A 480824-nucleotide genomic window follows, 5' to 3' on the forward strand; every position below is an offset into this window, starting at 1 on the left:
TACATATCCTGAAAAGGGCTAACGAGAAGACACGAAAAAAAGAGAAGCATTACCAACATATCGTCAAAGAGATGCATGGAGGCAGTGCAGGGACATCCTGCAGGGACTCCAAATAACCAGGGTGAAGACTGCACACCCTGAAGAAGATGCTCTAGCGACCGAACCCAGTTCCCTCTGAGCAGCCATAGCGTACGGATCTCCATGCCAGCACGTTCACAGGAGCTCAGTCCGTCAGTTCACCTGTTCATGGCGACATGTATGATTGCCGAAATATTGTGCCCGTTGGACACTCTAGACCTGCAGTACACGCGTGGATATTTTGTTTATTTGAGTTATTATATTGTATGCAGTTGTTATGCATTATATACCTAAATATACAGGATTAAGTTACTAAGAAAGTGATGTGATTAGGTTTAACGTCCCACCATGGTTCTACCAATGAAACTTGGTAAGTTATGATTCCATTATCTAATGCTTGTAGATATACTTGTATGCTGTGCTCATGCGTGCGCGCGCGCACTCACACACACACACACACACACACACACACACACACACACAAACATTCTTGTTGTCATAAAGAGGAAGAAAATGATGATACTGGGTAGGAGATTGAGAAAGTCAAGCGTGGATGTTAGACACAATAGTTGGCAAATACGAAATCACGATTAGATGTGGCTACAGATTCTTATGGTGTCCATACAGGTACTTTGTATAGGGGTAATAGAAAGCATGTATTGATGTCATTACCCTCTATTGCCTCCAGTTTATTCATAATGTTCTTGGCACACACACCACCTCTACTTATAAGGACAAATAAGTATCCTTCACATTATTTTCTTTGGAAAATTTGGAGTGCATTAATTTATTAATTATGTTCATTACATTTATTTCATTTTATATGTTCAACAAGTGGACTCAAATGTACTCTCCAGCAATTATACCAATTTGCATGTTCAGCTCTGCACACTTTAGAATTTAGTGTCATTTTTTTATGTTCTAGTCCTTTTTTTATGTTCTGTGTGTAAGAGAGCAAGGTGATAAGTTCTTGCTTGGTCTGACACAAAGATGAAATGGTACTGACATCTGTTCTTTTGATTCTACACAACTATGGTAGCTATTTACACTGATTTGAATTTTTATGTGTAGGATTAAAAAGGTTGTTGAATTCATATCAGCAAACCAATACATGTTGTTCTTTCAACATTTCTTTGTAGATGATGATATGCTGCAAGCATAATGTAATCTTTGGTGTGACATAGCTTGATAATGGAAGAGGGGGTGAGATTAGCTACTCATTAATAATGAAACAAAGTCTTTATTTAAAATTTTAAAAAAAGACTGCCATGTGCAGGAAAATGTCTGCTGTTGTATATGTGTGTGTGTGTGTGTGTGTGTGTGTGTGTGTGTGTGTGTGTTCCATGCCCGACTAAAATTCTGATAGTCTTACAGTCTTCTTATTGTGTCTATCTTTGACTCAGTATCTCCGCTATATGGTGAGTAGCAACTATCCTTTTCATAATTTAATTGCATTGTGGTAGGTATAATATAAGATCACTACAAGTAAACCCAGATAAAACAGGAAATTCAAATTTACATTAACTGTAATTGAACCATCTGTAAGTAACTTTACAATTGAAGTCAGTGTGTAGTGGTTCGCCTACTTTGTTTCATCATTTGTTGATTGCCCTCGGTGTCAACATACTGCCTGAATAATGGGGTGTGGAAGTCAAACACGGACTACTTGAAATGATGTAGCCAACAGATGCACAGTTATGTTTCACAGTCTTTTACTTTCACTTTTTACAACCCCCATATACACATTTAATATGTGACCAGTGCACTATTGTTCAACTTTCGATAAGCCTCATTACTAGTTTACAGATGAACTTCCACATGCTGCTACAATAGTTTACTGTTGAACATCTACGAGCTGTAAAAACCTAACCACAAAGTTCACAGATCTTGAAAAATAGAAAGGTACGTATGGAGCAGACACTGTCACTGTTTTAACACACGGCCTAATTGTGTAATACTTATTACACTGTTAAGTTGACGCTTTGTTGTTGTTCTAATCAACACTGGTTCCTCATCTGAAACTCTGCCATGGGCTGACTGTCTCGTGACCAAAAATGGGGCCCTTATATATCATCATAATAATAGGTGCTGAAACTGCACATTGTTCGAAGTTTGATTTACAGAAATTACAATTAAGACTTAACTCCTTAAATTAAGTGAATACATCAAACAATTCATTCCTTTTAACAGTTCCTTCTACTTTGCAACAACTCATATGAAAATCATTTAGTCCCTTGTATTTCATTTTTGTCTCAGGATAAAGATTGTTTTGGTGTTTTGGAAAGCACAGTGTTCAGCAATGTGTGCATTGGTTCTAAACAACATGTGTTTCAGAAAGAAAGCCCCAAATTTACTATCACACACTCTGAGTTTCAGCAAGGTGGTGAAACAAGTACCTTAATCAACAAATCTGAATGATGTTGATTAATGTAGATTACTTTCCCGATGTGAAAGGAGGTTTGTGACTTCTTTTGGCTTGGTTATTATCCACAGAGCTAAGAGGGATATCATAATGCTTATAATAGATGCTATGTTTTCTAAAACAGTTCTAATATATCATTTATTTTTCAGTCCCAGTTGCATATTTTATAATCCGTGACATGTTTCAATCTCTCTGGATCAGATCTATATAGTTGTGTCAACTATCACCTTGTTGTGACAACCCATTGTCTCTGTGTCAGACCCACAAATCACCAGGACGGAAAAAAAAAATTATATATATACCTTAGTGTTTTAGCCCACTGGGGCACTCTGGGATGCTCTCTGGATCACTCTGTGATGCTCTCTGGGAACTCTGGGAATCTGTCTGTTCTAGATTATGAATGTCTTATTGCTATTGTGTTTGGGTTTATTGTTAATTTTTAATTTATTGATCAGTTTATATTTGCGAAGCATCCTTATTTATCTCGTGAGTTTTTTTTTTTTTTTTTTTTAAAGTGTACTTACTATTTTATTTAGATTTCTTATCTTTTAGATCTATTAATTATTTTTTTTCTATATCTATTTATTATCAATCTATGGGTTGCAGGGGAGGTGGGGGGTGTTTATGCATGGCTGTGTTGACCTCGAAGCAGTTCGCTCGGCCGCCGCTAGGGCTCGCCGGAGTTTTAACTAAGCGCGCTCCGCTGGAAAAAGGCTGCATCCGGCCGCCATGACGGTTTATCGGCGCGCTACTTCCTGCCGCGCCCAGGCTGCAACTGTTTATTAGCAGGAAGTGTGACGTATGACATGCAGTCTCCCATCCTTCATCAAAGACACCAACCACTTTCTCGAACGCCTGGAATCCTTACCCAATCTGTTACCCCCGGAAACCATCCTTGTAACCATTGATGCCACTTCCTTATACACAAATATTCCGCACGTCCAGGGCCTCGCTGCGATGGAGCACTGCCTTTCACGCCGGTCAGCTGCCACCCTACCTAAAACCTCTTTCCTCATTACCTTAGCCAGCTTTATCCTGACCCACAACTTCTTCACTTTTGAAGGCCAGACATACCAACAATTAAAGGGAACAGCCATGGGTACCAGGATGGCCCCCTCGTACACCAACCTATTCATGGGTCGCTTAGAGGAAGCCTTCTTGGTTACCCAGGCCTGCCAACCCAAAGTTTGGTACAGATTTATTGATGACATCTTCATGATCTGGACTCACAGTGAAGAAGAACTCCAGAATTTCCTCTCCAACCTCAACTCCTTTGGTTCCATCAGATTCACCTGGTCCTACTCCAAATCCCATGCCACTTTCCTTGACGTTGACCTCCATCTGGCCAATGCCCAGCTACACGTCCGTCCACATCAAACCCACCAACAAGCAACAGTACCTCCATTATGACAGCTGCCACCCATTCCACATCAAACGGTCCCTTCCCTACAGCCTAGGTCTTCGTGGCAAACAAATCTGCTCCAGTCCTGAATCCCTGAACCATTACACCAACAACCTGAAAACAGCTTTCGCATCCCGCAACTACCCTCCCGACCTGGTACAGAAGCAAATAACCAGAGCCACTTCCTCATCCCCTCAAACCCAGAACCTCCCACAGAAGAACCACAAAAGTGCCCCACTTGTGACAGGATACTTTCCGGGACTGGATCAGACTCTGAATATGGCTCTCCAGCAGGGATATGACTTCCTCAAATCCTGCCCTGAAATGAGATCCATCCTTCATGAAATCCTCCCCACTCCACCAAGAGTGTCTTTCCGCCGTCCACCTAACCTTCGTAACCTGTTAGTTCATCCCCATGAAATCCCCAAACCACTTTCCCTACCCTCTGGCTCCTACCCTTGTAACCGCCCCCGCTGTAAAACCTGTCCCATGCACCCTCCCACCACCACCTACTCCAGTCCTGTAACCCGGAAGGTGTATACGATCAAAGGCAGAGCCACGTGTGAAAGCACCCACGTGATTTATCAACTGACCTGCCTACACTGTGAAGCTTTCTATGTGGGAATGACCAGTAACAAACTGTCCATTCGCATGAATGGACACAGGCAGACAGTGTTTGTTGGTAATGAGGATCACCCTGTGGCTAAACATGCCTTGGTGCACGGACAGCACATCTTGGCACAGTGTTACACCGTCCGGGTTATCTGGATACTTCCCACTAACACCAACCTGTCAGAACTCCGGAGATGGGAACTTGCCCTTCAGTATATCCTCTCCTCTCGTTATCCGCCAGGCCTCAACCTCCGCTAATTTCAAGTTGCCGCCGCTCATACCTCACCTGTCTTTCAACATCTGTGCCTCTGTACTTCCGCCTCGACTGACATCTCTGCCCGAACTCTTTGCCTTTACAAATGTCTGCTTGTGTCTGTGTATGTGCGGATGGATATGTGTGTGTGTGCGAGTGTATACCTGTCCTTTTTTCCCCCAAGGTAAGTCTTTCCGCTCCCGGGATTGGAATGACTCCTTACCCTCTCCCTTAAAACCCACATCCTTTCATCTTTCCCTCTCCTTCCCTCTTTCCTGACGAAGCAACCGTTGGTTGCGAAAGCTAGAAATTTGTGTGTATGTTTGTGTTTGTTTGTGTGTCTGTCGACCTGCCAGCACTTTCATTTGGTAAGTCACATCATCTTTGTTTTTAGATATATGTTAAATAATTTAGTTAGATGTGAATGTGTTGAGGTGAACTTCTTTAGCCAGAAATTTGCTATTTTATCTTTTCCAGGGGCTTTCCAATTGTGAGTAGAATTGGGTGACTTCATGTTGCAAAATTATTATTATTATTTCTTTACTTTCTCAGACGTTAAGTCTGGTTAAGAATGGAAAGTGACGCGGACCTTGATCAAGCGTCACTTCCTATTAACTGTACGGTATGTGTTATATTGCATTTAGGAACTTTCGGGTAATTGAACATGTATCAATAATTACGGATTTCTGTAGTTGTATATATATGGTTGGATGTAGCTGTATTGCATTGATGTACTGGTGGATATTGTGTGGTATGACTCCTGTAGTTGATAGTATAATTGGTATGATGTCAACTTTATCCTGATGCCACATGTCTTTGACTTCCTCAGCCAGTTGGATGTATTTTTCAATTTTTTCTCCTGTTTTCTTTTGTATATTTGTTGTATTGGGTATGGATATTTCGATTAGTTGTGTTAATTTCTTCTTTTTATTGGTGAGTATGATGTCAGGTTTGTTATGTGGCATTGTTTTATCTGTTATAATGGTTCTGTTCCAGTATAATTTGTATTCATCATTCTCCAGTACATTTTGTGGTGCATACTTGTATGTAGGAACTTGTTGTTTTAAAAGTTTATGTTGTAAGGCAAGCTGTTGATGTATTATTTTTGCGACATTGTCATGTCTTCTGGGGTATTCTGTATTTGCTAGTATTGTACATCCGCTTGTGATGTGATCTACTGTTTCTATTTGTTGTTTACAAAGTCTGCATTTATCTGTTGTGGTATTGGGATCTTTAATAATATGCTTGCTGTAATACCTGGTGTTTATTGTTTGATCCTGTATTGCAATCATGAATCCTTCTGTCTCACTGTATATATTGCCTTTTCTTAGCCATGTGTTGGATGCGTCTTGATCGATGTGTGGCTGTGTTAGATGATACGGGTGCTTGCCATGAAGTGTTTTCTTTTTCCAATTTACTTTCTTCGTATCTGTTGATGTTATGTGGTCTAAAGGGTTGTAGAGGTGGTTATGAAATTGTAGTGGTGTAGCCGATGTATTTATATGAGTGATTGCTTTGTGTATTTTGCTAGTTTCTGCTCGTTCTATAAAGAATTTTCTTAAATTGTCTACCTGTCCATAATGTAGGTTTTTTATATCGATAAATCCCCTTCCTCCTTCCTTTCTGCTTAATGTGAATCTTTCTGTTGCTGAATGTATGTGATGTATTCTATATTTATGGCATTGTGATCGTGTAAGTGTATTGAGTGCTTCTAGGTCTGTGTTACTCCATTTCACTACCCCAAATGAGTAGGTCAATATTGGTATGGCATAAGTATTTATAGCTTTGGTCTTGTTTCTTGCTGTCAATTCTGTTTTCAGTATTTTTGTTAGTCTTTGTCTATATTTTTCTTTTAGTTCTTCTTTAATATTTGTATTATCTATTCCTATTTTTTGTCTGTATCCTAGATATTTATAGGCATCCGTTTTTTCCATCGCTTCTATGCAATCGCTGTGGTTATCCAATATGTAATCTTCTTGTTTAGTGTGTTTTCCCTTGACTATGCTATTTTTCTTACATTTGTCTGTTCCAAAAGCCATATGTATATCATTGCTGAATACTTCTGTTATCTTTAGTAATTGGTTGAGTTGTTGATTTGTTGCTGCCAGTAGTTTTAGATCATCCATGTATAGCAAATGTGTGATTTTGTGTGGGTATGTTCCAGTAATATTGTATCCATAATTTGTATTATTTAGCATGTTGGATAGTGGGTTCAGAGCAAGGCAGAACCAGAAAGGACTTAATGAGTCTCCTTGGTATATTCCACGCTTAATCTGTATTGGCTGTGATGTGATATTATTTGAATTTGTTTGGATATTAAGTGTGGTTTTCCAATTTTTCATTACTATGTTTAGGAACTGTATCAATTTAGGATCTACTTTGTATATTTCCAATATTTGTAGTAACCATGAGTGGGGTACACTATCAAAAGCTTTTTGGTAATCAATGTATGCGTAGTGTAGCGACCTTTGTTTAGTTTTAGCTTGATATGTCACCTCTGCATCTATTATCAGTTGCTCTTTACATCCTCGTGCTCCTTTGCAACAGCCTTTTTGTTCTTCATTTATAATTTTGTTCTGTGTTGTATGTGTCATTAATTTCTGTTTAATGATTGAAGTTAATATTTTGTATATTGTTGGTAGGCATGTTATGGGGCGATATTTAGCTGGGTTCGCTGTGTCTGCTTGATCTTTAGGTTTCAGATAAGTTATTCCATGTGTAAGTGTATCAGGGAATGTGTATGGGTCTGCAATGTAACTGTTAAATAATTTAGTTAGATGTGAATGTGTTGAGGTGAACTTCTTTAACCAGAAATTTGCTATTTTATCATTTCCAGCGGCTTTCCAATTGTGAGTAGAATTAATTGCTTGGGTGACTTCATGTTGCAGAATTATCACTTCAGGCATTTGTGGTATCATCTTGTATGTGTCTGTTTCTGCTTGTATCCACCGTGCATGCCTGTTATGTTGTACCGGATTAGACCATATGCTGCTCCAGAAGTGTTCCATGTCTGTTATGTTTGGTGGATTGTTTATTTTAATGTGTGTGTTATCTATTGTCTGGTAAAATTTCTTTTGGTTTGTGTTGAATGTTTGGTTTTGTTTCCTTCTATTTTCACTTTTTTTGTATCTTCTGAGTCGTTTGGCTAATGCTTGTAATTTCTGCTTCTTTTCGTCTAATTGCTCTGTCGCTTCTTGTTGTGAGATTTTACCTAACCTTTTTCGTTTTTTTTCCGAGATTTCATTTCTTATAAATTGTGTTAGCTGTCCGATGTCTTTTCTCAGTTTTTCTATTCTGATCTGTAGCCTGTGTTGCCATGCTGGTTTTGTGGGTTTCTTCTGTGTGTTGGTTGGTTCTGATCTCTGTCTAGTGTGTATATTTAGTGTAGTGAGTGCTCCTATATAAACCAGTAGTTGTAACTCTTCCATAGTTGTGTTTTCATTTATTTTGTTGTGTATGATTGTGTTGATAGTTTTTATTGTTGTTTCGACTTGTGGGTTATTTGGTGGTCTATGCAAGAATGGTCTTATGTCTGTATTTGTGTCTTTGTATTCTATATATGTCAGCTGAAATTTTTCTTCTATATCTAACATGTGTGTCACTTCGTGTTCTATTTGTGCTTGTTCTGGTGGCTGCCTTAAGATTTCGTTTTCCTCTGATTGTTTAATTGGTGCGTGTTGTTCTTTGTTTGTTTGCTCTGGGATGTTTGTGTCCATTACTGTATTTTCTTCTTCTTCTGATTGCACATTATTTTGTTCCAGTATTTGTTGTACTTGTTGTTTGATGTTTTCTAATTCTGACTGGGGTATCCTGTTATTTTTGATTATTACACGGATCTGATCAGCTAGTCTTTGTTCTGTTAAAAATTTTAATTCTGGGTATCTGGTAATAAATGTTGTGTATACTTGTGATCTGTATCCAGTTGTGTTGGTTCCTAGGTTTGTTGCTTGGTAATAACAGAACATGAGGTGTCGATTAACTTCATCTGACCATCTCATCCTCTGTCTTTGTTTTCCTTCTAGGGTGGTTGCAGGAAGCATATCCTGCAAAACACCTCTATTTGGATTTAAATCATTTTCCAGTTGGCTAGCAGTGTCGTTACCATTGTGGGCGGGCATAGGGTTCAAGTGTCGTCCCCGACCATGACGGCGCTTGTCCGAGGCTTCTTTAGTTCTGTCCTGAACCAACTAATCACACTAAAGGGGGGTTAGCCCTATTAGTGGTTTGTTCTTTTCGTCGCCTTTTACGACTGGCAGAACATACCGGAGGCCTATTCTTTTCCCGGGCCTCCACGGGTAAAATTATTATTATTATTATTATTATTATTATTATTATTATTATTATTATTTCTTTTCTTTTCTCCCTTGTTCATAATTTTGTACCATAAATAACATTGACATAAAATCAAAAGAGATTCTTTTCGATTTTTTTAATTGCTTTAGATTTGTCTGTCTGTGTCTATACGTGATATCGATTGGAGGTATTGCGAGTTCCGCCAAGTTAATATTGTTAAAAAATGTATATTCCAATTGAACATTAAAAAGTGTTATCAAGATAGCAGAGTTTATTCATATTTTCACAGCGATGATACCCATCTGTTCATCTCTCCACGATGCGCCAAGAATCCTGCATCAAGAGGATCGAAGCTGTCAAGAAAAATTCGCGTGAGCAGAGGAGGGGCAATCTGGAGCCAGTATTGTGATACCAATGTCCATGCACAATAGCAGTAACAAGAAAAGGATGTACATAAATTTATGAATGTTAAATGCTGAATATATGTATTGAATATTGAACATCTGTTTGTATTAGAGCCAGTTAAAGTTCACTCAGAGTAGGTGCACCTTCCATTTTTTCAAAATTTTCCTTTTAATTATTTAAGCTGAAAATTTTTATTCAGTATCCAATATATATATATATATATATATATATATATATATATATATATATATATATATATATATATTTTAGTCCCCCCCACACCTGTTCACCTATTTCATGATGATACAAAATGAGCTGCCCTTCTTTGAACGTTTTTCATGTTGTTTATCAGTCTTATCTAGTAAGGATCACATACATACTACAATACTCTATGAGAGAGCAGGCAAGCGCATGTACTGTAGGCAGTATCTTTAGTGGATTTGTTGCATCTTCTAAGCAATCTGCCAATAAAACACAATCTTCAGTTTGCCTTCCCCACAATATTTTCTGTGGTCATTCCAGTTTTAAGTTGTTTGTAATTGTTATCTCTAGGTATTTAATTGAATTGACAGCATTTAGTTTTATTTTATTTATATGTAACTGAAAGTTAACAATTTCCTTTTATACTTAAGTTGACGTCCTCACATTTTGCAGTACTTAGGGTCAGTTGCCACTTTTCACACAATACAAATATTTTGTCTGAATCATTTTGCAATTGGGTTTAATCTTCTAATGACTTTGCTAGATGTTGAATGAGAGCATCATCTGCAGTCAAAGATGGTTGCTCAGACTGTCTCCTAAATCTACATCTACATCCACATCCACACTCCGCCAGCCACCTGACGGTGTGTGGCGGAACGTACCTTGAGTACCCCTATCGGTTCTCCTTTCTATTCTAGTGTCGTATTGTTCATGGAAAGAAAGATTGTCAGTACGCCTCTGTGTGGGCTCTAATCTCTCTGATTTTATCCTCATGGTCTCTTCGCGAGGTGTATGTAAGAGAGAGCAATATACTGCTTGACTCCTCGGTGAAGGTATGTTCTCAAAACTTCAACAAAAGCCTGTACCGAGCTACTGAGAGTCACTCTTGCAGAGTCTTCCACTGGAGTTTATCTATCATCTCCATAACGCTTTCGCAAGTACTAAATAATCCTGTAACGAAGCGCACTGCTCTCCTTTGGATCTTCTCTATCACTTCTATCAACCCTAACTGGTATGGATCCCACACCGGTGTACAGTATTCAAGCAGTGGGCGAACAGGTGTACTGTAACCTACTTTCTTTGTTTTCAGACTGCATTTCCTTAGGATTCTTCCAGTCAATCTCGGTTTGGCTTCTGCTTTACTGACGATTAATTTTATATGGTCATTCCATTTTAAATCACTCCTAATGCGTACTCCCAGATAATTTATGGAACTAACTGCTTCCAGTTGCTAACGTGCTATATTGTAGCTAAATGATAAAGGATCTTTCTTTCTATGTATTCGCAGCACATTACACTTGTCTACAATGAGATTCAATTGCCTCTCTGCACCATGTGTCAATTCATTGCAGATCCTTCTGCATTTCAGTACAATTTTCCATTGTTACAACCTCTCGATATACTACAGCATCATCCACAAAAAGCCTCAGTGAACTTCCGATGTTATCCACAAGGTCATTTATATATATTGTGAATAGCAATGGTCCTAAGACACTCCCCTGTGACACACCTGAAATCACTCTTACTTCGGAAGACTTCTCTCCATTGAGAATGACATTCTGCGTTCTGTCATCTAGGAACTCCTCAATCCAATCACACAATAGGTCCGACAGTCCATATGCTCTTACTTTGTTCATTAAACGACTGTGGGGAACTGTATCAAATGCCTTGTGGAAGTCAAGAAACACGGCATCTACCTGGGAACCTGTGTCTATGGCCCTCTGAGTCTCGTGGACAAATAGCGCGAGTTGGGTTTCACACGATCGTCTTTTTAGAAACCCATGCTGATTCCTACAGAGTAGATTTCTGGTCTCCAGAAAAGTCATTATACTCGAACATAATATGTGTTCCAAAATTCTACAACTGATCGACGTTAGAGATATAGATCTATAGTTCTAAACATCTGTTCGACGTCCCTTCTTGAAAATGGGGATGACCTGTGCCCTTTTCCAATCTTTTGGAACGCTACGCTCTTCTAGAGACCTACGGTACACCGCTGCAAGAATGGGAGCAAGTTCCTTTGCATACTCTGTGTAAAATCGAACTGGTATCCTATCAGGTCCAGCAGCCTTTCCTCTTTTGCGCGATTTGGATTGTTTTTCTATCCCTCTGTTATCTATTTTGATATCTACCATTTTGTCATCTGTGTGACAAGCTAGAGAAGGAACTACAGTGCAGTCTTCCTCTGTGAAACAGCTTTGGAAAAAGACGTTTAGTATTTCGGCCTTTAGTCTGTCATCCTCTGTTTCAGTACCATTTTGGTCACAGAGTGTCTGGACATTTTGTTTTGATCCACCTACCGCTTTGACATAAGACCAAAATTTCTTAGGATTTTCTGCCAAGTCAGTACATAGAACTTTACTTTCGAATTCGCTGAACACCTCTTGCATAGCCCACCTCACACTACATTTTGCTTTGTGTAATTTTATTTTGTCTGCAAGGCTTTGGCTATGTTTATGTTTGCTGTGAAGTTCCCTTTCCTTCTGTAGCAGTTTTCTAACTCGGTTGTTGTACCATGGTGGCTCTTTTCCATCTCTTACGATCTTGCTTGGCACATACTCATCTAACACATATTATACGATGGTTTTGAACTTTGTCCACTGATCCTCAACACTATCTGTACTTGAGCTGTCAAGTACTCTGAAATCTGCTTTTTGTCACCTTTGCTAAACAGAAAAATCTTCTTACCTTTTTTAATGTTTCTATTTACGGCTGAAATCACCGATGCTGTAACCGCTTTATGACTGCTGATTCCCTGTTCTGCATTAACTGTTTCAAATAGTTCAGGTCTGTTTGTCACCAGAAGGTCTAATATGTTATCACCATGAGTCGGTTCTCTTTTTAACTGCTCAATGTAGTTTTCAGATAATGCACTGGATTCTTTGTCCCTGCCACCCATTATAAACGTTTGAGTCTCCCAATCTATATCTGGTAAATTAAAATCTCCACCCAAAACTATAACATGGTCAGGAAATCTACTCAAAATATTTTCCAAATTTTCCTTCAGGTGTTCTGCCACAACAGCTGCTGAGCCAGGGGGCCTGTAGAGACATCCAACTACCATGTTTCAGCCTGCTGTAACCGTGACATTTATATACCTGTAGATTACGAATAGCAGAGGGGTTATAACACTTCCTTGGGGACCTTTCTGACATGAAATCATAAATCCTGTCATACAACTAAGACAGTACTCCATAGGCACACAATTCGATTAGAAGCAGCAGAATAAAGAGGTAGTTGTCTTGCACAAGAACATCATTTCCTGAATTCGTGCTGACTGTGTGTCAATAAATTGTTTCCTTCAAGGTAATTCATAATGTTCAAACACATTATATGTTCCAAAATCCTACAACAAAGTGTAAACATGACAGCAAGTCAAACACATTTCTGCAATCAAGATATACTACATCCATCTGACTGCCTTGATCCAGGGCTTGTAGTATGTTGTAAGAAAAGTGCAAGTTGGATTTCACATGATCTATGCTGGTTGGCATTGAGGAAGTCATTCTGTTTGAGGTACCACATTATGTTTAGCTTAGAATATATTTTAAAATTCTGCAACAAATGGTTATCAAGGATGTCAGATGGATCACTTCCACTATCCTTCTTGTAGATGGGTGTAACCCATGCATTCTTCCAACTACTAGGTGCAGTGTTTTGTTCAAGGGATCTATGGTACATTTTAGTTAAAAGAGCAGCTGACTCAGCCACATAGTCAGTAAAGAATCTGATAGGTATTCTATTGGGTCCTGGAAGTCTGTTCTGTTTAAATGATTTCAGTGGTTTCTCAACACCACTACACTAAACTGTATTTCAGTTGTCTTTTCAATGGTACAAGAATTAAACTGGGGCAGGACTCTTGGGATTTCCTTTCTACAGGAACATTTGAAAAACGAGTTCAGCATTTCTGCTTTTGCTTTGCAACCCTCAATTTCAGTTCCTGTCTCATCATCGAATGACTGAACACAGACTTTACTGCCACTAACAGCCTGTACATCTGACCAAAATTTCTTTGGATTTTATGAAAGATCTTTCCATGACATTCTGCTGCAGTAGTCACTGAAGACTTCACATATTGCTCTCTTGACATCCAAATGTACTTGATTCATCTCTCTACGTGTACCCCTCTGCTTTGTTTTACACCTGTTTCTTTGCAGTCTCTCCCATCATGAACTGTTCTACTGGGTACATATTTATTCAGTGCATGACAACTTTTCGTTTAAAGTTGACCCAATGTTCCTCTAATAGTTTCCAGTTTCTCACTGAGATATGACTCTACTGCTTTTTTGTCTAGTATACTGAACATATAAATCTTCCTACATTTTAGTTGCCTTCATACCTTTGGTAATTGTTGTTGCTACATCTGCCTCATTGTCTCTGATATCAATTTTGATATGGACATCCTCAAAGAGGTCAGGCCTATTTGTCGCCATTAGATCTACAAGGGGATGCTGAAAGTAATATCTTCAATTTCTTTATGTGAAAACTCTTAAAGCTTTATAAGTAAAACAAATATTATTAAAATTCTGTCTTTGTTCATCATGTCTACATATTTATTTCTCAACATAATCACTCTGGCAACAAACACATTTCTCACAATGAATGACCAGTTTATTGATATCCTTTCTGTAGAATGTTTGACTTTGTTGACAGAGCCACAACCTCGCCTGTGCTTGCACCACATCATTTCTATCAAAAGTGAAGTCCACGAAGGTGTTCTTTAAGTTTTGGAAATGATGAAAATTTGATGGGGCCAAGTGAGGATTGTATGGAGGATGAATAGTGACAGTGAACCCAAGGTGTTGGATTGCTGCAGCACGTGTGTGTGGTCTGGCATTGACATGCTGAAGGAAAGGGTGCTCCACGTGCGGACAAACCTTTCGAATTCAAAACTCAATTACAGTACGCTGTTTCTCATACATTGATTTAGTTCAGTTGCACACCACTATGTTACATGCTATAATTTGGAGTCATCTAGCAGCAGAGGGCTGCAAATATGAAGACTTGAAGAATAAAGATGTAGACTGGTAGTAACTTCTGTTTTACTGTAAAAGCTTTGAGAGCTTTCGAGTGGAAAATTCGGAGGCATTACTTTTTAACAGACTGTGACGATGCAAGCTGGGATATTTTTAATTCCCCACTTGTTTTGCCATCTGCCTCCCTAATTCTTTTTTTCATTTTTAACTAATTACCATGATCATAAGTGAATCCAATCTGCATTTTCATAAAAGAGAAAGTTCGGCCCTCAGTTTTAAAGAATATAACACCATATCTATTTTTGTGCTTAGTTTTATGTATGTAATCGATTTTCTAATTTATTGTGACTGTTCCTAGTTGGTATCTTCCATTATACGGTGAAATCAGTAATTGTTTCGTAACGTAAATTCTATTGATGACTCATAAACAAATATAATTCTGTACTAATTATAAACATTTGGAGGAACAACTAATAGTATTCTTAAAGGATCTATTTGGCTCTATTCGAAAACAAGTTAGCAAAGCCAGCCCTTAATTAATTCCAAAGTAATTAACAGTTTTTTCAAAAGTATTGTTTACATAACGATATATGTTAACTTAATCATTTAAACAAATAATTTGGCCTAACTCGTGTAGTAGAAGAAACTGTTATAAAGAACCAATTTTATGATGTATTCAGTTAATTTAATGAGTTAAGTTTTAATTGTAATGTCTGTAAATTTAACTTTGAACAATGTGTAAGTTCAACAACTATTATTGTGAGGATATATAAGGGCCCGAATTTTGGTCACGAGACAGTCAGTCCATGGCCGAGTTTCAGACGAGAAACGTGTGTTGGTTAGAATGACAACAACACATAGAATTAACAGTGTAATAAGTGTGGTTAAGTTTTTACTGATCATAGATGTAGCAGTATGTGGAGGTTCGCCTGCGAACTATTAATGAGGCTTATGGAAAGTTTAAACAATAGTGCAGTGGCCATACATATATAACTGTGTATTATTGGGAGGTTGTGCAAAGTGAAAGTAAACTACGGTGAAATGCAAATGTGTACCTGTCGGCTACATTATTTACTGTAGACAGTGTTCAAATTACAAACCCCATTTTTCAGCCAGTGTAGCAGTACGTTGACACCAGGGATAATAAATGAAGACATAAATAAAGCAGGTGGAACTACTGCAAGACCCTCGTAACATACTCTGCTAGGAAAAAGTATATCCTGTTAGAGGTTTCCAGTTGACTTAATATTTACTGTTGCAATAGTGTATATGGAGTACATGAAGTGATTGCATTTACAGATCAATACCACTAGCGGTTCTGAGGTACCAGGTATCGACCCATACTGAAACACCTTTATTAGTACCTGTTGTAGTCTCCACAGGCAGCAATGCAATCTCTGACTCTGGGATTCAGTCAGTCACACAGATCACTGGGATCTATTATGCCACACCTGCTCAACTTGTTCATATAGTTCTGTAAGAGTTGCTGGTTGACAAGTTGCACGAGTCACTTCTTGTCCAATCATCTCCCACATGTGCTCATTTGGAGACAAGTCAGGAGATTGTGCTGGCCAGGGAAGTTTACCATTTTTCAGTTTGCCTTCTAAGAAATGGAGTCTGAAAAATGGCAAACTTACATTTATGGCATATGTAGATTTAAAGTAAATTTTAGACAATGTTGACTGGAATACACTCTGAAATTTTGAGGGGGTAACAGGGAAGCAAAAGGTTATCTACATTTTGTACAGATCCAGACTGTAGTTACTAAAATTGAAGAACATAAAAGGAAGCAGTAGCTGGGAAGGGAGTGTAGTGGGGTTGTAGTGTACCATCAGGTTATTCAACTTGTACATTGAATGAGCAGTAAAGAAACTAAGAGAAATTTGGAGTGGAAATTGAAGTTCAATGAAAAGAAATAAAAACTTCAAGGCTTGCAAAGACACTGTAATTCTGTCATTGATGGCAAAGGATTTGGAACATCAGTTGAATAAAAGAGGTTATAAGATGAATATGTCAATAAAAGTAAAACGAGAGTAAGAAAATAAAGGAAATTGAAATCACGCAGTGCTGAGAGAATTACATAATGAGTGGAATACTGAAAGTTATAGATGAATTTTATTATGTGGACAGCAAAATAAAGTATGTAGCTGAAGTAGAGAGGATATAAAATCTAGACGCAGTAGTGAGAAAAGTGTTTCCCAAAAAGATAAATTTGTTAAAATGGAACAGAAGTTTAAGTATTAGTAAGTATTTTCTGAAAGTATTTGTCTGGAGTGTAGCATTATATAGAAGTGAAGTGTGGATGATAAATAATACAGAAAAGAAGAGAGTAGCAGCCTTAAAAAAACAGTGCTACAGAAGACTGCAAATATTAGTGGTGGATAGATCAATAACTAATGAAGAGATAATGAATCAAACTGAGAAGAAACAAAATTTATAGCACAACTTGACTAAAAGAAGCAGTTGGTTGTCAGAGCACATACTGAGGCATCAAGGGAAAATTCATTTGGTAATGGAGGAAAGTGTAGGTGGTAAAAATTGTAGAGGGAGGCCAAAGTTTGATTGCAGTAAGCAGGTTCAAGTGGATGCATGTTGTAGTAGATAAACAGAGATGAAGAGACTTGTACAGGATCGACTACCTTGGAGAGCCACATCAAACCACCTCCACAACCAACAACAACAACAATGAGCCACTTTCCAAAAGCCAGTCCTTAACAAAGATACTTACACAGTTGGAACAATCTGGTCAAGATTCTGAATCATTAGTAGGTATTAGCTTATATTGTGGTTCCCATCTTTTATTATTGTAAAGGAACCACAATATCATGTCCTATTCATTCCACAAGTTCATTGGTCTCTCATAGCTCCCCCATCCCCCAACATCATTACTGCCGTTGTCTCATTCTAGGATTTGCAACGTGTGACACATCTATTGACTTCTGCTCATTGGTTTGGCCACCAGTACTTCATGCTACTCACTCATTTTGAACTGTGGACTAATAGACTGCCATGACATTTCTTAAAATCTGATATGTAGGCTCTCTTGTATAAACAACAATACACATTGCTTTCTCTGTGATGATATAGGAATATTCCAGCAACTTCAAATTTTGGATGTTGTTTCCATGTCTGTCACTGCATGATGGTTGATTGTACATTTGCAATTATGTCTTCTGTGTCAACCATGAGTCGACCTCTGACTTTTCTATTTAATTCATCTGTGTTGTGTAGTTTTGTGGTTTGATGAACTACCTCTAACTGAAATTTTCTCAACAATAAGGCCCAGCTAGCTAATTTGCTGCTAGGAGTAAATGAGAGCACTATCTGAAAGGTAGAACATTGGGTGATCAACAGGCACACACACAAAAAAAGAAAGAAAACTTGCTAGCTTTTGGAGTATGCCTGTCGCGGCTTCATGCTTCTGTCTTTTGGTGTCTGGGCTCCTTTTCTTCTAAAGTATTTACATTCTACTAAAACATTACTACAAGATCAGTCTGCTACTAGGATACTTTTGATTTAAGAACTAGTCCTGCATAATCCATAACAAAAGTGAATTCTTGTCCGACTAGCAAATGTAGGTTTTAGTTTATGCCACAAGCCAAATGCACATAAATTTTTTTTCTATCTCTTGAGCAGTTACATTTGGCTTTGTTTGGAGAGATGTTCTTCTGTCAGTTTCTTGTAATATGACTTCTCCGATTGCAAAATCAGTAGGTAGAATGAAGGGTTAGTCAAAATATGGATAATCTAGTGCAGGATTTCCATCAGTTTAGAAAATTCAGAACTACTGGCAGAGACTGCTCCTTTCTAAGTTGTTGAGTCATCTGATGTGGTATGTGAGCATACACTTTGATGAATTTTCTGGAAAAATAAGATAAACCCAAGAATGACTGTATTTCTTTCATGTTTGTAGGCTCAGAGTAGTGTTTTGCAGATTCTACTGGACTCTTGCCTGCAGTAATTCTGTCTCGTAGGTACTTTGCTTGTCAGGTATTGAGAGCACAACATTCATGAAGAACAGTATCCATCAATTGTTGAAACGCCACTGATACAGTCTGAAAACTGGAAGGAAGATAATTGTATTTGTATGCACCTATACGGGTAAAAAATGAACTTTTTGCACTGCCGTCTGGATGTGCACTTAACTTATCATCACAAACCAAGATTTTGCATGAGTCAAAATAAACTAAGGATTGTACCACATTTGGCAATGAATGAATGTCTTGCTGTGTTACAACATTCAGCTTCTGGTAATCAAAACAAAATCTGCTGGCAATGTTTTTCTTAATAGTTGCTGTTTGCAATGTCCAAGATAGATCTGATTGATCTGAGAATTCAATGAAATCCTCTTCTATATGTTGCTTAATCATACCTTTGACAGAGGAATTTTTTTTTTCATCAAACAGTAATTGATTTAATTTGGTGACCAGTTTCTTCGTAATTGGTCTGAGTAATTTCTCAGTTGACTTTCAGCACAGTCACTTGATGGAATAGAATTTACAGACTACACACATTGCTATTTAATAGATACTTTAATTACATATTATGGGCCTTGGTTAAGTGACATTGCAACAGTAGTTTCCCTTGGTGGATCTATTTCTGTGTTGCTCACATTAGCAATGCCTACTGGCATATGCAGCTTCACACTTGGCACTTCTCCAATCACTTTGAGTTCTCACAATATACCAGTAATGATTTCTTGAGTCTAACACATAACTGTATGCTGATGGCTTTGGCATCTGCACTTTGAAATACATATTTTTTTCCCAGGGGGATGGACTCACTTTCTGTAAGCTGTATGTCAACTCTGAATGGTATAACTACACTGCGACTCATTGTGTGCATTACCTCAGCAACACAAACACCCAGAAGACTGACTTCTTTTTAGCTTCCTTTGCATCCGTAATTCTTGTGTCTGCCTGCAGTGCAGCATCAGTGGTTGCTTGGTATAGATCAATCACATTTTAAAGTGGGAATGTTTTTCTTACACTGGCTCTAGTTCATGACACTCAGGCAGAAAGAAAAAGGTTCTGATGTGTATGTTGAAGTTATTCCTTGTCTATAATACTTTGTGCAGACATAGAAATTTGACTGCAAATTAGGAAACAGACTGTTTGTATCGATTAACTTTTTGATAAGACAGGCAAAGACAATGGATGAAATGAAATTAAGTATTCCTGTATCATGGAAAGGCTGGATTACTGTTCTTTACCATTGTGTGTTTTCTGGCAACAATTCAGACTTAAACTGACATGTCCTTAATCCATATCTACTCATGAATCTTAAAATAGGGGGAACCTCATTTCTCAGAGCACATTTATGTTTGTATGTGTTTGAGTTTGAATAGCAGCCTGTTAACATAAGTTTCGCCCCTAGAGATACTTTGTTCTTGTAAACCATGGCAACCTGTACCCTTGTTCGGATTCCATGTTAAATTGTATAGTCACTTGTAACTGGTTCTCAGATGAATAGATTTTAAAAATTTATATTTATAACTTCCTATATCATCATGTCTAGTAATGTGCTGTGGTGTGCAACTAGACTGTTAGTAGCTGACAGGTTTATTCTAATAGAACATTACTACTGGTTAACTACACACTGTTTTGTGTAACTGATAGTTTTGAAGTCCCCTGATAACTTCAAACAGAGGTCAGTTTGTACAATTGGTTTGAGTTGAGGGTGCACTTGAAAAGAGACCAAGTCTTTTATTAAATGGAATGACTGAATTATCTATTATCCAGTTTCTTGTGTATGACTGCTCTATCTTACTATGATTACGTGGTAACAAATGGGAAGCAAAACAGGAAACTCTAATAGCTTGAGATAAGTATCAGTTTGGTAAAACTGTGTATTGATTAATGACATGTACACCAACACTATAAACCACGAGAATACATGAACAGCTGTTATTAGCCAAGAAATCTAAGCAATACATTTCATATTGTTTGTCATGAAGAGAAAACTAACGTCAATATAACAAAATACTTAATCTTTGAGCAATGTACTGGACTGATGAGTGAGGCAGGAGAAATACATCCCTCAGTAAGCAACCTATATGGGCCTTCTAACAGTTACACAGATAAGTTCTACTGAAATTTTCATTTTTCTGCATACAGAAAAGTATCACATAGTAAGCAATATGGGTTAGTGGGTTCACTAAGATTTGGAAAGAAAATAAACAAAAGTGTTTTGCACCAGAGCAGATGCACAATGGCATATTGTTTCAAGCAGACACAATCAACACAAGAGTTTTAAAATTACAATGATAAGTATCATGTAGAATGGACAACATTAATTAAAAATTACTGGAAAACTCTAATGATTGTAAAATGTAATGAAAGGATTATAACTGGAAAGTGCAGCCTTATGGTTGATGTTTAGCACACAAGAACTACTATGAAGAGCCAAAGAAACTGGTACACCTGCCTAATGTTGTGTAGGGCCCCACGAGCACGCAGAAATGTCACAACATGGTTTAGCATGGACTCGACTAATGTCTGAAATAGTGCTGGAGGGAAATGACACCATGAATCCTGCATAGCTGTCCATAAATCTGTAAGAGTATGAGGGGGTGGAGAACAGCACAGTGCAAGGCATCCCAGATATGCTCAATAATGTCCATGTCTGAGGAGTTTGGTGGCCAGCGGAAGTGTTTAAACTCAGAAGTATGTTCCTGGAACCACTCTGTAGCAATTATGGACATGTGGGATGTTGTATTGTCCTGCTGGAATTGCCCAAGTCTGTCAGAATGCATAATGGACATGAATGGATGCAGTTTGCTTACATATGTGTCACCTGTCAGAGTTGTATCTAGACATATTGTCACTTAGAAGAAGGTGTAATTAGATGAATGACGAACACTCACTTCACTTAACGAAGGTTTATTCAGTACTTGCACATACAAGAGTGCGGAGCGAACTGCCTCCGGCCAGAACACATACAGTATATATAAAGCTACAGAACATTCCAGTACAGTGATTCTTGACATTTGTGGATACTTCTAGAATGTACTTGAAGTGAATATAGAAATTAAAATTGTACAGTCCAGGTGAGTTTTAAACTCATGGCCTCCATGCAACAGTTTAGCATCATAACCACTACACCTTCTTGTTACTCAGCTTCTTCTGTGACATTGCTCCCTCCTTAAGAGAACAGCGTCTCAGTGTTACGTCGTCCTAGTCCAGGATCGTCCTAGTCCAGGAACGAGTCATCGGTCCTGCACACTCCAACTCCTGTTGACTGATTCTTGCCCTGGCGGTGATCTTGTGAGAACTTCTTCTGCCACTACACACTTTGTCATCTTTCTGCTTGTTGCCTGTCGCTGGAGCTTCGAATTTACCCTGGATTGCGGGATCCTTATAGGGTTTCATCCGAAGGACGTGGACTGTATCTCTGATCTTTCGTCGTCTTGTGTCTGGGTCGAAATCTTCAACTTCATAAGTATCATTAGACAACTGTCTTACAACCTTATAAGTTCCAAAGTAGTGCCTGAGGAGCTTGTCAGAGATACCAACCTTCCGAACAGGAGTGAAGATCCAGACGAGGTCACCAGGCTAGTAGACAACAGGGCTACTAGACAACAGGGCGGTGGCTCGCGTCATACCTTTGGCAATCGTTTTCTTGAGCCTGCAGCATGCAGAGTCAAGCTAACTGCTGAGCTTCCTCAGCTCTGGTTAACACCTGGTCAATGTAGTTGTTGTCCACGTCGTCAGGATGTAATGGAAACATAGTGTCCATCGTCGTAGTCGCCTCACGCCCATACACCAGGAAAAATGTGGTAAATCCTGTGGTGTCTTGTTTGCCGGTGTTGTAGGCAAATGTCATAAAAGGTAGCACCTCATCCCAGCTGCTCTGCTCAACACTTTGATGAACAAAGTAAGAGCATATGGACTATCAGACCAATTGTGTCATTGGATTGAAGAGATCCTAGATAACAGAATGCAGCATGTCATTCTCAATGGAGAGAAGTCTTCCGAAGTAAGAGTGATTTCAGGTGTGCCGCAGGGGAGTGTCATAGGACCATTGCTATTCACAATATACATAAATGACCTTGTGGATGACATCGGAAGTTCACTGAGGCTTTTTGCGGATGATGCTGTGGTATATCGAGAGATTGTAACAATGGAAAATTTTACTGAGATGCAGGAGGATCTGCAGCGAATTGACGCATGGTGCAGGGAATGGCAATTGAATCTCAATGTAGACAAGTGTAATGTGCTGCGAATACACAGAAAGATAGATCCCTCATCATTTGGCTACAAAATAGCAGGTCAGCAGCTGGAAGCAGTTGATTCCATGAATTATCTGGGAGTACACTTTGGGAGTGATTTAAAATGGAATGATCATATAATGTTGATCGTTGGTAAAGCAGATGCCAGACTGAGATTCATTGGAAGAATCCTAAGGAAATGCAGTCTGAAAACAAAGGAAGTAGGTTACAGTACGCTTGTTCGCCCACTGCTTGAATACTGCTCAGCAGTGTGGGATCCGCACCAGATAGGGTTGATAGATGAGATAGAGAACATCCGACGGAGAGCAGCGTGCTTCGTTACAGGATCATTTAGTAATCACGAAAGTGTTACAGAGATGATAGATGAACTCCAGTGGAAGACTCTGCAGGAGAGACACTCAGTAGCTCGGTACGGGCTTTTGTTGAAGTTTCGAGAACATACCTTCACCGAAGAGTCAAGCAGTATATTGCTCTCTCCTATGTATATCTTGTGAAGAGACCATGAGGGTAAAATCAGAGAGATTAGAGCCCACACAGAAGCATACCGACAATCCTTCCTTCCACGAACAATACGAGACTGGAATTGAAGGGAGGACCGATAGAGGTACTCAAGGTACCCTCCGCCACACACCGTCAGGTGGCTTGAGGAGTATGGATGTAGATGTAGAACACTGACAAACATTGATAGCATGTCGGCCAAGATCTTATTAAGGCGTTCAGTAAGCCCGTTAGTTTGCGGATGGTAGGCAGTCATCATGTGATGAGTAATGTTTGCACCGACCATTTATCTCTGTCACAAGATTTGACTGAAAAACTTTCCTTTGATCTGTAATTAATGATCTTGGGCGGCCGTGTTTTAATACAATATTTTACACAATGAATTTTACTATCTTGGATGCTTCAGCTGTTTTCACAGCTTTTGTAATGGCATAGAGTGTCAGATAATCAGTGCAAATCCATCTTCTGCCACAAGCAGACATTGGAAATTGTCCAAGGAGGTCAATGCCAACACGCTGGAAAGGCCAGGAGGAGGAACTGCCTTTCTCCTCTGGTACTCTCAACAGTGCGACACACAGTGACGGACACTCCTAAATAAACCTGGCCAGAAAAATCTCTTGTGTATTCTATTGTATGTCTTAATAAATCCTAAATGTACGGCCTCGGGTGTGTCAAGGAATTTCTGTAGAACATCTAAGTGCATGTGTTTAGGAATCACTGGTAGCAACCTCTTTCCAAATGGATCAAAGTTTTTCTTGCAAAATAATCCATTAACTACCTTAAATAGTCCTTTCACATCCTCTGACCAACTTAAGGCAAGCATAATTTGAGATATCTTGGCGTCCTTCTTCTGCTCAGCAGAGAGATCCTGAAGTGCAGCGAGACAGTCACTATCTTCATCAAAGTCTTGATGGTCTTGCACCGGGTTTCTTGAGAGACAGTCGGCATCTTGGTGTTTTTTTCCACTTTTGTACACTATGGTAACGTCATATTCTTGAAGACATAGTGCCCACCTGGCGAGTCATCCTGTTGAATCCTTAAGACCTGTCAACCAACAAAATGAATGATGGTCTGTAACAACTGTGAATGGCCTTACATAGAGATACTGTCAAAATTTGTACATGGTCCAGGTCACAGCAAGACATTCTCTTTCTGTAGTTGAATAGTTTCTCTTGGTTTTTGTAAGTGTCCTAGAAGCATAGGCTATAACCATCTCTTTTTTCCATCCAAAATTTGCACCAGGATAGCACCAATCCCGTACCTGCTGGCACCTGTGTGTAGTTCTGTAGGTGCTCTCTCATCATGTAGACCATGTAGAGGGTCAGTCGTCAGAGCTTTTCGCAGCACATCGAAAGAATCTTGTTGAGCACCACCCCAGATAAATTTAGCATCAGCTTTTAACAACTCTTGGAGTGGCCTGGTTTTGATACAAAAGTCTTTGATAAAACAACGGTAATAAGAACATAATCTGAGGAAGCTTCTCACATCTCTAATACTTTTAGGAATAGGAAATTCCGTTACAGATATCACCTTTTCTGGGTCTGGCTACATATCTTCGTTTGACACAAGATGTCAAAGTATTTTGATTTCTTTTGCTCCAAGGAGACACTTTCTTGGATTAAGTTTCAGTCGGCCTTGTTAAAGACTTAAGAACGGCCGTGAGTATTTTTATATGTTCATCAAAGGTTTCTGAGAACACTATAATGTCATCTATATAACAAAGACACATTTTCTACTTCAGGTGATGTAGAAGATTATCCATAATGCGTTCAAACGTTGCTGGTGCATTACACAAACCAAACAGCATTACCTTAAACTCATACAGGCCCTCAGGGGTGATGAATGCAGTTTTCTCATGATCAGCCTCATCTGCTTCGATTTGCCAGTATCCGGAGTACATGTCCATGGTTGAGAAAAACTTAGCACCCTTCAGACAACTAGTGTACCATCAATTCGTGGAAGAGGGTAAACATCCTTTTTAGTTATCTTATTAAGCTTCCTGTAATTAACACAAAAGCGCCAACTGCCATCCTTCTTCCTGACGAGGAAGACTGGTGTTGACCATGGGCTCTGTGAAGGCTGAATGATGTCATTCTTCATCATTTTCTCTACCTCGTCGCAAATTATTCGACGTTCCATTGCTGACACATGGTATGCTCTCTGGCTTATTGGTTGATGGTCTCCAGTGCTAATCTGGTGCTGCACCGTCGATTTGTCTAATTTGCTCTTCATCTGTGGATTGACGCATGCAGAGAACTCTTGAAGAGTGGCAAGTAGCTTCTTCTGTTGTTAGTGAGAGTTGATGATAGTCAAGCTAGAAGATGTTGTCTCATAGTGGTAGTGCTAATTTTGTCCACAGACTCGGCATGGGAGGTTTCTATGATGTTCAGCTGTTCTTCAATTAATGGCTCAGCGTTTGATACGTACATGCATCTTGGAAGGATCTGCAGTTCTCGGCGACAGTTAACTATCCACAGTTCACCGAATCGATTCTTAAATGAGACGTCAGAGGCTGGGATGACCAAGTTATTCTTCAGTGGTACGCTTCTCTTACATTCCATTACAAGATGGATGGGTTGATGCATTGCATGACACATGACAGTTACCTTTCTAGTGCTGACTGCAAGAATGATCACTTCATCCAGCACACACAGTCTCCACACACTCGGATGCGCATCTTCCTGTCCGCAGTATCTAATTTCATCTAGCATAATCCTCAAGCGACCACAATCTATAATTGTCTGAGAAGCTTTAAAACAGTCCCATCTGAGAATGATGTCATGACTAGTCTTGTAATACAATGAATTCTAAGGGCTGTGTATGGCCACTTATACCCACACAAATGGTACATATTTCAGTAGGTTTTACATATTTCCCATTAGGCACCTTCAGCAGAGATGTTTTGTTGTCGATGAATATGGATTTCTGCAACTGGCGATGGTACTTCTCCGAAATAACTGAATGTAGTGATGGATGGCAGAGGATTTTTCTTTTCGGTGGCCTCACCTTCAAGGAAGATCGCACCTTGTTTTCCAGGTTGCAGCAGCTAGGTAATCGGTTGGAGCTTCTAAACGGCGATGGAGACCTTGATCAGCGTGTTGGGGAGCGTCCTCTCCAGCGGCTAGCTTGCGGTGATGGTGACATATGTCGTCCTTCACCCACATCTTCTTGTTCATCTTTGTTGTCCCAGAGTTGATGTCGGCTATGATTGGTCTCTGCTGTCTCCTGGTGCGGGCATCATCAAATATCTGCTGCCTTTCTCAACAATAGCGCACCACATGTCCCAGTCGTCCACAGTGGAAACATACTGGTTGGTTATGCTAGGTCCTCCAGATGTCAAGTCTTCCTTGGTGCCCTAACAGGTTACTCAGGATGCATTGTAGGAATGTAACTCCGCCTGGGTCTCAACTTTTTCACCGTTCTAAAGGGAAAAGAAGGACGAGAGATTGGGTTCAAAGTCTATTCCACTTCCTCCCTTATGACATCTTGAAGCGTCTTGGTTTTTTGCTCGCTGTGCAATTCAAGTGCCTTCTGAATTTCCTCTCTCACTATCTGATGTGCCTTCTGAACTTCCTCTCTCACTATCTGATGAAGAACACTTGTGAAATCAGTTGGTTCCTCCATCACAGACATCAATATGATGTTCGGAAGCCATTCAAACTTCTTGTGTGTCTTTTTTGATGCATTGTCTTGATATACTGGCACCATTTTATGAAGTTATCTGCTGTCAAAATCTCCCTCAGGAGTAGGGCTTGATACATGTCCTCAGCAACACCCTTCATGAGATGTGCAACCTTGTCTTCCTCCTTCATTCTAGATCCACTATTTTACACAGCTCCAAGACGTCTTGAATGTATGATGCTGTAGTTTCGCCTGGATGCTGTGCCCTGCACTTTAATTTGTCTTCAGCCTTGCACTTCTGTCATTGTGTGTCCCTGAAATACTTGCACAGTTCTGCCTGGAATACTTCCCAGCTTGTGAACTTCTACTCGTTGCTCTCATACCATTGCTTGGCAGTGCCCTCCAATTAGAAAAATACATTAATCAAACACACGGTGTCATCCCATTTGTTAAATTTGGCGCTATACGCTCATATACCTTCAACTGCTTGTTTTAATCTGTCACCAGAGAACCTGAAAGGATGTGTCTTGTGGTGGCACACAGTTGCTGTCATCGTAATGTCTTCTTCTTCTGTCTACGATAGATTGTGATCTGTTGAATATGGCCTGAACTCGGGTTTCTTGCCAAATAATGGCAGCTCTATCATGGCCTGAGGGGAGCCACTGTGTCGTCGATAATGTGCGGTATCACAAGTTCCAATACCTAGCGTCTCCAACAGAACAATTTCACATAGAAGAAGGTGTAGTTAGATGAATGATGAACACTAACTTCACTTAACAAAGGTTTATTCAGTACTTGCACATACAAGAGCGTGGAGCGAACTGCCTCTGGCCAGAACACACACAGTATATATACAGCTACAGAACATTCCAGTACAGCGATTCTTGACATTTGTGGATATTCCTAGAATGTAATTGAACCGAATAAAGAAATTAAAACTGTACAGTCCACGTTAGTTTTGAACTCACAACCCTCCATGCAACAGTTTAGTATCATAACCACTACACCATCATGCTACTCAGCTTCTTCTGTGACAATATCATGAATCCCATATCTCACCAGCCGCACATGCCCCACACCATTACAGAGCATCCACCAGCTTAAACAGTCCCCTGTTGACATGCAGGGTCCAAGGATTCGTGAGTTTGTCTCCATACCCGTACACTTCCATCCATTCGCTACAATTTGAAACGAGGCTTGTCTGTCCAGGCAACATGTTTCCAGTCATCAACAGTCCAATATCAGTGTTGATGGGCCCTGGCGAGGTGTAAAGCTTTGTGTTGTGCAGTCATCAAGGGTAGATGAGAGGGGCTTCTGCTCTGAAAGCACATATCAATGATGTTTCGTTGAATGATTCACATCTGACACTTGTTGATGGTACAGCCACTGAAATCTGCAGGAATTTGTGAAATGTTGCACTTCTCTCACATTGAACGATTCTCTTCAGTTGTCATCGATCCCATTCTTGCAGGATCTTTTTCCAGCCACAGCAATGTCAGAGATTTGATGTTTTACCAGATTCCTAATAGTCACAGTACACTTGTGAAATGGTTGTTCAGGAAAATCCCCACTTCATCGCTACCTCGGGGATGCTATGTCCCATTGCTCATGCACCAACTATAACACCATGTTCAGACTCACTTAAATCTTGATAACCTGCCATTGTAGCAGCAGTAACTGATCTAACAACTGCATCAAACACTTGTTGTCCTTATATAGGGACTGCCAACCGCAGTGCCATAGTCTGCCTGTTTAATATCTCATTGCAGCCCTGAAACTACCGGAGCAAATTAGGCTGTAGTGCCAAAGACGTATTAAATATACTATTATTACCTATGCTGTTTGGAAGAGTATGCAACAGAAATATTCATGAGTTCAGGGAAACAAAATGCCCTAATGCTGTGAAATACTCTGAACTTTTAGTAAAGTTAAGCAATAAGAACAGAGAATTGCCAATAATACAGGTGAGCCATTCAAAATTTTCCCAGCACAGTAACGAGCTGCAAACACTATGCGCAATACAGAAATGCCCGCCATCATGCCAAAGACCCCAGTGTAAGCACGTGGGCAAGATGTTCATACTTAGTTTAGTTTTCCTTGTTTAGAGGTCCCACGGGTGTGATCTCATTGTATTTGCTTCTGTGTCCACCAATGCCTTAGTGCCACACTTTGCTAAGCTTGTATCATGCATGTCTGTTGATTAAATCATTTGCTATAAGTATTTTGGCTGCTTCTTTAATTATAGAATCCATGAATATGGAGGTGGTTGGTAAGATACTTGATGCCACGAACTGTATTAGACAGTGATCATCTACCACAGATTCTTCAAGTTGACCTAGTCTGGAGTGACGTTTATGTTCATTGCATTTGTCTTTAACAGTATGAGACAATTTCCCATTGTATGATTCCCAACACAGATATAGGTTCTTTAAAATTCTTGATCTCAGTAGACTGAGGTCATTTTTCACAGAACACAGCATTGTTTGCACTCATGCTGGAGAGCAGAAGTCACATTCAATTCAGGAAGACAGTACTAGTTGAATTCTCGATGTCTTCTGGCTGCCCATGATGTTCAATGTATAATGTGAATATGCTTCTCTGAGTACCCATTGTAAATAAACACAAAGTGGAGATAGCTAAGCTCTACTGACAGGTTCTCAGGATTGTAATAGAACATCATAGGAGAACACTGACAGCTTCCCAAACCCAGAAATAATATGATTAAATATGTGGCGTATACCAGTAGTGTAAAAGTATTCTGTGTTCACTTTTCAGTTGTACTTTGTTTAAAGAATAAATGCTGGTTTCACAGCACTACTACCATCTTTCTTCTCCTGCCGATTCTCCTGACTGCACCTTAGGCAGAAGGTGGTCTCAGTTTTCTATTATACAGGTTGTATCAAAAGAATCATCCGATTTTTAAAGAAATCATAATTATTATTTTACTTGAGATACGTGCACAAAAAATGTACTGTTGGAAAGAGCAAACTCTTGAGTTATGCACGGTTCCCACTAGGTAGCAACAGTGTGTGCCCACTTCAGTTGTAGTAAAAATGGTGTTGGGACAACAGAAAACATTTTGTGTTCTACATTTTGCGCAGTATAGGTCAGTAGTAACTGTTCAGCATGACTTTTGTACTAGGTATGGTGGGGATCCTCCTACAGCACAGAGCTTTAGATGATGGCATGAACAATTCCGAGAAACTGGTTGTTTGTGTAAAGGCAAATCGCTGGGCCATCCCCAAGTGTCTGACGCAGACATTGAACACATCTGCCATGGTTTCACAAGAAGTCTGTAGAAACCCGTTCACTGTGCAGTTCGACAGCTCAACATGGCACTGATGTCCATCTGGCATGTGTTTTTGTCAACGTTTACACGTGAAACCATACAAAATTCAGCTCCTGCAAGCTCTTCATGAAGATGACAAACAACAACGCATGGTGTTCCGTAATTTTGTTCTTGGCAAGATGGAGGATGACAGTTTTCTTCTATGCTGAAGTGCTTAGTGATGAGGTAACATTCCATTTAAATGGAAAGGTGAACCATCATAATGCGTTGATATGGGGTACGGAACACCCGCATGAAGTTGTACAACATGAAAGGGACTCGCCAAAATTTAATTTGTTTTATGCAGTTTCACGGGAAAAAGTGTATGGTCATTTTTCTTTACTGAGAACACTGTTACAGGTAGCACATATCTCAATATGCTTGAGAACTTTCTTTTCCCATACTTGGAGACTGATTCAAATGACTTCATTTACCAACAAGACAGGGCACTGCCACAATGGCATTTGGAAGTGCAGGAATTTTTAAATCAAAGGGTTACTGAATGATGGATTGATTGCAGTGGATCAAATGATTCAGCTTACATTACTGGCCTCCAAGGACACAGGACCTGGGTGTATGTGATTATTTCTTGTGGGGGTTTATAAAAAAAAAGACTGTTTATGTGCCTCCATTACCAACAACAATGAATGAACTGAGACATTGCATAACAGCAGCTGTGGAAGCTGTAACTGAAGATACGCTTGCTGCACTGTGGGCACAATATGAATACCACATTGACATATGCCGCATCTCAAGGGGGGGGGGGGGGCATACTGAACACCCACGAAAAGGTATGAAGAAGAATTTTTTAGAGTTTCCTGTTCATCAAAAAACAAAATTCATTGTATATGTTTATTAGCTTCAGAAATATAAATGTGCTAAATCAGATGATTCTTTTCGATACACCCTTTATTTATTATGATGATAAGCTATTTTCCTTTGTTAAAAATATGGTTTAGACTGTTGTTATTCTGATAGATTATAACATTCAAATAGCATATATGGTCAATATTCTCACAAAATACCTGTAATTTTTGTGTAATTAAAGCTTAAAAATCATTAAATATCAAGATTTGGTCACGTGATTGAAAACGCTCTGTTATTGGCTGCAACTCTGCTGACATCACAGACAAGGAGTGAGATGAAACTGTATGGGTGTAATAGGAGTGTTAGCCAAAGTTACAAGGTTTCTACATACTTTTTCTGCAAACAGTTTAGCTATTTAGTGAGGGAAACCACAATTACAATTTTAGGTAACAATATAAAGGAATTTTGTGAACAATGATAGTGCAAATCTTGGAAAGGTGATGCGTTAATGCCCCACCCATTTAGAGCAGCGATAGCGCAACGGTGGACATTCTTTGCCCCATTCCTTGCAACGCCATTAATCTCACTTGCAAACTAAAGAATTTTTACAAATAGGTCAGTATACTGTTGCAAGGTTGTTGACTGCCAATCATGAACTATGACCCAAAGCACAATAAAATTATTCTTGGCCAGTCTTAGTGCACTCAGCAGAAGGTACTGCTTACCTTAGACAATTTGCTCAGTGGCGCAACAGATAGCACACCTGACCACAGAGGATGGGGTCATGTGTCTGAATCCTGGTAGGGTTATGCATTTTACAGGTTTCATATGAAATACCAAATTAGTATTACCAAGAACTGACTGTAATAGTTGTTTCGATGGTAAGAAATAATATATATAGCTTCGCATTAATCATAGACAGAGAAACGCACAACAGATGATAAATGCACAACAGAGGGTAAATACATTTACTTTGTGAACAAACAATTCACTTTTTTTTTTTTTTTTTTTTTTTTTTTTTTTTTTTGAAAGCATTGCCAGTAGTGAAGATATCACCATATTCCCACAGCACAACGAGGTGTATGATCATGAGGTTTTCTATACGGAGAGATATAAAGCACGCACAACACGCGGATAACACAAACTTAAGATATGTGATGTTTGTGAGTGTAAACTAAGACCAGTGTTCGAAGCAGACTAATTCCACCTTTACATAAGATGATAAAACTTCAAAAGTTTAAACAATAAGGATCCTAGGTGGGCAATATGAAGATAAAATTACATTGTTTTTAATAAAGTAAAAAATGTGTGGCCATGTTAACTAGAAAATATCTTTGTGATGTGTGTGAACAATGATTTCAAATGTAATCACCTGTAAACAGCAAGGAAAACACAATAACATTCTGTTTCTGTTCAGTGTGGTTAAGTTTTGTAATTGTTATTTGTTTTCATATGAGAGGACTGTCAAGTCGTTTGACAAATAAGTTAAAATATTCTTTCTGTTTGGATTCGAACCAGCAATCTGTGACTATCATCTGAATGATTTTTGTGAAGCTGGGTAAAATGACAATTTCCTCTAAGAGTTTAATTTCATTTAATGGCGCTATCCTTCCTTGTAACAATGGAAATGCATATCTCGTAGGTAAATTAATGTAAACTTCACAGTGCAACACATTTTTACTTAAGTGAACTTGTGTGTCAACGTGGAGGCAATTTGCCAATACATTGCAACCATATTTTTACATCTCTCTTCATTCTCTGGAACACTAAATAAACTTTTCAGGAGTTTTTACAGATTTATTTGTACAGTATGGTGTCAAACATCATTTGTAAGCCATTTTTTTGAAATTAAAATTCCAAAACAAGACATCACTGTGAATTAGCATTATTACAGTGAGTTAGCAGAGCCCATGGGAAATACGGGCCTCACATGGAGCCTGTGTTATCACACTAGTCGGCTTGTCCGCCACACTTCACGAATGCTTGGTTCTGTGCAGCGCCCATGGAGAATCAATATCTAACTGAAAAGGCACACACTAAAGGTCTTAACTTTGCCATGTCCTATTGAGAGCTTGCATGCCTTTAAACGAGCAGTCACGAACTACTAAACTCGTCTGAAATAGTTACTGGCTCCCTGCTGGAGACAGCTGCTGGCAGTCGTTAGACCTGCAGTATCGCATGCTTGATGTATGCACCATGGCCTGTCTTTCTCATGGGCCTCATGACCTATCCAACAATGTCAAATTCGAATGGAGCATTTTAGTGGGCTTTCAAATTATTTGAGTCTCATGCTTGTTAGAAGCATAAAATGGCATAACTAATCACTTAAAACAATTTCCAGAAAACAGTCAAATACCCTGTTAAAATCTTAGTAACCTTGAGATGTAACATGTCATTGGCAGAATGAGATGTTCCACATCCTTGATGTTCATTGGCTGGCAAAAGATCTTCGTGGGTTAAGATAGATAGTGAATAGGAAGCACCTCGCTTTCAGAAGGTTTTTATTTATGATTTGTGCAGATTGGAGTTATACCGATCATATGCTATTGATAATAAAGGCCATGTACTGATTCTTTTACCAGCTGGGTGCACTTGTTTGCTCCAGGGGGCTGAGAGTGAAGGGTATGGCACGCACATGACCTCCACGATGTCAAAGAAATCATTGTAAAAAAAGACAACTGATGTTCAGATTTTATTGTCAAAAATTGTTCACGTTTCTTGAGGCACACACTCGTGCAAACATTTAGCCAGGATTTTAAGCCAAAGTAGTCAATTAATTACAAAAAGTTTGGATTGTATGTTATAGGAAATCCACTGAGTTCAACTTCTCTGGGTGTGTTATTCCACTATGCAGAAAAAAAGTCTCTTTCAGCATCAATGACACTGCAGATCAATCCACAGGGGAGAAGCTGGTTCACAGTTCAAGGGCACTGCGCAGCAGGACCGCTGCAGCATTGGTATTGTATGGCAACTGACATGAAACATAAGTGCAGAATTAATTGTCCTGAAGCCAAAAACCGCATAAAAAGCATCACTCACATCAGTTTTTAATTGTCCTGAGGCCAAAAACCACATTAAAAGCATCAGTCAAAATCAAATCAGACTGTGTGACTGCCACAAAACATGATCAATATGCTGTCCACTGATTTCTGCAACAAGTTGAAATTGAGAAACAGCATGTTCTACAACTGACCGAAGTGTTTCTGGGGTCATATTCAGAATGTGTTGCGCAATGCCTGTCTTCAGTGTAGCTAAGTTTGCAATTGGAACACTGAACACAACATCTTTCAAATAGCCGCATAGCCAGAAGTCATACGGATTAAGAGCAGGTGATCGGGACAGCCAGGTTGTAGGGAAATGGTGGCTGATAATTCTAGCATTTGTGAAATGGTGCTTCAGCAGCTGCTTAACTGGATTTGCTATATGCGGAGGTGCACCATCTTGCATAAAAATGATCCCATCCATGCTGTTGGAGAGATGGAATGACGTGGTTGCACAAAAGACACTCATAGCGCTTACCAGTGACAGTACAGGTAATAGGACAGCAAGCTCCTGTCTCTTTTAAAAAATACGGCCCTATGATAAATGATGCCGTAAACCTGCACCACACAGTGACATTTTCAGGAAGAAGAGGTACTGATTGATTTGCGTATGAATTTTCTGTTGCCCATATTCGATAATTCTGCGTATTAATATATCCTGTCAGATGGAAGTGGGCTTTATCTGTCCACAAAATCTTCCACAGCCAATCATTTTCCACTTTGATGTGAGCAAGGAATTCTAAAGCAAAAGTCTCTCTTGTCAACAGGAAGCAACCCATGCACGTGGGCAATTTTGAATGGATTGCAAAGAAGGATGTTTCATAGGATTTTACACACAGTGCTCACAGGTATGTCCAGTGTTCGGGAAAGTCTTCATGCACTAAATGTTTGAGCACCACCACTCATCTCCTGCATTGCTGTGGCCCTGCTTCCACTGATGTCGAATCAATTCATTTCCTCCCTGTACCAGGTTGCACACCAAAAGAATCTGTCTTTTCAAATTTACAAATCCTTTTCTCCAGGTCTAGGGCAGTCATCAGACCAACACCTTTTTTCAGACCCTTCCATGTCTGGATCCACTGCAGAGTGATGTGTGCACAGTTCTTATAATACAGCTTTACAAGCAGAGCACGATCCTGCATTGAGACGGTCATGGCGAATGTCAGAGACGCAAAAGGAGGAAAACTGGTGTACCTGGCATGTTTATACCAACTTCAATGGATTGTGTGCATGACAGGTGTTTCCATTTACATTTTCTGACTTATGCAGTGCCTCTTTGATCAATTTTCATACTTCTTTTTATTTTATTTTATTTCTTTATTGTATTCATTGGGTTTGTTCAGTGTTTTTGTGCAAACAAATCTACAGAAGATTTTGATTGTGACAAATTGAGACCATTCCTCAGCAACCATTCAGACAGTAGATCAGCGGCATTATTCATCCATGAGCTACACATTTCTAGGTTGTTTTTTTTTGGTGCGCAAAACTTCTATGGTCATTAGTGCCCGGTCCGTGACTTAGAAAACAGTAAAAAACCGAAATTTAAAACCAGCAGCAATGAGAACAAAAGTCATATAATTGGAGAAACTAAAAGCAGAAGGAAGGCTTAAAAATCCACTACAGAAAGGCGTTGGTTGTCCCCAAAAAAAGCTTCAAATGACTGACGTCATTTCACTGGCACTAATAAACTTGAGAACGCGGTCGGCAGAGCGCGTGTCATCTGCTAAAATCGACGATATATCAGGCGATAGCTGTAGACGGGAGCGTAACGGATTAAAATAGGGGCACTCAATTAAAAGGTGTCTTACCGTCCACAGCTGAGAGCAGTGGGGACAGAGTGGGGGAGGATCGCCGCTTAAAAGATGTCGATGGCTAAAAAGACAGTGCCCTATCCGGAGTCTAGTTAAAATTACCTCCTCCCGACGATGCGGTCGGGAGGAAGAGGTCCAAGAACAAGGAAGAGCTTTCATGTCACGCAATTTATTATGGGTAAGTGTCGACCAATGCGTGTGCCATAAATGGACAACACGTCGACATAGAACGCTCCGTAGATCGGCGAAGGGAAGCGATTGAATAGCTGGCCGAGGAAGTGAGACTGCAGCCTTGGCTGCAATATCGGCCGCCTCATTTCCACAGATACCAACGTGTCCCGGGAGCCAGAGGAACGCCACCGAGACGCCCCCCAGGTGGAGCAAGCGCAGACAGTCCTGAATCCGGTGGACCAGAGGGTGCACAGGATAAAGAGCTTGGAGACTGAGGAGAGAGCTGAGAGAATCTGAGCAGATAATGTACTGTATCCGCTGATGGCGGCGGATGTAGTGGACAGCCTGGAGAACAGTGTAAAGCTCCGCAGTATAAACCGAACATTGGTCCGGAAGCCGAAAGTGATTTGGGGTGTCGCCAACAATATAGGCACTCCCTACACCTAACGATGTTTTCGAGCCGTCGGTGTAAATAAATGTGGCGTCCGTCATTTGTGCACATAGAGCAGCAAATGCCCGACGATAAACAAGTGAAGGGGTACCATCCTTGGGAAATCGACAAAGGTCACAGAGCAGGCAGATCTGGGGACGGAGCCAAGGTGGTGCTGTACCCCAAGTTGTCAAGAAGGTTTTAGGAAAGCGGAAAGAAAGAGAATGGAGTAGTTGACGGAAGCGGACTCCCAGTGGTAGTAGGGAGGAGGGGCGGCCTGCATACCCTACATCAAAGGAGGCGTCGAACAAAAGGTCATGGGCTGGATTAGCAGGCATGGAAGACAGATGGCTAGCATAACGACTCAGAAGGACTGCTCGCCGATTGGACAGCGGAGGTTCAGCAGTCTCAGCATAAAGGCTTTCCACAGGGCTGGTGTAAAAAGCTCCAGACACTAAACGTAATCCACGGTGGTGGATAGAGTCGAGACACCGAAGAATAGACGGCCGAGCAGAGGAGTAGACTATGCTTCCATAGTCCAATTTCGAGCGCACTAAGGCGTGATAGAGGCGGAGAAGGACCACTCGGTCCGCTCCCCAGGAGGTAGGAAACGTGGGAGGACCAGCACAGTTTTCTGTCAAACATAAGACCCAAGAATTTAGCGACGTTGGAAAACGGAAGGTTGACAGGACCTAGATGTAAGGAGGGCAGAAGAAACTCATTACGTCGCAAAAAATTAACACAAACGGTCTTACTTGGAGAAAAACGGAAGCCGGTTTCGATGCTCCAAGAGTGGAGGCGATCGAGACATCCTTGAAGACGTCGTTCAAGAAGGCTGGTCCGTTGAGAGCTGTAGTAGATCGCAAAATCGTCCACAAAGAGGGAGCCCGAGACATCAGGAAGGAGACAATCCATAATTGGATTGATGGCAATGGCAAACAGTACAACACTCAGCACGGAGCCCTGGGGTACCCCGTTTTCTTGGGAGAAAGTACGGGAGAGAGTAGTGTTCACCCGCACCCTAAATGTGTGCTCTGCCATAAATTCGCGAAGAAAAAGGGGCAGCCGACCTCGAAAGCCCCAAGAGAACAGTGTGCGGAGGATGCCTGTCCTCCAACAGGTATCGTATGCTCTCTCCAGATCAAAAACTATTGCTACCGTTTGGCGTTTCTGGAGAAAATTGTTCATGATATAAGTGGAGAGAGCAACAAGATGGTCAACTGCAGAACGATGCTTTCGGAATCCGCATTGGGCAGGTGTTAAAAGACTGCGGGATTCCAGCTACCACGCTAAACGGTAATTCACCATACACTCCAAAACCTTACAGACACTACTCGTGAGAGAAATGGGGCGATAGCTAGAGGGGAGATGTTTGTCCTTTCCAGGTTTCGGAACAGGAACGACGATAGCTTCCCGCCATCGTCTGGGAAAAGTACTGTCGGTCCAAATTCGATTATAAAGGCGAAGGAGGTGACGCAGACTATGGGTTGATAAATGCAGCAACATTTGGACGTGGATACCATCCGGTCCTGGGGCGGAGGAGCGAGAAGAAGAGAGTGCATGTTGGAGTTCCCGCAAGGAGAAAACAGTATTGTAGCTTTCGCGATTTTGAGAGGAGAAAGCAAGAGGTCGCACTTCCGCTGCACGTTTCTTCGGGAGAAACGCTGGTGGGTAATTTGAAGAGCTCGAAATCTCAGCAAAGTGCTGACCCAACGAGTTAGAAATTGCGACGGGGTCCACTAATGTGTCATGCGCGACAGTGAGCCCAGAGACCGGGGAGAAACTAGGCGCGCCTGAGAACCGTCGAAGCCGACTCCAAACTTCCGAGGAGGGAATGAAGGTGTTAAATGAGCTAATAAAGAATTTCCAGCTTGCCTTCTTGCTATCGCGGATAACACGACGGCATCGTGCTCGGAGCTGCTTATAGCGGATACAGTTGGCCAAAGTAGGATGGTGGCGGAAAACGCGGAGAGCACGTCGCCGCTCACGTAGTGCATCACGGCATGCCTCGTTCCACCAAGGAACTGGGGGGCGCTGGGGCAATTCGGAGGTACGTGGTATTGAATGTTCCGCAGCTGTAAGAATAACGTCGGTAATATGTGTGACCTCATCGTCGACGCTGGGAAAGTGACGGTCATCGAATGTCGCTAGAGACGAAAAAAGTGTCCAATCGGCTTGGGCAAACTTCCAGCGTCGCGGGCGCATGTAGGGCAGTTGAGGCTGCAGTCTAAGGACACATGGAAAGTGGTCACTCGAGTGTGTATCATCAAGGGCGAACCATTCGAAGCGCCGAGCTAGCGGAACAGTACCGACCGCAAGGTCCAAATAAGATAAATTTGTTGTGGAGGCAGACAAAAATGTAGGGACCCCAGTGTTGAAGCAAACTAGATCTGCTTGGTGGAAGACGTCTAGCAATAGTGAGCCACGTGGACAAGGATGTGGAGATCCCCAAAGCGGGTGGTGGGCATTGAAGTCCCCAACCAGCAAATATGGGGGTGGAAGCTGACCAAGAAGATGAAGGAGATCAGCTCGTGCCATTGGTGTGGACGATGGAATGTATACAGTACAAAGAGAGAACGTGTATCCGGAAAGGGAAAGACGGAAGGCGACAGCTTGGAAGGAAGTGTTTAAATGGATTGGGTGATAATGGAGAGTTTCATGGAGAAGAATCATGAGTCCTCCATGTGCTGGAGTGCCTTCAACAGAGGGGAGATCATATCGGACGGACTGAAAATGAGGGAGAACAAAGCGGTCATGGGGACGCAGCTTTGTTTCCTGAAGACAGAAGATGACCGGCGAGTAGGATCGTAAGAGGATCAACAATTCATCCCGATTGGCTCGAATACCGCGGATATTCCAGTGGATAATGGACATAGGGTGAAGAGAAAATGGAGGAATGTGACCAAGGTCGCTGTCAACTCAACGACTGCTCGGAGCTCACAACCCACAGCATGGAATGGCATTCAGCCAAAGGCAGAAGATCCTGATCCATAGGTTGGTCAGGAGCAGCTCCTGCCAACAGCGACTGGCCGGTTGATCGGCCGCCAGCAGTGCGCCTCAGCGACACAGAAGACGGCCGAGGGCGATTTCCGCCAGGTGGTGCTGTAGATGGGACACGCCTTGGCGGAGAAGGAGAGGAACTGGGTTTCTTTGTAGCCTTCTTGGAAGTATGATGTTTAGAGGAAGGAGGAACCGATGGTTGGGAAGTTGCCGTACGTAAAAACTCTTCACGAGTATGCTCTTTTGTCGAAGTCTTGGTGTCTGACTTGTGGGCTCGAGATTTAGCAGAACTCGACGAAGGGTGAGCCAGAGAGGCAGGCGAAAGTGGTGAGGTTGAACGGGCGATCTTTGCGCTGGCCGATCTGACGACCGTGGCACTAAAGGTGAGGCCGCAAGTCTGCGTGGCCACCTCCTTTGTTGGCCGAGGAGAAGCAAGGACAGTGCTGTATTTTCCTTTCTGAGGCACGGTGGGCTGTCGACTGGCGAATAATTTTCGAGCAGCAAAGGTCGACACCTTTTCCTTTACTCTAATTTCCTGGATGAGCTTTTCGTCCTTAAAAACGGGACAATCTCGAGAGGAAGCAGCGTGGTCACCCATACAGTTGATGCAGCGAGGGGAAGGAGGTGGACAAGCACCCTCATGGGCATCCCTGCCACACGTAACACATTTGGCCGGATTGGAACAGGACTGGCTGGTGTGATTGAACCGCTGACACCGATAGCAACGCGTAGGGTTTGGGACGTAAGGGCGAACGGAAATTATCTCACAGCCTGCTTTGATTTTCGATGGGAGTTGAACTTTGTCAAATGTCAAGAAGACAGTGCGGGTTGGAATGATGTTCGTGTCAACCCTTTTCATAACCCTATGAACAGCCGTTACGCCCTGGTCAGACAAGTAGTGCTGAATTTCTTCGTCAGACAGTCCATCGAGGGAGCGTGTATAAACGACTCCACGCGAGGAATTTAAGGTACGGTGCGGTTCCACCCGGACAGGGAAAGTGTGTAGTAGTGAGGTACGCAGCAATTTTTGTGCCTGGAGGGCACTGACTGTTTCTAACAACAGGGTGCCATTCCGTAATCTGGAACAAGAGTTTACAGGACCTGCAATTGCGTCGACACCTTTCTGAATAATGAAAGGGTTGACCGTGGAGAAGTCGTGACCTTCATCAGACCGAGAAACAACAAGGAACTGTGGCAACGATAGAAGAACTGTCTGTGGCTGAGACTCGGTGAACTTACGTTTGTGAGCAGACATAGTGGAAGGTGAGGAAACCATTGCGGAAGAATCCCCCATGATTACCGGCGTCTCCGATGGCGCGCTCCTCCCTTGTGGGGGCCCTCTCTGAGGGCACTCCCGCCTTAGGTGATTGTTCACACCTCAGGTCACACCTCCTGACAAACGGACGGAGGGACCAATCGGCACTTTCGGAAGGTATCAGCTCGGGTAATCACCCCTCCCTGGGCCTGGCCGTTACCAGGGGGTACGTACGTGTCCTACCTGTCTACCCGGGGCGGGGAATTACGCGTTACCCCGTCACCGGCTACGCATGGAAGTGCGTGGGTCGGCCTTCAGACACGCACAGGGAGGAAGAAAGAGAAAGGGAAAGGAAAGAAGAGACGTCTCAAACGCCGCAGCGGAGAAAAGGGTAGAGAGAAGAGGTAAGGAAAAGAGAAGGACAAAGGAAGGATGAAGACTTACAAGCAAGGAAGGCGAAGAATGTGGTACATTTACAAGCGTCCGTCTCCGGACGTAGGCACAAACCATACCCCCAGAGGGGGAGAAAGGGAAGGAAAGAGCCAGAGGTGAGGAGGGGGGGGGCGAAGATGGGGGATGGGGAGGGATGCGGAAAGGGAAGGTAAGCAGCCCGGAAAGGAAGGAAGGCCACATCAGCTCGGGGTCCCGTGCTCGCTACGCACGTATCCACAAAAGAGTTGTGGATCCCCTGGGGGGCATCACATTTCTAGGGTGATGGATGCTGTCTATATGCAGACATAATCAGCATATTTTAGTACTTGAATAGAGGGACCACAATGTTTTCCAAATCTGCAACAGATAAGGCACATAAGAGGGGATTACCTTGAGATAAGCCTTTCCACACTGAGTAGGGTCCATGTAAACTATTGTCTTGCTTTCTGATGTAAACAATTCTACCATTTAAATAATTTTCAAGAATTTGCAAACAAATGTATGGGACACCATGGTGGTCTAACATCTACAATAGTAATAAAAGGTCAACAGAATCATATGTTCTCAATATATCCAAGTATGAAGCTGTAAGACAACCTTTCTAATCGAATGCTTTTTCACAGTCCGCCGAGGATAGTTAAATAGTCAATAGTGCTCCTGCTCTCTTTTCAAAAGCTGTTCTGTGACATACTTTGAGAAGGTGTTCAAAAGTCTTTGCTAAGCACGATGATACTGCAATTGGACGATATGAAGCTACTGTTGATCTTTGCTGGGCTTTAGTATAGGTACAATAATTTGTGTAGTTCATTCTTGAGGAATTTCGCTTTCTGCCCATATTGCAATAAAGATCTGTAACAGAATGTTTTTTGGTGTTATCTGTAAATTGGATATCATAGGGTAATTTATTTGCTGTGTAAGTGGAACATTTAAGTGCCATTTCTAATTCTTGGATTGTAAAAGTTTTTGTAAATAATACACTAGATGCCTATGCTGCTTTATGAATGCTCTTTCCAAACTATAATGTTTCTTTTTCTGCTGATGTTGGTGCAATATCTGTGAAGTCTTTAAGCCATTTGTTTATAGATTTTGGCAGTAGTGGTTCAATGTTGATTATAATTATCATTGCCCAAACCTCAGAGAGAAATATTTCTTCCAGTCCTTTCACAATATTATTTTTCTAGGAATTTTTTTGAGTTTAAGGAAATATTTAGCAAGGGCATCTTCTTTCTTCCAGCTGCAAAAATTTTCCCACAGGCTGTTCTGCTTGTACTGTGTAAATGCTAATTTACATTAAGCAACTACATGGAACACTGAGCATTCCACATTGGTACAGCTCAAAATTTTGGATTTTTTATTGCCTTCTTTTAAGGAATTGAGGCTGACGCTGCTGCATTGACCATATTTACAAATTTACTGTAGATACTACGGCATCCTTCTGACAGATCAAATGGACTACAGTATAGTCTGAAGGTCTATGGTCACTAGTTCTGTTTGCTTTCCTTATTCCATTTCAATTTTCGTTCATGGTTAATGTTAATTGGGGAATTGTATCAATATCTACATCTATACTCTGCGAACCACTGTGAGATGCATGGTAGAGGTACATCCCATTGTATCAGTTATTAGGGTTTCTTCCCATTCCATTCACATATGGAGTGCAAGAAGAATGACTGATTGATTGCCTCTGTGCATGCAGTAATTATTCTAATCTTATCCTCACAATGCCTATGTGAGCAATACATATGGGATTGCAGTATATTCCTAGATCAATCGTTTAAGGGCATTTGTTGAACCTTTGTTAACAGATTTTCTTGGGATAGTTTATGTCTATCTTCAAGAGTCTTCCAGTTCAGTTCCTTCAGTATCTCTGTGACACTCTCCCATGGATTAAAAAAACCTGTGACCATTTGTGTTGCCCTTCTCCATACACATACAATATCCCCTGTTAGCCCTATTTGGTATGGGTCCCACACACTTAAGCAATATTCTAGAACTGGCCACATGAGTGCTTTGTAAGCAATCTCCTTTGTAGACTGATTGCACCATCCCAGTATTCTACCATCTGCTTTATCCATGACTGAACCTATGTGATCATTCCATTCCATTTCATATCCCTACAAAGTGTCACACACCGGTTTTTGTATGAGTTGGCTGATTCCAGCAGTGACTCATAGATATTATAGTCGTAGGATACTATGTTTTTTTTTTGTTTTTCATTTTATGAAATGCAAAATTTTACATTTCTGAACATTTGGAGCAAGCTGCCAAACTCTGAACCATGTTGAAATCTTATCAACATCTGACTGCATATTTATGCAACCTCTTTCAGACAGTACTTCATTATAGATAACTGCATCATCTGCAAAAGCCTGATTTTACTATTAATATTGTCTGCAAGGTCATTAATATACAATATGAACAGCGAGGATCCCAATCCACTTCCCCTGGGGTCTACTTGAAGTTACTTTAACCTGGCGATGACTCTCCATCCAAGATAACATGTTTGTCCTACCTACCAAAAAGTCCTCAGTCCAGTCACAAATTTCGCTTGATATCCCATATGATCGTACTTTTGACAATAAGTGTAGGTGCAGTACAGAGTCAAATGCTTTTCGGAAATCAGGGAATACTGTATCTACCTGTCTGCCTTGATCCAGAGCTTCCAGTACGTCATGTGAGAAAAGCGCAAGATGAGTTCCACATGACTGATGTTTTCAAAATCCATGCTGGTTGGCACTGAGGTAGTCATTCTGTTCAAGATACCTAATTATGTTTGAGCTCAGAATACATTCTAAGATTCCACAACAAATCGATGTCAAAGATATTGGACGATAGTTTTGTGGATCACTTCTAGTACTCTTCTTGTAGACGGATGTGACCTGTGACTTTTTCAATAACTGAGCACAGTTTTTGATTGAGGGATCTACAACAGATGATAGAGGAGAAGGTAACTCAGGGTAGAATCTGACAGGGATCCCATTGGGGTCTGCAGCTTCGTTCAGTTTTAACGATTTCAGCTGTTTCTCGAACACCACTAACACTAATACTTATTTCATTCATCTTTTCAATGGTATGGAGGATCAGATTGTGGGAATTCTCCAGGGTTTTCCTTTGTAAAGGAACATTTGAAAATGGAATTAAGCGTTTCAGCTTTTGCTTTGCTACCCTCAATTTCAGTTTCTGTCTCTCATGCTCTAGGGCTGGTGCCACTAACAACTTTTACATTCGAATTGAATTTCATTGGGTTCTGTGAAAGATCACTTGACAATATTTTGCTATGGTAGTCATTGAAGGCATAACATTGCTCTCTTAACAGCCAAATGCGTTTCATCTAGCAACTCTATCTATAGGCCTATGCTGTGTTTTACGCCTATTATACAGTGAACTCTGTTTCTTCAGAAGTTTCTCTACAGTGACTTTATACCATGGAGGTTCCCTACCAATATGAACTGTTCTACTGGTTACATATCTATCCTGTGCATGGTCAACTATTCTTTTAAACCTGAGCTAGAGTTCCTCTACATGCTCCTGCCCTGTGCTGAAAGTTTCATATTCCTCATTGAGATATGACACTACTGAGTTTTTATTTAGTTTACTAAAAATATATATATCTTTCTGCTTGTTTTAGTTGTCCTTTGTACTCTTGGTAATCATTGTTGCCACAAACATGTCATGGTCATTGATACCAGTTTCGACATGCGCATCCTCAAAGAGGTCAGGTCTATTTGTTTTTCATTAGATCCAATATATTTCCATCATGAGTGGTGATCCTAACTATCTGTTCTAGATAGGTTTCAGAGAAGATATTTAGTAAAGTTTCACTGGATGTCTTGTCACGCCTGCCACTAACAAAACTGTAATTTTCCGAATAAACTGTTGGATAATTAAAGTCTCCTCTGATGATTACAGTATGGTTGGGGAACTTATGTACAAGTGAACTCTGGTTTTCTTTTAAGTTTTCGATTACATTAGGAGATGAGTGTGTTGGGCGATAGAAGGATCCAATTTTCTTTTTATGCCCACCCCTGATACTGATTCTTGCCCAAACAATCTCACATGCAGCTTCAATTTTTACCTCGATGGATTTGTTTCTTGTCTACCATGACAAATACACCACCTCCCGTTTCTATTTGCCTATCCTTTCGATATACACTTAAATTTTCCCCTAAAATCTCAAAGCTATCCATTTCATGTTTCAAACAGCTTTCTGTACATACTATTATGTGAGCTTCATTGCTTTTCGTGCAAACTCTGGCACTTTGTTGTGAATGCTTCTGCAGTTTACCATTAGTATTTTAATATTCTCACCTGTGGGAGGCATTTCTTTCAATCTTAGAATGATACTTCTGAGTTTCCTACAGCTATCGTTAAATGAATGTTGTATTATTTTGGTACCTATGTGTAATATTTTAAGTTTATACATACAGTATATTGGTTAAAAATTAAGAGTGCCAAGCACCTTCAATTGTCACCAGTTAGGTGATCAATTTACTAATGTTATGGAATGTCGCTGATATTGTGTCAGTAACACAACTGTCAAACACAAGCGATTGTAGGAAATCAACAAATAATGCAGTACAAACCGATAAGTCGCTAGCATGCGATATACACACATGAATAAGTGTCAACTACAATTTTTTTTTTAAGATTTTGTATGGATATTTATTTATTTATTTACTTACTTACCTATCTTTGCTACTATAGTCTTATAAACAAAGGTTGAGTTTATGAACATTTTGCATTTTCTATGGAAGGTATGAGTTATAGTAGTGTTATAAGTATGACAATAGATATGTGGACTCAGGACATTGACGATTTACAATAATCTTCTTTTTCTTCTTCACCATGTGATGTTCGTTCTTTCCCTACACAGGGTAGCTGGGGAAAATGACACACATGGGACAATATGACAACAACACAGACATAATTTTGTGTCCATCACATTTAGAGTTAAGTGTTGGGCTGCATGTTAGTTGCGTCACGTGTTACTGGGAAAAGAACCTCCTAGTGCTTATAGCATGTCAGCTGAGAAGCTGACAAACGAACATGTGCACAGGAATTATTCTGACAATCGAGAAATGGAATCAATAAAACAGAATCCCCTTGTCATAAAGTGAATGTAAATAAAATCACAAGTATGAAAAACTGAACTATGTTTATTAAAGGATGGGTTTAAGAATTAAGACACTTGAGATCTGATGAGTACATACATACATTTCATAATATTACTTATAAGGATTAGGAGATATTTACACATATCACTTAGAATTCATCTAGATAAGTACCAGTACAATGGTCAACAATATATGTATATTAGATTACGAAAGCCAGCCGCAGTGGCCGAGCAGTTCTAGGTGCTTCAGTCCGGAACCACGCGACTGCTATGGTTGCATGTTCGAATCCTGCCTCGGGCATGGATGTGTGTGATGTACTTAGGTTAGTTAGGTTTAAGTAGTTCTAAGTTCTAGGGGACTGATGACCTCAGATGTTAAGTCCCATAGTACTCAGAGCCATTTCTTGAATTAAGAATAGGGGGGAAAAAAAAGTTCAAATATGATGATCATATAATAAGATGACCATACTTACAACACAGCAGAGTTGAAACAGTTTTATTGGCAACAATTTAGGTGCAATATCTTCACAGATCTGTTAAGAGGTGTAAATATTAATGTAAGAAGAGACTTGAGGTAGGTGGGACTATACACAAGACAATGAACACCAGAGTCAAACATAGAATAAGTTACATCTTCTATTATTGAGAGGCTAAGCAGGGTAAGATGCTCTATACTGAAGTTGAAAAATGATGATGCTGTGTACTTAAAGGCAACATGTTAGAAGGATTAAGGGTAAGTGGATCTGTGGAAAAAGATGACAACCTTAGGTCGGGTGGATCTGCAAACGGAAGGACCCTTTAGGTTTCATGAAGGAAAGGTTGTAAATGGGCACTGGCATTGCGGATGGAAATGTAATTGAGAAGTATCCATCCTAGAATGGGATGTAAATGCGCACAGGAAGTTGTTCAACTTCAAGAAGCATTCTCCAGACTAGAGTAATGTGGTATGGACCTGGCTGATTATACTTCATAAATTTGAGTATGGTCCCCAAACACCAGCATGGTCACGAATAAAACAGTGACACGAATAAAGAATAAATTTCCTTTCTTTTGCATCTATGGTCACAAATTTTTTGGCATCAGACTACTGGTTTCAGTCTATAATGACCATCTTCATATCTGCAGCAAAATGTGGGGAAAAAACATAACTACACTAACAGATTGCCTACAGCTTAAAACAATAAAATAGACCATAATGAAAAGTACTACTGACATACACGTGCATTTATGCACTTTAAGTATGAAGAGGCATACCTGTTTTATATAAACATGTCCTAATGTACTGGAGCCATAGTGGCATCATCAAATGTTAAACACAAAATCAGCACCAGCATCATCAGATATATATAAATAACAGCATATGAGAAAGTCATCTTATCAGGAGCACTACTGTTCAAAACAAACTGTCGTACAATAGGAACAAAATGTGTGTGTTGCAAGTTCACCAGATATCGTTACTGTAGGCATACACATATTCTTCAATGATTAATTGAACAACGTAAAATAAAGGGGATACAATCAGTAAAGTCTGTAATGGGCTTATAAGGTGTAAGAGGCATTATAGTAATAAAAAGCGATGAAATAAAACACGACAAAAGTTAGATTGTTAGAAAGGGGAAAAGTTAAGAGACAATAATTGACATATGCTCAAGTGCCAACATTATAAATAATGATATAAATAATAAACAGCTTTCAGAGTGCACATAATAATATAAAAACTATAAAACAAGTAGCTAAATAAGCCACAATGAGGGGGGAGGGGGGGGGGGGCTAGACTGCCACACACAATCAGCGCCCTCTGTTAGTGCTAATGCCAGAATGCTGCATAGGTGAGAAGTGGCTAGAGGAAAGAAATGATAAAACTCTGTACTAGTGCATGAACAAGATTATCTAGTTAATGAAGTATATTATATAAGCAGAGAAGGAACAAGAAAAACAAAGTAAATATGTAAGGTACTCTATACTACATGAAACTCTCAACAAACTATATGAAACAGAGGCATTCAGTAATTAAAATAGAACATTGTCAAACAAAGAAAAGTAGGCATTTGGCACAAAATTGCTCTGCCAGTTAAACAGTTTTGTTGGTTCTTTCTTTTTTGCTTTATAAATTTCAAGCTCCTCTAATAAATTACACGGCCTTTTTACACTCTGTGGAGAATACGCATACTATTCTCAGTGTTCCGTATAGAATGACCAGTTTCAGATAAATACTGTCCCAAAGCAGTTTTTGTCTGTGGCTGTGAGCGTTCTTAAGCCTTAAGTTAAAAGAGCGGCCCATTTCACAGATATAATATTTGTCAGTTACTGCAATCAATCCTATACACTCCAGAGCCATCAAATTTGTCTTATGTCATTTTCAGTTTATGTTTTACTCGCAGTTTTTAGAGTGTTGTTAACCTGAAAGCCACATCTGGCATCAGATTTCCTAAAACATTTTTCTATTTGCAGGAACATTTTGCCATTAAATTTCATAGGAATGGTTTTCGTTCTGTCTTTGCGCGCACTTTTTGTTATACATTTCTTTAAGGGCATGTGACATCACTTACAGCAAAGCAGTTAGCTACCACAATCTGCTTTAAAATGCTGAGTTCTTTACATATTTCGCTTTCGGTCAAGTGTAGACGAATGAGCCAGTTAATCATGGAGTGAAATGTCCTTTTTGTATCGGTGAGTCAAAAACTTATGTTTGTTGTCATCTTTCCTAATAGTAAGTTCACGGAAGTTACTGGAGCTCTCTTTTTCAACTTTAGTAGTAATAGTTATTTTTGGCTGCATGCTACATATTGCTTGGGCAAATGCGTTGACCTCATAGGTGTCGCCTTCTATCAATAATAAAATGTCGTCAAAATACCGTTTGTAATAAATGGGTTTATCTTTTAACTGTGGAAACTTGGCAAAAAATTTACTTTGTAAATCGTTCACAAAAATATCTGCTAAAGTACCAGCTAGACTATTACCCATCCCAAGCCCATCTTGTTGATTATATATTTTTACGTTGACGGTAAAAAAAATTATGAAATAAGACAAATCCCAGAAATTCAGTTAGTTCTGTACACACTACAGTACTAATCTTGCTATGGAATATGAGATTACATCTAATAATGTCAATAGTTTCTTTTACTGGGATATTATTGTAGAGGTTTTTTACATCCAAGAATGCTAATGTTGCATTATTTGGTATACGTATATCCTTGATTTGCCAGCTCTGAACTGTTTTTGACCCCAAAATAATTATTGAATGTCTAAACTGATTTAAGTTTATTTTTGATAAACTTATTTAATTTATTGCATGGTGATGACATATTGTTCATAACTGTAGTGTTTTCTTGTTTCTTCTCTGTTTACATAATATACTTCATTAACTAGCTAATCTTGTTCATGCACTGGTATAGAGTTTTATCATTCTTTTCTTGCAACAGTGTACCGCAGGGTATGAGGGATTCTCTGGCAGTCACGTTCCTCTAACCACTTCTCGCCTATGCGGCATTCTGGCATTAGCACTAACAGAGGGTGCTGATTATGTGCGGCAGTCTGTTTTTTTGTTTTTTTTCTGCTCACTGTGGCTTATTTAGGTACTTGTTTTATAGTTTTTATATTATTCTGTGCACTAATAGGAATGGTAAGACTAGTATCATCTAATCAAGCGAATGGGAATGATGTATTCCTTCGAAGAACAAGTCAATATGCTTCTCATTTACAGAGAATGCTGAAGTGATAAGGAATACCACTCAATCCATGATAAGAAGATTGCAGCACTGCACTGATACCAATGGTCATCACTTCAAACACCTTCTGTAAATGGGCGTTAATGCCACCTTTTTGACCTTCGTTGACCTTCAAAGACCTTATTGTTGCACATAATTGGATTTGTCTTGATAGCCACTATCAGAAAATAAGTACCAAACTATAGCATCCCATTTAAAAAAAAAAAAAAAAAAAAACACAGTTGACCTTCATATCTCTGATGCGACCCCACCTAGCACCAAAAAACCAACATCATATTATGGCCCCTGTTGTCCCATGCAACATTTGTCCCATAAACTTTTCAGCTACTATCATACTTTCAGAGTTATTCTAAGTGGCAATAGTTAGTGACTCACACTGTAAATGTTCTTTGCCATTAATTTCCATGCATGTTCTTAACTTTTGTTCAAATGTGTGCTTTTCGAACAGGGCCGGCTTAAGCACCAAGCAACACAAGCTGCTGCTTGGGGCGCCAAACTGGGAGGGCAGCAAGAGGCACCACAACTACAAGATCTATATACAGTATGTATCACAATTAGTTGTAGCCATTAGGATGCCCATGTGCAACATTTGTGTATACCATGTATATCCCTATTACTAGCATAAACTGACATGGGTGAAAGTGTAAGAGGGGACAGGGGGGAAGTTTTCTGTCTGTGTGTGTGTGTGTATGTGTGTGTGTGTGTGTGTGTGTGTGTGTGTGTGTGTGTGTAGGGGCAGGGGGAGGATGCCAAATGGTACAACACTTGGGTGGAAAAATGTTTCTGAACTGACTGGCTTCTGAACTGCATTAGTACAAAATGTTTCGTATGTTCTACTTCAATCTGTGATCAATTTGTTGAATTTTAAAGTAAAGAATTAAAGGTTACCAGTGCAGTCTACCCAGTAACTGTAGTTTGCTAAAAATTACAAAACAAAAAATAACTAAGTTTAGCAATTTATTTTAGCCAGAATTATGGCTTTAAATTAATTACTGCTTGTAGAAAAACTGAAAGGAAGAGAGAACTACAATACATGGCAGTTTCCAATGAAAACGTAGCTTCAAATTTGAAATGCTGTGGGAATGCATCTGAAGTGAAATAAAGGTAAAGTCGCAAGTGAGTGATGCTAGAGCAAAAATAGTATTGTCAGTTCATCCAGCAATTTGTGTGTACTTGCAGAACACAAGAACTGCAGAAGTTGTTTGGGACAAATTAAAAGAGGTGAATGAAGATTCAGAGGATAACTGGTTTGCTGACTACATGCCACATAACTCGAATGGAGAACTGTAAATCAGAAGCAGCATACCAATATTATCAAAAGGATAGTGGCTACTCACCATATAATGGAGATGCTAACTTGCAGATAGGCACAACAAAAAGATTGGCACAAAATAAGCTGTCGGCCAAGAAGGCCTTTGCCAAAATTACACAACTGACACACACACACACACACACACACACACACACACACAACCTCATTTTCTGGCAGCTGAAGCCAGACTATGAACAATGTTTTTTACTTGCCACAGTTAAGTAAAAATTTATTTTTTGTACAGGAGATAGTGGAAAAGGGACATTCCATCACCTCTGATTAACAAAACTGTTGCATTTATAATAACAAAATAATCTATTTGCAACAGCAATAATTGATAAAGACATGTACAAAATTGGACCAACCAGATACTATAAAATGACACAAACTTGTGGCATAGGAGATCAAGACATTTAAGACCGGATAAAATGGAAGTTTTGCAAAAAGATTTGGTTGCAGCAGTAATTCTATGGGAACTGCTGAGCCTCCATGTGGTACATGTGTGCTTGGATGGTAAACAGAAAACTTTATCATTCCAAGATTCTAACTCCAGAACAAAGGTATCCTTGAATTAATACAGTCTGACTTGTACAAACCAATGGTAGCAATATCAATTGATGGGGCCAGATACTTCCTGACTTTAATAGCTGATTATACAGGGGCGATATTTTTGTACACTCTAAGTGACAAAAACCAAGAACTATTAGACATTTCAAGAAGTTGGTGGAAAAATAAGCTATTTGCAAAATTTGTATCTCACACACAGACAGTGGGAAGGAATATGTGAAACAAGGACTAGTAAACTTCTTAAAGGCCACAAGAATAATTCATCAAACAATAGTACCATAAACACTGGAACAAAACAATGTATTAGAAAAATATAACACAACATTAATATGAAAGGCAGATGCTTATTATCTGATATAGGTTTACTACCAAAATCATATGGGGGGAGGAAGCAGTCTCTACAGCTGCATACCTCATTAATAGATCAAACATCTTTAAAAAGCACGATACCAGAAGTATTTATCTGGAAAAAACCTTCTGCATTTAAAAATATTTGGCAGCAAGGCCTTTGTTCATCTACCCAAAGCAAGCAGGTATAAATGGGATAAAAAGACATTTACACATACTGGTAGCATGTCGTGAACAGAGCAAATCATATTGCCATATAATAGTGCCTACAAAGCCTCAGGAACTGGAAATTACTCCTGAAATTAAGCAAAATGAATCAGAAATAGCTGAATCTGAACCTATTACTAATGAGAAAGGTGATGACCAAGATGTATTTTACCCGGTCATAACAGTTCCAATGAAAGCAGCTCAGAAGGTGAAAATTCATCAGATGCAAATAAAAATTCACAGCAAAGTTGAACACTCAAAAGGTCATCAACAATCCTGAAAACAACATAGACGATTGATTATGTGACCTACTACTTTACAGATACAGAGAATTCGGATCCATCATCATTACAAGCAACTTTAAAAAGTACACTGTCACACAACTGGCTTCAGGCAATTAAAGAAGAATTGCACTCACATGCTGAAAATCAAATATGGGAAAAATCAAACAATGTAAAATCCAGGATGGAATAATGACAACATTAGGAAAAGGATAGTTGCACAACTCTCACAAAAATTACCACTGTCTCTGGCCACTGAGGCCGGATCGTGAACAACTGCTCCTGATGAGAGAAGCAATGTGGGTGGTGGAGACAAGGAAGAGCCCGGGGCTGGAAGAGGGCGGAATAGCAGTGCAGGGGTGGGGGAGGGCGTAGTGCTGCTTGTTGGAGCAAGCAAGAACATGGAGGGGGGAGCAGGACAGGACAGGGCTACTATGTGGAGTCGGGAAGTTTTTTTTGGGGGAGGGGGGGGGGGAGAAGAGCAGAAAAGAAGTAGAGGATAGAGGAGGGGGGGGGGGGGGGAGAGACTAGTGGGTGCATTAGTGGAATAGAAGGCTGTGTGGTACTGTCATGGGAGCAGGCAAGGGGACAGGTGGGTGGAGGACAGGGACTAACAAAGGTTGAGGCCAGGGGCATACAGGAATGTGGGTTATACTGCAGGGAGAGTTCCCACCTGTGCATTTCAGGAAGTTGGTGTTGGTAGGAAGCATCCAGATGACACAGGCTGTGAAGCAGTCACTGGAGTGAAGTATATTGTGCTGGGCTACTGGGTGGTCCAGTTTTCCATTGGCAATAGTTTGTCGTTGGTCATTCACCTGGACAGACAGCTTTTTGCTTGTCATACCCACGTAGAAAACAGCACAGTGGCTCCAGCTTCATTTGCAGATCACGTGACTGCTTTCACAGGTAGCCCTATCTTTGACAGTGTAGGTGTAGGTGGTGCAGGTAGTGGTGGTGGCGGTGGTAGTGGTGATGATGTTGGGAGGATATATGGGACAACTCTTGCGTCTAAGTCTATTAAAGGGACATGAGCCATCAGGCAAAGGGTTGGGAGTAGGGGTAGACAAGGCTATTACATAGGTTCAGTGGGTGGTGTAACACCACTGTGGGATGGGTGGGAAAGATAGTGGGTACGATACTCCTCATTTCAGGGCACAGTGAGAGGTAGCTGAAACAGTGGCGCGGATGTGATTCAGTTGCTCCAGTGCTGGATAATACTGAGTCTTGAGGGGAGTGCTCCTTTGTGGCTGGACAGTGCAATTGTGGGAGGTAGTGGGTGGCTGGAGGGACAAGACACAGGAAATCTGTTTCTGTACAAGGTTGGGAGGGTAATTTTGGTCTGTGAAGGCCTGAGCTGATGACAAAGGGGATGGGAAGCCAGTCATTGGTTTTCTGTTTAAATTCAAGGTGTTATTACCTACGGCAGCGAGAAACAACTTGCAGTAGCTTTATCAACTACTGAAGCTGAATGCGTAGCCCTGGCGTCAACTTGTCGAGATGCATTCTGGCTACAGAGGTCAAAAAAGAAATCTCTTCATGCCCTGAAAGTGACCCCATTAAACTTTATTGCGATAATAAATATGTATTTGGTGTATACAAAACAAGTGATTGCCGTGGAAGAATAAGACATACTGATATCAAAAATCATTTTATTAGAGAAAAGATAAAACTCAGGGGAACAAGTCCCAATGCAGTAGAAGCTGGCTGATATGTTAACTAAATCACTCACAAGAACAAGGCTTCTTCATATGATTAAGGAATGTCAAAGTTTTCTTTATTAGGTAATGATTCCAGTGGAAGTGTTACAAATGAAAATCTATGCCTCTGCTGGTTCTTTGCTGTTAATTTTCAAGCATGTTTTTATTCTAGTTCATTTGTGTGTGTGTGTGTGTGTGTGTGTGTGTTCTGAGTATTATGTGTGTGTGTGTGTGTGTGTGTGTGTGTGTGTGTGTGTGTTTGTTATAGCAATGAAATGTTTCTCATATTCTACTTCAAAAGATGATCACTTTGCTTAACTGCTTTACTGCATATTGAAGCAAAAAACAATAATAATAGTTTTTTATGTAACAGAATTAGCTAGTTCAATGAGAATGGAAGTAGGCATGATTAACTCCATAAGCAAATAGTACGGCAATAAATATTAGTGGTAACCATCTGAATTTGAACTTTACACTGGATCATCAATCTTTTAATAATTATGCATGTATTTGTATGTTATTTTATTTGTTCATGTTTGGTTACCTAATGTCAAGCCCTTGACACTGCCTGAAAGTAAAACCAGTGCCATGGTTAACATCATAGCAGGTGTCATTATTATTCTGAATTAGTTACTGTGTGTCGAGAAAGAGAGCACACAATGTTTTTATTATAGTCCTTAGTTATACTGGTAACAGATTTACTAAAATAAGATACCCTTGTTGCTCAGTTTATATTTAGCAAGCCGGTCTATAAGAGCATTCTTTTTTTTTTGAGTAGCTCAAGCCGAAGACACTGTGAGGAAATAATTGTCTGCCCACAAGCACAACAGTCACACTCCAAAGCACTGCTGGTACTGTACCGATGCAATCCATTGCATGCTGGCTCGAGCAGGTAGAAGGAAGTCGTCTACCTAAATCTGAGGTGAGAACTTTGTATGTTATATGTCTTTTATATGTTATATGTGATATGTATTTTATATGTTGTATATCTTTTATATGTTATATGTCTTAGTGCAGCAATGAATAACTTCCAAGGGTTGTCATGGTAATGACCATGAATCTTTATTTATTGGTCCGAGCAATGACAAGAAATCATCTGAAAATTAATGTGATTATGGCTGCTAGTGCTGGCCACTTATTCACCATTTCACAACTTCATACATCACAATTCATCCATCCTAATCATTTTCAATAAAGACTCACTTAGACAAAACTGTTACCTCTATATCTCTTGGGCTTGCAAAATTAAGGAGTTACAGGTGTAATAGAAATATTTGTACGTATCTCTTCTGTTTTTAATAACAGTAAACTTTCTTTTTACAACTACACAACAAAGGAAGATACAAAGAGAGAGTGATTAGCCTGTTCTTAACATCCGAGCTTCCTTTTTCTCTTGAAGTTCTTTCTTCTGTTGTTCAACAACTTCTCTCCTTTCTTCCAAAAATTCACCATATTCAACTGAGTCAATATTTCTTGTTATTTCAATGCCACATGATCTTGCAACACCTACCAACATTACACATATTTGTTCTAAAGTGTAACATGCCAAAGGAGGATCTTCTGATTTGATTTTTGCTATTTCATACAAATGCTTTAGTGTTATTTTTCCCGATATTTCTTTTCCTGAAACAAAATTCCATTTATAACTAAGCTGATCAAATGCAATGCAAGCTTGGAAATGTTTACCTCTAAATATTTATGAAAACATGCGGACTATTTCTAAAATTCACAGGGAAGTTACACTTTAATAATATTTCATGCATTTTGATGACATGGTCAAGAGCTAATTTTCTTATGAACAATAATGTGTCACACTCGAGTAGAAGTGAATTTTTTTATTTTGCCTAAAAACTCTACCTGTAATTGTGAGTGTCTCTGACTTCTTCTCATAATTGTTAATTCACTATTCTAGTGCCATGTTCTAAGAGGAGTGAGAAGGGGCATTAAACATTAGAAAAGCAGTTCCTTTTTCAGGACAAAATACAAGCATACAGGGCTCACAGTAAACATACTTTACTGGTCTCGTGTTCAAAAAATTTGGTTTTCACTACTTTTTACTCACTCTCAAATGAAAGATAAGCTGAAAGGCTAAATGTGAAAAAGAATTCAATTGTTCAAGAAAACCTCTTACAAGGAACTCCTTAAGTGTGAGGTCGTAAGTTCAATCTTTAGAAAGGCTCATTTGAAAGTGTTTTGTTAACAAATATGACAGGAAAAATATTAGCTGCCAATGACTCAGCATGTGCTCGAGGAAATGTATCTGAGAGATCCAGAGATCAACCTTCTATGGGATGTATGTATTTACGCTCCACAAACTGGATATCGTCAACAAGCAAAAAATTGTTCAAAACAAACAATAAATTTGCACCATGAACACAAAATGAAAAATGGCGTACCACAGTGATCAGAAACGTTCGCACCATCAAGATCAAAAGAAAACTCCTTGGGATTTACAAATCACGCAGGATGTTCAGCTAGGTATCCACTCTTAAAGAATGCATAAAGAATCATATTGGTTTACAGGATGATAAGGACTGATGGAATGTGATGACATGCAACCAAATACGAAACAGTCTGTCGTGGAGCTTATGAAACTAGCTATCTTTTAAGACATAGTTGCAGATAGTGCAATACTATACTTTATAAGTACAGAAAAAACAAACATCCAGAGGTTGAATTTGTCCTGTGGTATCAGATAGTACGAACTGCAATGTCACACGCTTCTCAGGAGAGAGAGTTTGCTGTAAAGTAGTATGATTTTTAAACACAGACCAGGAATCAACCAAAAGCAAGTTATTTTGACCAGCTACTGGCCAAAAGCAGTGCTCATACCATATTTGTAGTTCTCTTAAGCTCATCATATTGCACCTCTTACAAGGAACTCCTTAAGTGTGACGTTGCAAGTTCAATCTTTAGAAAGGCTCATCTGAAAGTGTTGTGTTGTTTTCTGGGACTATAATATTCCACACTGGCCTTGAAAGTCACACACACAAGATAGAATTGTGGGGGCAGAGCACATCCAATTTCTCACAGCACATAAATAACTTTCCAGCCAATCGACCATCCCGATTAACAGTCAGTGTAATTTTATACAAATATGTTAAAGCACTGATGTTAGTTTATCTTGATACAACTCTCTTAGTACCCTAATATCCAAGGTTCCTTTCAAATGCATTTCCTCTTCAAATCCCAGTTGGTCAGAGTTGAATACAAATTCCTAATGAACAATGGGATAAGTTTATTTATCTCAGCTACTACAAATTTTCAGGCTGATTCTGCAGTTTGCTGTATCGAAAAGTTGATGCTTTGTATGAAACTTCGTTATCTTACATCTTCCAATTCTGGAGCACTGTTTGAAATTATGTAACCATCCATTGCTTCCCTTAAAATCAATGTAATCTATGTTACATACAGTATGATGCGCATCCTGTAAAGCATCCATGAAACACACAAACACTAGTTTTTGTAACAAGTATGCCTTATCCTCCCTCAAATATCCGTAATTTTTCTTATGCACTACATGATCATATTGCTGTGGGCTTATTTGAAATCTGTTCATCACTAATTTTTTACTATGCTGAGGATTATCTTCCACGTACGTAATTATGTTTAGTACCCGCTCCTCGGACAGTTATACTTTACTACATTTCACTGGAGACCTGATTTATGGCTCCCTGTCCGACAAAGATGATGAACTCACTTTCACTCGTTAGGCATGTATTATCGTCACTGTACTCCTCGTGTACATTGTCCACAGAGTCGTGCATGACACCACCACACATTCCACTCACTCATCCCCCAAGACATGTTAATATTTCTTCTGCCAATTCTTTCTTAATCTGCAAAATTCCTTGGATTTCTTTCTGATGAAACGTCAACTTTGGCACTGTTGTTTTAAATGTAATACAATGTTTGCTCTGTTTACCTTTGCCATTGTTCTGCTTTGGATCAACACCAGTAACACTGTAATGAGTTACTTGTCAACTAAGCAGTTCAACTACGATCCATAGTCTCATGCTGTGCTCCTCATTGGATACCCCCAGTCCTTCCCCTGTTGTCAATAGCACCCAATATTGTGGGGCATTAAATGCCATAAACATCATTGGCCTTTTGCGACCTCGCACTCAAAGGGTTCTTTGCTAGTGAGGCACAGTAAACTAACAAGGAGCAATTTCATGGTTATAGCTTGCATGACAGAGGCACTACAAACTGTGTGGCAACTAGTTGGAAGATAGTGATGGTGAATAACATCCAGGTACAGCAAAAAATTACCGAAATGAGACATTTTGGCAGTTCTGATGTAAGACATGGCACATAGGATTAAAAAGCACGAAAATTAGTATGGGGTCATTCCACATCAGAGGGACCAATATTAAACAGTGTCCCCACTCAACCATCTCCAAATCTAATGAAATTTGGTGTGAAGGTTCTACATGGTCTTTGATGGTTATATACCAAATGTCAGACCAGTATCTTCAGTGGTTGAATTCTTAGGGAATTTTAAAGAGAGGCACTCACCTCCGCATCATGTACTAAGGTGCAAATGTGCCAAATTTGCTAGGCTTTTTTAAAAGTTCTAGCAAACATTTGGTCATTTGCTTTAATATTCATAGACAACTTCTTATGCTGAATCACACCATGTCAAAAATTAGAGATTTAGCCATATCTATATATAGAAACAAGCCTTTAAAGTGGCAAAAAAATTTGGGGCACTATTCGGACAGCCATGATTTGCCCAACCACTGCTCCTTTTCGTATGAGCCAATCATGCCAAAACTTCAGATGGCTATTTCTACCTATGATGTCTATATATCAGTCAAATTTAATTGGCACTGGGTGCCCAGATGAAAAGATATGCATCTGCAAAGTTAGCAAAATTTTTCTAATTGCAAATTTTAAGTTTTTTTTTTTATATGGGGGGGGGGGGGGCAATATCTCAACTGTGTCTTCTTCAATCCTTTTTTTCTTGCCACAGCTGGATAGAGCATACTTTAAGCTTTCAAAGCTATACTGTTTAATTTCTGTATCTTGTATATTGATGAGTAAGAATACCTATCAAAAGTAGGGAAAATGGATTACTAATAAATACAAAAATTAATACGATCTGAAGCTGTAAATAAAAAAAGTGTAATTGTAGTGCCTTTTAATAGTATAAGATTTTCCTGTGGCTTAGGGAAAGTAACTATGCTGATAGGAAGTGTTTTTACATTATTTTACAGTGTAAAATATAAATATAATAAAAACCTCAGAAAGTGCTCTGAAGACTATAAAATCTAGAAGATCATAACGGAATGTTATGTTGCTTTAGAAGTTTTAACCCTACAGTGCATTGTCACTCTGTTTCCATTGGTATTCTAAAGCAGCAATAATTTTTTAAGGCTCTACCTTCACAGCAGTGATATACATTGCTGAATCACCACTTTCAATTGCTGCTTCCATTATTGGCAATTTTCAGTGTCAGTCTTTTGTGCGGTGTAAACCTTTGATGTTGACACTGTACAATCTTACTGTTGAGTACTGAGTGTTTGAATAATCAGTAATCATTGTTGTAGCTGAAGGTAAGCACTAAAACAATATGTTTATTAGCCTAATTTGTATATTTTATATAAAATCAATACTGACTATTGTCTGGAGACATCACCATTCTATTATGGAAAAAGGGAACTACAATCAGTTAAGGACATGTCCCCTATTAACAAGGAGCTTCTTCAGTGTAGGTCTGGGCTTGATTTTGCTGAAGATGCCCAAATTTGTTCATACCAGAGTGCCTAGTTGACAACAAAATTTCAATTCCAGAAGAATTTCTACAACCCATTTGGTAAAGACAAACAAATAACACTTGTAAACACTGCAATGTCCGATAGGTTAAAGTCACTGACTAATGAAGTTTTTAAACCTTGTCAGAAAATTTGTAGCAAATATAGACATCAAATGCCCAAAACAATCATCCCACCAGGATAAGCAAGAATCACCATCCACAGAAGACGTGGGTGTCATCGATGCTTGGCTTTACTCCTAAAACTTCATTATCATCACTTGGAGAATCACTACAAAAGCTTCAACAGATCAGCAAAAGGGATTCAATGGGATACATCAAGTGTAAATGTCAGAAAGCCCGAGGCAGCATTACAAAGATAATTGCCAAGGCTGTTGGTGTGAGCCAAGTAGTTATTGCTCAGATACAAATGGAAGAGTGTCATAAATGTAAAGGTATGGACATCTTAATTGAACAACTTAAGATTAAACTTCAGACTTCAAGCAATAGCAGTAAAGTTCAAATTTTGACCCTGGCCCCAAATAACTGCACTACTGAAAAAATGGCTAAAGAATTTGCTGTTTCAGCTAAGATGAAGAAGGTTTGGAAACAGAAGATGGAAAATGGGGAAAAAGCTCATTCATGAAATGAAACAAAATGTCGTCACTTTCTTTGAAGATGATGACTCTTCTTGTTTATGCCCGGGCAAAAAGGATTGTGCTGTTATAAGAATAAATGGGGAAAGATTCACAAGGAGAAATGGCTGCTCCTTTGTAACCTTAAAAAATGTTCATTGCTTATTGTAAGCAATATGGAAATGAACTAAGCTTCTCAAAATTTTGTAAGCTCAGGCTGAAATGGTGTAGTACAGCTGGCGCTTCTGGATCACATTCAGTGTGTGTATGTGCAATTCATCAAAATGTCAAATTAATGTTGGCTTCAGCAACATCCATTCAAGATGACTACAGGGATTTGATGGGAAAAAAAAACTGTGAGCACTTTGGAATAAAAAAAATAAAAAAAATTGTGAGGAATGTCCAGGAAAAATGCAACTAGAGACTTTTCTTGAAGACTCTTTTAAAAAAGACTATGATCCTGAAGAAACAATGGAATACAAGCAATGGGTCCATGCTGGCAGACACACATTGGAGACTTGCCAGAGAACTGTTGAAGATTTCATGGAAGCATTTATTTTGAAAATTACCAGTTTAAGAAGCCATCAGTTTGTGTCAGAACACCAAAGTTTATATCTTAAGCAGCTAGAAAGAAATCTTGCAGAAAATGAATTAATGATATTGATAGATTTTGCTGAGAATTATTCATTCATTGTTCAGGATACTGTGCAAGGATTCCATTGGGAGAATAGTCAGGCCACATTTCATCCATCTGATGTCTAATTTGATGGCAACGAATGTCAGAGTATTAGAATTCATATGATCAGCGACTGTTCTGTCATAATACCATTGCTGTCCATGCCTATCAAATAAATTAGATAGCATATTTAAAGGCAAAGACTGAAAACATTAAGAACATTTATTGCTTTAGTGATGATTCAGCTGTTCAATATAAGAATTTCAAAAATTTCATCAATTTATGCCTGCTTGAAAAGGATTTTGGCATCACTGTCAAATATTAACTCCATATGATTTATTCAAATTCTGTGATGATAGTATTCCAGTCGTAAAGCTTTTTTATGTACCAAAAGAAGGAACTGAAAAAATTCACCCAGATCAAGAAACAAGTTTTACCATGGGACATACAGTATCTGGAACAAGAGAAAATCAATTAATTGTAATCTTCTCAGAGTAAGCAGAGTTTCCCATGATTCTGCAGCATTCACAGTTAATGCCTTCGAAGCAGATGAAGAAATTCCAAGTTTACAACCAGAATAGTATGTTACTTGTATGTATGGCAATTTTTGGTGTGCTGTAAACGTGTGAAGTTTCACATGAACAACAAGATATCGTCATCAGCTTTACGCACCCACACAGTCATGCTCGTTCCTTCCACTGGTCGACTGCTAAAGATACCTCCTGGATTCCTGAGCAACATATCTTCATGACTTTGGAAGCCTCATCAGCATCACCAGGAAGACAATACAGCTATCCACAATCTGTCATTGACAAAATTGTAGAAGTGCTTAACCAAACATGGAACTGAACTTAACCAAACATGGAACTGAATCTTTAGTATTTTTGTTCTGCAAATTTGCTGTGTTTTGTACTACACTTGTTTTCATGTCATGTGCTAAATTACTGTTTGAAACTGGCTTATATGCTTGAATAAAAATAATTAATTATGGGACTTAATGAGCAAAATATTTGACTTTTCAGTCTTCTCGAAGTGCTAAAATAATAAGTTTTGAAATGTGTTCTTACTCGTCAAACTGAAAGATCCAAAAATTAAACAATATTTCTTTGAAAGCTTAAAGCATGCTTTTTCCAGCTGTAGCAAGAAAAAGAGGTTTGAAGAAGACACATTTGAGATATTGCCCCCCAAAAATAGCCTAAAATTTGCAATTAGAAAATTTTGACCAACTCTGCAGATGCACATGTTTTCATCTGGGCATCCAATGTTAATTAAATTTGGTCGATACATAGACATCATAGATATGAATAACCCTCTGAAGATTTGGTGTGATTGGTTCATATGAAAAGTAGCAATGGTCGGTCAAACCGTGGCTCTCCAAATACCACGACAAATTTTTTAGCCGCTTTAGAGGCTTGTATCTATATTTAGGTAAGGCTAAATCCCTAATTTTTGCCACGATGTGATTCAGAATGAAAACTTGTCTGTGTATATTAAAGCAAATGACCAAATGTTTGCTAGAACTTTTAAGAAAGCCTAGCAAAGTTGGCGCATTTGCGCCTTGGTACATGATGTGGAGGTGAGTAGCCTCTCTTTAAAATCCTCTAAGAATTCAACCACTGAAGATACTGAACTGAAATTTGGTATTTAGCCACCAAAGATAGATTTGGAGATGGTCAAGTGGGGACCCCTGGTCCTCTTGACATGGAATGACCCTATGACCTACATGGTCACAGTTTAAAATTCTCTGCAGCACAAATTACAATGCACAATGGAAAGTCACAACTTGTAAAAGGAACAAAAATGGAGTGTCCCATGACCAAACAATACAGTATTAGATTCTGTATCTTAAGAGGGAGAATGTATCACCCAGAATTCATCTGGAATTGTGTGACTGAAATTACTTTTTGTTTGTTGCTTCTATCCTGAAACTTTGATTTCATTCATCATTCAGCAGTATATTCTGGTTATGAATAATGCAAAACTGAGATGAAAAGAAATGTGACAACAACAACTAGCAACAAAATTTGAAAGCATGTGTCAAGAGACTCAATTTAAAATATGCAATCATAGATGTAACATATAAATACTGACTACTAACAATAAAACTGTGATTGTTATACATGACAAACATTTTAAAATTTTTCATGTTGGCAATGAGGAAAGATTGATATTTGTCATTTAATTCACTCAATGTATCCTAGTACAGTTAGCAATGGAGTATGATTTAAATAAACACAAATACTGCCAAACCTTCGTACCTGGTTCCATAGCACCCCTTTGTATACCAGCAGCTTGTTTTAGGAAAAATGTAGCAGGTGGCTTATGCATAATAAGCTGATAACTCCTATCAGCATTAACTGTAATTCTACATGGAAGAGGTATTCCCTCTTTTAAATTCTTTGTTCTTTCATTGAAATCCTTGCAAAAAGCTGCAATATTGATTCCATGCTGAAGACAAAAGAACAATAGAATATCAGTTTTGTAATGCAAAACACAAAATGAGCCATAATGGTGTCAAGAGGTCATTTCTCTTATGGTTGCAGATAAAAAAATTAGTTCTTTTCAGTATCAGAACAGTTATAAACTTAATGTGCCTAAGAGGACCCAAACAATGAACATCTTAACCCTGCACAACACTGTCCATTAACCAGCAATATTGGCTGTGGGTGTAGTGGTATTAATAATTATGAAGCAATCATTGGAATAAAACACTACTTAAGACTGACACAAAAAGATGGAGGAAAAGAATATTAGGGTTTTATGTACTGTTGACAACAAGGTGACTGGAAATTGATTTCAAGGTTGGATAGGAAAGGAAATCTCATGTATTCTTTTCAAAAGAACCACCCGCAAATTTTTCTTTATCAGATTTTGAATGAGAATTCTGAGGGGGAGGGGGGGAGGGAGCATGTGACAAGGAAATGTGGGTTATTTATTATTTCTTTACTTACATTCATAAGTATGGTTAAATATTACATAGATTTAATTGTACATATCATAAATAACACTTCAGTGTTTTAATAAGAACTTCTAACCACCAAGCTTATTCAGCAAATAGTCTCTTATTGTTAATTGTTTCTTTTTTTATTTGTTAATTATTTCAACTTTACAAAAAAAAATCAACAATAATGTTAGGCAGGAAAAAATTTAAGGTGTCAAAGGAATTTCAGAGTGTGAACAGCTTATGCTAAATAGTGCGCCACATGTATTACTTTGAGGAAGATTTTTAACCAATAATTTAAGGCAGTCTTGGTAAAAGCTTAATAACAAACATCTGTAGTGTCCAAAGCTTAAAATAATGTTAGTTTACTTTAGCTTCCATCATCATCAGTCATTTGACACCCACTGTTAAATAGAGGCCTTGTTAGACTTTTCCACACTTTGCAGTCTTCAGCTATAAGTATCCATGTTGCTCCTGCATGGTTTTTAATTTAATTTGTGATCATTCCCCAGTGCCACATACAGGATGAGTCACGAGGAAAGGTACTTGCTTTAAGAGGTGATAGTATTAGTAATTCAGAACAAAAACTTCACCTGGACAAATGCCCTATTCTGAATAGTTTCTGAGATGCAACACATTTAATATCACTCGTTTACGTTTTCCTCGAATAACTCGAAAAGCACATCCTCCAGTGAAAACGGGTCGTAGTACAAAATTAAACTACATAAGTTTCCTAAACAATATGCTGTTCATTTGTTCTCTAGGGGGTAACAGATCGCGCGAAGAGAGAGTGAGAAAGTTGACAATCTCGCACAACGCTCAGGCCTCTAACATAGATGGTTTATGTAGGCCAGGTTGAGGTAGTTTCACAACTTGATAGATACAAGTGCCCTGTATTAAATTGTTCGCCACAACTTCCTCTACACTACTGTGGTATGCTGTAAAGAATGTCAATGTTTGAGTAATACCGAAAACAAACAACAGTGTACATTAAATGTGTTATCTCTACGAAACCATCCGGGATAGTTCATATGTCCATATAAATTTTTTTTTGTTCCGAATCACTAATACTGACACCCCTCAAACCATGTACCTTTCCTCCTGACTCACCCTGCATATTTCTTTTCTTGTCCTACAGCTACACTCCATTCCTAATGGATCCTTGCTCCATGTAGCAACATTACTTCACAGTACCGCTATGTATCGCAAAAATCCAGAAATGCTGCCTAATTCATGGAATCCTCCATAATAGCCAGACTACAAAAATCCCATATCTGGATGCCAGCTCTCCTTTCACAAAGGCATTCGATGTTCAGATTCTGCCATTTATTGTCAAGCACAAACATAGCACAATGAAAACGAATTTCCATGGCACAGGCATCCTTGAGCTACCTCTTCCCCCTTTGTAAGATATTTCCTACACATCTCCCTAATCCTCTTACAACTTACAACAGTAAGAGAAGACCTTGCCTTTGCTGGCCTGTTCTATCTACCATACCCCTCCTAATATTCCGTAAAGGGCAAACAAATCCAGAACACCATTATTAATCTATCCAGCAGATCCTTTATCCAACAGAAGTTTTACTGCATTCCAAAGGCTTCACACTCAGCTTCACCCCAAAACTCAAACATACTGGACTGATCAAAAACCTACTCTCCTTCCTACAGTGGAAACACACTTTTACCATCAACCCTTCTTCTTCTCTCCCTTAAAACCCACATCCTTTCGTCTTTCCCTCTCCTTCCCTCTTTCCTGATGAAACAACCGTGGGTTGCGAAAGCTTGATATTTGTGTGTTTTTTGTTGTGTCTATCTACCAGCGCTTTCCCGTTTGGTAAGTCACAGCAACTTATGGAAGAGATACTTGAAAGAAATATTTCATTTCTCAACAAATTATATCATCATCACAATGGTATGCATTTCACACTTGAAAAGGACTTAATCTGCAATTTTCTAAGAAGAGAATCAAAATGTCACATGATATGGCGATGAAGACAGGACACGGGAGACAAAGGACAGGAAATGTGTTACTGGTTTTCTATTTACATCATAAACAGCTGTAATTTCCAGGAGCAGCAAGAAACAGCCCACAGTAGCTTTATCAATTACTGAATCACAATTAAATAAAAAAGAGCACTTCACATATATTAGAATGGTTCACAATGAACAACTTAATAATAAACACACACAAAACAAACACTATATATCCAAACAGTGCAGAATCAACAGCCTCTAACTGCAACCATAGGACTGTTAGGCAAAATACTTGAAACCATAAATAACACAAGATTTCTAGAAGTTTGGTCCCAAGAAGATCTAAAATGGCAGAACCACACAACACAAATAAATAAAGAAACCATAATTGAAATTGATTGAAACATTGGTGACTCATCAGTCAATAATTCTATGCCAAACCTAAGTATGCCTTAAAACAAGATACATTAAAAGAAAGCATATGGATGCTCCCAGAAGCACATTACAACATAAAAAGATGTATGTTACATTTCTTCCCGATTCTTAAAATTTTACACAGTGGTTTAAAATCTTTCTTTTTATGTATCTTTCATGTTTGTTTCTCTAGTTTGTAAATATGGACATATCTAAGAGCACTTACTTCCATAAAAGGACTACATGTATACATCTAGAAATATATATCTAAAAACAAAGATGATGTGACTTACCAAACGAAAGTGCTGGCAGGTCGATAGACACACAAACAAACACAAACATACACACAAAATTCAAGCTTTCGCAACAAACTGTTGCCTCATCAGGAAAGAGAGAAGGAGAGGGAAAGACGAAAGGATGTGGGTTTTAAGGGAGAGGGTAAGCAGTCATTCCAATCCCGGGAGCGGAAAGACTTACCTTAGGGGCAAAAAAGGACGGGTATACACTCGCACATGTCTCCTTGTGTCTGTATATGTGTGGATGGATATGTGTGTGTGTGCGCGCGAGTGTATACCCGTCCTTTTTTCCCCCTAAGGTAAGTCTTTCCGCTCCCGGGATTGGAATGACTCCTTACCCTCTCCCTTAAAACCCACATCCTTTCGTCTTTCCCTCTCCTTCCCTCTTTCCTGATGAGGCAACAGTTTGTTGCGAAAGCTTGAATTTTGTGTGTATGTTTGTGTGTCTATCGACCTGCCAGCGCTTTCGTTTGGTAAGTCACATCATCTTTGTTTTTAGATATATTTTTCCCACGTGGAATGTTTCCCTCTATTATATTAATATCATCTAGAAATATAGATACATAGTTTATAAGTATGGGCACATATGAAAAGAACATATACCTCCATTAAAAGAGAACATAAGTGTACACATAGAACATAATGTAGAAAAAACAGAATTGCATTGAACTGAATTGAATTCCTTTGCCTGTAAACAACTGTTGTTTTGTATAAGGCATCATCATCATTTGTTACATAATTATACAGTTGGTTACACAAATTATTCAAAAAATAGATAAATAGTTCTCAAGATGGTTATACAAATGATTATACAAAAGGTTAATGTATATAGATATTATTAAATAAATATTGCACATCTTGAACTCATCCATAATTAGTTTTGTTACACTGGTTGCATAGACAAAGTATGTTGTACATCATAAGTTACAATTTTGTTAGTTCACAATCAGATTTACAATAAAAGAGCATCTTTTTTGTTATAAAAAAGAGCATTATTTTTTTCATTTTGTATGAATTCACTTGTACTATAGAATGCTTTCTCTTTCAGCCATGTGTCTACCACCGTTTTAAATTTATTTTCATGCAGTTCCCTTGTGCCATGTGATATAGTGTTCAAAAATGTTTTGCCAGCATGTACAAAATTATTTTGGACTTCACTCAAACACATCCAAGGAATGTCTAATAAGTTCCTGTTTCTGGTTTCATATGAGTGCACGTCTGACCTCACAAATGCAATATCTCCTACTTGCCTTCCTCATTTATAAAATCATCAGCACTGTAGTAACATTTGTGTTTTGAATATTTTTCAACGTTTGCACCTGTGGATTCTAGCTTGCAGTCCTTGAGCTCTGAATACATTTTATTGCTAAGCTTCAAAACCACATAAATTGGAGTATTTTCAAATAATGTTAGTCTGTGGCAAGGTAATAAGTAATCTTGTTTGTGCTTTGTTTCATAAGCATGTGTAAACAAATTTCCTTCAAAAAGACGTGGGTTTTTTAGCTCAATGAGAAGTGTTTCATATATAAACATAGAAGGAATTGTCAATAAATCAAGGCTTGGAAATACAGGTTTACATGATTGTCTATTGTTTGTTCCAGTCAAAGCTCTGATAATTTTTTCCTGTAGCTTGGACATTCAGAGGTGGCTTCCTTTTTCAACACCCCAAAAAAGTATGCCATATCTTACAAATGATGTAAAATATGCATGATACAGAAATTTTCCAACAGCTAAGTCAGTTCATTTATTTAGAATCATCATTGCATAAACAAAACTATTTAATCGATCAATAAGCAATCCACATGATCAATCCATGCCAAGTTTCTGTTTATGGTCACTCCATGAAATTTAACAGATTCTGCAGTGATTAGTTCTCTGCTTTCATAACTTAACTGTGTTATATATACAACAGTTTGGTTCTGAAGTGTACAATTTGTGTTTTTGTTAGGTTTAGTTTCATAGCATTATTATTTATTGGCATGGTCTGTATCACTTCAGGCAGGGGGTTACCTCCACAGTCTCAGTTGTTATTGAATTTCACATATATTAAAATTCTGGAGTAAGTATGAAACATTTTTTTCTCCCAAAAAAAATTACTGCCCCGAGATACAGGCCTCCAAAGATGACAGTGCGAACAACATTTTGAAGATGTGAATTTTGGAAAAATTTTAAAATGCTGTATCTCTGTAACAGTTATAGATATTAGAGTTTTTTTTATTTGAAAGATAATTGCTTTATGATTACAATGGTATCCTCTGTTTGAACATATCTGTCAAAGTTCTTTTACTGTCTCCTTTTGAATTTTTTTTATAATTTACAGAAATTTTTTTTTTTGCAAAAATGCCAATCCAGAAAAGTTAGATGTTTTTTCTGTTGATTAGTACCATGTAGTACTATATTCTCTGTAAAGGAGAGCTTCCACTTTTAAGTTGGACAGGTTTTATTAAAAAAAAAACATTTTCTTAACTCTCAAGGGTAATTTAGGTCTTTAGTGAAGTTGTTTTTTACTAATTTCTTTGTTATAATGTTTATTTCTAATGCCTTTGTTGCAGTTATTTCTTATACTTTCTTTGTTGCATTTATTTCTTTCCACTTTCTTTGTTGCATTTATTTCTTTCCACTTTCATTGTTGCAGATATTTCTTACACCTTATTGTAGTTTCTAGTCAGTTTCTTTGTCATGGTTGTTCATTGCGGGTATTTGTAATGTAGCTATTCGGTGCTGATTTGTTTACTGAAGAGGCTTCTAAGAAATCTGAGACCATCCACTGAGTGTGTATTCGTGAGGAATTTGCCAGTTGACACAGTTGCAGTGTGTTTTGTGAAAAGGACTGTTTGAAATGTCTTCTGACTGGGGCCATAGGAGAGTTAAGTGTGCTGACTATCTGCATATCCATACAAGAGCGTTTGTTCAGGTTGGCAAGAAGTGTTTGCATTTGAAGACTCTGTTTCAAAGTGAAGATGTTTCCACTGACGACTTCTTGTGCTGTAAATGTTTTGACAGAATAACAGCAATCATAGTATCTGAACAAGGTGAAGCTTCCCATGATGCAGGTGATGAAGATTTTGCATCAACAGAGGAAGAATTAAGTACCCTGATTCACTCAACTACAGAGGTAGCTGTTAGTCCTGTTAAGAAACTGTGGTCAGTGAAGTTGGGTCATAAGCTTTATGCATCAAGAAAGCACAGAGAGATTACTAAAGCGATGGGTGAATACACTACAGCAAAATTGACCACACTGTTCAAAGTAGAAATTCCATCTTCAGAAGAAAATGGACCAAACCACTCTTGCCAGGAATTATTGACAAATATCAATTCAGCTGTTGAATACTGTTCATCCTACAGTGAAAATATGCAAGTTAGAATTATTATTCCACAGACATTTCCAAAGAAAACAATTTTTATCCACATTCCATCAGTATCAAAGTACACGGCAGACAAATCAAGAAATGCGAGGTTTGTAAAAGGAGTCTTGGAAGACCAGATCCCTATTATAGTCACCCTGTAGAAGCAACTCAGTTCAAATTGTGCAGTCATTTTATCTGGAAGATAAATGGGGCTGTTCTCATCAGACTGCCAACAGAAAAGACACTGTAACAATTGAAGGTCAAAAAATTGTGAAAGTGAAGAGGCACATGACTTGCAGTATTAAAGAAAATTTTTGCAATTTATAAGAACAACTTCACATACTGGAAGATCAAAATTTTATGCACTACGACCTAAGTGGGTAGTTCCATAAACACCTAGAGATGTCTGTTTATGTGTGTACTGCATGAAATTTGAACTTACTGGAGCATGTTGCATATGACACCTTGGTTGGGTGTGTGAAGTCATTAGTAGTCTGTGACGTGAAGCGAGAGACTTGTGGTGGCTGCCCTGGAAAGGGAGGACTGTCTTTACAGACACTTGGCCCGGAGGACGTAGCAGATATTTCTGCAGAAATTACATATGTGACATGGGAGGAAAATAAACTAATTAAGAAAACTGTTGCCTCTGACAGTTTCATTGATGAACTTCGTAAACGGTCAGTGAAAGCAGTAACATACCAGCATCTGAAGAAATTGACACAACAACACATTGCAGAAGTGAAAGGGTGTGTACAAGCTGAAGAACTATGTTTAGTACTTCACAGTGATTTTGCTGAGGGCTGGTCTGTAATTCTCCAACAAGAAGTAGAAGGGTATCATTGGAGTAATGGCCAGGTTTCAATTTTTACAGGAGTGACATATTTTCAAAACAAGACCAAAAGTGTGGACATAGGACATGACTCAGCACATGCTTTGCTAGCAATGTGCAAAATTCTTCAACTGCAAACAGGGGCAGAGAAGGTCATCATCATTTCTGATGGTTCTCCCAGTCATTTTAAAAATCGTTACCAGCTGTTTGAATTGAGTAAGTCACTTGTGCCAACTGACTGGGTATACAGTGTTACTTATCACAGGAAGGGTCCTTGTGATGGTGTAGGAGGCCTGCTGAAGCACCATGCTGCAAAACATAAATCTTTCCGTATGAAATACAGCTGTGATTCAGAGTGCTGAGGATTTTACGAGAGTCATAATATTTTACACGTCCACAGCCTCATTCTTTTGGCCAAAGAGGAAATCGAAGAATCCTGTGAGCAGAAAAAAGAAGGATGGTCCAAACAAACTACTCCTTTGAAAGGAACTCAGAAGACACATTTTTGGGCTCAAAGTAATGGGAGAACTCATATTGCACTCACTTTAAAGTGCAAGAAGGAAGAAATTTCGTTTGTTCAGCCAACAGCCCAGAAACAGCAATTTAATATTCAGATTCACAACCTGAGATGGGGGATGTTTGTGGCATGTGTGTATGACTATGACTGGTGGATTGCAGAGATTATAGATGCCATGCTACATCCAGCATCTGAAGAAATTGACACAACAACACATTGCGGAAGTGACAGGGTGTGTACAGGCTGAAGAACTATGTTTAGTACTTCACAGTGATTTTGCTGATTAAACAAAATTGTGGTGAATTTTATGCTACCACATGGACCACCTTCTGGATACATGTTTCCAGCTGAAACACAGCAACAACGCTATCAGTGATCACTTCCTGTTCACAATGATTTGACGATTATAAGTGCTCCAGTTCCTATTGGTTCAACAGGAAGTCATCACTCTATATCAAAGGAAGATACTGAAGCAGTGAAACACATTTTTAGCTCATTGAGTGGCTAATTTCAGTACAAAATTGAGTGCACAGCTGTTGTATAAATTGAAATCTTTAAGTATTTAGACATTTCACATACATTTTTGAACCATTTAAAATGCTTGAAAAATGAGTATCTTAGTCATCTTTCAAAGCTAAAATTATGTTAAATAAGGATAGTTTTTGATTTTTATGAGCTTGTTATGTGATAATAAAACATGTTTTATGCATGGAAAAAATTTCAATTGTTTATAAAACTTGCTCAGCCTGAAAGTGGAAGCTCTCCTTTCCAGGGAATGTAGAACTACATGGTTCTAATCAACAGAAAAAAATCAAAGTTTTATGGATTGGTATTATTGAAAAAAATAAAGTTCAGAACACTATAGTAAAAGAACTTTGGAAGGTAAGTCCAAATGGAGGCTTTCTTTGTAATAATTAAGCAATTATCTTTCAAATAAAAAAAACCAATAAAATGTCTAGAACTGTTCCAGAGATACAGAATTTTAAATTTTTTCCCAAAATTTTGCATCTTCAAAATGGTACGCACAGTGTCATCTTCGGAGGGCTGTATCATAGAGAAGAAATTTTTTTTGAGGGGGGGGGGGGGGGAAATACATGTTCCTTACTTAGCCCTTAATTTTATCATATTCTGAATTCAATAACATCCAAGACTATGAAGTTAAGATGTTTTCCTAGCCTGCCTGAAATGATGTGGTCTATGCCTATCCAATTTTCGAGCTCTTGGAGGGTTTGTTTTGTTTTCTGTGCTAATTCTTCAGTGTTTTTACAGCACACTACTGCTGTTGAGTCGTCTGCATACAGAATCTTATCTGAAGTTACCTTACCTGGCATGTCATTTATATAATACAGAAATAGTAACCAGCCTAGTACGGACCCCTGGGGTACAACTGCTTGAATTTCCTTCCAAACTGAGCAAAATTTCTCAGCCTTATGATGTTTAACTACCCTCTGTTTCCTATTTTGAGATAAGATGTGAACCAACTTAAAGATTTGTCATGGAAGCCACAGAAGCTAATTTGAGGAACACCTGCTTATGGTTTACCATATTAAATGTCTTACTGACACCACAGAAGATAACGGACACACTGTCCTTGTTATTGAGGCATTTGGTTATTTTAGTGATTAGTTCATTAATAGCGACATGCACAATGCTTTGGTCGTGCCTAAATCCATACTGAATATTAAAAATAACGTTGTTTTTTGTTGTATTTTTCTAATTGGTTACACACTATTTGCTCAAATATTTTATAAATAATTTGTGGTATTGATATTGGACAAAAATTTCCTATCTCCTCATGTCTGCCATTTTTATAGAGAGGTAGAACTTACGAATACTTTAGCCTGTCTGGAAAGTCCTCATCGAACAATTTATTTATTATGTGACAGAGTTGGGGTTGTGACAGAGTTGAGGATGCAATATAAACACATCCTGTCTATGTTATTTTTCTTATTTCATCCCAGTCAAACGATTGAGATTTTTTAGGGATTTGATAATATTAGCCAAATCACAGCAGGATAAATGAATAAATTTGAATTCTCCTGATCTGTGTCGCATTATATTGGGATTTGGGTGTGAAGGAGGGAGATCATCAGTTTTGTTAGAATCTATAAAATACCTGTTGTATTCTTCGCATATATGTCTGAATTGTAATAACTTCCCTGTTATTTGTAATGTAGGGTTTAAACCTTTTGTTTTTCAGTGCTTATTCCAGTCTTGGCAATCTGCCAGACAGCTTCAGATTTATTTGTGGCGTCTGATGTGTATTTATTGTTTGCCATTTGTTTTGCCTGTTTAACTATTCTGCCAAACATTCTTTTGTATTTCCTTATATAGCTGACAAACTCTGAATCGTGGTTGTTCTTTGCTTCCACATGCAGTTTCCTCTTTCTAATACTAGAGATCCTGATGCCTTCTGTTACGTGCATGCATAAGATTAACAACACATTACTTGTGTGGCACTTCAAACCACGATCGCTTTACTGTATATTACAGCAAAAAACAACAGTCCAGACACTAATTGAGTCTGTGTTAGTAGTATTATGAGCCAATTTGTTCGCAAATACTTGTACATACATGACCACAAATTAATTTGAACTTAAGAAATTTAATTATTGTATGTTCGTGTGTATGGATTTTTAATCACTTTTTCTCTTGGTATTAAGCTGACAGTCTCATGTAAAAGGAAACTAACTTGATTTAACTGATGAGATTAATATAGATGTTGATATTATGTTAACTTCCAGATTCAACTATCCAAAAATAAAAATTAATTAAAACCTTATAGAGCCAAATTATGTCCATATATCTTTAAAGAATATTTTGGAGCAAGGTACTGAACATTCACAAAATAAAAGTATTCCATTCAAAATAACAGGCCTACACATGAATTTTTGTGTGTGTCTGAGAACACCATTTATTTCGCTTTCTGTTTGAAAAACCTATGGAACAGAGCTTCTGCTTTGGAGCACAAAGGGAGTAAAAAAAGAAAAAAAAATAATGATGATAAAAGTAATTTGAACGAAAAGTAGTGTTTGCTGTATGAAAATGACATTTTCATACAAACCTATACTACACCGGTTATGAATTACAGATTATTACTGCTACACTTTTTCATGGGCTAACAAGATTTTGTGTTTTTCGATTATGGGTATTAGTGCTTATCTGTCTAAAACTAGTACTTCTAACTTTCGGAAAATGATCTGTTTTGTGGTATTTTTTTTATTATCTGTAAAACCATTTTCATATTTTGGTTGAATCTGTGTGACTATGAGGTATGTAGTATCATGGTAAAATACTATCGAAACATAGATGATGCTTCTGCTACCGGCAGTACTACAATGAGCAATATCTAACAAAATTCAAGTTGTTGGTGATGTTGGTTTATGAGGCGCTCTACATCATGGTCATCAGCGCCTGCACCACTTCCCGAATGATGAGAGATGATCAGGACAAACACAAAATTCAAGTTGCTTCTGACAAACATTTTGATGAACGATGTACGCAATGCATCAAAGGCTGTTGTACGGAAAATGATTGCGGTCACAATATACAAATTCAAAATGGTTTTTACCTGCCCAAGCATTGGTCCTAACGGAGGACCGGCAACTGCCATTCCTGCTGGGATATTGGTTCGAATTTTATTTCCATGTTGCACCTTGTCAACGGCTTTACGCAAGGTCTTCAGCCTACCAGCAGCTTTCGACATTTTTAACTGTTCACATATAAGTCTACTGCTCTTCGTCTACATTATTTACAAACATTAGACGTTTCGATACCCTCGGGCAAAATCGAACGGAAATACTTTCGATAGTGAAAATGAAATTCACACACAAAGTAATCTACAAGAACATTGGTACAAGAAGAAAATGATTACCTTATAATTAATTGAACTGCTCACCATACCTTCACTGTCGACATTCACTTACCACGGAATTTTAGAAAATATCTTCATTTCGACTTAAGCCAATTTCTCCCTTAAGCCCGGTCCACACGCAACGATCTATCGGCGCAGATATCTGTACATGCAAAAGATCGCTGCAAATGTGGTGTGTTCACACGACACAAACCCCAATCTACTACTCGCCTGCCATCTGTCGGTTTAGAAATGAAATATCAGTGGCAAGCGACTACGATCCCCGTAAACGTCAAAATTTAATTCAGTTATTTTGAAATATAGAAATGGAGGAAGTTCTGTTGTGGTCTGTGTTCGCAACTTGTGTTGCAAAAAACATTTAGACCAACCGCAGGAAACAGAGAAAGCGGTCAAAATGGTGTAGACAGTGGCTGCTAAAGCGAAAGCAGTTTTCTCACGTAAATTTACTGCGAGAGTTGCAGGGCGAACCAGTTTTGTTTTACATTACCTCTTGTTCCATTTCTTCGCACATTGGCACTCCAATTTCATCTTCAATTGTATTCCTGCTTGGTCTTGGCGTTTCTTGATCACTAAGAAAGACAAGCAGATCAAAATACCATAACGTTGGCTGGTATACTTGATCTACTCCTACACCAGATCTTCTAGATTTCTGAACTTTGGATAACTCTTTTCGGTAAACAATTCGCTGACAGACAATTTACTTGACTTGCCTTCATGAACTCATCCTTCAGGAAAGCGTAAATAGCTTCACATCTGTTGGGTATTATTTCACTCAATGCTTGTTTCGATATTGCAGATGAAAATTCCAAATCCTTGTAGCTCCTTCCTGTTGCTAGGAATCTTAATGTTACCGCCAGCCGTTCATGAGGAGAAATTGCCCTTCTCATACAAGTATTTTTTCTCATAATATGAGGGGTTACAAGCTTTAAGAGATAATTATAAGTTTCGACATCCATCCGCAAATAATTTCGCCAATTCGCAACGAAATTATTTTTTTATTACCGTTTCTCTGCTTGCCGAGGCGTCAACTCGACCGCAATTTTTCAATTAGAGCATTGTATGCTGCTGTCTTTTCGTCTCGGTCACTATATTCTTTACTTTTAATCTTCCACAAACATGGGTGGTTTCTGTAAATTTCAATGAATTCACTTACAAACTCTCGAGAACACTGACGAGTATCAGCCATTTTAATGCTCTGTGCGTACAAATACAAACACTTGACTGAGCAAACAGCTGTTTCGCGCCAGATTTGCGGCGATCTTCTGTCCACACGCTCCAACTTGTCTGCGCAGATGTGGTTTGAACCCACAGATTTGAGAGGTTTCGCTCAAACCTCCAACTCCAACTTCCAGGTTTGCACACACCTCAGGTTGGTGCAAATCTTCTATCCACACGCAACGATCTGTCTGCGCACATATGATGTGCGCAGACATTTGCGCAGACATATCGTTGCGTGTGGACGGGCCTTTACTCAGCAACCCTACTCGTATCAATTCTACGATATATTTATTTTCCTTACGATTAAAGACATTCTAGACCTCTGTGCATACATTACAATTTGTGACAACACGAAGCCAACACAAATTACCTCGTATCAAAAATCATTTTGTCACCACGTCCTTTACGACAAAATCACACTTCCCGTCAAGTTAAAACAACACGCAGCGCAATTATTTACTTAAGTATTTCAAATGGCGGCATTCACACAGGTAGAAAACGGACCACGAAGTCACAGTTTCTGCGATTGTTTCAGATCATGTTCCTCGGAAAGAAAGTTTTGCTGGTGTCGTCACCTGCTAATATCGGAAGCTGAGCTGTTCTCGCCGCGCTCACTCGAAGAGTAGTGGTGGATCCTCTGCTTTTATCCCTTCTTCATTACTATGCTTAGTTTTCACGATAAATCGTAAATCTGCCGTGATCACTTTCTACTACTGAGTGTGGTTCCACAAGCGTAGTCAGATACTGAAAGAGAAAAAAATATTTAAGTTTTATAGCGACAGAACACAGCTACACACACACACTACATATAAATGTGTACACCCACACTATAGATAAATGTGAAAGTAATTTGTAGCTATATTCACTGAAGAGCGTTTAAGGTTTAAATCTCCACTCTAATGAAGAAAAATAAGTTACGTTTGTTTACAATGTTATTAGTTAAATGAGGAAAAAACGCAATAGATAATATGAAGAGTCTCTTCTTATTCTCTTATAAATATAGTTTGATGTGTTTATATTTGTGTGTTTTCGTCAGCAAATATCAGTGACCAGAAACATTGTCTCACTTCCTAGCACCTTACCACACAAAGCTGATCAAGAACATACTATATGAGCATTATAACTTTGCATGTAAACTACCTAGTTCAGACTTGTAGCAGTCAGGAGACTTTGTTGCCAAATGTGCAACATATCGTTAACCGCTGTTGACTGCATTTTTGGGTACTTTGTTGCTGAGCTATGCTGTCGCTGTCTGTGTTTTGTTGCGTTATTTTCATTGTAAATTTTTCGAATAGGTGTAAGAATGCAGTTGCTGGCCCATCATGGTGTTTATTTTCTACTAGGTACAGTTCCGTAAAGGAAACTAGTTATCAGGAGCTTGTAGAAGAATCACAGGTTTCTGTTGCCTGCACAGCGTACTTACAGTACATGGAAGTGGAATCCCCCCACCACCTGCATCATACCTCCCAATATATTTATTCCTTAATGAAATTTGTCATTAAAAATATATCACTTTTTCAAACCAACAGCTCAATTCATGGAATCAATACTAGAAATAAGAATAATCTTCACAAGAATTTAAAATCACTTAGTCTTGTACAAAAAGGTGTGCATTATTCAGGAACACACATTTTCAATAACTTGCCAGCAGCCATAAAAAGCTTAACAACCAATGAAATTCAGTGTAAGAGAAGCCTAAAGGATTTATTGGTGGCCAACTCCTTCTACTCCATTGATGAATTTCTTAGTAAAACCAACTGATTTGTATATAAGTACAAAATAACTTCTGCACAATTTCAGTGCAGTAATGTGTTCATTGAAAATGTGTGTGTGTGTGTGTGTGTGTGTGTGTGTGTGTGTGTGTGTGTGTGTGTGTGTGTGTGTGTGTGTGTGTGTGTGCTAGTATAATCTAACTTCTGCACCATTTCAGTGCAGTAATGTGTTCATTGTAAATAAGTATTACAGTAGTTGTATTACCTTATAAATAAATAAAAAACTTTTTTATTTTAAATTCAGTGCATTAGTATTTGTAAAATGACTCTTAGTGTTCATTAAAAAATGACGATCATTCCAGTTGGGACCTGTGGAATGGTACATTAGCTTATTTGTTTTAGTTGTAAATATTTGTCATGTATTGTTGTTTTTCTGACATGTTCCACATACTGGAGGACCTTCTCACTACGGATCAATTGGAATGAAAGTAAATCTAATCTAATCACCCGGCAGCATACCCTAACCACTCTCCAGAATTCCTGATAGCCAGATGCCAAGTTATACTTTGTGATTAATGAAGTTCACTTTGGCCATTAATAAAAGTTATCCAACTTTTTGTATCACAGTTCATAAAGATCAGTTCACAATGGCCGTCACATCACAGCACATCCAAAAATTCTACAATTCATTTCAAATCGTGACATTCACAATGACCATTGATCACGTTATGGCATCCATTTATTACCAAGTCTTCGTCATTCACCAGCCATGGCTGGACAGACTGCGTCAAAGTTACAATCAAGTGATATACAATATAATGAATTACAGAATAACATCTAAACTTACCTTATGCCTCTTGCTGTAGGTGTCTAGGTTTTCCCTTATGTATATGATTCATAATAATACATAGTGGCTATAAACAGTCATAATTCCTGATGTTCTGAACAATGGTCTGCAGTGGTCCTGGCTGCTGCTCGATGTAATAATTCTTATTGCCTTCTTTTGGAGTAGCAGCACATCCTTGCAGACTGCCAAACGATCCCATACCTGCAATCCATACAGAATGTGGCTGTGGAACAAAGCATAGTAGACAGTTATCAGAAACTGGTCTGTAATGACTTTTTTCAATCTTCGTAGGAGGCATATTACACAAGAGAGTTTCTTGCATACATGCACAGTGTGTCCATTCCATGAGAGTTAGTGGTCTATGGTAAAGCCAACATTTTCACAGATTCTACATCGTCAGAGTATGTGTTTTTTTCAAGGCTGCATACCATACGCTGGGTTTTTTCTTCATTTACTTCATCTTGATGGCGATGAACCATTTTTTAGCGTTTTCGAAATGTACATCACATTTTGACTGCCTGGGAAGAATTTTCCCCTTTGGCAATAAGAGTGGTGTCATCCGTAGATTGTAGTGTCTCATCAACTTCGCTTAGATGATTTACAAAAATGAGAAAGAGGAGTGGGGGCTATGACTGAACCTTGTGGCATGCCGTGTTCTGCCTTCTGTTCCTGGGATGTTGCTCCTAGGATTAAAACAATTTGCCTTCTGTTCTCCAAGAAAGACTGAAGTGTAGCTAGGGCTTTACCTCCCACACCATAGCATTTTAGTTTTTGAGCAAAATCCTGTGGGGTATGCAGTCAAAAGCTTTGGTTAGATCGCACAGTGTGAGTGCCACAAACTGACTCTCCTCAAATGCCTGCATTGCTTTTCTTAATAAGCATAATGCTGCAGTGGTACAGGTCTTTCCCTTCCAGACCCTGTATTATGCATTGTTTTCTTCAAAATAAGTTAGGATCTGATCTTTCATTATGGATTCCATCACTTTTGCTAGTGTAGGAATGATTTATATTGGCCTGAAAGTTGACTCATTATCTGGGTTTCCTTTTTTGTAAACTGGTACCATCCTTGCAAGTTTCAAGAAATGTGAAAAAACTCCTGCAGATTGGCACTTGTTTATAGCTGATGCTAATGGCTGAGCTATTTCTCCAATAATTTTCTTGAGGACAGTACAAGACATCCCATAGATATCTTGACTCTCCGAAGTTTTGTAAGATTTTACTATTTTCACTGTGTCATTTGCATGTACTTTTTTCCATGTTTCAAATTTACTGTGAGTTTTATTTTGTAAGTAAACAGCAGGATCTGTAACCGAGTCTGGGATTTCAGCAACAGTGTTTTCTATAACTTTGGTAAAGTAGTCATTGAAGTCACCAGGACTGAGGAAGTAGGCTTCTTCCTATTTTCATTTACTAGAGTCCAGCCTGCTTTCCACGGATTATGGGCTTCTCTCATGAATCTATCTTTCCCCCTCCTTTAAGTTTCTTCCACTTTTTTCTGTAAAATCTCTTGGCCTCTAATTGCTGTGTAACAATTGTCTACCGTTTGGATCTGTGGCTGCTTTGGCAGTCATTCCACATTAGAACAATGTTTTTTAGATTGGCTAGCTCAGATGTGTACCATGTTTTTGCATTAACTATTTTCTGTTTTCCTTGTGCTTTACCTGTGTGGCTTTTCTTTGGTATCAGCGGGAACATCTTATCAAATTTGGATCTTAGTGTCTGGAAAAGAACATTTAAGGCATCATTGGGTTTTGCTTCTGTAATTAATTGTTGCCAGTTTATACTGGACAGTGAGGCATTGAAAGTGTCTAGTTTTTCTTTTAGCACTATTCTTCTGTGAAACACCCCATGTATTTGTCTGTTGGTTACCCAGAGTCTTTGTTTGTAGTTTCATGACTAATGCACTCTTGTCTGCTACCATTGCGTCAACTACTGTTATTTTGTAACTTCAGGTATCTATCTTTGTAATAATGGTGTTGAGGCAAGCATCACCGCAAGTTGCAAGTTGCTATAAAGAGAACATAACTATTCACTAAATTCAAGAATTGCCTCTCTTTTGTGACGTAAACAACTTTCTAAGTTTTCGTAATTTGCATTTGGTGAACACTACACTGAAACAATAATCATATTCATATCTACTAGTTCTAAGCCACCCAGTTCTAAATCCATATCTGCTGTAACGGTACATTGACTACCGCGCCTCCGCCAATACAAAGATATAATTTACGATTGCGCTCGCAGAAGACCGCTGCTACAGCGACCGATTTTTTAAAATAATTTTCATCTTTTTTCTTTTACTTTTGCGTAGGTGTTTGTTTTTAACAACTAATTGATTACTCTCTCTCTCTCTCTTGTCTTCATAGGAAATACGTGTATTTTTCGGCGCTGTGTTAAATACGCTTTTGGGTGGAAATTAAAATTATATTACGACACGAAGTTGTTTCAATAGTGATTCGAAATGGTTATCGCCGAATTTGTAAATTGGTCCTGACAGTGACAACTTGAAGAAGTTTTCAACAGACGGAGAAAAGTGAAAGACGGGTCGTCCTTCAAGAGCATTAGGAGGACAGCCATGAAGACTATATTGTAATTAGTACTGCGTTTCTAACAAGATTAGAAGGTAAATTTAAATTAGTTTCTGATGCTGTTTCCGTACAGTCGCTTTTTGTAGTGTTGCCGACCCGGTCTGCCATGCACGGTCAAATTACAGCACTATCTCAATCAATAATACGAAGTCCGCCTTATCCGTAACTTATTCCATCAAAATTCAAAACCCAATCAGATTTTCTATTTTGTATTTTCACGGCAGAACCCCGAAAGAAAGGAAACACTACAATTGGCGTCCTGGTGACAGGACTTACAATTTCCGGATTTGATACAAGTGCAATTATTATAAATTTCGGACATTTTATCTAATTTTACATTTTTTCCAGTTTTAAGCAGCCATCTGTACTTCCTTTATTCTGATCCATTTATTTCGAAATTATTTTTCCAAATTGTAGTTAAAATTGATTTACTATTATTGCAAATGATAAGTGAAGAGCATATTCACAGTCATTTATTTGTGAGAGGGAAATTTCAGTACCAATTTAATAATTCAATTTCTAATTAAAAATCATATAGAAATATCCATTTCCATAAGAGAAATTTCAGATTTCAACATATCATATTTTAATTTTTTTTTGCCATTGGAAAATTTTATTTGCAATTAATTACGAAAATCGCAATTTGGACGCTAGACGCGTAGAAATTGTTTCCGCAGACGAGCTTAGTGAAAGTGACACATTGCAAAACATGCCCGACAGTCAAATGAATATTGAACTTAATTGTGAGGATGTTCAAGACATAATTTTACCGGATCGATTAAGACAAGTGTCATTTCAATGTCTTAATATAATGAACTCAAACAAATAATGAACATACAAACATTGCCAGTACAGAATTGTCAAATTATAAGTGCCACCGGTAAAAAATCAAAGAACGTGAAATTTCAAGCTCTCATTAACTTCACATTTTCAAATATACCACTCAATTACAGTTTTCTGGCAGTATAGACAAATTAGTTATGCATTGCATATTAGGAATTGACTTTATGAATGAATATCAAGCAATCATAGATTTAGGAAAAGGTAAATGTCATTTAACTGTAAACCAACAACAACTGACAATAGAGGTAATTTTGAACAGTTACATTTTGTGTATCCACCAGCAACAAACATATGTGATTTAACTTTTAATGAAGCTGTATCTCAGGGAATTAAACCTAATGATTGATATGAGAAATGCACAGAATCTGAATATCAGACGAAGGAACAATTTGAATTACTTGAAGTTTTGCAGCAATTTGCTGAGGTATTTGTGGAGAAACCTGGAATTATTAGAGGCTATACTTATGAGATGGATGTTAAACCACACAAAACATACTGTAGAACATATTATAATATTCCTTGGTCAAAGAAACCCGCAGTTTTGAAAGAGATTGAAAGAATGCAAGCTTGGGGTATCATTGAAAGGTCACATTCACCATATTGCAGTCTGATCCTAGCAGTTAATAAAGAGGATGGTAGTGTAATGTTAGTACTGGATGCACGAGAAATAAACAAAGACATAATCCCCATTAAAACACGACCTATAAATTTGGAACAACAACTTTTAAAATTTCATAATGTACAGTATTTAATCAATATCGACCTCCGCTCATCATTTTGGCAGGTGAACCTCCATAAAAACAGCCGTAAATACACTGCATTTCTATGTGAGGGATGTAGTTATTAATTTTGTGTTCTACCCTTTGGTCTACGAGTGAGTGCTGGAGTATTTATTGAGACCTTAGATGCTGTTCTTTGACCACAATTGTTATCACAAATCACAGTTTATGTTGACGACATTGTCATTGCCACCAGAAGCAACTTCTGACTAAATTTTCTGACGCAGGTGTCACTATCAATTTATCAAAAACGAAATTAAGGAGGAGAGAAATCAAATTCCTTGGTCACATCATATCAACTGAAGGCATTTATCCAGACTCAAGAAAATTGATGCAATTAAGAATTTTCCATCCCCACAGAATCGTAAACAACTCAAAGCCTTTCTTGGTCTATCTTCATTCTTCAGGAAATTTGTACCCTACCACCTTCTTAACAGTCCACATCTTCTATCTTTACTCAAAAGAGAGTTCTGTCAGACAGATTTTGATGCGATTAAGAATGCTTTAGTAAATGCACCGTTGTTATGTCATCCTGACATGACGTCAGACTTTTGCCTAGTAACAGATGCAAGTTCCTATGGGCTCGGAGTATTTTTATTCCAAATTCATGTAGAAAATGAACAAACAGTCATCAAACCTATCAGTTTTGCTAGCCACACGCTTACTGAATGCGAAAAGTCATATTCAGTGACCGAGCGTGAAACACTTGCTGTACTATGGGCATTTCGCAAGTTTCGCTACTTTCTATGGGGAAAACGTACTAAGCTTTATACTGATCATCAAGCTCTTTCTTTCCTGCTATCATGCAAGTTATTACATTCACGTCTTGCACGCTGGTGTGCATCACTACAAGAATATGATTTTGATATTATATACATAAAAGGAGAATCCAACATTATAGCTGATGCTCTATCTCATTTGCCACAAGGCCTACAAGAATTTTCAGATGTGACAGAACAAACACCAGATTTCAAAATTTTACTCATGTATGACGGTACATTTGCACCTTACTACAAAAACATGTGCAGGAAGTTAGCCATATTGCAGGACAATGATCCCAGGTGGATCCAGATAAAGAATAAATTACGTGCAGGAACAGACCCACATCTTGAAAAATATTACACATTACACAAAGAAGTACTATTCTACCGACAAAACCCTGAATCACAGCATTGGTGTGTTTGCTTACATGAAGCTCATCTTGATGATTTTATTTTATTTACACACAGAACTTGGGGACACTATGGTGTAACCAAATGTACTGATAAGATTATACAATATTGCTATTTTCCAAATTTAAGGAGAAGAGTATTGAGGAATATTAGGAAATGCATCATATGTCAGAAAGCCAAATATTCTAATCGCACAAGCATGAATGAATTGCATCCAATCATACCTAAGAGGCCATTACAGCTAATTTCTTTAGATATTGCAGGACCCTATCCACAAGCACGTAGAGGAATGAAATACATTCTTGCTGTGTTAGATGTTTTCACAAACTATTTAAAATTATATGCTTTACGTTCAGTTTCTACCACTGCTATTACCAGACGTCTATTAACAGATTATTTTGTAAGAATAGGAAAACCTGAAGTTATGATCACGGATAATGCAGCATATTTTACCAGTTTAAAATGGAAGACTTTTATTGAAGAACAGAATGTTAAACATATTTTAATTTCAAGATTTCATGCGGCAGGGAACCCAGTAGAAAGAACATTTCGAGAATTTGGACAGTTTTGAGAACACACACACCAGAGAAGCACACAAAATGGGTAGAATACATAGACCATTTGAACAAGTAGTGAACAATTTAACTCACATTTCTACTGGATACACACCAACCGAATTAATTATGGATAAAACAGAAAGAAATGAATGGACAGACCCTCTACCTAAATGTACAGCAACAACAAATCCTGTTAGTTTAGAAGAAAAGGTAAGACAAGCTTACACAACATTATGTGACAAAGCTAAGGAAAGAAAGCAGAAATATGACAGAGGTGTCAGGAAAGCACAAACATTTCGAGTTGATGAGTTAGTTTTACTAAGAACACATCCTAAATCCACAAAACTGAAACATTTAAACAGGAAATGGCAGGTCTTATACTCTGGACCATACCGAATTGCAAATATTCCACACCCTGGCTGTTATTCATTAGAATATCCATTAACACATAAACCCAGAGGTCTACATCCACACAGACATTTGAAAAAATACATACAGTAAAATGTTAGCTAATGAGAAGAAGATAACTAATATGATATACAGTTATGATGAGCCTACATTGAAGTTATACAGATACTTACAATCTAATGAATGCAGGTAAGTCTAGAAAGCAATGTGAACCATCCAATAGCTAATCCGATATTTGGTTATAAGAGGAGTTGCTATTGAGGCATATACACATTAGAGGAGGCAGAGAACTGAACACAATTATTTTCTTTAGGAGGCATGTGATAATAGTAATGTTGATATGAGTGATGTGAGTGACTGAATGTGATGAGGATAAATAGTAATATGGAGAGAGGTAAATGGAATATAAGATGAGAAAAAGGGTGTGTTATTATTATTATTGTTGAAGTAAAAATGTAAGTGATGATGAATAATATATATAATGCTGAGGAATAAGTATATGTTATTTTGTGAAGAATGAATAATGGATAGGTGAGAATGTTATGAGTAATTGAGAATATGTTGAGAGGAGAGAAACTAGATTTGAACGCTATATCACATGTACTCATGGAATACAGAATGAAAGTAGTGGAAGCAGTATTATTTATTGAAAGATTGATATCCCTGAGATAATAACTTATGTGATGTCTTATACATTCTTATAACAAAAGGTGAAAGTATAGATTTATGTGGAAAGAATTATTCACAGCAGCCACTGTTGGAAATATACCAGAAGATTTAAATCTATAACACTTTAACACTAATCTAATGGGAACTTGTAATGAAATTTTTGGAGTTATGTAGGCTTGACACTTCAGATTGGAAGAATTATTTAATAGAACATATTTAGCAGTCAGCTAATGGCATAATTAAAGCTCATCTACTGTACTGAACTAATGCACCATTAAATAGAAGGGAGAATAAGGAGAAAACAAAACATCAGTCCTCTGTTGCGGCTCACACTCTCATCCCTCCCTTAGAATAATTTATACATGTTAATGAAATATTTGACATTATATAATTTGTTATTATCTGACAGTATGGAGAGACATACACACATATTTATTTCTGAATAGAATTTTACAGGTACCACGAGGTAAATACAGAATGGATATACAGCATGGAACGCAGCAGCAATTATCTAAGAAGATTTATTTATTTATTAAGTAAAACATTTATCTATATTGCTTGATACTTATGAAAGGGGAACTACACAAAATTTATAGGAACAAGATTGACTTGAACTATATATATATATATATTTATTTATATTTATACTTACCAGACTGATGTACATACTTGTAGGATCTTAAGATATTTAGAGGGGCACCACTCTTAGAAACGGTAATAGATGGGTACCACTCTTAGAAAGGGCAATAGTGGGGACACCACACTCAGAAACGGTATAGGAAATTTTACATTATATTAAGTAAACATGTATTTTGTCTATCATATTTTATTTTGTGTAGTCCACTGTAGGAGATGACTTTACTAGTATTTATGAAGTAGTTAGCAACCATCACATGAACCTATCCTCCTACAGAGGGCTGTCTTGAAGCTTGAAACGTGTGTAAATTTTATTCCAGGACACAAGATGAATTTTAAGTTGCATATTCTAGCGATTTGCCACAATTATGTTGCAAGTGTAACGAAAGGGAAAGGAACAAAAAAATGAAATACAATGAGCTAACAAATAAAATAAATAAAATGTATATATCAATCTGAATGTAATGTAATTCACATGTTAGCACAATGATATTGAATGTAACGTAAAAATTTACTATATTTTTCATTTAATTCTGTATATGTACTATATGACAACAATGTAAATATCTCATGTAATGATTAATTGTAAATATTTCTATATTTATGTACTTATTATACCAAGAAATGTATTTTAAGGAGATGTTAATGAACTTCAAAGGACTTGTGCATGTAGAACATGATTCATATAAATGGAACTGAAAATGCAAAGAAGAAACCAACGTGATGGAACACTGATCAAGAAATATTTACGTAGTGTCAATATGCCTTGAAGTGTATGGTGTAGTGGAAGCCGGCAGGTCTTCAGCTTGTTGTAAAGGACAAGCTCATCACCTGTTGTAGGCAGTGAGGTGTTTCCTGTGCCCTCATTGACCATTTATATCCCGGTCGACGCCACCAAAATTCGACTGCTGGAGATCACAATTTCGTGTTGACACAATGAACAAATTTTGGGTCTAGTTTAGCAGGGGATACAATACGGCGGCTTTGACCAATGACGACAGAATTGGCCAGAGAGCATGTATTACAAAGATGAAAGAGCTGAGAAGAATTTTCAGAAACAAAGGAATGCAAGAGAGAAAAACTTTACTTCACATATATAAGGGCCAGTAGTATTTTCACGTTAACGATATCGCGTGTTTGTATCTTAGTGTTTCTCCGCAAAATACAATGGATAGAAATGAGTGAAATATATTACTAGCAAAGAATATATCACATTACATATATGTCAGTTGTATCTCGAAACTCTTTCGTACTGTATTGCTTAAGTGCAGTACGGGATACAAGTTTAGCATACGTCGATTTCTTAGTTTTAACTAGCATTGTTATCCTGTTGTTCACTTGAACTATGTATCCCCTGATTCACTAAACCTTAAATGAAACACAGGATACAAATTAAAAGCTCATTCGAAGTGTGTTGCATAAGTACAGTACGGAATACAAGTTTGTCGTAAGTCGATTTCTTCGTTTTCACTAGCATTACTGTCCTGTTGTTCACTTGAACGACGTATCCTCCGATTCAGTAAACCCTAAATGGAACACGGGATACAAATTGTAGATGTGTTGTTTATTTCGTCTCCGCTATTACTAACAGTCTATTCTTACGTACAGATCAGTACTACTGATCACAGAAGGACCTACGTATGTAATATATGTATACCAGACTTCCGTTGACCTCTATATATGTACACTGGTACCGAAAAGGTGGAAATAGACGTGCGTTACATTTGCAAGCTGTACCGCAATTGAAGTACACGGAGACAAGGAGACGACACATGTACAATTTGCATCCTGTACTTCACTATTGGGGTACAGTTTTGTTGTTGCCTTGGACGCTAATAGTATCCCATTCTATACTTGAGCTATATATCTATAGGCAACATGTGTATCTTGCTCGCCAACTGACTTATTTAGTGTCAGTGTAAAGGCGAAGTGAAGGACGGGATATAAATTTTATTTGTGTCGAGGGTTTCGCCTTTAATATAGCAAGTACACATTCGAAAATTTCGAACTGATACTAGTGTTGGGAAACGAAAGCAGATCGACAGCTGCGAAATTTCTATTATGTACTTCACAATACGAAAATACACATATTGGTGAAATAAAAAAATGAAATATGTCAAAATAGTGAAATGCAGTAAAAGAAGCAAATGGAAAAGTGAATTTACCAGACGGAAATATCGAGGAATAACGGAAGCTCGCTTAGACAGACAGTAACGAAAATCACATACCCCACACTCACAACAAACACATCACGAAACCTACCTCTCTCTCTCTCTCTCTCTCTCTCTCTCTCTCTCTCTCTCACACACACACACACACACACACACACACACACACACACACATTCACCAACCACCCACCACCACCACCACCACCACCACCACTGTGAAATTAGCTGAGATATTTAGGGCGGTACATTTTGCCAACATGTTTAATAAAACATTTAAACGGGCAATATGTCCGCGGAACACTTTGTCTCCACGAATACTCGTGTAGGTGGCTTTTAAGTGCCGAAATCTGACGAATCCCGCTGACCAGTAGCCCTCTATACTGTTAGTGCAAGACCCTGTGGATAATGATCTAAATCCAATGTTGTGGTTTACTACAAGATGTTGATAACCCCTATCGACTAAATCCCTATATGAAGAAAACCTGTCTGAAACAATAGAACCTTCTGCAACCTGATCTTCAATTAAGCTAACCAAAACTTCCTTACTTCTATTTGGTACTACTCTGAACACTACATCGTCACAATGCTGACCTGAAACTACTGTCCCCCACACCCATATTCCCACAGGAGGTTCCCCCCTGTTGTACATCCTTTTCTCAAAATGCGACACGTCAATTTCGACCATAACACCGCTGCCCCCCCCTCCCCCACAACGACCCCCTATATTTCATGTACTCCCCAAAAACTTCTCTACAAAACGAGTACCAATCCACAACTGTACGCTTACCAACACGACAATCATGCACACAGATACACACAGGATATCTCAAACACCAACAGTACGTGATTTTCATAATGCCTCTCGAGGCAAGCTTAGATTTTTCGAACCACGTCCCTCGTCTAATGGACCGCCACAACCGATCTTTGCTGCAGCGCCTTCGAATAAGCCGTGAGTACGGCTACTTGACATCAGACATATTCAGCAATAAGACCACTCATTTGCAAGAAACAAATTGTGGTCAACATGTCTTCGCCCATAGCTTGTCTTAAACCGTCAAGATTCAATGCAACAGACAAATCCATTCCTATAAACGAAAATAAGACGCTAAAACAAACTAATACTCCAAATTACCCCAATATCATTACGAATAAAATTAAGTACCGTCTGAATAAGAAGCAACCAATTAATTTAATTAAATGACACGATGAATAATTTAAGGAATACCAAGCGATCGCTTTTAGATTCACATTCAGTTATTTTAATGCACAATGACAGCGCTTATCCGGAACACAAAACCGTTTTATTATCTACACCTCGAAGTGAAGACATTACTATCTATGACTAATGTATGACGTCATTGGTCAAAGCCGACAGGTTGTATCCCCTGCTTCACTAGACCCCAAATTTTGGATTTCCTTCAAGTCACACACAAGAGATCCAGGCAGTACAAACACACTCAGAAGCCGATACTACGTTTAAAGACATTGGAGCAATATTGTTCGAATTAATTTCATTGTAAACACGAATCATATGAACTGAATTCAAACGCTGTGCTAAGCAACAATAACACGCCGCAGTTCAAAGACTTTAATGTTACGACTCCTAAATAAGATACACACCAAAAAGACTGTATACAAAGACTCATATGCAAAGAGCATTGTGCTCAGAAATATTTTTTGTAATATGTAAATTACTTATATATATATGTATGTAAATTTTCTATACTGCCACACTCGCTTGCGGAGTGTGTCAGTAGAGGATGCATTGTAGCAGTACATTGACTACCAGCGACCTATATAAACAACCTCCTTGTTGACTACCCCGTCTCCACCAATACAAAGATATAATTTACGATCGCGCACGCAGAAGACCGCTGCTACAGCGACCGATTTTTATAAATAATTTTCATTTTTTTTACTTTTGCGTAGGTGTTTGTTTTTAACAACTAATTGATTACTATCTCTTGTCTTCATACGAAATACGTGTATTTTTCGGTGCTGTGTTAAATATGCTTTTGGGTGGAAATTAAAATTATATTACGACACGAAGTTGTTTCAATAGTGATTCGAAATGGTTATCGCCGAATTTGTAAATTGGTCCTGACAGTGACAACTTGAAGAAGTTTTCAACAGACGGAGAAAAGTGAAAGACGGGTCGTCCTTCAAGAGCATTAGGAGGACAGCCATGAAGACTATATTGTAATTAGTACTGCGTTTCTAACAAGATTAGAAGGTAAATTTAAACCAGTTTCTGATGCTGTTTGCGTACAGTCGCTTTTTGTAGTGTTGCCGACCCGGTCTGCCATGCACGGTCAAATTACAGCACTATCTCAATCAATAATAAGAAGTCCGCCTTATACGTAACTTATTCCATCAAAATTCAAAACCCAATCAGATTTTCTATTTTGTATTTTCACGGCAGAACCCCGAAAGAAAGGAAACACTACACTGAGCAGTAATTTCTCAGGTCCCCATTCCTAGTGTTGAGATTTTTATTGGCATACACAGACACGCCTCCATGAGTGGTAGTTTCTCGATACCATGAGCTCACCATCTCTAGGTATTCAATGCATCTGTAATTTTCACTCTCTTCTTTGTGAAGCCAGTGCTCATATATCACATCTGGCTTTGCATCTTCTATAAATACAGATAACAGATCATATTTTGTTCGTAGACATTGAACATTTACACTAGCTTAAACTATGAGCACATCATTTTTATTCCAGTTTTATTGACCTGCAGTTGCAATAGTAGACTCTATCGTACTGCTGCCTTGAATGTTTTCGAAAGAAGAAAGAGAAAAAAAAATACACCGCAATACTACACTCTTAGGCCATATAGAAATTTCCATTACTCTTTCCTTTAGCTCGAAGTCAACACCAATTTTTGAAAATGCTCTTTAGACCTTTTGCAGCTAGTTTTTCTACTTCAAAATTATTGAACTGAGGAAAAGTTTTGCACGGGATCTGATTACATTTTCAGTTGTTGTGCTGTTTCTAACTTTGCTCAGGTGAAACCAAGCCTTTTTTTTTCCTCCGTACAGTTCTTCTTGTTTTTCGCCAGTGCCTATTGTGTGTTTCTGAAATTTCTAGCTGGTGGTGTAGAAGATATATGAATAATGGGTATTCCGAGGTTGTCATGGGTGGATTGTTTGGGTCATATAAGCGTACCGGGGTACTTTCTTTCCTTTTTTGTGACGAACTTGTTGCCATTCAGTCTGGATATCACAAGAATGTTAGTTTACTGGATACTTCTCTGTGTTTCCCACAATGTTTTTATTATTTGCTTTTTCTTGCATTATTTCGCTGATTATCCGTGAGTTTCTAGGTTCACTCAGTGTTTCCCCAGAAACTTCATTTTCCGTAGGCAGTGTTTGTTTGTTGTGTAATTTTCCGCTGTGTATTGCAGTAGAGGCTAATAGCGATGTGTGCTTTTGTAAACTACAATTTACATCATTTGTCGCGGTTTGACCGAGTCTCACTGCAATTTGTTCCTTTTCTGAAGACATGGACTGCTTGTTTTGCTTATTTTCGCTGGATATTCCTGGGTTATAAGCAGAGTTTGATTGATCTTTTCCCAACCTAGGATTTTTAGCATACTGTATGTTATCGAGCTTTTCTTTTCCAGCAGGATTGTCTTTTCTGAGTTTGTTCACTAGTTTTAATATTGTTCCCACTGATTCACTTAAATTTTACACACTGTTCCGTCTTTTTTGCCTCAAGGATAGGACTTAATGTTTGCGTTTGGCTGGATTTCAGGATAGCTTCTGTGGAACGATCGATTTACCTGTTGTAGCGACGCTGCCGCGCGCTAATTCAAGCTCGCCGGTGTGTGTGTGTGTGTGTGTGTGTGTGTGTGTGTGTGTGTGTGTGTATGCGCTGTGCGCGTGTGTCAGTGCAGTGGTGTGCGGTCGTAATTACTTTACGCGACGTTTGTGTAGTTCCGCGCCCAGCCTCTAGAGGCGCTGTGATTTCTAGCTTTTATATACGTTCTGTTTATTATTATTATTATTATACCTTGTTTTTTGAGTTAGTTAGTAGTTCCATGCCTCCTGACTTGTGTGGACGAGTACTGTTTTCTCTCCTAACTACGGAAGTTTCCGAGGATTAAGGATCCTCTGTATAGGCCGGAAGCAAATTTTATAGCTCCGATCTGTCAATGCATGCCGGGCGTCGTCAGATACGCGCTCGCAATAAAGTTATTGTTGCTCAACTGAAGGTCTACATTCTTCTGAATCACGCTAAGCAAAGGTCGGACAGCCACCAGTTTAGCTGAACCCGACAAGTGGTGACCCCGACGTGATTCAAGCAGAGACCGACGTGATTCAAGCAGAGACCGACGTGATTAAGAAGAAGCAGCCGTGAGCTACGCAAGTAACGAGCACATAATGACCGAACAGCAGGCCGTCTCCAGGATTGCAGTCCGTTTGCCGCCGTTCTGGCCCGACATCCCGGTACTCTGGTTCGCGCAGGCAGAGGCAAGTTTTAGCTGCGCTGGAATAACGGTCGAAGCAACTAAATTTGCGCTGATTGTGAGCCAACTCGACCAACGTTATGCAGCCGAGGTGCAGGACATAATCACAGCACCGCCCGAGGCTGGAGCTTATGCCAGGCTAAAATCAGAGTTGATTCGACGGGTGGCCGCGTCTCAAGAGGACCGGATACGTCAGGTTCTGACACAGGAAGAAATTGGCGACAGGAAGCCTTCTCAATACCTGCGACATCTACGCAGCAAAGTTGACACCGTTACTGTGCCAGACAGTCTGCTCAGAACGCTGTGGCCCGCATCTCGTGGTCGTGCGGTAGCGTTCTCGCTTCCCACGCCCGGGTTCCCGGGTTCGATTCCCGGCGGGGTCAGGGATTTTCTCTGCCTCGTGATGGCTGGGTGTTGTGTGCTGTCCTTAGGTTAGTTAGGTTTAAGTAGTTCTAAGTTCTAGGGGACTTATGACCATAGCAGTTGAGTCCCATAGTGCTCAGAGCCATTTGAACCATCAGAACGCTGTGGAGCAATAGGTTGCCGCCGCAAATAAAAGCCATAATCGCCTCACAAACGGACATGCCGCTGGATGACGTGGCGCAGCTAGCAGACCGGATTCAGGACGCGATCACACCGGCTCCGGTCAGCGCAGTCGCGGCGTTGGACAACAGTGCAAACAGTACCGGGTCTGTAGCGCGAGCCGACCATGATTCTCTCGCTGCCAAGGTTGAGCTTTTGTGCGCCCAGGTCAGTGCGCTGCTGGCACGTGACGACGACAATAATAGAAGAAGCCGATACAGACGGCGGCGTTCGAGAAGCAGATCTTCCGGCTGTACTACCACTCCGCAAGGCGAGGTACCGTTGTGCTGGTACCACCGACGATTCGGCGATCAGGCAAGGAAGTGCACATCGCCATGCTCGCACCCAAACGCCACCGGCGGTCGACAATAGGCGCAACCGACTGCCAGTTATCCTCCAAGCGCCTGTTCGTTACCGATAGGAGTTCCGGCGTTAAGTTTTTAATTGACACTGGGTCGGACCTGAGTATCATACCACGAACAGCCATACATCGTTGCCGGCCGCCAACTGCCTTCCGCCTGACGGCTGCCAACAATTCTTCCATCGCAACATATGGCACACAGAGGATGGAGCTTAATCTCGGCCTACGTCGCGCGTACGAGTGGAATTTTACAGTGGCTGACGTCACGGAGGCGATCGTCGGGGCTGATCTCCTCGCGCACTACCACCTGCTGCCGGACGTCGCGAACGCACGCTTGGTAGACAGCGTCACTGGCTAGTCACGGGTTTCCGTCGCAACACCGCAACGCACAGTGCCAAGTTGGTCCATGCTACGGAGGGTGAGTACACTGAATTACTGCTTGACTATCCGAACTTGACCAGGCCGCCCGGTGCTCCCAGGTTCATACCACATGACACGGTGCATCACATTCAAACGACTGATGGTCCCCCAGTAGCATGCCGACCTAGGCGTCTCGCTCCGGACAGATTGAAGATAGCGAAGGCAGAATTTGACGCCATGATTCGCGAGGGCATAATACGGCCATCTAAGAGCCCGTGGTCCTCCGCATTACATCTTGTTCCGAAGAAGGGTGGAGCTTGGCGCCCATGCAGTGCCAGACAGATATCCCGTTCCGTTACTGAGGGATTATAATCACGCTTTACATGGTGCCACGGTGTTCACAGTTCCGGACTGCGCTAAAGCGTATACACAGATTCCGGTGGCCAATGACGACATTCCAAAGACTGCAATAATAACGCCTTTCGGTTTATTTGAAAGCAAATTTATGACTTTCGGTTTACGCAATGCCGCTCAGACCTGGCAAAGGTTTATAGACTCGGTTCTCCAGGGGCTGCCGTTCTGTTTCGCCTACCTGGACGATGTGTTAGTGTTCTCTGCTGACCACGATCAACACCGACAACATCTGCGAGAGATTTTCGAGCGATTGGAGCGTTACGGTGTCGTCTTGAACGTGGACAAGTGTGTTTTTGGGCAGTCAGAGGTGACATTTCTTGGCCATAAGATTTCTGCTGGAGGCTCTCTTCCTCTGTCCGAGAAGGTGGACGCTATCTTGCAGCTACCCCGACCAACTACGATCAAAGAATTACGTCGTTTTTTGGGGGACGCTCAATTTTTATCGACGACACCTTCCTCACGCTGCGGAGCTTTGACGGCGGCATTATCAGGCCCTAAAGTAAATAGCAAGTCTCTGATACAGTGGACAGAGGACATGTGTTCTGCGTTCGAGGCAACAAAGAGGAGCATGGCCGACGCGGCGCTTCTCGCACACCCACGGCTCGACGCGCCATTAGCAATTGTCGTAGATGCGAGCCAGACGGCGATCGGTGCCGCGTTACAACAATGGTCCGACAACGCATGGCAGCCACTGGCGTATTATTCCCACAAGTTTTCGCCTGCACAGAGAAAATGGAGCACATATGACCGTGAGCTCCTGGCAGTATACGAGGCAGTGAAATATTTTCGCCCAGTGGAAGCGCGAACTTTCACGATATATACAGACCACAAGCCACTCACGTTCGCCTCCCGTCGGAATAGTGTCGACTGCTCTCCCCGTCAATTTCATCACCTTGAGTTCGTGGCCCAGTTTACTACCGACATTAGACATATTTCTGGGATCGACAACATTGTTGCGGATTGTCTTTCACGGATCAGCAGTGTTTCCAGTACCATAGACTTTCCTGCACTGGCACAGGCACAGAGACACGACGAAGAACTCCTTGTCTATGTTAAAGACACGGCTTCCGCATTGCAACTGAAACTCGTTGATGTTCCGGGGGAAGATACACAGCTATACTGCGACGTTTCTCGCGGCCGACCTCGTCCCTTTCTGACGCCGGCTTTTAGAAGACAAGCCTTTGATATAGTACATGAATGTGCCCTCCCGGGGTACGCCCGACATTCCGCCTAGTATCGCAACGTTTCGTGTGGCCAGGCATGCAAAAAGACTGCCGCGAGTGGGTCCAATCTTGTCTTCAGTGCCAACGCTGCAAGATTAACCGCCATGTACACGCACCGCCCGCTTTGCCCACATTCATTTAGATGTAGTCGGACCACTTCCACCTTCGAACGGGCAAAGATATCTGTTTACAATGATCGACCGTTTTACGCGTTGGCCGGAGGCAGTGCCGGTGGATAATACCACAGCAGACTCATTAGCTTCCGCTTTTGCAATGACTTGGTTGGCAAGATTTGGATGCCCACTACATATTACCACTGACCGCGGACGGCAATTTGAATCAGACCTGTTCTCACAGCTGGCCAAGTTTTGTAGTTACACCCACCATAAGACCACAAGTTATCACCCAGCAAGCAACGGAATGATCGAACGCTGGCACCGTTGTTTGAAGGCCGCGCTGATGTGCCACGAAGAAACCTGGACAACCGCACTACCAGTGGTCTTGTTGGGCTTACGGACGACTTTCAAACCAGACCTGGGGTCGTCAGCGGCAGAACTGGTTTATGGAGAAACACTGCGCCTTCCTGGTGACTTTGTAGACGCTGATGGCACACAGACAGTTGCTACTGGCCAGCCGGATTTCTTGCGAAGATTGAGGGACCATGTATCAAAGATTCGCCCTCCGAAAGCCACACGTCATGGCAAGCCGCCCACTTTCGTGCACCAGGACCTGGAACAATGTCGTCACGTCATGCTCCGCACTGAGGGCGTTAAACCGCCTCTACAAGCTCCTTATTCTGGTCCATATGAAGTGCTACGGCGCAGTGCCCACACCATGGATATCCTAGTGAACGGCAAAACCACGAATGTCGCGTTGAATCGGGTTAAACCTGCGGATGTTTTTCATGACATCCCACTAGCGGCACCTCGTCGTAGGCGTCCACCTAGCGCTGTTCCAGACACTGACGCCACATCACCGGCGCCGGCTCTTCAACATCCGCCGCCCAACGCAGCACAACATCCGCCTCCTGACGTTGTTCCTCCTCCTCCGGCGAGGACGACCCGTTCTGGACGTCGGGTGCACTTTCCGGCGCGGTATCTCGACGCCGACGCTCCGCTTCCGCCCGGGGGGCTGATGTAGCAACGCTACCGCGCGCTAATTCAAGCTCGCCGGTGTGTGTGTGTGTGTGTGTGTGTGTGTGTGTGTGCGCTGTGCGCGTGTCAGTGCAGTGGTGTGCGGTCGTAATTACTTTACGCGACGTTTGTGTAGTTCCGCGCCCAGCCTCTAGAGGCGCTGTGTTTTCTAGCTTTTATATACGTTCTGTTTATTATTATTATTATTCCTTATTTTTTTGAGTTAGTTAGTAGTTCCGTGCCTCCTGACTTGTGTGGACGAGTACTGTTTTCTCTCCTAACTACGGAAGTTTCCGAGGATTAAGGATCCTCTGTATAGGCCGGAAGCAAATTTTATAGCTCCGATCTGTCCATGCATGCCGGGCGTCGTCAGATACGCGCTCGCAATAAAGTTATTGTTGCTCAACTGAAGGACTTCATTCTTCTGAATCACGTTAAGCAAAGGTCGGACAGCCACCAGTTTAGCTGAACCCGACACTGTATTTGCATATTTATAAATTGGTTTGGAATCGTCACATACCTCTGCAATTTTGGTTTCGCCATGTCCATTTGACCACTGAGTAGCTTCTAGATCCGTTGTAGGCAGTACTTCTTTTGTTGTTTCGATCTGTAGTGTGAGCTGACATGTTTCACAACAGAACATGATTCTGTCCTTTGAACGTTTCACAACGCGCACTTCGCTGCTACTTAGGCCGACACAATGACTGTGAAATTGTTTTCGACACCACAGTCCACAAGTCACTATCATTTCGGTAGTTTTCAATAACATTTTGCACTTTCGGCACGAATTACTTTCGTCAATTGTCGCCATCTTGCATTGTCAAAGTTTCTCAAGCACCAAGATTTGAAGGTTGATATCGTCTGTTGTTGAGCATGTAACCCCAGAAGTTCATTTCCTTCTGATATACAGCCACTCTTTCATCCTCGTAACTTCATTTCACCAAGCTTTTGTTAGTTCGTGGTTTTCGTACTTAACAACCGTTGTTATTCTATGTCTTCGTTATTTTTTGTCATTTGTTATAGTTTGAAAAGTGTTCAGAACATTCTTGTGTGTTGAAATCTCATGACTTGACGTGACGGTTGTGTAATTGCCAGTGTGAACTGGCCTTTTTAACTCCTCTCTCACTGTTCGGTACTGGGTTAAAAGAATTAATTGGTGTGATGTGTCGTCATCTACATCTACGTTTATACTCCGCAAGCCAACCAACGGTGTGTGGCGGAGGGCACTTTATGTGCCACTGCGTTATCTCCCTTTCCTGTTCCAGTCGCGTATGGTTTGCGGGAAGAACGACTGCTGGAAAGCCTGCATGCGCGCTCGAATCTCTCTAATTTTGTATTCGTGATCTCCTCGGGAGGTATAAGTTGGGGGAAGCAATATATTCGATACCTCATCCAGAAACCTAGACAGCAAGTTACACCAGAATGCAGAGCGCCTCTCTTGCAGAGTCTGCTAAACATCTCCGTAGCACTATCACACTTACCAAACGACCCTGTGACGAAACAAGCTGTTCTTCTTTGGATCGTCTCTATCTCCTCTGCCAACCCGACCTGGTACGCATCCCACACTGATGAGCGGACAGCATAAATACACTATAACTCACTGTTGCCGTGATATGATCGCCAGTGGGACTGACATCGGGTTGTGCCACTCATTGTGTGAAATGGTTTTGTATATGTCTTTAGATTCTACGCCACTTGAGTTTCGTGTTTTTGTGAATGGTTTGATTGTGCAAATGAAAGTTTTGGCAGTTGCACGACTTGTGTCTGAGTTAATGCTGTTTGTGTGAAATTTTGACACCAGAAAAAAGGTAAAAAGAGTCGTGTTTTGCTTGGTGACTCGATAATGAAAAGATGTCAGTTTGGTTTCTGAGCGACATTGCTGAAAGAAATTGTTGTTGTAGGAGGCCCTAGAAGCCTTTCAGAGCTTCACCAGATCAATTCATATTTCTTCCAAATACAGTTAATATAGCAGCAAGAAAGATACTGTAATATATGAATAATTGTAACCAAAACTGAAATTACGAATCACACTGTATTTCTTTGCAATTGCGTATTTATATCTGATACTCCGGTATCTCTATGATGTCCCAGAATTCACAATTGCCAAATTTGTTTCATCTGTTTGTGACACCCTGTGGACTGGTCTTGCAGAACACATGTATGTAAAGCATAACATCATTTAATTATGTATGGGTTATTATTACTTAAGATAAAAAATATATCTGTAATAAGGGACACCATTACAATTTAATTTCATTTACAGTCCTTCATTGTGGTGTCATAGTACATGGTGAGGGCTTAAGACATTGATAGCACTCCTACTCTACCCAGTAGCAATAAACTGCCCTGAGTGGCCTGTACTTCCTTTTACCTTTCGGCCAATAAAAAATTCCATTTACAGCCCTTTAGGAACTGCATTTCCTTCATTAATTTGATGTTATACTATTCTGGCAATTTTCTTATTTGCTTCGTAGTTCTCTTGCAAAAGCTGGCAATTTCAACCTCCTCCTCCTCAGGCTTATGTGTGATTGAGCTTAGGGCAGTGGTCATCCAGTTCTCAGCCATATTTTATAATGTCATATGGCTGAGTACCGTTAAACACACAAACACTTCATAAGTGGCATGAGTAACTTATTGAGAGCTTTGCTTGTAAAAAAGTTGTGGGTGGGGAAGCACTCTCTTGAACTAATCAGCATTCTAATGTAGATATGACTTTTAGTTATTTTGGGAAAGCTTTTGAATAAATTTTGGTCAGAAACATAACAAACTAGGATTAAAAGCGACTTCTTAAATGAAGCTGCTTGTAGAGGTGGAGAGGGCAATATGAAAGATGTATCTGAAAAGCATCAAAGAAAATTAATACATTTAGACAAACTGGTTTATGAGCTTACTCAAACAAATGCATTAAAGAGGTGATTACCAGGAAAAGTTCAATAACTTGGACAGAGCATTGGAATGAAATTAAAGATACAATTTTCACTGAAATGGATTTAGTGATAATCATAACTACGAGGAGGGTGAGGTATCAAAATTATAACACCACTGGTAATTATGGGAGCAGTTAAGGGGGAAATTTCAGAAAAAGTAATTTTCATGAAGCAGGGGAGAGAAGAGAATCACAGTGGAATAATAGAAATAGAAATGATAATATATTACATGACAGAAGAAACAAAGCTTGGGAAAGGGACAATAGACCATTTAATCACAATAGATGCGAAAATATAGATAATAATCTACTAAACTAAGTGTCGTCGTATTGGGAGTATGTCACATTGGGCCAAGTAGAAACAGATATCAGGATAATAATTATAACAGGGACATTGAAAGGAACTTTGAGGAGAGAAGAAATGTTGAACCACACTGGAAACAGAACAAAAGTAGGAATAGATATGGAATGAGTAGATTACATTTTAATTGCAAGTTTTGAAACGCTATGGGTACAGATATATGTGAAAATGATCAGAAGAAGCTTACTCATAGTGTGGAAATAGCACCACATGTAAATCTCTAGCAGCTCTTTACATTGTATCAAGAATTGAAATTTTAGTGGGAGGGAAGAAAAGTGGCAATGAGTTTGCTTTATATTAGTTAATGACTAATGATATAGCAGATGCAGACAAAGATTTTACTGTTTCCAATCTTAATGCTGTTGAACATTATGATGATGTACCTGGAGGGGAAGAAATTATTTTATATGTTAGTAGTAAAGTAGTGAGTTAAGAAGATGTATTAGGTGATTGTGATGAGATTAGGGATGAAGACAAAAATTACTAGTAATGAGGCCAGTGAAGACGTTATAGATGGCATGGAGGAAAAAACAGGAAGTGAGAGAGATTTATATAGACAATTAAATGGTATGTTATATGTAGAAGTTAATAACAGTGATGTAGTAGAAGGTAGTTACGAGGAAAGTAATAATAATTATACCCAGATAGGCCAGAGCTGTGATAGGAAGGCACATGACAGTGATTTTTAAAAGTTGACTACAGTCGAGCAGTAAACCGTCGTCCGAATGAAGAGGACTGTGGAAACTCCATAAGTAACGAATTTTAAAAGTGACTTGAGATCATTATAGTCACGGAAGTCAAATGACAGAATAAAAGATACACTGGAAAGAGTATGTGAAAGTTTGCATCCAGAATGGTAGAAAGAGAAGAAAAACAATTCAGATAACTTAGAAGATACTAATACATCTTGAGTACCAAGCAACCAAAAGTAGAAAACATGTACAGAAAGATGAAGTAAAGGAAATGGGGTTCAAAGAAATTGAGAGGGATCTCGTGTATGAGGAAGAAAATGGAGATGATAGTGAGATACAGCGAAGTCCATATATTCATCTCGAAATGGTGGAGTGGGAAGGTAATTGTTTAACTGTTACTGGAAATCCAATTTTTGGTGTGTCGAAAAAGTAAAAAGAGAGAATAAAGCACAGTCCAGATTTTGTTGAATTGCCAGTGGTGGGGATTAAGATTATATGAGCAACAAGGAGATATTGTTAAGTTGTGAATAAGCAAACACTACAGCATTTAGAATTAATAACATACCATTTATCCAGGGATGCTTTGTGATACCTGATCCGAATGCCACAATTGTTTTGGGGATGAAATGAACAGTAAAGGCTAAAGTAGGGTTTTGTTGGACAACGAAAGAGAAAACTTTAATTGAACAAGGATGTAGTACTATTTTTCAAACCAAATTAATCACTATAAATGGGAATATCAGTAATGAAATCATAGGGGTAAAATATTTAGATTATGAAGGATACATTGAAAAAGAGGAAGATAGTTTAAATGAGAGGGAAGATTTGGAATATCGTCGTAATTTAGCTGAAAAAGACGAGATACTTAATGAGAGACAAAATGAGGGTTAGAGGAAATTTTTGTGGGGATAATGTGATATTTTCAGTTAGGAGGACAGGGAAAGTAAAGAATTACCAATGTAAATTTAAGCTAAGACCTCATGAACCATTTTTATTAAACCATACAGAATAACAATGTGAAGAAGGAAAGCAATAGAATAGGGATTACAAAAGATGGAAAGTTGGGGACTTATAGAGAGGAGTTGCAATGAGTATAATAACCCATTTGAAATATGCAAACAAAATGGAGGGCTAAGGCTTGTGCTAGATTCCAGACATTTTAATAAAATTCTAGAGAGAGAAACTTACCATCCTGCTGTTGCATAATTGCAAAGATGTAAATTACATGATTAGTCTTCGTGTAATTTCTAATGTTAACCAGATAATATTAGAATCCAATTCTAAGAACTACACTGCTTTTCTATATAGTGGCAGATCCTGTCAATAATCAAAAAATCGACAATCCAGGATGGGGTGTAACAATAATATATAAAGCAAAGTTGCTACTCACCAAATAGCGGAGATGCTAAGTCGCAGATAGGAACAACAAAACGACTGTCACAAATAAGCTTTCAGCCAACAAGGCCTTTGTCGAAAATAGACCCCCTCCCCACACATGATGGAAGTGGCAACTGGGTGGGGGTAAGGAGGAGGCTGCAGTGAAGAGGAGGAGGAGGCAGAATGGTGGACGGCAGTGAAGTGCTGCTGGGGAGTGTGCAGACACAAGGTGGGGAGAGGGTAGGTCAGCTAGGTGCAGTCCGTTGGTTAGACGGAGTGCAGGGGAGAAGTGGGGGGGGGGGATAGTGGAAAAGGAGAGAAGTAAAAAGACTGGGTGCAATGGAAGAATAAGGGTTGTGTAGTGCTGCCCATGGCCTTATTGCTGTTGAACACTACCTTTCCAACATCCAACGGATTTCAGACCAACAACCTTTTTCCTAGTCGCCATGTCCAACCATAACCTTAACACAATTACTTCTTCTTCAAAGGCATTACCTACAAACAAATCTGGGGTAGGGCAATGGGCACCTGCATGGCACCGTCCTATGCCAGCCTCTTCATGGCCCATCTAGAAGAATCCTCCTTAAACATCCAGAATCCTAATACTCATACATGGTTCAGAGTCATTGATGACATCCTTAAGGTCTGGATTGAGTATGAGGACACCCTACCCACATTCCTCCAGAACCTAGTTTGCTTCACCTGGTCCCACTCAAATCAACAAGCAACCTTTCTAGATGTTGGCCTCCACCTCAAAGATGGCTACATCACTATATCTGTCCATATCAAACCTACTAACCAACAGCAATACCTCCACTTCAACAACTGCCACCCATTCCATACCAAGTGGTGCCTTCCACATAGCCTAGCCACCCAGGGTCATCACATCTGCAGTAACGTGTGGTCCCTCTCAAAGTATATCAAAGGTCTCACTGAAGCCTTCACAGACCGTAATTATTCTCCCAACCTTGGGCAAAAACAAATCTCCTGTGCTTTATCCTTCCAGTCTCCCACCACCTCCCAAAATCTCAAAGCCCAGACACAGAGTAGCATTCCCTCATAACTCAGTACCACCCAGGACTCGAGCAACTGAATTAAATTCTCTACTTGGGTTTTGATTACCTCTCATTGTGCCCTGAAATGAGAAATGTGCTGCCCACTATTCTTTCTACCTTCCCACAGAGGTATTCCGCCATCCACTGACTTTACACAACATGCTGTGTGTCGATTTCAACTTGTTGCAGATAATGGTGGACAGCATATTGAACATGTTTTGTGCCAGTCACATGGAAATGAATAATCCAATTTGATTTTGAGTGATGCCTTATACGCAGTTTTTGGCCTCAGGACAATTACCAACCGATATGAGCGATGCTTTTTATGCAGTTTTTGTCCTCCGGACAATTAAAAACCGATTTTGCCCATCCAGTGTGATATGACATAGCCATGGTGGATGGGCTTACGTAGCTAACAGCATCACACCTGTACCCCCATTACACTGAGTAGCACAGTTTGTTTAATATCAAATGTACACCTTAGTCATTGTTGTATGATTCATTTGTCACTTGTAGTTGACCACTATTAAATTATGATGCTTCCAGCTACTGCTACATTCTGTAACTATTTATTTTTCTTCTGTCATACGTTTTCCCCCTTCTCTGATAATATTCCGTTGCCCTTTGACATCTTTCTGACTGGTGGTGTTATTTCTACAATGATTTGAAAGTTTAATTGTAATCACCCTGTATATTGGACCATATGAGATGTTAGATTCCTCATCGAGATGCTTATGGGCTAGCTTATTCTAATTATGGAAAATTATTTGGGTTATGAAATAATGTTCAGCTGAAGCCATAGCAACATGTAACTAAGAGTTGTGAACAAAGTCAGTCATTATGAAAGAATGGTAACAAAAAGCAAATGAGTATAAGCAATTTTGTATTTTCATATAGATCTTAATGCAAACCTTCTGGGAAGTGCACTTCTTTATGCATCAAGTGTGTAGTTTGAACTAGATCCCTAGCTGTGTGATTCTTATCTCAAAATTTTCAATTTCCAGACTCATATTGCTGTTTATTTGTACTTCATTCTGTTCTATAAAATAGACATCTCTTACTATCTTCACATCTCAAAGATATTCTGCACCATGCTGAGTTTACTTTGTTTACTAAAAACTGTGGATGAGATAAGGGAAGGGATGATACATGTTGATTTACATTTTCACAATACTAAGTGTCATGTCAATTGTTTAATTTAGTGAAATGTCCACACGATCAGCATAACACTCATGTATAAACACACACACTTAGTAAGCCATGGTTTGTTACAACGTTTCTTACGAGTATATTTAACTATTTTCTTGTGGAAGCAGTTTTCAAATGCATTTACAAAAATGTCATGAAATAAATTATATTTTAAATTGGCATCAGGTTCATGGTACACCTCATCCCAGTCTAATTGCTGTAGGCTTTCCCTGAAATTTGCAATTGTTAAATCGTTGACTGAACGTACTACTTTGGAGGACTGTTTAGTATTGCTGAATGGAGCTATGTCATATATTGTAACTAGCTGTGCACCATGATCAGAAAGACCATTCTCAACAGGCTGAGCATTTATCTGGTTAAACGTATCTTGGTCTATAAAGAAGTTATCTATCAGTGAGCTGCTATCCTTTACCACCTGAGTAGGAAAATCAATAACGGGTGTCAAATTGAAAGAACCGAGTAATACTTCAAGGTCATTTTTCCTATTACCCTCTTTGAGAGAATCTACAGTGAAGTCCCCACAAATAATAATTTGAAACATGGACGATAAATAGTTTAGACAAGAAGAGGATAGAAACTTTCGAAATGTGGTGCTACAGAAGAATGCTGAAGATTAGATGGGTAGATCACATAACTAATGAGGAGGTATTGAACAGAATCAGGGAGAAGAGAAGTTTGTGGCACAACTTGACTAGAAGAAGGGATCGGTTGTTAGGACATGTTCTGAGGCATCAAGGGATCACCAATTTAGTACTGGAGGGCAGCGTGGAGAGTAAAAATCGTAGAGGGAGACCAAGAGATGAATACACTAAGCAGAGTCAGAAGGATGTAGGCTGCAGTAGGTACTGGGAGATGAAGAAGCTTGCACAGGATAGAGTAGCATGGAGAGCTGTATCAAACCAGTCTCAGGACTGAAGACCACAACAATAACAAGTTGAAACTAGCCAGTACTGTGGAATTAAACATTTCGTTTCAAATAGATTGAATGCCTGTGCGGAAAAAGTTTATAAGAGTCAAATTTCTTTAGCAAACAGACAAAAATAACTTCATTGTTCCGCAAGACGATTAATGCTCGACTGTCAGAAAAGTGGAAATAATATAAAATCTGAAACTAATGACATATTTTAGCCTTATGTAATTATGTGAATTCATTTTAATTCACTTGATTGCTCCCGGCCACAGATATCCGTTTTGTTTTCATTTGACGTGAAAGTAAACGAGGGGAAACAGCAAAATCACTAAATGTAAACACGGGTCACATGGAGGCTACCCACTATAACTCAGACTGCCATGTGCATCAGTCCTGGATCTACGATATTTGCAAACTGCGTCAATACTTAAAAAATCGAATTTTGAAAAATATATTAATCTTGTAGCGCATATCTTTCTGAAAACTCTGAAACATAAAACACATGTGTTAGAGGAAATGTTAAGACGTATTAATTGGCCTTAAGTGTGACAAAGTGCAGTGCCACGCCTCTTGATAAAGCATTCTTCCACTGTACGACCCTGTATTTTGCTCTGTGGAATTGAAACGTGTATATTTTATAATGGATGCCATCAAACTATATTCAGGAGAGTGGAAATTTAAATGCTCTGTTGTGCCTCTCCTGCTCCCAGTCGGCCGGTTTGACAGCCTGCCCCTCTTTTAAAACACTCGCAATTAATAGCGGATGGGATTATTTGTAATCGGAAGAACAAGAACTCTTCAGAAAATTTGCACTCTTTATTGCCTTTTAGCTTATAACTTGCTGTTTTGTGTGATATAAAATTAAATATAGGATATATAAAACCAATAAAGACAGGAGATAAGCAAGATATTACACATTTCTTCAATCCTTAGGTCCTAGCATTTTTTCTCTCTCTAATCTTCCTAAAAATTTACATGGCGTGCTTTCCTTTCTGAGAAAGAATCTATTGCCTCATCATAGTTCATCAAACGTTTTGATACATGAAAAATCGAAATGTCGTTATCTAATACTGAAAAAGCTGTTAACGCAAATAATACCCAAGCTGGTGTGGTTTCTCGATCTGATTACGTCTATTTTGTCACTGTCTGCTAGATAAAACAAAATAGGCCTTTCTAATATTGCAGCAATTTTGTAACAAACACCAACTAAACGAGACTGTTTTGGCACAAATGGCCATTTTCATAACAAAACAGAATATAATTCACAAAGTACCAATATCAAATGCCTATTAGACCTACTACAAGCAAAAAGCTTTATGTTAGGAAATTGTTTCACATTTCATTCATACGCATCAGTTTCTCAAGCATGAGATCGAAAAGTAGTATTACGAAATTTTTATATAAATTTGGAATCGTCTTATTCTTCCATAATTTGTGTGATGTCCCTGTTTCTTCTCCTCCCTCGTTCTAACAAACAGTCTTGTCATAACCAATTGTGTAGTTATTCCTGCCATTGTCAAAATGTGTTCGCCGATTAACTTCACTAACCCTGCCAGAATCACAGGTTTAGTTATCCCGCGATTATATTCCGGTTAGGCGCTATTACGTTTTCGTACAACACGTTTACCGCGTTACTCCAAAATAGAACTTAAGCGGCTGCTAGCCGGGTACTGTACAACTGATCCCTACATGTACAGCGATCTGGCCAATAATTTTCTGTCAAAATTTCATTTTCTTGGATACACCGAGAAGATAATACGTAATCTTTCTCACCTGTTATTCCTGTCAGTGGTTTATTTCCATTCTGGTAGTCTGAATCAACAGATTCCGCTGGTAATTATAACAACGCTGATCATTCGCAAACCTAGTCAACGACATAATCAGACAGCGATTGGCATTCATCCGTTCGGCTTTACTCCTCTCAGCTCGTATAGCCCCGTCCCCTTTTGTCTGCGGAAAGTTTATTTCTAGATGCGACGAGGATTCTCCTGATAGAGACATCACACAATCAAAAATCAACTTATGATTCTTTCAGAAATCAACTTAAAATGTGTTAAAAATGTTCAAAAGCCAACAGGGAATCGTTTCAAACGCATGTGAATAATCGATAGACAAACGTGCGCTGGACGCTAAGCGCTTTGTGAAACAAGTTCTTTGCCTCAAGAATATGAATTTGGCGCCCCCTTTTCCCCGGTAGCATCTAGCTGCTTGCTGCGTCTGCGACAGCCAACAGCCACATTCCTGTAGCCAGAAGCGGGAGAATCTACAACTCAAACGCGATTCAATTGCCCGCACGAGCCCGCTCGTAACTCTAAAACGAATCTAATGTAAACAGTCGTGACTTCACGCCCATCGGAGGCAGTTTGTTGTTATGAAGCTTTGCACAGTCTTCCTAAACCCTTTGACACATTTTGATGTTGGTAGACACTTGCATGAGCACTGTGTGTCGTCGTTGTATATGGCGCATTTCTTTTGCAATATAAGTTATTTTCGTTTTTTTTTCTCTCGTTTATGTTTTTATTGTTGAACCATTATTCTGCAACAGTGGGATACAGTAATATCCTTTGTTAGAGTATCGGTTCTAACCAGTCAAAATTACAAAAATTTAACTGAAAATTCCGGGTTTTCCCCGGATGAAAAAATTCCCGGGCTTTTTCCGAATCTCCCGGGGCGTATACATCCTGTTCGTTGCTTCTGCAACAGCGATCTCTACCCGTTTTGTGTACAATGAAGGGATCAGTACCATCACTTATTAATTTATGTGGTATATATATCTGTCAATTGCCGTCGATACTATCTCTTTGAAATCATTCCACATCTTTTCTACGCTTACGTGATCAGATCGGAAGGAGTGCAGACTATCTTAAAAAGGCGTTAAGAGAATTTTTATCAGATTTTTTTTTAAACAGATGTAGTTTGAGCAAATGCCTTGTGGTAGCTAATCCCAGTATTCGTCATGATACTCCCTATTTCTCCAGGATTATTTGTTGCTAAGAGGTCAAGTATGCTTTCACAACCATTTACGCTTCATGTAGGCTCATGAACTAATTGTTCCAAATAATTTTCTGAGAAAGCATTCAGTGCAATTTCGGATGACGTTTCATGCCTGCCTCCAGCTTTGAACGTATAATTCTTCCAGCTTATCGAAGGTAGATTAAAGTCACCACCGACTATAATTGTGTGAGTGGGGTACCTATTTGAAATGGCACTCGACGTTTGATTCAAACTATTCAGCAACTATATCTTCTGAGTCGATGGCGGGGGGAGGGGGGGGGGGGAACTATAATACCGATCGCTTCTACAACTACCTTACTGTGTTTTATCTGCCTTCTTTTAGACAGACGCCATTTCTGTGGCTTCCTGAGACCCTCTAACTTAAAAAACCGCCCATGAGACCCTCTAACTTAAAAAACCGCCCAGGCCCTTCCACACAGCCCCAGCTACCCGTGTAGCCGCTTCCTGTGTGTAGTGGACTCCTGACCTATTAAGCAGAATCCAAAAACCCACAACCTGATGGCGCAAGTCAAGGAATCTGCAGCCTACAAGGTCACAGAACCGCCTGAGCCTCTGATTCAGACCCTCCACTTGGCTCTGCACCAGAGGACCACAGTCAGTTCTATCGACGATGCTGCAGATGGTATTCTCCGACTTAATCTCGGAAGCAATACTGGCAGTCTTTACCAATTCCGCTAGCGACCCGAAACGAGAGAAAATCTCCTCTGATCCAAAGTGACACACGCCATTGGTACTGACATGGACTACCACCTGCAGTTGGCTGCAACCTGTACTCTTCATGGCGTCTGGAAGCACCCTTTCCACATCCAGAATGACTCCCCCCAGTATGCACACAGAGTGCATACTTGGCAGCCATTTTCCTAAGTGGCCCCATTACGCGCCTAATGTTGGAGCTCCCAACTACCAGCAAACCCACCTCTGTGAATGCCCAGACCTTGTGGCCCGAGAAGCTTCCTCTGGAACAGGGTGGGCGACTGCATCTGGCTCAGAGACTTCATCAGCCACAGATAACGCCTAAAACCTGTTTGTCAAACGAACCAGGGAGGCCCTATGGTCGGCCCCACGGAAAGCCTTTCACTGCCTGCCAGACTTTGGAATGATCTCCCACGGGTGAGTGGTCAACCACAATGCAGGCAGTACACGGGACGGCCACAGCAGTGGATCGATTGGGGGACACGTGGGTCATGTTTGACGTCAATTAAAGTGCCTATCCATTTCTGAACTCGCTCCTGTTTCAAACTCATAAAGGTATGTAATAAACAAATGGTGTACTCACCTTATTAGCAGCAGGTACTCTTAGTGCTCTCTCATTGACTGTCTAACCGACACTGAGCTGTTCTAAGCAAAACAAACGAAAGCCTGTACGATAGGAGGGTTGATACAACAGACGATAGCAACGGCGGTACTGTACACTATACTGTTTTTAAAATGAAAGGTTGCTTGCAGTCAAACACGCAAGAAATTACAAAAAATATACTAGTAACTACAAAGGTAACTGAAAAGAAGTTGCTCCTGTTTGAAGCTCGTAAAAATATGTAATAAACACATGGTGTACTCACCTTATTAGCAGTAGGAACTTGTGGTGCTCTCTCACTGTCTAACCAACACTCAGTAGCTTCTAACACTGGACAGATACTGAAAGTGGGCATTGGCGGAGACAACACTGAGCTTCATCAATAATGTCTAGAAAATGTTCTGGAATCCAGATCAGTTGCACTGATATATCCACAGATACATCATTTTGTATCAGTTCATGCAATCAACGTACACTGCAGGAGTCGTGTAAAGAATTTCAACAATGTACAGCATACAGCTCACTGTTGACAGCTGTCTAGATTATCAGTGTGCTGACAACAAGACAACTGAAAATGGAGAAAACAGAGTTTCGCGCTGCTATTAAATATTTTTATTTGTAGGGTTGGACTGAAGTTCATGCAGACGCAGCACCATCAAAGAAGACCATTTACTTTTGGATTAATGATTTTAAACAAGGTCAGGCGAGCATAAGATAAGGTGCACTCCAGGTGTCCAATTGAGGTCACCACAAAGGAAACCATTGACAAACTACGTGATATGGTAATGCAAGATTGCCAAATAAAAAATTGAGGTCACTGACATTATAGGCATTTCAACTGAGTAAGTGCATAATATCCTGCACAGAGAATTGGCTACGAAGAAGCTGTGTGTGTGTGTGTGCGAGATGGATGCTACAGTTGCTCACAGTCAAACAAAATCTCGCAAATGGCACAACATTTTAACACAATGTTCAGTGATGTTTAATTGCAATGTGCAAGACTTCTTGTTCTCATTTGTGACTGTTGATGAAACCTAGATCCATCGTTACACATGAGTGTCAAAATGGCAATCAAAACAATGGACACAGGCTGATGAAAGTGTGTTGAAGAAGGCAAAGACCATTTTGTCAGCTGATAAGGGGATAGCCACTGTTTTTTTCAGGATTCCCATTCCCAATGAATAATCCTCATACATTACTTGGAGAAAGGCAGAACCATAACTGGAGCCTGTTAAGCTTCATTGTTGGACTGTTTGAAACTTGCGTAGGCTGGGGAGGGGAATAAAAAAAGGGGGGGAGGGGAAGGTTGGCATGCAAAAAAGTGTTCTTTAACACCAGTGATAACAATGGTGACAGTGCACGAATTGGGCTTGCAATTGGCTCCTCATTCATCCTATTCACCACACTTCACCCCAAGTGACTTCTTCCCATTCCCTTATATGAAATTTTGGCGTTCTGGGAAGAAATTTTCATCAAATAAGGCAATGGTAGTTGCAGTCAACGAGTATTTTGGAGAGTTTGAATTTATTTTTCCAACGGAATGAAAGAGCTGGAAGATCACTGGACCAAGTGTATATCCCTCAAGGAGACTATGTCAAGAAGTAAGGTGAGTTTTTTGTGAAACAAACACTTTTCTCTACCAGACTTATCAAACCATCCTCGTATTAACAGTTAGCTCAGAATTTTTGCAGGTGATGCAGCTGTCTGAAAAAGGCTGCACAAATATTCAGTCAGATTCAGCAGTGGATGCAAAAAAACCTCAAGGAGGGGGCGCTAAAGATATCTTGAGCTACCTTTACTTTTACCGTAATAAAAAATAATCAAGTCACATACAAAGTTTAAGAAAGTTGTACTTGCTACAACTAGGACTTTTTACTTATTCCTTCTTCAGTCTTAATATTTCTGCTTCTGAATGTAAACTAGATTCCTATTCGGTGAATAGTCCGTATTTATAATGCTATGTACTGAAGAAGGGTGTTCGTACAAGAAAACCATAGAATATTCATGACGTTTCTCGAAGAAATGACAAACAGAATAATGTACCGAGATCACTAGAATAGCTGCGACTTTTCTCGTAGGTACATGTTAGCTATCTATGTGCCAGACAGAAACGTATAAAATACGATGACACGGATGCGCGTGCTACATAGGAAAGTACAACTACCTGATAACTCGATTCAGTCAAGTCAACTGACCAAAAAATGAATGAGTAGCGTGCAGGTTGACTGGGGGAGCGGCACGGGTGGCAATGCGGGTGACCCCGCAAAGGGGGGGGGGGGGGGGTGGTGCATGTCCCGGACACCCTCCCTTATGTATTCACCACTGGTTAGATCTCTTAATAAGATTTAAAAGTGGTGCAAAGTATGGCAACTTACTTTGAATGTTCAGAAATGTAAAAACCTTGTACTTCATAACAATAAATGTAGTAGCCTATGTCTACAATATCATCTGTCAACTCATACAAATACTAGGGTGTAACAACTTGTAGGTATATCATCATCATCATCATCATCATCATCAGTGTTCTGCCTAAAAGCAGGTTTTCAGATGGTAGTTCTCCAGGCTGTCCAGTCTTCTGCCATTCTCTTCAGGTCTGCATAATTTCCTCTTCCCTTTATGTCGTTTATCATCTTGTATCTCCTTCTTCCTCTCAGTCTTCTCCCACTAACCAATCCTTCCAAAGCATCTACTAGAAAGCACTCCCTTCTCAATGAATGTCCCAACCAGTTCTTTTTCCTTTCTCTTACAACCTTCAGCAGACATCATCTCTCACCAACCCTTTCCAATACTCTTTCATTACTCACTCTTTCCATCCAGCTTATTATCTCCATTCTCCTCCACATCCAAATCTCAAATGCATTTGAGCATTTTAGAAGCATTTTAGGTATATGAAATGCAACAATTATGTAGGCTAAATTGCAGGTGAAACAGGTGGCACACAACGCGGTTCTTTAACACTCATGTGTGACATCCTAAGGCATATGTTTACTAGCAAGTCAACTTCTACAAGCCACTTCCAGAAGCTGCTTCTGCAAGTTCTTTGACATGGCAACACTGCCAGCAAGTCTACTTCCACAAGTTTCGTCAACTTCCAGAAGTAGCTTCTGCAAATTAGAGGAAACAATTTTTTCATCCTGCTGCATGCACTTGCAGTTGCTGGAAGTTTTCTCAAACTTGCAGAAGATTTGTGTATTCAATACTGGTATGAAAATGCCAGTGTCAAAAAGGAAAATAGCACAAAGACAGATGGACCAAAAGATATGTACCTTTGGAAACCCTCAACATATACAACTGGCCACTTTCAGACAAGGAAGTGAAAGATGAATTTACCGAATAGGCAACTTTGTTTCTCCAGAAGGCGAAGTAGAATGGCAGTATAGACATCTTTAAATTTTAGCTGATTTTTTGCTGTTAGCATAAACATAAGTCCATTACATTAAAATAAAATGTCAAATGCAGTTTGAAAAAAAATCAAAGATTAGAGTGCAGTAACAAATGTTACTCTGAATATCAAAATTAGCAAAGTGCTGACAGGTGCATTCTACACTCAGAAAAATAGGTCATAAAATTCACCATGGAAAATTCATTACTTACACACAAAACATTTTATTCCATCATTCATTAAAAAATCTCTTTCAACACATCTAACAAAGTTCAACAGATAATAACATTATCAGAACACTTTTAAAAAGTGGACAGATTTTCATAAAATTCTAGTACATTGATCTGTTAACATTTTACATTATTTTTATGGTACATCTTGAGAGCATCCCACTGTTTAGTGTGCAACAGAATATGAGGCCTTTTCCTCTTCATATGTTTCACTGCATCTTCTGGAGTCCATTTATTTTTCTTAAAGCAAGAAATTTAATCGATCAGTTTACAGATCATATAAGTTCCCTTATTGATAAGCACACATATTTGATTTGAGCTGACAGATTATTAAGCCTTAACATTGCATCTATATAGCTACAACATTTAAAAATTATCCCAGAGGTGACATAATTGTGTGAAACTGGAGGATACATATAACATGATAGTCGAAGTATTGTTTACTTCAACACATTTCTCACAATTAAAAGTACACTACAAAAGCATAAATACTAACAATAGAACACAGTGATTAAAGTTATGTAAAAGTACATGAATCATGCAAGCAACCTTTATGAGAGGTTTTCAGAGCATCTAACAAATTAAAATGAAGTAACTTCATAAGCGAAACTCCCCATCCCATCCCCTTAGATCTAGTGGTAAGAGGACTCGTAGATAGCCCGTCAAAAACTGAACACAGATCGAGCACAAAAACAGGAAGCAAAATAGAAACAGTGAATGGTCTAAGAACAAGAAGCGCATTACAGAACAGTCATGAAGTGCACTGGCATTGTGGTAAAGTGGTTACGGTGTTGGACTGCCAAGTGGACAAGCTGTGTTCAAAACTTCCCAGTGCCCTTTATTTCCCCTACTGCTCACTTTACTCAAATCTGTGTCTATGTCATGGTGGTAGCAACCATTTGCAACAGCGAGGTGTACGGTAGGGACCTATAACAACAGTTGATTCTGCACAACTACTCTATTACCAGCCGAAAGGAAGTGGCTTTTGAATGGGAACCGCAAAAGTTGATGACAATACGCCAAGTCAACCGAAACCTCCACCAGAAAACACGTCTGGGGTGTCATACCCAGCATTAGTGACACTACGCATTTCATACAATAGTAATCTTCTATGTATGCACCTACTTTGTGCGGCGGTAAGTGAGTAAGACACATGCCTCCTTGCCCAATATAGGTATTCATACCAATGTGAATGCGATCATTCTCACGGAAATTATGAAAACATAATAGTTTGTCATGTACACTGCAGGAAATGAACACAACAGTTTCACAATCGTACAATATCTCTGTGCTCTGTAAAAAAATATGATTTTTAACATTTTTGAAGTTGCATTCCATTATGGAAGTCTTGATTCTTGACCTTTGTTGTCACATAGTTCGTACCCGTTTATTTGTTGTTTCCATTTCTGTGAGACATCTACGTGGTATTTCGCCTGCTCTCACAATTCATCACATTTACTTGCAACAGTAACACACTCTTACCAAATGACTCATACTCTATAACCAAGGTATAGTATGACAATAGCCAAGACTACAGAAAGAGAACAAACATTTCAATGACTGGACAGACATTCATAATTTTGTGAAACAAAAATGTATACATGGCATGGAGGAGTTTTGAACCCAGCTTGCCTACATGGTAGTACAACACCAAGACACTTACCCACGATGCTGCTACTATTTCAGGCCGCTGTTTATTGCACTTCTTGTTCACAGTTTCTATTTTGCTTTTTTTCACAGTTCAGTACACCTTCTTCCTGTTGTCATGCTTGATGTGTGTTTAGTTTTTGACGGGCTATCCACTGTGCAATCTTACCACTAAATCTGAGAGGGTGCAAATTGGGAATTTTCCTTGTAAGACTCAAAGACCAAGTAAAATGTGAAACAAGGCCAGCTCAGGTCACGTTCCGATTTTGGAAAAGAAACAGACTGAGCTAGACCTCTGTGGTCCATTAGCTACAAAGCTTTCAGCTACAGGAAGAGCCATAGCAGTTGTTTATGCCTGCATAATTTTACAAAATCACATTCTCAATTACATTACAGTTTTGTTAATACACACAGCTAGGCCAATTACTGCACACTGGTACAACTGTCTTGTTGCCCTGTCTCAAGTCATCGGCATCTCCCTGGGCCCTATAAAGTACTTGTTCACAGCTAATTACAGGCTGTGATAAGAAATTGGCACAAATACACAAAATCCACCCACCCACATGTTTTAATACAAATATAGTTTTACTGAGACTTGTGATAATTAAATTGTTTTATGCTGCATATGAAACATGTCTAAAATAATAACTTGTAGTTGGGTGTGAGAGGGGATGGTGGAATTGGGCTGAACAGTTTCATAATGGGCTGCAAATAGATATTTTCATTCAAATCTAAAATATAATATTCTAGAGTAATTCTCATGCAGCACTGAGTACTTATAGAACTATTTGAATCATTACTGAAAAGAGTATTAGAGATTCACGCAAGCCTTTGTTTAACATATTAAACGCACATAGATTTTGAAAATATTGCTGTTTTTCAGAAAACCTGAAATTTGTGGGGAATATATGAACAAATTAATTCATTTACAATCACTGCACAAGAAAGCAAGATAACTTACACATTATACCTACAAACAATAGTAACTGTTAAAAAGGAACCTACCACATGATGGTAAAACTGCACAACAAACTCCTAAAGACTCTAAAATCTACCACTCATGTGAAAAATATAACAATGAAAATAATCAATTATTCATGATCTCCATGCCTGTTTCACCATATGTGCCACCTGGATTCTTCCCCAGACACCAGTTTCTCAGAACTCCGCAGGTGGGAACTAGCACTACAACATGTCCTTTCCAGAATGAGATTTTCACTCTGCAGCAGAGTGTGCGCTGATATGAAACTTCCTGGCAGATTAAAACTGTGTGCCCGACCGAGACTCGAACTCGGGACCTTTGCCTTTCGTGGGCAAGTGCTCTACCAACTGAGCTACCGAAGCACGACTCACGCCCGGTACTCACAGCTTTACTTCTGCCAGTACCTCACCTCCTACCTTCCAAACTTTACAGAAGCTCTCCTGCGAACCTTGCAGAACTAGCACTCCTGAAAGAAAGGATATTGTGGAGACACGGCTTAGCCACAGCCTGGGTGATGTTTCCAGAATGAGATTTTCACTCTGCAGCGGAGTGTGCACTGATATGAAACTTCCTGGCAGATTAAAACTATGTGCCCGACCGAGACTCGAACTCGGGACCTTTGTCTTTCGCGGGCAAATGCTCTACCAACTGAGCTACCGAAGCACGACTCACGCCCGAGAGCTTCTGTAAAGTTTGGAAGGTAGGAGGCGAGGTACTGGCAGAAGTAAAGCTGTGAGTACCGGGCGTGAGTCGTGCTTCGATAGCTCAGTTGGTAGAGCACTTGCCCACGAAAGGCAAAGGTCCCGAGTTCGAGTCTTGGTCGGGCACACAGTTTTAATCTGCCAGGAAGTTTCAACATGTGCTCTGTTTTCACCACCCACCTGACCTTAATTTAATTCCTTCCGTCTCAGCATTTATTCACATTAACTACTCCTTTCTTCACTCCATTTCAGTTTCTTACATCTTTTATTTTCTGACTCATCTATTTTTCACTGTCCCCCTCCCACCTCTGTTATAAACAATGCACTTAGCTTTCCTCTCTTGTTAAGTCATGTATGATGTTTGAGTAGTAATCTCTGTTTTGCACATTACCCTGTTTTCCACCTTTAAGCTCTCAGGTTTTCAAATCTCGTCCAGTGCAGTCTCCAACAATCAGTCTATCCTTATCATGTCCGGTAAGTCTCCCCTGACCCTGGGTTCTGGATGACTTTTCTGAACTGTACCCCTTTCCCTAAACCTCTCCAGTCCTTTTCCTTCAGCCCTCTTCCTCCCCCTTCAACTCCTCTGCAAGACGAAGGAGCCACTGGCTTTGAAAGCTTGTAATAGTTAAATCCTTTTGTAGGTGTGTTCCCCTGCTGCCACTTGGTGAGCAGATTTTTCATCAATACATGTGATAAAGTTTGAGATGTGATTATGAATACATCTATAGTATCACTCCTATTGAACAGGAGAATATTTTATTAATATGGAATAGTATTGTTTTAATTTGCCCTTTACAAACAAAATATGCAACTCGTGAATGTTTTATAACTGTATGAATAAATGACAAGTCATAATGTATAAATTAAAATGAGAAAATTTTAGTAAATACAGTATAAACCATACATCTGAGGTGTTCAATGTCGAAGTGACGGTACTGTACATGACCTAATGAGCTAACAAATAAATACCTGATTTTATTTACTCAATGACACAGTAATAGAAAACAAATAAATTGTTTCAATGCTATTTTGTCAAAAATTGACATTTTGAGCCCGTGGCTGTGTACAAAATATAGGTTGACTCTTACATAGAAGATAACAGCAACCATCCAATTGTTACATGCTATTCATTTATTTAAATGTCGATATTTAAATAAATAGCATGGATGCTGTTATCTTCTAGGCAAGAATCAACCTATATACAAGGTCTGTCTAAAAAGTATCCAACCTTCGATTTTTCCATGCAAAATGGAGACAACAGCGCGGCACCACTGTACACAGTGAAGGAACGGACCTTTATGCGCATGCGTGAATTTTGTCCCCGCCTTCCAGCGAGTCAGTTGCTGCCTGTTGGTTGCTGAGTGAGGTGCTACACAATGTGTTCATCGGATTACCAATTCTCCAAAGATGACTGAATGTGTTGAGGAAAGATACTGCATCAAATTTTGTCAAAAGCTTGGTGATTCTCAAAGCGAAACAAACGGGTGGAAGTGCTGCAGATGGCAGTGTGGTGATTAATTTGTATTACAACCTTACAGCACTCACGGGACACATCAGCCTACCAGTAGCTAAGTGGGCCACAAATTCAAGCCAAATTATTGAAATATGGCAATCAGAAGTTGACGTAAACACTATGCATACAGAGGTGGCTCTGAGCACTATGGGACTTAACATCTATGGTCATCAGTCCCCTAGAACTTAGAACTACTTAAACCTAACTAACCTAAGGACATCACACAACACCCATACAGAGGTATGGAGTAAACTAAAATGAACTGACATGTTCAGTGTTGTTCACAGCAATGTCATTGATATCATCACAGAAAATCCTGCCACTCAAGCCATCCTCTCATGGGACATGAAAATATGCACGGATGAGGAGCTGGTGACGTCACAGCATGGAATTCCCATCTTCCACTACACTGCGATATGTGAAATGAATTAGCTGACATGTCAGATTTTTGTCTCATGGAGAGGATCATAGCTGATGAGATGCAGTATCGGTTTTGTGTCACAAACAGAGCTTAGGAGACGCCATATTGTACGGAGCTAAATTTCATGTGTGGTGTTTTTTTATTATAGAATATGTGATATGAACATAAGCTGTTTCAGGACACCAGCATTTTGAGGATCTCCAAAACCATGTTGCTGAAGTACAAATAGTTGTAATAAAATAACACAAAATTACATACTGATCATTAAAGGCTTCCCATATTTGATACTTTTAGTGTTATAATTTGTGCACTACGAAAGTATACTGTTTCAATGCTATAGCGCAATGATGATCTATCAAAAGTGCATCCCTTTTTGTATAATCTGTCATACTTAAACATCAAATAATGCCATTCGTAGAAACAGCCTTTACACAGCGTACACCGTGTAACTTGGCACTACTGCCGTGTTGAAGCCATAACTTAGTTGACAGTGTCGTATAAAGAGAAAACTAGCAGGTTTATGTCCAGCTACTTACAATTTCTTTGTTTCACTCTTCATTTTACAAAAGATCATGGGCCTTTCTTATTAATTTAATAGACATATTATATGCAACAGCTGATGTTATTTATCATAAATAATGTATTTGCCACAATTCTTGTTGCATAGGAAACAACTGGAATGTTTTCCTTGTAGCCGGAAATCTTGACATGACCACCAGTTTATGTCAGAAAATAAACACACGTTAAGCCCTAGGAGTTTTCCCTCTTATGAAACTCTGTGTAAAATATTTATACCTGTGTCTCGATTTTATGGACTGTCTCATGTTTGTATCTTGCTGGTAAATATGAATATGTTTTTCAGTGATGGTGAGCAGCTACAAAAAATCTCTTCTTCCATTCAAACGAAATTACACAACAAATTCCAATATTGAAACCTATGTGATAAAGTATGTTACTTCCGAGTGATTACAGTCAATACAACATCAACAGTATGGATATTATGCAAACTGATTTTAGACACTGCATTTTAGCTGTATTCAATAAAAAAAAAGAGAGAGGGAGATTCAACTGAGTTAACGAATAACTTGTACTAGCATGTTTCTCAAATCAGTGTAAAGAGTTTTTTTTTTTTGTGTTTCTCTACCAGCAATTCGCTGTTGAACCAAAGACGAATCCAGAATATTCTTCACGATTTTCTCTGCTATTCTTTGTCAACTTCTACAAGTGTTAACACAGCTAGTTTATATGTGTACATTTTCATAAAAAAATCTGCGATTTGCACACCATGTGCAGCTGAGAACTGCCACTGGAGAGAGCTGCCCACAAATCACAACGAGGAGCCTGTTCCATTAAATGTAGCAGGTCATTTCAGGATGTGCAGCAACCACAATGGACAGCCATCTGGCATACTTTGTGATGACAAACACATCTCTTGTGAGGAAAGCTTAAGCAAGAAGTACGTTAAAGCACTGACAGATTCTATAACCCACTAGATCTGTTATCGGTATCCCTCACTGAAAAATAATTTTCCTGAGAATTTAGTCAAGAGGAAGTGAATGGGACTGGCTCTTATCTCTGGATCTAGGCAAATGGTGGGAAATCTGGGCATCAATGTTGCCATAATGTATGCACATACATATGCCCCAATGGGTTGGTATTTCTGGAGACACTGACTTAGAAGAAAGAGTATTTTTCGACAAATCAGAAGAGGCCTATGGAGCAGTCCTTTATGTACAATGCATCACTTCCAACATGATAACAGTACATTTAGTTTGAAGCAAAAATGGATCAGATGGATAACTCTTCCATGGCTGGAACTTCTAGCAATACGTTTTGGTTCAAGCCCATTTTATTATTTCTGTAATGCCACAAACTACAATGCAAGTCGTATAACACTGTGGACTGACTCAACTGTAGCCTCAGGATGTATAGGCCATGACCTTTCCTGTGTCAAACAGTTCTATGGAATTATAAAGAATAATGAATCCATCACAGTGGTGACACTGCCATGGTGAGGAAAATCCAGCTGCTATACTTTCCAGAGGTACTATAGCAGATGAACTTCGGCATGGTAGTATATGGCTTCAAGGGCCTACTGGTTAACAAAGAACCAAACACAAAGGCCACAATTTATATAGACAAAAGACCATTCATTACCACAAAAGAAGAAATTAACAGACCACATGCTCATGGTAAAAACAACACTCCCTATTTTAACAGCTACTCAGCATAGGAACTACTACAAACCGCTGTGAATCACAGAATGGATACTTCGCTTCAAACAGAAGTTAACAAAAGAAAGTAGGACACAGAGAGAACTGACAGCATCAGACCAACACAAAGCAAATACATACTGGATTCAGATCGTTAACAACAGTACTGCACAGCCGAACTGCACACACTGTGCAACAACTTGCCTCCGACACAAAATTCTAAGACAGCTCATTTCAACCTGTTCTTGGATAATGGTTTTATTCATCTCGCAGACATCTGCCTGTTCGCAGAATTATGCAGAGACCAACACCATTGAATTCTTCTTGATGGATAGCCCCATTTCACTCAATGGACAGCATCATTTCACCCACCTGCTAATCCAGCAGCCTCATTTGCCTGCACCACCTTTGAGCGTACACATGGTATTACTTGCACTGAGAATACATTTATGGATTCCTATAGCTCGACAGGCAAAACATGTTCTACACCGCTGTCTACCTTGCAAGATAGTGAAGGTTCACTTTGTTCGACAAACAAAGCAAGGCTTCATTACCAGCAGAACAGGTCTAATCACTGAAACCATTTCCTTGCTGGCCTGTTATCTATGAGACAAGACATTAAGAACAAAGCATACATGCTCTATTCACACATGCAACAATATGCATCCTGCATCTGGAACTAAACTCAGATACATCAACTGACAGACTCTTCACACAGGTTTGTGGGAAGACAAGGATTAGCGAGCACAATTTTCACTGACAACACTAATACCTTCCATTCTGCACTCACAACGCTGAATGAGTTCTGGCAAGCTGTCATGGCATACAAGACGCACTAGTACCTTGCCCAGCAACCTACAACATGGAAATTCATTGCCCCATACACACCTTGCTGGGGAGGATTTTGCTATCAAATGGTAAGATCTGTCAAACTCTGCCTGAGGAAGGTTGTAGGATGGTTGCTGTTGGGCGAAAGAGATTTCAGCCCACTGCCAATCAGCGTAGAAGCAACACTAACTTCCAGACCAGTCACACAAGGAGTGAAGAGGAATATAAGCCACAGACAACAACTTTTCTCCTGGGAAGTGAGCAACCCACAGCACTAACCACCAGTTACAAAGTATTTGTTCAAAGAGTTTCAACAACAGCAGAAGGTGGTAGAAAACTTCTAGAACATGTGAAAGAAAGAGTACCTGACCTTGCTCAAAAACTTCCATGCTGCTCATCAACCAAGCACAAGTTGTGACAAAATGAGTGACTTGGCCAGACAGCTTAGCGCAGTATTGGGATGGCAGCATAGAACCAGGTTGTTGCGTTGTGTGTGGCCGGGCAAGATGAGTAAGGAAGGTTCGATGACACTGCAGCAAGAATGAGGCAGTCGAAGGATAGCTAGTGTGCAAATAGTGTGCGACACTGGGGAAATCCCAACGTTACCAGGCATGGCAGAAGGGGACCGATGCGAGAGGGGGATGACCATCATGATGGTCTGGTGATTGAAACAATCGAATATTCACTAAAATAAGTCCAAAACTGCCTATAGTTGAGCTACAGAGAAAATACAGACATAACAGAAATCAGCGGAAGCTCTAGAAATCAATAAAATTGGCACCATATTTGTACAACATTGTGTTTAGAAATTAGTAGAGTATACATGTTTGTTTATTTATTTATAACTAAGTAATAAATATTTGGAGACATGATATTAATACATAAGACACACCAGCAGATAGGTCATGACTTCAGGTACACAATGAACAAGCATAGTTTGTGATACGCATGCTACTGAGTTGTTAAATTATTTATAGCATTTAATTCAGTTGCACAAAAACAAACAATTCCAGCATGCACACTACCAATTAGCTTCAACATAATGACATTGCAGTAGGGACTATGATGTAACAATTTATGGAAAAAGAATTTAAGTTATGTAAGAATTAAGAAATGTGGTTTGGATCGTGTAGAGCCATAGTGGTTGGTAGAATACTGACATGCACTTGACTAGGTTCTGTGACTCGCTCTCAGAACACACACACACACACACACGCGCGCGAAGGGGCAAAACATATATATTTAGACACGGCACAAGATGTAAACATATGTACATTTATGAATATGTTTATCAAATATGTGTAATGTATACAGAGCAATGTAAAAGTGTATATTTTTGATAAGGTGGCCCAGGAAAAGTAGATCTTGACTGCAGTGGTTGGTCATGTGACCAAGTTCTGGAATATGCACGAAGAGCATGCCTTGTGGTCCTTGGACAGGTGGTCTCGGTCCATAAGCTTAGTAAGATTGGGCATTTGTCGTGCCACCTGTGATAACTTTGCTCTGTAAATCCTTATTATGGACTTAGTGCAGTTTCTATGTAACCACATGGAACAGTAAAGTATTATGCAAGGGAAGAGTAGAACTAATAGTGGTGAGTGAATTATCTTGATCCATTGATGAGTTTTTTGTGGAACTTTTGTGAACATTGCAAATTATTAGAACTGTGAGATTAGTTTGCATTTGGAACTTTCACATGTCACTCTGCTTGCTTTGGTCTGCTCCGTCAATGAATTTATTTAAATAATTGCAGTAAATCCATTCATGATTGTAAGGCCATCTTTGTGACTTGTTTCTTATTCTTTAAATATTAAGAAATTTACAAGTTAACTTTACACCTGTGCATTAGGCTACATCACTATCTTTCAAGATATGGTCCTTATTTCATTTTTATTTATCACGCTGAATTTAAATGTGTTTTGACAAACCTATGCTTGATCCTATCAGTATTTCACAAACTATTATGAAAAGCCACATCAATGTTTAACACATTCCATTTGGGCCACAGTGACTGCTAGTTACACAGAAGTTGAAAAATTTTTTGACTTCTTTGTATGGGTCCTGCTTATAAGATGTCTCAGAAATACTTCCATCAATTTCAAAACCATCATTGTCAATTTTGGAAACAGGTTCTTCAAGCACCTCCAAAATTTCTTCATCAGTCAAACTGTTCCCCGTTTTAAGACAAACTTTTTGTGAACAAGGCAACCAAAGAGGGACACCGCACCAATGAATGTACACGAACTGATGCCACCTGTAGTATGCTTTTCACATCACGTAGCACTTTGTGAAAGCAGTAACATCCATCTAGCAGCTCTCTGAAGTACTAAAAGATCGAACAACTGACTTTGTGCCATCACTGCTTGGAAATAATGCATCGTGAAGTAACAATTAGGAAAGCCATACTCGGAGATCCTTCGGAAATCACAATGCGCATGTCATTTCTAAGGGCAGCAACTGCAGTGTGTTAAATGTTATTTGGACCAAAAGACAGCAATACACAACTGATCTTAGATATACTCAAGCCAGAATTATTGTCGATTGGGTGTTTGTCCAATCACTGCATACTGCTACCGATAAGACCACAGGTAGCAACCAACTAGTTTGCTCATCTAAAATAATAGCCCAGTAAGCTCACAAGGTTCAGGAAAACTCCAGTTGTGTGATGTCCTTCTTCTGTAGGAGGATGGTCGTCAACATCAGATGTGGAAGAAGACATGGACAGAAGATATTCGTGAGGGGAGAGATGGAAAGATACAAACTGTATCCTTACAAACTTCAGAAGGGTTCATAGGTTGGTTGGTTTAAAACGGGGGAGGGGAGGCAGGCAGAATGGAAGGGAACAAACTGTGAGGTCATCAGTCCCTTGTTCCCAGTAAAAGGGGGGTAGAAAGGAAATGTACAGCGCAATAACAGGAGAAAGGAAGAACCAGAAGAACGACAGAAGGACAACCAACACTACTGTGGACAAAACAGGAAAGGAAAACCACAGAGAGAAGCAAGAAACATGTAGAAGGGTAAAAACAAGAAGGCAGATGGTCGTGGCTGGCCGACCACAAGAATAAAAAGGAAAACCCAGCCACACTGCGACACATTAAAACATTCACTCTAAAAGCGTTAAGAGTGGAGAACACAAAGGGACAAAGAACATGAATTAAAACTTATATAGAATGATAAAACCCACCGACACGTATAAAACATAACACTAAATTAGCCGATGAGGCATTGACAGCTAAAATTAATGGCACCGAGTCCAGTAACTGAAGAGTCCGTCGCAGGGCAGCTGAAGGACAGCTCACCAAGATATGGGCCACTATCAGCCGGGCGCCGCACTGGCGAAGGAGGTAGCCATGTGTCACTTAAGTGTGACCAATGCGGAGCTGGCAGAGAACCACAGAGTCCCTGTGAAAAGCCCGCATGGAGAATAGCCACACATTCATAGACTCCTTAATGGCACACAGTTTGTCTCCCAAAGCTGCAAAACATTGCGGCACAGTACTGAACGAAGGGCAGTTGCAGAGAAGCCGATCTCCATAAGCAGTTTCCGCTTAGCCTGTTTTGCCAGCCTGTCAGCAACTTCGCTGCCTGTGATTCCAATGTGATCTGGAGTCCAGACAAATACCACTAAACGAATGGACCGTTCCAGGGCATAGATGGACTTCTGGATGGTCGCTACCAAAAGATTACGAGGGTAGCACAAGATGGTGGCTTGTAGGCTGCTCAAGGAGTCAGTACGCACAAGAAATGACTCCGCATGGCATGAACAGATGTGCTCAAGAGCACGAGATATAGCCACCAGTTTGGCAGTGAAAACACTGCAGCCAGCGGGCAGGGAATGTCATTCAGTATGTCCTCCATGTACATACGCGAAGCCGATGTGAGCATCAGCCATCTAGCAGTCAGTGTAGACCATTTCGTGGCCTCAGTACATGTCAAGAATTGAGAGGAAGTGGCAGCGGAGAGCTGCGGGGTTAACTGAGTCCTTAGGGCCATACGAAAGGTCCAGGCGAAGCCACAGTCTAGGTGTACACCATGGAGGTGTACGTGAATGGACCTCGAGTATACGTGGTAAAGGCAAGGAATCCAGTTCGAAAAGAAAGGATCGGACACTAACTGCAATTGGAAGCCCGGACCTGAGCTGCCAGGAGATGAACCACCACGGGTGGGAAAAGGAGACGGTGATTCGGAAGTGCAGGAGAACTACAAACGTGTGTAACATAACTGGCCTGCAGTTGTGCACACCTAACCTGCAATGGAGGGACTCCAGCCTCCACAAGGATGATGGTCACCGGACTCGTCCTAAAAGCTCCTGTCGCTAGGTGACCGCCACAGTGGTGCATTGGGTCGAGTAAACGCAATGCTGAGGGCACTGCCGAACAATAAAACAGGCTCCAATAGTCAAGGCAGGATTGAACAAGGGCTCTGTAGAGCTGCCGCAGTGTAGAGCGATCTGCATCTCAGGCGACTGAGGGCATTGAGGTGCTGCCAGCACTTCCGCTTAAGCTGACGAAGGTGAGGAAGCCAAGTCAATCGGGCATCGAAAACCAGTCCTAACAATCGATATGTTTCCACTACAGTGAGTGGATCGTCATTAAGGTAGGGTTCTGGTTCTGGATGAACGGTACAACGCTGACAGAAGTGCATAACACATGACTATGCAGCCAAAAGCTGGAAACTGTGGGCTAGAGCCCCTGACTGCGCCTTGTGGATGCCTCCCTCTAGGCGCCGGTCAGCAACACCAGTACTGGTGGAGCAGTACAAAATGCAGAAGTCGTCTGAATACAGAGAAGGTGCGGCTGATGGCCCTACAGCTGCTGCTAGATTGTTAATAGCCACTAAAAATAGAGATACGCTCAATACAGATCCCTGTGGAATGCCATTCTCCTGGATATGGGGGGTAACTATGGGAGGCACCAACTTGGACACTGAGAGCATTAAGCAACAGGAAATTTTGGATAAAAATCAGGAGCGGGCTTCAGAGACCCCACTCGTATAATGTGGCAAGGATATGATGTCAGGTCGTGTCATATGCTTTTCGTAAATAAAAAAAGATGATAATCAGGTGTCATCGTCTGGAAAAGGCTGTTCGGATGGCAGACTCGAGGGACACAAGACTATCAGTGGTTGAACGACCGTGGCGGAAGCTGCCCTGACATGGAGCCAGTATGCCATGTGACTCTAGGACCCAACCCAGCCACCGAAACACCATACGTTCCATCTGCTCACAAAGAATGTTAGTGAGGCTGATGGGCCGATAGCTATCCACATCAAGCGGGCTTTTACCAGATTTGAGCACCGGAATGATGGTGCTCTCCCGACACTGCGATGGAAAGATATCATCACACCAGATCCGGTTGAAGATGACGAGGAGATGTTGCTTGTAGTCAGACGAGAGATGTTTAATCATCTGACTGTGGATCTGATCTGGCCCAGAAGCTGTGTCGAGGCAATGAGCAAGGGCACAGAGGAGGTTCCCACTCTGTAAATGGGGCGTTACAGGATTCACTGTGGCATCTAGTGAATGAGAGGACTTTCCCTTCCAGCCGCTGTTTCAGAGTGCGAAAGGCAGGGGAGTAATTCTCTGACACAGAGGCTTGAGCATAGTGCTCAGCAAAGTGCTTGGCAATCATGTTTGCGTTGGTAGATAACATGGCATTTATGTTAACACCGGGAACACCTGTTGGGGTGTTGTACCTGAAAACACATTTGATCTTTGCCCAGACTTGGAAAGGTGACATATGGCACCCAATGGTCGAGGCATACCTCTCCCAACATTCCTGCTCCCGTTGTTTGATAAGCTGGCGAACGCGGGCACGAAGCCACATAAAGACTATGAAGTGCTCCAGGGGAGGGTGCCACTATGCCGCTGTAGAGCTCTCCAATGCTCCTTAATTGCTTCAGCGACTTCTGGTGACCAAAAAGGGATTGCCTTTTGCAGGGGGCCCCTTAAAGAGTGAGGGACCTTGTTTTCTGCCACAGAAACGATTATTGTAGTCACCTGCTCAACCATCACATCGATGTTACCATGTGGGGGAGATTCAATGGTGACAGCAGAGGTGAAAGTTTCCCAGTCCGCCTTGTTTAAAGTCCGTCTGGGCAGGCGTCTGTGGGCCTGACGCCGGGGCAGTGACAGGAAGACGGGGCAGTGGTCACTACCACACAGGTCATCATTTGCTCTGCAGTAGATACATGGGAAAAGTCCTGGGCTGCAAATTGATAAATCAATGGCCAAATAACTACCATGAGCCACACTGAAATGTGTGGCGGCCCCAGTATTTAAGAGGCAGAGCTTGAACTGAGACAGTAAATTTTCGACATCTCTGACTCGGCCATTAAGCACAGTGCCACCCCACAAGGGGTTATGGGCGTTAAAATCTCCCAAAGGTAGGAAAGGTTTAGGGAGTTGGTCAATCAGTGAAGTTTATACATTCAGAGATAGTGCACATCTGGAGGAAGATATACATTGCAGACAGTTATTTCCTGTGTCGTCCTTATTCTGACAGCCACAGCTTCAAGAGGGGTTTGAAATGGCACAAGTTCACTACAGACTGAGTTTAGGACATAAATGCAAACTCCACCTGTCACTCAATTATAGTCGCTATGGTTCCTGTAATATCCCTTATAGCCACAGGGGGCAGGGGCCCGCATTGCCGAGAACTATGTATCTTGGAGGGAAAGCAGGTGTAAAGCTCTAATTTCCTCTTAGCCTCCGTGATGGTCAGTCAGACCAGGGTCTTATATTCCATGATTTTCCTCTCTCCTGCAGTCTGGCGAGGAAGATGAATGATACTCTCCACAGTTGACACAGATGGGAGGCGGGGCACATGGAGTATTGGGATGTGACGGACGTCCACAATCTAAGTACAGCAGGAAGACATATGGCCGAACTGCCAGCACTTAAAGCACCGCATCGGGGGAGGTATATATGGCTTGACATCACAGCGGTAGACCATCACCTTGACCTTCTTAAGCAATGTGTCACCCTCGAAGACCAAGATGAAGGGACTAGTGGCAACCTGATTATCCCTCAGACCCTGATAGGCGCACCGGACAAAATTAACACCTGGATGCTCTAAATTGGCATGCAGCTCGTCATCAGACTGCAAAAGAAGGTCCCTGTGGAATACAATACCCTGGACCATATTTAAGCTATTATGGGGCGCGATGGTAACAGAAACATCCCCCAACTTGTCACAAGTGAGTGATGCTCGTGACGAGGCGGAGGATGCTGCTGTTGTCATGACTGACCCAGAGTGCCTTTTGGACAAGCCCTCCATCTCCCCAAACTTGACCTTCAAATGTGCCACAAAAAACTGAGGCTTCATGGACATGAAAGATTCCCCATCAACCCTCATACATATGAGGTACCGTGGCGAATAAGCTTCACTGCCTCCTTAGCCCGGTGTTCCTCCCATGGTGTGGCCAGGGGAGGGGAACGATTTGGGGTCATATTTCTTAGCACTGAAGTTAGACTTTGCCCGCTTAGAGACTGCTGGCAGTGGACCACCAGCAAGAGATGACGTACTACACTTCATGGAATGTCATCCGCCCTGATGCTACGCAATCCGACCTGGGGCCCTCCCACAAGCGCCACCCAGCAGCATGGCCATTGCTGGGAGCCCCGTTGCCCCAGGGTGACGGGCATCTACTTCTTGACATAAGTGGGGAGTTAACAGCGCAGGCATCAGCAGAGCGATCCTTGTGTAATGAGAGGGCTACAACCAACAGGGTGCATGGTGGCCCCACCACAACGGACTGGCTACTGTGCTGGATATAAGGTGCAAAGAATTCCATGGTCATTGTCGGCACAGAAAATGACACTGCACTGTGGGTGGAGGAAAAGGCAACCAGGAAGGTGTCCTCGCCCAAGAGATGAGGATGAGTGGGACTGCAATGCCTCAATGAGAAAAAGATCTCCATGCACGATGGACACGATACACCATGTAAGGTGCCCTTCCCCAATTGGCTCGCTCTTTAAGAAAATTTTGAAAAATGGAGGTCCAACCCTACAAGGGACTATAACATAAAGGCCGAAAGGTGTGAGACTCCTTTTAGTTGCCTCTTATGACAGGCAGGAATACCTCGGGCCTATTCTAACCCCCAGGCCCGCAGGGGGGAGATGGGTTCATAATCTCACATCCCGTACAACTAGTCTTTCCTCTAAAAGTTGACCAGGATGGGAAGGATGTTGCAGGTTGATACTTTTAATTATAGACACAATGACAATATTGACTATCCCAGACTTGATCTATCATGTATTCCATGATGTACGTTCTTATGTAGAAACATATCAATAATATAATAATAGTGCTGTGTATCTGCAATAGCGTCAATAACTGACTGCTAAGAAAGGTGGTAAAATATTTTTGCTCAGCAAATGTGACCGGATACAAACTGATGAATATCTTAATAGTCACCAAATATTTGGTGCTGAGGGAGAGGATGTGGAGCACAAATGCATAAAATTCAAAAAATCATTTAGTATGCCTTCAACAACTATGTTCCAAGCAGGGATTTACAGGATGGAAAGGCTCACTGTGGTTTAATAGTCATTTGAGAAAGTCACTATGTAAACAAAGACCTTCATTGCAGTTTTAAGAGAAGTCAAAACCTTGCTGACAAACAAAAGCTGAACAATGCAAAAATCAGTGTAATGGAAGCATTGAGAGAAGTGTTCAATGACTTTGAAAGTAAAATTTTGCAATCTTATCTGACTAATAATCGTAAGAGGTTTTGGTCTTGAATAAAATCAGTATGCAGATAAAAATGACTTATTCAATTACTTAGTGATGACAATGGCACCAAAATGGAAGATTTTATTTTATTTTTTATTTTTCGAGTCCAGGACATAAAATAATTACAAAAAGTATTGATTCACACAACAAATTTGCAAAATTAAATATGTACAGTAGTATTTATGACACAGATTCAATAATATATACAAACAAGCAGCAAGATGATTATATTTTTTGATGGGCCCAGTATTTGGCGGTTATCACAGCAGTTTCGCTCGCTGCAGCAAGATCACAGATAGTGCATGCAGCCAGTAGGTTCCTGCAGACTAGCAGATGTTTGTCACCACATTGACAAGTTTCCTCCTCATTACTGAAGCCCCACTTCCTGAGGTTGGCTTTGCAGCTTGACACCCCAACTCGCAGTCTGTTCAAAGTCTTCCAGCTCACGTATGACAGGTGTGAACCTTCTGCTATTTCCTCTTTGACCGTTATGTGATAGTCTTCAGCTAGGGAGTCTCGCCAAAGCTCCTCTCTGCGAGTTCTGGGAGATGAACGAATTGCCACAGTTTTTTGTAGGAAGCTTTTTCTTGACCTCAGTCTTGGCTGTTGAGGGTCATGTCTGAACAAAGGATGTCTAGGGTCGATTTCTTGTTTTTTCCTTCTCCACTTCTGTTGCAGCTTGCCTACGAATGTGTGGCAGTGCTATACCCACAATTTTGTACAGCTTATTGACAGGAGCAGGTCGTAAGCAGCCTGTAACAGTGCACCCTGGCTCGTTCAGGGCTGTATCTTCTTGTTTAGCATGCAGAGAGTTTTGCGAGATGGGTGCTGTGTATTCTGCGACAGAGAAACACAGTGCCAAGGCAGATGTTCTAAGCACTTTTGACTGGGCACCCCAGGTGGTTCCTGTAAGTTTGCGCATGATGATGTTCCGCACTTTTACTTTGAGGCTCGTTTCTTCACAGTGGGCTTTGAATGTGAGGGAACGGTCCATCCTCTCCTCAAGGTATTTAGGAGTTTCACAGTGGAGTAGTTGTTCTCCTCTCCATGTGATGTTCAGTTTCCTTTTGGCTTCCCTATTTCTAAAATGGAACGCACCTGCTTGGGTCTTTCCAGGGTTTGGTTTCAGTTGGTTTTCATTGTAATGCTTGGCCCAATTTTCGAGAGCTGTTGTCAGTTTCACCTCTACTTCCTCAAAGTTTTCACCTTGGGCAGTGAGTGCTGTATCATCAGTGTATATGAATGCCTTAGTTGAAGAGTTAATTGGCTGGTCATTTCTGTAAATATAACAGTGGATACAGCACACTTCCCTGAGGTGGATCATTTTTCTGCATTCTCCATTGACTCTTCTTGTCTTGGAGAGAGAGAAAGTATCTCATGTTTTGCAGCATACACTGAAGGATCTGAGTTTGTCGGTAATCCTTTGTAGCCAAGTGTACTTTTCTAAGCAGCTTTTTGTGGTTAACAGTATCATAAGCCGCCATGAGGTCGATGAAAGCAACACCTGTTATTTCACCTCTCTCACACCCATCCTCAATATGCTGAGTCAAATTAAGGATCTGTCCACAGCAAGACCTTCCCGGTCGGAAGCCGGACTGCTCTTTTATGAGTATTTTATCAATATACTCCGATATTCGATTTAGGATCAGCCTTTCCAATACCTTGTACAAATGACAAAGGAGTGAAACCGGACAGTAACTTTTTGGGTCTGTTGGGGGTTGGGGGGGGGGGGGGGGAGCAAAGGCTGTCCCTGCATGTGGAGTAGGTTATAACATACTAAGAGCATGCCTCCTCTCACCAAAACGTTAGGGATAAGACCACACAGTTCACAATATTTCAAAACCCATTTAACACTGATGTCAGTATCGGTGAGCAGATCTGCAGCCAAACTGAGGGCTGCCCTGATGTCAATATACAAAACAAACAACCAAAAAATGCTTAACTGAAAGTTGCACACCACAAACTTCACAGAGTGGTGGATCCTCCTGCTTGAAGAGAGAACCATGTGTTAAAGGGCTATGTTCCTTGCACATTCTGGTGAGCAGCACTTCCATGGCATGAAGTCTGTCAAGCCTGTGTGGTCAGTTTGAATGACTGCGGTTTGTTTTCTGCCATCCCAAACCGTTTAGCTTCTCACTGACATATGATTCGTCTGTCAGATAAGAAGATGAAAGCACGCAAAGGTACAGCACATGGACCGACAATATGATCCCAACAATTCTTTGGCTGCTTTGTCAGCTATGTTGTTTCCCTGTATTTCAATGTGTCCAGGTACCCAGCAAAAGATAACCTCCTTGCCACACTAAGAGCTGCAGTAAGGAGTCCGGATGAGCTGAATGAATTGGTCTATGGAATACATGTAGCGCACAGAAACCTTGTGTTGTGATGCTTGTAAATTCACTCCAGTGTCATCATAATGCCATACAACTTTGCATCATAGTTCGTAAAGTGTTCTGGAAGATGCACTTTGGAAACCCTATCAGAGAAAACAGCTGAACAACTGAGAGCATTCACTTGCCAGATCTATCTCTATAAAGAGCGATAAAAATGTAGTACGTATTTAAAAGTGAAGAAAATAAGAGCTATAAAAACAATGTGGAGTACCAGTTTTCTTGTACTGTGTCAAGCTTAAAATAACTCTGGGCTTCTAAAGAAGTCAAGGTGGCAGACTGTTCCACTCCTGGCAATGTATTCGGAAGTCTCATATGTGCAAATCCTTGACACAGTCAGTGGCACATGTAGCGAATGGCCTGGCTGCACGAGGCTGATTCTTGAACAACTGCTCAAAGTTAGGGTGGACTGCTGCACATTAGCCTATGACTGGGGCAACACAGTTTCAGGGGTTGTCGAGCCAGGAGTTGCTGCCGCCAAATCCAGTGTTGGTTCACCAGCATATTTACACAGACTCCCAACTGGGCTAATTTGATATGCTTCAGTTGATATCCGAATATCTTATGGTGGACAGCATCTAACTTCTTGAGGTAGGAAATACAGATCAATCCGCAAACACAGCTGCTGCAATATAACCGTGATCTGATGAATGCCCCGTACAACAGCAGGTGGTGGGACATGCTAGCTCCGAACACCTTTCCCTAAGGGATTTTTAAATATTGAATTATCTGAAGCCCTTTGTCTGCAGGTCTTTCAGGTGCAGTAACCAGGTTAATTTACAGTTGAATAGTAGGCCCAAATAGTGCACGGTGTCCTTAGAATATTAAATATTGTCCTCCACTGAGAGGTCCAGTTGGTTAAAACTTCAACGAGCACAGTTAAAAATTGACACATCTAGACTTCTCTGGTAAAAACCTAAAATCAGTTTTACTGGCACAAGCTTCCAGCCTACTGATGACCAGCTGTAGTTGCCTCATTGTCACTATAAGATTTGAGTAAGAGCAGAAGACTGCAATGTCACCCACAAACAAAGAGCATTTAATAGGGCTTCTGACTACAGAGAAGTTTCACTGATAGTGACTGCAAACTATGTGATACTCAGTTCACAGTTCGCTCCTTGGGGGACCACATTCTCCTGAACACAGCTATCAGACATGACACCACTAACTTGATATTGCAAGCACCGGCCCTCAAGAAAGGACGGGATAAGAAGTGGAAGATGTCCATTTAGTCTCCATTCCTGAAGCTGACAAAGTATGTTGCACCTCCCTGTGGTGTCACACACTTTTTTGTAGTAAAAAATTAGAAGAAATCCTCTATCATTGTTTCCAGAAGAACTAAGTTGTCAAGTGCAGAACTGTAGTGGCTGAAATTGCGCTGGGAGCGGCACAGGTGACCTCTGGATTCGAGATGCAATGTGAGGCAGTAGCTGACAATGCACTCAAGGAGTTTTACCCATACAAATGGTAAGTGCTAGACTCTTGATAACTGTTAGGGTCAATGTGATCTTTGTCTGGTTACCATAATGGAGTTAACATTGCCTCCTCTAAGTCATGGGATACTGTCCATCAAACCAGATCTGATTGAAACAATACAGGAGCATGCCATTGACTTCACGGTACAGATTACAGAGCATAGCATAATGAATTTGGTAAGGTACGCTGATAGAGCTGATTCCAATTCCACATGGAGAATGGAAGATTGTACACCTCCTCATTACATGAGAAGAAGTAGAGCCTCCTTATCTCCACAGTCTTACAGCACACCTGGAAAGCAGATGATTGTCTTGATGACACAGTGTTGGTAAAGAAATGTTTAGAGAAAACCTAGGCCACATCTTTCAGCTTGTCCACCAAGACCCTGCTTCTCAACAAGGCCATAAGGGGAGGTTTACTACCCTCGCCTAAAATCTACCTTATTGAGGTCCTAACTTATGCAGTGTAAGTGGACCAATTAATGAAGTAATGAATTTCTTCCAGAAGGCCCTCTTCCATTCCATTATTACTTGTCTCACTGGTATTCTTGCAGATCTGAAGGCACAAATGTCTTCCGTAGTCGGGTAGTGTCTCAATTTTTGCAAAGCTGCGCACCTGACTGCTGAGTGACATTCAAAGATGGCCTGCTGATTGCATTGCAACCAATTTGCCTCTTGAAACATCCATCTACATGGTCTCTGGTCAACCACAACCTGAGGCAGCAGCCAAATTGTATTGAATCCTATTATTTTTCTTTCTTTTCTTTTCTCATATATAAGCTATATGTAAACTGAAAGAGCTATAAACCAAAGACACCACCAAAAGTAAATTAACGAGTTGTTTTGTGGCCAGGATATTGTTTTGATACATCGCTAAATATCTGTGTGAAACAAAGTAAGAAATACGCTCTTCAATTTATTAATTCATGTATCTTTACCCTTTTGTTTCAGGAAGCGGTAGCTTATGGACGTATGCTTGGACCTGTCATACCAGCACTGTTAAAAATGTGTATTTTAACTGTTCATTAAAAGTATTATAAAAAGTTATTAGAAAAGGAATATTTATTCACACTGTTATAAATTCAACTCTTATCTGTCCATCACTTCACTCGCCGCTGAGATAAAACATCAAGAGGATCAGTGCACACTAGAATAATTGACGCCGTATCTGGAGGAGCATTCCTGCACCTACACTGTCGCACTCAAGACTGAACACAATGGAATTCATGTGAAGGTAATGACTCTAGACTTAATATGCACCTACTGAACTTGGCTTACTTGTACTAAAAGTATTGTGTTTCGTGTTTTTCAGAACTTATACACAGATCGACAGTTTTAATGGTTGCAGCAGTATGTAATATAAACTATGTTTATTGATCTTGAATGTAATGATATTCAAAGTCTGCTGATATTGGTATCAGTTAAAGTTCACCCAAGATTGTGCATAGATTCATGAATTACCTTCAAAATCTTCAACTATTTTTTCCAATCAATTTTTCCAATTATTCAAGCAATTTTTAATCCATTTCCACATCACTATTCAGAATCCACAAGGTCAATGGCTGAAGACCCTCCAACTACAGAAAAGTGTACCACCTGACCAGAGTACAAAAGACAGATATTTCCTGAAGTCACCTACAACAAGGAAAGGGTGAGGGGGTGTCTGGGAAAGTTCTGCCAGTGCATCTGCATCCAATGGATCACGAGGAGGGAGATATGAACACATTGTGATTTTAACTGGCAAGAGAACTTGCACTGTAACTGCTTGTACAACTGTGGTAAAAGGGACAAGAGGGGAGTGGCATCTGACATTGATGAAAACAGCCACACCAACCTTAGCCATGTCTCCAGTAACATTTTCCTTCCTGCAGGGATGGTGGCCCCTTAGGGCAAGGTATCGGTGACTTTAAAATGAGTTTCTTGTAAGCAGATGCATAACAGTCTGTCATGGGCCACAAGTTGTAATTCTTCCAAATTTGACCAGTAGCCAGTAACATTTGAGTGGGCACGCATATGTATAAAATGCACCAACCTCAATTTTTTTTTGCACTGTTCCATTCTTGTTTCACAGTTGCAAGCCCATACCTGTTCCTTCATTATTGCTTCAGATGACAATTCTAAATTGTCTTGTCATACACCCAAGTGAGTAGCAGTAACATAAAATAAACAGCGAGATAGGCAAGAAAAAATTTACAATTCATGCACAAAAATAACCCAGATAACAAGCCAGCAGCACAATCCACTGTCTACACGATAATTAACAATCAAATATCCAGTTGACTAGGATATGAAGCAACTGTGCTGTTTAATGCTTTGAGTGGGTTGTTACTGTGGTGTCACATCTGCCTGTGGCAACAGAGTAATATAATGAAAATTTATTACATTATTGTTTAATTAATTAAACAGTGTTTTAACTGATACCATGTAAGTGGTACGATTAGGTGGGTAGATCACATAACTGATGAGCAGGTACTGAACAGAATTGGGGAGAAGAGGCATTTGTGGCACAACTTGATTAGAAGAAGGGATTGGTTGGTAGGACACATTCTGAGGCACCACGGGATCACCAATTTAATACTGGAGGGAAGCATTGGGGCTAAAAATCATAGAGGGAGATCAACAGATGAATACACTAAGCAGATTCAGAAGTATGTAGGTTGCAGTAGTTACACGGAGATTATGAAGCACAGGATGGAGTAGCATGGAGAGCTGCATCAGATCAGTCTCTGGACTGAAGACAACAACAACAACAACAACAACAACAGCATTTTATTGTTAATTAATTAAACTATGATTAAACTGTGATTTTGCTCATACATATTTACCTTGGTGACATAAAGACAGCCATTCTCTATACACATACAAAGAGAGCGGCGTGCCTGCTCGTGGGTTAAGTTCTGCTGCAACACACGTCCCTCTGGGAGTTATTGATTAGTGATGGCTACCTTGTCCTTCCTCGGTAGACGTGATTTACCCAAGAGATCGAGGGGAACATTAGGTAGTGCCTCCATGTGGATATCAATATCCTCTAAAGTAAAATCACTGTCGGAAAGGGAGAGGGCTCACCAACCTGACAGTTTAGCTGCCACTTTCTTGGATTTTGAATGACTTTGTGCGTGATTTTTTTTAGAAGTTATGGGCATTATGTAACTCAGCCACCACAGCAGAGTCACCCAAGACTCAGTATCCCCGATGATTAGGTACTTCATTTGACATGGCAGTTTCAACACGAAGTGTTCCATTACAACAAAGTCGTTTAACACTTTAAGGACCCCCCAGCAATAACCCTCCAACGCCTTGTGAATACCGAAAAGAGAGACCTTCTCAAAGGTGCCCTCAGCTCTCTTGTATAACAATGGAAGTGTTATGGCAAAGCACTGCCCTCTTACCATAATTCTAAGACTTCTTCCCGGGAGGATAGACCACCTGAGCTCTCCAGGTTGGGTACCACTTTACTGTACACCCATTCTGTCAGGAGGAGATTGAAATTTAGGATGCTGCATACAAATCTCACAAGCCACTAGGAAAACAAATGTCAACCCAGACAGAGCCCCACGTGTCTGAGCAAGTCTTCGACATCTAACGGTCCAGGAGGTGAAGCCAGGGGCCCTTGTTCTCTGAATCCACAATGTTCCACCGCTGCATCTAACAATGGTTTCTGAAGTATGCCCACAGTTTATGGTAAAAGAGGTCTAGCAGCACTGCCAGCTCCAGCTCTGGATGCACTGGGTTGCTGTACCCGCACCCAGCCATTGCTGGGAAAACAGCCCACCCCTCCCTTAGGTGTAGGGCGCACTTTGTCAGGCCCCTCCACCGAGGCTTGTTTGGCTTGGGTGACCCTGCCAGCGGCTATACATTATCTCAGTGTCACTGAGATACACAAAGCTTCCTGCCTGGCACCACTAAAGGGCCCGGCACCACTAAAGGTCCCTACGATAAGGCTGTGTCCCATGTGAGAGTACCTTTCCCGAGGGCATGCAGCTCTACTCTATAGTTAAATGATGGTATCCTCCTGAGCAAAATATTTCAAAGGTAAAATAGTCCCTCATCTTGATATACAGGTGAGGATTACTCAGGAGAATGTCAACATTATGAAAAAAACTGGAATTCTATAGGTCAGAGCTTGGAGTGAATGAGTGTAGGTAGGTTAGATAATTTAAAAAGGGAAATGGGTAGGATGGAGTTAGTCATAGTGGGAAATGGTGTAGTTTGGGGGCAGGATGAACATGATTTCTGGTCAGGTGAATGCAGCATTATAAATACAAAACCACATAGTGATAATGAACAAGTAGGTCTATTAATGAATAAGAAAACAGGACTGTGAGTAAGCTACTAGAACACTGCAGTGAACCCACTGAAGCAGCCAAGATAAACATGAAGCCAACACCCATCACAATAGTACAAGTTAATAAGCCAACTAGCTCCGCAGATGATAAAGAGATTGAAGAAATGTATGGTGAGATAAAAGAAATTATTCAAATAGTCAAGGGAGAGGGAAACTAACTGCGATGGGGAGACTGGAATTTGGTAATAGGAAAAGGGAAGGGAAGAAAAAATAGGTGAATGTGGACTGCGGGATAGAAATGAGGGAGGAAGTCACCTGACAGAATTTTGCACAGTGCATAAGTTAACCATTACTAATGCTGGGTTTAAGAATGATGAAAGAGGATTGTTTACCTGGAAGAGACCTAGAGACACCGCACGGTTTCAGATAGGTTATGTAACAGTAAGGCAGATTCTGGAATCAGATTTTAAACTGTAATACATTTCCAGGGGCAGATGTGGACTCAGACCACTGAGGCTGGTGAAATACCCCCAAACTTCAAAAAGAAAGGAATAATTCCAATTCCAATGAGAGCAGATACTGACAGTGGTGACTATTACCGAACTATCAGTTTAATAATTCATGAATGCAAAATATTGACACGAATTGTTCACAAAAGAATGGGGAAACTAGTAGATGCCAACCTTGCAAAAAAATGGGAGGGGGGCGGGGTAGGAAATTAAGGTGATAACGCTGAAAGAACCAAAGGTTGTCGAGATTTTCAAATGGAGCATTAGGTACTGACTGATTGAAAATGGCAAAAGAAATACAATAGAAGGAGCATGGGTAACTTTGGAAGATGAAATTGCCAAAACAGCAGAGGATGAAATAGAAAAAGAAAAGCCCTGTAGAAATCCTTGGATATTACAGAAAGTACTGAATTTAATTGATGAAATGATAAAATTTAAAAATGAAGCAGGTGAAAGGGAATAAAGATGTCTAAAAAATGAGACTGACAGAAAGTGCAAAATGGCTCAGCACAAATGGCTAGAAGACAAATGAAGTCTATAGAAGCATGTACAACTAGGGGAAAAATGGATACCACCTATAAGGAAACTAAAGACACTTTTGCGGAAAAGAGAAATATCTGCACGAATATCACCAGCTCAGATGGAAAAACCAGTACTACGCAAAGAAAAGAATGCGAAAAAGTGGAAGGAATGTACAGAAGGGCAATACAAGGAGAATGAACTCTAAGGTGATATTACAGAAAGGGAAGAGGAAGTAGATGAAGTTGAGTGAGATACATGCTCCTGTGATAAGAATTTGACAGAGCAGTGTAAGACCTATGCCAAAACAAGGCACCTGAAGTAGACAGCATTCCCTCAGAATCACTGATATCCTCGGGAGAACCAGTGATGACAAAACTATTCCATCTGGCGTGAAAGATATACGAGACTGATGATTAGGACCCCTGTTCACTTTTTTAAAGTAAAAGATGATTGCGAAATAGAAAAAAGAAGTATACGTACGATTATAATTATTTTATTGAAAAAAAAAAGAAATACATTTTATGTAGAAAACTTAAAATAATGCTACAACTTATTCTAAAAACATGGGATCCACAAAAAAGGTGGGTTGACTCCTTTGAATGTTAGTGACTCATCTTCCTCTCCACTTGTATTGGGGTCACTTCACATATATTGTCTATGTCCAGGAAAGCAAAGACAGTGTTCTTTTTCCAAACCCTTTTTCAAAGGCACTTAACAGTCATGGCTGACTCAGTTACATTGACAATTGTGCCTATGAACCTCCTGTGTCCCTTTTTTGTGTCAAATCTAACAATGACAAAGTGACTAGGATAAAGTTCATAAGGTGTAAAGACTTCCAATCCACTGATTGCACTTGTGCCCTTGTCTGGGTTCTCATGTTCATTGGTGGAGAGAGTTTGTGAGTATCTCCAGAAACATTGTCACTTTTGTCTGAGGCGTCACACTCTTCATCATCAGGAAAATCATGTACTGACACACTTTTCCCAACCTGCACTGGAACCCTCGTTTGCCATTGTCTCGCAGGCCTTTCATCGCTCCCCAGAAATTCTTGGAGCAATTCTATGAGGGCTCCATCAACATCCTGTGGATTTGTGGGTCCTTCACCATCATCTTCAACACCAGGAACTCTGTAATTACTCTCTCGGGATTGAATGGCAGTATCCCCCATTTCTCGAAACCAGTCTGGATGTTTCTTTTGGCATTTACTTCCAGAGCCCTCACAAGCTGGCTTAGTAATTGGGGGAACATATCCTTTGGAATGGTGGTCTCCTCACAACAGGAACCCAACTTCCATGTTCGGAGAATGCTTTGCCAGCTGGTCTTCAATGGACAAAAACTGCCACGTCAAGAGGCAGAGTTTTTGGGAAGAAAAATCATTCTTACACCATTCTCTTCACAGGCCTTGACTGAAGCCACTGAAAGATGAGTGGAAAGGTTGTTGCCGATTAAAATTTTGGAGCCTTCTAACTTCCTATAATAAGGGAAAATGATTGTGTTAATACAGTCATCAAAACATTTGAGCATCAAACCAACCACTTTCACTTCTATAAAATCTGGTGTACTTGGGAGCACCATCCATTCATGAAGCACACAAGTGCTTCGAGTGATAAACAACATACAAAGGTAGCAGTTTTCCATTTGCTGCAGCAGCAAACATAATTGACATTGCTGCTTTGGAGGTATTCATGACTCTCTCAGGATATTTTGATCCTCTTTCCATAATTACTTTTGCACGGCCCGGATTATCTGCTAAGTTTGTTTCATCGAAATACACAATATTACTTGGGGGAACATCTTTCATTTTCTTCTCTAAATTATCAAAATATTCCCGTAGTACGATCTCTCGACACAGAAGAACGTGCTCTTTTAATGTTCTGGCAAAGTCTTAGACTCAATTTTTATTTGTGCCTCTTCAAAAGCCTAACAGTGAATTCATGACCAGGCAAATTATTTTTGATATTTCAAACTAATTTACCTCTCCGGCCCAAGAATCCTTACACAAACAATTGCAGAATCAACCGGTCAAAGTGATAGCCCCACTCGGCACAAATAGCAAGCCTGTCCACAATCAACGCCTCTTCATCTGCGGAGAGTGCAGTTTGTCCCTCTTGGGGGCAAACATCCTTATTCCTCAAATGTCAGTGGAGAACTGTGTATGGAATGCTGACATTTCTAGCAGCTTGCCTAATGCTGCTCCCTCCTTTAACAGCAGCAATGGCTTGGGCTAATTCATCCTTGCTTCTCTTTGTGTAGGATTTCCCATGAGGATCAGGAAAGTAATTTCTGGGCATTTTAATCAGTCTGGAAATTAAATAAAACGAAACATTCAAAACACAAGCAGGTAGTATCCCATAACCAAATGTAAGCTCGATAATAGTGTTTTTTATACTGATCCTATTCACCCCATTTTTTTAAAAAAGTGCGTTCGTTCGAGTGAAACAAAATGAAATCAAGAAATATATTTAATACTCACCAAAAACAAAGGAGGACCTGAATTCGGAACACATTCTTGGTAGAAGCACTGATTTTGATGATACACAACTCCCGACCGCACACCACTGTATACCAAGTTTTCGGAAAATACATAATCATGGGAATCCTTGCCCACATGTTTACAGTGCTCTAAAAGCTAGGGTAGCCACTATTGAAACACAAAATGTTCGTGAATGTGTTCCTCAAGAGCAATAATGCTGATTGACTCACTGGTTTCCATATTTTATTGCGATCCTGTGTAGTGTCTATTGTTTTAATGTTTTCCTGTCAGAATTGATCCTATTCACCCCATTTTACGGTATCCTCATGCTTCAAAAAGAAAGGAATAATTCCAATTCTAAAGAAAAGAGGTACAGACAGATGTGACTATTACTGAACTATCAGTTTGATAAGTCATGACTGGAAAATATTGACATGAATTATTCAAAGAAGAATGGGAAGCCAACCTTGGCAATGATCAATTTGGGTTTCAGAGAAATGTAAGAAAGTGAGGAACTAGTAATGCTATGACTTATCTCAGAAGGTAGATTAAATAAAGCAAACCTACATTTACATTTATAGACAAAGTAAGCTTTTCACAATGTTCACTGAAATACAATCTTTGAACTTCTGAAGGTATGAGGGGAGGGGGGAGAAGGGGGGGGGGGGAAATACAGAGAGTAACAGGTTATGTAGAAGTTGTGCAGAAACCAGATAGCAGCTATAAGAGGCTACATGGATGAAATGCAAGAGGTGGTTGAGATGGGTATGAGACACAGCTGCAGCCTTTCACTGGTGTTATTTAATCTGTACAGTCTGCAAACAGTAAAGGAAACAAAAGAAAAATATGGAGAACAAATTAAAATACAGGAATCAGAAATAAAAAGTCAGAAGTTTGCAATGACATTGTAACTCTGTCAGAGATGGCAAAGGATCTGAAGATCAGATGAATGGAATGGACAGTGCCTTGAAAGCATGATATAAAATGAGCATACAAAAGCAAAACTAGCGCAATGGAATATAGTTAAATTAAATGAAGACTTAGGTTGGGAAATATGAGACACTAAAAGTTGATTTTTGCTATTTGGGCTGTAAAAATAACTGGCAATGGCCAAAGCATTGAAACCTTTGAACAGAAGAATTTGCCATGTGGTGCTATTACAGAAGGAGGAGGTTAAATGGCAGATCATGTACCTAATGAGTTTCCCCACATCTACTATTTACTTTGGTTCATCTTAAGGTTACTTTCTGTTGTCATTTGCGTACCCTAATGTTAGTGCCCGAGTATTATGGAAGCTATTGCAATACTACTATAGCAACTACAAAGAAAGTTTTCTGCATTACACACCTACCATACATTGCACGAAAAGCATGTAAGTTTACTTACCATCATAAGGTAGCAACCAACAAGAGTGGCACTACGGGTACGTCCTGCTTTACAGTGTACGTAAACGCTGCCGCCGCTTTGTTTCACTTCCTCAATAAATTCCACACCTCGTGAGAGTTTTCCTTGGCATGGTGCTTCAAATATGTCAGTAGTTGACAATTGAAGAAATCTTATTCCTAGCCTCTCCCAATCCTGAAACGTAAGACGGAACTGTTCAATAAATTGTTTAGAAAATTCGAATTTCTTTTGGTAGACGACATCTACGTTCCAGATTTACCTTATTATTATTTGACAGTATCCTTAGTTCGTAATCTTCATTCATTGAGACTACTCCTTTGACGTTTTCTTCTTCGACCAACTACAAAACAAGTTAAAATATTGATTGAACAGTTCATTTAGTTATTTGTACGTGTCATAAAATGAACTCAACATGGACTGCCCACCTTTGTCGTCAACCACTTAAACGGCAGTGCGCCTAAAATCACAGTTTCGTCAATTCTGTCATACCATCTCCGTTTCGTACATTTCTCCATGGCAACATTGTATAAAAGTGTAGGATAAAACGATAATCTGGCGAACATTGTAAGCGGCTTCTCTTTCGCATACGTTTATTTTCTCCCCAATCTTCCTTGCGCCACTTTCCCATATCGTATACATGTCACACTTTCACACAAGCCGTTGCTATTCAGAGGCGTACGTTCCTATGGAATGGAAAGCACTTGTACTTGTCTGAGAGAGGGAGCCAAATCAGCAAAGAATTATTAAAAACAATGTCTTTCAACTGGCATCGTTGCAGCTTTCTTTTTCCATAAATAATGTTGTTCCGATTGTACTGCTTACAGACATCAAATAACCACGGATAACAAAATAACTTCACTTTTGTTTGTAATTTGTCCATCTACTCTAGTACTATCTATGACATCTAGTCAAACTTAACGTGTTTATTATTATGTATCACAGTCTAACGTAAGACTGTTATGTATTATCAAGATGTAATTTGTAAACTACAACACTTTAATAAAAGCAACAAGCTAACGGTACCAAAACAATTAATGGAACTACAGTTTCAAATACAAGAAATTACCGAGCGAAGTGGCGCAGCACACTGGACTCCCGTTGGGAAGGACGCGTCCGGACAGCCCGATTTAGGTTTTCCGTGATTTCCCTTAATCGCTTCAGGTAAATGCCAGGATGGTTCCTTTGAAAGGGCACGGTGATTTCCTTTCCCATCCTTCCCTAATCCGATGGGACCCATGAACTAAGCTGCTCGACCCACTTCCCCGAACCAACCTACAAGTAAATAGCAGAAATTACGTGGTGTAGCCCTATATAGTTTTAAATGTATCTTTAACCCACAGTTAGAGATGTGACTGTATTGAATACGGATACACAGAAAGAGTAAAGTTATTAAGCGCTATTATGTAATACTCTATACTCCAGATGTAACAGCAAACTTTAGAGAAGACATCAGTTCAATACTATATATGTTTGCCAGTCATACTGTCATCATTGGAGGAGACTTATCATCCATCAATCAATTGGGATAATTACTGTTTTATAACTTGTGGGCATAACAAGACAGCTTACCAAACATTTCTCAGTGCCTTCTCTGAAAACTAGAACAGGCTGTTACGAAACCAACTCATGATCGAAATATGTTAGACCTGATGGCAACAAATAGACCTGACCTCACTGAGGATGCCCATACTGAAACAGGTATCAGTGACAATGAAACAGTTGTAGCAACAACAATTATTGAAGTATGAATGGCAGTTGAAACAAGTAGGAAGATTTGCATCTTCATTAAGCTGGATAAGGAGGCAGTCATGTCATATCCCAAAAGGGAACAAAACATTTATCATGGGGTAGGAGCATGTAGAATAATTGTGTTCAAAATTTACAGGAGCAGTCACCCATGCACTACACATAAGATACCTTGTGGAAAATTTAATGACAGGAGGGACTCGTGATTATACACATTCACTGCCAATAAACATATAAGAAAATGGAGACTACTCTGTAATACGTACAAAACGAAGGGTTACAGTGTGGTTCTGGATGTCCACCCACCCTTGGCCCCAACCCCTGAAATCTTGGTTGTGATGATGGACTGATCTGTAGCACAGCTCGCGGTCTGGGTTAGGTTGAAAGGTAACAGTCTGGTTGTCAGTTGATTTAGCCAACAAACCTGAAAGCCAGATTTAAGGGTGGTGTTGACAAACTGACCAGAGTGAAGCCTAATTTTTATTTCTGTCCCATATTAAAAAATGCAAGTTGTTTCCATAAGTAACCTTTACCAAACAAAGTATAGGGTACTACAAAGAGAAATGCCAAATAAAATGTGTTTGCCTATAAACAGAGCAATGCATGAAGTCTTCAATGACTACCATAGGACAATATTATAAATGATCTTTCACAAAACCCAAAAAAATTGGGTCATATGTAAAGCCCATTAGTGGCACCAAATTAAGTGTGCAAGCCCTCATAGATGAGATAGAAAATGAAAATAAGGGTGGCAAAGGAAAAGCAGAAATGCTGATCTCCATTTTCAAATGTTGCTTTACAAAGGAAACCCATGGGGATTGCCCTAATTTGATACTTACACCACTGAAAAGTTGAGTGAAACAGATATTTATTTATTTATTCTCCATGGACAAATACAAGGATTTGTTTTGGATAGTTTACATATTGATCATTTCCCCTTATAACATCATGGGAAACAATTATATACAATAGGCCTACAGATAAAAAATTATGTTGCTTTTTTTGGTACATGTAAATACTATTTATACAAATGAAAGTATTCTACTCCTCTGAGAGGAATTCCTTAATACTATAAAAACACTTATTGCTGAGGAACTCCTTCAAGGCAATTTCAAAGCAGCTTCCACTTAAGCTTTTTAATTTTTTTGGAAGTTTGTTATAACATTTGATCCCCATGTAATAGGGGCTCTTGTCTGCCCTTTTTGTCTTATTTCTTTCCAGGTGATAATCATCATCCCTCCTAGTATTGTACATGTGCACTTCTCTATTTAGATGATTGTACTGCTTGTATTTTAGAATCAACTGAACAGTTTTATAAATATATTTGGATGGGAGTGTTAGTAGTTTTTTAATTTTGAAAACTGCTTTGCAGGACTCATTATATCTAAGCTTACACATGATCCTAACTGCCTTTTTTTTGAAGGATGAATACCCTATTTACATGCTTGGCAGCAGCACATCCCCATACTTCAATTCCATATGTGAGGTATGGATACACTAAAGCATAGTAGATTATACTCATTTGCTAATAGTTAAGAAATTGTGACATTGTCCACATTGCATAAGTTGATTTCCTTAGTTTTTGGCATAAGAAATCAATATGATGCTCCCAAGAGAGACGCTGATGTAACATTACACCAAGGAAGGAAATTTTATCTTTCAATTTTATTTCTGAACAATCATCAGACACAACACTCCATTGCATTTCATCTTGTTTGTGGTGTATTTGGAATTCCATTATATTTGTTTTATTGATGTTTAAGCTTAAGTGATTGTTTTGGAAGTAATTCTTCAATCCAAACAAAACACCAGAACAATTGTGGGCCAAATCATTGTTGTTGGTTCCCCAGTTAACAATGGTTGTGTCATTCGCATAGTTAAGTATTTTGCTGTTGTGTTCTGTGGGTAGACCATTAACATATAGTATGAACAATAAAGGAACCAGGACTGACCCTTGGGACACACCATACTTTACTATAGCTGGACTGGAGCTGGTCTTCGTAATAACGTTGCCACTTTGTGTGTGACTTGTGTGACCTGATATCTGTCTTGTACGTATGACTGTATGAGACTTTTGGCTATTCCTCTGATACCATAAGTTTCCATTTTCTCAAGTAGCAGTTCATGAGATACTGTGTCGAATGCACGTGATAAATATAGGTACAAATGTGCCACCCTTTCTTTTTCATCTGATTTCATAAGTATCATATCTACTACATCACATATGGCAGATGATGTTGAATAGCCTTTCCTAAAACCATGTTGGGTTTCTCATAGCACTTTTTGTTTGACATAAAGTTTTCTAACCATAGTGTAATAATCTTTTCTAATACTTTGCTTAGGATTGGAATTAAGCTGATGGGTCGCTAGTTTTCGACCATGTCGATACTAACTTTTTTTTGTGCAATGGCTTGGCTATTGTATATTTTAATTCAAATGGAAACACACTTTTATTCAAACTTTCATTGAAGAGGTGGACCAGAACAAGTATGAGTGAATGTTTGCATCGTTTTAATATAATGGAGGAGATTTCATCCCGTCCCGTAGAGAATTTGTTTTGCATTTTATTTATGATTCCCTCTACTTCAGTTGTATCTGTTTCATACATAAACACTGATTTTTGTACCTGGTAAGGAGTTCTGTAGTCATCAGTGTCAGAGGTCACACACATGTTACCTGAATTTATGAAGTGGGTATTAAAGACATTGCTGGTCATATATGGATCTGAAATACGTCTGTGGGCAGACCATTAACATATAGTATGAACAATAAAGGAACCAGGACTGACCCTTGGGACACACCATAGTTGGATATTGTTGACGCTAGGCTTTGGTTTTCTGCTGATTCTCTCATTTACACAGTTCCATACTGATTTGCGTATGTTATTTGAGGTAGCAATTTTTTGCTGTATAATTTCCTTTGTGCATACATTCAGTGCTTGTTTATAGGCTTTTCCACATGTTTGGTAGTTATCTCTAGTTGATGTGTCCGGGAACTCTTTATATAATTTCCAAGTAGTAAACATTTTCTTCTTCAGCTGTTTTACTTCTGAAGGAAGTCTTATACGGTTTTGAGTATATTTGTTTTTGAAAGTAACTGGACATTTTACACTGAAATGGGCAAAGAAAGTGTTATAAAAGTTATTCCATTTGTATGCAACATTATCTGCACAATATATGTCATTCCATGTCTCAGACTGCAGTGCGGACTCCAAATTCTCTAAACATTTTTCATTTGTACATCTTATTTCCATCGTCTCATATTTCTTTGTGAATCGTACATATTCAGTATTTCCTTTGTCTGACAAAGATGATCAGAGAGGTGTCAGTGGCATTGAGAAACAGATAAAATTGTCAAATTAAACTAGGTTCCAGGGCCCAATGGATTCTATGTCAGATTCTATACAGAACTTGCTGTTGAACTAGCTCCCATTTTGCCATACTATACTGTAGATCCCTCGAAGAAAAACTGTGCATGGCATAATCCGTATCACTTCAGGCAGCAGGGTTACCTTCACAGTCTCTGATGTTATTGAATTTAGCATATGTTAAAATTCAGGAGTAAGGAAGAAACATGAACTTTTTTTGTTTTCTCCAAATAAATTCCTGCCCCGAGGTACAGGCCTCCAAAGATGACACCGTGAACCCCACTTTGAAGATGCGACAGTTCTAGATATTTTTTTTATTTGAAAGATAATTGCCTTATGATTACAATTGTATCCTCCATTTGGACACATCTGTCAAAGTTCTTTTACTGTGCTCATTTCCTGTTCACAACGTTTTGAAGATTGTAATTGCTTCAGTTCCTATTGGTTCAATGGGAAGGCATCACTCTATATCAAAGGAAGATACTGAAGCAGTGGAACACATTTTTAGTTCATTGACTGGCTAATTTCAGTACAAAACTGAGTGCACAGAAGTTGAACAAACTGAAACCTCTAAGTCTTTGGACCTTTCACATACATTTTGGAAGCATTTAAAATGCTTGAAAAATGAGACTGTTACACATCTTTCAAAACTAAAATTATGTTAAATAAGGTTAGGTTTTGATTTTTATGAGCCTGTTATGTGATAATGTGGTAATATAACAGGTTTTATGTATGGCAAAAATTTCAATTGTTTATAAAACCTGTTCAACCTAGAAGTGGAAGCTCTCCTTTTCACGGAATGTAGAACTATATGGTACTAATCAACAGAAAAAAATCAAAATTTTATCAATTGGCATATTGAAAAAGAGAGAGAGAGAGAGAGAATCCATCAATTATAAAAGAAAGTTCAGAATGCTATAGTAAAAGAACTTTGACAGATAAGTCCAAATGGAGGATTTCTTTGTAATATTGGGGCATCTACATGACTGCTGAAAAGAATCCATTAAGCTTCTGTACATAAGAAATCACACAAATCTAAAGGCTGTCAATTTAACTAAACACGTGGGGATAACAATTATGAGCAACTTAAATTGGAATGACTACAGAGATAATGTCGTGGGGATGGCAAACCAAAGACTGTGTTTTATTGTCAGAACCCTGAGAAGACACAACAAATCCACTAAAGTGACTACCTACACCAAAGTTGCATGTTCTCTCCTAGAGTGCTGCTATTCAGTAAGGGATTCTTATCAGATAAGATGACCGAGGACATCAAAAAGATTCAAAGAAGAGCAGCTCATTTTGTATTACCATGAAATAGGGGAGAGAGTGTCATGGATATGACACACAAGTTAGAGTGGCAATCATTAAAACAAAGGCTTTCTTTGTTGTGGTGAGATATTTTCACAAAATTTCAATTTCCAACTTTCTTCACCGAATATGAAAATATTTTGTTGATATTCACCTCTGTAAGGAGAAATGATCTTTGTGATAAAATATGACAGTTCAGAGCTCACACAGAAAGATTTTACTGTTCATTTTTCCTGCACACTGTTCAATAGTGAAACAGTAGAGAAATGATATGAAAGTGGTTTGATGGACTCTCTGCCCGACATTTAAATGTGAGTTGAAGAGTAGTCATGTAGATGTAGATGTAGACATCCATCACTTGCAGACCTCCTAATTTGTGAAAAGCAGAAATATTTTGAAAGTGTCATTCAAAACTCAAATAATATTTCCAAAACATCATGGTCACAAGCAAATAGAGAAATAGGTAAATCTGTGAAACATACAACTTGTTGCGTAAGTAGGTGTGTACCCACACTAACACAGTTAGAAATCGGAAACTAACGGAGTCTGAACTCAAGTTTCTTTTTTATTTCATCACATATAGCAGGTTGCCAAGTAAGAGAATATATGAAAGCAAATCAACAACAAAGAGTAAAAAGGTAGGTATGAGAATCACAGTTGATGGCTCTCTTCTCTGTGACTCCCGTGCGAACTGTGGAGAATAATCTCTGTGGTTGGCGCGAATTTTACGCGTCGGCTGCGATCGACGTGTGCGGTAGTCGCCACAAACTGAAAATCAGTTGCTGATAAATGGCACAAAAGAAACTGATCATAATAAGATAGAAGATCTATTTAGCAATTACTTTGTCTCTGTTGGCTCCATCATCTTAAAAATCACAAATAAAAAGTATATTTTTGACACCAACAAGTGGAGAAGAAAAAATTAAAATAGTGAGGAGCTTGAAGCAGTTGGATAAGATGGTGTTATTCTGGACACTCTTAAGAAATGTATTCATAAAATTGCGCCACTTTTATCACAATTATCTACTTTCATATAGAAGATGGTATATTTCCAGATCAGTTGAAAACTGCTCGAGCTGTGTCTATTTTTAAAAAAGGTAGCAGAAATCTAGTAGAAACTTTTGACCCATCTGCGTTCTTCCAAGAATATCCAAAATCTTTGAGAAAAAATGTGATTTCTAAGGGGCAGTATGGGTTTGTCAAGGGTAATCCACCATTACAGCAGCATCCAACTTAATCGAAGATGTCATTCATGTCACTCATGTCTCTTTATAGACTTACAAAAAGCTTTTAACTCTGTGGATATGACCATAGTGCTGGACAAACTGTGGAGCTATGGCATTTGAGGCACATCCCATAATCTGATTAGATGCTACTTGACAAATAGGAAGCAGTTTGTGTCTATTAGCACTACAGAGGGAGCATACAAATCAAACATCACTGACATTAATTTTGGTATTCCACAAGGGGTCAATATTAGGATCACTTCTTTTTATTATTTATGTTAGTGATATTCACTCTATAACAAACCATGCTACAGCTATCTTATATGCAGTTGATACCATGTTAATATAATAGAAGCTATTCGCAACTCGAAGTGGAATTCAGTACTGCAGGAGACATCACTCAGCAGTATTTTAATGAAAACAAACTGAAATTACAAACAAATAAATCAGCCTATATTGAATTTGATCTTGGGAGGCATAAAACTCATGAAAACCAAATTTTAATGGACGATGAATACATTAAAAAAGAATAATTGACCAAATTTCTTGGCCTGACACTTGATGCAGAGTCAAACTGGTCTGATCATGTAAATGATATTTGGAAAAAGCTATCTACTACCAAATGTAACCTAAGAAAACTGACACTTTTTTGTAACATTACCTCTCTGAAGCAGAAGTATTTTGCACTATTTGAATTCCATCTAAGCTATGGGATAGTGGTATGGGGATCCAGCAGTAAAGGTAATAGGATTGGTTAAAATGGCTCTGAACACTATGGGACTTAATATCTGAGGCCATCAGCCCCTAGAACTTAGAACTACTTAAACCTAACTAACCTAAGGACATCACACACATCCATGCCCGAGGCCAGATTCAAACCTGCGAGTATATCGGTCGAACGGTTCCAGACTGAAGCGCATAGAACCGCTCGGCCACACCGGCTGGCAGGTAATAGGAAAAGTGTACTTTTCCTACAGAAGAAGGCACTTAGAAATATGGGTAAGAAATGTGCCTGGGAATCCTGCAGAAATTTGTTTAAAGAATTTAAAATACTAGCTGTTCATAGCCTGTATGTACTTAAGATAATCATTATGGCAATTAACAGTAACAAAATGCTTAATAAAGAAATACATGATCGCAACAACAGAGAGAGACCCTGCAATATCTCTCATATAACAATACTTTATGAGAAAAGCCCTCACTATGCAGGCATAAAACTACTGAATTGCTTTCATCATAAAATCTCCAAATTGCCCATTACAGAACTAAAAAATAAATTAAAATTATGCCTCCTAAACATTCCTGTGTAGATTGCGCCACTTTAGCACACTCGTATGATGGAAGACCCTCTTTCTAAAAATATATGAATCACAGATCTTAGAATGGGTCACAAACTGTAAATATTTGAATCTCAGATCATGAAGACTGTGTCACAAACTGTAAATTTCTCAATCTATGTATTGCAATAGCAATTTCTTTTTTATATATTGCCCATATATGCAACATTGTTCTCTCAACTAAACTTGCTGCTCATATCAGTTGCAGTTACAGTCAGGCCTTAGTCCTCAGAGATGGCAGTGGCCATGTTTGTGTGTGATTTGTGCTAGTGTGAATGTGTATGAGTTTTCAAATATCGTCCAATGCAGTCCTAAACAATCAGTCTTTCCTTCTCATCCTGTATGTTAAGTCTCCCCTGACCCGTGGTTCAGAGTGACTTTCCCAAAATCTACCCGTTTTCCTAGACTTCTCCAGTCCTTTTCCCGTACCCTTTTTCCTTCCCCTTCAACCCTTCTGCCTGAAGAAGGAGCCACTGACTCCAAAAGCTTGCCAATCACAACAGCCTTTATGTGTGAGTAAATTTTTTTATCTATCCAATTAAATAGTTTGATCAACAGTTGATGGTTTTATATGTCTGCTGAATATTTCTAGGATTCTTTTTCATTGCGCCTGTCCACGACTCAATGCCTTGTCTATGCAATCTATCCTTTCTACCTTGTTAATAATGTAGGAAAAGACAGACTGCTACTTATCATAAAGGTGACACGTTAAGCTACAGACAGGCACGATTATAAGACACTTACACGAAGTTTTTGGCTACACACTTCATCAGAAAAAGAGAAACACACTCGATTCATTCACACAAGAAAATAAGCTCGTGCGCACATGACCCCCAACTCTGGCATTTCTGCACTGTAGTTATTCCATCCTGGATTTTCCATTGATTGTATATTTTCTTGGATACATATTAAGCAGTTATACACACAAAGACTTTAGGATGCCATTGTATTGAGTTACAGAAACTTTTTTACATGATTCTGTAAGACCCAATCCTTAAATATATCTGATTGTTTTTTCTGCCATTTGAATAGATCTGTGGCAGAACACCATGTTGCAGCTGTGACTGAAAGAATGCATGGTGAAAAAGAACTAGTTATTTCTTTTGATAGAATACCTTAGTTTATATTATAGTGAATCAAGTTTTAAATGTAACCTAAAATCACTTCATCTGTTCAAATTCTGGTACCCTACAAAGAAAAATAAAAAAAAAAAATTAAAAAATCATTTTTAAGTGCAGAAGCACTGAATTTTGTATATGTTCACCAGTTTTAAAACTAATCATGTATACATATCCTGTAAACTGACTCATTCTACTTAATTTCAACAAAAATCATTCAAATGATACTGACTGACACAATAATGGAGTACTATCCCAAAAATGCTGTGTGAATATCAAGATACATCTTGATAAGATTACAAAGAGGTACAAAGATTGGCAACTCGTTTTTTAAACGCTCAGAAATATGACACTGTGTGCTTTGCAAAACACAGAAAATTAGAATCCTATAACATCAATGACTCACAACCGAAATCAAGTACATGGATATAACAATTTGAAGGGACATGAAATGGAAGGATAACATAGTCTCAGATGGAGGTGAGGAAAGTGGTAGACATCAATTCATTGGTAGGATAGTGGGAAAACACAGTCAGCCTACAAGGGATCCTTAGAAAATGGCTCTGAGCACTATGCGACTTAACTTCTGAGGTCATCAGTCGCCTAGAACTTAGAACTAATGAAACCTAACTAACCTAAAGACATCACACACATCCACGCCCGAGGCAGGATTCGAACCTGCGACCATAGCGGTCGCTTGGCTACAGACTGTAGCGCCTTGAACCAGGATCCTTAGAATCAGAGTATACTAGAGGTTGTGATAACATACAAATGAAGTTAATCAAAGAGTGTTCATGTGAGTTGAATTCTATCTTAAGTCATTTGTGTAATCAGTCTCTTGTCAGTGAAACATTTCCAGAGTGGCTAAAATATGCTGAAGTCATCTTTACAAGAAGGGGGATAGAGAGACACCATCAAACTATCAACCAATTTCACTATCAAACTATCAACCAATTTCACTATTGCTGGCTTTTTCAAAAATATTTTCGAACATTGTGTGGAAGCATCTTCTTAAGCATCTGACTGCAAATAATGTATTTTAAAAGTCACAGTTTGGGTTTCTTAAGGGTCCCAATATAGAGAAGGCTATTAACTCATACAATAAGAATGTTCTTAATTCATTAGATAACAAATTAGATGCTACTAGTATTTTCTGTGACTTGTCAAAAGCCTTTGACTGTGTGAATCACAGCATATTCTTAAGTAAGTTAGTAGTCCTGCAAAATGGTTTGAGTCTTACCCCTTTTTTGGACCAAGGTAAGTGATTTTACATCTTATGTAAATTGTTCTTATTCCTAGTATTGATACTACACATTGAGCTACTGGTTGAAAATAGAGAGATAGGAAAATTGGTGCCAGACAGTGCCTTGTACCTGGATTTCCCACTTAATCACAAGTGGTCACCTTAACCATCTTGGCTATCTGTGCATGCTTCCACGACCAATCGAAACTTCTAAATGTCACTGTGTGTACACCCCCATTGCTTGCATCTTATCTGGATTCCTGCAACAATGTTAATAAGACTAAAGTTTTCAGAGTTAGTATTATCACCATTTTGCCTGTAATAATTATTCCACTTTTTATTACAATGTCTGTTCCTTCAGTTAGGGATGTATCTCTGAAGGAACAGACATTGGCAATATTATGAAAAGGGTAGACTGAATCTCACCACACAGTGAAGATGTTGAGTCATAAGAGGTACAACAAAAAGACTGCTGTACATTTAAGCTTCCAGCCAAAAAGCCTCCTTCCAAAGCAGAAAACATACACATTCAAGCAGGCATAATTCACTTACACACATGATCATTGTCTGTGGCCACTGATATCTCAAAGAAAGGATTAAGCAACAGCTCAATGCAGGAATTATACAACCCTCCTTATCTTACTACATATACTTATTATTGCTAGAGCAAAAGACTATGCACACCAAAACCTAGGGGGTCAGCAGACCGATTTTTGAGTTTTGCACTGTTGGTGTTACAGACACTTAAGTGGGTATAATATGGAAATTACACCTCACATCTACTTTCTGATTTATTGTTATAATCAGGGAGGCACAGGATGTCTGCCACCGAGTGGCCTAGATGTCACGCATACCTAACTCACACAGTTTCTAGCACTATGGTCATGCTTCTTGCAAATGCGAATGCTAGCCAGTTACTGAAATCCCACCATAGGGAGCTATAGGATCTATCAGTAGGCCTTTGGTATTATCTGCTTATTGATTAGGTATTGTGAGAGACTGAATCACACTCTCGACAGATAGAGACTAGTTCAGATGTGTTTTTGGTGACACAGTTTCTTCAAGCTGCTGAGGAGGCCAAACCACAATCGTCTGTTCTGATGATCTGTGATGTGGTTGATAGCTGTTGGCAGCTCTCCAGTTCATTTTTGCTCTACCCTGTCTGAGTCTTACTCTCTCACAATGCCAGCAGAGCTATTCTTCACTTCTTCTTTTGCCAAGCAAGGTAATTTTTAACGAAACTTCCCAGCAGTACTGTCTTACTATTTTGCCTTTCCCAGCCAAGATTACTAAAGCAGTGTGCAACCTTCTTATCATGGTCAACTAGTCTCTATTAAAATTACTCTAATTTAGAGAGATCTTTCTTCTGGTGTGCCTGATTGATACAGTGTTAATGTTACCAGTTTACCAGTGGTAGATTAGTTACTTTGTGCTCCAACTCTCATTGGCAGTTTGGAAACAATACATTGTGCTCTCTTTCTGTGAGCTTATGGTAAGACTATTTTTACATAGTAGGGGAACCAATGCGGCCTACAGCAGTTTACTGCACCAAGTCACAGCTTGTTGCAATCTGACACACAATGTCTGGAAAGAAGAGTATTTTGCTAAGCTGTCGACCATGGTGCCCCCTCAGTTGATTCCATAAATATTTGGTACACATCATCCATCACCAATTGTCCCTGTACAATTATTAAAAGATATTTGTTCATGTGAGTCATTGCACACCACAAGGGGCACCCACACTTCTGAAAGTCATTTCGCTCCTGCTGAACTCAGGCAGGTCTAATATAATGTGAATCCATACTCCTACCTAACCCCCCTGTTTACGGCTGTCTGTAACCAGTGGAAAGCAGGCAGTCTTATGTGGTGTGAAATGTGTTGGATTGACTGGGACACTAAGGAGCAGGCAGATGGTCACACTTTTCAATTCTCCCCAGAACACCTTTCAAGCCAAAATGCCCCATGTGTTGATTTTGGTCCCAATTCTTTCTTGCCCCAAGCCTAACATGAAAATTTCAGCATTAACTTTTAGCCAAGCTACACTGCAGATGCTGATTTCACATCCCTTTTCCTTCCATTCCAGCCTACGGTGCAGAAAATTGGGCCCTACACTGTAAACTTTCCAGGTTACTACACTGATTGTGGGTTCTCATGAAAATCAGGTTTTAATGCTGAGCACTATTCATGTCTACTGAAGGTTAGCAAAAATACAGTGTCTTATAACAGCCAACAGATAAATGAATAAACTGGCACTTGTCAACAATTCCAAGCTGTCTTCTGTCTGTCACTGTCGGCCAGCCATCACCGAACCTACCAGTTTGTCCAAGTAGCAACTTATGATTCTTCTCATGGTCACAATAGAGTGTATGGACTATTCCCCCCTCAACAGTTTACTGCCATTACTTCAAAACCTTGTAGTTGTGTCACTGCTCTGCCTGTTGATGTACATACCATCCCAGTTGCCTTCGCTGCTGTAATACTAATTGCATTGTGAGATATTCATGTCTTGCATGTCAAAAAGGAATACTGTACATTGTTTGCTTTACTAACCACTGTCATTGGAACACCACCATTGCATATGCAGCCATCCAAATCCAGAATTTTATTTAAACGATAAAGTAACCTGCTGTCTATACCCCACTATGCTGTGACCTTTGCTGAGATCAGGCTGACACTTTTCCAGGAAGAATAATTCAACATGCAGCCCTTAGACAAACAACTGCTAGACTGTGAGTATGCTTTAAGGCATTCTGGACAAAATGAAGTCCACTGATCCTTATGAAATCTAGTCCACGTGATTGCCAATATTCATTAACACCTATTAGCATTTCTGATACGACTCCACAATGTCGAGTAAAGTGAGTGTGGTGTAATACTACAGGAAAAGTACTTAAAGCAGTGCTCAGAGCTCTCAATTATTTGCATGCTGTCTGGTGGAAAAACCCATCCACCCTGCAACATGCTTGTATATGCCCATGACACTCTTACCCACCAGAAAATTAGCTGATCTGCCTAGATAACAGCTTACTCACAAACACTCTGCAGATTCAGGTAGTTGCCACTGGATTAGTCCAACAAGATGAAAAGCTTCAGAATGTCACAGATTGAGCCTTATTAAAGATGCATAACAACTTATTCAGCACTGCAGTTGTGTTAAAAATGACCAAAGTCCTACAGGTTCTCCTTCACAATACCCATGTCATGTAGCTGCACCTGCATATGCTACATACCACTATTCAGTTAGAGCTTCAACATATACTTAGCCCCAACCTTATGCCTTCCAAAATTATCACACATATTTTATCTAAAATCTCTGCGCAAACCATAACAGTTTTGCAGATGGCCTATGCCATTCAAGAATCCTGACTACTTCACTGCCACTGTGTCTTGAAAGGACTAGGCTCCATTATACCCTTAATGTAAGGAAAAACTTGCCAACCACCTGTACTGTTTGCAAATTTGAATGTTACTGCCTGTATTCTTGTCCCACTGCAAGGGGTGCCCTAAACAAATACATCACTTGATGACTTTATACTCTGGTTGGTCCTCCATTTATTCTCACAACGGCCGATAGTGTTACAGAGGTCATTTTATATTGGTTGGTCAAACAGCATTGCACCACCAATCACAAGCACTGGGCAATCAAACTCAGGTACTTCAATAATTGGCTTCTGTTTTTCCTAGTCGGCATGCTCCTCAGTTTGTGTCGCCTGCTGTTTTGTCCTCCATGGACCTCAAGGTTTATCTGCTTACCTTTTCTACATATAATGAGTCTATTGAGGAATGGGATGCGTACAAGAAACATCTGTGATGACCCTTTTCAGCTTTTGAAATTACTGATGCTCTATTTTATGTTGTGCCTTGTTCCTTTGATGGAATGTATAAAGTACTGTGTCAACTCGCACCTTTTCAGGATCCATCTTCTTTAACACTTGACCAAATGTATGAACTTCTTCCAAAATACTATTGTAAGCACACCATCGTTATCGCATCCTGGGTTGAGTTTTACTGTTGTAGGAAGCAACCACATCAGTCCTATCAAGCATGGGCAGCTGAACTCCATAGATGAAGTCATTTTGTGTTCAACATGCATAATGAGCCATATGCTGATCAGATAATGAAGATGCTACAATTCATTTAGCTCCAGATCATGAGGTGCGAGATCGTGCCCTGCAGTGTGAAAAACCATCCCTCATTGAGGTTTTAGCTATTGCACAGTTGTTCAAGATGTTGCGAGCTGAGTCACGGTGTGAGGTACAGCAACTCAACAGTCTCCTCCATACCAAACTTCAGATACTTCGCTGGGGAAGACATGCTGATGGTGGTCTGCACTTGGTCACAGTGTCAAGGTGGCCACCCTTACTCTCAGCAGCAGCTGCACCAGCAAAGTAAACTGGCCAGTAAATAGCAACATATGTGTTCCACACTCCTGTCCTGCCCTTATTGTTTCGTTAACCATGAGTGCCCAGACTGTTCAAAGGCAGGGCCACCTGTCATAATTGCAACAAAAAGGTCACACTGCTTCTGTTTGTAATACAAAAATTCAGCGCAATGATCCTTATGTGGATATGGATGTTAACATTTATTGGTTATTTCTGTTGCAGCAAACAAGCTTTTCATTGGTGTTACGGTTTTTTCTAAAGTTCTGCACATGAAAGTGGGTACAGCAACTGCCGTAACCTTGTTAAACCCACAAACTTATATGGACTAGGGCTTTGCTCTGTTTCTTCCTGTCACAAAAGCTAGTAAATAATAATAAACAGAATATTTCTATTCTCCACCAATTCTCTGCCCTAGTGACTTACAAGTCAATAGTCCAGTCACTTACATTTCTTGCTGCAGGTAATGCACATATGGAGGATCTCTTTGGATTAGATGCATTTGAGTTGTTTGGTTTTACTACTTCAGGTGAAGTGAATTTAGTGTCTGAACAAGAGCTGTACACACAGTTAGAAGCATTATGTTCTGAGTTTTCCTCTTTGCTCTCTCCTGGATTGGGCACTGCAAACAATTTTCAAGTGCACATTACCATGAAACATTTTGTTTGCCCTCATTTTTTCTGGGCCTGTCCAGTCCCAGTGGCACTCAGGGAACAAGTAAGAGATGAATTAGATTGCCTCGCAGAATCCTGCATTGTTCAGCCTACTGCATTAAGTGAATAGTCTATTCTCTTAGTTCTAGTAAAGAAACTGTCAGGCCGGTTACACATCTGCGGCAATTTTCAAGTTTCTGTGAACACACAATCTATTATGGATACATACCTGATACCACACCCAGATTAACTCTTGGTGAAGTTACTAGGTTGGCAATATTTGTCAAAAACTGACCTGTCTGATGCCTCTTTACAACTCTCTTTAGATACAGAGTCACAATGTATGTTAAATGTCAATACCCCTTTTGGACTGCACCAATACTTGCAGCTGCCTTTTGCAGTCACTACTGCTACTGCTATTGGTCAATATTTTTTTGAACAACTTACAGCATCTGCGCTGGGTTGTGCAAGCTATTTGGATGATGTTGCTGTTTCTTGTGCCTCCACTGAGGAACATTTACAAAATATCCATACTCGTTTTTTTCTGTCCTCCAAGCAGCCAGGTTGAAGTGTAATTTAGAAAAATGTCAACCTTCTATCATTTATCTTGGGTTTGAGTTTCTCGTGAAGGTCTCAGACCCCTGTATCCACATTTTTCTGCTACCGTGTAGCTTCCATGCCCTACGTCAGTCAAAGAACTTCACGTTTTTCTAGGATAAGTCACCTGCTACCATAAATTTTTGCCTGGGGCAGTGACAATCGCACAGCTGTTACATGCACTGCTGTGCAAAGGAACTCAGTTTCACTGGTCACCAGCTTGTGAAACCATGTTTTCCACCCTTCAGACCATGATGTAGTCTGCACTCTGCTTAGTGACATATCAACAAGTTTCCACTTGGTCCTTGCAATGGACGCTTCCATTATGGGTTGGGGATGGTACCGGCTCACAGAGATCCCAATGGCTCCAGGCAGCCTATTGCTTATGCCAAAAAAATGGTAACTCATGCTCACACTATTTACTTTCAGGTAGAAAAGGAAGCTTTGGTCACTGTACATGCTGTGAAGAAATTCCAAGTTTTTTCCTTAAGGTACCAAATTCTACCTGGTCACTAATCACAAACCATTCAAATCACATTTACCATTGGGCTCCTTTCCTTTTGCATTACAACTATGGGATTCATTTCCATCCTACAAATCAACACACAAATGCCAATGCTTTGTCCTATCTGCTAGCCAGCCCGGACCAAGAATTGATCAAGAGGAATTCCTTTGTTTCTACATTGACGTCACCAAACAGCAGGCAGTTGCTGTTTTCCTGTAACTACCACATGGATAGCAAAGGCTGTAGCTTCAGATCCCATTTTGCGGAAGGTCATAGCAATTGTACAACATGATTGGCTCAATTCACCACCTACTCATGCATCTGACCCCCTCCGTAATTATTACTTCTTTCAACAATGATTCTCTGTTGTAGATGGCGTTCTGCTTTTAGACATAGATCACAAGGTCCCTCGGGTAGCGATCCCCTCAGTGCTTCATTTGGAGGTTCTCCATTTGTTTCACACAGATCATTGGGGTGTATCACGCACAAAAGTGTCGGGCCATCGACACATGTTTTGGCCCATTCTGGATGGGGCATTACCTGCCTGGTTGCCTCCTGCTCACAGTATGAGATGCATCAGCTCCCTGGGCATTGTTGTCTCCTTGGCCAATGCCACCACATGCATGGTATCATATACATATGGATTTTACTGGCCCCTTTCTCAATGCTTTTTGGCTGTGGGTCACTGACGAATATTCTCATTTTCTGTATATCGTTCATTGTGTTTCCACATTCACAACTGACACTGTTGCAGCCTTGTCCAAATTTTTTTCATTCAAAGGTTTGCCCATGATGTTAAGTGTCCGATAATGCTCCACAATTTTCACCACAAGAGGTTGCGGTATTTTGTGATTACTGTAGTATCTGTCACGTCCTCACTCCACCGTTCTATCCAAACTAACAGTGAGGCAGAACACTGAGTGCAAATATTCAAAACTCACATGAAAAAGTATGTTGCCAACTCTTCATCCGATATTGCCTTAGATCAGTTTCTCTCTGTGTAAGTACATGGTGAAAGACCCCCAGGATATCATAAAATTAAGTTTTATTAAAAAAAAACAATAAACTGGAACACCAGTCAATCATAAGCATTCGCAAAGGCATTAATTATGAATGTGTGGTAAGGTGCAGACAGATGAAAAAATATTCATTCAATTTTTTCTACATGGTTTTGTTTTTTACACACTCTCTTGTATGTAGAAGCTCTGGTAAGTAGTGCTGTGCGGTGGATGATGGACTACGAGTATTTGGTATCTCACACAGTTGAAAAAAGAAAAAAAATTGATACCAGTATTAAGTATTTCTTATTAAAGTGAATTTAAGCCAAATAAGGAGGATTTTCTTAATTATGACAAGTGTCGGTGTAATTGGAGTCTGCCACCTGCAGCTACAATTGAAGAAGTAAGAGACGAAGCTCAATATCGTACAGAACATTTTTAATAACACAATCATGTTATATCAATTTAACAAAAATGTTTTCACATGAATATTCAATAATATTTAGTAATATTTATTTATTCTTTTTTATTATTACAACACAACTGGCAACCTGTGTGCCAGGAATTCAGGGCACCGGTTGTGAGTAAGGTTTGTTAATTATTGTTATAGTAAGAAATTTCTAAGACATTGTTATTGGTCATAAAACTAATTGTATTTTCTGTTTGCATGAATCATGACAGGGAGCAAGTAATGCAAAAAGGCAAAAATTGAGGAGAAAATTTTTGAAAGGAATAAGAATTGGACCCAGGTCACATAAAATTTTCCATAGTAAGCTGTTTTGTACGTCGCAGCATAGGTAGGATGGCTATGCAAGTTGCTTTCATGGTTATGCTTGGTAGTGTCTCTTTTGATGTAGGTAGAAACATTTTCCTCATTATTCCCTCCCTTGAATTTTATTCATGACAAATTTACAGGAATTTTTCAGTGTGAGACATATTATCAGAAAGAAACATAAAGAATAGCAATACAATAGTTTGCACATCATAATAGACATAAAAAGGGCTTTGACATTACACAAATTACATTTATCAAGTGTAATAATTAGCCTATGAAAATTTAACATTTTTGTGAAAGTTTTATTTTTCGCATATTTATGGCCGAAAAATATATGGCCATTGTTGATAGCGATATTGAAAATGCAATCAGCCAAGATGGCGTAGAAGTGCGTGATTGAACAATTGAAGTTCAGGTGCCATGCATGTCTACTCCAGAAAGTTTAAGTACCAGTACATCAGAGATGAGTGTCGCAGGTGTGACAAATGATAGTGACGCTCCACAGCAGAATAACCTTGACAATACAATGTTTACAATTGATGAGACAATGTCATGCATCTCCCAGAGTGACATACCACTCATGAATGAGCGATTTCAATACGAATTTTGACAACAAGTTATGAACACCACTTGTTCACAACACAAATATTAACTTAGAAAGTACAGCTGACGGCAATCATAGTAGTACAACTGAAATACTACTATGGCAGTTACTATCTAAAATAAAAATGAAATTTGACAATATGAACACAAATCTCAGTGATATGAAACACAATTGAATGCCAATTTCAGTGTTGTGAAACAAAATACACTCCTGGAAATGGAAAAAAGAACACATTGACACCGGTGTGTCAGACCCACCATACTTGCTCCGAACACTGCGAGAGGGCTGCACAAGCAATGATCACACGCACGGCACAGCGGACACACCAGGAACCGCGGTGTTGGCCGTCGAATGGCGCTAGCTGTGCAGCATTTGTGCACTGCCACCGTCAGTGTCAGCCAGTTTGCAGTGGCATACGGAGCTCCATCGCAGTCTTTAACACTGGTAGCATGCCGTGACAGCGTGGACGTGAACCGTATGTGCAGTTGACGGACTTTGAGCGAGGGCGTATAGTGGGCATGCGGGAGGCCGGGTGGACGTACCGCCGAATTGCTCAACACGTGGGGCGTGAGGTCTCCACAGTACATCGATGTTGTCGCCAGTGGTTGGCGGAAGGTGCACGTGCCCGTCGACCTGGGACCGGACCGCAGCGACGCACGGATGCACGCCAAGACCGTAGGATCCTACGCAGTGCCGTAGGGGACCGCACCGCCACTTCCCAGCAAATTAGGGACACTGTTGCTCCTGGGGTATCGGCGAGGACCATTCGCAACCGTCTCCATGAAGCTGGGCTACGGTCCCGCACACCGTTAGGCCGTCTTCCGCTCACGCCCCAACATCGTGCAGCCCGCCTCCAGTGGTGTCGCGACAGGCGTGAATGGAGGGACGAATGGAGACGTGTCGTCTTCAGCGATGAGAGTCGCTTCTGCCTTGGTGCCAATGATGGTCGTATGCGTGTTTGGCGCCGTGCAGGTGAGCGCCACAATCAGGACTGCATACGACCGAGGCACACAGGGCCAACACCCGGCATCATGGTGTGGGGAGCGATCTCCTACACTGGCCGTACACCACTGGTGATCATCGAGGGGACACTGAATAGTGCACGGTACATCCAAACCGTCATCGAACCCATCGTTCTACCATTCCTAGACCGGCAAGGGAACTTGCTGTTCCAACAGGACAATGCACGTCCGCATGTATCCCGTGCCACCCAACGTGCTCTAGAAGGTGTAAGTCAACTACCCTGGCCAGCAAGATCTCCGGATCTGTCCCCCATTGAGCATGTTTGGGACTGAATGAAGCGTCGTCTCACGCGGTCTGCACGTCCAGCACGAACGCTGGTCCAACTGAGGCGCCAGGTGGAAATGGCATGGCAAGCCGTTCCACAGGACTACATCCAGCATCTCTACGATCGTCTCCATGGGAGAATAGCAGCCTGCATTGCTGCGAAAGGTGGATATACACTGTACTAGTGCCGACATTGTGCATGCTCTGTTGCCTGTGTCTATGTGCCTGTAGTTCTGTCAGTGTGATCATGTGATGCATCTGACCCCAGGAATGTGTCAGTAAAGTTTCCCCTTCCTGGGACAATGAATTCACGGTGTTCTTATTTCAATTTCCAGGAGTGTATGAATACCAAAATTGATAATTTGACACACAATATGAACACCGTCACACCAGATCTAAATGTTATGAAACAAGAACAAAAACAAGTATTAGAGGATTTGCAAGGCACGGTCTCACAGGAAGTCAGTGACTTAGCCAAAGATTTTTGCACTGAAATTCAAAAAAAAATTGAATATTATGAAAAACAGGTAAAGCATGAAGTACTTTATGAAGTAACACTAACATTACGGAGTTAAAACAGAAGGTAGAGTCTTTTAACGACAATGATGATCGAGTAGAGCAACAGATAAGGAAAATCACAGACACAAACAAAAACACTGAAGCCACACAAAACCAGATGGTTTTGCCAGTAAAAAAGGTAACCAGCATCATTAACAAAATAAATAGAGACTATGATGGTGTACCTCTAACTGTAGAAGAGCTTAATTTAAGGATAGCAACATTAGAAGTTGACTCAGCATGTGCTAAGAAGGGGCGAGAGAGAGAGAAGATCAACGAAAATCTGAGTAATATTATTAGTCAAGCTGAAGCATGTATTAAATAAGGATAATACCATTGCAGAGAAGTTAGTAACTGATTGCAAGTTATAGACAGATGTAGTAGAAAAGGCTATTCAGAAAAAAGAAGATGATATAGTGAACAAGGTAAACATTAATCTACAAGCCATGGTAAATAGGATCCACAATGTTTTAAAGAAAATATTACCAGATCTCAAAATATGCATGTAAATAATACACCGGCCACAGTGAACAAACCGCAACACGTTGGCATTCGTCCACAAATTGTCATGAGTTCCATAGCAGGTACCCATGACAGTTGTAGAGTGCAAAATGTAAACATACCCACAACTCCAATACCTGAGCAATTACCAACGAGAATTAAAGGTAACTACAATAACCACATAAATGCGCCAGAAAATGTGCCTATCAATTATTTTTGCAGATAAAGGTTTGCTGGGACATCAACAGTTTCCTACATTCACTACTGAAGGTAAAAGAATGAATCCCATAGTATTTATCAGTGCTTTTCATCATGTATTTCCACACAACTGGATGGAAGCACAGAAAATAAGATTTGTCATGGGATATATGCAAGGTGACGTTCCTTTATGAGCAACTGAAGTGGCCAAACTTTGCAGCACTTATATCCAATTTGAATGAACTTTCCTCGACAAGCACTGGTCTGGCGGTGCAAGAAAGACTCAGACATTAGGTTTTTAACCCCGCACCATTCAATAGAAAATGCGGTAGCCTATGTGGATACTTTGAAAAATACTTGAACAAGACACGCTACTGGACAAACCCAATATCACAGGTAGACATGTTAAAGAGTTTGAAAAGATGTTTACCATCGCACATTAGAGAAAAATTAGTCACAATGCCAGAGCATGACACACAGTGCTTGATTATATTGACTTAATCTATGAGGAAAGACCTGTACCCAATACAGCAACAGAAAGAACAACATAGTTATTTAAACCAGGCAGTGAAATGTGATCTAAACACACTGCAACAATGGTACACACAACAGCAAAGTTACATATCCAGAGGTAACGAGTACAGTAATGGCAACAAAAAAGCATACAATTTAAAAGAAATTTTCAAAACAATAGGGGTGATTTCAACGCTCAAGCGAATTACAATTCACCATCACAAGGCTCTATGCCGAACATGAATAGAAACAGTCAGCCGCAGCAGTGGCTGACGCACGGCAACAATGCCAGACTTTATGCTGTATTGCAGACGACCTTTGGGCAGCAAAATAACTGAACAGCAGATAACAACACAAATTGGTAAAGTATACACACAGTACAACTAACTGAAATTACTCCAAGTGAGGAATTAAGTCACACTATGCCGTTGGAAAATACCAATCAGTCATAGTTAAGCCTCAGACTATTGACCTTACAGGGAGTGGGAGCAAAACAAAACTACAAACATGTTCGTAAGTAGACGGGGCGTGAGTCGTGCTTGGGTAGTTCAGTCGGTAGAGCACTTGCCCGTGAAAGGCAAAGGTCCCGAGTTCGAGTCTCGGTCCGGCACACAGTTTTAATCCGCCAGGAAGTTTCATATCAGCGCACACTCCGCTGTAGAGTGAAAATTTCATTCTAGAAACATCCCCCAGGCTGTGGCTAAGCCATTTCTCCACAATATCCTTTCTTTCAGGAGTGCTAGTTCTGCAAGCTTCGCAGGAGAGCTTCTGTAAAGTTTGGAAGGTAGGAGACGAGGTACTGGCAGAAGTAAAGCTGTGAGGATGGGACGTGAGTCATGCTTGGGTAGCTCAGTCGGTAGAGCACTTGCCCGCGAAAGGCAAAGGTCCCGAGTTCGAGTCTCGGTCCGGCACACAGTTTTAATCTGCCAGGAAGTTTCATGTTTTGTAAGGTTTGACAAACAAGGTGACATCTGGGATGATTTGTATCAGCATAAGTTAGATTTAGTAGATAAAGTCGAGGAAGAACAAATACAAGCAATCATTAAGGTGAAAAGATTTAATATTGACACACAGTTAATTTTAGATACAGGTTCAACTACTAACCTAATGTCAAATGCTTCTTTTGTGAATTGAAGAAGAGAGTGAAATTCCCTACATTTCCTGTACATAATTGCAAGATGAAAACTGCTACAGGCAGCAAGACTAAGTTGGTTAAGCATTAAGCACTTATTACATTACAAACTGAGCATTTTACAGTGAAGTGCAATTTTCTTATAATAGACAAACTTATAGTTAATTGTCTTATTGGTATGGGCACGTTTAGAACATACAAAACACAGATTGACATAGGTAATTGTAAATGCCACTTTTGTGTAAAGAATCTGATTTTTTTCTATCAGTTTAGTCAAAACACATGAAAAAAAACAGAGCCAAAAGTAATAGTACAATATTCCTTTCCAGCTGTTTATTTCACAAACAAATCTGATACTGAACAAGAGGCAAACTCTGAGGTAGTTATGAAATGGTAGGGCAAACAAAGTGAATCACAGATACTAAATGATATGCAACGACAAGAACTTTCTAACTTGTTATTTAAGTATGGAAATGTTTTCAGTAAGGAGCCAGGAATAATCAAAGACTATGAATGTATATCTGAAATCTATCCACATGAGACATTTTGTGTAATGTCAGATCCTATTCCATGGGCAAAACGAGGAGCAGTAAGGGAAGAGATCAATCATATGATTAAATGGGGAATTATACAACCTTTATTTCCACCCTATTGTAGTCCAATATTACCAGTTAGTAAACCATATGGTTCTTTAAGATTAGTTCTCAATGCTAGAGGTATCAATAAGATTACAGTGCCAATACGCATAAGACCACACAACTTGGATGAACAGCTTTTAAAGATTTACAATACAAAATATTTCAGTACTCTCAACCTCAAGATGTCCTGCTGGCAAATAAAGCTCCATGAAGAAAGTCGAAAATATACAGCAATTGTTTGTGGTGGTAGAAGTTATAAATTCCGTGCTCTACCTTTCGGACTAAACATTAGCACAGGAGTGTTTATATCTGCATTGAACAAGGTTTTGGGACAAGAATTGCTTCGAAAAGTCACTGTTTATGTAGATGATATACTAATAGCCACACCCACTTGGTTAGAACATATCAGGCTCATTGCACAGGTGCTTCAATGATTTACTGATTATGGAGTAACAGCCAATTTAAAAAAGTCTAGTTTTGGAAAGCATCAAGTCATATTTTTACGACATGTTGTGTCAGAACAAGGTATATTACTTGATCTGAAAAAACTTGATGTGATTCGCAATTGTTCGGCTCCAAGGAATAAAAAACAACTAAAAGCTTTTTAGGACTGGCATCCATTTTTCGTAAATTTGTACCACAGCAACTGATGAACAGTGATGCATGCTCAGTTTGTTATGAAAAAATATACTTTGGTTATGGGATGATACATGTCAATAGGACTTTAATAACATTAAGCAGGCATTATTCAATGCAAACATTCTTAGCCATGCCGACATGCGCAAGGATTTTTGTCTATGCACAGATGCCTCATCTCAAGGGCTGGGGCATGCTTGTTTGAGATGAAAGAGGAAGAAGGTAAGGAAGTACCCAAGATCATCAGTTTTGCTAATCATACATTGTCAGAAGCAGAAAGATCTTACTCTGTGTCAGAATTGGAAAGTTTAGTGGTTATATGGGCAAGAATACGAAAGTTTGCTGTGAGCATCAGTCACTGTCATTTCTTTAACATGTAAACTATTGCACAGTAGATCAGCTAGGTGGTGTCTATAGTTACAAGAATTCAATTTCGAAAGCATTTATGTTAAAGGAAGTCAAAATGTTATTGCAGATGCCTTGTCTAGGTTACAACAAGGTTTAGAGGAATTAGGTGAATTAACAAAGCAAGATTCAGAAATCAAAATGTTATTAATGCAAGGTATAACACAACAGTCTGATTACTATAAGTTTTGTAAGCAAATGAAAATTATGCAACAGCAAGATCACAGATGCAGGAAAGTCATGCAATACCTTAAGCAGGGTGAAGATGGAAAGATAAGTAAATGGTATCAGGAGTACAAGGGCGTTTTGTTTCATAGGAAACATGAAAAATCTGATCTATGGTGTGTGTGCATTCCTGAAGATTATATCAATTAATTTATAAGACACGCACATGATGTATGGGGACATTATGGAGTACGCAAACGTACTGCAAAAATTGCAACACTTTGTTATTTTCCAAATTTGAGAAGACGCGTCCTACAGGTATTAAGAAAGTGTGCAATATGTCAAAAGCCAAAACAGTCCAATGTGTCAAAATATACTAAGCTACATCCAATATTCACAAAATACCCTCTAGATATAGTATCCCTGGACATAGCTGGTCCATATCCAATAAGTAAAGGAGGAGTAAAATACGTAGCAGCACTATACGATATTTTCTAGAAACATCAAAATGTATTCCATTAAAAATGCAACAGACAGAAATTCCAGAAAAAGAATTGAGGGAGACTATTGAAGAAGAGTAGGTAAACCAAAGGTACTATTAACTGATAATGCTTCGTATTTCGTAGGGCAAAAGCGAAACAATTTATGATCTCACAGGGCATAAAGCATATATTGTTGTTGTTGTTGTTATTGTTATTGTTGTGGTCTTCAGTCCGGAGACTGGTTTGATGCAGCTCTCCATGCTACTCTATCCTGTGCAAGTTTCTTCATCTCCCAGTACCTACTGCAACCTACATCTTTCTTAATCTGCTTAGTGTATTCATCTCTTGGTCTCCCTCTACGATTTTTACCCTCCACGCTGCACTCCAATACTAAATTGGTGATCCATTGATGCCTCAGAATATGTCCTACCAACCGATCCCTTCTTCTAGTCAAGTGGTGCCACAGATTTCTCTTCTCCCCAATTCTATTCAGTACTTCCTCATTAGTTGTGTGACCTATCCATCTAATCTTCAGCATTCTTCTGTAGCACCACATTTCAAAAACATCTATTCTCTTCTTTTCTAAGCTATTTATCATCCATGTTTCACTTCCACAGATGGCTACAATCCATACAAATACTTTCAGAAATGACTTCCTGACACTTAAATCTATACTCGATGTTAACAAATTTCTCTTCTTCAGAAATGCTTTCCTTGCCATTGCCAGTCTACATTTTATATCCTTGCTACCTTGACCATCATCAGTTATTTTGCTCCCCAAATAGCAAAACTCATTTACTACTTTAAGTGTCTCATTTCCTAATCTAATTCCCTCAGCATCACCCATAATTGACTACATTCCATTATCCTTATTTTGCTTTTGTTGATGTTTATCTTATACCCTCCTTTCAACACACTGTCTATTCCATTCAACTGTTCTTCCAGGTCCTTTGCTGTCTCTGACACAATTACAATGTCATCGGTGAACCTCAAAGTTTTTATTTCTTCTCCATGTATTTTAATTCCTACTCCAAAATTTTCTTTTGTTTCCTTTACTGCTTGCTCAATATACAGATTGAATAACATTGGGGATAGGCTACAACCCTGTCTCACTCCCTTCCCAACCACTGCTTCCCTTTCATGCCCCTCAACTCTTATAACTGCCATCTGGTTTCTGTACAAATTGTAAATAGCCCGTCACTCCCTGTATTTTACCCCTGCCACCTTCAGAATTTGAAAGAGAGTATTCCAGTCAACATTGTCAAAAGCTTTCTCTATGTCTACAATTGCTAGAAGTGTAGATTTGCCTTTCCTTAATCTGTCTTCTAAGATAAGTCATGGGGTCAGTACTGCCTCATGTGTTCCAACATTTCAATGGAATCCAAACTGATCTTCCCCAAGGTCAGCTTCTACCAGTTTTTTTCATTTGTGTGTAAAGAATTCATGTTAGTATTTTGTAGCAGTGACTTATTAAACTGGTAGTTTGGTAATTTTCACATCTGTCAACACCTGCTTTCTTTGGGATTGGAAATATTATGTTTTTCTTAAAGTCTGAGGGTATTTCACCTGTCTCATACATCTTGCTCATCAGATGGTAGAGATTTGTCAGGAGTGGCTCTCCCAAGGCTATCAGTAGTTCTAATGGAATGTTGCCTACTCCTGGGGCCTTGTTTCGACTTGGGTCTTTCAGTGCTGTCAAACTCTTCACGCAGTATCATATCTCCCATTTCATCTACACCTACGTCCTCTTCCACTTCCATATTGTCCTCATGTACATCACCCTTGTATAGACCCTCTACATCCTCCTTCCACCTTTCTGCTTTTCCTTCTTTGCTTGGAACTTTCCATCTCAACTCTTGATATTCATACAAGTGGTTCTCTTTTCCCCAAAGGTGTCTTTAATTTTCCTGTAGACAGTATCTATCTTACCCCTAGTGATATATGCCTCTACAGCCTTACATTTGTCCTCTAGCCATCCCTGCTTAGCCATTTTGCACTTCCTGTCGATCTCATTTTTGAGACGTTTGTATTCCTTTTTGCCTGCTTCATTTACTGCATTTTTACATTTTCTCCTTTCATCAGTTAAATTCAATATATCTTCTGTTGCCAAAGGTTTTCTACTAGCCCTTGTCTTTTTACCTACTTGATCCTCTGCTGCCTTCACAATTTCATCTCTCAAAGCTACCCATTCTTTTCTACTGTATTTATTTCCCCCTATCTTGTCAATCATTCCCTAATGCTCTCCCTGAAACTCTCTACAACCTCTGGTTCTGCCAATTTATACATGTCCCATCTCCTTAAATTCCCACCTTTTTGCAGTTTCTTCAGTTTTAACCTACAGTTCATAACCAATAGTGGTCAGAGTCCACATCTGCCCCTGGAAATGTCTTACAATTTAAAACCTGGTTCCGAAATCTCTGTCTTACCATCTATCTGAAACCTTCCAGTATCTCCAGGCCTCTTCCATGTATACAACCTTCTTTCATGATTCTTGAAGCAAGTGTTAGCTATGATTTAGTTATGCTCTGTGCAAAATTCTACCACGGGCTTCCTCTTTCATTCGTTACCCCATTTCATATTCATTTAATACTTTTGCTTCTCTTCCTTTTCCTGTTATCGAATTCTAGTCCCTCACGACTATTAAATTTTCGTCTCTTTCAGGATCTGAATAATTTCTTTTATCCTATCATACATTTCATCAGTCTCTTCATCATCTGCAGAGCTAGTTGGCATAAAACTTGTACTACGGTAGGCATGGGCTTCATGTCTATCTAGGCCACAATAATGCATTCACTATGCTGTTTGTAGTAGCTTACCTGCACTCCTATTTTTTCATTCATTATTAAACCAACTCCTGCATTACCCCTATTTGATTTTGTATTTATAACCCTGTATTCAAGTGACCAGAAACCTTGTTCCTCCTGCCACCGAACTTCACTAATTCCCACTATATCTAACTTTAACCTATCCATTTCCCGTTTTAAAGTTTCTAACCTACCTGTGCAATTAAGGGATCTGACATTCCACGCTCCAATCCATAGAAAGCCAGTTTTCTTTCTCCTGACAACGACATCCTAGTGAGTAGTCCACGCTTGGAGATCTGAATGGGGGACTATTTTACCTCCGGAATATTTTACCCAAGAGGACACCATCATCATTTAACCATACGGTAAAGCTGCATGCCCTCGGGAATAATTATGGTTGTAGTTTCCCCTTGCTTTCAGCCGTTTGCAGTACCAGCACAGCAAGGCTGTTTTGGTTATACTTCCCGACAGCGTTGATGGTCTCTCAGCCGACGATGCGCAGTAGACAGCTGCGCAGCTGGGCAATGAGTGCTCATTCGGTTTTTGCGCCTCATGCTGTCTGAAGCTCCATCATATTTCAGAGTTCTACCGTGTTTTACATGCGGAAAAGGGGGGTTGGCTGATTTCTGTTGTATACTGGGTCTTCTCTGAGTATTGTCGTAATGGCTGAAACACCTAAACGTTGTCAAGTATTTCACAAACAGGCAAGAGACCTTAATTTTAGAGTGTACTCTTTCTTCAAGCGTGAGGCAGTTTCAGGCGAGCCGATCTGCAAGGTTGCCAAGGTACAGGAGTGCACTGCAGCGGCCTCTGGCCATATTGGTGTACGAACTGTAAGGCGAGTTATACAGGAGGCGAAGCTGTCACAGCAGGCAGTTGGCAATGTGGTGTTTTAGTCTCCAGGGAAGAAGCATAGCGTTCCAAAGAGGGGTAACAGGAATCAACGACTTCGATCAAAATGTGCTACGTCGTAAGGTTTTCGAATCTTATGAAAGAGGCAAGTTCCCCACAGCAGCGAAATTGTGCACTGCTATGCACCAAGCTACTGGATTTGATGGAAGTGCAAGATCAATGCAAATAATGTTGAAGAACATCGGATTTAAATATGTTAAGTCCAATGATAGGCACAAATTTTTAATGGAGCATAATGATATTGCTGCTGCTAGGATTATGTTTCTAAGAAAAATGCATGACATCAGATCAAAAGGAACGTCAACTGTCTATTACTTGGATGAAACTTGGGTGAATCAGAACCATACTAGAAAATTTATTTGGCAAACAACAGATGGACAAGGCGGTTTGAAAGTTCCAGTGGGAAAAGGAGGGTGTCTTATAATATGCCATGGTGGTTCTGCTGCTACCGGGTTTGTGCCTGAAAGTAAACTTATTTTCAAATCAAAATCAAAAGCTACATCTGACTACCATACCAAAATGAATGGAGAAACATTTCAAGAATGGTTTCAGAATCAGCTGTTGCCTTATTTGTATCCAGACTCTGTCATTATTATGGACACTGCAAGCTATCACTGTTGTTCTCAACCGTCCTCCCATAACAAGCACAAGGAAAAATGATATTGTTTCTTGGTTGTGAAATAATAATGTAACGCACAGTGAAACACAAACAAGAGCAGAGATTTTGGAACTGGTGAATATGTCAAAGACCAGCGTTAAAAACTACGAAATTGACTCTATAGCTAAGCAACATGGACACAAAGTGATACGAGTACCTCCTTATCATTGCCATTATAACCCCATTGAACTGGTGTGGGCACAGGTGAAGAAATACGTGGCAGACAAAAATACTATATTTAAAATAGCCGACACTGAACGACTCACCCATGAAGCAATAGAGAAAATCACCGTTGCTGATTGGGAAGCTTGCATGCATCACACTGACAAACTGCAAGAAGAAGATTACCAGAAAGAAGCTGTCAGAGACGAAATAATGGATTCGTTGATCATCAGTCTAGCTCTCACATCCAGCGACTCCAGTTCCGAAGGCAGTGACAATGAAAGCTCCGAGTAAAAAGGTATGTGAATGGAATGTAAACTTACTCTCTAATCATCATGAACATTTACTTTCTTCTCAAGCTGTCTGTGCCATAGAAAGTAGTTCAGTGGAATATCTATTCTGTAATGACAATTTTATTTTACTTCGTTTTTTCTTTAAATTAAACGCTTTTTCATGCTGCAATCTGTTTTATTAATTCAGACACGTTTAGAATTTTATTTTAAGGCATCATAGTTGGATATCATCTGATGTAGTACACTGTAGCTATTATATGCTGTCATGTAGGTTTAAAAACAGTTTACACCCTTATCTTTGCATAAATAAATTATTACTTACGATTATACGCAAAAATAAGGGCATGAACTGTTCTTAAATCTACAATGACGGCATATAGCCACAGTGTACTATTTCAGATGATATCCACCGATAATGCCTTAAAATAAAATGTGGAACGCATCTGAATTAATAAAACAGATTGCAGCTAGAAAAGGCATTTACTTCAAAAAAACGATTATTTATATACTTGCTGTTCACCCTGGGGACTGGGGTGGGTATTTTAGATTTGATTCTTTCGTCTTTTTATTTATAAAGCAAGAGGAACGGAAGGTGTAATCTTTCTGTAATGTGCAATTTATTATAGAATCCATTCTGCAGTGAGAGAGAATGTATCACTATTTCGTAATGTAGTTATGACTGGGAAAGATTGAATAGACAGTTCATTCTGTTATGTATATGTCGCAGTTATTAGGTACATTTAATAAATTTATCACGGAACGGGGACTAGAGCACCATGAACCTGACAGTAGCGAGACAGGTGAAACATCGGCTAAAGCAGCTGTCCGTAGCATAGCTGCCGTCAATTTGCCCAGCGCCCAGTTGACAATGCAGCACTCCTTGGAAGCTGTGCGGCGCGGCAACAGGCCATTAACGCTGTCGCGGGCTATAGTGTTACAAGGCCAGGTCTGTAAATCATCCAGACTTTTTCCCCTGCAGCTACTGAAGAGGCTGCTGCCCCTCTTCAGAAACAACATATTTGTCTCGCCTCTCAACAGATACCCCTCCATTGTCATTACAACTATGGTACGGCTATGTGTATTTCTGAGGCACGCATGCCTCCCCACCAACGGCAAGGGCCATGGTTCATGGGGGGAGAAAATATTAGTAAGCCTTTTTCGCCCAGAAGCAAGCCCAGTTGAATGAGTCTTTAAAGAATTTAACTGGTTTATTACGACGTACACCCCTCACAAACACGCACAATGGGTAGAGTACCTAACTCTCTTCATGCAACTTGTCAATAACATTCCACATTCTTCAACAGGTTTCACACCTAATGAATTGATGTCCCAGGCAAAACAAATGAATGAGTGGGAGTCACCAATACCAAAGGTACCCACTACAGAAATGACACTACAAGACAAAATGAAACAAGCCATGCTTATGGTAGAAAACAGGGCTGAGTATAGGCAGAAACTTTATAATAAGAAACTTAAACATGTTACACAATTTTTTGAAGGGCAACGACTCCTCTTACAGACACAACCTAAATCCACAAAAACTGGCAAACTGAATAAGAAGTGGCAATTACTCCATTCAGGATCATATGTAATTTCCAAAATACCATACCCTGGGACGTACAGGTTAGTTTATGAGAAAATAGGAAGAGACAAGGGTCTCCACCCCCACAAAGATATAAAAGCTTTAATAGAATGATGAAGCTAGGTAGCATTTTTTCTTTCTGTCACTAGATAATTGTACATAGTGTACATAACTCTAAGTCTAATTTTTCTTCTGGAGAGTATTTTAAGATAAAGTAATGTGTATAGGTATATATAATTCTTCTGATTTGTACATGTAGGTATAAAATTAACAGCAATGAGAAGTAACACACAATTGAAGTACACATGAAATTAGCTTATGGCTCATCAGTATGTGCTCAACAATACGCGCTGACATCAGTAGTACGAGAGGGGGCATTGACCTCTGTGCATGTGCGACAGGCTGACAGAAGGCACAACCAAATAGGAATGTGATATATACAAGTATAAGGTAAATACAAAGCAAACGGAAATACTATGCAATTACTAAGGAACCTATTGGTATATGTACACAGAGATTTAATTAAATACTAAGCTATATACAACATATTCACAGGCAAAAGGAAGCATTATGAAAAACTATGTGAGAACATGTAAGCTGAGGACTAAAGACAAAATACAGTGAGAAATGTCAAATAACTTTCTTTGCAGAGTAAATGATCATAATGGGTAACAGAATAGATTAATATCTATGAATTTACACAAGGTATGGAAATATCTGCGGATGTATGCAATGAACGACTGTATCAGTGGCCACCAAGCTACAAAATACAATTAGTTTTAAGTTATTTTCTTTCAGTTGCCTGTGCATTATCATGGTGCAGAAGAAGAGTAGCGGGTGCCAAATGAAGAAATGAGCCACACCTCGAGAAAACAATTTAATTGTAAGGATATATCTAAAAACAAAGATGATGTGACTTACCAAACGAAAGCGCTGGCAGGTCGATAGACACACAAACAAACACAAACATACACACAAAATTCTAGCTTTCACAACCAATGGTTGCTCCGTCAGGAAAGAGGGGAGGAAAGGGAAAGACGAAAGGATGTGGGTTTTAAGGGAGAGGGTAAGGAGTCATTCCAATCCCGGGAGCGGAAAGACTTACCTTAGGGGGAAAAAAGGACGGGTATACACTCGCACACACACACACACACACACACACACACACACACACACACACACACATATACAGACACAAGTAGACATATTCAAAGACAAAGAGTTTGGGCAGAGATGTCAGTCGAGGCGGAAGTGCAGAGGCAAAGATGTTGTTGAATGACAGGTGAAATATGAGTAGCGGCAACTTGAAATTAGCAGAGATTGAGGCCTGGTGGGTAACGGGAAGAGAGGATATATTGAAGAGCAAGTTCCCATCTCCGGAGATCGGATAGGTTGGAGTTAGTGGGAAGTATCCAGATAACCCGGACGGTGTAACACTGTGCCAAGATGTGCTGGCCATGCACCAAGGCATGTTTAGCCACAGGGTGATCCTCATTACCAACAAACACTGTCTGCCTGTGTCCATTCATGCGAATGGACAGTTTGTTGCTGGTCATTCCCACATAGAATGCATCACAGTGTAGGCAAGTCAGTTTGTAAATCACATGGGTGCTTACACACGTGGCTCTGCCTTTGATCGTGTACACCTTCCGTGTTACAGGACTGGAGTAGGTGGTGGTGGGAGGGTGCATGGGACAGGTTTTACACCGGGGGCGGTTACAAGGGTAGGAGCCAGAGGGTAGGGAAGGTGGTTTGGGGATTTCATAGGGATGAACTAACAGGTTACGAAGGTTAGGTGGACGGTGGAAAGACACTCTTGGTGGAGTGGGGAGGATTTCATGAAGGGAGGATCTCATTTCAGGGCAGGATTTGAGGAAGTCATATCCCTGCTGGAGAGCCACATTCATAGTCTGGTCCAGTCCCGGAAAGTATCCTGTCACAAGTGGGACACTTTTGTGGTTCTTCTGTGGGAGGTTCTGGGTTTGAGGGGATGAGGAAGTGGCTCTGGTTATTTGCTTCTGTACCATGTCGGGAGGGTAGTTGCGGGATGCGAAAGCTGTTGTTAGGTTGTTGGTGTAATGGTTAAGGGATTCCGCACTGGAGCAGATTCGTTTGCCACGAAGACCTAGGTTGTAGGGAAGGGACCGTTTGATGTGGAATGGGTGGCAGCTGTCATAATAGAGGTACTGTTGCTTGTTGGTGGGTTTGATGTGGACGGATGTGTGAAGCTGGCTATTTGACAGATGGAGGTCAATGTCAAGGAAAGTGGCATGGGATTTGGAGTAGAACCAGGTGAATCTGATGGAACCAAAGGAGTTGAGGTTGGAGAGGAAATTCTGGAGTTCTTCTTCACTGTGAGTCCAGATCATGAAGATGTCATCAATAAATCTGTACCAAACTTTGGGTTGGCAGGCCTGGGTAACCAAAAAGGCTTCCTCTAAGCGACCCATGAATAGGTTGGTGTACGAGGAGGCCATCCTGGTACCCATGGCTGTTCCCTTTAATTGTTGGTATGATTGGGTTTGTGAATTTTAGGAAGAAGGTAGAAGGTAGGGGTGCGGGGTGTCGGTGGGGTCAGGAGGTTGATGGAGTCAGGTGAAAGGTTTTGCAGGGCGCCTAAGGTTCTGAGGATTCCTTGAAGCTCCGCCTGGACATCGGGAATGGGATTACCTTGGCAAACTTTGTATGTGGTGTTGTCTGAAAGCTGACGCAGTCCCTCAGCCACATACTCCCGACGATCAAGTAGCACGGTCGTGGAACCCTTGTCCGCCGGAAGAATGACGATGGATCGGTCTGCCCTCAGATCACGGATAGCCTGGGCTTCAGGAGTGGTGATGTTGGGAGTAGGATTAAGGTTTTTTAAGAAGGATTGAGATGCAAGGCTGGAAGTCAGAAATTCCTGGAAGGGTGATTTTGAGGAAGAGGAGGTGGGTCCCGCTGTGACGGAGGACGGAACTGTTCCAGGCAGGGTTCAATTTGGATAGTGTCTTGCGGAGTTGGATCATTAGGAGTAGGATTAGGATCATTTTTCTTCGTGGCAAAGTGATATTTCCAGCAGAGAGTACGAGTGTAGGACAGTAAATCTTTGACGAGGGCTGTTTGGTTGAATCTGGGAGTGGGGCTGAAGGTGAGGCCTTTGGATAGGACAGAGGTTTCGGATTGGGAGAGAGGTTTGGAGGAAAGGTTAACTACTGAATTAGGGTGTTGTGGTTCCAGATTGTGTTTATTGGAATTTTGAGGTTTTGGAGGGAGTGGAGCTGGAAGTGGGAGATTGAGTAGATGGGAGAGACTGGGTTTGTGTGCAATGAGAGGAGGTTGAGGTTTGCTGGAAAGGTTGTGAAGGGTGAGTGAGTTGCCTTTCCGGAGGTGGGAAACCCGGAGATTGGATAGTTTTTTGAGGTGGACGGTGGCATGCTGTTCTAATTTGCGGTTGGCCTGTAGGAGGATGCTCTGAACAGCCGGTGTGGATGTGGGAGAGGAAAGATTGAGGACTTTTATTAAGGATAGGAGGTGACGGGTGTGTTCATTGGCTGAGTTGATGTGTAGGTGAAGGTTTAGGTGGGTGAGGGCAATGGATTGTTCAATTTGGAACTGGTATAGGGACTGATGGAAAGAAGGGTTGCAGCCAGAGATGGGAACTTTAAGTTCCCCCACAACGACCCCATTAAGTTTTATTTACATTCCCTCCGCAAACATGCCTTCGCCCTAGCCAAATTACGATCCCATATTCTATTTTCTCAGGCTTGTAATTTGGCATTACCCCCAAAGGCCGCACACTTAAAGTTCCCATCTCTGGCTGAAACCCTTCTTTCCATCAGTCCCTATACCAGTTCCAAACTGAACAATCCATTGCCCTCACCCACCTAATTCTTCACCTACACACCAACTCAGTCAATGAACACACCCGTCACCTCCTATCCTTAATAAAAGTCCTCAATCTTTCCTCTCCCACATCCACACCGGCTGTTCAGAGCATCCTCCTACAGGCCAACCACAAATTAGAACAGCATGCCACCATCCACCTAAAAATACTATCCAATCTCTGGGTTTCCCACCTCCGGAAAGGCAACTCACTCACCCTTCACAACCTTTCCAGCAAACCTCAACCTCCTCTCATTGCACACAAACCCAGTCTCTCCCATCTACTCAATCTCCCACTTCCAGCTCCACTCCCTCCAAAACCTCAAAATTCCAATCAACACAACCTGGAACCACAACACCCTAATTCAGTAGTTAACCTTTCCTCCAAACCTCTCTCCCAATCCGAAACCTCTGTCCTATCCAAAGGCCTCACCTTCAGCCCCACTCCCAGATTCAACCAAACAGCCCTCGTCAAAGATTTACTGTCCTACACTCGTACACTCTGCTGGAAATATCACTTTGCCACGAAGAAAAATGATCTTAATCCTACTCCTAATGATCCAACTCCCCAAGACACTATCCAAATTGAACCCTGCCTGGAACAGTTCCGTCCTCCGTCACAGCGGGACCAACCTCCTCTTCCTCAAAATCACCCTTCCAGGAATTTCTGAATTCCATCCTTGCATCTCAATCCTTCTGAAAAAACCTTAATCCTACTCCCAACATCACCACTGCTGAAGCCCAGGCTATCCGTGATCTGAGGGCTGACCGATCCATCGTCATTCTTCCGGCGGACAATGGTTCCACGACCGTGGTACTTGATTGTCGGGAGTATGTGGCTGAGGGACTGCGTCAGCTTTCAGACAACACCACATACAAAGTTTGCCAAGGTAATCCCATTCCCGATGTCCAGGCGGAGCTTCAAGGAATCCTCAGAACCTTAGGCGCCCTGTAAAACCTTTCACCTGACTCCATCAACCTCCTGACCCCACCGACACCCCGCACCCCTACCTTCTACCTTCTTCCTAAAATTCACAAACCCAATCATCCCGGCCGCCCCACTGTAGCTGGTTACCAAGTCCCCACAGAACATATCTCTGCCTACGTAGATCAACACCTTCAACCCATTACATGCAGTCTCCCATCCTTCATCAAAGACACCAACCACTTTCTCGAATGCCTGGGATCCTTACCCAATCTGTTACACCCGGAAACCATCCTTGTAACCATTGATGCCACTTCCTTATACACAAATATTCCGCACGTCCAGGGCCTCGCTGCGATGGAGCACTGCCTTTCACGCTGGTCACCTGCCACCCTACCTACTACCTCTTTCCTCATTACCTTAACCAGCTTCATCCTGACCCACAACTTCTTCATTTTTGAAGGCCAGACATACCAACAATTAAAGGGAACAGCCATGAGTACCAGGATGGCCCCCTCGTACACCAACCTATTCATGGGTCGCTTAGAGGAAGCCTTCTTGGTTACCCAGGCCTGCCAACCCAAAGTTTGGTACAGATTTATTGATGACATCTTCATGATCTGGACTCACAGTGAAGAAGAACTCCAGAATTTCCTCTCCAACCTCAACTCCTTTGGTTCCATCAGATTCACCTGGTTCTACTCCAAATCCCACGCCACTTTCCTTGACGTTGTCCTCCATCTGTCCAATGGCCAGCTTCACACATCCGTCCACATCAAACCCACCAACAAGCAACAGTACCTCTATTATGACAGCTGCCACCCATTCCACATCAAACGGTCCCTTCCCTACAACCTAGGTCTTCGTGGCAAACGAATCTGCTCCAGTGCGGAATCCCTTAACCATTACACCAACAACCTAACAACAGCTTTCGCATCCCGCAACTACCCTCCCGACCTGGTACAGAAGCAAATAACCAGAGCCACTTCCTCATCCCCTCAAACCCAGAACCTCCCACAGAAGAACCACAAAAGTGCCCCACTTGTGACAGGATACTTTCCGGGACTGGACCAGACTATGAATGTGGCTCTCCAGCAGGGATACGACTTCCTCAAATCCTGCCCTGAAATGAGATCCACCCTTCATGAAATCCTCCCCACTCCACCAAGAGTGTCTTTCCACCGTCCACCTAACCTTCGTAACCTGTTAGTTCATCCCTATGAAATCCCCAAACCACCTTCCCTACCCTCTGGCTCCTACCCTTGTAACCACCCCCGGTGTAAAACCTGTCCCATGCACCCTCCCACCACCACCTACTCCAGTCCTGTAACCCGGAAGGTGTACATGATCAAAGACAGAGCCACGTGTGAAAGCACCCATGTGATTTACAAACTGACCTGCCTACACTGTGATGCATTCTATGTGGGAATGACCAGCAACAAACTGTCCATTCGCATGAATGGACACAGGCAGACAGTGTTTGTTGGTAATGAGGATCACCCTGTGGCTAAACATGCCTTGGTGCATGGCCAGCACATCTTGGCACAGTGTTACACCGTCCGGGTTATCTGGATACTTCCCACTAACACCAACCTATCCGATCTCCGGAGATGGGAACTTGCTCTTCAATATATCCTCTCTTCCCGTTACCCACCAGGCCTCAATCTCCGCTAATTTCAAGTTGCCGCCACTCATACCTCACCTGTCATTCGACAACATCTTTGCCTCTGCACTTCCGCCTCGACTGACATCTCTGCCCAAACTCTTTGTCTTTGAATATGTCTACTTGTGTCTGTATATGTGTGGATGGATATGTGTGTGTGTGTGTGCGCGAGTGTATACCCGTCCTTTTTTCCCCCTAAGGTAAGTCTTTCCGCTCCTGGGATTGGAATGACTCCTTACCCTCTCCCTTAAAACCCACATCTTTTCGTCTTTCCCTTTTCTCACCTCTTTCCTGACGAAGCAACCATTGGTTGCGAAAGCTAGAATTTTGTGTGTATGTTTGTGTTTGTCTGTGTGTCTATCAACCTGCCACCGCTTTCGTTTGGTAAGTCACATCATCTTTGTTTTTAGATATATTTTTCCCACGTGGAATGTTTCCCTCTATTATATTCATATCATTAATTGTAAGGATATTTACACAAAGGTCTTAAGGCAAATGAAAAATGAAATACGCATCTTCGCAGTGTATCTCTATGAGAAATATCAGTATCACTGCAGAGTACACACAAAAATTGAAGAGTGTGATTTTACAAAAACCAATTAATTTTAACGTGTCACATGAAAGCATGAATAATGACATTTCTAGGTATTCGAGAAAATACATCTACGATGGTTGAAATGTCATGTATCGCACTAAGCTACCCATGAATTGAAGTAAACAGCACTAGCCTTGAAGAAACAACATGATACTACCTGAGTGATTAGTCAGGACACATTATTGCAATGAAACAAAAGTTCCTTGGCAACTAGTCCATCATTGTATGAGTAACATTTCCTCATAAATCCTTGAACCAGTAGATGAATATTTCCTTTCTTCCCCCCAAACAAGGAGGCAGTGCCAAGCATAGTTAGGACAGCAATGCATGATGTTTTAGTCCAATTTCAAAGGTTTTTCTCCCTCCTCAACCTAAGTAAGAAAGGATCTCCAATAAGTCATCAAAGCCTATCTTTAAAATGAAGCATATCTGTATCATATGTTTGTATTGTGTCATAATAATGTGATATGTAATTAATTTGTACATGTGATGTAAATGAAGAGAAGTTGAAACTAACAAACAAACTGTAGTAACAGAACGCAGTTAATGAACATTTTATGACATTTTAAAACTTAAAAATTTATGTTCTTAGTATAAGTGATGGATGGAATGTTAGCCATAGGTATAAGCTATCATTTTATGTATATTGTTGTACCTCAATACTTGTATGAATTTTCATTGGAAACCAAACTCCATACTAAAAAACAAATGAACTTTAAGGACAGGCAATTTCTACTATGTTTTGGATGGCTATATGTGTCTTTCAACAAGTGGGTGGTTGAGTGTGGTGACAATAACACGTGTGTGCAAAATAATTTCTGAGTATTGTGGCTCACAATGCTTGACACTTTTACAAGTGAACTACAGTTGTTCAAGCAGGTACTCACCTCATCGACGGATGCTGTTGGTCAGGGTTCTCTCTGTAAATCAAGGCATTTTTCCAGACATGTGAAGTGAAGTACACACAGCATAAGGAAATTTCTTATTCAAATCTTGGCATTAGTTACTTTCCAACTGCATTGTACTTATGCAGCATATATTCTAAGAAGAATTGGGATTGTTGCCATGAAAGTATTTTCTTGTTTGAAGTCAGTTTCTTTGTTGATAAATTATGCTTAAATACCTGACATTTTTGGGAAAACTATGTGATGAGACTGATCGATGTTTTCGTTTACTGAAAACAGCCCATGTTAAAAGCTGGCATTTCTAATACCCAACATACTCTCTGGCAAGTGCTTTAATGTGTTTCTAAATGAACAAGCTAGCAGATAGAGAACTCTTAATAATGGCCTACCTCAGAGATCGGTTCTGTCCCCAATCTCTTTAACCTGTATATCCACGACATGCCAGCCATGGACTCCACAAAAATCCAGTATGCATGTGCTCAAGGATTAGGTTTGCAGAGTAAAGATCTTATGCAATGTGAGAACATGCTGGCAAGTTGGCAAGTGATCTAACAAAATTGAGTGAATACTTCCACAAATGGAGATTTCAGCCTAACCCAAATAAACCTGAGGTAACTGCATTACAAGTGAATAAAGAAGAAACTCAAAGGAAGTTACAAGTGACTTTTGATGGAATCAAAATAACTCATAACTATAATACAAGATATCTAGGAATCACTTTGGATCAGTCCTTGACTTTCAAATGGCAGTGCTTCAGAATATCTCAGAAACTTGGATCAAGAGTGAATCTGCCAGAATCAGTTTTGGTGGAGAAGTGAGTACTCTATATGCTGTTGCACTCACTTTTGTGCATCCTGGAGAACATTGCTCTCCTTTCTGGGGAAAACAATACAAACACAACAAAACTGATGTGCAGCTTAATGAAGTCTTGAGAGTTATCACTGGTACTACTAGATGTGCTCTCATTCACTCATTACTGGCCCTAGCCAATATTGCTCCACAGTTTCTAAGGAGGAGTGCAACTGTGCCAGTGCTCACCTGCTTTATTTAGTTCTTCATTTCTTGTACTCGGTGTTGATGTACAGGCAGAAAAATGGGTTGTGGATGTGCAGTACTGTCTACTGTAAATGATGCAGCCGACAGAGGCACAGTTGCATTTCACAGTCTTTTACTTTCACTTTTCACAACTCCCCCTCCCCATATACATGTTTATATATGGCCAGTGCACTATTGTTTAACCTTCGGTAAGCCTCATTAACAGTTTGCGGTTGAACATACAATAGTTTACTGTTGAACACCTACTAGCAGTAAAAAGCTAACCACAAAGTTCACAGTTATTGAAGAATAATTAGGTACATATGGAGCAGACACTCGCATTGGTTTACCACATGGCCTATTAGTGTACCACTTACTTCACTGTTAAGTTAATGCATTGTTGTCGTTCTAACCAACACATGTTCCTCATTGAAACTCGGTCATGGACTGACTGTTTTGGGACCAAAAACAGGGCCTTTATATAGCCCCACAATAATAGGTACTGAAACTTCACATTGTTCGATGTTTAATTTACAGAAATTACAATTAAACCTTAGCTCATTAAATTAACTGAATTCAAAGAAAAATTGGTTCTCTGTAACAGTTTCTTCTACTACAAGAGTTAGGCTGAATTATTTGTTTAAATCATGAAAGTAACAAATATAAGTATGCAAACAATACTTTTGACAAAACTGTTAATTACTTTGGAATTAATGAAGGGCTGGTTTTACTAACATGTGTTTGAATACAGCCAAATAGATACTTTAAGATTACTAGTATTTCGTCTTCCAAATGTTTATAATTAGTACAGAATTTATATTTGTTTATATGTCAACAATAGAATTCAAGTTACAAAACAATTACTGATTTCACCCTATAATGAAAGATACTAACTAGTAGTGGTCAAAATAAATTAGAAAATCAGTTACATGCATAAAATTAAGCACAAAATTAGATCTGGTGTTAAATTATTTAAAACTGAGGGCCAACCTTTCTCTTACATGAAAATGTAGATTATACTCATGCATGCTAATCATAAATAATTAAAAGTAACAAAACAAATTTAAGGAGGCAGATGGCTAAACAAGAGGGGAAGTAAAATTATCCCAGCTTGCTTCGTCACACAACTAAGGTAACCTTGCTCAAGAAGATCACTTCTTATACAAAATCTCCATTGTAACTGAGTGGGGTAGCACTGTGGATAACACACTGGACTTGCATTCAGGAGAATGACATTTCAAACCCATGCCTGGCCATCCTGATTTAGGTTTTCCATGATTTCCCTAAACTGCTTAAGGCAAATGCCTGTATGCTTCCTTCAAAAGGGCACAGCCGATTTCTTTCTCCATCCTTCCATATTCCAAGCTTGTGCTCCATCCCTAATGACCTCATTGTTGATGGGACTTTAAATACCAATCTCCTCCCTTTCCTCCTTCTCCTCCACTCCATTGTATCATGCCCTACAAGGTCTACCAACAACTCACCTGAACTCAGGCAAATTGCCCTGGGTTGATTCAGAATGTATCAGTTTGTTCAACTTGATCTCAAAGTGGTGACAATGCTAGAGCAAACATCCTCTCAACAATGCTCATTTGGTTCAGGATCAACAAAGAATACATATTTATTTATTTGTTGTTAGGCAACAAATGTTAAAACAGATGATTTTATGTTACAAGTTCAACATGACATTAAATATTTTCCTAACTTATTGCAAAAATTTTGATTTATAACTTGCAAATTGATGTGGTGCACTTGGAATTGGTAAGTAACACTACACACACTCTATGTCAAACAAATCTGAAGTTTTTGTGTACACTTTAACAGTTTGAGGAAAACACACTATTGAATTTTTATTTCCTTCTTAGCTTAATTTTTACAGTAAGTGGTGAGTCTGAACAATACCTGAGGATAAGGAAATTTACTATGTATATTCAAATGCTGTAACACTATAAACACTCTTATCAACCAACAATTTAAGAAGGTGATTCTTGAAAGTATCATTAGGTAAGTCTCTAATTGATGGTGGTAGCTTGTTATACAGCTTCGTTCCTGTGTGTAAAAAGTATTTTGGATCTTGCGCAGTCTTGTAAATTCTACATCTGGGTTATTTCTATCTCTAGTTTCATGGGAATGGATAGTTATTTGGCAAGGTAATGGTTTTTTTCATTTTTTTTTTTTTTGTAGAAAGAAGACAAGTATTAATATAAAAAGAAGGTACAGTCAAAATGTTTGTACCTTTAAAGCACTTTTGACATGAATCTCAGCCTGTAATTCCTCTAACTGCCCTTATAATTTTCTTCTGCCACATGAACACTGGTTGAACACTAGGAGAATTTCCCCATAGTTTTATTGCATATTGCTGTGTCATCTGCAACCCATGAGTCCACCAGGAGGAGGAAATTGAACAACCAAAGCAATGATTTTTTATGGACAAGCATGAAAAAAAATCAGTCCTCCGAAAAAACTAGTAATCTCACATAAAAATATTCAGTCATTATGAAATAAATTGTTAACTGTAGAGGTATTATTAAGCACTGGGCAGAATCCATCTATCTTATGTTTTACAGAACATTGGCTTAAAGAACAGGAAATATCTCTTTTCAATCTGGAAGACTATACAGTAGCTTCACATTTTAGTAAAACAACCCATAAAAATGAAAGAACCTCCATCTATGTGCAAAATGGGCTATTGGGCATCAAAATTGTACTTGCTGATCTACGATATGTAATCATTAATGTCTATAGATTGCCTGTCAGTAAATTGATAATATTTCTCAATAGCTTAGATAAAGTATTAAACAAGGCTATTAAATCAAAATGCAAATTATTGCTCTGTGGGGACTTCAGTGTTGATTACTTCAAGGATTGTGCAGAAAAACAACAACTTCAAGCAATATTCATCTCTTTCAATGTGCACAATACAATCACAGTCCCTACAAGAGTTTCTGTAAACAGAGCCACTGCCATTGATTATATGTCACAAATATTCAGTCAGAGAATTATACAGTAAAACTGGCTGAAATCAATTTATCTGACCATACAGAACAAATAATTACTGTAAACCAAAACCTAAATGACAGAAATTTAATATTAAGTACCAACCACTACACAAAGAAAACATAAATAAGTTTGCTAACAATCTTGCTAACGAAAGATGGATCAAACTACTAGATAAAAACAATGGAAAAACTTCTAGTATCTTTATAACTAAGTACTGTGAATACATCAATGAGGCTTTCCCCTGCAAAAACAAATGTGCCTCTACTAAAACAAATAAAAATAACTGGATAAGTACAGGCATTATGATATCCAGTAGTACGTTCAAACAGCTGATAGATTAATTAAGTACAGAACAGAGTGCTCGAAGACATATTATCCTAGGTATAAGAAAATATATCACAAAGCCATAAAATGTGCTGAGAAAAAGGCTACCGAGAAGGCTATGAGCCTTTCAGGAAACAAGGCATGGACAGCACGGCAAATCATAAATGAAGAATCAGGTCGTAAAAGGAATAAAAAGGACTGTCGCAAAGAAATTAGAAGGAATAACACCTCAATAAAAATACCTTCAACATCTACTTTATTAATATCTGCAAACATATGATAAACAATATCACTGATGCTTTAAATGGTTTACAGCTGAAGAAACAACCATTAAGTAATTCATTTTACTTGTTTCCTACTAGTGAAGGAGAAGTAATTAGAGTTATAAACAATGTGGAAAACACTAATACCAAAAACGCTAAGACACAGGATGTTTATGGGATATCAAATATGCTGTCTTCTACCTTTATAGCTAAGGCACTGGCCAAAGTATTTAATGAGTCATTGGCAGAGGGAGTGGTTCCAGAAAGCCTAAAAATTACAATATTAATATCTTTATTAAAAAAAAGGGTTATGCAAGAGAACCAGAAAATTACAGCCCTTTGAGTATTTTACCAACAATAAGAAAAATCTCTGGACATGTTCTGTACAACAGGTTGATAAAGTTTTTCACAACACACAAACTATTATCCAGAAATCAACATGATTACCAGAAAAATAAGTCCACCTCTGCTGCTGCACAAGATCTAACTCAGTATGTGCTAGATGCTTCTTCCAAGAAAGGGATATTTTGCAACCTATAAAAAGCATTTGACTTCATAAATCATGAATTACTTTTTGAGAAATTAAAATTCTATGGGATCAGAGGTACTGTGCTTGACTTGTTGACATCCTATTTGACAAACAGGTATCAGAAAGTGGAAATATTAGATCAAAAAGGAAATAAATTTTATTCAGATGCAAAGAAAATTATACATGATGTACCACAAGGAAGCGTGCTTGGCCCATTACTCTACTTGATTTATGTAAATGATCTTCCCAATGGCATCCAAAATAGGACCATCCTTTATGCTGATGACACCAATATTGTGACAAAGGGTGCAAATTTAGAAGAATGTGCTCTAAACACTGAAGCGGTTCTTTGTTACCTTGATAAATGATTTTGCAATAATAGATTAGTACCAAATTACTAGAAAACCAATTTTTTTTTTGTGTGTGTGAATAGTGGCATGTGGGGGAGGGGGGGGGGGGGCAAATAATGGAAACTGTGTAATAACTGCTGCTTGAATAATTGACAAAAAACTGACTGGAAAGAATAGTTGAAAGAAATTGGACGGTAATTTATAAATCTGTACACATATCCTGGGAGGACTTTAACTAGTATCAATATCAACAGACCTTCAGTGTCAATATATTTAAAATCAATATTCATAATTTGAGTTATGTACTGCTTCACATCAATTCCATTGTGAGTAGTTCTGATTATAAGAACGCCAATGCATGATTGCTCTTCTGTTGCTCATGCAAATTCCTCTTGTCTGCTCTGTACCTCCTGGTGCAGGATATCGATGTGGGCGAAATGATGAACAGACAGGTGTGGTTGTCTTGAATGTAGAAATAAACTTTGGTTTCCTAATAACTTTTTATAACACTTTTTAATGTATGGATGAAATATACATTTACAAACAATACTGGTACGATGGATATAATCATACGTCTGCCCACTACCACTTATAGAAACAAACAGTTGAAGATGCAGGAATTAATCAATTGAAGAGCATATTTCTTCTTCCTTTTTTTCATGCAGATGTATCAAAACATTATCCTTGCCACAAAACAACTCATTAATTTACCTGTGTCATGGTCGGTATGTCATTCCATTTGGATATAGCTTACATGAAACAAAGAAAAGGAGGAAAAAAATAAAAGAAAAAAAATATGATTCAACATAACTATTGCCAACCCCCTCCCCCCCCCCCCTTCCCACTGTGCATTGACATCATATGGAGGTGCACAGCGTTTGAGCTTATCTCCCTTTTTAAGGGTTTATAATTCTGCTTGGTATGGGCATAGCCTTTATTTTTGGTCATTGGAGCTATCCTGAATGGTTATCAATTTATATGGGCATGTCAGCTTCTTTTAACACATACATACATAAGTTTTCTCTCTTACCAGAGTGCTTGCAGTGACCGCATAGTCCCATTGTAGTCAGTCAGCATCTGCACAATGTTTAGCTTGCGAAGCATGTGCGCACAGCGCATCATCCGTTATCATCCCAGTTCATGTTCACATGTTTAGTACAAGGCCACAGTGTCTGTGTACTGCATTTACATTAGCTTCCATTGCATGAATTCTTGAAGCTTGTGTTCAGTGGTGTGATCCTTTGTGAACTCTTCCTGCAGTGACAACTGGTTTCCATATTAGCGACCCGAGGAACTTATTTCACTTCATCGCTCTCGCTTATTAGTGGGGACACCAGCTGTACATCTGACATGAATCGACAAAGTAAGTTCCTTGCCTCGTTTATGACATTGTCGAGCATAGAAAATTCATGTTACATGAAGTAGAGATGCACAGGCTGCAGTTCATCAGGTTCGTTTGTTTTGGGCGCTCCAACACTCCCCGCTGTGCCTGTCTGGCATGCACGTGCTTGCGATTTGTTGACTAGCTTGCTCCCCAATGTGCACACATTGCATCACTCTGATGCCTCTTGTGTGTGTGAGTTGCGTATTGCATTGCATGCTACAATGTGTTTCACAAGTTCATTAATTTGTTTACAACTGGGCTACGTGCCAGGTGTAGCATTGTATTTGGAGTATCATCGTCTCTAGGCACATAAAAGTAAAATTCTTCCTTGTTACAACTACTCATCATTTACACATTTTACTTATAAGAAAAAAGAATTCCTCATCAACTAACAACATAAATTCTGGAATGTGACTTTCCAGCATCCTAAATCTAATATTCTTATACACTTATACATCTTAGAGGGTATACATCCCTTCTTCAATATATAAACATTCTCAAGTCTTTGTGTGGGAAAAGGACCTTGTCTTTCACCATGTTCGTGTGTACCAATCTGTAGGCTCCCGCGTAGGGGATTTTAGTAATTATGTATGGTCCGGTATATTGTAATTGCCACTTATGGCTCAGTTTCCCAATTTTTGTGGATTTGGGATGTGTTCTAAGTAACACCTTTTGTCCTATATAAAATTGTGTTATATGTTTCAGCATTCTGTCACAAATTCATTTCCTGTATTTAGTCCAGGTTTCAAGGTTGATTACTGCTTGTCATATTTTATCATCCAGTGATAATTCTGGTATTGGTATCTTGGGCAAAGGTTTCTCCCACTTGTCTACTTGTTTGCAATTGAAGATCAGTTCATTTGGTGTAAATCCAGTTGATATATGGGGAAGATTGTTAACAGCGTGTAAGAAATAACATATTCAGTCCAAATGATAATCTTGAAATTCAAAGTTCCTGCCTTCTCATACATGCTGCGCTGTCAGTGAAAGGTGTGTTTGAGTCCACATGTAGCGTAGTGCATGGCAACTGCACTTGCTCGACAGATACAGCTGCCAGCAAGTGTTGCTGCATTCTGCAACCTTCGCTATTTTCCTTTGATGGGCTATCCATGTATTATGGGTAACCAGTGAAAGTATTTAACTTCTCTAAAAGCCTGGGTTGGTTTTCTATTTAATGTTGTTTTGGAATATCAGTAGTTTTAGCAATACTGCATTGTAACCTTTCCTCTGCTTCCTTTAAACCTGAATCTATTTTAGTTAGAAATTGACTTTCTTTCTCTTTTAGAGCTTCTTCTACTGTATCTACTGACACTACCTTTTTAGCAAGGGTGCTGCCCTTATCCAGCATCCCAGCTTCAGCTATTTCAGTTATTTCCTTTACATCTGCACATATCTTATCTCTCTGTTTTTTGGCAAATTTTGACTCTTAACTCAACTGGTTTGCTCTTAGACTTAACATTTGTACTTCTGTAGATACGTTTTTGCACACGTCTTGCAGCTCGCTGACTGCATCTGTCACAATTTTTGCCAATGCACTCACTTGGGATTGTCTCTCCTGAATATGAGAATATTATACTTCACTAAGGTTTTGCAACTCACCTCAAAGTTGTTCCTACTTCTCGACTACAGATGATACTTTTTCCATTAATATATTTATACTGTGGGACATATCGGTAATTACTTATTGTTTTAGTTGTTTACCTAGCTTTGTCAACTTCCTGGATAGTTCATCAGATAATTCAGTGCATATTGTTTTGCTCACCTCACTGAACTGTTGACTAATACTAATCTTGAAATCGTTAAATGCCTGATTTTGCTGTCGAAACTGTTGTCCTACATTGTACTGATGTTTTGTGAACTGCTGTGTCATACCCTTAAGTTGCTGTGTTACACATTCCTGAAATTCCTATTGTTTTGTAAACTGTTTAATTATTTGTTGCAAACTGTGTGTCTCACTTGTATTTACATTGTTTTTACAAACTGTTTCCTGTTATTGCATTTGGAACATCATGAGCAAGTAATGAAAGGACTTTTCATTGTAGTGCCCTTCAGTTTCACTATTTGAAAAAAAAATTCTCAGTGAGAACTGAGAAATTGTCTCCCTGAGTGTCATAAAAGTGACATCATGATTAGTTATATTGCCAGTGTCATCATTTTTTTGATAGTGGGATGTCAACCTCATTGTTTTGGTCGCCATTGGCCAGTTCACAAGTTGGCACATTACCTTCAACTGTTGCCAAGCTTGGATTTCTGACATCTTGAATTTTCAACAATGGACATTTCCTTTGACTCCACTGTGATTAGTTTTTAACAAAATTATAATTTTTTTTTTTTCAAAAATGACATTTATTTGTATTAGTATTTTTCAATTGAAGTAGATTTAGCTGCGTATTCACTAATGAACCTGATTTTTATTTGACACAATCTTATAGAATTTGAATGACTTTAATGATGATTATGTACAAATTTTTGTCTTTTCTGTATAAATGCACTTTATTGCAAAAGATATTAATTGGAAGGTAAAGAGAGATGTCGCAAATCACAGCACACAACATAGTAGCTTCCTACCTTTACCGCTGAAATCAGCATTCCTGGCACATTTATTTATTTATTTTCTGTCCATATAACAAAAAGTTTTTGGACATTGTCAGGAAAATTTAGATTACATTACATACGTACAGTAAAATATTTACATTCTTTCATAACAACATATGGATCAGACACGTCTGTACACATTATTTTTCAAAAGGGCACTACAAGTAGATTCATCTATAGTGTAACATAATTTAGCTTATATTTACAATAGTACAGTACACATAATACAGTGTATAATTACATTCTTTCATACCACTGATAGATCGGAGACATTGTCTACATACACTGTTTTCCAAGATGGCACTACAACTTAAAGTCCTCTATAGAGTAACAGCACTTCTCTATTAATAATTGCTTCAGTCTACTCTTTGGCATATTTAGATTTACTTTCTTGAGTTCACAGGGTAGTGCATTGTAGAAAATTGCTCCCATTCTGTGTGGGCTGTGGTCTGTCGCCTTTTTATTGGTCACAATTCTATGAAAATTTTCCCTTCCCCGTGTATCATAGTTGTGTACATTACTGTTTCTCATATTAAATTCAGGATTTTGTTTCACAAACCTGACTGTCTGCAGTATATACATGGAGTACACCATAAGAATTTTATATTTTCTAAAGATGTCTCTACAAGGCTCTCTCTCCTTTACCTTGGCTACTATTCTTACTGCCTTTTTTTGTAATCTAAAAAGTCTATCTAATTTGCTTCTTCAATGTTTTTCTTATTCCCAATCTCATGGACACGTAACAATTACAACAAAAGTTTCATTAGTTTCTTGTAACAATAAAATGAATCATTTGTCTCAAAATTTTTTTATCTCAATAATTGAAAGGTCTGTTCAGATTTCGCTCAATGCTGTCCTTTAAACAGTCACCATTGGATAGTGGCATGTATGGACAGGCAAATAATGAAAACTGATTAATAATTGCTGCTTGAATAGCTGAAAAAGAGTTGATAGGAAAGAATAGTTAAAACAAATTGGAAGGTAATTTATAAATCTGATTTTAACTGGTATCAATATCAACAGACCTTCAATGTCAATACATTTAAGATCAATATTCATAATTTGAGTTATGTACTGCTTCACATCAATTCCATTGTGCGTAGTCCCAATTATAAAAATGTCGATGCAGGATTGCTCTTCCACCGCTTCCGCAAATTCCTCTTGTCTGCTCCGAACTTTCTGGTGCATGATCTCGGCGTGGTGAAATGATGTGGTCATCGTGAATGTACGAATAATCTTTGTTTTCCTAATAACTTTTTATAACACTTTTTAATGTATGGTTGAAATACACATTTTTAAACATTACTGGTATGACAGATCTAATCAATGTCTGCCCACTACCTCTTATAGAAACAAACAGGTGAAGATAAATGGAATTAATCAATTGAAGAGCGTATTTCGTCTTCCTTTTTTTATGCAGATACATCAAAACATTATCCTTACCACAAAACAACTAGTTAATTTATCTTTGTCGTGGTCTATATGTAATTAATTTTACATATAGCTTACATTTAAAAAAAAAGAAAAGAAAAAAATAATATGATTCAAAATATTTGCTATCAAGAAGTTAAGTGAAATTGTCAACATGGAAATCCTGATAAAATATTACTATGCACAATTTTATTCCATTATGTTCTATGGGATTGAACCTTGGGGGAGTTCATTAAATAATTCTCATTATACAGAAAAAGGCCACCCACACAATGGCAAGGCAATAGAAGTGTACCACTTGTAGACCAAAATTCAAGGAACTGAACATCCTAACAGCAGTAAATGTCTACATCTACAGAATCCTAACAAAAAAAAACCACCCACAGTAATCTTTACCAAAAAAATTAACAGGTGCACCAATACAAAACAAGGGATTGCTGGAAACTAGGGGCATTTCAGCATCAAACCAACCGATATGAGAAAGGGATTACATACATAAAAATGGCCCCTATAACTGTCTTCCAAATGTCATTATGCACATAAAGAACATAAATGAATTTAAAAAAAGTATTAGATAAATATTGACAGAAAATTCATTTTATTCAATAAAGGAATTTTTTGATCGAAGTTATGAATAAATGAATTGATCATTGTAAATTTTTACGATCATAGACTAATATGATTATAAACCTGGGTGATTTTAGCATGTATGATTCTTAATCTGTATAAGAGTAGTATAAGAGTATTAATTTGTAACTATATATTAATTTTTAACTATATATGCTGCAAACTTTAATGTACTCTCAACTTTAGTGTATACGACCTGACAATGCCTATATGTACAGATACAGCATGTATCAATTGTATCTGTATTATTAATCTGTGGTGATTTTTGTTGACTTCCTAAGCAATTCTAAAAGGAAAAGTGAACGAGAAGTGTTATTAATGGCATACAACTTAGAATCAGTGATCAATTTCCCTACACATATGGCTCAAGACAGTATCACTCTAATAGATAATGTATTTGTACAGCAAGAGGATGTAAAACTAACACATGTTTCCCTATAATAAATGGATTGTCATACCATGATACACCACAGTTGATTAACTTACAATACCTAGCAGGGTGTAAAGTTAAGAAACCATTAAGTAAAAGTGTACTTTTGCTCAACCTGGTATCTATAGAGAACTTCTGAGAAAGTTTAAGAAATGTTAACTGGGGAGATGTATATAATGAGCCAAATGCTAATGATAAATGCAATATATTTCTTGATAAATTTATATCCATATTTCACAATATTGCCCAAACAAATTATTAAATGTAACACCAAACAGTTTTCAAAGAAACCTTGGATTGCTATGGGTATTAAAGTGCTTTCAAAAAGAAACAGAAAAATGTATGAGAATCAATTTTACACTATAAAAATTATTGTAACATACTGAGAAAAGTTGTCATAAAATCAAGAAATATGTATATTAGAGATGTAATTAACAACTTGGGCAATAAAAACAAATCAGTATAGAATATTGTTAGAAGGGAGACAGGAAAAGTAACCACTGGGGTAGATAGTATTACTATTAAAGAGAATGAGACCATCTTAACCAACAGTGCACACGTAGGTAATGTATTTAACAACCATTTCTTAAGTGCAGGTGAAAAAATTGGTGAGAATAGTTCAAAAGAAAAAACCAAACAGTACATGGAAAAGTCAGTTTTGAGAAATCCTAGTCATATTAATTAGAAAGTAAGTAAAGTGAAGCCAATATTTAAGAAAGGGAACAGGGATGAATTAAGAAATTACAGGCCAATATCATTGATCTCAAAATTTGCTAAAATCTATGAAATGATAATAAAGAATAGAATTGTAAGTTTTATAACAAAGTACAGTATACTGCATTCATCACAACATGGTTTCAGAGAAGGGAAGTCAACAAAAACAGCATCAACAGATATTATTGAGCACATTCTTAATTTACTTGACAGGCAACAAAAGACTTGTGGGATTTTTATGGACCTAGCTAAGGCATTTGATTGTGTGAACCACTCAAAATTAATGATGAAATTATATCAGTATGGAATTAGAGGAAAATGCTATGACGTACTTAAATCATACATTACAAATAGGAAACAATGCACAGAAATCAGACATACTAGTGGGGGAAATATAACAAACTACAGATCAGAATTACAAACAGTTAAACACGGTGTGCCGCAAGGGTCTGTGCTTGGGCCAATACTCTACGTAAATGACTTCCCTAGCTATATAAATCAGAAACTTATAATGTATGCTGATGACACAACAATCATTTGCACAGCTGACACAAAGGAGGAGCTTGAGAAGGAAGCACTCCGGACTATTGAAAATGCAAATAAATATTTAACACAAAACAACTTGTTTATGAATCAGTCTAAAACAATGAATGTAGTATTTCAGACCAAGCATAGTGAAAATTATAATATAAATGTTAATATAAATGGAAAGACTATTAAAGAAGTAACCAGCACAAATTTTCTAGGAACTATAATAGACAAACATTTGGCATGGGGGGAGCACATAGATGCGCTGTGTAAAAATACAAACAAACAGATCTTCATCATGCATAAAACAGCTAAGACTGTGGATGGTAAAGTCCTCAGATCAATGTATTATGGACTTGTCTTCCCACATTTGTCTTATTCAGTTCATAGATGGGGAAATGCACAAGCTGGCTACCTAAAAAGAATATTCACAATTCAGAAAAGGGCAGTGAGATGCATTGCAAAAATACCACCAAGACAGACCTGTAGGCAAGCTTTTGCACACTATAATATTATGACAGTATATTCACTGTACATATACCAAAGCATAATGGTGGTAAGGTCAAGTGATAAACACCTCCTAAATAAAGATGTACACAAACACGGTGCAAGAGGAAATGAAAATTACTACACGATAAACAAAAATCTAAAACTGTCTATGACTGCCCCAGAAGAAGCAGGCAAAAGGTTTTTTAATAAACTCCCCAAAATCATTAAAAAAGAAACAGATGTAAAATGTTTTAAAAATCATTTGAAACTATATCTCACAGAGAAATGTATATACAGTTTGAGTGAATACTAAGATGGTGTTGAAATATATCATTACTGAAATGTACCTTTAAAAATTATCATTTCTGTATGTTGTTTGGATTTGTGTGTACATATAATGTGAAACATGTAAAACCTTTGTATGATTACGGACTATTTCTGTTTAATTATTTGTTTCATTTATATATAATGAAATCAAGTTTGATGTTAATAGGCTATTGTATGACACACCCAATACTCTCAGCTGGAGTCTATGGGCAAAGAATAAATAAATAAATAAATTCATCTAAAACCCTCTTGTGAAAAAAGAAAATTATTAAATCTTTGAAAGATAAATGTTCTGATGACGTCTCTAACATGATATTAAAACAGTGTGGAGCAGTTACAGCTGGTGTTCTGAGTCACTTATGTAATGCATCACTAACTCAAGGTATTTTCCCAGACATGTTAAAATATGCCATTGTCAAGCCTCTCTATAAAAATGGGACACCACATATGTCAATAATTACCGGCCAGTATCCTTGCTTACAGCATTTTCAAAAATTGTCAAGAAAGTAATGTACTCAAAGTAGTCAGTCATCTCAACAGTAATGGGATACTTAGTAAATAACAGTTTGGATGTCAAAAGTGATGCTCCACTGAAACAGCAATATACAGTTTCACTGACCACATAGTAGAGTCATTAAATAATAAAATGTCACCAATAGGAATTTTCTGTGACTTATCCAAGGCATTTAATTGTGTGAACCATGACATTATGTTACAGAAATTACAATTCTATGGTATAAATCGAACAGCTTACAAATGGTTTAAGTCATATCTACAGGACAGGAAGAAAAAAGTTTTTTTATATGGTTTAACTGATTTATGGAAGTTTCCCACTTCATCTAACTGGGGCGAAATTACATTAGGTGTTCCACAGGGTTCAATCATGGGTCCCTTTCTGTTTTTGATATATGTGAGTGACCTCCCTTCTTATCTGAAACAGGAAGCTAAACTGACACTGTTTGCTGATGATACAAGAACTATCATTAATCCAGGAAAAGAAACTCCAATAGAAATTGATATAAATAATGTCTTTGGAAAAGTCATTGATTCGTTATCTGTGAATGGGCTTGCTTTGAGTTTTGAAAAACACAGTACATCTAATTTTCTACTGCAAGGAGTACAGTTCCTTCAATAAATATAACACATCAACAGAAGTCCACAGCCACGGTAGAGCATACTAAGTTTTTGGGTGTACATATAGATGAGAATCTTAATTGGAAAATTCAGATTTGGATCTCCTAAAGCGACTAGTTTCAGCAACTTTTGCAGCAGAATAATTGTCAATTTTGAAGATATAGAAATTAGTAAGCTAATATACTTTTCATACTTTCACTCTCTGATGTCATATGGAATAATTTTTTGGGGTAACTCAACACTTAGGCAAAAAGTATTCACTGCTCAAAAGAAAGTGGTTAAGGTAATGTGTGGGGCTCATAGTTGCATATCTTGTAGGCATCTGTTTAAAAAGTTAGAAATTCTTACAACAGCCTCACAGCACATTTACTTAGCAATGAAACTTGTTCTCAACAACATGGACCAGTTTAAAAACAACTGTGAAATTCATGATTATAATAGCAGAAGAAAGAAGGACTTACACTATCCTCCACATGAAGTATCTTTGGTGTAGGAGAGTAAAATATGCTGCTGTTAAATTTTTTGATAAACTACCAGATGAAATAAAATGTCTGACAGACAGCAGTAATAGTTTCAAAAATAAACTGAAATCATATCTCCTTGACAATTCCTTCTATACCGTAGATGAATTCTTGAATATGTATTAATAAATCTATAGGTATAATACATGCAAATTTAGGGTTATGGGGTAGGTAAAAAAAAATTCAAGCCTAAAAAAAAGAACAAGTTCTTGATTCATGTGTGTATTTCTTATGCACTTGACATGTTTCACATCATAATGGTTACTGTGAGATTGATAAATGGAACAAGTAACTAACCAAGTAACTAAAATCACACCAAAATGGCTGCTGAATAAATAATAATAATTAATGGTTATTAACCATAACAATCTGAGTTCTGTTAGTAAAGTATGATCTAAGTACTGCCAGCTCATTATTCCATATTATAGCACAGCACTCTAGTTTATTTATGAGTATTTCGTGTTACACAGTGTCAAAAGCTTGACTCAGATCTAGTAGTAAGACATGAGTGTAGGAATTTTTCTCAAAACAATAAAGAATATCAGTAACAAGATCTTCTGTTTCAATTAATTCAGACAAACCCAGCCTAAAATGAAACTGCAAAGAGGAAATCAGATTGTTATCCTCAAAATAGGTGCAAAGATGTAATTTAAGACAACATTCTGTTGTCTTGGATTTTGTAGGTATAAGGTATACTGGACATGACTTTCAGGTCTGTTTTTAGCCCCTTTCTTATAAATTTGGATAACAATAATAGTCTTCAGGACCTTGGGAAATATTCCAGTCTTAAAACTATTGTTTGTTTGTTGTGTTCTTCAGTCCTGAGACTGGCTTGATGTAGCTCTCCATGCTACTCTATCCTGTGCAAGCTTCTTCATCTCCCAGTAACTACTGCAACCTACATCCTTCTGAATCTGCTTAGTGTATTCATCTCTTGGTCTCCCTCTACGATTTTTACCCTCCACGCTGCCCTCCAGTACTAAATTTGTGATCCCTTGATGCCTCAGAACATGTCCTACCAACTGATCTGTTCTTCTAGTTAAGTTGTGCCACAAACTTCTTTTCTCCCAAATCCTATTCAGTACCTCCTCATTAGTTATGTCTTAAAATTCCAGTCTTAAAACTATTGTTTGTTTGTTGTGGCTTTGTTAAACCTGTGGCACCCATGAAGGAAGTTATCAAAAGTATTGACCAGGAATATTTAGAAAACAAAAACAGAAGTATTGTGTTGATTGGGGGAGCCAATGATGTTTATAGAAATGAACTAGCATCTGCTATCGGTAACCTGAAGCAAGTTTTACATTCTGCAAGAGAGAGCATTGTAATTGTAACTGGAATACCTCACAGACACTATCTGATGACTACTTCCTGTGTAAATTTTGAAATTAAAAAGGCAAACAGGCAGTTCCACAAGATCTGCAAAATGTACCCAAATGCACATTTTCTTAGTGTGGACTTTCTTCAAAGGTGCAACTACACAAAACATGGAATGCATCTGAACAGAAGTGGCAAAAGGTTACTCAGTGAAAAAATTGTATGTACACTAGAAAGACTCAGTTTGCAAGATAACAGTCTTCACAATACAGCCATCCCAATGATGTATCCAAAAACAGTCGAGCAGCTATCAGTATCAGTTGATTACCACTTCAAAAGCAATGGTACTGTAAATACAACTCCTGCTAACATGCCAACAGAGAGAACAGTGACAGAAGCAGTAGGTCTACCTGAAAAGGTGAAGTCAACAAAAGCTACATTAACAGGAGCATCAGTCCCAGCGATGACAGAATCACCCAGGCAGCCAACAGTATCACCAACAACCACAAATGAGAAGACTACTACAACAGATAGAATGGTGTCTAGTGGAAGAAATGTCATGCCACCTTCCCATGTCAATGATTTTTTATGTGCAGGCCTGAAGAAAAAAAAGCCAATACCCTAAACAGTGTCAAATGTTTACTACCACATGACTTTAGGCAGACTCCTCTGGAATCTCAGTCAAGAAATAACAGCACTGACAAAATAAGGAAGGTAGGGTTATCAATTTTTCAACAAAATGTGAGAAGCCTCCCTAACAAAATAGATCAATTGCTTATCAACATTAATGAGAAAGACTGTATAAATAATGCCCAGATATTGTGCTTCACTGAGCACCATGTTACTAGTAACTGCATCATGCCCTTTTTACCAAGTTACAACTTAGCAACCTAATACTGTAGAGTAAATAAAGAAATGGGGGGAGTGGCAATATATGTTAAGGAAAATTTTGACTACAAAGTAATTGACATTACAAAATACTGTATGGACCAACATTTTGAAGCATGTGCTACTGAAATAAAAACTAATCTCAATTCATTAATAGTCCTGGCTGTTTACAGGGCACCATCAGGAAATATAAAAATGCTTTTTAGTCTCATGGACCAGGTATTGTCAGTTTTATTTAAAAAAACAAAGGATATTGTAGCCTTAGGTGATTTTAATGTAGACTGTCTGACTGATAATAACAACAGAAGTAACTTCCAGAATGTGATGTCCACTTATAATCTGAATTCAGTAATCAATTTTCCCACTAGAATCACACCAGATTCCCAAACTACAATAGACAATGTATTTTTAAATGTAAGTAGATACCAGAACATTAATGTAAACCAGGTTATAAATGGTCTCACAGACCATGATGGTCAATTAATCACTCTTTACAGTGTTAACCCTCTTGTTAAACAATCTCCCTAGTGGAAATGTATAAGAATAATGAACAAAGAGGCAAAAGAATCCTTCAACTGTAAGTTTCAGCTAATGGACTGGTCCTTTATTTGCAACATTGATAATGCTAATGACAAATTTAACTATTTTATAAATGATTTTTCTGCCCTTTTCGAAGAATCCTTTTCAAAGAAGTGGGTCAAAAATATTAATCCAAATTCCGTAAGTAAGCCTTGGATCACAGAAGGTATTAAACAGTCATGCAGAACTAAGAGAGAAATTTATGCTAAAGTCAGAACAACTAATGATACACAAAAATGGAATCATTATAGATTATACTGCAAAATTTTAAAGAAAGTAATACAGAAGTCAAAACCCCTTTTCTATAAGGAGAAAATAGATAAATCTAATAATAAAATGAAAACAATATGAAACATTATAAAAAGTGAGACAAAGACTAAAATAAGCGACACAGATGACCTAAAAATCAGGCATGGGGGTAACTTAATAGAAAATCAAAAAAGTGTGGCTGAAATTTTTAACAAACGTTTCCTGTCATTAACACAACAAATAGGCTGTAGGCCCTCTGTTGAGGAAGCTATGGCTTTATGTCAGGATGCATACTCCAACATAATACCAGAAATGTACATTAATCCTATCACTGTAGAGGAAATTCAAACAGTCATCAGGTCTTTAAAGTGTAAGAACTATGCAGGAGTAGATAATGTATCCAATAATTTATTGAAATTCTCATGTAAATGGATTAGTGATATTCTGTGCCATATTTTTGATGCTTCATTTCAACAAGGCATTTTTCCTGAAAGACTCAAGTATGCCATTGTGAAGCCCCTACACAAGAAGGGTGATAGAGCTGAGCTCACTAACTACTGTCCTATTTCACTGTTAACAGCCTTCTCTAAAATTCTAGAAAAATTAATGCACAATAAAATTACTGAACACCTCATAGTGAACAGACTTATCAACAAGAGCCAGTTTGGCTTTCAAAGGGGTTGTTCAACTGAGGATGCAGTGTATGCACTTACAAATGAAGTACTTGAATGTCTAAATCAAAAAATGATAGGAATTGGTGTTTTCTGCGACTTATCAAAGGCATTTGATTGCGTAGATCACCACATTCTCATGCAGAAAGCCAAACTACTTGGAATAAGGGGTGTCACAGGTAACTGGCTGCAATCTTATCTTCAGGAAAGAAAACAGAAAGTAATTTTAAACAGCTCAGATGAGTCAAGGGTGGCCTCCGCCCAGTCTGAATCGACTTCTATTACTTGTGGTGTGCCTCAAGGCTCAATTCTGGGGCCACTGCTGTTTTCTATGTTTATAAATGATTTACCATTGTGTGCAAGCCTGCCTTGCAAATTTACTCTTTTTGCTGACGATACCACTATCTTCATGAGTGGAAAATCAGATGTTAATTTCGAGGAGTCCGTTAACAACATACTCTCTGAAGTGATTAACTGGTTCGGTGTTAATGGTCTCCCTCTAAGCTCAAGTAAGGCCAATTTTATCCAGTTCCATACAAAAACAAAAAAAGTGAGAGAAATAAATGTAACATGTGGAAATCAACCAATAGACAGAATGGATGTGTCTAAATTTCTTGGAGTACATATTGATAGTGAAATGAACTGGTCCTTCCATATACAACAGACCCTAAAAAAATTGAGCTTGGCATGCTATCAGAATGATGTCTTCCATTGGAGATTTAACCACTATGAAGTCCGCATACTATGGAAATTTTCACTCCGTTATGTGTTATGGAATTATCTTCTGGGGAAATTTAGCTTTGGCAAAGAAAATTTTTGTGACCCAGAAAAGGGCTATTAGAATTATGTGCAGAGTACCCCCTAGGACATCATGCCGTAACCTTTTCAAAAAGCTGCAAATAATGACCACTGTATCCCAGTACATATATTCGCTGATGTGTTTTGTAATTAAGAACCCTGCACAATTTCCATCAAATAAGAACTATCACAAATATAATACAAGAGGGAAAGAAAATCCTCATTGTGAACTTAAGAACCTGACAGTTGTTCAGAGAGGTATCAAATGGTCAGGAACAAAAATTTTTAACCATCTCCCTGACCAGATAAAATGTTTAAGAGAAAATGAATCTCTTTTTAAAGAAAAACTAAAGGAATATTTCTTAAATATGTCTGTTTATACATTAGAAGGGTTTTATGATGCAAAAAGGGAATTAGCATTTAGATAGAATTATCCATCTTGTTAACAAAGAAATGTGCTTGCAATTTTTCTCCAAATTCAAACATGAAATTTTGTATTAACACTCAAAGAAATCTGCTGTTATATGTACAATATCTGTTTTTCCTCTAAACTTTGTATTAACTATATGCAGTTATGTAGAACATTTTTTATATATTTAATGAAGACTGTTTTGTATCTTTTTGTATGTTTGTTGCTTTGTATGTTTGACTCGTTCCACATCTCATGTGACCTGCTCACAATACGAGATCTATGGAGCATGAAATAAATAAATAAAAACTATTATTGATCCAAAAGGTAAGAGGGGCAACATTACTGAAAATTGTTGTTCCAGGATGCTGTCTGAGATTCCATAGAGGTCTTCACTGTAAGAGTTACATAGGTCTGTCACAATTTTGTATACTGTATGACAGATAACCTACTTCCATTTCAAAGATAAATTATTAGGTAGGTCAAGTACATCAGGGAAAGTACTTCCAGTAGTAGTATCATCTTTTGTGGAGGTAGAAGGACTTCACAGTTAGTGCTGTTAACAAAGAATTCATTTAATATTTCTGGCAATATTGGAGTTTCTTGTCTATTTTTGTGTTTCCCTGCTGCTGTGTCTACTATCTTCTTTATATTTGTTGCTCTAATTTTGAATGAAAGCATTACTGGCTCTCTGCTTTGCTGTCTGTATTTCAGTTCTGTACTTCTTCCTGGCCTCTTTGTACCTCTGCTTGGATTCTAGGTTACCAGTTTTAGCCATTTTATTTAGGGCAATAACAGTGTTTCTCAGGTTATGCAGTCACGATGTGAACCAGTTGTTTGGTGCACTACCCATTTTCACCTTTTTCGTTACTAGTGAGCAATGGCTTGGGAGTAAGCTCATTGGTATTTTAATAAATAAGTTTCAGATTCAGACTCTTTATTAGTCATTCACCACATGTAGTGAAATGGCCTTTATGGTAATGTACAATAGCAATCACTATACTAATAACTGTTCAAATTGCATGTTCAAATAACTTATCCTACATTTACCAATTGTACAGTTGTACCTTATATGCCATTTAAAGTGGATTCACACTTTTTAGAATGTGTGCAGCATATGTAAACAGTTGTGATATTGCCTACCGTGGTCATATAATGCAATGAGCAACAGTGAGCAATATGTATATTGATGTAGCCTGTTACGCAAGTTGCTTTATGTTTTTTAAAATATTTTAGTGATGAATAACCTATTATAATGTGCTATTTTTACCCCCTTGACATCCTGTGTGTGAGGTCAATATAAAATGAACAAGTTTTACGACAAGAGATTTTAAGACCTGAAGATGACAGCAAAGTTTGTTGAAATTGGTTGTCTTAAATAAAAAAAATATTTTATGCAGTTTTTGCTGTTGAATGGTTTTTAACAATTAAACAGATTGCTCTTGAGTTCTCTCAAAATGAGAAAATTCAAGCTACACCAGCTATTTTCTAGTTAGTTAGTTGCTTAGTCATCCACAGATATTTACAAAATGATATAATGTAAGATGATATTCTAATAGAAAAACTTCACCACAGTGAATGAGACAATGTAAACAAAAAATGGAAAAAGGTTAGAATGTCCATCACAGATCCTGAGCATAGCATTTTATTGTAAGAAGTAGCAGTCTAATGTAAATGACAGTTGTCTATTGTTAAATAATGTTCATTTTTTACTGTATCTAAATAATCCTTGACTTTGTAATATGAATTATTTAAAAGGTATGCTTTAATTGGTTGTTTTTTATGTCCTTGGGCAATTTATTGTACAATGTTATTCCCTTGTACAAAATGTTGTCTTGTGTTTGTTTACTTTTGGTAATTATAAGTTTAGTCTGGCTCTTGTTCCATGACATGTACGCTGCTGTTTGTGAGATAACTGCTGATGTTCTTCTTGATGTGCAAAACACATTGGTATACATACTTACTTGGTACAGTTAAGAGCTCCCGGCTGTTTGAACAGATTGTTCATGCCAAACCAGAGCTACAGCTGTGGTGTGAGTTGAGTGACTGTGTGGTGACATATGAATGGTATCTCCACCAAGTTTGTCACCTGCACAGAGACAAACACACAATGGTCATAATAGTGAATGGAAAACAGGCCATCATGTCTCTTAGCAGAGTGTTGAGCGCCCATAAACCCCAACACACACACACACACACACACACACACACACACACACACACACACACACACACACACACACACTTAGCAGAGTGAAGGCCACTTACATTTTCCATTTTCGAGGAGGTATCACCCTCCCTCCCCACCTTCCCCCACCCCAACAGTCAAGAGCTGCCACCAAAACAAGTCGATGCACACCACTTTCACCAAGGGGGCTCCTGTAGCAACTGCTACACATGTTGACTACTGTGACTGTGTGTGTTAGCTCTATTTGTGTCATCCAAAGAAGCACTTGTGGTGCAAGTTGAGTGACTGTGCAGTGACAAATGAATGGTATCAACCACCTAGTTTGTATGTGCAACTTGGTGTGCTGTGTTAATGTCTATTACTTACTCCTTGGAGGTGTAACACTTTTGCTTTATAACGAAATAAATCTCGGGTGAACAACCTGGTATGAGTGTACATAGGACACAATATTTCAGCAGTCGACCACGTTGCCATCATCAGGTGTGCTGATGATGGGAACGTGGTCGATTGCCGAAATATTGTGTCCTATGCACACTCATACCAGGCTGTTCACCCAAGATTTAGTTCATCATAAAATACACCTGGAGAAATTGAAGAATCACACTTTTGCTTTATGTTGATTCTGTACTCTGTTTTATATTGACAAGTCTCCTATAGCAACTGATTCTTTGTGTGCTGTGATTTTGATTTATTAAAATTGTTCAAGATTATACTCAGCATGTGACTGAGCACTTATTAAGTGTTGGTAACACTAATCACATAATCTAAATTTCCCATCAAATGGAATGACTGCTCTTTGTTATTAAGTAATGTTAAATTTTTAGTGTTCTATTATGTGTCTAAATAATCCCTGACTTTTTAGTATGAATTATTTAAAAGGCTAGCTTTAATTGTCTTTTTAAATATTTGGATTGTAGTAGTCTCTTTTTGGATAATTTACAGTATAATGTTATTCCCTTATAGAAAATGCTGTCCCCCCCCCCCCCCCCCCTTGATAAATGTACGTTTAGTTTGTATGTTGTTCCATGATCATGAATGCTACTGTTTCATAATTTGTATAAATGATTTGTCCAATATGATGCCATGTAAGTCCATACTGTATGCTACCTTTGTTACAGTGATAGTGCCTTGGACACACTGAAGCACAGAAGTGCAGAACAATTCGGAATATCCAGTACATGGTTCAGAACAAATGAATTGCAAATTAATCACTCTACAACTGTAAATATTCTTTTCAGCCCACATCACAACGAGGACTGTGGTGCCTCAGTTAATCATCTTGGCATTCATCTTGATCCTAAATTAACTTAGGAAACTAACACTAACTATTTATGCATAAAGTTAGCCCGAGTCACCTACCTGCTAACTAAACTTAAGATTTGTGCGATGAACAAGCTACTACTGAACTATTATGTCATTTTTCACAGCCACCTGACATATGCAATGATGTTGTGGGGCAGCTCCTCTGGAGCAAAATGAATTTTTATTTGGCAGAAAAAGACCATTAGGTAAGTTGCTGGAGCAAGAAAGAAGAAATCATGCAGAGAATACTTTACAAAGATCAAAATACTGACAGTTGCATCACTACTTATTCTCAGTTGCTTGGTGCATATCTAGGAAAACTAAGACAGCCATAAACTATGAAAATTTTTATATAACCATAACACACCTCAAAGGCAAATGATGGACATCCAAGTTATTAGACTTAAAAAATAATAGTTAAATCTAGATGTTGTTGTTGTTGTGGTCTTCAGTCCTGAGACTGGTTTGATGCAGCTCTCCATGCTACTCTATCCTGTGCAAGCTTCTTCATCTCCCAGTACCTACTGCAAGCTACATCCTTCTGAATCTGCTTAGTGTATTCATCTCTTGGTCTCCCTCTACGATTTTTACCCACCACGCTGCCCTCCAATGCTAAATTTGTGATCCCTTGATGCCTCAAAACATGTCCTACCAACCGATCCCTTCTTCTAGTCAAGTTGTGCCACAAACTTCTCTTCTCCCCAGTCCTATTCAATACCTCCTCATTAGTTACGTGATCTACCCACCTTATCTTCAGCATTCTTCTGTAGCACCACATTTCGAAAGCTTCTATTCTCTTCTTGTCCAAACTATTTATCGTCCATGTTTCACTTCCGTACATGGCTACACTCCATACAAATACTTTCAGAAACGACTTCCTGACACTTAAATCTATACTCGATGTTAACAAATTTCTCTTCTTCAGAAACGATTTCCTTGCCATTGCCAATCTACATTTTATATCCTCTCTACTTCGACCATCATCAGTTATTTTACTCCCTAAATAGCAAAACTCCTTTACTACTTTAAGTGTCTCATTTCCTAATCTAATTCCCTCAGCATCACCCGATTTAATATGACTACATTCCATTATCCTCGTTTTGCTTTTGTTGATGTTCATCTTATATCCTTCTTTCAAGACACTGTCGATTCCGTTCAATCTACATAGGGATAGGGATACAATTATTTAATATGTTACCACCTACAGCACACAGTGTATCACTGAATGTCTTCAGAAATATTACAAAAAGGTGGCTTGAACAAAAATCCTTCTATATGATAGAATAATAATACGTAATAAAAATGATCTAATCTACTAAAGCTGCTGCATGACATGACCACTTTATTTCTTGAGCTATTCTGAAAATGATACTGTATCACACTGTTGTGTTTTATTTTCATAATACATTTACACTTAATGATTAATATTTATCAAGCATGTCCCATTTATATTTGTTAAAATATTTTTCTCAGCATGTATATTGTGTTACACTTACTGTTTCTCCTTTTGTTATTCTACACAACACATTTATATTGAATGATAACTGAATGTTTCAATATAAACCATATTTATTCCTTCAACTCTTTAAAAATGTATGGTTTATTACGTAGTTATACAATATATGTAAAATGACAATATCAATTGCATAGAAAATGCTTAAAGATTGATGAGTAAATCAAACCAAATCAATATTCACGATGAGCACATACATATAGGTATATATACTCACATGGGGTAGTTAGAATCCCCATTATATTACAAAACCAGTAGTCAATGGCCTCTCAGACCATGACATGCAGTTCCTTCTGTTAAATGTTAATACTGAACAGGATATAAAATCTGTTAAATCTGAGCTCAAAAGGGTAATCAGTAAGCCAAAAATTGATTATTTTAGGACACTCCTCAGAGACATTCACTGGACTGATGTTTACAGCGTTCATGGCATGAATGAAAAATATAACATTTTTGCTAATAAAGTGCTTACCTTATTCGAACACTGCTTTCCCCCAAAACTTACCAAGGTTAGAGCAAAGTCTACAAAGAAGCCATGGATTACTCGAGGAATAGGGGTATCTTGTAAAACAAAAAGAAAACTGTATCTGTCACTCCGAAACATTTCCAATGTTGATGCTATAGCACATTATAAGAAGTACTGCAAAATATTAAAGACTGTAATACGGATGTCAAAGCAAATATATTACAAGGAAAAGATAGTCATATCAGATAACAAAATAAAGACAATATGGGATATAGTGAAGGAGGAGACTGGTAGAACCAGGCATGAAGAGGAACAAATAGCATTAAGAGTAAATGATACATTGGTGACAGATGTGTATAGTGTTGCAGAACTTTTTAACAAACATTTTATAACTGTTACTGACAAGATGGGGTTGTCAGGTTCGGTAGATGCTGCTATGGATTACCTTAGACCAGACATTTCAAGTAACTTCCTTAATATGAATTTGACCCTCACTACCCCAACAGAAATAATGTCCATCATAAAATCTTTAAAATCAAAAACATCTAGTGGGTATGATGAAATATCAACAAAGTTAATTAAAGAATGTGATTCTGAGCTAAGTAACATATTAAGCTATCTGTGTAACCAGTCATTTATTAGTGGAATATTTCCTGAATGGCTGAAATATGCTGAAGTTAAGCCACTGTTTAAGAAGGGAGATAAAGAAATAGCATCAAATTTCCGTCCAATTTCACTGTTGCCAGCATTCTCAAAAATTTTCGAAAAAGTAATGTACAGTCGTCTTTATAACCATCTTATCTCAAATAACATACTGTCAAAGTCACAGTTTGGATTTCTAAAAGGTTCTGATATTGAGAAGGCTATCTACACTTACAGTGAAAATGTGCTTAATTCATTAAACAAAAAATTGCAGGCAACTGGTATATTTTGCGATCTGTCAAAGGCATTTGACTGTGTAAATCACAATATCCTTTTAAGTAAACTAGAATATTATAGTGTAACAGGAAATGCTGCAAAATGGTTCAAATCTTATATCTCTGGCAGGAAACAAAGGGTGTTATTAGGAAAGAGACATGTATCAAGCTATCAGGCCTCATCCAAGTGGGAACTAATTACATGTGGGGTCCCGCAAGGTTCCATTTTGGGGCCCTTACTTTTTCTTGTGTATATCAATGACCTTTCATCAGTAACATTACCAGATGCCAAGTTTGTTTTGTTTGCCGATGATACAAACATTGCAATAAATAGCAAGTCAAATGTAGTCTTAGAAAGATCAGCCAATAAAATATTTGTGGACATTAATCACTGGTTCCTAGCCAATTCTTTGTCACTAAACTTTGAAAAAACACACTACATGCAGTTCAGAACTTGTAAGGGGTGTCCCAAGAGTATATGTCTAACATACGATGACAAGAAGATAGAAGAAGTGGACAGTGTTAAATTCTTGGGATTACAGCTTGATAATAAATTCAACTGGGAGGAGCACACCACAGAACTGCTGAAGCGTCTTAACAAATCTCTGTTTGCAATGCGAATTTTGTCAGACATAGGGGATATAAAAATGAAAAAGCTGGCATACTATGCTTACTTTCATTCCATAATGTCATATGGGATTATTTTTTGGGGTAATTCATCAAGCCAAGCTAAAGTTTTCCGGGCACAAAAACGTGCAGTGAGAGTTATATGTGGTGTGAACTCAAGAACATCCTGCAGAAGCTTGTTTAGGGAACTAGGGATACTAACTACTGCTTCCCAATATATTTATTCCTTAATGAAATTTGTCATTAAAAATATATCACTTTTTCAAACCAACAGCTCAATTCATGGAATCAATACTAGAAATAAGAATAATCTTCACAAGGATTTAAAGTCACTTAGTCTTGTACAAAAAGGTGTGCATTATTCAGGAACACACATTTTCAATAACTTGCCAGCAGCCATAAAAAGCTTAACAACCAATGAAATTCAGTTTAAGAGAAGCCTAAAGGATTTATTGGTGGCCAACTCCTTCTACTCCATTGATGAATTTCTTAGTAAAACCAACTGATTTGTATATAAGTACAACATAACTTCTGCACAATTTCAGTGCAGTAATGTGTTCATTGAAAATTTGTGTGTGTGTGTGTTAGTATAATCTAACTTCTGCACCATTTCAGTGCAGTAATGTGTTCATTGTAAATAAGTATTACAGTAGTTGTATTACCTTATAAATAAATAAAAAAACTTTTTTGTTTTAAATTCAGTGCATTAGTATTTGTAAAATTACTCTTAGTGTTCATTAAAAAATGATGATCATTCCACTTGGGACCTGTGGAATGGTACATTAGCTTATTTGTTTTAATTGTAAATATTTGTCATGTATTGTTGTTTTTCTGACATGTTCCACATCCTGGAGGACCTCCTCACTACGGATCAATTGGAATGAAAGTAAATCTAATCTAAAAAAAAGCTGTTTAAAGAGATCTCTGTATGGAGCTTGGTTATTATTTTTAGTTATTATCAAAAGGCTCTTTTCTGTTGTATGAAGACTGTGTCCCTGTTGTGCATATGGGACCTCCAAACATGATACCTGCTAGTCTGTTTGTGTGTTTATTCCAATTCAGCTGACAATCAATATTAAACTCCTAAAAATTTGGTGTTTGCTACACAGTCAATGAAATTTGAATCCAAACTGAATTTTACAGATTTATTTTCTATTTAAAAAGAAATTAATGCTATTTGTTTTTTTAGGAACAGTGCAAGTTTACAGCATTATGATCAAATTCGAATATTCATTATGGTTTCATTTTCTTTCTCAAATGTGACTTTTAGTGTTTTATCTGTCATTAGTGTTACTGTCATCAGCAAAAAGAATTTTCCCCATGATTAACATTGTCTGCAAGATCATTGATGTATGCTGAAAATAATATTGGTACTAAGATCCTGCCCCCATGGACTCCTACAGTAATATTCTTGGGACATGATAACAGTTTCACTAAAAATTTTGCTTCATTTGACATCTGTGATACCTCTACTGTTTTATTCTGTTTTTAAGATGTAATCAGAGCCAGTCATTGGCAATTCCTTTTATTTCCAACTACATTAGCTTTTTTAGTAGAGTTTTAGAGCTGCCAGTGTCAAAAGCACTGTTATAGATATAAAATATACATGGTACACATTTATCCTTGTCTAGAGCATCACATACCACCTTTGTAAACTCTGCTATGGTTGATGCTGCACTTCTGTTACTCCAGAAACTTAACTTTGTTTCACTGAGGAGATTATACGATGGTTGGAACTTTAATAGTGGCAACTATTTATTTACAGCTCGAACAAAATAGATACTTGTTTCAAAGTTTTACAGACCTTCAAAGTAGTTACCAGCGTTGTGTATAGCCCACTGCCAGTGATGTGGAAGTCTTAGGATACTCTTAGCAGTGCCAGTTATGTTGACAGTTTGAATGGCGTGGTCTATTGCCTGACGAATTTGTAGCAGGTCTGAAGCAAATACTATGAAGTGTTTCCTTCAGTTTAAAAATCGAGTTGAACTCACGAGGGCTTAAGTCAGGGCAGTGCAGTAGGTGGTATAGCACTTAGCAGCCCCATCAGTCAAGCAAATCAGTAACAGCTTGCACTGTATGTGCTTGAGCACTGTCCTGCAAAATGATGGTCAGGTCCTGCAGAAAGTTTCATCACTTCTGTCTCTAAGCTGGTCATAGGTTATGTTTCAAAAATGAACAGCATAGAGACAGAAGTGATGACATTTCCTGCAGGACCTGAGCACCATTTTGCAGGACAATTTTCAAGCACATACAGTGAAGCTGTTACTGATTTGTTTGACTGATGGGGCTGCTAAGTGCTATACCACCTATTGCACTCCCCTGATTAAGTCCTCGTAAGTTCAACTCAGTTTTTTGAAACACAACCTATGACCTTAGGAGGAAAATTAATTAATGGTTTATGGTCATTTAAGTGTCTTTATGGTCATTTAAGTGTCAGAAATTCCCCAAAATATTGATTTAAATGATTTCTGCACACACACACACACTGCCAGTTACTTGGCTTTTTAAGTAATGTTTCTCTGCAATCTATTTACTTACTGTGTATGTAAGAAATGTAACTGTACTTAATATCTGTAGCTAAATAATTCTAAGGGGAGGTGATGACAATTAATGTGAGTTCCTATTCCTTCAGACTTTTATAGCAGATGCTTTGTTACATTAAACTATTAAGATATTGAATACATCTATGGGATCATGCAATAGAAAAGTATTGTACCATAAGAATTTAAGATATTATAGACTTTGAATCCACCCCACCCTCCCGCCACCACCACTCCACTGGCCAAACCATTGACTTTTCTGCTGTGAGGTAGCATGCCTCAACGATACAGATAGTTGTCTCTAAGGTGCAGACACATTGGAGGAGTATTGTGGAGAGACCAAGCTAATATATGTTTCCTGCAGAAGGGCAACTATCTTTTTAATCTGGATGAATGACTTATCTGGCTGTTTAATATTAGCTAACATGGCTTTGTTACATTGGTATTTCAAATAGCTAAAAGCAAGTGGAAACTACAAATGTTATATTTCCCAATAATATGCAGCTTTACTGTATGGCACATTGAGAGCTACATCATACCAGTCTTGGGAATGTAGACCACAACAACTAAAATTTGAATAATAAGTGGTTGTTACATACATCAGTCCTTTTATGTGTGTGGTGTTTAAATGTTTCGTTGTAATAACTGAGATTGCTTTCAACTGGTATCTTTGTGATGGAGTAGATGTAGATAATTAGGAAATGTATATATCTAGAAACAAAGAAGCTGTAACTTACCAAACGAAAGTGTTGGTATGTTGATAGAGACAATAAAAACAATAAAAAACACACACACAAATTTCAAGCTTTCGCAACCCAAGTTTGCTATGCCAGGAAAGAGGGAAGGACAGGGAAAGACGAAAGGATGTGGGTCTTAAGGGAGAGGCTAAGGAGTCATTCCAATCCCGGGAGTGGAAAGACTTACATTAGGGGGGAAAAAAGGACAGGTATACACTCGCGCACACACACACACACATATCCATCCGCACATATACACACACAGGCAGACATGTAAATGCAAAGAGGTTGGGCAGAGCTGCCAGTTGCGGTGGAAGTACAGAGGCAAAGATGTTGTTGAATGACAGGTGAGGTATGAGCGGCGGCAACTTGAAATTAGCGGAGGTTGAGGCCTGATGGGTAACGGGAAGAGAGAATATATTGAAGGGCAAGTTCCCATCTCCGGAGTTCTGATAGGTTGGTGTCAGTGGGAAGTATCCAGATAACCCGGACGGTGCCAAGATGTGCTGGCCATGCACCAAGACATGTTTAGCCACAGGGTCATGGTCATTACCAACAAACAGTCTGCCTGTGTCCGTTCATGCAAATGGACAGTTTGTTGCTGGTCATTCCCACATAGAAGGCTTCACAGTGTAGACATGTCAGTTGGTAAATCACGTGGGTGCTTTCACACGTGGCTCTGCCTTTGATCGTGTACACCTTCCGGGTCACAGGACTGGAGTAGGTGTTGGTGGGAGGATGCATGGGACAGGTCTTACACCGGGGGCGGTTACAAGGGTAGGAGCCAGAGGGTAGGGAAGGTGGTATGGGGATTTCATAGGGATGAACCAACAGGTTGCGAAGGTTAGGTGGACGGCGGAAAGACACTCTTGGTGGGGTGAGGAGGATTTCATGAAGGATGGATCTCATTTCAGGGCAGGATTTGAGGAAGTTGTATCCCTGCTGGAGAGCCACATTCAGAGTCTGTTCCAGTCCCGGAAAGTATCCTGTCACAAGTGGGGCACTTTTGGGGTTCTTCTGTGGGAGGTTCTGGGTTTGAGGGGATGAGGAAGTGGCTCTACCTATTTGCTTCTCTACCAGGTCGGGAGGGTAGTTGTGGGATGCGAAAGCTGTTTTCAGGTTATTTGTGTAATGGTTCATGGATTCAGGACTGGAGCAGATTCGTTTGCCACAAAGACCTAAGCTGTAGGGAAGCGACCGTTTGATATGGAATGGGTGGCTGCTGTCAAAATGGAGGTACTGTTGCTTGTTCGTGGGTTTGATGTGGACGGATGTGTGAAGCTGGCCATTGGACAGATGGAGGTCAACGTCGAGGAAAGTGGCATGGGATTTGGAGTAGGACCAGGTGAATCTGATGGAACCAAAGGAGTTGAGGTTGGAGAGGAAATTCTGGAGTTCTTCTTCACTGTGAGTCCAGATCATGAAGATGTCATCAATAAATCTGTACCAAACTTAGGGTTGGCAGGCTTGGGTAACCAAGAAGGCTTCCTCTAAGCGACCCATAAATAGGTTGGCGTATGAGGGGGCCATTCTGGTACCAATGGCTGTTCCCTTTAATTGTTGGTATGTCTGGCCTTCAAAAGTGAAGAAGTTGTGGGTTAGGATGAAGCTGGCTAAGGTAATGAGGAAAGAGGTTTTAGGTAGGGCAGCAGGTGATCGGCGTGAAAGGAAGTGCTCCATCGCAGCGAGGCCCTGGACGTGCGGGATATTAGTGTATAAGGAAGTGGCATCAATGGTTACAAGGATGGTTTCCGAGGGTAACAGATTGGGTAAGGATTCCAGGCATCTGAGAAAGTGGTTGGTGTCTTTGATGAAGGATGGGAGACTGCATGTAATGGGTGGAGGTGTTGATCTACGTAGGCACAGATACGTTCCGTGAGGGCTTGGTAACCAGCTACAATGGGGCGGCCGGGATGATTGGGTTTGTGAATTTTAGGAAGTAGGTTTCGGATTTGGAACTGGTATAAGGACTGATGGACCAAACTGAACAATCCATAGCCCTCACCCGCCTAATCCTTCACCTACACATCAACTCATCCAATGAACACACCCGTCAACTCCTATCCAAAGGCTTCACCTTCAGCCCTACTCCCAGATTCAACCAAACAGCCCTCGTCAAAGATTTACTGTCCTATACGCGTACTCTCTGCTGGAAATACCACTTTGCCACGAAGAAAAATAATCCTAATCCTACTCCTAATGATCCAACTCCCCGAGACACTATCCAAATTAAACCCTGCCTGGAACAGTTCCGTCCTCCGACACAGTGGGACCCACCTTTTCTTCCTCAAAATCACCCTCTCCAAACCTTCCAGGAATTTCTCACTTCCAGCCTTGCCTCTCAATCCTTCTTGAAAAACCTTAATCCTACTCCCAACATCACCTCAGCTGAAGCCCAGGCTATCCGTGATCTGAAGGCTGACCGATCCATCGTCATTCTTCCGGCTGACAAGGGTTCCACGACTGTGGTACTTGATCGTTGGGAGTATGTGGCTCAGGGACTGCGTCAGCTTTCAGACAACACTACATACAAAGTTTGCCAAGGTAATCCCATCCCTGATGTCCAGGTGGAGCTTCAAGGAATCATCAGAACCTTAGGCCTGCTACAAAACCTTTCACCTAACTCCATCAACCTCCTAACCCCACAAACACCCCGCACCCCTACCTTCTACCTACTTCCTAAAATTCACAAACCCAATCATCCCGGCCGCCCCATTGTAGCTGGTTACCAAGCCCCCACAGGACGTATCTGTGCCTACGTAGATCAACACCTTCAACCCATTACATGCAGTCTCCCATCCTTCATCAAAGACACCAACCACTTTATCGGACGCCTGGAATCCTTACCCAATCTGTTACCCTCGGAAACCATCCTTGTAACCATTGATGCCACTTCCTTATACACAAATATTCCGCACGTCCAGGGCCTCGCTGCGATGGAGTACTTCCTTTCACGCCGATCACCTGCCACCCTACCTAAAACCTCTTTCCTCATTAACTTAGCCAGCTTCATCCTAACCCACAACTTCTTCACTTTTGAAGGCCAGACACACCAACAATTAAAGGGAACAGCCATGGGTACCAGGGTGGCCCCCTCATACGCCAACCTATTTATGGGTTGCTTAGAGGAAGCCTCCTTGGTTACCCAAGCCTGCCAATCCAAAGTTTGGTACAGATTTATTGATGACATCTTCATGATGTGGACTCACAGTGAAGAAGAACTCCAGAATTTCCTCTCCAACCTCAACTCCTTTGGTTCCATCAGATTCATCTGGTCCTACTCCAAATCCCATGCCACTTTCCTCGACGTTGTCCTCCATCTGTCCAATGGCCAGCTTCACACATCCGTCCACATCAAATCCACCAACAAGCAACAGTACCTCCATTTTGACAGCAGCCACCCATTCCATATCAAACGGTTGCTTCCCTACAGCTTAGGTCTTTGTGACTGGATCAGACTCTGAATGTGGCTCTCCAGCAGGGATACGACTTCCTCAAATCCTGACCTGAAATGAGATCCATCTTTCATGAAATCCTCCTCACCCCACCAAGAGTGTCTTTCCGCCGTCCACCTAACCTTCGCAACCTGTTGGTTCATCCCTATGAAATCCCCAAACCACCTTCCCTACCCTCTGGCTCCTACCCTTGTAACCAACCCCAGTGTAAGACCTGTCCCATGCACTCTCCCACCAAGACCTACTCCAGTCCTGTAACCTGGAAGGTGTACACGATCAAAGGCAGAGCCACGTGTGAAAGCACCCACGTGATTTACCAACTGACATGTCTACACTGTGAAGCCTTCTATGTGGGAATGACCAGCAACAAACTGTCCATTCGCATGAACGGACACAGGCAGACAGTGTTTGTTGGTAATGACCATCACCCTGTGGCTAAACATGTCTTGGTGCACGGCCAACACATCTTGGCACAGTGTTACACCGTCTGGGTTATCTGGATACTTCCCACTGACACTAACCTATCAGAAATCCGGAGATGGGAACTTGCCCTTCAATATATTCTCTCTTCCCGTTACCCACCAGCCCTCAACCTCCGCTAATTTCAAGTTGCCGCCACTCATACCTCACCTGTCATTGAACAACATCTTTGCCTCTGTACTTCCACCTCAACTGACAGCTCTGCCCAACCTCTTTGCATTTACATGTCTGCCTGTGTGTGTATATGTGCGGATGGATATGTGTGTGTGTGCAAGTGTATACCTGTCCTTTTTTCCCCCCTAACGTAAGTCTTTCCACTCCCGGGATTGGAATGACTCCTTAGCTTCTCCCTTAAAACCCACATCCTTTCGTCTTTCCCTGTCCTTCCCTCTTTCCTGGCAAAGCAAACTTGGGTTGCGAAAGCTTGAAATTTGTGTGTGTTTTTTATTGTCTCTATCAACATACCAACACTTTCGTTTGGTAAGTTGCAGCTTCTTTGTTTCTAGATATATTTTTCCCATGTGGAATGTGTCCCTCTATTATATTCATATAATTAATTAAGAAATGAGTTATAAGAAATTATCAAAGAATTAATGCATGTTGGGATTTGATTATATAGAGTGTGTGTTAATTTTATTTTGTTTCAGGCCCTTTGATGTCTTCTCAGTGCTAAAAGAGCCATTGAAGAAGTATCAATAAATAATTGGGTGGCAAGTTTCTTTTTACACATACTTACAAAATCTTTCAACAATTATCAGTGATGCTGTATTGCTATATTGTCACATATGGATCCATGAATAATATTTAGATGAAGTCACATGTTTACATATGTAATCAGCAGGAGTTATATCTCACAGCAGAATATCCAAGGAAAATTTTTTAAATAATGAGGCACTGACAGTCATTCTTAAATGCTACCTTCACTACACTGCAACCAACCTTACCCAGCAGATATCAGGAAATGAGGATCTGAATCTCAAAGCAGCAGTGAGGTATGAGTCAATCTAGTGCAGCTATGATAGTACTACACATACGTCATTTTGGGTGGGGGTGGGTGGGTGGGGGATGGGGGGGGGGGGAGGAGGACTTCACAATAAATTTGTAATAGTAGGAATGCAGTACGTTGTAATAGCAGCATGCAGCAAATAGTAATGTTCATTATGCCTAATACATTAACAGGATGTATGATAATATGGCCTACTGTTGTTATATTAATAATCAGCTATAAGTTTAGAAAATGAGTAAATAAATACATGAAGTTGCTTCATTAATACAGTGTCACAACAGAATGACTTGAAGGAAATACTCCTTGGCAGGACACCAGCTGGTTTTCCATCACATATAGGTTCCCAGTTTCTCTTCCCCCCACTGGTATTTAACCATCCAACTCAATTTGAAGGTAACAGCTCACCAGGAAATAACCCACTATTAAAGTGAGCCTCTGTCATGCATCATGACTACATCATTTCTTCTGATTCCTTTGTGTCCTGGTATACATTTTTGTAGCAGAAGAGTGGCTGCATAGATCTGTTGAATCGTTTAGATGATGTCTAGTCCAGAATCTTCAAAGATCACAGAAAATTCAAAATTGCAAGTTGTAAAATTATGACATCATCTGGAAGATTAAACCTGAGGCAAAATCCTTCATGATCACATTCAGTTCAAAATTTAATACTGTAAAATTATGAAAACATCTGCAAGATGAAACCTGAGCACTGAAATATGGAAGACAGCTAATCATTCAAGAACCAACTGTACTAAGTCCAATTAGTACACACAGCAATACACTGCTTGGTAAGAAAAAGAGTAGCACCCAGAAGACCAGGTCTTACATCAATGTAAATATGTACACTTACCAACATTGGTGGCTACATAATTGATTAGAGTTGCAATTCTCTGTAACAGGTAGAACAGCCACATTAATGCATTAGTGTTATGACCTGGGGAAAATCCATATTTTTTTGGCATGTTTGGATGTGTCAGTGCCTCAATGTTGGATTACATGGGATCATGGCAAGCACACTCGCAGTCATGGTTTTGGTTGACAACATCTGACCACCACAAGGGAGGATCGATATTTTGGTGAACTAGCTGCAGTGCCTTGACTTCAGGTGCTGGAGATTCTTTGGCATGTTGTGGGATGATATAACTTTCACATGTGCCATTATTAAGACTGTGAGCAAGTGCGGTACACAGAGAGGGGTGTGAACAGTAAATTGAGCAGACAGTTTGCTAGCAGCAGCAAGCATGTCAAGGTTGCCCAGAACAGTGACAGAGGCAACTCAAAAAAGCAGCAGGTTTTGCTGTTTGAAGGTGGCTATGTGATGGAAAGCCACATGTAAAGCCATTGGTTCCTATGTGGCACTCTCCCTGCTGATTTGGAGCATTTCCATGTGGCAAATCCAGGGTTTAATTCTGCCACAAAGGTGCTTCACCATGGTGTACCTACTGCGAGTCCATTATGGTAGTCATTATCATCATGCAAAGGAAATTAATGGTGAGATCCCATCTGCTACTACATAGTAGATTAGATTTAGTTTTTGTTCCATAGACCCAAAAAATGAGATGATTCGCGTGGGTGTGGAACATGTCAGAAAGTATAACATAAAAAATTTGAATATAATACTTACTACCCTGATTATTTGCCACGATATTGTCAAAACAGGTGAATACAATACAGTAAACTGGAACAGCTAATATTTACAGAATAAATACGATGTCAGAATGAAACATTGTTATGCACTATTAATAAATTTATCATACACAAAATACCTAATCTTGCCTGTTGTGACCAAGTGCTGTCAAAACTGAAATCTAACAGACATTTTTACTTAAGCTGTCCTAACAGTCTCTGTTAAGATATTAATCTATAGAGCAGAAGGAGTTACCTATCAAAAAGTCTTTCGAACTCTGTTTAAACTGTGCTTTAACTGTAACCAAGTTTTTAATGGTTGCTGGCAATTTATTGAAAATGTGTGTTCCTGAAAACTGGACTCCTTTTTTTGATTAAGGTAAGTGATTTTAGAATTTTATGTAGATGGTTCTTATTCCTAGTATTGAAACTATGTAGTGAGCTATTGGTTGGAAATAAAGATTTCTTACTTGGAACAAATTGCATTAAGGAATAAATATACTGAGAAGCATTGGTTAGAATACAAAGTTGCTTGAACAGGTTTCTACATGATGTTCTTGAATTTACACCACAAATGATTCTTATTACACGCTTTTGCAGGCTACAAACTTTTGCTCGGTTTGATGAGTTACCCCAGAATATTATCCCTTATGACATAATAGAATGAAAGTAAGCAAAGTATCCAAGGTCTTTTTTTTATGCCTTCTTACATCTGACATCATTCTCTCTGCAAATAGAGACTTGTTTATGTGCTTAAGCAATTATGTGGTGTGATCCTTCAAACTTAATTTATTATCGAGTTGTAATCCCAGAAATTTAACACTGTCAAACTCTTTGATCTGTATGTTTTCATATGTTATACAAATGCTAGAAGGAAATCTCTTACAGGTTCTGAACTGCATATAATCGGTCTTTTCAAAGTTTAATGACAGTGAATTAGACTTAAACCATTTATTAATGTCAGTGAAAATTTGAGTAGCAAGTATTTCTAAATCTGTACTGGACTTGTTACTTATTGCAATGTTTGTATCATCTGCAAATAAAACAAACTTAGCATCTGGCAATGTAACAAACAAAAGGTCATTAATGTACGCAAGAAAAAGCAATTGACCAAGATGGAACCTTGAGAAACGCCACATGTAATTAATTCTCAATCAGATGAAGACTGACTGCTTACTGCATAGGTATTTCACAATGACACCCTTTGTTTCCTGTTAGTTAGATAAGACTCAAACCTTTTCGCAGCACTGCTGGTGACATCCTAATATTATAATTTACTTAAGAGAATCTTGTGTGGATCAGTCTTGATAGTGTGGGAGTTTGGCTGTCCAATCATTCACATTCCTGTTCTTATATTGGTTATGAAGGATTAGGTATCTACCACTACAATACTATGTTACAGATTTATATATTCCTCTTATTTAAGATTTCAAAGGGAGTGTGAGTTAAATGGTTTTTCAAGGCAAGAAACACTGCACCTGTCTGGCTGCCTTGATCCAAGGTTTTCAGGATGTCATGCAAGAAAAGTTCAAGTTGAGTATCATATGGTCAATTTTTCTGGAAACCATGATGCAACGGCAATCATTCAGTTTGAGGTACCTCATATGTTTGAGCTTGGAATATGTTCTAAGATTCTACAACAAATTGATGTCAAGGATATTGGTTGGTAACTTAGTGGATAGTTTCTGCTGCCCTTCTTATAGAAGTATGTGACATGTGCTTTCTTCCAATCACTTGGCATGGTTTTTTGTTTGAGGAATTTATGTGTACTGTGGTTAAAAAAGGGGCTAATTCTTCCACAAATTCAGTATAATATCTGATAGGGATTCCATCAACGTATGGAGCTTTGCTGAATTTTAGTGATTCCAGTTGTTTCTATATGCCACTGACATTAATATCTGTTAGAATTGTTTCTACAGTGGAGCAAGAATTAAATTGGGGCAATACTGCTGGATTTTCTTTGAAAATGGACAGCAGAATTTCTGCTTTGCTGCCCTCAGTTTTTGTTCCTGATTGGTCTATGAGTGTCTGGATACTAACTTTGGTTACCACTAAACAGCCTTTACACTCCATTGGGTTTTGCAAGAAATATTTCGAGTGTGGTAGTCATTGAAGGCTTCACACATTGCCCTCTTGACAACCAAATGTATTTCATTCATTGTAAGGAAGGACCCAGTATCACTGCTTGAAACAATTATTGATTATTACAACAGCTGTTTTGGAAGATTTCCATTTTCAAGTACGTCTACATTGTCCTGATGTACATATAGTGTCTGGTGTGACTGTATCTGGTGACTATTCTCATTATATTTCACGTTAAATTTTAAAATACTGATTTCATGTCAATTTTGTGCTGTTTTATACAGGTGGCATAATGTTTTGATATAATGTTGTAGATATCTCCTGTAATTTTTGACAGTTCACACCATAGATGCTTTATATTTACATTCGCGATTATGTAAATATAAAACATCTATGGTGTTTTACAACTATGTAAAGTAAAACATCTATGGTGTGAACTGTCAAAAAATTGCAGGAAATACTTACAATATTATATCAAAATATTATAAAACAGTACAAAACTGACATGAAATCAATATTTCAGAATTTCACATGAAATATAATAAGAACAGTCACCAGATACAGACACACCAAATGTTATATATATATATATATATATATATATATATATATATATATATATATATATATATATATATATATATATATATATATATATATGTCAGGACAATGTAGATGTATTTGAAAATGGAAATCTTCCAAAACAGCTGTTGTAATAATCAATAAATGTTTTATAGTTCACTACAGGCCCCATCATAAAGAAAAAAAATATTTGATTCATCTTCTCTCTGTTTATAGCCATATGCTTCATTTTACACCTCTTATGCAGTAGTCTCTGGTTCTTAGAAATTTCTTTATAGTGACTGTATGCCATGGAGGTCCCTCCTTAATGAGTTGCTCTACTAGATACAATATATCCAAAAAATTTTAAAACTTGAGCCACAGGTCTTCTACATGCTCCTATCCTGAGCTAACAAGTTCCTCATTGAGATATGACACTATTACCACTTTATTTAGTTTGCTGAACTTTGTTTTGGTTGCCCTTTGTACTTTATTAATCATTATTGTTACAACTGCCTCATTATCACTGATACCAACTTCAGTGTGGACCACCACAAAAATAGGCAAGTTCCATTTGTTCCCATAAAATCAACATATTTTCATCATTAATGGGCTTTTAAACTATCTGTCGCTGGTAGTTTTCAGAGAAGGCATCATGCTAGATGTCTTGACACATTCATCACAAACACTGTAATTAAAAATATTTATTGTTGGATGCTTAAAGTATCCTCCAACAATTATAGTATCATTGAGGTACTTGCATTCCAGACAGACATGAGATGGATGCAGATGAGCTAGTGTCTTTGTCATGGAGGATACATGTGAAGATAGGTATGGGCAGACACACAGATCCCATGTTTACTTGCTGTTGGCAATAGGCCTGCCCTGGCAGTTCCTACACAGACATCACCTACCTTGGACCTGGCCTTTGCCTAGCTCTGTGCTGTTTTCTCTGTTCTTACTTAATTGCTCGCCACACTGTATTTCCACCTTGCTTGTCCATACACAGTGTCTGGATTCTTGTTCTGCTGCAGATTGAATTCCATGTCCTGCATTCAGTGCCCCAGTCCATTGTCAAACAACTGTCACCTACTCCAGTTAGATTTTGTGCCAAAAGTTACAGTTTTGTGGCACTGTCATGCATTCGCAGACACAAAAATTGTGATGTAGGGTGTTCTTAAGCATGAGATGGTATTTTTCATAGTGTTAAATTGCACCCAACATGGCCCTGGAAATTTTACAATGTCAGGAGGAGTAGCTGCACTTGCAGCAGCAGCATCAAAAGCTGCAGCAGGAGCAGATGAAAGAACTGCTCAAACAGAATCCAGCATTACTGTCTAATCATGCTATGCTGGTGGTGACCAGACACCCACAGAGAAGCCTTCTCCCATGACACTGGCTTCAATGAGTCTGCACAAAGGTGGGAGAATTACCTGGACTAGTTCTTGCTGCACTGCCAGATAAGGCATATCATCGATTCAGTAGATGAGACTGCCTTGTTTTTGTCCTCCAGCATGGGATTGCGTGAAATTGTGCAGAATTTGCATCCCTCTACCGAGACTTAGAAACTTAACTCTGAGGAACTTTGTCAGTTGCTCACTTAGTATTTAATCATCAAACCCATTTGGTGGCAACATGGTTACAGTTTAACTAGCACCACAAGCACTCCAAGCAGTCATATGCAGTGTGGATCTCCAACCTGCAAGGTCTCCCACAAAAATGTAGATTTGAGTGTCCCCCAAAGTGCTACATGATATGCAGAGCCACTAATTATCCAGTTAACAGCTGACCCTGATGTCCAAACTAGGGCATTGGCTTTGTACGACTTGTCTTTAGCCAAAGTTGTTAAGACTGTGGAGTTGCATGAACTTATAGCAGTGGCAAAGCACATCCCGTCTGACAGGTGGGAGCTAGTGAAGTTAGATGTGCATGGTAACCAGCCCTTGGTGCCCTTTGTCATCAGCCAAGCAGCTTTACCTTCCATTGAGCCACTGTGTGTTGACACCATTGACAGCTTGTGTGCAGTGCCATAATGGTGCTGCCTGTCTTCACCCGCATTGGGCTCAGTGGATATGAGTCAGTTGAAGTATCATAATCCTCGCTTGCATCATTTTTTGTGTTCTCCATATTGCTACCCTTCTGCACTTATCTCCACTCAGTGAGAAAGCTGGCAGTCCTGCCCCAGTTGTCTTTCGGTGCATATCTGACAGGACTATCTGCACATGAATGCCTCATACAGGTCATGTCACAAAGTAGGCCATTTGGCAACAGGTTGTGAAAGTTGGGGATCATGGGACACTCATTAGAGGCCCCACTGTATTCTCTGGACCTGGAGGCTGTCTCAGATGCCCCACAAGCATAACCCCAGCTTATTCTGTTAGCACTGGTACTGGGTGGGCAAATGATTGAGTTTCAGGTAGACATGGCAGAAACTGTCGACCTAATTAACTTAGAAACATACAAGCTCTTAGGCTGCTCAGTGTTTCAATGACACTACATCAAGTTGTGTCTTTTAATAAAGAGAGTATTCCTTTGAGGAACTACTTTCCATCTCTGCAGATTATAAGAATGTGGAATTGTAAATTAGGTTGTTAGTGGTTAATTCCCTGTTGGTGGAAAATATTTTTGGGTTATTTTGCTTTCCTGTTTTTGGCTTCCAGGCAGTTGACAAAGTACATTTAGTGTCTCAGTTGGTCCCCTCTCAAGATTTGAACTCTACTGTAGTCATATGACCAGCTGTTTGAGAATACTTTGTGTCAGGCAGAAACTTGTGATGCACATGGCTCCCTTAAACCATTAGCGACACCAAAATTTTGACGCTCCCACCCCTTCTCTTCGCGGTGCATGTCAAGGCCAAGGGCAAGGCCAAGTTGCATCATTGGTAGCACCTCGGCAGTAATTCAGAAGCCAGGCAGCAATTATAAAGAGGTGATCAATGCACAAGTGTCGTGGACTTGTATCCAACTCTTCAGCTGGAGGTGTTGTTGGCAAAATTTTCAGAGGAGTCAATACTTTTCATGGATTGACTTGCTCAAAGCAATGCTACAGTTGCCATTGGGCAGCACTTCTCATAGTTTCTTAGTTGCCAACACCCTGTTTCCTCCTCACCAGTTTAATTATTTGCCTTTGAGAATTTTGTCTGCAGCAGAAATTTATCAATGATATTTAGAATAGTTGATTTAGCACATTACCTGTTGCATCAGCTCCCTCTACGACAGCTAGGTCACAGAATTCATGTGAGAGGAGCCTTTTCCAAATCTGCGTGCAGTTTTTCTGCACATTCTAGGGAACAGCTTCATTGGAAACTGGAAAAATGTAACTTTTTCCCCCAAAGGTGCATTTTTTGGGACATGTGCTTCATCCTTAAAGATGAACACATCAAAGCCACCATCAATCTGTGAAAGGCCTAGAACCTGAAGGAGCTCCAGTCCTTTTTGGGCAAGATTTCTTATTATGCTAAGTTCACTTCCCAGGCCATGCACATTGCCATTCTCTTATCCTTCACCAACAGAGCATCAAATTTGTGTAGTCTGTCAATGGACTTTTCAGTCCGTCAAGCAATGTTGATGTTTGCTCAATGTTTGGGATTCTTTACAGAGGGTAAATTATTAACTCTGGCCACCGATGTGTACCAGTACGGGATTGTTGCAGTCCTGTCACACTGGAACTCGGACGATGCTGAACGGTCCACCACTTATGCATCAAAGACACTTACTGTGGCACAATGTAACTACCAGCATGTGGAAAAGAAGGTGCTGGCTATTACTTTATGCACCAAAAAGTTACATGTTTGTTGTGTGAAGTTCCTATTTATTACTAACCACAAGTCCCTCGTTTCTTATTCTGCCCTCAGTCTAAGTTATCAGGTAGAACTGCTGCTCATCAGTGGGCACTCTTTCCAATGACTACTGGTATGAGATTCATTGATGGCCCACTGCCCAGCATTCATGATTGTGGTTGTCAGCAGGAACCAAACTGGAGTTGAATTGACAGGAGGCTTCATTTTCACAGTGGACAATACCTTGCATCAGACGTAGCTGGATTTTCCTTTGACAGTGTGGGAGGTCACAGCCACCATGGGCACTGACTAGCTTTTCCGGAAAATTGTTTCAGCAATCCAGATAGGATAGACGAAGTGCACTCCTTTGGAGCAGTTTCAGTGTTGTGTGCATCTTTTTCTGCTGCAGAATCAGCTCAAAGTTGTTCACGAGATCTTCACGCTTGACACGGTGGAGCAAAGCTGTTGAGTGGTTGGCTCTCCAAGTTGCATCCTCGTGTACATACACGTGCGTTGCACTGGGATATGGCTCAAATGAAGACTTTGGTTTGGTGACCAGCAATCGATCACAATATTGAACATCTCATGCGAGGTTGCATTGTCTGTGCACAGAACCAGGCTCTGCCACCATGTCAAACGTCCACTTTGCCAGTTCTAGAGCATGCTTGGGACAGAATGCATATAGACTTTGTAGGTCAATTTTGGGAAACACTTGATTGTCAGTTATTTTTGTTATTGAGTGTACTCCCCAGTAATGGTCAACAAGATTGTGTCATGAGAGTTTGCACATATTTGCATTCACAGTGGTATCCAGCATCTGTTTTCTTGCCATTTATCGGACAACATCTGTTAACGGGTGTAGCCTGGTGGAATGATTGCCATGGGTGTCACCCCAAGTCACATGCCCCAGACTGTTGCAGCCCACAATGTTGAGGCGTAACATACCACTTCAATAAATGATGTGTTCACAATGTTTATAGTACTGATGTATGATGATCAGCAAACATGCAATTAATTTCCATTAGGTGGACACATAAATTGTGTGGAGATTTCAGATAATCTGTGCATGACACTAAATGCAGATAGACACAGCATTTCTGCAAGATGGTATGACACTGGAAGTTTCGTCACTCTCTGCAGACTCTGCTAACCGTGTCAACTCATCTCTGTCTCAACTTCTGATGTTAGGGATACTAAATCCTTCCTCCCTGAAAAGGTCATCTAGGACTGAAAATGGTCTGGCTTCTGCCACGGCCTCACTCGCAGAACCGAACCCCAGCACCAGATTGTCCACTGGAGGAGACAATGCTGATGCAGCTGGCTCTGCGGGAGGGTAGAAGATTGCAGAGTCCAGAGTAATGATTGGTCCACCAGCATCACTTGGGACAAAAACTCGTGCCCTGGTAAGTGGGCAAAGGAGAACTCCAGTTCAGATACCAGTGGTACTGGCAGCAAGTGAATATGCTGTCTCATTTGGGAGCCACCCACTGAAACAAATCCATGAATGACCCTATCATCTGGATGGCTTGGAGGCAGTGGCATTGAGGGTCCAACAGGTTGTGATGCATCTGATTGGAATGACGATTCAACAGCTACTGACCAACATCCACCACAAACAAATGCAGGTGTTTGTGGCTTACCACTATGCCCAGCAGCCCCTCCCCCTTCAACTGGTCAGTGGAATAGCACCTAATGCTATCACGGAGGTCACTTGCAGAGTACTGTACGACCCGAGCCATTGACATAGGTCTGTACATGCCAGCAGCAATAGGCATGTCCCAGCAATTCATATGCAGATAGCAATTACCATGGACCTGGCCTTTGCCTCATGTTGTGCTCCGTTATCCGTGTGTTTAGTTTATTCAGTCACCCTTACTAGTCATATTGCGTTTTGCTCTTTGCTCATCTCTACATGGTGTATGTGCTCTGTTCCTCTTTCATAGACTGACTCACACGTCATGTTTCATTCCCTCTTCCTGGATTTTGTTTGTTGCCAAGCCATCATTGGCTAGTGTAGTCATATTCTGTGGTGACAGTGATGGTTTCACCATGGTGCCACACTTGTGCAGATACAAAACTAGTGAAATGAAGTTTTTTCTAAAGTTTTTGGTTACGTATGGGGGTGAACTTGTGGTGCATAGAAAGAACCAATTTTAAGTTTATGACCAACCAGATATTGAGTCCTGAAAAAACAATGTTAGATGCAACTTCAAGTTACATCTCGATGGATTTGAGTTTCTTGTCTGCTGTGACAGATATATCACCTCCATAACCCATCAACCTATCCTTTCCATATACAGTTAAATTTCCCAGGACCTCATCGCTAAATCAATTTTGAGCCTTAATCAGCTTTCCATACTGTGTATTAAGTGAGCTCCACTGCCTTTTCTTTAGTTGCAATTCAAACTCAGGCACTTTTTTGTGAGTATTTTGGCAGTGAATCACTGGCATTTTACACCATTCACCTCTAAATTATATTTGCTTGGTTCTTACACTGAGACTACTGGTTGTCTTACAACTATCGTTATTTCAACTGGCTGGAGAGTTGCCTAATCTAAGAAACACTTCTCTGCACCCTGCAAACAGTCAGCTACCCAGGTAACAGCCTCTGGTATGTAGTGCACACCTGACCCATTTAGGATCAGAAACCTTTCTTTTGTTGACAAAAAAAGAGAGATGCTTTTAATAGCAGACACTTGTAACAGTCATTTCTTAGAAGGAGTAACTCAAAAGATTCATGCAATCAGTTCACGAGATAAGCCAATTCAGAATGTAAATAAATCAGTGCCATATCTTCACAACCAAACCACAGTTTATACAGTATATTATTATTTCAACTTTTGCCAGTATTCTCTAAAATGTTAGAAAAAGTAATGTACAGGCAGCTTCTCAACCATCTGACCACAAATAACATATTATAAAGAACACAGTTTGGATTTCTGAAGGGTTCTGGTATCGAGAAGGCTATTTACACCTACAGTGAAAATGTACTTAATTCATGAAATAACAAATTACTAGCTGCAGGTATTTTCTGTAATTTGTCAAAGGCATTTGACTGTGTGAACCACAACATCCTTTTAAATAAATTAGAATTCTATGGTGTCACGGGCAGTGCTGCAAAACGGTTAAGTCATACCTCGCTAACAGGAAACAAAGGGTGTCAGTGCAAGGGACTAGTGAATTAAGTCATCAGTCATCATCAGAATGGGAAGGATCCATCTTAAGGCCATTGCTTTTTCCTGTGTACATTAATGATCTCTCATCAATTACACTGCCAAAAGCAGAGTTCATTTTGTTTGCGGATGACACAAGTATTGCAATAAATAGTATGTCGAGTGTAGTTCTAGAAAGATCTGCTAATGATATTTTCATGGATATTAATAAATGGTTTAAAGCCAACTCACTGACATTAAACTTCGAAAAGACTCACTATATGCAATTCAGAACCTGTAAGAGGTTTCCACCCAGCATATGCATAAAGAATGAAGAAGACCAGATAGAAGAGGTTGACAATCTTAAATTCCTGGGATTACAACTTGATAATAAATTCAGTTGGGAGGAGCACGCCACAGAACTGCAGAAACGCCTTAACAAATCTGTATTTGCAATTCGAGTCTTAGCAGACATAGGCGACATAAAAATGAAAAAGCTTGCATACTTTGCCTATTTTCATTCCATAATGTCATACAGTATAATATTTTGGGGTAACTCTTCAAGTCAAACAAAAGTTTTCAGAGTCCAAATGCGTGTAATACGTATTATTTGTGGAGTAAATTCATGGACGTCCTGTAGAAACCTCTTCAAAGAACTGGGCATACTAACTACTGCCTCTCAGTGTATTTACTCCTTAATGAAATTTGTCCTAAATAATATATCACTTTTTCCAACAAACAGCTCAGTTCTTACATACAATAGCAGAAACAGAAATGATCTGCACAAGGACGTAAAAGCACTTACTTTAGTTCAGAAAGGGGTCTACTACTCATGAACACTCATCTTCAATAATTTGCCAGCAAACATAAAAAATTTAGTTACAAATAAAGATCAGTTTAAAAGGAGCCTGAAAGACTTACTAGTGACCAACTCCTTCTAATCCATTGACGAATTTTTTGATAGAAACAAATGATGTATTGTATATATTCATACTATTAGTATTGTTATTTCAGTGTTAAAAAAAAATAAATAAATAAATAAATAAATAAAAAATGTTCCACATCCACGAGGATCTCCTCAGCACGGATCTATGGAATGAAAAACTAATCTAATCTATCTAATCATTAAATATTAAATTGCAATGAAACTCACAGGCTTCTAGGGCAATATAAAAATTTAGTTGCACAGATTATACTTACACAAACTATCACTCACTTTCATTTAATGCCTCAGTACACCCAGTTTCAGCCTTATCATGAAACACTGTCATGTCTTAGGCCACAGATTTAAGACCTCACTCAATAAATTGTACCATTTTATTTCCCTTTTACCTATGAAAGAAAATCTACTGACAGACTTATTGTAGTGTAGCACATTTATTTTGTGGGGATGGTCTTGCATCTTGCTTCTCCTCCATTCCTCCATATGCAGATTTTTTAATGCTACTTCCTGTAATGTAACTTACAACAGCCTATACATGTTGACTAATTAGTGAATTTTTCTCCAGATTTCCAATCAATTCCATTTCAGTTCCTTTATCATGACAGTGATACCACTGAACTGCTAAATATTTTCCTGGACTAATTCTTTTGTGCCTTCCAGGCCTACGATCAGAAATGATTGGTGTGGGTTCCATATGGAACTGAAACAATGCAGATGGGGCCTTGCCAAGTAGTAATTTGGCTCTTGCTTCATCATCCTGGAACAGACCTTAAGATTCTCATTACTTACAGGAGCATCCTGTTTACCTTGTGAAGTACCCCTCTCACATGAAGAGCCCAATGCAACTTGCAGCCGACTGTCACTCCTTGATACATAAAATTAATTGATACAGAGAGTATATCTCCTCCCAGCTTACCCCATCAGTACAAAAAGTTCTGAGACTAGATTAATAAAAAACAGAGACAAGTTAAGAACACAGTTTTTAATGTTTCAGGTGTTCTACATACACTCTCCCCAATCAAGTAAAATGCACAGAACATTCATAAAAACATATGAAACTGTCAGGAAAGTCCTTCTGTGAGATGTTGTTCAACTTGTGTAACACAATGGCCAGAGACAGTAGTCATGTTTGTACGAGTTGTGCTTGCATGAATGTGTGTGTTTTTTATTTCAAAAGGCTTTTTACCAAAAGCTTAAATGTATAGCAGTGTTGTTGCGCCTTTCTTCAACTCAGCATCACCTCTGCATGGTGAGTAGCAATTTATCCTTTTCACAATATTGTCATTATCCCATCCTGGATGTTCCATTGTTTGACATTGGCTTGAATGTCAGTTATGTCATCAAAGCATTGACCATTCATGTGAATTTCTGTGCACTGTCATTTTGAGGTAAATTTTTACAGATAACACCAAGTCTCATCACCTGTTGTCATTTTTTTTTTTTAGAAAAGAATTGTCCCTCTTTTGCTTTTCAGTCAAGCTGCAGCAAGCATCCACATGTCATCGTTTTTGTTTGGGAGTCATGTCGTGCTGGACAAACTTTGCACATCCTTATCTCTTCTTCAAAAGATTCTGGAGAATTTCTTGAACACTCCATTTAGAGATCGATTTGTGACACAACAATGTTTACACATTATGGATGCATGTCCACTAATTAACACTGCCTGGTCACAGCTGACTTGATGAATGTACATCTGTTGTTTACAGTTGGTAGTTCAAGTTGCCCCCATAATTACTGGGCTTAAATTGCTTATAAACCAAAAATAAAATCAGTCTTGGAACTTTTTTTGACAGACAATGCATACTCTAATGTTGCCCTTGATTTTCTGTAGCAGAAACTGACCAACTTGCTGTTGCTTACTACATTGACACTCATCCCATTTGTGTTTGCCCATCTCTATTGTTGCAAGATCATCCCGCAAAATCTCACAATCTCATAAATGCCTAATTCTGTAACATATTATCAGGTCATCTTGTAAAAAACTCTTTAGACGAAAGCTTGACCTACTGACAGTGGCTTTAAAGTGCATTTATTTCTCTCTTAAGCTTGTGATCACCACTTCCGAGTTCAAAAACAAAAGTACTTTTTAGTAATAATGCACAAAATGTATCAGAAAGAGCAAATGATGCTAATTATCCTTTACTCAAATTTAACATGGCGAGTAAAGGAACAAAGCATGCATATGTAAATATTTTGGTCCATTTACCCACTAAATATATGTTTTCTGGAATTAAATTCATTTATCAGGTCCTCAGGAATAGGATTCTAAAGGAAAACTATGTATATGACCAGCATGTAGCACTTGGAAAATATAGTGTATATGATTTATTGGTTAAGTAATCTTCATCACACACTGAGATAGTCCACAGAGTCTACATCACAATGAACTGCCATGCACATGGAATGAACAACAAATCAAACTAATCTACCAACTTGGGATGTGACAAAGTCTTGAATACTTGCAGAGTTAAGCATTTCTATGTCTTGATCTAATGCAACAAACTGACTATGTTATCTACAACTTCCATTTTCTCATGTGAAAGAAATGTAACTCATCTGTCAGACTATCATTTACAATGAATGTCTGTTATTTTGTGGCAGTTACCTATGTAAAAGCAGCTGTTGAAAACCCAGTAACACTTTCAATTGCTTTGGCTTCCTCTGCACTTGTCATTGGTTTATAAGAGAAAAACTCCATACTGAAGGTTGCTGTCCCAGAAGTAATCGTTCTGAGATCTGTTGCATAGCCAAGCAGTTCGGAAAGTGGTACACAGCTAACCACCACCTTAAAATAAAAATACAAAATTACATAAAACAGTTGTATTCTATTAAAATCCTTAAAATACCTTATTATTTTTTGAGTATGACTTCAAACTTGCACAACTCCGCACGCACATGCACACACAAACACACACACACACACACACACACACACACGACACACACAGCTAACAGTATGCACATGTTGCAACTCGGGGATACATGGCAGGTGTATTTTTAGGAGTGGGAGAGGGATAGAGGGATAATGAAATGATTGTATGGCATTGCTGGGGGTACGATCATTTCATTTTCACTCTGTCCATCTCCCACTCGCAAAAATACACCAACTGCTGATAACAATGTGGAATGACGTCCAATTAAATACTCATAAAGATGAAGCATGAGGTAGCTGGTGTAGGAAAACACTGGGAAAACAGCAAAGAATGGTCTTCAAGATTGCACTGTTTACAGAATGGGAGTATTGTCTTATCTACATACAAAAGTGGACTTTATCAAGATTATTGTGAACAAGTGAAAGCAGCACATGTTCCATTGAAAAATGTGTGCAATTGAATTCATTTCCTTGGTTTCATAGTGACAACCAACATCAATGTGAGGAATGAATAACTCTAGAAGATACCTAACTTGATGTTGACCAATCCATAACTATAGTTACCAACAAACAGTTCTGTCTTCCAGTGGTCCATTACATTTTTTGTGAAATTCCTGCCATTTTTGCTGACACTGATGTCTTCCCAGACAGTCTGAGACACAAATGTGGGGCAGTGAAGCAAAGGCATTTTTTGTAGTTGAGTCATGTCACATGTAGTTTGATTTCTCAGCTTTCACAAGTCTCCAGACTTATTTTGTCAATCAGAAGCTGGTCCTTCATTTACCTCCATGTATTTTTGAATTCTGTCAACAATTATATTTAAGCGATCTTGACTTTTGAATTATTTCTACAACAGAGTGATCACTCCACTACGCACTATGTGTTCACTGCAATTATACTTCCCCACAACTTGAACACAGTACTGCCCATTTTGCTGTTTTGCTGCATCTTGTATTTGAACTTAAGTTGGTTTACCTATATGGGTATATGTTTTATTTTTCTCTGTTTATTTTTATCCATTAATTCGCTTTTGTAATTTACAGCAAAGATTAGAAAGCAATATACAAACAGCAATTAAGACTGTGGAGATAACGAGAAAAATTAAGAGCATTAATATTCTTATGTTTTGTAAAAGCTCTCATTCGATATTCCATTGATCTTGTACTGTCTGTCTTTATCTGTCTATGATAGTGAGAGGATGTGGATTTCTGTTCAGTTCACTAATAGTGTGAAATATTTTAATTGTTATAGTTCAAAGTCAATGTCACTTATTGGTTCCTTATTTCACCTGATCTGTCTAACTCTGTCACTGTTACCTCTAAAACTTCAGGGAAGCAAGAAATTTAAGCAGAGAAAACTGGGCACCATAACATTGTCTTTTAAGAAGTGGAGGAGGTAAATGACTTCAAGGCTTGCACAACAATCATCTAATAATACACTATTATATGTTATAGATTTTACATGTATACGAAAAATCATGAGCCTGACTGTCTGGAGTGTGTGTTGCTGTGAGTAAATTAGCTGAGACACTCACTCCCAAGTGGACTCACTAATGTTGTGCCACTTGTGCGGCGCTAGAAAGTTTCCATCATAATTACTGTTCTTAAAATTATTAATTAGTCAGTAGAACTAGTGACCATTCCCTGGCCAGTCCAGATAGATTAAACAGGTGCAATAATTAACTGATGTAAAACATACTGTGTAACATTCTATTGCCTTTTTATTTACTTTGTTTCATCATTGGAATAACCATGTGAAGAGAAAACCAAGGGAAAACACCACATGATATGCATAAGTTACAAATGATTGGCCAGAGGAATTGTACCAGCTACATTTAAAAAGATTGTCCATAAGGTAGGAAAGAACTCCAACTTACAGCTTGCATGGCTGCACTAGGTAAAGCCTCGATCAAAAGTAATATGAGTTCCATACCCTATCCAATCAAAATTCAGAAGCATTTTTTTTTTAAACATTAGAGATCTGGGTTCAAATTATTCTGATTTTTGGAATGTTGATACATAAACTGTAATCAGCATCAATTAGCTGCAATAATGGTGTAGAGTACCTCATGTACTGATCAGGAAAATTCTCACGATCAATTTTGAGATTAAAATTCAGTTTTATTTCACATTTATTATTTTAAAAAAAGATTTGCAAAATGGAACCAGTTAAAAAGGTTGTACCAACTATGAAAATAGTGTAGAGATTCAAAATGTCACCACAGTGGGCGCGATGACAAATGATACTGGCACCGAAAATATCAATCATATTGATGAGATCTGAGAATATTACTCAAATTCAATTTATGCTGCTGACAATAATATCTTACCTTACGATGCTACCAGGCTCACTGTAGACAAGACTAATTCCCAAATCTCACCAAGAACCATTTTGTCATACAAAGCCTGCGAAAGACGCACTAGTGCAGAATCCATAAATTTCAATTTCTCCATGTCACGAGAATTTGTTTCAAATTTGATGAAACAAGACAGAATAGGTACACAAGGTGCTAATGTGTCGTCAAGGCTTTCAATGCAGGACATGTATAAAGGCCTCACTGACCTGATGAAGAATGTATTTAACAATTTTTCTACACAGCAAACCAAAAAACTTGTCAAAAAATTTTGTGATTTTAAAAATGAACAAAAGCAAACATTTATGGTTTTCCTAACATAGAGGTTCTATAATTCAAGTCAAAATCCAAACAATGGCCTTTCTAATGATTCAACAAGCAAACTTGCGGATATAGGGAAGAAATCAAAGGTGGAATTATTCATTGATTTGTCTAAGGAGATAAACAATATAGATCAAAAAATGTCATCTATAGATGAGGTGCAAGATAAAATGGCATGTAAACTAAAGATTGTGCGTGATGTGCAGACTCAGATGCAAGAGGCTCAGTAAGAAATTTGCCAAACTTTAGAAAGTATCACAGGTTAATGAGTTGCAATCTTTATATAAAGATTTATTGCAAGAAGTACAGGAGCTGTCAGTAAAATAGAGCAATTTAGATTAAGGCACTATGTTCATAAAGAAAGCACATGAAAAAATCGAAAAGAATGTAAAGAATTTAAAGGACAGAGCCAAAGTGCAACTGCTAGAGAAGGGTACAAACCTTGCACAGAAGGCCATACAACAGCGTAAGATTTATGTCGAAGCAGTTGAAGAGGTAGTCAAGAAAACAGAAAACAAATTGTCTGCTATGACTGAGCTAATCTTAAAGGCAGCAGAAGAGAAGTTGCAGAGCAGTCTAACTAATGTTGCTAATTTCACAAGACAGATGCCAATAGCAAGCACCCAGGTGCAGTTGGACAGGACATATAGCAGTAATACTTATCAACCATTTGTTACCAACACTTTAAATGGAGAAGAAAGGAATTATAAAATGTAACAGACATTGCCAATCTCAATATCAGTTGCACAGATATATCCAAGAGTATAATCAGAGGCATCTGAGCAGTGCCACACACGCAACAGACAGTACTGCATGTATGTCTACTTTATTACCAGACGAGGGTCTGCTCCGTCATTGTCAATTTCCGATTTTTTCAACAGGGAGTAAGAGAATGAACCCCACAATGTTTATCAGAGCTTTTTGCAATGTGTTACCCTGTGACTGGAAAGAAGCACAGAAGATATAGTTTGTTGTGGGGATACACAAGGTGGTGTTTTATTGTGAGCAACAGATATGGCTGGGAGAAGCCATACCTATGAGCAATTTGAACCAGCTTTCTTGGGCAAATATTGGTCCACAGCCATCCAAGAGAGGCTGCATCGAGAGGTTTTCAACCCATCATCATTCAGTAGTAAACATGAGGGATTGAGGAAGTATTTTGAAAAATACTTGTACAAAACCAGGTATTGGACAAACCCAGTTTTCCACGTGGACATACTGAAAATACTGAAAAGTCACCTGTCCCTGCCAATATCAGGGATAAGCTGATCACTACCCAGTTTTCATGTGGACATACTGAAAATACTGAAAAGTCACCTGTCCCTGACAATATCATGGATAAGCTGATCACTACATTTGAAAATTATACTGAGTATTTCTTATCTGTACTTGACTTGATCGACCTAATATACGACAAGGAGCTGTCCCAACCACAAAACATTAATAAGCAGTGTGTGCCCTTGAAAAATATTCAACAGGAAAATGGCAACAGTGACAATAAGCAGCATGGTTGGCACTTGTATGTCCCATACAACAATAATAATACAAGAAATAATTACAACAGAGGAAACCAAAAGTTCAAATGAAGGTTCAAAGGAAATCACAAACAGAATTACAACAGACTGGTTTATACCAAACAGAGGGGCTGCTGAGGCCAGCCAGAGACTGCAGTAATGTTTGTGACAGTTGCATTTGTGTGTGTGTTTTCTATCTTTGATGAAGGCCTTGTTGGCAGTAAGCTCATTTCCTGACAGTCTTTTCTTGTTGTGCCTACCTGCAAATCAGTATCTCTGCTACATGGTGAGTAGCAATTATTCTTTTCATAATACTGTTACATTCCATCCTGGATTTTCAATTGTTTAAAAGGAGGGAAGTTGATGAATGGGAAGAACCACTGCCCAAGATACCTACAGGAGAGAAAAAAAGTAAACCAGTTTTTGATTAATCTGGAGGAAAAGGCTGAATAGAGGAAAAAGTCATATGAGAAAAGATTAGGCACACTGTACAGTTTGAAGTAGGACAAGATGTATTACTACAGACGCATCCTACATCTACAAAAAAACGGGAAGCTCAATCGTAAATGGCAGCTTTTGAACACTGGGCCATTTGTAGTTACTGAAATTTCACATCCAGTTGCATACAGATCACCCTGCCCTAATAGTGGAAAGGACAAGGGATTTTATCCACACAAAGATTGGAGAGTATTTGTACACTAAAAGGATTGGACAAAGATCAAAGCTCACTTGAAGCACTGTACAACAACAACTGACATATTTCAATATAATAGGTATATAATAATTGTTTGCTTAGTTTTCAGAGAAAATTTTCATTTTATTTATTTATATGTTCTTAAATGGAAGATAGGTAAGTGAAAGTAATTCAAGATTCTGTTTAATGTTGAAAGGCTATAAGAAGTCTGAAAATCAAGCACAATCACAATGGTGCCAATTCATTCCACAATACGTACATTTTCCAAATACAATGTGACAATGCACTTGAGAAGTAAATGTGTGCAGTAACATTATGAGAGAGAGAGAGAATGCACAGGTGTAGTAGGAGCTAACACATAGGTCAACAACCTCAGTGCATATGCAAAAATAGTTCAGTCCAACATACCATTTAGCATGCCGAATGCAATGCAAACTTGGCATCAAATAAGCTATATTCTGGAGGTTTTAATATAAGTTAACCACTATAAAAATAAAGGAGTCTACACTATAAGGATAAAACTAATACAGTAAACAGGTTTAAAATAAAAGAAAATTTACAGAAGAAGAAAGAATGACTTACTAAAGAAAGCAATTTACACACTGCACTGCTATTTACAGTGTACACAAATTTACATGGTACTTATATACACAATGAATAAAATGTTATTAGGAAAGTATCTATAAACAATGAAAGAAAGAATAATTGATGGACTATGGTCATATTACGAACAAACTAAGAAAGATAATGAGGTTGTGTCCATCTCCAACAACATTTATTAATTGCAGGTGTAATCATAGCATGAATATGGAAGGACTGGAAAAGGTAAGTGGAAATGACAGGAATGCTCTGAATATTTGTGCTTTTATAAAAGGAGGATTGGTTTTGAGAATTAAAAATCTGTTGATGAATTTACACATACATAAACTAAAAATATATGTGTAAGAGGAGAAAAATGATACATTATTTAGCCACAGAGCAACTACGTTCTTAGCTTATAAGTTATTATTAAGATGTGTGTATGAATGTGACAATGGTTGGTTGGTTGGTTGGTTTGGGGAAGGAGACCAGACAGCATGGTCATCGGTCTCATCGGATTAGGGAAGGATGGGGAAGGAAGTTGGCCGTGCCCTTTCAGAGGAACCATCCCGGCGTTTGCCTGGAGTGATTTAGGGAAATCACGGAAAACCTAAATCAGGATGGCCGGATGCGGGATTGAACCGTCGTCCTCCCGAATGCGAGTCCAGTGTCTAACCACTGCGCCACCTCGCTCGGTGTGACAATGGCAATGAGTGATTACACTACATAGAATGTTGTTAAATGAAATTTAGGTCAAGTACTACCAAGGGAAAAAGGCATCAGGTCACAGATTATAAAGTAATAATTAATGGTGTGTGACGAGGGCCTCCCATCGGGTAGACCGCTCGTCTAGTGCAAGTCTTTCGATTTGACGCCACTTCGGCGACTTGCGCACGATGGGGATGAAATGATGATGATTAGGACAACACAACACCCAGTCCCTGAGCAGAGAAAATCTCCTACCCAGCCAGGAATCGAACCTGGGCCCTTAGGATTGACAGTCTGTCGCGCTGACCAGTCAGCTACTGGGGGCGGACAGATTATAAAGTGCAAGCTATTGATATGAATGCCAAATATGAGTATTTATGATGTAGTTACATGGGATCATGACTTGACCGAACATTCTTCTACAACATTTTCTTGACACAACCTTTATAGTGACATATTTAAGTATATTATATGCACAAGGGTGCTATCCTGAAGATACTGAATTACACTCAGTGCAGATACTTTCAAACAAGTAATACTGATGACTTATATGACACTTCATTGTCAGAATTCTGCAATTAGTTCAGCAAACACAAAGTAAGTAGTTTCACAAAGATACAAAGAAGCATGCACAAAGAGTCTTCTCAGTTATCCTATGGAGTGTAGATGATGGATTTTGGCAGCAGAGAAAAAAAAATGCTTCTTTCAATTCCCTGTTACTTTCCCTTTTAGATCAATAGAGGCTTTTCTAGTAGACTTGAGAGAGGCAAGGCTAAGCTTAGTTATGTTTGCTTGTGTTGGTTAATGTTTAATGAAGATTTCTTCTCTTTTGTTAGCAATCTCGGTTTACGGGAGAGTGAGTCAGACAAAATGTGAGGACAGTGGTTTACGCATATCATCAAACTGTAAAAATGTATATTGTCCTTTCAACCTCAAAACTGGGGAAAAAAATTGTTATTTTATGTAAGTTAATACTATTCAATGAACTCAAAAATTATGAGAGTTACCTGCTCATGACAAACCTGACAAACCTGTAAGAGACAAACAGCCTTTGAATGGACAAAGAAAATATCAAGTATTGTGTATTTAAAGTGTCAAAAGATGTTGTTATATGGGTCCTAATGGTGAAAGTAAAATCTTAAAGGACGTATGGTGGTACTGCAATGTTGTTCCTGCACAAGTTATAAATATTTAATGAACCTAGATGTGAATACGCATAAATTGTACCATATATGTACTCGATATGATAGTAACACATAGATATAAGCTTATGTATGCTTAGGTTAAATCATATCATGTTAAACTGGAATGCTTATTTTGAACATGTTATGTGAAACCATTTATGTATTGACAAATCAGACATCAAGAGTTACTTTTCATTTATCAAATGCTTGGCACATGTGATAAAAAAAGGTTACATTTATATATGTTTGTAATAGTGAGTGAAGATGCAGCTGCTTACAATAACCCAAACATTTTCAGTTCATTTCTAGCAGCAAGGGATGCTAGACTTTGCTATGAGGGACCATATAAGGTGACAAAATTTATGGACTTCTCTCGAGTTTGATGAGATGTTTGACGTGATGCTGAATGTATGGGTTCACCTTGGACACTGACATATGTGATGCACAATGTGGTTACAGTACCATAGGTTGGAAATGATGAGCCTTTCTCTTGCAGCAGTGGAAACTCTCAGTCACGCACTCACCTACACATACTATCCTATGGAGCAGCTCTATGGTAGCGTTCTCACTTCCCACGCCCGAGTTCCCGGGTTCGATTCCCCGTGGGGAATCTCTGCCTTGTGATGACTGGGTGTTGTGTGATGTCCTTAGGTTAGTTAGGTTTAAGTAGTTATAAGTTCTAGGGGACTCATGACCACAGATGTTAAGTCCCATAGTGCTCAGAGCCATTTGAATCATTTTTGGAGCAGCTCTATGGACAATTTGATGGCATGAAATTCATCATTATCTAAAAACTGTGAAAACAAACTGTACTGTCCAGCCATGTTGCACCAATGAGGTGTGCATGCAATAAACATTGCTTAACGTATGTGAATGTAGACCTGCAAGAGGCATGTAGTGGTTACTCCACTATACTAGAGCCACAGATTCTAGCTTATAACATGCCCTTTGTCCTGGTATGGACTTGGAAAATTAAACTTTCAGAATACGTAAATAAAACTGTCAAATAAGAGAAAGCTGACACATCTAGGGTATATATTAAAATAAGTTTGGCCATTGATAAAGGTATTTTAAATCCCTGTCAAGCCAAAGATACAATATAAGTTATAAATGAAAATAAATTTCAATATGTTATAATTGTATGTAGAAAGGGCACCACTACTGCATAATGTTGTCTGGCAATCATAGACCATGCCAGTATAGAGAAGGGGGACAGTTATATTCGGACTTATGCTGGTTTACCTACATGGGTGTATGTTTTATTTTTCTCTGTTTATTATCATTAATCAGCCTATGTAGTTTATGGCAAAGATTACAATGCAGTGTGCCCACAGCAATCAAGCCTATGGAGATAGCAAGAAAAACGAAGAACATTAATTTTCTTATGTTTTGTAAAAACTCCTGTCAGTTGTTTCATTAATGTTGTACTGCCTGTCTTTACCCGTCGATGATAGAGGATGTGGATTTCTGTTTAGTTCACTAATAGAGTGAAATATATTAATTCATATGATACACAGTCAATGTCACTTGTTAGTTCTTTATTTCACCTGACCTATCTATCTGTGTCACTGGTACCTGTAATCCTTTGGAGAAGTAGGAAATTTAAGCAGAGCAAGCTGGACACTGTAACATTGCCTTTAAAGAAGAAGAGGAGGTAAATGACTTCAAGGCTCACACAACTTTCAATAAATAATACATTATTATATGATATAGATATTTCATGTATCCAAAAAATCATAAGCCTGACTGCTTTGAGTGTGCATCAACTAATCGAGATGTACACTCCCGAGCGATTTCACTATTGCTGCACCTTTTATGCAACACCAGAAAATTTTTATTATAATTATTATTTTTAAAATTATTAATTAATTAGTAGAACCCACCAGTATTAATAAAGTTCTCACAATTGCTGTTAATGACACATCAATGATGAGCAGCCTAGCTAGAATACCAATAAAAAAATCTACTCACCAAGTGACAGCAGAATACACACATAAAAGGAGATTATAATCGGGCAAGCTTTCAGAGTCAGTGGCTCCTTTTTCAGGCAGAAAGATAAGGAAGAGGGGTGAAGTTAAGGACTGGAGAGGTCTAGGGAAAGGGGTAGATTTCGGGGAAAGTCGCCTAGAACCGTGGGTCAGGGGAGACTTCCTGCACAGGATGAGAAGGAAAGACTCTGTGTCTGGGAGTCTTTCCCAAAATCTACCCCTTTTCGTAGGCATCTCCAGTCCTTTCCTTTCACCCTTCTTCCTTCCCAATAGCCCTTCTGCCTGAAGAAGGAGCCACTCGTTCTGAAAGCTTGCCTAATTATAATGTTCTGATTGTGAATTGCCTTTATTCCTCACTGTTGATGACTCAGACAGCTTATGCTTTGTGCATATACTCCCCTCTGTGAGAATTTTGGATAAAAAGTACTTGTATGTATGCGTGAGAGCCCAAATAAAATGTAGTTCTGTGAAACCACACCATCATTTTCTAGCAAATCATTGATGTTTCCTGTTTACTGTATTTTACTGAACAGATTTGCCATTTCCACTTGCAGGCTGGTCAGGTATTTGAGCATAATCCATACTATTGATCACTGCCAAGAGATATCCAATACTTAACTTTTTTATAATCAGTTCAGGTGTTATCTGCAGCTGTTAATTTCATTCTTACAAAATTTCTTCTCCAAATTTTTACTCAGTCTATCAGATTTGTTATAAACCTTTTCATTTTTCCAAGAGATCTTTCCAGAATTTGGTTGTTGTCTTTTTTCTGATTTTCCAACTTTTGTGTTTACTTGCTGCTTCAACTTATTACACTACATCCACACCCTGATCTCTTGCAGTGTCTGCTACTGGAGTTGATTGAACATCTCCATGATGCTCTCATCTACATCTACCTCTGTATTCTGCCAATGACAATGAGGTGCATGGCAGAGGCTACATCCCATTGTACCAGTTATTAGTGTTTCTTCTTGTTCCATACACTTATGGAGAATGGGAGGAATGATTGTTTGAATGCCTCTGTGCCTGCAGTAATTACTCTAATCTTATCCTCACAATCTCTGTGTGAACAATAGGTAGGGGGTTGTAGTATATTCCTTGAGTTATCATTAAAAGCCAGTTCTTGAAACTTTGTTAATAGACTTTCATGGGATAGTTTACATCTGTTTTCAACAGTCCGCCATTTCAGTATTCCTGTGACACTTTACTACAGATTAAACAAGCCTGTGACTATTCAGGCTGCCCTTCTCTGTATAGTTCAATATCCCTATCTGGTATGGGTCCTACACACTTGAGCAATATTCTAGGGTGTGTCTCATGAGTGATCTGTAAGCAATCTCTTTAGTAGACTGATTGCACTTCCCCAGTGTTCTACCAATAAACTGAAGTTTACCTCCTGCTTTACCCACAACTGAACCTATGTGATCATTCCATTTCATATCCTCACAAAGTGTTACACCCAGGTATTTGTAAGAGTTGGCCTATTCCAACAGTGACTCACTGAAATTATAGACATAAGATACTACATTGTTTTCATTTTGTGAACTACTACTACTACTAGTAGTAGTAGTAGGAAATAGTAACTCACAAAGTTATATAATCATGACAAATTTGCAAATGTGACAAGTACATCACTAATCACAATATTTATGTACTACAGTTCCTCGTAGAACTTTACATGAAATAAATGTCTTCTTATGGAAATCTGCACGCTGCTGATATCATAATTGCATCCTGTGTCTGTCTATTGGTGCTGTTCAAAGAAGGAGAAAGAGTGAACAAAAGGAGTAGGAGCAGCCAAAGGAGCAGCACTACGAACAACAGCAACAGATGGTATTGTTTAAAGAAACACAAATTTTGGGTAATTTTAAGAAAATTAATATAACTAACATATACATCAGACAACCGAAGTGAGTTTAACGTGAAATCAGCATCTCAACTTGACTAAAAGAAGGGACCAGTTAATAGAATATGTTTTGAGGCATCAGTAAGATGTCAGTTCGCTAACAGAAGGAGGTGTGTGTGGGGGGGGGGGGGAGGAGGGAGGGAGGGAGGGAGGGAGGGAGGGAGGGAGGGAGGGAGGGAGGTGGAGAGGGAGAGAGGGAGAGAGGGAGAGAGAGAGAGAGAGAGAGAGAGAGATAGATTTATTGCTGAGAAAGTGAACTCTAGTATGATTGTAACAGCAGGAGAGAAGTTTGAGCACCCAGTCATCAGATAAAACCTACCAATTCATAATCATAAATTGGCAGTGAAGATAAAACAGATGAGGCGATTCCTTAACAACAAATCAGCAGGATTTTAAGATCCAAGAAGATATTTACAATACAAGTTTAATGAAATCATCTCATAATAAAGTATTTGCATCTGTTCAAAACTCTCATTTAATTTCTGAAAAGAGCATTAGCAAATTCAGAATTTTACCAAGTCACATATATTAAGTCACTGTCCATGGTGTCATCTGATATGTTACTGAAACATTTCTCTCCTGCAGTTGAACTGTCCTATTATCAATTTGAAATTACTCTGTTCAAACCCCTGTCTTCAATTTCCTGCATTAATGGCCTCCGCCGTGAAAGATCAGCTAGAATTACTGACATAAATTCATTTGTTGTTACAACTTCCACCTTCATAACAGGTTCAAGTAAAACGGTACCAGATTCTGTCAACATCTGAAACACAAGAAAAAGAAACAAAATAATGAACAGAAAATGTGATATAAATATTTAGTCAATATAACATATAAATTTTGTGAACATCAGGATGGAGTAAATTCTTCTTCTAACCTTTTTGATGCACTGAGTCATGGCTGCAGACACAAAAGTTTCAGATGTCCCTTTTCCAATTTCAATCCAGTGCAATATGATATGGATATTGATGACCTAAATAAAAATTACAGGATGTATTAAACTATAGCAGAACAATGGGAAAGTAAACATATAAGCTTGGATACACATTTTAGCTTTCATGACACAAACTCTCATAAGTAAAACGCAAAAAAACACAGTGTTTAAAAAATTAAAAACAGTGAAGATAGGAGATGAATTAGTTGTTGATTTAAAGCAACAGGAAGTGTGGCTAGAAGAAAAAATATAAGGCTTATTCACAATTAGTTCATCAATAATATCTCCACTGAGTTACAATCAACTATCAGAGTTCATGAACTTGCATCTTATTTTTGGATTAATTGTCTATGTTAGACTATTTTTATTGTTCCAGACTATGCTAGCAGACAGAGCATAAACACTTAGTGTTTATAAAAACAAGGAATTCATCATCTGATCCACAATATGCCATCAGCTGCCAGATAAGATCCCACAGACAAAGACAAAACCAGAATTAAAATAGCTGGGATACATATAAATAACCTTAGACAAGCAGATGATACCTTACTGATGGCAGAAGGAGAAGAAGAGATCCTCTTACTGAAGATGAAAGAAGGAAGTGTAAAGGCTGGTCTAATGTTGAATGCCAAGAAAATGCAAAATATGGCAACTACACCTATCACCTCATGGCAAAAAGAAGGAGCAAAAATGGAGGTAGTTTCTATGTTCAATTTCTTGGCTCTTAGAGTTCTGCTGATAGTAACTGTAGCCACAAAATCAAGAGCTGCCTGTTATTTGGTAGAAAGGCAATGTCCAACTTTGACAATGTTTTAAGGAGTAGAAGGACAACAACGAAGAGCTGTATAATAAGGGTCATGGTCTTCCCATCTGCAATGTACAGAGATGAGACCTGGACCATAAGAAAGGCTGAATGGGTAGAATAGACACCTTCAAACTGTCTTATTGGAGGGAATTCTTTGGAGTTCCATGGACCACAAAGAGAATGAATAGGTTGATACTGCAGAAAATAGAACCTGATGATCCTTACCAAAACAAAAACTGACCTTCTTTGGATGCATTATGAGAAGATATGATTCACTGGAAAAGACATCAATGCTGGGGAAGATCAAAGGCACGAGGAGGAGAGGGCAGCAAAGGTTGAGATGGATTGACAGTGTCACAGAAGTGATGGATTCCAACCTGGAAAGCATGCAAGAACAGGACACAATAAATTGGCGCATTTTAGTTCATGGCATAATGGAGAGACAGAATCAACTAAACACACACACACACACACACACACACACACACACACAAACACAAAGAGTGAGAGACAGAGAGAGAGAGAGAGAGAGAGAGAATGTGTTTCTATTCACTTCCCCACATTTTAAAAGTTCTAGCTACATGCTGCATTTTTTGCATAATATCATACATGTACCTTTCTTTAGATTGGGGTTTCAAACTTTTCTTAGTAATTGGAATCTAATTCCTTAATTCATCTACCAGCCATTCATCTGTTGACATGTCCCACCCACCCCCATTTTATTTTCATAACCATTAGAATTATGTCTATAAATGCAGTCTTGTTTCCTGATCCATTTATTTGTTTTCCCATCTCTCCTAGTTATTCCCAACATTCATCTCTCAACTGCATCCTGTCAATCTTCAGTTTTTGAATAAGTTTTTGCTTTTAAAATCCATGTCACACTGCTATAAGCCAAAACTGGTAATACATATTGCTTATAAACTTTCCTTTCTGAGCAAATGACAAGTGTACTTTAGAAAACACTAATTAATTTACGATAAGCACTCCAGAACAATGATATTGTTCTTGAATACTCAGTATAAGATGTGGCAATAATTACACTCAATACGAGTTACCCCTTCATTATAAGAGTGAAGTCACTTGAAGAATCACTTGTACAATGCACAGTATTAGAAAATTTTAAAAGAAATTCTGTAGTGAGACATGATACAGAAGTAGGTAATAGCAAAGTTCATATGAATAGAAAGGCATACAACATTACATGAAACCAAAGCTGCTTAGTATGAGAAAGATCACTGTGTCATGCTTTTATATAAGTTTAGAACACTCTTCAGCACCAATAACTAGGTTGATACTGTTAGCCTGTACATGACACGACAGCTGGTTGGCCCAACCTGCAGCAAGATAAAATTAAGCATACTACCATGTATGTGATGCAATGCATGCATGTAGTGGATAATATGTATTAATCATACTGATCTCATCCAAAACACTACATAAGGAATACTGTCATATTTGCAACTTGCAAATGCAGGCAAGAGGCATGCTGGACTCTGTGAGAGCTTTCATTACATCTACTGTTCTCAGCAAAAATTATCCACCACAGCCTAAACCAATGTGAACTTCATTTGCTTACAGTTTCATACCACCATTCATCCCATCAAGAAGTAATATCATACATGCATGTAGGAGAGTGATGCAGTGTTTTTCTTTTTGCTGAGAGACACTGCACTTGAAATGTAAATGATGGTCAGAGAGCAGAGGATAGTACACTGATCTTCAATTTGTGAATGTGTATACACTGTATGTATCAAGTGCCAAGTGTTATTGGTGCGATTTTCAGTGTGAAGACAGTTTTATGCAGCCCTTCAGGCTAGTCTACCATGTGCAAGCTTCTTCATCTCCAACCCACACTCAGTTGAATGTCTGTACTGTATTCAAACCTTGGTCTCCCTGCATTTTTTTATTTTTTTTTTTTTTTTTTTTGCCTCCCACACTTCGCTCTAACACTAAACTGACAATTCCTTGATGCCTCAGAATGTGTCCTGTTAACCCAGCCCTTCTTTTAGTCAAGTTGTGCCATAAATTTCCTTTCTCCGAAATTTAATTGAGTACTTGCCCATATGTTATCTGATCTATCAATCTAACCTTTAACATACTTGTTTAGCATCACTTTTCAAAAAATTCTATTCTCTTCTTGTCTGAACTGCTTATCATCCTTGTTTCTGTACTCCAGAACATCTGAAAAAAACCTCATAACATTTAAATTTATATATGATGTTCACAAATTCCTCTTTTTCCTGATTGCTTTCCTTGCTATAGCCAGTCTGCACTGTATGTCCTTCCACGTCAGCCATCATCAGCTACTTTTCTGCCCAAATAGCAAAACTTATGTAACAATTTTAGTGTCTCATTTCCTAATGTCATTCCCTCCATATTGCCTGACTTACTGCAAATACATTCTATCACCCTAGATTTTCTTCTATTGATTTGCATCTTATAATCTCTTTTCAAGACATTTTCCATTCCATTCACCTGCTCATCCAAGTCCTTAGCCATCTGTGACAGACTTACACCATCAGCTAACAACAAAGTTTTTATTTCTTCTTCCTGAACTCTAGTCCCCTTTCCAAATTTCTCCTTTGTTTCCTTCACATCCTGCTTAGTGTACAGGCAGAATGACTCTGAAATAGACTGCAACCCTAGCTCCCTCCGTTTTCAACTACTGCTTTCCTTTCATGTTCTTTGACTCTTATAAGTGCAGTCTGGTTTCTGTACAAGCTGTATATAACTTTTTGCTCCCTGTATTTTATCCTTGCTATCTTCAGAGTTTCCTCAAGTACATCCCAGTCAACACTGTAAAATGTTTTGTCTAAATCCACAAATGCTATAAATGTAGGTTTGACTTTCTTTTTCTAAGATAAATCACAGAGTCAGTGTTCTTGTGTTCCTGAATTTCTCCTGCACCCAAAATGATCTTCCCTGCTGTTGGCTCCCACAAGCTTTTCAATATTTCTGTAAATAATTTGTGTCAGTATATTGCATCATGACTCATTAAGCTCATCTTAACATGGTGATATTCATACCTGTCAGCATTTGACTTCTTTGGAAAAGAAACTACTACACTCTTCCTGAAGTCTGAGAGTATTTTTCCTGTATTGTATCTTGCACAACTGGTCAAATGGTTTTGTCATAGCTGGCTCTCCCAAGAATCTCAATAATTATGAGGGTATACTGTCTACTCCAGGGGCCTTGTTTAAACTGAGATCTTTCAGTGCTCTGTCAAATTATTACAGCTCCTGTCTTGTCTTCAACTATGTGGTACGTCCAGAAAGTAAGTACTATTTTGGAAAAAACTCAAAACATTTTTTCAAACAAGAATTTTTTTTATAAGAAAGAGTATCTAACTATTTTTCCACATAGTTGCCACCATTGTTCAAACAATTATCATTGCAAGAAACCAACTTTTCTATGCCCTCTTCACAGAAAGATGCTGCCAGTGAAGACAGCCACTGCTGAACACCATTTTTTGCATTGTTTTCTGCTTGTTGAGTTTCTTGCCTGAGGTGAAATCATCAATGCAGTAAAATATTGTGAATCATTGAGAAACTTTGGTGCAAAGCATGTAGTACTCAGTCAGGGCATTGTGTTGCTCCAGACTGATTGCCCGTCATATAGCCCCAACATTACACTAATAATCTCCGGTTATTTCAACTTATCTGGATCCCATCTCATTAATTTCCAACCATTTTGCAATTTCTTAAACTTTAATATACAATTCATAACTAACAAATCAAACAATGGAAAATCCAGGATGGAATGTAACAATTATGAGAAAGAAAGTTTCTACTCATCATATAGTGGAGGTGCTGAGCTGCAGATAGGCACAACAAAAAGACTGTCACAAATGAATTGTGGTTTCAGTTGCCTGTGTCTGCAGTCATGTGTGTGTGTGTGTGTGTGTGTGTGTGTTTGTGTGTTTTGACGAAGGCCACTGGCCGAAAGCTTTAATTGTGAGAGTCTTTTTGTTCTACCTATCTGCGATTCAGCATCTCCATTATATGGTGAGTAGCAACTTTCCTTCTCATTATTAATAACTAACAAATTGGCATCAGAGTCCACACTTGCCCCTAGAAATTACTTTCAGCTTAAAATCTGGTTTTGTAATCGCTCCCTTACCATTGTATATCAGTTTGAAATCTTCCAGTGTCTCCAGGTCTCTTCCACACAAAGAACCTTCTTTCATGTTTCTTAAACCAAATGATAGCTATGATTAAATTATGTTCTAGGCAAAATGCTACCAGGTAGCTTCCTCTTTCACTCCTTTCTCCTGTTCATGTCCTCCCAGTGGTTTGACTTCTTGTCTTCCGCCCACAGCTGAATCCCAGTCATCCAATGCAATTAAGCCCAATGCAAGTAAGTTTTCGACTCTGTTAATTATCTGAATAATTCCCTTTACAGCATCATACAGTCTTTCAGTTTTTTCATCATTTGTGGAGCTGATTGGCATATAAACTTGTTCTATTGTGGTGGATGTTGGCTTCATGTATCTTGGCTGCAATAATGCATTCACTTTACTCTTCATAACAGCTTAGCCATATTTCTGTTTTCTCATGCGTTATTACATCTTCTCCTGTATTACCCTTATTTGACTTTTTATTTATCACCCTTTACTCGGCTGATTAGAAGTCCAGTTTTTCTCACACTGAACTTCACTAATTCCCACTACATCTAACTTCAACCAAATCATTTCTCTTTTTAAATCCTCTACCTCCTTAGCAAATTAAGGGATCTAACATTGCACACTCCATCCTGTAGAATGTCAGTATTGGCTTTGGTTGGTTGATTCATGGGAGGGGACCAAAAACCAAGGTTATCGGTTCCATTGGTTTAGGGAACGACGGGGAAGAAAGTTGGCCATGCCCTTTCAAAGGAACCATCTTGGCATTTGTCTGAAGCAATTTAGGAAAATTATTCAAAAACCTAAATCATGATGGCCGGATGCGAGTTTGAACTGTCGTCCTCCTGAATGTGTTAACTACTGCACCATCTCGCTTGGGAGTTTTAGTTTTCCTTGTGGCTTTGTTCAAATGAGTAGTTCCTGTTTGGAGATCCCAATAGGGGACTATTTTATCTCCAGAATATTTTACCCATGAGGATACCATCAACATTTAATCGTACAGAAGCGCTGCACACCCTCTGGAGAAATGATGACCATAGTTTCCCCTCCCTTTCAGCTGTTCACAGTAATCAGCTCAGCAAGACTATGTTGGCTAATGTTACAAGACCAGATCAGTCAGTCATCCAGACTGCTGCCCCAGCAGCTACTAAAAAGGCTGCTGCTCTCTCTTCAGGAACCACATGTTTGTCTCATCACAGATATCCCTCCATCGTGGTTGCACCTGTAGTATGGTTATCTGTATTGTCAGACCACTCAAGACCTAATGTGACAAGGCCTATGATTCATGGAGGTGTCAAGTGCTATAATGTTAAAATCATATGTTATGAGCAAGTAAAGTAAAACACTTGTAAGACAATGAACTCACATTCAGGAGGAAGTAAGTTCAGATTCCCCTCTGGCCATACAGATTTACATTTTTTGTGGTTTCTCTAAATCATTTATGGCATATTATGAAATGGACACATCTGCATTCCTTCCCTCCACATTTTTTGTGGTTTCTCTAAATAATTTATGGCATATTATGAAATGGACACATCTGCATTCCTTCCCCATCCTTCCCAAAACCAATAATGACTTTATTTCATCAACAAGGTGTTGAAGCTTCTTTCTTTTCCTTTACATATATTATGATACCCAGGCACTTTCAGTGTCAGTTCAAAACTCATAAATATGCTACACACACACACACACACACACACACACACACACACACAGAGTACACAGGTAATCAGTTATCTTCAAATATCCGAATCTTCCTACACTCCACAGAGGATGACATGGCCTCATGAAATGTGGAAGTTTATATGAACTCATTTTAGCCTGAAAGGCTACTGTCTACTTTGGTTATAGTATTTTTGGTAATGCTAAGATTGGACAATTTGGGTTCTGCATGTTCAATCATTGGTAATTGTCTTTTACAGGTTGACTTAATGTTCTTTCACTAACCTCTCTGGAGGTATCGTATTTTTTTTACTGAAATACATGGAAAGCATTTCATGATGACAAATGTATTTTCACTAATTGCCCCTTCCCAATGCATGTGACCAACAGCTCTGACAATTGACATAATTGTTTACCAAATTCTGTGGGGTCACACTGATCATGATGACAAAAAAACTCACTAAAAATGATCTAAGTATTAGTAAGCACCTGACTGAGTCTCATTGGAAAGTATTTTGGACAGTAAATAAGACAACTACTGAGGACTTGAAATATAAATATGTCCAAGAAGTAGATTGGAGGTATGTGTTAGATGAGGACAATGTAAATCCTAAGTTTCAAGTATACTTTGTTCAGTAGTGATATGGGACATATAACTGAAAGTACTTTTTCGAAAAAGAATTTATAGGGCTCCAAACTAGGAAGCCACTATTAAACCATGAATAACCATTGGTATAAATACTTCCTGCAAATGAAAGCAAGTAATATATATCAGATCAAAAACTTCAACCCAGCCCAGCTAATCAGTACAAAAATATGGAAAGTATTTCGGACAATAAATAAGGCAAATACTGAGGACTTTAAATATAAATATGTCCAAGAAGTAAATTGGAGGTATGTGTTAGATGAGGACAATGTAAATCCTAAGTTTCAAGTATACTTTGTTCAGTAGTGATATGGGACATACAACTGAAAGTACTTTTTCAAAAAGAATTTATAGGGCTCAAAACTAGGAAGCCACTATTAAGCCATGAATAACCATTGGATTAGATTAGATTAGATTATATTTACTTTCATTCCAATTGATCCGTAGTGAGGAGGTCCTCCAGGATGTGGAACATGTCAGAAAAACAACAATACATGACAAATATTTACAACTAAAACAAATAAGCTAATGTACCATTCCACAGGTCCCAAGTGGAATGATCGTCATTTTACAAATACTAATGCACTGAATTTAAAATAAAAAAGGTTTTTATTTATTTATAAGGTAATACAACTACTGTAATACTTATTTACAATGAACACATTACTGCACTGAAATGATGCAGAAGTTAGATTATACTAGCACACACACACACACACACACACACACACACACACACACACACACACACACACATTTTCAATGAACACATTACTGCACTGAAATTGTGCAGAAGTTATGTTGTACTTATATACAAATCAGTTGGTTTTACTAAGAAATTCATCAATGGAGTAGAAGGAGTTGGCCACCAATAAATCCTTTAGGCTTCTCTTAAACTGGATTTCATTGGTTGTTAAGCTTTTTATGGCTGCTGGCAAGTTATTGAAAATGTGTGTTCCTGAATAATGCACACCTTTTTGTGCAAGACTAAGTGACTTTAAATCCTTGTGAAGATTATTCTTATTTCTAGTATTGATTCCATGAATTGAGCTGTTGGTTTGAAAAAGTGATATATTTTTAATGACAAATTTCATTAAGGAATAAATATATTGGGAAGCAGTAGTTAGTATCCCTAGTTCCCTAAACAGGCTTCTGCAGGATGTTCTTGAGTTCACACCACATATAACTCTGCACGTTTTTGTGCCCGGAAAACTTTAGCTTGGCTTGATGAATTACCCCAAAAAATAATCCCATATGACATTATGGAATGAAAGTAAGCATAGTATGCCAGCTTCTTCATTTTTATATCCCCTATGTCTGACAAAATTCGCATTGCAAACAGATATTTGTTAAGATGCTTCAGCAGTTCTGTGGTGTGCTCCTCCCAGTTGTATTTATTATCAAGCTGTAATCCCAAGAATTTAACACTGTCCACTTCTTCTATCTTCTTGTCATCATATGTTAGACATATACTCTTGGGACACCCCTAACAAGTTCTGAACTGCATGTAGTGTGTTTTTTCAAAGTTTAGTGACAAAGAATTGGCTAGGAACCAGTGATTAATGTCCACAAATATTTTATTGGCTGATCTTCCTAGGACTACACTTGATTTGCTATTTATTGCAATGTTTGTATCATCGGCAAACAAAACAAACTTGGCATCTGGTAATGTTACTGATGAAAGGTCTTTGATATACACAAGAAAAAGTAAGGGCCCCAAAATGGAACCTTGTGGGACCCCACATGTAATTAGTTCCCAGTTGGATGATGCCTGATAGCCTGATACGTGTCTCTTTCCTAATAACACCCTTTGTTTCCTGCCAGAGATATAAGATTTGAACCATTTTGCAGCATTTCCTGTTATACTATAATATTCTAGTTTACTTAAAAGGATATTGTGATTTACACAGTCAAATGCCTTTGACAGATCACAAAATATACCAGTTGCCTGCAATTTTTTGTCTAATGAATTAAGCACATTTTCACTGTAAGTGTAGATAGACTTCTCAATATCAGAACCTTTTAGAAATCCAAACTGTGACTTTGACAGTATGTTATTTGAGATAAGATGGTTATAAAGACGACTGTACATTACTTTTTCGAAAATTTTTGAGAATGCTGGCAACAGTGAAATTGGACGGAAATTTGATGCTATTTCTTTATCTCCCTTCTTAAACATTGGCTTAACTTCAGCATATTTCAGCCATTCAGGAAATATTCCACTAATAAACGACTGGTTACACAGATAGCTTAATATGTTACTTAGCTCAGAATCACATTCTTTAATTAACTTTGTTGATATTTCATCATACCCACTAGATGTGTTTGGTTTTAAAGATTTTATGATGGACATTCTTTCTGTTGGGGTAGTGAGGGTCAAATTCATATTATGGAAGTTACTTGAAATGCCTGGTCTAAGGTAATCCATAGCAGCATCTACCGAACCTGACAACCCCATCTTTTCAGTAACAGTTATAAAATGTTTGTAAAAAGTTCTGCAACACTATACACATCTGTTACCAATGTATCATTTACTCTTAATGCTATTTGTTCCTCTTCATGTCTGGTTCTACCGGTCTCCTCCTTCACTATATCCCATATTGTCTTTATTTTGTTATCTGATATGACTATCTTTTCCTTGTAATATATTTGCTTTGACATCCGTATTACAGTAATATTAATATTTTGCAGTATTTCTTATAATGTGCTATAGCATCAACATTGGAAATGTTTCGGATTGACAGATACAGTTTTCTTTTTGTTTTACAAGATACCCCTATTCCTCGAGTAATCCATGGCTTCTTTGTAGACTTTGCTCTAACCTTGGTAAGTTTTGGGGGAAAGCAGTGTTCGAATAAGGTAAGCACTTTATTAGCAAAAATGTTATATTTTTCATTCATGCCATGAGCACTGTAAACATCAGTCCAGTGAATGTCTCTGAGGAGTGTCCTAAAATAATCAATTTTTGGCTTACTGATTACCCTCTTGAGCTCAGATTTAACAGATTTTATATCCTGTTCAGTATTAACATTTAACAGAAGGAACTGCATTTCATGGTCTGAGAGGCCATTGACTATATGTTTTGTAATATAATTTTGTTCATTGGACTTTTCTATAAAGATATTATCAATGGCTGTTTGTGAGCAATTGGCTATCCTAGTGGGGAACTTTACAGTGGGAATTAAGTTGAATGATAGTGTTACTAACTCAAATAAGTTCTTATTGGGAGAGTCTTTATGGAAATCTACATTGAAATCACCAGTAACCACTATTTCTTTGTTTTTGTTTGTTAAATGGTCCAGTACAGCTTCAAGGTGGTTGACAAACAGATTAAAGTTACCTGCAGGTGCTCGATATACACTTAATATTATGAAGGATTTTTTGTGAAATTCTAATTCTGTTGCACATGCTTCCATATGCTGTTCTAGGCAAAATTTATGAATGTCTATGTTCTTAAACTTATGACAGTTCCTGATCAATGTGGCAACTCCTCCTTTCTCCATTTCTGATCTACAAAAGTGAGATGCTAACCTTGTTCGGAGAGGCAGATTATGTCAGCTGGGTTTGAAGACTCTAATTCATCTATGCAGATAGTTAATTCATTAATTTTATTTCTCAGTCCTCGAATATTTTGATGCAATAAAGATAGCTGACATTTCTCATTGACTGAGTTAAAATTGGGTGGAGTTAAAATATCTGCTGACAGTTGAAAATTCTTAACCAATGGCTGTTTATGCAGATGTAATAAGCTGGAATTATGTTTTTTGATTTCTTTCTCAAACTGATGGTTTGTCTCAGTTCTAACCTCTCTTAAAATTTTCTTTCTTTCTGTCCTCCCTACCCTAAAAAAGGGTCTTTTCTGAATCCTATAACCACTGGTATTTTACCACTCATGACAGTGCCTCCCCCCTTTAACTTTCCTGCTATTTCCCCAGCCAATTTACCCTTCCCCTTCCTGTTGAGGTGAAGGCCATGCCTAGTATAATCCCACCTACTGAGAGAATCAACATGAACCACACCAATGTGTGACCCCGCACCCAACATGAGCAGCCGTTCCAGCTCCAAATTAACTCTCTTGACAGAAGAGTTCAAATGAGGTCGGTCATGGCGCCCAAGAACAGATACAAACTCAACACTAGTATGCTTCGATGCTGATGCAATATTGGTATAAATACTTCCTGCAAATGAAGGCAAGTATTATATATCAGATCAAAACCTTCAACCCAGCCCAGCTAAATCAGTACAAAAATATTGCACAATATTAAGTACAGTTATTAAGAAATCTTAAATTTTACATTCCAGCTCAAAAAGAATAAGTCTAGTAACAAAGCCAAAATTGTTTGGGGTAATAAGCAATGAGACTGTTGTTGTCCTTTCAGATAGGACCCAAGGCTGTTTTATAAACACTGAAAACAACAAAACACAGTATGTAATAAAAATAGGGTGGCAGAAATCTTTAATGAGCATTTTTCAATTTTTTGCTGAGAAAACAGGGTGAAATGGCTCTTTATAAAAGGTCACTAAATTACTGGAAAAAACCAAAATATTTCTCTGATCCATTAGAACAGATAAGTACAAATCTCACATCAGTGTATGACAAGTTTGTTTGTTTGGGCATTTACAAAACAAATATAACAGTGTATGAAATAATGATATGAATATAACAGAGGGAAACATTCCACGTGGAAAAATTATATCTAAAAGAAAGATGAGACTTACCAAACAAAAGCGCTGGCAGGTCGATAGACACACAAACAAACACAAATATACACACAAAATTCAAGCTTTCGCAACAAACTGTTGCCTCATCAGGAAAGAGGGAAGGAGAGGGAAAGGCGAAAGGATGTGGGTTTTAAGGGAGAGGGTAAGGAGTCATTCCAATCCCGGGAGCGGAAAGACTTACCTTAAAACCCACATCCTTTCGCCTTTCCCTCTCCTTCCCTCTTTCCTGATGAGGCAACAGTTTGTTGCGAAAGCTTGAATTTTGTGTGTATATTTGTGTTTGTTTGTGTGTCTATCGACCTGCCAGCGCTTTTGTTTGGTAAGTCTCATCTTTCTTTTAGATATAGTGTATGAAATAAGAAAGACAAAAACAAAATATCAATATATGTACACAATTAGTCAAGTACACAGTTAAAAGTGTTCTGTAATCAGTTAACAAAAATTCTTGTTCATGTCTCCCTGAATTAACCTCTCTCCCTCACTGATTGAAATTTCAATCATGAAGCCCATTTACAAAGGCAGTGCTGCATATGTTTCAAATTATTATCCTGCCTCCCTTCTGACAGCATTGTCTAAAGTACTTGAAAAACTAACATATGGCAGGAATGTGAAGCATCTTGACAGCTGAGTAAAAACTAATTTGTATTTCGAAATGAAATCATATTTTCAATCACAAATGACACATAGGAATACACAGACAAAAGACATCGCTGGTTTGTGTATCCTGTCGTCTTTCGAAACCTTTCAACTGTGTCAGTCACATGATACCTCTGGAGAAATCAGAAGACAACTGAATGACTGGCTATAATCTTCTCTACAGGGCATACTTTTAAACATAAACAACAAATGGGTAGCAGGAGTAGAGTCTGACTGGGAAAGGTATGATATGGGGTCTCAAAAGGATCTATCCTCAGTCCCCCAATTATTTCTCATATATACTAATGACCTACCTTTGTACTACAACAAGGCAATGTTTGCTGACAATATGGGCAATGTGACTGAAACTAAATATCCACCTCTCTGTAGATTAATGCAAACCAGTTGCTAGAAGATACTCAGAACTGAATCACAGTTAATGCAAAAGCAATAAACCCCATAAAAAATTATTTCCATTTCCATCCTGACCACTAACACTCACAATAGATTGTTATTGTACACAAAGGTTGGCAGATACAGAGAGCATACTGCTCAAAATTCTTAAATGTCCAAATGGATAGCAGGCTTAGCTGGGAACATAATATCCCCCAAATCTCAAAAAGACTGTGCTGGTAACCTTAAAGTCTGCCTATTTTAGTTATTTGTGGACTCCTTTCTTGGTCAATTCATCAGCATAAAAAAGTATTTACCCAAGATAAAAACATCGTCTGAATTGGGTGTGAAATGCCCCTAAGAACATCTTGCCATAGTATATTTTGGACAAGTGTTTATACTGGTGTCCACCTCACAAAACATGTATTCAATTATGACAGTCATAACTGACAATCCTCCTCACTACGAAGGACACAATCCATACCACAGTCATACCACAAGAAGGAAATTCCACATGAAGAATTTGTTTGTACTTCAGACATGTGTAAAATACTGTATCAACACAAATTTTAACTTGCTTCCAAATGATTTTAGTCCCTATGAGGTGATAAATTATTCAAAAATATGTTAAAACAATTTTTTCCAACTGCAACGTACATCCACTTACAATCCCTACCACAGCGACCCCATTCCAGCAATCTAGCAGGATCTCCAGTCCTTCCTCAAATCCTTATATTCAGCCCAGAAACTCTCCCCCGAATCTCTCCTCTCTCTCGCTCTCCCCCCCCCCCCCCCCCCCTTCCCAGCTAGTGTTCCCACAGAGAGTGTCCCTGCTCTTGTGAAGGAACACCTTCGGCATATTACTGAAACCTACCCAACTATATAAAAGACGTCAACCATTTCCTTCACTGACTCTCCATAGTTTCTGTTTCTTTACCATGCAGTGCTCTCCTCATCACTGCTGGTGGCAACCCCTCTACACTAACATACTAATGTCCCCAGTGCCCATGGCCTTGAGCTATGGAATACTATCTTTTCTAACACATGACTGACTCCAAACTTACAACCTCCTTTCTGGTCACTATGATCAACTATATCCTCACCTACAATTACTTCTCCTTTGAAGATATCACCTACAAACAAATTGTGGTACCGCAATGGGCACCTGCATGGCACCATCATATGTTAACCTATTTATGGATCATCTAGAGGCATCTTTCATAAATATCCAGAATCCCAAACATTTCACTTGAAAATTGAAAACTTGTGGTAAGTCCTATGGGACCAAACTGCTGAGGTCATTGGTTCCTAAGTTTACACAATACTTAATTTAACTTATGCTAAAGACACACCCATGCCCGAGGGTGGAATCGAACCTCCGATGGGGGCAGCCGCATGAACCGTGACGAGGTGTCTCAGACTGCATTGCTACCCCACGCGACATTTCACTTGGTTCAGTTTCATTGCAGACTTCGTCATGATCTGGACTGATGGTGAGAACACACTATCCACATTCCTCCAGAACCTCAAAACATTCTCACCCCTTTGTCATCTTGATCAATGTTGCCCTCCAGCTCAAGGTCAACTACATCAGAAACTCCATCCAAATCAAACCTACCATTCATCAACAATATCTCTACTTCAATGGCTGCCACCCATTCCACACCAAGAAGTCTCTTCCATAAAACCTAGTTACTCACAGTTGTTGCATCTGTAATTATGAGGAGTTCCTTTCCAACTACACCACGGGCCTCACTGAGGCCTTCACAGACTGAAATTACCTTTCCAGTCTTGTCCAGAACCAGATCTGCCATGCCTTGCATCCCCAGTCACCTACTATGGAGTATATAGGGCTGTCTTATGCATAGTTTGACGACGACACTTCCCTCTACTTTAGGGGGCCAGGTTTCACTCCCGACTAACCTACAAGATTGTTAGCAAATAGATGAGGCAAGATACTGCGTATGTGATACCAGCAGCTGCCACAGCATCTGGGAGTGCCAGCATCACCAAAATACACGGTATGTGAGTCACAGCATGCAGCGCTGTGATCAGCAGATAGTATTTTACATTGACATGGTACCATGCTGCATCCTTCCGTACATGGATACATAGGTCTGCACTCCATGCAGAGGAGGCTACACATGTCCTGGACTCTGAATGATCAAGAACCGCTTCAAGTCCTTGCAATGAACTGCACCTGCCCTCGCTGATGCCACTCCCACTGCCCACCGAGTTGTTGTGTCACCTTCAGTGTGTGTCATATCTGCCACTGCACTTTCAATAGCCACTCATGAGACACCACTTCACCACAGTTGCCACTGGCTGCATATGAGCTCCTTGTGTCATAGGACAATTCTGAACTGTCTTCCCTGCTCCTCAAGATACTGTTCACCTCAGTAGGGGATAGAACACCTATCAGCTCCACACCCAATACCTGTGCGGCCACAAAGGGCACTCCTCTCATAAGAAGGTAAAATTGTATGGCATGGCACATGACCTACTCTTGAAGAGCACCACAGCACAAATGTCCCCATTTGACACAGAGATAATAATCAACAATACTGCAAGCACTCATTTCATGAGACACTACATTGAGGTTTGTAATTTAAACCAGGACATTGGCACAAAAAATGGTGATCATGGACTTTATGCACCCACACTCTTGTCCCCTCTGGCATAAAGGCAAAGAGAAAATTACCAACAGTGCATGGTGTATTAGGACAGTCATCTGTCCAAGTACCAGCCATGCCCAATGGTGCTTAATTACAGTGATCTGATGGGAACTGGTGTACCCACATTGGAATGGAAGTTGACACTACTCTTGTGACTCAGTACCACCCAGGACTGGAGCTACTGAATCATATTCTCTGCCAGGGTTTCAACTATCTGTCATCATGCCCTGAAATGAGAAGCATCCTCCCCATTATCCCTCTCACCCGACCAATGTCATATCCTTCTCCAAACATACTCTGCCTCTGCTCTCATATCCTTGCAATAGATGTAGATGCAAGACCTATTTCATACATCCTCTCTCTATCACTTATTCCAGTCCTGCCACAGGCATCTAAAATAGGCAAAGCCACCAGTGAAAGGAGCAGTGAGATTTAAAAACTTCACTGCAACCACTGTGCTGCATTCTACCTGCACCCGACTACTAACAAACTGTCTGTCTATACGAATGGATACTGCCTAACTGTAGTCAAGGGACAGCTGGACCACCCAGTTGCTGAGCATTTTGCTCAACATGGTGAGTTTCACTGTAATGACTGTTTCACAGCCTGTGCTATATGCATTCTTCCCACCAACACCAGTTTTTCTGAATTACGCATGTGAGAACTCTCCCTATAACATACGAGGGCCACTCCAAAAGAAATGCACACTATTTTTTTTAAATCCATCTTTTATTCTACATGTTTGAAGGTTTTACAGTGTGTAGATACATTCTTTAGGAATATAATTTCCATCCCTCTCAACTGCCTTACACCATCTTGGAACTAGCGCCTGTATACCCGCATGGTGAAATTCTGGACCAACCTGTTGCAGCCACTTTTTGGCAGCGTGCACAAGGGAGTCATCTTCTCCAAACCTTGTTCCACGAAGAGAGTTTTTGAGTTTCCCAATGAGATTATAGTCACATGGAGCCACGTCAGGACTGTAAGGCGGGTGTTTCACTGTTGTCCATTCTTTGTGATCCACTGTCAACATCCTGGGAACCCACCTGGCACAAACATTTTTTAATGCCAACACTTTCAGTGTTCTGCAAACACTTCCTTCCCCTATCCCAATGTAGCGTGACAATTCGTTCACTATGATGTGTCTGTCAGCAGTCACCAATTCGTTAACTCTCTGCACATTGTCTGGAGTGTGTGCAGTACGAGGCCTGCCACTGCGAGGACAGTCCTCAATATTGCCGTGCCTGCTTTCATCATGTAACCTGCTTGCCCACCGACTAACTGTACTGCGATCGACAGCAGCATCTCCATACACCTTTTTCAACCTCTTGTGGATGTTTCCCACTGTCTCGTTTACACAGCACAGGAATTCTATGACAGCACATTGCTTCTGATGAACATCAAGTATAGCAGCCATCTTGAAGACATGCTGTGACAGCACCACTCACGGGAACTGGCTGAACTAAGTTTGAAAACATGTGGGAAGGATGTATCTACACACTGTAAAACTTTCACACCTGCAGAACGAAAAATGTATTTTTAACAAATTGTGTGCATTTCTTTTGGAGTGACCCTCGTAGCTTTTGTTACTGTAACCCGCCCCCCCCCCCCCCCTCGAAACCACTTTTGCTACTCCTTGTGCTCCAACTGCATATTGCATATTCCCTTCTCTGCTCCCATTCCAGTACTACACACGCCTCCTATCCTGCCAGTACTTAGTCCTTTCCCCTTCTCTATTTCACTCCTCCACTCCTCTCCCTACACACAAAGAGCACAGCCTGATGCTGCATGTAGCAGACCAGTCCTGTCCCCACATTGTCCCTGCATACTCCCAAAGCAGGACTGGTATCTTGCCCTAGCCATACCCTGCTATACCTCCACCTACCCATCCCACATCTCTTTTGTACTGCCACTATCCAACCCAGATAAATTGCTGCTCACTTCAGATGCAGTTGCAGTTGGGCCTTATTGCCAAGAAATGACAGTTGCCATGTATGTGAATTGTGCTTGTGTGAATGCATGTGTTTTCTACTTCTTATGAACGACATAGCTTGAAAAAATTTCTATGTGTGTATGTGTACATGTGTGTGTATGTCTGTGTGTGTGTGTGTGTGTGGAAAATGGAAATTTGTGGTAAGGAATATGGGGCCAAACTGCTGAGGTCATCGGTTCCTAGGCTTACACACTAATTAAACTAACTTGTGCTAAGGACAACACACACACCTATGCCCGAGAGAGGATCCGAACCTCCGACAGGGGGAGTCGCACAAACCATGACAAGACAGCTTAAACTGCACGGTTATCCCACGCGGCTCTGTGTGTGTGTGTGTGTGTGTGTGTGTGTGTGTGTGTGTGTGTGTGTGTGTGTATGCGCGCGCGCGAGCGCACGTGTGCGTCTCAGTACATCCTCTGTGTGATGAGTAGCTATCTATCCTCAGTTCATCGGAGCTTTTTTAAAGTCATATATGAGTTTGTTCTCTAATTTTTTTAAGTCAAGTTTGTGATGAAGCCTCTGTTAGCAACTAATTTAAATTATTTACTCACCTGTGCTCCACATATAATCAAGTTGTCTATATGGAATTACTCAACATAGTTTTTCTTCGTGAGCAATCCTACACTTAACTTATACATGGACAGCTGTTCAGTTTAAAATATTCAGTAAAAATATGCAGGAATCAATAAAATTAAAATCTGAATTGACAGTTAGAAGTCTCACATGTTGTAGCATATCAGTCAGTCCACTACAACGTGTTTTATTACTCGGATAAATATAAGCGATAAACTTACCTACAGCAACCAAACAAATCTATGACAGAAAGTCACCATCACTTTACTCATCATCTTGCAGTATATGTCAACATAGAGGATTCCATCATTTCTTTATGATTTGGCCATTATTTCAAATGAATACATTTTTTTAGAAGTAGCAGATAAGAGAAAAGAAGTAAATAAATTTCGAAAGAGAGTTACAGGTTCCCCTTAGTCCTGCATCTCACTGATTTGGTAAAATTTCCAGAGAGCTATAACAGTCAGGGAAACTCTCCCTTACACTGGAAATATTACTGTGATAAAGACCATGACAATGATCAACATCAGTTTTAAGTCTGTAACATTCACGTCTGTGGATGAAATTTACACTACATAAAGTATATCTCTTGCAGATGCTAATGAGAATGGCAGGCGACTTGGCTGCAGAAATATTGGTTGGTCGTGGATTACATCACAACCTGGTTACATTCCAGTGCACTTTGTAACCTAATCATGTACCAGGAAAAGCTATGTTTGTATAGTAACAATTATGTTTGTTACATTTTATAGTTTATTTGATGCTGTTCTCATTAGTTTCCTCCCTTCCAATCTGCTTTTCACTTAATATTACTGGTTTATTTTCCATTTATTTCCAGTTATTAATTTTTTCCTTTGATTTGGCAACTGCCTGAAGCCCAGTAACACTTCAGGGTCTGAATTTCATCAGTCACAATTCACTGTTATTTTCAGTTCATTTGTTATGCCTTCTACATCTCTTGTAATCTGACGTTCTGAGTCACTTTGGCTTCTCAATGCCATTTTTATATCTTCCCTTAGCTCATCCCATCAAGAAATTGAAGGAGAGCTTTGTGATAGGATAATTATAGGAACAAAATGCCAGATGGGAACTTGCTCTACAATATCTGCCTTTTCTCAATTTAAGGTAATTTTCGTCTTCTATTTCATTCTTCTTTTGCCAAAGCTTTTCCTTGTCTTTTCTGTCAATTTCCCTAATTTTGGTCCATATTTTCCAATTCCTCTAATATCTAGCTTTGTTCTCTTCTTTTAGCTCATTTTATTCATATTAACTTTCATATTGAGCTTGGCTACTACCCTCTTTGCCATTTCAGTACCCATGTTTTCAAATTTAATCCATTGTCGATAATCCATTTTTCTTCTCGTGCAGCTTGTTAACTCTTCCTTGGGATGAAGTCCTGAGTGATGTATTCTGTAACTCTTCCTGTATTCTTAAGCCTTATCAATCTCTTTTCCTATAATCTTTACCTGATGGAAGAAAGGGCTATTGGTTCTAAAAGACATTAATTTTATGTCTTTATATGTGTTTGTCTTGGAGTTAGGTAGATGTTGGGAAATTTTACAGACATACTTTTAATTATTTTCCAAATGTTAGAAAACAAGTAGAGAGACAAAGGAAGGACTTACTGGACAGTTTAACCTGGGTCCATGTGCCAATCCAGAAACTGCTCCTTGTTTGAGTGGCTGTATATACTTTGAAGGAATTGAATCTATATTTGCTGCACTATCAGGACTCCGGTCAAAAATTAATAAATCTTGGCTGTTTCCTTTTCTCTCGGCATCAGGAGTCAATGACAATGTAAGTGTGACATTCTGCAGTTTGTTTCCTGAAATTATTAATTTTATGTAATTAGAAAATATAAATATGAACACATAACAAAATTTCCAGTTTCAAACAAAGGAATATCCAGGATGGAATGTGACAATATTATGAGAAGGGAAGTTGCAACTCACCATATAGGGGAGATGCTGAATCACAGATAGGCACAACAAAAAGACTCTCACAATTAAAATTTTCAGCCATTGACCTCCGTCAACAATAGACACACATACACATACACAGTGTGGTTTCAGATGCCTGAGACTGCTGTCATGTGTGTGAGCTGCATTTGTGTGAATGAGTGTGTGTGTGTGTGTGTGTGTGTGTGTGTGTGTGTGTGTAAGAGAGTCTTTTTGTTGTGCCTATCTGCAACTCACCATCTCCACTATATGGTGAGTAGCAACTTTCCTTCTCATAAAAACTCCAGTTTGGAATATAAAACCTAATATGAGAAAAGTGAATCAGTTACTGTGTAGGGGAAGCAGTGAGCATTAGACAGAATTATATATAAAAAAAACATTATTGCTCAGGTTTTAAACATGTATTGTCCTTGAGAGAACATACAAGCACATGAACACATACTTGCACACACAAATTAAGTTTTGCTGGGTAAGTGCTGCCAGCTGCTGCCTTTCTTTCACAAGATTGTAATTCATCACAGTACCTGAAGGCAGTGTGAAGGTACTTAGTGAACTGGTCTGTTTGTATTTTTAATGACTGAGTTGCAAAAGCTGCAGGGCAAAACCCAGTGTTAAATAGAGGGTTCATTAATTGTATGGTGTTGCTAATAACCCCCCTCCCAAATAAAATAATTAATTAACCCCTCCACCCCAAATCCTTCACCACAGCCTCTTGTTCACAAACAGATCTCCCTTGTTGTATCCTGTCATGATAATAATAATTCAACCAGACCTCACTAAACTGCCACAAAGGTACACTCTCTCACTTCAAATTATCATTCCTGATTAGAGCAACTGCACTGCATCCTTCACAATGATTCTGACTATCTTTTCTTGTGTCCTGAAGTGAGGAATAGATCCCCAAAAATGAAACTTCCTGGCAAATTAAAACTGTGTGCCAGACTGAGACTTGAACTTGGGACCTATGCCTTTCGCAGGCAAGTGCTCCACCATCTGAACTACCCAAGCATGATTCATGTCCAATCCTCACAGCTTTACTTCTGCCAGCACCTCGTCTCCTACTTTCCAAACTTCACAGAAGCTCTCCTGCGAACCTTGCAGAACTAGCAGTCCTGAAAGAAAGGATATTGCAGAGACATGGCTTAGCTACAGCCTGGGGGATGTTTCCAGAATGAGATTTTTCACTCTGCAGCAGAATGTGCGCTGATATGAAAAGAAGACAAAGGTCCCAAGTTCGAGTCTTGGTCCGGCACACAGTTTTAATCTGCCAGGAAGTTTCATATCAGTGCACACTCCTCTTCCTAAAAGGTAGTCTGCCTCCCAATCAACTTACAAAATATCCTAGTTTATTCTTATTTATCTCTCGGGGTCAGACTGTCACTATACGGGTCACATTTTTTTTTACAATCCCAGTTCAAGACATCTAGTGCATCCCATTTCAATCCCATCACTATTCCATTTGTGAAGGCAACCACCTCATATATTACCTCTGCCATAGCTTCTGCTTGGCATTTTATTTATTTATTTGTGTTTATTTTTGATGTAGTTATCAAATTACGGATTTTACAAATGTCATATTGTGACAAAGGTATATAGTACACATATTTGTGCACAAAGGTTTAATACATAACATAAAGTGTACTCCCAATTATTTGTGTGTGGATTATCCTGTTTGAAGTTTATTTGGGAGTAGGGGAGATGTGCAATATTTTTCTCTACCAAACAATATGAAACAACCCATCATATAACAATAAGTGCAATTTCCGTTGCTTAAACAATTGTCGCATGACAACAGAATACCATTTATATTTTTACTGGCCAGCATATTCCATGTACAATGAAAACAAACTCAGTTTTCTGATGTTAATTGGCATTTAAGTGTCAACAAAGCAAGTTAAAAGAAATTTGTGAAACATACGATGGAGAGCAAAAGAAACATGTGTTGACATTAAAACAGAAATTACTGTTAACTGAAAGATTTGAGAAGGGGAAAATTGTTGAAAAAACTAAGTGCTGATTTGTGGTACTGGAATGCAGACTATTTGAGAAATTAGAAAGAATCTGCAGAAAACACAGTATTTTGTCAGGGAATTCAATTCTTGTTTTGGACCATTTGCACAATAAAGCAACAAGAGATCTACATCTGATGAATCAGATGCTGCTCTCTTGCAATGGTTTTGCCAAAAATGATCAGAAGGTGTCATTGTTTCAGGCATGATGTGTGCCAAAAAAAAGTAAAGTTTTTCATGAAGTTCTATGGTTACAGGGAGATTTCATGCCTCATCTGGATGGCTGACCAATTTCAAACATCATGGGATTTGTGAACTTACACTGCAAGGAGAGCGGCTTAATTCAAATCTTGTGGCAACTGATTCCTTCCAGGAAGAGTACCAGAAATTTGTGGAAGAAGACAATTTCACAACAGACAAAATTTATAATGCAGACAAAAATGGTCCATATAGGAAATATCTACCAACCAGAACTCTTGCTTTTATGAGCAAAGTTCATACTCCTAGATACAAGTAGTCTAAAGGATGCATTACAAATTTGTCACTAATGCTTCTGGAAACAACAAAGTGAAACTATTAGAGATTAAAAAATCAACAAGGCCTCAGAGTTCAAGGACGTCACACCTATGGATATCACTGTACATTATTACAATCAAAAAGGAGTATGGATGGATAGTGAAAGTTACAAAAACTTGTTTCACACACATATTGTACCAGAGGTTTGACAGTTTCTAGAGGTGAAAGGATTGCCACAGAAGACTGTTCTATTGCTTGTTAACATCACAATGAAAGGATTCTATTACATGATGATGGTCCCATCATAACTAAGTTTTTACCTCCTAACATGACTGCCATCATACAGCCAATGGATCAAAGCATAATTGCAACAATTAAACTGGGCTGATCTACTGCGAATGCTAGTAGATGATCATTTGGTGGTATTATGCAAGAAGTTGACAATTCCAGATTCCATACATGGGATTTCTGATGCCTGGTAGGAAGTAAAGCCACATACACTAGTTTGATCACAGAGGAAAATTCTTCTGGGTATAGAAGAAAGTGATTTTCACGGTTTCAGTAATGAAGAAATATCAACTGCACAAATAATGAGCTGGTGACTGGCTTAAATGGTTTTGAGGATGTTGATGAAAAAAACTTGAATGACTGGCTGAGGACTGACACATCTAAATCTGGCTTCCGGCACATGAGTGTCACCAAAATTGTGACTGCTGTTTCACAACAAAACAAAGAAGGGGACAATGAATATGAATGTGAAAGTGGTGATGAAGAGAATGGCCTTTTCAGTCATTGTACCGCACTGGAATCTGTTAACACTCTTCTATATCATATGGTGCAGATGGGGTTTCAGTATAATGACATTATTGCTACAAGAAAAATTTGAAATTATGTGCAAAAAAAGTCACCTCCTCTCAGAAGCAAAGCAACATCATAGACTATTTTAAGAAATACACAGGCCAACAATACCTATGCAAAGAACATGGAGAAACTTTCAAACACGGAATACATGTTCGAAAATATCTTGATTATTATTGTTTTTAAATTATTTGTGCATCTTCTCCCTTGCATTCACCCCAAATAATTTGGCGTCTACTGTATTACCTACAGAGGTTAATACGTGCTATATACAGAACAGAATTATTTCAGTGAATAAGGACATTTATTTACAAGACAAGTATTTAATTTTATTTTAAATGGGTTGCCAGCATACACTATTATTTATTCTGTCAATTTGTTGTATCACATTGAGTCACTGATATATAAATTCTGGTATGGTATTTTTAATTTTGTTCTTTTGTCTATGATAATCACGCTTATTTCTTATGTTGTGATTATGTTCATCATAACATCTGGGTATGTTGCCCTGATGGCTTACAAAAAATGTTATAAGTCAATATGTAGACAATAATTATACAGTGATATATTTATTTTTGATAAGGGCATCACAATAGGATTTCCTGTATCCCAGACTATGTATCAGCCTAACAGCTCTCTTTTCTAGTACCAGTATTCTGTTCAGCAGCATATACGCACAGCTCTATTCCATAATTTATAAATGGGAAAATTATCCCAAAGTAAACTGTTTTTAGTATTTTATTACAAACAATTTTGTACAGTTAGCTAAGCAAGTGCAATGCACTGCTTATTTTCCTGCATATCTAGTTAACATGATTTTCCCATGGAAGATTGCCATACGAGTCCACACCAAGGACTTTAGAATCTGTTGATTTCTCTTCACCAAGGACTTTAGAATCTGTTGATTTCTCTTGCCCCATTTTGATAATTTATTTTTGTGCACTGTTACAGTTTTTTAGGTAAACAAGTAAGATTTTCCTCGCCCCATGAACCATGGACCTTGCCGTTGGTGGGGAGGCTTGCGTGCCTCAGCAATACAGATAGCTGTACCAAAGGTGCAGGCACAATGAAGGGGTGTTTGTTGATAGGCCAGACAAACTCATGGTTCCTGAAGAAGGGCAGCAGCCTTTTCAGTAGTTGCAGGGGCAACAGTCTGGATTATTGACTGATCTGGCCATGTAACATTAACGAAAACGGCCTTGCTGTGCAGATACTATGAAAGGCTGAAAGCAAGGGGAAACTACAGCCATAATTTTTCCTCAGGGCATGCAGCTTTACTGTATGGTTAAATGATGATGGTGTCCTCTTGGGTAAAATATTCTGGAGGTAAAATAGTCCCCCATTCGTATCTCCAGGTGGAGACTACTCAGGAGGATGTCATCATCAGGAGAAAGAAAACTGGCATTCTATGGATCAGAGCATGGAATGTAAGTTCCTTAATCAGGCAAGTAGGTTAGAAAATTTAAAGGGAAGTGGATAGGTTAAAGTTAGATACAGTGGGAATTAGTGAAGTTTGGTGGCAGGAGAAACAAGACTTCTGGTCAGGTGAATACAGGGTTATAAATGCAAAATCAAATAGGGGTAACACAGGAGTAGATTTAATAATGAATAAAAAAAAATAGGAGCATGGGTCAGCTACTACAAACATCATAGTGAACACATTATTGTAGCCAAGATAGACATGAAACCCATGTCTACCACAGTAGTATAAGTTTATATGCAAACTAGCTCTGCAGATGATGAAGAGACTGATGAAATGTATGATGGGACAAAAGAAATTATTCAGATCCTGAAGAGAGACCAAAATTTAATAGTCATGAGGGACTGGAATTTGATAACAGGAAAAGGAAGAGAAGCAAAAGTATTAGGTGAATATGGAATGGGGTAACGAATGAAAGAGGAAGTCCCTGGTAGAATTTTGCACAGAGCATAACTTAATCATAGCAAACACTTGGTTTAGGAATCACAAAAGAAGGTTGTATACATGGAAGAGGCCTGGAGATATTAGACGGTTTCAGATAGATTATATAATGGTAAAACAGAGATTTAGGAACCAGGTTTTAAATTGTAAGACATTTCCAGGAGCAGATGTGGATTCTGACCACAATCTATTGGTTATGAACTGTAGATTAAAACTGAAGAAACAGCAAAAATGTTGGAATTTAAGGGACCTGGATAAACTGAAAGAACCAGAGGTTGTAGAGAGTTTCAGAGACAGCATTAGGGAACGACTGGGAGGAACGGGAAAAAGAAACACAGTAGAAGAAGAATGAGAAGCTTTGAGAGATGAAATAGTGAAGACAGCAGAGGATCAAGTAGGTAAAAAGACAAGGACTAGTAGAAATCCTTGGGTAACAGAATAGATATTGAATTTAACTGATGAAAGGAGAAAATACAAAAATGCAGTAAATGAAGCAGGCAGAAAGGAATACAAATGTCTCAAAAATGAGATCAACAGGAAGTGCAAAATGGCTAAGCAGGCATGGCTAGAGGACAAACATAAGGATGCAGAAGCATATATCACTAGGAGTAAGATAGATACTGTCTACACGAAACTTAAAGAGACCTTTGGAGAAAAGAGAAACACTTGCTTGAATATCAAGACCTCAGATGGAAACCCAGTTCTAAGCAAAGAAGGGAAAGCAGAAAGGTGGAAGGAGTATATAGAGGGTCTATACAAGGTCAATGTACTTGAGGACAATATTATGGAAATGGAAGAGGATGCAGATGAAGATGAAATGGGAGATATGATAATGCGTCAAGAATTTGACAGAGCACTGAAAGACCTAAGTTGGAAAAAGGCCCCAGGAGTAGACAACATTCCATTAGAACTATTGATAGCCTTGGGAGAACCAGCCCTGACAAAACTCCACCATCTGATGAGCAAGATGTATGAGACAGGCGAAATACCCTCAGACTTCAAGAAGAATATAATAATTCCAATCCCAAAGAAAGCAGGTGTTGACAGACGTGAAAATTACCGAACTGTCAGTTTAATAAGTCACGGCTGCAAAATATTGACATGAATTCTTTACAGACGAATGGAAAAACTGGTAGAAGCCGACCTCGGGGAAGATCATTTTGGATTCCGTAGAAATGCTGAAACACCTGAGGCAATACTGACCCTACGGCTTATCTTAGATTAAGGAAAGGCAAACCTATGTTACTAGCATTTGAAGACTTAGTGAAAGCTTTGACAATGATGACTGGAATGACAGGTGTAAAATAAAGGGAGTGGAAGGCTCTTTACTATTTGTACAGAAACCAGATGGCAGTTATAAGAGTCGAGGGACATGAAAGGGAAGCAGTGGTTGGGAAGGGAGTGAGAAAGGGTTGTAGCCTCTCCCCGATGTTATTCAATCTGTATAGTGAGCAAGCAATAAAGGAAACAAAAGAAAAATTTGGAGTAGGTATTAAAATCCATGGAGAAGAAATAAAAACTTTGAGGTTCGCTGATGACATTGTAATTCTGTCAGAGACAGCAAAGGACTTTGAAGAGCAGTTGAATGGAATGGATAGTGTCTTGAAAAGAGGGTATAAGATGAACATCAACAAAAGCAAAACGAGGATAATGGAATGCAGTCGAATTAAGTCAGGTGATGCTGACACTTAAAGTAGTAAAGGAGTTTTGCTATTTGGGGAGCAAAATAACTGATGATGGTTGAAGTAGAGAGGATATAAAATGTAGACTGGCAATGGCAACGAAAGCATTTCTGAAGAGGAGAAATTAGTTAACATCGAGTATAGATTTAAGCATCAGGAAGCCTTTTCTGAAAGTATTTGTACGGAGTGTAGGCATGCATGGATATGAAACATGGACAGTAAATAGTTTAGAAAAGAAGAGAATAGAAGCTTTCGAAATGTGGTGCTACAGAAGAATGCTGAAGACAGGATGGGTAGATCATATAACTAATGAGGAGGTACTGAAAAGAATTGGGGAGAAGAGGAATTTGTGGCACAACTTGCTTAGAAGAAGCAATCAGTTGGTAGGACATGTTCTGAGGCATGAAGGGATCAGCAATTTAGTATTGGAGGACAATGTGGAGGGTAAAATCTTAGAGGGAGACCAAGAGGTGAATACACTAAGCACATTCAGAAGGATGTAGGGTGGCCGGCCGCGGTGGTCTCGGGGTTCTAGGCGCGCAGTCCGGAACCGTGCGACTGCTACGGTCGCAGGTTCGAATCCTGCCTCGGGCATGGATGTGTGTGATGTCCTTAGGTTAGTTAGGTTTAAGTAGTTCTAAGTTCTGGAGGACTGATGACCACAGCAGTTGAGTCCCATAGTGCTCAGAGCCATTTTTGATGTAGGGTGCAGTACTTACTTGGAGATGAAGAAGCTTGCACAGGATAGAGTAGGATGGAGAGCTGCTTCAAACCACTCCCCAGACTGAAGACCGCAACAACAGATAAGAATTTAACAAATATGTGCATGATATGCATGCCCTCAGTTTCTGCAAGAGAACTGCATGCTTCATCAGGTCAAAGACCTTTTGAGAGCAAAAAATATGCCTACAGTATGCTTTCTTTCATCCAGATAGTTATAAATTTAATGCAGAAATTCTGTGACAGCTGTTACTGTGTTGCGATCTTTTGAAATTCATGTTGGGTTTCTGTGAGGAGACCATTTTTAGCGAAAAAGGCACTATGCTGTGCCGGCATTATTGATTCAAAAATCTTACTAAATGTAGGAATCAATGATACTGATGTGTAGTTTGAGGCTTCATCCTCGAAGAGTTTTTTTTTTTTTTTTTTTTTTTTTAATGTATTGCTCTGCAATGCTCCTTTTCAGTACCTTAGGACACATACCTTCTTTCATGCTACAATGGATGAGATATGTGACTGGTTTAACTACAATATTTGTGAATTTTTTATTTCTGAGGTGGAGAGACTGTACCAATCACTTGTATGTGTGTTTTTAGCTGCAGAATTATTTTACTACTTCTTGTTCTTTTACTTCCTCAAATTCAAAGCCCTTGTTGTTGTGTAGCAGAGTATTGGGATGTTAAGTGGATATGTGTCTGGAATTATGGTGCCAGTTAGGAAGATAAAATACTTGTTAAGGATATTATAAACAGTTTTTTAGTCTTGTATCAGTTGACCTACAAATCTGATATTTATTGCTTTCCCAGGTGTGTTTGTAAATGTTTTACAGTATTTGTTCATGAGATTCCAGGACAATGGCTTACATTTGCTACTGATTCACTGTGGACTTGGTACCTGAGATTTGGTTGTTCTGATTTGAAACTTTACTTAGCACTGATACATATTTCATTGAAAATGAACAGCCCATATGATTTGCACATTGTACAGAGGTCATGGATATTCTCTCTAAGCATGACTAATCTAGCTGGTTGTTTAAATTTAACTTCTTTATCTCACTGATTGAGAAATGTTTTTGTTTTAATTGGACAAAAAGAGTTAAAATGACTCTCATTCCATTTATTATTAGGTCTTTCTAACTGACAGGCACTATCCCAACTGTCTCTAGCTAGTGTATTTTTGAATCTGATTATGTTGCAATATTCCAAGATATGTATCAATCACCACCTCAGTTCCTGTTCTGAATGCTTTAACTGCCATTACTGCTAACATTCTGTGTTGTAATAAAACAAAGTATATAAATATTACTAAATATTATGATATGAATATAACAGAGGGAAACATTCCACGTGGAAAAATATATCTAAAAAGAAAGATGATGAGACTTACCAAACAAAAGCGCTGGCAGGTCGATAGACACACAAACAAACACAAATATACACACAAAATTCAAGCTTTCGCAACAAACTGTTGCCTCATCAGGAAAGAGGGGAAGGAGAGGGAAAGACGAAAGGATGTGGGTTTTAAGGGAGAGGATAAGGAGTCATTCCAATCCCGGGAGCGGAAAGACTTACCTTAGGGGGAAAAAAGGACAGGTATACACTCGCACACACACACATATCCATCCACACATACAGACACAAGCAGAAATATGTCTGCTTGTGTCTGTATGTGTGGATGGATATGTGTGTGTGTGCGAGTGTATACCTGTCCTTTTTTCCCCCTAAGGTAAGTCTTTCCGCTCCCGGGATTGGAATGACTCCTTATCCTCTCCCTTAAAACCCACATCCTTTCGTCTTTCCCTCTCCTTCCCCTCTTTCCTGATGAGGCAACAGTTTGTTGCGAAAGCTTGAATTTTGTGTGTATATTTGTGTTTGTTTGTGTGTCTATCGACCTGCCAGCGCTTTTGTTTGGTAAGTCTCATCATCTTTCTTTTTAGATATATTTTACTAAATATTATTAAATATGCATATGAAAACACTTTTTAAATTGATATAACATGATTGCGTTATTAAATATGTTCTCTGCTTACATGAATTTTTAGGCTATCGGACTTTGTTTCTACTTCTTCAATTGTAGCTGCAGGCAGCGGACTCCAAGTACACCAGCACTTGTCAGAATTAAGAAAATCCTCCTTACTTGGTTTCTCACTTGAATAAGAAATACTTAATACTGGTATAAATTTTCTGTCTTATTTCAAACATGTTATACAAAATACTCGTAGCCCGTCATCCTCCGCACGGCACTACTTAACAATAAATTTTAATTTTAGGATATCCAAGGGGTCTTTAATCATGTACTTATACAATTGCCCCCACACTGTACATTGACATGTTATGGAGATGTACAGGTTTTTTTTCATGTATATATTTACATTTGTTGATAGGGGTCGATAGGGGTCGATGCCCTTTATTTGTCGGCTTCCCTTTTATTTAATGGAATGGATATGTCAGCTTATCCTATGTATGTAAAATTTCTACAAGAAATTAAAAGGTTATATACCTAATATGATAGTCCATTACATATTTGAATTCAGTGCACTAACAATAATGTTCAGTTTGCTTCATTCTCGCTGCCAGGTTTCATGCTGGCACACTGGCCGATTTGGCGTCTTAGAGCTAGATGCTAACAGTCAACATGATAGATGCTAATGTTGCACATGTGTGCACTTGCTTTCTTAGTGTTGATTTCACATTGAGTGTCCACTTTCACCTGAGTGTCACATATCAAAGAATTGTTGTGGCATTTGTCTTCATTCTGGGTGCAGTGGGTGTGCGCTTATTGTTCAAAATCTGACGCTGAGGCAGAAGATGCCAATTTTTGTGGCCCGGGCATCATTATTACCCATTGTACTTGCATTTTCAGCAGAGAGAACCCCGACCAACAGCATCTAGCAATAAGGTAAGTACCTGCTGGAACAACTCTAGCTCACTTGTTAAAGTGTCAAGCACTGTGAGCCACAATACTCATAAATTATTCCATTGCCCACACATGGTAATGTCACCACACTTGACCATCCATTTGTTGAAAGACACATACAGCCATCCAAAACATTGTATAAATTGTTTGTCCTTAAAGTTCATTTCCTCATATGGAGTTTGGTTTCCAATGAAAATTCATACAAGTATTGAGTTACAAAAGTATATAACTTGATAGATTATACGTATGGCTGACATTCCATCCATCGCTTATACTATAGACATAAATTTCTTAAGTTTTAAAATGTCATAAATTTTTCATTAACTGTGTTCTGTTACTATAGTTTGTTTGTTAGTTTCAACTTCTCTTCATTTACATCACATGTACAAGTTAATTACATATCACATTATTATGACATAATACAAACATATGATACATTTATGCTTCATTTTATAGATAGGCTTTGATCACTTATGGGAGATCATTTCCTACTTAGGTAGAGGAGGGAGAAAAACCTTTGAAATAGGACCAAAACATCACGCATTGCTGGCCTAACTACACTTGGCGCTGCCTCCTTGTTTGGGAAGGAATAAAGGAAATACTCATCTACTGGTTCAAGGATTTTTGTCCAAAGGGTAGAAGACGGAATTTGTAACTTATGCCTCCACCATCAAATGCTGTTTATTTTTGCCATTCTTTGTGGAGCTTTATTTGCCAGTAGGATATCTTGAGATCGAGCATACTGAAATATTTTGTACTGTAAAACTTTAGAAACTGTTTACAAAGTTGTCTGGTCTTATGCATACTGGTACTATAATCTTACTGATATCTCTAGCATTGAGAACTAATCTTACATAACCGTCTGGTTTACTTACTGGTAATATAGGATTACAGTTGGGTGCAAATGAAGGTTGTATAATTCCCCATTTAAACATGTGATTGATCTCTTCCCTTACCGCCTCTCGTTTTGCCCATGGAACAGGATATGTCTTACACAAAATGTTTCATGTGGATAGACTTCACATTTATAATTAATAGTCTTTGATTACTCATGGCGCCTTACTGAAAACATCGGCATACTTAAATAGCACGTTAGAAAGTTCTTGTTGTTGTATATCATTTAGTACCTGTGATTCACTTAGTTTCTGCTCTACCATTTCGTAGCTAACCTCAGTATTTGCGTCTTGTTCAGTATCATATTTCTTTGTGAAATATACACCTGGAAAGGAATATTATAATACTACATTTGACTCTGGTTTGTTTTTGTTACTTTCATTAGGTGTTTTGACTAAATCAATAGAAAAAATCTGATTCTTTACATAAAAGTGGCATTTACCATTACCTATGTTGATCTGTGTTTTGTATGTTCTAAATGTGTTCATGCCAATAAGACAATTAACTATAAGTTTGTCAATTATAAGAAAGTTGCACTTCACTCTAAGTTGTTCAATTTGTAATAGATAAATGACTGATACTTAACCAATTTAGTCTTACTGCCTGTAGTAGTTTGCACCTTGCAATTTTGTACAGAGAATGTTGAAATTTGCGTCCCTTCTTCAATTCACAAAAAAATGCATTTGACATTAGATTTGTAGTTGAACCTGTATCTAAAATTAACTTGGTGTCAATATTAAATATTTTCACCTTAATGATTGCTTATATCTGTTCTTCTTGGACTTCTACTGTATCTAACTCACGCTGATACAAATCATCCTTGATGTCACCTTGTTTGTCATATCTTATGAAACATGTTTGTAGTTTTGCTTTGCCCCCATTCCCTGAGAGGTCGACTGGGGCTTAACTACGACTGGTTGGTCTTTTCCAATGGCGTGGTGTGACTTAATTCATTACTTGGAGTAATTTCAGTTAGTTGCATTGTGTATGTACTGCGTCAGTTTGTGTCATTAGCTGCTTCGCAGTTATTTTGCTGCCCAAAGGTTGGCTGCGGTACAGCGTAAGACATGGAGGCAATGTTGCCGTGCATCAGCCACTGCAGTGGCTGACTGTTTCTGTTTATGTCTGACATAGGACCTTGTGATGGTGAATTGTAATTTGCTTGTGTGTTGAAATTACCCCTGTTGTTCTGAAAATTTCTTTTAAATCATTTGTTTTTTCCATTCCCGTTACCATACTCATTACCTCTGGGTATGTGACTTTGCTCATGTGTGTACCATCCTAGCTGTGTGTTTAGTTCACATTTTACTTACTGATTTACATAACTATGTTGTTGTTGTGCCTGATTTTCTGTTGCTCTAATGCGTACAGGTCTTTCCTCATAGAAGTCGATAGGATCAAGCACTGACAGAAAATATTCAGTGTTGTGCTCTGTCGTTGTGACTACTTTTTATCTAATGTGTGGTGGTAAATGACTTTTCAAAAATTTTAACACGTCTACCTGTGATATTGGGTTTGCCAGTAGTGTGTCTTGTTCAGGTATTTTTCAAAGTATCCACGTAGGCTACCGTATTTGCCATTGAATGGTGCGGGGTTGAAAACCTTGCGTCTGAGTCTTTCTTGCACCACCTCAGACCAGTATTTGTTGAGGAAAGCTTGTTCAAATTCGATATAAGTGCTGCAATGTTCATCCACTTCAATTGACCATAAAAGAATGTTACCTTGCATATATCCCATGAAAAATCTGATTTCTTTGCTTCTGTCCAGTTGCATGGAAATACATGATGAGAAGCACTGATAAATACTAAGGGATTCATTTTTTTTACCTTCGGTAGTGAATGTAGGAAAATTTCAGTGTGTCAGCAAACCTTTGTCTGGCATTTTTGGTCGTATTTATGTGGATATTGTAGTTACCAGTAATTCCGTTTGGTAATTGCTCAGGTATTGGAGTTGTGGGTATGTTTATATTTTGCACTCTACAACAATCACTATTACCTGCTGTGGGACCAGTGATGATTTGTGGATAAATAACAACAGGTTGTGGTTTGTTCACTGTAGCCTGTGTATTATTTGTGTGCATATTTCGAGATCCGATAATATCGTCTTCTAAAAGATTACAGGTCCTATTTTCCACAGCTTATACATTAAGGTTTACCTTGTTGACTATTTCATCTTATTTTTTCTGAATAGCCTTTCCTATTTCTGTGTATATCATGCAATTGGTTACTAACTTCACTGTAAGGGTATTACCCTTATCTAATGTACCTGCTTCAGCTTGACTAATATCACTCAGGTTTTCATTGACCTTCTCTCTCTCCCTTTTAGCACATGCTGAGTCAACTTCTAATGTTGCTACCCTTAAAGTAAGCTCTTCTAGAGTTATCGATACACCTTCATAGTCTCTATTTAGTCTGTTAATGACAGTGGTTACCTTTCTTACTGTCGAAACCAGCTGGTTTTAAGTAGTTTCAATGTTTGTGTGCGTGTCTGTGATTTTCTTTATCTATTGCTGTATTCAATCATGATGGCCATTAAAAGAATCTACTTTCTGTTTTAAGTCTGTAATGTTAATGTTAACTCCAGAAAGTACTTCATGATTTACCCGTTTTTTATCTCATTCAATTTTGGTTTTGTTCTTGCTTCATTGTATTTAGATCTTGTGTAACAGTGTTTTGTTGCTGTTTTACTGTGTTTATATATTGTGTGACTGTGTTCAGATTCTTTGTCAAATTATCAGTTTTGGTATTCATATCTTGTTTCATATCACTGAAATTGGTATTCATATTGTGTTTCATATTATCAAATTCCATGTTTATATTATCAAATTTCAAGTTTATGTAAGATAATATATGCCACAGTAGTGCTTCAGTTGTACTACTACGACTGCCATCAGCTGTACTTCCCAAGTTAATGTTTGTGTTGTGAACAAGTAGTGTTTTGTAACGTGTTGTCAAAATTCATATTGGAATCACTGATTCATGATTGGTATGTCACTCAGGGAGATGCATAACATTGTCTCGTCAATTGTAAACATTGTATTGTCAAGGTTATCCTGCTGTGGAGTGTCGCTATCATTTGTCACACCTGTGACACTCATCTCTGATGTAATTAAACTTTCTGCAGTAGGCATGCATGGCACCTGAACTTCAATTGTTCAATCATGCACTTCTACACCATCTCGGCTGATTGCATTTTCACTATCGCTATCAACAATGGGCATATATTTTTCGGCCATGTTACATGAATATGTGAAAAATAAAACTTTCACAAAAATGTTAAAATTTCATATGCTATTTATTACACTTGATAAATGTAATTTGTGTAATGTCAAAGCCTTTTTTATGTCTATTATGATGTGCAAACTATTGTATTGCTATTCTTTATGTTTTTTCTGACAATATGTATCACACTGAAAAGTTCCTGTAAAAATTCCTGTAAATTTCTCGCAAATAAAATTCAAGGAAAGGAGTAGTGAGGAAAAGGTTTCTATCTACATCAGAAGAGGTGCTGCCAAGCGTAACCATGCAAGCAACTTGCGTAGCTGTCCTACCTTTGCTGCATCGAACAAAATAGCTTACTACGGAAAATTTTACGTGACCTGGCTCCAATTTTTATTCCTTTCAAAAATTTTCTCCTCAATTTTGCCTTTTTGCATTACTTGCTCCCCATTGTGATTCATGCAACAGAAAATACAGACAATTAGTTTTTATGACCAATAACAATATCATAGAAATTTCTTACTATAACAATAATTAACAAACCTTACTCACAACCGGTACCCTTAAGTCCTGGCACACAGATTTACAGTTGTGTTGTAGTAAAAAAAAATTACTAAGTATTATTAAATATGCATATGAAAACAATTTTTAAATTGATACAACATGATTGCGTTATTAGAAATATTCTGTGCTTATATGAATTTTTAGGCTATCGGACTGCGTTTCTTACTTTGTCGATTGTAGCTGCAGGCAGAGGACTCTCAGTACACCGGCATTTGTTTGGTTAAGAAAATCCTCCTTACTTGGTTTCACTTCACTTGAATAAGAAATACTTAATACTGGTATCAAATTTCTTCCTTATTTCAAACATGTTTGATACAAAATACTCATAGCCAATCATTCTCCACACGGTACTACTTAACAGAACTTCTACATACAAGAGACTGTGTAAAAACAAAATCATGAACAAAAAATTGAATGAATGTTTTGTTTCATTTGTCTGCACCTTATGCCAATGCTTGTGATAGATCAGTGTTTCACTTTTTGGTTTTTAATAAATCTTAATTTTACAATACTTATACAATTCACTGAACATCCTTATGTGAGAGGTATGTAGGACATTGCGGAGTGTTGTCATACACATCTATATTGACATCTACATCTACACTACGTACTCTGCGAATCACTGTGTGTCAGAGGGTACCCTGTATCATTACTAGTCATTTCCTTTCCTATTTCACTCACAGATAAGAGTGAGGGAAAAACAACTGTCTGTATACCTCCTTATGACCCCTAATTTCTTGTATCTTATCTCTGTGGTCCTTAAGCAAAACGTATGCAGGCAGCAGTAGGATTGTTCTGCAATCAATTTCAAGTGCCAGTTCTGTAAATTTTCTCAATATTGTTCCTCAAAAAGAACATCACCTTCCCTCCAGTGATTCCCATTTGAGTTCCCGAAGCATTTCCGTAACACTTGCGTGTTGTTCAAACCTACTGGTAAGAAACTAGCAGCCCACCTCTGTATTGCTCTGACGTCTTCCTTCAATATGATATGGTGCAGATCCCATACAATCAAGCAATATTCAAGAACAGATAGCACTACCATTCCCAAAACATATATATTTCCAAAATTCTTACAATAAACTGAAGTTGACCATTCACCTAACCTACCGCAGTCCTCACCTGCTTGTTCCATTTCATATTGCTTTGCAACATTAAGCCCAGGTATTTAAATGATGTGACTGTGTCACGCAGGACATTACTAACAATGTATCCAAACATTTTCCTACTCATCTGCATTAACTTACATTTCCTACATTTAGTGCCAGCTGTCATTCATCACACTAACTAGAAATTTTGTCTAAATCATCTTGTATCATCCTAGAGCCAATCATCTTTGACACCTTAATACACCACACAGCATCATCAGCAAACAACTGCAGACTGCTGTGCACCCTTTCTGCCAGTTTCTTTATGCATACAGAAAATAATATAACACTTCCCTGGGCCACTCCTGATGATATCTTTGTCTCTGATGAACTGTTGCCATTGAGGACAACATGATGGATACTATAACTTGAGAAGTCTTTGATTCATCACATACAGGTATCTGGGAACCTATTCTGTATGTTCATAACTTCTTTAACGGTCTGCAGTGGGGTAAGATGTCAAATGCTTTATGGAAATCTAGAAATATGGAATCTGCTTGTTCCCCTTCACCCATAGTTCACAGTATATCATATGAAAAAAGGGCAAACTGAGTTTGACATTAGCAGTGCTTTTTAAACCCATGCTGAATCATGACATAAGATTTTTAGTCTCTGCGAAATTTATTATACTCAAATTCAAAACATGTTCTAGAATTTTGCAGCAAACTAATGTTACAAATATTGGTCTGTAATTTTGGGGACCTGCTCTTTTACCCTTCTTATATACAAGAGTCACCTGCACTTTTTTCCAGTCACTTGGGACTTTGTGATGGGTAAGAGATTTGCCATAAATGCAAGCTAAATAAGGGGACAATACTGTAAAGTACTCTTTGTAAAACCAAATTGGGATTCCATCCGGACCTGGTGACTTATTTATTTTCAACTCTTTTAGTTGTTTCTCTACACCAGTGATGCTTCTATAACATTCCTGCATTAATGATTTCTTAAATGCAGAATTTAAAATGTTGGTTTTCATTTTGCATTCTTCAAATGCCACATCAGACTGGTCAAATAGTGATTGGATGGAAGCCTTAGACCTGCTTTCACAGTTTTGGATAGGATCAGAATTTTCTTGGGTTCTTGGTCATATCTTTGGCTAATAGTTTGATAATAGTTTCAGTTTTTTATGTACTAAGGCATTCACCAAGGTTCTAGGCACCTTTCACTTGAGGCTGTTCAATGAATGTAGCTGATAAATTAAGCACGGCTGGTGTGGTGTTCTACACATACCTTAAAACATCAGCCAGATCTCCACTGCCTTAAAAATTCATCACTGAACTGTGGTCAAGGCCAAGTTTGACCACCCAATGGTCAAAGCATGCTGTACCGTGCAACATGGTTGATTCTAAGGAATAATTTGCATGTTAATAGCCTTATTTATAAAAAGTGATGGTGAAAGGAAAAGTTTAATCCACTGATAATCTACTCTGGAATTTCCATTGTTACATTACTTGTTGTTTACAATTCATATGATGATATTGGTAACTGCCAATTATCTAAGTACTCCAAGAACAGGTGGCTGTTTACGACAAACATTCTTACTTGTGTTTGAGCTAACAGGAGTTACAAGTAATTTTTATAGTTTTTTATTTTCTAACTAATGTCTGTCTGAAGAACTTATTTTGCACCAGAGTCACATCCTCCTCTTTAAACCCTAGAAAAGAACAGAAAATCTCATGGAAGTTATAACTGTTTATTTTATTTTGCTTGTGAATCCAGTTATTTTCTCCACATCTGCACATTTTAATCTCTGTCCTAAAGATGTGTGTCAGATAATTTAAGTATCAAACCTGTAAGTCCATGTAATTATGATGTATTAGCATATTTGGGTAACTATACTTCAACATTCAGCATATATGTAAAGAAAATCTTTCACACATTTATTCTGGAAAGATTCAAGTTTAGAAACAATATCATTATTTAAACATTTTATTTGGCTCTGTGCCCTTCAGGATGGAAAAAATGATATTACACTTAACATAACATTAATTAATCTAGAAGAAAAGTTCTTTCTAATATTAGGATAATAAAACACAATAAATGAAGCAAAATCCAAATACTGTACCAAGTTTGTGCTGTATTGTGTGAGAATCTTGAATTCTGTTTGTTATTGTTTCTTTATAAGCAATTTGTAGAGGACCAAGTTCAACTGGTATTCTATAGTCGGTAACTAAGCGATTTTTTATTACATCAAGATGAAGCTCTCCCATTCCTGAAACCAAAGTGCAGGTTATAATAACAATAACAATACAGTAGTACAAAGAAATCATAGAAGTTACCAGTGAAGTTCATCAATCTGATGGCTGAAACATGTTTTGCTTCTAACACTTTCTCCAAGTCCTTTCCATATTGTTCATCTGACTTTGAATCAGGAAGTTATAATAAGTCAGAATTACTATCCAGATGTGAACGTGACATCAAGGCCTTTGGAAAAATACGAGGGTTGGATCTTTAATAACAGCAACTATTTATTTACAGCTCGTACAAAACAGATATGTGTTTCAAAGTTTTACTGACCTTCAAAGTAGTCACCAGCACTGTGTATAACACGTTGCCAGTGATATGGAAGTTGTTGGATACTCTTAGCAGTGCCACTTTTGTTGACAAAGTGAGCGGTGCGGTCTATTGCCCAACAAATCTGTAGCAGTTCTGAAGCGAATGCCGTAAAGTGTTTCCTTCAGTTTAGAAATTGAGTTGAACTCATGAGGGCTTAAGTCAGGGGAGTGCAGTAAGTGGTATAACACTTAGCAGCCCCATTAGTCAAACAAATCAGTAACAGCTTGCACTGTACATATTTGAACATCGTCCTGCAAAATGATGGTCATGTCCTGCAGAAAGTGTCATCACTTCTGTCTCTAAGCTGGTCATAGCTTATGTTCCAAAAATGAACAGCATAGAGACAGAAGTGATGACACTTTCTGCAGGACCTGACCATCATTTTGCAGGACAATTCTCAAGCACGTACAGTGCAAGCTGTTACTGATTTGTTTGACTGATGGGGCTGCTAAGTTCTATACCACTTACTGCACTCCCTTGACTTCAGCCCTTGTAAGTTCAACTCAGTTTCTAAACTGAAGGAAACACTTCATGGCATTTGCTTCAGAGCTGCTACAAATTTGTCGGGTAATAGACCACATTGCTTGAACTGTCAACACAACTTGCACTGATAAGATTATCCTATGACTTCCACATCACCGACAACGGGTTATACACAATGCTGGTGACTACTTTGAAGTTCAGTAAAACTTTGAAACACCTATCTATTTTGTACGAGCTGTAAATAAATAATTGCCACTATTAAAGTTCGAACCCTCATAATACTCTGCAACAGCAGAGATAAGGTTGCAAATGATGAACATGAAAGAAATTCACGGCCAATTTTCTGAAAATTCTTAGAATAGATGCATGTTCTTTCTAACAAAAGGCACACTGGCTTAATGAATGGAACAGTCAGAAACCAATATGCACTATCATCTCCTCCTGAGCATTACTTTGAATTTTAAGCTTATAAGCAACTTTTCTATGAATTTACTACAACTAGATTTCTTTGTATCATAAGAACCTGCTAATACGGTTTGCCCAGTTTCTTCATTGACTGAAACCCTTAAGCTGGGATCTTCTTTTTGCAGTTCCACAAGTGCAGTTTCAAGTTGCTGCTGGTAGGCCTATTTGTATTAAAAAGAAAGTAACAATTAACATATTAAAATGTAATAAATAAACTGTCAATGAATAAAAAGACATGCAGATATATAAAACACATATTCACAGATTTTGTTTAAACTCTGTGTGGTTGTGCAGGACTGACATGATCGTGAAAAGATGAAGTTGGTCATATATGATTTCAGAACAGTAGAGTACTTTGTTTCAAGTTAAAAGTAAAGCAAAGAATATTTTTTACAAAAAAGTAAAAACAAAAACCAGCTATTATTAATAATATTAAGATCAAATAGTGTCTTTATTGGTTTAAAACTGACAGGTTCATAGTCAGATAGCTGCTTACATTTAAAACTAGATTTAGATTATGTATGTTTCAGAAATATGTGATAATTCACTCCAAATTAAAAGTATGGCTAAGAGTATTTCTTACAAGAAAGTAAGAAAGTAAACCAGCCACTAATAACAAAGCTATTTATTAAGATCAGGTAGTGTCTTTACTGCTTTCAAACTGACAGGTCCATAATCAGATGGCTGTTCAAATTTAATATTACATTTGTCTTAAGCTGTACATATGGTGTTGGCTGTTTTTCACTGTGGCAAAAGTTCCGTGGGACCATAGTGCCCTACAGCAAACACCATAAATGGACTTTCCAATGAACTAATTTTGTAAGATAAGGGCTATCCTGGCAGAAGCACAAAGTACTACTTCTATATCTACATCCATATTCTACAAATACCGCTAAGTGCATGGTGGAGTTTACTTCCAATAATGCCATGTATCAGGTATTCTTTCCATTCCATTCAGACTAGAACTGAGGGAAGAATAACTGTTAAAATGACTCTGTGTGTAATGTAATTAGTCTAATATTGTATTTGTGCCCTCTATGGCAATTCCATACAGCTTGCTGAAGTATATTCACAGATACCTCACTTTATCTTAGTACTTAAAATTTTTAAGTAGGCTTTCATGAGATAATTGGTGCTTACCTTCAAGCTTCAGCCAGTTAAGGTTTTTCAGCAATTCTACTACATTCTGATATGGGGTGAACATACCTGTGGCTATTCATGCTACCCTCATTGGTATACATTTAATATTTTCTGTTGATTGTACTTAGTATAGATCCCACACACTTGAGCAGTATTCTAGGAAGGATCAGGTGACCTTTTCACAAGCTGTCTCCTCTGTAGACTGATTGTACTTTCCCTGTAGCATACTTATGAAGCAAAGTCTCTGCCACCAACTTTACTTATGACTGAACATATGTGATCATTAAACAACAGAAATTCTAGGTTGGAATATCAACAACATTAGGAAACATTATTACAGATTGTAGCTTTCCTCAAAGCCTTCTTCAGCACATAAAACACAAACGCATTTACACAAGCAAGCACACCTCATGCTCATATGACTGCTACCACTGACAGCTCCAATCAGAATTCGATTGTTACATAAATAGCAATCAGGAGTAGAGCAGGGAAGGGTGCAGGATAGCAGGGCACTGGAGGGGGGGGGGGGGGGAGAAGTGCACTTTCTGGCAGGGCATGTAGGGACTAGAGACTGCCAGGTGCAGCAACAGGAGGTGGGGCATGGGAGGAGTGGTGGGTTGAGTGGGGAGGAGGGGGCAGGGGGGGGGGGGGGATTGGGGAGTGGAAAAGGAAAGGAGCAGAAAAGGAAAGGAGAGGAAAAGGAAAGGAACAAAAAAGGAGAGGAGCTAAAAAGCATAGGAGCAGGAAAATGGAAAGGACAGGTGCATTGGCAGAGGGCAGCACATGAAGAGGGTGACAGAATGTGAAAAGGGATGAGATGATAGGACGAGGGAGCTGAAACAGTTGAGTATAAGGTGTGTGGACAATGGGTGACCATACATTAAGGCCAAGATTATTTTTGGGAGAGGAGAATGTGTAGTAAGGATAACTCCCATCTGCACAGTTTCGAAAAGCTGGTGGTGAAGGAGAGGATCCAGATGGCCTGACTTCTGAAGCAGCCATTGAAATCAAGTATGTAGTGTTCAGCATCATGTTGCACTGCAGGGTGGTCTACTTTGCTCTTGGCAACAGTTTAGTGGTGGCCATTCATCCTGGTGGACAGCTAGTTGGCAGTCATACCAATATTAAAGCTGTGCAACAGCTGCTGCAGAGCTTTTATACTTGAACAACATGGCTGCTTTCACATGTGGCATGAACTTTGATGGGGTAAGATAAACTTGTGACAGAACTGGAATAGGAAGTGCTGGGTGGGTGGATTGGGCAGGTCTTGCACCTGTGTCTTCCACAGGGATATGATACCTTAGCAAAGGATTGGGATTGGGAGTGGAATAGGGATGGACTAGGATCATGTAGACATTAGGTGGGTGAAAAACCACCACTTTAGGAAGGGTGGGCAGGATCTTGGATAGGACATCCATCATTTCAGGGCACAATGATATGTAATCAAAGCCCTGATGAAAGATGTGGTTCAGTTGTTCCAATCTGGAGTGGTATAGGGTGATTGGGGCAGGGGGGGGGGGGGGGGGAGGCTTTTGTAGCTGGTACTTGGGGTTGGTGGGAGGCTAGGGGATGTGTGGGGAAATGGCACGGGAAATCTGTTTGCAGACCAGGTCTGAGGGATGGTGCCTGTTCATGAAGGCCTTGGTGAGACCTGCATACTGAGAAAGGGGGTCCTTGTCACAGTAGTTATGATGTCCCTGGGTAGCAAGACTGTATGGCAGGAATTTTTGATGTGGGAGGGATGGCAGTTGTCAAAATGTTCGTACTGTTCGTGGTTGGAGGGTTTGATGTGGGCTTTCCCCCTCACCCCACCACACACGCCACACCTCCTCTAGTCCCTGCATGCCCTGCCAAACAGTGCTCTTCTCTCCCCTCACCCATACCCTGCTATCTATCCCTCCCCCTTTCCTGCCCCACTCTAAATTACTATTCACATGACAGTCGCATTCTCCTCAGAGCTACTGATAGTGATGGTGATGATTTTAGATGAGGGTGCTGTAATGTAACGGACTACTGAACCTACCAATACCACCGGCTGGCAAGGTGTGCGGTGCCGTCAATCAACTTGAAGGAGCAAGTGAACTTTAACTACGTAAACATAAACATATTATTGTTTTGTTACGAAACTGTTAATACGAGGACAATCATGAGGTATATTGCCACAGAACTATATTATAAACACTTTTCATTTTTCATACTATGTTTTTCATATATGTATACATGCAATGTGTAAAATATCGATATACAACCAAGGTTGGCAGTACTGCACAGTTTGTAAGCTCTGTGAACAGGAGCCGGTGGTTGGCGGGTGTAGAGGCAATGGGCAGTTGGTGTTGCGACATCTTGTAACACGCTTGCTTTGAGAAGGTCAAGGATAGAGGGAACGAAATGATGTATTGGAAAAGCTGTTACATTGAAAATTATTGAATATCGTCACAATCAGCATTTATAAAATAAAAGTTGGAAGTTTCAATAAGTGTCAGTTCTTACGCGGCAGAATACACACCCTGGACCTCAAATTGATTTAACAAACAGCTGATGGCTAGATTCATCATTGGACCATGAGCGAGCAACAACGACCAATAACGGTAAGGATGCTATATTACTCTAAATTCAAATTGTGATGATACCTTTCTTTCTCCATGTCTTCAACCCTGTATGTACTCTGTTGTTAGAGTGAACAGTGTGACGGGGACTTGTGGTCGACTAGGCACACCAGGGAGATCACACAGGTTTAAAATGATAATCTGTAGCTTAATATACTACTACTGATAATGATTAATATTTGTTCCCCGGAAAAAGAGGTGCATTACAGTACTCAACATCATGGTCATCAGTGGCTAGCTGCCGATAGTAACAGTCATGCGTGCAAGAAGTGTACTTGCTTGTGTGTGTGTGTGTGTGTGTGTGTGTGTGTGTGTGTGTGTGTTTGCTGAAGGAGGCTTTGACTGAAAGGTATAATGTGTGCCATCTTTTCATGATGTCTGCCTGCAACTCAACAGGTCATCTTTAGAGTGAGTAGCAATCTATCCTTTTCCTTATTGATCATAAGTGACATCTCATCTCATATCCCCCACCAGATACTACACCTAGATAGTTGTACATCTTGACTAATTCCAATGGAAGGCATTGCTGCAATAACCAGGTAAGTCACATTTACGTATTTTCAAGTAAAACATAAGAAACTGTGTACAACTTGTAAAAATATTTTTATCAGTCTTGTCTTTGCCCAATGGGCCACCAGTACACTGTAATAGTTTATTACATAACCAAACCAAGCTTTATTATGATATTTATTCACTCGGACTTGTCATTCTCTTTGCATTAAACAACCCTGTTTTGTGAAAATTATTTCAAATAAATAAGTAAATGAGGAAATAACTACTAGCACTTTACTAGTTACTGAATATTATGAGGAGTCTACAGAATTGCAATAAAATGGTTGCCCTGATATAAGTCATAGCTTTGAAAATTAATAAGAAGTTCATTGTGTTTCTCCTTCTAATGTACTGGCTGTAGCATCCACAACAGTTCTGTCAAAGACCACCTTATTATAAAATTCCATGTTTGAGGCTGGTACATTCATCTTGGCAAGCTTCATGACATCTTAATATTTTTCAGGAATAGCTGGTAAAGGTTTATAAAGTTTATTCTCAGAAAAAGTCAATGTAGTTTACGCTTTCTGAATGACAAAATCATGATAGATATGTTGTCATAATTATGAATTACAGTGAACTATGTGCTTGTGTTCAGTGCAGTATTCAAAGAAACTCTACTATGAAATAGTAAATTTCTCATTATCAGCAGTCTTAATGTTGGACCAAAGCAGCTTTTTAGGTGGAATGAGAAATGTGTATATTACATACAAGAGATACCACTGCAGATATATTTTGCACAAAGTTTTGTTTCTTTTATATTCCATAATATGACTACTTTTTGGTGCAATGACAAGTGTGATGCCCCAAGGACAGAAAACCCCAATTAACAAACTTTGTGGAAACTTAAAGTAGGGAAGTGAGTCATCTTGACAGTGATGGCAACTATTGATGATAAAATCTACACTGCTAATATTTTGATTAACACCTATATCATTCAAATACTGAGAATAGCATACAAAAAGGAGAGATAGAAGGAAAGGATTTTCATAGATTCTTTATCAAACATCTACAGAATAAATTCAAAATCATATGAATAAAGATTAAATCCAAGAAAGTAGTTCAGTCAAAGATAACATTTACCATGGAAGAGAGTTGTAGCCGCATCAAAAAGGCAATTCAATGCGCCCACAACACGACTCGGATATGGAAATGTTCAGTTAATTAGTTGCTCTTGAGTCATTCTAGAGCACTTTTGCAATAGTTGTCTGGACGCAAACGCTATTAGATTGTTTCAGTTTTGGAAGTTTGATAATTCGTGAGGTAGAGACTGAAGTATTGCTCAGTCATTCAACTGATGAAAGTTAATCTTTACCGTTCTCAACACGGCGGTACAGTAAGACGAGTGTTAGACTTCAATTGAGTGATATTGGTTTATCGGACTTAGCCTTCATACTGATGAACAGTTACAAACCTTGAGAGCAATGGATCAATGACAGAAAAACAATACATAGTCTTGAGTAGGACACAATAAAACGAAGACACGAAGAAATACAAGTCTGCCGATTAGTCAAAAGTTGCCATCAGTGTCACGATTACTGAACTGAGCATAAGTTAATCTTGAATGATATATCGGTGTGCATGTGTTGTAGGGACAAACAATTAATTACAGAAAGAACAATAGAATCTGTGTCAAAAGATAAATCTCCTGTGTTGCCTAACTCATTAAATGGACAATACAATGTGTATTAATGCAAGCTGATTGACTCTTTAAACATTTTAAGTGACTAAGTGAGTATATGAATAATGGACAGTGAAAAGTGATTAGTTTAAACCAGTATTATGGTGTATTAAAAAAACATTTACTCCAACGTAAGTTATCTCTGGAGTTACATCAGACCATTGTTAATAACTTTACATAGCAACGGCATAGCAACGGAATAGTAGACAGCAAAATTTCATCCTCACTATGTATGTTATGAAATATGACCATAATGATGAAATCAAGAATCAAGATTTTATTTCATCATGGATCTAACCAGGCATAAAAATAAACAATTGCACTTTACCAGTTTGCACAAGTTGAGAAGACCATTGCAGACAGACAACAGAATATTTCTAAACCATGCAAGGAGTTGTGTTCTTACAAGAGTTACAGGTGCTGTTCCATGTCATACCGACGGGGATGAACATCGTTACGAGTTGCGTCTCCTCCCAGTGAGAGAAGAAGCAGGGAAGGGACGTCACACAAGGCAACTCAAGAAAATGTACAATTCTTACCAGAAACAGCCAACATCAACAATTCCTCCGCTGGTGTTATTCTGAATTGGCCCCATGGACAAGTTTCATTCTTCCTCCATACATTGAGTGATTTTCAATCTATTCAATAACTGCAAAATTAATTTTCAGCCAAAAGTGGACATATCTAGTTACTGTAACACTGCCTTCAATTGTGACTCACTGCTGTTGTCATCAGAAGATACTACGTTTTTCCATTTTATAAAGTTCACAATTTCACATTTCTGAACAATGAAAGCAAGTTGCTATTATTTGCAACTTTTTGAAATCCCATCAAGGTCTGACTGTATATTTGCATAGCCTTGTTTGGACAGTGCATCATCACAGATAACAGCATCATCTGCAAGAAGTCTGAGGTTACTATTAATGTTGTCTGCCTGATTATTAATACACTGCCAGAAAAAAAAAAATAATAAAATAAAAAAAAAATAGTACAATCTTTTAGAGGTTTGACATTACCCTGTTGGAACAAAACATCACCTTCCTGTTGTAATAATGGCAAAAGAACGTGTCTAACAACATTCTACACATACTGAGTGCTGGTTACCATCCCTTCTAGAAACACCAAATGAGAGTTGTAGCTGATCGAACCCCACACTATAAGGCCTGGGGTGGGGCTAGTGTGTCTTGAGTGAATGCACTCACCAGGTCTACATCATATGCACAAACATCCATCACTTGCGTGCTGGCAGAATCTGCTTTCATCACTGAAGACCACAGCACACTGTTCCACCTTCCAAGTGATCCTCTGATGGCACCAGTTGAGCAATAAATATTGATGCTGTGGCATGAGTGGAAGACAAGCTAGTGGTGTGTGTGCCCTTAGTCCCACTGCTAATAACCAGTTTTCAACAGTTCGTATTGCCATGTATGAGCTCACAAGCCCTTTTATCTGTTCTGTAGTAGCTGTACGATCTACCACTGTTGCCCTTACGATACGACAATCCTAGTGGTATTGCATAACTGACACAGCACTTGCAACTTCTGTGGCAATTCTCCAGAAGGACCATCCACCACTCACAAGGTTACAATTTAACGCTTTCATACTTGCTCAGCTGGCCACAGGAAGCACGAGTGCATCTCCATGGCATGGTGCCTGCTTGCTTCACAAGTTTACACCACTCTAAGCCTTCTGTCTGTGAGCATTCCCTATTAAAGGGTGGATGCAGACGGTGCCCTGGAAGCTATGCCTAGTGGTGTGAAATGCCTGGGCTTTTATAAATTGGTGCAAATGAGCAGGTAACTGCCTGAACAAATACTAAAAATTCATAAAATGTCTGGGAATTTATGCATTTTAAAGATTAAGTGATAATCGGCACTTATAGAAAAATTGAAGCTAGTATTTTGTAGTGAAAAAGATGTTTTGCAGAAATGCTTCTTTACTGCTTGGGTAACCATGCTGAATGTTGGAATGTAACTGTTTGTACTCCAGGATCCAGTTAGATCCTTTTTTCTTAACCATCTTGCAATTGTTCAATAGCCTATTGTCTATAACACTTTAAATAACATAAAGATGAGGTTACGTTGCTTCTCACTCAACCACATGAACTTGAATGGCTGTTAGACACTCAGACCACTGTTGCCAATTCCAATTAACTAAATAACCTATAGAATTGCAAGAATTACCTGAAATTACCGGCCACTAATGCAAAATTTCATCTACTATTTGCAATAACGGCACAGTATTAATATTTACTTAGAGTAACTGGAATTAGAGTAAAAACAATTATCCATAATGATTTTAATTGGCAGTGTCTCATGTGCCAATTCCAGTTCCATGATTCTGAGTATCGCTGAGGCTCTAGGAATCAGTTAGTATCAGATTCAAACAATTCCACTGTCTTGGGAATCAATTCTTTGTTATTAAATCTTTTTATGTTAGTGTTCTCATTTTATCACAACAATGAAGTCATACCAAAGTAGATAAAAAAATAGAGCAGAATAGAATTTTTCCACTGAAAATAGTTTAACATTTACGAATACATTTATCATAAAGACATACATGCAAGCTGTTTAAAACATTCAGTAATAATTTTATTATTAATAACCATTCTTCAATAATACTCACAGATCTGATTTGGATTATAAAGTGCACTATATTACAAAGATCAATGGTGTGTGTGTGTGTGTGTGTGTGAGAGAGAGAGAGAGAGAGAGAGAGAGAGAGAGAGAGAGAGAGAGAGAAGAGAGAGACCAACACTGGCAAAAAAAGGACATTGTAAAAGATAAGCAGCTATCAGCAACATGTGCCATTGCTTTGTACAGCAAGCTGGAATGCTAATTTTAAAAAAAAAATTGCTTCTCTCTCCTTTCCTTTCTTAGTAATAAAGGCAAAGAATTATATACATAGGTTTAAGTGTAAGCATTTATTAACTTTTAGTATTGGGAGTATCATCCCATTCCTTATTTTAATTGCTAAATTATACATTCTAGCAGTAAAAACTTTAAAAATTCCTTTTCTCCCCAATGAATACCCAGAGAGTGGCCATTTAAAACTGCTTTGGGCAAATTCCCAGGCAAACGTTCATTTATAAATGTCCTGCCTACTCGGCATTTTCCCAACCTAAATCACTAGCTATACCACTATGATATCTCTAAGTCTTTTGCAGTGGCATGACTGAATAAAATCATCTTGGATGTTGTGTACTTTTTTGAGGCTGCCAGTACAAGACATGCTGGGTCTTTTGGCCCAACAGTTCCCACCTGGAACTGTCAAGTTGTTCTGCATTTAATGATGACAATATGTATTGTATATTAATGACCTTGCAGACCACATTAATAGTAATAAATATTCAGTCAGTTATTGATAAGATTTCAACATGGTGTAGATATCGGCAACTTAGTAATAACATCTACATCTACATCTACATCCATACTCCGCAAGCCACCTGACGGTGTGTGGCGGAGGGTACCTTGAGTACCTCTATCGGTTCTCCCTTCTATTCCAGTCTCGTATTGTTCGTGGAAAGAAGGATTGTCGGTATGCTTCTGTGTGGGCTCTAATCTCTCTGATTTTATCCTCATGGTCTCTTCGCGAGATATACGTAGGAGGGAACAATATACTGCTTGACTCTTCGGTGAAGGTATGTTCCCGAAACTTTAACAAAAGCCCGTACCGAGCTACTGAGCGTCTCTCCCGCAGAGTCTTCCACTGGAGTTTATCTATCATCTCCGTAACGCTCTCGCGATTACTAAATGATCCTGTAACAAAGCGCGCTGCTCTCTGTCGGATCTTCTCTATCTCTTCTATCAACCCTATCTGGTACGGATCCCACACTGCTGAGCAGTATTCAAGCAGTGGGTGAACAAGTGTACTGTAACCTACTTCCTTTGTTTTCGGATTGCATTTCCTTAGGATTCTTCCAATGAATCTCAGTCTGGCGTCTGCTTTACCGACGATCAACATTATATGATCATTCCATTTTAAATCACTCCTAATGCGTACTCCCAGATAATTTATGGAATTAACTGCTTCCAGTTGCTGACCTGCTATTTTGTAGCTAAATGATAAAGGATCTATCTTTCTGTGTATTCGCAGCACATTACACTTGTCTACATTGAGATTCAATTGCCATTCCCTGCACCATGCGTCAATTCGCTGCAGATCCTCCTGCATTTCAGTACAATTTTCCATTGTTACAACCTCTCGATACACCACAGCATCATCTGCAAAAAGCCTCAGTGAACTTCCGATGTCATCCACCAGGTCATTTATGTATATTGTGAATAGCAACGGTCCTATGACACTCCCCTGCGGCACACCTGAAATCACTCTTACTTCGGAAGACTTCTCTCCATTGAGAATGACATGCTGTGTCCTGTTATCTAGGATCTCTGAGAGTCCATATGCTCTTACTTTGTTCATCAAAGTGTTGAGCAGAGCAGATGGGATGAGGTGCTACATTTTATGACATTTGCCTACAACACCGGCAAACAAGACACCACAGGATTTACCACATTTTTCCTGGTGTATGGGCGTGAGGCGACTACGACGATGGACGCTATGTTTCCATTACATCCTGATGACGTGGACAACAACTACATTGACCAGGTGTTAACCAGAGCTGAGGAAGCTCAGCAGTTAGCTTGACTCTGCATGCTGCAGGCTCAAGAAAACGATTGCCAAAGGTATGACGCGAGCCACCGCCCTGTTGTCTACTAGCCTGGTGACCTCGTCTGGATCTTCACTCCTGTTCGGAAGGTTGGTATCTCTGACAAGCTCCTCAGGCACTACTTTGGAACTTATAAGGTTGTAAGACAGTTGTCTAATGATACTTATGAAGTTGAAGATTTCGACCCAGACACAAGACGACGAAAGATCAGAGATACAGTCCACGTCCTTCAGATGAAACCCTATAAGGATCCCCCAATCCAGGGTAAATTCGAAGCTCCAGCGACAGGCGACAAGCAGAAAGAAGACAAAGTGTGTAGTGGCAGAAGAAGTTCTCACAAGATCACCGCCAGGGCAAGAATCAGTCAACAGGAGTTGGAGTGTGCAGGACCGATGACTCGTTCCTGGACTAGGACGACGTAACACTGAGACGCTGTTCTCTTAAGGAGGGAGCAATGTCACAGAAGAAGCTGAGTAACAAGAAGGTGTAGTGGTTATGATGCTAAACTGTTGCATGGAGGCCATGAGTTTAAAACTCACCTGGACCGTACAATTTTAATTTCTATATTCACTTCAAGTACATTCTAGAAGTATCCACAAATGTCAAGAATCACTGTACTGGAATGTTCTGTAGCTGTATATACACTGTATGTGTTCTGGCTGGAGGCAGTTCACTCCGCACTCTTGTATGTGCAAGTACTGAATAAACCTTCATTAAGTGAAGTGAGTGTTCGTCATTCATCTCTTTACACCTTCTTCTAAGTGACAATATGTCTAGATACAACTCTGACAGGTGACACGTATGTAAGCAAACTGCATCCATTCATGTCCATTATGCATTCTGACAGACTTGGGCAATTCCAGCAGGACAATACAACATCCCACATGTCCATAATTGCTACAGAGTGGTTCCAGGAACATACTTCTGAGTTTAAACACTTCCACTGGCCACCAAACTCCTCAGACATGGACATTATTGAGCATATCTGGGATGCCTTGCACTATGCTGTTCTCCACCCCCTCATACTCTTACAGATTTATGGACAGCTATGCAGGATTCATGGTGTCATTTCCCTCCAGCACTATTTCAGACATTAGTCGAGTCTATGCTAAACCATGTTGTGACATTTCTGCGTGCTCGTGGGGCCCTACACAACATTAGGCAGGTGTACCAGTTTCTTTGGCTCTTCATAGTAGTTCTTGTGTGCTTGTAGAACTGCAAGGTTCGCAGGAGAGCTTCTGTAAAGTTTGGAAGGTAGGAGACGAGGTACTGGCAGAAGTAAAGCTGTGAGTACCGGGCGTGAGTCATGCTTCGGTAGCTCAGATGGTAGAGCACTTGCCCGCGAAAGGCAAAGGTCCCGAGTTCGAGTCTCGGTCGGGCACACAGTTTTAGTCTGCCAGGAAGTTTCATATCAGCACACACTCCGCTGCAGAGTGAAAATCTCATTCTGGAGGAAATCTCCTATTTGCACACTGAAGTGCAAGAGTGGCACATGTCAGATGGGTTTGCCATTATGAGTTCTCAAATCACTGCTGACACACACTGTAACCCTATCTCACAGTGCACCATACACTATATGTGCTCCATGAGTGGTCCACTTACTTTTCAAAGAAATCCAATCCAGAGCTCTAGGCCTGGGCTTGGCTCTCCAACCATTTGTCAATCACCACTGATGTTCATCATCCCAACTACTTGGTGGCCTCAAGTTTTGTAACTCTTATGTCATAATGAAAGCCCTCATGAGACAATATGTTACTGTCCAGGCCTGAACAAGGATTTGGAGGCCACAGTGCCAAGTTTTTCTGCTTACACCTAGCATCACGCTGCCCTGGGCCACCCCACATCACCCCTGGGTCTGCAAGCATCTGGACTTGGCTGACCCCTTTCTTTGCTCTATGGAACTCATTGTCATGGATGGTCATTCTAACTACCCATATGTGAACAGCACAGTGTCCACCATCACTGATGCCGCTCTTAATGCACTGGTCGGGATTCTAGCCATTGAAGGGCTTCCCTGAAACATCATGTGGGACAATGGGCCCCAGTTCACGGCCATGGCTCTCAAATAATTTTTCACCTGAAACAGCATCAAACGCCATTTTAGTCTTCCATTTCACCTGTCTTCCAATGACAAACCAAAGCATATCGTGCAGGCATTTAAACAGTAAATATTACAAGTTGTGGGAACCACCACCAACACAGCTGTATTCACAATGTTTCTAAGTAGACACAGGACTATTCCTGTCCACAACCATAGCCTAGCACACCACCTCCATGGACGACAGCCATGTACTCTCCTCCATCTCCTGACCCCACATCCCCAGGGACCCCCAAACCAGGCATGCCAGGCATTATCTGCCAGTCACACCAGTGCAGACATGATCATATGGGGAAAAGGATGTATGGATGCTGGCTAAGGGTGTTTGCCACTCACAGGTAGCATCTTACGGAAGTTGACACTTTGAAGTATGTTAGAGTATAATGACTTTTCTGGAGACTAGAAATCTACTCTGTAGGAATCAGCATGGGTTTCAAAAAAGATGGTCGTGCGAAACCCAGCTCGCGCTATTCGTCCACGAGACTCAGAGGGCCATTGACACGGGTTCACAGGTAGATGCTGTGTTTCTTGACTTCCGCAAGACGTTCGATACAGTTCCCCACAGTCGTATAATGAACAAAGTAAGAGCATATGGACTATCAGACCAATTGTGTGATTGGATTGAAGAGTTCCTAGATAACAGAACGCAGCATGTCATTCTCAATGGAGAGAAGTCTTCCGAAGTAAGAGTGATTTCAGGTGTGCCGGAGGGTAGTGTCATAGGACTGTTGCTATTCACAATATACATAAATGACCTTGTGGATGACATCGGAAGTTCACTGAGGCTTTTTGCAGATGATGCTGTGGTGTATCGAGAGGTTGTAACAATGGAAAATTGTACTGAAATGCAGGAGGATCTGCAGCGAATTGATGCATGGTGCAGGGAATGGCAATTGAATCTCAATGTAGACAAGTGTAATGTGCTGCGAATACATAGAAAGATAGATGCCTTATCATTTAGCTACAAAATAGCAGGTCAGCAACTGGAAGCAGTTAATTCCATAAATTATCTGGGAGTACGCATTAGGAGTGATTTAAAATGGAATGATCATATAAAGTTGATCGTCGGTAAAGCAGACGCCAGACTGAGATTCATTGGAAGAATCCTAAGGAAATGCAATCCGAAAACAAAGGAAGTAGGTTACAGTACACTTGTTCACCCACTGCTTGAATACTGCTCAGCAGTGTGGGATCCGTACCAGATAGGGTTGATAGAAGAGATAGAGAAGATCTGACAGAGAGCAGCGCGCTTCGTTACAGGATCATTTAGTAATCGCGAGAGCGTTACGGAGATGATAGATAAACTCCAGTGGAAGACTCTGCGGGAGAGACGCTCAGTAGCTCGGTACGGGCTTTTGTTAAAGTTTCGGGAACATACCTTCACCGAAGAGTCAAGCAGTATATTGTTCCCTCCTACGTATATCTCGCGAAGAGACCATGAGGATAAAATCAGAGAGATTAGAGCCCACACAGAAGCATACCGACAATCCTTCTTTCCACGAACGATACGAGACTGGAATAGAAGGGAGAACTGATAGAGGTACTCAGGGTACTCTCCACCACACACCGTCAGGTGGCTTGCGGAGTATGGATGTAGATGTAGATGTAGATGTAGAAGGGTTTGGAGCACCACATCCATCCACACCTAATGACTGCACCAACTTTGGTGGCTCAGTTGAACCTGGACTACCCACCTTTGTCGACCCCAGACCAGCAGAGGCATAGCTTATGCTCCAGGCCACCAGTGGCAGTTCCTGTGGATATGGGCATGAAGGAGGAGAGCCCACTGCAGCCTCCACACCCTCGGCCGTTATCATCCAAACCACCGCTCCTCAGCATGTTGCCAGAAACAGAGGACGCCTCCCACCAACCGGCAGGCTTCAGTGCCGGGGCACCAACTGTGTTTACTTTTCAAGGCACCATTCAGGCTACTTCCAGCACCAGGTGTCAATTTCAGGTGGATGGGATCTGGTATCTCCCAGATGAGAATTTCAAAGCCCACCGGAAAGCACTGAACTCGAGGACAATGGCTAGACGGCACTGCTACATTTGCAACTGTTAGCATCACCACCGCAGCACTGGCTGTGGAGAAATGCTCATTTTGCCGGCCTATCGGTGCCTGCAGCCACCCTTTAAAGCTAGCAGCACAGCAATTAAGTCTTCAGTCATGATTACACTGCACTCTCGTATTGTCGTCATTATGCATCACTGTTTTGGCCACAGCATTCACTATGTTAGAGGATTACTTTTTGAATCTATTATTCTACCATCCCGTCTACGTTGTTGACCTCTTATTTATTCTTGACAACTTTGTATTCACAGCCACGGTTGGTCAACTAGGTTCTGTGGGTTCTCGAGTTGTTCCTGGTCTTGCCAAATTCCCGTCACTGTACAATTCGTGAAACTTCCAAACATATATTAAAACTGTGTTCAAGATTCACACACAAAGATCTTTGCTTCCCAAATAACTTAGCCACCAGAATTCACCTCATAGTGAGACTCAAAACTCCAGTTTTATTCGGATCTGACACAGTCCAGGGACTACATTGTCACCAAAAGTATCAGGAGTCACAGTTAATATACTCTGTGTGAGATCAAGCTATGCTTGGAGAGTACATAAAAGATAATGTAAGCATTGAATATATAAACATGTTTCCTGTCAGAACAAATTAAAAAGTAGAATTCAGTCTAAACAGGAAATGACTACAGTGTCCCAAAATTAATATACGAGCAGCTAAAAAAAAACCCTAGAATTACGCTGTCATGGGTGCAGCTTGTGTAGTATGCATTTCAGCCACTAAGTGTTATAGAGCAACTCAGTGCCAGTTCAGTGCAGCCTGTGTTGTCAACGTGGCTTGTTCTGTTCATTTGGAGTGACTGTGTTTGCTACCTCTGTTTTGTTCTTGCCCCCCCCCCTTTCTTTTTTTTTGGGGGGGGGGCAAATTTAAGTGAACAATGTGCAGTTATGGAATTTTGTTTTATACTCAGTAAAAATGTTGCTGAAACTGTTTTAATGTTGCAAACAGCTTACCAAGATGACGCTATGGGAAAAACTCAAGTGTATGAGTCGTTTGCTTGATTTAAAAATGGTGAGATGTCGACATGACAAACCTTGTTCTTGACTTTCATCAACTGCCCAAATCAATGAAAATATTGAAAAAAATTGAGAGCTTGTGCTCAGAGACTGTCGACAGACAATTGATAAGCTGTCAGAGATTAGTAGGTGATCTTCAAGCTCGGATCAGTGAATTTTAATGGAAGATTTAGGAATGAAAAGGGTTACTGACAAGTTTGTTTCTTGGGTTCTGACTGACAATCAAAGGAAATGTTGAGTTGAAACACGATGTGCTTTGAAACAACAGCTTGAAACAGATCCAGATTTTCTGTCAAAGGTCATTTCTGGTGATGAGTCATGGTGCTATGGTTATGACCCAGAAACAAACCAACAGTCAAGCCAATGGAAGACATGATTATCACCCCATTCAAAAAATGTCTCAAGTCAAATCAAACATCAAAACAATGCTGATTTGCTTTTTTGATGCCAAGGGCATAGTTCACTCTGAGTTTGTTCCCCCAGACACACAGCCATCTCTGTTAGAGATTTGGCTAAAAAAGGCATTGTTACACTGTCCCATGCACCTTACTAACCTGACCTCACTCTGTGCAACTTTTCCTTATTTCCATGCATGAAACTGAGCATGAGAGTACACTGATTCGACAACACAGAAGAAGTCAAGACAAAAACAAGGGAGCAGCTGTCAGCCATTTCTAAAGATGACTACAAAAAATGTTTCGAACGGTGGAAGCACCAGTGGAACAAATGTATTAGTTGTAATGGAGAGTATTTTGAAGTGAATAAGGTTGTTTTGTCAACAATCTGAAAATAGATAGCTTTTAAAAAATAGTTCCTCTTTTTGGGGGGGGGGGGGGGGGGGGGAGGACCCCTCATATTGTGTTACCAGAGATTTTGCAGTAGTTCCATGTGCCTTAATCCAGCATTAGTTACATTACTGCTAAGCAGAAATATAAAGGAGGCAAAAACACAATAATTGTTCTGGTATACCTAAGAAAGCAGGTGCTATGGCCTATCAAACTCTAAAATGTATTATGGGAGGCATCTGTGTGCTCTGTTAGTGGAGGACTTCTGTTTTAGTTCAGGTATGTAAATCAGTTAAATAAGCATCCATTGAGAAGTGATAGCATTCACGTTTCATGATCATGCTGGAGCGCAGAAGTCACTGATAATAAGAACACATGCACAATGTCACTTAGAGTGGTGCAGTCTATCCTATCACTGCCTTGTGAAGGATGTTTTATGGAATGACATATGAGAACCTGAGAAAGTATATTTTTTTTACTGTGTTATAAAACAAAACAAACAAACTCCGTCTGAACAGGCGATGAAGGCCCAGCAGTAATGACTGGTCGCAGTGTCATCCTCTGCCCTTAGATGTGACTGTATGCAGATATGGAAGGACATGTGGTCAGCATACCACTCTTCTAGACGTAGTCAGTTTTTGTGACATGACTAGTGCTGTGTCTTCTCAATCAAGTAGCACCTCAATTGGCCTCACACTTGCCAACAACACTCAGCAGACATGGATGGTGACCCATTCAAGTCCTAGCCAAGCACAACAGTGCTTAACCTTCAGTGTGTTATTGTGACATGAAATTTGATAGAGGTAGTATGGTGATTTGGGAAAATTTAAAACAGTTTGATAAGGAAGGAATGAAGATTAAGGTTTAACATCCAGTCGACGATGAGGTTGTTACAGACAGAGCAAAAACTCAGATTGTTTCAAGGCTAGGAAAGGCCATGCCCTTAGAAAGGAACCATCCCAGCAATTGCTTGGAGTGATTTATGGAAATCACATAAAACCTAAATCAGGATGGGCGGAAGTCGATTCAAACTGTCACCCTCCTGAATATGAGTCCAGAGTGCTAACCACTGCACCATGTCGCACTGTCTTAGTCTGGGCTAGCAGCATTATATTAGGCATGCCCTACAGCTGAAAAGGACTGGCAAGGGAAGGTTGGTGACAGTATAGTAGGTGGACTTGAGCTTACTCAAGGTCAAGTCCAGTGATAACATGGAGAAGGGCTACACCTTTCTTAAGATGAAGTCGGTAAGAGGTGTCCCTGCTTGAGGACAGTTGCTTTACTGATGGAAATTGATTCAATAAATGAGGAATACAGATCAAAGGTAGAGTACGATTATTTCATCAAAATATTATAGCTATTAAAAGCAAAGTAGATGAACTGCTGATAGTATTTGACACATTATTTGTATCTCAGAGTGTCATTCACTTAGCAAAAAAATACTAAGGCTTCCTTCAGAGGAATATGTCTTGTCTGATTTCTATGCAAGGAATTCATTGAAACAAGTAACAGTGGCAATTCATAGCAAATGTAATGTTTCATTCGGAAGAGTGCACATATCAAAACATTACAAAGCTCAAATATATGAAGGTTTTACAGGAAAGTTAGAATTTTCAAGGGAAAAACTCTTCATTATGGGTCACCACAGATCCCCTTATTCAGACTACAGGGTTTTATTCTCCATACTTGGTGTTGGGCTAGGCCTAGTTCCTACACGCAATATGAAGTTGATTTTATGCTGGGATTTCAGCACAAACTTTCTGAATAATTCTCCACATTAAATAATGTTAATGGATTTACTTTAATCTGATGACCTGTTGCAGACAATACTTTCCAGCTGGAAGGAAGGAAGGAAGTTGAGGTTTAATGTCCCATCACCACTGAGGAGAATGTTTCAAGGAAAGTGAGCGAAAATGGCCATGCTCTTTCAAAGAAATCATTTCAGCATTTGCTTGGAGAAATTTAGAAAAACCATGGAAAACCTAAATCTGGATGGCCAGATGTGTATTTGAACCAACATCCTCCTGAATGCATGTACAGTGTGCTAAAAACTGTACCACCTTGCTTGGTTTCCATCTATGGTTCACAGAAACACTAGCATGATCATAGAGAGCATTTTCATAGATTGTTCTCTACATGACAGGCACAGTGGGAGAAAAATTATTAATGGTTCCTCAGATCTTGATACACAGAGAGTAATGCTGAAAGGAATCAACTCGGAGTCAAATCCCAAAGTACCACATAGAAGATTTAGAGATAAGGGTCCACCCCAATCTCAAAGCAAAAACTTGGCAAGAAATACACAATGCAGATGACTTGAACAATAAATATATTACATTGCTTCAAACCTTTATCACTTTATTGGATAGCTCTCTCTCTCAGTGAAAATTTCATGCAGATATGCAGAATTATAACCAATCTATACTGACCCTACATCATCTTCTCTACTCATAATTATATCATTCTCTTATTGTGTTTTCTTATGAGAATCTGATCATGGCTGTTGAGTAGTGTAATCTTGCTAGAACCTTGGCTGTCTGCCCTAACATATCACTTCAGACTCACTACTAAAAACAATAATATTAACATTTTGAACACTATTTTAGAATAAACTGAACTCTGTTACTAATTTTAACTCCTTTTATTCCTGTCTGAACATTAATTAAGCTACTGTATGTCTTCCAGGGCATTTAGTAACCAGACAAGAGGGTTGTTATTTCCAGAAACAAAGTATGGACTTCATTTCACTATTACCTGTAATTACAAAGGGCGTTCAAAAAGTTTTGCATAGTCATCTCTAACTTTTTAATTTTTTGCAGGAGGAGAATGAAATTTTTTGTGAACGTACTTGGAACATTTAGCTATAAGCTGGTGTATAAAAGTATTTTCTTTTATATACAGGTGAGCCATAATGGACCATGAAATAGATGTCAGGTTGCGACAACGGTCTGTGATGGAGTTCCTCTTCAATACCGGTGATGACTCTGTCACATCAATTCACAGGAAGTTGCTCCTGTTTATGGGGAGGACACAGTTGGATCGCTGCAGTATCCAGCGGAGGTTGCAGAGGTTTAAAGAAGGTGATTTCTCTCTACTGGACAATCCACGTTGTGGTAGACAATCGAAGGCAGTGAGTGATGTGAATAAGGAGACCATTGATCAAATCATCCAAAATGACAGATGTGTGATGACATGACAGCTTGCTGAAATGACTTGTTTGTCATTGGATAGTGTGGTATCACTGGTACAGTCACTAGGGTACAGAAAAATCTGTGCACATTGGGTGCCTAGATTACTGACATGAGAAATTAAAACTATGAGGAAGAATGTGTGCAAGGGTATCATGAAGACATTTACTGAAGAATGGAAACAGTGTTTTGATGGTGTCATTACCCAGGATGAAACATGGTTGTTTTTGTCCGAACCTGAGAGCAAAACCCAATCCATGGAGTGGCGTCATCTGGGTTCCCCTCGAAAGAAGAAACCAAGACTTAAACAAACAGCAGGCTGAAAAGTAATGGCCTCCTTCTTCTGGGATCAGTGTGGCACCATTTTCATTGACTTTTTGGAACCTGGCTACACAATTAACCAGGACCATCTCTGTTTGTCATTGGACAAGCTGTGACATGACATCAAGACCCACAGACCACAGCTTCAGGGTCAGCTCATAAGACTACACCATGACAATGCCAAACCCCCAACAGCCCTTATGACCCAGGAGAAAATCAGGAAAATTGGCTGGAAAATTGTTCCTCATCCTCCCTACAGTCTGGATTTGGCTCCATCTGATTTCTACCTCTTTGGTCATTGAAGGCCACCTGCGCGGTAAAACATTTGGTAGTGAGAAAGACCTTATTGCCTGTGTCAAGCTACGGTGTAAAAGTCAGTCCCCAGAATTTTACCAAAGTGCATTTACATCATGGAAAGAATGCTGGGCCAGATGCATTACAGCTAATGGAGACTGCATTGAGTAGGCTCAATGTATAGCTAAATGTTCCAAGTATCCAGTTTCATGTTCCAAGTACGTTCACAAAAAATTTCATTCTCTTCCTGCAAAACATAAAAAAAAATAGAGATGACTGTGCAAAACTTTTTGAATGTTCTTTGTATAATTCTGATAGTTACTGTTTCCCACTAAAGTGCAGTCACAGCATTCATCTCTAGACCAGATACCTATACTATCTCAGCTTGAGAGTCTTCCTCCTGAAAATCAATTATTCTACTTGTTATACTGGTTGCCACATCCTGAAGGGATGAATTTTGAAAGTAGTGTTAGAACAGATATATTTAGTTGGAGATCACTGATAAGTACCAAGAAACATAACACACATGAAATGTAACACTGTGGCTACTCACTTTTTTACATGACACCCGTCACATTCAAAATTATGAAATTTTAGCAAGTACTGAAACAAAATGACTCAACAATGTTGTGTGTCCTTCAGATTCTTAGTTTAATAAGCCATACAACCATAGCATTCACTACTGTTAATTTCTCATGCAGTAGATTGTAATTTTAAGGTAGGATTTAATTGAATTAATCATAGGTATGCGAAATAACATGGTGACACTGGCTTGAAATTAGGTGGTGATACTGGTTAGCATTAACTGTCACTACATTGGACCAAAAGGACTTTTCAACACAATTTATGTTTAAAAAGTCTGCTTTCATGTACATGAATAGTGAACTCAGTTGTATGTAGCTTGCCTTGTGAGAAGCAGTGAAGTTGAGAATGTGGTTCAAAAATACTGCAACAAATTCTCCATGTTTTTTTTATTAATTAGAAAGAGCAGACTACAAAATGTCTACCTTTGAGAAGCATTCTTGAAGCAAGGTGGTGTAATTCTTTCAACATCATGTTTAGCCTGGACAAGTATTGGAGCCACAACTGCAATTTGCAGGAGACAACTTATTAATGCAGAAGTGCTAATTACTAACTCCTTCCATATATTGGATCATTGCTAGCACAAATATTTAACGTCTTGCAGAGCACATCAATACATGAACTCATTCAAACACTGCTGGCAGGCTTCTTCCCTCTGTTCAGTCTGTCTGCGGTACACTTTGTTAGACATAAAAAGGTCTTTACAAAACATAAAAAGGTGTTCACAAAATGGAAACAACAAGGTACACCTGCCAACCCTATCTCAATGATGCACACTGGGTCAACTAACTATGCACATTTCCTTGTAGAAAAGACATTCACAAAACAGAACAAAAAGGAAAAAAAAAAACTTGGTCATACTCGGGTCTATTCTCTTCTTAATTTCTTTAGCAGTAATCTTTTCATAACAATAAATATAACATGCTTAGCAAGTGCTCAGATTTCACAATGGTTGTATTAAACCCGCATATAACACGAAATCAAAAGTTATTTCTCACAAATTCTTTTACAGTGGTTTAATAATATGTCTTTCCCCTATATGCATTTATAACTACCATCAGAACCACAAATGAGTGGTCATGGAGTAAAATGTGTCAGTGACGGACAGGGATGTATTCACAAATTTCCAGAAAGTTCCAAAATCTTTGAAGATAAATGTAGCAGATAATTATAATAACTTTAATATCACCATTCTGATAATGTGGTATTAACTTAGAGGAATCTTGATTTTCAAGTGGCAAGTTGTATGTCACATGCTAACAAGTTGGATCACCTCGAAATTTGCTCATATATAATCTGAACAATAAAACATTATAACACAATATACAATAAAAATTAAATTTATTACTAAACTAAGTAACTTTTGGTTCTGAAATGATCTATTTAAATAATAATATTTTATCACATCACTGATTAATTAATTTAGTATATACTACAATACACAGTTAATGGAATATACATCTGTATATATCTGACAGGGAGAGTGGTCCTCATGCCACAACATGCGATATGTTCCAACCCAGGTAATGCCAGGTATTGCAGCTAGTTACCATTAAATAACCATCACTGTCAGAGATTGACAGCATACCACATGAATGTAACAGTAACTCTGTTCCATTGCAAACCTATCTACATAACAAATGGCATTTTAATATCATGTAGGAGGAAACATGACAATTACCTCCCAATTTCTTTACTGCCAGTGTTTCCAAAGGTTTCTGAGAAAGCAATGTATAGGGAAGTAGTAGAACATCTCAATGGACATTTGCTATGAAACTCACAATGTGGTTTCAATAAAGGAGTATCCATAGAAAATGCAATTTATTCCTTTATGTGTGAGGCACTATCATGGCTAAATGACAGACTGTGGACAGTAGGTATTTTCTTGGATTTAACGAAAACATTTGTATTTAGGGACCATGCAATACTTTTAGATGATTTGAAATATTATTGGATTATGGGAAAATCTGAACAATGGCTCACTTCATATCTGGAAAGTAGGAAGATGAAGGCTTGTCTTCCAGTGTAAACAAACAGAGTAGTTTGAACACGACTGGGACGTAAAGTGGGGGTTTACACAGGGTTATGTTCTGCATGTGATGCGTTTCTTACACTTATCAATGCTCTCCAACTAAACATGATAGATGCCTTAAATTTTTTTTTCCTTTGAAGATGATATAAGTATTATTGTGAGAGATATAGAATGTAAAATGAATGATGAGCTAATAGAATAGTCAGTAACATTAACACATAGCATTCGCAGAGCTGATTAACACTTAATGGCAACCAATTACAACGTGTACAGTTCCTGACATGGAACTCTTGTAAAAGCAAAATTTTATTGGTCTCAGGTCACACTTCAGTGAAGTCAACCATTTCTAGTTCTTAGAACTGAGGGTAGATGGAAGGCTGTCTTGGAAGTATCAGATTAAAGCTATTGTGCAGACTGAAGGCTTCTATCTTCACTATCGACATCCATGTCTATACTCACAAGCCACCTTATGGCATGTGGTGGAGGGTACTTTGTGTCCCTCTTGCCCTGTTCCAGTCACTTAAGCATCAAGAAAAGAATGATTGCAGGTAAGCCTCGGTATGGACTTGTATCTGTCTAATTCTGTCTTTGTGGTCTTTTTGCAAAATATATGTAGGAGGAAGTAATGTATGGTTGACTCTTCCAGGAATGTACGTTCTTGGAACTATAACAGTAGACCATAATGTAATGCAGAATGCTTCCCTTGCAGCATCTGCCAAAGGAGTTGGCTGAGCATCTCCATGACAATTTTGCACTTACTAAATGGTAATGAAAAATGTTGCTCTTCTTTGGATCTTCTCTATTTCCTCTATCAGCCCTATCTGGTATGGACTCCACAGTGATGAGCAATATTCAATTAGTGGTCAAATGAGCGTTTTGAATGTTACTTCTATTGTTGATGGACTGCATATCCTGAGGATTCTTCCAATGAATCTCAGCTCAGCATCTGACTTGCTTATGATTGATTTTAAGTGTTTCTTCCACTTTGAATTGCTCCATATGCATATTCCTAGATATTTATGGAAATAACTGCTTCCAGTGACTCTTCTGTAACTTTATAATCATACAAGAAAGGGTCTTTCTGTGTATGTATTCACAATATATTACATTTGTTTATGTTGAGGGTCAATTGCCACTCCCTGCACCAAGTGTCTTCCTGCAATTTGATACAAGTTTATAGTGTCACAATTTTTCTGTATAGAACAGAATGATCTCCACTGTCTCTGACACCTGAAGGCTTGTTTATTTTGCTTACTTTCACACAGTTGTCTCATATAGAGAGATTCTGAGGAAACTATGTGCACTTATTGAGGATGTTCTTGGTTGAGAAAAGGGCAATCATACTGTTCTGTGTTGTCAGTTTCTGAGTTTCATGTAGGCCATTGCTCAGGTTTCTTGAAGTTATACCTCTTCCATCCCTATACATATATCGCACCATGTGAATTGTTATTCAAAATATTCACTCATTTACAAGAAACTGCAAGTTTCATTCAATGAACAATAGATGGAAAAATGATACACACTTGGATAACACTTCCTTCAGCATTGTACAGAAAGGTGTGCACTTTTCAGCAGCTTTCATTGCCATTAGGCTTCCAGCAGAACAAAAGATTTTGTGATTAATCACAATCACTCAAACCCAAGCTGAAAGGTTTCCTTGAAGCAAGCTCATTTTATTCTGTACAGGAATTTCTCACAATAATCAAGAACCTTTCTCTGTCATGTGTTATCTGTTTGAATACTCTCTCACAATTTCTTTTCATTTTTATTAATTCTGTTGTTTTTAAATTTTCTAGCCAGCATTCTGTAAACTATGTACTAACTCATACTATAACCAAGTAGCTGTCACATGCTTGGTCTTACAGAATCTGATAGACAAATGAAATAAATAAACAAAATATATTTTAAAAAAGAAAACAGATGGATTTGGTGGACTGACAAACACAAAATCCCAATACGAAAAGTAACAAAAATCAGTGTGATGGACTAGTCTGTTAGTCATGTATTGGTCAATGATCCAAAACACATTTCTTTAAAAGGTGAAATTCTGGAAGCAGTACATTCTCAAAGAAATAAATATAATCAATTGTCTCTCATTACAGATCTGCCCCATTGCTTTCAATTTTTTTGTTTTTGAGCAAGTATTCTGTTTCACAATAGACACACACTTTTCCAGTAACACTATGTAGAAAACTTCTCAGTTTTACTTCTGTAAAGGCTCCTCTATAAGGAAGGCCATATAATTGCTTAAAAATGAGGTCCACACAGAAATAAAAATGAACAGATGTCCTATCATTACTTTCCTTGATCTAGCAAAACCATTTAGATTGTGCTGATCATATAATCTATATGGAGGTGGGAATACTGGTATTTGTGCCACACTTCTTGAAAAACAGTAAATCCACAGTAAAACAACTATGACAATGTGAATTAGAATAGAGTGCTGAGTAACAGACAGATACTTTACAGCCTACTTTTAAATGTGTTTGTCTTCCACTCAGTGCCTTCTCTATGTGGTGAGTAACAATACATCTTAATTCACATTGTCAATTATGAAAAGGATAGATTACTACTCACTGTAAAGGTGACACACTTAGTTGCACATAGGTACAATGGAAAGGAGTTATACACAAAGCTCTTGGCCAAAACCTTGTTTAGAACAGAAAGGAAAACACACACACATCCACATTTCATCCATACATGACCATTACTTCCATCTGCTTTAGCTGGACTGAAACTGTTGCATTGAATGAATGCAACAATCATGAGTGGGACAGGGAAAGGCGATGGATAGCAGAATATGGTGGAGGGAGAGAAGAGTGCTGTCTACGGATAGCATGCAGGGACTACTGTACAAGATGGCAGGACAAGACTCAGGCAGCATCTGGAGGTTGTGGGGTTGGGTCGTGGGGGTGAAGGGGTGGGTGGTGAGAACAGGAAGTGGAAAAGAAGAGGAGCAGAGAAGGGTGCATTGCCAAACAGTGAGTACAATAAGCCTGAAGGGACCTGAACGGGGGGATGTTAAAGGACAGGGAAGGCAGAAACTGTTCAGTGGAGGGTGTGGGAATGGCAGGTTATTGTAGATCGAGGCTGGGGTAACTTTTGGAGTGGAGAACATGTTGTAAGGATAACTCCTATCTGTGCAGCTCATACAAGGTAGCGGTGGAGGGGAGGACCAGGTGGTCCAGGTTGTGAAGCAGCCATTAAAATCAAGCGGGTTATATTCAGCTGCATAATGTGCCACTGGGGAGTGGGTCCACTTTGCTCTTGGTCAAATTTGATTGTGGTCATTCATCCTATTAGACAACCAATATAAAAAGTTGTGCAATGATTACAAGGATTGAGCAGGCCTTGCACATGGGGCTTCCACAAGGAAATTTCTGAAATTGAATCCTTTGCTCTCCAGGATCTGGAAGAGCATTCCAGACACCACCTCCATAAGTTATTTAACTTGTTACCTTGGTGATGATGATGTTTGGTTTGAGGGGTGCTCAACTGCATGGTCATCATCACCCGATTGTTACCTTGACATCACTATTCATCCCCTATCCTATCCCTGCCCTGTTGCACCTAACCAGCCTTGGTCACCTTCCAGAAATTCCTTATCTCCAAATTGGCCACATCATCCTTCCCCAAGTCCCTTCCTAAGAACACCAACCTCTTAGCAGAAGAAAGGGCAGCCATACACAGCCTCAAAACAGATCCTCACCTAATCATCCTGCTTGCAGACAAGGGTTTAACCATTGTTGTTATAGTGGCTACATGCTGAAATACATTTATCAGTTGCCTGACTCCTTCACCTATAAATTCTGGCAGAGTGATCCCATCCCAGAATTCCAACATATCCTCCAACCCCTGCTTAAAACCTTAGGTTTGAATCCAGTTCCATCCTCATCCCCTTGACACTCCACTTTCTACATATTTTCAAAAACAGACAAACTCAGAAATGCTGGATGCTCCAGTGTAGCTGGTTACTGTGCCTCCACTGAAAAAATGTCAGCCCTCTTTGATCAACACTTCCAACCAATTGCCCAAAATCTAGCATCCCATGTCAAAGATATCCATCACTTGCTTTCCCACTACTTTACCTCCTTCATCCCTACTTGCCACTGTTGATGCCACTTCCCCACACACCAACATCTTATGCCCTGTGCTTCAGACTCCATATCCAATATCTCATTCATCATACACCTTACTAACTTTATCATAACACACAGCTACTTCTCCTTTGAAGGGAAGATATGCAAACAAATCTGTAGCACAGCCACGAACACCTGCATGGAGCACTCCTATGCCAACCTGAACTGTAACTACAAAAACAGTAATGTTTTCTGTATATTACTAAAAGATTTGAACTCAAAAACTCTAAAGATCCATAAGATCATTAAAAAGAATGAATGACTAGAGTAATATCTCTGGTGAAAAGGAGCCTTGTACTGATTTACTGTATACATAAAATAAAATGGCATTGCCAACCGTTGAACTGGAGGACTATTAAGTATTGAGACCTGACAGCCTTTGTTGGCAGGAGTAATTGGAGAACTATCTATCACCAAACACAGTTGCTTTTCAAAGTATTATATCTTAGATTTAATGCAAACAATGTCCTGCAGGTTTTACATTATATGTCTGGCACAGTTGTGGTAAACAGCAGTAGATGTCCAGAGGCTTCTAGGCTTATACAGGGTGATGCTGTGATTATGTTACAAATTTTCAGGGATGCTGGAGGAGGAGAAATGTATCAAACTGAGGTAAGAGACTCTGGTCTGGAAACAACTGCTCTCAAAAGTTATAAGCCAAAATTGTTCTGACAGGGGACCTCTTCTACTGCAAGCTCTTTGCTTCCCATATTTTAAGAGGCAGTACTATGAATCAAAACAACAACAAAACATCCAGGAAATATGGGCTCTAAAGTGCATACCTTAAGAGCTATGAACACTTGTTCATCTTTGCTACTGTGAAACATAACTCTTCTACTAAACGAGGTTCATAGTTTTTAAGGCACGTGCTTAAGAGCCCACATTTAATGGACACTTTTTCTTGTTTTAGTCCATATTACCTCCTCCAAAAATAAGGAAAGCAAAGAGCTAGCAGTAGAAGAGGTTCACTATCAAGGTATTAGAACAATTTTTCCTTATAACTTTCGACTCTGTCGTTTCTGGACCAAGGTCCTTTACCTCGAATTGAAATATTTACCCACCTGCAGCATTCCTGAGAGTTTATAACATCTTTATGGATCCACTCTATAGTGCAAAAGTGCATAGTGTTGGTGGGAGTCATAGTTTGACTGTATTCTTTTAGTTGTATTTTTCCTTGTCGAGTGTGAATTCTGACTCGGAAATATGAGAACATTTCAGGTAGCCAAATGTATCATGCAGTGTCATTCACTATCAAGGATATTATCTTCCAGTACAATAACTACAATAGTACTAAAATGACAAAAAGTTAAACAAAATCAACCAGAGAGGGAAAACGTTAAGCTACTGTCAAGATATACTCAGAAAACAGAAATTGCTATCTGCATTAGACTGTTCATAACTCAATCATGTTTGCTCTTTTGTAATAAAGTAAGTGTAGTCTCTTGGAGAGGTTTATAATACAATGACACAAAAACAGCATTTTCACTATGTTTTGCTAAGTAGAATCTGAAGGCATCTTAAATTAGATCACATACAGGCCGCAGTCACAGCAGCTACTAAATATCATTTCAAAGCTTTGGCTATAGTTCCAAGACACAGATAGTCACAGGTCAGTATAATATTGGCTAAGATCATGATTAATATTGTCACATAGAAGAAGGTGTAATTAGATGAATGACGAACACTAATTTCACTTAACGAAGGTTTATTCAGCACTTGTGCATACAAAAGCACGTCGGGCAAGGTATTATTAAGGCGTTCAGTAAGCCCATTAGTTTGCGGATGGTAGGCAGTTGCCATGTTATGAGTAATGTTGCACCGATGGTCTATCTCTGTCACAAGATTCGATTGAAAAACTTTCCCTCGATCCGTAATTAACGACCTTGGGGCACAGTGTTTTTAATTCAATGTCTTTCATGATGAATTTGGCTAACTCTAATGCTTCAGCTGTTTTCACAGCGTTTGTAATGGCATAGCATGTCAGATAATCAGTGTAAACAATAATCCATCTATTGCCACTAGCAGGCATTCGAAATCGTCTGAGGAGGTCAATCCCAACATGCTGGAAAGATGTTTTGGCTGGTGGAATTGGTATGAGTCACCCAGGTGGTTTCTGAGGAACTGCCTTTACCCTCTGGCACTCTCGACAGTGTGACAGATAGTGATGGGCACTCCTAAATAAACCTGGCCAGAAAAATCTCTTGCAGATCCTATCGTATGTCTCAATAAATCCTAAATGTTCAGCCTCAGGTGTGTCATAGAATTTCTGTAGAACATCTAAGTGCATGAGTTTAGGAATCACTGGTAGCCACCTCTTTCCAAATGGATCAAAGTTTTTCTTGCAAAGTAATCCATTAACTACCTCAAATTGTCCTTTCACATCCTCTGCAAGCGTAATTTGAGATATCTTGGCATCCTTCTTCTGCTCAGCAGAGAGATCCTGGAGTGCATCAAGACAGTCACTATCTTTGTGGTGTCACAGCCAGACACCACACGTGCTAGGTGGTAGCTTAAATCGGCCGCGGTCCTGTAGTACATGTCGGACCCGCGTGCCGCCACTGTGTGATCGCAAACCTAGCGCCACCACAAGGCAGGTCTCGAGAGACTGACTCGAACTCAGCCCAGTTGTACGGACGACAGAGCTAGCGACTAGACGTACGAAGCCTTTCTCTCTCATTAGCCGAGAGACAGAATAGCCTTCAGCTAAGTTAATGGCTATGAACTAGCAAGGCGCCATTAGCCTTACAGTGATTGTAATTTGAGTCTCACTTGTGTTCACCATAGAGATGTACAAAAAGAAAATAAAGTTAAGTATTATACCAGCTACATACTTTTCTTCATAGCATTAATTACGTATCCTGTTCCAGTACTTCACGCCCGTCTGCGTTAGTCTAGCGTGCATTAAGCCACCTCTATCTACAAGGTGTTGGCCCAGCTGCCGACACATCAATCTTCATCAAAGTCTTGATGGTCTTGCACAGGGTTTCTTTAGTGACAGTCGGCATCTTGGTTTTTCTTCCATTTTTGTACATTATGGTAATGTCATACGCTTGAAGATGTAGTGCCTACCTGGCAAGTCATCCAGTTGGATCCTTAAGACCTATCAACCAACAAAATGAATGATGGTCTGTAACAACTGTGAATGGCCTTACATAGAGATACTGTCAACAGCTGCACATGGCCCAGATCACAGCAAGACATTCTCTTTCTGTAGTTGAGTAGTTTCTCTCAGCTTTTGTAAGTGTCCTAGAAGCATAGGCTATAACCTTCTCTTTTTCATCCGAAATTTGCACCACAACAGTACTGATCCCATACTCACTGGGATCTGTGTGTAGTTCTGCAGGTGCTCTCTCATCATACAGACCAAGAACAGGGTTAGTCGTCAGAGCTTTTCGCAGCACATCAAAAGAATCTTGTTGAGCACCACCCCAGGTAAATTTAGCATCAGCTTTTAACAACTCTTGGAGTGGTCTGGCTTTGATATAAAAGTCTTTGATAAAATGACAGTAATAAGAACATAATCCGAGGAAGCTTCTCATATCTCAAATACTTTTAGGAATAGGAAATTCCATTATAGATCTCACCTTTTCTGGTTCTGGCCGCACACCTTCATTTGACACAAGGTGTCCAAGTATTTTGATTTCTTTTGCTCCAAAAAGACACTTTCTTGGATTAAGTTTCAGTCGGCCTGGTTGGAGACACTTAAATATGGCCCTCAGTCTTTTCACGTGTTCATCAAATGTCCCTGACAACACTATAATGTCATCTAAATAAAAAAGACACATCATCCATTTCAGGTGCCTCAGAAGATTATCCCTCATCCATTCAAAAGTTGAAAAGTTGTTGGTTCATTACACAAACCAAACAGCATTACCTTAAACTAAGACAGGCCCGCAGGGGTGACGAATGCAGTTTCCTCACAATCAGCCTCATCTACTTCGATTTGCCAGTATTCCAAGTACATGTCCATGGTTGAGAAAAACTTAGCCCCCTTCAGACAATCTAGTGTATCATAAATTTGTGGAAGGGGGTAAACGTCCTTTTTAGTTATGTTATTAAGCTTCGTGTAATAAACGCAAAAGTGCCAACTGCCATCCTTCTTCCTGACCAGAACCACTGGTGATGACCACGGGATCTGTAAAGGCTGAATGACGACATTCTTCATCATTTTCTCTACCTCGTCACAAATTATTCAACGTTTGGTTGCTGACACATGGTATGCTCTCTGGCTTATTGGTGGATGGTCTCCAGTGCTAATCCAGTGCTTCACCATCAATTTGTCTAATTTGCTCTTCACCTGTGGATTGAAGCATTCAGAGAACTCTTGAAGAATGGCAAGTAGCTTCTTCTGTCATTCCTTAGTGAGATCTGGTGATAGTCAAGCTAGAAGATCTTGTCTCGTAGTGGTAGCTTAAATTTCGCCCACAGACTTGGCATGGGAGGTTTCTATGATGCTCAGCTGTTTGGCAATTAACGGCTCAGCATGTGCTATGCACATGCATCTTAGAAGGATCTGTGGTTCTCAGCGACAGTTAACTATCCACAATTCTTAAACAAGATGTCAGAGACTGGGATGACCAAATTATTTTTCAGTGGTGTGCTCCTCTTACATTCCACTACAAGATCCATGGGTTGATGCATTGCATGACACATGACAGTTACCTTTCTAGTACTGACTGCAGGAATGATCACTTCATCCAGTACACATAGTCTCCACACACTCGGATGCGCATCTTCCTGTCCACAGTATGTCATCCTATCTAGCATAATCTTCGAGTGACCACAATCTATAATCACCTGAGAAGCTTTCACAAACAGTCCCATCCGAGAATGACATCATGGCTACACTCTTGTAAGATGATGAATTCTAAGGGCTGTGTATGGTCACTTATATCCACACAAATGACACATCTTCCTGTAGGTTTTACATATATCCCATTAGCCACCTTCAGCAGAGGTGTTTGGTTATCGAAGAATACAGTTTTCTGCAACTGGCGATGCTACTTCTCCGAAATGACTGAATATGATGCGACAGAGTCCACAAGAGCTTGGGCTGGTCAGCCACCCATGAGGATACCGACATAGTTTCCTATCATTTTTGAAGTGACCAACTGTGGAGGATTTTTCTCTTCGGTTGCCTCACCTCCAAGAAAGGTCACACCCTTTAGTTTTCCAGGTTGCGGCGTCTATGTGATCAACTGGGGCTTCTAAACAGTGATGGAGACTTTAGTCAGCGTGTTGGGGAGTGTCCTCTCCAGCAGCTAGCTTGTGGCAGTGGTGACCTACATTGTCCTGCACCCACATCTTCTTGTTCATCTTCATCGTCCTGGAGTTGGCGTCGGCTAAGATCGATCTGCTGTCTTCTGGTGCGGACATTATCAAATTTCCGCCACCTTTCTCAACAATAGTGCACCACATGTCCCGGTCGTCCGCAGTGGAAACATAATGGTTGGTTACCCTTGGTCCTCCAGACGTCAGTCTTCCTTGGTGCCCAAACAGGTTCTTATGCGGATCTCGACTTTTTCACCATTTTAAAGGGAAATGTAGGATGAGAGACTGGGTTCAATGTCTGTTCCACTTCCTCCTTTATGACCTCTTGAAGCATCTCAGTTTTTTGCTCGCCATGCAATCCAAGTGCCTTCTGAACTTCCTCTCTCACTATCTAATGATGAACACTTTTGAAATCAGTTCCTTCCTCCATCACAGACATTGATAAGATGTTTGGAAACGATTCAAACTTCTTGTGTGTAATTCTTTTTTGATGCATTGTCTCAATATGCTCTCACCATTTTATGAAGTCATATGTTGTCGAAACCTCCTTCAGGAGTAGGGTTTGATACATGTCCTTAGCAACACCCTTCATGAGATGTGCAACCTTGTCTTCCTCCTTCATTCTAGGATCCACTATTTTACACAGCTCCAAGACATCTTGAATGTAGGATGCTGTAGTTTCTCATGGACGCTGTGGCCTACACTTTAATTTATCTTCACCCTTGCACTTCTGTCGTCATGTGTCACTGAAATACTTGTGCATTTCCACCTGTAATACTTCCGAGCTTGTGTACTTCTCCTCGTTGTTCTCATATGATTGCTTGGCAGTGCCCTCCAAGTAGAAAAATACGTTAGCCAAACACATGGTGTCATCCCATTTGTTAAATTTGGCTATACACTCATATACCTTCAGCCACTTATTTGGACCTTGGCCATCGTCACCAGAGAACCTGGAAGGATGTCTCATATGGTGGCACACAGTTGCTGTCATTGTAACGGCCTCTTCTTCTTCTGTCTCCATTAGATTGCAATCTATTGAATATGGCTCAAACTTGGGTTTCTCGCCACGTAAACGGCAGCTCTGCCGTGACCTGATGGGAGTCACTGTGTCGTCGATAATGTGTGCTATCACAAGTTCCAATACCCAGCGCCTCCACCAGAATAATGTCACAGAGAAGGAGGTGTAATTAGATGAATGATGAACACTAACTTCACTTAACAAAAGTTTATTCAGCACTTGCACATACAAGAGCGCAGAGCGAACTGCCTCTGGCCAGAACACATACAGTATATACACAGTTACAGAGCATTGAAGTACAATGATTCTTGACATTTGTCAATACTTCTAGAATGTACTCGTATCAAATATAGAAATTAAAATTTTGCAGTTCAGGTGAGTTTTGAACTCATGACCCTCTATGCAACAGTGTAGTACCATAACCATTACACCACGGTGACTGTGCTACTCAGCTTCTTCTGCAACAATCTTTGATCTTAAACACATGAGAAATTCAACAATGTCTGCAAGACATTTGACTGCAGAGGTTGTAGCTTACAAAGGAGTTGCAGTTTCCCAGCAAAACACGTATCAGAGATTCAGAGTGCTTCAGAAATTAGCCTATTTATTTTGAAGTCAGAATAATGAAGTTGACTCGAGCATAAGTGAATGAAGAAATGTGCTCTTCATAGACAAATTCTACTTCAAGTTGCAATAATATTCATATCACACACCTGTCTGGGTCTTCATTTGTTGTTAGGCGTATTTTAACACCCACATGAAGTACTGCAACCACTTGTGTGACATTTCAGCTGTGCAGTTAGTTGGCAGTTCCTCTACATGGAAGACAATGCCCATTACCATTAAGCAGCTCTCATATATGAATTTCTCAATGGTCAATGATGTGCAAAATGATAGTGTAAAGATGACACATTAAGTTCCAGACAGGCACAATTAAACATAACATAAGCTTTCAGCCACACCCTTCATCAGAAAAAGAAAGAGAAACATACACCATTCATTCACACAAGCAAACACACCTCACTCACACATGATCACCAACTCTGGAAGCTCAGACCACAATGCAGCTATGATATGGAATGGAAGAAGCATTCTGGAGGGGGCAGGGAAGGGGAAGGGATAGCAGTGTAAGATTGGGGGGAAGAGGACCACTGTCTGATGGAGTTTGCAGGGACTAGACTGCCAACAGATGCAGTGTCATGAGGTGGTGCAGCAGGCAGGTGGGGAAAACAGAGCAAAAAAGGAGAGGAGCAAGGAAAGATGGGTGGCTGCATTGGCAGGGGGTAGCAAACAAACAATAAACAATGTGGGAGACAAGAATGGGGAGGAAGTGACAGGACATAAGGGATGGAAACAGTTGGATGGAGGGTATGGGGACAGTATATTACCATAGGTTGAGGCTGGGATAATTCGGGAGGAGAGAATGTGTTGTCAGGATAATGCCCATCTGCACGGTAACATGTCTAAATCTTAATTCTATAGGATACTAGTGGGTTGCTCTCAGGAGCTGAACAACAGCTGAGTACCCACAATTAAGATCTTTTTCAGATATTTACACAGCTTTTTCTCATGAATGGCATTCTCAACGTAACTCTTGAACCATTCCAGAGCACTTATCACATCAATACAAACCATGAGTGTTCTATCTTTCTCTCTTATTTAAATTAGTGTTTTCTCATTGAGAACCAAATAGCAATGTTTTTAACACTTTGGCATGCCAAATGCCTGTTTCTTGTTTTGCAACCCTTCAAAAATATGCTTGAATCTCTCAGTTATGCTTAAATTTGGACACTGTAGCTTCACCAAATCGAAAGACATAAGTACTGACTTCAATGAGTCTGGTATTCTCACAGTCACTTGTCTTGAATATTAGCCAATTATTTTTATCAGTTTTAAAATTGTTTTTCTGAATGTATTATTCATTGTATACTTTCTAATCCTAAGCTATGACAAATTGCTTTCTGAACAGATTATCCATCGTATACTTTCTATCTCTAAGCAATGACATAACTATGTGCTTTTTTATGATGAATATCACAAAACTCCATTGTAAACCATTCAAAAATAGTATACACACTCATTTACAATGAACAAAAGCTCTACAGTTGGTTAAATGACACAGTCTTTCAGGTGATCTTTTACACCCATCTGTGTACTTCCAATCACCAGTATTCATATTGTGGACTTTAAATAAAATTTGTGTTCTTTTGAGAGACATTAGTATTGAGAAAACACAGAAAAACAACATATTTAGAAGATGTATTTCTATGTTTGAGGTTCATTCAAAAATAAGAATCATATGAAACTAAAACAATGAAACAAACAGTAGAAAGTAATCAAATGATGCCAAGACAGGGTGTATACGTGGACAAGGAAACAAAATTCCCGGATTTCCCGATTAAAAAAATACACTTTTTTCCATGTAAAGTGACAATATTCTCTCCCACGGCAATCTAAAACTTATCAACCCTTTGAATGGTTAACATTTTATACACCGGCATAGACCTTCCAGCCGCCACTTTGGAAAACGAAACCCAGCAAAAAAGAAAAGGTTCTGGAAAGATATCTGATGTGCAGCAACATGTACACTGTATATTTTCATAATTACCAAAGTATAAATTCCAATTTCACCAAACACAGCACAATAGTTTCCAAAGCATTGAAATAGAGATTGTGATGCCCTTTTGTAAGCGAATCATAGCTCATGTCACGTCATCTCGCCAGCCATGACAGCAGATATTCAGAGGATAGGAAACATGATGTTGTCAGCCGCTAGCAAAATCACTTAAGAACAATGGACCCACAAATGAGAAAAGTTAAGGGTTTAAATTAATAAACATAGTGTGATTACAAGAAAAGCTAAGTTTTCACATATAACATTGATCTTGAATATTAATACGCTACAACAGAAGATATGCTTTCACATGTGATATTGGTCTTGGTTTCTTTCGGCTGTTGCCAGAGAGAGCCATAAAACAAGCCTTATTGCACATGTGCAGCTACGATGGCATAGGATACCTGTATGTTCACAGGTATAAAGCATTAAGAGATCATAAAAGAAACAGAACATCAGAGGATATTCCACGAGCTTTGGAATTTCGTAAACCATACTAAAATGTATAATTCAGCTTGAAGTGCACATTTGTATGTCCACATTCACAATGAAGTAGGTCCAAACCGCATATTAAAATTTTCAGTGTGGTTTTTGGGATGTAAATTTCTTGAAGCGCCAGAACTGTACTATCTCACATTTGGTTCTTTATTATGGCAAAATGCCAGACATACCAGAAGATGAAAACGTGGAAATTCAGTGAACAATTGGAAATTTCATTGTTCTGGAAGGCGATTATTGCTTGATTGCCCAAAACGTGAAAATAAAATAAAATCAGGAAATTGAAACTGACAACATATTTCAGCCTTCCATAACTATGTGAACGTATTTTAATTCACTTGATAGTTCCAGAAATTTTTTCCGGTTAGCATCTGGGTTCAAGTAGGCAGAAGCGGGAGAAGGGACTGCTCACATGCGACTGAACTGTGCATGCGCGTAAGCCCACTGGAATCTGCTCAAATGAATCTAATGTAAACAGATGTGACGTCACGTTCATCAGAAGCAGTTTGCTGTTACAAAGTATAGCATAGTCTTTGCCCTAAGGCCTTTGACGTATTTTGCTATCGGCAGATGGTTGTGTGTGCATGGTACTTTGTTGTTGTAAAGGGCGTATTTCTTTCGCAACTAAAGTTTTATATTATTTTTTTTATAGTTTACATTTTATTGCTCCAGTATTATGTTGTAGTAGTGGGATACAATATTGTTGTTTATTAGAGTGTCAGTTTTTACCAGTCAAAATTACAAAAATTTAACTGAAAATTAAAACCATGAAAAATTCCCGGGTTTTTCCCAGTTTTCTACCAGATAAAAAATTTCCCAATTTTTCCCAGATTTCCCAGTTGTCCCAGGGCATATACACCCTGCAACAACACAGATGATAAGAGACACTCTGTACAGAGCTATGTCCAGGAGAATAATTATGACAGTGAAACACAGAACAGGAAAGGAGTTAAAAGTAAAATAAACAAGTGAGCAAAATATACGACAAGCAGATGCAACCTGTACATGGACACTGAAGAAAGAAAAAGAAAGAACAGAGAAAGATCAAGGAGAGTCAATAGCATAAGATGATATAATGAAAAGTGATGAATAATCTACACTTCTCCCATCATATTTTAAACTATCATATTTCCACATTTTCTTACTAGAGTCAAAAAGCAAAATTTATTTTCCAAACGAATAAATATCAGCTCCTAATATACTATCAATGTTAGGTACCTGTGATGGAGGCTCTATTGAGCAAAAAAAGACGGGGTCCGGCACAATGGTGTCTATTCCAAAGCTTTCATTCACAGTGGCTTTATTCCTTAAGGACAGAGCCTTTCTAGCTCTTTCAGCAATGGCATATGATGATGTCAGAAAATCTCCTGTTACTGTATTCTGAAGAAACAGAAAAATTAATGTTAAACTAAATAAATAAGACCTAAATATGTCACACAGCATATTCCAACACTATTAAAACTTTAATCTCACCTTCAGACCTGAAACAGCAGCAATATTTCCATTTGTTACTTCATTAACTTCAGTAGTTTCATCTGCATAGACAACCATTAGTTTCCCAGTATTCTCTGTCAGTTTTTGCTGAATATTATAAATCTTTTGATTCTGAAGAGACAAGAATAATTGTGGTCATCAATGTGAACAGAAATTCACTCACCTCTAGAACAACTAAAATTGTTTCTTATGCATTTCAGGAGGATGGAGAAATATTTAAACCACTCCCTGTGCTTACTGCGCTTAATTGTGTAGCCAAAGGTCTCTTGTGTGTGTGTGTGGGGGGGGGGGGGGGGGTTAGAAAACAGTGGCATCTGAGATTTGGGAGGTCAATGGTCAATGTCCTCCCCCCCACGAACTATGGACCTTGCCGTTGGTGGGGATAGCCATACCGTAGGTGCAACCACAACGGAGGGGTATCTGTTGAGAGGCCAGACAAATGTGTGGTTCCTGAAGAGGGGCAGCAGCCTTTTCAGTAGTTGCAGGGGCAACAGTCTGGATGATTGACTGATCTGGCCTTGTAACATTAACCAAAACGGCCTTGCTGTGCTGGTACTGTGAACGGCTGAAATCAAGGGGAAACTACAGCCGTAATTTTTCCTGAGGACATGCAGCTTTACTGTATGATTAAATGATGATGGCGTCCTCTTGGGTAAAATATTCCGGAGGTAAAATAGTCCCCCATTCGGATCTCCGAGCACGGACTACTCAAGAGGATGTTGTTATCAGGAGAAAGAAAACTGGCGTTCTACGGATCGGAGCGTGGAATGTCAGAGCTCTTAATCCGGCAGGTAGGTTAGAAAATTTAAAAAGGGAAATGGATAGGTTAAATTTAGATATAGTGGGAATCAGTGAAGTTCGGTGGCAGGAGGAACAAGACTTCTGGTCAGGTGAATACAGGGTTATAAATACAAAATCAAATAGGGGTAATGCAGGAGTAGGTTTAATAATGAATAGGAAAATAGGAATGCGGGTAAGCTACTACAAGCAGCGTAGTGAATGTATTATAGTGGCCAAGATAGACACGAAGCCCATGCCTACTACAGTAGTACAAGTTTATATGCCAACTAGCTCTGCAGATGATGAAGAAATTGAAGAAATTGAAGAAATGTATGATGAGATAAAAGAAATTATTCAGGTAGTGAAGAGAGATGAAAATTTGATAGTCATGGGTGACTGGAATTCGACAGTAGGAAAAGGGAGAGAAGGAAACATAGTAGGTGAATATGGATTGGGGGTAAGAAATGAAAGAGGAAGCCATCTTTTAGAATTTTGCACAGAGCATAACTTAATCATAGCTAACACTTGGTTCGAGAATCATACAACAAGGTTGTATACATGGAAGAATCCTGGAGATACTAAAAGGTATCAGATTATATAATGGTAAGACAGAGATTTAGGAACCAGGTTTTAAATTGTAAGACATTTCCAGGGGCAGATGTGGATTCTGACCACAATCTATTGGTTATGAAATGCAGATTGAAACTGAAGAAACTACAAAAAGGTGGGAATTTAAGGATATGGGACCTGGATAAACTGAAAGAACCAGAGGTTGTAGAGAGTTTCAGGGAGAGCATAAGGGAACAATTGACGAAATGGGGGAAAGAAATACAGTAGAAGAAGAATGGATAGCTCTGAGGGATGAAGTAGTGAAGGCAGCAGAGGATCAAGTAGGTAAAAAGACGAGGGCTAATAGAAATCCTTGGGTAACAGAAGAAATATTGAATTTAATTGATGAAAGGAGAAAATATAAAAATGCAGTAAATGAAGCAGGCAAAAAGGAATACAAACGTCTCAAAAATGAGATCGACAGGAAGTGCAAAATGGCTAAGCAGGGATGGCTAGAGGACAAATGTAAGGATGTAGAGGCTTGTCTCACTAGGGGTAAGATAGATACTGCCTACAGGAAAATTAAAGAGACCTTTGGAGAGAAGAGAAACACTTGTATGAATATCAAGAGCTCAGATGGCAACCCAGTTCTAAGCAAAGAAGGGAAGGCAGAAAGGTGGAAGGAGTATATAGAGGGTTTATACAAGGGTGATGTACTTGAGGACAATATTATGGAAATGGAAGAGGATGTAGATGAAGATGAAATGGGAGATAAGATACTGCGTGAAGAGTTTGACAGAGCACTGAAAGACCTGAGTCGAAAAAAGGCCCCGGGAGTAGACAACATTCCATTAGAACTACTGACGGCCTTGGGAGAGCCAGTCCTGACAAAACTGTACCATTTGGTGAGCAAGATGTATGAGACAGGCGAAATAGCCTCAGACTTCAAGAAGAATATAATAATTCCAATCCCAAAGAAAGCAGGTGTTGACAGATGTGAAAATTACCGAACTATCAGTTTAATAAATCACAGCTGCAAAATACTAACACGAATTATTTACAGACGAATGGAAAAACTGGTAGAAGCCGACCTCGGGGAAGATCAGTTGGGATTCCATAGAAATGTTGGAACACGTGAGGCAATACTGATCTTACGACTTATCTTAGAAGAAAGATTAAGGAAAGGCAAACCTACATTTCTAGCATTTGTAGACTTAGAGAAAGCTTTTGACAATGTTGACTGGAATACTCTCTTTCAAATTCTAAAGGTGGCCTTGGTAAAATACAGGGAGCGAAAGGCTATTTACAATTTGTACAGAAACCAGATGGCAGTTATAAGAGTTGAGGGGCATGAAAGGGAAGCAGTGGTTGGGAATGGAGTGAGACAGGGTTGTAGCCTCTCCCCGATGTTATTCAATCTGTATATTGAGCAAGCAGTAAAGGAAACAAAAGAAAAATTTGGAGTAGTTATTAAAATCCAGGGAGAAGAAATAAAAACTATGAGGTTCGCCGATGACATTGTAATTCTGTCAGAGACAGCAAAGGTCTTGGAAGAGCAGTTGAATGGAATAGACAGTGTCTTGAAAGGAGGATATAAGATGAACATCAACAAAAGCAAAACGAGGATAATGGAATGTAGTCAAATTAAATCGGGTGATGCTGAGGGGATTAGATTAGGAAATGAGACACTTAAAGTAGTAAAGGAGTTTTGCTATTTGTGGAGCAAAATAACTGATGATGGTCAAAGTAGAGAGGATATAAAATGTAGACTGGCAATGGCAAGGAAAGTGTTTCTGAAGAAGAGAAATTTGTTAACATAGTGTCAGGAAGTCGTTTCTGAAAGTATTTGTATGGAGTGTAGCCATGTATGGAAGTGAAACATGGACAATAAATAGTTTGGACAAGAAGAGAATAGAAGCTTTCGAAATGTGGTGCTACAGAAGAATGTTGAAGATTAGGTGGGTAGATCACGTAACTAATGAGGAGGTATTGAATAGGATTGGGGAGAAGAGGAGTTTGTGGCACAACTTGACTAGAAGAAGGGATCGGTTGGTAGGACATGTTCTGAGGCATCAAGGGATCACCGATTTAGTACTGGAGGGCAGCGTGGAGGGTAAAAATTGTAGAGGGAGACCAAGAGATGAATACACTAAGCAGATTCAGAAGGATGTAGGTTGCAGTAGGTACTGGGAGATGAAGGAGCTTGCACAGTATAGATTAGCATGGAGAGCTGCATCAAACCAGTCTCAGGACTGAAGACCACAACAACAACAACAACAACAACAACAACAACATGGTCAATGTCACTGATTAGCTGTATCTTTGCCATCACACATAATATAAAACTAGCTATTATCCATAGCTGCACTTGCATGTCTGTAGTTTTGTTATCATGAGTAATGGTGAGTGAGTAAGCTACTGAATGAGAAATAACGTCAGCTGCCCTCATGTGTGTACCTGTTTGGCTAAGTACAGCTCATGGAGTGTTGACCTTCCCTCTCCCCCAAAATGCATGATGACATAGTAAGCACAGTGTCACTACTAAGCAATGCATGCAGAAGGGTATGGGTTGGAATGCACAACTATGCGCCTTACTATGGAAGTGGCTATATATTATACAATGTGTACATTATGCAACAAATTTACATGATTTTTATTCACTAATGAATAATTTTAATCTCCATATCAAATTTCATCAGAATTGGTTCAGCAACTAAGTCATGAATACATAGCTGACAGTTAGTTTTTAGTTAATAATATTAATATGAAAGTATGGATTAAACATGTTGAGGATTGTATAACCATTGTAACCACAACATTGAATTGTATTGCATGGAACATACAAACCAATAAAAGCATTTGCGCAAATATGATAAAGTTCGAAAGTCACAGAGTAAATATTTGTAACCTAATCCACATCAGATTCTTCCAGTCAGTAAATGTCTTGTACTACACACTTTCATAAGAAGCCTATACTCTTCTTCAGTTATCAACCTATCTCCAAACCAAATTTCATCTAAAACAGTTCAGTGGATTTGTCAAGAAAAGGTAACAGGCAAACGCATTTTTGCACTTACAATACAGTATTAGTATGGATATGGATTTTTATCCCAAATTTGTTGATATAACTGCTTACTACCATTTATCAGTTCTGAAATGCCTCACATGAAAATTCTGGAGGACTGCCGATCAATGTAACTGATATGGCATACTGTATGAGTAAAATGCATGATACATGAATATAATTACATATTTAAAACCTACCAGGTAAAACTGACCTATATACCTCTGAATGCAAAAAATGTTACACAATTACAAATTCACTGTCCAGCACTAAGATTCAGGCAGCAATCGATTCTCTTATTTTAGATACTAAATAAAGATGGCAAGAAAAAAGTTTACTAAAATCATTTACAACAAATGTATTCTTTTCAGCAAGTAGCAGGGGCAGTAACCCATCAGAAAGCAACATTACAACAGCATGCCACATTCATAGGCTACGTTTTATCTCCTGATCATGTCCACTAGGACCCCAGTGGTGATAAATAAACCCCTGCAGAACCAGTACTTCAATGTCCAGTTTTCATTTCAACCTGCTACCATTGACTTACTGGACAGATCATCTACTGATTAATATCATGCTGCCTTTCCACAACTGGACTCACTTCTGACTGTCTGTGCATATGCTGTTTACCATTCTCTGCTGTGGATTGGATTTTATATATTACTTCAATTGCACAGACTTGTACGTTGCTGCTTGCTATCAGACGATGCACTGTTACTGCTTGTATTTGCATTTTGTGTGACATCAAGCAGATCATTAAACAGTAGCAGAGTGTTAACACAGCAGTCAGATAACTCTGGACACAAATATCATTGCAGCAAGTTATTGACATCTAACAGCCCTCCCAAAATTTTATGGCGCTATTTCTATCCTTCTCGATTATGTCCCTGCAATTACTCAATAGGACTGTAGTTATGTGACCACCAAAGCCAGGTGAACATCTTCAAGTGCAATAACTGTGCCTAAAACCAGTCTTACTGATAATGAGCTTGTGCACTGTCTAATCAAATATATTGATTTGCAACTTGTATTGTGTGTGTGAAAGAAATGAGTGCACATGACATGCTGGTAGGTTTCAGAATCACATGAAGGATGGTGACATGAACACCAATCCCCAGCTGATCTCAAATAAACTTTCCCCAGTCTTGGTCTGAAGTGCATCTTGGGTTATGATGCCACCATCAACTTGCAACAACACTAAACACAGCTCACCGGTCCAGGTACAGTTTTTCGCAACTCAAAATTCCAATGGTTAAGTTTCTTCATTGATGGTAATGTCAACTTCACTAATCCACAGTGAAACAGTTGCTCTAGAAAGTGCAGTTGCTTGTACGTTGTTGACTTGGACACATTTGATGCATTGTGGACTGTCTGAGGGACTGAAGCTTCTGTCAGTGACTTATCCTACGATATTCCACCACAGACAGAACTAACCAGCTGTCCACACAAATGAATGGTCACTTGCAGACCGTGGTCAAGAGTAGAGTTGACCGCCCAGTGGAAGAACACATTTCATTTCACTCAGTTCAGTGGCTCCTTCACAACGAGTGCCATCTTGCTGGCCCCTCCCCTCTTTGAATTATGTAGACGGGAGTTTTCCTTGCAATACATCCTTAGGTCCCATAATCTCTCTGGCCTCATTTTCCAATAGCCACTGCCCCACACCAACATCCACCTCTGCCCATCACCCCTAACTTCACCATCCTGCTCCCACACTTTCTCCTTCTGCCTCTGTTCTGTCTCCTCCACCCAATCCATTCCCCCAAAACACCATGTGCTGTTTACAGCTACCCCCCCCCCCCTTTCCAAAGTGTGTGTGTGTGTGTGTGTGTGTGTGTGCGTGTGTGTGTGTGTGTGAGAAAGAGAGAGAGAGAGAGAGAGAGAGAGAGGTGTGTGTGTGTGTGTGTGTGTGTGTGTGTGTGTGTGTGTGTGAGAGAGAGAGAGAGAGAGAGAGAGAGAGAGAGAGAGAGAGGAGGGGGGGGGAGGGAGGGAGAGAGTTTCTTTCATCTTATGTCATGTTTACTGCAGAAGAGCTTACAGCATTATCAACAACAAAGCTATTATAATATTTACAGAATAGTATAATTTATCTGGTTGAGATACACATACGAAGCTACCGTGCCCAGCATACTGCAACTGTCAAGGATCAACTTTGCTGACTCAAGTATAGTGATATGGCACAGGAAATTCACTCAGGTTTCATTGCAAAAGCAGTTCTGCCAAGCAACAGCAATTATTCATGAAACTGTTTCCTTAAATTCATAATCCAGTCTTAGACTAAGAAGGTGTTTCTCATTATTGGTACTAGAGATAACAATATAGAAAACTTGAAAGCCAGAAGATGTAAGTTTATAATTATATAACTGAAAGTGGTTTATCTTTACACCACATACCTTGGACATTTTTCCTGAATATATTCGAGCAAAGGTTAATGTCTTTTTTTGATCATTGTGGATGATTTTGAATACTCTTGCACATAAATTGCCTTGGAAAGCTTTGGCTAAATGAGTATTTCGTTTCTCAGGTGATGGAAGAAAATTAATAACTGCATTCATCAGAGGCTGAACACCCATGTTTTTGTATGCACTTCCACATAAAATGGGTACTCCTTTCTGCAACAATAATTCAAAGTTGAAATAGTTGTGAAATAAAGAGAAAAAAGAAAAATGTTTATTTAATAAATAAAAATTAACATCTGTGACTACATTACTGTACTTGCCGTGGCACTAGGAGGGGAAGGGTGGTGGGCCCATCATGGTGGCTGCCTTTTACCTCTGCGAAAGATCCCTCGTACTTATTTGATAGCAAGCCAAGAAGACATAAGGCCATCTTGGAGGGACAGGAAGGAGGAAAACTCTCCACCCTATCTAGCACTGAATTAGGAATCCCCCTGGGTGAAGACTAGTGCTCTACCCACTAGACCACCAGGGCCTCAAAAGTCTACTTACCATATATCACTGGACTATTTAGACACAGAAAAATAAGAGTGAGTACGTACTTTCGGAACATTGGATTCCTGAGATTTCACCAAAGAGAGAGGAAACGTACACAGTAAATGGAATTGTGGAAGGATAATGCAGAAAAATCAATTAGTGAGTTTGAAGAAGACTCAGCAGAAGAAGAGGAGAAAGAAATTCATAATGAAACACAAAATAGAAGAAGACTTCTGAAAATGTAAGAAGTCAGTTGTAGGAGACAGACCAATCAACAAGTAAGAGGTTATGCAAATGGAAATTCACAATACAAATGTTTGCAAGGTAAAAAAGTAAGAAAAGGATACCTAAAAGCCCATATTGTTAGCACAGGCATAGATTATTATGTTGCAGAGCATGGTGAGTGGAAAGTTACTGTGTGTTGCCAGCATAGACACTTGTATATATTCATTAACCCTTCCTGCTAAAATAGTATTCATCATGCTGGCACATAAATCTGAGCAAATTGGTTGAGAAGCGAAACCATATTCATTTGCTGCAGAACATGTAGAAAACAACAGATGTAGTGTCTGCTGTTACTGCTTTGGGCCCTGGATATCCCCTACACCACAACCACTAACCATACGGTCATGTACCACAGGCTGCCACAACTCCTGCATGCTTATAACTCTTTCTCTGGAGATCACACAAACACAATCTCCATCTACAACATATGTTGGGTTGTTTACAATTGAACTTCTAGCAGCTGCTATAGTACCCAGTGGCACCAACATCACTGCCAGATGTGCAAGCTTTGCCACAAACCATGTCATGGCTCTGCACTTAATCGCATCCACGAGTCATAGGCCTCCGCTGACATCCCTCTGCTGGGAGAGTATTTCTGCCCAACTGCTCTGCAGCCAGTCTTAGCTCATGACGTGCCTAGTAGTTCCTCAATTCCAGTTCCCTTGCTGAGCAGTCTTCACTTCCGGCTTACATCAACCACAACTAGAGGCTCCTCATTTGGAGTTCTATTCACCGAGCCAATGAGGAGTCTCTCACTGCAGCTCTCCACAGACCCTTGAGCACCATACGCTCAGTATCACCAACAGCTTCACAGGATTTGGCTCACCATGGCCAACAGCCTCACAGAGTTTGGCTCTGCATCACCAATAGTTTCCCAGATTTTGGACTTTGCCATCCTTGAGCACTCTATGCTTGCCACCTCACTCAAGGACTCTCAGCCCACATAAAGCAGTGCAACTCATGTCACTAGAAATTATGCTGTAGTATTCTGACCATTGGATTGGTTGGTTTGTGGGATTACAGGGACCAGACTGCGACGGTCATTGGTCCCTCTGACCATTGGAGTTTGAATCAGTTAATACAATTCATGTCTCTAGAAACCATGCTATTATATTCTGTTTGTTGGACTTAATAAACATACAACTATTCCTTGTAAACTGGGCACTTCAATTGTAGCATATTCCTTCCTCTCAGTCATGAACACTAAAATAGCAGTGAGCATAACTGGCTTCAGGGTTACGTAAAACAAGTGAATGGTGTCCAAATCATCAAATATTTTGTGCTTGACCAGAGTAGTCGTCCATATGTACGCACTCATAAAGAGTTTTGCTGAGTTCTGCTGTATAATGTGCTCTTACTGCCTGCTGTCATCTTTCAGTATGGCACTACAACCCTTAGACATACCAATGCAGCTCCTGCTTCACTTCCAGCATTTACAAAATAGCATCGAGCTATGAGGGACGCAAACCCACCCGGATGTTGCCCTCAGCCCAGCACTGATGGCGTAGCCCCTGCTACATCAGGAATCCAACAAGATTTTGAATCACAGCCTCCCTCCTTCATATGGGTGAAACTGTATTTCAGTGCCTCTGCAATTCACAATGATGCTCAGCAACAAGCTTTGCTTCTCACTTACTCTGGTCGTCCTACCTATAATGCTCCTTAGTTCCTCAATCCTGGTAAGGACCTTGTTACACTGTTCCACGGGTATTTAAGGTACCAATTCACTGTCTATTATGATACTTTTCATGCTCCTGCATTTCACTCCCCTTTCTGAGGCACCTCCCTTGACGCCACTGGACTCGTTCCTCATCATGCCTGTGTGTTCACTTTGCTATGCCCAGGTGCACACTTCATAAAGCACATCATCTGCAGCATGACTTCCTGGCTTCCTGTCAATTCTGACTCCTTAGCCATATCCCACCAGCCACCAGCCTACTTCCACCCGCCCTTCCATCACCAGCACCAGTGATGCCAGCAGCAGCACTACTGGAACGAGCACCACTAACACCACTGCCACTGTCTCCAGTACCTGCAACTCCAGCAATTCTGGCTCCATTGCCTCCAGACCTATTGCTGATACCCTGTTGACATCTCTAGCGCCTTCATCACTCTCCCAGGGGTCTTCCCTTCTGAATGTGGGTCACGAACCACCTGAGTATAGCACATTCGGCACTCCTGGTCTCTCTGTGCTGGATACTTCTCCAGGGCCTCGTGGTACGGATAGTGAGGATGATAGTAGTCTCTAACCATCCCAATGCATTCCAGAAATGGCACCGTGTACCTTCTCTCACTCCTTCAGCTGCTGTCTCCAGCATCTCATGGCACACTTTGCTCCTTTCCACACTGTTGAACCCCCATGCTTCTGGTCTGGCTTACACAAGCCTTCAGCCTCTGGTTACATCTGCCTGTGACTCGTATCATCAATGGCACTGGGTGCAGCCACAGGGACCTCTTGCTCTGTGCAGGGCTCTGCAAGCCCTCCTCAGGCCCCCAGCTGGACTTTCCTCAGCCTCCAGTTGTGCAGTCTCAGAAATTTTAATGCAAAACCAGGTCACAGCAGGTCCTGCCTGTACTGCTGCCTTCAATGGTCAGAACAATTTTCCACAACAATGAAATATCACATCCATCACTGCCCCAGCAGCCAGGTCAAAATACTCAGATGAGAACACCGTACGTCACTCTTTTCCAGGTTCAGTCTTCCCAGTTCTTATCTGAGCCAGACTCATCAGTCATGGCCGCACCAAGCTTCCTGCCTTTAACCAATGCTCCCTGGTCCAGGCCTCCACCATCACCAGCAACCATCCCAGGGACTGCCTTCCCAACCCTGGGGCACCTCTGAAGTCAAGTCTTTTTCAACATGGTTACACCATCTCTCTCTTAGGGGAGCAGGGGTGCTGTGGCCCCTTGTTATTGCCCATAACACAGCCACCAACCATACAGACATGTTCTGTGGGCTACCGCAACTCCAGCCCGCTTATGTCTCTTCCCTCGGAGATCGCGTGAAAGCTCTTGAGATTACATGAAAACAATATGCATCAACAGACACATGCTGGGTTGCTCACAATCAAACACCCAGCAGCTGCCACAGTATCCAGTGATGCCAACATCATCCACAGACCCAAGCATTGCTGCCATCTCGTCCATCCTCAAGCACCCTACCCTCACCAATGTCTAGGGCCTTCATGGACTATATCCATACTAAAGCACCCTATCCTCATTGATGCCTACGGTCTTCACGGCTACATCCATCCTCTAGTACCCTACACTCACCCAGCGTATGGCCACCATGGACTGTATCCATCATCAGCCACACTAAGCTCCCTGTTGCTGACGACTTCACGGACTTTGGTTTACTGATGCCGATGGCTCCAAGGGTTTCACACTTTGTCATTCCCAAGCACACTACGCTCACCATTGTCAGACTGAACCAAGTAGTGCATCTCACATCTGTACAAATCATGTTATTGTATTCTGTTAACTGGACTTAATAGACATATAACGGTTCTTTGCTACCTGGGAATTTCCACTGTAAAGTGTCTGTCCCTCTCACTCAAAGAACTAAAGTTATGACAATACATAAAATCACTATATATAAGATGGTCCAGTGTAGTAAACAGATCCTTAAACACTCCATATTCACACAGACTCCTTTTTATTGCGCAGTTTATACAATAAGCATTTTTAAAAAGTGTTAAGTGTGATTTGAAACAATGGAAAATCTGGCTTGGAATTACAACAATATGAATTTACAGAGGAGGCACATTTCCAGACAGTTAGGTATTGTTTAGCTTTCAAACTCAGTAAGTCATTTGTCAGCCACACACACACACACACACACACACACACACACACACACAGGGGCGCACGCATGCACTCACATCTCTGGGCACAGTGGCCCAACAGATGAGTAGCGATCTTGGCTGTGGTGTCTAGTACAGGTACGAAAGAGGTGTGGGTAAGGAGGGGGAGGCATACAATGGTAGAGATTGGGGAAGGTGCTGTAGTGCTGCCTGTAGAAGTGTGCAGTTGTAAGGCAGGCCAGGATGATAGGCTGCTATGTTCAGCACAGCCCCCCAACCCTACCTTACTATCTATCCCTCTCCCAGCTTCACACCTCTTCTGCAACCCCACTACCTGCCCCCGCCATGATCATCACATCACTCAGTCAGGCCATAGTGCCTAGAGTGTTGTACATATGTGTGTAGTGGGGGTGGGGGGTGAGGTTACATCTGATGAAGGACTTCTTAGTCCAATAGTTTAATAACATCCAACAGGCTGCTATCAAGTGTGCCCATCTGCCATTTAACACTGCCTTTAAGTCTGACTTCATAGAAATGACTGTGCACAACAAACAGCACACATATTTCATGAGTTGTTCTTGAGTTCTTTCTGAGATACAATGTTTGGATGTTGTATTTAGTGACTGGCTCTCTCACTCCAAAGTTAAATACAATTTTTTATCCTATAATGTCCAGCTTTCACATCATTTGGTTTGTTAGGTAGCATCAGAATCAGAATTTTATTTTCTCATAACATAGATGTTAAATCATTGATTCAGTGTATAGGAGACTTCTTAGTTTCTAACTATAATGGATAATATATAGAATACAACATTTATTATATCTACAAAATATGAGAAGATATATATCTTATTTATCCTGCTCATATAGTCAGACCACATTAAAATATTCACCAACAGAGTAATAGCATTTCTGTACCAGATTGCTACATTAATTTATTTTTATTGACTGAGTTTCAGTCTTTCAAAAATTTGTGTTTTTCAGCTTCTTGCATATTTTCATTCCCATATATTGCCAGGTATGTGCAAAAAGATTGCGTCTGTGTTTATCAAACATGAAATTTTCTTTGTTTCTAGTTTCATTCCTGTGCCAGAAGTTATTGGAAAAAATAGTCCAGAATTGATATTTGTGAAAAGAATTATTCTGTATAATTACAGTGAGGGAACACCTCTTATGTTTAGGTCTCTTAATAGTGGCCAATAAGACTCTCTTGGTTTTGCACTGTATGGTTTTTTTTTTTTCAAAGTTAATGTTCTTTTCAAGTGACTAGCATCTATGTTTATGGATAACTTATTTATGTAACCCCCCCCCTCCCGCCCTCCCCTCTGAAGCAGTTCACCTTGAGAAATACTTCTCTTCACTTGATGTTATGACAACCTTTTTCCTCCTCTCTGCCAAATATGACACACCTCTATAATGCACTACCCAAGAAACAACTTACATTCAAAATGAAATATAAATACTTTATCTTTAAAAATAAGAAAATGAATGAAAGGTTTTACATTATTTTACACACATTATTGCAACAGCCCCCTATTTTTGTGGTCAGAACTCATATTTACACAACAGATTAACTCTCTTTCCCAACCACATTTCACCTAGTTCATCTCCGAACCCCAAGCAGTTTTCTTCTATGCTAATTTCCATCTTACGGTGGCATTAAACTTTGAGCAAAAACTGTGGCATTTAACTCTGGGCAACATCCAACCAACCATCCCCATCTCCACTTCCACAACTGCCACATCTTTCATGTATTATGGAGCCATCCCTACAGCTGAAGTATCTGCAATAATTGTGATTGCTCTCAGACATATCCCTCAACACCTATACCAGTACCCCCCCCCCCCTCCCAGTTTCTCTTCTCCTGCAATTACTCTATTGACTTGGTCCACAAACAAATTTCGCAGGCAGTCTCCTCCTCCATGTTTCTGACCATCATAGCTGCTACTTCCAAACAAGTTTGAAGCACCTCTATTAATATCCACTACCACTCAGCATCTGAAAGCTTCAGTAGATTACTCGGATGGGGCTGTAACATCCTCAAACCAAGCCCTTAAATGAGACAATCTCTCCCTGACATCTTGTCTATAGCAACTATCATTGCCTTCAGTTGACCTTCTAACCTTATCAACATCCTTATCAAACTGAATGACATTCCCAGACCACCATCTCTACTCCACAACCGATCACCACTTTTTCAATGTGAAGTGGCTAACATTTATGATAATTCAATATTTAATCACCTTTTCTGCACTTCCCCCTCCTCCCACTCCTTTTGCACAATCTTCTTCTCTTCTTTTTCTCACCCTCTCTCTATTGCTTCCTTATTCTCTTTCTGTACATTCCTTAATTGCATTCTTCTTTTCATTTTGTTTCACTTTCTCTTCAACTTTTAACCCACAGTTGACACAGTGTGTACTAATATACAATCTATAACCTCCTACTCCCTCTGAGAGCTTCTTTTCTCCTCACGTTATGTATCTTACCCCTCCACACTACCTATCTTGCAATCTCTCCCAAACATTTCCTATTCCCTTCATGAGAAAGAAACCTACGGCACAGAAATTGAGGAATACCAGCAGTATTTACTAGGAGATGCACCACATGAAGTCAAGTACAGGACAGCCTTAACGTCATTTTTATAAAACAGTTAAGGTTACAGCAATGTATTATGCATGAGATATACCATATCCATATTGAAGAACTAATACTTGTTACAAAAGAAATAAACGGTGAAGTTTTACACATATTACTTAATTACAGTTTAGGGTACAGAAAAATGTACAATGTAGAAAAAAACTGGGCTAAAATATTTAAAAGACTGACACAAAATGAATTATTCCAAATTTAATGAACAGGAGAACTGTTCTTAATAGAAAAAGCTGTGAATGGAAACTGTTCATGTGATCAACAAATCTCCATGCTCTTTGCAATCTTCTCTCACAGAATGCCAAAAATAATGCTTTTTGGATTAGTTTTATATTGGTTATTTTGTACATGTATCCTTTTCAGATTATAAAATGGCCTCAGTGGTTTATTTCATGAAGTAGTAGCACTTTTTGCCTTAAAATGTTTTAGACAGAACATGTGTGAACATATAGCACTAAGAGAAATGTTGCTCTATTTCAAAACTGGCATCTAACTGGAAAAGTGAAAGCTTGCTTTTTTTCCCCCAGACCAAGCTCCATGTTAAACATATTCCTATCCTTTAAATTATTATAAGTTTTTAATCCCACATAACAATGAGTCTAAGCACAAAGCTTTAATGGTGTGTAGTAATACTGAAACTTTCTATCTGAGGATGCTATAATGTTGCTTGTTTAAATTTTCAAGTTTATAGCAGTTATCTTGTCAAAAAACAAAACTTTTCAAAACTTTACAGTGAAGTAACGGTTACTTTCATGCAGTATTATGGCTGCAAATGTCCAAACTTAGGCCCCAGCTAATTTTACAATTTTTTTTCTGGTACAATACTTGACATGAATATCAAGCTATTTACATCTGTTGTTGTGGTTTTCAATCCGAAAACTGGTTTGATGCACATCACCATGCTACTCTATCCTGTGCAAGTCTCTTAATCTCCGAGTAACTGCTGCAAACCACAAGCCACATCCTTCTGAATCTGCTTACTGTATTCATCTCTTGGTCTCCCTTCATGAATCCCCCCCATTACTAAATTGGTGATCCCTTCATGTCTCAGTATGTGTTCTACCATCCGATCCCTTCTTCTAGTCAGATTACACCACAAATTTCTCTTCTCCTCAATTCTGTTCAGTACCTTCTCATTAGTTATGTGATCTACACATCTAATCTTCAGCATTATTCTATAGCACCAAATTTCAAAAGCATTTACATCTACACTTTCCAAATCATGATAAAGACCATGGCATGATGTGCCCAGAGAAACTATTGTTTTCTGTTTTCTACGTAGTTCTCCTAAAATATCCTTTATACAGGGTGTAGTAAACATTTAAAGAGAAGATTCAATAAAATATGTCCGACATTTGCAAACTATTTGAAAAGATGCTTCTTGATATACCAGGAATGTTCAGAAAGTAAGTGTACTGTTGACCTTAATGGGCTACGTTTTTTTGAGTGTTGGCAACAATGAGTGGTTGAGGGGTGAGATCCCTGACCAGAGTGCACATCATTGGAACACAGTAGTACGTAAAAGCACATTTAGCATCTAGTTACATGAAAGGTGTCAGTAAGAAATCATGTCAAGTGTGGGCCATTTATTGTGATCCACTTCCTGCTCACGGAAGGAATCTACATCTACATCTACTTGATTACTCTACTGTTCACAATAAAGTGCCTGGCAGAAGGCTCATTGAACCATCTTCAAGCTGTCTCTCTACCGTTCCACTCTTGAACAGCGTGCGGGAAAAACAAGCATTTAAATTTTTCTGTGTGAGGCCTGATTTCTCGTATTTTATCGTGAGGATCATTTCTCCCTACGTAGGTGGATGCCAACAGAATGTTTTTGCAGTCAGAGGAGAAAACTGGTGATTGAAATTTCATGAGAAGATCCCATTGCAACAAACAATGCCTTTCTTTTAATGATTGTCACTCCAACTCACTTGTCATGCCTGTGGCACTATCTCCTCTATTTCACGATAGTACAAAATGAGCTGCCCTTCTTTGAACTTTTTCAATGTCGTTCATCAGTCCCACCTGATGTGGGTCCCACACCGCACAGCAATACTCCAGAATAGGGCAGACAAGCATGATGTAAGCAGGCTCTTTAGTTGACCCGTTGCACCTTCTAGGGGTTCTACCAATGAACTGTGGGCTTTGGTTTGCTTTACCCACAATATTATTTATGTGATGATTCCAATTTAGGTTATTTGTAATTGTTATCCCTAAGTATTTAGTTGAATTTACTGCCTTAAGATTTGTGTGACTTATTGTGTAATCGAAATTTAGTGGGTTTCTTTTAGTACTCATGTGGATAACTTCACACTTTTCTTTATTCAGGGTCAATTGCCACTTTTCGCACCATACAGATATCTTATCTAAATCATTTTGCAAGTCGTTGTGATCATCTGATGATTTTACAAGACAGTAAGTGACAGCATCATTTGCAAACAAGCTAATAGGGCTACTCAGATTGTCTCCTGTGTCATTAATAGAGATCAGGAACAATAGATGGCCTATAAAACTTCCTTGGGAAGTTCTGTGTTACTTGATGACTTTCTGTCTATTACTTTGAACTGTGACCTTTCTGACAGGAAATCACGAATCCAGTCGCACAACTGAGGTGATATTCCATAGGCACGCAGTTCGGTTAGAAGATGCTTGTGAGGAACGGTGTTGAAAGCCTTCTGGAAATCTAAAAATATGGAATCAATTTGACATCCCCTGTCAATAGCACTCATTACTTCATGAGTATAAAGAGCTGGTTGTGTTTCACAAGAACGATGTTTTCTGAATCCGTGCTGACTATGTGTCAATAAATCATTTTCTTCAAGATGACTCATAATGTTCAAACACAGTATATGTTCTAAAGCCCTAATGCAAACCGATGTTAGTGATATGGGCCTGTAATTCAGTGGATCACTCCTATTCCCTTTTTAGGTATTGGTGTGACTTGAGCAATTTTCCATTCTTTAGGTACAGAACTTTCTGTGAGCGATTGGTTGTATATAATTGCTAAATATGCAGCATTTGTATCAGCATAACACATACTGAAATTTTTTCACCAAAAATAGTTTACAGTGAAGGTGTTATTACCAGAACGAGATGTGTTTAAGTGGTGTATGGAGTTTAGGGGAGGCAGAACAAATGTTCGTGGCGAACAGGGCAGTGGCAGACTTTTGATTTTGACTCATGAGTAGAGGCACTTGTTTCTCGTGAAGCACAAAATCAAGAAATTTTTATGAAATTTTACTAATTTTTCCCAAAACATCAAACTATTTACCTTTAAGCAAAATCATGAACTAATCGATGGCGTAATCACACCATTTGAAGTTAACAGAAGAAATTCAATTCAAGTTTTGGCAATGAAATCAAAATACCAGTGACACCACTTCGACATATATCAATTTCTTGTATTACATCAAGTATTGCTAACTCAATTTCCTGTGCAGGGAAATATGACATTCAACAATGTCCGGCACATTCTTTGATCTGCTGGTGTACTGCATGTTGAAAATTTTTGCTGATCGCCTGTGCAGTCAGTCTTACATTTTCTAATTTGTTTTTGTGCTGCAATTTGTTAAAATGAAAGTGATAGTTATTGTTCAAGAAAAAGAATTTCCAAGAGAGGGACTTCATGTGTTTGAGAAAACTAGATAGATACTTATGTGCAAATACCACAATGTGTGAACTGAGTGCCAGAGAAAGGACATATGCCTAAAACATACAACAATTCTTCCCATAAGAAGAACAAGGAGGAGGCACTAAAGATGACAGGTGTCAAAAGACAAGTTACTCTCACAGATATCATTGCAGCAGCAAAACGAGTGAAAACCAACCAAAGAGATCATTTTAAAAAACAACTCGAGCTTTCATTGAGATCAATATTTCACTGGAAATGTTGGTTACCCAAAGCTGAGAGTGTGGATGAACCAATACATATTACATTTGTGTAATATGGAGGGGAGTAAATAAGAGTTTGACTTATAATGGTGACAGTTTGATTGTGAGGCTTCAGAGCATCAATTTCCCTAGTGTTATTAAAAATAGACACACATGGTTTTACATAAAGAAATATTACTGGGAAGGAAGATAATTCCATCATACTTGCTATAATCCACAATTCTGCCCCAAAAACTATTCTTACTTTCATGGCAAGAATGACACACAGACATGGTGAATCATCAAAATTCAGGCTTTTCTGTGTTACCAACTGTCATGTGGCAAGATTTTTAAAATGTGGAAACAGAATGATCTACACAACCTAACCAAACTGCTATGCATCAGGATTTTATAATGTTCACAGCATGAAGTTTTGGGATGATGTATCGATGATGACAAACCTCTATTTACATGTCGACGAGTCAGCTGCAATGAAGCACAAATGCTGCACAATCACTGTGTTGGTGGTCAAAAGCCCCACAATTGAACAACTATCCATATTACTTCATAGTATCCCTTAATACATTTACATGGTTTTTGGAATCAAACTGAATATACTTCGCATACACAGTATGTTAATTATTATTCTCCTATTAGACATGGAAAAATATGAAGACTGGTGAGGTGAAACCATTGAACACAAATGTAATCGCAGGCACAATACATGCAGCACAAATGATGACTGAACATCCACAGGAGCATTTTAAGATCTGATTTCAGTATTCCATGGAAAATTAGGAACTATATGGTCATGCTACTTTTCTCGTCCACTGACATTTAGGCTTCGGTAATGCATGCTGGCCCCCTCATTCATTTCAAAGACAAGGAAATTAATAATTTAAATCCTTAAACAGTGTTACATAGTTCTCTAATATCAGATCTATCGAAATTTGAAGGTACTGGAGACTTGCCCTCAGCTGGAAGATTGCAGGAAGTTTCTGCACCTCACATCATCAGAGAGGAGGAGGAAAGATAAAAAGAAGCTGTGAAAGATGAGAGAGTTTCAGTTCTTTGTGGCGACATGACAGGCAGAAAAGGGCAGTGTATGTTCATGGTACAATTTAGAATTTGTTTGGTGGGGGAGTGAAAGTTACTGCAAATGCTAAAGAATGTTCACAAGCAATTATGGGTGCAATTCAGAAACTTGAAATTCACTACCAAACTGTAGTTTCTATAACTTTAGATTCAGCTTGTTATATGGGCAAGTGTATAAACACAATTAGGGTTTTAGTTTCAGAAGAGTTAGTAGATATATGGTATTAGGCTCATATAAACATCTCCCATAATACCCAGAAGAGAAAGCATGCATACATTCAATTCTCATATCAAAAATATGTAGGTGAATCCACAGGAGCTAAATTTTCCCATATTCCTTCCATACACAGATGAGATTCATGGTTTAAAAGTGTTGAGTATCTTGGAAAATTTCTCAATTACATATAGTATAACCCTGCTTTTAAATTCCCAGAATTAATGTTTCCCCACCATTTATGACATTTTTTATCATTACCATCGAACTTCCTGTGCCCACAATGTTAATTTGCACCCAATTTGGTGTCAACATACTTATGATTTTCCCGCAATTTATGCATTACGAAAAAATGTTTATGGAGAAAAACTGACACTGGCATGATGTTGGCTGTCCAGTAGTGTTTACAAATATCATGTGGTTAAGTTTCTTTACACCAGGGCACTCTACTCAGTGGGTTTGAATCAGTAAACATGTAAAATTTGGAACAACTCATGCCATATTTCCCATGACTGCCAAGTTCTACTAGGTGTGGTGGCTGATGGGAGTAATTATGTTCGTTCAAATGAAGATATCATGACCAATCACAACCATTTCCAAACTGTCTGTACTGTGCAAATGCAATTTCGTGATTGTTGTGCTCATAGTGACACCTTTGTTGAACCATAATTAGCATGTTTTGACATGTGGCCACTTGGAGCATTAGTTGATACTGTCATTCACTTTACATGGCTCAAATGTTTTTAGTTGAAACACAGGTCCGATTATGTATCTTTTTCATGCTGAGCAAAATATGTTTCGAGAATTTATTCTTATTGTCACGAGCAGCATTTACATGTGTATTTTTGTGATGTAACACAAACAAACAATATGAGTAATAGTTTGCATGTGTGTGAATTGCTACATAACTTAGAAGGCACAGTGCCTGATAACCTCAAAAAGACAACTACAGTGCAAGAGATGCAGAATAACACATATTCAAGCACCACACAAAATACTTATGTACACATTTACACTCAACAACAAGAAAAAACTTCTCAATATGCGTCAGCTTAAGCATGAAAAAATATGCAACTAGTGCAGTATTTCAAACAATGGAAAATCCAGAATGGAATGTAACAATATGAGAGAAGGAAAGTTGCTACTCACCATATAGCAGAGATGCTGAGCCACGACAGGCACAATAAAAAGATTCACACAAACATAGATTTCGGCCATTAAGGCCTTTGTCAGCAGTAGATACACATACACACACGCACACACACATTCACGGAAGCAAAACTTGCACACACATCTGCAGTCTCAGAGAGCTGAAACTACACTGTAAGCAGCAGCACCAGTGCATGATGGGAGTGGCGACTGGGTGGGGGTAAGGAGGAGGCTGGGGCGGGGAGGGAGAGGGGTAGTATGGTGGGAGTGGGGGACAGTGGAGTGTTGCAGTTTAGACGGAGGGTAGGAGAGAAGGTGTGGAGAGGGGAGGGGGTAAGTAGTGGAAAGGTGATAAATAAAAATAATAATAAAAATAAAAGAAATTAAATGACTGGTTGTGGCGGTCGAAATGACGGCTGTGTAGTACTGGAATGGGAACAGGGAAGGGGCTGGATGGGTGAGGACAGTGACTAACAAAGGTTGAGGCCAGGAGGGTTACGGGAACGTTGGATGTATTGCAGGGAAAGTTCCCACCTGCGCATCTAGGTCTATTGCAGGGGTATGAGCCGTTAGGTAAGGAATTCGGAGCAGGGGTTGTGTAAGGATGGACGAGTATATTGTGTAGGTTCGGTGGACGGTGGAATACCACGGTAGGAGGGGTGGGAAGGATAGTGGGTAGGACATTTCTCATTTCAGGGCATGACAAGAGGTAATAAAAACCCTGGCGGAGAATGTAATTCAGTTGTTCCAGTCCCGGATGGTAATGAGTTATGAGGGGAATGCTCTTCTGTGGCCAGTCTGTGGGACTTTGGGAGGTAGTGGGAGACAGGAAAGATAAGGCACAGGAGATTTGTTTTTGTACAAGGACAGGAGGATAATTACAGTCAGTGAAGGCTTCAGTGAAACCCTTGGTATATTTAGAGAGGGACTGCTCATCACTGCATATGTGATTACCACGGGTGGCTAGGCTATACGGAAGGGACTTCTTGGTATGAAACAGGTGGCAGCTGTCGAAGTGGAGGTATTGCTGGTGGTTAGTAGGTTTGATATGGACGGAGGTACTGATGTAGCCATCTCTGAGGCGGAGGTACTCATCTATGGAGGTGACTTGTTGGGTTGAGTAGGACCAGGTGAAGCAAATGGGGGAGAAGTTGTTGAGGTTCTGGAGGAATGTGAATAAGGTGTCCTCACCTTTAATCCAGATAGCAAAGATGTCATCAATGAATCTGAACCAGGGGAGCAGTTTAGGAGTCTGGGTTTTTAGGAAGGATTCCTCTAGATAGCCCATGAAAAGGTTAGCATAGGATGGTGCCATGTGGGTGCCCATAGCTGTACGACGGATTTATTTGTAGGTAATGCCTTCAAAGGAGAAGTAATTGTGGGTGAGGATATAGTTGGTCATGGAGACTAGAAGGAGGTTGTTGGTTTGGAATCCATAGGGCATCTGGAAAGGTAGCGTTTGATAGCAGTAAGGCCATGGGCATTAGGAATGTTAGTGTACAGGGAGGTGGCATCAATAGTGACGAGCAGGGCACTGTGAGGTAAAGGAAGAGGAACTGTGAAGAGTTGGTCAACAAAATGGTTGGTATCTTTTGTATATGAGAAGAGGTTCCGAGTAATAGGTGTGTATGTGTGTCTGCTGCTGACAAAGGCCTTAATGGCCGAAAGCTATGTTTGTGTTAATCTTTTTATTGTGCCTATCGCGGCTCAGCATCTCCGCTATATGGTGAGTAGCAACTTTCCTTCTCTCGTATTGTTACATTCCATCCTGGATTTTCCATTGTTTGATTTTTGCCTGATGGCTTTTCTTGAATCCTAACCCTGTGCTGTTTTCCTTTGTAACTACTTTCTTTTTCGTTGCTATACTCAATGTCCATCCTTCTTTCTTTTCTTTCCTGTGTTTCTGTTATTGCCTTACGAAGCGCACTGCACGCACTATTTATGAGCCACACTGTATCAACGGACTCGGCCACGCGCAACAGTCAGCATCAAGAACACGCTGATTGTTGGTGCAGCATCTTATGTCCCACATTACTCCCCCCGATATAATTAAGCCTATACCTTCAAACTGATCATGCTCCGTGTCAGTTCCAGTATTTTTGCGTGTTATCTCCTGCACTATTCCCATGCCACATGATCTTACATTTCTAACTATGAACACCTCCCCACCATCCCCCGCACTTTCTCCATTCTATCCCTGTTCGCACCCACTAAATCCAACTCATCCATTCACATCTGCCGTCCCCCTTCTCTACGCTTATCAACCCTCAAACCTGCTACCCACAGTAATATACTTATATTTATTAATGATTAGTTATTCTCTACTTTGACCTTTGTGACTTCTCGCCAATTTTAGTGGGTTTTCGCCTTCCACTATCATCGTCTTCATCAGATTTAATCTCTTTTTCCCCCTGTGCATCCATTTCATACTTTTCACACGTATTTGGGTGTATTTTTGTGTAATTTTTCAGACGTAATTCTACTTTCTTACGTATTTTTTCACATTTTTGCACCACCATGGATCCTTGCTCCTTCCATCTGCGTCAATACAGAAAAGTTTCCTTATCCCTAGCCAGATCCCAGTCCCACATTCTGTTCCTGTGTGCTTGCTTGGCTCATGAAATCACCCCTAATGGCCTTACCATCAAAATACCCATCTCTGGTTGCCACCCCTCCTTCCACAATGACCTCCACCTGTTCAGATTCCGTCAATCCTTAACCCTCACCAACATAGTCCTGCAAAACCATATCAACCAAGCCCAATCCTCCTTGCAGTACCTTCTCTCCATCCGCAAAATTCTCCTGCTGTGTAATCCCAGATTCCGGGAATCCATAACACACATTGAAACTCTTGCCCTGCAGGAACTTGAGCAACATGCACAATGCCACCTCAAAAAGCTCTCCATCCTGTTCACTTCTTACTCCCACCTCAGAGTAGCACTGTCCACCACTTCTACGAGGGTTGTTTTTTAAGTAAGGGCCGTTTTTATTTTTTAAAAAAGATACAAATACTTTTGTAAAAAAACTTTTATTTTCTGATTCTACACACTTTTACCTATTTTTCTACATAGTTGCCTTGTTTATTTAAGCACTTGTCATACCGTACAACTAAGTTTTTAATTCCCTCTTCAAAGAATCCGGCCACCTGCTCCGACAGCCAAGAGTTCACGGCCGCTTTCACTTCATCGTCGTTATTGAAGCGCTGCCCGCCAAGATGGTGTTTCAGGTACCGGAAAAGGTGAAAATTGCTAGGAGCAAGGTCGGGGCTGTATGGTGCATGGTCCAAAACTTCCCAGCCAAAAGAATCAATCAAATTCCGAGTCTTTTGAGAGGTGTGAGGCCTAGCATTATCATGCAGGAGCAAAACTCCTTTTGTCAGCATGCTGTGCCTTTTGTTTTGAATTGTTCTGCGGAGCTTCTTTAGAGTTGCACAGTAGGCATCTGAGTTGATTGTCGTTCCTCGTGGCATAAAGTCCACTAGCAAAACACCGCGCTGGTCCCAGAACACAGTTGCCATAATCTTGCGCTTTGACAGCGTCTGTTTGGCTTTGACCTTGACGGGTGAGGTTATGTGTCGCCATTCCATCGATTGTCGCTTGCTTTTGGGAGTGATATGGGATACCCATGTTTCATCTCCAGTGACAATTTGACTCAACATGTCATCCCCTTCTTCCTTGTAACGAATCAAAAAGTCCAATGAAGTGGCAAATCTCTTCCCTTTGTGGTCCTCTGTGAGGAGTCTGGGTACCCACCGAGAACACAGTTTCATAAAGTTTAGGTTTTCAGACACAATTTTGTACAAAACCGATCTTGAAACTTGTGGAAATTCCAAAGAAAGAGTGGAAATTGTGAATCTTCTGTCCTCACGAATCTTTGTTTCGACTGCAGCCACCAAATCATCAGTGATCACAGACGGCCGGCCTGAGCGTTCTTCGTCATGGACGTTTTGACGGCCATTTTTAAACTCTCTAACCCATTGATGCACTTTACCTTCACTCATTGCATTCAAGCCATAAACTTCTGTTAACTGACGATGAATTTCTGCAGCTGATAGGCTTCTCGCGGTCAAAAAACATATCACTGACCGTATCTCACACGCGGTGGGCGATTCAATAATCGTAAACATTATAAAGTAGCACAGCGATGCATACATGTCAGCTATAGAGCTGCAACTTACATCAGTGTGAACGGGAAGGATACCGGCAAGTGGCGCGGTGGTTTGTTGCGGCGTCCGCGCAAACTACGGGACTAAACGCGCAAACGGCCCTTAGTTAAAAAAACAACCCTCGTACAACAACCTCCAAACCTCCCCCACACCCCCTCATAGCTGACAAACCTTGTCTTGCAGAGCTACTACACTTACCCCACCCTCCGAAACTCCCTCCTACCACCACACAGAACTCAAATCCCAAACAGACTCACAACACAGTCATGAACCTTTCCTCCAGAAGCCTTAGTCCCACAGAAATATCAGTCCTCTCCAAAGGCCTCAAACTGCCCCACTCCCAAATTCAACCATGTTAGTTAAAGACGTTCTCACCTTCTCATGGTCCCTACAGTGGAAACACTTTTTCGCGACCAACCTGACCAATCAGACTCAACCAAGGACCAACATTGAACCTTACCTAACTCAGTTCACTCCTCCATCCAACCGCAATCCACTCCCACTGCCTCCAAACCACCCCCTGTAAACTTTCCAGAATTTCTTATCCTCGAATCTTGCCTCACAATCATTCTCCAAATCCCTCAACATGCATACCAACCTTTCATCTGCAGAAAGAACCGCAGTCCGCCATCTAAAAACTGATCCCAATATTATAATCCTTCCTGCAGACAAAGTCTCCACCACCGTAGTTTTGAACCGCAGGGATTACATGGCAGAAGGACTCCATCAGCTGTCAGTTACTTCCACCTACAAACCATGCTACAGTGATCCCATTCCAGCAATCCAGCAGGATCTCCAATCACTACTCAAATCCTTAGGCCCATCCCAGAACCTCTCACCAGAGTCCGTCTCTCTACTTACCCCTACCACTCCCCGCACTCCCATCTTCTACATGCTTCCTAAAGTCCATAAACCCAACCACCCAGGATGCCCCATTGTGGCCGGTTACTGTGCTCCCACTGAGAGACTCTCTGCTCTCGTAGACCAACACCTTCAACCTATTACCCAGAACCTATCCTCCTATATAAAAGATACCAACCATTTCCTCGACCGACTCTCCACAGTTCCTCTCCCTTTACCACACAGTGCCCTGCTTGTTACTATTGATGCTACCTCCCTGTTCGCTAACATTCCTAATACCCATGGCCTTACTGCTATAAATGCTACCTTTCCAGATTCCCTATGGATTCCAAACCAACAACCTCTTTCCTTGTCTCCTTGTCTCACCCACAATTACTTCTCCTTTGAAGGCATTACCTACAAACAAATCCGCAGTACGGCTATGGGCATCCGCATGGCACCATCCTATGCTAACCTTTTCAAGGGCCATCTAGAGGAATCCTTCCTAAAAACCCAGAATCCTAAACCGCTCACCTGGTTCAGATTCATTGATGACATCTTTGCTACCTGGATTGAAGGTGAGAACACCTTATTCACATTCCTCCAGAACCTCAACAACTTCTCCCCCATTTGCTTCACCTGGTCCTACTCAACCCAACAAGTCACCTCCATAGATGAGTACCTCCGTCCATATCAAACCTACTAACCACCAGCAATACCTCCACTTCGACAGCTGCCACCCGTTTCATACCAAGAAGTCCCTTCCGTACAGCCTAGCCACTCGTGGTCATCACATATGCAGTGATGTGCAGTCCCTCTCTAAATATACCAAGGGTCTCACTGAAGCCTTCACTGACCGTAATTATCCTCCCATCCTTGTACAAAAACAAATCTCCTGTGCCTTATCTTTCCTGTCTCCCATCACCTCCCAAAGTCCCACAGTCCAGCGACAGAGGAGCATTCCCCTCGTAACTCAGTACAATCCGGGACTGGAACAACTGAATTACATTCTCCGCCAGGGTTTTTATTACCTCTCGTCATGCCCTGAAGTGAGAAATCTCCTAGCCACTATCCTTCCCACCCTCCTACCATGATATTCCGCCGTCCACCGAACCTACACAATATACACGTCCATCCTTACACAATCCCTGCTCTGAATCCCTTACCTCATGGCTCATACCCCTGTAATAGACCTAGATGCAAGAGCTGTCCCATACATCCTCCTACCACCACCTACTCCATTCCGGTCACTAACATTACCTACAACATCAAAGGCAGGGCTAACTGTGAAACCGGTCATGTGATTTTCAAGCTAAGCTGCAACCACTGTGCTGCATTCTATGTAGGCATGACAACCAACAAGCTGTCTGTCAGCATGAATGGCCACTGACAAACTGTGACCAAAAAACAAGTGGACCACCCTGCTTCACAGCCTGTGCCATATGAATCCTTCCCACCAACACCAGCTTTTCTGAATTGCGCAGGTGGTAAATTTCCCTGCAATACGTCCTACATTCCCATAACCCTCCTGCCCTCAACCTTTGTTAGTCACTGTTCTCACCCATCCAGCCCCCTCCCTGTTCCCATTCCAGTACTACACAGCCGTCATTTCGACCACCACAACCAGTCTTTCAATTTCTTTTATTTTTATTATTATTTTTATTCCTCTCCTTTCCACTACTTACCCCCTCCACACCTTCTCTCCTACCCTCCGTCTAAACTGCAACACTTCACTGTCCACCACTCCCACCATACTATTCCTCCCCCTCCCCATCCCAGCCTCCTCCTTAGTCCCACCCAGTCACCACTCCCATCATGCACTGGTGCTGCTGCTCGCAGTGTAGTTTCAGCTCTCTGAGACTGCAGTGTGTGTGCTAGTTGCGCTTGTGTGTGTGTGTGTGTGTGTGTGTGTGTGTGTGTACTCCTGAGAAACGCCTTAATGGCCGAAAGCTATGTTTGTGTGAATCTTTTTATTGTGCCCATCACAGCTCAGCATCTCCGCTATATGGTGAGTAGCAACTTTCCTTCTCTTGTATTAGTCCATTATTTCATTATTTATATAATGAATGACAGTTGCAGGCTTTCAAAAACATTGATTATGACATATGAGATTGAGTCAAATGTTACTACTTCCCAGAAAGTTATTAATTCCATTTACATCAGTGGTTTTTATTAGATAATAAACCTTTATTACATAATAAACAAACCCTGACAAGTCTTTGATGACTGTTATGTACATATATCATACATTAAGTGGGAAAACGCAAGGAGGTATCTTATACATAACTTTTACAATTTTCCCATATTTTACATTTTCCTGCATCTTACACCATCTTTTTGAAGTCCCTTGAAAAGTGTAAAAGTGGGGTTTCACCATAATAGAATTTGTTGAAACTGTTGAAGATGAGAGTGTTGCTGTGAACTAATTTAAAGCCTGAACCTCTAATGAAGTAAAAACAGTGTCTAGCTATTTTCTTGCTGGCCATTGCTCAGAATTTTTCAATTTGATGCTGACATAAAGCTCCAGGGTGCCATTAATTTATGTTTCACAATCTAAGCTTAGTCACCTTCCAAAGAGCTTTAAATGAACAGAAGATGCAACTAACTACTTCCTCCTCCATTAGACATCCTCAGATAAACTTCATGAACTGCCAAAGCAGATGCAAGCACATTTAACATCTCTGTTTCAAGCTGTAGGTAGAGCAAGTCTGATAAAATTGAACCACTTAATGGAGTGTGACATAGAAAAGATTGTCATTTCTTCTATCATATTGCCCCTGATCCTAGAAACATAATGGAAGGCGATCCAGATAGTGTTAAAGTCTCTCAGCTAAAGAAGCCAATGCCCATTCTACAAGAACTTTAGGGATTTAGTTGCTAGTTCTTGTAGGGAAAATAAGATGTAGATGTCTCTGCATCAGAGTACGTGCATCTTGTGGAAGCTGCAGTGATGGCTTAGCAGATTGCAGGGAGTAGTGTCGATAGAAGACATTTTCAACATATTGTAATACAATGTCTGACAGGAGAACAGCTCTGACCTCCAGTAATATGGAAGTCATGGTATCAATGTCTTTTTCAGATTGATTTGTGGTTTATGTACATAGGCTAGGCCCTACTAACCTAAGTGACAAGATACATGTTTTACAAACATTCATGCTTGATTTATGTTTTCATCAGATGTATAATTTTCATGCTTTTTGAATTTATGTAAAACAAAAAGATGCTGCAAATATGCTAGCAATGATTTTTGCTTTAGCTTTTATTGCTGAAAAGTGGAAATAAAATTTATGGAAATTATTGACAAAAAGATATAAAAATAGCAAAAAACAAACTGAAATAGCTTTTTAAAAATGGAGAAATCAGGCAAAAATTTTCTCTGCAAATGGATGCCTCCACTGATGAGTGGGTGCACAAAATTGAGGAAGTGTTCGTGAATACTGCCAATCATCAGTGGATGAAATTACTGCTATGTTTCCACAACTCTAAGGAAATCTCTTCTGTTAGTCACAGAAACAAACCATATGCAAGAAGGGTCCCAAAACAACTAACTGAGCAGCACATGAAAAATCAGGTCAATGTTACCCACAAGTTTCTTGAGCAACTTCACTTGGAAGATAAGGATTTTCTGAGCTCTATTGTGACCAGGGATGAAGCATGGGTGGTTCGCTATACGCCTGAGGCAAAAACACAGTGGTTTCACATGAATTCCCCATCTGCCAAAAAATTCATAACCACAATTTCAGGCAAAACAATCATGACCTCAGTGTTTTGTGACCAAAAAGGCACCATTTTGGTCAAATTTTTGCCTCAGGGGGGAACCATCAATGCACAATGATATTATGAGACTCTTATCTTGCATTTTTTCAAAAATACTTGTTTCAAAAAATAAAAATATAATACACTTAATTTCTGAACATGCCTCATACTTATAAGTCCCAGTGGAACATAGCAATGATAATGTAGAAAATATATAATACTAAATTGTTTTTACTATAGTTTCTGTTTTATCTTTAACCACACTGTGCATGTATGTATCAAGTGTGAATCAAAGAAGGAATATGACTGAAATCTAGTAACGACATTTCTTTCCCTCTGCTAACAGATAATCACAATATTTCCTAAGATGACATTTTAAATCAACTTTATTTTCCTTATCACTTGTAATTGTTAATATCTCAGTCTGGACTAGAAATGATGATAATGTAATAAGGCTTAAAATACAAATGAATCACATTATCAAACAAATACATTATGTGAATCATACTTCATGGATCGAATAACAGATTACAATAAAGAAAATGTTCAGTTTTGTCTCACCTGAGATGATGAAACATTTCTCAGCGATTTTAAAAGTGGCTCTGATGAAATGCTCTCCATACTGTCATGCTGAATAACAAGGTCTGCTAACTCATCATCTAAGGTGGTCAGCTGGTCAATAAGTGAATTTCTTGATTCAGTTGCTCTTTCCCAAAGCTTACCATGTCGTTGCTGACAAACTGGTGTTTGGGTGTAAGTCTTCCCTTGGTCTTTTTCACTCCATGATAGAATATTTAGTGAAACAAGATCAATAATGCCTGAAAATTTTTTCTCATCATCATAGACTGGCAGTTGAATGAGCAATGGATTTAAATCCAGCTTGTATTTTAAAGATTCCACAGATAAGTTCAGACTTGCATCTCTACGATCCATTTTATTAACAAAAATAATACGTGGAATATCATAGCGGTCTGCCTGTCTCCATACCGTCAGTGTCTGAGCCTCAACACCTGTAGATAAGAAGTTAAATTTTAGTGATAAAAAAATAAAAGAATATATATTATAAGAAGTCTAAATTATTCACTGTATGATTATAGGAAATAAAATCTTAATTTTGATCCATAAACATTAAGAACAATGAGAACAAATAAATAAATAAAATTAACACAAGACTGAATATAAAAAGTGTGGTGCAGGTTGGGAGTGGTATTTGATTAGAATTTTAATAAGTGTGGGCTTCTGACCAAATGCTTTGGTTTACTAACAACACTTTACAATGCCAGAACAAATACATAAATAAACAAGGAAAACACTCACACTTAATCACCAAATCAGTTAACTTCAAATGAAACAAAGAGAATCAGATACTCATCTCTCAGTAATAAAATAATAAAAGCTTAAAAGAGGGCACAAAGAATTTCACCTAAGATAAATCTAAATATTATTTTTTAAAAATATGGCTTTGGCCACAAAAACTAACCCTACAAGAGAAACAAAAATAATACTGCACAACACCACTAGCATCTCAGAAAATGTGAAGAACATCTAACCCACACACAGTGGAAAGTCGAGGATGGAATAATAACAATCCTTTGAAAAATATAGATTGCTACTCACCACATGGAGGAGATGCTGAGTCGCAGACAGGCACAATGGAAAGACTTCTGTATATTTTAGCTTTTGGCCAAAAGGACTACTTCTGCTCTCTCTCTCTCTCTCTCTCTCTCTCTCTCTCTCTCTCTCTCTCTCACACACACACACACACACACACACACACACACATGACCTCTGCCAACAGACTGAGTCATAACTGTGCTTGATGGGAGGAGCAATCCAGTGGTGGTGGTAAGGAGGAGGCATGGGGCAGTGAAAGGGATTGGGGAGGGGGGGGGGGGGACGTTGCAGGGTGGGGTAGGGGAAGACACAGTGCTGCTTGAAGAGTGTGTAGGGATGTGTTCGGGACAGGGTTGGGGCTACTAGGTCCAGTCAGGAACTTGAGGGGGGTGGGGGTGGGAAAACGGAGAGAAGTAAAGAAGAAAAGCACTAGTATATCGATTGGTGGAATAGAAGGTATTGGAATAAAAGGCAGTGTTGTGCTGTAGTGGGAGCAGAGAAGGGGATAGGTAAGTGGAGGACAGGGACTAGTAAAAGTTGAGGTCGAGGAGTTATGGGAATGTAGCATATACTGCAGGTAGAGTTCCCACCTGTGCAGTTCACAAAATATGGAGTTGGTAGGAAGGATACAGATGGTATAGGCTATGAAGCAGTCATTGAAGAGAAACACAGTGTGTTGGGCAGCATGTTCAGCAACTGGCTGGTCCAGGTGTCTCTTGGCCGCAGTTTGTTGGTGGCCATTCACGCCGTCAGACAACTTGTTAGTCATCATTCCCATGTACAAAGCAGCACAGTGATTGCAGCTTAATCTGTAGATGACACAACTGCTTTAACAAGAAGCTCTGCTTTTGTGCCTTTGATAGGACAGGAAATGGCTGTGTCAGGGCTGGAGAACCAGATTCAGTTGCTCTGGTCCTGAGTGGTACTGAGTCATGAGGGGATTGCTCCTTTGTGGCTGCACAATGGGTATGTGGGAGGTGATAGGTGACTGGAGAGACAATGTCTGGGAGATCTGTTTTTGTATAAAGTTGGGTGGCTACTTTTGGCCTTTGAAGGCCTCACTGAGAACTTTGGTATATTTGGAGAGGGGTTGCCCGTCACTGCAGATACGACAACCACAGGTGGTTAGGCTGTTAAGAAGGGACTTCTTGGTATGGAATGAGTGGCAGCTGTCGAAGAGGATGAATTGCCCATGATTGGTAGGTTTGATACTGATAGAGATACCAATGTAGCCACCCTTGAAGTGGGTGTCAACATTGCGGAAGGTGGCTTTTTGGGTTGAGGAGGACCAGGTGAAGCAAATGGTGGAGAAGATGTTGAGGTTCTGGAGGAATGTGGTTGGGGTGTCCACACCCTGAATCCAGATCATGAAGATGTCATAAATGAATCTGAAATAGGTGAGGGGTTTGGGATTCTGGGTGATTAGGAAGGATTCCTCTAGATTGTGTATGAATACGATGGTGTAGGATGGTGTCATCCAGGTGCTCTCTGCTGCGCCACAGATTTCTTTACAGGTGATGCCTTCAAAGGACAAGTAGCCGTGGATGAGGATATACACTCCTGGAAATGGAAAAAAGAACACATTGACACCGGTGTGTCAGACCCACCATACTTGTTCCGGACACTGCGAGAGGGCTGTACAAGCAATGATCACATGCACGGCACAGCGGACACACCAGGAACCGCGGTGTTGGCCGTCGAATGGCGCTAGCTGCGCAGCATTTGTGCACCGCCGCCGCCAGTGTCAGCCAGTTTGCCGTGGCATACGGAGCTCCATTGCAGTCTTTAACACTGGTAGCATGCCGCGACAGCGTGGACGTGAACCGTATGTGCAGTTGACGGACTTTGAGCGAGGGCGTATAGTGGGCATGCGGGAGGCCGGGTGGACGTACCGCCAAATTGCTCAACACGTGGGGCATGAGGTCTCCACAGTACATCGATGTTGTCGCCAGTGGTCGGCGGAAGGTGCACGTGCCCGTCGACCTGGGACCGGACTGCAGCGACGCATGGATGCACGCCAAGACCGTAGGATCCTACGCAGTGCCGTAGGGGACCGCACCGCCACTCCCCAGCAAATTAGGGACACTGTTGCTCCTGGGGTATCGGCGAGGACCATTCGCAACCGTCTCCATGAAGCTGGGCTACGGTCCCGCACACCGTTAGGCCGTCTTCCGCTCACGCCCCAACATCGTGCAGCCCGCCTCCAGTGGTGTCGCGACAGGCATGAATGAAGGGACGAATGGAGACGTGTTGTCTTCAGCGATGAGAGTCGCTTCTGCCTTGGTGCCAATGATGGTCGTATGCGTGTTTGGCGCCGTGCAGGTGAGCGCCACAATCAGGACTGCATACGACCGAGGCACACAGGGCCAACACCTGGCATCATGGTGTGGGGAGCGATCTCCTACACTGGCCGTACACCACTGGTGATCGTCCAGGGGACACTGAATAGTGCACGGTACATCCAAACCATCATCGAACCCATCGTTCTACCATTCCTAGACCGGCAAGGGAACTTGCTGTTCCAACAGGACAATGCACGTCCGCATGTATCCCGTGCCACCCAACGTGCTCTAGAAGGTGTAAGTCAACTACCCTGGCCAGAAAGATCTCCGGATCTGTCCCCCATTGAGCATGTTTGGGACTGGATGAAGCGTCGTCTCACGCGGTCTGCACGTCCAGCACGAACGCTGGTCCAACTGAGGCACCAGGTGGAAATGGCATGGCAAGCCGTTCCACAGGACTACATCCAGCATCTCTACGATTGTCTCCATGGGAGAATAGCAGCCTGCATTGCTGCGAAAGGTGGATATACACTGTACTAGTGCCGACATTGTGCATGCTCTGTTGCCTGTGTCTATGTGCCTGTGGTTCTGTCAGTGTGATCATGTGATGTATCTGACCCCAGGAATGTGTCAATAAAGTTTCCCCTTCCTGGGACAATGAATTCACGGTGTTCTTATTTCAATTTCCAAGAGTGTAGTTGATAATGGTGACCAAGAAGGAGATTACATTTTTGGATCCAGTTGGGCATTGGCAAAGATAGCGTTCAATAGTGGCAAAGCCATGGACCTTGGGGATCTTAATGAAGAGGGAGGTGGCTGCAACAGTGATGAACAGGACAAAATGTGGCAAAGGAATAGGATCTGTGAAGAGTCATCAGATAAAACAGTTGGTGTCTTTTATGTAGCAAGGTAGGTCACATGTAATAGGCTACAGGTGTTGGTCCATGAGAGCAACAATGGGGTGTTCTAAGTGGTTGGGTTTGTGGACTTTCTAGACATGTAGAAAGTAGGAGTTGGGAGTGATACAGCTGAGGAGAGGGATAGACTCATGGGAGAGGTTGTGGGATGGGCCTAAGGATTTAAGCAGGGACTGGATATCTTGTTGGATTTCTCGAATGGGTCACTGTGGAAAATCCAACACCTGGCAGAATCCCTGAGCCAGGTAATCCAAGTGGTTCAAAACCACAATGGTGGAGCCTTTGTTGGCAGTTAGGATTATAAGGGCAACATAAATGCTTATGTTGTGGACTGCAATTTTTTCTGCAGACAAAAGGTTGGTTCCGATGTTGAGGAATTTAGGAATTACTTGTGAGGCAAAGACTGAACGTGCCACAATATTTCAGTTTCAAGGCAAAAAGTGAAATTATTGGTAACAAAACATTTGGAATAACGGCTCAGAGATTTTACACAACTTTCAACAGTCTTATTGGCTTGGCTGAAAATACTGTCAAGTGATTCTCTTAAATGAGTGTTTATTATTATCATAACCATCAATTGTAGCAACAAACTCAAAACAAAAACAAAAATTACACATACAGCTATTTAAACTACACAAACATTAAATGGACCAGACTAAACACAAATGCCAGAAGACTCAATCTAGTAGAGCACCTAATTTTCTGATTCATGTAGAGTCTAGATACCACCAGGAAAACATCTATTTTGGCACTCACTTACAATGTGGCTCAATGTCCAAATATCACCACAGTCACACTTGTGTCAGTGCAACAACTCCACTTGTGCATGTTGTACTTGCACTTACCTTCCACAGTCCATTATTTGTTAAGCTATACCCAAACATCCCTAGAATGATTAGAACCTGAAACTCCAATGATTGAATTGTGTGGCACTGTGCCTTTGATTCAAAGAACTGTATTTAGTCTCGTGACGATTAGTTAATCAATTCATCTACACTCAGATTTCATGTAACAAGGGTATAAGCCACATTCATGTCTTGCAGTACAACAGTGAAATATTTCTTTGTTAAACTTGTAGATCCTTTGTATCAGAATGATACTTGACTAGGAAATCAAACCTGTTCACTTTTCTTTAGAAACTGCAGTTTAGTTGACAACATGTCAAAGATGCTGTATATTGGTGAAATTCACATCAAAATTTAATTATCTCAGACTGTGATCATAATCTTAAACTATTAGTATGTCTTAAAAACTTCTTCTATTGCTTCAATATATAAAAAGCATATAAACTGTTAATTAATCTTTCTTTGCAAAGAAAATAAATTTTCCTCTTCTATGTCATTTGTTATGGTCAACACAATAATTTTTATATTTTCAAAAGTCTATAATATTTACACGCATAAACAGTAATTTATCAAAATTCATAAACAATTTTAATTTTCATAAAACAGCCAAACTTTATGTAAATTTTGCGAATTTATATACATAAACAATGAAGTACACCATATTTCCAGATTTTTAATCTGACATTTATGTTTGCAATAAATAATTTTAGAGAAAAGCAGAACCTCATAATAGCATCCAGAAATGTTAGCTTTCTACTCAAAATCATATGACAACGCCAAAAACCCAAACAGATAAGCATTAATTGAGAAATATGCATGTATTTGGTGCTTCACTAAATCTTCATAACAAATACTACAATATTTTCCAGCAGGGGTAGTTACATTTACCCCAGTATATGGCATTCTCCTTCTAGGTGTTTGATTTTCTTTTATTTTCATTCTTTGTTCCCTTACACATCACTCCAGTTCCTAACTCATATACCCTCATTATGCATCCACACTCACCCCCTCCCTCTCACTTCTGGCTTTTCTACCGTTTAAACTATTCTCGGATTTCCAGGCAGCTCTTAAGCTACATCTGCTACAAAGAGTGTGTGTGTGTGTGTGTGTGTGTGTGTGTGTGTGTGTGTGTGTGTGTTTGCTGGGGGGTGGGGGAGGGGATGGGAGGGCACACATGTGTATATGATACAAAACAGAGAGAGAGAAAGTGGCTTTCTGATATATTTTAAGGTATATATTTGGGCAAATTTTAATGTTATTTTACTTGAGAGTAAATTAGATATTACTTACCAGCAGAGCCATCTAAAATAACAACAGCACCATCCAGCACATTCAGAGTACGCTCCACTTCAATAGTAAAGTCAATATGACCAGGAGTGTCAATCAGGTTGAATTTGTGTTCATTCCAATAAAAGGTAACAGCAGCAGAAGTAATAGTGATACCTACAAAACAATAATTCACAAAGTATTCTTCAAACATGTAAAACTGCTATGTTCAATAAACTGATTATATATGGAATTTGGAAATTTGCAAACACTTCCATTTTTCCTCATCAAAACCAAATTAGTTGTTTTTAGACACCCTCCTCCCTTCCTCACAAACTCACAGACAAGTAAACAAACAAAAAGACATAATTAAATGCAACATTGTTCAGTGCATCACATCTAAATCAGTTTATGACGCTTAATACACATTTGTTTTCTAGAAGTGTACCATATTGTCAAAAGTCCATCTTCATATCGTAAAGGTAGTATTATTTACGTTATTGTTATTTATTATGATGCAATTGTAATTACACAGTTAGTTGAAATACTACCACACTTGTTTCATTTCATTAGGTCTTGGCATCATTTACCAAGTTTTTGCGGAATGAAATAATTCAGGTTTTCATTCAAGAGTCATGTAGTCATGTATGGCATCTATGATATTAATGATGGTACAAAAAATGCAGTAAGCATAATAAAGATGAAGCTTCCAGTTTTGTAGTGATAACCATGTCTCTTTTAGGTGGTATTAAAATAACAGGTAATTTTCATCTTTCCCACTATCTTCACAATGGTTTTTAATTTTGTATCACATACGCTAAACTCACAGCAGGAAAATATCAGAGGCATGGCCACTGAAAGCAGCAGAACTTGTCTGTGTAGAGGACATCAATATAAACTGAAATTAGAAAAGAACACTGACCTACAATAGATACAAACTGTGAATTAAAAGTGTGCTAATGGACGTTCTGTTATCTCAGAATCAGTTGAGGTAATTCATTTTCATTTTTTGTTTAAAAAGATCCCATAGGGATGATTTTAGGTACATATTAATTAATTCAAGTAGCTGTTAGAAACTGCATTAAAAATTACTGTTTTTTTTTTTTTTTTTGTTACAAAAACTGAAATAAATAGTATAAAAGCAGTGAAGTCACTACTTCAAGAAAAAAAACTGCTACTTCTTCATTTACATTAAACAGTTATAGTTTTACCATGCACTTACAGTGGTTTGCAGAGTACAGATGTAGATGTACCTGTATATATAAAATGCCTGATCCTATCTGTTAATGTATAACTTGGCATGTTGCATGTCCTTGATGGTTCTCCTTTACAATGAGATTTATAGAAAACAATTTGTGAATGACTGAGGCATTAACTATTTCAAAGCCTGTAATACCATGAGAAGTTGGCACACTGGGTTGATATGCAACTTGATAGCCACCTAGGTAAAATTTATTTCCATGAGAAGTGGTAGCACAAGAAATCATTGCATTTTAGGTTCCTTATTGTGTTTCAAAGTCACTCCATCTCAGTGCCAGGTATAAGAAGATTACAGCCTCGCATGCTATACAAACATCCTTTCTGATGATCTAATTCTATACAGTGCACTATGAGATATGAAGAAAAAGGGTATCCTGTGTGTGTTCACTATAGTGAAGTAGGAAATTTTTGTCTGACGCATTTCACTCACACCTTGCTCTACAAAGAAATGATATTTAAATGGAGATACATTCCTAAACAATCAATACATTGATTTACAAGAAACAGATATTAGAAAACATTGGGAGTATTACCTCGATTTCTTTCCTCGACCATATAATCTGTAACTGTGTTGCCACGATGAACTTCACCCATACTGTGAATTGTTCCAGAATAGTAAAGCATTCTCTCTGTTGTTGTTGTCTTGCCTTAATAACACCAAAAGAATTAAGAAGGTAATTCATTATAAATAAATATGCAAGGGAAAAATTAATAATAATTAACAACATTAAATGCTTTCTATACTCTAAACTAGTACAAAAGTAACTACATACCAGCATCAATGTGGGCCAAAATGCCAACATTCCTTATGCGAGATATTTCCGAAGAAACATGTGTGCTCTGTTTTCCTACTTCCCTGCTGAAATATCTGAGAAACCTCAGACCACCAAGGGCTTTTATATGGCTGTAGTGCTTTGACATAGCAACAACATATCCTACAACATTAATAAAAAAAGTACGTATCAGTAATTTTTTCTACTGAAGAACAACATCAAGCAACTCCAACATCTTTAAGGGCTACAATGAAGTCTTGTATTATGCCAATTGTTATAAGAACACCTTTAGCATGAGAGGAAATTAGTAATGTTACGACTCAGTTATACAGATGTAATTTAAATGTGTCAAACAAAACTCACTGACTCACATACAGCTGTTATCTTGAATCTATTCCATGTTTACTTGGTATCTGAAGAACACACAGCAACAGTGAAGCAGGAGCTTGCAACATTCAGCAATTGGTGGAATTGTAATGACAACAAAAACTACATGAAATTGATTTGGAGCTTTGAGCTTAACAGAATTCATGGTTCTTGTATGAGATAAAAAAGGAATGGGCAGGGAGGTCATCCAAAACCCAGAACCACTGGGGACAATACAGAATATATAAATGCAGGGAAATGACAAAAGATGAGGTGTGAAGATATGAGAAGGAGGAGAGGAGTGAGTGTGATCAACAAGTAAAGGATAAGAAGAGTAAGAGAAGCTGAGGATGTGATTATACGTGAGGCAAAGATGGATGACATGAGGGATAGATGAAAATGTTGGAAAAGGAGAAAGTAGATCAAACAATACAGCTGCACTTGCGAGGGGACAGCATAATCGCATCGCAAACTTATAATATGCAGAAAGCTCTCCCTACTGTAGTGAAAAGAAAGGGGAATTCCATTTCACCCCACTTCAACTTACTGAGAAGTAATGAAGTAAAAACAGCATCTCTATATGACAATAAAATAGTTTTGTGAAACCTGTGTTCAAGCAACATGAGCACATATTGAACATTCACTTACATTACAAAAAGACATGAGCTATAATTTCAGTCAAAAAATCAACGGTTCAATATTATCAGCATGCTCCCTCATATTTTCAGTTATTATAAATGAAGTTTCTTATATTCAGTATTACACTTCTCTCAAGGTATCATATCAGAAATAATACCAACAACTCAAAACTTTTTCAGTGAATACTTACTCAAAACGTCAGTTGTCCCAAGGTCCAGTTTTTTTTATTGTAGTATATTATTGCAACTGTTTTATAACGATTTATAGTTTAGCTCAAATTTACACATCTTACTATAAGATAAAACAAATAAAAGAGAATTTACTTATTTTAGTTCCAGAGCAACCCTTCAGTTATATGTGCTGTGCTCATCCTCCATACACCACTGATGAACATACTGCAATATTGTGCCCTGCCCACGACGTAATAACATACTATTTTCCTTTCCTATCAAAATATCAAGAGTTAAAGATATAATTTAACCACTGAGTCAATGAACTGCACTGCAACTCAGCAAATATGTATGCCTAGGATAATGAAAGTGCCATAGCATTATCGTCTGTATTTTGTTCTATATAAGAATACGTGCTCGTCTTTTCTTTCTATTTTTTTAGTTGCGTCCCAAAAACTATGTACATGGTCTTCAAAAATAAACAAAAAGAAGAACAGATGGATGTTTTCTTTGATGAAAAAGGACTGGAAGAAGTAGCCTCAGTTAAGTTTTTGGGCATTACAATAGACAGTGAGCTAAATTGGAAACAGCAGATAAATACTGTTTCCAGTAAGCTAAGCTCAGTGATATTTATAATGAAGCAACTGGCTCAGTATACTTACTGAGACCTATCATGGGCTTTTTGAACCATACATGTGATATGGAATCACAGTATGGGGGAACTCAACTACCACAGGAATGAAGAGAATATTCACATTACAGAAGCAAGCCATTCAAATTATATTGAAAAAGAAGCAAAAAGAATAGTGTAAAAGTTATTTCAAAGAACTAAACATTCTAATATTTTCATCATTGTATATATTCAAGACCATTTTGAGTGCATTATGTGATCACACAAAACTAGAGACTAATGAGACTGTTCATACACACAACACAAGGAACAGAAAACATTTGTGCTGCATTCAACATAGACTTAAGATTTTTGAAAAAGGACCCAGATACTCTGGCATCAAGTTAATACAAACAATGCCAAGGGAATTACAAGACCTCAAAACTGAGAAAATGTTCCCCACAAATCTAAATAAGTTTCTGATACAAGGGGAATATTATAGTGTAGCTGACTACACGAGCAAACAGCGATCAAAAGTTCATCCTGTGAGCAATAAATCTCATGCATCATAAAAAGACCTAGCAACAGAAATCAGTGTTAAAGAAATTAACTATAATAAGGAACCACTGATGTATAATATAAGCTAATTACATCTCACAAAATTATTATTTTTGTATGTATCATAATAAATCATTTTGTACGATGTAATATTATGAATATACTGCATCATAAGTCATTGTGTACGATGTAATAATATATACTCTCATGCTCATAAATTAAGGATAATGCTGATACATGGTGAAACAATGCTCTCATGGGCAGTTTCCAGGTTTAAATCACCTCAGAGTATGACCATGCAGCACATTTGACCTGCGGTCGTCGTATGGTGGTGCTGGTAGCAGTCCACATACAAAGAGGTGTGTTGGTGCATGTCAGAGTACAGTGCAGCAAGTAAGTGTGCAGATGTTTTCAGACATGCTAATGGTGACTGTGTGTTGAAAATGGCTCAAAGAATACTAGGACGAAAGGAGGCTGGTCAAACACAGCAGGTTGTAGCACGGGCCCTCCGTGTGCCACAAAGTGTGATCTCAAGATGATGGCAACAATTCCAGCAAACAGGAAAGATGTCCAGGCACTACAGTAAGGGACATCCAACAACACCACAAGAAGACCGATGTCTCACCATCAGTGCTCGCAGATGGTCATGGAGTACTGCAGGTAGCCTTGCTTGGGACCTTGCCAAAGCCACTGGAACAGTTGTCTCCAGCCACACAGTCTACAGATGACTGAACAGACATTGTTTATTCACCCAGAGACCTGCAAGGTGTATTCCATTGACCCCTGGTCACAAGACAGCCCGTAAAGCCTGGTGTCAAGAACACAGTACATGGTCACTGGAACAGTGGTCCCAGGTTATGTTCACAGACGAGTCCAGGTATAGTCTGAACAGTGATTCTCGCTGGGTTTTCATCTGGTGTGAACCAGGAATCAAATACCAACCCCTTAATATCCTTGAAAGGGACCTGTATGGAGGTCATGTTTGATGGTGTAGGGTGGGATTATGATTGGTGCACGTACACCCCTTTGACAGAGGAACTGTAACAGATCAGGTATATTGGGACGTCATTTTGCACCAGTATGTCTGCCTTTTCAGGGGTTCAGTGGGTCCCACCTTCCTCCTGATGGATAATAACACATGACCTCACTGAGCTGCCATCTTGGAGGAGTACCTTAAAACAGAAAATATCAGGCAAATGGAGTGGCCTGCCTGTTCTCCAGACCTAAACCCCATCAAGCACATCTGGGATGCTCTTGGTCGACATACATCTTCAAACACCTAGGACACTTCAGGAGCTCCAGCGGGCACTGGTGCCAGAATGGGAGGCTATACCCCAGCAGCTGCTCGACCACCTGATCCAGAGTATGCCAACCCGTTGTGCGGCCTGTGTACGTGCGCATGGTGATCATATCCCATATTGATGTTGGGGTACATGCGCAGGAAACAGTGGCGTTTTGTGGCACATGTGTTTCAGGATGATTTTTCGACTTTTCACCAATACCGTGGACTTACAGATCTGTGTCATGTGTGTTCCCTATGTGCCTATGCTATTAGCACCAGTTTTGTGTAGTGCCACATTGTGTGGCACCACATTCTGCAATTATCTTTAATTTATGAGCATGAGTGTGTATACTGTGAAAGCTCCTATGTATATTTTATGTGTAAGCTATTTTATATACTTTTGCCTTTCATATTATCTAGATTGTAAGCCTAATGACATGTCCTATGTTACAAGTACATATCTGTACAAAAGATAATTTACGGGACCAATAAAAATCACAATCACGTTTTTTGCCGGAATACGGCAAAAATTCTTTGTTATTTATTTATTTATTTAGTCATCCGTGGACATTTTAAAATGTATGGATGTTGTCAGTTTGTGTACATTCATATATTTATACAGTTTGTTGTTACATGTAGTTAAACATTGTGACATATAAGTTATTGTCCAAAACTGTGGGATTAATGAACGAGATGCCAGACGTCTGTATAAAAAGCTTCTTTTGTTAAATAATAATTGTTTAATTTGGCATTTCTGCTTTCATTTCATAGTAATGATCATCAATCCCCAATTTATAAATGTTACAGATTTTTCTTTACTAAATTTTTTTTTCCTTACGTTGCCAATTTTCTTACGTTGCCAACGCGAAACCCACGAAATTAAATTAAACTATTCTGATTTTTCTCACGAGGTGAGAAGACAGTTAGTAATTTCCCTGAGATTATAGGAACCCAAATTAAATGTTTTTCAGCCTGCCACAAGTCTACTGACCTTCACTTCAAACAATAAAAAAGGTAAAAAGAGAGTGGAATTAACTGAGGAGTGAAGTGATTTTTTTACATAGTCGATAATATCGTGTGCATTTTCGGACAAAAAATAATATTCATTACAGAGCCTAAGAAAGTAGTATGTGTATGTGTGTGTGTGTGTGTGTGTGTGTGTGTGTGTGTGTGAAATAGTCGCTCGCAGCTACAGTCACACAATGTCCAATGCAATAATAGAAAACTTCCACATTCTTTACATTTAGAAGAATCCTTCTGGTTGACTCCCTAATACAACTCTGATCTAACTCCAAGATAATCACCACATTTCAACTCTCCCACTTTCTCTCTTGTTGCTACCTTCATTTCCCTCTTCTCCACAGTGTGGTACTTCCTGCATTGCTTAATTTATCATTATTTTTGCATAAATTTACAATCTTGTTCTTACATCTTCTAAAACACTAAAATTATTATTAACATTCTTGCCCTCATCAACACCATGACAGCAATAATGACAAAAGTTTATCTCTTTTTTTTACACATACTCACATAAAAGAAACATGGAAATCTGATTGTTACAATATTTTATTTGTACTGTTCCCAGTTTAATGGAAGAGAGAAGCAGAAGTCTATTATCTAAACAATAAAATATATTAGAAAAATATTGTTCTGATGTCACACACTGTGGTCCTGCTTCTTACTATAATGACCTTACACCACCTTTTTTTCTTTATTTCTTTTCTTTTTTTTCATTCTTTTTGTGTGTTATATGGAAGCAGTGCAGAAGTGCAGATTAATACAAACAATTCATAGTTGTAGACAAAATTTTATTCTTATTCACTGGCATTCACTTGGAAGCATCAATGACTTCATTATCAAAAGAATTATTGTATGCACTTCCAGATATGACTATTTATTCTAGGTCATGGTTCTATAGTTTCCATTGGCCCAAGGCCTCCAAACAGATTTTTTTCCATGGTGGAGAAAAATGATATTGCAGGCAATAGGATAATGTGCTGTATTATGCACAGGCATAGTGAAACATGTTCCATGAACACCAAAATAATTCTCATTCAAGTCTCTTTGCAATGATGAGAGTTGATGGTAAAATGACTGGTAACTATGGCTTGCATATAAATAATAAATATTAAATTCTTTTTACATAAAAATTATGTAGAACATATTCAAGCAATAATGAAATCAAACAATGAAAAATCCAGGATAGAATAATGACGATATTATGAAAAGGATAGATTACTGCTCACCATATAGTGGAGATGTTAGTTCACAGACAGGCACAACAAAAAGGCTGCTAAACGAGTACGCTTTTAGCTGAAAGCCCTTCTTCTGAAATACTGCAAACACACCCACTTTCACACAAATACAATTCACACACATATGACCACTGTCTCTGGCCACTGAGGCCAGACTGCAAACAACAGTATATGATGGGAGAGGCAATCTGGGTAGTGGGGGTCAGGAAGAGACTGTGGCAGGGAGGGGGAGAGCCAGCAAGGTAGGAGTGAGGGATGATGAATTGTGTTGGGGGATGATGAAGTGTTGCCTGTGGGAGCATACAGGGACATAGTGGGGAGAGCATAGAGCAGCTAGTTGCAGATGGGAGGTTAGACAGAGAGTGGTGGGGGAGAGGGGCAAGAGAAATACAAACACTGTGAGTTTATTGCTGAGAAAGAAGGTTGTGTAGTGCTGGATTGGAAACAGGGAAGGGAACAGGTGGGTGAAGGACAGTGACTAATTAAGGATGAGACCAGGAGGGTTGTGGGAATGTATGATATATTGCAGAAAAATCTGGTGTTGGCAGGAAGAATCCAGATGGTGCAGGCTGTGAAACAGTAATTGAAGTGAAGAATGTTGTGTGGCAGCATGCTCAGCAACTGGGTGGTTCAGCTGTTTCTTGGTCATAGTTTGTCGGTGGTCATTCATGCGGACAGACAGCTTGATGGTTGTCATGCCCCTGTAGAACGCAGCACAGTGGCTGCAGCGTAGCTTTTAGATCACTTGACAGATTTCACAGTTAGCCCTGCCTTTGGTGGGACAGGTGATTTTGTGACTGGACTGGAGTAGGTGGTGGTGGGCGGACTTATGGTACAGGTTTTGCATCTAGGTTTCTGTACAAGGTTGGGAGAGTAATTTTCGTCTGTGGAGGCTTCAGTGAGACCCTTGGTATGTTTCGAGAGGGACTGCTTGTCATTATATATGCAACAACCAAGGGTAGCTAGGCTATACAGAAGTGACTTCTTGGTATGGAATGGGTGGCATCTATTCAGGTGGAGGTATTGCTGGTGGTCGATAGGTTTGACGTGGACAGAAGTGGAGGTCAACATTAAGGACGGTGGCCTGTTACATTGAGGACCATGTGAAATGAATGGGAGAGTAAGTGTTGAGGTTCTGGAGGACTGTGAATAGGGTGGCCACATCCTCAATCCAGATCATGAAGAGATCATCAATGAATATGAAACAGGTCAGGGGTTTGAGATTCTGGGTGGTTAGGAAGGATTCCCTCTAGATGGCCCATGAATAGTTTGGCATAGATTGGGGCTATGCAGGTGCCCATTGCCATAGCATGGATCTGTCTGTAGGTGATGCCTTCAAAAGTGAAATACGAGGGCGGTTCAGAAAGTAACCTCCGATTGGTCACAGTGCGGGTTGTGGGGGGAGTAGCGATGCCATCTGTGCGTTCACGCACTCAACAGGTCAGTCGGCATCAAGCCGTGGTCGAGTGAACGTCGTACCTGCGCTAGTTTAGTTTTTGTGGCAGTTTGAAATGTGTGCTGCAATAGAAAACCCCGCCAAATGTGAAGTGCGTGCTGTCATAAGGTTTTTTACAGCCAAAGGATATTCTGCAGCAGCTATTCATCGTGAGCTTTGTGCCGTGTATGGACCAAGAGTTATGAGTGAAGGAGTTGTCCGTGAATGGGTACGTTTATTTAAAAGTGGACGAGAAAACGTTCATGATGAAGAGAGGAGTGGTAGACCATCATTGGTGACTGAGGAACTCGTTCAGACAGTTGATGCAAAAGTTCGTGAAAATCGACGTTTCTCAATGTCGGAGTTGTCTACTGGTTATCCACAGATTTCTAAGACTCTCTTGTACGAGATAGTGACAGCAAGATTGGGTTACCGTAAGTTCTGTGCGGTCACAGGCTGGCTCCAGGCACAAGCGGGTGATTTTTATGCAGAAGGAATTTCAAAGCTTGTGAAGAGATACGACAAGTGCCTCAATCGCTATGGAGACTATGTAGAAAAATAGTGCAAAGATGTAGTTGTAAGATGTACACTCCTGGAAATTGAAATAAGAACACCGTGAATTCATTGTCCCAGGAAGGGGAAACTTTATTGTCACATTCCTGGGGTCAGATACATCACATGATCACACTGACAGAACCACAGGCACATAGACACAGGCAACAGAGCATGCACAATGTCGGCACTAGTACAGTGTATATCCACCTTTCGCAGCAATGCAGGCTGCTATTCTCCCATGGAGACAATCGTAGAGATGCTGGATGTAGTCCTGTGGAACGGCTTGCCATGCCATTTCCACCTGGCGCCTCAGTTGGACCAGCGTTCGTGCTGGACGTGCAGACCGCGTGAGACGACGCTTCATCCAGTCCCAAACATGCTCAATGGGGGACAGATCCGGAGATCTTGCTGGCCAGGGTAGTTGACTTACACCTTCTAGAGCACGTTGGGTGGCACGGGATACATGCGGACGTGCATTGTCCTGTTGGAACAGCAAGTTCCCTTGCCGGTCTAGGAATGGTAGAACGATGGGTTCGATGACGGTTTGGATGTACCACGCACTATTCAGTGTCCCCTCGACGATCACCAGTGGTGTACGGCCAGTGTAGGAGATCGCTCCCCACACCATGATGCCGGGTGTTGGCCCTGTGTGCCTCGGTCGTATGCAGTCCTGATTGTGGCGCTCACCTGCACGGCGCCAAACACGCATACGACCATCATTGGCACCGAGGCAGAAGCGACTCTCATCGCTGAAGACGACACGTCTCCATTCGTCCCTCCATTCACGCCTGTCGCGACACCACTGGAGGCGGGCTGCACGATGTTGGGGCGTGAGCGGAAGACGGCCTAATGGTGTGCGGGACCGTAGCCCAGCTTCATGGAGACGGTTGCGAATGGTCCTCGCCGATACCCCAGGAGCAACAGTGTCCCTAATTTGCTGGGAAGTGGCGGTGCGGTCCCCTACGGCACTGCGTAGGATCCTACGGTCTTGGCGTGCATCCGTGCGTCGCTGCGGTCCGGTCCCAGGTCGACGGGCACGTGCACCTTCTGCCAACCACTGGCGACAACATTGATGTACTGTGGAGACCTCACGCCCCACGTGTTGAGCAATTCGGCGGTACGTCCACCCGGCCTCCTGCATGCCCACTATACGCCCTCGCTCAAAGTCCGTCAACTGCACATACGGTTCACGTCCACGCTGTCGCGGCATGCTACCAGTGTTAAAGACTGCAATGGAGCTCCGTATGCCACAGCAAACTGGCTGACACTGACGGCGGCGGTGCACAAATGCTGCGCAGCTAGCGCCATTCGACGGCCAACACCGCGGTTCCTGGTGTGTCCGCTGTGCCGTGCATGTGATCATTGCTTGTACAGCCCTCTCGCAGTGTCCGGAGCAAGTATGGTGGGTCTGACACACCGGTGTCAATGTGTTCTTTTTTCCATTTCCAGGAGTGTATATATTAAAATATTTTTATTTAACTTGGTGTATTTTTTTTTAAATCAACCGGAGGTTACTTTCTGAATGGCCCTCGTATTTGTGGTTGAGGATATTGTAGGTGATAGTAACCAGGAAATAGGTTGTAGGTTTGGAATCCATTGGGCATAGAGAATGATAGCAATCATAAGTGGAAAGGCCAGTGGCATTAAAGATTTTAGTATAAAGTGATGTGGCATCAACAGTGGTGAGAAGGGTGCGATGTGGTAAAGGAACAGGAACTGTGGACAGTCAGTGGAGGAAATAGTTGGTGTCTTTCATAAAGGAGAGTAGGCTATGGATAATAGGCTGAAGATGTGGTCTACAAGTGCAGAGGTTCTCTCTGTGAGGGTACAGAAACTGGCCACAATGGGACATCCTGGGTGGTTGGATTTATGGACTTTGGGAAGCATGGATAAGGTAGAAGTGTGGGGAGTGGTACGGTTGATGAGAGAGATAGTCTCAAGGGAGAGGTTCTGGGATGGGTATAAGGATTTGAGGAGAGACTGGAGATCCTACTGGATTTCTAGAATGGGATCAATGTGACAAGGTTTGGAGGTGAACAAATCTGAGATTCCTTTGATGAGGTAATCCTTACGGATCAAAATCAGTGTTTGAACCATTGACAGCGTGCAGGAGTATAAGGTCAGGATCAGGTTTTCAGGTTTTAGATTGCGGTTCTTTCTATGGATGTAATGTTCACTCACATGTTGAGGAATTTGGGGAGTAATTGTGAGACAAGGTTCAAGGTTAAGAAATACTAGAACTTAAAAAGGGGGTGATCTGGAGCAGTGGGGTTGGACCACGGTTGAATGGAGGAGTGAACTGGGTAAGGCAGGGTTCAGTATTGCTTTTGCATTACCAACATGATTGAATTTGGGAGCGGGGTGACAGGTAAGGCCTTTGGAAAGGGCCTATACTTCTGTGGTACTAAGGTTTTTGGAGAAAAGGTTCATGGCTGTGTTTCAGATCTATTTAGGTTCAGAGTGCTGGATGGTGGTGGGAGGGAGGTTTTGAGAGTTTGGTAAATATAGCAGGTATGCAAGGCAGGGTTTGTCAGCTATGAGGGTATGTGGGGGAGGGATGGAGGCTGTTGGATGAGGTGGTGTATAATGGTAACCCAAGGTGGTAATAGTAGGTGAATAGGTCGGAGAGCTTTTTGTGACGGCATTATGCATGCTGCTTTAGTTCCTGGAGGACAAGAGTTTCATTGTGAGAGATGGAATACAGGAATTTGGAATTGCAGAGCAGAAAAATTTTTCCAGCAGGAAGGAGGTATTGCAAGAAGATTTGGGGCTGATTTACAAGGTTTTGCAAAACTAGTTTGGTGAAGGCTAATGACTGATGGAATTTAAACAGATGGAGATCATTATGGAAGGAGGGGTTCAAACTGGTGATGGGTAATTTGATGGTAAGGCCCTCTGGAGGGATTCCATGAGGCAGGCAAAAATGCAGCAACAGTATGTGGGACTGGGTACTGGTTAGGGATAAGGAAACTTTTCTGTATTGGCACATACGGAAGGTGCAAGGATCCATAGTGGAGGATAAATACAAGTAAAGTGTGTAAATAACTTAGAAATACTTGTGAAAAAATTCGCAAAAATATATGGTAAAAATCACAAAATGGGCAGGATGCATGAAGTGTGGGGAAACTAGATGAAACCTGAGGAAGTAGAGCTGATAGTGAAAGCTGAAAACAAATTGAAATTGATATGACAACACAAAGAGATCCAAGATAAAAGTAAATAATAGTTTATAATGTGGGTTGCAGGTTGGTGGGTGGATATGTATGAAGAAAGGGGACATTAAATGCAACTAGATTAGGTGAGGTTAATAAGTGCACACTGGAACAATGTGTGTTTGTGGTCCTTTGTTGCATAGCAACTGAAGAGTTCTCAAGAGTCAGGATGACCAACAATCAGAGTGTCTCCAGCCAAAACTGCCATCAATTTGTCCAGTGGTATTTATAGCATGAAGACCAATCAGATGAAGATCTACATCTACATCTACATTTATACTCCGCAAGCCACCCAACGGTGTGTGGCGGAGGGCACTTTACGTGCCACTGTCATTACCTCCCTTTCCTGTTCCAGTCGCGTATGGTTCGCGGGAAGAACGACTGTCTGAAAGCCTCCGTGCGCACTCTAATCTCTCTAATTTTACATTCGTGATCTCCTCGGGAGGTATAAGTAGGGGGAAGCAATATATTCGATACCTCATCCAGAAACGCACCCTCTCGAAACCTCGCGAGCAAGCTACACAGCGATGCAGAGTGCCTCTCTTGCAGAGTCTGCCACTTGAGTGTATTAAACATCTCCGTAACGCTATCACGGTTACCAAATAACCCTGTGACGAAACGCGCCGCTCTTCTTTGGATCTTCTCTATCTACTCCGTCAACCCGATCTGGTACGGATCCCACACTGATGAGCAATACTCAAGTATAGGTCGAACCAGTGTTTTGTAAGCCACCTCCTTTGTTGATGGACTACATTTTCTAAGCACTCTCCCAATGAATCTCAACCTGGTACCCGCCTTACCAACAATTAATTTTATATGATCATTCCACTTCAAATCGTTCCGCACGCATACTCCCAGATATTTTACAGAAGTAACTGCTACCAGTGTTTGTTCCGCTATCATATAATCATACAATAAAGGATCCTTCTTTCTGTGTATTCGCAATACATTACATTTGTCTATGTTAAGGGACAGTTGCCACTCCCTGCACCAAGTGCCTATCCGCTGCAGATCTTCCTGCATTTCGCTACAATTTTCTAATGCTGCAACTTCTCTGTATACTACAGCATCATCCGCGAAAAGCCGCATGGAACTTCCGACACTATCTACTAGGTCATTTATATATATTGCGAAAAGCAATGGTCCCATAACACTCCCCTGTGGCACGCCAGAGGTTACTTTAACGTCTGTAGACGTCTCTCCATTGATAATAACATGCTGTGTTCTGTTTGCTAAAAACTCTTCAATCCAGCCACACAGCTGGTCTGATATTCCGTAGGCTCTTACTTTGTTTATCAGGCGACAGTGTGGAACTGTATCGAACGCCTTCCGGAAGTCAAGGAAAATAGCATCTACCTGGGAGCCAGTATCTAATATTTTCTGGGTCTCGTGAACAAATAAAGCGAGTTGGGTCTCACACGATCGCTGTTTACGGAATCCATGTTGATTCCTACAGAGTAGATTCTGGGTTTCCAAAAACATCATGATACTCGAGCAAAAAACATGTTCTAAAATTCTACAACAGATCGACGTCAGAGATATAGGTCCATAGTTTTGCGCATCTGCTCGACGACCCTTCTTGAAGACTGGGACTACCTGTGCTCTTTTCCAATCATTTGGAACCCTCCGTTCCTCTAGAGACTTGCGGTACACGGATGTTAGAAGGGGGGCAAGTTCTTTCGCGTACTCTGTGTAGAGTCGAATTGGTATCCCGTCAGGTCCAGTGGACTTTGCTCTGTTGAGTGATTCCAGTTGCTTTTCTATTCCTTGGACACTTATTTCGATGTCAGCCATTTTTTCGTTTGTGTGAGGATTTAGAGAAGGAACTGCAGTGCGGTCTTCCTCTGTGAAACAGCTTTGGAAAAAGGTGTTTAGTATTTCAGCTTTACGCGTGTCATCCTCTGTTTCAATGCCATCATCATCCCGGAGTGTCTGGACATGCTGTTTCGAGCCACTTACTGATTTAACGTAAGACCAGAACTTCCTAGGATTTTCTGTCAAGTCGGTACATAGAATTTTACTTTCGAATTCACTGAACGCTTCACGCATAGCCCTCCTTACGTTAACTTTGACATCGTTTAGCTTCTGTTTGTCTGAGAGGTTTTGGCTGCGTTTACACTTTTAGTGAAGCTCTCTTTGCTTTTGCAGTAGTTTCCTAACTTTGTTGTTGAACCACGGTGGGTTTTTCCCGTCCCTCACAGTTTTACTCGGCACGTACCTGTCTAAAACGCATTTTACAATTGCCTTGAACTTTTTCCATAAACACTCAACATTGTCAGTGTCGGAACAGCAATTTTAGTTTTGATCTGTTAGGTAGTTTGAAATCTGCCTTCTATTACTCTTGCTAAACAGATAAACCTTCCTCCCTTTTTTATATTCCTATTAACTTCCATATTCAGGGATGCTTGAACGGCCTTATGATCACTGATTCACTGTTCTGCACTTACAGAGTCGATAAGTTCGGGTCTGTTTGTTATCAGTAGGTCCAAGATGTTATCTCCACGAGTCGGTTCTCTGTTTAATTGCTCGAGGTAATTTTCGGATAGTGCACTCAGTATAATGTCACTCGATGCTCTGTCCCTACCACCCGTCCTAAACATCTGAGTGTCCCAGTCTATATCTGGTAAATTGAAATCTCCACCTAAGACTATAACATGCTGAGAAAATTTATGTGAAATGTATTCCAAATTTTCTCTCAGTCGTTCTGCCACTAATGCTGCTGAGTCGGGAGGTTGGTAAAAGGAGCCAATTATTAACCTAGCTCGGTTGTTGAGTGTAACCTCCACCCATAATAATTCACAGGAACTATCCACTTCTACTTCACTACAGGATAAACTACTACTAACAGCAACGAACACCCCACCACCGGTTGCATGCAATCTATCCTTTCTAAACACCACCTGTACCTTTGTAAAAATTTCGGCAGAATTTATCTCTGGCTTCAGCCAGCTTTCTGTACCTATAACGATTTCAGCTTCGGTGCTTTCTATCAGCGCTTGAAGTTCCGGTACTTTACCAACGCAGCTTCAACAGTTGACAATTACAATACCGATTGCTGCTTGGTCCCCGCATGTCCTGACTTTGCCCCGCACCTGTTGAGGCTGTTGCCCTTTCTGTACTTGCCCAAGGCCATCTAACCTAAAAAACCGCCCAGCCCACGCCACACAACCCCTGCTACCCGTGTAGCCGCTTGTTGTGTGTAGTGGACTCCTGACCTATCCAGCGGAACCCGAAACCCCACCACCCTATGGCGCAAGTCGAGGAATCTGCAGCCCACATGGTCGCAGAACTGTCTCAGCCTCTGATTCAGACCCTCCACTCGGCTCTGTACCAAAGGTCCGCAGTCAGTCCTGTCGACGATGCTGCAGATGGTGAGCTCTGCTTTCATCCCGCTAGCGAGACTGGCAGTCTTCACCAAATCAGATAGCCGCCGGAAGCCAGAGAGAATTTCCTCCGATCCATAGAGACACACATCATTGGTGCCAACATGAGCGACCACCTGCAGATGGGTGCACCCTGTACCCTTCATGGCATCCGGAAGGACCCTTTCCACATCTGGAATGACTCCCCCCAGTATGCACACGGAGTGTACATTGGTTTTCTTCCCCTCTCTTGCTGCCATTTCCCTAAGGGGCCCCATTACGCGCCTGACGTTGGAGCTCCCAACTACCAGTAAGCCCACCCTCTGCGACCGCCCGGATCTTGCAGACTGAGGGGCAACCTCTGGAACAGGACAAGCAGCCATGTCAGTCCGAAGATCAGTATCAGCCTGAGACAGAGCCTGAAACCGGTTCGTCAGACAAACGGGAGAGGCCTTCCGTTCAGCCCTCCGGAATGTCTTTCGCCCCCTACCACACCTTGAGACAACCTCCCACTCTACCACAGGTGAGGGATCAGCCTCAATGCGGGCAGTATCCCGGGCAACCACAGTCGTAGTCCGATCGGAGGATGCGTGGGATGAGCTGGCCGTCCCTGACAAACCCCCATCCGGACCCCCACAGTGATGCCCATTGGCAACAGCCTCAAGCTGTGTGACCGAAGCCAACACTGCCTGAAGCTGGGAGCGAAGGGATGCCAACTCAGCCTGCATCAGAACACAGCAGTTGCAGTCCCTATCCATGCTAAAAACTGTTGTGCAAAGAACTTCTGAACTAATCTACAGAGAGTGCAAACAAATCGACAAAATTTAAACAGTTATTAAAATACAAGATTGCCTAGTAAATGCAGTAATGCTGCTACTTGCGCACTGCTGACACACTGCTCAGCGGCGGAAGGAGACTACGCGATTTTACACTATTCAGGTACTAAAACGCGATGCTACGACTCTCAAATACTATAATACGCCCGAAATTTATGAATTAAACAATGCTAGTACCAAAAACATGCAACGAAATTAAGAATTAAACTATGTAACAAATGAGTGAGCTAGGAGTATACGACTTGCTGCTGCAGCTGCTTATCCAACGGCGGCAGGGAGCACGCTCAAGGTGTATCATGTCATCAGGCATACCACACTACTGCTCTGGATATTGATAGTGAAATGGAGGAGCAGCCTGTGGTGTGCATGTAGTTCTAGGGAGTAGTACTGCACCATCAGTGCCAAAGCCATTGGGGCTACCTGTCACAGTTTACTTCCCATCAAAGATGCAGCACAAATCAGTCACAGTCACTGGCATCACCTAAGCTGTATTCACTGGTCCGTCGTCTGCCTCCCTGAACTCTACATGAAGAACTGCACTGTTTGCAGCCTTTGTGTGTGAGTAGTCCACAGATTTGTATTTGTCTCACTGCTGATGTATTTCTGCATCTACTTAGTCTCTCACTTGGTTCCACATCAACTAGTGACTGTGACGCTGTGCAATCATCATGTGCATAGATCACTTTACAATTTTTTATTGTGTTCTGTGCTATCATTTGTGTGTACAAAATAGATATTGCTGATAAAAATACAAAATACTGTATACTACTGCAATAATACGAGATCATAACAATGTAGGGTGAGCTAATGGAAGTTTACCCTATAACACTACATGTCTCAAAGCATGACTTGATGGATCATTTGTGGTTTGATGGGAAAGAGAGCAACCCAATAAATATATAATGTTACAGGAAAGAGAAAAAAATATACTGCTGAACAAAAAAGTTTTTGTTAAAGGTATGAAAAGAGTAATGAATTTAGTGGATAATGTACCAAGATAATTCATTTGGAGCTTGTGGATTCCAAGGTCAACAACAATTGCCAAGGCATCGTATAAGAACAGATATAAGAGGAGATGGTATTACTGTTACAGCATTGCCCTAACTGAGGTGCATGTTCAATGTCGATAATGGCAATCATGTAATAGTAGTACCACATATTCTTATATCTCTTCTTATATGCTGCCTTGGGAATTATTGTTAACCTTGCAATCCACAACTTCAAAAAAAAAAAAAAATTATCCTGGTACCCATGCATGTGGGTCTGGATGCATGGGGGAGCACTTTGCTATCCCAGTACTTTCAACTGAGAGTACACCATTTGTTTTTATTACTGGAATTTGTGTACATATGGCATACTAAGTGCAGTTTAGGAGTAGAATCTTTAAATACTATTGCAAAATTCATAGATCATGTGTTACTGCTTACGTTGTGGTAAAAGTGATCAGTAACTGTGCCTGAAGACTTAGTAAAAAGGCAGAAAAGTGATCTTTAGGAATCAGATAACAATTTGGTGATGATCATCTGTACACTGCAGTTTAAGAGGTTTTCAGGAAGAATCAATGTGTAAGGAGGCAGGATATTGAAGTATTGATAAATGATGAGCTGAATTTACACTCCCTGAGTCTGTAGAACTGTGATAATGAGTATCACATATGTGGTTCAGTTGAAGAATAAAGCATATCCATAAAAAATGCTATCATAGAAGCTGGAGGGACAAATATGCATATAATAAAGATGAATGCAAAGAAATTCTGAATAACAGAGCAAATGCTTCAACTGACCAATTCAACTGAAAGAAGAAAATACAGAAATATTCAGGAAAAAGTAAATACAGCAATATAGTTACTACCAATGAAATCAGGATGAACTGCAAAAAAGCTAGAATGAAAATCAAAAGCATCAAAAAATGCAAAAGAAATTTCACTGTTAAATACAGAGGAGAAAGGAGATAGGTGTAAATTATGCACTGAGGAACTTGATTGGAGGAACAATCTGCTGATGTGATATAAAATAAGTGTGTGGTGATTTGGCAGACAGGGATCTAGTGGAAGAATCATAATTTCACAGAGCTTTGGAAGCATTGTGATCAAACAAGGCAGAAAGGGTAGATAACACTGATTCAGCATTTCTAAAAACATTAGGGGAAGTGGGACCCAAATGATTATTCATGTTAGTGAGTAGACTCAAATTATTCATGTTAGTGAGTAGACTCAACATGACCAGAGGAAAACCACCAGGATTTTGGGAGAATTATCATCTATCATATCACAGAATGCATAAATGTGAGAACTTTTGCACATTCAGCTTGAATTGGAGACTATGAAAATTATTTACGAATACAAAAGTATATCAGATTAAATTAAGAAACAAGTTCTGCACTCTACAGAATGAAGGCTACATAAGCATATGTGAAACAGGCAATTATTTAACAAATGTACTTCTGCAAATATGAAAAGATGTCACAAGAACAAAGAACTGAAATGGAAAGAGGCAGTTATTAATGATAGGATAAGAATTTTAAGTAAACAATAAGGGGAACATGATAGAATATGCTGATTTAAAAAAAAATAAAATCCAAAAGATCTTTGGGAGAATGTGAGAAGAAACAACTGAAAACAATAAAAGTACAAAAAAGAGAAAACTGACTTATGTTGTATAGACACCACATCAAAATACACATTGCACAATTATTGACAACAGAGAAAACTGTACAGGCATTCCAAGATTTCTTTAAATAGTTGCATAGTTTACCAGATGAATTACAAACAGTGATAGTTGATAATGAAAATCATACTCTGGAAGTAATGCCAGACAAGGCACACTAAGACAAGTGTCATATTACACTGTCCTCTGTTGTGACCTAAATTAATCCTTTTAGCTATGCAATTCATTATAGCATTTGTGTTGTTCATTTTTGCAGTTGATTAGCTGCTCACTTAGGTGTTTATATCTTTGTTGCTGCCTAAGCTTGAATTATTATTCAAGATGAAAAAGAAAACACATGAAAGTAATAGAGGGAAACATTCCACGTGGGCTTGTGTCTGTGTATGCGCAGATGGATGTGTGTGTGCGTGCAAGTGTATACCTGTCCTATTTTTCCCCCTAAGGTAAGTCTTTCCGCTCCTGGGATTGGAATGACTCCTTACCCTCTCCCTTAAAACCTGCATCCTTTCGTCTTTCCCTTTCCTTCCCTCTTTCCTGATGAAGCAACCGTTTGTTGCAAAAGCTTGAATTTTGTGTGTATGTTTGTGTTTGTTTGTGTGTCTATCGACCTGCCAGCACTTTCGTTCGGTAAGTCACATCATCTTTGTTTTTAGATATATAAAACACATGAAAGCTATCAGAAACAGAATCAATAATAAAGAGACTACTGTCACCTGAATAATAATGCAACTGGCACTGTCATTCAGTAATAAAATCAGCACCAGGAGAGTTGTAGACTTGGAGAGTTTTTGACTGATTAGGTGTAATTACACAATGCTTTTCAGCTAATAGCAGCAGCTGTACTGTGCTTGTTGCAAGTTAGTGCACTATGCTATGGCATACATGAAAAATTAATTTGTGTGGTTATGTTGTAACTGTGGCTAGTGAAATAAATTATTTCTTGTTGTGAATTAAGCAATAATGTGCAAATTGGGATCCAGTTGAGCAAATAAATGATGTCACAGAAAAATTTAATAGTCCAACTGCAACTATGACCACTATGGTAGTCACAAAGGAATTGCCACAGAGAGAAGTTAGTATGAGAGTCTCGAGAGCATTGGGTAATAAAAGTAGGTGCTATACCTAACTAAGCTGAGGCTATTTCAGACCATAACATACAAACAGACCAATAAAATCAAACATAAGCAAGATTTGGCCAAAAAATTTCAGAAGCAGGACCAACAATTAAGGAAGAAGTTTCTTGTGATGGAAATTGCATTATGGAAGGAATTTTATTAGGAGTTCAAACAAAAGTACAAGAACTTCAGGCAACAGTTCAACATAAAATTCAGGGAATGGCATTTCAGACCATAAAATACAAACAGACCAATAAAATCAAACATAAGCAAGATTTGGCCAAAAAATTTCAGAAGCAGGACCAACAATTAAGGAAGAAGTTTCTTGTGATGGAAATTGCATTATGGAAGGAATTTTATTAGGAGTTCAAACAAAAGTACAAGAACTTCAGGCAACAGTTCAACATAAAATTCAGGGAATGGCATGAAGTACAGGTTAGAAAGTTCTCAGAGTGGAGAGTGGTACAGGCCAAGAAGGTACACAATTTTAGCAGGCCTTTGAAGCTCTATGGTGAAAATGAATTTGCATGTTGCTGAAGGCACTCAAATGCAGACAGACTCACTCAAAACTGAAAAAGAAGAGCAGATGCATGAAACATCTGAAAAAGGAAATAAGATTCAAAAAGCCATTGGCAGAGTTAAAAACTGTCAATCACATGCAGTCAGAAGCTAACATAGACAAAGTAAAACAAGATGCCAATGAAATTAACACCTTAACTTAAAACTCTGAGTTATGATGGAGAAATAACATAGGCAATCAGTTGCAAGTAATTATTTAATACACTGATCTAAGTTTTGACAGCTCTAAGGGTGTCTTCATCACAGTTCTGTGGTACATGATAAAAACATCCACTGTGCTGCAGCCAGCTCCTCATAGATTTATGTTCACAGGAAACCATTGTGAAATATATGATTAGACTTTGTAGCTTCAAGTTTCAGGATAACTTAGCTGAAGTCCAGTGCTCAAGTATACTCGGGATTTTATTATTGGTAACTTTCAAAATTTTGTAGCTCATTAAAAGCTAGCTTTGTATGTCTGTTTGTAATGTCATGAATATAATAGAAAGAAACATTGATATGAATATAATAGAAAGAAACATTTATTAAAAAACAAAGATGCTGTGACTTACTAAACGAGAAAGCGCTGGTAGATAAGACACAATAGAAAACACACAAACACACACACAAATTTCAAGATTTTGCAACCCACGGTTGCTTCATCAGGAAAGAGGGAAGGAGAGGGAAAGACAAAAGGATGTGGGTTTTAAGGGAGAGGGTAAGGAGTCATTACAATCCCGGGAGTGGAAAGACATACTTTGGGGGGAAAAAGGGACAGGTATATACACACACACACACACACACACACACACACACACACACACACACAGGCAGACATATCAATACTTACTAATAAAATAATAATAGTTAATATAATATTATAATATAATATAATAATACTTACTAATAATATATCAATTTGTTTGTTACCTTCCAACAAAATAAAATAAAGAAGCAAGCAAAATAAACTTAATATGATTTTTTACAAGATTTTTATTTCAATCCTAGCTTCGTAGCTGTAGCTTCACCCTTGTACACATATGTCTGCCTGTGTCTGTATATGTGCGGATGGATATGTGTGTGTGTGCGAGTGTATACCTGTCCCTTTTTCCCCCTAAGGTAAGTCTTTCCGCTCTCGCGATTGGAATGACTACTTACCCTCTCCCTTAAAACCCACATCCTTTCGTCTTTCCCTCTCCTTCCCTATTTCCTGATAAAGCAACCGTAGGTTGCGAAAGCTTGAAATTTGTATGTGTGTTTGTGTGTTTTTCATTGTGTCCATCTACCAGCGCTTTCTCATTCGGTAAGTCACAGCAGCTTTGTTTTTTAATATGTTTGTAATGTCATTTATAAGAGGATGTTTTCCATTAATAAATGAATAATTAATTATTTTTGCAACACAATTCGAAAAAAAAAATTGTGAAGTTAATGGGTTAAAGCTCAAGTTAAGATACAGGGGCCATACCCCCAAAGTTTGATTATTCAATAACACAGAATATGGATAGTAGGAAGAAAGTAAATTACTCATGCATTAATTATGTACTGCATGTTCCCCACATTTTTTGTTTCAAATATTACAAGTATTAGCTATCAAAACTTCACAGTCATACATTTTCAGTACTATCTGTATGGGGTAAGGAGAAATTATTTTATGCTTCTCATGCCGATTTAAAAATGTGGTATGTTGAAATTTTTATTTTTATTTAAATATTCATTTTCTGCTCTTTAGCCTTGTGCTTGTGTAATTTTTCAATGCATTTTAAACATACTGATGAGACTATAAGAGTCATGTCTTAAATTTCAGGTTATTTCAGCGCCTTTTCATGTCAAAATATAAGGAACAGAATGGTGTTATACCTACTTACTAATAATATATCAATTTGTTTGTAACCTTCCAACAAAATAAAATAAAGAAGCAAGCAAAATAAACTGAATATGACTTTTTACAAGATTTTTATTTCAATCCTAGCTTCGCAGCTGTAGCTTCACCCTTGTACACATATGTTACATATACTGCACACATCTCCTCCTCCTCCTCCTCTCTCTGTCCATCTCCTCCTCCCCCTAACTCTGGATATCTGCTGCTCATGCCACTCTCTGTCCACCTCTTCATATCCACTGTCTCTGTCCATTTTCTTCTATGTCTTCCCTCCATCCATCTCCTAGTCACCCCTCTCTCTCTGTCCACCTCCTCCTTCCCTTTCTCTCTCTGTCCATCTCCTCCCCCCACATCCATCTGTCCATCTCCTCTTCCCTCCTGTCTGTGTCCATCTCATACCTCATACTACCCCCTATTGCTATCCATCTCCTCCTCCCCCCTCTCTGTGCTCAGCAGTACCTATCTGCCATATAAGTCCTGAAACATTCAGATACTACCCATACAACACACCACTCATGAAGGGCATCCTAGATGTCAGGCACTACCTGTCTTTTTCAGCCAGCCCCCCCTCCCCTACCAAACAGACCAACAGAAAGTGTGTTAATATTGCATTGACATCCAGTTCTGGGGTATAGTTAAAATGTCAAGTCTCTAGTTTCCTGGGAAGTTATATTAAAATCAACTGAAAAATTTGTACCAAAAAGACATACAGGTAAGAAAATAAGTTAATAAAAATGTGGTAATATACAGCAAATGGAGTACATGTTGCAAGGTTCATGATAAGCAAGAGTCCAGAACCATTTAGAATGACATGTACTGAAGAGAATGACATGTACTGAAGAGCAGTACATTACAGCTTCATCAATTTTGATTGTTCTTATCTGGAAAGCATTATGTTCACCCAATGATTTCCATCAAATCTTTCCATGTTATATTGCTGCAGTACTGATGCAAGAATCAAAGGAATGGACTTGTCAGAGGGTATATATAGGGAGATGCCACACAGTGCAGTGACAGAAATCACCAACACATGCCAAAATTTTGCTGAATTTGAGTGCACAATTTCTATCAAAGTATTGGTCACGCAGAGTGGAGGTGAAACTCTGCCCAGAGGTTTTAAATCTAGAACCTTTCAATATGAGATAACCCATACTTTACAGATACCATGAGAAATATTTGAAAAAAAAGCCAATTACTGGAAGCACGGTATGCCCCAAGTAGACGTTTTGCATATCCTGAAAGAAAGACAAAATTCCTTTTGCAATCAGAGAAAAGTTACAAAAGTGCCTGACAATGCTCAGAAAGAATTTGTTGCTGTTATTAATAGCATACACATGATAGAGGAGGACCACATGCAAGCATGTGGACAGAATTTGTGAGTGACACAAAATGACATCAGGAATGACAAAAACAGTAGAGGCTTAGCAACTCCAGTGTCAAATGACAGAGGAACACAGAACAATAAAAGTAAAAATCAAAGAAACAGATGCGAGTCAAATGGCCATACCCACAGGGTAAAGGCCCTGTTGCGCAATGGACTTAAAGTATGCACCTCTACAGCAGCACCCCATGTGTACATGTTTGGAGCTGCAGAGTGGTTCGTATCGCCTGATTACACAATACATGTGGGATAATCCTGGCACAAATTTACATGCATGCAGACTAGACCTCAATAATGCACCTTCATTCAAATTGAACATTTCTGGAAGTCAAAGTCTCTTATTTATTAAGTAATTGTTTCATTTTCTATTGTTATTACTATTTACTAGTGGGTCAATGTTTCACAATTGCTAAATATGCATGGGGATTGGGTATATATCCTCATCTGCTTCTCCCTACCCTCTCGGTTCATCTCATCCTCACTTGCTCTTTGTCCATTCCCTCTCCCTCTCTCCTCCTCTCTCCAGCCAATAAGACATAAACACAACCATGCTGTTTTCTCGGAAAACAGACCACATAGATGAAAATAAAACAACACATATGATTGTTCCATATAATTATTATTGGGCATGCAGCTGCGTAAATTTCACTTCTTCTGATATTTCAGCTGTATACTGTCCAGCTATCTCCTGAGTGAGCAAGGTGACAGAAGGTCCAGCACTTGCTCCATCTTTTCAAATGCGTGGACCACACCACTGCGCATACAGCCACAGGTACACAAGGTGCCAGAGATGCTGACTGACGACAAAGAGGTACAACACATGCATGAAATTAGATCTATGGCAGCAAGATAAATCCAGACAGTGATAGCGATATACCTCTGTGAGCTGCAAATATTGTGACATCTTTGTAAGTTTATTAAAGAAGCTGCTGGATTCCATGATTTGTACAAGCCGATGCCACTATCTCTGTTAATTAAATTTGTCACCAAACGAATTTCAATTGTGTCTTTCACACTGAGTCACAGAAAGATGAAGTGGAGTCTAAAATTTCAGCATCGTCATACACTATAGTGTGCCCAGTATCAATAACGCAAATTTATTAGGTTGTAAGGGCAGGGTGTACCTGCAATGCTCTGTATGCCTATCATGGACTGTATGTGTTGGTTGTCCAATGTTTGAACAGCCACACCCACAGGTGCTCTTGTAAACACCAGGCTTCTGAAGTACCAAATTGTTCTCAATGGAACACAGGAGTGCTGCTGTCTTTGGTGGCGGATGAAACATCATTTTCTCTTTGTGTTTGCTAAGGATCCATCCTATTTTTGACAACAGGCTCCCCACATATGGCAGAAAAGCCATGCATTTAAAACTTGCTGCGTCTTCTTCTACGTTCCTTATGCTCACTGTTGGTTTCATTCATAGAGCCTTATGTAACTACTATGTAGAATACCCATTGTTTTAAAAAAACTCTTCTCAAGTGTAGAAGCTTGTCCTCCAGACTGCTCTCATCAGCAATGACATGTGCTCTGTGTACCAGAGTTCTGAGAACACTCATTGTCTGTGTAGGATTGTGGCAGCTATTTGCATGGAAATATAAACCCATATGGGTCAGTTTCTGATATACTGCATGTTCCTAAGTGGCATCATCTTTGCGTCATACCAAAATTTTCAAAATTGAAGGCATCCATGTTTCTCGATTTCCATTGTGAACTGCATTTGTCTATGGGTGGAATTCAGGTGCTTTAAAAATTCTTTTACTTTATCTTCCCCATGGGGCCATACTACAAACATGTCATCAACATACCTTCAAAATATTGTGGGCTTCAATCTATAAGATTCCAGCTCCTTTTCCTTGAAGTCCTCCATAAAGAAGTTGGCCACCAATGGTGATGAAGGAATACCAATGGTGACACCGTCAGTCTGTTCATAAAATTCGTTACTGAATAAAAAATATGGCGAGGTAAAGACATGTTTAAACAATGCTGAAATCTCTTTATCAAAGGTTTTGACAATGAGAAATAATTATTCCGGAAGAGGAACCTTTGTGAATGAAGACACTACATCAAAACTGACTAATATATCAGAAAAGTTCCATTTGAGTGATTTTAGTTTTGCCACGGAAGTCTGCATAGTTATGCATGCAATGAGTGCATTTTTCCACAAGAGGCCTTAATAATGGCGCTAAGTGTTTGGCACAGTCACAGGTTGGAGAGCCAAAGCTACTCACTATCAGATGTAGAGGAATATCTTTCTTGTGGAGCTCTGGAAGTCCATAAAGCGTCAGAAGAACCGTACCTCTTAATTTCAATCTTCGCACAACTTATGGTGGAAAGGTGGAGGCATTCAGAAGTGAGGTAGCTTCCTTACCACCTGGTTGGTGGGGTCTTTAGTGGTCTTCTGGTATCTGCTATCACTCAACAAACAATTCATTTTATTCTGCTAGTTGTCATGAGACTTTAAAACAGTGGCATTACCTTTATTAGCCAGAACAACCACCATCTCAGTATCCTGGTGAAGCTTACATAGTGCATCACTCTCTGCCGCAGAAATGTTACTCCTTTGTGGGTGAGCCTTCATAGGTGCTCAACAAGTTTCATGGCTTATTTCTCTTGCTGAATCTGTGGAAAGATGTCGAACAGCTTCCTTCTACAATAGCACTGATGAATGCAGGTATTGGTAAAATTTTTAGTGTGGATGCAAACTTCAGTCCTTTCATAAAACCATCATTGTAGTGTCATCAAAACCTTTATCCATCATATTAATTGAAGCATTGAATAACAGTTTCTTGCTGTGAAGATATCACAAGCTGGCTGAAATTTGCTGCTGTCTGTCTCGATGTGGCTACCTCACAAATTCAGTCTGACTTGACCCACATTATACCATCTATCCAGTTCCATGAATTGTAGGGTAACTCCACAGATACCTACAGATGCAAGCAATAAAGTTGTTCAGAAACCAGGTACAATTCTCAACAGGTAAAGTAGAGCCACTCCTTAATGATAGCAGCACCAGTTTTCTTAAAATCTTGTTCATTGCAGTTGATTTTATAAAATATACTAAGATGGCAAACTTTGAAATTATGCCATGGTCAAGGCACTTTAATAAAAAAACTTAAAGAGCTCAGTAACATCACTCTCAAATGTTGTATTTGATGTGCATCTTCTTATTTTTGTGGTACAATAGTTGTTCCATAAATCTTCAGGCATGCAGCTCCATAAATTTCACTTCTTCTTCTCATATCGTGGCTGTATATTGTCCAGCCATCTTCAGAGTGAGCTGGGTGACTGATGCTCCAAATCTGCAGACTGTGTCACTGGGCATTCAGCCACAAACACACAAAGTGCTAAAGACATTGATTGGCAGCAGAAAGCTAAAACATATGCATGAAATTATATCTATGGCAGCACGGTCAATCGGCACGGTCATATCGATGCATCACCGTGAGCTGCACCATTGCAACACCTTTATGAGTTTATTAAAGAAAGTGACAGATTTCATGATTTTTCCAAGCTGAAGCCGCTATCTCTATTAATTTCATTCATCACCAACTGAATTTCAGTAGCTTGTTTCACTATTGAGACCCATAAAAATGAAGTTGAGGTTAAAATTTAAGCATTATCATGCAACATAGAGTGCCCAGTGTCAATACCGCCACTTTATTAGCTTGTAAGATCTGATTGTACCTGCGGTGCACTGAGCATCTTTCATGGACTGTACATATTGTCTGTTTAATGTATGAACAGGCATACTCACAGGGGATCTTGAAAACATCATGCTTCCAAAGCACCAAATCATCTTTAACGAAACCCAGGAGTGCTGCTTTCTTTGACAGAGGGTGAAAAATTACTTTCAACTTATGTTTCCTGAAAATCTGTCCTATTTTTGAGACTAGGCTTCCCATATATGGCAGAAAAGCCATCCATTTTAATCTTCCCATGTCTTCTTCCGAATTCTTTATACCCAGTGTTGGTTTCATTCGTAGTGCCTTACATATCTGCTGAGGAGAATACCTGTTGGCTTCAAAAGCCCTTCTCAAATGTAGAAGCTCCTCCTCCAGATTGCTCTCATCAGCAACAACGTGTGCTCTGTATACTACAGTTCTGAGAACACTCACTGTCTGTGTAGGATGGTGGCAGCTTTTTGCAGGTATATATAAATCCATATTGGTCAGTTTCCTATATACTGCATGTTGCAAAGTGCCATCATCTTTTTGTCACACCAAAACTTTCAAAATGGAAGGCATCCATCAAGCTGTGGTGTGCCTTTTCTGGCACACCAGCTCTTTGGCACGTCACTATCGATTACCTGGCTGTACTACAATCTTTGCCCCTGTTGTGATGTGGGGGCTGTTTTGCAGTCACGGCAGTTGGGGTCGGACTAGCTATGAGGAGGAAGGACGTGCTCGTGGGGACAAAGGAGGAAAACATGCAGGCTTGGCCAGCAGCAGTGCAGCTGGTCTACCTTGCAACATAGTTGCGAGTTTGTGGTTGACCTGCCTGATGTCAACTCCGGGCCCTGTTCGTCGTATTGCCTTGGTGCCTGTTCGCTTAGAGAGACCCATCCCTCGAGACCATCTCAAACAACGCTCTCCATCAAAGGTGTAAGTGATTTTGGTGTCTCCGTTTTGTTGAACGATTTGCGTTGCAGCGATTGTTCTTGTTGGTTGGTTGCCCTAACGTACATGTTGCTGAGGTAAGAGCAGCTGGCAAGGTGTGTGACCACATGGATAACAGCAGTCACTACTTCCTTTAAAAAATCAGTGTTACCAAATGAGGTAGTAACTGTAAGGTATTGAAGATATTAGGTCATAGTCTAGTTGTAATTTTCTGCATACCAAGCTTACACAATTGGTAGCTACACTGCAGACCTATGCAACCAAATTAGAGTGCACAAAACCTAGTATCATTGTGAAGTTGTGCATTTGAATAATGTGATATTATCTTGAAATTTTTTCCATTTCATCTTTGTACACACTGTCGGCCTTAATCATACGTGGAAATATTGTTTGGCAAACTATGAGAGTGTAAAAATCTGACACTGTATTTTCAGCATTGGATTTGTGTACAGTTCTTAGTTTAAATGTTTTACAGCATTGATATTGCTGTAAAACTTGTCACTTCTATTGAAAGCATTTATTGGTTCTTAATTTATATTGTTGTTTATTGACCTCTTAACTTATATTAATTGATGTTTGCTTGGCGTTTGCCGTGTTTTCTGCGTGTTGGGGTGTGTGGGAGCGGCACCATGTACTGCTTCAGTGCACAGAAGCTGAGACGTGTCGTCTAATGGGAAGTGACTCCCGGTTGGATACCAGTGTTTAGGTGTTGCTTTGGATGGCTGGCCTGCTGCTTCCGGCATTTTAAGTTAAGTCACCTTTTGCCCAGGGCAGCCTGGCATCACTGCCCATTTGGTAGACATTTAACCTTATCTGTTTTATAAAAGATTGTTTTGAATAAATTGTCAATTATTGATTTGCTAGTTGTTGTGTTAAGGGGTAACATAGTAGGGGCCTTGACCTTCCATGCTAAGTGTACCCCTCATCCCAGCTTTTCCATTGTGAACTGCATTTGTCTGTGGATGGAATTCAGATGATTTAAAAATTCCTTTAATTTATCTTTACCATAGGGCCACACTAAAAATGTATCTCCAAACTGCTGTTGGCTTCAAGCTGGCAGATTCCAGTGCCTTTTCCTTGAAGTCCTCATGTAATTCATCAGACTTCAATGGCAAACTAAAATCACTCAAACTGAACATTTCTAATATATTAGTTTAGTATTTGTATGGAGTGTAGCCTTGTATGGAAGTGAAACATGGACAATAAATAGTTTGGGCAAGAAAAGAATAGAAGCTTTCGAAATGTGGTGCTACAGAAGAATGCTGAAGATTAGATGGGTAGATCACATAGCTAATGAGGAGGTATTGAATAGAATTGGGGAGAAGAGGAGATTGTAGCACAACTTGACAAGAAGAAGGGACCGGTTGGTAGGACATGTTCTGAGGCATCAAGGGATCACAAATTTAGCATTGGAGGGCAGCGTGGAGGGTAAAAAGCATAGAGGGAGACCAAGAGACGAATACACTAAGCAGATTCAGAAGGATGTAGGTTGCAGTAAGTACTGGGAGACGAAGAAGCTTGCACATGATAGAGTAGCATGGAGAGCTGCATCAAACCAGTCTCAGGACTGAAGACAACAACAAAAACAACAACAACAACAACAACAACTAGTTTGAATGTTGTGTTGCTGTTCACAAAGGTTCCTCTTTCAGAATCAATATTCATAATTTGAAAAACTTTGATAAAGAGATTTCAGCATTGTTTAAACATGTCTTGACCTTGCCATATTTTTTATTCAATAACAAATTTTATGAACTGACTGATGGTGTCATTATTGGTAGTCCTTTGTCACCATTGGTAGCCATCTTCTTTATGGAGGATTTCAAGGAAAAGGAGCTGGAATCTGCTAGCTTGAAGCTCACAGTATTTTGAAGTTATGTTGATGATATGTTTGTAGTATGGCCCCATGGGGAAGATAAAGTAAAAGAATTTTTAAATTATCTGAATTCCATCCACAGACAAATGCAGTTCACAATGGAAATTGAGAAATGTGGATGCCTTCAATTTTGAAAGTTTTGGTATGACACAAAGATGATGCCACTTAGGAACATGCGGTATATCAGAAACTGACCCATATGGGTTTATATTTACATGCAAATAGCTGCCACCATCCTACACAGACAATGAGTGTTCTCAGAACTCTGGTACACAGAGCACATGTCATTGCTGATGAGAGCAGTCTGGAGGACAAGCTTCTACACTTGAGAAGGGTTTTTGCAAACAATGGGTATTCTCCACAGTAATTACATAAGGTACTATGAATGAAACCAATAGTGGGCATAAGAAATGTAGAAGAAGACACACCAAGTTTTAAATGCATGGCTGTTCTGTCGTATGTGGGAACACTGTTGTCAAAATTAGGATGGATCCTCAGCAAACACAAAGTGAATTTTCACCCTCAATCAAAGACAGCAGCACTCCTCGGTTCTGTTACATATGATTTGGTGCCAGTGTGTGTGGTTGTTTCCAAACTGAACAGACAACACATACAGTCCTTGAGAGATGCACAGAGCACCACTTGTATAACCAGTTCTTACAACTTAATAAATAAGTGGTATTGACACTGGGCACTCTACAGTGTACAATAACATCAAAAATTTAGCCTCAACTTCATCTTTCTGAGACTTAGTAGTGAAAGAAGTAACTGAAATTCGTTTGGCAACAAATGTTATTGTCAGAGATAGTGGCCTCAGCTTGCACTAATCATGGAATCCAGCACTTTCTTTAACAAACTGACAAAGACATCACAACAGTGCAGCTTACAGTGATACATCAATATCATCTTGTGAGTCAGTCGTGCAGACATAGATCTAACTCATGAGTATGTTGTAACTCTTTGCCACCAATGAACATATATAATGAGAAAGGACATATATGGGGGCAACAATCTGTTTGACTGTGAGAAAGAAAATAAAGCTACGCATTTTCACAGAAGAGCACAGCATTTTCTTTCTCATAGTTGGATTAACAAGAAACCTGTACATTGCTGGTTTAAGAAATTGCAACTTATGCCCATCTGAATGTCTATATTAGTGTGTCATGTGAAAATCTGGATTAATTGGTCAAGAAAATTTTGAAATTTTTGCTAACAACAATTACCTTTATATTACAGGTATATTCACATATTTAAAAAATATATAGCTTATGTCTGTTCATTAGAGTATCATCTAAAAATTTGAAATAAATTAGTCAAGCACTTATTGAGATTTTTGGTAACAGCTTTTCCCCTTTGTATATTACGTATATACTTATATATTGTATATATTAAAAATTATATAATCTGTGTCCATCCAAGCATTCATTAGATTATCATCTAAAAATTTGAAGTAAATTTGCCAAGAATATTGGATATTTCCCTTTTATATATTATATATACATTCATATATTTAAAAAAAACATGTAACCTATGTCCATCCAAGTGACCATTAGAATATTGTGTAAAAATTTGAAGTAAATCGGTCAGCTACTTTTCAAAATTTTGGAAACAACTTTAAACAATGACTTGTCTTCATACTGTTGCACAGATTATATATATAAATTTTGAAACAATACTCTATTAAATGTCTGGATGGACATAGTTGCTATATATATATTACCACATTTACGAAAATTTACAATATGTTGGCTATGTTCATTTGAATGTTTATTAGAGCATCATGTTAAAATTTGAAGTAAATCGTTCATGTACTTTTTGGTATTTGTGGTAAAAACTTTAAACAGTGACTCCTCTTTATATAGTAGTATATATTAAGTAATTGTTGATCTCTTATGCAGTTATCACAGATTTATGTTATTACTGTTGTTAATTGTGGACTCAACTGTTCATTTTATACTATAAAACTTGTCTGCACAACACTATATTTATCTAAATTTCTGTTTATACAGCATTTTGCACATGGAGAACGCAGTCCCTCCCCCCCCCCCCCCCCCCCTCCACCCTCACACCCCCCGGAGTTATTGCCCTGGCAGTGTCTGTAAGCTTTAGGATTAGGGTAGGATGATGACACCAATGAAAAGCCAGACGTTGCTGAATTTGATGCTGGCTGGGAAGAAGGGATGAAGGAAGGGGCGTATGTTCCCTATAAAAAAAGGTCTGCTGGAAAAACTATTGCTTTTGTTTGATTACTGCATTTATGAAAATTTACCAATTGAAAATTGCACAAAACATCCAGTATGGAACCATGTGGAGCTATTGAAAGGATGCCTTTGGATTGGAACCTTCAAGGAGTTGGAAAACGTGGTCGTCCCAAACAAACGTCGAAAAGGACAATCGAGAGAGAAGCTGCAGAGGATGGGAAAACCTGGAATGAAGTGAAGAGACTCATACCAGGTGAAGGAATTTCGTCACGGCCCGATGTTCCAGAGGGAACGACAGAAACTAAGCATAAGCATCCAATATGAAAACCTGAAACCTGCTAACCACATATGTCACTGCACCTGTGCTGTTCATGTGGATCTTTGTCTAATGCCCCCTTAAGTTAAAATAACAAGTACTGATAGTAACACCATGAGAACATACTGAAATGGAAATCACTGGAGGAGTTGATAGAGGAGACAGCCATGGAAAAACAATAATAACCAAGAGTTGGAATTTAAAAAATGCCACTAGAAACATGAATGGATGAATACAGTTGGAACTGGACAAGTAGCTTGTCAGTTTTCATCTCAAAACACAGGCTGGAAATAAGAGAAGAGGGAAACGAAGCACAATACAAGTACTGCATTACAACACTATAGGGGAGTTAGAAGGTGTACTTAGAAAGGATACAAAATTATGTAATCAGGCAAAAATGTTTGCATAAATGGAATAATAGTCATAGTTGTGATTCACACAAGAGCTTTACTGAGGTGTATTTTGTAAAATACAGAAGGAAGAGGAAGTATCAACATCACCAGCATGTGGTGTGAAATTAATAGTAGTTAGTGGAAATAGGACAAAGTTAGTCAAGTTGCAAGCTTTTGTAGAATTGGAACTGAATAGCAAAATAATGGGACATTACATTTTGGTAGTTGGAGAACTACTGGTGGACTGTTTTGGGATTTGATTTTTTATGGGAGAAAGACATACGAATCAACTTCTTGGAGGGAAATTTAAAGGTAAGTGTTTGGGAGAAAATAAATAAATCAAAGAATGCAATACCACACTTAGAAGAGTCAGTGAAAAGATTAAGAGTGCATAGTTGCTACTGAACATAGTTCATTATAAGAAGTACTTACAGAAGAAAGTGTCAAACTGAATGTGAAAGAGGTGATTCAATGCAAAGCAGACAAATCGTGTTATTTAAATGTGAGATTGAAGCTAGAGTTAGAAGATACACTAGTCTGCAGACACAGTCAAAGAATCACCTTGATGTGGAATCCCAAAAACCCTTTTGTCTCCTCACTTGCACTACACCCTTTGCTAAGAGATCAGATTTAAATTTTGAAACTGATTGGCAGATAGTTGATGATTTGAAAAACCCCTATTGTAGTCCTCTTCTAATTTTGTTAAAGTCAAGAGGGGGAGCCGGTCTAGTCGGGCTGCTAAAACCATTTACAAAATTTTGGTACCAGTCATGACACAGCCAACACATTTGGGAGAGCAGTTTCAAAAGTTCCATGAAGTTCAGTATCTGTCAGGTTTGACTTGAAATAATTATACTGCAAAATTCTCTTGACAAAAGAACTGCACAGATATATGACTAGATTTGTCAGGAAAAGTTACCATTTCAGAGTGCTACACTTTGGAATAATTTGAGTGTTGGTGTACTTACAGTAACCTTAGTCAAAGAGTTAGGACTGATAGTTGGACAAAGAGATTTGTATGTACAGTCTTCGACATAAAACATGGCCACTGCTGAGCCTAAGTTCGATCCGATTGCAAGCTGAGACAAATAACCTGGCCACGCTGATAAATATTTGAAGTTCTGCCCTCTGTACAATCTGGCAACACTGTATGCTGCAGCACTTCCTGGAGGAAGTCTTGCCTCCAGTTCAAGTGAGTTTGGTCTGGCTGTGGCCGTGGTCCAGCAGTAAAATGCTTGACGTCTGAATGTGAGGTCACACAATCAAGACTCTTCTTTGGCTAAATTTTTGTAGCATCTTTCGTCTGAATGTTGAAGTCATGAGTGAAGTGATAGCAGAGCTACAATTTGTTTCACTTTCTGACACACACTGGTAATAATAGTTTCACCCATTAATAGTAACCAACTGCTTGGCAGACTGTTTGCTTCCAACTCAATTTTGATTTCAGGAGAGACGGCTGACCTGTGACATACCGCGCATGGAGGTCTACATCGAAATTTTGTTTTGTTCTGATGGCACTTCTGCCTTTGTTCTTCGACATTTCCAATCAAAAAAATTCCAGTTTGTAGAGAAAATATCAATAAGTATTTTAACCAAATTTGACATTGATATCTATAACAAATCCTGAGAAAAAAATTCTCAAAGAACACGCTTTTTCAGGCCAAAGATAGTAAACATCCCCTTAATGCCAGGCATTCTGGCTTCACTACTGTGTTGTAATGACTTATTTTTGCAATTTTGGAAAGGCAGTTTTTATTGTAGAAGTCTATGATGATACCATATGTTCTCCCCATTTTATGCAACTTTTCCTCTATTGCAGATTTTTCCAAAGAATTTTCTTGGATTATCTCCCCTAGATATTTGAATTTTTTTTACCCTTTCTATTTGGCCAACATCTGTTTTCAGGAATATTGTAGTACCCTCAACATTTGTACAAATTTGTTTTTTTTTCTGCAGAAATTCTTAAGCCAGTTATGCTGGCTGTTTCTTCCAGGAGATTTATTTGTTACAGGAGACACAACATTTTCGGAAAGTATAGAAAAATCATCTGCAAATGCAAGACAGTTGATTTTGATCAATTTTCCTCCTCTTCATAACCTTATAGGTGAGGTGTCGAGTTCAATAAATTTTTCATCCGATATTCTCGGTGTTTTCCTCAACACACAATTAAAAAGAATTGGAGGCCTGTCACCTTGCCGTTCACCTGTTTTTATTGTGAAAGACTGTGAAATCTCTCCCATCAATTTTACTTTATAGAATGTATATGTAAGTGTTTTGCAGATTAGGTTTGCCAGTTTCAACTTTATGCCAAATTCTCAGGTTATTTTACTTACAGCTTCTCTGTAAACAGAATCAAAAGGCTTTTTGAAAACCACAAACATAACTACAACGTCCTTTGAATTAAGTAATCTGTGTTGAGTTACTGACTTGAGATTAAATATTTGTTCTGAACATGACCTTCCTTTCCTAAAACCACCTTGATATTCACCTAAATGATTGTTTAGTGTTGTTTCTATTCTTGGAAAATACTTCATATGCTGTTGGCAGTAAAGAGATTCCTCTGTAGTTGTTTACATCCTGTTTATTACCTTTTTTGTGGAGTGGATGTATCAAGGCAACTTTCTATTCCTCTGTTCGTTCCCCCCCCCCAGGTTTATTGAAGAGTACATTTAGCTCCTTTGCTATATTTGGCAAAGATCACTTCAAAAGTTCAGCTTTAATAGAACTGTCTCCACTAGCTTTGTTGTTTTTGAGGGCTTTAATTACTTATTCAATTTCTTCTATAGTTGGTGAATATTCTTCAATTAATAACTGAGAATTTCAAATTATGACTTGGCTCAGAACAATTCAGAAGATGATTGAAAAAGGACAAGTATTATATTTTACAAAATTTTTGTCGATTTCCAAAAGTTTCTTCTTTTCAAAGGCTGGTTTGGTATTTCCGATTAATCTGGCTGTTTCCTTTCTTTGCAGTTTAAATTGATGATAATCTTCAATTTTCTTTGAGTATTTCCATTTTTCCCACTTTTTAGCCCTCTCCACTATGGCTTCTTTGCATCTTTCACTCCATCATATTTTCCTTTTATTTTTTATTGACCCAAATGTTTCCCATGCAGCATTATTAATTGTTTTGGATATTTCTTGCCAGTGATATGTTTAGCCACTTTAATTTTGTATTGATAGTTTTTAATTGATTCTTTTGTTACAGTAAGTCTGTCTGTATTATATTTAATCAACCTTTGTGACTTTATTTGTTTTTTATTAGGTAGGAGTTTGACTTTAATTTTATTTAGGTAATGATTCACTACTTCTTACTACTTTCACATTCATAATTTCCATTGCATTTTTTTGCAAAACAGCTATATGACCTAACTGAAATTCTCCTAACGTTGGGTTGGGAGATATCCACATTTTAGCTTTTCTTGGGAGTTTCCCAAAGAACGTTGATATTAGTTTCAGATGAGAGCTCTGACACAAATTCATTAGACTCATACTATCTCCGTTGGTTCTTCTATGAGCAAGGTATCATCCTACTACATTTCTAAATTTCTTTTCTCTGGCTATTTGTGCACTGAAGTCACCTAATAGTAATACAGTGATCATCTTTGGAATTTTAGATACTTTAGTTTCTAAAAGATCCCATAATTCTTATGTTTTTTCTGAATTTTTCCCATTTTCATTTATTGGTGCATGGCAATTAACAAATGTGTACAATATATCTTGTTCTTGCATTTAACTGATAGGTAAGATATTCTCTCTGAGATGGATTTAAATTATGTTACATTTCCTATTATACTTTTACAAACATAGAAAACTATACCCAATAATGGCACTTAATTCAAAATTTTCATTGCTGGTTTGCCTTTGAAGATTCTGCAGTTACAAGTATCAACTACATTTTCATCTAGGAACTGCTAAAATTGTATTTCCCTAAAAGTATTTCTACTCTTTCTGTTATTTAATTCAAAAAATTGCGTTTAACAAGAATTCCTCATTTTCTAACCTTTCTGACATGGAAGAAGACTGTTAAGCACAGTGTTATGTAGTAACAATGTAGGGATATCAAAGCTAGTGATATTAGTTTCGTTCATGCAGGGTATGACTGAAGTATTGAGATACATAATTTTCCATCACTGATACAATTCCCCCAAAATATAAAGGAATAATTTGCAACAAAAGCTTATTTCAGTGGAGTAAAAAAATATTGGAATTCAACCTTGTCCCACACATCACAAAACAGTAACAAACCAAATGCTTTATACCTCAAAATTGACTATCTGTGTGCACTCTTGTGTATATTGGCAGGATGGAAGCAAGAATAAAAAGAGTTAACTAATTATTCAATGTCATGCAGTAATCAGTTCATTTGAGAATGTAAAAGAGAAGAAACTGGCAAATATGTTGATTAAAATGGAAACTAATATGTAAATGTGGGCAAAATGAGATTCAGTGCCTTCACATATTTTTCACCTGTGTGTGTGCATGTGTGTGTGTGTGTGTGTGTGTGTGTGTGTGAGAGAGAGAGAGAGAGAGAGAGAGAGAGAGAGAGAGAGACAGTGTGCTGACTGATTTCTTAATGAGAGAGATGCCAGTTTATACTGTCAGAGAGCAGCTATCAAACAACCTTTCACCAACCATCAGAAAACTGACCCTCTTCACTTTTAAGGCACAATACATCAACTTTGATTGGAGCAAAGTAATCTTCTCCTATGAAAAAGTATTTTCTTCTTGTAGTGATGCCCCTGCTTGGGTGAGATATGAGAATTAATGTATAAAATTATTTCAGAAGCAACTGTTTCATGCCCAAATGGCTTTAGTTTTGTAATAGGTTAAAAATAATCGAAATAAGCAGTTTCCTATATGTTGACTTCATTAGTCTCATCCATTATCTGTTAAGTAAATGTAATCACTGAATGTGTGCATAACCATTTTAACAAGCAAAAATTTGGGAGCTTTAAGTGTACCACCCACAGGAACAACACTTCCAACCAGGCTATGTTCACGAAAGACAAAGAAGTGGATGGTTCTCTGTTGCAATATGGAGCTATATCTCGGCTCGTGGAACAGGCCCTCTCTGAAGAATAGATATAATTCTCAATGGAAACACGCATACTAATTTGTTCGGTTGAGGCCAATTGAGAAGTAGCAGCTCCTGTGACAAAAACTGACAATGGCTGGGAAAGCGGTATGCTGACCATGCCCCTCCATATCCGCATCCAGAGATGCCGGTCAGCTGAAGACGGGATGGCAGCCAGCTGGTACCATTGGGCCTTCTGAGGCCTGTTCAAACAGAATTTAGTTTAGTTTTCCATCATGAAACCAGGCGTAGAAATGTTGCACCCACGAGATGAAACATATTTTCTGCAGGTATTAACAATGGAAACAGTAGAGTTATGAGTACTTTCAGTTTTTCTGAAAATTTATTCATTACTTTCATGAACTATACTCCTTGCTGAAGCAACTGTTCTACTCTCATTTCTATTCTTTTGATCTCTCCGTAATAACTGGCTTTCTCGGACATCATCTTAGTTTCTTTCTTAGTAGTACATTTCATAATTATATTTGGAAGAAAGAATTCATATGTAAGACTATGACCTACGAATTGCTTCTCGTCCTTTCTTTTTCTCTTCTTAATCTTTTATCCTAGCCTCATACAGATTCCCACCCCCATACGAACAGGCTTGAAAATTTGTGTTTCTCAGTTTCTAAAAGCTATGACAACACTTATAAAATTTAAAACCAAAATATTGCTGTGCATCGAACAGATAATAGTAAGGAGTGTAAAGAGTAACTGTCAATGAGTAAAATCATATAGCAGTTCATATCATATGCAGTTTAATAAAACTGTTAGTGACTTAGGAGAACTAATTATGCACCAATAATTGATTGCATGTGCCCAATGTTTTTAATTTTAAATTTTGGCAAGTATTGTCATAGGTACTGAAAATTCATAAGCTCAAAGTTTCTGGCTAAGGATTTTGTATGGGGCTAGGAATAATTATTTTATATGTTTTATTTTACTCTAAAAAGTATTACATTAAAAACTGTTTTGTTTAAATAATTATTTGCCATGTTCGTATGTTTCTTCTAGCCATGGAAGCCTGGGTAGTGGCCTGAATTTTGTACTGTTGACGACCTTATCAGATTTTGATATAGCCTGTCTCAGGTCATTCGTACTCACTTCTGCCAGCCTGTCTGACAAGGGAAGTGTGCAAGGTTGTGGATAAGGACCAGAGTGGAATGAATGGTGATCTAGTTTCAGTTGCCAGAAATCTTGCCATAAAGCTGTTCACCCAGGTGGGCCTTTCGTAAGCGGATATTGCTTTCAGAAAGAGCTGAGATAGCAGTAGCAGTAGCGTCTTACATTAGCACACTGTGGTGTGTGGGTTTGATTCTAGTCCTATGGGAGATTTGTTTTTCATTTATCTCTCTCTTTACTCTTCTTCTATTTTCACTTTTGATACCAGGTGCCAACTACTTTCGTTATGTTGATTACAAAACAGATGATCAAGTGATCAAACAAAACCAATTTCAGATTTAATATTCTGTAGTTGCATGCAGATGTATTTACTATGATACAGTTTACACATTTCATGCTGTTTGTCATAATATCAACACTGGAAACATCAGTTGTTTTATGGGCAAGCCTCACCATGGCATTTAGTTGTCAGTAACTGGAAGGGGAAACTTATTTCATTAACATTCTGAAATCAGTTATTTACCTCAACTTTAGGCACTTGTTCCAAGCCCTGAGCAGTGAGTAACAATGTTGACACGAGACACGAAGAGTCAACCACCATCTTCTTTGGTAAATGCTGCACATTGTGTGAGCAGGCACTTGTAATGTCCACAGGGCATAGCTCCCAATAAAAATGGGTCTGTATCATTGTTGTATAATTATGAGTGGAAAGAGAGAGAAAAGGATACTAAAGTAGAGGGTAGCTGTCATTTTGAACAGAGAAAGCCATGAAACAGTGTCTAAAAAAAAGGTCAGCTGATTCCTCCACTATTTGCAGTAACATACACTAACACATTTCTACTCTAACAAAAATAAAAAAGTAAACTTTTACATGACTTGTATCGAATCCATGATTTCAAATAGTCTAGCCTGGCAACAGGCATTCTAATCTACCTGTTACTATTGCATATGCCATTTTAATGGAGGATGACACATCCTGAATGGAGACCTATCAGTGTGAGATATATGGCACTTTAAACTACATCACCATTCATTCTGTATTCTGATCTCCATCACTGCACCCTCCCCTTATAAGTCCCCCCCCCCCTCCCCTCCACTGCTCTCAACCAAGTTTCATGGAATATGAAACCCTTTCTCTTACTGTGACTTTTAAATCTCTCGCTTAAGATGCCACAGCTATTCCACGGTCGAATTTTTTCACAGCATTAAAATTAAAAATTCTCACTATTAATCAGTAATGTACTTCAAACCTAATAGGTGATAATTTTTTTTACAGGGCCACAGCCACTTTCACAACAGCAGAGTCATCTAGAACTGGTTCGAACAACAGAGAAGGATAAAACTTCTTCCTTTCGTGCCGAGACCACCAGACCTCAAACCAATAGAAAATATGTGGGTGGAAGCTGAGAGGTTGCTACCACTTCAAGTAATGCATGCAGAATGCCTAAGATCCAACACAGAGACTATGTGGTGGCAGTCAGGAAAACCTCTGTACACATTTAGCATTGTCAGTTTTTGGACACCTTCGAGCTATCATAGAAAACGACGGAGGATGGGTAGGGCACTAAAATCAAAATAAAGGCTAAATAAGCCAGTTAGTATAGGCTTAATCTCCCACGGGATTGACATCCTTCAGCCGCCTTTTGCAAAAAGTTTTTTATTTACAGGACACTGACAAAGCTGTCTAAGTGAGCAGCAACTGACAGTTGGACTGGTGCACATATTGTCCAAGAACCATAGATAATCTGTTTACTGGATATATGAGGATAGACACATTTACACATCTATATGATATAGCAGGCAGACTCTACACATAGCCCAAACATTCACCTCACCCAAAAGAGAGCTATAAGAATATAGAACAAGGCAAAGCCGACTGATAGCTGCAGACCTCTCTTCCAAAAGTTGTCATCCTACCCCTTGGCAGCCTGTATATACTAGAACTATGCAAATTTGTAAAAAGTAATATTACAAAATTTAATAAAAATGTAAATGTCCATGACTATGGTACTAGACAGAAAATGAAACTCCATTTTAAATAAATGAGCACCTCTGTCTTTAAAAACTCTCCTTTCAACAAATTCATTAAAATATACAATAGCCTGCCATCAGAAATAAAAACAGTAAGTCTCTGACCGTATTTAATAAAAAAATTAAAATCATTCCTACTTGATCATTGTTTCTACAGTCCAAGTGAATTTCTGCTCCACATGGGTGGAAAGAAACATGAAACAAATTGCAGTAAAGAATTTTGTAAAGAGTAAAACATTAATGCAAGTATGTGCAAAAATCTTGCATCTATAACATCTGCTACTAAGCAAATGAAGTGCGGAAAGAATATCCAACCAGGTACTGTTGTGTATATGTGTGAGAGGAATACAGCACTAAAATACAAATGTGTAACTGAGTATTTAATTTGTGTGTTCATAACTTCTCATAAAATATGTATATAAGCTCATGTTTGTGTAAACTTTTGGCATATTACTTCATGCCAGCAAATTATCATAATGTCCAACATCAAATGTATGTCTGTGCATCACCATGTGCATGTCATGTACAGTATTGATTCAGAGGACAATAAATAAAATAAATGGTAGGGATACTAGCCACCTTTTAGTAAAGGCTCGTTTTTTGACATTGCGTCTGAAATGAGTAAATGAACAACTTTGTTTTACCGTTTTTCAGGATCTAAGAGAATTCCTGGTGACTATTTTGAAGGACAGTAACAGGTGCAAACATGTAACTCTTTTGTATCAGTTGCAAGTAAATAGTTGCCATTATTTTTAAGTTCCAACCCTCATATTCAATCTTCTCGCACACTTGTCTATGTAAGCAGTTTTAATGGCCACAGATGTCCCTTTTGTTAATATCTAGTTCCATCAGTACACAAACATCTCTGAATAGGTGCAAGTCAACTGTCAGTGATCCTAATTTGAGGTTTGTTCATGATGTAGAACTCACATGTCAAAGAGAATAGTTATAAAGTGAACGTACTGATTAACATAGTTAGTCTGTGCTAAGTTTCTATAGTAGCGGTTAGGCACCCTCCGTAGACATTTTCTGACATTAGCATTAGCGACATCCTTTCATTCATAGTGGCTCTGAATGTGGGCAGATTTGTTTGTTTAAATCTAACTGAATAGCTTAAATATAATTTTCGATTAGCATCAATTTCTCCATGAGTCCATACGTGGTCCTCAAAATGTGCAGTGTACCTGTGTTGCTATAAATCATGCACTGCAAAGCTTTAGCAGAGTTTATCACATACATTTACTGGAATCAAACAATGACAGTAAAATGCCTTGCATCACCATCAATCTCGATGGCTTGACAGAAATAGACAAATTCCTGAAGAAATAATCACATTAAACAACATAGAGCGATATTTTAACTGAATCACTAACTATAAAAATGATTCTGTGCCATAGTCATGTCTTGCATATTAGTGTAATAGAAAAGTCATCATATTAAAATGGGTCATCTGCCTACATTGGTACTGAGTATCAAATGCTAATTGTAGACTTTTATGTGGAGCATCATTCAACAACAATAAAGCATTTTAAACTCTCCAAAGCAATGAACGATATCAGGTGCCTTGGACAAGGGGTGAGGCAGTACAGCACTGCTGCTGCAATCACTGGCAGTAGCTAACAAATGGGTCCCAGATGGTACTGGCGCATGTAATGTTCAGAGACTAACAGTCCACAAAGCAATCTGGCACAAAACTGTTATTACTGATGTGTGAGGAGGTGCAATACATTGTAGCTGCATTATGCTTTCATTCATGACATCAACATTCAGACAAAAAGTGCTATAAAATTTTAAGCAGCAAGTGGTCTTGATCACAAGACCTCACATTCAGACATCATGTGTTTTACCGTTAGACCACAGCCACAACTAGAACAAACTTACATGAATTGGAGGCAAGACTTAAATTGGAAAGACCACACAGATAATATTGTGGGGAGGGAGAAACAAAGACTGCGCTTTGTTGGTGGGACACTTAGAAGATGTGACAAACACACTAAAGAGACAACCTACATTACACTTGTCCATCCTCTGCTGGAATATTGCTGCGCGGTATGGGATCCTTACCAGGTGGGATTGACGGAGGACATCGAAAAAGTGCAAAATAGGGCACCTCGTTTTGTGTTATCGTGCAATAGGGGTGAGAGTGTCACTGATATGATACGCCAGTTGTGGTGCCAGTCAGTGAAACAAAGGCGGTTTTCTTTGCGGCGAGATCTATTTATGAAATTTCAATCACCAACTTTCTCTTCCGAATGCGAAAACATTTTGTTGACACCCACATATGTAGGGAGAAGTGATGATCACAATAAAATAAGAGAAATCAGAGCTCGAACGGAAAGATTTAGGTGTTCTTTTCTCCCACACGCCATTCAATAGTGGAATGGTAGAGAAGTAGTATGAAAATGATTCGATGAACCCTCTGCCAGGCACTTAAGTGTGAATTGCAAAGTAACCACATAGATGTAGATTTAGATGTAGATGTAGACTTCCTCCAGAAAGTGCCACAGCATACTGTGTCGCCTGATTGTGAAGATGGCTGGACTTAGAATATTTATCAGTGTGGCCATGTTATTTGTCCCATCTCACGATTGGTGCAAACTTACACTTTGCGGCAGCCAACTGCTAGCCATGTTTTATGTCAAAGAATATATGTGGCATATTAATAGCTATTCCAACCTGGGTCTGGGACATACTGAACTGATATGTGAAGTCCAGCAAGCATTTTGGAAGGCTGCACTTACAGCAAATCTGCAAAAGTCCAAATCTGGTAGAAGAGAAATCAAATTTCTTGGTCACATGTTATCCCAACTATTAGCACCACAGAGAGTAAGAAAGCTACCACAGAAAATTATCCAACACCACATAATAAGAAGCAAATAACATTATTCATGGGGTTATGTAGCTTCCACTGAAGATTTTTTGTAAAACAGGTACTAAATAGTGAAGCGCTCCACAGACTGTTGAAAAAATATGCAACATGAGTGTGGTCATTTTTCAAATTTGGCCATGTCATTATGAAACACTAAAACAACTAAAGTAGTGACATTTCAATCAACTCTCCCATGGTGCTCTTCAGGACAACTAACTGCTGGACTCTAGCTATTTCAGTTGTTTGATAATACACAGCCTAATACCCAAAATAATTTTATTCAAATTGACAGTGCCTGTGGTAGTAATGAACTTAACATTTCCTTAACTGTTCATTTAATGGATCATGGAAAATAGTCTTCCTTGAGTACAACATTTCATTCTTGTTTTTATTGCTCAATTACATGTAATGTTAGAGGTTATTTGGCATCCAAGTTACCTAAAGTTATAAACATGTTCCATTCTACTCATCACAAATTTTCACTTTTATATTCCTTGATTACCCTGTAAAATGCATTGCTTTAGTTTCCTTCGCATTTGTCTTTATTCCATTTTCCTCAAAGCTGGTGGTCAGTTCTTTAATTTTCATTTTGTCTTAGCAATACCATGTCCTCAGCCAATATTACACATATGATTATCACTCCTCTATTGTCACACCCTATTTTGGTGGAAGCAATTTTTAACTAAATCATCTAAACACATATTAAACTGATAAGTGAAGCACAATAGCCTTATCTAACCCCTCTTCCAATCTTAATTCCTTGCATCATTTCATTTCCAGTTCTTACTTTTTCTCTTTGTGCCACATACAAATTTCTTGCAAGTATCCTTTCTTTCCTGTTAATTCCAGTCTTCTTTAGGACATCTCAAAGTAGAATCCACCAAACACTGTCAAAGGCTTTTTCCAAGTAAACAAAAGCTGCACAAGTTTCCCTACTTTTTTTCTGAGTACCTCTCCCCTTTTTTAGTAATCGCGTTGCATCTCTTGTACCTTTCCCAGTCTGAAGCCAAACTGTTCTTCAACAAATTCTGTCTCAACTTCAGATTGCTATCATGTTATGAATTGTGTTAAAAAGGTGAATGAGTATCCCTACTCCCATAATATTCGGAGGGAAGTGTAAAACGTGTGCTCTTCCAGAAGACAAAGGTAAGAAATAAATGTAAAATGTGAGAATTACATTCTATTACCCCTAATAGGACTCTTGAAGTAATTGCTTTGGAAATCTGTGGTTCTTTACCAAAAGGATGAGACAATATGGTATGTTGTTGCACTGTATGATGTGTTACAGGGTCTGAAGAATCCAATCAGTAGTGTGAAGATAAAATGGACTTATGATCACTACTTTATGACTGTATGGAAACTGGGAATAATATCATCAAATTATGAGAGCAAATTTATGATCTCGGTACAATTTTCTGCCAAATTCATGAGTCAGATGGATACTTAATTCCTGAAGTCCACCCTAAAGTGAGACCAGCACACTGAATCCTTAGGAGACTGACAAGATTCCTGGGAGTTTACAGTGTAAAAAGAGATAATAAGTGGTTTGACACTCTATAGAACTTTGAGGAAATCATGAAAGGTTTACTACACTTCCCTATGTGTAATTCAACATGCATGTTAATGTTTGCACAAGCATCATACTGAATAGACAAAACCTTTTACTAATCACTGATATTAACAAAATGAACAGTAAAAAGAAAGCAGCATTTTGACAGGGAACTATCACGCAAGAGTGACTACAAAGTTGAAGACCTCACTCTTTTAGAAAATCATCCAAAGACTAAACTCATATTGACACAGGCACAGAAATAGGAAATATTACATACACAACTTTGTAGGATCACTTGCATATGTGATGCCATGACTAATAACAAGATTTTCTTTACTTTTACTACCTTGTACTTCATACACATATTTCTAATGACATAGAATATTTTTCATTTTGTTCTATAGCATAGAACATGAAGTGTGACTATGTTTACTTCGCTGTTTTCTTTACGAGTTTCTTGTGTAAATACTTGGATTTTTTCCTGATGATCTTTCAGATAGTTTTCTTAAATGTATTGTGTGAAACAGAATACAATAGGCAGAAGTGTTGTAAGAACTGTGGAGCAAGAGAGGTAACAATAGTTATCGGGTCGAACAGGATTTTATCATCAGAATTTTAACAGGATTTGGAAACTTCTGATATACAGGCTTGCTTTTGAAGTTTCCAGAAGTAAAATGGGTTCTTGGGTTTTATACAATATTACTTTACTTCATGCTGTTTTTCTTTGAACTTTTTCTGATTTCAAATTCACAGTCATAGTAAATCTCCAGGAACCGTTTTCTTCACACATGCTGCATGCTAAAACTTATCCTGCTGTGTTATCCAATTTCATTATTACATCCTTTTCGAGATTTGAAATGTTTTTCTGGCTAAGAAGAGAGACCCAACAGGCAATAGCAATGGTTCAGTATTTACCTTTGTTTCATTATGCATATTTTTCTTGGCAACTGGTTGTACACAGAACTCTGCAAAACTTAAATACACACTAGAAAAGTAAAATAATGTATTAACTGCTGCGTGGGAATGAATGAAAGTGCAGGAGCATGTTACCAGTGGTTTCCAGTCATGCACAGAAAGATGGATGTCACATGGTGTGTGGTCAGCATGACTATAGTGCCTAATGAGGCACTGAAACACCAAGCAGTTGAAGAAATGGGAAAAGACAGTGTGTGTCAATCAGTGAGCATTTACAGTCCACTGTGTGGTGTTCTTCATTACTGTTGGCCCAGAGACAACACACAGGGAGAATTATCAGGAAGAAGGACAAAGTGTGAGAAGTGTAGCACAGGAGTTTGATATTGTGCACAGCATTGTTTCATGTTCATGGGGAGCATTCTCAACCACAGGCAATGCTGCCCGAAGTGGATGTGGTTGTCTACTACAGTCAACTATAGCAACAAATGACTGCTATACTGTGCAACAGGCAAGAACAGATCCATGTCAAATAGCAGCCACAATTGCAACAACATTTAACAGAACTGTAAGGCACGCAATCTCACCCTTCTCAGTGGCACAATTGCATGGGGGGGGGGGGGGGGGGTGTCTCTTTACCCAGTGATTAAGTTGTTATTTCCCATTGACACCCACATATTAGCAACACCATTTTTGATGGTGCCAAAAGCTTAGGAATGGTACCAGGGAGGAGTGGGATCATGTGCTCTTCTCAGATAAGAGCACACATTCATCTGAGTAGTGATTCTGTATGTACCCTCATATGGCAAAAGGGGGGAACATGCACTGGACCCAGGAACATTGCCGAACATGATAATTTTGGTGGTTCAGGTTTTATGGTGTGGGGAGGCACAATTTTACATGGATTTACTGATCACCAAATCTTTGAACATGGCACATTCAATAGTCAGTGTTACTGTGACACTGTACTTCTTCCCCATGTCTGTCATTTCTGGGGCACACTTGGCCCCGACTTCATTTTTATGGATGACAATGTGCAGTCACACCAAAGAGTGTAGGTCTCCCCCCCTCCCCCATCTTAAATCCTACTTAGGTTGTGTGGGATGCATTGGGGACATGTACTGGAGCATGTCCATATGTACCAATGACCATCCAGCAGACATCAACTGTGCTGGTGAAGGAATGGGATACCCTATTGCAAGAACTCCTAACTAGCCAGCACAGGAGTACATTGCAGAGCATGCCTTTCTGTCTGTGGTGATCACATACTCTATTAAGAACCATATCAAGCCTTTTGTAATGTCCAAAGAACCACCACAAATCACCATGATTTCAGTGTAATTATTGCCTTTGAATAACAGGATCATTTCTGTTCATCTCAACATATATGCCTTTCAGTTATCTTATGCACTATACCGTTGTATTTCTTTCTATGTACTGTCAAAGTTTCATCGAGCTATGTTACTTGGCAATCGCACATCAAGCTAAAGTTACTTTGTTTCTTAAGTTTTGCATACCAATTTACTACTCCTGAGTGTGTTATAATTTGCATATGTTTACTTCTTGAAATATGTTGTGTTTAGAAAAGGAACATACAAGTATGTCTTCAGAGAGAATTTTCAGTGATTTGTGGTTGTTGAAGTCATCAGTCCAGAGGCTGGTTTGAAACAGCTCTCCACACTAGTCTATCCTGTGCAAGCCTCTTTGTCTTAGATGGACTACTGTGACTTATATCCATCTGAACTTGCTCACTACAGTCAAACCTTGGTCTGCCTATACAATTTTTGTCCTTCACATTTAATTCCATTTTAAAAAATCAACTATTCTTTGATACCTCAGGATGTGTAAGATCAACATATTCCTTTGTTTAGTCAAATTGTGTCACAAAGCTCCATTGCCATTTTTAAAAGTTTTGTTCATTCTGCTCAATTGATGTTCCAGGTCCTTTGATGCCTCCGAGAATGACACAAGCAAATCTCAAAAGTTTCTACTGCTTCTGCCTGAAAAATTCTCTTTCCAAATGCATTCTTACTGGTTGCTCAATATACAGATTGCATAAAATCTGAGATATGCTACACCTCTGTCTCAGTCCCCTCTCAACAACTGCTTCCCTTACACAGATGCAGTCTAGTTTCTGTAAAAGTTACATTTAACATTTCACTTCCTGCACTTTATTGCTACTACCTTCAGAATTTCAAAGTGTGTATTCTAGTGAACACTGCCAGAGGCTTCCTAGTACTACAAATGCTACCAAAATAGGTTTGTCTTTCTTCAGTTAATCTTCTAAGTTAAGTCATAGAGACAGTATTCCCTCTAGTGTTCCTACAGTTCCCCATAGCCCAAAGTGATCTTCTCCAAGGTTGGATTTTACCAGTTTTTCTATTCTTCTGTAAATAATTTATATCAGTATTCTGCATCTTTGACCTGCTAAAATCATAGTTCGAATATGTATTCACAGCCGTCAGCACTTGCCTTCTTTGAAATTGGAATTTCTGCATTCTTATCGAAGTATGAGTATATTTCACTTGTGTCATAGCCCAATATCTTGCATACCATATGGGATATTTTTGTCATGACAAGTTCTCACAAGAATCTCAATAATTCTAAGGGACTGATTTCTACTGCAGCTCCATTTTTTTCGACTTAGGTCTTTCACTGCTCTATCAAACTCTTCTCACAAGATCATATATCCCACCTTATCACCATCTACTTTCTCTTCCTTTTTCATAACAATGTCTTCAAGTTCCAGGGTTTATATATATCAGCATTTTATTTCTACCATTCACTTTTCCCTGTTTTGCTTTGCTTGGTGCTGGCTTGACCTTCAGTGTATTCCTTCCAGCTTCCCATCACTACAGTTACTTCTCTTTGTTTGAAAGTTCTCCCCTGACTCTACAGGCTGCATCTCACTTTCCAATAGTCGTGCTTGCTCGAACAGCTTTGCTATTTTGCATTTTCTATCACTCTCTCTCTGTATTTCCTTTTGGGTATTTAATTCTTTTGTTTTCTCCTTACACAAATTAAATTCGGGATCTAATGTGTTATCCAAATTTCCTATAGGGTGGGGCAACTAAAGGTAGCTTGGCCAAGTGGATACGATTGGACATGAATGTATGCATATAACTACACCCCGTGACGCACAAACCACATAATCCGTACTGGTTACACAGCCTTCATGCCTGACAGAGTTGTCAGTAGAGGTCAGTCTGCTCATAGGCCTAGGTGGACCACCCAGATCCCTTGATCTGTCAGTGTGCAATTACTTTATGTGGGGAGGGCCCAAAAGTGCCAAGAGATGATTGATTGTCAGTTCCAACATCTGCCATAATCTGGTTGGTACTGTATTTCCTGTCCTCTGCTGTGTTTATTTGTACCCTGGAACTTTGTTCTCCAGGCCACTTTTATTTGCCCCACTCTGTATTGAACTTTTTGATCATCTGCTTCCTTCACTAATTCACCTCTCAAAGCTACTCATTTATCTTCTGTTGTATTCTGTCCCCTGTCTCAGTTAACTGTCCCCTAATGCTGCCTTTGAAACTTTCAACAACCAGTGATTCTTTCAATTTACTTATAACCATCTCCTTTGTATCCTGCCTTTATGCATTTTTAACACTAGAACAGAGGAGTTTATAACATCCTAAAACAGCAGAAAAGGGTCATTTTGATCCCACATAAGATATTTTCATATTTGACTTAAAACAAGTACTTTTTTTAGTGTTTGTTAATCCATATTTTATTTCTTGTAATCACAATGATTATTTACAATTATAAATAATGATTACTAATTTATTTGAACAATAATATATCATACAAATTTATTGTTGCTACTGTTAACAAGTTTCTTAACTATAGATTTTAATTTATTAACTATTCACACAAACTTCTACACACATTTTAATATATTTGGTCCATTTTACTCTAATGTGTTTTACAAACAGCTCTGTATTACTTTTCACTCAAGTCATATTAAGCGGCTAGACACATTTAGCACAGGGGATTTCTGTTTTACACGCACATTTTCCGCACGACTTTGTGGCACTTTACACAGTTTTCACTGGTCTTGTTGCCTTTACAGAGGCTGATTTGGCACTTCCTCTGCTTCTAGGTGATTTCAGTCCCATATCCTCTTCCTTTGCCTGATGTTCTTGCTCTTTCGTTTAACTGAGTTATATTTGCCAGTTGAAGTATGAACTACTTCCTTTACATTTTCTTGTTCGATACTATGTTATAGATGACCCATGCATTTATTCCCGCCATGTCTACTAGTATGTTGTAGAAGACGTGCATTGGCCATCTCCTACATGCAACCTTCATAGTATATTTATGGGTAATTTGGTCAACCACATCCACCCCATAGTTTGTTGCATTGTAGAACATTATGGTTTCAGGTTTTTTCTTTCCTTCCTTGCTTATTACTACTTCAACATGCAGAGTACGCAGAGGAATGACATTTTTATTCTTCTTTCCTTGGTGTGCAGTCAAGGTGCAGTCTGTATTGTCACTATTGTGTATTTCAGCAGTCGGCTTCCTTACTTCACCAGGGATTTCATGGTGGATCCTGTTCATTGTACGAACTACTGAAATTTTCTTTTCTTTGAGTTTTTTAGCAAGTTGAAGAGACTTAAAGAAATTGCCTATAGTCACATTTCTTCCTTGATTTATAAATGGCTCCATTAGACACAGAACGGCGTACTCTGCAAGTGGTTGTTTCCCTCTATGCGTGTCCTCTTTGCCGAGGTATGGGAAAGCATTACATATATACTTTGTTGTTACATCAATACCCAACCAGAATTTGACACCATATTTGTCTGGTGTGTTGGACATGAATTGAGTAAACCTGGATCTTGCTTTGCTTGGTAACAGTAGCTCATCAATGGTTATATTTTCTCCAGGGTGGTAAGCATGAATACTAATTTGTTGGCTGCCAGGCATTCAGCCTGGGTTGATTTTTCATCAAAACAGAGAAATCTGAGAATCTCCTGAAATCTGTCCCTTGGCATAATGTCCTTGATAAAAACAGGCTCCCGAGAGTGTGACTAGAGATCATCCACACACATACCTTTTGTGCAGAATACACCCTGAACATACATGATGGCTATCAGTTTCTCCAGTTCCTCAAGTGACACAGTCCAGTCATTGTTTTTTAGTATTTTTTTGAGCATTTGATTCTGTGTAGTTCTTCATGAGACGTAGCATTGCATCGTTAAAAATACAACAGAAGGTGCTGATGACAGACCTGTCTACGTGTTGGCAAGTGTAAGCAGTGGGATCTCCTCTCGCCTTCAAAACATTAACAGCTGACTGCCTTCCAGAAAATGAGAAATTTTCAATCTCCCACTTGGTTCTATCCCTTGCAATCAACTTTGTAGATGCTTCCAACAGTACCTGCTGAGGCGAAAGAGGTGATGATTGACGTATATCAGCATCTGAATCCTCTTCCACTAATCGCACGTCATTCACAATGCTTTCATCTTCACTTGTGTCAGGTACATAATCATCATCTTCATCAGTGAAGTCAATTTCCGATTCAACTTTAGAAATCTCTTCTTTATCAGAAAGTCCACACTGATGATACATGTTCGAAAACAAGGACTGCCTGAGTGTCACAACATAAGCTGTGGCAGACTGGAATATACACATGCCAAGTTGCAACAATGAGGAGCAATTGCTCTGCATTACTGCTTATTGTTGCCACTGTACTGTTGGATAACTTACTTATATACAGAAGAGAAATTACAGTGGGGTCAAACTGACCCCTTCGCCGTTCTAGGTATATGATTGAAATGGTGAAGAAAATTAAAATATTTTGTAAATACTAAAACATCTTCGGAAAGAGGAGAAGAAATTAGAAAAAGTCATATAATTTCATTAATGGAGTAAATAAACTGGACATGACAATGAACGAAAAAGTATGACAATGGTAATTTTAACCCCTTCCAGCGTTCTAGTGTTAATCTACATTTCACAACCAGTAAATTATGATCAGAGTCCACATATGTCCCTGAAAATGGTTTGCAGTTTAAAATTTCTGTCTAGCATTACATAATTTACATGAAATGTGATATATTTAGGTCTTTTCCACATACACAACCTTGTTTCAAAATTCCTTAACCAAGCGTGTTAGCAATGATTAAATTTTGCTATGTGTAAAATTCTACCAGGTAAGTTACCTTTCAGCCCTTTCCCCCAGTTAATGTCCTAATTTTCCTTTTCTATTACTGAATTCCAGTCCCCCTCCACTGTACATTTTTGTCTCCATTAACCGTCTGAATAATTTCTTTTACCTTTTCATACATTGTTTTAGTACCTTCATCATCGGCGGAACTAATAATTTTGGTGGGTGTTGGCTTCATATCTGTCTTGGCTATGATAATATTTGCTCTATATTGTTCATAGTAGCTCACCCACATTCTTATTTTCTTATTATTAGACACACTACTGCATTACACATTTCTTTCTTTTTATCTTGTAATCATAATACTGTACTCACCTGCACAGAATTCTTGCTACTGCTCTTCACCAATCTCAATATACTTAACATGAACCTAGGCATTTCTTTTTTTAAACTCTTTAACCTACCTACCTGATTAAGGGTGTAATATTTCTTGTTTCGTCCCGCAGAATGCCAAATAAGTTTTTGCTGACAACATTCTCCTCATTAGTACCAGTCTGGAAATTCGAATGAGGAACTATTTTACATTGTAATAGAACTGCTCAACATATCCCTTCGTTTTGCAAAGTATGGAAGAACAAGATCACAATAAGTTTGATTTGGTATTGTAATCACACTTTTGTTTCCCATCATCTTTCAAAAAATTAAAATTGATAAAAAATGTTTTAGTTTATGAAATATTAGTTGACTGTATCCCTTTGATTAAGAAACATTGATTATTGTATTTGAATTTTGAATATTGTTGGAACAGTAAACAAGTATTTGTATCGAGGAAACATGGAAATGAAACATGGACGATAAATAGTTTAGACAAGAAAGGAATAGAAGCCTTTGAAATGTGGTGCTACAGAAGAATGCTGAAGATTAGATGGGTAGATCACATAACAAATGAGGAGGTACTGAACAGAATTGGGCAGAAGAGGAATTTGACTAGAAGAAGGGATCGGTTGGTAGGACATGTTCTGAGGGGTCAAGGGATCACCAATTTAGTATTGGAGGGCAGTGTGGAGGGTAAAAATCATAGAAGGAGACCAAGAGATGAATACACTAAGCAGATTCAGAAGGCTGTAGCATGCAGTAGTTACTTGGAGATGAAGAAGCTTGCACAGGATAGAGTAGCATGGAGGGCTGCATGAAACCAGTCTCTGGACTGAAGACAACTATGAAAACAGCAAACAAGTTGTTGGACTCTGTTGGTAGTGCACTGTAGTTACAGAGTAACATGTAATACATAGCTGTAATTGGTCTGATACCAAGCAGCAAATGGGCATGAGGTGCTAGACTGTAAATTTGTTTTGCAAATGATTTTCTCAAATTATAGACAAATACTCTGGATACTGTGCAGTGAGGGATTTGACATTAATTACAAAGTTGACATGAAGAAAGAAACCTGCATCATTATATTATTTCAATGTACATATTTCCAAAGAAACAACCCAACTATCTTGCAGCAAGCAGAATCTACCATCAAGATGAACAGCCAGACATGAATTTTAACATCAACAAGTACAAAGTCACATAGAAAAAATAAACTTTATTCACTCAACATTCATTTGCTCTTACAAATATGTACTTACTTTTGCAAATGCTTGCAAAATGAGAAAAGTGTGAAACATGCTAATTTCTTTAGTACTTTAATTATTGAACTCAATCTGTGCCAAGCGGATGCCATCATCATTAAACCATATAGAAGAGTTGCATATCCTCACAAAATAAAATGGCTGTAGTTTCCCCTTGCTTCCATCCATTCTTAAAATCAACACAGCATGTCCATGTTGGTTAATGTTACAAGCCCAGATAAGCCAATCATCCAAGCCAATGAACCTGCATTTATTGAAAAATTGCAGCTCCTCTTCAGGAATCATACGTCAGTCTGAGCCTTTCAAAAGATACCTGTTCCATGTGGTTGCATCTATGCGGTACGCTCTTTGTGTCACTGAGGAACACAAGCTAACCCCACACTGATAAGGTGTGTTATTCATGGAGTGCAATTATTTGCAATGTTTATGAAGCTGACGGGTGTGACTGAATTTTGATTAGGGTTTTCTAGTGGCAGGAAAGGCAGTGGGATCAGGGTCACAGAGGAAATGTTATATTTGTGGATTGTGTGTGGTTTGATACAGTCTGGTAGCTGACTTTATTCATTTTCTGAGAATTTTCTGAGACAGACGGAAACTGCCCCGAATAATCATTGACCGTAATTGGGATGCTTATGCGAAATTAGCAACACAATAATCAGTGAGAACATAAATCTAAATTTCATTGAAATTGTAACATGCAGCAGGAAGTGTGATTATGTCAGAAAGTTATTACTTTAGTAATGTATTATTTTAATTTATTATTGTATGTCTAGTGTTAATCAAGAAGTACATTATCAAACATTTTGCAAGCCCAGAAAACTTACACAATACAAAGGACATAGCTAAATAAACAGCAGTGGTACAGGAGAGATGAAAGACGTTTGAGGCAAGGTGCTGTGGAGCTCCATGAGCTTTGGTAGTGAGGGGCACTAGTGTAGTTTTAACACTGAAAATAGTAATGTTTGAAACTAGATGACAACAATTACTGTGTATGACACAATGAGTGAACCAGTTATCAGTTGAACTGTAGTAAAACCAACTGTTGTGGACTGAGACAATGTGCACAGCCAGCCCTATGGACATGCTGCATGTACTGCTAGTGCAATGTAAGATTAAATTACCATATGACAGGGGTCTGTACTAATGGAAACAAATTACGGTTGGTCAGACAATTTGCCTGACATGCGAATGAATGGTGCTTTTCTAGTTTCACATTATGTGGCACAGACTTTTATTTATGTTGTGGAAGTGCATTTGTTTACATCCTGACATAAAATGAGATACACTGCCTGCTGTGAGCATACCAGTCTACGACAGAATGTCTTCATTGTTTCATTTACTTCTTTTATTTAACTATTGCTGTGCACACTTTATAGTTGCTCAGCCAAAATATTAGAACAGCAGTGTGCCAGCAAAACCAGTAAACTCACTGTTAACAATTTTAGCTCTTTTTTTTACTAAAAATGCTGCCTGCACAGTGGGCACACTGGTGCAGTGCAGAAAGTACTTGTCTGTGCCTAGCTAACTTACAATGAGTCACATACATTCAACAGATACACTTAAGAGATGCCTCTAACACTCACAAAGGAAAGGTGCTATTGTGACCAAAAGAATCTTTCCAATTAGGTAGCTAAACTTACCTCTCAAGGTCACCCTGCCAACCAAGACATTACTTTACTTTAGTTTTATGTTATCTAACAGAACTGTGAAATAATGTGCTAAGGAACCATGAGGTAATCTACATGTAGAACAATAAATATTTGTTTTCTGCATCATTAATCTGACAGTCAGACATGTGGTGACACATTTCAAACTGTCATCATCTAAACACTTTGATACTGTACAAGCACATATGACGAAAGCCAGTTAGCTATGTGATGCAGGTAAGGAGCCATTAAAGATAAGTGTGCAGTGTGACATGTTAGTTATATAAGTAACATGTTTGATAAATAATAACACTCTCTCTCTCTCTCTCTCTCTCTCTCTCTCTCTCTCTGTGTGTGTGTGTGTGTGTGTGTGGTGTGTGTGTGTGTGTGTGTGTTTCAACAAACACACAACGTGTGTGTTTCATGGTAGCTGATAAGCTCCTGGAGTCAAACTTGTTGTCACAGTTATGTCACCTGTCTCTTGCAGGAGCTCCTACTGGATCAGTGATGGCTTGAAGGCCAACTTAATGAAGGTGATGTTTTTGGTCATCAGGAAATAAATAGTCATTAACAACCATCCAGTTGTCAAACAATCAAGAAAATTGGATCCTTTTGTTTAAAATATTATACTGTTTGTATCCATGTCTTAAACATTCATCTAGAATCCATACTTTATGATACAGATGCACATTCCATAGTGAGTCAACATATATGAAATACTTTATTGTACAGTCAATGAAAAAAAGGCATTCACAAATTTTTACATTAGCGGTTTGATGTATTTTATTTCTCATGTTTTTGTAGCAAATTACACTCAAATGTTGACTAATGAACAATTAATGTTCACAATTTATAGTGAGAAATCTAACTGTAATTGATGACAGATAAGTAATAAAAGTTTCGTGGCAAAGAATGCATACAATAATTTATGTGGCATCAAATTCCAGAAGTAAATACATTAAGAAATTTTCAAGATTTGTAGAGTTTATCTTCGGCACAAGAAAAATTGTTTGAAACACTGGTAGCATAGCTCAATGCCTGCTACACAATCAATATTAACTGATGGAGTAATAGAGAGAGAAAAGAATTTGCAAACTTCATGGGCCCATCAAGTGTCCCCAAACAGAAAGCAACAAATTATGCAATTCTAAAAAGTGAATGATAGAAGCTGACTTCTGAATTTAACTAGCTCAAGATCCAGGAACTGATTTGACATGAGTTTACATGATGCAGCAGAAATGTTGTATCATTGCATATGTGGTAGAAGTGTAACTTGAAATATATGCTACACAGCATTCAGACCCAGCATGAAAGAGATACATACAGTGTGTTCTTTCAATTGCTTTGGTTAGTGCTGTCTGCTTCCTGGAATAAATAAAGGAAAATTAAATTATTGCAAGATTTATGAAAAGATATGTAGTACTGTAAGCAACTGAAGCATCAGATCTGTGCAGGACATGCAAATTGTGAATGAGCTATTTTTTATAGTGCCGAATCTGGAAAATTTCAGCCTCTGAAAGAGCAGCCTATAGACATATTTTCATAAATATTTGAACTAGGTAAAACATGGGGACAGACACATATCAGAAACCAAAAAAACTGAGAATTCTAAAAAATAAATTACCCTTAGACAGTTAGGAAAAGTTGCTGAGGTTTCTTGTTGAGAGCATAAAAAACATTTTTCATAGTCATTCATAGTTTCAATTAAATGAAGGAAATCAGAAAGAGTTCAGAAGCAGATAACACAGACATGAACACACTATTACAAATTCGCACAATCTGCTACATATATGCAACAGCAATGACGTGAATCACAAAGGTGTGTGAGATTTGAGAACACAAAAAAACAGATGCAAATGAGAACATAAAAAGAAATGCATTTATGAACAAATTACAAGTGATATGATATGAGACAATACCAGAACAGAAATGGGAGTTCAATGTAGAGTAGTCAGCAAATAATTTTCTTGTCAATATAATCATTTTGGGTTACAAGCCATACCACTTGGTAACATTAAAAACAAATATGAAAGAAAAAGATTATTTTGAGTATCTTTGCAGAGGTTCTTTTCTGGATGACAAAACTGCAGTATTATAAAGCTTTCTTATAGGTATCATCACCGTATGATTTCCAGTACTATTATTGGGGAAAATAAAAGGCGCACAGTAACCGTACTGCACAGAAGAAGGTGTAAATGTACAGACAAAGAAAGTATCACAAACAGACTATATCTCAAAGTAACACAAACGAGAACAAAAAAAACTTCATTTGCATGTTGCACACCAGAGCAGCATATGGATAGTTGAAGCAATGAACACCAATAGGCTTAATGTTCTATTCACAGTTACAATGATGCAAACTTCACAAGGAGACTGTGCACTATTAAATGTATGAAGATGTTAGTTATCAGTATGATGTTGCACCCCTTCCTGCCTGGATGTATGCACTGATTTGGTTGGGAAAGGTGTCATCAACTAGTTATATCCTCTTGAGGCACAATGGCCCACAAATGTTGTAATTGGTTCTTGATATTCTGGATACTGGTACTGGGGCAGAGTTGGCATCCATACTGGACCCAAATGTTTTCTACCGGTGACAGATATAAGGACCATGCTGGCCATGACAGTACCTCAACATCAGGAAGCACTTCATACAGACATGTGCCTTGTGTGGATGACCATTGTCTTGTTGAAAAATGGCACCATGATATTGCTGCATGAAAGCTAAAAATGAGGATTTAGGATGTCTGTGACATAAAATTATGATGCCCAAGTACCCTTAAATCACTACCAGCAGTAATCTGCAGTTGTACCCAATGGTTTCCACCACCAAGAAGCCATAAATAACACTGCTGTACCTCTCCAAAATACTGGAAGAATGAGACTTCTTTTTAGGTCACCACCATCCTTTGCATCTATGGTCATCTGGGGTAGTACAGAAGCATGTTAATCATTGTACACGATGTGGTACCGTTCATCAACAGTCTGTATCTCCCAGTCACGGCACAACTTCAAACCAGCATTTGTGTTACAGTTTAATATCAGCCTACACATTTAATTGTAATTCATTAATCTACTTCTGCTAGCCTCCGACCAATGGTGCAGCGTAGTGTGACACAGAATGGTGCAGGGACTCCATTAATTATTCTCAGATGGTAGGTGTAAATGTGAGAGGACTACAATGCGCTTGGTGCACAACACAGTGATCTTCCCTTGTGGTGGTCAGATGTGGTTGACCAGGAGCTTGACAATGTGTATGCCTACCCTCACATTCCAGTGCAGTCCACCACTGAGCCGTGTCATATCCAAATGACCCACAAACCTGGATACTGAACAATTCAACCAGCCGACCAAAAGGTGATCCAAAATGATGCTCCTTTTGTACACTGTTAGGTGCTGATAACTCTGTCTCACATGACTATGCATCAACTCTGTGTCCTTCACATCGATCACTCAATGTCTGATACTGTTCACAACCCCTATATATCCTACCAGGCACAGTAACAATACTAATGCACACTAGTGACTGTTCTATTTGTCGCAGAGAATTTACAAATCCACAAATGCTGAGTATGTATACAAAATTATGTTGACATTTGAGCATGTTTTCCGGGTGCCTCACATTTTTTGTCACGAAGTGTATATCAATTGCTTCTGGTTTCAGCATTTACCTTATGTTCTTTCTTGATGTGAAAAAAGGGACTTTCTCAATGTCTCTTCCTGTTCTTTAATTGCACAGAGTATCTTCTACAACAATGAATATGACATGGTACTTATTTGTTAACAAGTTTCACTTTAATGAATGTTTGTTTATCATTAGCTGTAAGATAGTGTGAATCGTGAATGGCAAGCCTGATGCAGTGGTGCAGGTAAGTGGACAGAGGCGTGGCTGGGACAGGTTAGGAGGAGGCAGCCCCATGTAAACCTGCAGTGGCTGAAAAAAAGTTGAACAGGTAGCTCAGGGAGATAACTGTAATGTAGTATGAAGGCTTTCACGACCGGATGACATATCTTCTTGTAAACCTTCCGGGATGTAAGGTCGTGGTCCATGAAACTCTTCAGCTCCTAACGGCAAGACTCACCGGAGGAGGAACACCCCTCTGAAGATGTCCAGCGCATCTCTGGACGAAACGTTAGGAGCTGAAGAGTTTCGTGGACCACGACCTTACATCCCGGAAGGTTTACCAGAAGATATAACTGTAATGGTTTTCCCAGCACTGTAAATGTCCAATGGTGGCGATTCCAGCCAGTTAAGTAAACAATGTGTCATATACTGTGACACAGTGAAATAATAACTTTTAGACTAAATGAGTTATGAGAATTCTAAGCACATCAAAATGAGCATCACGCCAAGAAAATTAAGATAATCTAATGCAACAATGCCTGTGATAAGAATTCAGTGAACAGCTCTCATTTTAATTATGTTCATTTTTCATCAAACATGATGATTTATTAGTGAATGCTTGACAACATAAGAGCACTCTAATACTTATGCATGACAACATATCAAATCTGAATGTTGATCAGCAATATGGTGTTGCTGTGTCTGCAATAAATATGACTGAATATGTCAATTAAGTCATATCTTGATCAATACAATACACAATGTTGTGACTAAATTGCAGTCAACAATCATACACATTCAGTGACTTCTTTGTCATCCGAATGTTAGATGTAAGATATTTCTTATAAGAGAACTTAATCTTTTCCAAAACACATATTAATGAAGATGATTGAAATGTAAGATTGGTGCAATAAAACTGAGAGCAGCACTGGAAGAAGCAAGAAAAACCGAATGTTTCTCTGTCCATTTTTTAATGGTTTAAAACATTTCACACACACACACAAATTCAGTCTGTCCTTATCTACTTAAATATTACTGAAAAGAGAACATCATGTATAACATCAAAATGATTAGTGCAATAGTACACTTCTGTAAGTGTATATACTGTAAGTTTATGGTTAATGTTGTAATATTTGAATGATTAGCCACTTTGCACTTTAAAGGAAATTCAACTGCCATTCTTTAGTAGGGGAGGTAACATGGCACAATAGGACCTCACAATCTGAACCTTGTGATACTACGATTATTTTGTTTCAACCACATATTACAGTAGTAATGGACAGTATCTAACCTAATTTATTTATGTATTTAGTTCAGTGTTAACCACAGGTGTCACCAGCATTAAATTGTTGTTGTTGTTGTTCGTGGTGGTGGTGGTGGTGGTGGCGAGGGTGGTGGTGGTGGTGGTGGTGGTGAGGGTGGGACGGAGGGGGGGGGGGGGGGGGGGTAAATAGACAGGGTAGAGCATTTGCCCACAAAAGGTAGTCCCAAGTTTGAGTTTCAGTCCGGCACACAGTTTTAATCTGTCAGGAAGTTTCAAATCCACACACAATCTGCTGCAGAGTGAAAAATTTCATTCTATACAGTATTAACATTTAAATTTATCGACACTGTGTTTATGATTATTATGTCCTAAATAACCACGGTAACTATTTCAAACTTAAGTATTTCTAACTAGCTTCTGCTTGATTTTTATTGGAAATGTAAATAAATTGCCTCTACACACATAATTTTATTTAGTTTATTTTTCAAACATTAAAATACATTTAAAAACACAAAAAGAAAATACAAATAAAAATGTAAGTAATTACAATGTCAGAAATGATAAACACAGTATCAACAGCATAAGGTAAAATAATCTTACAAAGTTCATTCTGTAGTGATCAGAAAATATTTCTCCTGTTGTCAGAATCGGAAACAAATATTCTAGCAATTTTTCTTTAGTCTATCTGATCTAACAACAATTTGTGCACACTGCAGCCTGCTAAATGATTGAGCCTCTGCTGTGTCACTGCAGAACACAAGTAGCTCTCTAGCCATCGTAAAGCAGTAAAAATGCATTCTGCTTCAAGCTTGAAGCTGGGCACACAAGGATAGCTCTTACCAGTGCTTCAACATAACTAAATAATTATTCAACTTCTTTTCTCACAGAAACCAAAAGCTCTTTTGTGTCTTTCAGGCATTTTACTTTGTATTGTAAATGAAAGCATTCAAGTTTTATTTTCAGAGTTTGAACATCAATTTCTGGGTATGGAGACACTAAATCATGTCCTTTTTTTCTCCAACAATACTTTTTCCATGGTAACCTGTTTCTTCAGGCTAGGTTGGCCAAGTATTCAATACCTAAGCCCTTGGGCAGCCATATCAATAATTTGAAATTATTCCTGGCAGTAAAATTCTTCCAGCGATAGAAATTCATGTGGATCCATGCCCTTGGACAACTGCTTAGGAACTCCTTTTTTCCTTGGAAGTTGCAGCTGTTCTAAGCCAAGTTCAGATTTCTTTACATTCTTTGCATAAGGAAGAAAACCTTCCTTTCAGTCTGAGTTTGTTAAGGCCCTCAATTATAAATTCAACTGATGAAGTCCAGAGACTGTTCTTTTTCTCCTTGGAAACTCTTGTCCAAGATGTTTAGAAGCTCAATTACTTCCTTCCCCATTATGAAATCAATTGTAATGTTATCAAAATCATAACTTTCCTTTATATTGATCCTTTTGTATCGTATTCAGATTCATTAATGTAGCTTTGTAAAAAACATTTATACAACAATACAGGATTATGTTAAGCATTACTGTAATTATATATATATATATATATATATATATATATATATATATATATATATATATAAACAACAAAGATGATGTGACTTACCGAACGAAAGTGCTGGCAGGTCGATAGACACACAAACAAACACAAACACACACTGCGAATGGACAGTTTGTTGCTGGTCATTCCCACATAGAATGCGTCCTTTCTATGTGGGAATGACCAGCAACAAACTGTCCATTCGCATGAATGGACACAGGCAGACAGTGTTTGTTGGTAATGAGGATCACCCTGTGGCTAAACATGCCTTGGTGCACGGCCAGCACATCTTTGTACAGTGTTACACTGTCAGGGTTATCTGGATACTTCCCACTAACACCAACCTATCCGAACTCCGGAGATGGGAACTTGCTCTTCAATATATCCTCTCTTCCCGTTATCCACCAGGCCTCAATCTCCGCTAATTTCAAGTTGCCGCCACTCATACCTCACCTGTCATTCAACAACATCTTTGCCTGTGCACTTCCGCCTCGACTGACATCTCTGCCCAAACTCTTTGTCTTTAAATATGTCTGCTTGTGTCTGTATATGTGTGGATGGATATGTGTGTGTGTGCGAGTGTATACCCGTCCTTTTTTCCCCCTAAGGTAAGTCTTTCCGCTCCCGGGATTGGAATAACTCCTTACCCTCTCCCTTAAAACCCACATCCTTTCGTCTTTCCCTCTCCTTCCCTCTTTCCTGATGAGGCAACAGTTTGTTGCGAAAGCTTGAATTTTGTGTGTATGTTTGTGTGTCTATCGACGTGCCAGCACTTTCGTTTGGTAAGTCACATCATCTTTGTTTTTAGATATATTTTTCCCACGTGGAATGTTTCCCTCTATTATAACCATATAACAAAGATGATGTGACTTACCAAACGAAAGCGCTGGCATGTCGATAGACACACAAACAAACACAAACATACACACAAAATTCAAGCTTTCGCAACAAACTGTTGCCTCATCAGGACAGAGGGAAGGAGAGGGAAAGACGAAAGGATGTGGGTTTTAAGGGAGAGGGTAAGGAGTCATTCCAATCCCGGGAGCGGAAAGACTTACCTTAGGGGGAAAAAAGGACGGGTATACACTCGCACACACACACATATCCATCCACACATATACAGACACAAGCAGACATATTTAAAGAAATGTCTGCTTGTGTCTGTATATGTGTGGATGGATATGTGTGTGTGTGCGAGTGTATACCCGTCCTTTTTTCCCCCTAAGGTAAGTCTTTCCGCTCCCAGGATTGGAATGACTCCTTACCCTCTCCCTTAAAACCCACATCCTTTCGTCTTTCCCTCTCCTTCCCTCTTTCCTGATGAGGCAACAGTTTGTTGCGAAAGCTTGAATTTTGTGTGTATGTTTGTGTTTGTTTGTGTGTCTATCGACGTGCCAGCGCTTTCGTTTGGTAAGTCACATCATCTTTGCTTTTAGACATATTTTTCCCACGTGGAATGTTTCCCTCTATTATATAATGTGGGAGAAGAAATGCTTTTTCAGTTCTAGCTCACTTTTTCTCAGTTCTCAGCAAGCTTTCTTGGTACAAAATCTGTACCAGTTAAAGGTGTAAATTTCCTCTTTTTTTTAATATATGGAAAAGTTTCATCAAACTGCTGTGTTTCCTACTTCATTTTGTAGTTAGCACACCATAAACATTTCAATATGCCCACTGAACCACAGGCAGTAACACTTTCAAAAAATATTAATTTATTTGAATAGTCCGGCATGCCCATCACTGCAGGACCAGTACTTCAAAAGTAAGTGTGCTACAGGTGCAATTCAAGGGGATGCATGCAGTGTACGTATACCAAACAGCTACTGTGAATTGAATATTACTGTTTTGTATGTCTTTGGAAGGTAAATAAATCTGTGTCAGCCTGCTCAAAGTTTTTGATTTAGTTTCTTAGTGGCAAAGTGGCTGCACATTCTCAGGACTTGGTAAACTTTGTGGGTAGTGCATGTAACAGTTAAGACTTTCTCTGTGCACAATGCTGACACAGTTGCATTTCAGTGTGGAGGTAACACTTAACTATTTTTTAGACTTTGCTGAATTTTTAGCAATCATGCACTGATTATTGATTTTATGCTGATTTGTGCAGCTAGAGCTTTTGTTTCGCAGTTCAACACAGTTATAGCACTAAATGAACTTTATAAGCTCAACATTCAGTTTATTTATGACAAACTAAGTTAACAAGTAAATCACAATTTATTTGAAACCTATAATTTGGTGACTTGCATCATATATATTTTATTTATTTGTATTGCTGAAACTGAACTTCAGTTATTTAACATTTTCATGTACTGCTCAGGCTGAGGCTGTTGAGTTTGTTAGTTGAAGTAATTTTACGGGTATGTGATCAACTCACCCCCCCCCCCCCCCATTTTCCCCTCCCATCTACACCCACAACTGTAGAAGTGAGCAGAGCCGCAATAGTTGCAGGGACACCCATTTGTCCTACACCCGAAAACATTTATACAGACTTTGATATTGCCGTATAATGACAGTCCTGGCTGACGAACACAGCTTACATCTATTCACAAAGTGTGTAGCACTACACAGGATGCCGTATGAACTGCTTGCTTCAGAATGCAAAGAACAATAGAAGAGGTTCCTGTAATGAGTTTTCAGTGGGGTGCATTGCATTTCAGACCAAATTAATTACAAATGAATCAATCTCTAATGAAGCAGGTATCTATTAACAATAGCTGAAACTGTTGTGTACCAATTAATCAGGCAATGACCATGCTTAATTAGATGCGATCCCTCTGGAGGTATACACTTACTTTCCTTCAATGTAAGAACCCATTTATCCAGTGAGTGTTAATATGATATTGAAATCAAGTTGTAATTTTGCACTTTTCACATATGCAAAGCTATGTCCAAAGGCATATTTAGCAGAAGAGAACATACATCCAAAAGCTGCCACACCCCAAACTACATAAAAATGACTAACACAAAAACCCATGAGACGAAATTAATATAAAACTAAATTTAAAAAACTATTCCCAACATACCTTAAACTCTCAACACCAAAGAATCTTTCAGTCAGTTTCTTCCCATTGCAAATCTTTTCATTTAGTTGCCCAGCAGAGGCAATCCTATCAACATTTTGACCCTCTGGAATAAAATTTATTAATAATTAGCACATGCCTCTTATCTGCTTAAGTGTTTTATTCATTCATTCCATCATCCTATACATTCTGTACATACTATAATGAAAGGAACCCTTCATTAATGCTGGATGACTTAAGTTACACATTAACAGGCAGAAGCCGCCACCAAAAGTGGCTTCTGTGAATGTTTCTATTCATCTTAAGTGGTCTATTAACAGCAAAATTTCCCTCACAGAATAAATTGTATGTACAACTATGGCTATTCACAATAATTTATCATAAATTTACACTCTAGAATGCTCATATGACACGGGTTTTTAACTTTTTCCATTATATAGACAGCCAATAGTGGTCCCTCAAATCAGTAATGTTTCTTTTCCCTAAAAATAATCTGCACTACCTGCTTCCACACCTATCATTAGCACAGAAGTAAGTGAAATTTTTGGCAGTGAAAGTCTTTCACAATGTAGATAACTGTTTTGCTCTATGATCAATGTCAATGTGATCATATAAATATTCTGCAAGCAGCAAGACATATCAACAGTAAGTTTCTGCTAACCTTTATTGCATGAAATTTAGGCATGAGGAGGACAAATATTTTATAGCACGTTAAAAACAGTTAATTATTAATGTGATTTCTAAGAGCTGTTTCCCTTTTTGAGTTTCTTTGTTTTGATAGTGCACGTAATTTCAGTTCATTAGCATCCAGGGATCTGTGGAGATCAATAAATGGGTGGATTACTCTACCTGTAGAAATAAAGTGTCTAGTAGACAGTAGCAGTGTTTTCAAATGCAGATTAATTTTGTTTCTCCTAGACAATTTCTCTCACAATACTGAGGAATTCTTAAAAGCGATTAATTAGTCGATTACAAACCTTTGAACAGTCATCATGTTACCACATGAAACAGCCATTTCAGAATGAGAATAATAATTATAGATCTATCACAAGGACCAACACTGGGTATGCTGTTGTTCTTGTAATACATAAACAATCTTCCAATATATATTCAGGAAATAGAAGTAGTTCCTTTTGCTGATAAGTATTATAATGAACACTAATGGAGGAACTTCCACACTTGCAAACATAAATAATATTTCTTTTTTTTATATATTAATAAATGGTTCTCTGAAAATCGACTGTCACCGTATTTGGATAAAACACAGTACGAGCAATTCAGTGCTACACAAGACCTGACCACACCATTACAAATAATGAATGATGGTAAATCAATAAACAAAACAGAATATTTGAAATTCTTAGTTGTTTACATTGATAAGAATCTGCACTGTAAATAAAATGTTATAAGGCTTGTTAAGTATCAAATCTGTGCAACTTTTGAATGACAGTTACCAGATTTTGGAGATGAAAATTTCAAAAAGTTGAGTATTTTTTTTTTCTTTTTCTATTTTCATTCATTAATATCATATGGTGTAATATTCTGGGATAACATGTCATTGAGGAAACAATGTGTTCGTTGTGCAGAAGTATGTAATAAGGATTGTAAGCAATGCCCTTTCTAGAACGTCTTGTAGACCGCTCTTTAAACAGTTTAGAATACTGCTGAAGTTTGTTGTCAATAGTCAACCACAGTTTGAAATCAACAATAAAATTCAAACATACAACATCAGAAGGAGAAATGATTTACACTATTCATCAGCCAGCCTTAGTGTGGCAGGTAAACAAGTGAGGTATTTGGAGATGAAAATAATAAATGTAAAACACAAGTCATATATACTTGCCAACTCCTCCTACTCCATAGGATTTTTGTATGTTTAGTAGAGTGTGTGTGTGTGTGGGGGGGGGGGGGGGGTGCGCATGCATGGATGTGTGTCAAGAACCTAAAAGAACAATGCTGGAAACAGAATTCAGCAAAATGGACTCTAGCATTGGGCAGGTTAGGCAATAATTATAAGGCCTATATAGAGGTATGTGTGTTTTTAAGAGAGAGAGAGAGAGAACATAGTTAAATACAAATCACTGTATGAACGTAAAAAATAACCTTAAGAAATCGTGGAAATGGTCAGCAAGTTGACTTATCTCATGTTGCCGAAAAGATGTACAATAACTGTATAACTGACTCATACCACATCATACGAAAAGGCTGCAGTTATAATCCCAGAACATACAAATAACTGATTAATATATCTAGCAGATATGTTGCTTATGAAATGTGGGCAACATTTGTTCATTTCACACACTTGTCATATTCAGATTGAATGTGTTTAATAGTAGCACACATAACTAACTAAAACAAAAACAAAGAAAGCAAATAAAACTACAGGTACAAGTTTCTTTCTTAAGAAACATATCTGTAAGGTACTCAATTCATTTTTGTTTATTAGCTCCAGGAAACCAATTAAATAAATCTAAATTCATTTTTTAATATTTTCTTGTTTTCTTGTGTTATTTACACACAATTAGCTGAAATAACAACTTTGCTGCAGTGTTTTACATAACATCAACAAAGTAGATGTACCATTTGGTGTCCCATTTTATTTGGCAGTTGATCTAATTTGTAAGTCCTTTTGGCACCTACTATTTCTTCCTTAGACAGGAGTTCAGCCTTCGCTTCATCGACTGAAAATGAAATATTCTTTCTCTTTAACCACTCCATAATATCTGCCTTGCGCCAATTTGAACATGGCAGCTTTTCTATCTACATGGAGTGGTAGCTGGTGTTATCCATCACGATAATTGACCCTTCTTCCAGCGCAGACAACAACCGAATAAACTAATTCTTAAAAACTTCTCCATTCATTTCTGAATGGTAATCGTATTGGCAAGAACTTTTCCCACCACGAAAACAAGTTTGGCCTCTGGTATGTAGCATGCGGTTAATGAACCATCGTGGGCGATGATTAATCGGCCACCTCTAAAAATAGGCACTTTCAAACCGCCGTTTCCTTTGGAGTCATGCTATATATACTTAATGGCATGGTTCTGTGAAACCAGAGTTTCATGCAAGGACACTACCGGCCTGGTGTCTTCAGCACGCAAGAAGTGCACTGTTGTACACAAAAACTTCGCTCTTGCTACTGCAATGTCTCTGTGTTCCATTAAAAATTTCCTTGGCCGTCATTACACTTCTTAAATCGGAAACCGAGCGAGTGGAGAAACGAAGATCAGAGGTCTCTGAGCCCGAGTAATTAAGTTTTTCATGGAGGTCAGACTGTATTTTTTTATCCGTTGGATACTCTCCTCTGTCGTAATATCCAAGTACAGTTCTATGCACGAGCTCTTTGTTAAAATTGTCAAAGTCGGTTGATTTCCATTCACATTCGTATTCCTTTCTTGGAGAATCGAAATACTCATTCATGTCTGGACTCTACTTCTGTGCCAGCCACTATAGTGTACTATTTTGTAGTAAGGACTAACGAAAGGCACTTGTTACAATGGGGTGTTAATAAGTTGTTGGCTTTTCCTAGTTAAAATTGATGTACATTAATTCTGACATTTTGTTTTTGCATTAAACTTTATTCTTTACATAATGGGTGATAGTACTTGTATAACAGTAATGTTTTTATTTCTTGGGTGCATGTTTGAAACGAACATGGCACAAGAAAACAGAGAATTCACGGTGAGAGAGAATTGAGCTGTAAGGGAACACAACCAAACAAATTTATGACAATATGTCTGGTACACTGGGCGATAACTGCCACTCCTATTCCACTATCAAGAAATGAATTGCTGCATTTAAAACAGGGCATTATGGCACTGAAGATGAAGAGCATACTGAAAGTCCATATTAAGTCACGGTTCTGGAAACAGTGTGTGCTGTTCATTCAATGATTCTGGATAGTATAAGGATAACTGCTAAAAATATAACAGAGACCCAAAGCATATCCCAAGAACATGTGGGTCATATTGTTCACAAAGTTTTGGACATGAGAAAGCTCTCAGCCAAATGGATTCCTAAATGTGTCAAGGCAGACCGAAAGTGTGAATGAGTGGTTGCTTTACATTTCATTTGGGTTGAGTTTCCCTGGGATTCTGTAGGATTTTTGGATCACCTCATCAACATAGTTGAAACCTGGACACACACTTATGATCTAGAGCCCAAATAATAGTCCAAAGAATACACACACATTGATTAAAGAAGTTCAATACAAAGCTCAGCTGGCGAGTTGCTGGCATCCATCTTTTGTGATAAAGATGGAATCCTGTTTACAGACTACTAAGAACATGGTAAACCATCATTTCAAAGTACTATGTTGAACTTCTCAACAAACTGAAGCAACAATTGGTCTCCAAATGTTGTGGAAAGCTGAGAGAAGGTATGCTGTCTCTGCAAGACAATGCCCATCCTCACAAGGCACCCATCACACACTAACAATTGGCAGACCTTTACTTTGAAATCCTCAAACTTCCACCATATCCATTTGACTTGGTTCCCTCAGACTTATCTTTTCCCAAATATCAAGAAACATCTCACGAGAAAATGATTTCTGAACACTGAGGAAACCAAAAAGGCTGTGGATCAGAGGTTTACAGCACAACTGAAATCTTTTATTTGGATGGGTTAAAGACTCTGGAGCAAAGATGCCAGAAAGGAGTTGAGCTCGAAGGCGAATATGTTGAGCAAATCAATATTTCATACTCATACAGCATTACTTTCTTTATAAAGCCTGGGCCTTATCAGCACTCCCTCATAAGTGTTGGAGAGCACCATAACTCATGGTCCCTTAGTGAGAAAAAGAAAGAAAACAATGTGAGGACACACTTTCATTCAGCTTAAAATATGGGATTTTGATAACTACTCCTCACTGTGGCATTTTTGAAAAGATATCAGATTCATCTGTTGAAACAGCTTCAAGCAGTTCCTCACAATGCTAACAGCCTGGAGATGCAGGTATCCTTTTACACCATCAGCTTTATCAAAATTGTACAACTGATCATTCTATCAGTCAGAGGGCTATTACTAGACTACAGCTTCAATGATTTATTGACTTCATTGACTCATCAGCTTTATCAAAATTGTACAACTGATCATTCTATCAATCAGAGGGCTATTACTAGACTACAGCTTCAATGATTTATTGACTTCATTGACTCATTATGCATTCATAGTACACAGTTACCTTCTCTCAGACTTTAAGCAGTATTATACATGAACAATGAACTCTAATCTGATAGTGGTTCCACACTTTCACGAAATTATATATGACAGAACACAAGCATCAAGATACCAGCCAATGAAACATAAAACATGAGAGCAGGACTGCAAAGAGAATGGTTACGCCCAAATTAAATTAGTTCCAGAAATTATAATTTCTTTGTTGGAACTGAGAAACCAATGCTTAAGTCCTGAATGGACAGCTAAGTTGGTAAAAGCATTTGCCATGATTCTGATTTTGAGTCATAGTTTGGTACACATTTTAATGTGCTAGTATGTTTTATGTTTACTTTCCATTTCATTTTTTTCTCTTCTCTGTGATTTTTCCTTTCCTTTTTCTTTCATCTCAACCACTGTTCCTGACTCAAGTCTTCCAGTTTTCATCCCATATTCTTTCTTTGTTCTCTTATCTCCTGTACCTACCCTTTTTCTTGCAGATTTCTTTTCACTAGCAATTTCAGTTTAGTTTTATCATTTTGTCTTTAACTCTCATTTATTACTTATTAACTACCTACAGCTCATAATTGCGCACTGTGGAATTTGAATCTAGTCTGTTGCTCCAGAGGTACAGCCCAATAATTTCCTACACCCAGTTTTCGGAAGGACCTTTTTTCATTCCTTTGGCATTTTTTTTCCCCCTCTTAATGAATGAGTTTAAAATCTGAATACTTTAAAATTCACTACATTTTTAAATATCTGTTTGTGGCAGTCCTATTTCTGTTAGCAATTCATTCACTCCTCCACCATAATCTGGAGCCCCACCTTTGTCAATGTAGTAATGGTAGAGTTATTAAATAAGAAAGTGAAGCAGCAACTAGAAACTGATTGTGCACACTGCATTGACAAAACACTATCATTCTAATGCAATATGCTATTTCTGCAGTCACAAGCCAAAACGAATTAGTGAAATTAGCAGAAAAGCTGTTTTTTCTTAGCTGCACTAAAATTGCTGCTGTTTATCTTCTATTATCTGTATTACTATACTGAAGAATAACAGTCACCAACGTGTTATAAGGACATGGGTCAGTTTACAATAGGTATTAAGACTCAACATGATGTTTTCTATATTCCAGTGAATCTGCAGTGTGTCTCAATTTCTTATTTCTAGTTTTTGCAGCAGTGTCCTTTTTCTGTTACCTGTATTAATTACACTTCATATAAAAATTATGTTTCTACTAGCAACAGATACCGTAAAGAAGAACAAGCAGAAGGATTGTGACATCCTGAAAGATGACTGCAAAATGTGAAGCTGTCAGCCACAGACAATAACAATATTCTTACAGCTAACTTTCATCCAATAAATACTTGATTTATTTCAGCAGCATTTGTTCCAGAAACTAATTCTCAAAGACATTATGGGATGAAAGAATGGAAAAATTAGTATTTTTCTCTACACATGAACACTCAATGTTTCATTTAGTCACACACCATCAATGTCTGTTTCTGGCACCAACAAGCCATTTTTATTTGTTTGAAATTGAATAATATGAATTTTAATTACTTGTTAAGAATTAGATTAGTGTGTAACATCGCACAGAGATGTAGAGATGGCTCGGGGAAGGAAAGACACCACACCCTTTCAAGAGGAGCAACCCCTATAACAGAATCAAGTGATCTACAATAGTCACAGAAAACCTAAATCTAGAAGGGCAGGTAATTGTACACACAGTATATTAAATTCCAACTTTCTTAGATAATTTTCAGAAAATAAAACAGCAAGAAGACAGCCTCAAATGGCAAGCAGTTCCAGAAAATTACAACTCATGATCCACTGATTTCATTAAAGGCTGCTTCTTCTTCTTCTTTTTTTTTTTTTTTTTTAACACTGCTGGTCGGTAGCATACATAGTGCCTGTTGTAGAAAATCTGTGTATATGAGTCTGGTTGCTTCTTGGTAAATACAATGTTCATTGTCACTGTGGGGCAGTGACCAATGATCTGAATCAATTATCATTTCTACCACTGATTTTTGGTATCTGAGTTTCATTTTCTTCAATGTTTTATTTGTTTTTTCTTTAATAATGCTCATCAGATACATTACTTTTTGCTTTATTCTCAGTGTACTTTCATCTTGTGTGCATAGAATGTGTCCTGGTTTGATGCTTCATCTACTATATTTTGAACAAAGCATACACCACACTGTCGTATTAGGTAAGATGCAAAAGATCAAGCTTTTTCTTACACTATTCATTCATCTAATCATTCTTTACGTTCCATAGATACCATCATGAAGAGAACCTTCACAGATAAACAAGTCAAGGTATACAATAATAAAACACAAGTAAACCAAGAAGCTTACTCTGTACACTGCATTAACAGAAAACTTACCACTATACTGCTTAGTACTATTCATGCTTATGACAGCTAAATTTAATTGACTAAATTAGAAAGGACACTGCCACTTTGAAATAGCTACTACCTTCCCAGTTATACTATATAGCTGCTGGAAACTGCTATTGGTAGTTTAATATTATCTTATTACAATGGGATTTTTTGAAGAAAAAAGTAAATTAAAAATTGTACAGCAGCTTTACAGCAAACACTACAGATGCACACTACCTATTCTGTCTGTAGGATAAGATTTTCATTTACTAATCGTACAAACCTGAAAACAACAATCAGTAACATAGATCAGATTGTTAATTAATTCCACATTCCACACATCATTTGCATTATTTCTTTAAAAAATATCCAAACAAATTAGTTTTCTGACTGTGCACCCATGATTTGTAAATAAACACACTAAAATGTATCAACAAAGTAAACATTTTTGTCTTTCTCATTACACATGCTTTTAGTTTTTAATTATTTGCTTTTAAAGAATAAAATGAGTTGTCCAGCAAAAACAATTTGAGATTAGATTTAAAATTTGCTACCTGTCATATACATTATGTCGTTTGGCATATAACAAAATGATTTTAAGGCTGCAGACTAAACAGCTTTTTGAGATGCTTTACTAATGAGTAATGAAGAAAATTTGGTTAATAATCAGCAACTTCTTTCTTATTGTGTTGTTCTCATAATAAGAAGGATTTTTAAGATGAATTTTGTTAGAGAAGATATACACAGTGAAAGTGTGGTTGTCAAACCTAATTCCTTGAAAATATCACTACAATATAAATATGGATGAACATTGGTTCCGAAAGCTTGCATATTTCCTGAGCTTCTTTTTATGCATTTTCTCCTGCCACTGCACAGTGAGTAGATTTTTTTATCTATTCAATTATATTTTCAAAAGCAACAACTTCATTATTTATTAATATAAATGATTCATTTATGTTAAGAGATAGGTAATATTCATGGGTAAAGAATCACACTGAATCTAAAATTGAACCCTATAGGACTTCATTCATGGTTCATTTCTAGCCCTTAAGACTGTCTATACTTATAACATTGTTTGCATCATTCACCACCACATTTTACATTCTTTTTTTTAAGTATGTTTCAAATCAAGTTGTTTGCAACACAATTTAGTTTATAAAATGTAAGCTTTTCTAAGAAGGTGTATTTATCCACAAAATAAGATGCATTATATCATCAAAAATAGTCAATTTTTGAAAATATTTTGTAATTTGATATTATGTAATTTTCTTCTCATCCGTCAGTTAAGCCTCCCCTGTCCAGCTGAGCAACCCTTCTTTCTGATTGTTGGGAACTGCTCTGGATGAGATTGGAAACATGAGAGCTTAGTGGTAGAAGTGGTAATAAGCAAGATCTAGATTACCGATAAAACATTCTGCAAGAGTTAGTAAGTGTGGAAAGCTAAGGGCATTATATGTGGCAGGCAGGGGGAGGGGGATAAACATGTCTAAAAATAAAAGATATAGGAAACTACAAGGGAGCGAAGCAAGGAGTAGTTACTGAAAAGAAATGCTGAGATCAAAGAAATTGACATAAATTAGGGGCAGGTGGGTAGTAAGAATCAGGGACACATTGTAACGCCAGGTCCCACAGAATTGTATCTTGAATAATTTTGTCCTGTGATCCCACACAACTTTACTAAGTAATTCCCAGCCTGCCTTTAAGGCCAGCCATTACTCTCCACCCATTCACAGATTAAAATTTCAACAATTTCATTTTATATGCTCACTGAATGCCACTACGAACCTGCAGTTAACATTCAATAAAACTGGGCTGCAACAGTTGTGGTAAAGAGGCTTCATTCACAGTCTCACATCACTACATTCAAAATATGCCTCCACAATCCTACATCGGGACTCCAGTTAGCTTCATACTCAAGCTGAAAATACCATAATATTTCAATCATCATTCCGTTAAGCCTCTCTCTCGTCAAGATCCATTGACTCCAAGCTTCTACTCACTTCTCTCAATTAGACACACAAGATTTATCTGCATCATTATCTTATCACACCCGACTTCAGGTATCCACCTGAAAGCATATCTGCCTTAGATGACCAATCTCTAAAACTCCCCTTGTTTATCAAGGATAAACTTACATCCTTGGATGCATGAAATGCATCCCTACATGGAACTCCACCCTATTCGCAACAAATGCCATTCTTATTGCTTGTTAGTGCAATATCACTCTGTATCTTGCATGCGGCCAAACCCTTATTCTTCAGTGTACATACTCTTACTGTAAGACCAAGAAAACATATCTTTTCACTATCAAAAACTTCATTTTGACAATCAATTATTTTCCTTTTGAGGATAAGAGTTACAAACAAATCAGAACAGCTCTCTCCTGCACACACACATAGCAACTGCTGATGGAGTCACAATGAGCCTGCAGTTTTTAATTTTCTGGAAAAACGGTATAGCCTGATCCAAATTACTTACTCTTGTATCGATAGAATCTAGGAACAGTATTGTGTAAAGGATAGACAATATTCAGAAAAGCATAGATGATGTTGTGCAATATCACGAAAAGGATAGATTACCGCTCACCGTATAGAGGAGACATTGAGTTGCAGATGGGCACAACGAAAACACAGCTATAAAATTAAGCTTTTGGTTAGAAGCTTTTCTTCCGAAATAGAAAAAAAACCACTGTCCCCACGACCGGACTGTGGACTGTAACTGTGCCAGACAGGAGCAGCAATTTGGTGTGGGTTGCTAGCAGGGTGGGGGAGGCTTCTGTATTTCTGTTTGTTGGAGCATGAAGGGACATGATGGGGGAATAGTAGCTAGGTGCAGTGGGGAGGTTTTGAGGGGCAGCAGGGGCAGGGATTGGAAAAGGACAGCTGTGGAGAAGGGAAAAGAGTTGGTGGTGTGTAGGAGAGTAGAAGGCTGTGTAGTGCAAGAGTGGGAGCAGGGATGGGGATGGGTTAGGATATATTGCAGGGAGAGTTCCCATCAATGCAGTTCGAAAAAGCTGGTGTCAGTAGGAAGAATCCAGATGGTGCAGGCTCTGAAGCAGTCATTGAAGTGACAGCTTGTTAGCTGTCATGCCCACATAAAAGCAGCACAGTGGTTGCCGCCAAGTTTGTACATCACATAAACGCTTTCACAGGCAATCCTGCCTTTTATGGGACAGGAGATATCTGTGACCAGTCTGGAGTAGGTGGTGGTGGGGGGATGTACGGGACAGGTCTTCCGTGTACATCTATTGCACATAAACAGGCTAGGTGGCAAGGGGCTGGGAGCAGGGTTCGAGCAGAGATGGACTATGATATCGTATAGGCTTGGTGGATGTTTGGTTGGTTGGTTGGTTGGTGCTTTAGGGCAGAAAACTGCTAGAGCCATAAGCACCCGTATCACAATGTTAGGAAAACGAAGTAATAAATATAAACCTGAAGCAAAAAAGGCAAAAACCCAATCAAGCATCTTTAAAAGAGGAGCAGATAAGAACAAGGACAACCCTAATAAAAATTTCTCAAAACATCATTGAGATGGTGGAAGTCCCCAGGAGGCGTGGGATCAAATTTGCTTCACCATGTTGCTGTAGCGAATAAAAAGTAAGACGCGATTGACACAATGCGTGTCATCCGCTAAAACATCTGACAAAGTAGATGGCAAACACAGATGTAAAAAGCTAAAAAATGGGCACTGGATCAGAAAGTGGCACACTGTCAAGAATGAGAGCAGCAGAAACAGAGTGGGGCAGGGTGCCACTTAATAAATGGCAGTTCTAAAATGACAGTGTCCTATACACAGCCGGGCTAAAATGACCTCCTCATGATGTGACAGCCAAGAGGAAGTCGACCATGCTGTTGGGAGAGGTTTAATGTCCTGATATTTGTTCCCCTGAAGAGAAGACCATTGTGTACTCCTGAGTAACACTACATGGTAACAGACAGTGACATGAAGATGACACAATGACTAGTAAGTGAGGGAGGAGAGAGCTGCACCCTACGCAGCAGCAGCAGCAGCGTTCTCATTCCCTGGCATGCCGACGTGACCAGGAACCCACAGGAACACGAGGTATTCTCAGATCCGTTGTATTAAAGGGTGGACTGAGTACAGCACATGAAGGATCTGAAGAGCACAGAGAGAATCTGAGCAGACAACACAGTTCAGAAATCCGTGTCACTGGATGTACTGGGTGGTCTGATAAAGAGTGTAGAGCTCCGTGGTAAAAATCTAGCACTGGTCAAGAAGCCAATATTGATAAGGATCATTGGCAAGTACAGAGGCAGACTCGAAACTATGGTCAGTCCTGGACTGACGGTGTAGACATAGTCACTGTTTCTGAGCCATGCACGAAGTGTGAGAAACTTGCTACGATATACCAGGCCAGGAATAGTGCCCACAGGAACCGAACGGAGTCCGAAATGAACGAGTATCTCGGCACAAAGCCAGACTGGCGAAGGGCTCGCATCCGTGGGGAACGTGGCAGGGAGCGTAAAGCAAAGCTGTCAAAGCAGCAAACGAAATTGAACTCCAGGAGGCAACAGAGAAGAAAGGTGCAGTCCATACTGGCAGTCAAGGGAATCGTCAAAAAAGGGAGCATAGGATGGGTGACCCAGCTCACCTAAAGACTGAGGAGAACATTCCGCAAGTAGGACCCTGGTAAGTCAACAGCCTCAGCAAAGAGACTCTCGAGGGGACTAGCATAGAATGCACCAGTGGCTAAAGGCATCCCGCAATGGTGGACATTGTTAAGACGGCGTAAGATAGTCAGAGGGGTGGATGAATATACGATACATCCATAATCCCGTTACGAACAGACAAGGGACCGGTATAAAGAGAGGAGGACGGTCCAGTCTGCTCCCCACGAGGTATCGCATAAAACACGTAGATCACTGAGGAAGCGAGTACAATGAGCTGCCAGGTAAGAGACATGGGAAGACCAAAAAAATTTCCTATAAAACATCAAGTGCGAAGAGTTTCATTGTGTCAATGAACGAAAGAAGGAATAGGCCGATACGTAGAGACAGGGAAAGAAACTCCTGATGCCGCCAGTTCGTACAGACGGTCTTGTCTGCGGAACAGTGGACGACATTGTTGATGCCCCACAAGTAAAGATTATCAAGACATTGCTGAAGATGCTGCTCAAGTAGAAAAGAGAGCCCGACATACCTGGCAGGAGACAATCCATAATAGGGTTAATTACTACGGTTCATAAGATGACGCTGGACAGTGAACCCTGAGGCAACCCATTTTCTTGAATGAAAGTGTCCGACAGAGCCAAGCCCACACATAACCTTTAAAAATTCCTGGAAAAAAAGGGGCAGGCAACACACGAAGCGTCACTCATACACAATACAGAGGACCCCCATCACCCAGCAGGTGCCATACGCCTTCTCCAAAAAGAACATGGCCACAGTTTGGTACTTCTGCAAAAAATTGTTCCCAGTACGAGTTGAAAAGGTGTCGAGATGATCAACTGCATAGCAGTGCCTACGGAATCCACATTGGGCATTACAGAGTAGATTCCGAGAATCGAGTCACCACATCAACCTACCATTAATCATACATTCCATCACCTTGCAGATGCTACTGACGAGGGAAATTGGGCAGCAGCTGGAAGGAAGATGTTTGTCTTCCCAGGCTTAGGTATGCGAATGACAACCGCCTCATGCCAGTGACTGGGAAATGTGTCATCTGTCCAGATGTGGTTATATGTGTGGAAAAGAAAGCATAGGCCCTCAGGAGATAGATGTTGAAACACCAGAGTGTGAATGCTGTCCGGTCCTGAGGCAGATGACTAGGATGAAGAGAATGCATGTTTAAACTCCCTCATAGTACTGCAACATTCACAATTCTAGGAGGAGAGAGATCATCTTTGCCTCCGGCAGCCATTTCAGAGGGAGGAAGGCAGGATAGTAGTAGGTGGAACTCGAAATGTCTGTAAAATATTGGGCCAAAGTGTTGGAGATATCACGGGGATATACAATAACATTGTTTGCTATGGTCAGACCAGGAACAGGGCAATGAACCACAGTTCCTGAAAGCCGATAGAGATTACACCAAACAACAGAAGAGGGATTAAAACTGTTAAAAGAGCTTTGAAAAGAAAGCCGGCTACCTTTTTTTCGGTATCCCTTCTCTGTTCACATATTGCGTCGTGGCATGCCTCAATCCACCAGGGAACGAGAGCATGTCACAGCGAGGAAGAGGTGGCAGGTATGGAACACACTGCAGCAGTAAGGATAGTGTTTCCAAGGTATTCTACCTGGTCATCAACACAGGGAAAATAGTATTTATTGAAAGTGGCCAGTGAGGAGTACAGCTGTCAGTCAGCTTTGGAAAGCTGCCAGTTGGTTGGATGCACAGATGGGATAGGCATTACCAAACGAATGACACGGAGGAAATGACCACTTGAATGTGTGTCAGAGAGAACACACCACTCGAGACAATGAGCAAGCTGAGCAGTACACATTGGAAGCTCCAAGTGCGAAAAGGAATGAACGGAATTGGAAAGAAATGTGGGTGTACATGTATTCAAACAGATTAGATTGAGCTGGTTGAGCCCTAAAGTGGATGGTCGGCACTGAAGTTGCCAAGCAGCAAAAATGGAGGAGGGAGTCGAGAAGTAAGTTGCAAATTGTCTGCCCTGGTGCCAGCAGAACACAAGGGTGAGTAGACAATGCAAAGAGAGTAGGTGAAAATGGGAAAGGAAAGAAGACAGCAACAACTTGAAGTTGGGTGTGCAAGGAAATGGTGTGACTAGATGTTGTCTCAAATGAGCCAAAGTCCCCATTACAGGGTGATGGTCAAAACGGACTAAAGTGAAGTGCGGGAGGTGAGAGTGATTGTGAGGGCATAGTTTTGTTTGCTGGAGGCACAACAACGGGACAGAAGGATCACAACAGGAGCTGTAATTCAACCCTATTGGATCTGATGCTGCAAATGTTCCACATCCAATGATAGGCTGGAAATGGGTCAAATAAGGGATTGACCTGAATGGCTCTCTCATTGAGGCAGATTGGACAGTCACAGGCAGAAGCAGCTTGATCAGCTCTGCAGTTGATACAGTGAAGTGAAGGAGGTGGACATTCATTCTCATGAGCTTCCATGCCACAGGTTTACATTCGGCTATATTTTCACAAGATTAATGGGCCTGGCTGTGATGCTCACATTTATACCAATGCATGTGATATATGGTCTGACAGCAATAGCTCCATAGCCAGCCTTCATTTTCGATGGAAGTAGCACACAGCCAAATGTGAGGAATATAGTGTTAGTAGGCACTAATTCTTTATCAACCCTTTTCATAACATGGTGACCTGCAGTCACTCCCTGGTCAGTGAGATAGGCTGTTATTTCAGCCTCGGTCAGACAATCATGAAGCCAAGCGTATCTGACACCACGGGAGGAATTCAGAGCGTGGTGTGCCCCTACTTTAACAGGATAGCTGTGGAGAAGTGTTGCCCTAAGCAGGTTCTGTGCTTGAAATCTATCACCAAAAGTAAGGTCCCATTACGCAACCAAGAGCAGGACTTCACATGACCGGCAATGGCACCCACACCATTCTTTACAACAAATAGATTAACTTCCATTAAATTGTGACCATCTTCCACGCATGATGTCATGAGGTATATGGGTACAGCCAGGAGAGGTGTCAATTCTATCATCTAAACCCATTTACATTTCTGAGATGAGGAACTCAACATGGAGAAATCCCCCATGATTCCCAGTGACTCTGTGGCATGCTCCTTCCCACTGGGGGGAGAGGTGGGGGTGGGGGAGGGTGTAGAGGGGAGGAGGGGAGGGGGGGGTAGGCCTCATCAGCCTTACGTGGTTGTCCACACCTCATGTCACAACTCCCAGAATCTGGACAAAGGGACCAATCGGCATAGAGGAAGGTACCAACTCAGGCAATCATCCCTCCATGGGCCTGGCCTTTACAAGGGGGTATGTAGGAGATGTACTTGTCAACCTGGGGCTGGGAATTATGTATTACCCAGTCATCTTTTATGTGCCAAACAGATGGGCTGGCCTTCAGAAACACACAGGGAAGAAGAAAAAGGAAAGGAAAAAGAGAGATCTCGAACGCCAAAGTGGAGGAAGGGAAAGAAAAGAAAGGACAGAGAAAGAAAGATGGGTGCATAAGATGAATCCATACACAGTTTTACCAAGAACTTCGGTTTCCCGAAGATGGCATACAACCAAGTCCCCAAGGGAGGGGAAAGGAAGAGCAGCTGAGGCTAGACATGCAGCATGGAAAGGGAAATAATGCTGCAAAGGCTGGGGACCCATTGTAGCCAAGCATGCACTCACCTAATAGTGCTGAGCCCCCTGGGAGTGGTTCGGTGGACAGTTGAATACCACTGTGAGAGGTGTTACCCTCCCAGTTCACCCATGCATTCTCTCTCACATCACCTATCACCTCCCACAAACACACCTTCTGGCAACAAAAGAGAATCTCTCTCTCTCATGACTCAGTATGACCCAAGACTGGAGCAACTGAATCACATTCTCCACCAGGTTTTCGACTACCTCTTGTCATGCCCTGAAATGACGAATATCCTAGCCACTGTGCTCCCCAACCCTTCCACACTAGTATTCCACTGCTTACCGAACCTATGCAATATCCTTGTCCATCCCTACTTCCAACCTTTTGCTTCATATCCCTGACCTAGGTGCAACACCTGCCCCTTACTTCCTCCCACCACCATCTACTCCATTCTGGCCATAAGCATCCCATCAAAGGCAGGGCAATCTGTGAAAGCAACGATGTGATCTACAAATTATGCTACAACCACTGTGCTCCTTTCTATGTGGACACGCCAGATCACAAGTTGTCTGACCACATGAATGACCACTGACAAACTGTGGCCAAGAACCAGCTTCCCAACACGACTTCAACAACTGCTTCACAGCCTCTGCCACATGGATAATTCTCACCAAAACTAATTTTCCTGAGTTGTACAGGTGACAACTCTTCCTGAGCTATACCCTATGTTCCCATAATCCCACCCACCCTGGCATCAACCTTCACTAGCCTGTCCTACACCCACCTATCCCTTTCACTGCTCCCACTCCAGCACTTAACAGCCTTCTATTCCACCAATGCACCCACAAGACTTTTCCCCTTCTCTGTCTCACTACCTTTCACCAAACCTCCTAACTGACCTAACAGCCCTAACCTGTTCCTGGCACATTTGTAAATGGATTTTGTCAAACTGTTGTTCACTTAGATATGTGATAACTGAGTAGCTTTCTATATAGCGATGACCACCATCAATTTGAAGTACATAAAAATGCACACAAAATAACGGTTTGTCTTGGAAACATGTGTAACAAGTTCTGATCATGCTGCACAACACAATCCAAGAGATTAGGATGAAGGAGCTTGCAGACACTCAACAGCAAGGTTATCTGTGACACAGAGTGCGTACCATATCACAACTTATGTACCAAGAGATGTCATATAGCTCTGCCCTAGTGTAAGTTCCCCTGAAGTTTGAAGACGGGAATTCATTCTCAAAAATATTCTCTCACTACAAAGTGTTCCTCAACGTAATATTCATTCACCTTAGCCCCCTCTTACTCAACTTTAGTACTTTACCTTATTTTCTACCAAGCCAAATTTATATTCATCTCAGCTTAATCTAAACGATTATAGAGAGGATTACGATCAATTTCAGAATCTTAATATTCCATTCTCAAGTGCCTATCGAGCACACTAAAAGCACTAGTTAAAACTCTCTCAAGAAATCAAATTAGATGAAAGCACCCATGTGTTTTGATATGTAAAAGTATCACCACCATATCCTGTAACTAGTGGCCACCAAGATCCCTTTTTGACCATCAATAACAACAATGCTCATGAGCAAACCTGACTCTTTACAGAAAGACAGTATGTAGAGAAATAAATAGCATTTAAGTAAGAAACATTTGAATCAGCTACGTCAACTTCTTGCCAATAGCTCCTATAAGATACTGTGTTGTGTCATTAAAACTCAAAGAAATGCTGAATAATTAATAATTTGAGAAGTGTCTTGATTAACACAGTGCTATTGTTACAACAATATATGAATTTGTTCTTAATAACAACAAAAAATTTGAAAGGATAGTGACATTGCAAGGCCACAATTCAGCTGACTAGTCACTAGCAGTTACACTTCCAATATGTACATCGACTCTATAAAAAGTAGTTACATTTAATGGCCAATCTGCAGTTATTTTAAATTTGTAGCTCAGAGGAAATATCTTTAGGATGTTCCTGGCAAAGGCTGGATCCACTGGCAGTGGTTTGTTAGGTAAAAGACTTTATTTTTTGTCTGCCTACAGAAACCTCATTTGTCTAGTAGCACAGCAGTCCAGGTAATTTCGAACTTCTGTTTTGACAGAGGCATGTGAAAGTTATTCTACATATTAACAATACATAGCTTCTTATTAAGCCCATTTTTATATCTATTTTAAACAGCATCTTCACTATAGTTAGCGCAAGTGTTTTTAACCTAATCGTTTATTTCAAGCACACAGGAGAAATTAATACTAAAAAATCTATAAAAATTGACTCCAATAGGATGCATCACAAACAGAAAAGATGCGTAAATGAAAGTTAAAGTTACTTCTCATATAGTTACATTTCTTAAAACGGGATTCCCAATGACAGTTAGTTAGCAGATCCTATAATTTACATTTAGGAGCAAGTAACGTGTTAATGAAATATATAGATTGCAAAGATGCAAAAAAGTAATATTGATATGACAAACACAAACTGCTGCTTTAACGTCATGCAAATTCAAACGTCTTTTTTGTTTTTAATTTAAATAAAATGTTTTCTGATGCAAGAAACGAGGGAACAGGTTCGGATGCTATAATTTACAAGCTTTCTCTCTTTCCGTTCGATGAATCATTTTATTATTTTATTCATTATTTCTAGCACCTCAGCATGCCAGTTACTAAATCCTCTGATCTGAAGTGCGTCGCTCATACTGTAAGGCTCTCAAAAACCATCGTTGTAATGACAATTTGCGTGCCTTCAGGGAAACCAGTAATTGAGCGATTATAGCGAAAATCCACTTAATTGAAACGGTGTCAGAGCATTTATGTCCCTTGTTCCCTGTAATAGCGTTCTTGCAGATGTATGGAAACTTCTGTCCTTTTCAAACTGAAAACATATAAATATCATAGGATCGAGGAGTGCGGATATATACGGGTTATTAACATACCTAATAACAAACAGCCATCACACATATATACAAAAATCCCTGATTGCCAATTTAGGTAACGACAACTTCATCCCAACATAACCGCTAATTACAAATAATTAACGCTCAGTTTCCTTATGCATTAACTGTGACTCAACAGTGAATAATTTGTTATTTGTGTACTACCGTAATTAAGGTTGGGACTTGGGATATCGCACAGCGATATGTCGACTTCGGGATGTATTGTTCGACCATGGTCGAAGGATGTAAATATTTAGCGATACTTATCTGGACGCAAGATAGTAAACATCGATATTTTATGGCGATATACTTCACACATCGAACAAAACTGTCGCCACTGCTAGTGACATACTGCAAGTGTGTACTCCCAGTTTTTAGTGGTGCAAAGTGTGAGAAGCCACTTTTCTCACACCACAAAAAGTTCAATTTCGTTGTAATTTGTTGTGCCACATTCTTTCCACCACTGCTCCCTGGTGACAGTATTTCGAAACACAAGCATTCTGTCGTAGTTATCGTGCAGTAATTCCTACTGTACTCCATTCGATTTCAGTATTTTTCCTTTTATTACTGATAGAATGGAAAACAATGGCCGACAGCTACACTTCCAAGGCTTCTCGAAAATTTTTGGATGAGCAAATAAATAAACTCAATATATGTAACCAAAAAACGATTCGTATGATTTTCTTAATTTGTGAGACGAGACAGTGTATAAATTGTGGAGTATATGCAGAAAATAGCTTCTGAGTGTGATGTGGTTGCTGTTAAATTAAAACTTCGTTGTTTGAAATTTCGTCTTCGAGTCTACTTTTGTAAACGTTTTTGTGGCCCTCGATTTACACCTGTGCGAAATCTATTTTCGGAACCAACATTAGGGTTTCTTCTTCCTTGCATTGAACTCTCATCAAGCTCTTAGATTAGATTAGATTAATACTAGTTCCATGGATCATGAATACGATATTTCGTAACGATGTGGAACGAGTCAAATTTTCCGATACATGACATAATTAAGTTAATTTAACAACATACTTAAGTTAATATAACAACTTTTTTATTTTCTGTGTTTTTTTATTTTATTTTTATTTTTTTATAATTTTTTTTCTTAATTTGTTGTTGTTGTTGTGGTCTTCAGTCCTGAGACTGGTTTGATGCAGCTCTCCATGCTACTCTATCCCGTGCAAGCTTCTTCATCTCCCAGTACCTACTGCAACCTACATCCTTCTGAATCTGCTTAGTGTATTGATCTCTTGGTCTCCCTCTACGATTTTTACCCTCCACGCTGCCCTCCAATGCTAAATTTGTGATCCCTTGATGCCTCAAAACATGTCCTACCAACCGATCCCTTCTTCTAGTCAAGTTGTGCCACAAACTTCTCTTCTCCCCAATCCTATTCAATACCTCCTCATTAGTTACGTGATCTACCCACCTTATCTTCAGCATTCTTCTGTAGCACCACATTTCGAAAGCTTCTATTCTCTTCATGTCCAAACTAGTTATCGTCCATGTCTCACTTCCATACATGGCTACACTCCATACAAATACTTTCAGAAACGACTTCCTGACACCTAAATCTATACTCGATGTTAACAAATTTCTCTTCTTGAGAAACGATTTCCTTGCCATTGCCAGTCTACATTTTATATCCTCTCTACTTCGACCATCATCGGTTATTTTACTCCCTAAATAGCAAAACTCCTTTACTACTTTAAGTGTCTCATTTCCTAATCTAATTCCCTCAGCATCACCCGATTTAATTTGACTACATTCCATTATCCTCGTTTTGCTTTTGTTGATGTTCATCTTATACCCTACTTTCAAGACACTGTCCATTCCGTTCAACTGCTCTTCCAAGTCCTTTGCTGTCTCTGACAGAATTACAATGTCATCGGCGAACCTCAAAGTTTTTACTTCTTCTCCATGGATTTTAATACCTACTCCGAATTTTTCTTTTGTTTCCTTTACTGCTTGCTCAATATACAGATTGAATAACATCAGGGAGAGGCTACAACCCTGTCTCACTCCTTTCCCAACCATTGCTTCCCTTTCATGCCCCTCGACTCTTATAACTGCCATCTGGTTTCTGTACAAATTGTAAATAGCCTTTCGCTCCCTGTATTTTACCAGTGCCACCTTCAGAATTTGAAAGAGAGTATTCCAGTCAACATTGTCAAAAGCTTTCTCTAAGTCTACAAATGCTAGAAACGTAGGTTTGCCTTTTCTTAATCTTTCTTCCAAGATAAGTCGTAAGGTCAGTATTGCCTCACGTGTTCCAACATTTCTACGGAATCCAAACTGATCTTCCCCGAGGTCGGCTTCTACCAGTTTTTCCATTCGTCTGTAAAGAATTAGCGTTAGTATTTTGCAGCTGTGACTTATTAAACTGATAGTTCGGTAATTTTCACATCTGTCAACACCTGCTTTCTTTGGGATTGGAATTATTATATTCTTCTTGAAGTCTGAGGGTATTTCGCCTGTCTCATACATCGTGCTCGCCAGATGGTGGAGTTTTGTCATGACTGGCTCTCCCGAGGCCATCAGTAGTTCTAGTGGAATGTTGTCTACTCCCGGGGCCTTGTTTCGATTCAGGTCTTTCAGTGCTCTGTCAAACTCTTCACGCAGTATCTTATCTCCCATTTCGTCTTCATCTACATCCTCTTCCATTTCCATAATATTGTCCTCAAGTACATCTCCCTTGTATAAACCCTCTATATACTCCTTCCACCTTTCTGCCTTCCCTTCTTTGCTTAGAACTGGGTTTCCATCTGAGCTCTTGATATTCATACAAGTGGCTCTCTTATCTCCAAAGGTCTCTTTAATTTTCCTGTAGGCAGTATCTATCTTACCCCTAATGAGGCAAGCCTCTACATCCTTACATTTGTCCTCTAGCCATCCCTGCTTAGCCATTTTGCACTTCCTGTCGATTTCATTTTTGAGACGTTTGTATTCCTTTTTGCCTGCTTCATTTACTGCATTTTTATATTTTCTCCTTTCATCAATTAAATTCAATATTTCTTCTGTTACCCAAGGATTTCTATTAGCCCTCGTCTTTTTACCTACTTGATCGTCTGCTGCCTTCACCACTTCATCCCTCAGAGCTACCCATTCTTCTTCTACTGTATTTCTTTCCCCCATTCCTGTCAATTGTTCCCTTATGCTCTCCCTGAAACTCTGTACAACCTCTGGTTCTTTCAGTTTATCCAGGTCCCATCTCCTTAAATTCCCACCTTTTTGCAGTTTCTTCAGTTTCAATCTGCAGTTCATAACCAATAGATTGTGGTCAGAATCCACATCTGCCCCAGGAAATGTCTTACAATTTAAAACCTGGTTCCTAAATCTCTGTCTTACCATTATATAATCTATCTGAAACCTGTCAGTATCTCCTGGCTTCTTCCATGTATACAGCCTCCTTTCATGATTCTTGAACCAAGTGTTAGCTATGATTAAGTTATGCTCTGTGCAAAATTCTACAAGGCGGCTTCCTCTTTCATTCCTTCCCCCCAATCCATACTCACCTACTATGTTTCCTTCTCTCCCTTTTCCTACTGACGAATTCCAGTCACCCATGACTATTAAATTTTCGTCTCCCTTCACTACCTGAATAATTTCTTTTATCTCGTCATACATTTCATCTATTTCTTCATCATCTGCAGAGCTAGTTGGCATATAAACTTGTACTACTGTAGTAGGCATGGGCTTTGTGTCTATCTTGGCCACAATAATGCGTTCACTATGCTGTTTGTAGTAGCTAACACGCACTCCTATTTTTTATTCATTATTAAACCTACTCCTGCATTACCCCTATTTGATTTTGTATTTATAACCCTGTAATCACCTGACCAAAAGTCTTCTTCCTCCTGCCACCGAACTTCACTAATTCCCACTATATCTAACTTTAACCTATCCATTTCCCTTTTTAAATTTTCTAACCTACCTGCCCGATTAAGGGATCTGACATTCCACGCTCCGATCCGTAGAATGCCACTTTTCTTTCTCCTGATAACGACATCCTCTTGAGTAGTCCCCGCCCGGAGATCCGAATGGGGGACTATTTTACCTCCGGAATATTTTACCCAAGAGGACGCCATCATCATTTAATCATACAGTAGAGCTGCATGTCCTCGGGAAAAATTACGGCTGTAGTTTCCCCTTGCTTTCAGCCGTTCGCAGTACCAGCACAGCAAGGCCGTTTTGGTTAATGTTACAAGGCCAGATCAGTCAATCATCCAGACTGTTGCCCCTGCAACTACTGAAAAAGCTGCTGCCCCTCTTCAGGAACCACAAGTTTGTCTGGCCTCTCAACAGATACCCCTCCGTTGTGGTTGCACCTACGGTACGGCCACCTGTATCGCTGAGGCACGCAAGCCTCCCCACCAACGGCAAGGTCCATGGTTCATGGGGGGGTTTCTTAATTTATATCTAAAAATTACTCTATGGAGTAGAAGGAGTTGTCATTCAGAAATTCTTTTAATTTCTTCTTAAATACTTGTTGGTTATCTGTCAGACTTTTGATACTATTTGGTAAGTGACCAAAGACTTTAGTGGCAGTATAATTCACCCCATTCTGTGCCAAAGTTAGATTTAATCTTGAATATAATGCAGTCTGCACTATAAAATTCTTACCTGCCCATATGTTTTCAATTGACACCATGCTGAAAGCTGGCCAAACACATAGAAGTTGTGGCGTCTGTGTGAACAGAACCTCACGGTGCAACTACAATAAGCCACAAGTTGTGGCTCCACACTAGTTGTTTGTATGCACTCATGGCCATCATGCCTCCGTCAAGTAATAGTGTGATATACAGGACATAAAATCACATCTGAAGCCTGGGATCATTTTTATGTTAATATTTGGCATTCAGTGCTCTACAATCGCAATGAAGTCATGAGATGTTCAATTGACTCTTTTATTAGAACATGTGAAGAGTCAATTGAACATCTCATGACCTTATTGCGATTGCACAGCATTGGTTCCCAATTATTAAGTACTAGTTTGTTCACATTGCCCTCACATCATATCACATCAGGTCAATTTAGGTCCTTGATATCAACTAGCATGGCTGCCCTCAGCTGTTTTCTGTCAAAAACAAGAACGACCAACAAAGATGTAGTATAACAACTGAAATCAGCCTCAAAAACCATAGGGGTAGCATTCTTTTTTTATTTCTTTATTGGCTTCTAGCATACAAACATTTTAGCCATCACAAATATATGTACTGGCACATATAACAAGATAACATTTTTTCCCCTTGGTCATACATACTTTTTAGGGCATACATTCATATGTTTTTACATCAAAATTATTGAAATCAGATTACAAAAGACAGTTGAGTGCTAAAACTTTATTTGTTAATTAAGTTATTTATTTAAGTTCAATTCATTTTAGATTGTTATGTCTTCTTTCGCTAGAAACCGAGCTATGGCATCATATGTACTCCTTTAAAAAGTCGACTCTGCCTTTCTCATAGAGTCTACACTGAAATAAGATATGATTAACATCACCAGTTGTTTCCACTTCACATTGACAGTAGGGTGTCTCCTATATTCCGATTCTATGTAAGTGGGCAGGGAAAGATCCATGATTGAGACCCATTCTCACAATGGACTTTATAATTTTTCTTGAATGTTTGAAGTTTAGAAACCATGTCTATATACGTGCATAGCTTTTAGCCCTTGTTTGTTGGCTTTCATTCCATTCTTAATGCCATGAGAGAATCGCTTATTGTTTCAATTTTAAGGGGTATTCAGTGTATGGGAGTTTAATGTCCATAGGTCTTCCAATGTTAATCTATCTCTCGCTAGTTGATATACTTTGTCATTGTATAGAATGCCGGAATGTGATTTGACCCATGCAAATAGGGGTAGCATTCATCCCATGCTAAATGAGGCGAACCCTACATCATAGTGACTATAACGCTACGTCATCGGAACGTAAATAACCTAAATCGACTACATCAGTACATGTATCGATCTTTGCAGTTGTACCACAGAGGTTGCACCGATAACGTGAAAGCTGAATGTAAATAGACGTGAAAAACGAAATAACAGCAGTTGTGTGATATGCTCATCAAATTTGAATTACTTATTAAGTTGCAATCTTAACAGTTTTGTATGTTATTGTGTGTTTCTTGATGAAATGAATGTCTGAACGAAGGAACCATAACAATAACGAAAGTAAAAAATTGCGTCTAGTCATTTTTTGAAAAAATCTGTGAAGGTTGCAATTTTAATGATTTTCTGTGTGCCTATCAAAGAGTAAAACATGTGGTTTTTGTTCAGTTGTTCTGTTACGCCTTTCAGTTTAATAAATATAGTTTTTAACCTCATGTGTGTTATTTTTATCTTAAGAAACTAAATTACATCAGGTTATGGGCCCAGGTTGGTTTTAAATAAACGGAATCTGCGATAAATACCTGGCCCCAAGTGTTCTGTCACGTAAAGTGAAGCTGAGATGGAAACTGAGTCGTAAAAATATCGTATTCCTTTATTCGACGGAACAAATTTCAACAACTGGAAATTCTCCTTGAGGAACTGGAACTATTACCATTTGTGCAATGAATTATCTCGCAAAGGTGGAATTTGTCGATGGAGAGGAGAACACACAGCGTGCCGCAAAGGAAACACGATTGGCTGAAATGGTTAAACAAGATCGTAAATGTAAGTCGCATCTTGTTCAACACAATGCCGACAGTCACTTGGAATACGCGTAAGGTAAGGTAATTTCTTTTGATTTAAGGACCTCTCTGTTCGAGAGAAAAGGAATTGTTGCTCAACTTCTGTTGAGAAACAAATGTTAACCATGAAATTCAACACAACAGATGATTTGCTAGTTAACCACTTTCTGAAGTTTGATAAACTGATTCGTGATTATAGTTCGACTGGAGCTACTGTTGAAGAAACGGACATAGTGTACCATTTGCTTTTAACGATGCCTGCGGAATACAACGTACTGGTCACTGCAATCGAAACACTCTGAACGAAAGACTGAGCTTCGTGAAAAATAGGCTACTGGATGAAGAATCGAAACGGATGTAAGTCGTTGAGAAAAACAAAAATGATGAAACACCGCCTCGTTCAGCTTTTCAGACTCAATGGTATCTAAAAAAGGGTTCGTCAGACACCAGTAAAACAAGAAGTCAACAAGGAACTTCTTTAAACTTGTCACCATTGCGGCAAGCCTGGACACAAAAGGGCTAATTGCAGAGTTAAGGTACCCAACAAGAACTCCGGAATCAGCAACTCTGTGGTCGTAGCTAACGTCAAAGCGGAAGATGGGTTTTGTTTTTTGCAGCGTCAAATGAAGCTGTCTCATGGGCCCCTACCACCACGGCACAGCACATCCCCAGGTTGCGGATAGGGGATAGGGCCTTCAGATATGAAGCTGCGAATACAAAAAATAAACAGTCGCGGACAGCCGGTGGGGAGGGAGCAGGCGATGGTGTGATGAACCATCCCTGTTTCTTCTTCTCTTACTATCAAATCTACTCATCAAGAATCAGCAACATTAATGGGCATGGGTCCCTTTGAAGTAAAATATTCCAGAGGTAAACTAGGTTCCCATTCGGATCTCCGGGAGGAACCTACTTCGAAGAGATTCAGGCCGAAAGGAACTTTCAGGTTGGGAACATGGAACGTTAAAAGTTTGAACAGGCCAGGAACATTCCAGACATTATTAGACGAATTAGATAGATACGATGTAGACATTACAGCTATTCAAGAAACTCGGTGGCAGGGGGAGGGTAGCATAAAGAGGGGTAACTATACATTTTTCTATGGAGGTGCGGAAGCTCACAGTTTCGGAACAGGTTTCGCAGTACAGAGAAAAGTGCTTCACGCAATCAGAGATATAAGGTTCATTAGTGACCGACTATCAGTTATAGTGTTGTCCGGCACATGGAATAGATTAGTAGTAATTAATGTACACGCACCAACTGAGGACACTGAAGAGGTTGTTAAAGACGGCTTTTATGAAGAACTAGATCAACTGTGGGATGAGTTCTCCTTGTATGATACAAAATTAATCATAGATGATTTTAATGCGAAGATACGGAAGGAGGAAGCATTCCGGCCTACAATTGGGAAAGAAAGTTTGCATAACACTTCGAATGATAATGGCACAAGGGTGGTTAATTTTGCTGTTTCAGAAGACATGATTGTTGAGAGCACATATTTCAAAAGGAAGGACATTCATAAAGCAACTTTGGTCTCTCCGGATGGACACACCCGAAACCAAATTGATCATGTTCGTGTAGATCGGAGATGATACACTAGTATAGAAAATGTTAGGACTTTCAGGGGAGCAGACTGCGATTATGATCATTTTCTTGCAGTTGCCAAAGTTCACCAACAGCTATCTACAGCAACATCAAGGTGTCACAATGCAGAACTTGTTAGGTTCAACACTGACAAGCTAAATAATGAAAACTTTAGAAGAAGGTACATGATAGAAATTTCGAATAGGTGCTTTCAGGACACACGAAGATCAAGACGAGGATGTAAATAAACAGTGGATCACTGTGAGGAATAATATCAAAGTGGCAGTGAAAATCACAATAGGTACAATTAAAAAGAACAGGAGGAAACCGTGGTCTGATGAGGAATGGAAGAAATTGGTAGAGGAAAGGAGAAAAGCGCTATTAGATTGGGACAGAATGGGAGACAGAAAACGAGAGGAGTTCTTGAACATGAGGGGGGAAGTTGTTCGTAGGCTACGGGCAAAGAAGAGGGATTATTTGAACAATCAAATTACAAAAATGGAAACAAACAGTAAAACAAAAAACATTAGGGAACTTTACCTAGACATAAATGGGTATAGGAAGGGCTTCAAGGCTAGGACAAATGCACTTCGAGGGGATGGTGGGGGAATACCGACAGACCCCAGTGCTATATTAAGTAAATGGAAGTCGTATTTTGAGCATCTATTAAATGTACACCAGGAAGCAGGAAATGAGCAGGCGTACGAAATACATACAGCAGAACCCCAGATACCTGAGCCAACATTAAAGGAAGTAAGAGATGCAATTAACAAATTGAAAAACCATAAAGCACCATGATCAGATTGCATAACTGCAGAATTAGTTAAGAAAGGGGAACAGAAATTGGTGGAAGTGGTTCACAAAGTGATAGCTAAAGTATGGAACTCAGAGATGATACCTGAAGAGTGGCAGGAGTCGATTCTGATCCCATTTTTTAAGAAAGGTGACAAATTGGATTGTAGTAATTATAGAGGGATATCGCTATTACCAGTATGTTCCAAAATTTTCTCTAATATTCTGCTAAGCAGGCTTACACCATATGCAGATGACATTGTGGGGGATTAACAAGCCGGCTTTCAGAGGCATAGATCAACTATAGACCAAATTTTGGAAAAGAAATGGGAATACAATATACCACATCATAATCTTTTCATATATTTTACAAAAGCATATGCTTCAGTATTGCAGTCAAAATTGTACAGAATTCTTTTGGAATTTCGAATAACAAAGAAGTATGTTAGACTTATAGAAGCGAGTTTAAAAAACACAAAAGGTATTGTACGCATGGGAAAATTGGAGTCAGAAGAATTTGTAATAAAGAACGGACTTAAGCAGGAGATGCCGCTACTTTTTAATTTAGTCCTAGAATATAGTGTATGAATGGCAGCAGATAATTCAGAGGGTGTGGAGTTAAATGGAAATATTAAGATGTTAGGGTATGCAGATGATCTAAACATCATTAGCGATACGAAAGAATCTGCAACAGCAAATGCAAATGCATTAATCAAGGCTAGTGAAGATGTAGGTCTAAGGATAAGTGAAGACAAAACTAAATACCTGGTTACTACTAGAATGCCAACAGCAGTAGGTCAGGAAATGTTAAGAGTTGGAGACATGCAGTTTGAAAAAGTGAACACATTTAAGTATCTAGGCAGGGACATCACTTCAAGAAATGAGATTGAATCCGAACTGAAGAAGAGATTATGGGCAGGAAATGCGTGCTACTTCTCACTGAATAGATTACTTTCATCACGGATATTGTCTAGGAATTTAAAGATTAGAATATACAAAACTATTATTCTACCAGTTATGCTGTATGGGTGTGAGACTTGGTCTCTCACTGTGCAAAATGAAAAGCCGTTTCGAGTATTTGAAAACAAAATTTTGAGGAAAATTTTTGGAGCAAAAAGGGATGACATTAGCGGAGAGTGGCGAAAACTGCATAACGAAGAGGTTCACGAACTCTATTCAAGTCCTGACATAATCAATATTATTAAATCACGTAGGCTGCGGTGGGCAGGTCACGTAGCTCAAATGGATGAGGGCAGGGCAGTGCGCAGAGTACTGGTAGGGCACCTAGAAGGAAAACGTCCTGTGGGGAGACCAAGGCGTAGATGGGATGACAATGTGAAAGCTGATTTGAGGAGCCTAGGTATTGAAGGTGAATGGAAGGAAATAGCCCAAGACAGGGACAGATGCCGAAAATACGTTGCTGCGGTAATGGACTCTTGAGTCCGGTATGACCAGTGAGTAAGTAAGTAAGTAAGTAAGCGTCAACTAACAACATAAATTGGTTCTTGGACTCTGTTTAACATCTGATTAACAGTAAGATACCACTCACAAATTTAACGAAACTGGAACAGCCAATTAAAGTCAGAGTAGCTATGTCAGGCATTTTTCTTGAGGCTAAAGTAAAAGGAGAAATTAAAGTCACTAGTGTGGTAAAGGGAAAGGAAATTCAGATAACGATTAAAGACGTTTTATCTGTGCCTGATCTTAATTATAATTTGCTGTCAGTTAGAAAACTGGAAATGATTGGTTTTAGTATAAAGTCTGAAAAGGCTCAAGTTTTAATTAAAAAAGGAAAAAAAACTGTTGCCGTTGCAAATAGGAATGAATCTCAGTAATATGTTCGAAATGTTTTGCAACGAAAAACCTTGTCAGCTGCTTTGACTGCATCTAATGCGAAACTGTGGCATAGCAGATTAGGCCATTTGAGTTCTGATAACACTAAATGCCTCCAGTCACAAGTTGATGTTACGGAACTGGATGCTTCAACAATCCCCACGGAACAATGTTCAAATTGTATCGAAGTAAAACAATCACAGCTTGCCATACAATCACAATAGGAAACGTGCCACCAGACCTCTTCAGTTGATCCACAGTGATCTGTGTGGGCCAATTGCACCGGAATAGTTCGACGGAAAGAAGTATGTGGTCACGTTCGTTGACGACTTAACACATATCACAGTGGCCTATGCACTGGAATCGAAGTCAGAGGTAACTCGCTATCTGAAGTTGTTTCACGCAATGGCTACAGCTCTTTTCAACTTGAAGATTAGCAGATTGCGCTGTGACAGTGGTCATGAATACATGTCAAATGAATTGAAACAGTTTTTTGAAGAAAAGGGAATAGAGTTTGCGTTTACAATCAGATATACTCCTCAGCAAAATAGTGTTTCAGAGCGAATGAACAGAACAATTATTGAGGAAGCTCGTGCTATGGTGCTTTGATATAAATTAGATAAAATGTTCTGGTCAGAAGCTGTTCGTGCTGCAATGTATCTGCTTAATAGAAGTCCTACTGCGGCTTTGGAAGGAAAGGAGCCGGCAGTTTTGTGGTATAACGAGAAGCGTAATTTGAGTAATCTGAGAGTGTTCGAATGTATGTACCAAAGGAATTGAGAACAGGGAAATTTGAAGGCAAATCCTTAAAATGCTGTTTCACTGGTTATTGTTCTAATGGCTACGGGCTTTGCTGTCCAGAGGGAAGGAAAAATAGTCACAGAAAAGAACATTGTTTTGTACAAAGGAAGATTTTACTTTGAAAGTAAAACAGTGAGGACTGGATCCCAGAATCTGTACAGGAATCATCCGAGAAGGATAATATTGAAGAAGATATCGTCGAGGAAGATGCCAAACCAAGTGATGGGGGGCATGAAAGAATTCCCATACCAGAACTGACCAGTGACGAAGAGGAAGCTGAAAATTTATCAGACAAGAAAACTGTTCGATTTTTTACCAGGAAGAGGAAACCTCCTAAATATCTGAAAGAATATGCTGTTCTTGCAATCAATGCTGATTCATTTGTGGATGATGTACCAAAAAGTTACAAGGAAATTGCAAATCATGAAGATAATGAATAATGGTATAAAGCTGTACAGGATGAAACTGAATTTATAAAGGAAAACAAGACTTGGATCTTTATTAAATTACCACCTGGAAGGAAGACTATTGGCAGTAAGTGGCTGTTCAAATTAAAAAAGGACAAGGATGGAAATATCATAAGACACAAGGCTAGACTTGTGGCAAAAGGATCTTCACAGAAAAGGGGATTTGACTACGATGAAACATATGCACCAATGGCTCGACTTACAACTGTTAGAATAATGCTAGTTACTGCAATCCAACTAGGACTGGTTCTGGAACAATTTGATGTCGCCAACTCTTTTCTTCATGGATTACTCAAGGAGGAAATATACATGACTATTCCTGAAGGAGTGGGTATTCCAGAAGACCTGAAGGACACAACTGGTTTGGTTTGCAGGTTACAGAAATGTTTATGAGGCTTAAAGCAAGCACCACTAGCATGGAATCACTTTATTCATATCTTTCTTATGTCTATACGATTCACTCAGTCAGAAGCAGATAAATGACTTTCATATATGATTTTGAAAGAAGTTATCATTTATATTGTGCTCTATGTTGATGACATTTTGATGGCAGGAAATAATAGAGAGGAAATGGACAGAGTGAAATTTAAGTTAAAGAAGAAATTCAAAATAAAAGAACTGGGAGAACCAGAACCATACTTGGGAATCGAGATTTCTATGAACAACGGAGAAATGTATCTGAGCCAAACATCATATTTGAAGAATTTGCTGCAACGATTCAACATGCAAGATTGTAATCTGGTCAAGACGCCCATGGAAGTTAAACTGGAGATCAAGGAAGGAAAAATGATCGATAAGCCCTGCAGAGAGTTGATTGGATGTTTGTTGTATACAATGGCAGCAACAAGACCTGATTTGTGTGCTGTGGTCAACTTCTTGAGCAGATACCAAAGCAATCCATCGGAACAACTCTGGAAAAGCTTAAAAAGAGTTTTGATATATCTCAAAGGAACCGTCAATATGAGACTACATTATCGAAAGGGAAATCAAGCAGTTCTTCTGGTCTATGCTGATGCAAACTGGAATAGAAAAGAAGATGCTCTGTTGGGCAACAAAGAAACAGGTTAGAGTTGCTTTGTCTTCTACAGAGGCAGAACATGTAGCTCTGCTGACAGCTGCAGCTGAGTTACTCTGGGTGAAATACTTGCTGTACGATATTCAAATTCCACTCCAGCTACCAATTCGTATATTTGAGGATAATCAGTCCTGTATACGGTTACTGAAAACATGGGAACATCGACAGTTGAGACACGTCAATGTTAAATGTAATTTTGTGCGTCAACTTCACCAACACTGGATCATCACGGCCGAGAATGTACGTTCGGAGGACCAGATTACAGATATTTTTACCAAAGGCTTATCAGCTCCTAGATTCATTGCTTTGAGAAGCTTGTTGGATTTATTTTAAGCTTTGTTAGCGTTAAATGTAAAATCATTAAATTGAGGAGGGGTGTTAAGATTGCAACTTTGATGATTCTCTGTGTGACTTGCGTTAAGTGCTGTACCATCAAAGAGTAAAACATGCGTTCTTTGTTCAGTAGTTGTGTTACACCTTTCAGTTTAATAAAAACCATCTAGTTTCTAACTTTATGTGTGTTATTTTAATTGTAAGCAACTAAGTTACATCAAGATCCAATTAATTTAGCATAAATCGTGTGGATAGAAACGTGAAATAGAGAGAAATTAAAGTGTTTCCTATTTTTATAAAAGCCAATGGATTGTACATAATTCTTCTGGGCAGAAACGGTAAACTGAGAAATTAATGTGGTTCCAAAGATATTTCTGAATGTTGTTGGAATTTTAATTTTGCCTAATTTTTGCTTTCCAGAAATATGTTATTGCTGATGATTATAATGTAGTGACCTGTTATAACACATGTCATTATTTTTCTTTATACGTCGCATACTGTGAAAAACCAACGACATGCAAGTCACATTTACCAGCATTTTAAGGGAAGCCTAACAGACACATCATTGTGGTCATGCTTCGGTGGCTCAGATGGTAGAGCACTTGCCCGCGAAAGGCAAAGGTCCCGAGTTCGAGTCTCAGTCGGGCACACAGTTTCAATCTGCCAGTAAGTTTCATATCAGCGCACACTCTGCTGCAGAGTGAAAATCTCATTCTGGAAACATCCCCCAAGCTGTGGCTAAGCCATGTCTCCGCAATATCCTTTCTTTCAGGAGTGCTAGTTCTTCAAGGTTCGCAGGAGAGCTTCTGTAAAGTTTGGAATGTAGGAGACGATATACTGGCAGAAGTAAAGCTGTGAGGACCGGGCGTGAGTCGTGCTTCGGTAGCTCAGATGGTAGAGCACTTGCCCGCGAAAGGCAAAGGCCCCGAGTTCGAGTCTCGGTGGGCACACAGTTTTAATCTGCCAGGAAGTTTCATATCAGCGCACACTCTGCTGCAGAGTGAAAATCTCATTCTGGATACAGGAAATCATCTAATGACAAATAGAGAAAAATCAATCACGATCTGGGCTGGTTAGCCAGAATTCCTCCTTATCACCAACAGAAATAATACAGCACTTTTAAGGCTTATTTGACTGATACACACCAAACTTAAAAATAATTTGCCATCTATTTCTACTATTGGTATTCCGGAAATACGGAAGCGTCCGATCCTGCCCATCTGCTTTGACCCATGACGTCACAAATATGGCGGAAAACAAAACAAACACACACACTTTCCACAAGAAGCCTAATGACACTAACGGGACAAGCGCGGGAAATGGGGTGTTTTGGGTGGGGGGCAAACTAAATATAAACAAATTTAGACGCCTTGCATAGCTACAACGTGTAAGTGAAGACAGCCATGCATGAATACCCACCCACCTCCCCAGGGGTCGTAACCCCTGCAACCCATAGAAGCTAAAGATGCTTCAGTAGCTGATTAGTGTTTTTTGTCTTAAAAAAAAAATCTCATGGGATAGAACGAACAGACCAGAAAGATAAATATAATAAACTAAAACAAACTCCGCCATTGCCGGTCCGAAGCCCAGATCCTCATCTTACAAGTGATGAGGGAGGAGGAGGGGGAGGAGTAACAACCTCGTAAAAAAAACTTGGGTCCATCTGGCCCCGGGTGGTAGCACCCTGTGAGGGCCCCTGCCTAGGGTTACGGGTGAAAACCGGTCAATGGTCTCATAGGCGGATGAGGAATTTTTAACTCCCAACGGCTGAGAGAGTGGAGGAACCAAAAATCTATAACTGCAAGCGTCTGTACCCAGATTGGGCGGCTTGTGGGCAGCGTCTGTTCCTCATGTTAGAGGCGGCTGTTTCAAGAAAACCTTCTAACGCTAACAACGTTAGTCGTATTCCTGGTAGGTTACGCAAGTAATCTCCCCAACTTTGAAGAATTTCAACAGTTACAATCTTAACGCATAATGGAAATGTCTTTCAATAACGAAACTACCCCAGGTGGCCCATCCACCGTCGGCAACGACGCAAGCAGACCCATGGATTCTGGGGAGTCTGCAACACCATGCAAATCCAACAAGATTAAACCCAGAAAAATCTTCAACATAGCAACTCTCAACATAAACTCCCTTCTCAAAGTGGGAAAACTTAAGCATCTTACAGACCAGTTACACATGGAAGACATACAAATTGTGGCGCTACAAGAAACTCGCTTCACTGATGAAAACACATTTGAATCAAACAAATTCGGAATACTTAAAGGAAAACCTGGAAAAATTGTAATGAAGAAATGCCCTCAGCTTGGCACAGCTTTTGCTGTAAACACAAAAATTCTGAACTCTGTCGAACATTTTTGGTCAACATCATCGAGAACATCTTTCCTCACTTTTCGATGTGCAAATAAAAAATACACATTAATCAATGTTCACGCTCCCACAAATGACAAAAATAATGCTAAAAATAGGGAAGAAACAGATGAATTCTAGGAAAACCTTGAGGATCATATATCAGAAATCCCAGAAAACAATGCAAAAATACTACTAGGAGATTTTAACGCTCAGATTGGAAAAGAAAAGAAACTCCGCGATATTGTCGGCAACTTTCCCGCACACAAACGAACCAACAAAAATGGAGAAAGGTTAATTATGCTCTGTAAGCAGTTTAAACTCAAGCTAATGTCAAAACGTTTTAAACATCTTCCCAGAAAACAAAATACCTGGGTATCTCCGATAAAGAGTATTGGAGAATTTCAAATAGACCACGTTGCCATCTCCTCCAAATGTGAAAAAGAAATATTGAACACACATGTCCGAAAATCTCTAAACCTCGACTCCGATCACTATCTCACGAAAATAAAAACTAAACTGATCCCAAAAAACAAACAGAAAAGCAGAAACGGTGAATATAAAAACAGAAATAAAATAAATTTTGATCTTACAACCCTGAGAAATTACAACCTTAAGTCCAACTCTAAAGCCCGGTCCACACGCAACGATCTGTCTGCGCAGACATCGGTGCAGATGTCTGCACATGCAAAAGATCGCTGCAAATGTGGTGTGTTCACACGACACAAACCCCAATCTACTACTCGCCCGCCATCTGTCGGTGTAGAAAAGAAATATCAGTGGCAAGCGACTACGCTCCCTGTAAACGTCAAACATTTAATTCAGTTATTTTGAAATATAGAAATGGAGGAAGTTCTGTTGTGGTCTGTGTTCGCAACTTGTGTTGCAAAAAACATTCAGACCAACCGCAGGAAACAGAGAAAGCGGGCAAAATGGTGTAGACAGTGGCTGCTAAAGCGAAAGCAGATTTCTCACGTAAATTTACTGAGAGAGTTGCAGGACGAACCTAACGACTGGCGAAATTATTTGCGGATGGATGTCGAAACTTATAATTATCTCTTAAAGCTTGTAACCCTTCATATTATGAGAAAAAATACTTGTATGGGCAGGGCAATTTCTCCTCATGAACGGCTGACGGTAACATTGACACTCCAATTTCATCTTCAATTGTACTCCTGCTTGGTCTAGGTGTTTCTTGATCACTAAGAAAGCCAAGCAGATCAAAATACCATAACGTTGGCTGGTATACTTGATCTACTCCTACACCAGATCTAGATTTCTGAACTTTGGATAACTCAATTAGAGCATTGTATGCTGCAGTCTTTTTGTCTCGGTCGCTATATTCTTTACTTTTAATCTTCCACAAACATGGGTGGTTTCTACATATTTCAATGAATTCACTTACAAACTCTCGAGAACACTGACGAGTATCAGCCAATTTAATGCCCGGTGTGCACAAATACAAACACTAGACTGAGCAAACAGCTGTTTCGCGCCAGATTTGCGGCGATCTCCTGTCCACACGCTCCAACTTGTCTGCGCAGATGTGGTTTGAACCCACAGATATGAGAGGTTTCGCTCAAACCTCCAACTCCAACTTCCAGGTTTGCACACACCTCAGGTTGGTGCAAATCTTCTGTCCACACGCAACGATCTGTCTGCGCAGATGTGATGTGCGCAGACATTTGCGCAGACAGATCGTAACGTGTGGACGGGCCTTAACCTCAAGGATTTTCAGAAAAAACTAAAGACATTCTCCCCTTCACAAAACCTTCAAGAATTTCAGAACAACTTGATTGAGGCAACAGAAACAACATTTCCAAAAAGATCAAACCGAGACACCCATGGTGGGACAGCAACTGTAATGAAGTTCTGCATGAAAGACTTAAAGCCTGGAAAAAGTGGAACTCACATAAAACTGAAAACAACTTTGATGAATTTAAGCAAGCCAGAAAGAATGCCTCGAAAACTATTCGCAACACCAAGAGACAATATGAAAAACAACAACTGGACTCAATCGAAGAGAATTTCAAGTAATGCAACACGGCAGCTTGGTACAAAACATTCAACCAGAAACTCCGAGAATACCAGTCCCCTTGCCTAAACCTTATGAGAAATAATAAGACTCTCGCCACCAACAATACTGAAAACTGTGAAATCCTGGCTGAATATTTTGAGACACTCCTAAACTGCCAAACACCCATCCAGACTCTCAGTTTTACGCAACCAGAAACATTACCAACACATTCAACACCTCTGACACGAGAGGAAATCACAAACATAATCAAAAATCTCAAAAACAGGAAAACATGTGGAGAAGACACAATTACAGCAGAAATGCTCAAGCTTGGGGGAGAAACATCAGTAGAAGCACTACACAAAGAACTTGAACAAGTATGGGAAACCAAGAAAATCCCAAGTCACTGGAAAACTGCCCTAATTCACCCTTTGTTTAAAAAAGGTTACAAAAGGGATGTTAACAACTATCGTGGAATATCGCTTCTCCCAGTCCCATACAAAATTCTATGAAAAGCCCTGCTCAATCGTGTATCACCAATTATAGAGGGAAAACTTGGAGAATATCAAGCTGGCTTCAGACCAGGAAGATCCTGCGCTGAACAAATTTTTTACCTCAAAACAACAATGAACTATTTATCTACAAGGAGCAAGAAATATTTCATAACATTCATTGATTTCAAAAAAGCTTATGACTCAATCGATAGGGACACACTCATCAAAACACTTCGAGAATATGAAATAGATGAAACAACAATCACCATAATCAAAGAAACATTAACAAATACAACATCAAAAGTAAAATTCCAAGGAGAAATTTCACGGCATTTCGAGGTCAAAACCGGCGTCAGACAAGGAGATGCGCTGTCCCCGGTACTCTTCAACTGTGTTCTGGATAAAGTCATAGCAGAATGGAGATAACTCGCGCAAAAACATTGAGTTGAGAAAGTCCAAATTGGAGGGAAGTGCTACAAAGCCATTGAAACCAACTGTTTTGTCTTCGCTGACGATCTCGCCTGTTTAGCTTACACACAAAAAGACACAATAAAACAAATAGAATTACTTAAAGAAACTGCTGAAAAAGCAGGCTTGCAAATTTCATTTGAAAAGACAGAAATCATTACAAATATCATAAATCCACCAAAGAAAATAACTACGAAATACGGGAAAATACAGGTATCTAAACATTTTAAATATCTTGGTGAACTATTCAGCCTGTGGCAAAAGGTCATCCAGCTTGCAGGGCTAGAATACAAAAACTAGAGACAGCAACTCACTACTGCAGACAAATGTATTCAAAAAAATGTATATCCAAAAACATTAAACTCAGACACTACCAGACTGTCATTAGACCGCAAATACTATATGCATCAGAAACACTGGCAAATTTTACATACACAGAACAGATAGAAAATCGTGAAAGAAGAATTGTGAGGACAATTCTTGGACACAGGAAAATAACAGATGATCAAGGCAAGCCTGTATACAGACTAAAAAGCAACAAAGAAGTGTATATGAAGTGCAGCAAAATTACAGACGAAATTAGAAAAAGAAGATGCTCCTTTTATGCTCACATCATGAGGATGAACCCGAATAGGCTTACAAAACAAATATTTTCGTACATCGCAAATTTAAAAAATAAAAATTTATGGTTCATCAACACAGAACTAGATCTAAAAGAAATGGACATAGATCAGGAAACAATATTTAATAGAAACCTTTTTAGAAAAAAACTGAATACATTCACGGGTTTCGGTGTGAAAATTAATAAGACTTGTGGAACTAAATGGTCTGAAGAGAGAAAAGCCACCTTCAGCACAAGAATGAAAGAAGTGTGGACTGAGAGAAAGAAGACTTCCCACAAGCGCAAGAAATAACTGTTTTCACGGTCTTCAACGGCCAAATTTGTATAATAATAATAATAATAATAAACTAAAACAGAAATTGGAGGAAACAGATAATTAAAATAAGTAATCAGTGTTTTTAAATTTAAAAAAAAATCTCATGAGATAGAACAAACAGATCAGAAAAGTAAATAAAATAAGATAAAAAAGAACAGGAGACAGCCACACTCAAACCAAACTCCGCGCCGTCATGACGTCACACACGACAACACACTTACGTCACGGTCAAAGCCGACGCGTGGGATCGGACGCTTCTGTCGACCCGGTATTCCTGACAAGGTTATAGATGCAGACCTCAACATTTCTCCTCCTCGTGAAGTCAACACTATCCAGTAGAAGAACTGAGATAATATCTCCAGAAGACATTTTGCCTCATCCCAAGTCCTATGTTGTGAAAGGAAAAACTAAGAAAAATAAATAAATGACTTAATAACTCACTCCCATCAACATCATCTCCAGTAAAAGCCAGATCAATAGAAGAAATTAAAATAAAATCTAGCAGGGCAATAAGAAAAGAGTGTAGATGTGAAAGAACACCTGTAAGAGAAGTTTAACTTTGAGGGCTACAAGGTGTCATAAGTTTCTATACACTATGAGGACCCATATTCACCAACGAGCATTTCTAAAGACTAAAACGGCTTACATTATCATCAAAATTTCAGTGTGGTGCTGAGAAAATTTTAGATCCTGACAGACTTTCTCGACCAATATAACCCAGCAATCCCAATAGAGTTCCAACATTATCCACACATACTTAAGCAGCCACCTAAGCAGTGGTAATAATTGAAACATCGTAATATGTATTAATTAAGCGGACAGTTATTACTGACCAACGGTATCCTGAACAAAAAGCTCTCACTCAGCATCCATCAACAATACACCTTTGCTCAGAATTCAGTAGGGAGGCCAAACGTGGTCATCTTGCAACATTTGCATAAAGTGGCATTCATTACAGTGCTATTGATGAAAAAAGTTGTTTCATAGTTGATGTCACTGACCTTGCTGAAACTTTGGTGAGAAACTAAGGATCCCACATTTTAAGCAACTGAAAGCAGTGAGTTCTGTCGCCATTTTCAGCTATTTTTTGTGACTCTTGGGCAATATGGAAATAGCTATAGTAATCAAGCCAAACACCCCCAAAATTTATACCACGTCTATTGAGAAAATAAACACACACAGTATTCCACCATTGCATATGAAACTTCGCCTAGTGGTCTTAAAAACGGTGGGTTGTAGAGGTTATTTTGTCAAGTAGTTCACCCATTGTGACAGTAAGTGTTCAACATCATTTGGCAACTACTATGAAACTTACTTTTTTATAGTCAAATATTAAAATGTGAGTAACAATTATAGACGAAATATCATTGTTTTTTCATAGTATACAGCGTATAAAGAAAAGTGTTATAAACAGCTTACATTATACATTAAAATTTCAGCAATAATTTTTTTCTGAAGAGCAAATTTTCTGAGTTGATCTGCAATATGAAGGCAAAATTAAAATTCCAGCAACATTCGGAATTATCTTTGGAACCACATTAATTTCTTGATTTGCCATTTATGCCCTGAAGAATTATGTATAATCCATCGGCTCTTCTAAAAATATGAAACACTTTAATTTCTCCCTATTTCGCCTTTCTATCTAAATGATTTATGCACAATTAATCGGATTTTTTTAAAAAAATTGCTACTCCCTTTTTTTTACTTTCGTTGTGGTTGGTTCCTTCGTTCAATATTCGTTATGTTCATGAAACACACAATAACATCCCACATTCTTGGGGTAAGAGCTTAATAATTAATTATTTCACGTTTCTGTCGACACAATCATGTGCAATTCATGAGATTTTTTTTTTAAATGACTACAAGCTTTCTTTGATTTTCGTTATGTTCATGAAATACCCAATAACATCCTAATTTCTTTGGGTTAAAGCTTAATAATTAATTATTTCATGTTTCTGTCCACATGACTTATGGACGATTCATGGGATTAAAAAAAATAACTGCGAGCGTTTCTTCTACTTTCGTTATGGTTCCTTCATTCAGACATTCATTATGTTAAAAAAAACACAACAACACCCAAAATTGTTAGGCTTCCAGCTTAATAACTAATTTAGCTGGGCTGAACATACCACACAACTCCTGTAACTTCATTTATACACATGTATTTACATTTAGCTTTCACGTTACCGTGCAATCTTCGTGGTACAACTGCAAAAATCGATATATGTACTCATGAAGTCGATTTAGGTTTATTTATGTCACGATGACATAGCGTTACAATGTTATATTATTATGATGAAGACGTAGGGTTTTCTCTCAGATAGAATGAGATGAATGCTACCCAAAACCATGACCTAACAAAAATTTAACGAAACAAAGGCTGTATAGGGTCACTTGTTCAACAATGAACGATAACGCCATCTATCAAATCCTTGTCCCTAGAAACCTCTAAGGTGCTGTGACATGACGTGACATGAAGGCCTGTGTGAATGCCGCTATTTGAAATACAATATGGAATGTTCTGACATGACATGATGTGATGGCCAGTGAGAAAACTCAATCCTACCTAATTTTTAGTATTGAAATATTTACAACATAAGAATAGTACCTTCGGATTTTACATAGAAGTTCTTAAAGAAAGTTTGACTTTTGTGAGTTTTGTATATTCATAATCTCGTATCACTCGAAAGCAAATCTCAGCTCACAGTGACTGTGACAACACAGCCATGGCATGATGTATTCACACTGTACATCACATCACGCCATTTTATTTAATCCAGGAACAGAACCATGAAACAGGTTATAATTTGCAATCCTTTATAAAAAATGTCAGAGTGTTGTATTGGAATTGAGGAACGAACAACGATAAAGTTTGTTAATGGCCAAACTCTATGACACATGTTTCTGATAACTTTTGTGTAATTAAGTGCTAAGAAGTGAAGCAATATTTCCAAAAATCGGCATCTTCTAGGGAAAGTATATACATATAAGAAGGCCAAACAATATTTCTAAGCAAATAAACAGACCTCTTGTCTGAAACAACAATCAATGAGAAAAAAACATTCAAGTGATCATGAAACATTTGCAATTTGCCACGAAAACAAAGAACAAGAATAAAAAAGATTAAGAAGACAGAAGTATGAAATCCACTAATATAACATGAGTGATAGCAACGAAAGTAGGTTAACTTCCACAGTAACCAGACTTCCCAAAATCTTGATATGAGATGCATGTTATCTCGGATATAGAGCCATCGGCAGATGTAGAAGTAACTTCACTTATACCCCAGGAAAGTGTGTTGGGACCGTTGCTGCACATGTTGTATATTAATGATCTAGCAGACAATATTAATAGTGACCTGAAGCTTTTTTAAGATGATGCAGTTTTCTGTAATGAAGTACAATCTGAAAGACGCTGCATAAATATTCGGTCAGATCATGATAAGATTTCAAAGTGATGCTAAGATTGGTAACATGCTTCACAAAATGAAAAAAAAAAAAAAAAACGTAGTATCCTATGACTAGAATATCAGTGAGTCAATGTTGGAATCGGCCAACTCATACAAATAACTGGGTGTATTACTTTGTAGGGATGTGAAATAGAATGATCAGATAGATCAATTGTGGGTAAAGCAGGTGGTAGACTTTGGTTTATTGTTAGAATAGTGGGGAGGATTACTGCACACACAGAGGCATTCAAACAATCATTTTCCATGTGCTCTATATGAGAATGGAATGGGAAGCAATGATAGTCACTGCCACAATGGGATGTACTCTCTACCATGCCCATCACTGTAGTTTGCAGAGTATAGATGTAGACGCGACACTCCATTGACATCCTGTAAGAATGCTGCCATTTGGAATGGATTGTGGAATGTTTTAACATGTCATGAAGTGACGGACAGTGTCAGTTTGCCTTAAGGTTGGTATAAATGTTTGAAATGTTGAGAGATTGCAGGGCACTCTCACTTCTGATTCGGTGTAGGGAATACAATCTACTGCGATTTGACTTCATACATTATGATGAAATGGTAGGCAGCAATTTATGGTCTTGTTTGCGTGCTCTAGGGAAAGAAATACGGTAAGCTTTACCTGCGTTCAAAGGAACAGGGTACCGACTTAAACGACTGCAGTAAAAGCACGGCGTTGGTGGGCCAACAAAGAGCGTTTTTTCTGGGGAACGATGAGGAGACATTTCCAGACGGCCGTGTGCAGCGGTCGCATTGTGCAAAACACATTAGCTTGGCGCCAGACAGGGGGCAGACGTCCAGGTATACGGTCTAGCGCCGAAACGCCGCCAACAGCGCATTATAGGCCGGGAATGAAGCAGTGGATGGACCCTTGTTAGAGAGCAAGTCACCAAAAGAAATGTAAACGTTCTGCAAATGTACGTGGGATAGGGAAACTGGTGTCCAGACTCTGTTTCAAAAGATGTTTGTGAGAGCACCGCACTTCGAATGCAACACTGATGTGCCATGGGACCACACGGACTTCAGCATTGTTCCATTGTCCTACTTGGTCTGAGAACTGCATTCAAATCGGACATTGAGCCTTCACCAGCAGAGCTTGTATATGGAGAGTCGCTGCATCTACCAGGTGGATATGTTGACACCACAAAGATATGTAACTTTAACGATCAACCATAATTCCTAAGTACTTTATGTGAGACTGTGTACCACATGAAACCAGTGAAAGCCCTAGGCATGGACAGCACACAATGTTCAAGCATAAGGATACGGACACATGCATGCATGTTATGTTTCGCATGGACTCTGTCAAACCACAACTGCAACCTCCCTACACTGGACTACACCATTTGCTGCGCACGAGTTTTCAGGACATTCACATTAATGGCAAACAAGCTACAGTTTCAATTAATAGAGTTAAGCTGGCCTATCAATGAATAGAGTTAAGACGGCCTACATGTTCAAAGAGGTGCCGACTACACTGCCGAAGATTTTTGAGAGAGAAGAAGGAAGGGACTACAATCCTGCCTCCCATTCCACCACCTCCTCAACCACATCAAGATTAAGCAAAATGCACAGCTGACTCAGGAAGACATGTTCATTTTCCAGCCAGGTACAGAGAAGAGTTACCACACTTCACTCTCGCCAAGGGGGCTCATGTAACTACTAATACACGTTGACACTGCAGTTGATGCGTGCAATAGTCATTCACATCAAAGTTCGCGTGTGAGTGTGAAATGAAGACAGAAGAATGCCGTCCTTATGCCAAGCATTTTTGCCACTAGCAGTGCAGAGATTCACTTGCAGTGACACGCCACATTTGCTCTTAGAACAGCAGAGCAACTATTGATTTTTACTCTTTGGTTTTTGTAGAATTTCTGTGACTCTTGTTGTTATAGTAACGCTTGCACACAACTGTGAATGTGGAGAGTTAATAAATCTGTTTGAAGTTCCATCTCATCTATGATTATACGGAAGTTCAAGTACAGAAATGTCAATGTCTAGCCATATTATTTGCACTGCACAATCAAATTCGCAACACTCAAGTTATGTTTCAACAACAATATCACCGTCAGAACACAAAAGTTTACATTTAAATCATAAATTAATTTTAGAATCAATGCATGAGTTCTTATTTGCAAAAACAGGCACACTTGATGTTCGTCAAATACAGCACTATCTGCCAGATTTTCCCCTAGAAAATTGATTTTATATGAAGCACTATTTTTAAGATATTTAGTTGTCTCAAGTATAAGAAACACCATGTATATTACTAGTAATGCAACAGCTTTTTGCATTTGACAGTTCCTTCCAGAAAAAAAGTCTTTTTATATGTTTATGATTTACTGGTTGCCCACACTGAAAATATATTGGGGGGGGGGGGGGGGTTGCCCAGAGTTCTCCAGATGTCAGTCTCCCGGGGCATAAACAGGATCCTCACACTGTGTTGTAGGAGTGTAAATTCAGCCAGGACTTAACTGTTTCATCATTTTTGATGGACGTGGATGGCAAGAGTCTGGAGCCAGTATCTGTTCCTCTTTCTCTCTTATGTTCTCTTGGAGTGTCTTAGTTTTTGGTTTGATGTGCACTCCCATTGGTCTTTGAACTTCCTCTTTCAGTATATGATGAATGATGCCTGTAATATCTGTTTCTTTCTCCATCATAGCCATCAATATGACATTCAGAAGTCATTAAAACTTCTTACATCCAATTCTTGTTTGATGCATCATCTCAATGTTCTGACACCATTTTATGGAGTCTCCTTCAGCAGAAGTTCTTGGTACATGTGTCCTCAGCAACATTCTGCATAAGATGTGCAGCTTTCTTTTCCTCCTTCATCTTAGTGCCGACTATTTTACACAGCTCTCAGAAGTCTTGAATGTATAAGGGGCAATCAAATGAAAAGGAGACAGACAGAAAAAAGTAAACAGACAGTTTATTATTTAAGAAGTAATTACCTTAACTATTAACTCATTGGTCCGCCCCCGGTAGGTGAGTGGTCAGCGCGACAGACTGTCAATCCTAAGGACCTGGGTTCGATTCCCGGCTGGGTTGGAGATTTTCTCCGCTAAGGGACTGGGTGTTATGTTGTCCTAATCATCATCATTTCATCCCCATCGACGCGCAAGTTGCCGAAGTGGCGTCAAATCGAAAGGCTTGCACCGGACGGGTGGTCTACCCGACGGGAGGCCCTCATCACACGACATTATTATTATTAACACATTTACCCCACTGTGAGACAAGATGGTCATTGCCTGCATGAAGAAATGTTTGCGGTTACCTGTGGAACCATGATTGTACCTATGCATGCACCTCTTCACCCAAAGCCAATTGACAACCATGAATGTCTTTCTTATGGACTTGAAAAATATGGAAGTCGCAGGGAAAGAGATGAAGAGTGTATTGAGGATATGCAATGGCATCCCCGCAAAATTTATGCAGTAGTTGAAACAGCCTTAGTGGTACATGGGCCTGCCCACATGTTGCCAAGGTTGTTTCAAGTTTGCTGCAGAAGTTCTGCTCAGAAGCCCTTACACATCCTCCTTACTGTCCTGATGCCTCCACATGTGATTTCCATACTGTGTCATGGTTCCATAGGCAATAACAAACATTTCTCTATGAATGTCTTGACCACCTTGTCGCACAGTAGCATAAATGCATTAACAGTTATGGCAATTATATTTGAATAATAAAAACTTTACTTACTTTTTTTCATCTGTCTTGTTTTCATTCGATTGCCCCTTACATAATTTTGTAGTTATACCGTGATTCTGCAATCTGAATTTTAATTTTTCTCAGTCTGGCATTTCTGTAATTGTGTATCTCCACAATACTTCTGCAATTCCCTCTGGGATACTACTCAGCTTGTCAGTTTTTCCTCATCGTTTCCATACCACTGATTGGTAGTCCCTTCCAAGGAGACAAATACATTAGCGAAGCATACTGTGGAGTCCCAGTTGTTTAGTTTGGCAATACATTTGTACCCCTTCAGCCACATGTTTGAGTCTTACCATTGCCTCCAGAGAACATTACTGGATGTCTCACACATTGGCAAACTTTTGGCATTGTTTGAGTTATCTCCTCTTCTTCAGTCTCTGACAGAAATTTCTAGAACACTGGTTCTCAATACATCTAGAAGGTACTAAAATTGAATATTCAAATTAAAATTTACAGAGAAAGTGTGCTGAACTCATGACCCGTTATGTGAGAGTTCAACACTCCATCTGCTACACCATACTTAGGACTGGTTCGAGAAAATTTTTCCACCTATGGACTTATCAACTGCAGTCCCCCATTTTTCCTCCTGAACTTCCACCAGTGTCAGTTTCCGCTACTAATTGTGATACACACAGTATATAAATTTTGTAATTAGGTGACACTCAGGGCCATAAACCAGCCCTGACTATATTAATACTTGCTCTTGTCTTGATCTGAGACAATATTATTATTCCTTCTTGGGTTTTCCATTGTTTGATTTCATTATTGTTGTACCTTATAATGCCCCACTTACTCCACAGTGATAACTGATTTCTTTCAGCAGGTGTATAGGGACTGGTAGCAGAGGTTGGAACCTGTTAGCTTCATTAACAGTACACCTGCCACTAGCAACTGACCATTGCACAGTCTTCCAAAATCCTACACTAAAGATCACATCATACATTAGCTTATATAAACATAACATGTCTCATGGACCATAGCTTAATATTTTGTAGGAGGCAGAGATGTGCTACTCAAAAAGTCACAGATTAAATCCTGGAAAATGTCTGTTTACCCAGAATACATGCTTCTGCATTTAAGCTATTTTTATATAAATTCATCTGTAAATTATTCACATTCAAATAGGAATAGTGTAATGCTTATAGCTTTATATTGACAATTTCTATTCTATAGCATTAAGGATCACCCTACTATGAATCTATGGAATAAAATGGATACCTATCTGTTTATCTAATGAATGTATATAACTATCTGAAATAAGCCGTAACGTCACTTGCTGAACAGTGTCAAAATGAAAATTTGCTTGAACAACAGATAAAATGCCAGAGACAGAATGGTTTGTCAATACTTACCTTGAAGTGGCCAAATTCCAGTACAGCTGACAGATAAATTTAAAAGTGAAACAACTATTCCTAGCTACCAAAACTACTAATTCCATCCACAAAGAGGATAGAGAGATAGATTGGGTAAGAGGTCATTATGAGCTTTATGTATATTTTGTGAGAATATGATTGACTGTTGTATTATAATAATAATAAAAAAATAAAAATGATGATATAATTAAAAATGGAAAAAAACTGAAGGATAGTACATTTGCATTATTGGGTAAGAGGTCACTATGAGCTCTATGTATATTTTGTCAGAATATGATGGACAGTTGTGTTATAATAATAACAAAAAAATAAAAATGATGATATAGTTAAAAATGGAAAAAACTGAAGGATAGTACATTTGCATTATTAGTAAATATTCTGTGTGTACAAAATTGTGCTATTCTTCATTCACTTTACCTTGTATCGCTTCTCTCTCTCTCCCTCCCTCCCTCCCTCCTCTCTCTCTCTCTCTCTCTCTCTCTCTCTCTCTCTCTCTCTCTCTGTGTGTGTGTGTGTGTGTGTGTGTGTGTGTGATGAAGGAAATTCTCCCAACTCGGCACCTCCTCACAGCAATAAAAATACTTAATACTGTTCTCTTATTCAGAATCACATGTAATACAAAACACTTGTAGCACGTCATACTTCGAGCAGTACATCTTAACCATCCTTCTACATACGAGAGAGTGAAACAAAATCTTGTACAAAGAAAAGTGAATGATGTTTTTTGTTCATTTGTCTGCACCTTGCTGTGTATTCATAATTAATGTTTGTGCCCATGCTTATGGTCAGTCCTTGCTTCTGGAATTATTACTATTTCATTTTTTTAAAATAAATTTTAACTTTACCATATCCAGGGCGTCTTTCACCATGTACCTATGCATAGTGTATTAATCAGGCACTGTGAGCTTAGTTTCATTTAGGAGTAAAGATATATTGTCTAGGCAACATATGTTTTCTGTCATAATGACATGATGCTGTCATCAACTAGCATGCAGCCAATGATGATATCAGCCACCCAGCAACTTTTCTGGCAGCCTGCGAAGAGCAATACACTAGTAGTAGGGCTAGCCAGATGGCAGCAATACTAAACAGAACAGTTTGCCAGCCATGCCAAATCATCTGGGATGCAGTCTCTATATCACAGAGCAGGTGCATGCACACCTAGATACAGCACCGTACTTTTCCAGCGGCATGCACGGCTTCAGGTAAGCTATTTGGACCTGTGGAGAGCTTGTATTTCCTCTCAGGCACAATGCTGATAAATGACCACAACTCTGGGTGAGCAACACAACACTTGCTGACAGCAGTATACCACAAACAACATTGATGTCTTTTTACTAATGAACACTGCTGCAGGAAATGATTCCTGAGACATCAGAGGTCCACTGGTGGACCATAGTTTGATGTATTTCCTGCCAGATATTCATGCATTCAGCACTTGTGCATATCATCTCAAGAATACTTTTGTAATATAGTGAGGCATGCACACCACAGTGACTTGACATGAAGTGTTTAAAGGTTCTGGTTAACTGTTATAACTGAATTAACAACTTCACAAATGATCTGTCACCTCGATGTTGTCCATGAGCTTTTACTTCAAGTGCTTTCTTGTGGTTACCTTCTCATAGTTCCTTGATGCTGTGTACCTGCTATGCAGTGCCACCAACACTCACCATGTGACTTTGTTTACATTTGTAGGGGGTAGAGGGCTGTGAAGAGAATTCTATAATCTTCAAGCTATGAAATGGCATAACTGACTTTTAAAGAACTCTTTATATTTTGTTCCTCATATGAAACATTTATATACATTGAGTAAATAGATCTCGTATGAACTAGAACAACATTTTTGAAGGTTATCTCATAATGTCACAAAAGCAACAGGCATTTCCCTTTTTTTTCATTCAACTATTTCTGGACATTAACGTTGTAGTCAGCACTTCCAGTGGCAGATCAGGGGCCAAAATTCTGAGGATGCCAGGAAGTATACTAGAAAATCCCCTTTCCTTCCCTTTTAATGTACTCATACCCAGCACTCCTAGTGATAGCCACCACTATTACCATTACTGCTAAAACGACAATGACGACTAGTGCTAGTGTAACTGCTGCTAATAATAATAATAATAATAATAATAATGAGACACACTTTTATTTACAGACGAACTGGAATTTGAGTGTCGTTACTTGTAAAAGAAGTTAGCTCGATGATCCTTTTTCTTCCCAAATTTTTCAATGGCATCATCATACCATGTGTCTTGGCTTTCAAACATTTGCAGTACTGGTTGTCAGTTGAGGCACCAGCAAGAGCCAAGGGTGCTCATACCTGTGGGCAAGGGAGGGCTGCACCTCCCCACTCCAGCACCACACCTCGCTCTCAAGGAAAGGAAAAGATTAAAATTCAGTATTATGCAGATTTTTAACAAGGTCAGGACTGGGACTTTTTGATGTCTACTCATAAGTCATCATTCATCTTCCAAAATATTAAAAACACTTCAGTACTTCACACTTCCAGTCCCCCTCCCCCTCCTTACAAATTATTGTATGGGCACCCTAGGCAAGAACTGATAAGTGATCCTGGCCCGTACTGTTTGTTGAAAATGTTTTTACATGTTCAAGACAGGAAAACTCCTTTAACTGAAATACGTGTTTCAGGAATGGTAACAGTTAGGCAAAATAACTTGAAAGCTTTTGAAAGAATTTGTCTGTTTGATTTTCATCCATGCTTTGGTTACATGTCCCAAACTGACAGAGTGAAATGTTTATTTATGCTGGGATGAAAATTCAGTCTTCAATTCTACAACCAACTGTGAGTGACAGAAAGATGCATCATAAGTTTATAATAATGAATCCACACCATCTACAGGGAAATTCTGAGCATAACTGGTGAACTGAGTAGTATCACCTAATTTAAGGAAGAGCAGTTTATCACAACATGAAAATCTTGTTAGCAGTTGTGTTACACTTTCATCCAATACATCAAAGAACACCTGTTTGTATTCTGACATCAGAGGATTGCCAATGTATTCATCCATCATTTCAGTCCTGTTCATGGAAATTTCAGGTTGTGAATTAGTTGAGTGTGGTGTCACCGCCAGACACCACACTTGCTAGGTGGTAGCTTAAATCGGCCGCGGTCCATTAGTACATGTCGGACCCGCGTGTCGCCACTGTCAGGATCGCAGACTGAGCGCCACCACAAGGCAGGTCTAGAGAGACGGACTAGCACTCGCCCCAGTTGTACGACGACGTTGCTAGCGACTACACTGATGAAGCCTTTCTCTCATTTGCCGAGAGACAGTTAGAATAGCCTTCAGCTAAGTCCATGGCTACGACCTAGCAAGGCGCCATTTGTACCATTGCATGTACCTCAAGATAGAGTCTCACTTGTATCATCCAGAATGCTGTATACCAAAGGACAATATAAAAGTTAAGTGTTCTAGTAGCTATGTTCTTTTCTTTATCACATTCATTACGAATCCTGTTCCAGACTTAACGCCAGACGGCGTGAGTTGACGCGTGCCCTTTCGGCTACTTCACTGTGGACTGGCTGCCTTAACTCTTTGATGCACAGATTTTATGTTTAATTAATTTTTTAATAAAACATGCATTTTCTATGTCTGGTGGGGTTGCTAATAAAGGAAAACATGAATTAAAATTTTTTATTGTATTGATTTTGGTTTTAGATGGTGGTATATATAATATACCACCATGCCACTTAGGGCCGTACCTAAAGTTTTTGAGATATCTTGGTTTGTGCTTGTAACTCACCTTTAAATTCTACTCTAAGCAGTAATAATTAGTATAATTAATGTAAAATAATTTTATTTCTGGCAATTGGTCATTTACAATACAAAATCAAATTACAAACCTTACAAATAAAATATGTTTCTTATTCCTTTTTGTGAAAATCTTGAAAGCACCTTTTTGTTTTGCTAAGGCACAAAGGCACTTTGCATTCAGCGCACATCCAGAAAGTGCGCACTTGCTTCTTTTTTGTACTGCATTTCGCACAACGTCTGGCGGTAGTACGCTCTGGCTGGTGGGATGAATTGTCGAGACGCTGGCGTGAGGAAACATATGGCTTGTTTTTCTTTACGTGGACTTGACTCTCATGAAGTCTAGATGGCCTCAATGGTGTTTTCTGGGTTACTAAGCTTTGCAGGATACTCATCCTGAAGACTTTGGCAGTCATTTTTTCTCTATCGCCTAGTTCCTTCCAAATTATATAGCTGTTGACGATACTGACATCAAGCAGGTGAAAGAATATT

At 39.3% G+C, this 480824-nt stretch overlaps 3 protein-coding genes across 13 annotated transcripts; all 3 read right to left on the reverse strand.

Moving 5' to 3' along the window:
* Nucleotides 1–55551: 55551 nt before the first annotated feature.
* Nucleotides 55552–75895, reverse strand: LOC126192761 (39S ribosomal protein L11, mitochondrial). 2 transcript variants are annotated; one of them, XM_049932630.1, is made up of 3 exons: nucleotides 75778–75895; nucleotides 63844–64033; nucleotides 55552–56142 (listed from the first exon to the last, which is right to left on the reverse strand). In XM_049932630.1, the coding sequence occupies exons 1-3, from the start codon at nucleotides 75802–75804 to the stop codon at nucleotides 55877–55879; spliced, it is 483 nt and encodes a 160-aa protein (XP_049788587.1). In that variant the 5' UTR covers nucleotides 75805–75895; the 3' UTR covers nucleotides 55552–55876. The 2 variants fall into 2 exon arrangements, with proteins under 2 accessions (XP_049788587.1, XP_049788586.1); XM_049932629.1 differs by lacking the exon at nucleotides 75778–75895 and adding an exon at nucleotides 75475–75691.
* Nucleotides 75896–114348: 38453 nt separating this feature from the next.
* LOC126192787 (phosphatidylglycerophosphatase and protein-tyrosine phosphatase 1) lies at nucleotides 114349–145325 on the reverse strand. Its single transcript, XM_049932631.1, has 4 exons — nucleotides 144894–145325; nucleotides 144728–144808; nucleotides 144451–144642; nucleotides 114349–114610 (listed from the first exon to the last, which is right to left on the reverse strand). The coding sequence occupies exons 1-4, from the start codon at nucleotides 145029–145031 to the stop codon at nucleotides 114488–114490; spliced, it is 534 nt and encodes a 177-aa protein (XP_049788588.1). The 5' UTR covers nucleotides 145032–145325; the 3' UTR covers nucleotides 114349–114487.
* A 49339-nt stretch (nucleotides 145326–194664) lies between these two features.
* LOC126192659 (ribosome-releasing factor 2, mitochondrial) lies at nucleotides 194665–448419 on the reverse strand. 10 transcript variants are annotated; one of them, XM_049932623.1, is made up of 17 exons: nucleotides 448350–448419; nucleotides 429443–429545; nucleotides 389217–389332; nucleotides 364533–364694; nucleotides 364293–364406; nucleotides 362524–362676; nucleotides 356137–356585; nucleotides 333210–333428; nucleotides 326403–326534; nucleotides 326148–326309; nucleotides 288409–288511; nucleotides 286912–287058; nucleotides 268071–268270; nucleotides 248161–248256; nucleotides 247900–248046; nucleotides 235770–235949; nucleotides 206769–207880 (listed from the first exon to the last, which is right to left on the reverse strand). In XM_049932623.1, the coding sequence occupies exons 4-16, from the start codon at nucleotides 364678–364680 to the stop codon at nucleotides 235770–235772; spliced, it is 2250 nt and encodes a 749-aa protein (XP_049788580.1). In that variant the 5' UTR covers nucleotides 364681–364694; nucleotides 389217–389332; nucleotides 429443–429545; nucleotides 448350–448419; the 3' UTR covers nucleotides 206769–207880. The 10 variants fall into 10 exon arrangements, 9 of the variants coding, with proteins under 9 accessions (XP_049788585.1, XP_049788576.1, XP_049788580.1 ...); XM_049932625.1 differs by lacking the exon at nucleotides 389217–389332 and adding an exon at nucleotides 416959–417044; XM_049932624.1 differs by lacking the exon at nucleotides 448350–448419 and adding an exon at nucleotides 448185–448323.
* Between the last annotated feature and the right edge of the window lie 32405 nt (nucleotides 448420–480824).

Source organism: Schistocerca nitens, chromosome 1 (genome assembly GCF_023898315.1).
Source record: "Schistocerca nitens isolate TAMUIC-IGC-003100 chromosome 1, iqSchNite1.1, whole genome shotgun sequence".
NCBI lineage: Eukaryota > Metazoa > Arthropoda > Insecta > Orthoptera > Acrididae > Schistocerca > Schistocerca nitens.

What these genes read in the sequence shown, in the direction of transcription:
- LOC126192787 (XM_049932631.1), bottom strand. Translation starts at nt 145,031, where the DNA reads ATGTTCGCCAGATTATCGTTTTATCCTACACTTTTATACAATGTTGCC. An exon ending in TTAAGTGGTTGACGACAAAG is followed by an intron (nt 144,809 to 144,893) that starts GTGGGCAGTCCA and finishes CTTGTTTTGTAG; the next exon opens with TTGGTCGAAGAAGAAAACGT. An exon ending in TACTGTCAAATAATAATAAG is followed by an intron (nt 144,643 to 144,727) that starts GTAAATCTGGAA and finishes CTTACGTTTCAG; the next exon opens with GATTGGGAGAGGCTAGGAAT.
- LOC126192761 (XM_049932629.1), bottom strand. Translation starts at nt 75,609, where the DNA reads ATGTCGAAAGCTGCTGGTAGGCTGAAGACCTTGCGTAAAGCCGTTGAC. An exon ending in TAGGACCAATGCTTGGGCAG is followed by an intron (nt 64,034 to 75,474) that starts GTAAAAACCATT and finishes TTTTGTCTTCAG; the next exon opens with CATGGAATCAATATTGCAGC. An exon ending in AAGGGGTGCTATGGAACCAG is followed by an intron (nt 56,143 to 63,843) that starts GTACGAAGGTTT and finishes ATTTTGTTTCAG; the next exon opens with GAAAAGAAATATCGGGAAAA.
- LOC126192659 (XM_049932619.1), bottom strand. Translation starts at nt 448,209, where the DNA reads ATGTGTGATGGCTGTTTGTTATTAG. An exon ending in CTGCTGTTTCAGGTCTGAAG is followed by an intron (nt 326,310 to 326,402) that starts GTGAGATTAAAG and finishes CTGTTTCTTCAG; the next exon opens with AATACAGTAACAGGAGATTT. An exon ending in CAATAGAGCCTCCATCACAG is followed by an intron (nt 288,512 to 326,147) that starts GTACCTAACATT and finishes TAATACAAATAG; the next exon opens with GCCTACCAGCAGCAACTTGA.